This window comes from Pantherophis guttatus, chromosome 5 (assembly GCF_059756535.1).
Source record: "Pantherophis guttatus breed Tessera chromosome 5, ASM5975653v1, whole genome shotgun sequence".
NCBI lineage: Eukaryota > Metazoa > Chordata > Lepidosauria > Squamata > Colubridae > Pantherophis > Pantherophis guttatus.
Window position 1 is genome coordinate 25,678,105 of NC_142067.1, and position 479,173 is coordinate 26,157,277.

The 479,173-nt window shown below is 36.8% G+C and overlaps 7 protein-coding genes and 1 long non-coding RNA gene across 27 annotated transcripts; 4 read left to right on the top strand and 4 right to left on the bottom strand.

The window, feature by feature from the left end:
• The first annotated feature begins 16,749 nt into the window (after positions 1–16,749).
• On the top strand, positions 16,750–196,701 carry FRY (FRY microtubule binding protein). 7 transcript variants are annotated; one of them, XM_060686269.2, is made up of 63 exons: positions 16,750–16,877; positions 20,384–20,470; positions 84,796–84,995; positions 97,521–97,574; positions 103,920–104,059; positions 105,049–105,139; positions 105,907–105,986; positions 107,012–107,092; positions 107,787–107,955; positions 108,378–108,470; positions 109,773–109,871; positions 112,147–112,248; positions 115,152–115,255; positions 115,608–115,716; positions 116,188–116,274; positions 117,206–117,377; positions 118,958–119,090; positions 119,714–119,821; positions 122,363–122,618; positions 124,072–124,254; positions 127,241–127,327; positions 128,243–128,502; positions 129,140–129,329; positions 131,431–131,555; positions 132,450–132,507; positions 133,537–133,628; positions 133,867–134,039; positions 137,322–137,482; positions 138,534–138,644; positions 141,936–142,090; positions 143,503–143,602; positions 144,464–144,635; positions 145,539–145,795; positions 146,150–146,296; positions 147,447–147,615; positions 148,367–148,457; positions 149,976–150,058; positions 151,418–151,568; positions 152,899–153,002; positions 154,713–154,898; positions 155,212–155,410; positions 157,202–157,323; positions 162,772–162,959; positions 163,333–163,427; positions 165,225–165,832; positions 166,562–166,659; positions 166,749–166,919; positions 167,781–167,921; positions 169,079–169,258; positions 169,793–169,954; positions 170,257–170,331; positions 171,385–171,555; positions 175,508–175,708; positions 176,205–176,366; positions 177,755–177,921; positions 179,639–179,828; positions 180,339–180,488; positions 181,703–181,801; positions 182,316–182,399; positions 188,382–188,399; positions 190,624–190,734; positions 193,168–193,370; positions 194,269–196,701. In XM_060686269.2, the coding sequence occupies exons 3-63, from the start codon at positions 84,876–84,878 to the stop codon at positions 194,525–194,527; spliced, it is 8,907 nt and encodes a 2,968-aa protein (XP_060542252.2). In that variant the 5' UTR covers positions 16,750–16,877; positions 20,384–20,470; positions 84,796–84,875; the 3' UTR covers positions 194,528–196,701. The 7 variants fall into 7 exon arrangements, with proteins under 7 accessions (XP_060542252.2, XP_060542255.2, XP_060542250.2 ...); XM_060686267.2 differs by having other exon boundaries at positions 16,769–16,970; XM_060686272.2 differs by lacking the exon at positions 20,384–20,470 and having other exon boundaries at positions 16,757–16,877.
• LOC132710314 (uncharacterized) lies at positions 56,981–58,323 on the bottom strand. Its single transcript, XR_009621023.2, has 2 exons — positions 58,192–58,323; positions 56,981–57,121 (listed from the first exon to the last, which is right to left on the bottom strand). It is a non-coding gene; the product is annotated as an uncharacterized LOC132710314 (long non-coding RNA).
• Positions 196,702–197,726: 1,025 nt separating the features above from the next.
• ZAR1L (zygote arrest 1 like) lies at positions 197,727–203,891 on the bottom strand. The gene is made up of 4 exons (XM_034411181.2): positions 201,190–203,891; positions 199,518–199,610; positions 198,941–199,015; positions 197,727–198,047 (listed from the first exon to the last, which is right to left on the bottom strand). Exons 1-4 carry the CDS (start codon positions 201,910–201,912, stop codon positions 197,904–197,906), a joined length of 1,035 nt encoding a protein of 344 aa, XP_034267072.2. The 5' UTR covers positions 201,913–203,891; the 3' UTR covers positions 197,727–197,903.
• Positions 203,892–204,082: 191 nt separating this feature from the next.
• BRCA2 (BRCA2 DNA repair associated) lies at positions 204,083–257,332 on the top strand. Of its 6 annotated transcripts, none has more exons than XM_087894762.1 (27): positions 204,083–204,564; positions 210,166–210,270; positions 212,115–212,359; positions 215,316–215,406; positions 218,659–218,693; positions 218,786–218,826; positions 218,924–219,035; positions 221,716–221,771; positions 221,858–221,966; positions 222,520–223,554; positions 224,512–229,095; positions 230,015–230,110; positions 232,906–232,975; positions 234,342–234,730; positions 235,575–235,768; positions 238,674–238,861; positions 245,988–246,158; positions 246,967–247,324; positions 248,701–248,856; positions 248,965–249,109; positions 250,601–250,719; positions 252,522–252,723; positions 253,399–253,565; positions 253,653–253,791; positions 254,816–255,072; positions 255,953–256,090; positions 256,437–257,332. In XM_087894762.1, the coding sequence occupies exons 4-27, from the start codon at positions 215,333–215,335 to the stop codon at positions 256,896–256,898; spliced, it is 9,297 nt and encodes a 3,098-aa protein (XP_087750888.1). In that variant the 5' UTR covers positions 204,083–204,564; positions 210,166–210,270; positions 212,115–212,359; positions 215,316–215,332; the 3' UTR covers positions 256,899–257,332. The 6 variants fall into 6 exon arrangements, with proteins under 6 accessions (XP_087750888.1, XP_087750885.1, XP_087750890.1 ...); XM_087894759.1 differs by having other exon boundaries at positions 204,214–204,564; positions 212,115–212,354; XM_087894761.1 differs by having other exon boundaries at positions 204,312–204,591; positions 212,115–212,354.
• N4BP2L1 (NEDD4 binding protein 2 like 1) lies at positions 257,113–276,823 on the bottom strand. Of its 3 annotated transcripts, XR_015734396.1 has the most exons (6): positions 276,026–276,822; positions 269,360–269,487; positions 265,460–265,548; positions 262,684–262,760; positions 259,860–261,835; positions 257,113–259,368 (listed from the first exon to the last, which is right to left on the bottom strand). XR_015734396.1 is itself a non-coding variant. In XM_034411240.3 (5 exons), exons 1-5 carry the CDS (start codon positions 276,169–276,171, stop codon positions 259,212–259,214), a joined length of 597 nt encoding a protein of 198 aa, XP_034267131.1. In that variant the 5' UTR covers positions 276,172–276,823; the 3' UTR covers positions 257,113–259,211. The 3 variants fall into 3 exon arrangements, 2 of the variants coding, with proteins under 2 accessions (XP_034267131.1, XP_034267140.1); XM_034411240.3 differs by lacking the exon at positions 259,860–261,835 and having other exon boundaries at positions 276,026–276,823; XM_034411249.3 differs by lacking the exon at positions 257,113–259,368 and having other exon boundaries at positions 259,871–260,097.
• Positions 276,824–278,618: 1,795 nt separating this feature from the next.
• LOC132708967 (uncharacterized) lies at positions 278,619–308,884 on the bottom strand. 6 transcript variants are annotated; one of them, XM_087894768.1, is made up of 12 exons: positions 308,784–308,880; positions 299,943–301,333; positions 298,707–298,834; positions 297,913–298,001; positions 297,518–297,594; positions 296,607–296,750; positions 287,861–287,894; positions 285,110–286,779; positions 282,615–282,700; positions 281,208–281,250; positions 280,752–280,942; positions 278,619–278,797 (listed from the first exon to the last, which is right to left on the bottom strand). In XM_087894768.1, exons 7-11 carry the CDS (start codon positions 287,863–287,865, stop codon positions 280,842–280,844), a joined length of 1,905 nt encoding a protein of 634 aa, XP_087750894.1. In that variant the 5' UTR covers positions 287,866–287,894; positions 296,607–296,750; positions 297,518–297,594; positions 297,913–298,001; positions 298,707–298,834; positions 299,943–301,333; positions 308,784–308,880; the 3' UTR covers positions 278,619–278,797; positions 280,752–280,841. The 6 variants fall into 6 exon arrangements, with proteins under 6 accessions (XP_087750894.1, XP_087750895.1, XP_087750892.1 ...); XM_087894769.1 differs by lacking the exon at positions 308,784–308,880 and adding an exon at positions 302,319–302,456; XM_087894766.1 differs by lacking the exon at positions 287,861–287,894 and having other exon boundaries at positions 308,784–308,884.
• A 1,309-nt stretch (positions 308,885–310,193) lies between these two features.
• PDS5B (PDS5 cohesin associated factor B) lies at positions 310,194–391,941 on the top strand. 2 transcript variants are annotated; one of them, XM_034411252.3, is made up of 35 exons: positions 310,194–310,488; positions 332,910–333,032; positions 335,573–335,776; positions 341,546–341,632; positions 341,828–341,925; positions 342,483–342,609; positions 343,730–343,810; positions 345,380–345,520; positions 346,232–346,347; positions 348,465–348,559; positions 351,332–351,477; positions 351,840–351,991; positions 352,303–352,416; positions 353,486–353,567; positions 359,275–359,323; positions 360,180–360,319; positions 360,406–360,521; positions 367,351–367,456; positions 369,283–369,443; positions 370,415–370,538; positions 370,694–370,852; positions 374,573–374,641; positions 375,844–375,980; positions 377,175–377,298; positions 377,456–377,660; positions 379,972–380,086; positions 380,255–380,387; positions 380,854–380,973; positions 382,035–382,097; positions 383,244–383,389; positions 387,316–387,415; positions 387,749–388,218; positions 388,298–388,399; positions 388,614–388,752; positions 389,454–391,941. In XM_034411252.3, exons 2-35 carry the CDS (start codon positions 332,925–332,927, stop codon positions 389,487–389,489), a joined length of 4,365 nt encoding a protein of 1,454 aa, XP_034267143.1. In that variant the 5' UTR covers positions 310,194–310,488; positions 332,910–332,924; the 3' UTR covers positions 389,490–391,941. The 2 variants fall into 2 exon arrangements, with proteins under 2 accessions (XP_034267143.1, XP_034267144.1); XM_034411253.3 differs by having other exon boundaries at positions 379,996–380,086.
• A 58,816-nt stretch (positions 391,942–450,757) lies between these two features.
• On the top strand, positions 450,758–467,353 carry KL (klotho). Its single transcript, XM_034411257.3, has 5 exons — positions 450,758–451,651; positions 461,727–462,237; positions 463,735–464,000; positions 464,541–465,657; positions 466,607–467,353. The coding sequence occupies exons 1-5, from the start codon at positions 450,896–450,898 to the stop codon at positions 466,999–467,001; spliced, it is 3,045 nt and encodes a 1,014-aa protein (XP_034267148.2). The 5' UTR covers positions 450,758–450,895; the 3' UTR covers positions 467,002–467,353.
• The last annotated feature ends 11,820 nt before the right edge of the window (positions 467,354–479,173 follow it).

A 479,173-nucleotide genomic window follows, 5' to 3' on the forward strand; every position in this document is an offset into this window, starting at 1 on the left:
ATATATCTTTTATACATATATTTCTAATATATCATATATATACCATTATAATATATTATTCTAATTATTTTATTTACATTTGACATAAACCTGTACCTAATTTCCTTTTCACAATTTTTATTTCTTCCCATTTATTTCTATATTTCTCCACCTAATTTAACCATTATTTAGTCTTCCTTTGTCCTTTTTCTCCCCCCCCAACCATTTATACCATCTCTCCCAGACTAAATAGTATTCTGTTTCATATTTTTCTTGTATCTCCTTCGTGAGCTTATCCATTTCTGCACACTCCATAATTTTTCTAATCACATTGTTTTCTAATGGTATATCATTATTTTTCCAGTTTTGGGCGAAAACTATTTGTTCTGCCGTAATTATGTGAATGCTTAAGTATCTTATTTCTTCCCCCCCTTTTTTTAAATTTCTACTCTAGAAAATTCAAAGGCACCAACAATTAGCAAAGAAATGCAGCCCCTTCACTATTAAAAAAACTATAAGTTGCCCAGAGTCACTGCAAACAAATCTAATAATAACAAAAATTAGAAAGGGTGCACATTCTTTATGATTTTCATGGGTAGGATCACAAATCACAGTGAGCCAAAAGTAGATGAAACATATGCTGACTTTTAGAATAATGTTAAATTTTAGCTAGTATGTCAGCATGAGAGCACACCAGAAATGCTTTTTCCAGCATGTTATGTGAAAGACAAGGTAGTAGTTGCTCTATTCTTAAAAATGTCAGGGGACAGAAAAAGGTCCATTTATGCTAAGGTTATGTTTTTAACATGTATTAATGCTTCACAATTTTTGCATCTATACAAAGAAAAAAAGATTTTTGCTTTAACTATTTCACCTATTTTTTTTTGTTCTAGGCATTACTCTATCCTATATAAGAATGTTTTATAATCGTTCCTATCGTCTACAAAACTTGAAACATTTACAGAAAGACTGGAGGTTGGTTCTAAGAACTAACAAAGGTTTAACTACTTTAGTAATTACTAATGCAAGCACATATAGCATTATATTGCATTGCTGCATTTGAAACATGGGAGTTTCAAACCAGAATGCCAACCTGGGATTATTGAACTAAGATTAATTTTGAATGAAAGACAATTTTACAACAAAGCCACAATTCAGTTTAATCTAAAATGGATTAAACGGATGCCATTTCCTTATTCCTTTACCTGTCAAGTTGATAGCTTCCACTGTTACCATTTTAGTTTTGTTTAAGTCACAGCACATTGGTCATGCTGAAACAACAGTGCTTCTCTATTATTTATCTCATTGCCCTGAAGTTCAAAAGTATTAACATATAGACACAACTCATGCTTTCTCTTTAATGATATTGGAAGTTGTCTCGGGCATTTTTGGGGCCGGAAAAGGAAAAGAAGCAAAGCAGGGATGGGTTCTACTTACCTTTACTACCGGTTCGCAATGGGATCGCAACAGGATGCGCAGAAGCTGATGCGCATGTGCAAATTGCCTATGATGACATCTGGGGTGGTGGGCGGGGCCTCCTGCTGGTTTTACTAGTCCAAACCAGGGGCAACACACCACTGAACCAAAGTACATTAACCCCTCTCTTATGTGGCCATAATTTAACATAGCACTTGTAAATGTGATGTTCTCTCCAGATTGTTGGTTATCATTTCACAGCATTCCAGGCAGCGATTATGATATGTACAATTCTGTTTGTGTTTTCTTTGATATTTCCTTTTTAAAAGATCATTCAGATTTAATCATTTATATGTGTTAATATTCCTGCCCTTTGCAGTTTGCCAATTGATCTTTGTTTCTTTTGAAAAACCAATGCAGAATGTTCTCATTGTAGAATAATGAGTAAAAGAACTGATTACGTTTCTGGTATTTAAACACATCTCCTTCCCGTAACACTTCAGCATTTCTGAAAATCTGGATAGTCTTGATCTAGCAGTTGAAGACTTTGAGGCACTGGAAAGGTTGGTACAGGTTAAGACTCAGCCATCAAACAGAGCTGCTCTTTGGTTCTGATTCCTGAATAATTCTATTCCTAGTTCTATGTGGCACTATGCCTGAATGAGCAATTGCATCAATGGTGGGTTATCCCCGGTTCGGACTGGATCACAAGAACTGGTAGTAAAACTGGCAGGAGGCTCTGCCCACTGTCCCGGATGTTGTCATCGGCGATCTGCACATGCGCAGAAATAAGGCGTGTGCACAAGTGAAGCGTGCGCGCGTGATCCCATTGCGAACTGGTAGTAAAGCTAAGTAGAACCCACCCTTGAATTGCACAATATCCCAGTTCTCTGATTCTCCCAACCCTACATCAGCAGGTGGAAATCATGACCAGCAGACTCTTTGCCCAGCATTGTCTGGGACACTACAGGCAGCCTTTCCTGGATCAGTAGACACTCACTCAATGTTAACTCACCACTGTATTGTCTTCTGTTTAAATTACATGGACTGCCTTTTAAAAGAATTTGGAAGTGAGAAGACTACTACCAAAAACCTTCTTAGTTATAGCCTCCTGACTCTAACATAATTGGTTCCCCAAGGTCAGTTTGGCCCTTCTCTTGTTATTCAAAAAGAGCATAAAATAATGCTCTTCCAAAGTGTTTCAGTGTGAGGGATATAACTTTATAGGCAGGATCTGATGAGAAAAGCTGGTAGTCTAGGATTAAATAAAGTTATTGTGACTGTTTTATTCTGTGATTTGTAAGTCATCTAGAATCTATTGTATAGGACAGTGACATGATAGCAGTGTTCCAATATCTAAGGGGCTGCCACAAGGAAGAGAGTCAACCTATTTTCTACAGTATCAAAAAGCACAACATGAAACAATGGATGGAAATTAATCAAGGAGAAAAGCAACCTAGAACTAAGGAGAAATTTCCTGAAAGTGAGGACAATGAATCAGTGGAACCGCTTGTTCCCAGAAGCTGTGGGTGCTCCATCACTGCAAGTTTTTAAGAAGAGATTGGACAACCATTTATCTGAAATGGAATATAGGGTCTCCTACTTGAGCAAAGAGTTGGACTAGAAGACCTCCAAAGTCACTTCCAACCGTGCTATTCTGTTATTCCTCACAATGACTGTTTGAAGTTACGATAGATCTCCCCAAAGGTACTTACATGAATGTATTTCAGGTCCTGACAAGTGGCTCATGGCTGGCTGCAGTGTTCCACAGTGACATCACGTGATTTACAATATTTTTTGTTTTTTCAGCTGGTTTCCAGCAAAAAATGCCTATAGGTATATATTGACTCGCTTAATGACTGCAATATTCACTTAGCAACTGCAGCATTTGCCTTAAGACTATGGCATTTTGTTAATTACCATGGCATTCATGTAACAACTGCTGCAAAAATAGTCAAAACATTGGGTTGGTCATGTGGGTGCTTCGACTTATGACCATCATGACTTATGATGAAATTCTGGACATTATAATCACAGGTTTAGAACTATCTGTCCATAAATTGAATATCAACCTATGTAATGTGTGTGTCATGTTTTGTGGTCATCTCAAATAAATTGCATTTCAAACAAAGTCTTTGAAGAAAACTCCCATTTATTAAGCACGACTTTCTAAATCCGACTCCATCACAGCCAACACTGACTTCCAGACCCAAAACCCTCCCTTTCCATTCCCCACTCCCCTGCACTCATTGGCCATCTTCCAAGTCACTCTACCCCTAATCTACTGCTCCAGCTTCACTGGTTCAGTCAGGTGTGTGGCGTAAGTTCCCCCCACTAGAGATCCATCAACTTGTTTAATCGGATTGGGTGGTTGAGCTTTTTGACTCGGATCCCCAATTTTAGGACTGTGGGTAGGTTAATCAGGCACCTTGTGCAGCCCGAATCTATTAGGGCTTGGAAAGTCCCTTGGGTCCTTGTTTTTGGGGCTGTTAGGCGTATAGGGAAGAGAAAAGGGTGGATGGGTCCACTCACCATTGGGTCGTCTTCACCCTCGTCCTCGCTGTCATACGATTCGGGGGATTGATTTCCATCATCTGGGATCCCCCTTGTTTCGATTAGGTGGGCAAAGACCTCTGGACCCTGGGGGATTTTCCGTGGCACATTGGTGGCGCGCTTGGGCCCTCGTTCCAGTCGTGCCTTGGGTGGTGGGTCTGATCTCGGCCTCGGGGTTCCACACGCTAATGCCAGGTGACCAATCCCCCACACCTATAGCACCTCAGCGGACTCCGTGGGACGACTGGCCTCTGGGTAGGCTGTGGTGCTGTGGTTTCTCGTCTACTGGGTGGTCCCTGGTCTGGTTGGCCTCTCTGCTTGTCATCTGGTTGCTTTGACATGTTGTTGGCCCGCAACCCTCTGTCGACTTTTATCGCTACTTGGAACCATTCGGAGAGTCGGTTCGGGATGTCCCGATAAGCGGTCACTTGGACGATTCGCTTGTATAGGCTTGTTCTAAAGAAATACACCAGTAGTCGCTCTGGTAAGGGAGGTAAGGTCCCAATGACTCTCCTGAATTCACGGATATGCTCTCTGATGGGCCTCCCCTTCTGCATTAGGTTCCTGAGCTCGTCTTCCACATAGGGGTCCTTCTCTGCCTCCTTGAACTGGGCTCGTAGTAGTTGACAGTGTGACTCTGTGGGTAATTGCACTTCTGCAAACATTATTCACCAAGGGATCCAAGATTTACATTTTTGCATATAAAATTGCAAGCATATACACTTTAAATCATTATCCTTTATGATTAATCTTGTTCATATTTTTTTAATCGCACACTAGCACAATGTTTCCTCCCTTTCCTACTGTTCCCTTTTGTATGATAGTGGTGTATTTACACGAATACAAAGCTGTGACATTTACATTATTGTTGATTGTTATTGTTATTGTTAGATTATTTTTAAAAACCTTAACATACAATATGTATGAAGAAAAGAAAAATATACTCTGGACAACAAAATTGGATGAAAGCATTGCTCTAAACATTGGACAGCTCCTCTTGATAGATATCACACATCCAGTTCTGTATAATGCCAAATTTTGCAGTAGCAGCCTACAGGCATACATTTATGTTTTCTTTTGAATTATGAGTGCTTACTTTTATTTGACAGTGGTGGGAGACATTGCTGCAACATTTCTCTAGTGCTTCTTCTAAGTAGCACCAAAGGAAAGAGCGCCAGCCAAAAAGAGTTACCATGACACTATAAAACCAGGGAAATAAGGTACTTCTGGCAAATAATGAGATCATCTTTCAAGAGGAAGGAAGAAAGGAAGTGAATATACTGGGCATTGCATATGCTGGCAAAACCCAAAGGTTCTGGATGGTGGGAGAGAAAGTGAGAGTGAGAATGACAGTGAGAGAAAGAGTGAGAGAGAGAAAGTGGTGCACATACACATAGACATCAGTGGTGGGTTGCTCCCAGTTCACCCTGGTTCAGGCGAACCAGTAGTGGCGGTGGTAGGAAATTCCACCCTCCTGCCCAGACATCATCAAAAACGATCTGCACATGCGCAGAAGCTTCTGCACATGCACAGAAGCACCGCACGCTCGCAAAGTGAGCACCCACGCCCGCGCCCTACCAATAGCGAACTGGTAGCACCGGGATTTGAAACCCACTACTGGCACATATCCCACACACAGAGATACAAAATGATTTCTAAGAATTCTTTTAGAAATATAACATTCTGGAAGATCAGAGTAAACTAAGCTTCTTTTAAACCATAATAAGAATAGGCATTCCTCAATATAAAGTTTCACTTTTTCAGGGGATTTAGGTACCATATTTTCCAGAGGATAAGATGCACCGGAGTATATGATGCAGCTTAGTTTTTGGGAGGAAAATAGGGGGGGGGAGAAATCTGCCTACCAGATATTCATCTGGCTAGCATCCTTAGTCTGGTCAGCTTCAGCACATTAGTTTGCTGGCTTTTTATCCCCTGCTTGGGGATAAAAAACAGCTTCTAAGGCACGGCTGAGAGGAAGTAGCAATGAGAAAAGCAGGCAAAGCACGTGGAGATCGCTTTACTCAGCTAGCACCTAGTTAAGGCTGAAAAAAAGCTTCTAAAGAACAGCGGAGAGTCAGAGCGCTTCACTCGCAAGCGCCTTGTTAAAGCACAGCGGAGAGTCCAGGGAGCAGGCAAAGCTTCACTCGCTAGCACCCCATTAGGGCTGAAAAAAAGCTTCAAAAAAGCTACATTCAGAGTATAAGACACACCCAAATTTTCATCCTCTTTTAGGGGGGGAAAGGTGCGTCTTATACTCTGAAAAATACGGTATATGCTTTTCCAACTTCATTTCCAGTCCTCACTTTTCAGCATTTCATAATCAATGTCAGAGATGTTTAATAAGAAGTCAATCCTATTCACATCAGCGAAAATAATTTTCTGTATGCCTCACAAAATGAAAGCTCAGGAAATGCAGCTCACAGGGAAGTTGATGTTTTTAAAATGAAAGGAGTACATTGAGATACCAACCTTTATCTTCTGGAAAGCAATCCCAATGAGTCAGTTGGCATAATGGAGAGACTGTGTGTGATCAGATAAGCACAGAAATATTTGTACAAAATGCTAAATTTGATAATTATTAAGCTTGATTAGCTATTTTATTGCTTAATAATTTGGGCAGTGGTTCCATATTTCAAAAAGTTGTTAATGCAGTAACCAAGTGAAGCATGTTGTATGAATTCAATAGATATATCTATGCAGAGTTTTGTCTGTATATGAGAGATAAAGTGAAGGGATCATATAACCCTGTTTGGAAATCTGCTCATGGGCTCATGGGTAAAAGCAAAATCCTCCTTTTATTCAGTGTGTTATTAAACATTTTAATTATATTTTACCATGATTTTCCCTCTACTCCTTTGCTTTTCTCCTTGAAATATATTGAATTAGGTTCTTCTCTCCCAATCTTTGCTCTCCAGATGAGGTATAACTACAGTTTTTGGAACATTCCCAACCAACACCGTCATTTGGAATTCTGAAAATTGGAGGCTCAACATATCTGGAAAAGGGATGAACTAAAATTTGTTAATCCTTTATGATTAATGATGTTAAGAAATTAATAATTATTATATACCTTAAGGCCAGGGGTGAAGTCCAGCAGGTTCTGGAGAACCGGTAGCAGAAATTTTGAGCAGTTTGGAGAACCGGTAGTGGAAATTTTGAGTAGTTCGGAGAACTGGCAAATATTTATTTATTTATTTATTTGATTTGTATACCGCCCTACTCCCGAAGGACTCAGGGCGGTGAACAGCCAACAATAAAATACATAAATACACAAAATTTAAAAACCCGATAAAACCAAATTAAACTTTTTGGCCCAGACAAATTAAAATACCACAATAATTTAAAAACAGATTAAAATTTACATATTTAAAAAGGGAAGAGATCAGGCCAAGCCCGCTTGATGGAATAAAAAGGTCTTCACAGCATGGCGGAAGGAGCGCAGATCCGGGATCCTCCGTATCTCCGGGGGGAGCTCATTCCAGATGGTAGGTGCCCCCACAGAGAAGGCTCTCCCCCTAGGGGCCGCCAGTCGACACTGTTTGGCTGACGGCACCCGGAGGAGTCCCTCTCTATGAGAGCGTACTGGCCGGTGGGAGGCTATTGGTGGTAGTAGGCGGTCCCGTAAATAACCAGGCCCTAAGCCATGGAGCGCTTTAAAGGTGGTAACCAAAACCTTGAAGCGCACCCGGAAGACCACCGGGAGCCAGTGCAGCTCGCGCAGGAGAGGTGTTACATGGGAGCGCCATGTCGCTCCCATTACCACCCGCGCGGCCGCACTCTGCGCCAGTTGGAGCCTCTGGGTGCTCCTCAAGGGGAGCCCCATGTAGAGAGCATTACAATAGTCCAGGCGGGAGGTGACGAGGGCATGAGTGACCGTGCGTAATGAGTCCTGATCCAGAAAGGGACGCAACTGGCGAATCAGGCGGACCTGATAAAAAATCCTCCCGGTCACGGCCGTCAAGTGCTCTTCTAAAGTCAGCCGTGAATCCAGGAGGACGCCCAAGTTGCGAGCCCTCTCCGTGGGGGCCAATGATTCGCCCCCAATAGTCAGTGATGGCGTCAACTGGCTATATCGGGACGTCGGAAACCACAGCCACTCGGTCTTGGATGGGTTGAGCCTGAGCCTGTTCCTCCCCATCCAGATCCGTACGGCCTCCAGGCACCGGGACATCACTTCAAGGGCATCGTTGGGGTGATCCGGGGTGGAGATGTACAGCTGGGTGTCATCAGCGTACTGATGGTACTCCACCCCGAAACCATGGATGATCTCGCCCAGCGGCTTCACATAAATGTTGAACAGGAGAGGTGAGAGGACCGACCCTTGCGGCACCCCACATATGAGGGGCCTCGGGGTCGACCTCTGTCCCCCTGTCAACACGGACTGCGACCGGTCAGAGAGAAAGGAGGAGAACCACCGCAACACAGTGCCTCCCACCCCTAACTCTTCCAACCGGTGCAGCATGATACCATGGTCGATGGTATCAAAAGCCGCTGAGAGATCTAACAGGACCAGGACAGAGGAGCACCCCCTGTCCCGAGCCCTCCAGAGATCATCAACCAACGCGACCAATGCCGTTTCCGTGCTGTACCCGGGCCTGAAGCCCAACTGGAACGGATCCAGATACGTCGTTTCATCCAGGTGCTGGGGAAGCTGTTGCGCAACCACACTCTCAACAACCTTTGCCACAAAACGAAGGTTGGAGACCGGACGATAATTTACCAACATTGCCGGGTCCAGGGAAGGCTTCTTGAGGAGAGGCCTCACCACCGCCTCTGGCTGGCCCCAGAGTGTGGTGGGAATGGAGATTTTGCAATATCCTTCCCCCAGGAGTGGGGAGCAGTGGTGGGTTCTTCCCGGTTCGGTCCGGTTCGGCCGAGCCGGTAGCAGTGACGATATGACATCACCGAACCGGTTCTCCCCCCCACCCTCCCACCCCCCCACCCCCCCACCCCCCACCCCCCCACATTATTCTTACCTTTTATTTGGCCCCACCCCCAATCTATTGCTGCCTCCTGAGTCCCAGCTGATGACTAGAGGGAAAAAAACTGTTTAAACTCTTGCCGCGGGGCTTCAAAGGGCCGTCCTACAGCTGATCAGTGTTAAAAGCAAACAAATGAGTCGGGTCCTAAGTGCGAGGACTGGTCGTAAGTGCAAGGACCTTCCAGAAATGACTCTGACCAGTAGCCACGCCCACCTAGTCACATGACCTCCAAGCCACACCCACAAAATAAGCCACGCCCACAGAACCATTAGTAAAAAAATTTAGAACCCACCCTTGGTGGAGAGGGAATGGGGATTTTGCAATATCCTTCCCCTGCCACGCCCACCAAGCCACACCACGCCCACCAAGCCCACAGAACAGGTAGTAAAAAAATTCGGATTTCACCACTGCTTAGGGCTATCATTTAAATAATAATTTGTTCAGAACTACTTAGCCTTCTTGCTTAAAATTATATTCTATTATAACCCTGTTGTAAATAGTAGTAGAAAATGAATTCAGACCATAGAGATCCATACAAATAATGAAAAGATATCTAGTAATGAATAGAAGAGAAAGGCTAGTTATTTTCTGTTCTTAATTTTATATCTTTGAAAACATTTCGGTGAAATATCCAGTCTAAAATATTGCTTTTAAAATGTTCATTCACGGCTCAGGTTCTGTTAAACACAGTATATATTTAAAGAGAATACAAATGCATCTTCTTCTTCCCTTTTGCTCAAAAAAAGCTGCCAAACAGACATTTGTGCACAGAGCAGTAGCAGCAGGAGCTAATGAAAGCTTCAATACATTTTTTCTGAAGTGCAGATGTTGAGTCTGTCTAATTTTGCTTGCAGAGTGGCTTACAATTATCTCCTGAATTTACATGTTTGTGCATGCCTGCTTGGGTACATGGCTTAAAAGATGGACATTGATTAACCAATTCCTTAGCCTTCTTTCTAAAGTCATCTCAGTTCTAATTGCTATCAAAGGCAAATCATTTCTTCCTGGGAAGCCTCTGCATGATGAGGAAGGAGAGAATGAGGAAGAGAAAAAGAGAGAGAGAGAGAGCGCGCGCATGCAATGAGAGTCAGAAAATGAGGACAAGAGCATGGCCCCACATATTATTAGTCAGGAGTGCATCTGGATTTATGGGCAAAAAGATAAAGGAGAACTACGCCACAGATGGCAATGAAGGATGGGGCAAAGATCTTTTATTGGTTCTGGGAATGGATAAGAAGGCAGTAGAAAGATTTAAGGAATGACCATTACATGATCAGAGCCATTGGAAACATTAATGATTTTTGCAGCAGAATACTATATAAAGAGACCATAGGGAAATAATTAAGAGCAAGAAAAGTACAATAATCTATTTGGGAAATGAATAGAGTGGGTCATCATGTTTGTTCAGGAGATAGAGATTAAGAATAATAATTTTACTACAATGGAGGGAAGTTTACTTGGTGGCAGAGTGTGGGACCAAAGGGTAGAGCAAGTAGTCAAAGGGAACTATATTTTCATTTAGCAGGATTGTATAGTAAACCGATGTCAATGCACATCCACCAGGGGTGAAATGTAAAATGTGTTACTACTGGTTCTGTGGGCGTGACTTGGTGGGGGTGGTGGTAATGTGACTGGATGAGCGTGGCCAACTTTTTTTTTTTTTTTAACTTTTCAAAGCATTTTTTTCTAATGCTTTGAAAAGCCCCTCTGACGATCAGGCAACTCAGCTGGGATCATCAGAGACTTTTCAAAGCATTTTTTTTTACCACCTCTTCGGCCAAGAGGTTGCAGAAAAAAATGCTTTGAAAAGCCTGAGGATCCCAGCTGAGCCGCGCGATCATCAGAGGCTTTTTTTTTTTTACTTTTAAAAGCATTTTTTTCATCGGAAGAGGTTGTAGAAAAAATGCTTTTAAAAGTAAAAAAAAAACAAACCTCTGATGATCATGGGACTCAGCTGAGCATGGTGGGGGGGGGCAGGGATTTTGCTACCTGTTCTCCGAACCACCCGCCGCCATCACTACCAGATCGGGCAATCCAGTCTGAACCGGGAGCATTTCACCCCTGATATCCACCCTCCCTTCTCCAAATCAATGTCCCTTTGGGGTTTTTTTTAAAAGTAACATTATTGTTGTTTTTATCTTATTCCAAGTGACAAAAAAACTGAATCCGTTTTTTCTTCTCAAGATGGCTATTTGCTTTTTTATTTCCATTTGTTATTTATGCCCACTTTTCTGTACCTCTTGTGTTTTATACTCTTCTTTGGAATCTGCTAAGCATGGAGAGGTGGAACATTGAATGAAACATTGATACCATGTAGTAGCTGCTTCTATTGTGCTATGACTAACAGACAAAGAATGGAATGATGGGAAAACAATGGAGGAACCGAAGGATAAGAAATGTTGTTTGTGAAGGTTCAGTAAGCAAGAGATCACAAAGGAATTAATAAGAGCGTTCATGTCATAGCTTCTGACTCTACCATAGCAGATATTTCTATTCTGCTACAACATATAAAGAAAGGAGTTTTGAGAAAGGAGCATTTCTCTTCAACAATGGCACAAGAACACTGCAAAAATGGAGAACATTTGTCTGTTATACCTGCTGTGATGCAAGCTGGTCTGTATGCTGTTGGAGCTAAATCCAACAATACAGGCCAGAAAGTCATAAATCACAAGGTGGTTTTTGCAGACTGACTCTTAAGAATGCAGTATTTTTCGTTTAAGGGATTAATCAAAATTTTTCAGAATAAAACTTTAGGCAGTTTAGAACAATATGTCTATAAATATTTAAAGAGCAAGGGCTTATTGGATACAAAGATGGTTTCCATAAATTCCATAGAATATTAGGACTGCTGTGTGAAGAATGTCCAAATGGAATGTAATATTTTTTAGAATATGGAAATGATTCATGATCATTGTCAACATGGCAGAAGAAATGTGAGCTAAATTTAAACTAAATGCTTGGGGACAGGCCAAGATGGTGACAAACTAGCTGCCCTATTAAAATGGGCCTTTTCTAACTCGGGTAAATTTCCCAAGCAGAAATCACACAAATTTTGTTTAACATTTGTTTAATAGTAAGCAAAAGATGGAAAATAAACAGAAAAACTGAAACCACACTTTAGCTATGCTGGAAAAATAGGTAAGACCAGTGGTGAAATCCAAATTTTTTTACTACCGGTTCTGTGGGCATGGCTTGGTGGGCATGGTAGGAGAAGGATGCTGCAAAATCCACATTCCCTCCCCACTCCTGGGGGAAGGATATTGCAAAATCTGCATTCCCACCCCACTCTGGGGCCAGCCAGAGGTGGCATTTGCTGGTTCTCTGAACTATTCAACTTTCCACTACCGGTTCTCCAGAACCTGTCAGAACCTGCTGGATTTCAGCTCTGGGTAAGACCTAACTATTTCCTTTCCACTATGAATCACAAGGAACCAGTACATTAAATTAATCCCTAATAGGAATACATTTATGGTACTGGGCATGGAGAACTGAGCTACATACTCCATCTTTTTCTGTATTGCAGAAAGCTGAACCTGGAGCAGAGAGTCAGAAGACCCAAAAGAGCCAGATAGAGTTTCTCACCATCTGTGAATCTCTACCAAAATATCTGGGCAATATTCTTTCTAAACACAGAAACCATTATGCACGTCACAGAATATTTCAGCATTATATTAGCAAAGGCAGATAAGCCCTGGAATGCCTTTGATATATTTGTAACATGAGGCAACTGAAAAGAGACAAGTCAACTAGACCCCATAAAACAGTTCCTGGAGTTGTCTAGGCAGCCTCTGCCAAAATGTCATATGTGTGTCTATTCTTCAAATGCCTCAGGTAATGCTACAAATTGCAATGAATCATAACAATGCAGAGATGAACATTTGGCAATATAATATAAACTCTCTGAGTTTACTTTTAAACAACCACCCCAGATTTACAGACCTGGATTCAGTCCAGTGCCTGCCCAGCTACCAGTCACAAGAGAATTCTGCACACTATTAATAATTCTACCTTTCCATTTAAGCTCATTTGGATTCAGGGAGAGGGAAGAAGAATCTTCTCCAAAACTATAAGAATAAGGACTGCACAATACAGCTGTTATTAGCAGCAAAATTAGGAGTAAAACGGTACCTTCTCTAAAGAATCTTACAGCTAACACTGCCAAAATAACTTGTCAAATTTCAGAAATCTCTGGAGACTAAACTTTTCTGGCTGGGAAACAGTGAGTATTGTAAACCGGTTCATTAGTTCTTTCAACTAAATGCAAAAAGTAGTCCAATTTCTCATTTAACACAGCTTTATTGTTGATCCATTGCATAATAAATAAAATAATAATAGATAAGCATATAAAGAAAAGAAACACCATTCTTTAACAGACTATTTCTTTGTTATATGTGATATACTTACTCAAGCAAAAAGTTGCCTGTGCATGCTAGCACAATCTTGTGTATGTGGGTTGAGCAAATCATTCTGAAAATCTCTAATGAGCAAGCACATGGCATTCTTCAATATTTCATAATGTTCTGGAAAGAAAGTCCCAGAAATCAATATTCTTAACAGCCTGTGTTTGTTTTTACCTTTTACATCCCTGAATGTTCCTGTGCCTTAATTAAATTGTATTTTTAATTGCAGATTTATATTTGCCGTATAGTGCAAAGCCTGTCTAATATTCTCGCTTTCCCCCCACTTGCTGAACAATGTTTCAGTATAGGTCTAGTGGTATTAATAATTACTTATGCAGAACATTAGGCTACTAACCAATCCCTATAATCCTCCATCGTTTACTCTTTATCTGTGAGGCTTGCATAGGTCTAGCTCAGGGATGTCAAACTGGAGGCCTACAGGGCGGATGCATCACGCGCAGACCAGTAGTGGGTTCCACTTACCTTCGCTACCAGTTTGGAACTGGAAGTGTGTGTGTTTGAGTGTTTGCTTCGCTCACATATGGCATTTCTGCGCATGCGCAGTGTCCATGACGACGTCTGAGTGGGTGGGCGGAGCCTCCCACCGCCACCACTACTGATTCGCCCAAACCGGGACGAACCGGTGAAAACTCACCACTGGTGCAGACCATGCCTACCCCAGCTCTGCAAAGAGGAAAAACATCGCGAAACATCACGTGAAGACAATGTGATGCGGCGACTTTGACACCCATGGTCTAGCAGATCTCAGCTGCAAAAAAAAAAAAAAAAAGGATAATCCACAGATAGCAGAAAAAGAATGCTACCATCTGATGATCATGTGTTATTAGCTCCGTGTAACACACATAAAGGTCTACTAGAAAAGTTGCAGAAACCCTGCCAGATGTAGCACCAGCCTTGTCCTGATATCCTAGAGGATTTTTTAAATACTTAGTGTATCATGTGGCAGACAAATTCAAAATAGGCATTATTCTTCTATCTGTAATTTTAAGAGGAACATCTTATTCTTCAATTTAAGAATCTTTTAAGTTGCCTTCATTTCCATTTGCTTAATGAAGTAGTCCAGGCTGGACAATGTGTTTGAATTCATATGCTTACCCCAAAACCCTCCAGTTTTACCAACTCATTCCTCTTCCCCAGCATCCGTTCTATGTTTACAATAATACTACACTTAAAACAATTCTTCTCTGGGTTCTATAATCTTAATATCCTCAGAGGCATTCAATTATTTAACAGCATTTATCACCTTATAATGTACTACTATTTCTAAATTTAAATTTCTTCGTGTTAAGTAATGAAGAAGTGAAAGTCTGTCCAACTTGTGACATGACATTGACATACCTGATAGATTTTGTCAGTTTTTGTAGTTGTTAACAAACATTGTATAAACATCATTTCTTTCAACTTGATTAGCAATGTATTTTTTCCTGATCTTCTTGTTACAAATGTAGGTTACAGTTGCCTTGGATTGCATCTTATATTGCATGTTGTATTTTAAATAAGATAAAAGAAACCATGCAGACCGTATGTGCTTAAATTTACTTTGCTTCCTTTTACCAGCTGGCCAGAGGTTTTTGTATTGCCTCTAGGTTACAAAGATATGTGTTGGGAGGGGGGGGGAATGGGACAAGCACAAACTTTCTCTCCAAGGACTACACAGAGTTGGTACATGTTGTCTCTTTATATGCTTCTGAGGGTTTCTGCCTTTCTTCACATGTTGCATTTATAGCTGTGTATATGTATACTTGGAAAGCACAGGGCAGAACGCATACAATATATGCTGCTGTGGGACATGTGACCAGGAGAAAGACTGAGGGAGAGAGAGGGAGAAGGGGGAGGGAGAGGGAGGAGAGGGAGGGGGCATTAGCAGATCATCAGTATTGCAAGCTGCTGCTAAGTTCCTTTTCCAGAAGATGCATTGGCAAATTTGGAGATTTTCTACACAGCTCCTGGCCTGGCTGAACCTCATTGTTTTTTTTAACCCTGATCTATCTTTTCTTGGTTTCTTTCCACACACCAAACTTGATCCTGTTCTGTTCAGTTTTTGGAGTAGTACAGGTTGAGGAACACAGGCAAATCTTGAGTCCTTTTACATGATTTATTTCCACCGTTCTGTTGGGCTGGAAAAAATGAGAATGCCCAAATAGGAACATGTGGTTGGTAAATGCACTCCACAGCTTAGTTTCAAGTGGGAAAATGCAAACACAATTGAAAGAGCACACTTCCCTATTTGCCACTTCCTTCAGGTTGTTAGGCAACCATCTAACTGACTGTTAGGCCAAGAAGTAGATGCAACATGAGCTTTTATGGTGGGTAGTAAAGTTCCTCCCTGCAGGAAGTTCTGTCCTTTGTAGCTTTGTGGCATCCTCTATTCTGTATTCTTTGAAATCCATAGAACTTTATAGCCTGGCTGAGCTCAGGTAGCACTGAGGGCAAACAGAGCAAAAGGAAATTGGAAATAAACAAAATACAGCACATCCCAGTAACAACAGTGCTGGTCATACAGTCAACTTTTACCTTCTTCTTTATATTCAGAACGAAAAAGAAGGCATTTTGATGCCTTCTCCTGAGACTTTTGTCCTTCTCCTACAGACTTTCATTTATGTTACCAAGAATAAAGAGGTTAAAGTTTGAAGATTCAGGAATCCCAATGTAATCATTTGAAAATCAACCAGAGAATAGCCTATGGTGGCATTTTAAAATCTGAATGATCTAACCTCAAATTCAGCCAGCGCTGAGAAGTGCCCGATGTTTCATCGGCCCTGTTTAATTTACTTTCTGACATAATCTGGAAAGATAAATTGGGCAGATTAATTTACCTTCTTCACGGGATTATGGGATTTGGTGCAAGGGATTAGAATGCTACCATCAACACTTCAAAGACAGAACGAAAAAAGAAAACATAAGAGCCGGTCCTGTTCTCCACCCCCACCTCCCCTTCCCCTGGGCATTGTCGGATCACATTTTCACCGACAAGCCGCCGGTCGTCGGAGCGAAGCTGCTGCTTATATTCCGGCCCAGGGCGCCACGTGCAGCGACGGCGCAAGTGCAATAAACCGCGTTCTCTAGGAGGAATGGCACAGCCTCCTTTGTTCTTTCGTTTCAACTTTGAAGCGGGCGGGCGGGCAAACAGGAGCGCGAAAGAAGTGGAAGACAAAAGAGGCAGAGCAAAGGGGCGCGCGCGGTCGTAAACCAGCCGGGGTTATCTCGGGCCGAGCAAAGACGCGCCCGCTTTTCTCCCCCCCCCACCCCCGTTTCCCGCGCCCGCCCGCTCGCCTTCCCGCGCCTTCATTTACGAAGTGCGGGGGGGTGGGGGGGCAGAAGGACCCAGGTGAGAGGAGGGAGTCGGTGCCCGCCTGTGTGTTATGATGGGCGGATCCTGTCCACGCGACGTCAAGAGGGTGGGGAACGGGCGCCAACTTGACAGGAGGGAGGGAAGGAAGACGAGCCGGCTGTTGCCTCCTCCTCCTCCTCCTCCATCACCATCCCCACCGCCGCCAACAGCTCCGGCAGCCACGGGGTGAGGGTGAGTGGAAGGAAGCGGCCGTGTAAAGATTCGCCCGCTCTTGGAAGCGTCCACACGACCAAACTCCACTCGAGTGCGCGGCTCTTTCCAAGGGTGAGGGAGGATTGGGGTTGGGTAAGGGGGGGGGGATTTGAGAGCCGCGCCTAGGAAGCGGGGACCGTGGGGGGGGGGCTGTCGGTGGTCGTCCGCTTCTCCCTTCCTCTGGCTGACAGGCGGGCCTCCTTGTGGGGGGGAGCTCTTTGGGGGGGGAAGTTCCCCGATGCCCACCCGGAATGGGTCAGGGGAGCCCATGTGGGCATCGAGCAGGTGTCCTCCGCTCCGGTGCGGAGTTTAAAAGGCGCCGCTCTCCTTTTGGACTTGGCTTTTCAGGAGCACCACCTGTCGTGCCCCTATTCCGTGATAAGCCTGCGCCTCTTCTAGGGTTCCAGCACTCCTCCTCGAATGACTTGGCCCACGTGTCGCCCAGGTCTCCTGCTTTCCCTTTTTTGCCTTTGCTTTTTCTGCCCCAGCTGGGATACCCAGAATAACAAAAGCCCGTCTCTCTCTCTTTTTTTGTGCTTCTTTCCTTTCCTTTTTTTTTTATTATTATTTTGGGGAAGAGGAGGGGGTGCTTTTAAATATCGTTATTTACTTGCAGCATTCTCCCATCAAGGTGGTTTTGTTTGTTTGTTTCTTCGGTATTTAAAGGAGGACCGATTGGATGTTTGTGGGTGACCAGTGCTGCCCTCTCTTGGTTTGAAGCAAAGCCTGAGAAAAGACTGCCATATGTGTGCCAGTTAACTTATTTTGGGACATAGTTTATTTACTTATGTGCCTTTATAAATAGTTTAATCTATATTTAAATAGTGAGAAGGAAGTGACTTCACCAGCCATTTCTAATAATATTTTAATGCATTTTCCTAAATAGGGTAATCTTGAAGTAATCCAGTCTAGACTGGAACAGTCTGATTTTGGTCATATTTGGAAGCAAGTGATGCTGGATGTTGCAAAGTATTTATAGCCAATACAAAAATAAATGCATATAAAGTGTAAAGTTGATATCATTTGGGGCAGGGTCTGCATTTGTTAATTTTTCCAAATTATTGTGTTGGTTGGCTTTTAAAAAGTATTAGATTTATAATATTGCAGACTTTGGCAAAGTTAACATCTATAATGCTGTAGCCCTATGTTTCAATTAATTTTTTACTCAGCAACTCAATGTAGCTATTAAGATGATAAAAGGAGTAATTGATTACACTTAACATCAATAGTTCTTACCATTTCATGAATGAATAATGTTATTCTTTGATTCCATTAGGAGCAGTAAGTTGGTGTACAAAAGTGCCTTTAAAATTGTAGTTTTCACTTGTTTAACATTTATTATTGTATGTAAAAAAATCAAATGCATTTTATTGCACATCCTTATATATAATTAGACTGAAAATTTGTGTATATGTATCCACTTCAGAACAAATATCTTTGTCATAAACAATATTTCATCGCTATTCTATGCAATTGTGTCGAAGAATTAGAATTCATATTTTGAATTTGCTGAGTTTTCTTCCCCACTGAATGTTTTCAAAATTTCATGTGTGATGTGGTATACATAAAAGAAGTCAGAAGGAACAGATAACATCAGTGTTCATACAAGTTTCTTTTAACTCATAAACAAAATAATCCAGCAGATTTACCAGTGTGAAGCCCTAGTTCAGTTTAATTAATAAGAGAAATAGGACCAGATGTAGTGGTTCATGGTGTGGGAATGACCTTGAGAGATAGGGGGAAGAACTGGAACCAGGAAAATGGCCAGATAAGAGGTAACTTAGTATGCAGCAGGAATGTGGGTATGGCAAATATCTCAGAAGGGATTCTCCTAGTTTCTTGGGCTGAATATATGACAGGGGAGAAAATGTAGAGGTGAGACTTGCAAGATTCTGTTAAGATAACCTTACAATAAAGTAGAATCTGGGAGTGCTTTCTGAGAGGACTACTTCACAGGGCTGACATCTTGGGTGTACCCTGCCCTATACAATTGACATGAATGTTGGTTCCTCCCAACACAATAATGTTATTACCAGATTGTAGAGCCAACTCATGTCTCACTTAAAAGGAACTTCTAAAGATTGTATAGAAGTAATTGATTGTTAGATTCAATTACTAAATTTAGTTTATTAAACTATTTATAAAATTATGGCACTCTACCACTCCATAACTAGAGACATTATCTTAAAATTGGGAAGATTTATAACAATAATGAATCTTCCTAAAGTGGCTATTTTGTCAGTTACTTCAAGAGTGCAACATAAAATTGTCAATGTAAACACAAAGAACCTAAACACCATAGAAACATTTTGCCTTGTCTAAAGACAGAATGACTCTACCATCAGAAAAACATGGGATTCGTAGGATAAGATAGCAATGCAAAAGTCATGACTCACTAAGGACAATGGTCTTGTCTCAAAGTTGCTCAAGATGATTCTCCATGTTTCTGGGAAAATGTTCTGTAAACACATGAGCCAAAGGTGAATCTTGGCAGGCTTTACTGATATTGTTTAGTATTAGTTATTCTGTTCCACAGTAGCAACCTCATACTATCAAACATGAGAGTGCCTTAATTTGTTTAGTTGCCACGGCACTTGGATAATATGCCCTCATTGGCTATAAAATGAAGCCCAAGTAGGTTACCCAACCATGTTCCCTAATATAACAACAAGAAACTGACAAAGAACAACTATAATAATTTGGAATGGTCAACTCAAAGTCTAGACCAAAATCCCATAGAAAGATTATAGCAAGATTATAGCGAGCCACCAGAGCCGAGGTGGCACAGTGGTTAGGGTGCAGTACTGCAGCTACTTCAGCTGACTGCTAGTTCAGCAGATCAGCGGATCAAATCTCACCAGCTCAAGGTTGACTCAGCCTTCCATCCTTCCGAGGTGGGTAAAATGAGGACACAGATTGTTAGGGGGCAATATGCTATTTAGTATAATGTCTTTGCTGTAAGCTGCCCAGAGTCCTCGGAGAGTGGGCGGCATAGAAATATGACTAATAAAAGATCTTAAATGAATGGTTTTTGTAAAAAAAACCTGAAAAAGTGTCAGATGTTACAATTAAAGCAGTTTGTCAGGGAGGAATGGACCATAATTTTTATTCAGCAAGGTTGACAATTGATTACCAATACCATTGGTTATAGTTATTGTAGCTAAAAATTGTAGAACCAGCTACTGAATCCAAGAGAATGATTAGTTTTTCATATTGGCACATGGCATGTTAGGTGATGAAACTAATGAAATAAGCACAAAACGTTGATGTTATTTATGCACTTATTCTCCTTTATATATCAGAAAGATTTACACAAAAATATATTCATGGGAAAGGTATGCAAAAATTTAGAAAATCATCAAGATGGAGAGTACCTTTAAAAAAAGTATATTTAGTTCTTTTTTAATTTAATTTTTGTTTTTGGTAAGCCATAGACAATAATTATTTAGCAAAATTATATTTCTTTCACTATCTTTTTGTTGCAGATAAATATGGGTACTTAAGAAGACCGTAAGATAATATTTTAATACAAAGAATAAGGCAGGTGTCTGTTTTTTTATTCCAGCTACACTGTAAGTATAATTGGATTATCACTATGTATTGTATTAACTTTATTTAAGATATTTGAAATTATCAATTTAAGGGATCTTATACTTAACAGATGAAAAATGTCATCATTAGTGCCTTGAGCATTTCATTTGTGGCATATGACAATGTAATATGACAACTTTGTAGTTCTGTTGGATAGGAAAGAGCCAATATAAGAGGTGAAAAAACTGGGTAATAGTTAGAATTTGTGTATCAGTTTCAAGGTGCTTATGTCATCTTGTGAGTAATCACAACATTCAAATGCATGTATTTCTGTAATTTATATTTATTTGCTCTTATCTTGCAGATAGAATGGATAAAATAGCTTGTTTATGGTTACTGAGTAATGTAGTGCAAATGTGAGCTTTGATAAGTACCTGTATTACACTGTAGCCAGAAATCTACAATTATCTTAATCAGATGCATTTCTCCTTGATATCTAATCTTTAAAACATGCTCCTGGAATTGAGGTGGGGATTATGCAAATTAAAATGAAAAAGGAAGTACCGCATTTAAAGCTAAATAGTAAAAAATTATTATGGTTTTATGCTATTGGAAGATGAAAAAAGAATAAGTATTATAAATTAATCTGATGATTATCTATTCTTGTATGTTTTATTTGAGAATTTTAAATGCTGCTTCTAATGACATTACACCATACTGAATCAATGACAATTCTGCATAGCATACTGAGTGCTTTCTTTTGTGGATTGTGATAGTTATTATGTTAATCAGGCATGGCCATAACTCATATCATGGTCATATATAGCTTGTATATATGTCAGTTGTACTAATGGCATCTTGTAATGTTTTTATTAAATAATTAATGGATGAAATGTCTGATCCAAGAATGACATCATTTTTCATTGAATGCAATTTGAAAGCCTTGGATGATATCCAAAATGATATCCTTTTGCTGATAGAATGATACTTTTATCTAGTGAAGGCTTTTATCAGAAGAAAACATCCCGGGTGCTTTGAAATTTGCTCCAGGTTAGGATCTTCTTTGAATTATGGCAAAGAATTAATTGAAGGAGGACAAGTTGGAAAGGGAATTGCCAAAAATTACTTGCATCCAAGTTGATAGAAGTTTCACTAAATCAAATATCTTTCCCATGGCTTCTTAGCTTCAACCTCTTTCTAGCCTGGAAAATTCTGGGAATTTAAGAATCAGTGATTAAGAATCACAGCTCAGAAAGCTGCCAAGGTTAAGAAACGCTGACTATAATATAGATAATAATAACAAGTTCTATATAAATGCTACAACGATGTATTGTAGATATCATTGTTTTTATTTTCATGTTCATTTCAGGCAAAAGTTACATGTCTGGTTACTGGACAGAAACTGATGAAAGATTTCTTCTTTCTTGTTAGAGCAATACATACAGAATAATCTATTTTGTACCATATACTCATTCCAAGAGCGTGATTAAAATTAAACATACGTAGAAAAATGAAATAAATGCAATAATAATAAAAATATTTGAAACAGTATAAAAATAAAGTTAAAAATTAACCATACAAAATACTTTTTAAATTAAAAGGCCAGTGAAAGATAGCAGGCACAGAGTTAAAAGTCTGAGTCCTTCGGGAGAAGGGCGGTATAGAAATTCAATAAATAATAATAATAATAAGAGAACTCCTCTAAGGGAATAAAATCCACAGACAGGTTGGCACCGTAGGGAAGCCCATAGCTCCTCTCTTCACTTCTTACCTTCCATTTATAAAATTTATGGAATACAACAAACACATTATCTGAGCTATTATGAGATGAATGTTATAGTTACACAGAAATAAAACTAAAAATTGAGACAGAGTATTACACAATTGTTTGAATCTGTTTGGATATGAAGAACTTTGGTGATTGTTCATTACCAAATGATGAGCCAATATTGTAAGCTTTTTAATGTAAACCTGCAATTAACTTCCCCATATATTAAAGATTTATTTAGGAAGTCTGGATGCTAATTCTTTTACAAAAAGAAAATTTTTATTTTTGATTGTGATTTAAAATGTTAAATTGTGATTTTAAATGCAATCTAACAAATATTTATTGATACCAGTTTGTAAATCAAGAATCAATTAACTAAGTATCATTCATATATTATTACTTATGCTTTTAATTAGCCTTTTATATACCTTTCAAAAATATTAAAATAATTTTAAACAAAAAACTTTTGCTTTAAGTATATAGCAATGATGTAAGTGATAAAGAAATAAGCACAGAAAACAGCATGCATTATTAATACCTTTTAAAATTTTCAAAGAACATCAAACAGCTTTTGAGGTCTCATAATCAATTTCTGTTTATACCCAAAACAATGTACAACAGCCTAAGAGACATTTGTGTAATGTAGTAAACATTTCAAGATAATTTATCAACAAATGCATGATGTAATCAAGTACACAATATGCAACATTCATTGAAATATCAAGTAAATATACAATTAAAACATTCAATTGCCAATAATAAACAATGCATTAATTATTCATATTAATCCACAAGAAGGTAATGCAAGTAGAATAAAAAAAGATATAATCTAAAACATAACGTCAGTAATGTTTTAGATTACTGGTATATCTTTTTTGCCGCTACTTTCAGCAAAACTAGAAAACTAGATTCTTAATCTGCCCTCTGTCTATCTCTAATGACAAGAACAGCTTTTCTTGTCAGATCAAATAGAAATAAACTGATAAGAGGGAAGGACTAGGTTTCATTCGATTTATACTAGGTAAGATTATTTTGACATTGTTATGTGACATACTAAAGCTACTGAACTCATCCCCATTTATGTCTTTTCCTTCAGAACAGAGCTTAGATATTAACCCATAAAATTTCTTAATTGCAGTGGATAAAGATAATGCTGCTTGACAGACCATACATATTCTTTTATATTTCTCTTTCTGCCTTAATTTTTGGGTGAATCTTGGAACTAAAATGAGATCCTCATCTTCAAAACTGTATTTTTAGTGGAATTGAATTTTCTGTAATTTTTTTTGTAAAAGATTATCTTCTAAAACTAACACTTTTGGAAGCACTGTATGTGTTTGTCTCTCATGTAGTAAATGTCATTGTTGGAAAGAGAATATAAGGTAATACTGCTCTAGAAAAATTAGTGGAAATCATTATTATTATAGACCTAGCAGAAATTGAATGAGAGAAAAATTTTTGATGATTGTTCAATTCCTTTAAAAACAGCAATTGAGTATGTTGTGTATGAAAAAAAGATGAATTCTGGTCTAAGAAAAAAAAGCTGCTAATGCTGTTTTGCACTTATTGGCATTCTGTATTATTCTGGCTATTACATCTCAAAAAAGAACTGAAATGCATAGTGAAAAACCCAAAATTATTCATTAGGGATCTGGAGCAACTTACTTTCATTAGATTTGCATGTTTAAATCATTGAAATATTTAGTATCATTTTAACATTTTTGTGCATCTATTTTAATGATTTTCTCTTGATTTTTTTCTGTATTAGTGTTCTTTTATGATACATGAATTGCCTAAATTGTACATAGAATATAGATGGGATACAAAGAAAAATAAATCATGAATTCCAAGAAGAAAGGTTATGTTTGGATCTTTTTATCTTAGAAAAAGAGAAAATAATAAGAGAAACTCCAAATGGCTGTCATTTACCAGTAGAGCACGTAGTTTGCACATAGGTCTCTGGTTAAATTCCTGGCAAGTAAAATCATGGAAGTGTTGCCAGGTAGTGTTGACAACAGGCTAGAACAAATGGACCAGTAATTTGGCTTACTGTGTGATTTTGAAACTGACATTGACTGGTCTGTACTTCTTGGACATTTTCTCATACCAAGAAATCTTTTGTGAACAAATCTCAAAATCATTTCCACGTCATCTCATCCCATCTTTGGGATTAGAATTAAGGAAAAATAATTTAATCACAGTGAAGTGATACTCAATAAGACAAAAATTGTGGATGCAGTCAATAAATCATTGAAATAAATTTATGTTAAACTTACATTATTTTATATTAATATAGGGCTAACTTATTATGGCTGCAGAAATCTGGATGACCAATGGATGGGAGCAAAAAGATGCAGAAAACCTGAACCTAGTAATTGTAAAACCTAGCTACCTAACATGGTAGCTCTCACTAGAGCCTATGTTAATATTACGTATTTTTATGAAATTATTTTGTTTCCTTAAGTTTAAAAATTGTAGATTTGATAGTTGCCCTGTTTAAGATTTGAAAATATTGATTTATTGCTGAATTTTATTTATTTTAACTTTATTTATTTTGGTAAATCATTTTTGTTAGGTCAAAACAGTCATATTTATACAGCAAATCTAATAAAAAATATTTTATCTAATGAAGAGTCTACATAATATAATAACTGGGTTATTTATGAGAACTTGCTATATTACCTCATGAAGGAAACAGTATTAACTTCATGTTAATAATGTTAAGTTAGTCCATTAGAATTTATAGTTAATACAATATTAAATCATAAAAACAAATTTTATATAGAAATAAATATAAATAAGTCTGTAAATGATGTGTTGTCTGGAAGCAATGTTCCCTTTGTTCATCTTTCATCTTTGAAAACTTGAGTCCTTGATAACAGTCATGAAAAGTACCATGGTTGGTTGTGGAGTTGAGTTGTGCTTTTGCTAACAGCAGGTGGCAGCATATAGCCAACCTTAGATAATCCGGAAAAAATATTAATCAAAGTAATTTGATTATACTATATGGACAGAAGACCACTGGAAAATTCCAGGGCTGTAAACTAGACTGGGATGTTTAAAAAATGTCACAAAAGGCAGTGGTAAATCATTTCCAAATTGTTGTCCAAAAGCCACAGAGGCCTTTCATGGGAATACAATACAACTCAAGGGAAATTATTTTGCCTTTTTACTGTTTTGTAAAAACTTATTTTGGACTGAAAATTAAATTTGTCTCTGGTATACACTTAGGTGGTTGATGATCTAAAGGAGAACCTCTGTTTTTATTTATCTTATACTTTGGGAATTACAATACAATCTTCCTGGTTTGCTGTTCTATGCAGTTTTTAAAACAAATTATTTCCAAGATTAAACTTTCTATTATTTAAACTTCTTTGTACCTAAATGGTTCAACATTCTTGCCACCTATAAAATCTTAAAATGGGAGCCTTATATTTTCTGGATGCTCAATAATACTTGCTGGGGTATATAAAAAATAATGGTGAACAATTGAGATTTGATTAGTTTAGGTGGTCTTTTAGAAGTCAAATGCTCTGTAGCTTCTCTGTTAATCCATTCACTTGCCTCAGGCTTAAATGCCAGACTGACTATATGACCTATCAACCTGTCTGCTTAAAGAATATTTCTGCAGTTTTGAGAGGACTTCACCCAATTAGACTGCAGCTAAATACTGAACTTTGTGTAGAGATCATGATGCAACAGTGTCACATCAAATAATCCAACAGTTGAAAGTAAAATTGGTTACAGAGTTAATTATTTAAGATAAGGAAGTGAAGGATGATGTTGTCATGGTGACATACCTATAAGAACATAAAAAGAACTGAGATTTTGAATAATGGATGGACTGTTAAGATTAGGAATTATTTACATGTTTTTGTCTTAAATGGTCATGCATATGCCAAACATTCATAAACAGCAGTGCAACAAACAGTATCTTCTGACTAGCTCCACAAAATCATTTTGATCAACTGTGCATGATGTATTTATATATGCAAAATTAAAGAATATTAATGAACTACAATGACATTAATCGAAAACTGCTGTTAAAGGCTTAAATTAGCTTTCCGTTAGAGAAAAAAGCAATGATTTAAATACTGTGTCAGAGAGTTTCAAGACATATGGATCAGAAAGCGAAATAAAACCTTTAAATATATCTGTTTTAAAAAGAACCCTTGACTCCATTACCTAATGTCATCCAGAAAGCAGCACCGTGCTCCTTTCCTTCAACAAGGCATGCACATAATTGATTGATTAATTGAGAAATCATAGCAGTTTACACTTATTACCTGAGGAGTTCTGGATATACGTAGCCCCTGGTTTGATTAGAATGAATACGTTATGGAATGTATTTGCACACATTTTTAAATGTAAGCAGAAATCATTTTACATACTGATTTTAGCTTAGTTTTAACAATAAATTATTATTGCATATATATTATGCTCCTATATTATGCTCATTAGTAGGGAACATTAAGGTCTTAGGTTAAGAAATATTCAGACATATGGGATAGAGCATTCACCTCTTTGTGCTGTGAATTAGGAATGGAAGAGATTCAAAAATTAAAATGAGAAAAGAATTGTGCACCTCCTGGCCCTGTATGTGAGGTGTTTGTATTCCGAATGTTTGTGGTCAGCTCAAACCTTGAAAAATAATTCCCTTTAGTAGGATGAAAACAAAGCTGAAAGTTTTTCTTTGGTGAACCCAAAGCTTGTTGTTAAAAACAGTACAGATGCCATATGATTTCCTCCCAAATAGAATAAATTACATTTACCTGGATCTATTTGAATTCCATCTGAGGAAGTATAATAGCCCAAATATCCCTAATAGAGACTGTTCAAACGTAAAGGTTGTGGTCACAAAGGCATTTAAAAATGGGAGAATAGAATGACCAAAAAATGTTCAAAAGGTCATGAAAAACAGGACACAAAAATCTCATAAAACTGATTGGCTGGAGGCTAAATTTCTTATTGCAAGTACCAAAGACAGTTAAATATTTTGTACCAGGGGTGGGTTCTACTTACCTTTCCTACAGGTTCGCAATGGGGCTGTGTGCGTGTGCTCACTTCGCTTCGCATGCGCAGAAGCATTTTGATGACATTGGGGTCGGTGGGCGGAGCCTCCTGCCAGTTTTACTACCAGTTCTATAGAACCGGTGCAAACCGGGGGCAACCCACCACTGTTTTGTACCTTTGTTTAATGTGAATCAGATGGCAAACTCTTTGGGTTCTAATTTTGTCATTTTGGTTCCTACTTTGCCAGTTGCAGTCTTTATAGCATGGGAGAGACAAAGGAACTTTGCTATTCATTTTTTTTTTTATTTTAGAATCTTTACATTTTTATATTCAGGATCATGTTTTTATAATGACCAGGGATTACATTCCCCCCCTCCCTCTAATTACAGTATGGAAAGAAAAAAAGAATTCAAAAAGCGAAATAAAGATAGCAGACAGATATAGAGTTGTGTGTTTATTTGCTTGCTTCTTTTTTGGATTAGTATCTTTTGTTCAGGAGTTATAAGAAATAATAGAGAGAAGGTAACATGCTTGGGGAAAAGCATATATACAATATCTAGATTTGTACATTCTGGTAAATCATTATATGATTGTTTGCTTTTACCTTAGCATGGTATGCAAACATAGTAACCATGACTTGTTAATCATTGCTTAGGATTCAGAACTGTGTTTGTTAAAGAGGCCCATTTGTTGATTTATTAAACAGTACGATTAAAATGAATCATGGCTCATGATAAAATAAAATGGAAATTCTTCAGGGATTTTTCATTATCTACTGTGTAGATTTTTTGGAAATGTATCCCATAGGGGTATGACTGCAGAAACAGATCTAGCTATTGTATTATAATGTATTATATACTGCATAGAATAAAAGGATTTAATTTTTTCTCTAATGTAACATTTTCTCTACATTGCCTTTTTTCTTCAGACAAGCAAATTTAATTTGATGCTAAATAGCATTATAGAGAAATATGAGCTCAAGAATAATTTTTCCAGTGACTCCAGTGTAGAGGAGATAAATTCTAAAAGAATCACATAAACATCTAAAATTGCATTTAACAATCATTAATTAAAACAATATTAAATGGGAAATTCAGATAAAACTGTTTCAACATTTCAAATAGTTCAGTGCTAACTGGATTAAAAAAAAACATTTAGGCCTTAAAAGCCAAAAAGAAAGGACCAACATTTATTTCTTCAACAGAATATTTTAAAAATAGGGATTAGCACAAAAAAGCCAATGTTACGCCTTCAGCATATAGATATAAATGCAGGTGATTCTTTACATAGCTTCAATGTTGGTAGAGCCTTCTTAAATTGCATTCAGAAAGGGATAGGCAAACCATATAGTTAGTATAAAAAGATTTAATCTCTTTGGCCGATGCAAAATCCATCACGTTAGATGCAAGGATGCATTTAATTATTGATGTTTAAGCTGGACTTGAAACTAATAAAGTAAAGTCTACTTTAAATATATGAGCCTTATTTGAAAAAGATTTCCTCTGAAAATATAGTTGAAATGTTTGATAATGTACATAGATTAGTGTTGATCTGTTTTTTTACAACTTATGAAATGTACATAAATATGTGACAAATATTTCACATATATGATGGAAACCCGTTTATAAGCAGGAAGGAATCATTACACTTCTTTAAAATCTGATAGATTTATCAATAGCTATAGGTATAAATGTCTTGTCAACTGGAGTAACTGCTATTGAACTGTAATTGAAAAAAATTGTTAAATATATGTTGACATTGAATAATATCATAGGATTTATTTATATATAGTGTATGTATGCCTGGGTCTATATTTATATCTATTATGTATATTTATATCTATAAAAAATTATATATATATATATATATTATATCATATATATATTATGTATATATCTATTATTATATCACTATGTTCCAATGGTTACAAGTGGTAAGGAAGTTAGCATATGATCACTTATATTTATTTTTGTATAATTCGTTTGATACATTTTTCTTTAAATGAGAGAAGAATGCAAATAACATTTTCACCTTTAAATAATGTATTATTATTGATTTCAGCTACAGTAAACCCTAATGAATATTTGCCATTCAGGGATCTGAAGTCAAGTATTTTTGGATGCAGAGGTTTGAAAGGACTGATATATAATAAAAAGTTGTCTCTTCTCTCATCAAATTAATAATCTCTTGTTCATTTAAGCTAAATAAAAAGATCTGATCATACTTTGCTGATAATACAGAGTAGAGCAGGGCAAGCTTGTGACATCACGGTGGCGTATTGGGACTTTTTTCACCTTTGCTAGACTGGGCATGGGCGTGGTGAGCACGTGATGCATCCAGCCCGCAGCCTATGAGTTTGACAGCCCTGCAGTAGAGGCTACATAGTTATCTCAAATTGTTTTTTAGAAATATCCATTCTGAAACACACACACTTCTGTTTTCTCCACCTGAGAGGTGAGAATGGCTCAGTTAATTAGCCCCTGGTGCATAGTCATTCACAGAGGAGGCTGAAACATGAGCTGTGACATCATGACACAAACCTCATGACTTACATACTGATATGAAAATCCAACTACAAAAAAATGGTTTGCATTCTGATGTCACAATGCACAATCACCTTTTCTTTAGTCATCAATGCACCATTAATGCCTGTGTCCTGGAATTGATCCTTGGAATACATGATCTATTAATGCATATGCTCCAAAAGAACGTTCTGATATATTAAAACTGAATATATTCCAATGATATTTTCCATTGTGCCAGATGGTTTTCTTTTGAAATTAAATCTAATGAATGCAGTTTGGTTTGCACAAGCTGAATTTAGCACTGGGCAGTGGAAGAATGTAACAGTGAAATTGGCCATATGGTATATTGTTTCAGTAATCTGATGTGGAGAGATATAAAAAGAAACAAAAAGGTAAATAAAGAAATAAAATAAGATAATAAACTGGATTGCATTTTTATTTATTTTAGTACAGCATGGGAATAAAGATAGCTTCCTTATACTGTGTCAGATAGCAGCCCATCCATCTAGTATTGTTGACATTGACTGATGGATGGAGATACTAGGGACTGAATTTTCACTGGGCTATTTTATTCCCAAAAAATATGATACTGATTTTTTTCTTAGTTTGCTCTGTATATATACAAGTTTCTATTGCATTTCTACTGAGTTGCAAAAGAAATTAGGGAGTGAATAGATAAGAAATGATACAATAACCTCAGCATTTAAATATTAACATGATAAATTATTGAAAAACTGATTTGGTTAAAGTATAGGCAGAGGTGGTGTTCAGCAGGTTCTGACCAGTTCTGGAGAACTGGTAGTGGAAATTTTGAGTAGTTCGGAAAACCGGTAAACACCACCTCTGACTGGCCCCACCCCCATCTATTCTCTGCCTCCCGAACTCTAGCTGATAAGGAGGAAATAGTGACTTTGCAGTAACCTTCCCCTGGAGTGGGAAGGGAATGGAGATTTTACAGTATACTTCCCCTGCCACACCCACCAAGACCACCAAGCCATGCCATGCCCACCAAGCCACGCTCACAGAACCGGTAGTAAAAAATTTTGAATCCCACCACTGGCTATAGGGACAATAATAACTTTACAGAGAATTTGATGGAAAACATAGGTAGCGTTATAAAAGTATCTATAACTGAAATCAGATTGCTGTTGTTGTGTGTATAACTCCAGTTGAATAACTTTTTGGTATTTTAAAAAATCTCCATATTAGCTAGGGAAGACATGGGGAATTTAGCTATTAAAAGCCCTGCTCTAATGTAATTATATGTGTCAATTGCAATTATAACCTGTGTATATGTTACTATTTCTGTAAAGCCATATCTGAATATCAGAATGGAAGTATTTGTTGAATATAAGGATTCAACTTCTGAATAAGTTTCACGTGTATAAAATTCATATACAGCAATTGTCTGGAAGAAACAATATATTGTGGGTGCTCCATCACTGGAAGTTTTTAAGAAAAGACTGGATGTCCATTTGTCTAAAATGGTATAGAGACTTCTGCTTCTGCAGGGGGTTGGATTAGAAGACCTCCAAGGTTCCTTCCAACTCTGCTGCTGCTGCTGCACCTAATGATGATTAGTTGAAAAAAAGTTAACCCTAACCTTTGAAAATGTATGCAATAAAATGAAATATCCTACAAAACATGTAATTCGTTCACCTTAAGACAGGCCATATCTAGATTTGGTAATATAATTTATTTTCTTTTTGATTTAGCATTGAGGGATTTGTATGAAAACTAAAATTGTAATGGTGGTATACAGGCCATTCGTTTCAGTGAGCTAATTTCATTAAACTGCTTAGTCGCTCAGCCTTGCAATTTTTCAACAAAGGGACCAGAAGATGCTACCACAATTATGAGTACAGTATGTCCAGTTGATTCAATCAGAATTAACAAAACAGATGGTTTAATTGTCACATATGATTTAATCAGTGGTGGGTTGCCCCCGGTTCGGACCGGTTTGCAAGAACTGGTAGTAAAACTGGTGGGAGGCCCCGCCCACTGCCCCGGATGTTGTCATCAGCGATCTGCACATGCGCAGAAGCAAGGCACACAAGCGAAATGAGCGTGCGGCAATCCCGTTGCAAACCGGTAGTAAAGGTAAGTAGATCACCCCTGGATTTAATACTGTATTCTCCATGAAGTCCTTATTAAAGGAAAGAACTTATTGTAAGTAGTTCCACTACTTTCTGAAGTGGGAAAAAATTATGTTCTCCTAAATACTAGGCTTCTTTAATCCGATTCATTAGCAATGTGATAAAGTTCTTTGTTCAAGTGAGATGCCATTCTTTTTTGATAATATTTTTCACTTTAGCGTATTGCTCCTAAAATAGCACATACTGTATAGAAAAATAACGTACAAGATTCAATCAGGGAAATAGTTTGAGCTTGCAGAACTGGTTTCACAACCTTTCCTCTCCACCTTCCACCGTAGGTGGTGGGAGAGGTGTGTTAATAGAACTCTGCAGCTGCAATTAACTCTGCTTGTTAATTAATCCAGAGAAAGAGATCCACAGGATTCCACACAGAGAGATAACTTTATCATTCCACAACTAAAAGAAAAAAGTTTTATTATTTTTGATCAATTTATATGGCTATCCAACTCACAAGTGTAACTTTGAGCAGCTAACATAAGATTAAAACAGAAAAACAAAAAAATAACCAACAAAATAAAAACAACTCTTCTCCTGAAGGAAGAGCTGGGTTTTCAAGAAGGCCAGCCGCAATGGGGCTATCTTTCAAGCTAGAGTGAAGATTGAAGAGTTCAAGAGGATACCAAATTGCGTATCAGATGTAGTACTGTACCTTCATATCTAAGTACATGCCAACTCCTGAGAAGCCTTAATCATCCAGGAGACACATGGATCTAACACACCATTAGCTGTACTGTAAGGACAAACAGGTTTGAATTCTTCCTAGGTAACCAAGCTATACTATGCCTTAGTTATTTCCAAAGGACCTGCACAATTTGGAATACAATCGAGAGTGGATCTGGCATATGCCTCAGATAGTTTTCACAGAAATCCTGAAAATATTCCTTCGGCTCCTCCCTACCCAGGAGGGCTTGAATAGGGCTGGTGGCTGGCTATGTGCAAATGCAATAGTAGTACATTTGAGGAGAAAGAGATCAACCATCTTGTCTGAAATTTCTAAAATGTGGCTAATGGGCTAGAGAACTTCATAACACTTGGAATGAAGTTCCAAGGAAGCAAATTAAAAATATATGTGTTAGTATAATAATGCTCTTACATCTAATATAATGTGTGCTTTTTAGCCTTATTCCAAATTCTTGAAGGGCAATCTCAAGATGTGTAAAATCTATTAGGATTTGCTACTTGTTATCTTGGAAGAAAATCAGGTGACTGTAGAGTCAATATAGGGGTTAGCAGTTAGAGACAGGAATACTTTTCTACCAACCAGAGTAGCTGAACATTTTTTCAGTACAGAAGGGTCTATGCCATTCTTCACCAGGAACTGATTTTTAACAGGCTGTTGCTTCTGAACCAGAAATTCAGAAATAGCCTGCATAGAGAAATACCACTTTGCATATTGATTGACAGTAATATGCCCCTCCCCCAAGACAGATGTAGATTGAACAAATTTTATTTAATGCATTGCAGAGTTATTTAAAAAAAGCAGCAGCCCTAAATTTTAGACATTTTCTTCCATGCGACTTTTCACTAAATTCTTTAATTGGCAGTCACAATTTGTATATAGTCTCTGACCTCACCTTCTTGTCCCTACAGGCAACGAATGCAGATGTGAGACTGAAAAATATCAGGATACTCACTTTTGACACAGCAGGAACAAAATAGCTATTAGGAGAGATATTCATGTTCTCTGTTAATTAAAACAAATAATAATTAGTTATGCCCTGTCTGCTCCATAAACTGTTGAATGTCAAGGATGACTGTTCAAAAAATGGCATTTTAATGATCCAGTGGATAGTAGACTTATCAGAACATGCAATTGCACAAAATATAAAATAAGGATAAAAGCAAATGCCACTCCAACCATCAGACCAGAAAGGAGACAAAGAATATTTTGATTTACAGTATTTTTAAGCAAGCTACTATAACAGACTAAGTACCATTTGAGGAGAAATTGTGTGTCTATACAGAGCTTTGTAACATTTGGCCATAGATGTTTATAAACTATAATTCCTTACATTCCAGGTCTCTTTCCATGTTGGTCAAGGTTGCTGGGATCTATAGTTCAGCAATATCTTGAGGGGCACAATTTCCCCATTTCCATCTTTTACAGCTTATATAACAATGTTCCGTGGTTTTATTTGTAGCATCAAAACACATGTGCAGATTACCAATTACATTTAGATTAAACTAAAAATCACAGTTGATCAGATACTAAAATAGCCTTGAAAATTTTAGGTCTACATTTTATCTCACCTTCAGCAACAAATTCAGTGCTATTTTAGTCAGCATAATGATGAGAAAAGTTGTTAATAAATCTGATTTACTGAGCCATCATTTTTTGCTAGTGCTACAAATTTGGTCTTGCTTTCTTCCTGGAGACTTTTTGTATTATGTACTTGTAGTATTGTCATTCTCCCTATGTGTGAACTACAATAGACACACACACAGCTTCAGTCCTAAAAAGATACTAAAAAGCTTCAATTTAATCTGCCACAATAATGACTAATATATTGCTACTACCTGTTGAAATTGATCATCGCTATTAGATCACATTTTACATACTATCTACATTAGTAATTATCTCTGCATAAATGTAAGACACATAAGCACTTATTGTTACTATATTACATTTGTATATAATAAAAAACTTAACCAAGAGGATAAATGATTTTCTGTAGTGTAAATACATCCCAATATTTTACTATATGTTTTCATATTACAAATGGGGAGAAGGAATGTAAAAACAGCCGATCAGGACATCAATGACTCACTGTTAGACTATATAAAAGCCATTTTGTGCTAGGCCCCTGATGCTTTTAGCAATAGTTGGCATCACACATTTCCACATAATGTAAATCACAGATAAAGTTTTTGACAACCTGTTTTGTTTGATAGGCTATCAAAAAACATGCTAACAGATAAGCTATTTTTTCACTCTTCCTTAGAAGCTTCTTTCTTTGTTCTTTATAATCTTTATTCCTAGAAGCACTTTTACAGTTTCAGGAGAGAAAAGAAATTCATTATTGATTATCATCTGATACAAATTAAGGCAAGATTTTTATCCCTGTCATTAAGGGCAATCCAGCAGAAGCAATAAAACACACCAGTTTCTAGAAGCAAGTCCAGTTTTAGCATAATTGATTCATGAAATGTATTTATTCAGGCTACCCACCTAATAGTACATGTTTATATGTTTACAGCTTTCTCATGGTGCAGGAACACAAAACTGTCACTAGTAGAGTTATGAAATATAGTCCTTTGGTTCCTGTTCAGTATTAAATGAAGAGTTGGCTATAATCAGTTATTGTATAAAACAGTAGCTGGATTGTTACTTGACTGGATATCAGAAATATTTGGCTGAATCTGTGCCTTACTCTGTTTTTTGCTTAGCAGACAGGTACTGTGCATTATTTTTTACATTTATTTTGAAAACACATACTATACAAATTCCATAAGTAATGAATGCTAAGTACAGCTTAGTCATTAATGTCAGATAAGTACACATTAACTTTGATAATGGTTGTACAACAGCATATTAGACTAATTCAGAATTATTAAGCTGACTCTGGAAGAAACATAATTTAGCCATATAATAAAAAAAACTGTTTTCTACTTGTCTAAAACAGTTTTATAATATGGTCTTATATTTAATCTGATAATATGGTTTTGTGTTTATAATGTGGCCTTGAAATATGGTCTTATATTTATAATGTCTAAAATGTGTCCTAATGGTGCTATGTATAGATAAATGTTACTTAGTGGTATTATATTATCTATTATATTGTTTAATAGAGATATCTAGATAATTAGTTGTAGGTAAACTATTGGGCTGCATCTGGGATTTATCTACAGAAGCTTCTGGAGGATTTCTAGAGATAGAATAACCACAAATTCATAAATTTCCCTTTAATTCTTCTTAGAAAAAAATCTGCTTCAGAAGGGAGAAAATTAACAAGTGGTTTTTCCATCCATTTTCTCATCATCTGAAATGTCCTGAACAGTGCTGTGTTTGGGAATTGTCCTTATCATGGGGGGTGGGGTGGGGGGCTAAAACTAGATCACTTCTCATTCCCCAACCAATTCCATCTCATTTTGAGGAGATAAGTTGTCTTTCCCTGTAAAGAATTTGAAGAAAAGACAAAAGAAACATGGAATAAAGTTAAAATAAAAACCAGTGCTTTTCCTTTTAAAAATTAAACAACAGAACAGAGAGAGGAGAACTGGTATACAGAATGGTTGGCATACATGCATTATTTTAAGTCATAATGGATTTCAATTGAGTTTTGGCTTTGGCTTTGTATATTTTAATAACCCAAATCGTGGCTTTTGGTTTAGTTTGGTTGCGAAATTATCTTATCTTCTTTTTGGATATTTTGTTGATTTCTCAGTTTAAACTGCAATTCCAAATTGGTTCCTTCCTTCCTTCCTTCCTTCCTTCCTTCCTTCCTTCCTTCGTATTGCCTATTTACGAAATTTAAATATGCTGACATTCAAATATCAGTTTTTAAAATATTTAAATAATATTCATCCGTTGTAAACATCTTTGTTAAGTACACATTGGATAGTGTTGAAATATTTCAAGTTGTTTCCCTCTTTAATTAGATGTTTTCCTCCATTAATACAATTAATTAACCTTGTGGAACAATGCCAAGGACATTTTTAAAATGATTGTATGTCTTCCATGAGGAACATATCCGGAAATGATTCTTGTTCCTTTGCCAGTTCAACTGTAACCTGTTTGGAAACTGTCAGTCAAATAATTAAATCTTTACTAAATTTGCTAAATAAATTTGCTAGTGTAATTTGCTGCAGCTCTGAAGCATTTTGCAAGAACCAATTCGATATTTAGTCTTTACTCTCCTTGTATTCATTCAGTTTTATACTTAATACCTATTCATCCAGTTTTATACCAACATACCTACATACCCAATGGAGCCTTAACTTCTATGTTAAATTTTATTCTCAAAGACTGCAAAGTAGTATCAGGCAGGAAAAATAAAATCTGTAGAAAAAAGTAATAATTCAGTGGGTTACTTTCATTTTTAAAACTAATAGACAAAATTGGCTTTTGTTTTCTTTTGACATGTGTATGCTATTAATAGAATTCCTGTTAATAGATCAATATCAATAATGATTCAAAAATAAATGACAAGTAAATCTAGTCTTATCTCTCTTTGATGCTTAATGTTAATCCAACTAGGTGATACATGCATATTGGATTGATCTCATGTTATATAAATTATGATTATATACAGAATCACAATAATCATTGTAATATTAAATTTTGTGCACTAATTAAAAAGTTTTTAAATTAGAAACTCTTTTCTATTTCCCAGTTTCTAAAACATTAATGGTAAACATTTTAGCATCAGGATGGGTACACAGAAACCAGAAAAGAAACTTGAATGTAGAAATTCAAAAGTAGGACAATAGTTGAATAATAGCATTGAAAGTAATTTGCTATCAGTGAATCTGCAAATGTTTTAAAAGACAGTTAGATAGTAATAGTAATTAGGTAGCAAGATATAACCTGACCAAGCATAACTTCTAGAAGTGTGGAAAGGTACTTATTTATTTATTTTATTTTATTTATTTATTTTATTGAATTTCTATACCGCCCTACTCCCGAAGGACTCAGGGCGGTGAATAGCCACGAAATAAAACACATACATATAAAAATTTAAAATAGAATAAAATGAATTAAATAAATTTGGCTGAATACCCATGATTTAAAATACCCATATTTTAAAACACATTAAAATTTAAAATTTGCACTTAAAAGGGAGAAGATTTAGGCGAGGCCAGCTTGATGAAATAAAAGAGTCTTCAGCTCACGGCGGAAGGTGCACAGATCCGGAATCCTCCGTATCTCTGGGGGGAGCTCGTTCCAGATCGTCGGTGCCCCCACAGAGAAGGCTCTCCCCCCAGGGGCCGACAGCTGACATTGTTTGGCCGACGGCACCTGGAGGAGCCCCTCTCTGTGGGAGCGTACTGGTCGGTGGGAGGCTATTGATGGTAGTAGGCGGTCCCGTAAGTAACCAGGTCCTAAGCCATGGAGCGCTTTAAAGGTAACCAGAACCTTGAAGCGCACCCGGAAGACCACCGGGAGCCAGTGCAGCTCGCGCAGGAGAGGTGTTACATGGGAGCTCCATACCGCTCCCATAACCACCCGCGCGGCCGCACTCTGCGCCAGTTGGAGCCTCCAAGTGCACCTCAAGGGGAGCCCCATGTAGAGAGCGTTACAATAGTCCAGACGAGAGGTGACGAGGGCATGAGTGACTGTGCGTAGTGAGTCCCGATCTAGAAAGGGACGCAACTGGCGAATCAGGCGAACCTGATGAAAAATCCTTCCGGTCACGGCCGTCAAGTGCTCTTCTAAAGACAGCCGTGAATCCAGGAGGACGCCCAAGTTACGAGCCCTTTCCGTGGGGACCAATGATTCGCCCCCAATAGCCAGCGATGGCGCCAGCTGACTATATCGGGACATCAGAAACCACAGCCACTCGGTCTTGAATGGATTGAGCCTGAGCCCGTTTCTCCCCATCCAGATCCGTACGGCCTCCAGGCACTGGGAGATCACTTCAAGGGCATCGTTGGGGTGGTCCGGGGTGGAGATGTACAGCTGGGTGTCGTCAGCGTACTGATGGTACTTCACCCCGAAACCACGGATGATCTCGCCCAGCGGCTTTACATAAATGTTGAACAAAAGGGGTGAGAGAACCGATCCCTGCGGCACCCCACATATAAGGGGCCTCGGGGTCGATCTCTGCCCCCCTGTCAACACAGACTGCGACCGGTCAGAGAGAAAGGAGGAGAACCACCGTAAAACGGTGCCTCCCACCCCCAACCCTTCCAGCCTGTGCAGCATGATACCATGGTCGATGGTATCAAAAGCCACTGAGAGATCTGACAGGACCGGGACAGAGGAACAACTCCTGTCCCAAGCCCTCCAGAGATCATCCACCAACGTGACCAATGCCGTTTCCGTGCTGTACCCAGGCCTGAAGCCCGACTGGAACTGATCCAGATACTTGTTGCTTAAATACATGTCTATTGTGATAAAAGCAAGAATTCTGCTGTGTATTTCTGTTTTTTTTTTTATTAGACAAGACATTCTTTTATTTTAAGTGATTCAGAACAATCTACTAGGTACCAGAGAACAGTACAGTCATTAAATAAACCATAGCAACAGAGGAAATAATGACATGGCCTTATTCAAGGGTTTGCATACCCTTAGCTCTTTTTTATTTTTTTTATAAATTTTTATTACATATATAAACACACAAAATACACATACACATGCGACAAATATGACATTAATAACATAAATAACATCTAAACGTAATGTCTGATTTCCTCCGACATCAATAACTTAAATTCCTCGATATGTATTCCTTCCTCTTGCCGTATATAACGATATTATTTTTTAATATTTAATTATGCGTTGTTATATCTTATTTGGTACAGAATTTTGTTTTACTCTTTAAGGATCCTCTTTTGGTTTTGGTTTTCCCCTCTAACCATTGATACCACCTTTGCCAAACCAGGTAGTAGTCAAATTCTTCCTTTCCTTGAATTTCCTTGGTGAGTCTGTCCATCTCAGCATATTCCATGACTTTAGATATTATTCTATCTTGTGTTGGGACTTCTTCCAACTTCCAATTTTGTGCATAAGTGATCCTTGAGGCAGTCAAAATATGTGTGATCAAATATATTATTTCTCTGTCATAATTACCTGTAAATATGCCTAATAAATATGTTTCCGGTCTTAGTGGTACTTTTTGAGCTGTTATTTGTTCCAATTGGGTTTTGATATTATTCCAGAATTGTTTGGCTTTGGGACATGACCACCACATGTGGTAGTATGTCCCTTTTTGTGTTTTGCATTTCCAGCAGAGTGAAGATGTATTGGGGAACATTTTGGAGATCCGTGCCGGTGGGAGATGCCATCTATAAAACATCTTGTAGATATTTTCTTTGTACGGTACTGATAGTGTTAGTTTGCTGTTAATTTTCCATAGTTTTTTCCATTTGTTTAGTTCTATAGGGTATCCGAAATTCATCGCCCACGTAATCATATTTTCCTTGACTATCTCCTCCTCTAATTTATATTCCAGTAAGAAGTTATAGATTTTTGTTATTAGTTTTTCATTGGGGCCCAATAAGATTTTGGTTTAGTTCTTTTTGGATTCCAAATTTCTCCATATCTGTTTTGTGTCTGGATTTTAATTGTAAGTATGGCCACCAATCCATTTCAAGACCTTGAGTTCTTAATTGTTCTATTGTTTTAAATTTTCCTTCTTCATTTAAGAGATCCTGGTGTGTTTTCATTTTATTTGTGTCCATTGTATTTGGATAGATTTGTGCTTCCATTGTAGAGATCCAACGTGGTATCTTATCATAGTGAATCTTTCTAATTTTGTTCCAGGTTTTGATCAGGGTATTCCTCACAATATGTCTACAGAATTGTTCTTGTTTTGTGGGTTTGTCTTCCCATAAGTATGCATGCCATCCCTTTATCAACTCGAAACCTTCCAATGTTAATGTTCGTCTGTTCTTCAATTCAATCCAATCCTTTATCCATGTTAATGCTGACGCTTTATAATAAATCTGCCAATCAGGAAGTCCCATTCCTCCTCTATCTCGTTTATCCTGTAAGTGCTTTAATTTGATTCTTGCCTTTTTTTCTGCCATATGTATTTTAGTATCATCCTGTCCAAATCTTTAAAGTATGTTCTGCCCAGGTTTACTGGAATCACCCTGAATAGGTACAGCACTCTTGGTAAAATATTCATTTTGATAGTGGCAATTTTACCTAAAAAAGATAACTGGAGTTTTGTCCACTTTTCCAAGTCTTTTTCTACTTGTTTAGCCAGTTTAGTATAATTGCCTTCCTTCAGTGTCGATATTTTGTTGGTGAGCCACACTCCTAGGTATTTGACCTTTTTTGTTGTTTGCATTCTTAGCATATTTTCCAACTCTTTTTCTTGGTGTTTGGTGAGATTCTTTGTTAAAATTTTAGGTTTTTGTTTGTTGATTTTCAAGCCCGCCACTTCTCCATATTGCTGTATTTTAGTCAGTAATTTTAGTCCTGATTGTAGCGGTTTTTCTAAGATAAGTACTATGTCATCGGCGAAGGCTTGCAATATATACTCCTGATTTTTTATTTTTAATCCCGTTATTTCTGTATCCTTTCTGATTTCTTCTAATAGTATTTCCAAGGTTAATATAAACAATTATGGGGGATAGGGGGCATCCTTGTCTCACCCCTCTTTTTATGTCAAATTGTCCTGTTGTCTCACCATTAATTAATATTTTTGTGGTTTGTGTACTGTATATCCTTTTAATCATCTTTACAAATCTTTCTCCAAATTTCATCTTTTCCAGTTGTGCAATGAGGAATGTCTAATTAAGGTTATCAAACGCTTTTTGTGCATCCAGGAAGATTAAGGCTAGCTGTTTGTCTGGTCTTTGCTCGTAGAATTCAAGGGTGTCCATAATTGTTCTTAATTATGTTCTTAAGTAATTAGGTAGCAAAATATAACCTGACCAAGCATAACTTCTAGAAGTGTGGAAAGGTACTTGTTGCTTAAATACATGTCTATTGTGATAAAAGCAAGAATTCTGCTGTATATTTCTAATGAACTACATTAGAAACAGAAGAGCCCAGGGGACCATATTCAATTTTTTTTTCTGAATTTGGTTGGACAGATAAGCATATTTTTATTTTATTGAAAGCGATTTCAATTGTAGAAAAATCCACTGGTACTGCCCAAATGCCTTTACATAACATGGAATAATTAAAAAATATGCCTGAAGTCTTTATTCCTGAAGATCAATATTTGTCATGTTTTCTGATAAGCTATCTATTAGACTAAGTAAATGTTATAGTTATTTATTTAACACATGTAACTAATTTGACAACTAATCAATGCCATTGATAAGGCTTATAGTGCTGGACACACTTACTTAGAAATAAGTCTAATCAAATTTATTGAAACTTGTAAATAGATTATGATGGAAAATGTATGGTGCTTCAAAATATTTTTATTCTCTTTTCTTTGGGAAAAATGTTTTTTTTTGTTATATCATTTAGTAATTATTATTTCTAAAGTTCTTCTCATCAACATTTAATTTGTTAGATTTCATCCAAAAGACAAAAACTACCCAAAAATCAGACCTATTATGAACAACAGGAAAAAGTGAACAATGGTGCAGTGGTTAAGGTATCAGGCTAGGAACTGAGAGACCATGAGTTTTAATCGTGCTTTAGGCACAAAATCAGCTGGGTGACCTTTGGCCAGTCACTCTGCCTCAGTCCTAGGAAGCAGACAATGGCAAATCACTTCCAAAAAAAACTTTGCCAAGAAAATTGCAGGGACTTTGCAGGAATCAAAAGTGACTCAAAGGGAGACACACACACACATATACACAGAGAGGGAAGGAGGGAGGGAGGGAGGGAGAGAGAGAGAGAGAGAGAGAATTAAACTCAGTGCAAAATGGGCCAAGATTTCAATTTTTTTTTTTATATTCTACATGATCATTAGTCAGAGGTTTTTACACTGGCAGTATATGCATATAGGGTAAGCAATGCATTTTGCTTGAATAATCCCATTTGATTCTTCTTGTTAGCAGGCAAGCAAAAACAATGAATCCCTGTTCTTTGTTTAGCATTATACATGAAATAGGATCCTTGATTTCTTCTACTCATAATAAATGAAGCATAAGCTAGAGTTAAAAGTCAAAGTTTGTTCTTGGCCGGTTAAGAGAGGAATAATTCAGGAATCCTATGTCACACCCAAGACTAAACCAAAATAAAATGATGCGAAGAAATACAAGCTGCAAGAAGAACCTGTCAGAAAGGATCAAATCAAGTGCATTAGAGTGCTCTTTCAAGAGCATGATGGTTACTGAAACTCCCTGGCAATAGAGTTTCTAACATGAAAGAAAATACAAAGGCATATAGACTGGATTCACATATTGTACCAAACCAAAAGTTTGCTTAAACATCATTTATTGAATAAATGACAGTTAATTGGATTCACACACTATGTTAAGCCATAAACCATGATTTACACAGTACATTAAGCTCAAACCAACAAACAATAATAATAATACAGTTTTGAACTTTGTATAAACTCATTTTTTATTTCCCACTAGTCAATGTTGGTCCCTGTTGCTGAAATGGAACCATTATTTTTTTGTCCCATGGAAGAATATTTTAGCATTCCAAAATATAGTTACTTTTTCTTCTGTGCTTTGGAAAGATCCCTTCCCTCATATAGGGAACCTGCTGAAGCATGCATATGTACAATACTATTTGATATAATTGTAAAATAGTGTTTTAAAAGCTTGGCCCCAAGCAATTGGAGAAGTACTGTGGTGTAAGAAAGGGTGGAGTGGAGTGCCTTTGTTATGTCAAAATTAGCCTTAGTTAGATTTGAACTAGTGCTGTGGTTCTTTTAAGCTACAGAATAAATCCTTTTGAATGGATTTATTGGAGAATCTGAATGGCAGAATTATTGTTTTCAAAGTTAGTTTTGATTTTCTTCAAGAATATTGTGGGAATAATATTAAATCAAGATATCAAAATATTTCATTTATCATAGCATCTCCTATAAAGTTTACTTTTTCAACAAATTCTGTTCAAAATATTTAAGTTAAGTATTTAAGTATTTAAGTAAAAATAAAAAGAGAGAGTTTTTTCTAGGTAGAAGATATAAATGAAGCTTTTCTAAATCTGACAATCAGTCTTTCAAATAGCCAGAGACACAAAAAGCCAAAGAGGGTGCAAGTCCATTATGAAGAGAAAGTGGTGAAGTGGTAATGTGGGATTAGATCTTATTTTGCCTCTGTTTTCTCTCAGGGGGAAAACGGAGCTCAACTGGGTCATTGTTATTCCACTGAGAAAATGAAGGAACTTCAGTTAGGATACATAAAGAGAAAATAAGAGAGAATTTAGCTAATTTAAATGTATCCAGGTAACTTAAAGTCACTTGTGTTGCATCACAGGTACAGAAGGATTAGCAGAGATATCTAAGAGACCTGTTGGCAATCTTCAAAAATTTCTGGAGGTCTGGTGAGGACCCAGGAAATTGGAGCAGAGAGAATATTATGCCTATATTCAAAAAGAAAGAAAACTGAAGACTTGTCAATTTGATGTTTAGCAGAGTCTTTGTAGAGAATATCAAGCAACATGCTTGTGGTGAGAAAGAATAGCAAAATTAAGAGAAGCTAGTGTAGTAATTCGTATCAGACTCTGTCTTACTTAATTTAATAGACTAGGATGGTGTTATATATAAGTAGAATGTAAAGAAGATGTTGAGACTCTAGACTCTAGACAGAGTGCAGAGAAGAGCAACAAAGATGATTAGGGGACTTGAGGATTAAACATATAAAGAACGATTGCTGGAACTGGATATGTCTAATCTTATGAAAAGAAGGACTAGGGGTGACATGACAGCAGTATTCCAATATCTCAGGAGTTGCCACAAAGAAGAACGAGTCATGCTATTCTCCAAAGCACCTGAAGGAGGGTAGAACAAGAAGCAATGGGTGGAAACTAATCAAGGAGAGAAGCAATTTAGAACTAAGGAGAAATTTCCTGACAGTTAGAACAATTAATCAGTGGAACAACTTGCCTGAAGAAGTTGTGAATGTTCCAACACTGGAAATTTTAAAGAAAAGATTAGGTAACCATTTCTCTGAAGTGGTATAGGGTTTCCTGCCTAAACAGAGTTGGACTAGAAGACCTCTAAGGTCTCTTCCAACTCTGTTATTCTATTCTATTCTAGAGTATATGTGGTTCTTGCAGAGTGTTTCAATCTCTCCATAAAATAATGAAATATGGGCTGGATGATACTATTGTGAGATGAATCTGCAGATGGTGTTGTGATGGTTCACTTCCTTTCTTCAGAGTCAATTCCAGTAGTTTGGAAAGGAGATATTTTATTATTTGATTTCTATAGCTGCCCAGCTCCGCAGGTGACTCTGGGCAGTGAACATCATAAAATGTAAAAACAAATTAAATACAATTAAAACAGTATAAAATAGATATATATGGTTGCCAAGTAGAAATATGCTGCCTTTGGACCCTCTAATGTGGAGCGCTGCTGGAATCAGTGTTCTCCTTCTGTTTAATATTTACACGAAACCCCTGGGTGAACTCCTTCATCGCCATAGGGTAAGGTATCATCAATATGCTGCTGATACCCAACTGTGTATCTCTGTCCCTAGTAAATTAAGCAATGCTCTGTATACCCTCTATATGGAGACTGTGAAGGTCTGGATAATGAACAATAGGCTTCAACTGAATCCTGGCAAGACTAAGAGGTTTGAGGTTTGAAGGCTTTATATTCTAGGAGTATACTATCTCGGGTGTTGAATGGGATTGTGCTATTCCAAACTAACTCTGTGTACAATATGGGTGTCTTTCGGGACTCACAACTCCTGCCCAAGAAGCAGGTGGAGTTATGACTAGGAGGGTCTTTCTGCAACTTCGTATTGTGCACCAGTTCTATCCATTCCTGGATTAAGGGGCCCTACAATGTACTCTACAGAGGCTGCTCCTGAAGAGTATCTAGAAACTTCAGTTGCATCTGAAAAAATGCAGTGGTACAAGCTGCAGGGGGGCCGCATGCACATGCGGGGGGCACATGTGGGGCTGTGTGCATGCATGTGTGTGGGGCGGGGTGCATGTGGAGGGGCGGGCGTGTGCGGGGGGCATGTGTGGGGGTCCATGCACGCATGCACAGGGGGTAGGGGGCATGTGCGGGGGCTGCGCGCGCAATGCATTTTGGGGGTTCACTTTGGGCACTCGGTCCGGAAAAGTTTAGCCATCACTGGTATATTGGATTATGGTCAAATAACTGGTTGGCATTTATGGTCCTTCGCTGTGTCCTAGGGAAATTTACAACAAAAACATTCAAACACTGGCATTTTGGATTTTGACATTTCTATTTACTTGAACTGCACCTATTCAGAAATAAAGGTTCCAGGCAGGCAGCAATAAATAAATCCAAACCCAAGAAAAATGCATCATAATATATAGCTGGACATATAATTCCATATATAAAAAGCTAACTGTATTTTACAAAAAGGTCAGGAGGTATATAAGTTGTCACTTTATTTAGCTTGCAGAAGATTCACATTTAAACCCAAAGTTCCGGGGTATTTAGATTTGAGCTTTGAGAAGAAGATTTGAATGATATTATATCAATTTATCTCTTTAATTATAAAAAAGGGATTTGCTTTTGGAGAGATTGAATCAGAGGCAAGAAGTGGGAAAGAAGAAGTAGAAAAACAGAAAAATTGTCCAGGTGTAAACATGTTTACAAAGCTGTGCAGCAATTATTCAAGTTTTAGCTGTGCAAACAAAGCTTGTTGAAACTTTACCATCTGTACTTCAATTAACTGAAGAACTTGCCCCAGGGTATCTAAGGAGTTTGTTGACTATGCCGAAGGATGGATGAAAACAAGGATAGAAATGGAATTAATGCAAGATTTCTTATATACAGGTTTTGTGTAGCTTTTGAAGAATTGCAGCTTATTAACAGGGTTGTTTTTATAATACTGCATAGAAATAAACTAACTCATTTGCCATCTGCAACACCTGCATGATTTTTTAAAAATAAAGTTTAGCTCAGCATCTCCACTTTATCAATAGCTTCAGGAGGCAATCTAGTTAAAAGTTATGATACGTCTTTACAGAAATGCAGAATGTCAAAGAGAAGAGCTTAATTTTATTTAACATAAATATATTGAAATTGATAAAATGTTACAATAACAAGTTGTACTTGTGGTTTCATTAGATTTAACATGCATTTAACCTAATAAATTGCAATGCTGTATTTTTCTTTACATACATTAAGTGATTATAGAAAAGTACTCATATTCCAGGTTTGCAGATTTGAAATCTGTTATAAAACCTGAATATCCTTCAATGTATAGGTGTCAAAACAGTTAACATTCTTAAAATAAATAATATGCTGCCATTTTCCCTAACTTGACATATTCCAACCAGTGGGATTAATAATCCAATCATTCTCATTAAATAAATTCAGATTAATGAGCGGCATTATGGGACTTGTGGTCCAAACCATCTTGAAAGCAGTAGATTGAAAACAGGTACCCTGTTAAATAAAATGTTTTGCTCGTATCTGATATTTAAGCAAATAACAGCACATACTAAATTGCAGAGCTCCTATATTTACTGAGACATGTCTCTGCATTTGATCTGTCGCTAAGCAGAGAAACATGAACAGTGAAGCATGAATTACAGCAGCTTTTCAAAACCAGTTTTTTACTCTGCATAATGGGAGTTGATGAGTTTAGTGAGGTAACCTTGTCAGTAATCTACATGTCTCTCTTTGCATTAATGATTTTGTTATGCCTCCTCCCCTGAGGTACTTGACTTTTAAAAGGAGGGATTTGGTGGTAATTCTACACTCAGTTCTGCCCACGCCTATTCACACTTGCTAAACTTACCAAACAAGTGCTGGGCTAAGCATTAAAAATGGTTGGTGACTGCTTTTCATCAGTAAAAGATTTGATTGATCTGCAACTCTGCTTCCATAGCTGTTTTGTTTCCAGAAATTGAGTAGTCGTTTTAATATATGTGCTGCAATGGCAATTGGTGACAGTAATCTTCATTTTAGAACTAAGTGTCAGTTAACTTCATACCAAGCTGATTATAAACTAAGACGGAGTAGTCTACCATCGGATCTCCTCAGAAATGACATTAAAGGAAACTATCAAAGAAATATTAGGAATTTAGAACCCATCCATCCGAGACGCCCTAAGAAAAGACCATCACTCTTTCCAGGTAGGACATGTCAGGAAGTTGCTGTTGCACGTTCTTAATGTTTTCTTTATGTTTTAAAAATACAGAGATTTCTAAACATCTATTACACATAAATGATACATATTTTAAAATACCAAATAATGGTAGCGTACAGTAATAATATTGAACTGAATCACCTCATTGCTTTGAAACATGTCTATTGAAAAATGTAATATTGCTTCCTATATTGTAGCATTTTTGATAAACAGGTTTAGGATGTTACAGTGCTTTTAAGAAAGCACAAACAACCAGATTCTATTTTGAATTATTTGTATGCAGTTTTGACAGTTCTTATTATATCAAGTTCTAGTTCTTATCAATAAAAAACATCATTCTTCTGAAAAACATGCTTTTAAATCCTTGTTTTGCACTGAACTAGGAAATGTTTGCAGTAATCGGTATATTTAATCCTCAGGTGGATTTGTGTTTCTTAATCAGATTTTCAATTAAATAAGGAACAGTAATTTACGGCTTTAATTTAAAATAGTAGAGGAGTTAAGACAACATGTTGATTACTTGTAAATTCATTGTACAGATAGAGAAGTTCTAAAGCATATTAAGAACCTATATTTTTGCATGTGTGCAACAATTTTTTTCAAATACTAAATAAAATATCTGGATAAGAAAGTCAAATTGATTTTAATTCAGAATCCCATTTAAGAACTCATACAGGGTTGATATCAAAGATTTGGGATTCTTGTTTTAAAAAGGACACATCCCCTAAAATTTTAAAATGAAAGCAGATTTGATTTAAGAACACATTATAAATGCAAAAACATTTTAAAAGCCCTGGAAGGAAAAAAAAACATTTGTAAATGACTTTGCATTTTTCGTTTAAATTGTCAGCTATAAGTAGACATCTACAAGGTTTTAACTAAATACAGAGTCAGGTGATTTGGGTGTGTTCTGCTATATAAAACTTCCTGATTCCTGAATCAGATATTTGAATCAGTTATTTCACAACACCTGCTTCATGTGCAGAGTTAAAATCACGTATGGACCTTTTGGACCAGGCCCAGTCTGCATAATTACAGCTAGTCCTTGATTTATATCCACAATTGAGCTCAAAATTTCTGGTGCTAAGCGAGACATTTGTTTAGTGAATTCTGCCCCATTTTAAGAACTTTCTTGCCACATTTAAGTGAATCACTGCAGTTTTTGAGTTAGTTACATGGTTGTTAAATGAACCTAACTTTCCCATTGACTTTGTTTGTCAAAAGATTGCAAAAGGGACCCCAGGACAATGCAACTGTTATAAATATGAGTCATATGAATTTTGATCATGGATCTGAGGGATACTGCAAGGGTCATAATGTGAAAAATGGTCGTAAGTCACTTTTTTCAGTGCCGTGGTAACTTTGAATGGTCACTAAATGAACTTTTGTAAGTCAAGCACTATCTGTATTAGAACTCTAAGATGAGAAGGAACGTACTGAAATATGAGAAGTTTTGGATACAGTTTTCATCTGTATCTTGAAAAAAAATTTTTTTTCAGGAACGTATATATATATATATATATAAAAGTATATGTGGAAATGTACATGCAGTTAGTCCTCGACTTATAATCATTTGTTTAGTGACTGTTCAAAGTTATGATGGCACTGAAAAAGTGACTTATAGCTGGTCCTCACACTTACAACCGTGACAGCATCCCCATAGTCATAGTCAAGTCAGCATGATTTGGGAACTTGGCAACCAGTTCACATTTACAGTGGTTGCAGCAGGATCACATGATTCCTTTTCAGCTGGCTTCTGACAAGTAAAGTCAGTGGGGGAGCTGGCAGGGAACATTGCATGACATAATCCCATGTTGTCTCTCTTAATGACCATGATGATTCAATTAACTACCACAGCTAAAAAGTTCATAAAATTGGGTACTGTCCTGTGAGGCCTTGCCTAATGACAATTTTTATCAGCCCTAATTATGGCAAATTGAGCACTACCTATATATACTGAGCATAAAAGTAATACATACATGACAATGGGGGATTTGTGGTAGGTCCAGGCATTATTTATTTTTTTAGAAAATGTATATAGTTGCCTATTTGCTCACAGCAACTCTAGGCAGCTTACAAACAATAAAAACAATTATAGAAAAAATAAAAAATAAAAATAAAAGATACTAACCCCACCCCACCCAATGACAACACATAGTCAAATAAGCCATTTGATGGGTTCCATCTCACTGTGAGTTCCCCAGGCCCTATGGCAAAACCAAGTCTTCAGGGTCTTATGAAAGAGTGTCAGAGTGGGAGCCAGTTTGATTTTTGAAGGGATGATATTCCAGAGGGAGAGAGCCACCACGGAGAAGGCCCTTTTTCTGAGTCCCACCAGATGTACCTTCTTGGGAGAAGAACTCGCAATATTCCTTGCCTCCCTGCTCTAATGGGTTGAGTGGATGTGACCGGCAAGAGACGGTCCCTGAGATAACCTGGTCCCAAGCCATGAAGGGCTTTGAAGATGACAACTACCATCTTGAATTGCATCCGGAAGCAAATCGGCAACCAATGCAGCTCCCAAAGGAGAGGTAACACATATGCACACTGAGATCTGCACAAAATCATGCGGGCTGCTGCATTTTGAACCACCTGGAGCTTCCAGATGCTTTTCAAGGACAATCCCATGTAGAATGCATTGCAATAGTCAAGGCAGGAGGTAACTAGGGCATGAGTGATTTTTGGTCCAGGAGAGGGCATAACTTGCGCATAACCCCTTAATTGCGCAAAGACTCTCCTGGCCACGATTGCCACCTCCTCGAACAGGAATTGGAAGTCCAAGAGAATCCCCTAGATTACACACTGGGGCAGTGCTACCCTATCCAAGACCAGGTGTATCTACTTACCTTTCCTATCCTTTCTTCTCCCAGTGAACTTGTGAATGGGATTTATTTTCTCCCCTTTTCTTGACCACCAGGATATATATAGTTTATTGAACAACTTAAAGCAAGGATTGCAACTGTTTGCTCAATAGAAGCTATTCCTATTTCTTATTCCTCTATTTCCTACTATTCCAAGGGCCACAGTGAATGCATCTGCTAATACAGTATACAGGCACACTATGCACAGAAACGTATTTGTAGCTTTTGGAGGATGGTAGGATTTGAAAATTATGCATATTTAAGAATCGAGTATTTATTGTACTCAGTGACAATGATGTAATAAAACTTGTTATAATAAACAGATTACATATATGCAGGGAAGTACCAATCATAAAGCTAAACATATTATTTGATTTTGCATTTTACATATAGCACCACCATTAGGCTACGCCTCAAGTAACAGAATCATATGTACTGTATCAACATAAAAATGGTAAATATTAGTGATCAGGATGCCTGAAGAATTTGTTTAATTCTAAGCTGGTCAAGACTAAATGTGTATCAGGATAAAATAGAAAAATATAATAAACATAATTGATGGTTTCAATTGCCCCTCCCCCACATAGACAAAGTCTTAACTCAAATAAAATGCTCTTCAATCTCCCTTTTAAAACGGTTACATGGGCATTAAATCAGGCAGACATTAAATCATGCCAGAGAGACTGCTTTCCTATATTTAGATTTTATAATTTGGTTTAAATATCTAACAGGTTTCATGAGAATAAAGGAACTAACAAGGAATATAATATTGGGAAGAAATATAGGTCCAGTTGCACACCATATCAATATCCTTAATCCATTGCCTCAAAGCTACTATTGCACATTCATGCCCAAGCATTCAAAAATGAGTTCAATAGAATCAAAGAATTTCCAGTTACCATATTTTTCAGACTATAAGACGCTCCAGAGTATAAGATGCACATTAGCTTTAGAGGAGGAAAACAAGAAAAAAAAATCTGCCTCTGCCTCCGCAGCCTGTTTGCCGCCGCCACCCATTTGCCACCGCTGAGGCTTGTTTGTGCCTCCCATTTTCAGTCACCCGTTCGCCGCTGCCTGTTTGCCGCCGCCACACCCCATTCACCCCTGCAGCCCGTTTGCTGCTGTTCATCGCGAATGGGCGGCGGCAATAGGCAGCAGGGATCACCAGCTGATTGGCACCGCACCAACCCCCACTCCCTCACCACAATATTTGCTATATAAGACTCACAGACATTTCCACCCATTTTGGGGGGGGGGAATGTGTCTTATAGTCCAAAAAATACGGTATTTTATTTCTGTAGACCAAGATAAAATGTAATTAACAATAATAATTGGAGGAATCAAACTTAGTGAAGGACTCAGATAAATGAAAGTATGTGGCCAGATGCTGCTCTCATTCTTACTGATACCAGGCTTGCTGTGAAGAGACACAGAAGGAAACTTGAAATAAGTCCTAAGAAATTTAGTTTGGCATTGATTCCCATTTTGGCTTTATAGTTCCCCAAAATTATTTAAATAAGCAGAGGGGAGGCAGCTTCAAAAGGGTATTTAGATAAGCTTCAGATCAGACTATAATTCATTGGTATGTGTATGTGAGTAAATTGAGGGAATATATGTATTATTAAAGCAAGGAAATCTTAGTAAATTGGAGCAAGACAGGCTGAGCCTAATGCTCAGTAGATCTAGAAGAATGTGCTGAACAATATATATTGAATCCTCCTGGTGATCTGCCCAACTGTTCTTTACTGTGGAGAGTGACAGAGATTTATAGTATAACAATTTATGCAAGAATCACCTCTTCCTGGATCTCTTGGATAAAATATTTTTCAAAGTACATAATACAATTTATGAATCCAAGGTCTTCAGATCTTATGTGTCATCCTGTGATGTTCCATGACTAAAATGTCACAGAATTCTAAGCCTAATTCTCACATAGGTTTAATAGAAAACTTTTAATGGCAAATATGAGCAAAACACTACTCACTTGTATGACTTTTTTAATATATTTCAGTTGCAATCTGGGAATACTCTGAGGCCACAAAATAGATTCTGGGGCAGGGGGTTCAACACAGTGGTGGGTTTCTCCTAGTTCGGCCCGGTTCAGCCGAGCCGGTAGCAGTGACGATATGACGTCACTGAACCAGTTCTCTTTGTTCGGGAGCTGGGCCCTCCCGCCCCCCTCCGCGTTATTCTTACCTTTTATTTGGCCCCGTCCCCAATTTTTTGCTGCCTCCCGAGTCCCAGCTGATTGGCTGGAAGGAAAAAAACTGTTTAAACTCTTGCCGCGGGGCTTCAAAGGGCCACCCTACAGCTGATCAATGTTAAAAGGCAGTGTGGTGGTAGACCAGTGTGCTCAAAAAACAAATGGGTAGACCAGGACGCTCCAAAAACAAATGGGTAGACCGGGACGCTAAAAAAAAACAAATGGGTAGACCGGGACGCTAAAAAAAAACAAATGGGTAGACCGGGACGCTAAAAAAAAACAAATGGGTAGACCGGGACGCTAAAAAAAAACAAATGGGTAGACCGGGACGCTAAAAAAAAACAAATGGGTAGACCGGGACGCTAAAAAAAAACAAATGGGTAGACTGGGACGCTCCAAGAACAAATGGGTAGATCAGGACGCTCGAAATACAAATGGGTAGACCAGGACGCTCCAAGAACAAATGGGTAGACCGGTACAGCTCTACAAGCAGTTAAAAGCCTGGTAGACCAGTACCTCTGCTAAATCCTAAAGAATTGTCACATGACCATCAAACCACGCCCATAAGCCACACCCACAGAACTGCGTCTTGTCAAAAGACAAGAAGCACTCATAACTAGTGATCATTGGAACTATACTATTATTCCAAACCACTGAAGTCACATGACTAAGCTAGCAGGGCGTTGATCATAAAGACCTCCAAGGTTACTTTCTACTCAGTCATTCTATATTATGTAGGAGGGGGTTCTGGGGATTGCTTTCCAAGTATGCACAACTTTGGGATGAGACATAACTTTATTTAATTGCATTTAATTGTATTTCAATGTGTTTCATAATTTTCTTTAATATATTCAGAACTAGAGGTACTTGCATTTTCTGTACAGGTTTTTCAAGATTTATCCAAGTGTTCAGGAACTGCATGGAGATTTAGTTTTTCAAGCTGTGCACTCAATCTAAATTTATGTGACTAGGAAAATCATGAATACATTCTGCATGCTACAACATTGCTTCAGAAAGCATAGGAGCTTCTATGCTTGATTTGGCATGTTAGAAGTTTAAAACTTCATGGAGAATTTAAGCTAAAGTTCTTCCTTTGAAACCTATCTGTATGTGAACTGGGAATTTTTGACAGGCAGAACTGTTTTGACTGATCCTTATATTTTCCATATACTGTAGAACAAAAAATATCCTGAAATATTTTGTTCTTTCAGGCTTATAGGAAAACTGATTATTTTGTTGTGATTATTCTAATCTTGTTACAATTAATTTACCATTTGTTTGTTTCTTCCCATGAAAGGAGAAAAATTGAGTTTAGGTAAAAAGTGTTTTGAATCTTATAGCGCTGATGCCTAAGGGTATTAGAAGCTGCTGATGGTGATGCAGTTAAGGTCCAAGTTCAAAACCACTCTAAGCCACAGAATCCACTTAATAAATTGGAGTTAATTATAATCTGTCAACCTAACCCATAAGATTCCAATTGGACTAGTCATCTGTAGCACATGGAATATAGATTCTGAACACCACTGTTTGGAGAGAAAAAAAAAACACCAATGGAAAACTGGAGCAAGATCAAAAGAGACCTACTAAAATGGGGAATGTCTGAAAATTAATCCCTATGATGAAAGATTAAAAGATCCAAGTATGTTCAGCCTACTATAACATTTGAAATATTGGTATTTGAACATTTGGAAATACCTGTACACATAAGGCACAAGTATAGGAGAGGGCATTTTTTGCTTGGCAATAGTACACATGAAAAAGATCTGGGTGTCCTTGTCAATCACAAGTTAAACATGAACCAGTAGTGTGATGATGATACAAAAAAGACAAAGACAAAGTCTTGAAAAAGACAAAGACTATCTTAAAGTGCATCAATAAGAACAAGACTTCAGATTACATAAAGTAATTTTCCACCGGACTCTGTTCTGACCAGGTCCCCACTGATAAAAAATGTTGGACAGCACAGGGCCCCGGATAGCATCGTGTGGGGCCTGATAACCTCCTCCCAAGTTAACCTGGAATCATTACTGAACACTTTTAGGGTGCATTAATTTAACTGTGTCTACATCTAACAGTATAATCCAGAATATTATCATATTCTGCTGGAGATTTAGTTGAGATTCATCTCTACACTATGTCCAATGCATTCTCCTGAACTACTAAACTAGTCTGTCAAAAAACAATGTTAGTGTAGCATGGTTTATCTCTGATTAATCCATGCTAAATCCTGTTATTTGTACCATACTTATCCTAACTTTCACAAATATGTTGCCTTTTGCAGTAAAGATCTCAAGCATACAGGACAGTAGTTTATTGAGACCTTCTATTTGTGCTCTTCCAATCTTCTGGAACTTTGTTATTCTCATGGGAGTTCTTTAAGATTACCAATAGTCCATCTAATACTGGAGACTTGAATTCTTGACAAGTTCTCAATTATTTTTTCTTGTCTTTCCAAGTTTCAGTTTCATCCTTTTCTCAGTGGCATAACCATGATCAGCTAGAACCCTATTGGAGATCTAACAGAAGACAGACATGAAACAAGAATTAGGAAGTCAGCCTTCTGATTATTACCCATTACCACTTCGTCATTTTCTTCTTGAAGTCAACCTAAAGTCTGGCATAGTTTTGTGCTGGTTAATAGACAAGAGGAAAACATGGTAAAGTGGTTGTTTATTCATACTATAGTTTAATGGCTCATCCTTGTGCTGCGCTAACATTGGTTTCTGAAGCCACTTGGGGGCAGCAGAGGAACATGTTTCTCACAGGAAAAAACAAATGTAATAAGTATCTGCATTTGAATCCTACATTTTATCCATCCTAAGATTTGATAATGGTATTTCAATTTCTCATTCATCAGCTTTGGTCTACTTGGGAAGGAGGTTGAGGATTTTTCTTTTTCTGATATTTTTACAGGTAGAAAATATGCAAATCAGTTCCTTTTTTCAGGTCATACAGGTAGAATTGCTGATTTGCATTTCAACTGGTAATTCCAGAGCAAGGCAGTTAATGTACACCATACCATGCATGGCCAGTTTTGTGTGTTATGAAAGTACTTGTTAATAGTATACTGGCAGATGCTATGAGAACAATTCTATTATAAATATTTTGATCAGAGGACACTAGACAAAATGGTTCAGAAAAGAAATGGACATTAATAAGTAATTTAAACTTTGGAGCAGAGCTGGTTCAATAAATTAAGTATTTAAGGTTGTTCTTTAAAAATGCATGAAAAGATGCCCTGGTCCTATGTCAAATTATAATAGAAAAGGACATTTTTTCATTCTAAATATAATTGTGCATTTTATTTTCCTCAAATTATAATGTTCATCAATATAGTAAATTTGTATTTTAATTTTACTAAACTTATTAGAAGTTTTAAATTATATTATATCTGAAGTTTAATTGCTATTTTGTATGCTTAATAAATTTGTACCTCTTCAATCTGAAAGCTTCTAGGTCAGGTTGTAGCCATCAATTAAAGTAATTTAAAATAAAAAATGAGACAGGAAATTGCATAAGACCTTTAAAAACTGATCTGATTTCATACTGTTCTGAATTATACATCAATGTTGGCATCAAGGAAGCCATTCAGAGAGGAACAGGTTCTTTCCTGTTCGCTAATAAGTCTAACTTTAGAACATGGGGCACCAAGAGCAAGCTTAAAATTTAAAATGTAGGAACAGGCTTTTTTCCAGATATACAGACTGCAGCCATTAAGAGCTATTGTCAAAATTAGAAATGTTTTCAGAAATGGACAGTGAACCAATGACATTATTTAAAATTTTGCAATAATTATATTTTGCCTGTTCCATTCAGTAGTCAATGCCTGTGTTTTGATCACCTGAGAAATCAGCTGAGATATCTCAGCATTCTTCAAGGGTAATTAAAAATGGATACGAAATGACTGCAAGTGGGCAGATCCTGATTTTGCAAGGGTGCATCTGAGAGCCAGGGATGTTTGCAGCATAGGTCAAAAAAGTCAAGATAGTGGCCACAATGTAGTGATCGAAGCTCTGCCTCTGTAATGGGATGTGAGAATGACCTTGGGAGGTAGGAGAGGGAGCCACAGACTAGGTAATGGTCAGAGAAGAGCAGCTGAGTTTCCAGAAGGATTGGGGCATAGCAAATGTCTCAGAAGGACACCCCCCCCCCAATTTCTTGGACTGTAAAGATGAAGTGCAAGAGATGTACTTTCAGACTTGAAAGATTCTGTTAATGTAATCTTACAATAAAGATAGAATTAGTACTTCAGGGTGTGCTTCTTGTCTCAATTACTTCTGCTGACATCAGTCTTGCAAGTGCTGCTTTTTGGAGTTGTGTTCAGAGAGGGTTCTGGAAGTAATCAAAAAGGGATATGAGGATTTTATTATATTCTATGAGAAATCACATATGTTTGTGGTACATAAATAAAGGGTACTATTTATGGCTGTTTGGATATACACTATTTTTAAATCAGTAGCAACAAGATATAATTGGTATAATTGATGGAATTGAAGAAATTTTCAGAGGGATAACTTGTGTTTTTATTGTCACACTCACTTATGGCATTTTAAATACTACCATATTTAATATAATATACTGTATAGCCTTTTTGGCTATGTGTGCTAGAAATCTGTCAAAAGCCTTTCTTTCTTTCTTTCTTTCTTTCTTTCTTTCTTTCTTTCTTTCTTTCTTTCTTTCTTTCTTTCTTTCTTTCTTTTTCTTTCTTTCTTTTTTTTCCTTCCCTCTCTTTCTCTCTCTCTTTCTCTCTCCCTCCCTCCCTCTCCCTCTCTCTCACACACACATGTACATGCGCATATGTATACCCATACATGCACATACAAATACACAGTGTATGCATAGAATCTTGTCTGTGGAAACACAGTTGCTCATCATATGGAAAGTCCTCTATTTTTGCAAACAAATACTGCTTAATGACAATATTCCAGACACTGAAGCCCTGTACAAAGTGCCCATATATGGGTAGTCCATAGTCATCCAGTTCAGAGTAGTGACAATTTTTAGGGCTCTGTTTTTGTAAAATATACCTTAATTTTGGGGGGGGGGGAGAGTAATCAGGAAGTCTCTTTGATTTCAGTACAATTTTCATTTCTTCTGCTAAAGCAGGTGGCCAACTTGGTACAGAAAAGGGATGTTACTGTAGCTTGGCCATATCCATGAAATAAGGGGCATACATAGAGGGGCTTTCATATAGTAAGCCATTATTCCGCTGGCTGCTGTCTCTTTAAATCTGACCCAAGACAAAATGGTATCGGCAGCCGCTCCGATTTGTCTGGTGCCGAGAGAGAAGAAGAACCCAAACAACTAAGGCAGCGCGGAGAAGCGCCGGGCAAAACCTGGGGGAGGAGGAGAAAAGAGGCACCGTCACTGCACCCTCTGGATGGGTGCAGTTTGGGCTTTACCGCAGCATGATGCAGTTGTTGAGAATTAGGCGTTGTTGTTGTTCTTGGGAGGGAAGCAGCTGACAAGGCGGCGGCGGCAGCAGCAGCAGCAGCAGCTGGCATCAAAACAAAACAAAACCACTCCGGCTGGCTTCCCATCTTCCGTCCCGCGCGCCGGGGCTGCAAGAGAGGAAGGCCCTTGAAGCTCTCGTCGGTGGCGAATCACCGGGCCGCCCCGGTTGCCTGGGCTGCTGCGGGGCGTTTTGCAGGAAGAGGTGTTTTTCCTTCCGACCGCTCCTCTCTAATACCCGGCAAGGAAGAAGAAGGAGACAGCGGCGTTCATGCAGCAGTAGCCGCAGCCCACAACAGCAGCAGCAGCAGCAGCGGCGGCGCTTTAAGCGAGCTGGTGGATGGTGAGAAGGGGCGCTTAGACTCTTCCCGGGGAGACGCTCCGTGCGATGGGGAGGCGGCACGCTCGGTGAAGGATGAGCCGAGGACAAGCATCGCCAAGGCTGCTTCGTTCATTGTCCGTGGACGAGAGAGCAGCAGCAGCAGCTGCCGCTACTGCAGGAGCAAGCGCCCCTCAGGAGCGGAAGGAGAGGCTCTGCGGAGACTTCATTTCCTCTCCTGACCCCTCCGTTTACATCACTAACTGGTGACAGTCCCATCTCGCCGGCAAAGTACCTGCCGCTCGACGAGCTGCTCTCGGAGAATCTCCTTGTATGCCGCAACCATGGCCAGCCAACAGGATTCCGGCTTCTTTGAAATCAGTATCAAATATTTACTGAAATCCTGGAGCAATAGTGAGTGAGCTTCTTCCCTCTCTCTCTCTCTCTCTCTTTTTTTTTTTCCTTTTTTCTTTCTCCACCTCCTACAGAATTGCTGGTAGCATGAACCCAGTGCATCCTTGCCTTGGGGCTGATAGCTTGGTGACCAAGTGATGTCTTTCTGTGGGGAGAAGGCTCCCATGATGTACTTCGCTAGCAAATCATAATTGCGGTTGTAATTATAGCTATGATTATAATCATCATCTTTAGGAGGAAGGAAGGATTTCACTTCCTACCTGGTTTTGCTGGGATTTTCAAAAGACCTCTCAAGTTCATCTTTTGAATCTAGAGAAGAGCAGGGTGGCATGATTTTAGTTTACCATCCTTAAATGTTTTTGCTTGGTTTTGTGACTTTCATTTGTGGGGAGAATGGGTCTTCAGCTGAATAGCAGCACTTGACATATTTTGTGTTTCTCCTACAGGGAAAAATGATAAATCATCTTAATATTTTTACATATTTAACTGAATAATAGAGTAAGGTAGGAAGGATGGACTCCTGGTATAATAAACTATTCAGTATTCACACTCTCCCCTCTTTTCTGGTTTTATTGCCTCCGTTATATTTGCGGTAAAGGATTCTGAACCAAATGAGAGAGATCCACAGTGTAAACAAATGGGGCTGGAGCTATGCAATGTTTGCAGAGGTCACTATTACTGATAGTAATTAAAGTGGCCTTTATTCTATTTTTTTATATGTAGGAAACATTCTTTAAAATAAAGCTTAGTGAATGTCAAGAATGTACACTAGTAAAGTGAAGTTAATTAAAGCCTCTAGTCTGTCTACTTCGATTCTTTTCATAAGTGAAATTTCATTTGAGAAATGTATCCTGTTCATGCCTATTTTACGTCAGCATACTTGAATGGCATCAGATTCTACCCACTTTTACATGGTGCACAATTATTAAGCAAGTGAGTATTTTGACCATATTTTTTTAAAATTATTTTTATTATTCATATGCCTATGCCGCCCACTCTCCAAGGACTCTGGGCGGCTTACACCAAAGACAGTATACTAAATAGCATATTGCCCCCAACAATTTGGGTCCTCATTTTACCTACCTCGGAAGGATGGAAGGCTGAGTCAACCTTGAGCCGGTGAGATTTGATCCGCTGATCTGCTGAACTAGCAGTCAGATGAAGTAGCTGCAGTACTGCACCCTAACCACTGCGCCACCTCGGTTCTTTTTTAAAAATTTAAAAATATCATTTTAATGCATATTTTCCACCTCCAAGCTGTATAAACTTGAATTCTTATTGGATATAAGCATATCAGGTGATGTGTTTTTGCATAATGAGGGAGGGTAGGGCCTAAGGAGATCAACACCCTATATCAAGGTGTGCATAATTGTTAGGCATCATCTTTTCCTCAGGCAAAATGGGCCAAAAAAAGAGATTTAACTGACTCTGAAAAGTCAAAAATTGTAAAAAGTCTTTCAGACGGATGTAGCACTCTTGAAACTGCTAAGGTATCAGGGCATGATCACAGAACCATCAGACATTTTGTTGCAAATAGTCAACAGGATCCCAAGAAACATGTTGAGAAAAAAAGACGCAAATTAACTGCTAAAGGTTTGAGAAGAATCAAATGTGAAGTTAGCAGGAACCCATTATTCTCCAGTGCTGTCATATTCCAGAACTGCTACCTACCTGGAGTGGCCAGAAGTACAAGGTGTTCAGTGCTCAGAGACATGGCCAAGGTAAGGAAGGCTGAAACCCGATCACCACTGAACAAGACACCTAAGTTGAAATGGCAAGACTGGGCCAAAAAATATCTGATGACAGATTTTTCAAAGGTTTAATGGACTGATGAGATGAGAGTGACTCTTGACAGAGCAGACGGATGGGCCCATGGCTGGATCAGTAACTGGTACAGAGCTCCACTTCGGCTCAGTCGCCAGCAAGGTGGAGGTGGGGTACTGGTATGGGCTGGTATTATTCAAGATGAACTAGTCGGACCTTTTCAGGTTGAAGATGGACTCAAAATCAACTCCCAAACCTACTACCAGTTTTTAAAAGACACTTTCTTCAAGCAGTGGTACAGGAAAAAGTGTGCATCTTTCAGGAAGACCATGATTTTTATGCAGGACAATACTCCGTCGCATGCATCGAAGTACTCCACTGCATGGCTAGCCAGTAAAGGCCTTAAAAATGAAAGAATAATGACATGGCCAGCTTCCTCACCTGACCTAAACCCTATTGAGAACTTGTGGGCCTTTCTTAAAACAGTTGATCGTCAACAGATCAAAAAACTGACGAAGTCCATGAATGGGCTTATGACTTATTGAAAAGAAAGGCTATATTGGTCACTGATTTATTTTTTTTTGAAATGTCAGAAATGTTTATTTGCAAATTTTGAATTGTTTGTTTATTATTCTCACATTAACAGATGGAAATAAATGAGTGAGATGGGAAAATTTTCCTTTTTCATTTAGTTGCACAATAATTCTGCACACTAATAATTGCCCAATAATTTTGCACACATATTCTCCTAAGAAAGCCAAAACCTCACTTTTACTTTCTTAAATATTCTTAAAGGTTTGAGGTTTATTAACATTTTAGATTAACCGAGAACACTGTAGTTGTTCAATAATAAAATTAATCCACAGAATTTGCCTAATAATTGTGCACACAGTGAAAGGTATGCAGTCTTTCAGGAAGGATACAGCTATCTTGTATTATGTATCATTTGTATACTATGATATATAAATATGATATTGAAAAATTTACATATGTAACATATAGCTTATGGAGGCCATATATTCAATTAAATATCACTGGCATATGCTGTGTTTTAAATTTGTATATGAGGTGAGATGCTGATTATTCAACTATAGATCTAAAATATGGTGTAGAATCAAATGTATCAAGAATATCATTTATGAATAATATTGAAAGACACTGGCTTAAGGTTTATCTGAATTTCTTAACCGTAAAATGGCATTCTAATAATTCTAATCATCATTCTTGTGCATAGCATTAAAGCTTTGTTTCTGAGCTATCGTTAATTGATTTAAATAGAGGCTGTAGCAGGACAGAAGAGAGAAATAAAACTGTTGGTAGATTTTTGTTATGAACAGGTTCTGATTTTAAAATATGGAATATGAAAATGATGGCAAAATAGTTTTTAAGTTATAGAGTTTCTAATTTTAATGAAAATTAAGTGATTATCATGGCATGTATTTTCCATCAGGCTGAATCATTTTCATTAGCAATATAATTGGAAGTTATTCAGCTTAACTAAACTATATGTTAAAGTAAAATAAAAAAAAATATCAACAGAATTCTCTGCAGTTCTCCATAAAAGTTAAATTAGTTATTTTCAAACTTCTGTCATTCTATGAAACATTTTTCTCCCCCAGAGAATTTAAGAGGTAAGTGGAGTTATAAAAAAGAATCTGAGTATCAATGAAATCAAGAATTCATTCAAACTTGTCCTCTGATTTATTTGCTTGAACTATAAGAAAACAAATTAAAAGCTACTTAGTTATTTTAAAAATTGGGGGTGGAAGAAAGCTGCTGCAAATAAGTTGAAGGATGTAGAACTTAGATTGTATATGGAAAGACTACATTCAACTTTCCTAGGATCACAATTATTTTATGCATAAGCCTTTAGCTTCTGGCAGTATTTAGTAGACCCCAGGGTACTCATAAAAACCAGAGTTAAACCCACAAGATTCCCTATCCTGGCTGTGAGATGAGAGGCTTTGATGTCACTTGTTTGAAAAACTGTTGGTGAACTTGCTTATGCTTGAGTACTGGTCTGTTTTTAAAATAATGCTTGCCTGGGTTTGGTGCACACCCATTAATATGTTTGCAAACAGAGGTATCAGGTCAAGGTACAGGGGTTGAAAGTCTTTATCTGCAGTTTTCTGGCTTGCTTTCCTTGTTTGGTACACTACCAAGTAACACATTAAATGCTTTTCATTAAAGACAGATTGAAAACCATTTCGATGTAGTAGTTAAGGCATCAGGCTAGAAACCAGGACATTGTGAGTTCTAGTGCCACTTTAAGGACAAAGCCTTAAAGGTGAATATGGTCATTTTCTCTTAGCCCTAGGATGAGATAATGACAAACCACTTCTGAAAAATCTTGTCAAGAAAATTGCAGGGTTTTTTCCAGGCAGTCTCCAAGAATCAGACATGATTGAATGGAAGACAAAAAGGAGAGGTTGGGAAGGTCCTGAGTTATAGAACAATAATATTAAAAAATGCAAACAAACTTTGTCATTCAACTAGTGGTCTATTTATCTACTATCATGCTTAGTTTTGCTAATATCCAACTGATCACCTGGAAGAGATCATAATAAACCCTTCTGTTCTTCAGGATGGTTGCAAAAGAAACATTAGAGAGGTTTACATTTGTTTTTCATTAATTGCAATCTAGTATTCTAGCCATACTCTAAAATGTGATATAAGATAAATAGCAGTTAACTCAAGCTGGAAACAGAAGTTTCCCATTTCCTACTTATAGCTCTGCGAAGAAGAGGTGAGAAGGATTGTGATACTTGCCAAGTCATAGTAAATGAGATTGGAACTAGCTCAGTCTTTTTCCTTATTATTTGTTTCTGTAACTTAAAATATAATAGGATTGCATGAAAAAGAAAAAAAATTCCAGGATGAAGAACTGCTAAAAAAAATCCTGCAAAACTAATCCATTTAGAAAAAGGACAAAATCTCAATGAAACACAAGATCAGAATTAAATTCAGGCTGAAAATAAAAATGAAAAGCATGCATTGATTGTTCTTTTCTTTTATCTGAATTTTTTAAAAAACTGACCATGGGTGAATCCTTCAAAGAAAGCTGGGCATTTTCCAATACACATATTTGACTCAGGTTTTTCCTTACCTTTTTTTTTCTTTGTTCTTAATGAATTTTTCTGTAGCTGAGCAATATTGTACTCTGAAATAAGATACTTGGTATGTTACATTTCAGGAGGGGACTTAAAATGTTTATTTTCACAACACTTTAATGTTATTCTTTCAACATACAGTACATAAATTAAGATTTAATTTTAGATGTATTGCTTTTATTGCTTGTAAGATGCCCAGAGGCATTAAGCAGATGGGTGGCAAGGATAAACATTTCCATGTAAATGAAAATGTACAGAGGAAATAGTTACTCCTAGAAATTTGTCACACTGAGTTGTTTGTTGGTCAAAACACATACAGTATTTAGGAACCACTGAATCAGAAAGTTTTGCTTAAAGATGTTATCTCAGCCATCTTCAACTACTCTGAGAGTTATATTAATGTATTTGTATATCCCAGTGTTAAAACAGAGTCATCTTTATGTAATGGTTTCATGAGGTCTCCTCTTGAAATAAGATACTATTGAATATATAGATTAATAGTACATCAGAGTGATAGATTTGAATGATATTGTTAAAAGCTTGCTTTTAAAGCTATTGCTTAACACTCAAATAATGTGACTGATGCTTATTTATTTAAAACATTTAGATGACCACCTGTCTTGAACCAAATTCTGGGCAGCTCAAAACCTCAAAATAAAAACAATATCTAAGGTAAAATAAAAACCGTTAAAACAAAAAGCCCTTTGCATCATGGCTAAGTTTTCCCATCCAGTCCAGAACATGTTCCTCCCATGCCAAACTCAGCTTATTCCAGCCCTTGGGGGAAAATACTGTTAACTATGACAGATATTTCACACTTAGCATCATTAGGCTGGAGATTCAGTCTGCTAAGCATATTTTTTTTGAGTATGATTTAGTGAAACGTGACAATATGATGAATCAAGATTAGAGTAAATGTTTGTGCAGCGATGTTTTTCATAGGAAAGCAAATCCAGAGTTTTAGGTGAAGTGTAGACTTTTGGGCCTTTAATTGCAGCCCTTATTTGAAAGATCAGCTGATCAAATTAGGTGGCTAAAAGGCAGTCTGTTGAAAGATGTAAAAATGGTTTGGGCGACCTTGTTGCAGAGAGAGTTTTCAAGTTTCCATTTAGACTTCCTTCTTAAAGCATAATCCTATACTAATTTGTTCTATTTATCAATTATTTTATAAAATAGAATTTTAAAAAATATATGACATATTTACTAATAAACGTTTCTCTTCACACGTACAGTATTTGTTTTTTCCAAAACATATAGCTTAGGAGTGCACTTGACAAATCAGGAACAATGTGATATCAATCAGTGCAATTTGGTTTGGCTTCATGTACTTACTCCTATTTACTCCTGTATTTATTCCTGTAAACTTGATTAGGCTGATTTATTTATGATACATTAGTTTGATATGCAAAAGATTTTCCTGGGATAGAACACAGGAACAACTGAGATACATAGAACAGAGTTAAACTTAAAAGTGACTATAAAAAACAAGCATGTACATGAATGCACACACATCTCAATCTGCAATATCATATAACATACTGTGCTTTGCTATGAATGAAGCAAAATAAATTAATCATTCAGTAAAATATAGTTTTTTTAATAAATACTGTATTATTATCAAAAATAATAAGAAAAGTCAATATTTAAATTAAACACCCACACATATCACATCATAACTTGTTTGGACATTTGACCCCAAGATTATTAACAGAAGGTACACAAGTTCATTCAGATCTCCACAATACTCTTGCTCATACTAAAATTAGTTCACATTGCACATGCATCATATAGTAATGTGGACCTTACTCGTATGCTCTGGGATATATCCTCAAGACAGTGTATCTAATGAGATTCAAAAGGATGGTGTTTTGCCCCCCACTTTGGAATATCGCCCTCCCCCCCCCCCCAAGATCAGATTTGACCCAATCCTACTGGCTTTTTACAGGAATTAAGAACTTGCTTCTGGCATCAAGATTTAGGTGCTGATAATATGCTTGAGCCTGTTATCTGGTTATACTGACTGTGAGGTGTTTGATTATTCTTGGCTGTTATTTTATGCTCTTAAGTTTTTAATCACTGGTTGTGTTTTATTTTGTTCCTATTTCCCATATAAATTTATTAAGTAAATATTACTTAATAATATAAATTTATTAAGTAATATAAAATTATTTAATAACTGAATTTTCATATGAATTTATTAAGTAAATAAATGTATAGAAAGAATTCCCAAAGGTGCTTTTTCGAGAGGCAAGTGGACTTTCCTGTTTTTCTTTGAAGACGTTTCGCTTTTCATCCAAGAAGTTTCTTCAGCAAGAAAGTCCAGTTGCCTCTTGAAAAAGCACCTTTGGGACAATCATGACCTGGATGACTGAGAATCTGCATAGAAATTTAACTATGCACTATAGAAAGAATTATAATTCTGTTAATTCCTAGCCACATTGGTTGTGATTTTAATGAATTGTGTTGCTGTTGCTCTTCTTAAGTTTACATTTTGATTTAAACATAAAAGCAAATGAATCAAAGAGAAGAATAAATTATTGCAGCAGAGCAACTTATAAATGCTGCATGTTGTTCAATTGTACATTTTGCAATATTTAGTCTTATTTATTTATTTATTTATTTATTTATTTATTTATTTATTTATTTATTTAATCTTTATACCGCCCTTCTCCCGAAGGACTCAGGGTGGTGTACAGCCATATTAAACCAACATATAAAATGAATTTCATTTTACACTTAATAATAAGGTTAAATATTGCACTCACCACACTATCCCTAATGCTATGAAGAATTCAATGGAAAATGTTTTGGAATCTTTTTTGTCTCATTTTAGTGGTCCTTGACTTTATCTATAGTTTCATCAAGCTCCTTCTTCCTTATTATGCTACATGTTTTCACGCAGTCCTATGCTTCTCATAGAGTTAGTTCTATGTTTATGATGGCACTTGACATCATTGCAATTGATAAGCTATGCAGTCATAAAGTGCAACCCCATTTGATAGTCACAAGATATTGCAAGGACTTTAAGTGTGTCTTGACTTTTAAGAGATGTGTCTGAAACATTCTGTGTGAAACTCATAACGGGATGTGCATGTGATTTCCTTGTTTGTTTGATCTGACATTTTACAAGTTTCTATAAAAAAAACAAGAACATGTTGGATGCTGCAATTTTATATAAACTTGGTTTTATAAAGACTACACACAGAATTGGGGAAATTATATTTTGGAACATCGGTAGTTTCTGTATAATCTTCAAGGGCAATCCAATGTAAAGCGAATTACTGTAATCCATACAAGAAATTAGAGGAATGTGAGAACCCTTGCAGTAGGTAAGGAATGGTTGGTGCACCAGCCAAAGCTGGACAAGTGTTTTCCTTGCCTCAGCCTTCATCTGCTATTTTAGGAGGAGCTGGAAGTCCAGGAGGACTTTCAAATTGTGAGGTTATTCTCCATCAGTGATCACAAGAGTAAAGACAAAATTAGCAGATTTATGGAGATAATAGGAGAAAGGAGTGTTAGGTATATTTGCCATTTTGAATATTTATAATTTTTATTTTATAAAAATAATAAAGGTGAGATAGGTAGGTAGATAGCTAGATGATAGATAGATAGATAGATAGATAGATAGATAGATAGATAGATAGATAGCGGTAGATAGATGATAATGAAAGCAATTCAATTTAATGATAATGTGACTATTAAACTGAAGTGGACTCGTATCATAGATGTCACAATCCCCTCAAATAAATTATATTTCCTGCATAAAGAAGTTAATACTCAACTCTTCCTATACTTAAATGCACAATAAAAATATTTGATTGTTTAATATGCTCATTTTAGGATTATGATACCACTGTGAACTGTTAAAATAGCCTATAGTATTTCAATTTTTTCATCCAACATTCTTGCAAGTTACCATTATCTATCTTAGTAACATTTCAGCTGTCTGTAAAAATAAATTGTACTTTTAGAAGCTCCTAGAACACATTCCAAGAATACTTCGGGAGGTTCAGAAGTTGCTAACACCAGATTCATATTATGAAATTAAAACCTGCCTTATGAATATGCGTGTGGCCTTTGTTATTCACATGGGTTCTGTTCCACGCCAAAAGCATGAAATAACAAGACCACGGATAATGGGTTTGTAAAAAATTTATTTTGCACTTGTCTGCCATTTTGCATATCCATAAAATTAAAAAATATGTAAAAAACCACAAATACATGAAACTTAGACACCAAGATCCAGGATATATTTTCTAACCAGAGATCATTAAAGCCATTTGCACTGTTATTCAACAGCATTGTTAGGTGCTTATGTATTTTTTTTTCTCTGCTAGACAGACCAAGGTTAATTCAGTATTCCTGGGTTTATTCAAAGCAATAATGACTACAGTTCATGTCTACATGAAAGCAGCAGTCTCAGGCATATAGACAACAGCTGTGTACACCTGGTTCTCAGAATGGAATGCAATTGCTCTTCTGAGAAATTCTGGCAAAATGATTGTTATAGCATGGAATTTTTGTATTACTCTTAGCAGAAACATTCTTTGCATATATTCCATTACATATTGCGCTGTACAGTAATTTAATAACCTCACTCATTAAAAGCTTAACATTAAATTTCTAATGAAGTATAAAAAATAATCAAGCTCCATGATTATTTCCACTTCTTAGTCAGCTGAATTAAATGTCATGATTTTAAGGAGGATTGTCAAAACATTTGTTATGAAAATAACATCTTAACATTTACATGAATACTTAACACTTTCATAAAAACAACCTTTTCTGACCATGAGAGTTTCCCTAGATTATATTTTCATTTCCCTTTTTATTATTTTCTGTAGATTGATTTGTTATTCTATAAACGAAAACCTTCATGGAGACATTCAAATTATTCAGGAACAAGTGTGTTTAGCATTCCTGGCTAAGGAAGTTGGAATGCATTGTACTACTTTCTGTACAGGCACTTCAAGAAGAATTAAGACCAAGAACAAAGAAATTCTCATTAATACATTTATACTAAACTTTTTAATAAAACTAATATTTGCCATACCAATAGAATGGGAAAGAGAACTGAAATATACAGCAATCAAAACATGTTCTAATAGGGGAAAATAACTAAATCATGGAAGCATCCGGCAGATATTTGCAAATTAGTTTTTCAACTTGATGATATTCAGTTTTGAAGCTCAAGCCTTAAAGATGTAGATAACTCAAGGTTGATTACGAATGAAGGCAAATATATGTGCCTCGGAATAATATTGCAGGATCCAATCTGGGTAGGTCACTGGGATCAGAGGTTTAGTCTTTCAAGCTTTTGGACTTGTGCTGGAACCCATCTTAAGGGAATTTATCTACCAGAATGTATAAGAGAGAAATTCCCTAAGGATGGGCTCTAGAATGAATCTGAAAGCTCAGAAGACTAAATCTCTGATCTCGGTGCCTGATCAAGGTTGATTAATTACATATTCTAAAAGATATGACTTCTGTAAGGTGGAATTTATTGCTGAGGAACTTTAAACTTGGACATTATAAAACTTTAACATTTTAGTTTAGAGAATTATAAATCTTGGTTTGACACAAATATGCTGAAGCCACCTGAAGACCCTAATATAAGGAGCAGTAAATATTAAAGAAATATATTGTACCTATCTCTTCCTTAAACAGGAAAACTAGAAAAGAAATCATCCCAACAAAAAGGTTTTATTTTACTTCTGCTAAATTATAGTCGTGATACTTTCCAAGGAAAGCTGCCTTTTGCAGTTGACTGATGGTGATTTTGTCAATGCCAATGGCATTTAAATAGTGCTCCAATTGTTTTGGGATTGCACACAAGACACCTATTAGTATTGATACTACTTTTGCTTTCTTTGCTTTGCCACAGATGTTCTATTTTTATTTTCAGGATTTCGAATTTTGTTATCTTCTCCTGTTCTTTCTGTTGTATTCTGCTGTCTCCAAATACTGTCACATCTACTATCCAGTTGTAATTATTAATTATTAAGTCTGGGATGTTACGTGATAGGTGTTTGTCTGTTTGAATTCTAAAATCCCAAGGCACTTTAGCTTCTTCGTTTTCTATTACTTTCGGTATTTTATGGTCCTGCCAGTTCTTGCTTTCAGGCAAATGTATTTCTTGCAGATCTTCCAATTCCCTATTATTAGTGCTTGGTTATGTGTTTTTTGTAGTCAGTCTGTGCAACCTTGTTGCAGTAGCTAACCAGACGGTCCACTGTTTCTTCAGGTTCTTTGCAGAGGCAACACTTGCTGTCTGTTGCTATCTTCTCAATTCTGGCTTTGTATTCATTTGTTCTTAAGGTTTGGTCTTGTGCAGCCAGAATTAGCCCACCTATCTCTTTCTTCAACTTTCTTGCTGTTAGCCATTGCCAGGTCTTGTTATTATTTGCTTTGCCTGAGTTATTTTTTTAATGTATTGGCCATGAATTGTCTTCCCATCTTTCTTTTTTCTTCATAAGGTCTTTTTTGTAGTGTTGTTTGGTCTCTCCAGTTCTCAGTAAGCCTTCCTGATATACTTCCTTCAGTGCATTTTCTTCACTGTCCTTCAGCTATTCTTCCAAAGCCCATTTTTCTTCTTCAACCGTCTGACATACTTGCAACATTCCACGCCCATCCATTTTCCTTGGTAAATAAAGTCTGTCAATATCCCTCCAAGGATGAAAGACATGATTCATTGTCATTTTTTTGGTCTTCCTGTCCAAGGCTTTAGTTCTGCTTGAGTCCAGTCCAGTATTCCAGCTGTGTATTTAATGACCGGAATTGTGCAGGTGTTAATTGCCTTGATGGTATTTCTTCCCCTGAATTTGGACTTTTAAGATCTTCACTCACATGATGTATTCATTTCTAACCTTTTTCTTGACTTCAGTGTGCTTGATGTTATCAGGTTGAAGGATGCTCAGTATTTGTAGTGATAATCTTTATCCAGACTCTTGATGCTATTTCCATAGGGCATCTTGATTCCTTCAGTTTTCATTATTTTTCTCCATTTGATGGTTATTATTTATTTGTATCCCACATTTATTATTTTTACAAATAATTCAAGGAAGCAAAAATATCCAACACACCTTCTTCCTACTATTTTCCCCACAACAACAACAACCCTATGAGGTGGGTTGGGCTGAGAGAGAATGACTGGCCTGGTGGCTCAGCAAACTGATAGCATTGTGATTAACACCAGCTGTTTGCAATTACTGTAAGTTCGAATCTCACCAGGCTCAAGGTTGACTCAGCCTTCCATCCTTTCTAAGGTAGGTTAAATGAGGACCCAGTTTGTGGGGGCAATAAGCTGACTTTGTATAAATATACAAAAGGATGAAGGCTATTGCTGAGCTCATTGTAAGCCGCCCTGAGTCTCTGGAGAAGGGCGGCATATAAATCAAATTAAAATTAAAAAAAAATAAAATAAATATGTGTGTGTGTGTGTGTCTTTTTTTTATTATAAGGCCCATTATGCAGGTAGTGCTCAAGTTATGAATGCTTGTTCAGTGACCAATCAGAGGTACAATGATGAGGGGACTTATGACCAGTCATCTTGTTCTGGTCCTGCAGTCACGTGATTATAATTCAGTCACTTGCAACTTTCCCTGCTGGTTTCCCACAAGCAAGGTAATGTGGAAGTCACTCTGGGAAGTCACACTTCTCCTGCCATTTTTTTACCATGGTAACACTCCCTCCTTGCCTCTCTGCACTTCATAGCACTCGTCCATCTGCTATCCTATTTGTGAGCTGCGTAATGAAAGACTTATTATGGCTGGGACTTGCTACTCCCTGCTGACTTTCCCATTGACTTTGCTTATTGGAAGCTGGCAGGAAATTACAAGTCATGGTCCTTGCTTAACAACCTGCAATCCTCACTTAATGATGGCAAGAGGGACTGCCAGTATTGCTGCCACTAAGTGATGCAGTCATGTAACATGTTTTATGATCACATTGTGATTGGTTGTTAGAAATCCATATATAAAATCCAGTTCCATATTTTCTTGATTTTGTAGCAGTCTTGACTTCATGAATTCCATTGCAACAGCATACCTTGGTTGTAATATCCAATTTCTTGATGTCAAGCAGAAATGTTTGATTTCTGCTCCTTGGAGAGATTAAAAATTAACATAGTATGAAGGAATTATACATCTTCTTTCAAATTTAAGTCTTATATATGATTCTCTTGGAAACACATTTTTTCTACTCACCACAGTCTTACCACTTGCTGCTTTTTTGGATATAATTTGAATTGTGAGGTATTATTCCTGAGCTTGGCTTTCCTTGATACTCATTCAGCCTTCTTACCTCCTATCCAAATCTTCCTTCTGTCCTGCCCATTGTCTGTCCTGTTCAGCTTTCCTCTGACTTTCATTTCACTTGACTTTCAGCTCACTATCTATGGCAAGATTGCATTAGTGGAAATTGAATACCATATTTCTTGATTAATGTCTATTAAGTACAGTATCAATTAATGATCTAAAAGGCAGTATAGATATAAATAACAAATCACATAAAGAGAATATAGATTGTTTTTCTGGATTCAGGAGTAAAACTATCACCTATTATGAATTATTCATCCACAGTAAATAAACCTAATTATAGGATCTCTTGTTGGATAAAATGCCAACATTCACTTCAAGGCTGCAGTTCAGCAATTTGCTGTCCATGTTATTTTGAGTCCCACAGCTGTTGAACTGTTTTTATTGTTTCAGCAGATCAACAGCTCAGCATCTGTTAATTTAGAAAAGTGTTTTAACCTGGATTCCTACTCAAAGCAAAAACACCTAAATACAGTTTTAATACGGTAGCCTTAGTCATGACCTATAATGCTCTACAGGTGAGTTACATGAAACAGAAGCTGAAAAAATAGTCAGTCGGGCGGGGAAAAGATCTGGAGTGGAAAGCAAAGTATGATTTGGAAAGTGCCTAAGCACGCACATAGCACCTGTTCGTGAAGCAGCTGTGTCTTTTCCTGGAGTCATGTATGGGTTGTCTTCCTGGTGAAAGGGGGCCAAACAAGTTATTTCACAAGAAAGAAACTCAGGAACACCTCACATACCCCAATTTGAGAAATATTTGATATTCATTTCTGAATAGATGTGCTTAGAGGTAGATTCATGGCTATACTTTTTGGTGGAAATATTAGCATGTTTCCATTTTTCCTCGGCTCCGTTTGTTCTTCCCATACATTTCTATGTAAGTGAACAAAAAACAACAAAACTTATGAAGAGCATCCAAGTTTCTTCTACTGAAAGCCTGATAAATTAACATTCTACCTTAGGTTACAATTAATATCAGTGGTTGTTAGTATTGATATAGCAATCATAGATAAAGGAAGATTTTGATTCTAAAAGCAAAAATGGGATTCACTTGATTCCACCGAATGTCGAAAATGCTAAGTGTTGTTGAAAGAAGCAGACTTTGGGTTCTTGGGAGGGGATGGCATAGATTATGCCTGTAGAAGAAGAAGTGAAATACATATATGCATCCTTAAATATACAATACAAAATTAAACTTTCATTCACATGCCTAATCTCATAATTTGTGTTTGCATTTACTTGAACATGCAAAATTTTTCCCCCCAGAAGCACCATAGAGCTGATCTCATGATACCAGGAATAATAATTCATTATGCCAAAATAGCATGTCATTGTGCCTGTTACACAGTGATGTCCCAATACAAATGCTCTCAAGGGGCATGTGATGTTTATTGTTAATGATCTATACAAGTTGTTTGTTTTATTTACACAGTGCTTCACATTGTTTTATTTTCATGTCAACTAAACATCGATAATGACAAACAAGTTTTAAATTCTCATTCGTTGACTGATTACTAATTGTTAATTTGCACTCATTTTGGGGAGAATGCCTACCCACTTGTGGAATGAAGCAAATATTCAATTGCATCTTTAAAGGAAGAACTAAAAAGGTGGGTACAAAGGATGTACATTTGGGAGAAACTGCAGCTTTTTCATTTCTGGTGGGTTTATAAAGAAATGGCCAGAGGTTTGTAGCATACAGTATAAAAAGTAGAATAGTATCTGGATTGCCAGCAGATGATCTTGTATTTATTTGACTCTTATAACTTTCTGGTTTTAGAACACTCTGGCATTGAAAATGCAATTTTCAAGATTTTAGCTAATTTCTCCTTTTTTATCTAGGGCAACTAGTGAGGCATACATGAAGATAATATAGGAATCACAAAAAGAATGAGCTCCAGGTTTCACAAGAAGTTATTCTTCGATGTAAACACGTCCTATTGCTGTAGCTTTTATATAGATTTTACCAAAGGTCAGGCCCATAGACCAGCAATGAAAAGTTTTATTAAGTTTTTTTTTTTTCCAGAGAAAACGTTACTGTATTTGGGAATGTTCAAAGATCATGCATCAAATAAATAAGTAATTGTTTAAAAAAAAGACAGCCAATTAAATATAATAAATTGTCTGTGGGGGCTTGACTTTTGATACCCCCTGAAAATTTGTTTTCTCTTTCACCTTGAATGAGGAAATGAATGCTGCTCTTCCATTGTTGTGTCTCTGGCACTGCTTCACTTAGAGAGCATGTAAGCAGGCAGTAATAAAGAAAAGGCAGCAGAACAAAATTAGAGTGTTCTAGAAGTTGTTAGTAGGCTTTTTACACATACTTAGGATGCTAAATTTTAATAGAAGCACAAACCAAGCTGTTCTAATACAGGTCTATAGCAGCATATAATAATAACAATAACAACACAACAACAACAACAACAATATACTGCATGCTAAATCTAGAGTACTTTCAGACGTACAATAAAGTTAAGGTTAATATAGATTTTAAAAATCATTATGTTAGACGTGCCGTATTGAGAGTATGGAAGAGATTTAAATGTAGGATGAACCTGAAAACTCCTTTATGGCTCTCAGCACAAGAAATTTTATAAACAAGAAATAATCATAATCATAATATATTTGTGATACATCTTTAAGTGTTCAGTTTAATGTTTAATGAATATAATAATAATAATAATAATAATATAATAATAATAGGTTAATATATTCTGAGATCAAGTGGAATGTAAAATAAAATTAAGAGAACTACTGATAACAGAGGGACATAGTTGTCAATAGTTTTTGTACTTACAGTTATCAGAAATATTTAAAGTAGACAGAAGAATTTATGGTATACCATGTAGTACAGAATGGAATTGTGTACAAATAATGAACATATAATTGCTAAACTGTATCAACTTTTATTGAAATTTGAAAGAAGGTCAAAGAATGTGATAAAGTGGGCTAAAAACTTTTGTTTATAATATACAAATGGAACAATGGGAACATATGTCATTGAAAGGATTGGAATTTAAATCATACTATAATCTCAAGAAGAATCTTCATAAAATGATGTGCCTTTGATATATGATACTGGAAAATTATCCAGAATGTATAAAGGTATTTCAAATTTATGTTGGAAATATGAACAAGAAGGGTCATTTTATTATGGTTGGTGGACATGTAGAAAAGATAGAAAATTCTGCCAAATACATACAGGGTCAAATACATACAGTAATTCAGAGGATTTTACAGGTTAACATTCAATTGAAACTATAACTTTTTCTCTTGGACTAATGAATAAACAGGAAAGAGCCACAAAACACTTTTTATATGCATAATTATTGTCTGCACGAACATGGAAAGATTCGGCACTACCTACAATGGAGAAATGGTTGGTGGAGATGACAGAACTTACTGAAATGGCTTAAGTAACTTGTTTGATTAGACAGAGAAGACAATATCTGTATATATTGGTGATTGGAAACTGGTGATTGACTTTTTGCATAAAAATAAGAAAAAATAAAAATGATTTATGTTTTTGATGATTAGACAGAATAGATCATAGAAAAAAGACTTTCTAACTTGAGACAGAGAAGCTAAAATAGTTATAAGCAATATATAACTTTTGTGAAGATCAGAAGTCCTTTCTTTATATATTGGTTTACATCTTTTTTCTTCTACATTTTTTTCTTTCTGCACTTTAATTTTTTTCTTTTTTCTCCCTTTCTCTTTCCCCTTTTTTATTCTATATTAGTTTGTAATAGCTCTTATTACTTTTCTTAAAACTTTCAATAAAAATCATATATAAAACTACTTTCAGACATCTCTTTAATCAGCTATAACTTACAACAGTAAGTCTTGGTGTAGGACAAGTCTTATCAATTTCTACAATGTAACAAGTACAGTAAAGTACAGTATTTGCTGTACTGGCCAATGATATTGGATGGAATCAGCTTTAATTGGCTTGCCACGTAGAGTTCACTGAAAGAAAGGCAGGATATGCATGTAAATATTTTTCTATAGGCATCTGAATGTATGTATTTACTTATGGGTAGTTTTCCTATTATTTTAACTTTATTGCTATTAAACTTATTTGACTGATAGTATAAGAGAAATGAAAAGAAGGAAGGACATGCTAGTATTCAGCTAAACAAAAGTACTTGAGATAATTTATGGGAACATGTTCTAAGATTAATTCTACTGTCATGTTTGAAAGTATTTTTCCATTTAACAGGACAAAATAACATATACAAAATTATTCGTTTATGCAAAGTTACATTTTGATGCTCTATTTATACTGGTTATATACTAGCAGTTATAATTGTAGATAGTTATTTACAGAGAAATTTAAAACACCAGTGGAACATTTTTTTTCTACATTGTCTTACAGGAAAGTTCTCATTTGAAAGGCAATGTTAAGTAATTTCTTAATAAATATTTTATGGCTAACAGTATTATATTTACTTTTTATGTGACTGAAGACATAGTAACTGAATTTAATATTTTCAATCTGTCAAGAAATGTGACCATATAGACTTTTGTTAACAAATTATACTTGTGTACAGTCTTGTCTGATAAAGAAATATGGTGATAAACTCAATAGTTTATACATTGTTCATTACTTTAAGGAAGGTGATGGAGATACTGCACTATTTTTTTTCTTCATCATCCTTGTCATCTTTTAACCATATCTTTTATTGGTTTCACTGAAATTTCTTCATTTCATTGTTGTGAACTGCCCAGAGTCATTGAGAGTTGGGAGGTACACAGATTTAATATTATTATTACTTAGTATTTTTAGTATTAGTGTTTAGCATTATTATGGTATTTAATACTAGAATTAGTGTTTAGTATTTTTCTTACGGCCATTTTTTATATGTAGATTTTTGATTTTGATATAAATATACAGGTAGTCCTCAATTTAGAACCATTTGTTTAGCAACCATTTGAGATTTTGATGGAAATGAAAAAAGTGACTTGTGACCAGTCTTTATACTTATAACCACTGAGGCATCTGCGTAGTCATGTGATCTAATTTTGGGCATTTGGCAACAACTGTCAGTTTTGGAAGCCATATCAGGCCGGAAGCGTCTATGCTGCCACCTTCTCATGTGTGGGAAAGTAAGAGGGGGGATTTAGTAGAGGGGTGGTTGGTAGACATAATAGCATTCTTCCTGTCGGTCAAGGTCAGGGCGATCCGGCATCTGGAGAAGGAGTGGTCGGAGTGCTGAGTCGAGACGGGATGGATGTTGATTGGAGCATGTGATCGACTGAGGAGTGAGGGGATGGTTTGGGAGGTTTTGATTTACTGAGGGAAAACCCGGACCTTTCAGATTTGGGTTTTCCCAGATGTGCCAGTTTACCTCTTCTAGTAAAGAGAACTTTGGAAAACGCTTGCTTCCACATCTTTACTCAGAATTGGGCTTTTCTGGAACGCTGACGCCAACATTTACTACAGTTGCAGTATTCCAGGTCACATGATCCGCATTTGCTATTTTCCCAGTTAGTTTCTAACAGGCAAAGTCAATGGGGGAAGCTGGATTCACTTAAGAACCATATGATTTGCTTAGCCACCATGGCAAAAAAAATATCTAAAATCTGCATCACTCATTTAACTGCCTTGCTTAAAAATGAAAGTTCGGGTCCCTTTTGTGGTTGTAAAACGAAGACTATCCGTAGATTATGGATGTCTATGGGGAAGCAGGGACGCAATAAATTCCTTTATGTTTTCATTAAGTGAGCATCATGTGATCACGACTTGCAGTTGTTTCTGATTTCTTTGTTGGCTCTAAGCTGGTTGTGAAATGCATAAATGGTGATTGTGTGACAGGATGCTGCAATAGTTGTAAATGTAAAGACTGATTGTAAAGTTACTTTTTCAGTGCCATTGTAACTTTGAATGGTCACTAAAGAACACAATCGACATCTATCTGCACTTGTGTAGGCTTTCACGGTTGGTATCAATAAAGTAGCAATGAGCTTCTGGCCTGAATGTCCATGGTCTGGTTTTATAGTGGCCCGATATTTCACTGGCAATTTAAAGGCAGAGTGAGCAGCTTTATTGGGCTGGGCTATTCTGAACTTGACAAGCTGATCTCTGAATTGTCCATGTTATAGGAATACAAGAAAATAGACAAATCAGAAGTCTACTCCAGAAAGAACTAGTCAATGGCTTAACTCAAGGATTGACCAATTAGGAATTGGTCCTCTTGGAATTTCTTCAAAACAAACCAATTGGAAGTTTTAGATGAGGAACCAATTAGGAACAAGCCTCAAAGATCATAACTATGTGAGAACCAATATAGTTAATGAAAATATTTTTTTTTTAAATTTAACTGATGGGATATAAGTTTAATCATCTTTCCAAAGCAATAACAATTGAAAAAGTCTCCATCTTTCTCTCTCTCAGGGCTTTTGCCTTCTTTTTTTTTTTTTTTTATTGAAAAAGTTTTACAATTACATTTTCTCCCCAATTTCCCCCCCACCCCTCCCTAACCTCCCTAACCCTCCCTAACCCCCCCTAGCCCACCCCTCCCCCCCGGACTTCCACAAAATATAATCCAAATCAAAATCCCCTTTTTATAAAACTTGAACCCCTCCACCCCCTATATATTTTTCACATCTTCACAAAATTCAATTATTCTATCTCTATATAATACTTTCAGTTAAAAGCTATCTGATATTTCCTAGTTTGATATTTATTCTGCACATAATCTATCCACTTTTTCCACTCCCATACATAAGTCTCTTGTGAGTGATCTTTTAAATATGCTGAAATCTTCGCCATCTCTGCAAAACTGGCCATCTTCAAAGAGGGCTTTTGCCTTCTTGATATGAAATGTGTTTACATTATCAGTTAAACCTTTCTGTATGTATGGTTGCATCATCTATTCAAAATAGAGGCAGGTTCTTATCAGATATTGGTTGGCAGTATACCATTCACACCAGCTGTCTCATAAGATTCACATTTGGTACTTTTGAATTATATTTAGCCATTGTAAATTAATATTTAATAAATGTAAAAGGCAGTGTAAGTTTCATTGTTCCATAATAAATCATATATTTTTTGCAGAATTGCTAATGATTCTTGCGATTCTGCCAAAAGCTTGCACATTTGATGCAGTGTCTCTTATTGAGCCTATGTTGGTGAGATTTGCTATGTGCATATATTCCACATGTTTTCAGAAAATGGTTTTAGGCAATTGATGAGACTTTGTATTTAGTTTCTTTAGGTTGATTGCATTGTCATTAAAGTCTTAATACAGCATAAAACCAAGACTTGCTGATTTCCAACTTGAGCACATTCATTTATGTTCTGAAATATAGCCAGATCTTGTGTTCTACTTCTGACTAATTGATATTCATAATGGTAGTTCTGATGGCATGATAGCTACTAGTGAGTCAGGTGATATAACTGTGCTTTTTTTTACAGCTGTTTTTTTAACAAAAGAATTCCAGGGTGTAAACTAAAGAATCTTTGCGCCCCCCCTCCCCTCCCCCAAGTACAGTTCTTCTGGTTTCTCATTCAGTCTACAGGCAATTTAAGGAAGCTATTCCACTAGCCCACCACCCCAATGCAGCTGAGTTTGCTCCACAGGGGGAAAAGGTTGAATGGAAATAACAAGTTTTCCTCCCCCCCCCCCCAAGGCTTTAAAATTGCTTCTATTGTGAGGGTTATTTTAAAGGCTAATGATTGTGCAGAAGTGATTTTTGAAAAGAAGGTTTGTGCTTATGAGAGGAGAGGTTAATTCTCTACCCCATGTTCTGACCACCTTTTAGAAAATTGCTTCTGAACATGTGGAGGCTTTAAAAGACTCACTGCATGCAGAGGAGCATGTGTTATGTGTTCCTCTGCTTGAAGGGTAGAAGGAAAGGAAGGAAGGAGTGGAATTATATTCTGTCCATCACTAGTGTGATCATCCTAGTATGATTGTTTGAAGTTGGTTGGCTTGATACTGGCTCTCTGTCCTTTCTTGCTTGAAGCTGAAGTCATGGATGAAAAGAAGAAAGTGAGTACCACTGTTTCAAAACTGATTGCACAAAAGGTTGCAGAAATAATTCACCCTGCTATAATTATCCTAAATTCTGCAGCATCTTTTACAAGTAGAAAAACTGTCTTTGACATTTACCTTATAGCACTATCACACACCATGTAAACTCCTAAAGTGACTGGAAGTTAGCTACAGTACTAATTAATTGTCCCAATTGTGCTTTTTTCAGGAGGCAACTGGACTTTCTTGTTTTTTCTTTGAAGACGTTTCGCTTCTCATCCAAGAAGCTTCTTCAGCTCTGACAGAACAGTGGGGAATGGAAGCTATCCTGTCAGAGCTAAAGAAGCTTCTTGGATAAGAAGCGAAACGTCTTCAAAGAAAAAACAAGAAAGTCCAGTTGCCTCCTGAAAAAGCACCTTTGGGACCACCATGACCTGGATGACAGAGAATGTCTACAGACTTTTACTAATTAATTGGTTTGATTCCATATCCTGTTTACTTTGGCTTAGTCATTGTGCTTTTGATACCTCTATTCTATCTCTATAGAATATTCTTTATTCTACATCTCTCTATATCTACCTATATTATAGATAGATCTCTATCTATATTATAGATAGATCTCTATATCCACCTATATTCTTTATCTATATTCTACATTTCTAAACTTTGTGCTCTTGATGATCTATATATCTATACAATTGAAGGATCTATATCTATTTATATCCCGACTTTCTTTCTATAAAGAAAGTTGAGAGGATCTCCCTAAATCCTAAATACACAAGAAATGTATATTTATTGATCAGAAGCAGAATTCAGTAGGCTGAAGTCTTCCCTTCTTCTCTTTCTGGTTCCACCCTCTTGGGGCTGGGTGGGTGGTGAACTGTTAGTTAGCTGCTCTTAGTTTTAGCAAGTTTGTTTGGAGAAACTCCTTATGATCTCTGCCTAAGATACCAAGATTCATTGTTGGAAAGATACGACTCTATGAATTGAAGAAGAGAGGTTGTAGACAGTCTTGCACTATTCTTGGCAGCTAATCAGATGTGAGCCATCTTGCATTTTTCATTTTAATTTGTTCTTGAGAAGATAAATGTTTCCTTTTGACATAGATGTAGTTATTGTTATTTGTATTATAAATAATAGCTTGTCAATTCAAGCTTAAATGCAGTTGTTGGAAATTTCACTTTTTTCTTTGGAATAACTTTCTATTCATTATAGTTAATATAATTTCCATAGAATTCATTTTATGCTGCTGTTTTTAACATTTTAGATGGTGTACGTGTGAGTTTTGTAGTCAGTCCTGACTCGGGTAAATGCCTAGAAATGTTCATGTAGTTCTTGGTGGTTTAAAAACATTTTGTAAATCATCTTACATTTGCTGTGAATTGTAGCATATTAAATTCTATTCAGTGTTGATATTTCATACTAGTTTAATATTCTAATCCTGTTCAGGAATAAGCATGGAGGGTTTGTCCTCAACAAATGTGCAAATTTTAGTCACAGTATAAACTATAACTTTCTTTGAGGATGTGCAATTTCACACTTCTTTTGACACTGTTAAAAGGACGCCCTCTGTGTTGTGTCTAAAGGAATTCATATTGTTTCTATGTGTGATTTAGGACCTTTGGTTACAAAGCAAATGTTTTTATCATTTATTCTGTGTTATCTCAGTGTTGCCTAACTTTTCTGGGGAGAAATGCTACCTTCACCATGGTCTGTACGATAATGTATGTTGTTGGTATGCAAGAGTTGTTTACGCAGGCTATACAAGCAAGTCTCATGTGCTTGGAGTGCATGAAGTAGTTTTGCTAATCTGTCAGTATAGTATGTGCTTGTGGATAAATATAGGCTGGCAGCTACTCTGCAAGTTGTAGATCATCATCATACACTGAGGCTAAAAATTACCTCTGGTTATGGAAAATGTGTTCTGATCAGGAAGCTGCAGGTTGTCGTCATTTAAAACCCCAAAGTTCTAGCTTTGAATCTGAAGTTAATAAAAACTTCTGTAACAAAATGACCAAGCTAGGGACATGAAGCAAGTCATTTTTTTTTTTCTCAGCTATAGAAACAAAAAAATTTTATGATCGGGAATTTTTTTGATATTGTCATCCTCATGGAGATTTCACTGGCCTGCTGGCGGCGATCCAGTGTGATCAGCTTAATAAAAGGACTTGGTAGGTAAAAAAAAGAAAGACAAAAAGCTTTCCCATAAGTTTGAATTTTAAATTGACTTGTTAGAGTTTGTATTTAAAAACCATATATATATATATATATATATATATATATATATATATATATATATATATATATATATATATATATATATATTTATAGATATAGATGTGGGCAGATAACAAAAATACTGCCTGTTTTTGGTAAACTTAATGAGGTTCGGGTTTTGCCTGATAATATTTTTCTTCATTGATTTTGCTTTATAATCAAAGGAATATCTTTGGTTTTATTGTGTATTTGAAAAGCTATGGAAAGGGCATCATTTTTATCTTGAATTCTTCTAATGCATGTGTCATGTTATCTGCCGTATTTAATTCTAATTATCATAAAAGACACAGCACTATGATATAGGAAGAAAATTTGGTAATAAAGGGTTGAAGGTGGAGAAAGATTATCAGCCAGGATAATTTAGATATTTAGATATTTATTTTTGGCCAGGGGAAAAATAGCTAATTGATGCATAACCACAGGAATGGGATATTTATGTTTCATTTTTCTTAATTTTATATTTTATAATTTATTTTAATTATAAAATTAGAGTGGTAACTTAATGGTAATTAAATTGTAACGGTAGTTTAAGTAAAGTGAAAGTACGTGGTGTACTGATACTTGTTGCCATTGTGGTGTTCCTTGAGTGGAAAAACAGTTGAAATTAAGAAATTTTCTTGAACATAAATAAAGTTAAATGATAAGAGGTAATCTACAGCCTAAAAATCTCAGAATCATGTATGTGTTTTGTTAATTCCTAGATAATTTTCAGCAACAAATTGATTGTTTTGATTGTTTGGAAATTGTCTGTAGTATTTAAGATTTTTGACATGGGGAGATGTAAAAGAAAGAAGACTATAAATTTACAGGACTAACAATACCTCAAGTAGTTTTACTATAGAATAAAAAATATGAATTCAATTCAATTTTTGTTTACATTTTACCTTAATCTGCCCTCTTATTGTCCATGGATACTCTGTTACTTTCAAGAGTAACGGTTGTTGATAATGCTGTTATATCTGACTCACTTGTCACATATATAAGATGAAGATGCTATGTTAGAATAGTCTGCACCAGCCAAACATTTTCACATTTAAAGCAATATTTAGAATATTGATAATCTATATTTAGTAAATGGTGGCTTATTATGCTGATTTCAAGTGAGTGTAGGAATAAGCCAGGAAAACTATATGTATTTGGAATAATGTTAGTTAAAAAAACAGGAAGGGTTAAAGAAAAAGTCTCTTATATGATAAAGCTTGAATTGTATGCTGTAATTCTTGGTATGGAAAAATAAAACTACTTTTTTTGTTATGTAAACAACAGAAAAGTGACCAAAAAATTAATTTGTGTGGTGTCCTCTTACATTAGCTTGATTTATCCAAATAGAAAAAATTGAGAATTAAGTCAATCTGCTTCTGATTAATATTGACTACTATGCAAAATCAGAGTTCAGTGTGCTAACTATATTTCACTTCTGGGGATTATTATGAAAAATGTGTATCAGCTTAAAGAAATATTGCCTGTTTAGACTGCCTCCCGGAGGGAGTGGAGCATCCAACTTTAAATGCAACTTTCAGATATGAATAGTTGTGTGACTTATTTATCAGTATTTAATATTCCCATCAGTATTCATCATTCTAGACAAACATTCAATCTGGCACAATATTTATTTTGCCTTTTAAAATCCTGATTTCTCTGGGTTTTACTTATTTCTTATTCTTTTTCGCTCATTCTGCACTGTTACATTCCTATTTGTTGTAATTAGAGTTATTTCCTGCCAAACCTTACCGCATTTTTGGAAGCAGCTCCCCCTGAGTTATGTGGAGCTCATTACAACCACTAATTAAGAAAGCTTCTTATAAAACCTTTTCGAAAGATGTAACTGCATATAACCTTAATGACACCATTATATGATGGCATCGTTATTTCTTAATGAAATACTAGGAGAGCACAGCAGAAGAGAGACTGTTGTTCAGAAAAGATTGTACAGGGAAATCTACATCCCCTTGTCTGAGATTCTCCCTGCAATATAATTAGCTTATTTCTGTGTATTTGTGTGTGAGTATTATGCTCTTGTGGTTATACACACAGACACACACGAAAGGAACTGGCTATAATACTTTATTTGAGTAATACAGTTTCAGACTCTCGGTGTGCTTTTATCTTCTTTGTGTTCAGCATTTTAGAAGATAGTGCCACTGCCTAATATTTAATTTTAACAGCTCTACAATGTCTTTACATATTCACATTAAAAATAATATTAGGCTTTAATCCATTCAATATTTTAACAATCTGCACTTTGCAAGCTGCTTAATAAGATTATATAGTCTATATTGGAATAAAATTATAAGATTATTTAGTCTATATTGGAATAAAATCATTTTGTAATCTAAATTATGTTTTATTAAGTATATATTGCATTTTTAATTTTCAGCATCTCCAGTGGGTAACGGATACATTAAACCACCCGTCCCTTCTGTTTCTGGCACACAAAAGGAAAAGGGACCTCCAACCATGCTACCTATCAATGTTGATCCAGATAGTAAGCCTGGAGAATATGTCTTGAAAAGTTTATTTGTTAACTTTACCACCCTGGCTGAACGCAAGATCCGCATCATCATGGCAGAACCTCTGGTAAGTCAAAGAAAAATTAACATTTCAGTGTAGAATGAACTAAAACTAATTTGCAATCAATTTGCTAGAATCTCTTGAACCAATGGAATATGACTGTTTTACTCTGTGGGGGGATTAAAAACCTGTAAAATAGCAACTTCACTAAAATAAGAAATATGTATGGAATGCACTTGGAAAATATGTTGCCTTGCCCAACTCGGTGGATAAGGGAAATATAATTCTAATACAAGGGTGTCAAATTGGATTCCTTCGAGGCATGGATCAGCATTGTAGTTCTCCTCCGTGGGCCAGCCGGGGGGCGGAGACAGAATGGACATCTCATGCAGTACCTCTAGCAACCAAAATGGGGCGTGAGGCCCTCCGCGCACTGTTTTCAGCTTGGACGGCCTCCTGCAGCACCGTGCCAGCCAAAATGAGGCACAGGGGGCCTCACGCCCATTTTGGCTGCCAGAGGCACCGTGGGCCGGTCCTTTGTTATTTCCAGGCCCGTCCTGCAGGCCAGATTTAAGTACCCCGCAGACCAGTTTTGGCCGCAGGCCTTGAGTTTCACATCCTTGCTCTAATATGTTGACAAAAATGATTAACAAGATTTAACAACCCAGGCATTTGCATCAGACTGGGTTCAGGATTATTCTTTTGAATGCCAAGTTTGCCTATAATATATTTAGCACCATCCATAGTCAGTTGTGGATAACAGGAGAAACCTGACATGTATCACCAAGAGCTGGCTTGACGAAGGGGGAAGGAGGTGTATGGCTGTCACTGAAATTTCTTTGACCAGGTTTCATGTGCTCTGTCAGCTCTTGGAGCAAGGGGAAAGAAGTGACAATAATATATTGGCACACTATGGGTGTTATGAGAAACATTGCTGATATTTGTGAGATTAGCTTTTGGGCAAAGTAGAGGGTGTTGCTCTTTTACCATTCTTTTACCATCCAGCCTCTTGATGTCATTACTATACTGGATGTTTATTCACCCAGGCTGCTGACTTGGAGAAATTTCTGCTTCCTCTTTCTGGGTTCAAAAATAGTTTAGGAATTTCTGGCTGCCATGATAACTATAGGCTTGGACATCACTAGCCTGATTTATATACAGTATCTGGCCTTTATCTTGGAGATAGAAAATGTTACTTGGTTCTTATGGACTTTTCCATAAATCCCTTGTTGTAGGAAGATCACTTTCTTATAGTGATGGATCTAACTGAAGCCAGCAAAGTCTGTAGCTTTACAGTGGCTCTTAATGGGTCCATAGGGTTTCAAGATGACACTATGTTTTCCCAGTTATCTTGTGGACAACTCTGTCCAATGCCTTGTTAGACTACCAAGGTTCTCAATAGGGTTGCTCTTATTGAATGACCTCTCCCTGACTGCTGATCCTGTGGAAATTATTGATTCTTTGAGGAGCTTCAGGAAATGAAATATGTGAAATAACATTGGTAGAAAACAAAAAGTCAGAGTGACCAGTTTCAGATATGAAATTTAATTCAAGCCTATTCCATGACATAAGGTAGCAAAGCAGAATTATATTTTCCAAAGAATATCTAGTTTATGACTGTGCTTGTGAGATACTTTTAAAATAACACTTAAAAGATAATGGAAGAATCTATGCCGTATTCATTCTCCTGAAAAAAATCAATGAGTTTTGGTCAGCGTTTTCATGGTCCAATGACATAGTTCACACAACTTTTTCATTGTGTCATTGTGTCTCTTTGACTATATGGAGTAACTGTATATAATATCAACCTTATCTATTAATCTATTAGAGAGAAATGAATAATTTTGTAATAATTTGGGGGCACCCTATCTGATATAGTACAGGCTCTAACATGATTGTGAGCCTTTAGGCACTTTTCATATACTATATTCTATGTGAAAGGAGACTGTTTTACTGATGACTTTATGCCTATAGGGAGCAAAATGCTTCTCGTTCCTGAAGATTTTAAAATGTATTTCTTTCAGAATAGTTCAAGGCTCCTTAACTGCTAATAAACCTGTATTTTTCCACAGAGATTAGAGTCAAAATGAAAAATGGAGAATATTTTAGAACCATAGATATACAAGAATTGGTCCATCACTATAGTTAATTCAACTTTTCTATATTTGAATTAGGCCCACATTACTAGAACAAGATAAGTGGCCTTTACAAATCATACTGTAGTCTAACAGATGCATTGAATGAAAACTAGTGAAATGTTAAATTTCTATTTATTTCAAATGAAAAGAAAAAATATACTTATCACTAAATATTTGATAGTGACAGTGCTAAAAATTACAACACTCTGTAAGCAATTCACAGATTGCCCCCAACAATCTGGATCTGCATTTTACCGACCTCAGAAGGATGGAAGGCTACGTCAACCTTGAGCCAGTCAGGATCGAATGACAGCAATACTGCATTTTATCCACTGTGCCACCATCTTGTTGTATTCTGTTGCAGGAAGGGTTCTTTTTTGCACCATTTCTGTTCATTTGCTTGTAGAGGACTTAGCATTTGTTCAGATGACATACATAGCCATAATTTTTATTTATTTATTTATTTAAATTTGTATACCGCCCTTCTCCTGGTGGACTCAGTGCGGTGCACAGCCAAGTAAAAAACATCCAATACAAAAGTTAAAAATGTAAAAGAATTATATCCTTTGGCCGAAAAATTAAGAACCTTACGACTAAAACCCATTAAACAAGTAAAAATCTAATATCTCAAAAACGGGATATAATTTAAGTGGGAATCGTTTGCAGATTACATTTAAGGCTCTCTACCATAACCACAGTTTTGAATATGTACTTAGTTCAAATGTCCACAAAACCTCACCACAGAATATACCTTTTCTTATTAAACTAAGTCAAGATGCAGGGCACTTTAGGTACTGCCTAAGCCACAGGTTGGCTCAGCTACTGCTGCCTTCTTAGCACAAGCATATATTTTCCTGGAACCACAGAGCTACAATGCAAGCTGAGAAAAAAACACAGCTTCTTTTTTTTTTTTTTTTAAGTTTTATTAACATAAACAAACATAAAACACAAATACATGTAAACACTTATACATTAACAAAGAGTCAATCGACTAACTTCTAGAAAACCTTCGCATCGGTGATTAATGCCCATTTAACCAATTTTCCTTAATCATACTATTTACAAATTCACTTGCTTATACCTTGATATATTCATTGAAGTTCAGCAGTATCTTTCTACAAACATATTAACCATTTATTTATACAATCCTACGGCTCATCTCATGTATCTATTTCTGCAATTCTTGAGTTATGTTCTCCTAATGTCCTATGTTGTTGGCCCTATCCTTCTTTCTAACCATGTGTACCATTTTTGCCAAACTAAATAAAAGTCAGTGTTCTCTTTATCTTGGAGCTCTTTTGTGAGCCTATTCATCTCTGCGCATTCATTTATTTTTGTTATTATTTTTTCTTCTGTTGGTATTATCTCGGATTTCCAATTCTGAGCGTACACTATACGTGCCGCTGTCAATATGTGGATGGTAAGATATTTTATCTCCTTGGTACACTGTGGTGTAGTCATTCCAAATAGAAAGAGTTCTGGTTTCATTTCTACACTTTGCCTCGTTGTTTCTTCGATTATTCTCTTAATCTCTTGCCAGTAGCGTTGTGCCTTCCTGCAAGACCACCAGAGATGGTAATATGTCCCCATTTGTGTCTTGCACTTCCAACACATTGGTGATGTGTTTGGAAACATTTTAGCCAAACGTGCCGGAGGAAGGTGCCATCTATAAAATATCTTGTATAAATTTTCTTTGTATGGAATCGACAGTGTCATCTTATAATTTTCTGCCCATAGCTTGTCCCATCTATCCAACTCTATATTGTGACCTATATTTCTTGCCCAGCTTACCATGTTTTCTTTCACTGTTTCCTCCTCTAATTTATACCTTATTAAATATCCATAAATTTTAGATATTATTTTCTCATCTGTGCCTTTTAAAATTTTATCTAGTTCACTTGGTTGGCTTTGAAAATCATAATGTCTCCGGTCTGCTGTATATTTTGACTCAATTTGAAGGTATGGCCACCAATCAATCATAATGCCTCGTCTTTCCAGTTCTTGTCTCGTAAGTAGGTCTCCCTCACTACTCAACAATTCTTGATATTTCCGCATCTTTCCTATTTCTATAGTGTTTGGATAAATTAGTGCCTCCATAGGCGACAACCATCGTGGGATTTTACTATAGTGTTGCCTTCTGATATCTTGCCATGTTTTATATAGTGCACCTCTTATTACATGTCTCTGGAAGTACGGATGTTGCTTGTCTGTGCCTTCCCACAGAAAGGCATGCCAACCTCGACTCAGATCAAATCCCTCCAAGTATAGCGTTCTCCTATTTGATAGATCTATCCATTCTCTGATCCAATTCAACGCCGCCGCCTTGTAATATAGCTCCCAGTCTGGTAGACCTAGGCCTCCCTTCTCCTTTGTGTCCTGTAAGCATCTTATTTTAATTCTAGCTTTCTTTCCTTGCCAGATGTATTTCATTATTGTCTTATTGAGATCCTTAAAGAAATCTTTTCCCGGACCAATTGGTATCACTTGGAAGAGATATAGGAGTCTTGGTAATATGTTCATCTTTACAGACGCTATTCTGCCAAGAAATGATAGTTGTACCTTATTCCATCTTTCCAAGTCTTTTCTAATTTGCTTCATCAATTTAATGTAATTGTCCTCTCTAATAGTTGTTGCTTTTGTAGTAAGCCAAATTCCCAAATATTTTACTTTCTTCGCAATTTGCATTCCTAATTCTTCTTCTAATTTTTCCTCTTGTGTCATTGTCATATTTTTGGTCAAGACTTTGGTTTTTTGTTTATTGATCTTAAGCCCCGCCACTTTGCCATACTCCTCTATCTTCTCTAATAATTTGACTCCCGCTACTTCCGGTTGTTCCACTATGAAGACCACATCATCCGCGAAAGCCTGTAGTTTATACTCCTCATTCCTTATCTTCAGTCCTTTTATTTCTTCTTCCTTTCTTACTTCCTTTAGAAGGACTTCCAGTGAGATTATAAACAGTAGAGGCGATATCGGGCATCCTTGTCTTACCCCCTTTTGGATGCTTATTTTTTCGGTCATATCTCCATTAATTATAATTCTTGCTGTCTGGGAAGAATATATTTTCTTAATCATTTTCAGGAATTTGTCGCCGAAATTCATAATCTGCAGTTGTGCTATAAGGAATTTCCAGTTCAAATTGTCGAACGCCTTTTGCGCGTCGAGAAAGATTAGCGCTACCTGATTATTGATGTTTTGCTCATAGTATTCGAGAACGTTTATTATTGTCCTCATGTTGTTTTTTATTTGTCTCCTTGGGACAAAACCATTTTGGTCGGGGTGTATATAATTATGTATAATTGTTTTCAGCCTCTGTGCTATAATTGTCGTGAATAGTTTATAATCTACATTTAACAGCGAGATGGGTCTATAATTTTGGACTTTAGTCGGATCCGTATCTTCTTTGGGGATGAGTGAGATAATTGTTTCGGCCCAAGATTTAGGTGTTTCTGCTTCCAGCAGTGCCTCATTGAGAACTTGTAGTAGTAGTTCGTCTATTGCAGACTGGCAGTTTTTATAAAATTCCGTTGGAATTCCATCCGAACACAGCTTCTTTATCAGTCTGTTGACAGATGCAGTGAGTATGCATGCCTATGCAGATCCAAAGTACTTTCCCTGCTTCAGATAATTCTGCATACTTCTAAAGAAGACTCTAAAAACAGCTTCAGTCTCAGAACTTTTCCATATCAGAATATCACTTTCAGAAAGGTTGTCTACTTTATGGTTAATTTGTTTATGTACTCAAGCCTGGTGTCTGTAGATCAAAATTTCAGATAAGTACAAATGGAAGAAAGCAATCTTTCATATAACTAGATCCCATGCTGTAGTAAGATGTTGAAGTAAAATCAGCATTTGGATTTGAGTTTGGAAATGCATTGGAAAGTGGTACAGCCAATAAAACACAGCCTGTCCCAGTTTAATAATTTTGCTACTCTAATATCAACTAATTGCAGTTTTCATTTTTTTGAAGATGCAGTGCCCTGTCATACTTTAAATGGGAGATTGTTAGACTCTATAGCCATGTCTCAAATGCCAGAAGCCTATCAGAAAAGGGAATCATTGCTTTGGGCTTTTCCTTTCATAACAGATAGATAGATCTAATATTTTTATTGACAATTGAGGATATGTTTGGGGTATACATCAGAATTCAAATAAAACTCAGTTTGATGTTTTAAAGATATTTTCAGGAATGTCTTTCTTGTACTGTTTTTATTTTTTCCATAAGGGTAGAAAATCAAGTTTTGCATTAAGAACAAGTCCACTTTCAAAACATATTAAAGCAGTAGTTAAGTTGATAATAAGTCTATCAGTGTGTTAAGGTCTTTTGAGCTCCTCTCATGCCTTACTCATTATATCAATTGAAGTTGAGGTCTGACAGCCATAAAATATCCCATTCATTAAGTTGAAAATTTTACATGAATTATTACTCAATTTATCTGCATATTATTTATTTATTTTTTATTAGTATTAGCAGATTTCTGTGGTTTAAAAGAGGTTGCCAAAAATGTTCCTGCATCTTGCTTTTGCCTGATATTTCCAAATTAAAATACTTATCTAAATTTTGGGTATTTCCTTCCTTTATATTATTTTTTTATTAAACATGTCACAAAAAATACGCGAACAATAACAATTTTTAAAAGACAAAGAAAATACTGAAGTAATGGATAAATAAGTAAACAAAGAATCCAAGATGTCTAGGAAATTATAATTTTCCAGTATATCATTAATCAATTATGAACAAATGAATATAATATATAAGAAACTAAAAATCGAAGTTCTAAGCAAGGATTCATATCAAGAACCATGCTTAACACAGTATGAATCACCAAGGCAAAATTGGAAATTTATTCTGATTTAAATGTCCCATGAAACTAAAATGTGAACATTGAAAACCCAAATCTTGGTAGAGTCACAAATAAGTTGGAATACAATTCTGTTTCTGTTTTACTAGTTAAGGTACAGAGTTATTTTGGACATTGAAATGTACTCCCACAATTTGTTTAATCATTTTTCCAAAGAGACAATCAGATGACCTTTTCAATAAGAAGCACACAATATCCTTCCAGCAGTAAACAAAAGTAATTCAGTTTACTTAGAGGGAAGATATGGCTTAATAAATTATTGCAGGTTGAAATGGAAATTTGACTTTTAAAATTTATTTCATTCTAGTATGAATCATTTTCCAAACAGGAAAAAAAAATCTGACCTATTTATTACAGTTCAAAACAATTTTTAGAAAATGAATTATCAACTTTAGCAATAAAAACTACAATAATACCAATGTAAAATATCTTACACCCATTTTCTATGAATATAATATTTAGAGTAAGCTTAAATTCCCATTGTTACATCTTCATTACTTGTATTCAAATTCTGCATCTATTTAATAATGGAATCTTTGTGGGTTCAAATACATATAATGATATAAAAAATTTTAAAGATCAACATTCAGTTGAAATTAGCACTTTTCTTGCTGGGAATAATAGCAGTCAGCTTAAAAAGATGACATCCCTCTTCCCCGTTCTGGCATATTCACAAAGGCCCCCTCCCTCCAGGAAGGAAGAGATATCTGAACACCTGCCTAGGAATTTCCTTCTGTTCTCATAGTAGAGTTTTTTTCCTTGTGGCAGAAGCAGCTTTTAATCAAAGAAGTGTGATATATCCATGCAGCTAATATATTACAGTTTGCTATGATTAATTTGAATTATATTATATAAATATTTAATGTGGTCATTTTTTATTTGCATATTTCATTTGCATTTTTATTTATGATTATATATATTGATATATGTGTGAGGGAACAGATGACTTCTACCTTGTTCATAAATTTTGTGGAAATTATTTATTCTCTGAATGGATCAATTGCTTTCTGCCAACATGTCAGTGCATGCTTTTCAAACCTTTGTTAATAGGCCATCATCCAGATTGTTCAGACCAGAGTCTCGGTAATCATCTCTCTTTTGTCTGCATCATTTCCGCAGATAATATTAATGTTTCCTTTTCCTGGTCCTCTTCTTTGGACTGATCAAAATACAGATGCTTGGCAATTGGTTTCATATTTATGACGGTTGCAGTGTCCTGGGATCATGTGATCATCTTTTGCGACCTTCTGAAAAGCAAAATCAATAAGATTGACAGCAACCCTGTTACTAACTTAACAAATGCAATGATTCACTTAACAACTGTGGCAAGAAAAGTAGTAAAATGGGGCAAAACTCACTTAAATGTTTCACTTAGCAACATAAAGTTTGGACTCAATTATGGTCATAACTTGAGGATTCCCTGTACTCAAATCTACAAGCTAAAAAAGAATAATTGGAAGAATATTTGTAAACCAAGAAGGAGTTCACACTTTAATTTGAAATTTACTATTGAGTTCAAGAAACAAAACATCTTTTGGGGATGTTGTAATTCTTCTCTATTATCTCACAAACTGTAATTATTTATGACTTTTAAAAATCATTATGATGAAGAGAAATAATTGTGATCTTGAAAGCGTTTTCAATTTTAATTTTTTAAAATATATTTTGTGAAAAAACTAGATTACCTCTTTTTCTAAAATTCATTATATATTCTTCTGATGAAAGTTCAGGATATGAAAATGAGACTTTAATGGGACATTGTTTATTAAGATAGGAATATGTTTATTTGGTGTTCTTTGGTTCTTATATAACAGCTGCTTCAGTCCAAAATACAGTGAATCATTGAAAATGAATAAACCCCTTTTGTACTAAATTTAGTGGCTGTAGATTTTGGCTCTGTATTTAGCCTTCCAATATGAAAGATAGTGAATAAATTGCAATAGACATATTTGGGTGGAGTAAAGAATGTTCTTCCCTTTTTGCAAACACTGTAAATAGCCAAATAGAGACTTGAGAAATCTCTGTGCAGCGATTTCTTAGAAGAGATTAATTTCCATAAAAAAATTAGTTTTGCTAAAATGGGAAGACAGAGAATCAATGACTATATTTAGGGAGAAAAGCATATAAAAGAAATGCACTAAAGTATTGGGTCCCAAAGTAATTAAACCCAATACACCTAAGAGTAACATTTATTTTATGTTTTCTTCTCATGACTGCTGCTGCCAAATATTATCTTTGTGTCTATACCAGACTACTTGCATAACCCATCTTTGATTCTCTACCATCTTCTCTTCTTTTGTGCAAGCATTGTGCAAGCAGCATGATCATCTGTCAGCCTTCCTGGCGCAGAACCAGCCGTTTCTCTGTTGTTACCCAGTGAGACCTCTGCTGTGTTCCTGGCATCGGCATCATTTCCCTTCCCGTTCATCAAATGAATCCAGAAAGCATGTGCAGGCAGGCAGATTGCTCTTCTGTGGCTGACCTTTCTCTGAGTTGAACAGAGAGAGAAATTTTCATGTTCCCAGGAAGCCATTTCCACTATAATGACTAATTGGCACAGGACTGCCTATTCAAGTAACTGGGGTCATGGCCCACATCCTTTTTGTAAATCTTTGTGAACAACCTGCCGCTTGGCTAGTAATAGTTTATTTAGAGAAAATAGTGCTGGATAATGACTTGGATTTTTTTTCTTCTTAAAATTTTGAAAGAGAATCTTTTTTCTTTTTCTTTTTTTTAAAGAGTTCATTTCTAAAACAGTTTTCCTTTTTTCAGGAAGGTGGAAAACCCTACAAAGATATTGTACCATAGCTTGTAATTCATTTCTGGAAATTTTATATTTGCATTTCATGATTTTAAAATTCCGCTGTGGTATTTCTCTGGAACTGATTTCTAGTTTGAAGTCTTAAAGAAAATCGGCGAGCATTTTGTGTTGAGGGATGACAACAATGATTTCTCCTCTTAATTTCCCCATTTGTGAGTGTTTTGCATTTTAGGCCTCTTCAAAACCTGGAAGCTACCTTTAGTTCTGCTTCAGTAGAGCAATTGTTCCTAGTCGTGCCTGTTCTGATTAGTTCTAAATAGTGCAAAGAGCCATTAGGTTACGAGAGTGCATCTATTCCTTTATGCTGACTTGTGAAGCTGCTTGGTTTTTCCTAACTAAAACTATACCTTTTTAATCTGTTTCCATCTGTGAGCCTTTGTTCTTCATTTCCTCAGCATGGAGCAATCATGCTTTTCCATCTGCTATATCTTGAGGCAGAACTGAACTTGGTTCAACTTTTTGTTAGTCCTGCAAAATGCCATAAAATAACTTTAATGTGCAAAAGTTGATTGCATAGAGGGCAGAACAAGAATTCAGTGACATAATTTCAAGAAAACCAGACTTTTTCCTGCTTCCATTCCGTTTATCCCTGGAACTTTATTTTCCTTTGTTTCTGGTAGACAGTTATCAGGAAAGTGCTTTGGAAGGGCCCTAGGGAAGCTCTGGAGGCAATAGGATATGATGCATCTGAAGGCATCTACTGGGAGACGAGTGGGCCTCCATTGGCCTCTGTAAGAAAAGTGTGCTAAACTAAATGGCCTTGAATCCAATCCACCAAGATGTTGCTTATGTTTTTAAGATACAGATTGGATGTTATAGGTCCGGGGTGTCAAACTTGTGGCCTGCGGGCTGGATGTGTCACGCACTGGCCACACCCACCCCCGTTTTAGCAAAGGGGGGAAAAGTCATACATCATGTGATGACGTGACGATGCGAGTTTGACACCTCTGTTATAGGTAATATCCAGGTTGCAATTTTTCCACTCAGTTGCATCTAACCTTAGCGCTCTTAGTGATAATCATAATTTGTTTCCCTTTAATTTGTCAGTTGATTTGCTTGGAACAAAATCTTCAAAATAAAAAAAGCAAGGTGATCCATTGCTTGCCCATGCTAACCACATATTTGACAATTGGACACAGTGTATTTTCACAGCTTCACTGTGAAATTCAGACTGGTAAAACAGCTAGAGTGTGAACAAGAACTAAATAATTAACGATAGGGTAAGGTGATAGGAATAAAATTACTGAGTAAAGACAACATATATTTGGAGTAGGCTTGGAAAGATACAAAGGTGAACTAAAACGGGAAACATGCCCCAGATAATAGGAACTCCAAAAGAACAAGGGCTTTGTTAGCGCAGGGACAGGTGAAATCTGAGAAATCTAGTTTAAGAACTAAAAATACTTTTGTCTGTCTCCTAATGCATTCAAGGTTATTTCCTATAAACTTACAAAGGATGACTATTGTTACTTAGGACATTAATGTTAAAAAGGGTAATTATAATTAGTCTGACAGTCTTCTAGAATGTCTCCTAGATTTTACAGATATATATTGTAGTGATGCCAACAGTTTGCATGATAAATATACAAATCCAAGACTGGAACAATGAAGAAAAACAATGTAAAGCAACCCTTCCCTAGATTTTCATTTTGTTGTAAAATATTCTGAGCAAAATACACCTAGTTAGAACATTGTATATGGGGTATAAATTAATCTTTTCTTCCTCTGTAATTTCTGCAAGATAAAACCCACTTCACCCCGCCCTTCGATTACTCTGGCAATATGACTATTATGACTATAATAGTCCTTCAAGTGATGGTAATTGGGACTCAAATTTTCATCACTGAGCAATGCAGATGTAAATTGCAGTGTCATGTGCCATATCACTTAGTGATGGCAATCCCCATTGTCGTTATTAACCAAATTCCAGCAGTTGTCAGCTGAGGACCCATTCCAATCCAAGCCCCAAGCTTTGTTCCCTCCGAGCCCCAAGCCTTGGTAAGATAAGGGACTGCCTTCAATTCCCCCCACTGACCTATCTTGAGAAGAAGTTTTGAGAGGACATCACCATGCACAATCTTGGGAAGAAAGCCTCATGTGGTCAGCAGCTACCTCATGAATGGCAGAGCAGGCATGCTTGGTCAGCAATGGGAGCAAGAAAACAGCAAAGGTCAACTAGGGCTGCTGGAGCCAAAAGGGATAGAGATAAGTTGTGGGAGATAGGCAAGTGAGGGGAATCGAAGTGCCTCTGCTTTGTAAGTGGAGGATAAATTTTGATAATGTGACCACAGTGTGTTGCACTGATGCATTTCCCTTTGTTCACCATCACCATAGCTGCAAACAGTCACTGAACAAATAATTGTAAGTTGAGGACTGCTAATTGTAATTTCTCAAATATTAGGTCTGTACATAATTCTGGATCCAAATTCTAGTTTAATAATATGCACAGTATGAGCTATTTTGTTCTTCCATTCATGTAAATGAACTAACAAATTAGGATTCAGTACTTAAAGCAGTTTTGTAAGCTTGTGTCTATAACTAAATGCTAGCAAAGAAGGCAGGTTTCTGGCTATGGTCCCAAGATAGCTTATAAATCTTACCTTAGTGAGGTATTTATTATATGTTTATTATATGTTTTGATATTTGATGTTGTGTACAGAATCCTGAAAAGCATTTTCAATTATATTGACTTCTGACATAAAATGTCTATATAACAAGTCAAATAACATTTTACAATGATAAATAATATATCTTATATATTTTATTATAGGAAAAACCATTGAGCAAATCTCTGCAACATGGAGAAGATCCACAGTTTGATCAAGTAAGTTATATTGGAGACAAGTAAATTATATCTCTTTTGCTGTCTGCACTGTAGTTCCAGTTACTTATATGACTAAAGCAGAAGAATTACAACTTGATTAATCTTCTCCTTTGAGGCTGTTGATATCTTCAATTTATTTTAGTTTTGTTATTAAGAAAATATATACTGTTCAGCCATTGTAGGTTAGAAAAAAAAGTGCAAGACTGAACCTACACTATATCATTGTACTGCCCCGCAATTGTAGAGCCAATTCATCAAGACATTAAAAATTGACAGCTTTTGCTAAACATACATAACCTTAAATATTCACTTTAAACCTTTCTCAAGGCTGAATAACATTTTGTTTCAGCCCACATAAATCTCTTTGCAGCTCTGAAAAACTTCAAAATGTTCTTACTGTATATTGCTTAATAATACAATCCATTTCTTTCACCACATGAGACTTTTTGATACCAATTGTAAAGCATGGTGATGGCAAAGTTATGGTTTGGAGCTGTTTTGCTGCATCAGGACCTGGACAGCTAACTTTCATAGAAGCCACTATGAATCATTCATTATGCCAGAGGATAATGTGCTTGAGGATAACATGAGACCATCTGTCAGAAAATTGAAACTCAATCAAAAGTAGACCTTGTAACATGACAATAACACTAAACATTCCAGCTTATCAATGAAGGGATCTCTGAAAAAAAACAACCCTGAAGGTTCTGGAATAGCCAAGTCAAAATTCAGATTTTAACCCATCGAGATGGTGTGGCATGTGCTTGAATGCTCCTTAAACATCAACATCTGAAAAAATTATACATGGAGGAGTAGGGAAAAATTCTTCTCAGTTGATGTCAGAGAGTAATAGACACTTATAGGTAATCCTTGACATATGATCATTTGTTTAGGACCATTCAAAGTTACGATGGTGCTGAAAAAACTGAATTATGACCAGTTTTTACACTTATGACCATTGTAGCATCCCTTCAGTCATGTGATCTCCATCTGGGACCTTCTTAGTCAGCTTCTGAAAAGCAAAGTCAATGGGGAAGCTAGCAGGAAAGGTTGCAAGTCATGGTCTTGTGATGTCTCGCTTAACAACCAAGGTGATTTGGTTAGTAACTGCGGCCACAAAGGTAATAAAATCAGGTGAAGTCACATTATGTCTCACTTAATGACTGCAGCACTTAATCATGAATTTCTAGACCCAATTGTGGTTGTAAATTGAGGACTACCTGTATAAGACACTCCTGTGGCTAGAATATCAAGTATTAGAGTCAGTAACTTATACTTACTGTTTCTGCAGAAGAAAATGGCATAGCTCTTAATTTTTTGTTGAGTAAATGGCTGCAAAGATAAATTTGTATAGGTTGTTTTGTTGAATTACATTACTTTTATCTTTCATATACCGTTTGAATGTAAATAAAATACCAATATGTCCACATATATTTTAAAAGAAAAAAAATCTTTACAAGTGGTATAAATAAATAAATAAATAAATAATTTTATTTCTATATCGCCCTTCTTCCGAAGGACTCAGGGCGGTGTACAGCCTATTAAAAGCACAAAGACAGATATCAATTAAAAATAATTAAAATTATTAAATAATTTTGGCTCAGATTTAAAACCCCAAAATTTAAAACACATGCTTACTTTTTATGACTGTATTTGTTTTAACATTTTTATCATGTTTTATATGCAGTGAAAAAATTACAACATAGTTTATAAATACAAAGAAATGATGAAATAGAAGTTCTTCTGCAATATAAGAAAGCTACCTGAGCTATTGTTGATTTGGCGTCTGTGACTTATGTTTTTCAGTGGTGCCGAGTTTAAAATTAATTTCATAAAATTTCTGGACATTGACATATTGACTTCTTTTATTTATTTTTGGTTCCCCTCCCCCTTTTTTTCTCTCTCTGTCTCTATAATGCATACAGATGTACACTTTTATTCCAGATGTTGATTAAAAACAACTTTATATTCAAATCTTATTCAACTGGTTCAAGTTGAAGGTGTTATTAGTTTTATAACAATCTTAGCAACAGTTGAGTGGCTGTCAAAAGTTTTCCTGTCTCATTAAAATGTACTGTAAGACAGCTGTTGCTGGCAAAGTTGTACCAGTAATGGTTTTTGGCAAATGGTGTGTTGCAGAGGGAATCAACTGAAGTCTATGAAAAGCCTCATGAGATTTAATTAGTACAACATGGAGGAGGACTCATCACTAGAGGGATAATAGTGTTTTAATCCCACTCAATGATCAGGATAGGTTGGTTGTAGAAAAGGATTGTGAAGACTGAAACGTGGAGATAATATCTTAATGTTTTAAATAAGCAACAATATGTGCAGTGGACATTTCTTTTGGGGGCAAGCATGCCACAATGACAGAAGCAGCAGCAGCATGCCATAGTGATATGAGCCTGCAGGTTTGTACATGAAGTCTGCTGCGGTCACATACTGTGGGCAATATACTGTGGGCGCTGTGGGCACTGCAGTGTGGCCTACAAAAGGAGCAAGATCTTACAGATGCCTATGGCCTGTGCTTGCCATTTCTAGCTTGGTTCTTAGGCATATGCAAAACATTTGGAGGAGTGCTTCACAAAGTGTTGAGGTACTACATCCAATTAAAAGCTCAGAACAGATAGATAAAGGATACACCATATTGTCTGAGTACTTTTGAAATTATTGTGAAGATGCAGCAATTAGAAACTGTGTGGTGCCCTTTGTTTTGAGGAATGGTTCAGAGGTTTACTTCAATAATTTTGTGAAGCAGGTCTTCAAATGACTTGCCTATCCCTACTAATAATAAATTTAACGAAGATATATAGTATTTATATTCTGATTTGACAGTTCAATAACTTTTTTTTTTATTATTACTTACGTCAGAGCAAAAATACTTTAGGTGACTTATTTTTCAAATTCTTCCAAAATAATTATGAAAAGTATATTTGTAAAGACTAGCAGGGCGTTTGCTTGTGTAGGGTGGGTATCTCAAGCTGCATGCTCTGTAGTTCATTCAGGTTGGAAGAACATGATCATTTTGTGTAACAAGGACCCATTTGTACATCTGCACACTCCCTTTCAGTAGTAACACAGAGCTAGAATTCTTCTCACACTGGCTGTGATTCCAATAAATGGAGGGGTTGAGTAACCAGCATGCTGACTTAGACGTTCCTCCCTTCCTGTATTCTAAGAGTCAGTCTCTGTAAATTCCACCCTTCCTTCCTGACTTATAAGACCAATGACCAAAAAAGTTAAAAAGCTAAGGAGACACTGTGTATTTAATTTACATTACATTGGGCAGCACTGTTCAATAAATTAGGCATTAATAGGTGAAGCTGCATACCTGTAAGTTATACATACTACACATAATAAACCAAGCTGAGATCCGTGCAGTTGCTTGTTCAAATCAAATCAGTACATTTATAACAATTATCTTACTAATAGACCATTGGGACTACATACCCAGTGACAAAAATAGGAGAATATTAATGAAAAATCATGTGGCAAAAATTATTTATTTGTTTGTTTGTTTGTCTATCAAACTTGATAACCCACCATCTCCCTTGTAGAAGGGCTTTATGGGTTATCTCCATAACCATCAGGTGAAAATCTATATGAACTCAGAATTTCACTGATAGTACATCCGAACAGGTAGCTGACATTGCAGATCTGCCAATTGAGAAAAGCAGGAACAAATGAGAGAGAGGTGAGGAATTCAGAGAAAGAAATGGTCACTCTTCACTTATCAAGAAAAATCTCAGTATTTGCAAAATTTCATTACCAAGGATCAGCGAATTCACAGGAATTGGAAAGAAATCTGTAATATGAATTTGAGATAGGGTTTAAGAAAAAGAAAGCTGAGAAACACTACAAGTACTATTTCAGTTTCATTAAAGCTTTAGATATAGCCTAAGATTGAATGACACAGCATTTTATTTTCTGTCTTCCAAAGGACATTTATTTTGGCAATCTTTGTTTTTATTGTAGCTTCTTCATTCGACACTGACATGTTTGTGCAGCTGAAAAGAAAACTGTACTGATATAAAATTGTGAGAGCTGCTATTGTCAAATTCAGATCGAATAAAAACCCAAGATGGAATCTCAATATTTTGTTTCCTTCATTGACTTACTTTATTTAAAGAAAAACTTAAATACGTTTTTCCTATTATGGGAGAAATAACAATTGATTAGGGAAAATTGCATGGGGAAACATCCAGCACCACATTTTTTTTTAATTGAAAAAGTTTTTCAAATACAAATTTTCCCCCTTTCCCCCCCCCTTCTCCCTAACCCCCCCTCCCCCTCCCCTCCCCCTGTGGCTTCTTCAGGGTACAACCCAAATTCATAACAGATTATATAATACTTCACCATCCCCTTGCTCCATCCCCCATATGCTGACCCTTTCTTTCTAATAATATTATTATATCCCCCTTATACTATACATTTCAAAATAACATTCTACTATAACATTATATAATAACTCCTAATTTAGCATAGTAATAGTAATAGTAATGCTAAAGCACTGCATTTTTGATTCATTTGAAGGGAAAAGGGGCTAGAGATGTAAAGAAAACAAAAATTTCAGGAGGTTCACTTCAGCTACACATTCTGCTGAAAATAATGGGATAGGTTGGCTGTAGATTGGTTAAGATGTGGAAGTAGGAATCAGGAAATTCATATTCAAATTTTATGTCAGCCTTGGAAGTTTATTGGCTAACTTTCCTCCCCTCAGATATGCTTGATATAGATTCAGGAAGATTCCATACTGGAGAGACAATGCTCCTGGGATTCTGGAAACAACAGAACATATGCTTCTTAGTGGTTCCTTCCACTACAGAGACATTCATACTAGCCTCACTCACCATTATTTCATAAATACCCAGGGTGTGCAGGATAATTATATACTTCCTTGCTGCTTGCAGATACCAAACCCGCTACAACATATAATATTGCCAGGTTGTGCACAGCAGCACTTAAAATCTGTCAGAAGATAACCTGTGCCATAAACCAGTTTTAATAAGCACTTTGTTTGTTATTTTAGAGTGTTCTGTATTGTGATATATTTAACTTGCCATGTTCCTCTATATGAGGACTGTCAAACCCGTGGCCCACGGGCCAGATGCATCATGCCAACGCCCTGTTTAGCGAAGGGGGAACAAGTTGCGATACGTCACGTGACGCCACCATGACGTATCGCGACTTTTGATTTGACACCCCTGCTCTATGCTCATCTACTGTTCCTGTCCTTCCTCTTAGATTCTTTTTAGATTTTTAAAAATGTTTTTAGGTTTACATTTAACATTGATGTCTAAATTTTTTGATATATTTTTTAATTCTCATGCTTTTTAATTTTTTTTGTACCCTGCCCTCCTTATGCTACCCTCCTCCTTATTATTGACCATAAAAAAGATTTGGTTTTATTACTGATTAATCAAGCTTTCTTGCTTTCTCTCAACTATACCTATTTTATACTTTATTTCACCATGGAAATGAAATATATCTACTTTGAGCTTCTGGAAGAAAGGAGAATATGTACTAAATAAATAATAATAATAAATATAGTCTTAATTAAATTAAGACAACACATTTATTATGTATTTATTTATTCTAATATTCTGTATTTATTGGACATAATGTATGACAAAATATTTTTTAATGGCTGGCTTTAGACCAGTAGCTGGAAGTGTAATTTGTGAGTAGGAATATTTAATTATATTGTCTGATTTGACCTATTATAGTTTTGGTTTGAACTTTCCAGATTTGTTGTTGTTGAAAATTATATATTCTTGTATATTCTTCTAGAATCTAGATCTAGACTATAGTTTTGTTAAAAAAACACTTCAGTATGAGATTTGTAAAGCAAATCTTTACAATTGAATTTTATCACAACTTCATGTATATACTTTTTGTTCATTTATTTCATAAAGTAATCCAACATGTGATGTGCTAGTATGAAAAATTAACCCACCTCCAGTTCAGTTATTTAATAAAAGGAATACCAGAGTCAATTGTATGAATGTTTCATTAAATAATCAGGGCTGATTTGGGTCAGTCATTTCCTTATATAAAGTATCTTAAACTTTAGCTCTCACATACAGATTTTAAAGGCATGCTGTATTCCAGTCAAAACAAAATATTACTAAACCAGTCAGTTTGGTCTAGTGGTTAAGACGCCAGGCTAGAAAGCCAGATAACGTGAATTTGAGTCCTGCTTTAGCCATGAAACTTGCTGGGTAACTTTGGGCCAGTCACTCTCTCTCAGCCTAACCCACCTCACAGAGAATTGACTAAAGATTACAGTTGATTTTTAGTAGACTGTACCTAAATATGTTTTTATTATTATGCATTTTCCCATAGGTAATTAGTTCAATGAGTTCCCTTTCAGAGTATTGTCTACCTTCTATCCTGCGTACTTTGTTTGATTGGTATAAAAGACAAAATGGCATTGAAGATGAATCTCATGAATACAGACCAAGAACAAGCACAAAATCCAAAAGGTATGCACCTGGATAACTTTTACTACTGATTGCTACTTACGGTTTTGTGATTATTTCTAAAAAACAAACAAACCTGCTTCTATATAGAATTTAGCTTTAAAGGATTTGCTTTAAACAATATTTGTGGGTGTGTTAAAGGATTTGCTCCAGACAATAGTTTAAGGGTGCTTTCATTTTCCAATCCTGTCAAAGCATCATGAAGCTAGCTGTGGAATTCTCTTCATTACTGTTGAATTTAAATTCCTGTTGAATTCTCTTCATTCCTGTTGAGAATAGACAGAGAACTCATGAGCCAATCAATGCTTCCTTAGAAGGGTGCAAAAAGAGTGCAGAAGTTAAAAAGCAGAGGCCTGCACTCTGAGCTATGGTGTTGTATGTCTCAAAGTTGTGTCATGGCTCTTCCTAGTTGAAAAAATAAGCTATAGAAGGAAATGTAAATCCAATCATAGAGACCCACTTTGGCTTATTCCAGCAGACTAAACCATCATGCTATGTTTGGCACCATTAGAGAGGGCTGTAAAGCACTGTGAAGCAGTATATATGTAAGTCTAAGTGCTATTGCTCTTAGAACTGCTTGTTTCAGAGAGATTATCTGAATCCTGGACTGTGGTAGTTTGTTAGTGGAATACATCCTTACATAAATTCAATTGCCACTGTATTTTATCTGCTGGTTAATATTGATATCTATGTTTTATGTCAATTGCCTTACTGGTTGTATTTTTATATGAGATGTATAGAAATAGTGAGGGTTTGGAAATAGTTTAATAAGGAAATATATTTGAGGGAGAACCAACCAACAGAAACTAAATCTCTTAAATTGGGGAATAATAAAGGAAATGAAAGGAGTAGATATTGAAGCATCCTTAAAAACTTGTCAGATGAATTTTTGACCCTCTTGCCCTAAAATAGACTAATTAAAAACTGTTTAATTTTATACTTCATTTGTGTACGACAAGATAACTTTAATTATGTTTTCTCATTTTTTAAAGTGATGAGCAGCAACGAGACTATTTAATGGAAAGAAGAGATCTTGCTATTGATTTTATTTTTTCTTTAGTATTAATAGAAGTATTGAAACAGGTATGTCATTTTGAAATTTTTAATATTTAATTTTAATGGCATATGTTGATCACTCTTTTAGGGAAAGGTATGCAAGCCTTTCAAATAAAGAAATAATGTATATAAGCGGCTATGGGTTTCCACATAAATTGGAAAACATTAATTTTGAAGGTTTATTACTTTGTAAATAGTATCTTAAGATTCTGGGATTCTTTAGTCACAAATCAAGTGTATTTGTGTGCGTGTGTGTGTGTGCATGTGTGTGTTTGTTATTGACTAGAAAAATGTGAAATAACGTTCTCTGATGTACTCAGCAGAGAATGAAACCAGGTTACTGTTTAGGGTGTGTTTTCATTCTATTCTTTCACTTTTCTCCGTCTTATCTGCTAGATTAGGCTTCATTTTCTATAAGAGGTTGAGTCATAGAAAGACCTTTCTGTTTTTCCTGTATACATAATGGGAAGAAAGAATTATATCTTAATTCTAAATACATTTTCTAGATGGAAAGCTTCATAATTTTAGCAAAATATACTTCTAAATGCAAGAGGTAAAGCAAATTAATTAAATTGATTCTGTTTGGTGGTTTACAATTTGTTGCTGTGTTTCCTATTTCACATTTATAAGCACTTATACAACAATTCTTAAAACTCAACATACTGCATCCCTGTCAGAATTAAGGAGCATTATATTTTGGAGGAGAAAGCAGAAACATGTAGTGGCTGACTATACTTGCCGGTAGTCATCCTCAAGTATGAATTTTGTTAATTGGTTGTTAATTTGTTTTTCAGATTCAGCTTCATCCTGTAATTGATGGTTTGGTACATGATGTTATTAATTTGGCTTTCAAGCACTTTAAATACAAAGAAGGGTAAGACTTGTTCTTTCTTTTCTATGAAATCTCAGAGATTTAGACCACACTGGCATCAATAGTTACTAACCCCTGGCAGTATGACGTAGTTATGAGGTAGGAATGTGGGAGTCTAAATTTTGGGAGTAAGGACCTCCTTTTAGAAGACACTTTCTTAATCAGAAACTGTTCTGCCTTCCTTTAGGGAAGTTTGATATTAAGAGCTTAAGAGCCCCTTCATAAATTTACTATTTGTATAAATCTCAGATAAATAGAGAAATCCTATGTCATTCTGTAATGCAGGCATACCATTTCCCTTATTTCCAATTGATTAGTTTTTATTGTAGGGAAGGCTTACTCTTTTGCTAGTATAGTGATGAATCTTAACAAGATTTGTCTGGCAAATCAAATATTTCATGTCTATTACTGCCTCTATAACTTTCTCATACCCTATGCTGGTGTGTGACCACAATAAAGATTGATTTTATTTATATGACTTGTGAAATTGTGTAGAATTAGATTTTAATGGGGTTACTACTCTTTATATACTAAGCCAGATTTCAACACTATGGAGATAATGCTCTTTATATACTAACCCAGGTTCAGACATTCAGCTAAACCGTAAACCACTACATTTGGGTATTCAACTACACGAAATCAAAACCTAATGTATGTAAACCAAGCCTAAGTGTGTGTGTGTCCATTGAGAAATGATAGGAATACCTGAAGATTATTGGTCATGTGAAGCTAAACCAGGGGTGAAATGCTCCCGGTTCGGATCGGATCACCCGATCCGGTAGCAATGGAGGCGGATGGTTCAGAGAAGCGGTAGCAAAAATTCGCTGAAGAGGTTGTAGAAAAAATGCTTTTAAAAGTAAAAAAAAAAAAAACTGGCCACACCTACCCAGTCACATTACCACCACCACCACGAAGCCACGCCCACAGAACCTGTAGCAACAAATTTTAGATTTCACCACTGAGCTAAACCTACTGTGGAATTTAGTTATGAATGTTTTAAAATTCTATATTTTCTTAACTTTAAACAGGTACCTAGGTCCCAACACAGGAAATATGCACATTGTTGCAGATCTCTATGCTGAGGTAATAGGGGTACTAGCACAAGCAAAGTAAGTATATTTAAATAATCAAAATATTAGATATCTTTTACTCAGAAAGCCAGATTCTTTAATGAGAAGTTTTCTCTCTCTCTCTCTCTCTCTCTCTCTCTCTCTCTCTCTCTCTCTCTCTCTCTCTCTCTCTCTCTCTGTGTGTGTGTGTGTGTGTGGGTGGGTGTTAGAAAGAGAGAGAGGCAGAGACAGAGATAGATAGACTGTTTGTGTATATGTATGCATGCGGACATGCACATTTTCAAACTTTGTAGGAATAGATTCTTTCCTTCACAAATGCTTTGTTTTATCAAACTAGGTTTTGATGTAGAGAACTATCTGATCTTCTGTAGTTTCTGCAGCTAGTTAAACTATTCTAAAAGTTATAATCTTCTTCCATTGATACTATCTTTGGAAGTTCAAGAGCAGGAATTAAGTGCAGTGTTTCCTCAGAATAATCTTCTAGGAGACCACTCCAAGACCACTCTGGCTGATCATAATTTAAAAAATAAGTATATAAAGTATAATGCATTGTAATATATATATATATATATATATATATATATATATATATATATATATATATATATATATATATATATATATGTGTGTGTGTGTGTGTGTGTGTGTGTGTGTGTGTGTATCTGTGTTGCTGTCAAATATCTATTTTCAAACAAGCATCATCATAATTTGTTTTTGTTTTGCCTGTTTTTAGATTTCCAGCTGTGAAGAAGAAATTTATGGCAGAATTAAAAGAGCTGCGGCATAAGGAGCAGAATCCTTACATGGTTCAAAGCATTATCAGTCTAATCATGGGGATGAAATTCTTCCGTATTAAAATGTACCCTGTGGAAGATTTTGAAGCGTCCCTTCAGTTTATGCAGGTAGCAAAGTTCCATATCAGGAAGAAACTGTCCTTTTCTTATACAAAGAAACCTCAGTGCTTCATAATGCTTGTGTAGTAATTAATTTCAGGAACATGTGGTTTTTATTTCACAGGTCAGATAGTAATGAAAACTGGAAAATAAGATATGCCTATCATAATGACTAAACACTATTTTAATTTGATTGTTCATAATGTTTGCTTATATTTTTCTATTTGGCACATTATTATTCTCTGTATTTTGTTGTACTTAATTTGGAGTAAGAATACAGTGGGATCACCTTTGACTAAACATACATAAATTTGCATTGCCTTTTGAATCAAACTGTCAAGTAAAATAAAGGCAAAAATAGTAGCTTTGTCAAAAATACAAATATTCTTGTTTATTTATGAAACTTTATTTTCTATTTTTGTTTATTCCAGGAATGTGCACATTATTTTCTTGAAGTTAAAGACAAAGATATCAAACATGCATTAGCAGGCTTGTTTGTTGAAATTCTTGTCCCAGTAGCTGCTGTAAGTTCTTGTTTGTTTGTTTATTAACCCATAACCCATCACCCAAGTCCCTGGTTAGTACACATAGTATCCAACAGCTAGTAATAAGTTAAAATAAGAGCCTTAGTGGCGCAGCAGACTAAAGCACTGTTAAGTAACACCAGCTGCCTGCAATTACTGCAAATTCAAATCTCACCAGGCTCAAGGTTGACTCAGCCTTCCATCCTTTAGAGGTAGGTAAAATGAGGACCCGGTTTGTGGAGGCAATAAGCTGACTTTGTATAAAATAGAACACCGCTTAGGGGACCCCAAAAAGCCCTACTAAGCAGGTATATACAAAAGTATGAAGGCTATTGCTTAACGCATTGTAAGCTGCCCTGAGTCTCCGGAAAAGGGCGGCATATAAATCGAACGAATAAATAAATAAATAAATAAATAAATAAATAAATAAATAAATAAATAAATAAAATACATAAAACTTTAAAAGTATAGTCTGACATTAAAGCAGAATTAAAGTAGCATTTTTACCAACGTTAAATTAATAACAAAAGTTAAAAATAAACCATTTCAATTGTAAGCTAATTGAAAGGTTTGTGTTTTAAAATCATCTTAAGGGCCAGTATGGACAGCAGTTCTTCTATTGCACTGGGAATTCAACTTGGGGCTTCCACAGAGAAAGTTTGACCCCAAATAGCAAATAGGCAGACCAGCTTCCACTGAAAAAAATGGGCTTTTGGTGGCTTATGTTAATAAACGATGGGAATCTTACAATAAGAAGTATTCTGCCAGTGTCCTGGGCCCAAGAGCTTTAAAGGTAGTAAATGACATGTTTCACTATATCCAGAAACAAATAAACAACCTGTGTTAACACTTCAAAATTAACACAGTGTGCTCTGTCCAATGTTTTGTACCAATAGAAATTTCTGAATAAAACACAAGAGTAGCCAAGAAAAAGGATCCAAAACAAATGGTTGGGGGCTAAAAGTATATCTATAGTTGTGTTAGATTATTATTATTTAAGATATGATGAAGGTAAGGGGCTGGATTTCACTTCAAGGTTCATGGTAAAATTCAGATCAAGAACTCCCAAGCTGCATATTGTGTTTATTCTTTCTGTCTCATCTTGGACAGATAGTAGATCTATTAGAGTTGCTAGAATTATGATTCCCCACAGTGCCTTCCCTAGATTCTGTTTAAGTTTATTTTCCCTTGTTTAGTCAATGACTGTCTGCAAGCCAGCATTATCTTCTATATGAGTATCCAAGCTGTACGTATTAGAAAATTTGAAGCAGAACTTTATTTTATTTTTCTCTCTCTCTTCAGGCTGTTAAAAATGAAGTGAATGTTCCCTGTCTGAGGAACTTTGTTGAAAGTCTCTATGATACAACACTCGAACTATCTTCACGAAAGAAGCATTCACTGGTTAGTAATGTTGAGGTTAATATCTATTATGAAAAGTGTTTTTAGGCAGTATTTTTTTTTCTTAAAATGCTTTCTAAAATGTTTCCAAAACTATTTCCCTGTATCTCATTAGATTCACTATAATTTGTTAGAAGGTCGTTTTTAATGTAAGTGCCTCTTGGTCAGTATATGCATAAACTGTTTATATGTACAATATTTCTGTCATATTTAGTCATTATTGATTTCTGGCTATTAAAAAAAAGCACACCATTATTTCACATCTACATGAAATATAGTCCAGCGGTTATCATAAGGCTTAAAAGAGTGAATGGATATGTTACTAAACAAGTATAATTATACTTTGTATGAACTTAATAGTAGCATAGACATTTCATTTTGAAAAGCTATAGCAGAGATGAAGATACGATGCACTGGATCTTAGCGTTTCCTTCTTTCATTCAATTATATTACTTTTGTGGGTTAATTATTCCGAAGCATTGGGTTTCCTCAAATACCTTTAATATCCTAAGTACAGGACCTGGTTAGGGAGGGAGAGAAGCTTCTGCATTCATTAATGGCTCAATAAATATTCGGCAGCAGTGGTAAATGTTAGCACTGTTCCAATTTTATTTATATTTAAAAGATTAACTCTTCAATTTGCTAAACAGTTGTTAAACTGTATCAATGAAGCTTGCAAATGTGAATATATTATGAGTCACTGTAAGAAAATAATTATGCTGAATGTGAAGAAAGTAATCACTTTTAAGTCTAACTGAGGTCATTTGGAAAGATTCAGATACATGGTTAACTCTTGAAATAAGATGTGGTTCTTTAACTAGATCATGTCCATTGGCTAGATCAATTGAAAGTGAATGAGGCTTTAAGAAAATCAAAAGTATTTTATAATATTTCAATTTACAGTTTAAGTTGAAAGTAGATGATTTAGTATAACAATTTGCATCAGAATCAGAGGAACACAAGATATTATAAGTACCATAAAGCACCAATCTTCCAGTGCTTTTCAGACAAAACAGAAATGTTTTATACTAAATTATTATTATGAGACACTAACCTAGGTATAACAAGGATAATTGCCCTCTATTATTAGGTGGTAGTGAAGACACTATCATCTGACCTCAACTAATTTTATTTTTGTTCTGTAATTTATATTTTAAAGTTTTTTTTATCAATGATTGTAATAACATTTGATTTGATTTTGATAATAATGATGAACGGTTGTGATTTAAATAGTTCGTTTAATGCTGAGAGTGTTAAAATCCTACTGAATGTAGTGGACATTCTCCAAAGTACATATAAATCATACTTTGTTTTTCTAGCTTTTAAGCAAAACAAAAGGGGGAAAGGGAAGAAAAAACCCATTAAACTGAAAGTGCAAGGTAGAACATTTGGAAGAGGACAAAAAGTTGGACAAAAAACTACCCAAATATGCATTTTGGATCATCTAGCGTTCCCTTTTGTACTTGACCTGTGAATTGTGGAATCTTTTATTTTTTATTACAATATTTTAATTGAAAATGAAACTTTAAGAATATTTTTAACTGAAAATAATATAGTTGAAGTGTTGCGGGAGAGTTAAGACATTTCTGTGACCTTATAAGGGACAAGCCATTTCTCTAGGCTATTTCCAGTAACAGAGCCAAATAAAATACAGTTCTAAGAAAAAACATTTATTTAGTGGCTCATTATTATATAAAATGGGATGAAAAAAATACCAATTGTTTGAAGAACTCAAACTGCTTTTTTGTCACTACCATGAATGCATTTGTTAATTTATCCATTAAAGACGAGGGCCACATTAGTCTATACAAATAGTCTATTCTGTGGGAATTCTATTAGCTTCATGACAGCAGATTCTTAACATTCAACAAATCTAACTGGTACAATAATTTACATCTTACTACAATTTGTCCTTGGAATGTTACATTATTCTCCACTCTATTGCTGCATAATGTTGGACCGCATCTCAAGTGTCCTGGATAGCGCTAGATAGAAGTATTTTATTATTTAATTGTAAACATATTCCTTCATTTATACTGAATGATCACAAAAAATCATAATAAATAAGCTTTTAAAAATTGTAAGAGTTAATTTTTTATTTTTAAAAAATCATTGTTTGAATTCTGAATTCTATAATCATTGTTTATATTGGCTGATGCATTTAATATAAACCAGGAGAGAAATGGAGCTCTAATGTTTACTGTGGATCTGTTGATAAATTAGATTTCTCCTTTGTTGTCATTAAAATAATCTTGTATTTCTTTTGTCTCTTATTTAGGCTTTGTATCCTCTGGTAACATGCCTGCTTTGTGTCAGTCAAAAACAGTTCTTTCTAAATAGATGGCATATTTTTCTCAACAACTGCCTGTCCAATCTCAAAGTTAGTACATCATATATATATATATATATATATATATATTGCTTTGTAGTTAGCTCTGGGTATGTGTGTCATGAATCTGCCAATACTACCTGTGCAATTTTATATTCTTAATTTAGAGACTTCCTTGCAAATCAATACATGGTTTTCCAAATCTCTACTAATTATAAAATACACATAGCATACTGACTCAGTCAGGATGCATTTATATGATATAGAGCCTCTGTCATAATTAAGTCTGTCATAATTAAGTACCTTTAAAATAAAATAGAACTAGTACTTGCAAGTATATTTGTAAATGTAATAAGATTACTCTTTTTAAAATAATAAAGTCCACATCTTACATTTAACAGGATGATGATGAAGAAGAATTGATTATAGCTGCCCTCTCTGGTAGACTGAATTGCTTAAAAATACAAATACTAAACAATAAAAACAGTTAGAAACAACTAACCTTCAGGCAGTCCAGACTAAAGATATGGCTATTAAAAAGAAAATATAATTATTTTCTTTAACATCTACTTAATATAGTTGTTAAGAATACTTAATATAATGGTTAAAAATAAATGAATGACAATCTTTGTACTTTGAAAGGTAAAAAAGGTAAGTGGGACCTACAAAAATATTGCAGCTCTATTAACTGAAATATGGCTTTTAATCATAAATAGAATTATGATTGGTGAGATAATTTAACAGCCAAGTTTATTCTCTTTTTATGTTTAGCTGGATAAAACAACATTGCTTAAAAACTGTCAGTTGCTTTACAATAAATAATAATTTTTTCCTATTTCTAAACCTTGCTACCAATTCTTTTGTCCTACTGCATAAATACTATCTGAATGTTGTTATTCATTGAATTATATTTAAAATTATTTACTGAAAAGTTGACTCATTTTGCTTAAATTCAATTTGAGCATTTCTGTGGTATTTCTGCAAAGGTTGATTGGTTACAAAGCTAAATAGTTGCATTGCTTTTAATTAGCAAAATGTAAAGGAAACTAACAGATCCTTAGCAGAACTTCTGTGGTGTCATAGAACATTTATTGAATCACAGAATTAAAGAACTGTTTAGGCCTCAGTTCTAATTCCTGCTCAATGCAGGAATCCAAATGAAAGCATCCCCAACAAATGGTTTTCTAATGTCTGATTAAATACATCCAATAAAGGAGAACCCAGGTTCAGGATAACTGGTTGAACATAACTACAATGACACCTTCTCTGAACTGGACTCCACATTCTCTCCTGCATCCATGAAAGAGCATTCTAGAGCATCCATAAAGAGCAAGAACATGTCTTGACCTGGTATTTCAACCAGTATTTTACAATTATATTACTTCTTCAACTTCTGAAAATTAAACATGCTCAGTTCTTTCATCTTTCATCATGCAACTTTGTTCCTTGTTGCCCTTTTCCAAACTTTTTCCTATTTCAAATGAGCTATCTGACCACACTTACGGTGAAGTCTGATTAATCTATCATAGTTACATATAATAGCAACATAATGTGATACAAAAAGGACACAAATCTTAATATATGATTCTCGTATGCATTTTACTAAATCATATGGTTCACTGAAATGCATTTGTCTGAGTTCATACAATACATAAACACCTTGGTTTACAAATAACAATTACTAGGTAACATTGACTTTTATGTAAAAGTCATATACCAGTTATATGCTTGAGATATGAAATATTCACATCTTGCCATTTTTTTAAAAAAATATCTGTCTTCAAGTCAGTTTGCTCAGCTGGCTTTAAAAGAACACTCCAAATGAAAATGTTGTGTTTGTGTAGCAGATTATTTAGCTTCCAGCACACTTAAGAATTACAGTAGATGCTTGACTTCAATGACAAAACAAAGCTGAAGACATATCTATCTATTCAAAGCTTAAAAGTTATCGCCAGTAAGAATATTTCTGATTCCAAAGGCTGAGAAGTCTTCTGCACTTTTAAGATACTGTATATAGACAAGACATGTCTTACCCATTGCTACAGTGAAAAAATAGTGTTCTTTCTCAAATCTGTTGAATTCAAGCATATATATTTCAAGTTAGAAGCACCATAATTTTAAATATCTTAAATGTTTGCTCTCTATTTCACTCTCTCAGATCACCATGCATTACTTTTATCAAATCTAATTGATACTAAAGAAACACATGTATTTTTTATTGTTTATGTTATATTGCTATCTTTCCCTCTGTGTAGGGGAATGATAATAGCATTATTTTACTTATCATCCAAATTTTAGCAGTTCTCCAGGTTTACCATTTATAGGATGCAGCCTTACAATTTGTCAGCATTCATAATATTACTTTCTTTTCATTGTGTTTCTCCTTGTACTCAAACATTTACAGCATTAGCTTCAGTTTCAGTTTTCAAAATTTAATTACCATATGTTTTATAATATATAATACATATATTATAATTTCTTCATTCTATACCATACATTTTGATCCTTTAATTCATTATCTTCACCTTTTCTTTCTGGCATGTATATTCCTCATCTGCACTCCACAAAATTACTTCATTCAGATCTGTTACATACTTCTCGTTTTTCTCAATTCCACAAAAATGCAGCATGCTGTATCTAATTCTCGCTCTCTCTAATATCATTACTTAGCTCAGATTGTTCATGCCATGAGAACATAGCCCAAATACTTTGGCTCTCATATCATTCTTGGCATAAAGTCTACTATGTATTTTTCCCCCTTTTCTTGCAGGATCCCAAACAAGGCCATAATCCATATTTTGTAGATTTGTCAGTTTTAATAGTTCTCATAGGTCCATTACAAATAAAATACCCTTTTTCAGGTTCCATGAATAAAAATGTATGTGCCTTAAGATTTAGCCGTTATATGAAATATAAATCAAGGTTACAGTATTTACAATATTTTATTTTTTTAGAACAAAGATCCAAAAATGGCTCGAGTTGCACTGGAATCTCTCTACAGACTGCTATGGGTTTATATGATTAGAATTAAATGTGAAAGCAATACAACTACCCAAAGGTATTGTTATATATTCATATTTCAATGTAATTTTTCTCATGCAGTGAGCAAATCACTAAAGCTACCTTCAGAATAATTCAAGAGTATAATTAGTGCCATATAATGCAAAGGAAGAGATAAAATATCTTAGTTACATTTTGATAAATATCCTGGGCATATTTGTGGGTTATAGTTTACATTCTGGAATTATCCTTTTATTTAACTGCATTTGCTGTGCTGTCAGTATTACAGTATGTTCCTGACACAGGGAATTTCTTCTTGTCTCTATTTTCAAAAGTTTGATTCAGGTAGCATAAAGCTATATTGCAAGAAATGAACTTGTCACAATGTTTTGTTTTTTTTAATTTTACAGTCGGCTTATAACAATCATCACAACCCTTTTTCCAAAAGGTTCCCGAGGTGTGGTACCCCGAGACATGCCTCTGAACATTTTTGTGAAAATTATACAGTTTATTGCACAGGTTTGAAAAACTTTTATGCTTTTTAAGCGATGGAATGTTTTATTTTTAAGTTTTACATTATGTTTCCTCTACTTTGCATGTCTGAGTTTTGCTTCTTTAGTTATAACGTGCTTAAATAGTCAGTTTCAGCTTTCAGTTGGATGGATTATAGAAAAGTCTCACATTGAAAACTACACTAAATTCTGGTAATGGATTGAATACGTCTCAATTATATCATCTCATATCTATCAGGATATGATATTTAAATTCTACATAGGATACATTACAATTAGGCCTTCTGCTTTACAATTTCCTAGATAAGCAGTAATCTCCATTCATTGTTTATGTAGAAAGTCTTGTTATAAATATGGTCTTGTTAAAATAAGTTGGAATTCTATGTTGATTTAAAACTCTGATCATTCCACTCAGATTTGCACTAGAGATGCAACAAATGTTATCATATCTTCATGTGCAATATATATTTTGCTACAGGAACGTTTGGATTTTGCAATGAAAGAAATCATATTTGATTTCCTTTGCGTTGGAAAGCCAGCAAAAGCATTTAGTCTAAATCCAGAGGTAAGGTATCATTATTATTATTATTTTTTTAGATTTAAAAAAGTATAATATGATTTTAAGAGAAAAGCAAAGAAAGTGGGTCAGTGTTATCTAGTGCTCTTTGTTTTGGCATAAGAGATCAACTCTCATCTGTATCGTTCATCAAGTCTTTAATTGCTCTTTAACACTACCTAAGCACATGTTTTTACAGTGCTCTACATACATGGAACAATTCCACGTAGTTTGTAGAAATTTTTGAAATTTATATGGCTCCCTATTATAAAGAGATAATTTTGGATGGCTATTGGTGGATATACCAATAAAAACAGTTTAAATACAATAAAAAGCAGATATAATAAATAACAAAAAACAAAAGCTGAGGAATTTCACACATTATTCTTAATCACAGACTTGCCTACTTGTGCTATCACCTCAATCCTAACACCTGAGGGAACAGCTGGGTTTTTGCAACCTTCCAGAAAACAAACAGGATTCGGGCTATCCAGATCTCCATGAGAGACTGTTCCATTGGGTACACATTTCAGTAGAGAAGGCTTGTTTTCTCGATTATGTCGTGTTGAGAAAACTAGAGAAAAAGCAACAGTTTGGCCTGTTTGCTAATTGTAGCACATTTTTAAATATTTTACAAATATTCTGTATCTGTTATACTTCTAGTTTCTTGAGTAATTAGTTAACCTACAATTACTGACTTGACACCCCACTATTTCACACAACCATTTCCATGTTACTGTATTCTTATCAGTCCTCTTTAATTCTCACTGGAATCTAAATTCACACGTGGAACGTGTTCTTTGGAATCTTTTGGAGATACTGCATTGATCTCCAGCTATTTTCAGTGTAATCTCTTCAGGTCAGGTGAGAGTAAAAAATGCATCACTGCTAACCACATAATTGTTATTTTGCTTTCATCATCCATCCATTAAATTTGCAGAGAATGAATATTGGTCTGAGAGCTTTCTTGGTTATTGCGGATAGCTTGCAGCAAAAAGATGGAGAGCCTCCAATGCCCGTTACTGGAGCCGTACTGCCTTCAGGAAACACGCTACGAGTGAAGAAAACATACTTGAGCAAAACTCTCACAGAGGAGGAAGCTAAAATGATAGGCAAGTATCAGACATGTCTTCTGCCTGTTCACAAATGTGTATGACAGCTTGACCCAAATTTTACCCACATTGCCAGCCCTGAGACTTCATTTCACTGTTGAACTGAGTATACCCAAATGCTTCTTTTGGAGAATGCAGCTTGAGGGAAGTTGAATCACAGTTTGGTTGCCTGGGGATAATTTCTAGTTGCCAGTAGCAACCAAAAATTATGCAAATATATAGTGACATAATGTATAACCCATTTATTATGGTGTAATGTTTATTTATTTATGTATTAAATTGTAGCAGAATTTAACTCTGGCAGAATAGGACTAGTAATTATTAATCTATATAATCAAAATAGGAATCACATGGAAAAACTGTTCATAATGTAATATTCACATGATTAATATTGAGTTATAACTACTGGGAAAAAATAAAGCAGTATTCTAAAGGAAAGATTTGTTAATGGCCATTTGTTAAACTAGTTGTAGTGTCAGTCCTTTGCTTGTATATGTCTTGAATGTAAATACAGGAAAAGGATAGTTGTAAATCCATTATCTTATTACAGCATGCTGATAGAAATTCCAGAGTTTTAAGGATATAGGCATTATTAAAGAGATGATCCTGCACCAGCCCATAAGTTTGATTCAATACTGCTGTTAGAAATGTTTCCCTATTTAGAGCTAATTGACCAATTGAACAAGTCCTATGCTTACTCGTATAATACAAAGCAAAGCAATGTTTCTCTAAGAATCTTATATGATTCTATTCAGAGTTTTATAAAAAAGAGCTTAGGGTATACAGCTGTTTGTTCTAAATTTAAACATCTGCCTTTGTATCACTATGTGTTTAGCTTATAAATTAATGGCATTGATTCTATCCTAAACACCATAGTTTGGGAAAATCCTGGGGACACCTGAAATTTTTCTACCAGAAATCTTGGATTCAGCTGGTCCAATGCAATTCAGCATTTTCTGGGACTTATTCTTATCTCAAAATAATTTTATCAGGAAATTCATGAAGTAGATTTAAGTAAACAAAATCATACTCCCAGTACCTGGAATATTCAGTGACTTAAAAAAAAAAAAGTTTTACTCTCACTTTCTAGTTTGCCTAAGAATCACATAAGGAGTCTATTGCTTTAGCAATAGTGTTGTACCTTATGATTCTTGATGAGCGTATCTTTTCTTTTATGTACATTGCGAGCATACAGACCAAGACAAATTCCTTGTGTGGCCAATCACACTTGGCCAATAAAAAATTATATTCTATTCCATTCTTTAGCACCCTCATTTTATGATCCTTCCTAGCTCTGATCTCCATTAATATAATGTCATCAGATACTAAAGTTATAATCTGCATGTAAGTTCCTTTTCTGCATTTCACTTATCTGTGAGGGAACAGGTTTTTTTTAATTTATATTTTCTTCATTTGGTTCATTAATATTCAAGTCCAAAGTAAATTGTGAAGTAGAACATCTTTATTACAGATCAAAATAATCAATTGTCAATGATAACACCTAAAATGCACATGTTCACATTTTTTCCTGAAATTTTAGATATACATTTTAAGGGTTCTTCAATTATATGTTTTTCTAGGCATGTCAATGTATTATTCTCAAGTAAGAAAAGCTGTAGACAACATACTGCGGCATCTTGATAAAGAAGTTGGGCGGTGCATGATGCTCACAAATATACAAATGTTAAACAAAGAACCTGAAGATATGATCACGTAAGTCTTAAAATGATAATTGATATTGAACTGAATTTATTTAATTCTTTTTTTAAAAAAAAGCAAAACCTTATCTTTATAGGTAGACTTCTGGGAATTGTGGTCCACACATCTTCAAGCTGCCAAGGTTGAGAAACATTGACAATAAATTCCAGAATTGTAGTTAATCATAGCCTTTCTTTATAATCCTTTAAAAACAGTAGTGGAGTTAGCATCTCCTTTGTGATTCTGCAAAATTACTTTTTTTCATCATAGCTCTGATTTTGCACAAGATCTTACTTGAGTTTTGAGACAAATTTGATTTTAGCAATAGAATAGTACCACAATGCTTTTGCTAGACTGGATTGATTTATAAATAATTACTGCCATGTTTGGGGAGAATGATTAATAAGATAAATGTTTATCATTTTACTATTGTTTATGTCAGGGTGTCAAACTGGCAGCCCGTGGGCTGGATGTGTCATGCGCAGGCTATGCCCACCTCAGCTCCACAAAGGGGAATAACATAATGAAACTTCACGTGATGGCAATGTGACGCCACAAGTTTGATACTCGTGATTATATATATTTCTTTCCTCTGTCTGGTATTAAAAAGTGATTAATCAATTTCATATTCTTTTCAGAGGCGAAAGAAAACCAAAAATTGACCTTTTCAGGACTTGTGTTGCTGCTATTCCACGACTCCTTCCTGATGGGATGTCTAAATTAGAGCTAATTGACTTGCTATCAAGGTAAATTGTGTACATATTAAAGAATTTTTAGAATTAAAAATGACATTGCTGATCAATTTGTGAAGCCATAATAGGATTCTGTAGCTTCTTGGAAGGAGCATTGAAACATGTTTTGGATGCATGTAGGAACTGCTGGCAATTCCATAAATCACTTTTTTTTTGTATCTCACTGTAACTGTTGAAGCCAACCATGGCTTCCTGAGAAAAGATACAGCTGTTCTAAGGGATTATGAAGAGTGAGCAATCAGCTTAGGCTTCTGTGTGAAAATAACAAAACACATACAAAAAAATTGTCTTCCATTTTTTTAAATTTATCTTTACTGATTAACAAATCTCACATTCAAGCATAATGTTTCTAATGTTATGTTAGAAGCATAACAATAATCAGTTTAAATCTGAGATTTTAATATTACTCAATGTACGTGGCTTGCGGTAGCCAACCAAATTACTGCTAAATTTAAAATATAGAATTGAACCCATCAAGCAGACTTCAAGCATCTACCCACTTAAATTTGCCAGTTTAAGGTTCAGATCACCCTCATATCTACCTGTATCACCATTCCCTGTATTTCTTGTTTGTCTGGGGCTTGGAAAGTAATAATTGCAAATAATGTCAACAAACTAGCAGGCCCCAGGATTGATGGTGGGTTGATTTGCCTTCGTTTTGCAGGTTAGCTGAAATGCATACCTATTTATTGCTATTATTGTATACGCTTTGAATAACTTCAGTGTGTGGGTTTTTAAAACATTGTTAGATTAAGATGTTTGCTTAAGAATAAACTGTGTTCATGTCAAACATTGTGATGTTGACCTCCTAATATCCTTCTTCATATTTCAAAAATCAGCATTTTATAGTGCTAGTCACAGTTAAATATTAAACACACTATGTATAGTATCTGCACCTTTTGAAATTCCTCAGAAAGGAATTCATACATATATAACACTCAGAATGACAAAATGGGTGTCATGATACGAGTGCCACCCTAGGCGTTCTTGCATGTGATTCAAGTACAAAAATGGATGTCAGTATGTATGTGCCATAATTTGCCACTCCTTTGTATTCAAACAGCTGAAGAAAATTCTAAGGCATGTGTCAAATGTCAAATCAGTTACTCCAGTTCATTCCAAATTCTCATTGTGATATTACATTACACAACTACAGGACAAGAAACAAACACTATTATTTTTTAAGATAGTCTTGCTGGAATAAACTTGAATTATGAACCAGATAACAAATATTATCATTATTGTTTATATACACACTACCAACCATTGCTATTCTGAGTTTCTCTTTCTAACTCATTTAGTTTGAATAAAATAAAACTAGTATGCAAATTCAGTTTTTTTATTAGTCTTCTTCCAGTATCTGTCTTCACGTGCATCTTCTCCCAGAATTGGGGAGCTCTGGTTTGTTTCTATTTCATAAGTGTCAAATGTATTGCAGTTGTATCTCTGTATTCAGACATTCGGTGACAGTTTTGATGTATGACATTATAAAAAGAGTACTAGGAATGAGCTGGTAGAGTCAGTATCCAATTTCATTTCAATTAAATTAAATTACCAGAGGAAAGAATAGTGAATACTCTAAAATAAACTGCATATTGTTATATAAAGTTTTATAAAGTTAGTAAGGCATTTTTAAACAAATGAAGGACATTATCCTTGTTATGTTTGGAGCTAGAAGCAAAATATTTCCTGGTTTTTCAATCTATAGTATTGTAATCTCCTAATGCAGAGCAGGTCATTTAGTACTTTCCAGATATCCTGAATTTTAACTCTTACTAACTCTGATCATCAGAATGGCCAAAAAACAAGGAACTGTATGAATTAGAGTAGAAATCATATGTCAGGCATCATTTTGTCTATATTTAAAAGTTGAAACAAGTATTAAAAATACCACTTTGCACGTTGGTCTACTATTTTTTTCATACCAGAGATTAGGGGAGAAAATTATAGTTTAGATAGTTTAGATATCTCTTGAAAATTAAAGTTTCAAAATTAATCAGAACTCAGATGTAATAAACTGTAAGAAATTGAGCAAATATTAATACTTTTAAAATTAGTTTTGAATGGTAGCTTTCTTGAAAGCCTGCTTGTTATGAAGATGAATTGGTATTTATCTATATAGATAGCTTGGTAATTTTGTTGAAATCAGAATATTAAGAATGTTGTTTGTGTCTTGAGCTTTACTGCTTTATTTTGAAAATAAAAATATCTATCATCTATCTTAACTAAACTTGAATTAAAACAAGATTAAATTTATGATACTATTTGCATTGCATTTTACTTCAAAATTAAATACTTTATGATAAGTTATTTCAAGAAAAGTTTAACATATAAACTTACTCAAATCTCCTCAGAAACAAATTGCATTATATGTTGTTATTAGAGATACTAAACTATGTTGACTGAGAATAAATTTATAACAATAATGGTTTGTAGATCTAAATGAGTAGCTATTACAAAGAAACTGGAATTATTTTTGCTATAGAAATTGCCCATAATTTTCATTTCACTTTTTTTTCCTTTTTTTTTTCATAGGCTTTCTATACATATGGATGATGAACTTCGGCACATTTCTCAAAATTCTCTTCAGGGACTACTAGTTGATTTTGTCGATTGGAGAGAGGATGTTCTTTTTGGTTTCACAAATTTTTTGTTGCGTGAAGTGAATGATGTGCATAATAGCCTCCTGGACACATCGTTAAAATTATTGTTACAGTTGCTAACACAATGGAAGCTTACAATACACACTTCTGGGAAGACCAGTGAACAGACAAAAGTCAGATCTTCAGAGGTAAGATTCTAAAAGCAAAGATAACACTGCCTTCTTAACATGTTCCTTCACTTTATGGAATTGGAGTACCCATTCTAAATTTGGCAGACCTGTTTTTTCAGCAAGTGTAGTAGCCTCCTACATCCATACTTTCTAGGGAGCAAATCCACAAAAAATTCATGTAGAATTCCAACCTCCCTGAAAATTAGGTCTACAAATTTCATCACCATATAAAAAGGACAGGAAAGGTGCTTGAAGCAGCCAGTTTGTGACTGAGCTAAGATATGCTCAAGTCCTAGTAACAGCTAAAGAAAACAGAAAAATACTCAATATCATATATATCTAACATGGGAGGAAATACCTAATCCACACATATTTTATTACTGTACTATGATACACACACGAAGAACTACATCATATTTATATTTAATAATTATATATTTTAATATAATTAAATATAATTGAGGAACCTGATGTTTCCCAGGCATTGTTCATCATAGTTAACTACAAAGGCCTTTATTGTGTATCAGTAGAACAAGAAAGGGCCTACAATGAAAGAAGAGCATTTTCTTGGAATTTCTATGTGTTTAAATAATGTTACCACAAATAAGCTTAAGAGTGGGAAAAACAGAAAAATGTTTTATAAAAAGATTATAAAGAAATGTTTTATAAATAGATTATAAACTAGTACCCTGAAAGGACCTTGTTTTCTTCCAGTTAATTCCTTCTGCAGTTATATATATTTGTTCCAACCCTGCTTTGTTCAACCAACAGAGAACGGTAACAAGACTAGGTGTTTTCAGAGGAGGTTTCTTACTGAGTCTTTGCATTTCTTATTGTTTGGATTTTGCTTTTCAGATCTGTCCCACTGTGATAGGTTATGCTACATATCCTGAAATTGTTTTAATTGGATAGCATCTCCATAAAAGTATAATTATTTTGCAGAAGAAGAATTAGCCAGTTTAGATGAAATGCATGATTTGGCCATTTATGTAATGCAAAATTATATTAAATTTTCAAAATTATGGATGATGAGATTTGAATATTTGTTTCCCATGCTTATAGACCTGCTTTAAAAATGTCTGGCATGGAAATTGAGCTTCTCTTTTTGTCCTAATTGTAATTTTAAGTAGTAGTAGGAAGCAAATATCAATTTTTTTTGTTGTAAAAATCCAATTATGGCTGAAATCAAATGTCAGACAGTTAATGTTACATATACATACTGTGCACCACAGGGTAATCAAATCAAAATCTTTATTACAGCCATAGACCAGCATAACACAGGGTAATGCTTTGAAGAATAAGAATGAAAAGTAGTTATTATTTCAGTGAACAGCAAAACATACAAGTCAATGCCTTTTTGTTTCTATTTCAAATTTTACAGTTCAAATTATATATTTTTCTATATTAGAACAGTCTAAAGACTAAAACTTGAAATATACTTGGGTGAGTTAATAAATGCTTTATATTGCAGCTGATAGCAAATGGATCCAGTCAAAGGACCCAAACTGAGCGAAGTTCTTATTCAAATGTACTGCATGCTGTTGAAGGTTTTGCACTGGTATTACTCTGCAGTTTCCAAGTTGCCACACGTAAATTGGCAGTTTTGATTCTCAGAGAGGTCCGTGCTTTATTTCATGCACTAGGACAAGCAGAGGTATGGCTTTCTTGACTGTATCATGACTTTGATTTTCCCCAACAATGAAATTTCGCTTTATCAGTTTGGACTGAGGTTTAGTGCAAGTTTACTTAAAAATTAATCCCTACCAAGATCAATAACCAATACATTTTGCTTTTAGGTTCCTCTAGTTTTCATCACTGTTGTGGATGTGAGAGTTAGTGAGTGCCAAATCAGCTATGACAGCAAAAGATATGTGATTTATATTTAGAGTTCTAAAAATATAAACTCTGGCTATAGAAAGTTCAGATTAGGACCACATGGCAGAGGCAATAAGGTTAGTTATTTCTATATGCATTACATTTCTGATCAAGATTAATTTCTTAAAAGCTGCTATTTAACCCCAGCAGTGAAAATGTGCAGGTATCATATGGATATCAATTCTATGGGGTATCTGATATTGCATTTTAAGTTAGTTTAATTTTACTCATTTAATTTATGGTTAAAGATGAAAACATATTGAATCAGAGAACAGTAAACCTATTATAAACACCAAGAAATTTCCCAAACTGCTTACATTAAAGTATTGAGGTTTCCAAAATGAGTGCCTGATAATAAGAATAATAGCAATAAATATTACAAATTTTCCAGAAATATCTATCAGTTAAGAGTAGCTTCTTGCAGCTTCTGAGCTACAAGAAAATGAGTTAGGACAGGGGTGTCAAAGTCGATTTCATTGAGGGCAACATCAGGGTTGTGTTTGACCTTGGGGGGGCTGGGGTGTGTGTGGCCAGGGTGGGCGTGGCCAGCTTGATTCCACTTGTGTCGGGCGGCACCTGTGGTGACCCAAGCACTCTACCAGCGAAAACAGGCTCGCAAGCTCCGTTTTCAGCTGGAGTGTGCAGCCCTTTGCCAGTGAAAATGGAGCTCAGGAAGGGCCGTGCACGGCAATATACAAGAGGGGCTGTTTTTGTTTCTTTCTATAAATTGGAGCAGAATTTGTTTTTGCAGAGATGTTATTAAAGCTACCTTTGAACAGTGAAAATACCAAAACTATACTGCAGGCTTTGAAATAGATTTTATTCCCTACATGAGAAGGCCTTTTTCAATCTTAATAAGGGACTACACAAGTTTAAGGTGATTTGCTCACTCTTAAAATCATCTTTCCTGCTTCTCATTGTCTATTTTACCCAGCTAATATTTTTTTCAGGCCTAGAAAAAATAGTGTAATATTGATTATTGAACCGAGTTGGTTTTGGGAAGGAGCATTGCTATTAAGACATATTAAGACCAAGTCACCAACTGCCCCTTCCTGATATGAGATGTTGTAAAAATATTTCTTCATACATTGCAGTTAATATTTTTATAAGGTATGACATCAGGAAAAACCAGGTGGCAGTGTGGTCTTAATACAGTAAAGCAGTGTTTCTCAACCTTTGCAATTTAAAATACTGAGAGTTCCATCTCTGCTAACTAAGGAATCGTAAGAGTTGAACTCAACCTATTCTAAAGGTTGAGAAAGTTGAGAAAGGTTCTAAAGTTGAGAAACATTGGAATAAAGGTTATTAAAACCTATTTGTCAACTATAAGATCATGGACATTGAATTCCTAGTTTGTAACCCTACATTACAAGAGCGATGGTGGCGCAGTGCTTAGAATGCAGTACTGCAGGCTACTTCTGCTGACTGCTGGTTGCCTGCAATTTGACAGTTCGAATCATACCAGGCTCAAGGTTGATTCATCCTTCCATCCTTCCAAGGTCGGTAAAATGAGGACCCAAATTGTTGGGGGCAATATGCTGACTCTGTAAATTACTTAGAGTGGGATGTAAAGCACTGTGTAGCGGTATATAAATCTAAGTGCTATTGCTATTACTGTATTTTTCGGAGTATAAGATGCACCTTTCCCCCCCCCCAAAAGAGGCTGAAAATTTGGGTGCATCTTATACTCTGTAGCTTTTTCAAAGCTTTTTTCAGCCCTAACGAGGCGCTAACAAGGCGCTACCTAGTGAAGCGATCTTCCCAGCTTTGCCTGCTTTTCTCATTGCTGCTTCCTCTCAGCTGTGCCTTAGAAGCTGGTTTTTATCCCCAAGCGGGATAAAAAACTAGCAAGCTAATGTGCTGAAGCTGACCAGATTAAGGACGCTAGCAGATGAATACCTAGTAGGCAGATATTTTTTTTTCCTATTTTCCTCTCCAAAAACTAAGCTGTGTCTTATACTCTGCTGCGTCTTATACTCCGAAAAATACGGTAATTGTTAAAGAAGGCTCAAAATATTCTAGCTTCATGCCATTGGGATGTCTTAGCAAAAAGTAATCTACTTTTTCAGACCATTAGATTATATTGACTTCAATCACATAGAATTTGGTAAACACAGAATGTCACATTGCTATGATTATGGTATTAATTGGTGCCACATTTATATAACTGTTGAAACATATAAAAGGGAGTATTTTAACAGATTTGATTAAGACGTCATCAAATACACGACATTTAGTATGTAATTACTGGGTATGGTATCTCTTTTATTTTTATCACTTGCAGAAACATGAATAAAATTCAACAAACAAGGTAGGGCAGTTTATTTCTTTTCTTCCCAGCATTACTGGAATAGCTGGAATTCATAAGGAAAAGCTTCAGTTTCTGTCAAAAGAATGTTTTCTTAAATATTCTAGCTACTGATAATGTAATTCCAAATGCTCTGGGAAAGTAGAGATAAACTTCACTACCACATTCTTTCTAGAGAATACATGCATAAGTGTAAATATGTGCTTGCTAAAACTGTCAATAAAGTGATAGTGTTTTGCCCTAAAATAAGTGTTTACTTACTTTTGATAAATTTGATAATTCTTATTAATATAACTTGAGTCACTTTTTTCTGTAAGAGATTACGATTATTCATCTTTTACCTTACAAAATGCTCTCCCCATCAGAGGGGTGGGAGGGAGTGTGTGTGGGGGAGAGAGAGAGAGAGAGAGATCATTTCCAGACATGCAATTAATTATTGCTACTTTCATGTGTACAGGATGATGATAGACCTATGATTGATGTTATGGACCAGCTAAGTTCTTCTATTCTAGAAAGTTTTATTCATGTGGCTGTTTCTGACTCAGTAAGTAATTTCTCATCATTAACAATATATACATGCCAAATAAACATTGTAGCCTGCAATTATTGTTTTATAGATTTTTCCATTTTTAGCAGAAAATCAAAATTCTAATAGCAATTTTAACTACAGGTTGTCCTTGATTTACAATCAGTTGCACCCCCACCTCTGCAATCACTGATCACATTTTGAGCTCTTGGCATCTGGCTTGCAATTATGACCAGTTGCTTTGGCTCTTAGTCACATGACTATGATGGGACTTTTTGCTGTACTTTCTGGCAAAAAAAAAACCCATTGGACATGTTTAACAGCACTTAACAGCAAAGATGATTTGCTATGACCATTAAAAAATTTATAAAATCAAGTCTAGTCATACGGTTCCTTGATTTATGACCAAAATTTATGACCAAAATTCCAGGCTCCATTGTGGTTGTAAGTCAAGAATTATTTGTGTCAATCCATCCAGAGATTTCCATAGAACCAGGTTCAGCTCCATTATCTACTAGGTCTATCCTGCTAATTTAATGCACTTCATCTTCCATAAGAACAGACTGTCTGCTTATTGGATTAATATAAATGCACAGAGCTTGAGTAAGTTAACCAAATAAATGAACTAAGAAACCAATTCCTCAAGTGGATTTTGATGAAGACAAACTGTTCTGTATCTGAATGCTGAAGAAACAACTGCAATAAACAGAACATTTGGTTATTTAAAATAAGAGATATGTAAATAAATCAGGAACGGAATGCTGAATCAGCAAAATGTAATGTCAGTTGTATATATGTTAGAGAATCCATCCCAGTAGAGAAGAGCCTTGTCATCAGACATGAGGCCTGGATATCTAGCAGAGCTTTGTACCAAAGAAAATATGAAAAGTAGATGATTTTCTGAGATATCGTTCTTTTCATTTCTTTTCACAGACAACGTTGCCACTAACACATAATGTGGATTTGCAATGGCTGGTAGAATGGAATGCAGTACTTGTTAATAGCCATTATGATGTAAAAAGCCCTTCCCATGTCTGGATATTTGCACAGTCAGTCAAAGATCCTTGGGTTCTCTGTCTTTTCAGTTTTCTTAGGCAAGAGAACTTACCGAAGCATTGTCCTACAGCTCTTAGCTATGCTTGGCCTTATGCATTTACAAGGCTACAGCTAGTGATGCCTTTGGTTGATCCAAAGTAAGTTCTGTTAACGTTACCTATTAATATTACCTGTTTTCAAGCTTACGTTTATTTATTTTTGAACCACCTCAGAGAGGTTACTTTGTTAGATATGTTTGATTACTTTTTAATGAATAAATCTAACTGTTCAAGAATATATGAGAATTATATATTTGTAAACAATAATTATATTTTAAGGCTTCTGCGTGGTCTATTTAAAGTATTTCAGCTGGACTTCAAGCACTTTTTTAAAAAATATTTATTTTATCTATCTATTAGGTACATTGGAAAGTATCTTTTATAGATCAGGTCTATATGAAATGCTAAGTCAAGTTATTTGTTTTGTGTTATGCTTAGTGTGATATCACTCATTCAGTAAAGTGTGGCTCAATGATATAAGGCTAGTTACTGAGTTAGACCATCGCTTTATCTTGTTTACTATTAACCTGCTGTTACTCTCTAAGATTTTAGAATGAAATATCTAGTTTGCTGTTGATTCAATTTCTTAACTGAATTTCATTTTATAACTGGGTTGAACTCAAAGTCTTAATTTCTTTCTCTTTTTCCTCATCATATTGGTATTGTAAAAACTATAGAACAAAATTATATTTAATATTTGAATTTGAAAAATGTTTATTTTAAACCATATTTGTAGTAGTCCTGTGAATGCAAAGAAAACAAGTACACCCAGCACTGGGGATCATTATGTAACTTTGTGGAGAAACTATCTGATTCTCTGCTTTGGAGTAGCTAAACCCAGCATTATGAGTCCTGGACATCTGCGTGTTTCTACACCAGAGATCATGGCTACTACGCCTGATGGTACCATTAGTTATGATAATAAGGTAATTACATATTTCAGCAGAAGAATTTATAAAGTGACTAAAATGTTTATAGTTATTATACAGATATGTTTATAGTTATTATACAGGTTTGCACAATGTCCCGAAACTGTTCGTATATATAATATGCTGTTTCCTGTAGATTTTAAAGAGGTGTTGCAGTATATGCACAAAGCAAATTTGTAACTACTAATCTGTTGTTAGGATATAATTTTGGAAAAGAGGAATTGAAGAAGATATCTTGCCACTTGGAGTTAGCAATATTGGCCTCAGCAGGACATACTGTAGTTTTACTTTTATTTTATTAAATTTAGAAAGCCACCCATCTCCCAAAGGATGTCTGGACAAGATCACTCATTAGAGTATATTTAAAAATATATTTGTGGCTCAATAAACAGCCTAACCCCATGTTTAGGAGCAAAGTTGGATTTTCAAAAATTTGGGGAATCCTTGTAGGATGGGAATCAAAAGTCACTTCTGTCATCCAGTTTTGATCATTTTTTTCTTCAAACCAAATAGCCCCAAATTATGTTTTTTTTACACTATGGAAGTATGGGTATCATAAAATGTATATTGATTGGTCTTTAGCTCATTATTAATGGATAAGATTCAAGTAACCATGTTAGTATTTCCTTTTTGAGTGATAATTCTTTTGCTACTACCTTCATGGTATGAGCAAAAACTGCCATAAAATTTTAAAATATTATTAGTTTTGTGTTGTAGCTAGAAGCTCACTATTCCAATAGCATTACCAACTATATTGTACCAATATGGACACATTTTTCATTCTGGTAGCACATTCACAAATATAAATGTAGAGGGTTTCTCATGTTTATTTCTATTGTTTCTGCACTAAAATGTTTGGGCAGTGCTATGCTATGGGAAGAAAGATTGTAACAGATCTGAATGGACTCCTCCAGAAAAGTTAACCTATCTTCTGCAGTCTCACAATTGTCCCCCAGCAGTAAGGCACTGTTAATACTACAATCCTTTTTAAGCACCTTCAAATGTTTTTGCCCAGAGTCTCATTATTTCCTTGGCCAATTTATTGTTTTTATCTAGTTAGTTTTGGTATTCTGTTTTAGTCCATTGTTACCAGCTCAAGATTGGGGCAAGGTATAAAAGTTGGAAAACAAAGAATGAATGATCTGGTCTTTCCCTCTGGTTTGACCTAGTGCTTTGTAAGCCATTCTGTTGGCAGGAGAGAAGTATGAAAATATAATTCCATTTGCTTTTAGGATTATATTTTCCGCCAATTACATTTTTGTCTCTGAAATGCACCAGGCTCAGATGCTTGACCTTTGGGTAAAAGGCAAGCTTTCTTTTCAGAATTAGCAATGAGGTCAAGTGAAAGATAATGAAAGAGATAAATCTCTTGATAATCATTTCTGAAACAATGATTGGGGTTTTGGAATGTCTCTATTGTTATATTGGGGTAAAGAACTTTAAATGTCCCCAGCTGTGCAGGCCTTTCTGTTAGATGTTCTTGTTTTGCCACCAACTCACACAATGTTTATTCTCCCCTTCTTCAGCAGATAATAAAGAATGTTGTGGCAGGGTGGGTACTCAGGAATGTATTTTCTGTATTGGGAATTTTTAAACAGAGCTATAATTAAGAGATTAAAGCAAAAGCATTCAGTAGTCTTGAAGAAAATAAAATTGAATCCTCTATCTTCAGGGTAAATGTCCAAACTCCATAGATCAGATGTGAGATAAGTTACCAAAATCTAATTTTCAACTGAGAATGACCCTATTCCAAAACAATATATTACCAAACTCGACATACCATTCAGAAATGTCTTTCCAATCTCATTCTTGCAAAGATGCGGTGATATTAAACAGGAGTAAATCAGATCGTGTATGTTAAAGAGAAAAGTACATGTTACAGTTCTGCTGCTGAACTACCTTTAAACATTGCTTTAATAAACATGCCATTTATATTGCTTATTTTATTTTCTTGGCTATTTTGAACATAATCCTCCCTTGCAAAATGTGCGTTTTAAAAATTAATTAGCAACAGTTATAACTATGCATACTTTGTTAGCCATAATTTTTTATATTTTTAATGACCATACCCATTAAAATTATTTTCGTTTTATTTTAGGTTATAGGAACTCCATCTGTTGGTGTGTTATTAAAACAGCTAGTGCCTTTGATGAGACTTGAAAGCATAGAAATAACTGAATCACTTGTACTAGGCTTTGGAAGAACTAATGCTCTTGTTTTCAGGTATTGCACTAAATTTGTTTTAGTATTAAATGTAATAAAATGTACTATTATTGGAATACTGAATTAAATAGAAAACTGTAAACATCTTGATCATAAATTTTGAAACATTAATGCAGAAGGCATTTTATTTATTAAATAATCTATAATATGCAGAACACTAAAAAGTAAAATTGTTATATTGCATGGTAATTATAATACTTATGGTTGAGAGTTCAAGTGGTAGATGTTTCTCTCTTAGGGCGCAAAGAAAAAATATGTGCTGTGAACTCCATGTAGGCATCAGGAAGGGCATCTGACCAATAAACGCTCAGCTCCACCCAGTCGCCCCAAATCTACCCTGAATTAAGGGACTACAAAATTGTAAAAAGAAAAAAAATATCTAATTAATATTTCCATTATTTTTTTCTTTCTTTTCTGCACTCTTTTTCTTTTTAGTTTCTGTTATTCTTTACCTTAGTTGCAACTGTAAACTTTAATAAAACTTTAATAAATTTACTATTAAAAAAGAAGCCTAGGTCACAGTCTCAGATTCCTCAATGACATTGTTTAACTGGAATTTGTTGGGCTCATCTATTAGATAAGTTTCACATTTTACCACCTATAGTTGCTCTTCTAGGAGATCTTTATATAAATTCCACCCTCCATCTAAAGCAGAGTATTCCTGTTTTTAAGAACTTAATCATTTTGATGTGCCTTCAATATATATACACCATCACAAGGTTATTGAGCTGTTTTTTGTGGAAACATTCAAGAATTCACTGTCTCTTTTCACAATACACCCAAAAAATAAACATACGTTTGGAGAAGGCGCATATACTCTCATACATATTACAACTGCAGTCCTACTTAATTTATAAAGAACTTTATTTGAAAAATATTTTGTTTTTAATTTAGGGAATTAGTGGAAGAACTTCACCCTCTAATGAAGGAAGCATTAGAGAGAAGACCAGAGGTTGGTAATAAAGTTAAACTGTAAATATTTAACAGATGGTAAATTGGATTGAAATTAATTAATAAATCTATTTTGGACAAAAATATTAAATTAATTGATTTTTTTATAAAATTTCCTTTGTAAGATATCTGAAAATCGTGTGAGTAGTAATCAATAAAAAAATAGAATACTTGCAACATAAAGCATTTTAATTTGTCACAATGAAAGATGCTACAAAGAAAAAAGAAATATGAAAAATATTATTGATTTGAAAGTTGGAAGTTGGTAGTGATCAGACAGTGTTGGAAGATCTGTTGTCTCTTAGGGAGTTTTCAATTATTTGACAACAAAAATTATGTGTGAAGATATGCAGTGGTTTGGAATGCCCTCATTTCTCTTCTCCTGTCCCTTTATATCTCTTCCTTAAAACTATACAAACCAACTCTTTATAGGGTTTTAGCTATAGCACTGTGTGTGGCAACCTAGAAGTCAGAAAGGGAAGGCAAAAACAAGGATACTGAAAAAGCAGGCAAACCTTGGCAGATACAGTGGGGTAGAAGTAACCACAGTGAGCAGCAGCTGCTGTGGGATACCTGAGAAAACATTGACTAGGCCTTTGGAATGGCTTAGCTGTTGGCAAATAGTTCACATGCTGGCATCTAAAAACAACTCAAAGGCCTATCACAGCCTATTGAAAGGCATCCGTAGCCTCCTAGGAGCAACCACTTAGGTCATTAACAGTTTCTACATTAGTGCTTTCTCTGCTGGACCATAACTGATGCTTGATTTCCTCTTGTGTAAACCTACACAGATTTGTTTAATAGCCAGCAAGATGGTTTTTATAGGAGCCCCCCGCCTCGCCTCCCAAATTGGTGTGCCACTGTCAGTTCTCTGGAGAACCATCTTCAGTGTTAAAAAGTTCAGACTATTTGAAAATTGCTGGATAGCTTTAAAACCAATTCTGAACTCCTACTTGGCAAGGTTTTATTTTTAAGACCAACATGCAGAGAGTAGATATAACTAATATTGCCCTATTTTTCTGCAATACAGAATAAGAAACGTCGTGAGCGCAGAGATCTCTTACGATTACAGCTGTTGAGAATTTTTGAATTACTTGCTGATGCTGGTGTGATAAGTGATAGGTAGGATATACTGTTTTTCAAATAGAAGAAAACCCTGTGATGATGCCAATTACTTGTCTGATCACAGTCATTTCTTGAATCTCTGTTAAAATAGCTTTTTCTCTGTAGTTGCTATATAGTTTCCTTTTTAATTCTTGATGACAGTTTTGACTGTTATACTGTAAAATCTAGTCTATCATGCACACTTGTGGTTTCCTCTGGATGATTCCTTAATCCATACTGTTTTCCTTTGTTACAGTACAAATGGTGCCTTGGAACGAGATACCCTAGCACTGGGAGCCTTGTTCTTAGAATACGTTGACCTAACTCGCATGTTGTTGGAGGCTGAAAATGATAAAGAAGTTGAGATTCTCAAGGACATGAGAGCCCATTTTAGTGCAATGCTTGCTAACTTGATTCAATGTGTGCCAGGTATGGTAATGCAATAATTATATCAAGTACAGAATCATTAAGATAAAAAAAGAGATTAGTGGTTGACAAATCATGATAAGGATTGCTGGGTAAAGAAGTAAATGTTTCATATGCAGGTAGTCCTCGATTTACGACCACAATTGAGTCTAAACCTTCTGTTGTTAAGTGAGACAGCTGGTAAGTGTATTTTGCCCCATGTTATGACCTTTTTGGCCATAGTTGTTGAGTGAATCATGCACTTGTTAAGTTAGTAACACAGTTGCTAAGTGAATATGGCTTCCCTATTGACTTTGCTTGTCAGAAGGTCACAAAAGATGATCACATGACCCCAGGATGCTGCAGCTGTCATTAATACAAGTCAGTTGCCAAGGATCTGAATTTTGATCATGTGACCATGGTGATGCTGCAATGGTTGTAATTTGAAAATGGTCATAATAAAAGTCAGATTTTTCAGCACCATTTTAATTTTGAACGGTCACTAAATGAACTGTTGTAAGACGAGGACTACCTGTAGTTGGTGGGGAGAGAGGAAAGAAGACACTAAATAGAAGTATAATTTATATAATTTTAATCATGCAATTTCTAGAGTTGTAATCATATAAGAAATTATGGTAAAAGTAATAGCTTTCAAATTGTTTATCGCACAAATTCCATGAATGATGTCTGATGTAAGAAATGTTATATTGAGTTCCTTATTTATCCTTTATTTAACAGTATAGTTTGTGAGTTGGTCACTGTGTAATTATCACTGTCAGCATTTTGCTCATTTCATTTCTATTTGATTTCCAGTGACAGTCCATTCCATGTGTATCTATATTGGGTTACTTACTTGCGATAAATGTTTTAATTATGTAATATCAGTCTATTCTTTGTATCCTATCTTTCCTCTCGGAACTGAACAGAATGCACATAGAGATGCAAAACACAACCTTATGAAGTTGGTTAGGCTGAGGCAAACTAACCAGCCCAGAATCACCAGTGAGTGAAATGTCAAACTGGGACTTTAATGTGTGGATTTTCCATATTGAACTCCAATTTCTGAACTTGTTGACAGGATTCCATAAAAAAAAATGTGCTATATTAAATGCATACATTTAAAATGTCATAATGTTTACTATTAAATGGATAAGAAAAAAAGTGCAAGAAATAAATAGCAAGTAATCAACAAAGAAAAGGTGGACCACATGCAATCCTGTGAAACATGCCTTATCTGTCAAATTATTTGTTGTGTTTCTCATCCTAATAGTACTGTGGACATATACTATAAGGATTATGGATTTAATACTCATATGAACTAGGATGAACATATGACCACTGTTATAAATCAATATAGACTACATGAGTCAGATTATTTGCTTTTGAGTTTGTTCTTTTTTCAGTGAATGAACTTGAAAGTCTACTTCACAGTTTTTGGTTTTTAAAAACATTGTCAAATATATTTAATACATATGTGTACAATTTTAGTATTGTGGATCAGTCAGTTTGTCATTTAATACCTATTTATATTGATTTCTAATTTGCAAAGGAAATTTGAAATACAGGGTTCCTTGTATTTTTGATTGTATTTTTGTAGTCAAAACTCATTAATGGTTGTGGTGATTGTAGGAACAGCCAAGGAACTATTAGCTTTCATCTGCAGAAAACTAGCATCCATAAAGTAGAGTGATCATTAATTTTCCTTATAGCAGAAACTTAATTTATTTAAGGTTATGCATGTTGAAAGATTTCTTTGAAGGTTGAGTATATTTCATTTCTTAAATCAGCCTGCAGGTTTGTAGCTTAATTGGGGCATCGGAAAACTTCTGTTTTCTCTGAAAATTTCCATTTCCAAACTTTCAAAGCATTAAATCCAGCTGTGCCAAATGCTCAATGAATGGAATTTTCTTAGTACTAACAAAGGATTTTCTGTTTTCATTCATTACAAATTTTATATATATATATATATTTAATTTGATTTATATGCCGCCCTTCTCCGAAGACTCAGGGCGGCTTACAATGTGCTCAGCAATAGCCTTCATCTTTTTGTATATTTTATACAAAGTCAGCTTATTGCCCCCACAAACTGGGTCCTCATTTCACCTACCTTAGAAAGGATGGAAGGCTGAGTCAACCTTGAGCCTTGGCGAGATTCGAACCCTGCAGTAATTGCAGGCAGCTGGTCTTAATAAGCTTAATAACAGGGTGCCTTAAACCCCTGTACTACCAAGGCTCTTTTTTATATATATATATAAAAAGCAGGAGAGGCTGGGAGCAAGCAAGAGAGATTAAAAAGCATTTGGATTTTTTAACTTTTTTTAAAAAAATTAATTTAATTTAATTTTTTAAATTTGATTTATATGCCGCCCTTCTCCGGAGACTCAGGGCAGCTTACAATGCGTTAAGCAATAGCCTTCATACTTTTGTATATTTATTGCCCCCACAAACTGGGTCCTCATTTTACCTACCTTAGAAAGGATGGAAGGTTGAGACAACCTTGAGCCTGGTGAGATTCGAACTTACAGTAATTGCAGACAGCTGGTGTTAATCACAATGCTTTTAGTCTGCTGAGCCACCAGGCCCTTTAACTTAGCATAATATTTAAAATATCCATAGCTCTATTGTAAAACTGAACATTAAGGGATTTGGATAACATAGTAAACATCTCAGAATACATCTTTTCACTCTGTTTGGCATCTCCATGTAGCATTTCAGTTTGGGATGAAGGATCTACATGCATAATATACAGTGTGCATTGGTCCCATCTATACTCTTGTGTGTATCTGAAAATTGAATAGTATTTGTGATACAAGTGCAAACATTCATGATAGTTAGAATTTGAAAACTCTAGAGATTCAAAACTCTTCAGATGCATTATCTGAATGGTTCTCAAATTTTGCCATACTATGATCTTTTGAAATGATAAATGAATTTGTGTGACTGCCCCATGCATAAAACAAATTTAATAATTTGGTGTTAGTGTCAAACTGGTACAAAAGGGATAGCCATGTAGTTTTCCTTATTGAGAGTCTGAGAAATCCATCTTTGTTTCTGAGCAAATCTCTCTCTCACCATACCACATTCTTTGTATTGTGTATATTTATTTACCTTAAAAAATTACTTTTTTTACGTGTGATAATCTTAAATTCAAGGCTCTTTCCTTTCCAATAAATATATACTTGACAAATGCTGTTAATGTGTTTTAGGAATAATTTCTTAGCTACACAGTTTTGCATAAGATTTATGTTTGAGTTTTGATTAATTAATCAATATCGATAATTTTGTTTTATTTTTTTATTCACTTAGTTCATCATAGGAGATTTCTTTTCCCTCAGCAAAGCTTGAGGCACCACCTCTTCATCCTGTTTAGTCAATGGGCTGGACCTTTCAGTATCATGTTTACACCTCTGGATCGTTACAGTGATCGAAATCATCAAATTACAAGATACCAGTATTGTGCTTTAAAGGTACAACATGATTCCTTTCATTGCATATAAATCTTTATCAAATTAAATTATTTTAAATTTAGAAATGAAAAGTGGTAAGACAAGTTAAATTTGAAATAATTTCTACAAAATAACAGATTATTTGATCCATCTTTGTGGTCTGTTCTTTTTCTGAATCTTGAGTGTATCATTTGAAAAATGATTAGTAAATATTTTAAATATTTCAGTTAAGATTAATTTGGAAATACAAAATTGACTGTGTTAATTCATACTTAATTGGCTCAAGAGGAAGAGTGATGATGATGATGATGATGATGATGATGATGATGATGATGATGATGATGATAATAATAATAATAATAATAATAATAATAATAATAATAATAATAATAATAATAGGAGAGACTACCAAAAAGTGTTACCTGGAGTATTAAATTAAACCGGAACTAGCTAGTAATTCAAGAATTACATTAACTTCTTGCCACCACAAGACACTTAACCCAATGTAATCCAGTCATCCACTACACAGTCATCTTTCCTTACTTGTAGTTCTGGCAGCATGCAAGCATACTAACTGCAGTGGTGGGTTGCCCCTGGTTTGCACCAGTTCTATAGAACTGGTAGTAAAACCGGCGGGAGGCTCTGCCCACTGACCTTGACATCATGAAAATGCTTCTGCGCATGCGCAGAAGAATGTGAGCGAAGCACGCATGTGCGGCCCCATTGCGAACCGGTAGTAAAGGTAAGTAGAACCCACCCCTGACTAACTGGTTTAGAATACACAATTTGGGGAACACATAATATCTACATGCTTTGCCCAGGAAGTACTTTGTATCTCAGGAACCCTTGGATCAGAAGAGGAATGGCATCGCTATACATTCGCAGGAAAGCAATGAAGATTGGGCCATTGTAGCATTTAGAAATACGTTTTCTGCAGACATGACTGACAGCATGGAGTCTTACATGATTAATCTTCATTACTACATTGTTTGATTTGTTGCCTTTCATTTAGAATTTGAAACTGATAACCTTTCAGTAATCAGGACCATATCCTCTTTTTTTTTTAAATTAGGCCATGTCAGCAGTACTGTGCTGTGGCCCTGTGTTTGACAATGTGGGCCTTTCTCCTGATGGCTATCTTTATAAATGGCTTGATAATATTCTAGCTTGCCAAGATTTACGGGTAAGTAACTCAGCAATGATTCTCACTTTTAAATGTATTAAATTTTACTTGTATTGCATGTGGTCTACTCTATGGGTGAATTCATGGTGATTCAAGTGGAATTTGTTTAGTATTTGTACTGTGGGGCAAATGATGTAATTTGTGTTTTATCAGAGGGCCATACTCTGTGAACTGTGTTAAGGGACAAGATAAGATAAGTCAAGAACTAAACTTAATTTGAGAGAAGCAGGGCATCCTAAACTCATGTTGTGTACCTTTCTTATAGCAGTTCAAAATGATCTACTGTCATCATTCCATTACTGCAATAATGAAATCATATGTTTCCTTTTCAAGATACATAATTTGGTGTGATTTATTAATATGAATTACTGTTTTGAAAGACTCCAGGCATTTTAGTGGTTTACAGATTAACAAGATCAGCATGATATCAATTTGTTTGCATTTTTGCTTGAAGTCTTTCCACCCTACATACGCACCAGATTGCAGGCACTCTAAGAGGCAAATAGAAAAGGACTATCTTGAAAAGCTTGTGAATCAGTTGAATGGGCTGGTATTTAGAGTATGGTTAAAAGTGGCAGTAGTCTTAAGAAATACAGGTTATCCTTGACTTATAACTGGTCATTTAAGGATCGATCAAACTTATGATGGCCTCAGAAAGTGTGGTTTACAGCCCTAAAAGCACTTCTGGTCATCGAAAAATGTTAAAACACATTTCAGGTGCTTGGCAAACAGTTCACATTTATGACTCGTTGCAGCATTCCTTACAGCAAGATGGATGGCAAACAAATTTAATAAATTAATCTCACAGTCACATGACTGAGATGTATGAATTTTTTTGCCAGTTTTTTGTTTTTTGCTAGTTTTTGGCAAAAAACCACTTATTCAGAAGAATGGGTTTAGATTTACAACCACATGATTAGCTTAACAATCACTTTAAAATCAGGTCAGGCCACATGGGAGCCTTGACTTAACAATTATTTTTATTTTTAAGAACATCTGAATAGAAAGATTTGCATCAAGGGAAATTATCTTAGGAAATGGTATTACTATATTTCAAACATTTTGTATAGCGCCACATTTCCCCAGTTCAAAAAACAGAGTAATGTAAGATTAGAAAATATGTATAAAAAGGACACGCTATATATATATAAAACTATATATAAAAAGCAAATAGCATTTCAGTAGGAATTGGAACCAAATTAAGGAGACATAAAAAGATACCTCTGGAGATTCTCAGTCATCCAGGTCATGGTTGTCCCAAAGGTGCTTTTTCAAGAAGCAGATGGATTTTCTGGTTTTTCTTTGAAGATGTTTCACTTCTCATTCAAGAAGCTTCTTCAGCTCTGACTGGATGGTGGGGAATGGAAGGATTTATACTCCTTGCAGACAGCTGGTCAACTGCATTCTTTTAGCAAGTCGTTAAGACCACCTGGAGGTTTAGCTGTGTCCTTAAGATCACCTGAGTAGTGCAAATGGGTGTGTAGCTGTCTTGGAACTGTTGAAAGGACTGTATTGTATACTGGAGATAGATGATGTCATATCCCTCCCCCTGAGGGATCCTTTCATTCCCCGCCACCAGTCAAAGCTGAAGAAGCTTTTTGGATGAGAAGTGAAATTTCTTCAAAGAAAAACCAGAAAGTCCAGTTGCCTTTTGAAAAAAGCACCTTTGGGACATAAAAAATATATTTTATTTATTTCCTGCCTTTATTATTTTTACAAATAACTGAAGGCAATGAACATATCCAACATACCTTTTCATCCTTTTCCCCTTCACAACAACACTGGAGTGAGTTGGTTGAGAGTGACTGGCCCAGCTTGATTTCATGGCTAAAGTGGGATTGGAACTACATGTTCTTTCCAAATAAGTAATAGGGACTAAGTGAGTAGATAGGTGGGCAGGTAAATGGATGGATGCATGGGGGGGGGAGGAAGTGCTAATCATAATAGATTTATAAAATATTTTAGAGCATGAACAAAATGTTTATAGAAAATTGCCACTTCTTAATATAATGTGTATTAATTTCTGACCTGGTAATAATTTCTGACCTGAAAAAATATTTTTGCCTTAATCTTCACAAAACAGAAATTCAACTAGTTCAGTGAATTAAAAAAAAAAAAGATTAGAAAGCTCATGGGAAGCAAATATGCAATCCATTACAATTTTGGGTATGGGAGTTAATGAGGATCCCTTTCTTGCAATGGCTATTATACAAAATTGTTTTAAAATGTCCCAAATTAAATATATGTATATAAGAATACCAGGAGGGTAAGGAGCCTTGTATAGCAGTAACATTTAGGTAACATTTAGTTTTTTTGCTTTTGTCAGGCTCCAAAAACCAAGAAAGACACGTTGTGATTCTTCCAACCAGATTTCTTCATTGTTCCTCACCTGTGGACAGAATTTTGCCAAACTAAAGCAAACTAAACCCTCATAAAGCATATACTGCAGGAACTATTAAGGAGAAGTTGTCCTTAGCCTCTTTCTTTCAGACAAATAATCTGAACTGAGTTGTCACTTACTCCTCTAGCACGTACTTTCTCCTTCCTGGGAATCCAGACTATATTCCATCAGTTAGCCCATTGAGGTAGGGCAGGTCAAGAAACAGACTCCATAAGAAATACTGGTATTCTATTTATTGATACAGGATAGAGTAACAGAATCTTGAAGCCTCTGAGTTTTCCCTTCCCTTCCTCTTATACCAGAGAGTCAAGGCAGAGTCACTTTTATTAAAAAAAAAATTTTTGTGAGCAGCCCAGATTTATGCTACATAAAATGAGCAGCTATTCAAATATTTTATACAAACAAGCAAGTAAAATATGTTTCTTTCTGACTTATTTCCCTGGGATCATTAATGTTTTGGTAACTGCCTCATTTCTTCTCTAAGTGGTTCTCTAGAGATTGCTTTTAAAAAAAGGAATGGCATTGAAGGGGTGGATAGGGATAGTGCCAAATAGATAAGACTGGAGGAGGTGGGGAAGTAAGAGGGAGCAATCTAAACAAATATAACCACAAAATTGCAAAGAATTAAAGGAAACATTTCAACAAAAGAATGTTACAAAAAGAACATACTTAACATTGTGAGCATTCAAATTTCAATAACAAATAATGGAGGTGCTATGAAATGGCCAAGGAGTTACCTAATCTTGCCTCTTAATGTCATGTTTATCAGCACCCTAAATTTGGCAAACACACAAAAGAGAATATTGATCTCAATGAACTTTTGTCAGTTGTTGATATAAAACACTGTTACTTTTGTTTTAAAACCCCTTACCCATTCTCTGCATTTTCAGGTTCATCAGCTTGGCTGTGAAGTTGTTGTCTTGTTGTTGGAGTTGAATCCTGACCAAATCAATCTCTTTAACTGGGCTATAGACCGATGTTATACTGGATCCTATCAGCTTGCTTCAGGATGCTTCAAAGCCATTGCAACTGTGTGTGGAAGCAGGTATCAACAATAAGCAAAGCAAAAAAAGTGGTCCTTGCAAGTGAATCGGGATCCGTGTAAAAATTAAAAGTAAATTACCCTAGAACTTTTGAAAAGGATAGACTTAAATTATATGTTCATGCTTTGATAGGACTGTATACAGGCATGTTCATTAAAATAATCCCTTTTAGCCTAAACAACATTATACAGAAACAAAGAAATAAAAGTCAAGAGATGATAAAAAAAAAGGTAACATAGCTAAACCTAATTAGCACTACCATTCATAATACAGTATATCTTTCTATACTGTATTTTCCTGTCCTTGTTTCCCCCATATCCATATCACCTTCTTTTCCTCTTAAACTTCTCACCTCTCTCATCTCATCCAACTATGACTTTCTCAGTCTTCCCCTTCTTCTTGCTTCCTTCGCTCTTCCTTCATATGTCCATTTTCCAATTTTAATCCTTGTTCAATCGCTGTGACCATACCTCAGTATATTTCTTTCATATTGGTCATGCACTTTTATATTCAACTCACATTCATTCACCACCATTTATTATTGACTTTATCTCTTGTATTACCACATACAGGTAGTTCTTGACTTACAACCATTCATTTAGTGACCATTCAAAGTTACAATGGCACTGAAAAAAGTGACTTATGATCGTTTTTCACACAACCGCTGCAGCATCCCATAATCATGTGATCAAAATTTGGATGCTTGACATTTAGCATGTGTTTATGATAGTTACAGTGTCCCGGGATCATGTGATTCCCTTTTGAGTTTCATTCAAAGCACACTCACATTTGTATTCTGTACAAATCAAGAAATCTGACCTGTAGTTACTTAGCAGTAAAATGGGTAGCCAATACAATAGATAGAGGGAGGGAGGGAGGGAGGGAGGGAGGGAGGGAGGGAGAGAGAGAGAAGTGCACTGCTGTTTGCACTGACCAACTTGGCAAGTAGTTTAGTGATATCCACTTAAGAATTAAAAATTCATTTTAACAAATAATAATTTTCAAGGGATCTGGAATTATTGGATCTGGCACAGTGGTTATAATGCAGTATTGCAGGCTAACTCTACCCACAGCCTAGAATTTGATCCTGACCAGCTCAAAGTTGACTCGTCTTCCATCTTTCCAAGGGCGGTAAAATGAGGACCCAGATTGTTGGGGACAATATGTTGACATTGTAAGCTGCTCAGAGAGTGCACTTTGAAGCACTATATAAGTCTAAGTGCTAGTGCTATACAGCTGGCTTTTGGAAAAAGAAAGAGAATTCATTGTCATTACGTTTGATATAGTTCATTGTTTTCTATAATTGTTAGATTATTGAGTTTGTTGCCTTGAGTGTATTCTTTTGTGGAAAACGATTGAGAATGTTCATTTAAACCTAAAAATCTCAAACAATCACTTTTGTTTGCTATTTCAGGAACTACCCTTTTGACATTGTGACTCTTTTAAATCTAGTCTTGTTTAAAGCGTCTGACACCAGCAGAGAGATTTATGAAATTTCCATGCAACTCATGCAGGCATGTATGAAATATTTTTTAAAAAAATCTTATAAACTATAAGGAAGAGTAAACAATGCCCTGAAGACCTTCCTTTTTCAGCAAGCCGGGCTGGCTTAATGCTTTTTAAATGTTTTTAATATGTTTGTTACTGTTTTTTAACTTTGGGGCCAAATTTATATATATCTTTTAAAATTGTTTTTAATGTTTGTATCTATGTTTTTTACTTTGGCTGTACACCGCCCTGAGTCCTTCGGGAGAAGGGCGGTCTATAAATTTGATAATAAATAAATAAATAAATAATGCAGTTTGCTTTACATTCAGCAGGATATTACCTATTTGTTGTTTTAATGCAGAACAAATAAAGGAAAACAACTGGAGCAGTGGTGGGATTCAATTTTTTTTACTACTGGTTCTGTGGGCATGGCTTTGTGGGCGTGGCATGGTGGGCGTGGCAGGGCACGCAGTAAACAGTAAACAATCACAGTAAACAAAATAATTGTATGAAACAATAATATATCCTTTAGAGAGAAAATGATTAGGAAAATCTTTCTGCTTTTTTCAATTTCTCAGAAAAAAACAAAATTACAATAGAGGGAACAAAGATCCCCCCCCTCCGCCTGCCATTTTCCTGCTTCTTTTTTTACTTTGATATCTTTATTGTGTCTGAGTTAACTTTTATTTTCCTTATGGGAGGAGAAGAGAAGGAGGACCAAATCAGTGGTAAACCTAATACTAATGACTACTTTTACCTCTGGTAACAGATACAAAACATAGGCAGAGAATGCTAATCTGAATAATCCATTAAAATTTATTTACAATAATACTCCACCATTCATTTATCATCTATATCATTTCCGTTTCTTTTTAATCTTCTGACAGATTTTGGAAACAAAGCTTTTTGTTTATTCTAAGAAAATAGCTGAGCGAAGACCTGGCAGCATTCTTTATGGGACTCATGGTCCTTTGCCACCACTTTACAGTGTCTCATTAGCTCATCTGTCCTATGAACTGGCAAGAATGTATCCTGAGCTGACACTTCCATTGTTTTCAGGTACAAGTTTCTATTTATATCTTTAGCTTTAGTAGTGGAAAGATGATCTATTAACCTCTTGTGGATCTTATGGATCTATCATATATGTAAACTCTTAGAACTATAGGACATGATTTTGCATCTTTTGGGGGTTTTTCCTTTACATATGCCAAAAACAGTAGAACTAAATCCAATCTAAAGCATGAGTGTCCAACCTTTTGGCTTGCCTGGGCCTCATTGAGAGGAATTGTCTTGGGCCACATATAAAATCTATAGTATTGGTAATGTATATCAATCAGGTTTATGATCTTATGGGGCTGCATTACTAGCTGTCAAGGGCCGCATGTAGCCCATGGGCCATAGGTTGGACATGCCTGATCTAAAGATACGATTCCAATTTTCTTATACTACTTGAATAACAAGAAGGATTTTTATTACCTTATTTTACTCATTATAATTACCATACATATTTGAAACTTTGAGTAACTATTTAAAAGCTCATGTTTTCCTCTTAATGCATTTATCTTTAGATACTACTCTTTCTTTGTGAAAGTTGTGCTTGGAATATAATCTAAGTTTAATAATGGGCTGAATAAAGAAAAGTAAATAAGCAGTAAACTTGATTCAGTTGAGAGACTGGCCCAAACTCTCCCAGTGAGCTTTCCAGTGAGCAGATCTGTAATCTGGATCTTCCTGCTCCTATTCTAACATCAAATCACTGTTCCACAAAGACTCTGCTTCTCTGCCAGTTGCTGAAAATAAAATATGCGCTACTTCTGTCTTTATAATAAAAAATGTTGAACTCACCTTCTTGACATTTGATCAGAAGAAATATATTTGTCAGAATTTATTGTTGAACTAAATGCTTCATTGTCTTTCCCCTAAAGCTAAAATCCTAGCAGTGGTTTTATTTTTCAATTTTAGAAGTGAGTCAACGATTTCCAACAACTCATCCAAATGGGCGCCAGATCATGCTCACCTACTTGCTGCCCTGGCTTCATAACATAGAGCTATTAGACAGCAGACTTCTTCTCCCAGGTTCAAGTCCTACCACCCCTGAAGATGAAATAAAAGATAAGGATGGAGAAGTAACTGTTTCATGTGGCTTGAAGGGAAATGGCTGGGGCTCACCAGAAGCCACATCATTGGTGCTTAATAATCTGATGTATATGACAGCCAAAGTAAGCAAGAAAATACTAAGTAGTATATAAATATGAAATGTGCTGGGATTGAAAGTCGCATAAATAATTCTTCCTCTTTTTTATCTGCACAATGCTACATAATGATATATTGGAAAGGTCTGATTATTAAATATCAGTCAATACGTATCTGTCAGTACTTTTTTCCAATTTTATGCCAGCAAGGGCTTAATGTAGCTTGACCTTTATTATTCAAATGGATTCTGTACACAAAAAACATATTTCTCCTGTGTCTCTATACCTCATTGATTATTTTTCAGTTTGTCTTATATTTCTCTTATTTTAGCAATCACTCACTGTATTCTGATCACATTCATTTTTCATATTTCTGTTTAGTATGGAGATGAAGTTCCTGGACCAGAAATGGAGAATGTCTGGAATGCTTTAGCTAATAATGAAAAATGGAGCAACAACCTGAGAATAACTTTGCAGTTTCTGATAAGCTTATGTGGGGTTAGCAGTGATACAATTCTTTTACCTTACGTAAGTGATTTTTTAAAAAAAAGTTGTATTATTCTTATGGAACAAAACAATATCTATTCAAAATAATGTATCAGGAATAATTTTATGAATTTATTCTACTGAAGTTAATAAATTTCCCCTACATAGGAGAAAAGATACCAAATATTCAGTAGACTTTATAAAGGATATCTCTTTATTTTCATGTGAAATGTGGAACCCAAAGGTTCCGCCTCAGAAACTGCATTGTCAACATTTGATCACAAATTACCAATTTTGGATGATACTTACAGTTTAAACAAAAAAAGCTGTAAAAACAGTTTTTAAAAGTTCTGGTAAACTTCAATGTGCTGAATTTATGGATAGCACCTAGTTGTATCTGACTGATCTCAAGCTAAGTAGGGTGAAATCTTGTTAGCATTTGAATGGGAGACCTTTAGGAAACACAGAGCTGTAGGATCAGCCTTGGAAAAACATATCTGGAAGAGTTTAACAAGAAACCACTTCTATATTATTGCTAAAAATACAATATAGATGTGCCCATAAACTCATCAAGAATTAAATTCAAATTGTATTTATTTACTTATTTATTACATTTGTATGCACACAGCTCCCTGTCAAGCTGAAGGAAACTATGCCTTTGTTTAATTTTAGTGAGCGTTTTTTGAGAACTCTCTGACCACTCCAAAATTAACCAAAAATATAGCCTTATCCTATTAATTAAAATCAATATGTACTCTGAAGTCCTTGCAGATCAACTTCAAAACAAAATTATAACCCTTTGCAGATCAGAAAAATTATTCCCCATTTCTATCTTATGTAATGAAAAGTTGTTCAATGGCATGACAGTATTATTTTACAATGTAGTTGTGATTCCTTTATTTCTCTATTACAGAATCTTTCTGTAACCAGTTTCTGTATGCTTTCATATTCTAGGACTAATCCTGAGTAGCTGTTAGGCCCATTAGTTTCTGGGCAAAATGGTATTTCCCCATCCAGGTACTTTCCAGATTATTCTGCCATCTGGCAGCCAGTAATATGAGGAAGGTCATTTTATATTATTATTATTATTATTATTATTATATAATTAAAAAATATCATCTATATGTCCACTGCACATTTTCACGTTACCTATTTTGTAGATAAAAGCTGCTAAATGCTACTTTTTCTTCAGATCAAAAAAGTTGCCATCTATTTGTGTCGGAACAATACTATTCAAACAATGGAAGAACTTCTATTTGAGCTGCAGCAAACAGATCCCGTGAATCCTATAGTTCAGCATTGTGACAATCCACCATTTTATCGTTTTACTGCCAGCAACAAAGCTTCAGTTGTTGCTTCTGGTAAGAATTAAATCTTTCTACTTTTATTGGAAGAGATACTACATTGGAAAGAATTATGGACCTTTCAGAACAGAGTTGCATGTGTTACATTGACTGTCTTTCTTATATCTTGCTCGGTGCTGAAATATTTCATCAAGATATAAATATGTAGGTATAGTCCTCACATACAGTAGATTAGAGTACACTCTTTGAAATCAAGTAACCATGACTAAGTTAAATATTCTTGATCACAGTGGGCCTACTCTAAATAATTTTGAATCCAACATTTAATATCTGCAGAACAAAAAATATATCTTTAGATTTATTTTTATTTGCTACAGAATAAATGGCAAGTTTTTATCAACTGAAAACCTATATAGGCTTTTTTTAGGATAGTTACATTCATGAGCTAGCCCTAAATCTATTGTAACGACAGACAAATGCTTTCAGCTAAGTTTATTCACACTGTACTTTGCCATTATGCTAACCCTTAGGTCCTGTTCCAAGATTCTGGAAAGTTTTTTATTATTTATTTATTTATATGCTGCCATTCTCCGAAGACTCAGGGCGGCTTACAATGCGTTAAGCAATAGCTTCATACTATTATATATTTTATACAAAGTCAGCTTATTACAATGTGTTAAGTAATAGCCTTCATGGGCTTGCTGATTGTTGAGTTATGCATTGTGTTGGATATATGTTTATGTATTTATGTGGTTTCAAAATGATTATTTTTAATAGTACTGTAATACTTTTGGTTTTACATATATAGGAACTACATCAAGCAGTAACACTGTTGTAGCTGGCCAAGATAGTTTTCCAGATATTGAAGACAATAGAATTGTAAAAGAGACAGATGAGAGGTTTGTAATAAACATCTCAGACTTTTTTTCCCTTTTTCTGGACTAGAAATGCTTAGTAGTTCTCCAATTTGAGTATCGGTAACCCTCATTAACCACAATCTTATGGTCTGTGGTTTTGTTCTGAGATTAACAATTAAAGACTAGAACTTGGAACACACATAAACTTGATTTTCATGTATTTACAGCTTGGAACAGTTTATGGTTAATATGTTCATGATTAAAACTGTGGATGGGCTTTGAATAAGGGTAAAGTATATTTTCTAAGTTCAGGTTGATTGTCTGTTTGGGGAACATGTATTTGTGCCTACTTCTCATTATGAGGTTTCAGCCAATCTCACTGAATGTCTGGTTAAAGTCTCTCTATCTTTGTTCCAGTAGCTAGTCTTCTTCAGATCAACCCATTTGCATGTTGAAGGAAAAGATAGCTCTTCTCTAATACAAGGGTATGCAAATTTCACCAGTCCGCTCAGATCCTTCAAGATCTCATTGGAGAGGCCACTAGTGAGGTAGTCATTAGTGTTGTCCTAGTTTATGGGAATCAAAACAAAGAGCAAATAGTCTGAAGGTAGCATTAACATCCAGTGGTGGGTTGAGAGATTGCCACAAGTAATGTGCAGGCAGCACTAGCATCCATCAGGAGCGTATTACAATTGACTACGATTGTGTCAAATCACGGACCCTTTATGAATAACAGTAGCATTCAGTGGGACAGTTGAGAGCCTCCTCTATTGAGTATAAAAGACCAGTGAAATTAGTTTGAATGGGTGATCCCTTCCACCACCAATAGCTGATTGTGTTGGTCCAAAAGAAAAAGGTTAATTACTGAAAGGAAGCCAGAGAAAATTTTGGATCAGGCTGACCCAGCAAGGAGTGAGTAAGGAGGAGGAGCAAATACAGATATTTGATGCAGACAATCATTATGGCAGAAAGAGGGCATGGAAGCATTCATGGGAGGAAGAGAACAAATCTAGACTCCTGTTGTTATTATTTCAAGGCTACAAATTTCCCTAATAAAGCTGCTTTTACTCTCTGAATCTTACAATTCTATAAAATAGGCTTTAACGTTTAAAAAAAACATTTACCTGTAAATGTCTCAGTTGTATTATGCTAGACATTGCTTACAGAAAGGCTTATATTTTTAATATCTATTTTCTATTTTTAGAAGTTCTTCTTTCTGCTAATAAACTAAGCTTTTTTTCATTTTTGAAATTCAGAAATATTCATGCACAGGGAAGTTATATCCTATTGGAAATGATTAAACTTTCTGGACTGATTATGGAGGCAGAACTTTTAGATAAAAATGCTACCAATTTTTTTTATCTAACTTTTTGTTTGGAAAAAATCTAAACTAATATGAGCACAGGCCTAATGGATGCTAGAGGTGAAAAAATTGAGAAATGAATTTAAAACAAGAACGGATTCATTTTTATCCATCCACCAGGATATATAATGCTATTATGAACTGAACATGTATTAAGATTTTAAATAGGTTTTTTGTGGTTTTTTCCCATTTGCAAGGTTTAGTAATGTGATCAGAGCACATAACCGACTAGAATCAAGATACAGCAATAGCTCTGGAGGATCTTACGACGATGATAAAAGTATGTCTTGATTTTTGGTTAATATTAATTTTTGTGAATGGTGTTATTTGTGAATACTAGCCACAATTTTGACCATATTGACAATATTAAATATCTGTTTCAATCTCATTTATAACTTTCAGTTAATTGAAATTAAGTGTTTTTAACACTAAAATTTCAGTTAAGCGTTAATATTAACATCTGATTAGTATTTGTTTTATCTAAATACCTGTGTATAAAAAATGCATCAAGTATTCACAGTGTGCATTGACTGGTTTGTAATGGTGGCAATATCAGACTCCCTATCTATTAAATTTTCAAACAGAAAGCAATCAGCAGCATATACCACAGCAAACAGATGGTTCAGCTATCAGAGAAACCAACTTCTCTGCTCTCTAGCCCCATACACCTTCCAGTACCTTAGTCTCCTCTTACTTTGAATTCAAGCACACCATGTCAAAGTGGGTGGCCTGCCTCCTCCCCCGATCTTCCAGATGCCTTTCTTTCCCTACCTCCCCTTAGCCACTGCAAGGTATTGTTGCCAATGACCGTTCCTTGTGTTTGTTTGTTTTTTTGCCTCATCTCAGAATGCCTCTACTCAAAGTACGTGTTTGGGGGCTGTGCCTGGACAAAACACATATTGTAGTCCTGATACTGATCAGCCAAAACTGGTTGTTCCATGCACACTATTATCTTGATGATTTTGAACACTTTGTATTAGCTTAATTTAGTAGTCTAGTAAGAGCAATGTTGTCAATAGCATTAGAGATCCCATTGTGGCAATATCTTCTATCTGCACTGCTTTTATCTAGTTTTATTTAAAGTGCTGCTTTAAAACCCTATATGGCTTGCTGACCACCTATCCTGGGCATCATGTGAGGCCCTAGGATCACCAGGCAACAGGGCCTTTGTAAAAATAGCACCCTAGTATTCGAATATCTATATTTTGGAATATGCCACAGACACCATAAGTCAAATAGTTTCATCTGGCGGGGTCCAGGAAAAGAGCCCCAATGGGGAGACATTATTCTGGAGATGGTTAACAGACTAAGACAAAACCCCACTCCTCCCTTATGCATCTTGTTTCCTTCCCCCTTATCTTTGTTAATCTTAATTAATGTTACTATTGCTTATTGTTTTAATATTTGTATTTATTTTTAATTATTGTAAGCCGCCTATGGTCAGGCAAAATGGGCAATATATAAGTTGAATGAATATGTTAATTAATAGCCTCCCAAAGGCATATATTGTTTTCTTTTAGCTATCCTATAAGATTTGATATTTGCACTGCATTGTTTCTCTGATCTTAATTTACCCAACGCTGCTCCAAAAAGATTGGCTGTTGGACAATGTAGAAATATAATAAATGTTTCTGCACAGATGATCCTATTTCTCCATATACAAGTTGGCTTCTGAATATTGTGGAAATGAAACAACCACAACCTTTGCCAATGCCATTTAATGGAGGGTGCTGGGCGCCACTTGTTGACTACCTTCCAGAAACAATTACACCACGGGGACCCCTCCATAGGTAAGCACAATATAATAACACCCCAGTTTCCTAACATATTTTAATTGGTTCAATCAGCTGCTCAAGCTAAATCAGGCTGTGCTGAACCTGGCCAGGCTATTTGCTGTTTGCTGCAAGGAGGTAAATTGCTGGGAGGCAGAGGCTGGCGGGTGGGTGGGGCTTCAGCAACATTCACTGTATAAGATGCACAGACATTTCCACCCACTTTTTTGGGGGGGGAAGTATGTCTTATACATTGAAAAATATGTTATAAATCTATTTTGCCACATGATTTGATCTATTATATTTTGAACATAAAGAAATACTAGCATCAGATAGGATCAGTAGTGGGTTTCACTTACCTTTGCTACCGGTTCAGAATCGGGAGCGCACGTGCGCGCTCTTGCTTTGCTTGCACACAGCCCTTCTGCGCATGCACCACCGCCACTACCAGTTCACCCAAACCGGGGTAAACCAGTAGAAACCCACCACTGGATAGGATGATCTAAATTAATTAAGTTTAGGTATCATATTGTGATATTGTACTTAAAACAGACCTTTGTGACATTTTGACAGATCAATCACATTGTAAATTACATTTTTAGTGATTGGTGTATTGAATTTCAATATATACAAATCTCCATGTTTCTCCCATGATGACTCCTGAAATGCCAAAAAATATTTTGAATCAGATCCTGCAAAAAAGTACTTTTATTTTGCCATAGCATTTTGACTACAGAGATTCTCAGTCATCCAGGTCATGGTTGTCCCAAAGGTGCTTTTTCAAGAGGCAACTGGACTTTCTGGTTTTTCTTTGAAGACATTTTGCTTCTCATCCAAGAAGCTTCTTCAGGTCTGAGGTTGGAAGGGGGTGTTTTGGCACTAGTGAGAGTGCCAAAACACCCCCAGAGCTGAAGAAGCTTCTTGGATGAGAAGTGAAACATCTTAAAAGAAAAACCAGAAAGTTCAGTTGCCTCTTGAAAAAGCACCTTTGAGACATAGCAATTTGACTTCCTCCTTTTCTCATTTAATCTCTTGTACTTCTACAAAATTTATTCCAGCAAGCTCTCTAACTTTTCAGATGTGGAGAATTGTGAGGGACCAAATATGGAGAGACTATTTTCTTAATATACTGCAGACAGAATCACTGACATGCATTTAATGCAGCATATATCAGTGCCTTTCCTCATATTAACCACCCTTCTATATGTCCATTACTCTTACTGTATCTTAGAAGTTGCCACATATCTATGTTATTCTTGGTATTTTGTGATCAGCTTCTTCATGTTTTTTGCTTTTTTCCTATTTCTTATTGCAATTTTTGAATTGATTAATTTTATTTTTTTGTTAGATGCAATATTGCTGTTATCTTCATGACTGAAATGGTAGTAGATCATAGTGTAAGAGAAGACTGGGCTCTTCATCTTCCATTGCTGTTGCATGCTCTGTTTTTAGGTAAGAAATAATGATTAAACAAAAAATTAAGTGGAAATTGAGTTTGTTTATGTTAACAAAGCTTTTCTATGCATCTCCTCACTAAACAATTATTCTCATTCATCCTTGGCCCAATTATTATTTTTTTGTACTCCTTTGTGTTAATCCTACCAACCTACTCATATCCCCTAATAGAGTACCTTTTCCCTCAAATAAAAGAATCACATTTTATGAAAAAAATGGCATTGTGAGAGAGGACCTTGGGCAGAAATCCCCACAATAATATCCTTATAGAATCAGAAACCATACATTCTGCATGGGGGAAAAACCCAAACAAGGTAAAAGTTTCTCTAACTTTTCATTATGATACTTTAATTTTATTTTATACTTTTAATTCTAACATGGCATCAGTCACATTATACTATCGGTGAGAAGTTATTAAATTGAGACCATTTAGAACCTGAAATACTATTAGGACTATTATCTGGTTCTTGGGATCTTCACACTTTGAAAGTGAGATGAATCATTAAAATAATACATGAATTTGAATGACATTTCTCCAAGAATAAAATTGGCAGACTACATTCTGACAGTACTATAAACTTCCTGTCATGAGGCCTCATGTTTCTGCAAAAATAGAGAAGACAAAGCACTCGGGCTGCCTGGAGCACATATCCAGGTTCAGTACCAAGACTTGGCATGATGCCTTCCAGGAAGAAATCCCAAGTGATCCTTGGAAGAGAGGAACAATGAGATTAGGCAAGAACACCTCAATCCCGGCCTGAAATGACCCCACAGAACAGGTTGGGGATATGATAAGAACTGTTGCTGCAAATGCAAAGGTTATTAAAGAAAACCTAGTAAATTTAGTGCCAGCAGCTTAGCAAAGGTCATCTACATCCAGGCAGAGCAGAGTAAGTGTAAACCCCTCAAATTTGGTCACAACCCAGCCATTGTTGTAATCCACGATTTGATAATCTCTGGATTAACTGACTGTCCTATGAGACTTTTTTATGTTTACCTACCACTGGATTCAATTATTTTTCTCTCTCTCTAATATTTAGGATTATAGTCTTAGATAGTGTAATGTTTATTGTTTTAGTTAAATTTTTGGCTGTTCCTAGGACGATGGGTCATGTGAAGTACTGTCTTCAAAGGCATGAATATTACAGGTGGAATTCCTCTAATGCCTACTGTCATATCTTAATGGGAGATGTCTATGGAATTTCAGGGCTGTAAACTAGATTTTAAAAAAACCCAGAAAATGCAGTGAGAAACTACTATAGAATTTAGTTATGTCTGCCCATGTACATATATGAACAGGAGTCAAGATTTATTCAAATGTGTTAATACTTTATTACAAACAATTATTAAACTTAATACAATTAAATGTTTCAGCTCTAATGCTAATTAACTTTTTAATTATGTGCCAAATTAATTCTTAGCAATCAGTCAAATAAAACTTCCAGAATGATCTATCTCCAACCCAACCAATCAGGTCTCCCAATAATGCATTCGTCCATCAATAAATCAATAGATTAATCCAATTACGATAAATGTTACAACTTTTATTTTTAGAATATACAAAAATCATGTAAACTGTATAAACAAGAATAAAATTATAATTTTGGTTTTCCCAAATAAAAGGCTCTTCAAATACGTTTCCCTTTTTCTAGCATATGAACTTTTTGTACTGCTTAATTAATCAGACTTCCTGATCGTTTTCTTTAGGCCTTGATCATTATCGTCCAGAAGTCTTTGAGCATAGCAAGAAGCTGTTGCTTCATCTGCTGATTGTGTTGTCATGCAACAGCAATTTTCAAGCCATAGCCTCAATGCTTCTTCAGACTAGAGAGATGAATGAAACCAAGACGCTTACAGTCCAGCCTGTGCATTTGCCTGAATTCTTCTATACAGGTAATGAAAAACTAGTTCTTTGGCTTTATTTCAATTTTGCTTGAATTACTTTCATAATTCTATGGTGCTCAACATAGAAAAGAATGGATATAACGAAGGTTCCTTTTCTGCAGAAGCACATTTTAGACACATTCTGTTTTAGTACTATGATCCAATTGTACCTGTCTATATTAGATTTTTTTTCAAAGACATATTTTCATATGTTTCTTAAGAAAATATATGTTTGTACATATGTGACCTCCTATCTCACAGTGACTATAACAAAATTATGACTTCTATGTTTATATAGATTTTTTTTCCACATTTTTGTTAGGTGGTTTTGACTTTTTGCGGGAATATCAGTCTTCCCCTGTACCGGACTCTGGGCTCAGTTCTAGCTCCACTTCTTCCAGCATCAGCCTTGGAGGAAGCAGTGGAAATCTCCCACAAATCACCCAGGAGATAGAAGACATTGACCCAACTGTGGAGACAAATGAAAAGGCAAACAAACTAATAGAGTTTCTAACTACCAGGTAACCAAGGCAGAATAAATATCCCATTTTAATTCTTAAAAACAGTATTGTGTACTTTGAAAAGAATTTGTATTCATAATTCATGAAAAAAAGTATCCTTCACTAATAGGTTTCTTGGATATAACAGCACAGGCATGATGTCTCATTTTCTGCTTTACAAGTAACAGGCAGTTTTTTCAAATGCCACTGAGGTTTTCTAATCTTAGCCAGAAGTGAATGTTAGTATTAAGCAGGTGTAGGAAACTGATGTAAAAAGGCATTTAAGTTGCTTGGAGCAATTTATTTCAAGTTGTGGGGAGAAGAGTATAATACAATAATTCTTTTTTGGCTGGCAGATTGCTTCTTAAAAAATATAGCATCACTTTATGAAATTAAGATTGGCACTGTCACTCAAATGCTTCATTCCCCGTTGAAATTCAAAGCAGACTCTTGAATTAATCTTTGTTTTTATTTTTCATAGTTAGCTAAAATGAGAAATATTTTCTGCAACAGAGGCTAAAACTGTCTTCTTCATCTTTTCTTAGACTTATTAAAAAGGGATAAACATATTTATACATTGTGCATAGCAATAGTCTCTTAGAACAATTACAAGGTTTACCTAACTGTCCTGACAATACAACAAGTTTTAGTGAGAATGAGCAAAGAAAGAGCCATAGTTAAATGAAAGAACATCACCTCAAGAGGGCATTCTTCTGCTTTCTGTTGTGACTATATAGTGACTGTGAAGCTCTTCCTTCTTAGCATTTAGCATGAGGGTAACATAATTCAGAACTTTTCATATGATCATTTGCTCTTAATAACAGTATCAAATAATTCAGCCTCTCCCAAAATGGTGTCTATAGAACTATTGGAACCTGAACTCCTGGGATGAATGAAAGGCACCTGGATGGAAAAGGTTGATTCATTTCCTAATTAGAGCGGTATTGAAGTGACAAATTGATCTCTTTATTAAAAGAATGAAAAAATAGTGTTGTATTTGGATAAATGAAGCCTAGTTTGGTGCAGTGGTTTAAAACACTAGACTAGACCCTGGGAGACCATGAGTTCTACTTCTACCTCAGGCACAAAACCAGTTAGATTAAGGGTGTCAAACACAAGGTCCACGAGCTGGATCTGAGCCGGCCCATGGGGCCGTCCTGGTCTACCCAATACAAAGAGGAAAGATCGGGCCAGTCTACCCAATGCGAAGAGGAAAGATTAGGCCAGCGTAGCTTCGGCCCAGTCTACCCAATGTAAAGAGGAAAGATCGGGCCAGCATGGCTTTAGCCCAGTCTACACAATGCAAAGAAGAAACATGCCAGCATTTTGGGGTGTGGCGTCAACCTGGCCTCACTCACCCAGTTGGCCATACCCACCCAGTCGGCCATGCCCCCCCCCCCCCGAGATCAACCACAGCCCTGATGCGGCCCTCAATGAAATTGAGTTTGACACCCCTGAGCTAGTTGATTGTGGGCTGAGCATAATTTTGCTCAATCCCAGAAAGGAAAAAGCAAGGGCAAATCACTCCAGAAATCTAGCCAAGAAAATTTCATGGGCTTGTCCATGTATTTGACAGGAGTCAAGATTGAATCAAAGGTATGCCCTCTCCAAGTTTTAATAGAATTAATAGAATTGAATCATTATTTATTTACTAAGACTTTACACAAAGTTACAGCTTGCCTATACTGTAAACCATTTGCCTACAGTATTCATCTGAAGGAGACTGTATGTGAACTGTGCTAACGTGTTGTACTATTTAAAATAATTTATTTTAATCTCAAAATAAAATATATCAATTTTCTGATTTTTAAGGGCATTTGGTCCGCTCTGGTGCCATGAAGATATCACACCCAAAAACCAGAATACAAAAAGTGCAGAGCAGCTTACCAATTTCTTGCGTCATGTTGTGTCTGTCTTTAAAGATTCTAAATCAGGTACTAAACCAATTGATTTTATAGCACCTTTATTTAACAAGCAGCTTTCTCAAATTTTATTTTGCTGTTTGCTGGACAAAATCTAATTTTCACATTAAATGTTGCTCAATAATAAATTATTGATTTGTTTTTATGATTTGAGTATTGCCACAAATTAGGAGCATACGTTTTTATTTAGCGTATGGCAAATACATGGACTTATAGTGGTTCAGATGTTAATGTCCAGGGTGGGTGAATTCAGAGTATGATGGAGCCAACCGTCGAAAGGCTGAGCGTACTTTTTTGATGGTAGTTGAGTGCTCTTTCACCCTTGGGGCTTTAGAAGGCCCGTTTTGTTTACCCATTGCCATGTATTTAGAGAGCCAGGAGTTCTACAAAAATGTCTGACTGCTAACTCTTGTTAACTACCAATTCTTCAATGTAGTCTGGCTACCGATTGTTGCTAGTCATTTAGTTCACACTACTGTGCTATCCAGGGTGCACCACAAGGAGGCAAACTAGCATCACACCCCAGGAGCGTACAATTTTAGATGTATTGCTTTATTGATATATTTGGCTTTGGTTTATAAGAGGCAGAACAAATTGAAGAGAATCTGATTTTTTCAGGATTCAGGTGAGGGATTTTTCCAGCATTCCTTAGGGATTCAGAGACAAAATTTGCAATACCCTTTAATGCCTTGTTAAATAAATCCATTGAATTCTTCACTAAAGAGGACATAAAGCTTTAAAGAGTTTTTAAAGGCATTTCTTCAATTGGAGACCAAGCATGGTACATTGGAGATGCCCGGGGAACAGTCTTATCTGGGATCAGTTTGATTTTGTTGGTCCTGAGGAAATGGACAGAGTATTTGGTCTATAAGCATGGCCAACTATGATTAGAATTAGAATTAGAATTAGAAGTTTTTATTGGCCAAGTGTAATTGAACACACAAGGAATTTGTCTTGGTGCATATGCTCTCAGTGTACATAAAAGAAAAGATATGTTCATCAAGAATCATAAGGTACAACACTTAATGATAGTCAAACCCATGTCCGTTCTGGTTGATCGAAACACCTGGGAGATAACATGTAGGTGGATCCTAGAGGTGAATTATTCATTCTTATTTTATTTATTTATTTATTTATTTTATTTGTTTAAATTTCTATACCGCCCTTCTCCAAATAGGACTCAGGGCGGTGCACAGCCTAAGTAAAAACAAAGCATACAAAATTTAAAAAACAGTATTAAAATAATTAGATATTCTGGCCGTAAATTAAAACAACCCAATTTAAAACCAATTTAAAATTTAGCTCAAGCCAGCCCAGCTAGTTGAAATAAATAAGTTTTCAGGGCCCGACGAAAAATCCGGAGGTCTGTTATTATACGTAACTCCGGGGGAAGGTTATTCCAGAGGGTGGGCGCCGTCACAGAGAAGGCTCTCCCCCTGGGGGTCGCCAGCCGACATTGTCTGGCGGACGGCACCCTGAGGAGGCCCACTCTGTGCGAGCGTACTGGCCGGTGGGAGGCTATTGGTGGCAGAAGGCGGTCTCGTAAGTACCCCGGCCCTAAGCCATGGAGCGCTTTAAAGGTGGTCACCAACACCTTGAAGCGCACCCGGAAGACTACCGGGAGCCAGTGCAGCTCGCGCAGGAGAGGTGTCACATGGGAGCGCCTCGTCGCCCCCATAATCCCCCGCGCGGCCGCATTCTGGACCAGCTGGAGCCTCCGGGTGCTCTTCAAGGGGAGCCCCATGTAGAGAGCGTTGCAGTAGTCCAGGCGGGAAGTGACTAGTGCCTGAGTGACTGTGCGTAGAGAGTCCCGATCTAGAAAGGGGCGCAACTGGCGTATCAGGCGAACCTGATAAAAAGCCCCCCTGGCCACGGCCGTCAAATGGTCTTCTAAAGACAGCCGTGCGTCCAGGAGGACGCCCAAGTTGCGAGCCCTCTCCGTGGGGGCGAGTGATTCGCCCCCAATAGCCAGCGATGGCGTCAGCTGGCTATATCGGGACGCTGGAAGCCACAGCCACTCGGTCTTGGAGGGGTTGAGTCGGAGCCTGTTTCTCCCCATCCAGGCCCGCACGGCCTCCAGGCACTGGGACATCACTTCAAGGGCATCGTTGGGGTGGCCTGGGGTGGAGATGTACAGCTGGGTGTCATCAGCGTACTGATGGAACTCCACCCCGAAGCCACGGATGATCTCACCCAGTGGCTTTACATAAATGTTGAACAGAAGGGGCGAGAGGACCGACCCTTGTGGCACCCCACAAGCAAGGTGCCTCGGGGTCGACCGCTGCCCCCCCGTCAACACAGATTGCGACCGGTCAGAGAGGTAGGAGGAGAACCACCGCAGAACGGTGCCCCCCACCCCCAACCCCGCCAACCGGTGCAACATGATACCATGGTCGATGGTATCAAAAGCCGCTGAGAGGTCTAACAGGACCAGGATAGAGGAGCAACCCCTATCCCGAGCCCTCCAGAGATCATCCACCAACGCGACCAATGCCGTTTCCGTGCTGTGCCCAGGTCGGAAGCCGGACTGGAGCGGGTCTAGATAGACAGTTTCATCCAGGTACCGGGGAAGCTGTTGTGCTACCACACTCTCAACAACCTTCGCAACAAAGCGAAGGTTGGAGACTGGACGATAGTTAGCCAAAACAGCCGGATCCAGAGAGGGCTTCTTGAGGAGGGGCCTCACAACCGCTTCTTTCAAAGCGGCCGGCAGGACCCCCTCACTCAAAGAAGCGTTAACAATCTTCTGGAGCCAGCCTCGTGTCACCTCCCGGGAAGCCAGTACCAACCAGGAGGGACACGGGTCCAATAAACATGTCGCATTCAGCCGTCCCAGGACCCTGTCCATGTCCTCGGGAGCCACAGGATCGAACTCCCCCCAGATAACACTCTCAAGACCTGCCTCAGTCATCCCATCCGGACATACCCAGTCAGAGGCCAGCCCTTCCCGAATCTGAGCGATTTTATCATACAGATACTGCACAAAGTCCTCAGCTCGGCCCTGCAAGGGGTCATCCCGCGCTTCCAGATGGAGGAGGGAGCGGGTCACCCTAAACAGGGCGGCCGGGCGATTATCTGATGACGCGATAAGAGCGGCAAAATAGCTAGATTTTGCCGCTTTTATTGCCACTAGGTAGGTCTTAATATGAGACCTCACCAGTGTTCGGTCGGATTCGGAGCGGCTGGTCCTCCAACTACTCTCCAGGCGTCTTTTCCGGCGCTTCATCTCCCTAAGCTCCTCGGAGAACCAAGGAGCTAGGTGAGTTCGGTGCCGGGTCAGAGGCCGCAAAGGCACGACACGGTCCAAGGCCCCGGCAGCCGCACTATCCCAGGCGGCCACCAGGTCCTCAGCCGAGTCGTGAGTCATAGTCTCAGGAAATGGCCCAAGCTCCATCTGGAACCTATCAGGGTCCATCAGGCGCCTGGGGCGGAACCACCTGGTCGGTCCCGCCTCCCTGCGGCGGGGTGCAGCGGTTAGAAAGTCCAGTCGAAGGAGCGAGTGGTCAGACCATGACAAGGGTTCGATGACTATATCCCCTGTATCAAGGCCACTCGACCACTGACCAGAGACAAAAACTAAGTCCAGAGTGTGTCCACCCATGTGAGTGGGTGAGTGATTCTTAATAGAGAATGATATTCTCGGCACCATTTAAAGAGGCATTTGTACATTCCCTTTTCAAGAAGCCATCACTGGACTTTATCATTATTGATAATTTTCATTCAGTCTCCCATCTCCCTTTTTAGGGAAAATGGTGAGTAGTGTTCTGCTGCAACTCTAAAGGATTACCTGGGCTCTTCAAGTCAGGTTTCGGATCTGGATTTGGAGTAAAACAGCATTGGTCACACTTTGGGATGACCTCTGACAGGAGTGGGATGGAGGTAGTACATCCATCCTGGCTGTTCTTGACCTTTTGGTAGATTTCATCAGTCATGGTATTCTTTTGATTGACTTTAGGAGTTGGGATAGAGGGCGCAGTTGTGCTGATTCACCTCTTTCCTATGGGACTGGTCCCAATCGCGGTTGCTAAATAGCTATTTTGCAACTGCAGTCCTTGATTTGTGGGGTACTGCAGGGTTCATTGCTCTCGTGTCTCCTTTTTAACATCTACATGAAACTGCTGGGTGAGATCATCCATCACCATAAGAGGAGGTACCATAAATATGCTGATGATACCCAGTATACTGAGGTCCCATCCCACCTAATCAGACAGGGAGGGTATATTGCAGGTATATATCTCCATCCTGGGTGAATTAAATGATGCTGTAAACCTTCTTTCATGGTGCCTAGAGGCTGTGGGGAACTGGATGGGGTACAAACATGCTGCAACTGAACCCTGGTAGGATGGAGTGGCTGTGTTATTCTGTATCTGTGAGCTAACATCATTGGTCCTGGATGGGGTTGCACTGCCCCAGATGGACCTACTGTATAATTGCAGGCTACTCCTGGACTCGCAACTGCTAGAGAAGCAGGTGGCAGTTGTGGCTAGGAGAGCCTTTGCTCAACTTCATGTTGTACACCAGTTATGCCCTTTCCTGGATCAAGAAGCCTTTCTTTCAGTCACTCATGCCCTAATTATCTCCCATAAGGAGTACTACAATGCATTTTACATAGGCTACTCTTGAAGAATATCCAGAAGTTGCAACTGGTGCAGAATGCAGTGGCATGAACAGTTTGGAGATACTCTCAGACATGTAACACCTCTGCTATGCAAGCTGCATTGGATATCAGTTTGCTTCTGGGTCCAATTTGAAGTTATCAAATTTAAAGCCCTTTGTGGGACTAGCCTTCCTAAGGAACTGTCTCATCCCAATTACATTGTCCGATCTCACCGGATCAATCAGGAAGGGTATATTGCAGATCCCATTGGTTAAATAATTTTGACCAGTGGATCATCTTTGGAACATCTTACTCCCAGAAGTGAGGTGAGATCCCATTCTTCTGTCTTTGCAAAAGAATGTTAAGACCTGACCCTGCCAATCGGCATGGAAGTTGATGAGTGATATGGGCCTCAGAGGTGACTGGTGATGGGCGAGTGCTCCCTCCATCTTTTTTTAATACATAATAACTTAATTTCAACTTTGTCCTTAAATCTGTTAACATTGTTGTATTTATGGTTTTATGACACTTTTTATGTTTTTATGGTAAATTGCCCTGAATCATCTAAATGAGATGGCTGGTGTAGAAATTTGATAGATAGATAGATAGATAGATAGATAGATAGATAGATAGATAGATAGATAGATAGATAGATAGATAGATAGATAGATAAATAAATAAATGCTTCAGATAATCATTTTCACATTAACCTGCATTTGCTTCCTCCCTATGATTAAAAATGTAAAGGTTCCTGACAATGTCTTCCTTTATATTTTTGTTGCATCAAAAATGAAAATTTGCAATATATATTTCAAATTCATGTATTTTCTATTGAATTTGGTTTGGTTTGGTTTTCTCATCAGGCTTTCATTTGGAGCAGCATCTTAGTGAAATTGCATTGCAAACAGCTCTTTCTAGTTCTTCAAGACATTATGCTGGCCGCTCTTTTCAGATATTTCGGGCTCTAAAACAGCCGCTTTCAGCACACGCATTGTCTGATCTGCTTTCAAGATTAGTGGAAGTTATAGGAGAACATGGAGAAGAAATTCAGGTATAAACACTATCCTAGCTTGTCTTTGTAGAAAAGTGCCTTTCATTGTTGGATGATCTAGTTCAGTGCTTTTCACAAGGATTAGCAGTTTCTTTGCTAGTTTTTTTTAAATTTTAGCTTAGCAAATATCAAATGTACACACCACTTATCATAAACAGTATCTCTTTCACAGTTATTTCCAAAAGTCAAGCTACAGTCTGTTTGAATATTTAATGAAAACTAAGATTAGGCAGTAGACATTTAATAATTCACATTACTGGTAGTAATGGAATGATTATATTGCTGTTGTGATCTTAAGATGGGATACCATATAAACCTTTTAAATAAGTGAAATACATATACTGAAATGATCATATTTCTGTATTTTTGGCAGGGTTACGTTATGGAAGCCCTTCTTACATTAGAAGCCACTGTGGATACTCTGTATGATTGTCTGAAGAACAGTGATCTTTTGACAGTTTTATCACGGTAATGAGTTTTTCTATTCAATTAAATATAACATTTTCTATAAACATTTGACTATAGAATTCAGAATGCAACTGCCTGGTGACAGGGTTCCGACCGATGCCCTAATAAAAGCAAGAGCCCCAAGCCATTTAGCAAGAAAAATCCAGTAGTTTATTAGGAGCACCATGTCCGCATGAATAAGTGAAGCCAAGTCTGACTTCATCCAATTCGTGCCTTGCCTCTGACCCTGTTTTTCCCTCCCCCCAAGGTGTGTCACCAGTCACATTTCCCAACAAAGCAATTTCGCAGGTCATAGAAGTCACTCCCTCTAGCCATTGCGGGTCTCCTTGGAGATGGCCTTGATTTCGGGTGATTAGGATATGTTTTGTTTTGACTGAGGTGTGAATTCCTTGGTGCAGCTGCGAGGTGCGATTTTCCATCCCCCTTGCCTATGGCAACTCAGGAGCAGGTCAGGAAAGCTTTGCGAGTTGACATTCGGCTTTCCTCACTTCCAGAAGTTTGGAGACTACACAGACGTGAGGATGTAATTCAAGTGCAAAATATACAGTTACAGTGTAGAGATTCTGCAATAGATAGAAGTTTATGTTATGTCAGCTCAACATTTGAGCCCACTGGGCATTTCAAAGAAATGGATCTTGTAAAAAAGTAAGCGTTAGTAAATCAATTTAGGATATTGTTTGTTCTTTTTGTGAAATATTAACAGTATTAAAATGAGTGCCATAATTTATGAAGGCTCATATATTCCTGTTTCATTAGATAAGCATACAATATTTAGCTTTCTATCTGTCCATATGGAAGTCTTTTGTCCAGATTTCAGCTGTGATAACAGCTGCAAGTGTGTCATTTACTTCTCCTATCAAAGAAGTTATTAGAATTTAAAGAACTGAAATAAAGCATCTACTAAAACTGGCATAGCTTGAGGCAAAGTCGCCTTTTATGTCAAAAGGCTTCCCACCTTGGTTATGTTACATTTTGCAATGATTTGAATATATTGACATTTGTGAGTGATTACAAAACATTTGATATTGGAATACTAGTAGTTTCCTTGCTTCCCAGCAGTGAAGCACAATAAAATATGAACCCTTTTAGAGATGAACATGTTTTACCTTCACCTTAATGTAGTCCCCTGTCATGTCAAGTTACTAGTTTGTTGGTAGAGTAGAATGCTGCATGAATAAACAGAAAAAAAGAGAAACAGAAAAGAAAATACTCTTCTGAATGCTGCACAAAAAATAAAATCGACAGCCCGGGTTCAAGACGCGAGTGTCATGCAATGGGGGCAAGCGTCTGTTTTTGCCTAGCTATGGCTCACCTAGCAATTCAAATAGATAAATAGGTACCACTTCAGTGGGGAGGAAACAGTGCTCCATGACATCATGCTGGCCACATGACCACAGAAACTTCTTTAGACAGCGCTGGCTCAACCTTGAAACAGGGATGGACACCGCCTATAATCAGCAACAACTAGCAAAGTCCACAGGAATTCCTTTCCTTTCTTTTCTTTGACTCAGTGCTGTATTGTATGCATTTAAATCTTTCATACAATAGTTCCATTATACTTTTACTCTCTGTTTTCTAAAAAAAAGTGTTCTTCTTAAAACATAGGAGAAAGAAGATGGCTTACATAGTGCACTTTTTGCTTTTGTCCCTTCATGATATGATCTCTTGAGTTCAATGAGCAGAAAATCTATGGAAGGAATAGCTTTGTTTTTTTTAACCTCTCCTTGAAGATATTTCTACTTAGTATTACAGCTGCAATTAAATTGATAATTTATTCGTATGATTGTTTTCTCTTAGTTCATCCTCACCAGACTTGACATCAAGTGCAAAACTGACAGCCAATCGGAAGAGCACAGGACAACTTAATGTGAATTCAGGAGCTGCCAGTGGCAGTACAGGCACTGCTGAGCGTAGCAGACATCAGAGGAGTTTTTCAGTGCCTAAAAAGTTTGGGGTTGTGGATAGAACTTCTGATCCCCCTCGCAGTGCCACTCTGGATAGGATTCAGGCTTGCACACAGCAAGGCCTTTCCTCCAAAACTAGGAGCTCCTCTTCTTTGAAGGACAGTCTTTCAGACCCTACCAATATTAACAATCCAACTAACCTGCTGGCTACCATTTTCTGGGGAGCAGTGGCTTTGATGGAATCTGATTTTGAATTTGAATATCTAATGGCACTAAGACTGCTCAGTAAGCTACTCATTCATTTGCCACTGGATAAAGTAGAAAACAGGGAAAAATTAGAAAAGCTACAAGGACAACTAAAATGGACAGATTTCTCAGGGCTCCAGCAACTTCTGCTTAAAGGTTTTACTTCTCTAACAACTACTGATCTCACACTTCAGCTCTTCAGTTTGCTGACTCCAGTATCACGTGTATCCATGGTTGATTCCTCTCAGGCTATAGGTACATCTAATACATGTTTTGTTTATTTTTTATCAAAAATAAAATGAACAGAAAATCCTGAAAGCTAAACTTATATTTGGTAATATGTATTTATATAAATAGCTAATTACAAAATCTTGGAAACAAGATAAGCAATTACATAGGTCATAGGATTACTGTCTACGCTATCTGGTAAATTATAATGAAAATAATGCATATTGTGTCATATTCCAAATTTCCCAATTCTTCCTCTACTTCATTCTCTAATTCCTTCTATTAATGAAATGGGTACTAATTTATAATTTAAAGAGGAATAGGAAAACCGCCTTTCTTTTCTTACCTTTAGCTTTCTGTCCAAGTTATTGTGACATTCCTCCTTACCTCTATGTAAGAAGATGCCCAGTTAACCCTTTATTTTAATAGTATGAAAGTATAATCTACTATTTTATCATTGTTACCCCCAGGCATAAAAACATACAAACTACACCTTCTTATACAAATCTTATGTGTATAATTTATATACATTTATATTATTATATGCAGTAATTAATGGCAATACATTTTGCATATTATTGAAACTATAAACGACTCAAAGCACCCAATTATTATTTTCACATAATCGGAATTAAGAAAAGAGACATGGATTGCATTTTTGGTATATAATGTATGTTTTCAGTCAGTTTCATTTTTTATTATCATATAATACATTACAGTGTCACATTTATGTTTATTTCTATTTTTTAATGCCAGGATTTCCATTGAATGTTTTATGCCTTCTGCCTCATTTAATTCAGCACTTTGATGGCCCAAATCAGCTCTGCAAGGATATAGCAGAGAGGATTGCTCAGGTACTCTATGTTTAATATTATGTGGATATTATTAAATCCAGAGCTGCCTTTTTTCCTTTTTGTTTTTAATGTTGTTGTTCACTTGTTAGGTCTGTCTAGAAGAAAAGAACCCGAAGTTGTCAAATCTTGCACATGTCATGACTCTCTATAAAACACACAGCTATACAAGAGATTGTGCAACTTGGGTGAATGTTGTTTGCCGTTACCTTCATGAAGCATTTGCTGACATTACTTTGAATATGATTACTTATCTTGCTGAGGTATGTTTTAATTAGTTCATCCTTTCTTCTCATAGTTCAATAGATCCTGAAAGATTTAAAACAACACTGAGTCTAAATACACACATTACAGAAATTATTTATGATATAAAGAAGGTGGTAATGATTATAGCCAATTAGGCTGTGCAGTGCTCCAGGTTCCTTGGAGCAGGAGCAGTTGTAAATTTATTTATTTAAAAAAATTTGTATGGCTACCCATCTCAGTGATGCTGGGCAGCTTACAAAAATAAAAATCCATTATACAAACAAACAAAAAAACAACAACAATACAACATCCCCCCCTCCAGTGACAAAAATCAATGAAACAAGCCACTTGATGGGTTCAATCCCACTTTGGGTTCCTCAGGCCCATTGGCAAAACCAGGTCTTCAGGGTCTTGCGAAAGAGTGTTAAAGTGGGGGCCAATATAAATGCAACTTTAGAGCCACTATGTCAAGGGTATCAAACTCGCGGGCCGTGGGCCAGATGCGTCACATGCTGGCCACACCCACTTCCAGTTTAGCAAAGAGGGGGAAAAGTCACGATACATCACATTACGACAACGTGACACCGCAACGTGACACCCTGCACTGTGTGATCTGGGAAAAGACAGAGTTCCTTTAAAGACTTGTAGGCAGATGCTGCATTCATTCATATATGCTCTAAAGAATCCTTTGAAATTAATTGGAAAAATTGTCCAGTCCTAACATCTATGTTTTCTAATTCAATATATCAGATGCCCACATATTTTTGCCACACTAATCTATTTTCTGTTACAATAAAAAATTCTAATCTTTAGCTGTCTACAGTAATTATTATTATGGTTTATTTAAGGATTATGAGTTTGTCTATTTTTTTTCACAGCTACTGGAAAAGGGGCTTCCTAACATGCAGCAATCACTTTTACAAATAATCTATAGTCTTCTTAGTTACATGGACTTATCAAACTTACCTGTTAAACAGTTTAACATGGAAGTACTAAAGACCATAGAAAAATATGTACAAGTAAGTATATTTTGTTCATAGTACTTGTGTAGAAACCAGTATTAATTCAATCATTTCTTCCCATGTCTCTCAGTCTCAAAGACCTACCACTACTCTTCCTTCATTTAACATTGTTAAATAAATGGGGGATTAGCACTTTATCCAACGTCTTTCTTGGTATTGCAATGCATGTCAGAAGTAATCACAGTGTAATTAAAACTGCAGGTACATTGTGGGGACTCGATATAAAATTCTGTACCAATTAAATTCCTCTTCTACAGGAGGATAATTGAACTTCACCAAGCAAAATGTATTTCCTGCTAGCAGATTCTGATAACTTCGTAATGTAGCAAGTTGTGTGATTTGTACAAGCTGCAAGGAGGTTAAGAACAAAATAATGGCAACTATGGCAATAAATTGTACAGTAGATGACAGATATTAATTATCGGCAAATACGATGTTAATGTCTGCCTAATGGTATTTAGTAAAATACTGTAACTATGTATGATGAAACCATCCTTTGTATGTTGTTTTTTTATTATAGTTACTTTATTCGGGAATTGTTAAAACCAAAGTTTCCATTAAATACTTGTATCTTAAATTGGAATGGTAAATGTGTCTGACATGGGTAAATAATGATAAAATAAAGAAAAACAGAAAAAAGAACCAATGGGCAAAGACATCACTATACTCCTCAGCTTGTTATTTTAAACTTGTTATTGTACAAAAATAATAAACTCTAATCAGTAGTGTTGATAGAACATTTACTATTTTTATTGTTCTAGAAAATAAAATAAATCTGGGAATCTTCTGAAAATATCGAATATTGTCTTGCTTTCTCTTAAAGTACTGTGTATAGAAAACATAAAAAAATGACAAGATGTCAGATTCTGTGCCAAGTAGAAGCTTAACAAGAAGCCTTGATAATATTTTGTAATATTACTAACATTTTCTTCTTGCTATATTTAGTATATGTTTTTTTAATATGGAAAATTTCAAATTATTATTATTATTATTATTATTATTATTAGTAGTAGTAGTAGTAGTAGTAGTAGTAGTAATAGTATTACAGAGTAGTCAGATTTTCTATATTCAGTACAATCAGTCTCTGATGTATTTAATGTTACAAATATATTTTTGTTCAATGTGTATGATTTTATGTGAATATTTGTTTACAGAGCATTCACTGGCGAGAAGCCCTGAATATACTTAAATTGGTGGTTGCACGCTCAGCAAGTCTGGTTCTACCCTCTTATCAGCATAGTGATATTTCAAAAATGGAAATACATTGTATCTGGAATAATGCATCCAAGGAACTGCCTGGGAAAACTTTAGAGTTCCAGTTTGATATTTCTGAGGTACGGTACCATAATTAAGATATCAATAGCACTTAGGCTTATATACTGCCTCACAGCTCTTTATAGCTTTCTCTGGGAGGTTTACAATGTGAGCATTATTTGCACATTGCCCCCAACAATCTGTGTCCTCATTTTACCAGCCTTGGAAGAGTGCAAAGCTGAGTTAACCTTGAGCCCTGTCAGGATCGAACTCCATGCTGAAGGCTGTGAGCTGAATTTGCCTACAATATTGCATTTAACCACTGCGCCACCAGTCTACATATTATAAATTAATATTACGAACTAATGATTTAAGCAGAATAGGCAATTTAGCCAAAGTTTAATTAATAAGATCATGGGCAGATCAGAGACAAACCACATGCTATACATATGAAATTAATTTACTGCCTCATAGTATTTATTAAATTGTTGTAATTAAGAATTTCAAAAAACAGAATTTCTGAATGTTAAAACCAACTACGATTCAGAGTTGCTATATGCACTGTGGGAATAATATATGTAAATTTTAAATTTTTACTGATATTTTACTTTAAGACACCAATTATTGGCAAGCGGTATGATGAGCTGCAGACTTCTTCGGGTCGTGATGGAAAACATAGAATAATGCCTGTCACACGAAGCACGTCGTCAACATCTTCTGGATCTAATTCCAATGTCCTTGTGCCTGTTAGTTGGAAGAGACCTCAGTATTCTCAGGTAAACTTCTTACTGATTTTCTGTAATGGTGGTTTGTTCCATTCATTTTAGATTTAATTATTGTTCAGAAATATAGAAATATTGTTTAACAAGTATGGAAATATAGAGGATCTAAATTGCACCAAAGTAATATTTTGCCAGATTAAATGATATTTAATTAACTAATTAAAATTATGAAGAATTAGAGCCAGAGTTATGGTTTTCTCTACAAGCATTTCTACTTTTTCTCTTATTATTAAAAAATCATATGTGTAACATTATTTTTAAATTATTATTTCTTTCACCTTTATTTTTTTTTAAAGAAAAGAACAAAAGAAAAGTTGGTGCATGTTCTTAGTCTTTGTGGTCAAGAGGTTGGTCTGAGCAAAAATCCCTCAGTAAGTGTCATATTTCTTCTTATACCATTTGTGCACAATTAATTTATATCTTCAGTTTAAGATACTATCTTTCATTTGCCTGATATAGTCCTCCTGAACTTATGGCTCCTGCTGGATTTGCAGGTGGTGGACATGTTGGCTTTTGACAATCTTTGGCGGAGGTGCCAGTTGTGAGCCTATCTAGAGTGGAAGGCTCTGATACTGGGGACTTATGCCCTCATCACCACTGGAATAATAATGCATTTGCGTGGACTGTAGTATATCTTACATGCCAGCAGACGAGAACTGCTCTAGCCATATAACAGCAGTGTTGCAGATGCTGTATTAACTTCCAGTAGGACATGGATGCAATTCAAATTATTGACTTAAACATATGAAAATATCTGAAATATTGGGATTGCCTAATTTTTGAGCTGGGATTTATTTTTTGTTTCAGGAATTATACAGTAGTGAGACTTAATTCTCTCGAAATTTCTCCTGTAGGGAATGTCCAGTATCAGCATCTAGACTAGTTAAACTTTAGTAGAATAATAGATAGAGCAAACCTATTTTTTTCATTTGGCTTATTTACTGATAGTTTATGATCATGGTCTACCAAGAAGCAGCTCTGCATTTTTCTGCAAATAAGATTAAATTTAAAAACTAGGTCAGCAAAACTAAAATGCTTTCTAAGTAATCCACATGTTTTAACTTGAACAACTGTGGGGAGTGGCTGATTTTATGAAGCTCCTTGAATGCTTATTTTGTAGTTGTTTTTATATTATTTTGTCTCTTGTTTCTATAAACGCTTGGATAAACTAAGACCGCATCGGTCTGCAGCCATTAGGAAGTAATTGGATGGGTTTCTACAATTCAGAGTTGTGTCTTTGTTCAAGTATAATCTGAAGGCACCTGTCCAACATAAATAATAAAAAAGAGTCTTCTAAAAATACCCTCTGAAGGAATTAGGTGTGTACTGAAAATACTGTTTCTGAATAGTCCATTAGTTTTAAGGCTAGTAGAAGGAACCGTAGAAGAATCTTAAAAAGAAAGTCATCCCTTTTCAATGTTTAGGTCATTTTTTCTTCCTGTGGAGATTTGGATCTGATTGAGCACCAAACTAGTCTGGTAGCTTCAGAAGACGGACAACGTGAACAAGAGAATATGGATGATTCTAACAGCGAGCAACAGTTCCGAGTTTTTAGAGATTTTGATTTCCTAGATGTGGAATTAGAAGATGGTGAGGTACGGTACATTCTTTTTGAATCTTTACTCTTATCGTAGATTAAGCCCCATATTTGCCTTCGCAGTAGCGTTCTGTTTATATTTTAGTAAGTACCTAACTGAATAGTTATAATCTTGATTTTGCATGAACATTTTCAGAACATTTTTAACAGTAGGGGCCATAAGGACATAACACTTAGCAGGTTACCATGCCAAATATATTTTAAGGGTTGTGATATTTTGCTGCCTTGCATGGAAACCTTAGCACAATGTTACAGCTTAATAAACTACTCTAATATTAAAATTAAAGCTAAAAGTTTGTTTTCCATACATTAAAATAAAACACAATACTTTTACCATTCTTAACCATCTGCCTGACGTGCTGATTGATGATCAGAACACATGCTTCATAAACCCATTGCACAACCATTTTAAAAGCAGGCAATTTCATCAATGACTTTCCAGAAAGCTAAAGCTAAAGCTTTTTCTGTGTAAATCTTTAATGCTTCCACTGCCTTAAGATAGTGCACTTAAAAAGCCTGTAGAAGAAAAACAGGAGCTTGAGGGCCTGTAATTATGCCTTAGCAGGTAAAAGCTTGCTGTTTTAATTGAAGTTGCTGAAAGTGCCTGCTAGCAGATTACTAGCAACATTTAATCTGCATGGTCCTGTTTGTGTTTATTTTATTTCTAAATAATATTTTTATAGTTATTATGGATCCCTTTCCTCTAGAAATAACTGTTTCTGGTTAACTAGAAAAAAGATCAGCATTTGGTGCTAAAGAATACTGCTTAGTGTCCTGACAATATCTTGCCCCAATCCCTTCTGCAAAGAAAAACAGGCAGTGAATGTAAGAAAGAAAGGGGATTCATAAAATAAGGAGTAATTTAGGTATAGTAATATCACCTGTGAGCCTCACCTCAATCCTGTAAATAAATCCTCTTAAAGATAAAGATCCCCTATATAACAGGTCAGATTTTGGCTGCCCTGAAGAGGGAAATGAGAAACAGGACAAATAGTAGTAACAATTTGGTATCTTGATCTGTTCAGAAACTTGTTCAGCAGGATTGCTAATGTCAATGATAAGAGAGGGTGCTTTGCTAAAAAGGGAGCATCCGACACTAGCTATTTAGCAGGGTCTGAAGCATATCCATCACTACCAAGCTGTTTAATTTTGAATTACATTATTCTACTTCAGTTTGATGAGCTGAGCTGGAAATAAATTATATTGAAATAAAAATCAACTTTTGCCCTGTGCTATGTTTAAATTTGGAACATTGTAACAAAGCATTCTAAAAAATATATATTTGCTGGAGTAACAATGATGTTTTGTAGGTAAAAAGATGCAAGGAATTGTAAAGAATTGATCTGGAATTAGAACAGGAATTATGCTACGAATTTTCTTCTTTTGATAGCAAAACTCAGAGCCAAATCTGCTGAATAATTCCTGAAATTCTACATTTCTTTCCAACAGTTATCAATATGAGATATTGATAATTAGGTATTCTAAATATTGAGCCTATACTTCAGCTGGGACAGTAGGTATCAGGATACAAAGTGGGATGTATGTATAATAGAAAAACATGTTCAGTAACAATAGCAACGTTGCTAGGTGGTGTTGTAATATGTTTCCTGTTATTGACTCTTAACTTCTTTGCCCTTAACAAATAAAAAATAAAAAGCAGATTCTGTCTCAGGGAAGAAGGTAACTGTGTTTTGGTTTTCAAGAAAATCCTATGCATGTCTCCTTCAGGTCCCTCTGAGTACATTAGGTCTTCCTCTCTGGTTAATGTATAGAATTTGGGTCATTTTCTTAATGTAGCTTTAATAGATCTGATCTACAAGATATAGAAATGAATTAACATCAACAAATTAAACCTATTCTAGGCTTTATTTCCACTTTTTAAGCTTAATTTTATGTGAATATGAATTTAATTTAGTTGGATCATTTAGTTGGGTTAAGAAAAAAGTGATTTAGTATTTTAATTTGTTTTTCAAACCAATGTTACAGTATTTTAAGCTTTTAAAAATGAAATACAGGAATAAATTGGTCAGCTGCAGTAATGACTGTAAGTATATTTAAATCAAATATGTTTACACAAGCTTTTCTTTATTTGTTTCCTATTTGTTATATCTGCTATTCAGGAACTTCAGGTAAGATAATGCTATTTGAACTCATGTGCTAGTAAACGTAATGCATTGTTTGTATCCTATAGTATTTACTGAACTGCTCTTTCAGTATGTGTATGTTTGTTTACATGTATGAAAGTTTTATACTTACACACAGGTTTAGAAATGTTTTAGAATTCAAAGAAAAGTGTTTCAAGATTTCTATAATATCCACAGTAAGACCACAATTCTCATCCATTGTGAAGTTTACAAATCATGAGTTTGACAAGATCAAATTTAACCTACTTATTTGTACATTCTGGTTGTGGTTTAAATATGACAGGATATTTGTAAAATAATAAATTATGTATAGCTTAATTCTTGCATAATTATTATGAGAGGCGGTAGGAAATGTAGTGTTTGCATTTTCCAGAACTGTCTTAGCACTTCAGGTATCCTTCAGAGTTTTGCACAATTGCCTAGGAGATCCTGTCAAATTCTATTCTTGTGATAGCAATTGTGAGAATAGGAAAAGAAGCAATATATTTTTTGATATATTGTCTTGACAGATGACAGTAGGAAATATTTGTGGCAGGAAAATATTTATAGCAATAAGCTGTCTAAATATAACATTTTTATTTTTATTTTATTATTGTAATAAATGCTGTAAAAAATTCCACACTGTTAGATTAGCACACTTTAAAATCTTATAAAATGTTCATTTTTAATAGGGGCTCCCAAAAGTAAACTTTCAATTCGCTTGCACAAATAATGAGATTATGTGCCATCAAGTTGTTTTTGACTCCTAGTGACCATAGATAGATAAATAATAAGAGCAGTCTGTTAATGTTAGACTGTGCCACAAATAGAAAAAAGTGCAAGGAGAATTGGAGTACATGCTATTAATCAAATTCATTCATGTTTTAAGATAACTGTACAGATCTTCAGTGTTTTCAGTGATAAAGACCCAAGTTTGCTTACTTCATTTTTAGAAGTAAGCAAACCTGTCAACACATCAATGACTGAAAAAAAAAATCTATTAGAAGTTCAGCCAAATTAAATCCTTTAAGACTTGTTTCTATGGAAGCAAGTGTAAGATTGCACTATACAATGTTAACTAGATTTAAAATGTAAACACAGAACATATTTTTTTAAAAAAAGTAAACTATTATTAAATAAGAAATGCTCATCTGTTTTTTTACACATAAAACAATTTTAGGTTTATTTTTAGAAAATCAGGATTAAAAATAAGGGCTCTTTTATTGTGGAATCTTGCATTATGCATGTTAAATTGAGTGTTCCATTTTATTTTAATTTTGCTCTTCAACATTGTAGATAAATAGATAGATAGATAGACAGACAGACAGACAAGTTCTTTTGGGATTTGGTATTGTTATTTTGGGATTTGATATTGTTTCTGTTATTGTTATTGTTATTGGTATTTTGGGATTTGATATTGTTTCTGTTATTGAAAAAATACTTTTTTCAACTGCATGAACAAATAATTTCATATGTGTAGAAATTCCTCATAATAGACATTACTACTAAATGTGTACAGTGAAAGGATGTCTCATAATTTTAAAATTTTAGTCTTCATTGTCAGACATGAAAATAAATAGAATTTCATCATTCAAACATTCTGAAAATTAAAGCTCTGAAAATAGAATAATTTTTAGAGGAGACGATCATAATATTATTAAGCTTCCCTCTGTAAAAAGCTATGGTTTTATATTTCTGGATTTAAAATATATACTAAAGGATATATATATCCTTGAAATGCACAAACTTATAAATGTTTTTTAAATGTCAGGTAGGAAGAATTTGTTGTATAGTGGCAGAGAAAATAAAGCACTGCTATGATTGCAGGGTGAAAGCATGGACAATTTCAACTGGGGAGTTCGTAGGCGTTCTCTTGACAGTCTGGACAAGTGTGATATGCAGCTTTTGGAAGAAAGCCAGCTTTCAGGAAGTATTCCCAGCCTAAACAAAATCAACCATGAAGACTCTGATGAATCATCGGAAGAGGAGGACCTTACAACAAGTCAAATCTTGGAACAATCCGAACTTGTAAGTACTTAAAGTTAAGCTGCTAGAAACTAAACTGCATTTAAAAATGAGGAAAGATTGATATTTGAATTCACTTCAAATGAAATTGGATGCCATAAGCTTTAAGTGAGTAAATATGTTCTGAATTGCTTCACCTTTTGAGAGTCAACAAATATGAAAAAAATGCAGAGTTTTCAAAAGTTGCCAGATACTCTCATATCAGATACTCTCATATCACTCTTTTTAGTAGAATGTTTTTTTTAAAAAAAAATCTTCACAAGGAGTCAGCATTTATTTTTAAAGATATGGTTATGAAACTAATACATATATTCATTGTATTATTTTCACCAAAAGAAAATCATAAATAGTTTCAGGAAAATGATGTCAGCTCTGTCTCACATATTCAGACTTGTATGGGACAGATAAAGGAGGAATCTTTGGGCAGTTCTCATTCAGTGCTTTGGCCTGCGCAGAAGCATCTCTCAGAGGAATGTGCCCTTTCCCTCTTTTTTAACAGATCATGACACTTTCCCCTTCTGAGGACACAAATCACATTGATGCCCTTTCCACACCATGTGAGGCAGCAGCATCAGGTCCGCCTCCTTTCAGTTCAAGAACGTCTAGCTTTAACACGTCTTTGCCAGAAATGAATAATCTCCAGGTCTCTGAAGATTCAAAGGTGAATGATTTTAAAATTTCAAGAAACAGTGGCCGGGATTTGGGGGGGGGGGCTTAGGAATACATATTTGCTAGAGTTTTAGGTCTGCAAAATAACACTTTACAATTTTGCATAACAAAGTCAGATGTTTTTGGGCACCAAATTAAATATATAAGCTTCTCAAGTTACCCTGGAAAATGTTGGCGTTACACTTTTACAGCTTTAATAGAGCAGTGGTCTGTGGGAGTTAATATGAATTCTATTCCGTCCCCTAAATGTGGGAGTACTATTGTGCTACTGACTGTAATGGATTCAATTTTTGCTTGTTTGAGCTACTTTGAGAATGCTGATTACAATGTGCAGAGTTTTGTAAGTCTCACATGCCTGAAACAAAGCTTATCGTGGACACAACTATCAAAAGTTAGTAAAAGTTAATAAGGGCTTAGTAGATTTGCCTTGGTTGTGCTTGTGATTTTTGTTTTCTTCCCTTGGAAATATTTTCTTTTAAAAATGTTCAATAAATTTTCTGACTCAAAAATAGAATTTTTTTTTTTCAGTTGAAAAAAATTGTATTTTCTTCTCTTCCATAATCCTGTTTTTTTCTTCCTTCCTCTGCTCTAAGTAAAAAGAATTAATTCATCATAGTAACTTTATGGTTTGATTGCCCATGTTTTGAATTTTCATGCAAATGAATAATTTTAGCTCCATGCAGCTATATAACAAATACTATATCATATCATATGATCATATTTGCTAAATGAACTTTTATTTATTTATTTATTTATTTATTTATTTATTTATTTATTTATTTATTTATTTATTTATTTATTTATTTATTTATTTATTTATTGGTTCGATTTATATGCCGTCCTTTTCCGGAGATTCAGGGTGGCTTACAATGCATTAAGCAATAGCCTTCATACTTTTGTATATACCTGCTTAGTAGGGCTTTCACCCCCCCCCCCAAGCGGTGTTCTTTTTTATACAAAGTCAGCTTATTGCCCCCACAAACCGGGTCCTCATTTTACCTACCTCGAAAGGATGGAAGGCTGAGTCATCCTTGAGCCTGGTGAGATTTGAACTTGCAGTAATTGCAGACAGCTGGTGTTACTTAACAGTGCTTTAGTCTGCTGCGCCACCAAGGCTCTTGGCTGTATCAATATTATTTGACTTTATAAGCATCCCTAAGTGACTTTGTCTTGGCTTGGAAGTAATAGTTTTCACTACCAAGAGTTGTAGGCTAGATTCAGAAATTTAAAAGTAAAATTGTTCTGGAACAAACAAGGAGCAATCCACTGTATTGTTTCTAGCAGTAGCATGGGGACACATTCATTAAGTTATTTGAAACAAATTTGAGTTCAAATTGTAATATTAATTGCTCTACTTATAATTATAATTGATTCCTTTAGGTGGAAGGTGCCCAAGAAGAAGAAGATACCTCAGTTCAGGAAGATGATCTATCTGGATCTACCAATGAACTCCCAGCAGCATTTGAATACAGTGATAGTTTTAGTCTAGATATGACTGAAGCTGAAGAAAAAGGTGACCGACTGCTAGACCAATATGCACTTACCAGGTGAGTTGGTCCCTCCCTCCCTCCCTCCCTTCCTTCTTTCCTTGGAGTTCAACGCAATATACATAGCACCAGGGGTGGGTTGTACTTACCTTTACTACTGGTTCGCAACGGGATCGTGCATGCGTGCTCGCTTTGCTCACGCACACACCTTGCTTCTGTGCATGCGCAGATCACTTCACATGACATCAGGGTCAGTGGGCGGAGCCTCCTGCCGGTTTTACTACCGGTTCTATAGAACCGGTCCGAACCGGGGGTAACCCACCATTGCATAGCACTCTCTTCTGTTGTTCCCAACAACAACCTCACTCTTTGGCTGTGAGTGTGAGTGACCCATAGTTGCCCAGTGAAATTCTGTGGTCATCAAGTGGAACTGAATCCAGCCTTCTTGCTCTTAGTCCAGCACCTTTGTTGCTGCTCCAAACCAGTTGTGTTTTATCCCAAACTTTAGATTAGTTCTTTCCATATGCATATATATATATATATATATATATATATATATATATATATATATATATATATATATATATATATATATATATATATATATATATTTTCTTCATACAGTATTTACTTGAAAGGAAAATGTCTTTTTAGATACAGACATAGTGGTGTCTGTGTTTTTGTTGTCATCTTGTTGTTTTATTTATTTTTATTTATTTATTTTATTAAATTTCTATACTGCCCTTCTCCCGAAGGACTCAGGGCAGTGAACAGCCACGAGATAAAACATATAAATACAAAAATTTAAAATGAATTAAAAACGAATTAAATAATTTGGCTGAATTTAAAATACACCATAATTTAAAACAAATTAAAATTTACATTTAAAAAGGGGAGAAGATTTAGGCCAGGCCAGCTTGATGGAATAAGAAAGTCTTAAGCGCGCGACGGAAGGTGCGCAGATCCGGGATCCTCCGTATCTCCGGGGGGGAGCTTGTTCCAGATCGTAGGTGCCCCCACAGAGAAGGCTCTCCCCCTAGGGGCCGCCAGTCGACATTGTTTGGCCGACGGCACCCGGAGGAGCCCCACTCTATGTGAGCGTACTGGCCGGTGGGAGGCTATTGGTGGTAGCAGGCGGTCCTGTAGATAACCAGGTCCTAAGGCATGGAGCGCTTTAAAGGTGATAACCAGAACCTTGAAGCGCACTCGGAAGACCACCGGGAGCCAGTGCAGCTCACGCAGGAGAGGTGTTACATGGGAACTCCACGTTGCTCCCATAACCACCCGCGCAGCCGCACTCTGCACCAGTTGGAGCCTCCGAGTGCACCTCAAGGGGAGCCCCATGTAGAGAGCATTACAATAGTCCAGACGAGAGGTTTTCTTTTGAGGCAGCAGTCATACAATCAAGGTTGTGTTTCTTTATACATATATTTATGTATGAGAGCAGTTTAATCTGTATTTCTTTTTAGTAAACTAAAAGTGCACACAAAAAAATTCACAGCATAGCAAAACATAGTAAAATGGTTCAAATAAATGAAAACTATTTCTTAAAATTAAACTAAAAGGAAATGTTTAAAAATGCAACATAAACTCCCAAGAGGCAGAGGTTTACTCATAGGTATGCCAGGGTGAATTGAAAAATGCACACATGACAGAGTTTAAGAAATGGTTCATGTCAAATCATTAAACTCATTAAGATTGTACATGTATGAAAACCAAGACGTTTTAGACACATTATCTATCCTTATCTAACATTTTGAGATTTTCTTTGTTACAGTTTTGGTGAAGGTGACCGCACTGCTTCACCCCCACCTTCCCCATTCTTTTCTGCTATCCTGGCTGCATTTCAACCTACTGCCTGTGATGCCGCAGAAGAAGCTTGGCGTAGTCATATCAACCAGCTAATGTGTGACTCAGATGGCTCTTGTGCTGTTTATACCTTCCATGTGTTTTCTTCCTTGTTTAAGGTAAGGAAATGGTTCTAGAATCCTATATGATCAATCCTGGGTAAATATTGAAGTGGACCACCCCACCCTGCCAAGTCCCTACAGCCGCTCATTCACCCAAGGGAGATCAGGCCAGCTGTAGCATCCAGCTTGATCTCTCCTTGCTTGCACACTCCAGCAAGCCTGATTTCCCCCAGGTCGCTGGATGGAAAGGAAGCTGAAAGGCTATGAGGAGCCCAAGGAGTGAGAAGCAGAGTATGGGATGCCTCAGGGTGGAGGAAGCCTTGGGAAGCTTAGGGAAGACAAGCCTGAGCCTGCAGTGGGCCTCTCAGGGCTTCCCTCACCCCTGAGGAACCCTGTACCAGTTTAAAAACCCATATGTTTGTTTCAACAACTGCATTAGGGAGAGCAGAGGATGGGTGTCGTCACCACTTGCAACCTTAATGGTCAAACTCCATTACGGTCGTAACACAAGACCTGTCTATGAAACTAAAAGATGCATTCTACAACAAATATAATTCTGCTTTACAGAATATTCAGAAAAGATTCTGCTTTCTAACTTGTGATGCTGCCAGCTATCTTGGTGACAATCTGCGAGGAATTGGCTCAAAGTTTGTGAGCTCATCCCAGATGCTGACTTCATGTTCAGAGTGTCCTACCCTTTTTGTAGATGCTGAAACCGTGAGTATATTTACATAAGCAATCACACAAAAGCAGCATGTTTTTAGAATTTATTAGAATTACGTGGATGTGTAATTTCATCATCTCTTTTCATGATCAGCATCTCAGTTCTCCTGAATATTTGTTCCCTGGATAATTAAAGATACGTTGCATATTATGGAGCATACAATACAGCCTTTAATGCATAATTATATTTTATTTTTATTTATTTATTTATTTGCATCCCATCTTTATTATTATTTTTACAATTAACTGAAGATGGCAAACATATCCAACACACCTTTCTTCTCCATTTTCCCCACAACAACAAACCTGTGAGGTCAGTTGAATTGAGAGTGAGTAACTGGCCCAAAGTCACCCAACTGACTTTCATGCCTAATGCATGAAAGGCCAGATGCCTTAATCACCAAAATCTGTTTTTATACGAATTACCATGTCAGACTATAAATGGAAACTTATATTACCAAAGTGCTACCATTCAAATCCCAAACCATGTTCTTCATGAAGTAGGCTAACCGTCTGAAGATCACAGCACCTGGATTTATTTTCTTGTTTTCTTGTACATTTTGATGGTCACCCAAGCAGCTTCATCAGTCAGAGCAAGTTAGTCAGGCAAAGAGTCCTTGGAATGTACCAACTCCTCCCACATCAACCCCAGGCATTTTTTCCCCAAAGTGCGTTGTCAGTGCAGATTCTCAGTCATCCAGGTAAAGTTATCTGAAGATTGAATCATGACAACTGGACTTCTTCTCTTGATTTTTGAGATGTTTCACTGCTCATCCAAGCATCTTCGCCAATTGGAGCAAGTTAGTTAGGAGGAGAGGTTGGTGCAGGAGGAGTTGGTACATTCCAACGATTCTCTGGCTAAATAACTGGCTCTGACTGATGAAACTGCTTGTATGAGCAGTGAAACATTTCAAACCAACGAGAAAATAAGTCTAGTTTCCATGACTCAGCCATAAGATAACTTTATCAGGATGACTGAGAATCATCAGCTAGACCAGAGAGTTTCTCTGCAACATCTGATCTCACATGAATGACAAAGCCATTATGCATGACCATTCTAGAGTTTAATTCTTATAGGATTGTCCCTACTGATTTGTCCCTACAATCTTATAGGATTGTCCCTACTGATTTTCATTACTCAATGAGAGCAATTTTTACCAATCTTTGAAAGAAACAATGTTCACTGAAGCATCTTTATTTTTTTCCAGCTTCTCTCTTGTGGGCTTCTAGAGAAATTAAAGTTTAGTGTCTTAGAACTACAAGAATACTTGGATACATATAATAACAGAAAAGAAGCGACACTTTCTGTAAGCATGATCGTTATGTTTTGTCTTATGTTGATTTTGTCTTACTTTTAAGTATAAAATCTGGAAGGAGATTAGTTCATCAGTAAACTATTTTTTGGAGAACATAGAGCTAGTTAACCCTGATGTATATTCATTACTCTCAGAATATACTGTATGTTAAAGATTTTAATTTTAAAAACTTAAACATTTTAGGAAGTAAACAAGATTTTAGGGATTGGAGTTGTCATAATGTGATTAAATTTGACTTAAGTTACAATGTAGTATCTACATTGTACATTGTATCTACATTTTCATTCAAGAATTTGATATTCAGCACAGTAATGCATCCTTTCTTAGATTTATTCCAGAAAATATTTAGAAATTCAGTAAAATGTATATTATCTCAAAAGTATGATTTTTGAAAAATTGAAAGTTTATGTGTTCTGTGCTAATGCCTATATAAATATGTGTGGGTGTGTATGTGTATGTATGTATGTACACACATATATACATATATATTGTTTTTTATAAACAGTGGCTGGCAAACTGCAAGGCAACTTTTTCAGGGGGTTCAAGAGATGGGGTTATCACTTGTCAGCCAGGAGATTCAGAAGAAAAGGTAATAAAAATTCTGGTTATATGGTGATGTTTCTGGAGGAAGATTTTGTGTGCCTTGTGTTGCTTTCAATTTCAGTCTAATACCATAGCAACTATGAAACTTAATATAAGCAGATTCTGAATTATTCTCATACATGCTGAAGAGAAGTTTATACTCCCATGTTTGTTTGAACATTGAAAAATCCCTTCTTCCTTCAAATCCCCATCAGTAAGTCAATGTGTACTTGACCTAGTGTACATGTACATACCTAAAAATCATGGAGATTTATTAATTTAATTGCTTCTGGCTGCCCATCTCAATCAAATGCCATTAATGGAAAAAGAAACAGGCATTTCTATGGAGATTCTCAGTCATCCACGTCATGGTTGTCCCAAAGGTGCTTTTTCAAGAGGCAACAGGACTTTCTGGTTTTTCTTTGAAGACATTTCGCTTCTCATCTTGGAGAAGCGAAACGTCTTCAAAGAAAAACCAGAAAGTCCAGTTGCCTCTTGAAAAAGCACCTTTGGGACAAGCAGGCATTTCCTTTTCTAGGATTGCCAGCTTCTCTCTGGGGAGAATGCCTCTGATGAGTCTGTGCAAGGATTGGAAGGGAATCTGCAAATGGGCCAGCCTCATCCGCCAGAAGGAGGTTGTCTTCCAACGGCCATCCTCCAGCTGCTTCAAACGCTTTTTCAGGTTGTTCATGTACATATACAGTACAGAGATTAGCAACAAAAGGTCTATGCCTGCTCCTGCACTCAGAGGTGACACAGGAAAGCCCATTCAACAGATATAGCTGCTCAACTTCAATGTCTTTGCAAACAACCCCTTGAATATTTTGCACATCATTACTATCTAATCAGAAAGTCAATATGTATTAGTGATAGAGTTGTGTCACACTTTGGACCAGAAGGCAAAAGAGGGATTTGAAGTGAATGTAGTAGCATTAGTCCATTAGTCCTTAAAGCAGGAGCAAGAAAATTCCTTTTCCAGGATCATTCATTTACTGCAAAAGCATCTTTTTGCCTTCAACTCAAAAGCACTCTTTGAAAAAGCATGAAAGGGATTCCCCCAGTAATCTAGAACCTTGGTTTACATTCTCTTTGGGAAAGAGATTTGTGTAAGTACATATATATTATGTTTCAGGGCTTATAGGCCAGTCTGTCAATTCTGCACACAGTTTAATCCCCTAGCTGGTATTAAAATCATACTATTAGTTTGAAAATAACCACATAAACTTAAAAAGAAATGTTCAGATCATTTAAGTACCATACCATAAAAATAGGGAGTACTACTTTGATCATGGCTGCTGACTTATCATATAAGTAGATGTGAATAATAAAGGATTTCATCATTCCTGTCATACCTAGTGTACAAAGATCCTGTCCAACCTTGTGATTCTTTGACTTGTTCTGCTTGGAATAGGACATAACATCGTCTTCTCTTCTGGCCTATAAATATGTTCCTGTTTAAGAAGCTCAAGGAATAAATCAGCATTGAAGACATATTGTAATGTTAATGGACTGTTAATTCTAATGTCTTGGTGTGAATCCAGTGCTGATTAATACACTGGCCATACCATGTTCAGAGTCAAGGGCTGAACAATATATTCTGCATTTATGTATTTCTTTACAATGTGTGGAAAGCAAATCAGTACTTATGGCCTATTGCACTCCTGGTCAACAACGAACAGTTTCTTTGCAAAAGGCTTGGAAATGAATTTCACTTCAGCTTCTTTGAAACAATAGAATCAGGAAGAATTATGAATGAAAGCTGTCAGGGTTCCAAGTAACACCCCCAATGAAAGAAAACGCCGAGGCTTGAGTTTCCTCAAATTCCCATTTTATTAGAGATGGCATATTGGCACATTTGGGAAAACCCGAATCTGAGAGCTTCCAGGTTTTCTCCACCCAAAGGAAAGTTCAAGTCCCTGCCCAACACCCACATGTCCATCACATGGTCCAATCCAAGCACCATTGCAACTGGAGATGCCTCCCAGTTCCAGTTGTCCAGGTGCAGGGCAAGATGTCCTTGACTTTCTGAGAAAGGAATGTTATTATCACTCTATATTGCTCTGGCTTCACACAATCCCCCCTCCCAGTTTCACACAGTAGTAAATGTGGCAGGCCTGAAAATCCAACGAAAAAGATGGTCTGACAAAAGCAGTATATCTGCCATAACTGAAAAAAAATAGCTTATTCCCAGGATCTGGAGATTGCAGATAATATTACAAATAACAACATGTAGTTTGAATGGATTTTTTTCCCTGTAAAGTTTTGAAGATTGTGAAAGCTTTTGCTTTCTGGATTTATTTGCATATTACTCTTTCAACTTCCCTTCTGTCATAATGTAACTGTGTTATTGGTTTAGTCAGTGCTAAAAATATTTGTTTTTAATTTCCCACATAATCAGTTTTCTCTCTTTGCACTGGGTCTCCTCCAAGTTTTTGGCCATATGCATAAAATAATAACAAGAGAAAGTAAACCTTTGTCCTTATTTTTGTATGTGGAATTAGAGAATGTTCAGCTTTAACTTTCCATCAGCATATCTATCTTTCTGGGATAATGAGGTTTGTAGTTTCCAATCCTTATAGGATTTAACCAGTGATAATTATTTTAGTGAAAAAGCATTTATTAATGATCTATTGGTTTGTCCTGGCATGCCATAAGCTTTATATAGCCTGGCAGTGACGAAGTACATTTGCCACAAATTAGGGGTTTTTCGAAACTAAGCAAATCTATCTAATGTAATTAAAACTGAATTTCTCCTGCCTTTTCCCATCCAAATGACAATATATTTTAATTCACAGACCAAAGCAACATTCCAGGGCCATATTTTGTGTTCCCTCTGGACACAAGATTACATTATTAAAATATGCTCATTCATTTACATTGACTAATTCAAAGATTATATGTTGCCTGATTACTCTTTTTATATTAGTTGAATTAAGTATTCAGAGGGTACCTCAAGTCATGCAGAAAGTTGAGATATTGGCTATAAGACAAACTCTGACAAAAATCTGTCAGATCTCATATCCCTTTCTATCTGACTTCATATTTAGATCATCAAACCGGACAGAACTAGTTAAATGGCATTTTACAGGAAAAACTTCTGTATGTATCAACTAAAGCAATAAATGCTTAAAACTGCAGTGTTTCCTATATTAAGTAAGTTAGGATTAATTCACCAATAACTGTCTGTAGTGGATTACAGCTAACAACTTCGTCTGATTCTTAGCTGTGCCTTTATATAATATTGTACAGCAAGGCAACTTTCAGTCAAATATGCAGCATTAGGACATTTCAGGATATTGCTGAGTAATTTAAAAATCAATGTTATTATTTTATTCATTTTCTCATGCTGTACAGCAAACAATATTGGTTTCATTCTGGCTAGGTAAACAGGGTGGCCATAAAGAAAAAGCTAAGTAAGAAAAAATATTGAAGGCATGAGATTTTACACAAATTTGTACAGGTAGTCCTTGACTTACAACCACAATTGAGCCCAAAAATTTCCATTGCTAAGCAAATAGTTGTTAATTGAGTTTTGACCCATTTTACAAACTATAGTTGTTAAGTGAATCACTGCAGTTGTTAAGTTGCATGGTCATTAAATGAATCTGGTTTTCCCATTGACTTTGCTTGTCAGAAGATGCAAAGGTGATCAGATGACCTCAGGACACTACAACCGCCCTAAATACATGTGAGTTGCCAAGCGTCTGAATTTTGATCACATGACCAAGGCATACTGAAACAGCTGTAATTGTGAAAAATGGTCATAAGTCACTTTTTTCAGTGCCATTGTAACTTCAAATGGCTGCTAAATTAATGGTTGTAAATCAAGGGTTACCCATATGTGGTGCAACTGGAGATACTGCTAAGACAAACCTTTTAAATGCCAAAAATTCATTGTTTTTATCCAATGAAGGATGTAGGCAGTGGTAGAATTATATATTTGTAATGCAACATATTTAAAAAATGGTGTACTAATGTCTAAGTCAGTGTTTCTCAACCTTGGTAGCTTGAAGATGGGTGGACTTCAACTCCCAGAATCCCCCAGCCAGCAGCGCTGGCTGGGGGATTCTGGGAGTTGAAGTCCACCCATCTTCAAGCTTCCAAGGTTGAGAAACACTGGTCTAAGTGAAAAATAACAGTTTTTGACTAGTTCTGGAGGTTCAACTGTCATCATAATTTAGTATAATATTAGTAAACATAACAGCTAGCTATTATAGTCATAATAATTAGGTAAGTTCATTGCCTTAGTCATACATGAAAAAGTGAGATAAAAGTCTAATAATAAAAATGACATTTTAATGTTATTTGTAATGTTTTTGTACTTCTGGGTATATAAACTCACACATTTTGGGATTTGTGTCCTATTGTCATAGTCAATATCATCAAAATATATCCAAATACTTCAGTTTTAGCTAGATTGCATAGGTGTAAATGCTGCATTTCTTAACATTACTTTCCATGGCAAATTAATTATGATTTTTTTCCCAAAAATGAAGTGAATATATAGCAAGAGAAAATCACTGAAGCAGGAGATCATTGGAAGAGCAATCATCTTTCATTTCCTTAGTTTCATTTCCTCAGAAATGTTTCCCTGGTAGGGCACTCTCTTTCTCCTTTTCTTACAGTGATAGAGCACCAGTCCTCTATGATGGTCAATATGGCTTTGGAGATTAGAGTCACTGATCTAGGAAAGATGGTTCCAGAGTAGATTGTTCCCACATACTGTATTCCTTATTGACAGCTGAACAGATGTTTGAGAAAGAGCTTTCTTGAAATAGGTGACTGGTGGTATTTTTATTAGGAAAAAGAAATATTATATAGGCTCATGATTCACAGAACCATAATCTTTCGTATTCGGGTTGGATATAACATGTTCTAGTGCAAATATAGATGGTTTTGTCAGCAGTTTGAATGCTATGGGCAATTTAATTTGTCAGCTATCCTAAGAAAATATTCCTATACATTATCTTATGCTATATTTTAAAGATATCAATACACTAAAAATGATAGCTTAATTTACAAATGGCTTTCAGAAATAGGTTAACTATAGTTAACATCTACAGTACATGAGGCTTTTTATCAGAATCAGCAACTACAAAATTGTACATAAACTTTAGAGATTCACAGAACCTTTTAAGCACAATACAGATGAGGTTGAGGTGGGGGCAGTATTTTTAAAAAATGAATCATATTATTTGTTTTTATTTTCTTTTTAGAAAGGTATGCTGCATATTCTGTCATTGCTCCAAACGGATTACAACATACAGAAAACCTATTTTAAAAAATCATAATCACCATCTTTTTTAAAAAAAAATTCTAAAAACACTAGGGAGCTTTAAATCTCCTCCTAAACTGTAATAAGTAGGTAGCAGAGCATGCTGTTAAAAATATGACAGTGAATATCCTGCAAATAACTTGGACCTGACCTTCTACTTAAAAAAAATGGGACAATCCTGCTTACCTTATATGTTTGCTTACCTCAACCCGCCTAAATATTGTTTGAAACCTGCATGATACTAAAAGAGCCTAATCAATTTGCATCCACAGCTTTTTAAAATTTCTTAAAATGGAAATTTTAAAATTATGAAAACATAGACTTCATAATTCCCACATTATGTTCTGTTTTTGTAACCTTTTCCTTCCAGTCTGTTGCATCTTGCTGGTGAAGATTTTGGAAATCACAAGCTAGTATATATTATTTGGCCAGTTCTAATACATACTATCTTATTATGGGATTTGATTTTTTTCTTTCAGATCACTCTGGTCTATAAGAGAATTGCAACTATTGATTTTACAATGATGATTAAGATTTCTGAGCCATGCATGTTGTGTACTTGATACATCCTGAATCACTTTAGCAACTCAAAATAAACTCTGCTAATTGTAGTAAGAGACTAGTAGGAATGGCTGTGCTTTTCCAGTTGCATGCATTACACTGACACTTTACTTTCTTTCCTTTCCTTTTTCCTGTGCCATGCTTGCTGTGTAGCAAATGGAATCTCTTGCAGTAAGTTAAACATTCTTTTCATATTCTTTGTCCATTAAAATATGGACTAATACACTGTTTTAACTCTTAGCATGTTTCTCCCTTTTCACTTTCTTATTTATTCAGTGTACAATCATTGTTATTAAATTATTTGTTTTTATTTTATTTTACTATACAGTTTCCCAAGTTCCTTGAATGGAGCTTTCTTTGTTTATAAATTCTGACCATGTAACATTTAACTCCAATTATTATATGAATTTTATTTGAAAGTATATTAGCCTTCTTTAATTATCAGGGCACTCAGTTGCTTCTCTTCTGAATAAATCAAACTAATAGAATACTTTATTAAAGAAATGACTTGTTTCCTGATCTCATCAGCCATCACTGCAGCAAACTAGCTACATTATTATTTCATATGAGACGGCTGTTATTTGTAGCCTTAATTGGTCATTTCTCTTGAGGACCAGATACCTAGTTATCAATTACAAATTCACTACATATATTCATTATGCAAGAAGGAGTTCAACTGCTTTTAAGTGGCTACTGTATAATGACTTACCTTGTAACAAACGATAATCTACAACCACATGGATTGATATGACATTAAGTAACTGACTTTCAGAATTTACAGTAGTCATTTGCAGTCACATACAAAAGTTATTGGGCAATAATTCTGAATCTGTAGTCTGCAGATAAATCTATTATTTTAACCATTAAGGTAGTATAAATTGTGAATGCTCCAACACTGGAAATTTTAAAGAAGATGTTGGATAACCATTTGTCTGAAGTGATGTAGGGTTTCCTGCCTGGGCAGAGGATTGGACTAGAAGACCTCCAAGGTCCCTTCCAACTCTGTTATTCTGTTCTATTCTAAGTGCTTCTTCGAGTGGACACCAAAATAAAATGGGGTCCAGATCATACAATAGCATCAAATTCTCACAAGAGTTTGGCTTTTTTACACCAAGTCCGTAAGATTTCAAGAGGGAATGTTAATAAAACAAAAACAGTAATAATTCTAATATAACATTACAGTTCCACAGTTTAATGTTTTTGGCTTATGTGGTGATCCTGAAGGCTTTCAATGAAAATAAAATCTTCTAGATAAATGAAAAGTTTAAAGAACAGCTGCTATAATTTTTAAAGTTAGGGAATCACCATGAACATAAATAAACCATGAAACAAATATAGTTTAGAGTAAATCTTTTAATTTTAATTTATCTGGCTCAATTTAAGCAAGAGTTCCCATAAAAATTATTTATCTATTCTCAATATCTGAGTCCATTATTTATTTATTTATTCAAAGGGTCAGTCATTCCATGAAATTACAATCCCAGAATCCATTGTGCCATTTCACAATGAGCCATGTGTTTTGCAATGAAATCAACTATGAGCTCTGCCACTAGGAAACTTAATATTGTAACAATTATAATATGTAACAATTATATCTAAACTATATTTTTTCATAATAATTTTTATAATAAACTAGTTTCATAACCCATGTTTTGAAATTCTGTTGTTTTAACAAAACATAGATAAGATTAGCCACAATATTTTGATAGAAGACAAAACAGTAAAATAAAATTAATAAAAATGGAAGAGAAGGCTTTGAAGTTTCTTCTCATGGTCATATAGGAGAAGAAAAGGGAGAATATAGAGGCATTAATCTGTTTCCTATCACAATAAATTACAGTTTACGATCCCAGAATGTAGTTTGATACTACTTGAAGTAAAAGCACAACTTGCTGGTTCTTACATTTCATGTCACAATTAATTTGTAAAAGTAATGCACATTGCATTGAGAGATAAAATAGATGACATGTTAAAGTCATTCTGGTAACGTTAGCTTAATAAAAAGAAATGATGTAAGAAGAGATTCTGCATCATAAAGTTTAATAAGACTCAGCATTTCAAGTCCTACAAGATAGATCATCATTATTAACTCCATATTGCTTGAGAGTAAGAAAGAATGGCTTGCAACTGTGTTCATGGCAGTGGAAAAAATTGTATCAGGGATAACTGATATAGAGGCTTATATTTTAGCAGCTCTGCTGTTCTAATTCATCATCAGCCTAAAGAAACATTAAACAAATGATGTAGAAATAGCATAAAATACTCATAATAGTTTCATATTGTTTTGTAACTCCTGAATCTTAGTTTCTGTTGCAAAGCACATTATGGAAAAATCCAAGCTGTCACCTTTTAATAGTAACTCTCTCTTCTACTATTGTTTTTTTTTTTTTTTTAGCAATTGGAACTGTGTCAGAGATTATATAAGCTGCACTTCCAGTTATTGTTACTTTTTCAGTCATACTGTAAACTCATCGGACAAGTGCATGAAGTTAGTACAATGCCAGAGGTATGTAGCAAGAAAAGAAAAGACGAGAAGCATCTTTTCCTGGAGTAATTGCTGTAGTCTTCTGATTAATGTTTATTTCTTTCACCAGATCAGGTGAATTTTAAGTGATCGGTAATGAACATTTAAATTTTGGTGGACAAGAATCATAATGGAAGGAATAATTATGAAAAGTGAATAGGAGTGGAATTAAGTACTCTTTTTTCCTCTGTCCACCCCCACCCCATCCCCAGTTTTTTAACTGTGTAATGCCTATACTAGAAGTTATCCCCACAATTCCTATTACAGAATCATGGGGAAACTCTGGTGCCAATCACACTCTTATATTTTTATTGGGCCCTGAACACATTGTGGTCTGAAGATTGTCTATTAAGCACTCTCTTTTAAAATTATAAATGTAGAAAACTTTAGAGCATTTGGTAGATTTTATGAAAATGTCTCATTTTAAGAAAACATTTCGATATTTTTACATATACATTTTGCTTCTCCTTTATACAGAGAGAGAGAGCTAAAGTTGGCATGTCATTCTCTACACTCCATTTTTTCCCACAGGAATGTTGAATAAAATATTGGCAAAAAGTGACTAATGTAATATCCGTCAGTTGAATTTCATGGCTGAGAAAAGACTTCCCTACCCTAATTTTAATACTGAAACTATAGTATTACAGTAAGCTGCATGTAGCATATAGTGGGCTACTCTTAAATAGGCTTGTGGAATGGTTTTTAAAAAGCATAGTTCATCTAAATGCTATATATTTATTCTTTAAGTTATAATCCAACACTAATCATGGAATTATGAAATGGTATTTCATGATAGAATAGTAGTATAATGTTCCTTGGAATTAGTATTCTTGCCCTATTTTTGTCCAAAATGAAGCAGAACCTAACCACCTAGAAGTATAAAATGTAACCTCCAGGTAAGAATTGCTGATGAGTTGCCTTGACTTCAAACATCAAGGAATTGATGTTTAAATTGAAATCAATACAACCTTTTAAATTTAATAGTACTGGTAGTATATCATTACAGCCATAAGCTTCAGTCTACAATAACGTATTGTTAATTATTGGCTTTCATGCAGTGTCCCACCTGATTCTAAAAAGAAGGGAAATAAGTTTGATGTCCTTTAACAACCTCATTTTATGAGATCTTTCAGATTTTTAAAAATTATTGATACAGTTTTCCCCACCTCAATTTATAGAGAGTAGGCTGAATAAAGGAGGTTAAAAATACAAGGATAACAATCAGTGGTGAAATCCAAATTTTTTTTACCACCAGTTCTGTGGGCGTGGCTTGATGGGCGTGGCAGGGGAAGGAGACTGCAAAATCCCTATTCCCTCCCCACTCCAGGGGAAGGATATTGCAAAATCTCCATTCCCATCCCACTCTGGGGCCAGCCAGAGGTGATATTTGCTGATTCTCCGAACTACTCAAAATTTCCGCTACTGGTTCTCTGAACTGCTCAAAATTTCCTCTACCGGTTCTCCAGAACCTGTCAGAATCTTCTGGATTTCACCCCTGGTAACAATACTGTGTTATCTGAGATTCATGATCCAGAAGTCATGGAGTTAAGCAGAATCCACCCCTTGAAACCACTCCCAAAAGTAGAAACAGAACCATTGAAAAAGAGTGCCTTTTACTTTGATTTTAGGTAGTCAGTTGAGAGGGATACCATGTTTAATGTGATTCACAACCCATTTATTCCAGTCTCACAAAATACAAACATGCAGTTGAAAAGCAGTGTGGTTTAGTGGTTAAGATGTTAGACTAGAATCAAGGAGCTGCAGGTTCTAATTCTTTCTCAGGCATGCAAACCAATTGGATAAGCTTGAGTTAGTCATTTTCTCACAGCCCCCAAACAATAACATAACACAGTGTAAGGGTCTGCAACAAATCAGCTGAAGAACAAAACCCTTGTCATGCATTGATCTTGAAAACTGGGCAAATATAACACAAAAGAAGTAGACTCTGTAGCCAACTGGACAGGCTAAAAAGAAATAATAAGATAGCATGAAGTAGTGTGGAAGATATAAATCTTATTTTAGAACAGTGGGGTTGAAATGTATGATTAAATGCTTAGAGCATTTTATTTTGGTTAAAAAATATTCTTAATAAATCCATAAAGTTGGGTTAATGTACAATGATTTGATTGAGTTTAATACAGTAAATAACATTTTATTTTAATTAATATCTGTTACATTTTTTAAAAAGCAAGAATCAGTTTATGATATTCTTTAACTTGTAAAACACCCTATATTCCTCCCCTGGTTTTAAAATCAGGACAAGATGTACCAAATATATTGTATATTCTTAAATTAATTTTCATATGGATATTGTTCCTCCTAATTTAAATAATTCATCTGTCCTTGAATTTTGCATCTTTTATATGAGAGAAAAATGTATGTTGGTGAAAATGATTATTTTTTTCCCTTTCACAGCTGCTAAATATGTCACGAGAACTGAGTGAGTTAAAGAAAAACCTTAAGGAAGCTAGTGCTGCCATTGCACTTGATCCATCGATTATAGAAAGTGATACCTCTGAACCCATGTTCACTTCTACAGAAATAGCTATTCAATTTATGCTAGAGTGTCTGAAAAACAATGAACTTGGAAAAGCTCTTCATCAAATAAGAGAATGCAGGTACATTGGAATAGATGACTAATGTATTGTATTTTCCTATTTTTTCTGAAGAGCAGCTATCAAATACTGTATGTTTTATGCGGTATAGAAATAAAATTATTCTTATTCTTATGTTTTTACTGAATAATACTGAATATTATTGCTGAATTTATATAGATAGATCCAGATTAAAGGGACTCATTTCAATCTAATAAATGAGAAATAATTAAACATTCATCAGGTATCTCTATACATTTTTTTAAAATGTTATATTTTTGGAACACAGTCTATTATCAGTTTCCCTTGCTTAGAGAAATGAAGGTTTGGTATTGAAATTTTTAAAAAACCTGTCTTGATCACAAATTAAGTTTTGTATGTTGAAAGAAACAAAGTTCTAGTATGTTATGCCAATTTAGTGAACATACTGGTTTTGTCCACTAAACTATCTATGGATTGTTTTCAAGCTTCTTTTGCATGGAATATATACATGAGATAGTACCAAAAGCAAAAAAACAAAAACAAAAAAACAACTGATCATATCTGTTTGCTTTGTCAGAAGCATTATCTTGTAAAACCCAATGGATTCAAACAAATAAAAAAGAGAACCTGCTTTATACAAAAAGCCAGGAGTTTTAAAGTTACTTTACTAGCTAATAATGAAGCTTCCTTCCCTTCCTTCAAAAGAGAAACAAACCTTGAAGAGGAATCTTCTTAAATGCATTGCAGTGCATATTGCAATTAATATCTTTGCACTTGAAGGTTTTTTCCCTTCATTTTGTGATATCCATAACACTGGGATGTTTTTTTTGTTGTTGTTTTTTATCTTTTTATATGTGTAGCCACAGAATTAAAGAAATGAGATTTCATTTGCATTAAACACCATTTTAGTAGCATATACTGTATTTTTGTTTCATTGCAGGAATTTATGGCCAAATGACATTTTTGGAAGCAGTTCGGATGATGAAGTCCAGACTCTACTGAATATTTACTTCCGGCACCAAACACTAGGGCAATCTGGCACTTATGCATTGGTAGGCTCTAACCAAAGCCTGACCGAAATCTGTACGAAGCTGATGGAGCTGAACACAGAAATCCGGGACATGATCCGGCGAGCTCAAAGCTACCGAGTGATCAATTCTTTTCTTCCAGATTCCAGTGTTTCTGGCACGAGTCTCTGACAAAAGTCTGGTGCCCCCTACCTCTTTCAGGCTGGGATTGCTTCCATGCTGGGATGAGATGGTTCAGTGCATTTTCAGCTTTAGAAAGAGTTGGTCAAGTCATACTCAATGTTGTTACTTTTACAATATTTTCCAAGAAAAGTTGGGCAGTGTTTTCAGAGTGCAGTCATAATATAAGGACAAAGGTAGCGTCAAATCCTTTGTTCTGAACTACACACCCAAATGACTTTCACAGGGCAACTGCAATTCACTACTGAAGAAGTGACTTCCTTACATACCAAAGACTACTACACTGAGCAAGACTTCCTTTCTAGAAAATAGTTTTAGATATCAAAAGTGCAATCTCTCCTTCACTTGAGGATTTTTTTTTTAGTTTTGTACATTTATTCCTTTGACCAAGTTATTAAAAACAGGCAGAATGAAGCTAGCAACAGGATATTGAAAGACTGTCACTGCGAAAGCTGAGAGCCTCTGCATATGAAAGTTGTTGTAAAGGACTACAAATGTGCACTGTATTTAAAAATGATTACTGTATCTTCTAAATAGAGAAAAAATAAGCTGCTATGAAGTACATTTGTTGATGTTGCTAGGCTACTGTCTTGGAAGGTACTAGATCCTATTTCAAGAGGTCTGTTATTAAGACCCAAGTACCTATGAATGGACGAAGATTTTTTTAAAAAAAGATTTTGGCTGCTTTTTACTAGAGAGTTGCTTTTATGTATATTTATATTAAGAATGCTGGCCTGGCATAAGTTGTCATTTTGTAGAAAAATATCACGTCTAATTTAAGTTCTTTTGAACTGGTACATGCATCTTTTAATTTTAATGTACATTTGGATTTTAACACTGAAATTATTGAGTACAGATCAGATTTACTTTCTATTTTCAAGTGGGGGGTTGCTTATTAGTAATATATGTTCCTGTTTTCTGGCAATATTTTTTTGCACTTACTGCTGTAAAGAGTTAAAATAAGTGCATGTAAGTTATTTGCACATTTGAGACACTTTTATTCCAACATTGTGTGTGTCGCTTATTCACCCTGTAAATACATTTAAAGGTTTTTGTGAATTTTCTTTTAATATTTTGATCATTACAGATCTCAAGTATAAAAGACTATATATGTGTATGTCTACATACATGCAAACATCTATATACATACACATTAGCGTGTAAATGTACTAAATTGTAATGAGTTTATGGTATAATATATATGGAAACAATTCTATAAGAATATTTTGAAATCAGGTTCTTTTATAGTTGGGCTTGAATCAACATGTAAATTAGTCCAACTTTTATGTGCTCACTATGCATCCAAACATTAACCTGCACAAATTGATATAAATTGAACAAAGTCCCTTAAATTTAATGTATTCTTGCTCAACCCGTTCTCTCTAGCTAAGCTTTGTCAATCTGGCGTCTTCCAGAGATGTTGGGACCACTAATACCAGAATTTCTAACTAGAGAATATACTGGAATTCTGGGACTTACAGTCCAAACAAGTGGGAAAGGAACCAGGCTGAAAGGGCTTCTGCGAATATATGAAAATCGATAGACTTCTCTGTTCTCCCTTCCTCAAAACACTAATTTGAGCATATTTAAGAGAAGCAAGTATTAGTTTGAATTGTAATGGAAAAATCAAGCTGTAAGAAATATATTATGTTATGCAAAATGTAAGTGTACTTATTCTGTAACACCACGATTGAGCAGATGGGCTCTAGAGGTGTGAACCTCCTCCTGTTGGATTGTGCCGCCTTTATTATAGAAGCCAATTTAAAATTTTGTTTCCTAAAAATGATTCAAACAGGGATTCAAAGAGTGTATCTCACATTCAGACTATAAAATCAACATGTCATTTGCTAGGTATATATCTTGGTTTCTTTTTCCCTATTGAGTTGGAAGAGAGACTAGCTTTATGCTTAGTGATTAAGGCCTACTACCATAATCATATGAATTTGAGGAGTATTAATGGGATATAAAGTTATTTTTATTGCTTATAATCTTGTGTGGCAAGTCCGTGTCAGCTAACCCTCATGAAAGCTAACATGAAGTGCCTCTTTCACTGTGTGACTCAAGTGCTGCCCCAGTCACTTAGTTACTATTCTCTTTAGAGGAATGCTTTGTAAGAGATTAACAGATGTTTCTGAGTGTTAGTAAACCTAATATAATTGAACGAATGAAGTTCATGTTTCTTCTTCATTGTGCTACTTACCAGCTCTTGTATAGCACAGGCTTAAATCATTTTCTGAAATGAAATATCAACCTACGCACATGTACATATCTCTACGAACTATCATAATCATGCTTAATTGAACTGTGTTTGCAACTTCAGAACATGTGTTGTTTTCAATATAATTTTGCTACTACTTTTATCATCCAAAAACCACTGAAAATAAGATGGAAGCTTCATTTAACCATCAATTTCCACATCTCCTTGCTAAAATCCAACAGAAATGGGGGCAAACTCATTACACGTGCAACTACTCAGGTTACTTTTTTTTTTATCAGTGTATGAAATAGATATGAAAATCTCAGTTGCTCATGAAGAGTGACCAAATCTTATCACATTCTTCCTGTTTTTACATTGGCTTGAAATTGCATATTTAATCTATAGTGCTATGAAACTCAGTATGCATCTCTTTTAATATAGGCCTAATCAGTCAATTTTGCAAGTTAGTTTTGAGAGTAATGTCCCTCCTAGGACAAAAGTGCTAACATGTTAATAGTTTAACATGTGCCACAAAATTCAAAGTAGCAGTACATCAGCAATCTGATGTTGTCTTATATTATTAATACCAAATACCGAAGTAAACTTAAATATTAATATGTTCAGGTATTTTTTCAACAAAACAGACAGGCCATCTGTTGATTCAGGAAGACTACTGTTACCCCTATCATATAAATCTATTACATATTCTATTTTCCTTCAGTGATTTAAGACTTACTTTCATGTGTCTTTATAGAATACCATAGTAGATATGAAAGTATACTGCTCAATCTTTATCAAACTTCAATATGTTCAATTATATTCAGAATCCTGATACTGTATCACTGTTTCTACAAAAAGATTGCAGGAATATAGTATTGTTTGCAAGATTTAATCTAGCATGTAATTTCCCTCTAAGCTTTCCACTTTTTTCTAGTTAAGCGTGTCAGCTCTCCCATCTCTTTTTAATGCTCATCAAGGGAAATACAATTAGAATTAATTAGAATTTAAGTTTTATTAATTAGGCAGTACAGTGATAAATTACAAATATATCTTAGCATTACAAACATCTTTAGTCCATTATCCATTGCCAGGTCAGAATCCTAAAGTCAAATCCATATTATGAAACAAAGTGCATAGCTAAATGCAACCTCAGCACACAAACTGCACAGATCAAACAATGTATTTGAAGCTGTAGGTGTTGTCACAAGATAATCTTTTGCCTTTACAGCGGCCACATAGCTCTTGCCGGTGGGGTCTCTTGAGGTCAATGTGCCTTTTTTTCTGGGGACAGGAGCAACGAGTCTTTGAACAGATCTTAGGATAACAAACTTGAATTAGTAGAAGAAATCAAAACCTATTCCAAAGTTTATTTTTCTTTTGATTATACTTAGTGATCTTCTAGAAACTTTTGAACTATAAAAGATTTAAAATATTATATTAACTAAGATACAAGTTAATCCTATTGCATAAATGTGCCACAGATGCCAAGTAACATTAACCAAAGATACGCTTTCATAAGGATAAGCACCCTACACCCATGTTGAACCAAATTTAAGGAAAGTTTTAAAAATGGCCATATCCTATATTTTTAATAGTGTAGTAACAACCATGCTCTGAAGTTCTCTATCCTTCAGGTTAGTTTTGGTTATTAAGAACCGGGGTGTCAAACTCACAGCCCATGGGCCAGATGTGTCATGCGCTGGCCATGCCCACCTGTTTTAGCAAAGGGGGGAAGTCACGATGTCACATGACATGAGTTTGACACCACTGAAGAACAAGGAAATGAAGTATCTGAATTATCCATACTTATTGGTGAACAGCAGATACTTAAGTCTTCCCAAATATCTATTAAGTCCAAAAGTATAATTTGACAAAAAGTTATTACATATGAATGATATAATTTACCATAAATGTAAGTGCCTTATAGTTCAGATGCACCAAACTTCCAATTTCCATGGGCAGTCTGAGCTAACACTCTGCCTATTGTATCCAAAATCTGCGAAATGATAGCCTTTCTATGAGAAGTTTTAAAGTTCCACATTTATTGCCGCAATTTGTCTGAGAACTGTATTGCATATTACAATATTATGATTCAAATAGTTCTTTAATACACTGCAATTTTAAGCCAGAAAAAAAAAAGCCCCATTTTTTTTTGATACTTTTTAAAATGTGCTAATAGAAATTGCTGAATATCGAGTGTTACTTACATGGCATTGAATTGCTTCTACTTTATAGGGATTAAAGCTCTTTTGACACTTGCGACAAAGCTGCTTAAAGTATACCTAAAAATGAAAGTGGTACATTTGAGAGGGGAGTGTCTCAGAATCTTTAAAATGTAGCATCAAAAAATTATACATTGAAGCACAACTGAACCAAAACTCATTGTGCCAAACAGACATTAAAAGTTCTTAGTCAGCTCATTTTATGATTTCCTATTAACATGGCACCGTTTAACCCAAAGCAAAAAAAAAAAAAAAAAGTTTGTGTAGCAAAATGTAACTATAACTGATGTTAAGAAAAAGTGAAGAATATCATGAACTGTGAACCAACAACATGCTGCCTTCCAGCATTTGCAGTTGGTCACCACTATAGTTAACAGGTAAGCATTGCAACAAAAGCATCACTTTAAATTTGCACCTCTCATTCAATTAAAACTGCCTAAAAAGATTCTGCAAGTTTGAGACAATTACATTTTCTAATGGGCAGTCCAGACATTGAATCCTTTTCTGAAATTTACACCTTAAACAGTAGAAGCATTTTTTTCCAATGTTCCCTTAAACATACCTTATTGGTTCCAGAAATGCACCATACATAGGCACTTTCCCATCTGGTCTTACAGTCATTGCAATGGAAATAGCCATATTTCTGTTCTAAGAACTGCAACGGAAAGATGTTCATGAACAGTAAATACTAAATTTGCTTTGCAAGATTATTCTTAAATCATAAACATTTACTTTAATTAACTAAAATAACATTTAAAGCAGTTTTTAAATTCAGAAATTTGAGGAAAATAATAACTTTGTCATTGTACGTGTATACAGTTTACCCATACAACGAAATTCACTTAACACCCAAAGACCAAGTCCAACACACATTCCCATTCCATTGACCATATATTTTACCTTGTTCTGCAAGCATGAAAAAAAGCATTCTCCAAATATTAAGATTCAATTATTTCTGGCCAAATACAGATTTGTTCTACTCCCACAGCCAAATATATCCATTCTATTTAGACACCTTCAAGGACTTTATACCCATTTCTCATTCAGAGGTGAAGTTACCCCACACACAGGGGTGAAATCCAGCAGATTCAGGAGAACCGGTAGTGGAACTTTTGAGCTGTTCGGAGAGCCTTGGTGGCGCAGCAGACTAAGTGCTGTTAAGTAACACTAGCTGTCTGCAATTACTGGAAGCTCGAATCTCACCAGGCGCAAGGTTGACTCAGTCTTCCATCCTTTCGAGGTAGGTAAAACGAGGACCCGGATTGTGGGGGCAATAAACTGACTTTGTATAAAAAAGACCACCACTGGGGGGGAGCCAAAAGCCCTACTAAGCAGGTATATACAAAAGTATGAAGGCTATTGCTTAACGCATTGTAAGCCGTCCTGAGTCTCCGGAGAAGGGCGCCATATAAATTGAACCAATAAATAAATAAAACCGGTAGCAGAAATTTTGAGTAGTTCAGAGAACCAGCAAATACCATCTCTGGCTGGCCCCAGAGTGGGGTGGAAATGGAGATTTTGCAATATCCATCTCCTGGAGTGGGATGGGAATGGAGATTTTGCAGTATCCTTCCCCTGCCATGCCCACTAAGCCACACCAAGCCCACCAAGCCATGCCCACAGAACCGGTAGTAAAAAAATTTGGATTTCACCACTGCCCATACAACAATTACAGTACTACCCCAGAGAGAAAAGCTACTAAACAGAAGCCTAAATACTAAACTCAAAAAAGGGAAGCCAGAACCATGGGAGTATAAAAAAAGAGTCTGTATTTAACCAGATTCTATACAATTCTTAATCCCAACCCCTCGTGCGAATATACTGTTAAACTCCTTGCCTGTGTTTGGGGTGGAGGTAGGGCGTCAGAAACGTGACAAAGGAACATAACACCCTGGCTGTATTCGCACGTTCGCCATACACGTTGCCTGGTTTGTTCAAATGTCAGGCCTTGTGGGCTAGTGCAGCGTTTCTCAACCTCCGTTACTTTAACTCACATAATTCAGTTCCCAACCGGCTGGGGAATTCTGCGAGTTGAAGTAAACACATCCTAAAGCCGCTAAAGAGGTTGGGCTAAGCCAGGCAAGCCAAGGCTCCAGCTAACACCACGTTTCTTCCAAGGCGTTTTGAAAAACTCCCGCCTTCTGCGCCTTCCATCATCAAAGCGCGGCCGCCAGAGGCCGCGGAGGGCTTTCCAACCGAGCGCAGCGTCTGAGGGAAACCACCGCGCCGCTCACCTGGAAGGTGGTTCTTCTGCCCTCTTCGTCGAGGCGACTCCCGCCTTCCTCAGCCTCGCCTCCTTTTCCGACCTCTTGCTGCTGCTGCTGCTGGGCAGAGTATCCGACGGCGTGCCCCGGCAGCTCGTCCTCAGCTCCCGCCTTCTCATCGGCACCGCCGTCCCCTTTCTCTACGGACGTTCCCTTTTCCTCGGATTCCTGGTTGAACTGAAACGAAGCCGGCCCTTCAGGGTGCGCCTTCGGTTTCTCCGCCGCTTCGGGCAAAGTGAAGAGGCGGCGACCGAGCACGGGCGAGTAGAAACCTGGGAGCGGTGGCTCCCGGTTGATCCGGCCCGAGGGGCTTTGAGGTCGGACGGCCTGGAGCGGCCGGGATCCGAGCGAGCATTGCACCGCGGCGTCCGCCCGCGGGTTCACCTGGACGCCCACTTCTTTGGTGTTGGCTTTACGGAGCCGCGGGGTGAGGCCCGGGCTGACGTGCGACAGCAGCGCCTTTAGCTGCGCTCGCTTGTAAGTGTCCAAATAATCCGGCGAAGTCACCGGAGGAGTCGCGGAAGGGGCCGTGAGCACCCCTCGGTAGGGATTGGAGATGCCGCTGCATTTGCTTTGCTTCCAGCTCGGCTGCTTCTGCTTGGGCGGTAGCCTCGAGGCCACGTTGTGGCTTGGAGTAAAGCTGGTTCCATAACTTTGATAAACGCTGTAAGGCGGATAAACGAAGCGGTCCATGCCGGGACAGGGAGCCTGGTTTAAGGGGAGCCTTCCTGCCTCCCTCGCTTTTATCGGCCCCAGGAGTACCGGTTGCAATTAGTGCTCATTAACTAGTGGCGAAAACCAATAAACCCTCTTAATGAAGGAACAGTTGCACTGACTACGTCGCTCGTAAAGTACGCTGGAAATTTACGCACCGGAGTTGTGGGGAGTTAACAGATTTTGGACCCGCTAACGACCATGCGCGTTCGCTTTATAAAGCGCTTCCACTAAATGTTTGCAACCAAGAACCAAGGTTTTGGATTGAGTTGGTTGTAACCGGAAAGATGAAACTACAAGAGGATTCAGCAGATCTTTTGAAGATAAAGGGTTACTTTACCGAAAATTAAGTCGTACCAAAATATCAGGGAGTGAAAACATTTACTCCAAGGTAGTACATTGATATCAACTGACTTTTGGAGATGCAATCCAGTAAACATCTAACATTGGCCCAGTTGCAATACAACACTCTTGTTCTTTACAAACCTAGTTATCCAAACAGCACTGGTTCTCATAGTCAAAATGTGATTTAGTATGCTCTGGAAATCCAAACAATAAAGTTAAATTATTTAATATGCTCTGTAAATCCCGGCAATTTGACTCAATGCAGTAAAACCAAGGTCCTGTGTTTGTCTGAATACAACTAATCTCCCATTTGTCAAAAAGCAACCTGGCTAGATTGTTCAGCACTAACCTCTCTGGATGGTTCTGTTAGTCTTTTAAACAAGTGAAGCATAATTCAAGTAGCATTGGTTTGTTTTCTTTCATGTGTATTTTTATTTTTAACACTTTTTGTGGGATATATGCATTTTCTAAAAGGCTTTGTGGAATTTTATGATCAACATATTGCTTAGTAATATGTTAACTTTATATTTAACTGTTTAAATTAAAACAAGCTTTAAAAACATACAATGATGAGGCATATTGTGGAGGCCATCACATTGAAGATACAGGTCCCAACTCCTGATTTTACTGAAGAAATCACAATTACTATGTTAATATAGTGTAGTAACCCAGAATAAACCACTTAATGGCTCATTGTTCATGCAATACACTAACTCTTAATGTGATGTTTGGTTTCAGCTTAAATATTGAAATTTGTTAACTAGGTTTATGGTGCAGAATGTGTAATGGCTTCAGACTCTACACAATATGTAAAATAAAATCATACTGGGGCTTAGCATAATCTGTATGAATCCAATTTCTGTCACATGAACATAAAAATGTGTGTGTGTTTATATGCAAACTCATCCAGATTCAAGACCAAAAGCATACCAGTGACTTTGAACTAATCATGCACAGTACAACCAACTTCAGAGTGACTAGAGATTTTCAATCATCCAAGTCATGGTTGTTCCAAAGGTGCTTTTCCAAAAGGCAACTGGACTTTCTTGGGGGGTTTTTCCCTTGAAAACGTTTGGCTTCTCATCCAAGAAGCTTCTTCAGAACTGAAGCAAAACGCTTTTAAGAAAAAAAAGTCAAGAAAGTTCAATTGCCTTTTGGAAAAGCACCCTTCGGGAGAAACTGAAGAAGTGAGTGCTCTCTTATGTCTCCTTGAAGTCCTGGAAGAAAGGCAGAATATAAATAGCAAATCAGTTAATTGTGTAAAATGTAAACTTTTTTTCACAAGAGATTTGCAGGATCAGATTCTCATTGTTGTATTTAATGTGCAGTAACTAAAAGAAGTGAATATATTTTTTAAAAATAGTATTTATTGAATTTTCCAACATTTAAAACACAAAACACATACTGATTTGTGAGTAGATATTATTATAATTTAAATAAGGATATAACATAGGATGGTGATGTATATAAATAGAATTTTTGTAAATATGATTGTTATGAAAGATATTGATACCGATATGGAAAAGCTGTTATAAGTGTAAAATATGTGTTTTGAGAAGTGGAATATATTTCAATGGGATAATTTGCAGCTTTTTGAATAAAAAAAAAGAATAAAAAAAGGGGGGAAGGATCTTAACAGCTCCTGAGAGAAAAATGAAAACGATGTGCCTGTCTCTGAACTATTAAAATTCCTTGGTTTGGGCATACTTTTTAAGTATTGCACATAAACCTAACTTAAACTCGTGAGCTAAAACGGACCAATTCTTTTTTGTATAAAAAGAAACTACAAGTTCCATGATCCTTTGAGTGCGGCAGGATTAAACCATTACAGTCTACCCTCTGGCTCTTCTCTTAGTTTCGGGCCTTCACGCCATTGCCAGTGAAAAAACGGAGGCAAGAGCTTGGCTCCACCGTTCCCAACGGGAGACCAATTTCATTTCCGTTCGTAGGCCGGATCGGTATGTACGGAAAAACCTCCGGATTATGAGACTGGATCAGCTGTGAGGAAATGATTGCTTTTTTCCCCCCCTTCTGAAACTGCGCATGCGTTGGCTAGGTTTTGGCGCCTTCTTTTGTCTTTCTGAGGAAGTTGTTGCTGAGGTGAACTTGGAGCCCGGCGGTACCGGGGGCGCGTCGCTTCTTCTTCGCTTGGCCTCGAGAAACCCTTCCTTTCATCCATTGATTTATTTTTATTTTTTGCTCTCGACTACATTTCCGCAGGGCTGCTCTTCTGAGGTTCTTCTCGGCTCAGGAGAAACTCGCTGTCCCATGAAGAGAGGCACTGAGGTGAAACCGTGTGTGAGTGGAAGACAGGTTGGGTTTTCTTAAAGGGCTTGAGATCTGGGTGTGAGGGAAAGGCACGCTGACGGTGCATCCCGTTGGATAATTTATTCGGTCGTTACGAGATCTGACGTATGATGAGCATAAAACAGAGGTCTTCAAACTTGGCAGCTTTAAGACTTGTGGACTTCAACTCCCAGAATTCTCCAGCCAGCTGGCTGGAGAATTCTGGGAGTTGAAGTCCACAAGTCTTAAAGTTGCCAAGCTTGAAGACCTCTGGCATAAAGATTTCTGTGCCTCCTAGTCAGTTTTTTGTTTGTTTTTTTACTCCTGTCGACTGTCTGGACAAGTCCCTGCAGTTTTCTTGGCAAGATTGTTCAAAAGTGATAGGCTGTTGCCTGCTTTCTAGGACTGAAGCAGTTTAAGGTCACCCAGCTGGCTTCATGCTCAAGGCAGGACTGAAACTTGCAGGTTTCTGGTTTCTAGCTTGATGCCATAAACACTAGACCAAACTAGCTCCAAAGATGATTATGATTATATTTTTATTTCCCCTATACTGGATAGTTAAGGTGGTGAACATACCTAATACTTCTTCCTGCTACTCAGAGTACCTTAAATTAGTATATGAATTAAATATTCCCAACTAAGTGTAGAAATAGAAAATATTGGATCATAGCTTTGCTGTAGGTCAAATACAATACATCTGTGGCTATATAGTAAAATTAGTCATACAGTAAAATTAGTGCTTAGTGTGTTATGCTAGCACAGCTGACTGGGGTATTTCATCAAAGGGGGGGGGCAGGTAGTCCTGCAAAATACGTAGCCGTGGCAAGTCTCATTGGATATTTTTCACTTGTAGTTATTATGTAAACAGAAGGGTTTAACTTCCAGATAAGTATATCAGGATGGCAGCTTAACAATGATAGGATTGATGAACTAAATAGTCATTCAAGTTTAATTTCCTGCTTTGTGAAGAAATGCATATTAAAGCAGCAAAAACAGAGGCAAAGGCTGTTGAGTAGGCTTGCAAATTTGTCCAATTGGATTCAGCCCTCCTGTTTTGTACAGGCTTATGTTCTTAGAACCCAGTTAGCAGATGTGGAGATGGGAGAGGGATAGATTTGCTGTCTAAGCTTCATTCTCCATAATAGTTTTGTGGAGGGAATGATGAAATACAGTGATGGAACATTGATTCTGATTTCAGAAAATGCAAAGCTTCCATAGAATGGGATTTTTGTAATCTTGGTTGGAATACAAGTATCAGCAAATATACGATATATCAAAAACATTTTGATATTCGAAACATTTTTCCAACTTCCTTTTTTTTTTTTTTTTTTTTTTGGCAATTGCCATTTTTTTTTACACTTTGTAAATTTCAGTGGCTATGTAGCTAGTACCGATCCTTCCATCACAATGTAATTGGACATTAAATTTGATCATTTTAATGTCCTTTTTCTGGTTTTCTTTTAGCTACACCATTTCCACCAGTTACAAGTCACAGCCAAGTTATTTCCCATAAATAGTTATTTTTAGAGTTTGTCTTAATCTGCTGGTCTGGGATTTACAGCGATTCCTAAATTTATGAATCCTTTTGAATTTTCAGTGTTTCTGCATAAATATAAATATAAAACATGACAAAATTCCAGACCTACATATATGTATATGTGTATATATGTGTAAAAATGTAAACCTTTGCATTTAGTAACTTATGGGTTGTCTTTGGGCAGCAGTAACCAATTAAACATTACCAGTAACTGTTGATCAAGCAATTTTCAGCCCATTCCTCCTCAGAGAACAGGTTTAACTCAGGGATGTTGGTGGGCTTCCCCTCACAAACTGCTTGCTTAGATATTTTAACATTTTTCTAACTTAATGTCAAGATCTTGACTTGGCTATTCCGAAAACTTTTTTTGTTGTTGAGCTTCAGTTCCTAGACATATACGCTGACATTTTATTGTAGAATTTGCTACTGGTAGTAGAATTCAGAATTCATTATTCCATCTAAGATAGTAAGCTCTCGTGATCAGAGGCCTAAACCATATTACAGGTAGACCTCAATTTACAACCACAATTGAGCCCAAAATTTCCATTGCTAAGTGAGTTTATTATCTTTCCACAGTTTATTTATTTATTTATTGTTTATATTTATATACCACCCTTCTCCCGAAGGACTCGGGGCGGTGAACAGCCAACAGATAAAACACAAGAAATACAAAATTTAAAAACAGTATTAAAATCCAATTAAATTAATTTGGCCCACAATTAAAAACACCCCTGTATTAAGACCCATAATTAAACAATTTAAAAATTAAAACAATTTAAAAGAGTTAGGCCAGCCCGGCTTGCTGGAATAAAAACATCTTTAGGGAACGGCGAAAGGTGCGAAGATCTGGGATCCGCCGTATCTCCTGGGGCAGCTCATTCCAGAGGGTAGGTGCCCCCACAGAGAAGGCTCTCCCCAGGGGGCCGCCAGTCAACATTATTTGGCCAACGGAGCCCCTCTCTGGGAGCGTAGTGGTTGGTGAGAGGCTATCGGTGGCAGAAGGCGGTCTCGTAAATACCTGGATCCTAAGCCATGGAGCGCTCTAATGGTGGTAACCAATACCTTGAAGTTGTTAAGTGAATCATAGTAGTTGTTAAATTAGTCAAAATGTTGTTAAGTGAATCTGACTTTCCCATTGACTTTGCTTGTCAGAATATAGCAAAGGGGATCACAGGACCCTGGGACATTGCAACCCTCACAATTATGAGTCAATTGCCAAGTGTATGATCACATGACCAAGGAGATGCTACAACAGCCGTGTGAAAACTGGTCATAAGTCAGTTTTTTTAGTGCCATTTTAACTTTGAACAATACTACCTGTACTGTTACGCTGTTTCACACATGTGATAAAGTTTTATGTTGGAATGCAGTGTTGCCTTTCACCAAACATCTTTTTATTTAAGCCAAAAGTTCTCTTTTAGTCTCGTCCATCTACAGAACTTTCTTCTAATAACCTTTTGGCTTATGCAGATGGTAATTCACAAACTCTAGATGGGCAGCAATTTTTTTTTTTTTTTTAGATTAGTGACTTTCTTCTTGCAGCCCTACCATGCGTACCGTTGTTGTTCAGTATTTTCCTAATGGTGGTCTCACCAATTCAATATTTTCCTAATGGTGACATTCACCAATTCAAGATAGGCTTTTGGTTTCTTAGACTTTATCTTGAGGTTCTCCCAGAGCATTCTCCCAGAGCATCTTGAGGTTCTCCCAGAGCATTGCCCTTAGTATGCCTTTGGTATGCTGATCACTTCTGGGGAAAATAACAGTGAGGTTAAATTGTCTCCATTTGTACACAATCTTCCTGGCATCTGACTGATTAAAACTATTTAGAAATAGTTTGTAACCCTTTTCCAACCTGGTATGCTTCAATTAACTGTTTTTCAAAGGTCATCAGAAGTCTCATTTGTTCAAGCCATGACACACTTCTTCCATGCTTGTGTTGCAAAGATCCTACATTTTCAGTCTTTAAATAAGAAAGGACCTCCCACATTCATACCTGGTTATCATCCCACTAATTGAAACACCTGATGATGCTAGTTTCCCTTCAAATGAACTGATAATCCCAATTCTATCTTGTCACATAGAAATATGTAGCTTTGGATCATTTTCCTCAATAAATGAACAAGAATAATGTTTTTGACACATTTCTCTAATGGATTTGTTATCTAATTTTAGGACTTGTTTAGACAACAGTTCACATTTTAGCTCATATTTATGCAGAAATATTAAAAATTCAAGAGAGTTCACAAGGTTTTAAGCATATGTTAAATCCTGGTTATTTGTTACTAGTTTAATGAATATGAGGAAGTCTTTTTGGATCTCTATTCCATCTATATTCATTTAATTTGCCAGTCTGATGGCACCTTTTTAACAAACACATTTTATTAAAAGCTTTTCTGAGCAACAACTCATTTCTGCAGAGTTGATAAATTGGAATTGGATTTATATTGGAAGGAGATGAGTGGAGGGAATGGAATGGAAGATAGGTTGCTTAGCCAGATGCAGGTTACATGTAGGAAAGATTTATAAGCACCTTTATCAATTAACAATTGTATTGACAATATATGTTTGTTTGAGCCCTTTTGTGAGAGCCTGGTTATAATGTATCCAGGTTCAGGAATCTTTTGCTCAATTTTGCATTGTTTTGTTCTAAAATAAGATTTTTAAAAATTTTTTTAAAAATCTGGAAGTGTGAACTGATATTAAACTTGTTACCTTTAATTCTTTTACAAAAAATTTGTACCATTTGACTTGACAGAATCCAGAGGGGGTGGGATCATTGCTAGTAGATGACAGCATATATCCCATTAGAGGAAAAGCCTATGAATGCTCTTCAAACTTTTAAAATATACTATTGGGGCCTTTATTGGAGCTGTTGATTTAGATGTAGGTACAATCTGGGAATAGGGACGCGGTGGCTCACTGGCTAAGACGCTGAGCTTGTCGATCAAAAGGTCGGCAGTTCTGCGGTTCGAATACCTAGTACCGCGTAACAGGGTGAGCCCCTGTTACTTGTCCCAGCTTCTGCCAACCTAGCAGTTCGAAAGCACATAAAAAATACAAATAGAAAAATAGGGACCACCTTTGGTGGGAAGGTAATAGCATTCCATGTGCCTTTGACGTTTAGTCATGCCGGCCACATGACCACGGAGACTTCTTTGGACAGCACTGGCTCTTTAGCTTTAAAACGAAGATGAGTGCTGCCCCCTAGAGCTGGAAACGACTAGCACATATGTGCGAGGGGAACCTTTACCTTTACCTTACAATCTGGGAATGTTGCAGGAGTTGGTTTCCACGTTAGCATCATTGTCTAGATTTTTTGTTGCTTGTGAGAATCTACTTCAGATTTATTGACTGTATACAAATATGGACCTATCATTCAGTCTCTGAAAAATTACAGTATTATTGTCCAGTGTAGGATGTAGCTTATTCCCATAATATCATTACTTTCAGGCAGTTTGTTTCTATAAAACACTTGCAGTTGTAGGATTTTTGTTCTATATTTTTGGATTTGTTGTGGCAGTACTTATTTATAGAAGTTGCATACTTAAAAACATGTTACAATTTTGCATAGGAATAATGAGTCTTATAAACTGACCATTTTGAAACAACATACCAATTTAAATGAAAAATCTGGCCTAATTTTCCTTAAAGATCAATACTATAGTCATTACACAACAAAGACTGCCAGCAGTTTTCATTGATTATATTTTGTCTTGGCTTTCTTGCCAAACAATTAAGGGAATTAGTCAGAAATTAAAAAATCCTATAGTCTGTTTTTAGTCTTTTGATTCTATTAAAGAGATTCCTAGATCTATGTTTGAATCAGTCCTCATAATTTGTCAAAATAAATTTATCTGGTATTTTCATATAAGCTATAAATTATACAGTTTTATTTTATAAATTTATTGGTTCATTCATGATGTTAATGCTGTGACCATAAATATTTGCATTTCTTGTGGGGAGGGTATATAATGTGTAAGCAGTCTAGAAGAAAAAGAAACAGAATTTCTGTCAAATATGATAAATTACCAATATAATTTTAAGAACACTTTATTTTGCAGATTTTCTTAATTGTATTAACAGTGCAATGGAAAAGAAAAATGTTGATATATCTGCGAAGAAACCATCTTTGTTTGAAATATTCAAAACACAATACAGTGAATCAGGTACTATTTCAATTCAAGCTGCTTTTAGTGTGTGTGTCTCTATTCCTTTCTACTTGCTCTGGAGACAAGATTGGAATTATTTTGAAATTCCTTGGTCTGAGGGGGATAGTTGCTTCCCCAGTTTCAGATTGACAAATCAGAAAAAGAATTTAAAGAAAACTTAAGCAGATTGTTATACAATTAAGATGAAAATTGTAGCTACTGTCAGGTTCTCAAGTTTTTTCACCTTTTTCTTTTATTGTCTGTTGTTATAAATAATATAATTAATGTGTGATGAACCATAATTATATTATTATAAATCATTAGCAAGATATATTAAGAAGGATTACAATAGCCTCAACAATTGAGCTGTTTCCCAATTGGAGCCAACATATACCTTAGCCTAGAGACTTTGTTTCTCTTTCTTAAACCTTCCAGTGATTTGGCATGGAGGTGAATCTTTTTGCTGATAACAGAGAAGATTGCAGTTAGTTGTTTACAAAAGAGTCACCTGATAAAGAATCTTTAGCTTGTAAGCAAATCTTGGTCACATGCCTAATAGGCATGCATGTTCTCCAAACAAGGCAGAGCCAGATATTATTATTAAAATTTATTTCCACCCATCAAGGCGACTGTTCTGTCCCTCTCCCTCACACAGGCAAACGCAATACCAAACACGCCTGTCAATAGTTTCTTATATAACAGACCTGAATCCCTGGCAGACGAGGGTTTTGGCAGCTAACTGCAAAATGCCTGCCAAGTCCATTTGCACTCCCAGAAAACAGGAGAAGGCTTATCTTCAGTCCATTCCAGGAGCAACAAATTATCCGCAAGACAAGAGTTTAGTCAATGTTCAGTCCAAAATATATTCAAACCGAAGTTCAGGAATAATGATGTGACTATCAGAGTGTGAACTTTGTCCGTCATAAAGCCTGAAGAGCAATCCCACCCACTTTTATCCCTTGTGGGGTGTGGCTCAGTGACTCAGCTCAATCTCTGGCCCTCCCACGCCTTTTCCTTTGCTGCGCACCCTCTCCCTCCGACGCTGCCTGGGATCAAACCAGGATTCATCATCATCTCTCCCTATCAATGGGTGCTCCAAAATGCCTTCCTCCTGGCCCATCCCCAGCTGTTCCTCCTGGCCTTCGGATGGAACCTGAGGCATTGCCAAAAAGGAGGGTCCTGAAGAGGGAGGCCTTGTCAGTTCCTCCCTATCATCTTCTGAGTCCTCTTCCTCTGTGAGGACAGGCTCGGGAGTCGGGGTCACAACAGGGACTCTGAGCGGCTGATATGGGAAAAGACCTACAGAAAGAATTTCAGAGTAGTTTTGAACTCTGCCTTTAAAGTAAGTGGGAGGAGATATTCTCCATAGCATCCCCTACTATTAGAAAAACATTTTATAGTAATAGTAGTAATATTTGATGATAGTTCATATTTATTTAAAAATCTAGTATTACATAATATATTTAGAAAGCCAACCTACATCAGTACTTGTGTAAAAGAATAATCTTATGAATGAAGATGAATATACCTGTCCCAGGATGATGTTGCAGGATCCAATCTGGGTCAGTCACCAGGATCAGAGGTTTTATCTTCTAAGTTTTCAGACTCATGCTGAAGCCCATCCTCAGGGTATTTCTCTCTCAGGATGGGCTTCAGCATGAGTCCGAAGGCTCAGAAGACAACACCTCTGGTCCTGGTGACTGACCCAGATTAGATCCTGCAAAATAATCTTACTTCTAAGGTTACTATTTTCTGATGACATTAATATATAGTAATTTAGTGGAACCAATTATTAATTTGTAGTAATCATTAAATCATAACTTGAAACATACATTAAATAATGTATTGACTGCTTTTCTTAGACCTAGGACCAATAAGTCTCAATTGGTTTGAAGAACTCAGTTCAGAAGCTCCACCTTATGATGTGAAAAAAACAGAAGACCCCTTACACAAAACTATGGATCAAAATACTTTCAAAACCCCAAAAGGGAAGTTGTCTAGAAATAAGTTATCAACGCCCATGATTTTTAAAGACCGAAATAAAAATGTAAAAACATTTACTTCTCCTATAGAAAAATCAGCTCAGTCCAGTGAAGAAACAGGTAAGGTAAGAAATAATATAAGAACCAAAATTGTAAACATTTTTGTATGTATAGCATTTACAAAATGGATGTAGTATGAAAATGAAATATTACAATGCAGATGCATCTTTTGTGAAAATTTTACTTTTCTGGCTACATAAAGGTCCACAACTAGAAAAGTGACTAATTTTGGAGATATTAGGTGTCAGCTCAAACATTGTGGTTTGTATAAAACAGGAATGTTGGGTTGATGATTATGGTATAAAATAACAGCTTTTGCCCCATTTCCATAAAAACATGAAACAATAGAAGACAATTTCAGCCACTTCTGGGTTTCTAGTGTATAGACCAGATTTCATCTTGGATATATATTGTCTAGTATGTACTTGGCAATCTATATTTCAACTTTTGCTTGCATCTTGAAGGCAAAATTCATTGTTCTAGGAACAGAGCATTTTGTTTCCTTCAAAACCTTTCTCTTTCTACAGTAGTTGATCATTTCAAAAATTCTTTGAACTAGGAAACATTGAGGTATTTCAGGGGTAGTCTGGCCATGAAGCACAATAGTGATAGGGATCATCCAGATCCTCGAATACATCTGGAACATTGGTTCAACAGACTTCTGTAAATTGCAATTGTGCTTGGAATGGCATATTCAGGAGAATATGGAATTCTCTGAAATTCATTTCTTAATCACTAAATATTCCATATCCCGAATTAGTACTCAAATTTACAAAAATATTGTAATGTTTTGTTAAAATAATATTTATCTTTAGAATATTCTTGGTATTTCATATATTTTATTAATCATTACTATTTACTCGGGGCACAATAGCTCAGTTAAAGACACTGAGCTTGTCATCTGGAAAGCTGACAGCCTGGGTTAACCCAAGCGCCACACAACAAGGTGAGCTCCCATTCCTGCCCCAGCTCCTGCCCATCTAACAGTTCGAAAGCATGCAAATGCAAATAGATTAATAGGTACCACTTCAGTGAGAAGGTAACAGTGTTCCATGCGCCCACTGACTATTGGGGGCGAGTCATTGGCCCCCACAGAGAGGGCTCGCAATCTGGGAGTCCTCCTGGATATGCAGCTGTCCTTGGAGGAACATCTGACGGCTGTAACCAGGGGGACCTTTTGTCAGGTTCGCCTGATTCGCCAGTTGCGGCCCTTTCTTGATCGGGATTCCCTGTGCACAGTCACTCATGCCCTCGTCACCTCTCGCCTTGACTACTGCAACGCTCTCTACATGGGGCTCCCCTTGAGGAGCACCCGGAGGCTCCAGCTGGTCCAGAACGCAGCAGCGCGGGTAGTGACGGGAGCAGCATGGCGCTCCCATGTAACACCGCTCCTGCGCGAGCTGCACTGGCTCCCAGTTGTCTTCCGGGTGCGCTTCAAGGTGTTGGTTATCACCTTTAAAGCGCTCCATGGCATAGGGCCTAGCTATCTGCGAGACCGCCTGCTGCTACCGACGACCTCCCAGCGACCCGTGCGCTCCCACAGAGAGGGCCTCCTCGGGGTGCCATCAGCCAAACAATGCAGGCTGGTGACCCCCAGGGGGAGGGCCTTCTCTGTGGGGCACCTACCCTCTGGAATCAGCTCCCCCCAGAGATAAGGAGAATCCAAGACCTCAGTGCCTTCCGTCGCGCCCTTAAAACCCATTTATTTAAACAAGCCGGGCTGGCTTAAGATGAAATTTTTAACTGTTTTTAAATGTTTTAAACGTTTTTAATTGGTAAATGAGTTTTAATTGGGCCAAATTTATATATCTTTTAATTGTTTTTAATATTTGTTCTGCATGTTTTTTTAATCTGGCTGTACACCGCCCTGAGTCCTTAGGGAGAAGGGCGGTATAGAAATCCAATATAAAATAAAATAAATAAAAAATAAATGGCATATACGTAGCCATGCTGGCCACATAATCACAGAATATGTCTTAGGACAAAGCTGGCTCCCTCAGCCAAGAAACATGAGCATCGTGCCCTAGCATCAAACACAACTGATAGGAAAATGTTTACCTTTTTCTTTTATATTCACTCACTTTATTTTTTATATATATATATATAGAGAGAGAGAGAGAGAGAGAGAGAGAGATTGCAAAATCTCTGTAAATCATGTTTCATAGATTTAATGTCTTATGTTCTCTGAATTCTTTAAGTTGCCAAAAATGGTATTGCCCACCGATAAGAAGAAATTGACAGCAAATTCAGAGTAACCAAGCCAATGTGCGACTAATGACTGGTATTGACTGAGTAGTCCCATATTTAAATCCCATTCCCTTTGTGGAATTCACTAGCTCATTCAATTACTATTCCTCAAGTGAACCTAACCCATAAGAGTGGGGTTTGGAGGATAAATAAAAAGAATAGAGATCCTAGTGTTTCCTATTTTGAGACCTTAAAGGAAAAACAGAATTTAGATGGAGGTAAGATGGGTGGCCTATACATTTTATAAATAATGAATAAATAAATATATCTAGTAATTATTACTATCAAATATTTAACTTCAGTACTTTTTCTCATAGATTTGTAAGTTTTAGTTAACCAAATGGGTTTTGCTATTTCTGGTAAAAAATTATTTAATTTTATGGTCAAAGACTAAAAAAAATTATCGCATAGACATATTTGTGACAAGATCTCATTTCTATAAGCAGTTTTAATTCTCAAGAATGCCATAAATTTACGTAGCTAAAATCCCAAAAGCGCTTAAGGGGAAGAAATAACTCTTCTTTTTTGGCTGAATTGGATTCTGGATTACTAGATCCTGTACCACACTAAACGGATTTAACTATTAAAAGGGGGAAAGTGAGCATAAGCAGAGAGGGCAATGGAATTGTGAGGCTAGAAATGGTTTAAATGGTTAAAAAATGAATAAGCAAACTTACTTCCTGTAACATTCAAGATTTAATTAGACAAATGTAGAAGAAGAAAAAAGAACTACCTAGTAGTGAAAGGTTTTTTGCTTACATTTCTTTGATACAGGTAAAACTTTCAGTGAAATGCCTAGACTGAGAACACAAGTGGATGAATCAAATGAAGGAATGAATCTTTCTAATTCCTGTGTTATTGCAAGGTGCATCTTATTTATTTATCTATCGATGCTGATGTAGATATAGATCTTTCTATAGCAACACAATAAAGAATTCCATTGTTACAGCTAAATTTGTCTTTTAAATCAAGGTAACATCACAATGCTTGGGCATATCCATGATGATTTCTTGGAATCATTTATTGCCTTTTAGGGCTGACTGACTAAAATCACTCAGCTTGCATCTGAGGAAAGACTAGTCTTTTGGTTTCTAGCCTGATGCATTTAACCAACCAAACTAGCAAATTGGCTCACTGCTACACCTGATTGACTCAACATGTCAACAAGTGCCTCAGACTTTAGCTGTTTAATTATTTGGTATATTGAAATGAGGGTAGTGACATTGATGTGGATACATTTTCTGGAGGCATAAGAAATAGCCAAGCAAATTAGGGCACAATGTGTAAAAAACAACATAGCTATATCTAGTTAACATCTGTTTCTTTCAGTATTTCTGTCTCTACCTTTTTGCTGTTGCAAAACATCCTTGCACACTGACACTTTCATGCAGTACTTTTTTTCTCCATTTCTAAGAATCTTACCAACTCCAAACACAATTTTCTGCTTTTTCCTCTTCACCCAACAAAAAGGGCAGAAACATATTCTTATTTTCCACTATTTAGTTTCACCCAAAATAATTTCAGTACTTTTATTTTTAATAGTTTTCATTCTGCTGGAAGATATTGTTTAGTGTTTTTCTCTTATTAAAAATGTTTCCAGCAAAATCATTCTGCATTTTTTCTGCTTATTTTAAATTTAATTTTATCTCATCTTCTTTAAATATATATTTTCCTGATTATCTAATTCTCTTCATATAACGTATTTCCTAATTGTTTTAGCAGTCATCTTCCTATATGAACCTATTTTGCAGCTTTCACTTCGTTATTCTACCAAGCATCTTTTTGCATACTCTCCCTTAGCATTACTCTGTAGCACTTTTTTAAATTTTAAACATAATATTTTCCAAGCAGATATTCAAAGATACATAAATTATTATTTTCATTAATTTTTGGATCTCTGAATGGTCCAGAAACTTTCTCTTTATCTTCCATGTTCCTATCTGCCCTATTCTATCTGTATTTCATTCACGTTAGCAAACAGAGGTTTTCGTTCAGAATGATCCACAATTGTTCCCAAACTCATCCCTGCTCATTTTTAATCACAATGTGTTGAACAGTAACAGCTATCACTGAATTTCTACTTTCATACACATCAACAACAGTCTAGATGACATGAATTCATACCTTGTGACATACATTTTAGCTTTTTCATTTATAGTTAAATTTGCATCTCCATTTACTCAACATATATATATCTTAACTCTACAAGTTCAGATCAGCTCACCTTCATTCAGGTCATCCTATTTCAACCTATGAACCCCTTATACATACATGTTCTGTCCCCTCCCACGAGTGGCCTTGCAGAAGCTCAAATAGCCCGGCAATAACAAACACAGGCTAGAGAGATTGAAGCTGGCCGTTAATAAACAGTTCTCTTTCAAAAGTATATCAGTTCAGTAGTTACCGGCAATGTTCCAAAGGTATATCAGTTCAGTAATTACCGGGCAATGTTCCAGAGGTCTTGGCAGACGGCCAGCAGGCTAATGCAGGAATGCAGACTCCTTCTCAAAACTCAAAACTAGCAGTTCTAAACTCCAAAATGCCAACAAATTGTTCACCACGCCTTTCTGGCCCAGCCACACCCCTTTTATACTTTGTAGGGTATGGCCGTACGTCTCCTGACCACACCTCTTGGGACGTTGCAATAGCTGTTCTCTACGACGTCTCCTACATCTCTCTCTTGCATCCAATAGGGGCTCCCTCTCCTCGTTACCGGCCTCTGTTTCCTCCTCAATTTGGCTGGGGTCCAGAGGCACGTCAGCAACTGTTAGTTCTTGTTAACTCACCAGTGAAGACGGCCCCTCTGGCACATAGCTCGTGCCAGCTTCCTTCATATCATCCTCCGACTCAGCATGCGAAGATAAATCAGCCTCCGGGGCTGGAGTCACAACAATACATTTTTCTTTATATGTTATGTCTGTCAGCACATGGACTCGTGTATTCTAGATCATAGATTTGAACAATTGAGGCTACCAGTTTGGTAGAATGGGAAAGAATTACACTAGGTGACTAATTTTAATCACGGCCATGTCACATTCACCATATCAAGAACAGTATTAATCAGTTTGGGCATGTTCTGATCAAAATAAGTGCAATCAAACCAGGGGTGAAATGCTCCCGGTTTGGACTGGATCGTAGCGATGGCGGCGGTGGTTCGAAGAACTGGTAGCAAAAATCCCTGTGCCCCCGCCCCCCACCATGCCCAGCTGAGCTGCACGATCATCAGAGGCTTTTTTTTTTTTTTTTTACTTTTAAAAGCATTTTTTCTACAACCTCTTCCGACGAAAAAAATGCTTTTAAAAGTAAAAAAAAAAAAAGCCTCTGATGATCGCGCAGCTCAGCTGGGATCGTCAGAGGCTTTTCAAAGCATTTTTTTCTGCAACCTCTTGACTGAAGAGGTGGTAAAAAAATGCTTTGAAAAGTCCCTGACGATCCCAGCTGAGTTGCCTGATCGGCAGAGAAGCTTTTCAAAGCATTTTTTAACAAGCTTCTCTGACGATCCCAGCTGAGTTGCCTGATTGGCAGAAGCTTTTCAAAGCATTAGAAAAAATGTTTTGAAAAGTTAAAAAAAAAAAGTTGGCCACGCCCACCCAGTCACATTACACCCCCCCCCACCAAGCCACTCCCACAGAACCGGTAGTAACAAATTTTACATTTCACCCCTGAATCAAACCTAATATTACCTCGCTGTTACTCTAGTGCAGGTGCTCCAGAGACTCCTTTGCAAGCCTATTGCCCACATCCCACCAACTAAGAAGTATATATGGTGCATAACATACCCCTGTGATATGTAAATTTTCCTAAAGATAAACTCTGATAGGTAAATATATTTCTGCAGAGAGATAAGAAAATACTTACCTTCAAACTATGATATAAAATATCATTATATAATCGTTATTGTTGCCTTTTGGAAAAATTAAAGTGACTAATCTTAGCTTCATTAGTGCTATAGAATCAGGAGCTCTCAGATTATCCATATTGACTTTAAAAAGATACACCTTATTTAGATGAGCAGGATATATAAACATTGTTCATTATATTTTATGAAGTTATAGAAATTAAAATTGTGTTTAAGGATGCTTTTGATTTAAATAACTATTTTTTCTTTATATTTCAGTCCGGTCGTACAAGAAAAACAAAATAATAAATATGGTAAATATTAATGTCTTTATCTATTGCACTGAAAGTTGTATTAGTTTATAAATATATGCTCATTCTAAGAATACTTTCTTTCATATTTTCAGTACTAAGTGAAAGTTTATTACAAACACCCAAGATTTTTGAGGTAATTTTATTCTAAAATATTTTAATTATGATAATGCCATATGTGTGTTTGTGTGTCTGTGTCTGTGTCTGTGATTAAACAGTTCATTATATTTTAGATTCAGACACAGAAATGCATTTCTGAGAGCTTGGGAGCAGAAGCAGATCCTGATATGTCTTGGACAAGTTCATTAGCAACGCCTCCTACACTTTCTCCAACTGTCATAATAGGTAATGAAGGTAACACGGTTATGACTGAAACGTGAGGATAAAGAACAGTAAATACAGAGTAGCTACAAGAGAAAGACATTTTGCAATTGTAATTAATATACATGTGAAACTTGAAAAATTAGAATATCATGCAAAAGTTCATTTATTTCAGTAATGCAACTTAAAAGGTGAAACTAATATATGAGATAGACTCATTACATGCAAAGCGAGATGGTTCAAGCCTTGATTTGTCATAATTTTGATGATTATGGCTTACAACTCATGAAAACCCCAAATTCACAATCTCAGAAAATTAGAATATTACATGAAATCAATAAAACAAGGATTGTACATAGAACAATATCGGACCTCTGAAAAGTATAAGCATGCATATGCATGTACTCAGTACTTGGTTGGGGCTCCTTTTGCATCAATTACTGCCTCAATGCAGCGTGGCATGGATGCTATCAGCCTGTGGCACTGCTGAGGTGTTATGGAAGACCGGGATGCTTCAATAGCGGCCTTCAGCTCTTCTGCATTGTTCGGTCTCGTGTCTCATCTTTCTCTTGGCAATGCCTCATAGATTCTCTATGGGGTTCAGGTCAGGCGAGTTTGCTGGCCAATCAAGCACAGTAATCCCATGGTCATTGAACCAGGTTTTGGTACTTTTGGCAGTTTGGGCAGGTGCCAAGTCCTGGAAAATAAAGTCGGCATCCCCATAAAGCTCGTCTGCAGAAGGAAGCATGAAGTGGTCCAAAATCTCCTGGTAGACCGCTGCGTTGGCCCTGGACTTAATGAAGCACAGTGGACCAACACCAGCAGATGAGATGGCTCCCCAAATCAACACAGACTGTGGAAACTTCACACTGGACTTCAAGCATCTTGCAGTGTGTGCCTCTCCATTCTTCCTCCAGACTCTGGGTCCTTGGTTTCCAAATGAGATGCAAAAGTTGCTCTCATCAGAAAAGAGGACTTTGGACCACTGAGCAACAGACCAGTTCTTTTTTTCTTCAGCCCAGGTAAGAAGCTTCTGATGTTGTTTGTTGTTCAGGAGCGGCTTGACGAAGAATATGACATTTGAAGCTCATGTCCAGGATCTGTCTGTGTGTGGTGGCTCTTGATGCACTGACTCCAGCCTCAGTCCACTCCTTGTGAATGTCCCCAACACTTTTGAATGGTCTTTTCCTGACAATCCTCTCCAGGCTGCGGTCATCCCTGCTGCTTGTGCACCTTTTTCTTCCACACTTTTCCCTTCCACATAACTTTCTATTAATGTGCTTTGATACAGCACTTTGGGAACATCCAACTTCTTTTGCAATTACCTTTTAAGGCTTTCCCTCCTTATGGAGGATGTCAATGACGGTTTTCTGCCAGGTTAGCAGTCTTTCCCATGATTGTGATTCCTACTGAACCAGACTGAGAGACCATTTAAAGGCTCAGGAATCCTTTGCAGGTGTTACGGCGTAATTAGCTGATTAGAGTGGGACACTTTGAGCCTAGAATATGGAACCTTTTCACAATATTCTAATTTTCTGAGATTGTGAATTTGGGGTTTTCATGAGCTGTAAGCCATAATCATCAAAAGTATGACAAATCAAGGCTTGAACTATCTCACTTTGCATGTAATGAGTCTATCTCATATATTAGTTTCACCTTTTAAGTTGCATTACTGAAATAAATGAACTTTTGCACAATATTCTAATTTTTTGAGTTTCACCTGTAATATATAGACTGTTATTAAAATTACTGTTCTTTTGAAATCAGCTGATAATTATTAGCCATATAATGTTTCATTTTCAATATGATTAAAGAAGTAGAAATAGAATTAGTGTGGCATACTGGTTACTGTAATGGACTAGTGGAAAAATGCAATTTGACTATATCATCAGCCACTGCTTACTGGATAACTTGGAGCTAACTACTATCTCTCAGTTCAGCCTACTTAACAAAGCTATGTGGAAAGAAATAGGAGGAACTACAGTGATTTGAGTTCCTAAATGAAAGGCTGAGTAGAGATAAATATGAAATCAAATGTATTCTTAAAAGTTCGGTTAAGTTGAATAATTACAGGACTACTACAAGTAGTCCTTGACTTATGACTATAATTGAGCCCAGAATTGCAAACATAAATCACTGTGGTCATTGGTTGGTACCATGTGATCAGGTTTTTTCAGTATTTTTTGCAGATGGCTATGCAAAATATGCAGTACGCCACACTAATGCTATTGCTAGAAACAAGAATTAAATACTGTAAAACTGGCAAAAAAATAATCAAAAAATTGTAGTCATGTGACTGTGCGATGCTGCAAATAATCTGTGGTGAGCCATTTGCCAAGTACTCAAAATGCAATTATGTGGCTGGTTATGTGGGGGTTTGTCATAAATTCAAACAGTCACTAAATGACCAATCATAATTCAAGGAGCATCTGAAGGAAGATAAGTAAAAGAGATAAATATGTTGGATCCATATAATTAATTCATTGCAACCATTACAAGTGGTTGCATTGTTCAACCTTAATATAAGTGCCAATAGTTTCATTAGAGTATTTCATTGTTCAGTTTATTTCATTAAATATGTTCTGTATTTTGGAATAAAATTCTCAGAAAGCTTCATTAAATACAAGTTGGACATAAAACATTGATTTCCATCAATGAGTCATAAAATAACTACAAATAATATATATTGTTGTTTGAATTGTAGAAAGAAGAAAAGATACAGTTTCTGGAACAACGATCCCTAATGAAATAATTGATGCTGTAAGTAAAGAATGTGCATTTTTGGTATTAGAAATTTCAGCTGATATGTAAGTTTATAAATTAATTGTTATTGCTTTGGATTTTAGATCATGTATGGTTTTTTTTCCAAAAACGAGAAAAGTCTCAAGAGCAATAATAGACAATCTTCATCAGGAATTGAAATTTCATGTGCAGAAATGGACAGCAAAATCCACAGTGAGCATTTGTCCTTTATTAGTTTATAACTCTTAGATTGCTTCTTTTTCTTTAAGATATTTATTTATTAAACAAATATTTGCCACTATTGCAAATATTAGAATATTTAAGATACAGTATTTATTTGTTTATTTTTTCCAAGTAATTAAATTAACCATAATTGATAATATTTTGGATAGTGTTGGCCTTACTAGGTAGACCAGACAGACAACATGACCAGATGAACTAATTCTGTTTTGTTGTAAAGTTACATTAACAAACTCTTGCAAATCTGAAAGTACTTCTGAACCTCTTGCACATTCCTGCTGCAGAATAATTTATTTTCCTGTTCCCTTGGCTGTGTCTTGTTGCCCTGTTTCCCATGATTATTCCCACATATCATTACAGATAGTTAGTTTCAAATGGAACATTGGATTTTCATGTACAAATAACTACATTAATATTTCCTAGGCCTTTACCTAGATTTTATAACTGAATTCTCATATAATTTTTGTTACCAAATTTCTTTAGTGGGATTTTATTTCTGATGCTATTGTTTTACAATTATTTACAGATCTTGAAAGTTTTTTAAATGAATCTTTTGATAAGAATGCATTTCCTGTTGAGCTACATGGATACCAAAAGCCATCAAATATACCAAAGGATGAAAATAATCATGGTGGAACAAATGACTTTTCTCTGAACATTGCCAGCAGCAGAGTTTTTCTAAAAAAAATTAACTCAGTTGAGGAGAATAAAAAAGCTATTTTTTATGAAAAGAATCATGATGAACTTGAAGGATATCATGAAATGATTAAGGCTTCTCATGAAAGACAATGTGAAAAAAAGTTAAAATCTTCTAAATGTAACCTGAATACAAATGTCCCCAAAATACAGAATGCAGTGAACAGAAAGGAGAATATGCCATCATCTTTGCTTTGTCCATGGTCTCAGTTGGACTTGTCTGGTCTTGAAATAACGCAACTTGAAAAAAAATTCATGAAGAGCATTAGTTCATCTTCTACCTTACAGGTCAAGAAAACTTATCCGGATAGTCCATCATCTATTGAAAAAGAATGCAGTAGTCCTAAAATATTAAAATCATATATGTTAAACACACCATGTCTAATACAAAGTAGAAAGATGAGTTCTCCAGAAAAGTTATCCGTTTCTGAAAACTCACCTTTATTGATTAAGAATGATTCAGTGTCATTGAAACATGCTGAGAATGAGGAGTTTTCTTTTGTAAATTTTTCAGAGAATAATTATTTCTTAAAGAGCAGAACTTTAACAGAATCCTCAGAAGTCCAAAATATTCGCTCTGATTTCTCAAGGAAGGATAAAAGTTCTTCAGGCTATCTAGGTAATATTTCAAATCAAGCTTCTAGTGATGCTAGACAACACACAAAATCAAGCTTGAAAAATATTAGCTCACTTTCCAGTTTGAAAAGGCGGCCCAAAAAATTCATTTATGCTCTAAACAATTCTCTAATTCAGCGGGAAGAAGGAACCACCCAGAGAGATGGATCTCTTACTTGTTTTGTGCCAATATGTACAAATTTAGAAACTGGTATCTCTGAACTTTCTGAAATCCAAATCAAGAGTGAAGGTACAATATTTATATTCCTTTGTGTATTAACTTTTAAAACTTAAGTTTTAAAATTCCATACATGTCTCAGTTCATTGTTGTGACTTCTGTTTACTGCATTGAAAAAGTCTAAAATATACTATATATATGTTAGTAAAATGTTGCTGAAGTCATTTTCAGATAGATAAAATAAGTATGGTTAATTATAAAAACAAAAATACTGGAATTTCAGATACTGACTACGAGGAGGCCTGCTTTGTTCTATTTGAGACTTATCAGGTATACACAGCCCACCGAGCTTTGTATGGGGTCTTAGTAATTGACAAATTGACAATTGACAAATTTCAGATAAAATGAAACTGGTCATATACTGCCTCCTGCTGGTCATTATAAGTAAAAATAACATTAAAAATAAAGGAATTCCTCCTTTCCCCCATCTCTTGATGGAGAAAGGTTTCTCTAAGAGCTAATGAAGAGGAAGGCGGACTGAATATACCATTCCAAAAGTAGATTGTAATTTCAAATATTTCTAGAAAAAAGTACTTGATTTTGCTAAGAATATATTACTGAAACCCAATTATTTATTGTGTGTTGAAAAGGTATAAATTTTATTTTTTAAAAAATCAACTGGTATGTTCTGTTGGGGTGGTTTTGAGGAAAATCAGAATAAAAAATATGTATTTTGTTCATATAGGTATGCCTGAAAAAGATTTAAATATCTCAGAAAAAGCTGTTTCTTTGATAAAGACAAACTTGTTCTGTTTAACTATAAATAAAAAAGCATACAAATGCTTTAATATCTGATGGTTTTTCAGATATAGAATAAAAATCTACAATTGAGATATAAAGCAAAAGTTGTGGTTTCTCAGTTGACATCCTGAAAAAAATACTTTAGTACAATATACTACAGAGGTTTAGGATATGTTTATATTGGTATCATTTTAACTCACATCCCTGTTGTAATTCAACTTCTTACAGGACAAATTGAAACTGCTGATAATCTTTCCACAAAAGAAAGAAAGCAAATAGATTCTGAAAAATGCTATACATCTACTAACATGTTATATGAAACTACAGGTAGTAAAAAGTCAAATATTCAACATAACACTACTGATAGTTCAACACTACTTCTAAAAAATAATACAAAGAAAGAAGCTATAATGTTTTCCAGAGATATTGCTGCTAATTATCAAACAGAGGTAACTGAAAAAGGATTCCATGAAATCTGTCACAGCAATACTTGTGTGGATAGAAAGACTGATTTCACAAATTATAGTTCATCACAAGAAGCACAAAAATGTACATTGCCGATGCAAGTATCAGAAACAGAAAATAAGCAAGTAAACTTGGAATTAACTGCACAATTTTTGGACAGTGGTATTCATTCAATGAAAGCATCAAAATCTAAAACTATGGTATTGGAGAAAGAAATTGATACAAAACTGTCTCCATTACTAAGTTTAAAAGAAGGTGCGCCTGATGATAAGCAGAGAGAGTTAGGATGTCTTTGTAATAGGAAAATCCAGGAATGCAAAGGTTTTAAGACTGCATCTGATAAACAGATAGTGCTATCTGCTGATGAAATCAGAAAAGGCAAATTACTGTTCAAGGATATAGAAGATCAACTTCTTGTAGACTTTCAGAATGAAGAAAAAGGTGCTATTTCAAGTCAAAATAAACAGGAAAATACTGAGAATTTTTCAGTTGGACAAAATGAACTAAATTTACATGTTTCTGATTCTGTGGTTCACTCAGATGATGTGAAAATTAGTTTTCCTGAATATGGCAATAAGTCTGTTCAAAATGTACTTAAAAATCAGCACTCTGAAGAAAAACACAATTTAACAGCAAGCCAAGTAGCTGAAATTACTGAACTTTCTAACATATTGGAAGAAACAGACAGTCAATTTGAATTTACCCAGTTTAGAAAACACAAGATTATGATGGACAATAACACTAATGAAACTAAAAGTTTTGATAAAAAAAAATTAAATTCTAAGAATTGGAAAGATATGGGATTTGTGGACGATCCAGGTAATAATCAGTCCTCTTTTAAGCATACAGATACTGGGGAATGTAATACTGACAGACAAAGCAACGAGCAGGTTATATTGCTGAAATCAAATAGAAAAGAAAAATGTTTTGTTCCAGTTATTTCAGATCCCTTACAATCTGATCTGGGAAATCATAATTCAGTTAAAAACAAAGATGAGATTGCAAGAGGTACAGAATTAGCCAGCAATATGAATGGAATGGATGAAATATTGAACTCCTATAAAATAAAAACGGATAGTTCAAACAAATGCAGTAGTTGGCACATGCCTATGAAAGAAATAGATATTGATTGGCCTCAGAAGGCCAAAAAAGGAAATGCTAAATATATAATACAAGGTACCACAAAAGATACAACAATTGCTTTTGTAAAAGAAGATACAGAAAATAAGTTAAAAGATGTGGACTGCCATAAAGATAGTGTTGTCCAGATTACTAGCACCACAGAAGTAAACTTGAAAATTATTCAAAAATATTCTGTACATGTATCAGAAAACGAATTGTTATCCACTAAAAATCAAAATGCTTTACCTGTACATCATTTTCTAAATTGTGGGAAAACTTGCTGTAACAATAATTACCCAGAAACTTTGTCTGATCTAACATGCTTAGTTGAAGTTGCTAAAACTGAAAAAAATAATACTTGGAATGATGCAGGTGCAAAAGAAAGTTTTATTTCAGAACAAGAAGAAAAAGTAAGTAAGCCAGAAAAACAATATTTTCTACAGAGCATTCACACTGTTACTGACAGGGACACATTTGCAGAAAAAAGTAAGAGACTTAATTTGTTGACAGGCTCTGATATACAGGAAGAGATAAATAATATGTCATATTACAAAAGGAAGACAAATGCTAGACATAAAGAAGTTATCCCTTCTATGAAAGAGAGTACAGAATTAAATCAGACTGAAATCTTTTTTGGGTGCAACCATAAGAATGTCTCTGAAAACAGGGAAAAGCAGACTGGTGGTTTTCATACGGCTAGTGGTAAGCAAATTACATTTACTGACAAATCTTTACTTAAAGCAAGGCATCTTCTTTCAGAAGAAGCTCTCTTTTTTGGAAATATGAACAATACTGGTAATCTTATAAAACCTAGTGTTGAAGATTCAGTTAAAAATAATTTTAAATTTGGAGAAGGAGCTGAAAAATGTAGAGAAATTGGACATTCTAAAGATAATTTTGAAGATTCTTTGGACGTGCTGTCAAACACGGTTAAACAGGGTTTCAAGAGTGGATTGATCTTTAAAGGACTGACCTTGAATATAAATACATCTGAATCATATTTTAATGGAGGAAAAAAAATCAGTATTTTGAAAGAAGCATATAAAAATCAAGATTGGATGACATCAAAATGTGATTTACCTTTACTGGATACTGGCACCTTACAGAAATACTCAACTAATGAAGAAAAAACCTCAACTTCAAAACAATTAAAAGTTAGGCCACCTGCATTCAGTTTCAAAACGGCAAGTGGTAAAACTGTTAAAGTTTCTCCACAAGCATTAAAAAATGCCCAACAATTTCTTCATAAAAACTACAGTAACTTGGAATCTCAATCTGAAACAAAAAAATGTAATATGTTAGGAAGTTCTTTGGATGCTTTTGGCAGTAAAAACTGCATTACTTCTGGTTACTTGAATGTAGAGAAGATGCCAATGGGATATTTGAATATATCCCAGTTTCCTACAACCAAAGAATTATGTAGAACTGCCCAAACATTACCGTGTGCTATGCCCATATTAGTAGACACTGTCTCTGAAACAAATCATGAAACTTCAGATGAAAGTTTTGAAATGGGCAAGTGTTTTAATACCTGGGTTTCCACCAAAGGGAACTGCATATCAGATTTTTCTTCTGATAAATGTATGTTTTTTAGCACAGCAAGTGGCAAACCTGTTCAGTTATCTAAAGAATCGCTGAATAAAGCAAGACAACTTTTTTCTGAAATTGAACCTAATTTATCAGATCATCAGAATTTTGTTTCAGATGACAATTTCAGCTGTAATGAGATACATTCAGTGAAGAATGTGAATGCATCTGAGTCAGATGTTAATGAAGGAACTAATGTCAACATATCTGGAGAAATCTATAAAAATGAAAATTGGATGACACCAAAGTGTAGCTTGCATTTCTTGGATGTTAGTACGTTAGAGAAATCCACAACTAATGGAGAAAAAGACTACCCTTCAAAACAGTTGAAAGCTAGACCAGCTGCATTCAGTTTCAGTACAGCAAGTGGTAAAACTGTTAATGTTTCTCAGGAAGGATTAAAAAATGCCCAACACGTTCTTCATAAAAACCTCAATAACTTAGAATCTCAGTCTGAAGCAAATAAAGGTAACACCTTTGGAAGTTCTTCTGATGTTTTTGGTAGCAGGGACTATATTGGTTCTAGCTATTTGAGTGTAGAGAAGATTCCAACAGAATATTCAGGCCTGTCCCAGGTTCCTGTAACCAAAAAGTTATGTGAAAGCACCCAAACATTATCATGTGTTGCACCCAAATCAGTGGAAACTGCGCCTGAATTAAATTGTAAAGCTTCAGATGACTTTATTGAAATGCATATGTGTTCTGATACCCGAACTTCCAACAAAAAGAAATGCAAATCAGACTTTTCTACTGACAACTGTGGGTTTTTTAGCACAGCAAGTGGTAAGCCTGTTCAGTTATCTAAAGAATCACTAAAAAAAGCAAGCCTACTTTTTTCTGAAATTGAATCTGATTCATCTGGTTATCAGAATTTTGACTCAGATTGCAATTATGAATATAACACAGTGAATTCTATCAGAAAAAAAATATTTCCCAGAGAAAATAGATTAGATATATCCCAAAGGGAAAAAAATCCAAATGTAGAGGAGCATTCAGGCATTCCATGTGATTTTAATACAGCATGTGGAGAACAGGTACGGATTTCTCACAAGGCTTTTCAAAATGTTATGGGACTTTTAAAAGAATTTGATGATATCGGTGCAAGTGATTTCTTTGTTGATGAAAGTTTAAAGCAAACTCATAATTCTCCAATAAAAACTCCCATTACAAAAGTTAAACAGGAGCATGAAGCTAATTCATCATCTAAACCGAAGGAGAAATGCAAAACCAGAGAGAATCAGAATAAAAATGAAACTTCTAAATCCTTGCTAAATATTGAAATACCTACGTGCATCACTTCTACTGAGAAATACAAGCAACCAGCAGAATTCAAAAGAAGGTTTTCATGTTCAAAAGAAGTAACTGAACCTTTGAAGATAATACAATCATGCCAAAGCAGAGTCAGTACTAAATATGCAACAGAAGGGAATCCGGATTGTTTTTGTCCTGCTTATTCCCAAACTCCAGATAATTATTCAGATGTAGAAGCTTCAGAAAGTGCAAAAGCTTTCATAAAAGATGACGATTTCACTGATTCAGAAGTACAAAGAAATATTCAAAAATCTATCTTGACAGCTAATAATTCTCTGTTACATACAAGAAGTGGGAAAAGACATCTGGAAAAAGAAAACACATTTGGTAAGTACTTTTTTGCTTTCTTGAACCTTAAAATTCATTTAAGATACTGAACATTGCACACTGCCAGTAACTCAGATTGGTGTTCTACACAATTATTTATTTCAGTGAAGAAAAATCTTATTTAAAAAAATACAAAGTATCAAATTTATATTGTCAAAGGATTGGCAGTGTAGCTTTCACATGAGTTTTAGTGAACATTGATGGAAGAGTAGAGTAATAGCAATAATAGCTGTTTGTATAAATATTCTACAGCTTTTATTCTATTAGCAGGACTCACATTGAGAGAAAAAAATATGCTGAAAAAAATTGGCAGCTGTCCCCTACAAATAACTCGACCCTTTTTCTTTAGCCATTCTACATTTTTCTTGAATAATGAGAAATGTTTATATGAAGAATTGTGAACGTGTGGTGTGAAGTTCTTACATTCTTCCATGATTCAGATTCTGGTGACTACATCTGCCATTTTTAACAATTGTATGGATTTTTTTTTTTTACCTCTATTGCTTCCTGGTTTTTTGACTTTTTAGTCTGGAATTTCTGATAGCAAATGTCAAGATTGTAGGCCAGGCTGGGAAACTGAAAAACATTTTTTTAAAACACAGTGGCAAATCACTGCTGTATGACTGGGAAAAAACATGGAAGGTTGTATCTCTGTAATTATCGGGAGCCAAGTTAATTAGAACTTGGATTTATTTGTAAATATTTTATTTACAAATATTTCAAAAAGTAATATTTATCTGTCTAGTTTAGAGATACATATCAATCCAAAATGTGAATACAATAAGCCTCATGTTTTCAAAAGAAAGCCCTGCTATCTACATAAAACATGATTTAATAAATCAGTTAAATAAATATTCCATAGTAATTTGTATTTATTGAATATGCATTTTTGAAATGTTCAGTGATATACCTTTTTCAGGACAACCTCCTATTAAAAGAAAGCTGCTGCCTGAATTTGATCAATCCGAAAAATTCACTAGATCATCTTTCAAATCTTCAAGAAGTTCTCCATATGGTAATTTTTGTTTTTCAGTCTATGTAAGTCATCTCAAAGATGCATACATTTTGTCTTCATTGGCACTTCATTTCTTTTCTTGCTTATTATTTTATAGTGCCTGCATATTTTTCTTGTTTTGAGATTGACATGTGAGGGACTACAGTGTAAAAAGTGAGAGGATTGATCCATGGTTGTTGTTACCTGTTCATTCCAAGTGATGACTAAAGCCTTAATTGAACTTTCCATTTTAATCTTAAACCCCAAACATGCTCTGAAAACCAACAGCCCATCAGGCATATGGGCAGACTATTCAGCGGTCCCAGCTCCCTATGGGAGAGCGAACACTACCAGAAAACTGCAGGCCAAGTTGAGAGTAATCTTACTATAGCAGGTGACAGATGTTAATATCCTTCAGATAACATAATAAATGCCCTAAGATTAAAAAAAAACATATTCATTGTGTGACCTCTATGGAATGAATCAGACCAAGGATTACAGTTGTCATGGTAGCTGTGAAATCCCAAACCACCTCATAATTTGAGCAATAACAAGTTGAAGTCTCCCAATTACATAAGTCTGAGAAAACATCATCAGTTTGTCCACAGGCCTGGTTAGGGAACCTGCTATGGAGAAGAGAAGTTAGTATAATTGCAGCAGTCACAACTATTTCCCAAAGCCCAACTTCAGAAGCAGGATCTTATTTCTGGTTAACAGAGGAGAACTAAAGGCTGTTAGAGTTTCCCCCATAACTCACCACTCCACCTCCCAAGACTTGGAGTTGTTGCTTGATCATATGTTCTGTAATCTGCAGTAATAAATGCAATGTAGTTAACAGAACATTTGATCAGTAATATTTAAAAATAAATTATTTTGAATCACTTATTTCTTATTTCATTAGGAATTTCAATGTTGGTGGGATTGTGGTTTCCCAGAGAGAAATATTATGCAATCTGAGGGTCTGCTGCTTGAAGAGCAGATATAATACATGGCCAAGAGGAATTTGTCTAGTTTTGGCTGGTATAGTTTGTGACCTTTTCTGGCACAGGATATTGTTGTGACCGAGGCCCAAGTAGTGATTACCAAACACAATTCAGTCCTGACCAAACTTATTTTATTAAAACAGCTGAGAATTAATTCATTCTCAGCTTAGTCCAAAACTAATTCTTCATAACCAGTCTGTCAGCCTTATCACCAACCTTTGATGTCTTTGGCAACCTGCCAAAGGCTTTTCTTGGCAAAAACCCCACAAAGTTCAAGAGACGTTGACAAGAAGTACTGGAATCAGCGTTGCTTTTCTACAAAGAACCCAATGGCTCGTTGCTGCTCTTTTAAGCCTTATGGGAGTGGCCTTACTCCCGAGTCGTCCTTTTTGCTTCAGCTGCTCTTGCCTTCTGGCAGCTCTTCGCATGCATGCACTAGAACAGGCTCCTCCTATTGCTCTTTCTCTCTGCTGTCCGCCTCTGGAGGCTCCGGAGTCTGCGCATCGCTCCCAGATGGCCCTGGCCCCATCTCTGCCTCCGGCGCGAAGCCCTCGTCCGGTCCTTCCCCTAACTCCAGGACTGGCCCATTGTCCTCCCCAGCCTCCTCACTGTCTGACTCCGCTACCAGGTCCGCAGGCTGCTGGCGGACCACAACAGATATACTGATATAGACATTTATGATTTTGTCACTTACCAGCTTTATTATTGTAATTTACTTTGCGTGAGACAGCATTTGAAATCCATTCAGAAACTTTGACTGATTCAAAATTGAGTGATCTTTGTAGTGGTAATAGTATTTCCATATTATTACTGTCAGGTTTCGAGGTCGTCTCAAATAAATTGCATTTCAAACAAAGTCTTTGATGAAAAACTCCCGTTTATTAAGCACAACATTCTAACTCCGACTCTATTGTAGCCAACACTGACTTCCTGACCCAAAACCCTCTCTTTCCTTTCCCCACTCTTCTGCACTCATTGGCCATCTTCCAAGTCACTCTACCCCTAATCTACTGCTCCAGCTCAAAGGAATTTCCCCCCTCCCATCCCATCTCCTAGGGGATATTATCTCCAGGGAAAATAAGTAGGTGAAAAGTCAAACGTCCCTTTCCAGACACCTCCGCTTCTCCTTCTTATGTCAGCACTAGAGTAAATGCAGGTTGAATTGCTGACAATTACACTATCACAGAGCTTTGGCAGATGAACATTTTTCATGTATAGACAAGAGAGAAGGTATTTTCTTTTCTTTGGTGATCAAATATATCTTTTGCATTTAAGAATGGGCTATATTCCAGAACTCTGAGAAAAGCCATATTCCAATAGCAGTAAATCTTTAATATAGATATGTGAGCAGTAATTCAGATTAATGTTAAAATTGTGCCAGAGAGGGCATAATAAAAAAATTACAACCATGTTCCAAAGTCTGCTTGCTTTTTCAGTCGTCTAAAAGTGACAGTTTTTTTCAATTATGTCAGGCATAGGGTAACATATCTTAGGGACCCCAAGGATCTTGCTATTGCTTGTAGAATAATATCCCATAATTGTTTTCTATCTATTCTTACCTATCTATTCTCAATAAATGGAAGCTCATGGAGAGCAATTCTACATCCAAATACCAATTATTCTACATCCAGTTATTTGCAGCAGGCATAGTGGTGATTAAGTTATACAATACTTGACAAATGTTATTCAAATTAGTACAACCTTAACTAATTCTCCCAAAAATGTTCATGAGATAATTTTTTAAAACTCAGCTAAAATTGATATTTTATCATAAACATAGAAATCCATATTCTTTTAAATGTCATTTGATTCATAGAACTTATTTTTATTTAGGTATAATAAATGACAGGAAAAAAATATCCAACAAGATCTCTTTAAAACCAGTCATCTGTGGCTCATTTAGGTAAGAGTAGTCTGTCATTTCATTTTAGGTTTAATTTTTCCTTAAAAATTATTTATACTTTCATATACTGTCATATGACAGCCATGGCCAGGGGGGCTTTTTGTCAGGTTCGCCTGATACGCCAGTTGCGCCCCTTTCTGGACCAGGACTCCCTACGCACGGTCACTCAAGCACTCGTCACTTCTCGTCTGGACTATTGTAACGCTCTCTACATGGGGCTCCCCTTGGGGTGCACCCGGAGGCTCCAACTGGTGCAGAATGCGGCTGCGCGGGGGATTATGGGAGCGACGGGGCGCTCCCATGTGACTCCTCTCCTGCGCGAGCTGCATTGGCTTCCGGTGGACTTCCGGGTGCGCTTCAAGGTGTTGGTGATCACCTTTAAAGCGCTCCATGGCTTAGGGCCAGGGTACTTACGGGACCACCTTCTGCCACCAATAGCCTCCCACCGGCCGGTTCGCTCCCACAGAGAGGGCCTCCTCAGGGTGCCGTCGGCCAGACAATGCCGGCTGACGACCCCCAGGAGGAGAGCCTTCTCTGTGGTGGCACCTACCCTATGGAACAATCTACCCCCAGAGATACAAGTGATCTCCGGATTTTTCGTCGGGCCCTAAAAACTTATTTTTTTCAGCTAGCCGGTCTGTCCTGATTTTAGGGTTAGTTTTAAAATTTTAATATTTATTTTAATTGACAAGTTTTAAATTATGGGCCAAATTTATAAATTATTTTAACTTTATTTTTTAACTGTGATGTTTGTATAGATGTTTTTTATCTGGCTGTTCACCACCCTGAGTCCGAAAGGAGAAGGGCGGTATAGAAATTCGAATAAATGAAATGAAATACTTTGTCCAAAACTTTGCCCAAAGGTCTAAAGCAGTAGTTGTGAGTTTTGGAAAAATCTTAGCTGACTAGATTGAATTTCCTAGATCATAGTAGCAAAATCAGTGTAGAAAAAGTGATTCAAGGAGGCATAGTTCTATTTGATTTACTGAATTTTATTTTAATTATATAAAATGTAATTTGTAAACCATCAAAAGGTTATAATGAAATCACAAAAATATAAATAAGGTAGCAAATATCTCTGGTTTTTATTTCATTTAATAATCATGTAGCCACTCATCTCAACTAAGGAAATTGGGCAATGCACAGCAGTAGGTATTATTTTTAAAAATGCATTGGATAATCTTTGTAACATTATTCTGGAAAGTACTAAATTATTATTCAGTATTAATATAAGTAAATTACCAGTAAATTAAATGTGTGTGCAATACATGGCGACTTAACTGTGTGACTTTCCTAAAGGGAACATAAAAAGATTTATTGTTAGTCTTCCATTCAGATTCTTATAAAAATGTTTTTATTTCTTCAGTTCCACAAATGAACAACAAGAAATACTGAATCCAAATTTTAGTATTCAAAAACAAGTTATGAAAGGATCTAAATCTGGTGGTTTTTCAGAGCGGTCTTCAATTAGGTCATTGGCTCAGTTTGGAATGATCGTAAGTGAGGAAAACAAAACACATAATCATTATTCAGGGAAAAAACCTACCAAGATCTTTGTGCCTCCTTTTAAAATAAAATCAAGAACTTCAGAAGGTGGAATAAGTAATGTCAAAGACCATCTCTCATTCAGTTGCAAAAGTATCAACAGAATGGAAGAATATAACACAAAAATTAACAAAACCTTCATTGACTCAGAAAAAGATAATTGTGCACGAATATCAGCTTTGGATTCAGGATATAGTAAAATAGTTCAAGGTACATTGGATATCTCATTCTTGTTTTTATTTTGGCATGTATGTAATGTTTATTATGATCATAACAATTTCTATAAAAATTCAATATACAATTGAACATATTTTATGTTGCAGACCTTTGAAAATTAGATATGAGATCTGTTTTATCGCCACTTAATACCTTTAACATCAAGTACTTTAATTTTTTTTTAAAAATCAATGTTTAACCTGAACAATTTCATTTTTTCCTACTTATTAATTATTGCTAGGTCCAGAGATATTGTCTAAAACTCTTATTATAACAAAAAATACCATTTAAGAAGCAAATATAGAAATAAGGCTGACAATATTCTAATTGGATAACTTCCATATACAAAATAACAATTAGATTTCTAGTTATGGAAATACACAAAAGTTATAGATAGCAAATTCACAAATGTTATGATTTGTTATGACTTGTTAATTTTATAATTTCTTTTCCTAATTTTTATATAATGCCATCTCTAGACTAGGGAATTTCAGTTATATACAATTATATGTACTCTTTGAAAATTTATAATACTAGTCAAGGATATCTCTCCTATTAATTAAGGATCTTTTTACATGGATTTTTTAAAAACACATGCATTGTTACAAAAGTAACTCAGATATGTAAAAATTACAGAAATAGCTTATTCACTAACAATACTGGTTTTGTTGCTGCACTAATGCTGAAATAAGGGCAATATGTCTCTTATAAATTTTTCATAGATAGTCCATATGTGATCTGCACTAATTAGAATTCAGTGTTGCTATCTTAGGCAAGTTGGAACTTTCTGATTTAAATTAAAATTAAAATAGCTATGATTTCATTAATACTTTGGCAGACATAACAAAAATGACAACATATCTTCAGTATGCCAGAAATCTACAACAAATGAGAATTACAAAGAAACAAGATCAAATAATTCGTCCACAACCAGGCAGCCTGTACCTTGTAAAAAGATCTTCTGGTCTTTGCAGAATTCCCTTAAAAGCTGCAGTCAAAGAGAAATTGCCTGACTTTTATTCCAGTGAACAGGTAAGCACAGTATCTTTTAAGAGGCTTATTATTAAAAATTATCTTGTATGTGCATATACAACCTCTTTGGAATCTTAAGAAATTGAGTCTATAAACTAAAGTTTTCCATTTCATCCAGGGGTGAAATCTAAAAATTTTTGCTACCGGTTCTGTGGGCGGGGCTTAATTAGTGGGCGGGGCTTGGTGGTAAGGGGACTGGGAGGGCGTGGCTTGTTGGTCAGGTGGGCGGGGCCAAGTCAATGTCACTTCTTTGCCCTTTTTTAACCTACAAAACACAACACAACACAACTGGCTCACCCACAATATAAAAGCAGCTGTGCTAGACCCAAAATGGCCCCTGCAAGAAGCAGGAATCTCACACAGCCACAAAAAGTCCAAAAAACCAACTTTCACACTTTACACACACAAAATTCCACGTACAGCTTTGTGAGATTTTGTGTGTTTGTGTAGTTAGAGTGAAACACTACAGAAACACACTAAATCTCAGAAAGCTGCACAAATATTATTTTATTTTTATTTATTTTTATTTTTATATAAAAGCAGCTAAATTTAAAACTTCCTAAACTTTAAATGGCTAGGTCTAAAAAAAGAACAACTAAAAAAACCCCCAATTAACTATTTTTTTAAAGCTCCCAAAGGGGAAAAAAACTTACCCAATAAAACAGGGCTCTCCAACCTTGGCAACTTTAAGACTTGTAGACTTCAATTCCCAGAATTCCTCAGCCAGCTTTGCTTTGCTGGCTGAGGAATTCTGGGAGTTAAAGTCCACAACTCCCTGCCTGCTTGATTGCAGGCAGGGAGATTCAGTTGCTTGCTGATGCAATGGATTGCAGCGATTACAGCAAGGCATTGCGACCAGCAGCTAAGGTAAGCAAGCTGAGGGGAGGGGGGAGGGATTTTTGCTACCGATTAGCAGGCAACTCAGCTGAGATCGTCAGAGTTTGGATCGTCAGAGCCATTTAAAAGAAAAAAAAGGCTCTGAAGATTGCGCGGCTCAGCTGGGCATGGGGGGCAGGGGCAGGGATTTTTGCTACCGGTTCTCCGAACTGCCCGCCACCATCGCTACCTACTCGCCTGAGCTGGTCCGAACCGGGAGCATTTCACCCCTGATTTCATCCTGTCTGGAAACTCTGGTAACTTGTTTTAGAAAATACAAGTTTTTTCATGGTTTGAAGGGGGTATATTATAATAAGTTATTGTGTGCTGAAGCTGAAAAACAAAACTTTCTCATTTTGTCCAGTCCAGTTGATAGGGGACTTTATAGATTGGTTGTTTGCACAAAAAGCAAGAATACAATTATTCACATAATACTTATTATAGCCACTGATCAATAACTGCCATAGATGTTACTGTGTTTCCTGAAAATAATACACTGCCTTATATTTTTTTGAACCTGGGAATAAGCACTTGGCCTTATTGCCATGCACTCAAAAGCCCGATTGGGTTTATTATCAGGGGATGTCTTATTTTGGGGGAAACAGGGTAGCTACAGATTAATTTCTAATGACTGTGGGTATATTTCCCATTCTTTGTAAGCAAAGATACTAATTTTAGTGATGGTGGTAGACAGGGGGATTTGATTTAAATCGAGTTGATTTAAATCACTAGTAAAAAGGCTTGATTTAAATCAACTCGATTTAAATCATAATTTTTAAAGAGCAACTGTCATCTCTGCTACTCCTTTGACCCACTGTTGACTCACTGATAGTCCCAGTGTTGCAGAATATACAGCCTCATGCTACATAACTAAACTCCATTTCATGCTGAATAAACTAAATTATTTATGTATCTTAAATAGAAAACTATGTTACGATAGATTTTTACTCCAAAAGTTTTTTATTAAAATAAATTCGATAAAAATCAAAAAAATCCAATTTAAATCAAAAAAATCCAATTTAAATCAAAAAAATCCAATTTAAATCAAAAAAATAAAATGATTTTTTAAAAAAATCATTGATTTTTATCCACCCTGGTAGTAGATCAAAATTAAAATAGAACAGATTTAGTGACAATACAAAGACACCGTAGTACAGATTTCTTTGGCTTTTTATTGTTTCTTTATAAGTGCTCCTCACAGAAGCTAAATTAGTGCACCATGTGCTTTGCACTTGAATTGTAATTACAATTGAAATTAAGCAGCAATGTGTAACAAAACTATAAACAGCTTATGTGTCTTCAAAATTTCAAGTCTTTATACAACTAGAAATATTTTAGAATTATATGTCCTGTTCCAACAACAGTTGGTTATTGTTTTTTTTATCAGTTTTAACTTTTTTTTTGGTACATTATGCTATCTTCAGCACCATTTTTTACATAGAATGGTATATATATTTCCATTATTTTCTCCCTTAATTCTGATTGATATCTTTCTATTTTTTATTTTTAATATGTTTTTGAAACATAAGACTTACAGTATATACAGTATGTACTGAATGTAACCAATTTCCCCATCTCCATTTTTTCTCTTTTTCCCTCTTCATTTTCTTTGAAGAGGAAAATAATACTAACATTCCTAATCCATTCAGTGGCATATTGATCTGGTTTTGATATATTAACAACTATAGAATGTTACATACCCAAGTTTCAGATGTATGTTTGTTACTCTTTCTTTTTTTCATCCGCAGTCCTGAGGAGATCACTTTTTGCTTTTAATTTTGATTAATCTGGATTAATTATTATTAGTGACAATATGATTATTGTATATTTTGTTCTGAACTTGGATAATTTCAAGTAATATTAACTCTCTTTTTGTCCACAATCCTGAGGATATTATTTTTTGCTTCTAATTCTGATTAATCTGTTAATATTGTTAATGACAATATGTGGTCATCATATATTTTGTTCTAAACTTGGAAATTTCAAGTAATATTATCTAAAATATTTTGTCTGCCTTTTATCCTTGCAGTTGTATGCTTTTGGTGTTTCCAAGCAATGCATAAAAATTAATAGCACAAATGCAGAAGATTTTCAATTTCTCATCCAGGATTTTTTCAGTAGAAAATATTTTCTAGAAGACCATGGAATACAGTTGGCTGATGGAGGATATATTATTCCTAATGATGAAGGAAAGGTCGGAAAAGAAGAATTCTTTTGGTATGATGTTTAAGAAATGTGTCTATGAGGATATAATACGTTATTAAGTGTTAGAATTACTAATGTTTTTAATGCCAGAAAGGTTTATATTTCTCAGTACCAGGGCAATGCAGAAACTATTTGTTTAAAATTAAAAAGTTAGTTTTTATTGTTCTCTCTGAAAAACTAAGATTAAGACACTGTTTACATTTTAATACTAAATCCAGAATCAAAAGCCATTTAACATTTCTACAGAAAGTCCTGGTTTCTTTCTTTCTTCTTTATTTGATTTATTTGGTTGAAAGCAAAGATATTTTTCAGCCATGTGAAAGAGGTAACTCCAGGAACCTCATATACTTAAAAGAGAATATTTCAAAATATATTCACACCTGCATGAAAAGCCTGTTTAGAAATGACTCTAACATTTCTAGATGGCATTCTGTGGTTCTCATGACACATATAACACTTCTGATTATCTCAGGGATTGACCAGGTCACTAATGGTGAAAGCTAAGAAGTTGTTTAGGGCCTTATAGGTCATAAGCAAAATCTTGACCCCACTTGGGCTCTGAATGGCAGCTACCAGTTGAAAAGTTTATTCAGCTGTTGAGCTACTGTACTATCAATATTTTGGCACAGTATAAAGTAGGTTCTTATACTTGCTTGCTTACTTATTATTAGATTCTATTCTATTCTGCCTTTGTTTTATACAGTTCAAGCCTGGATGCATAATGTTCTGTCCTATTTTCCCCACAACAAGCTTTGCTAAGAGAGAGGGCTGGTCCAAAATCACCCAGCTAGCTTTCATCTTTAAGGGAAGACTAGAACTCTCTCTTTTTTGGGGGGGGGGATGGGAAACTAATATCCAAATAAATGCTCCTTTTTGTTTATTAATTTAAATAGATCATTAATATTACTAGAATCAATTACAAGTATTGCTGCAGGCTTTTCCTTCTTACTAAAATAATTTATAAAACTTATTTTTTCATTGAAATGTATGATCTCTAGGTTCATGTACAAGAAAATAATAAGCACACTTCTTGATCATGCTTTATCACATGCATAATCCTTTTTTCCCTAGCATATATGCATACACGCACACGCACGCACGCACACACACACACACATAAAATCCATTAATCTTTTTGAAATATATTTCCAGCATGGGTTCTGTCATTCATAGAATTTGCAACATACATCCAAACCTGACATCTGCTTTCTTCCATGTCCCCTACTCCACTTGACAGAGTTCTCTCAAGTACCTTGTCGAGAGCCCTGGACACATCGGCGAATATCAGCGATCCTGACCTCGATCTCTGGATCCGCAGCCGGGCTCGTGCACTCTCCAGCGGCACAACGGGGGGGGCCGTGGGCGGCATTGTATAGTCACGGGGGTGAAGGAGGGTGTTAATTCAGACACACAGGCAGCCGGTCACCCCTGCGGCCGGGATAGGGATGTAACTTTAAAACGCTCCGCTCCTGCGGAGCTGTGGCGCATGCGCCTTAGCCACCCAACCCGGAAGGGCGTTTACTTTGACGGCACGAATGTTTAAATTGCGTTGGGAGGCAGCCGCTCCCAACGCCGACTTTTCTGTCACACCCCCCGTTCGCTGTTTTACCCAAAAGGAAACGACGACTCGGATACCAGTTCTTGTGTGCATGTAGTCTTTAATCCGATCAGGTCACGCGGGAGCGAACCTTCCTTCCAGGGTTGGAGGGAGAGGCGCTGGCTGGAGGAGGATGAGGCAGAAAGAAGCCATTCTACAGGACTGGGGGCTTCTACTTTGGATGTACTTCATGAGAAGTTTGGCGAGGGGAGCTTTAGGGACGCCCATTCGTGGCGGCCATGGGTGCCTGCACAGGACACCTGGCAGGGGAGGGGGGAGTCTCGAAGTAACGCTGACTCCCGCTTCCGTCTAGCCAGCCCAAAGCTTAGACTCGATAGTAGAGGACCGTCATTGCCTAGTTCAGAGTCTTCACAAGGGGGGGACCAGTTAGCTCCTCGGCGTCGGGGTCAGGCCCAGACGGAACTCCCTGGTCAGCCAGGACAATATCAGGGGGGAGTCGCCTCTAGAGCAGACCAAGACACTTGATCTGGGGCCCCGGCTCCTATTTGGGCACCCGCAGTAGGCCAAACCCACCAACGATTTTGGGGCCCTCCTCCTCTACAAGCGGCCTTTGATGGAAGCGCGGACAGAGTGTCCCTGTTCCTGAGCCAGGTCCTAAGTTATATAGATTTATATGGCCATTTATACCCATCACAATGGGCCATTGTAGTTGCTATTACCTCCGTCTTAATGGGTGAAGCAGCGGATTGGGTCGCTGATCTTCACAGCGACCACGCCAACAAGTTGGCGGATGTAGGGCTTTTCCTGGAAGCGTTGTGCTCGCGTTTTGAGGACCAGTCGAGAACACAGTTGTTGGAAGGGGAGCTAGTGGCTTTACGTCAGGGTGGACGGCCTGCAAGACAGTACGTCAAGGAATTCCGCATTGTGGCTGGTCATCTAAGGGCTTGGCCTGAACGGTTATTAGTGCATCAATTCCGCCTGGGTCTAGATAGAGACCTCAGGCAAGCTTGTGTGTATAGGGGATTGGGTCCCAAGCTATCGGACTGGTTCCATGCAGCAGTGGATTTAGATGTCGGGTTGAGAGAGTTCGGACCCGTGGGGTGGCCAATTATCCCCCACCAGCACGGCGTAGTGCGGACAAGCCGCTAGGTCCTCCGGCAGTCGGGGTGTCAGCTCCTCGCTCTCTAGTACCTGTGGGACGGGGTTCGATTAGGTGTTTTCGCTGTAACCGATTAGGCCATCAGGCAGCCGAATGCCCTTTACCAGCAATACCATCTACCAAAAGTACACCAGCGGTAGCCAGAGGACGGGAACGAGCTCGTTCTTCGTCAGACTGGTCTAGAGCTACAACACCAAGCACAACCCGAGGGCCTCGAATGGAAGCGGAGAAGTCCCATGAGCAGGTTGCCGTCCCGGAGGTCTCTGACAGCAGCGATGAAGACGCTCCTGTGGACTCTATGGTGAGTGGTCCAATACAACCGTTTGTTATCCCTATTACACTCAAACATCCCCACACCCGAAAGACAGTCCAACAGGGCGCTCTAATAGACTCCAGGTGTAGTCGGTGCCTTATTCGGGAGGCCGTAGCCAAGGAACTGGGTCTCCGTATACTAAAACTGCCCAACCCCATTCGCTTTGAGCAAATGGACGGCTCTTTATTAGGTGGGAAACCAGCAACCCGAATTACTGAATTAGTCACACTAGGCATTGGAGAACATTGGGAGACCATTCGGTTTATAGTAGTGGATACTATAGTAGAACCCGTAATATTAGGTCTCGCGTGGTTGGATAAATGGAGGCCTACTATATGGTGGGAAGGGGGGTTTCGGCGAATTTGATTGAGTGTAGGACCAAAGCCAGAGCCAGAGGCACCAGTGGGCCAGAGAAAACTACAGGTGGGGGGATTAGTCAGTGCGACGCCACCGGCATACCCGGATGAGTATAAAGATCTGGAGGCAGTGTTTAAGGAAGAAGAGTGCGAAGTGTTACCACCCCATAGACCTACTGACTGCGCTATAGAGTTAAAACCAGGGGTTACCCTTCCTAAACCACGGATGTATGCCATGACGAGACCTGAATTAGAAGAGTTAAGACGTTACATTGATAAAAATCTGGCAAGAGGCTTTATTCAGCCCAGCCGTTCCCACTTGGCTGCGCCGGTGTTATTCCGGGAAAAGAAGGACGGGGGGCTCCGCCTGTGTGTGGACTTCCGGGGCCTAAACGCTGTTTGTGTCGAGCATCTATACCCCCTTCCATTGATGAAGGATCTGTTAGCTACTCTGTCAACGGGGAAGATATTTACAAAACTAGATCTTCTTGAGGCCTATTATAGAGTATGAATAAGGCCTGGCGATGAGTGGAAAACAACATTCAACTGCCCGTTAGGGAGTTATAAGTTTCGCGTTATGCCTTTTGGTTTACAAGGGGCCCCAGCTGTGTTTATGCAGGTCATAAATGAGGTGTTGCATGAGCATTTATATCGGGGGGTCCTTGTTTACCTCGACGATATCCTGATATACACCAAAACAATGGAGGAACACGTTGCATTGGTGCGCCAGGTGTTATCAAAACTGCTTCGAGCCAAATTGTTTGTTAAGCTGTCAAAGTGCGAATTTCACCGGAGAAAACTCGACTATCTGGGATATCGCATCTCCGAGACTGGGGTGGAGATGGACCCAAAGAAGGTGAGCACGGTTCTGGAGTGGCAAGCACCTACGACAAGAAAACAGTTACAGAGTTTCCTTGGGTTCGCTAATTTTTATCGGCAGTTCATCCCTGCCTTTGCGCACATCGCTCTTCCATTGACCGACCTGTTGCGGACAAAAGAATCGGGAGTGAAGGCGAGGCCGGGCCAAGTGCTCTCTTGGACTCCAGATTGTCAGAGGGCGTTTGAGGCGTTGAAAACATTATTCGCACAGGCGCCTATATTGCGGCATCCAGACCCCACTTTACCATTCGTCGTGCAAGCAGACGCGAGTGACGTGGCAGTGGGCGCGGTTCTTTTACAAAAAACCCCAGAAGGGGAGTTGCATCCATGCGCCTATACGTCACGCAAGTTTTCCGTTACTGAAAGACGTTGGGTGATCTGGGAGAAAGAGGCTTTTGTGGTGCGTTGGGCATTACTTACGTGGCGACATTTGTTAGAAGGTAGTGGTATTACATTCGAAGTATGGACGGACCATAAAAATCTAGAGGCCTTGCAAAATCCCAGACGACTGTCTCCGAAACAAGTTCGGTGGGCACAATATTTTCAACGTTTTGACTTCCGGTTACGGTACCTTCCGGGAGGACGGAACTTTCTGGCAGACGCTCTATCCCGTCTGCCACAATATGACAGTAAACGAGAGGAAGTGGTACAGGCGATGTTACCAGACAAACAACGAGCATGCCAAACATTCTATACTGGGTTAGATTCCACCTGGAAGGAGGAGCTGCAAAAGCAGCTAACCACGGATGCTTGGTGTAGGGACAACCAACAAAAGTTAACCCAACGGGATGGACTTGTTTGGGTGGGGAATAGACTATATGTTCCCGAGGCTCTGCGACAATCCGTTTTATACAGGTGTCATGATACTAAAGTAGCTGGTCACTTTGGCTTTCAAAAAACGTTACATCTGGTGCGCCGCCAATTCTGGTGGCCACGTTTTATGAGGGACGTTGAACAGTATGTAAGAAGCTGTAAGACGTGTGCTGTCACCAAACCCCGCACAGGAAAACCTCTCGGCCTCCTACAACCTGTAGCTGAGCCCACACGACCCTGGGATGAGATCGCAATGGATTTCATTGTCGACCTCCCAGAAAGTAATGGTAACACAGTAATATGGACCGTTGTGGACCTTTTCTCGAAGCAGGCCCACTTCATTCCGTGTTCCGGACTGCCGTCTGCTCGCAAGTTAGCTAGAATGTTTATATGGCACATCTATCGATTACACGGGCCTCCTCAACGTATTATATCGGATAGGGGTGTTCAATTCACTTCAAAATTTTGGCGTATGTTTGTAAAATTGATAGGGTCATCACAAGGATTGAGTTCAGGGTTCCATCCATGTACCAATGGAGCAGCTGAAAGGGCCAATGTGCTAGTAGAACGATACCTACGCTGTTACGTGTCCCATCAACAATCTAACTGGTCCGAGTTGCTCCCCTTTGCTGAAATAGCTTACAATAATGCTGTTCACGGAAGCACTGGGTATACCCCTTTCCAAATAGTGTCAGGGAAAGAGTTTCCCGCAATACCTGAGTTAGAGGTCCAGAACCAGAACCAGCTACCACCAGATAGGTGGGCTACCCACATCTGGAAACAATGGCCACATATACAAGCAGCTCTAAATAAAGCAACAGAAATGTACAAACGTCAAGCAGATAAAAAAAGGGCCGGTCACAAACCATTTGTAGTAGGGGAGCAAGTCTTCTTGTCTACAAAGTACCTCAAACCGCGTACACCTAGCAAAAAACTGGGCCCGAAATACCTAGGCCCGTTTCCCATAGTACGGGTCATCAACCCTGTTACCGTAGAACTAAAACTACCACCATTACTGGGTAAGGTCCACCCGGTCTTTCATAGTAGCCTTTTAAAACCGCTTGATGCTATCCGGGACAATCTACCCAGACCTGGACCAGTAGATGGAAACCGCTACGAAATAGAAGAACTCCTGGACTCCCAACATAGGGGGGGCACGATACAGTATTTAGTTAAATGGAAGGGGTACCCATTCGAGGATGCCTCATGGGTCAAGGCTGATAACGTGCAGGCCAACCGTCTGATTAAACAATTCCATACGCACTATCCACATAAACCCAGGCCGTAGGGGGAGGGTATCGGTATCTCAGTACTTTTATTAATACTTCCATTTCTATGTTCCAGGAGCAGCCCTGGTAGGGGGAGCCGCCTGTCGAGAGCCCTGGACACATCGGCGAATATCAGCGATCCTGACCTCGATCTCTGGATCCGCAGCCGGGCTCGTGCACTCTCCAGCGGCACAACGGGGGGGGCCGTGGGCGGCGTTGTATAGTCACGGGGGTGAAGGAGGGTGTTAATTCAGGCACACAGGCGGCCGGTCACCCCTGCGGGTGCTCAGCGCACTATTGTCGCCTGCCGTTGCCGTTGTGACCTGATCGGATTAAAGACTACATGCACACAAGAACTGGTATCCGAGTCGTCGTTTCCTTTTGGGTAAAACAGCGAACGGGGGGTGTGACATACCTCTCATTTATGTTCATAGTCTTCTACATCCTAACTCTAGCATTTTCCTTTATCTTATCACATCCAATTCTTTCTCAAATTATTTTTCATTGTGTTTTGACTAAAATATAGAATTTTATAACATAAATATGTGTAGTTGCCTGTAGTGATTTAGAGCTTAAATGTGAAAAGTTTTAATGCAGGAGATAACACAAAGAAACTCCATAGGACATTTCTTAGCTTCTATACTAGTGGGAGTCTAGGCTGTGTTTTTATTTATCACTCTTTTCAAAACATGCATTTAAAAAGTTGAATTGTGATTGTTATTGTCTTTTCTATATTGAAACTCAGGATTTATCTTCTAATAGTTTGATAAATTTTCTAATATTTTTGTGCAGGGCTTTATGTGATACGCCTGATGTAGATCCCAATCTAATTTCCAAAGCCTGGGTGTCTAACCATTATAAGTGGATTGTATGGAAACTGGCAGCTATGGAGGTTGCATTTCCACAAACTTTTGCCAGTAAATGTTTGACACCAGAAGGAGTATTACTTCAGTTAAAGTACAGGTAATGTAAAGATTAAGATTTAGGGAAATGACTCTTCTGAATTTTACCTTGTGTCTGTATAGCTGTTGTGACTCCGACCCCCAAGCCCGTCTTATCAGGGGGAGAAGACTCTGAAAGTGAAGGAGAGGAGTTGGCAAGGCCTCCCTCTCCAGGACCCTCCTCTCTGGCAATGCCTCAGGTGTCCTCCGAAGGCCAAGAGATGGGCCAGGAGCCAGGCACTTCTGAGCAGCCGCAGTTAGACAGTGACAGAGATAAGTCTTGGCTGGATCCCCAACAGCGTCGGAGAGACAAGTGCACGCAGCAGAGAAGGAGGCATGCCAGAGATTAAGCTGAGTCACTGGACCACACCCCACAGGGGATAAAAGGGGGTGTGGTGGCCATTCAGGCCTTGTGACAGATAAAACTGAAAAGCTAGCAAGTCATACTGCGTTTCTGGAACTTCGTTATATGCCCTCCTTGGATTTATTATGGACTGGACTTGACAATTCTTTGGCTTTGTGGACTTATTTTGGTTTATCGGACGGAGGAGAAAAACCTCCCTTTGTGAGTAAAGTTTTTGGCAGGCAGCTACTGGGTTGCTGCCAATTCTGTTATCTCAAAGAAATTCCTGACTGCTGGTTTTATTAACTCCTGGCTGACTGTGTGCGTGTGTAAGACAGGGACAGAACAATAGCCTTAATTACTGCTCTGCTTTCAAATGAGACTGTTGTTGTTTACTCCTTAAATTAAGTGCTATTACTTAGCAAGAGAATTGCTTCTCAAAAACATCCAAATTCAGTTTGAAATATTTGTTCAATTTTTTTTTAAGGTATGATATAGAAGTGGATAAAAGTCAACGATCAGCCATCAAAAGAATAACAGAAAGAGATGATGTTGCTGGAAAAACAATCATACTGTGCATCTCTAAAATTATATCATTTAGCACAAACATGCCTCACACTGCTGATGGCAAAAGCATCAATGAGGACAATAAAAAAGAAGTGGCAATCATTGAAGTTACAGATGGTTGGTATGGAATTAGGGCAGTCTTGGATCCTCCTCTTCAGTCACTGTTATCTAGGCAGAAGCTTACAGTTGGCCAGAAAATTGTTGTACATGGAGCAGAGCTTGTGGGATCTCAGGATGCAAGCACTCCTTTAGAAGCACCAGAAACTCTGATGTTAAAGGTACATTTATAACCTATGATTGTACTTCAAGATGACTTTTATATATTGTAGGAATGGGCAGCGATAAACATTTCTGCATAGTTGTCTCTTCTTTTTGTATTTTCCTTTCAGAGTTGTAGGTCTCCAAGTCAGGTATCTCCCCGCCCCTCTTAAAGTGAACATATATGTGTCTATAATTTGAGTTGCTTACAAATCCTTTTATTATCTACAGTATTTATAGGGCATTGAACTCAAAAATTTGAACTGCAGAATGAAAACAATCAAGTGGGGGGGATGATATAGTGTTAAAAAACAACCCAATATATAAAATATAAAATGTCAACCAAAGATGATAAATCACCAACCACAGATAACTCATTTGACTAGATCCAAATGCTTAGGGGAGAAACAAATATTACAGTAAAATAGCAATAGCAATTAGACTTATATACCACTTCATAGTGTTTTACAGCCGTCCCTAACCGGTTTACAGAGTCAACGTATTGCCCCCAACAATCTGGGTCCCCATTTTACCGACCTTGGAAGGATATGGTTGATATATGGAAGACTCCTGACACATCAAGGAGGGCCAGAATGAATGCACTACCCCATCCTAAATTTGACTAGATCATTGACCAGCACAATAAAAGCCATCTCTGTACTTAACCCACTTCTAAACCCTCAAAGAATCCAGATAATCTACTTCCTCCAGAGTTCTCTGAAACTGGAAGCTGAACACCACCTTAGCAACCTTCTCTGAAAGTTGGAGACTGATGAAAGCTGTCCAGATTGATTGGGCCCATGAATGGTCTCTTGAATAGCAGGTGCTCCTCCATCTTTCAGAATTTGAAAAATCACATCGCTCTTAAGGAGACATTTTTATCACCACTTGATATCCACCTACATGCACCCTCTCTGGAAGCATTAACAAATCAAGAGGCCTTGATTTAATTATGTAAGAAAATCCTGGGGAAAAAACTAAACTCTCTCTGAAACCAAATAAAGTCCTATAGGTACCTGGACCAGGTTGATCCAACAAGGCACTTCCTTGCAAAGGTGGTTCCAGGGTCACTCTGTCCATTACAAGGGACAGGCCAACATCCCATGTCCAGATCACATAGCCACCTTCCTGAGACCAAATATAGTACCTTCAGCAAAATCAGAGTCACTGGTCAGAAGGGCAACTATAGAAATCAAGTAAATAAATAAAATGTACACAATTTGAAAATGAGTAGTATAGACTACTTTTATTGCACTTACAATTGACAGATCTAATTTATTCCCTTTCTCTGAAATTTAACATTTGCTCTATAATTAGATGTGCTATATGTTTAAAAATCTACATGGCTATCAGGCTACAACAATGTGTTCTGAAATAAGTACTTGTTTTGTTTTAGATTACAGCTAACAGTACTCGACGTGCTCGATGGTATGCCAAATTAGGATATTATCGTGATCCTCGGCCATTCTCTTTGCCTTTATCCTCATTGTTTAGTGATGGTGGGACTGTTGGTTGCATTGATGTCATTGTTCAAAGGATTTATCCTATACAGGTAATTTAGTATATTAGTCAGCCTTCAATACATACATAATTACTGGTATTTGAAAAGCAAATCTTAATTCAAATGTGTGACCTAATTTTCAACCAATATTTATTTCAGTGGATGGAAAAACCATCAATAGGGTCCTGTGTGTTTCGTAACAATCGAGCAGAACAAAGAGAAGCTGCAAAATTTGCTGAAAATCGACAGAAAACATTAGAAGCATTGTTGGCAAAAATACAAGCAAAATTCGAAGAGAGTGATGGTAAAATATACATCTATATTTTTAATTTTTTAGAATGTTATTTTGCATGTAATAAAAGAAAAATGTCTATATAGAGAGAAATATGAAAGCTGTTATACAACCTATCTGTTCTGTTTAACCTTTGTGTGTCAGAACTGTTTAGAAAACTGTACTATCTCTTTTCTTCTCAATTATATTTGATTCCAGCCCCTATAAACAGAATTAAGTTACTGAAACGTTTAGACTTTGAAAAAATTGCATTTCTTAAGTATAGAAATATATCCCACATATAGTATATGCCTGAATATTATAAAGTAATATTACTGATTCAATAATGTTTAAATGGTATTAACAGTTAAAGAAGTATCAGATTTTAAGAAAGTAATTGTTCCAGTTACTTAAACAGAATGAATGTTAAAGTTTCTCTTTTAGAAATGATTTCCTCTGAGTACTTCTCACTCCAAAATAATAATTCTGTCCTAACTATAAACCAGATTTACAATTCATTGCATTAAGTAATTTATGCCTAGTTTAGAACATTGACAGATCACACCCTATATACCCGATTGTTTAAATAAAAATCACCCCCATACATTTAATAAATGATTTGCAGGTTGCCTTTTCTATGATAAAATATAAAGCAATAGCAGAAGGAATCATTTTCTATTTAAGCCTATTAAAGCACACATCTTTGTGTCTGCTGTATGCAGTGTTCAAACCAAGCTTCCATAGATAGGGTTTACTGCTTTGCTTGATTGGATTTACTACTGTGTTTATGAACACAGTAATCTGCCACCATCATGATGTTATTACTTCAAATTAGATTGAAAACTGTATGTTACTGAAGTTGTAAATCGATTTTGATGCAGAAATATGTTATCAGTCTCCTGATGAGTTAAAGTACTAAATAACACAGGTTTATGGAATACAAATTAGGTGGTCAGAGTTTCTGTTTTTTCAGGGAGAAAATGTTAGCCACAGGTGGAGCAAACACTTGAGTTTGGACTGTGCTGTCTGACTTCTTATTTAAGCAGTAGCCACCTGCCAAAAAAAGATAGCTTGTTATTTTGACTGAACTGCTATCAAGAGTTACTGACAATGGTTATGGACAGCTAATGGAAGATCTAAAAGATAGTGGAGAGAATGTTCTCGGTTGTGTTGCAATATTCAAAATTGGAACGCCTGCTGCCAATTCTTGATATTTTAATAGTATTTTTAAAAATAGGGTGATTCTGTTTGGTTCTTGTTTGGGTGTGTTTTTAAATGATGTTATAAATATAAGACATTAAATATATTTGTATTGTTTTTAGAAAAAACAATGTTATTTGGAATGGTAAGTTTAAATTAATTGCTGGCGCTTCCTTTGTAATCTATCATGATTTGTTACAATTTCCTTTCAAAAGCTTAACAGTCACCTTAAGTTCAGTTCTATTTGATTACTGTTAACTGGGAATTCACAGCAGTAGATATTTAAGACATATTAATTTTATGTCTCATTAATTTTTAAAACAGATAAAGGCAAAAGAATACTGCGATCCCATGCTCTAACAAGGCAACAGATACGTGGTCTACAAGATGGTGCAGAGCTTTATGAAGCAATTATTAATTCTGCTGATCCATCTTATATGGAGGTAAGGTTTTTTTAAAAAAACAATGCTAGAAATAGTCATTCTACAATTTTTTACCTTTTTGCCAGAGAGTTCCAGTTAAAAAACAAACACAATGAGTAAAGAGGATAAAGCAAAAGGAGGCACAGGTGGGGGAAAGCAGGAAGACAGAATGACACCCCCCCCCAAAAAAAGAGATGGTGAAAATTGAGAGAAATTTCACTTAATATTTTAAAAGAGCTACATTTCAACCATTGTTACAAATATTGGGAAATTTAAAAGGACAGGTGTATAACTAAATTCATTTGCTACACAAAAATGTTTGGGGGCTTAGATTCTTTGTTTGAAGTAGTCATTTAAGTTCAACCCCCTGCTTAGTGCAGGAATCCACACTAAAACATATCCTATCTATTGATGTCAGACTGATTGGTCTGTTTGTGCTTTCAATATCCCCTTTAGGAACTCCCATCTTGAACTCTTCCCAAGAGATCCCATTTTCCTTGAAAATCAAGAACTCTATTATTACACTTCCCCCCTAAACCTTTGCTATTATTGATTTGTATTCTTTGAATCCTAACATAGTTTATGAACCATGATTTATGGGTTGAATGTCACAACTGAACCCAAGTATAGTAGATTGTTCAGTAACAATTAAAATGAATATAAAAGGGTTCATATTAACCCTTTTATATGAGAGATCTAGCATTTGGCTTCAATAGTACTTTGAATTTTAACATGAAAAGAGAAAAAAGAAAAGGTAGGATTCATTGTATTGCTTATTGCAATGAATGTATGAGCTTGATTGTATAAATTCAATGCCCATGACAAATTTAGATCTTGTAGCCGTGATTGGATAGAATATTAGTACTTGATTTAAAAGTAAGATTCATTAAATTCAGTACAAACTATATTGGTATTATCTTTAAACTTTCGTAGGCTTTGGATTACATATCACAGTGATTTGGACTTGATTCTTCTCTATAGCTACTCTAGGATTTAGAGTGAGAGTTTTACTGAGTTAATTTATCTCTTCGTTAGGCTTTATTAAACTAATTATATATTAGTTTAATAAGCAAGTGATACAGTAGCAACAATAGTTTTTGGAAGTCATTCCATTTGTGTAAATCAGTCATACTTCAAGAGTAGACCAAAGAGCATATCTGGCAAAGAGCCAAAGACCATATCTGGCTCTTTGCCTGTCCCCCTCTGGTCTGTTCAAGAATATAGGGCTGGTAGACAAAGCAGAATTTAAAATGTGCTGTTTGTCAGATTTTATAACATTTTCTACAAAAAAAGTTCAAAATTCCTATATAAACATTATAAAATAAAAAAATTAACAAGAATTTATGACCACTTTACTCTTTGATTGATGCTTTTAAAAACAGATTAACATGAATTGGTTAAACAAAAGGCAAGTTAATTGGAAAAGAAGTCTAAAAACAGTCCTTTTTCCACATCATTTGAAAAACTATTTGAAAAGTTTTTAATTATGAGAATAGAAAACACTTATTGGACATTTTAGTGTTGCCCATGCACAATAACAGTGAGAGTAATAGTGATTATTACTCCCAAGGATACTTTAATTTGAATTCTTTCATTGAATAGGAAATTGAAACTGATGGGTGAATAGCTATTTTTGATTCGGATTCTACCTATATCTAAATAGATATGTATAGGATTTAACTGGGAAAAAATTACATTTGATAACCAAACATGTTCATATATTTAATATTCCATGTTATAATGAAAATGGGGCTTATTTTATGTTTTCCTTTTGTAAAATCTATATACAGTAGCTGTTTCAGTTTTACCATTGTTTATTGCAGGGTTTTTTCAATGAAGAGCAATTAAAAGCCTTGAATAGTCACAGACAGATGGTCAATGATAAAAGGCAAGCCCAGATAGAGGCAGAATTCAGGAAAGCTGTGGAAGCTGCTGAGCAAGAGAAAAACAGCTCCTGCAGAAGGGATGTATCCAACATAATCAAACTACGAATTGTAGATTATGGGACAAAAGAAAACTCAAAAGGTAAATATGATCTTAATCTGATCTGAAAGGCATACTGACTGTAAATATATGTAATAATATAGTATCTAAGTAACGCTATATTCATATAACCTGTTTATTTGAATTCATTGTATGTCACATTGGATGCATTGTTAAACTGTAGCACTATGCAAATAGTAACATTTCTAAAAGTAAATTTAATTAAGTTCTTCTGTGGCACAGATATGAATGGATATTATGTGTAGTTTTTGTTTATTAAGAATAAAATACAGGGAGGTCTCAACTTGGTGACCTCAACTGGGGCCAGAACGTCCATTACTACACAGGACATACTTGATTTTATGACTTTTTTGCCAGTGTTTAATGAATTGCATGGTCATTGAGCAAATCTGGCTTTTCACAATGATTTTGCTTGTTGGAAGCCAGCTAAGGTCACAAATGGATTGTGTGGCTGGGATTCTGCAGCTGGCATGCCAGTTGCCAAGCACTCAAATTTTGATCATGTGACCATGAAGAAACTGATAAACTAGTCATAAATAACTTTTTTTCAGTGCCATTGTAACTTTGAACGGTTACTAAACAAATGGTTTTAAGTTAAGGACTACGTGTATGGTCAATGACCAACAAGAGTATTTTTTTAAAGATGCACCATATTGTTGTCAAAATACAATCTGTATTTTTAATTTTAAATCTTAGAAGTTATACTGAACATCTGGCGTCCACCCTCACATGTTTGTAGCCTCTTAAAGGAAGGAGGACGATACAGAATTTTACAGTTATCTGCATCTCACTCCAAAGGCAAGTTGAAAACCAACAATATACAGTTAACAGCTACCAAGAAAACCCAGTATCTACAACTGCCAGTAAGTGTTCTTTAAGACTTAAATTGAACTACTTAAATTACAGGTTTTATGCAATTTTCATAATGTTATTATCCATAATGCTATTAGGTTTCTCAAGAAAATCTATTAGAAGTTTACAGACCAAGGGAATGTCTGGTATATGGTAAACTGATGGAGCCCTCCTTCCGACCAGCTTGTTCTGAAGTGGATTTGGTGGGATATATAGTTTGCGTGACAAAAAGAGCAGGTATGTTACATATTGTAATCACACTTATTACATATATGTAAGTCATTATGTATGTTCCAAATTTGTATCTTTAAAGTCATTTTTTTCCTCCCAAACTGAAATGTAGAAGCTGTAAAATTTCTCTGAAGTTTTACGTAAGTGATGAAATAACCCACCCCATCACCTGAGAAAAATGGATACCTTCTGCCTTTGTTTGTTTGTGTAATATATGGTGAAAAATCACTGGGCTTTTAGTTTTAATTAATTGCAATATTGCAAATTTAAATTGTCTAGATCTAGTTATGAACAGAAATCATAGAGGCACCATATAAACCAATCAACGTTAATATGATCGTGGATCTGCATCAATATAAACCAAGGATTTCCATCTACAAATCCTATATTTTAATGGTGTATCAGGAAAGTTTTTTAATATTTTTAATATTTTCCCTTCTTTCACTGTACCAAGCTCCATCTAACAAATGTGTGATATTCTATGGACCTGTGTTTACTTTCTTTAAATTGGGTTTCATAACAGCTGAAAATTTAAGCCACAATAGTTTTATGCATAAAAAAAGAGTGGGTTACTTTTTAGATTTCTGGTGTTTGTTATTGTGTTGCTTTTCACAATTGTGTTTGTTTAAATTATTCGCTTTTCTTTAGTGGGAGTTGTGGGAGCTTTCAATTTTGTAGAAATTAAAAAATACTAATTTGATGGATTTTGGGGTAACAGTCAGAAGCAATTTGCTTCTTCAGTCCATTTCTAAAAAAACAAGGTGATCCTTAATGAACAGCTGAGTTAAAGAGCAGATCAGTAGGATTACTGGGTAGTGATGGCAGAATGCAGTATAGGGGAAAGGGAAGAGTTGGCATCACAGGACTTGTTGATTATTCTTTTTTTCCCTTGCATTCCTGCTGCAAATAGATTATAATTTTCTATCAGCGGTAGCTGCGAGTAGAGGATTTTTTTATTTTGAATTTCAACTGGCCAACATGTAAACTTTAATATTAAATCCAACAAGTTGTATATTTCATTTTTACATAGGTTTTTCTACATTGGTATATTTGTCAGATGAACATCATACTATAATAGCAATTCAGATTTGTACAGATCTCAAGCAGTTTGCTATTGAAGATATAATCATTCCATCTGCATTGATCTCTGCAACCAATCTTCAGTGGCGACCTGAATTCAAATCAGATATTCCCACCCTATTTGCTGGAGAGCTGTCTGCATTTTCTTCAAACCCAAAGGAAAACCATCTCCAAGAAATATTCAAAGAATTTAAAAATACCATTGAGGTAAAGTTACTTATTTCTAAAGAACATTTAAGTACACTCAGTGCATGCAGTGCACACATTACTTTTTTTGTGATACATATTAAAACACAGCATTCTACAATTGATTCAGTAAGTATCTACATCATTTTTTTTTCTATAACCTTCCACATTTCAAAACCCCTTTGTGGAAATGAATCTAAATGCTGCAGTCCTACAGATAGTCTTCATTTAACAACCACTTGTTCAGCAACTATTTAAACGTACGACAGTGCAGAACAAGTAGTAGTTATGACTGACCCTTGTATTTGTTGGTTGCAGTGTGCTTGTCATATCTAGGTACTTGATGCCCACAATATCAGTGCTGCAGTGTCCCATAGTAACCCAATCACCAATTACAACCTTCTTGCCAGTTTCTCACAAGTAAAAACTATGTGAAAGCCAGGAGGAGTTCACAAATGGTGACCATGTGAGGTCGTCACTTAAAAGACCATGTTGATTTGTTTAATAGCATCTCTTAAATGCTGGAAATTGTGTCACTAAACAATGAGATCACGTGCCTTAAAGCCATGACATTTAGCAACAAATTCCAGTCCCAATTGCCATTATTCAGTGAGGACTACCCATATATATTTTGTTACAAAAATCATATGTTCTTTTGGTAATTCCTAACATTTAAAAATAAGGTATTAGTTGCATACTTAAAAATAATTTCATAAAACATGTATTGATACTACAGCTGAAATACAGTATGTGTTATTTCAGTTTTTGTTGTTTTGTTTTTAAGTTGCTGTTCATTCCCCAGAGTTGTATGTCAAATGGATGGTCATATAGAATTAAATAATAATATCTATATTTTACCAGAATGCAGTTATAATACAAAAATATTGTTTTTGTGTTGTAGAACAATGGCTGCTTTAGCAAAGAGGCACAATACAAAGTCATGAATTTTTTAAAATCAGATCCCTTGCAATTACTTAGTTTTTCCAAAGAGTGTGGCTTGGATCCTCCCTGGAAATCTGATGCAGGAAATAAACAAGAAGTAAGTTTATCAAAAGAACAATATTATAAATGCTGTTCAAAAGTAAATTATTCTATGTTCATTGGACTTCCTATCAAGAATTTCAACTAAAATATTTAAAATATTTTGTAATCTTATATAGTCATTGCTGAGAATTCTAGGAGTTTAGACACATCTCCAGGGCGTGTAGGCCAGGATTGCTGTCTTATACTGATCATTTAAATATCTGGTAGAGACATTTCCTAAGATTGCTTTGAAGGAAGTTATTTTAAAAGGATACATATCTAAAGAGAAAGACATTATTTAATTCAAATTTTTTTTGTGAATAAAAATAACAAACAACTCCTATTTTTGTTGTCTTTTAAAGATTACAATTCCCAACAGTGAACGAAGACATCAGAGTCCTTTGACTATTGGAAAGTCAGATATAAAACCATCCTTTTCTCTTGGATCTGCAAAAGTGACACCAGATTTTCAAGAAACTCCAAAGAACTATAAGAAACGAAAGGCAATGGATCTGCTCAGTCAAGTCCCTTCCCCTCCACCTGTGAAGCCAATCTGCACATTTATTTCACCACCTCTAAAAAAAGCATTTCAGCCCCCTAGAAGCACTTGTGCCCAGAGCAAAACTTCAGTTAAAAAAACTGAATGTAAGAATAACAAACATCCGCTTCTAAAGTTAAATGGGACTGATTTTGCTCCTGAAAACAATTTTGTTGCTGATGAAGAACTTGCAATGATAAATACTCAAGCCCTCTTAAGTAATTTTTCAGCAGAGCAAGGAATTGTATCTATGGGTGACACTGCACATGTGATATCCAGTACATGATGCTACAGTTTTTCGCAGGCTGATCATTCTGTCCAGCCTACCAATAAAAAAAAAGACATGCATCCGGGAAATACCAAAAAAAAATAATTCCTATACAGGAAAACAGAGTTCATTATTGTATAGGAAATGTTACAGAGGCAAAGAAAATGTCACTGTTAATATAGTTTATATTTAATGTGTGAATTACCTTTTAAAACTCTGAACGTTGTAAATGTTTGTTTAGATTTGTTTATTATACGTTTTAGCTCAAAACAAACATTTTAAGACACTTCAGTAAGAACTTGCAAATTCCTGATATGTAAGCTACAGGTACATTTCTGGGTCAGAAGTTATTAGTTTCAAATTTTTATCTCAAATATTCAATGCATCTTACATCAAAGTTAGCTTTTGAACAAATGGCTTAACAGAAGAATACATAAAAAGGTTGCACAAAAGGATTTTTCTCGTTTTTCTTTCCTAAAGATGCTGTATAAACGGCTATTCTAAACAGTGTTATATGTATCAGAGGTTGTCAAAGGGACTAGTGCCCAAAATTATATGAACGTATTGTTTTATCAAATGTGAATATTAAAGTAGCATCAAATTATCCTCTTCCCTAAAAAGAACAAAGAAAATGATCCCTCATCCTTTAATATTTACAATTGAGAATATCACCTGATCTATATCTTATTACACTGGGGAAATTAATATAAATTATTTATTGCCAGTAAACAAATTCTGCAAAAAGATACAATATTATATTATATGATCTCTAAATCATAATGAAAAATATGTCCCTGAACACTACTCTATCTTTATAAACCAGTAGCAGTTTTTAAATATGAATAAAATGATCATTATCTGTGTTTGGATAAAATAGCCAAAATTTCATAATAAATCTATATAATATCCATGATAAAGAATTCCTGGCATATTTAATTATATCTTAATTGTTTGATATACTTCACGAATTTCATTGGACTCGGGGTACCTAAAATTGGAACCTGTTGTTAGATTAGTCTCCCTAAAATAGAATAAACATTTTTTTTTAAAAAATAGAATGTTCTGGCTAATTTTTAAAGAATAAATAGAAACCAGATCAAGAGAAAAAGAATCCAGTTTTTGTTACAAAGTGAAAAAGTTTTACGTTTTTTCTTCTGAAAAGTTTATTCTTTCAATATTAATAGCAGCTGTAGTAATTTCAATATTTTTGTTTTAGTCAGTATCTAGTTCTTTATGCTGGCTTCTGACTCATCTAAGTATTTATTACTTAATAGGAAAGTTGAGATGCATCTTGCTTGTTTCACAAAACCCAATTCTACAAAATTTCCATTTTTGTAGAGTAAAAATAAAAAATTGAGGCTGTGCTTTTGCTCTGTACTATTTTATGTTAGCAAATTACTACCAGATATATAAAATCCATCAGAACCAGGATTTCAAAAATAGGTATCTAATGAAGCACCTCATCTCTTTGAACAATACACTGAACAGGTTTTTCAGTTTTTTATACAATGTTTTTTGGGGTTTTTTTAAAATCAAAAATCAGAAAAGTAAAAGCCACATACTATGGCTACATATTTTAAAAACATAGAATCTAGAACATAGAAACTATAGGACTTAAGAAACAAGATCTTATGTTAAATACTACTTAACCACCATTACAATTTATCTGTACAAGTTCTGAGGATTTCACAAATCTATACTGGTTTTGGGAGCAGTTTCAGGTTTACTTATCCTGCAGCTCAAAAGCTTCGCCCACACCCATTCCTAAAATGCTTGGTTCTGGTTCTTTTGAAAGCTCAAGGCTTCTAATACACTGAACATAGACTTAGACACTGGTAAAGGCACAAATAGAAAAGGTTTCTGCCATTGGATTGGAGTCCTATTTTTGGTCTTAGTGACAAAACAAACATATTTACGACTACTGCTACCACAGAACTGCTCTTCTTAATATATGAGGATTTGGGAAATGATATCTCATATATCATAGTTAGAATTTTAATGCCAACAGTCAACAAGGTATTTGGCTGACATGTAGACCTAAATAGGTGCCACCCTGTAATTTTTTGTGAATATAAAGCCTAGTATGAAAATGGTTGCAGAAAAGAATAAATTAAAAATGTGAAAACGCAACAATGAGATTATGGTTTATGTTTAAATTATTTCTTCTATAATTTTCTTTAAAATCTGCAAGAATTGTGGAACATCAAGACCTACTTTAGTTCAATAGAAAAATAGAAAATTGCTAAGAATCTAAAACAATATACAAATTGATAAAATCTATAAAATCCCACTAAAATCTCCCACTAGGTTTCCCATTAAAATCCTTCAATTTCATGATCTATTCATTCTGTTGTTGGAAAAATAACGTCCAGAATTGCGGTATCTGGCTGGTTCTTCAGAATGAAGCACTGAATGGAAGGTAACATTATGCTCATATTCATCTTTCATCCATCGTATTTTCTCAAATGAAACACCGTGATGATTACGTCTATAAAAAAAAATGTAAAAATAGGTCAAGGAAAGCATGAGAATATTAATTGCCCCTGATCCATGCATTAGTTTTCCTTGTATGATTTTGAACCTGTATGAAACTGATCCATACAGATTCCTATATGTAATCAGGAATTAGTCCATTAAATGCATATATGGATTTGGTTGAGATATGATTATATACTGATTAAGAGACCAATAGATTCACTTTCTCTAATATTGAACTCAACTACATCCAACACCTATGTGATCAAACTGACCACTGAGAAGGGTCCTTTTCAGCAAAGTAATCCCCAGATTCTCCCAATGGACTGTGGAATGGTCCAGAAGTGGGTTGATACAGTGCAATGTGCCCAGAGACTGAGTCAATTTTGCTGGCCACACCCCCACTTGTGTCTGTTGGGCCCAGTTTTTGACTCAGTCGTCTGACAGAGACATCTTTTTCTGTTGCTCCTGTTTCATCCACTTCTGGACAATTCTGGACAGTACCTTACTAGATCAGGGTTTTTTTTCTCCCTCAGTAGCTGTTCCCTTGCTTGAGATTTGTGCTGGCAAGTTCAGTGTGACTGATAGCGCCACCAAATGCCTGGAGTGGCTCGGGCTGCCTCCTACGGCCACGGCCGTCTGGTCATTTGTAAAGGGTCAATTCTCCTCTGTGGGCCCGATTCTTGCTCCCCTCCGATCCTTGCGACCACGTCGGATATCGACGCCGTTTAAATTGCTTGGGCTTCGGCGCCGCAGATTATCACAGAAGAAAGAAAAAGGCTCCAAGTTAGATTCAATTTTATTTTTAGTAACTATCGGATACTGACTAGAGGGAAGGAAAAGAACCAGTCGTTACAGCAAGCCTCTAGTCCCGTGATGGTGAACCTATGGCACATGTTATGTTATGTTAATTTTATTTATATACTGCCCTTCTCCCGAAGGACTTGGGGCGGTGTACAGCCAATTTAAAAACAAATATACAGACATCATCATTAAAAAGTAATTAAAATCAATTAAACAGTTTCGGCTAAAATTTAAAACCCCAAGTTAAAACTCCAATTTAAAACCACTTAAATAGGCAGCCCCGCCTGTCGGAACAGTAGGGTCTTGAGGGCACAGCAAAAAACCCGGAGGTCAGAGATTGTACGTATTTCTGGGGGCAGTTCGTTCCAAAGGGCAGGAGCTCCCACAGAGAAGGCTCTCCTCCTGGGTGTCGCCAGCCGGCATAATTTGGCCGACGGTACCCTGAGGAGTCCCCCTCTCTGGGAGCGAACTAGTCGGTGGGAGGCTATCAATGGCAGAAGGCGGTCCCGTAAATACCCTGGTCCTATGCCATGGAGCGCTTTAAAACTGGTAACCAACACCTTGAATTGCACCCGGAAGACCACTGGGAGCCAGTGCAGCTCGCGCAGGAAGGGTGTTACATGGGCACAACAAGTTGCGCCCATAACCACCCGCGCAGCTGCATTCTGGATCAGTTGGAGCCTCCGAGTGCTCTTCAAGGGGAGCTCCATGTAGAGAGCATTACAGTAGTCCAGCCAGGAAGTGACAATGGCGTGACCGACCGTGCGTAGGGCGTCCCGGTCTAGAAAGGGACGCAACTGGTGGATCTGGCGAACCTGATAAAAAGCCCCCATGGCCACGGCCGTCATGTGCTCTTCTAAAGACAGCCGTGCATCCAGGAGGACACCCAGATTGTGAGCCCTCTCTGTGGAGGGCAAAGATTCACCCCCAAAAGTCAGCGATGGCACCAGCTGACTATACTGGGACGCCGGAAGCCACAGCCACTCGGTCTTAGAAGGGTTGAGTCTGAGCCTGTTTCTCCCGATCCAGACCCGCACGGCCTCCAGGCAGCAGGACATCACATTAAGGGCATCATTGGGATGGTCTGTACCACAGGTGGCACGCAGCGCCCTCTGGGCACCTGAGCCATTGCCCCAGTTCAGCTCCATCACGCATCTGTGCACACCTCCCACCGGCCAGCTGGTTGCGCATGCACGGAGGGCGGGGCACATGCACGGGAGGCGCACATCATTGCATTTTGGGGGTTCAGGCGCACATTCACACACGTTCGCACATACTTTGGGCATTCCGTCCGGAAAAGGCTAACCATCACCACCCTAGACAATTTAATATGTTCAGTACAAGCAGAAAAAAAATTGATCTACTGAAGAAAGGTAGAGAGTTATCAGACTATCTGTATGAACTTTAACACTGGATTTCAGAACATTTTTGTTATTCTAATTAAAAAAAACATGAACACATCAGTGATGATTGGCTATAGGAAAGAACCTGAAATAAAAACATGTTACAGAAAAATAGACCCATTCTTGATCATTTTATAGAACACCACATGGGTGTCAAACTCGCGGCGTCACACTGCCATGTGACATTTCGCGATGTTTTTCCCCTTCACGGAGCTGGAGTGGGCATGGCCTCTGTGTGATACATCCAGCCCACAAGCCGCCAGTTTGATATCCCTGGGATAGAAGATAAATAATGGGTTTAAATTATACAAAGGCTATTTCAGATGAATCTTGCGCAAAAAATCTGGGTAGTAAGAATTATTCAGCAATGGAACCAATTGCCAAGAGACGTGATGTGATTTGCTTCACCAGGTAGGAACCATCAGATTGTAATGTTTTAATTAAGATTCCTGCCCTGAGCAGAGGGTTGAACTCAGTGGTCTAAAGAGTCCCTTCCAAATCTATGAATATAAAGCTCCTGATATGCTTTGTGTGAGGTAACTTTGGACACAAAAGAAATAAAATTCATGCTTTCTCAATGGAAGCTTTTGGTCCTAACTTTCTCACTTTTAGGAGATTAATACAAAGATTAACATTAACAAGAAGATCATACTTCTTCAGAAATCATGCCAAATAATTATCAATTTAAAAATAACATTTAATTTTTCCCAGATTTTTTATTTTCCAAATCTCATGTTTTTAATTATTACTGCAAGTTTATCTTTAAATACCAATGTTTGCTATTTGCAAATTGCTGTATTTACAAGATATTTTCAAATACTGAAAATTATGTTTAAAATGGGATATATACTCCATTTCTGATTCATGAGATATAGTACTGACATGGCAATCTGTCTTCATCGTAGTTTCAAGGTCACAATTTTTGCAATATATCCAAGAAACTACACTACTATATACATAAGCAGGATGAATATTTAGCTATCTCCAACTAGACTAGTAGAAACCAACTTTCCTACATGCTGTTTCTCAGGACAAGCCTCTTGCCTAAATCAGGATTCAGATCAATCAATGATTACAACAATGGTCTGCCTCATTTTTCTACATTTGGTTGTAAAATGTACCTAGCTAATTCCCGAACATGGAACTTCCAACGTGTATCTGGCTCCCGAAATATAACTTCATATCTGTTTTCAAGTGCCTGGAAAACAACAACAACAAATTGTTATAATGCTACAATTTTAGAAAATACTATCATGTTTTAATCTATTAAGCAGTGTTTTCCATATTTTTCTCTACCATGAGGGAGAAAAAAATACCAAAGATTTGAGTTGCACAACCTGATTACTGAATAAACCCAATACACTGATTAATAAACTGCATACCACACACCAATCCACCAAAAAATAAAAGTTAAAAGCAGCATGTTGTGAGAATGTAGCTCATACAGCTGCAGCAGACTTGGTTAAGTAGGTTGTACTTTCTTCTCAAGCATGTTAATCTTCACTATCCACATTTTATGAGTGCCTAAAAAGAGTGTTTTTTATTTGACATGAATCCACAGCATACAGAAAGGCCCTCCTAATTCCTTTTCTTGGAATGACTAATTCAAGTTCCCCCAGCACTTCCTGAAAGGACTATCCATGAAATAATCATTTAGAGAGTACTGTACTGAGTTCTAAATGAAATGGACATTCTCACAAAAGTTGTTAGTCGTAAGAGGCATTGCCTCATGCATTTTAACTGTTTTAAGCATAGAAACTAGATCTTGGTGGTTTATACATCAGGATTTATTTCCAGGCTAGTAAAGTCAGCAGATTTACTAATCTAGTCATATACCTACTGCTATTGGCTTTGACTGGATGGATTGACATTAGAAGTGCCGGATCAAGTCTGCTGTTATCTAAGCACATTGTTCAGGATTGCAGACCCATGGCGAACTCTGTTGCAGGACAAAGCACATTACAGCCGATTAACTTCTAATGTTGCGAGCATAGGCTGCAAATACAGAGATCACTATGAATGCCAGAGTGGGAATTCTGGCGTATGTTTGAATGGACTTCAATGGATATGGATATTCCGTGCGTCCTTTTGAGTGAGATTTGATTGGATTGAATTGAGTTGAGCTTCAGGATACAATTATGTGCAGATGTTATTAAATTTTTGTTGTTTATTTTCCCATGTTGTTACTGTTCATGCAAGAGTTAATTAAGCAGCAGCATTTTTTGCAGCAAGGTAACAGAGACAGTTCATCCTGAATGGATGACTGACTTTAAAAAAATCATTTTTGCTTTAATTTGCCTAACAGTGCAATGGTAATCTATAAAAAATAACTACAAGGAATAATTCTTTCCATGACCTCCTGAGACTTATTTTTAACGATTTGAAAATAAAATAATCTGCCCAATTCTTTTGTAAATTGGGTTTTTCTTTTTGAGTAGCATCCCATCCAACCTTGTATTCCTGGGATGAAAAGCAAGAGAAGTTCCCACTGTTTTCAATGACTGGAATACTTGAAATGTTTTATTAAAGTACAGCAAATTATATTCTGCCAAACAAAGCAGGATTGTTTTGTTGGAAGCTTAAGCAAAATATGTTTTGTAATCCACATAGAACACATCTTCTATTATTTACTGTATTTCTCAGAATTATTTATTCAAGCATGACTATACTATACTATTCATACTTTTCCTAATTTTTTGTCAGTAAATTTCAGTATGATTTTTCATGATTTTTCTAACTACTCACCATTAATTATGTAAGACTTTTCATCATCAATGCATTATGAATAAGACAGCAAACAAAAAAAATCCAACATTGCTATTGAGTTATCTCAAGGACTTTAAAATATTGCTTCTCAAGAAAAGAAGCAAAGCTGGTTAGACATGCAGTAATCTTTAAATTGCTCTCAAAACAGACGATTGTGAGCTAGGAATATTGAAACAATTACCTGTTGATACTGTAGGTGCTGTCAAAACTATATTAAAAAAAATGATTGGAAATTTGAATTAGCAGATTACATTCATAAGTGATTTTTATTACTAAGAGGGACAGAGATTCTATTTAACTGGTGTGCCAAGCAGCATCTAAAGGAACATTGGCAGATATCTGGTTGGCCAGTGAGTGAAATGCAAGACTAAGAGGAGCTTAGACTATGCTTATGTCCTTAAGCACGTTCAGCTGGTATTTCACTCAAATTATTTGAATGCTAAGTTAGCACCAATGGTAACACAACGGAAGGAAAACATAGCATTTCTTACAACTTGCTTTAAACTGAAAGATAGTCTGTAGCACTATCAAAAAGACACTTTTGCCTCCATAAAGTCCTTAGTATCTCCCTTAAAAGAGCTTAGAGTGCCAGAAAGATCTGTATTTTAAAAGAACAGCTACCAATCAGAAAGTATCTGATACGCTAAAGATTTGGCTCAATATAAGATAATTTCATATTTTAATTTAAAAAGTGATTGCATTGATTGCAAGATTTATACTGGCCTAGAAACAAATATTCCACAAAAGCTGGAACTATGCTTTCAGTGTCTCCGTAAAGCAACATTCCTTTCAACTGTGCATGATTCCCGAGAATGTTCTCAATTTTAAGAAAAAGAGCTAAATGTAACCTAAAAAAGAAGGCTGGATTTATATTGGATGGTGTACCGATCTATTGCCTTCCAAATGCCCATAAATCCCATCCAATTTATTATGGTTGCAATATTGCCAAGTTGGAGAATGCAGTTCAAGGAATTGGACAACGTGTTGAACAAGAATTCAAGCAGAAAAAAAATGGTATTTGAAAACATTATGGACATTACAGATTCTTCAAATTTCCTCCCTAATTTGATAACGATAAAGTTACAGGTTTCTTTTTAGCCCGAATTACAAAGAAGTCACAATATTACATACCATTATCGCATATGGCTTCATTTCCCAAGCGTGGATGTTGGTATTATCAATTATAACTGGGGATTTCCCTTTCTTCATAGCTTTACGTGCTGTGATATAATAAGGTATAGGTTTTTATTAGGTGAAATTAGTTAACGTTTATCTAGATAATTATATTAAATCCTTCAGATAATAAAAGAACTTGAGATTTCCAGGGCCTGTAGCACAGCTGCAAATCACTAAGCTAGGATTGTTTGGGGGATTGTCTGCAACAGAAATATTGGTTATTTACATTACAAATAAGTATGATATATAATTAGCAAAGGACTTTCAAAAAACAGGGCTTTATTCCTTTCATATTTTTTGGCATTATATGTTCAGCTTATTTCCCATATGCCATATATATAATACTACAAAATTGAAACAGAAAAGGAAGAACACATTAAAACTGGAAATAATAATATTACTGTAGTACAGAAAAGCTAAATTGAGCTTTCTTAATAGAAGAAAAGTCAACTACTGTCATAATGAATAATAGTAAATAAATCTCACTAGTTATTCTACAGAGAGCTGCAGGGATAGGAACTATATTTGCAACTCAAAGATTCCCAACCTCTGAATGTTGCCATATGATATTAGACAAAAGTAGAAGGCCAACCTAATAAGTCAGCCTCCAGACATTTAGCAACAGACCTGACTTTTAACATACATGGCAAAGTGGGGTCACTAGGGCCCATTATACTAGTGCTGCTACTGAGCAGTGATATTTTTAAATTATGAGACCTCTTCAGGGAAATATAATTGGCACTGTTTTTTCCTATTCTGATCTACATTATACTTCTATTTGTCCATTTGGTCTGGTAGCACCAGATAGTGCCAGATAGGCACTATCTAGATCCGTGCCAGTTGGGCTTCAGAGCGGGTTACAGCACGGAAACGGCATTGATCGCATTGGCTGATGATCTCTGGAGGGCCCGGGACAGGGGTTGCTCCTCTGTCCTGGTCCTCCTAGATCTCTCAGCGGCTTTTGATACCATCGATCATGGTATCATGCTGCATCGGCTAGAGGGGGTGAGAGTGGGGGGCCCCGTGTTACGGTTGTTCTCCTCCTTCCTCTCTGACCGTACGCAGTCTGTGTTGACAGGGGGGCAGAGGTCAACCCCGAGGTTCCTCACTTGTGGGGTGCCACAAGGGTCAGTCCTCTCGCCCCTCCTGTTCAACATTTATGTGAAGCCGCTGGGCGAGATCATCTGTGGCTTTGGGGTGAAGTGTCAACTGTATGCTGATGACATACAGTTGTACATTTCAACCCCAGCCCACCCCAATGATGCCCTTGACGTGATGTCCCCTTGCCTGGAGGCCGTGCGAATCTGGATGGGGAGGAACAGACTCAGACTCAACTCCTCCAAGACTGACTGGCTATGGTTTCCGACGTCCCGATATAGCCAGCTAACACCATCGTTGGCTATTGGGGATGAGATCTTACCCCCCTCAGAGAGGGCTCGCAACTTGGGTGTCCTCCTGGATTCACGGCTGTCTTTAGACGATCATATGACGGCCGTGGCCAGGGGGGCTTTTTATCAGGTTCGCCTGATTTCCCAGTTGCGTCCCTTTCTGGATCGGGACGCCTTGAGCACAGTCACTCACACCCTCATCATTTCCCGTCTGGACTATTGTAATGCTCTCTACATGGGGCTCCCTTTGAGAAGCAACCGGAGGTTCCAACTGGTTCAGAATGTGGCCGCGCGAGTGATAATGGGGGTGACCCGTCGCTCCCATGTAACACCCCTCTTTCGTGAGCTGCACTGGCTCCCGGTAGTCTTCCGGGTGCGCTTCAAGGTGTTGGTTACCACCTTTAAAGCGCTCCATGGCTTAGGACCTGGTTACCTACAGGACCACATTCTGCCACTGTTTTCCTCCCACCGACCGACACGCTCCCACAGAGTGGGCTTCCTCAGGGTGCCGTCGGCCAACCAATGTCGACTGGCGACCCCCAGGGGGAGAACCTTCTTTGTGGGGGCTCCTGCCCTATGGAATGAATTGCCCCCGGACATACGAAGGATCCCCGACCTCTGCGCCTTCCGTCGAGCTCTGAAGACCCTATTATTTCAGCAAGCCGGTCTGACGGGATAAATGATTTTAAATTGGGTTTTAAAAGTGGTTTAAAATGGTTTTAATTGGAAGTTTTAATTTTGGCCAAAGATTGAATTGTTTTAATATGTTTTTTAAATTTTGTCTTGTATGTTGTTTTATCATGGCTGTTCACCGCCCTGAGTCCTTTGGGAGAAGGGCGGTTTACAAATATAATAAAAACTAAAACTAAACTAAAACCAGGCTAGAAACTGTGACTTCATGTCCTGCCTTAGAGACAAAAGCCAGATGGGTGACCTTGGGCTACTCACTCTCTCTGAATGAATTCACCTCACAAACTTGTTGTTATGGGGAAAATAGAAGGAAAAAGCGACATTAGATATGTTCACTGCCTTGAGTTGTTTATAAAAATAACAAAAGTGGGCTGTAAATTATATCTATAGCTCTATCTCTGTCTGTCTGTCTGTCTATCTGTCTATCTAATTTTGAAACTTAAGATGTTGGTGACTTTGATCTCCACTAATATCAGACTTTTTACTATAATTAATAATTTTTATTTTTCTATCTGTTGTAATTTTATGATATTAGTTTTAATGCTAAGCATATTGACTTGGAAACTCTTATGGACGAAAGACCAGTTAAATTATTGCTTTAAAAAATGTAAATGTGCTTGATCATAATGCTTCCATATCCTAATCAAGACATGCAATAGAAATATGCCATGTACAAAAATGATAAAAGTAAATATACTCTTCATACATTTTTCTTCAGCTAAGAAGTGATTAAATTTAAACTATATATCTATGTAACTAAATAGTTATAGACATAATGCTAGATTTTTCATTAGTTTATGAAAAATCTAGCATTATGTCTATATTTTTTAAATCCTCACATTGCTCCTATTTTCCTCACTTTTCAGCTTGCTGGAATTATCCAGAAGCTTTTTCATCATCTGCAATTTCTAATTCTAGAAAACAATTGTCATTGCATTTAAAATCAGCAAGTACATTAATTACTGATATAAGAATTCAGTTACTTCCTGTTCTGGCAAACTTCATGTTTAGGGTATAATACAGATAGGCAGTTTTTTTGTAGATGGGGTAGGCATGTATTAGACAAATTTTGATCAGGTAAGAGTTTATGATACCAAAATAATGTTACATCTTTTTGCATGTTTTTTTCACTTCAACATGTGGAATCTAAATTTCACTGCAATCTAGATAAATGGTTCTGCAAAAATAGGTCTAAGAAGCTGTTTGATTCCATACAGATCACAATTGCTTTCCCAGGATGTAGCAGGAAATGTTTGTATTGTTAAGTGTAAAGTACCTGGATTAATTGCATTATATTGAAAATAGTGCAAAGATAATGTATACTGGGAGTCAAAGTAGAAATGGAATGAACTTAAAAAAATTAAGTTCAAAGCAGATTTTTAAACCCAGATAACTCTTCAAACCCTAGTATATTTTTTGCCTCTGTTCTAGGCTCATGTTTCCAGATGGCCATTTCTGTCCTACAATTTATGAAAAATTGTAAGGGTCCAGGTTATTTTTCATCTACTTCTACCCATTTTTCAATATCATCCTAGAAGTCAATTGGAAGTTATCATAGACTTGGCAGAAGAAATCAATTTCTCACAGCCATACCAAACATAATGCAGTATAATGTTTAGCTTCCATATCAGAAAGTCTTTAAACAGTAAGCATATCAGCTTTCACTTCAGAATTAGGCTTATTCTGTTCTTAATTCTATTTGTTCTAATCAACTTTTAGAAAGCCACTTTGATGGAGTAGATAAAGAGGAATGTTGAGGAGAACCAGTCATACATGCCTCTTTCCTGGTTCCACTTATGTGCGTCTCCCAAACAATCAGGATTAAACTCATAGGTGCCATCTTCCATGATGAAATACTCGTCAGTACTAAAAATGACTGCATTAGGAAATTCACGTTTCAGTTGCCTGACAAGCAAAGAAAAAAGAACAAAGTGCTGATTGGTTATCATCATTGGATACAACAATGTGATGTCACAAGAGAAAAACTTCTACCACTTTGAAAATGCCATTTGGTGCAACTGTCAAATGCAATACTTTGATTTTTGCAAATTACTTGAGCAAACAAATGCATTTTTATAATTAACTACAGCTACATTATAGCAAAAGAAGAAGGGATAACAGAATGAGGTGGCTGGATGGAGTCACTGAAGTAGTAGGTGTGAGCTTAAATGGACTCTTCTGCCCCAGCTATGGACCCCAAAGAACGCAGAACACACAAAGTCTGTTCAAACCTTAGTTTACTAAATAAACCAGTTTTTTACAACGGCTGTTAATTAACTGCATTAACAGCCGCCAAGAATTCAAAGAATAATACTGAAAGCTTACTGTGGTTGGCAGAATGCCTAGACGCAATTTGCAGGAAGCTGATAAGATAAGCAAGACAAAACACGAAGGTATGTGAACTAAGTTGTTCCCTGCAAATTGTTTCAGTCGGTGTTCCTCCTTAAATAGGCTAAGGGAGTGGCCAATTAGCCCCAAGCCTTACTCCCAAGGAGACCTCCTCCTGAGGAGCCACTCCTGCCTTTTGGCAACTCTGCGCGCCCGTGCATCGAGAAAAGGCTCCTCCTCTTCGTCCTCTTCACTTAAGGGAGCTTCTGGAGGTTCTGAAGGCCCTGGCTGAATCCCCACCTCTAGCGCCACATCTTCTCCAGCCTCCTCATTGTCCGACTCGAGTGCCAGCTGCACAGACTGCTGGCTCAGCACCACATCAGCCTCCTCGCTGTCTGAATCAGCTACTAGCTGCACAGGCCGCATACGGGCCACAACAACTCCAGAGGATGGTAGAAGACAGGAAGGCCTGGAGGAACGTTGTCCATGGGGTCTCGATGGGTCGGACACGACTTCACAACTAACAACAACAACACATTATAGCAGGGCAGAGGTGTACAATCTAAAGCTCCTCTCCTCTGTTGCCATCAGAGGTCGTCCAATTTGCTGCCTGGTTATTACTGTGGAAAAAATGCAGAAATCATTCAAGTGGGTGTGTTCTGGAAAAAGCTGAAGATGGAGCTTTTCAGCCCTGATGCCATGAATTATTTGGGTGTTTTAATCATCTTATGTTTTTGTATTGTTATGAAGTGTGTTCATTTTTGTGAGGCACTGAGAGTCCTTAGAATTGTGGTGGGATATATAGTGGATTTGATGCATAAATAAATTTCTGAAACACTGTGTTTGTATTTGTTCTGTGCACAATAAGAGTAAAAATAACTTCTTAACTTGGATGATTATGATCTAAAATACACAGCATTTTAAATGTAGTTCTTATCACTGATTTTTGTTCATAAAAGTCAGCAGCCTATCTCTGAGCAGCAAGAGTTCCAAATTAAACAAGGGAAGTAACTTCCTTCACATATAAAGCAACAAAGACAAATTCCCTGTGTGTCTAATCACACTTGGCCAATAAAGAATTCTATTCTGTTCTGTTCTGTACAGAAACTGAGTACATTGGATATATATCACATAAGGGTATAATGTTGCCATAATTCCTGGCATATACAGAAACAATGGAAAGGAAAATACAGTATATTTGCAAACTAAGCTGACAAAAGCAGATGGTCCCTCATTTCAGGACAAATGTACAATCAAAAGAACTTCCGTATTTTTCGGAGTATAAGACACACTTTTCCCCCCATAAAAGAAGCTGAAAATTTAGGTGCGTCTTATACTCCGAAAGTAGCTTTTTCGAAGCTTTTTTTTCAGCCCTAACGAGGCGCTAGCAAGTGAAGCAATCTCCCCCTGCTTTGCCTGTTTTTCTCATTGCTTCTCTCTCCAAAGATCAGTTGTGCTTTAGAAGCTATTTTTTATCCCCAAGCAGGGGATAAAAAGCATGCGTGCGTGCTCAAAACCAGCAAACTAATGTGCTGAACCTGACCAGACTAAGAACGTTAGCCAGATGAATACCTGGTAGGCAGATTTTTTTTTTCCTATTTTCCTTCCCAAAAACTAAGCTGTGTCTTATACTCTGGTATGTCTTATACTCCCCAAAAATATGGTATACTTCGTATGCAATTCCTTTCTACAACTCCAAAAAGCTATGCAATGTAATCTTTACATGTCTACCCAGAAGCAGAATTGAAATCAAACCCTTCTGAGAAGCATCAAGTTGGAAGACTGAAATCTCACAATTCCTAAATCACAATACTAGAACAAATAATCAGCATGGAGAGTTTACTTGGGGAGAAGAAAATAGCACCACATAGACAGTATTAGGAATACCAACACATATCTGTTGAGTTAAAGTGTTATCTGTTCTGGGCATATCTTTGTGAACCCAGATAACTGCAGTATGGTTAATAAATGATTCTTAAACAATGGTTTAGTACACTTAGATCATTCTGCTGGATTTCTGGGGCAAGTTTCACTCTGTATTTGAAGGATACAATGCCAGTTGAATTTTTCTCCTATTCAAAAGGTCTTGAAAGAGTGGTATATTGTCTCCATCTATGACACAGCAGATAAAGCACTAACTAATCTTGGCTGAAATCAAAAAAGCTAGGTTAGTGTAAGGTCTTGCCTCTCCAATCTTCCCAAGAAAACAGGACTCTTGAAATTGCAGTTGTTCCAAAAGGAGCTTTTATTGAAAGGTTTGTGATAACAAGAGATCTAGGCAGAAACTGAAGCTTCTCACTTGTCCTTCCCTCATGTGCTTTGGAGAATGGGTTGAACCCAGGGGTGAAATGCTCCCAGTTCAGACCGGATCACTCAATCCGGTAGCGATGGTGGCGGGTGGTTCGGAGAACTGGTAGCAAAAATCCCTGCCCCCCCATGCCCAGCTGAGCTGCGCAATCATCAGAGGCTTTTTTTTTACTTTTAAAAGCATTTTTTCTACAACCTCTTCAGCCGAAAAAATGCTTTTCAACGTTTTTAAAAAAAGCCTCTGATGATCATGCGGCTCAGCTGGGATCATCAGAGGCTTTTGATGGCCGTGACCGGGAGGATTTTTCGTCAGGTTCGCCTGATTCGCCAGTTGCGTCCCTTTCTGGATCGGGACTCCTTACGCACGGTCACTCATGCCTTCGTCACCTCCCGCCTGGACTATTGTTAACACTCTTTACATGGGGCTCCCCTTGAGGAGCACCCGGAGGCTCCAACTGGCGCAGAGTGCGGCCGCGCTGGTGGTAATGGGAGCGACATGGCGCTCCCATGTAACACCCCTCCTGCGCGAGCTGCACTGGCTCCCAGTGGTCTTCCGGGTGCACTTCAAGGTTTTGGTTACCACCTTTAAAGCTCTCCCTGGCTCAGGACCTGGGTACTTGCGGGACCGCCTACTACCACCAATAGCCTCCCACCGGCCGGTACGCTCTCATAGAGAGGGGCTCCTCCAGGTGCCGTTGGCCAAACAATGTCGACTGGCGGCCCCCAGGGGGAGAGTCTTCTCTGTGGGGGCACCTACTATCTGGAACGAGCTCCCCCCGGAGATACAGAGGATCCCGGATCTGTGCGCCTTCTGCCGCGCTCTAAAGACCTTTTTATTTCACCAGGCGGGCCTGGCCTAACTTTCTCCCTCTTTTTTAAACAATTTTAATTTTAATATTTTAATATTTTTAATATTTTTAATACTCAAAGTTTAAATTTGTTTTAAATTGATTGGGGTTTTAATCTGTCTGGGCCAAACTATTTAATTCAATTTTATTTCTGCTTTTTAAATTTTGTATGTATGTATTTTATTGTTGGCTGTTCACCACCCTGAGTCCTTTGGGAGTAGGGCGGTATACAAATCAAATAAAAGTAAAAAGTAAAGTAAAAGCATTTTTTTCTGCAACCCCACCACCAAGCCACGCCCACAGAATCAGTAGTAACAAATTTTACATTTCACCACTGGTTGAATCCCTGTTCTGTGTGAATACTGGAACACAGCTATCATGTCAACCCAGTCCTTTTCTTTAAACTAGACGTATCCAGCCCTCTAATCATCTTTGCTGTTCTTTGCACTCTTGAGTCTCGACATCTTTTTTCTATCATGGTGATCAAAACTGGACGCAGTATTCCAAGTGTGGTCTTACCAAAACAGTATAAAATAGTACTAACACTTCACATGATCTTTATATTATCCCTCTGTTAATGCAGTAAAAGGCTGTGTTGGCTTTTTTGGCAGCTGCAGCACATTGCTGGTTCTTACTTAAGTGGCTGTCCACTAGAGTTCTGAAATTACTCAACAATTAGTGCTGTTTAGCCAGATACTACCTATTCTATACCTGTGCCTTTGGTTTTTGTTAGCCAAGTATAAAAATTCCTTTCTTAAACTCGTAATACATATTTTATAAAGATAGCACAGCTTTCTTTTCATGATGCATTAAGGTTTGGCTTTTCTTCAATGCCCTTTTCCATTTAGGGATTTGAGATAGAGGCCCCCAATACTTATCCCTATATTCAATTATCCACATGCCTTGATTCTCTCTTTTCAGGAATATGTTTCCAAAATGCATTCCATTTTGGCATAGAACAGAAAATGAAAATTAAATTTAGGACCTGTTCTGTCTTTATAACTACTAAACAGAACCTTCTGCTAAACAGAACAGGCCTTCTTTTACATTAAAATCCTGAAGATTAGTACACCTGAATTGTGAAATATAGATCAAATATAATGAAATATACGGTCAAAGGGAAAATAGCAGTACTTTCAATTTGTCAAATTTTATGGAATTACTCTTATGCTGTGCATTTCCTGGCATTTTATTCTCCACTCTCCCTTTTATTTATTTCAATTCATCACATATATGGATACCTTTATACTATTACTATTAGTTGTTGATTTAGGTTGATTTGTGAATATTTGCATAATTTTGAAAGATCAGTTTGGCATGTTTTGTTTTATTATCAAAATTATAGATTTTGTTCAGCCAGTAAAGCAAAATAATTTTTGAAGACTGTTTTTTCTTAAATAGAGTCAGTATTAAGATAAACCACAAATTACAATTCTACGACTAGACTAGATTTTTTTATTGGCCAAGTGTGATTGGACACACAAGGAATTTGTCTTGGTGCATATGCTCTCAGTGTACATAAAAGAAAAGATACGTTCATCAAGAATCATAAGAGACAACACTTAATGATAGTCATAGGGTACAAATAAGCAATCAAGAACAATAACAATATAAATCGTAAAGATACAAGCAACGAAGTTACAATCATACAGTCATAAGTGGGAGGAGGTAGGTGATAGGAACGATGAGAAGATTAATAGCATAAATATAAATAGATGCAGCTATTTATCATACTCCTATTGCTCATCTTTTAAATCTGCTTCTTGTTATGCTCCTTCAGTTTAGTAAATAAGAATTAAAACTGTCAATTATGGAACTTTTGCAGAAACCATTAGAACAGAAGTGAAGGAAGTGAATTAAAAAATAAACAAACTGGCATTATTAGCACATGACAAAATGTACACTTCCTCGTATACAAACAGTGACCTTTTGATATGCATGCAGAATAAAACATTTATGACAAAATAGCTGCTACCTGCAGAGAAACAGTGGCTCTGACAGGATTCAGCTGCCAATCTAAAATTTAAATAACATGCAGAAAATATATTAACTAATTTCACTGGACTCAATACTAAAGTATTGTATTCAGTGGAAAGAATAAATATTCCATTTTCACAGTGCATTTTCGCAATCACTTCTCCAAACAGGTATCATTTCTAACAGGTGGGTGGGAATTGCCCCTTCTGATAGTTGCATAGTCCGAGGGGAAAAGTCACACATCACCTTAGGGCAGTGTTTCTAACCTTGATAGCTTGAAGTCCACCCATCTTCAAGCTACCAAGGTTGAGAAACACTGCCCTAGGGCAACCCAAACACAGCAGTGCGACTTTGCCAAACAAGTTCCAGAGTTTGAAGAATGGATGGCACACAAATTTCAGCTATAAAAATGGGCGTTCTCATCGACCCACCTAACTAAGGCTGCTTCCTTATATTTACTAGTTCCTCATCACGTCTAGGCTTTCTGTTGGTGCTTATCACTGTAGTGCAGACCTAAGATGGCCCCTTGAGGGCAAAGTACCCTTCCCATCACCCACTCTCCCTATTATTCTCTGCTTTCCCTGACTGGCTCCGACTTCTCTCCTGGCCACCATTAATGGTATTTCCCCACCCCCAGCATTGCTGTTCCTTTAAGTTTAAGATAATACACTCCAACAGATTTATGAGAGGGTGGGGGAAAACCCCAAAAGCGGAACTACGGCTCCTATCTGGTCGTACCACGCCCAGCGACTTAACCGCCTGCCTCGTTATCAACTCGGGCCAGGCGGTTTCGGCTGCGGCGGCGCTTCCCGTCTACAACCCCTCCAGGCGTCGAATAACTCCTGGAGACCCTCGAAAGTTGCCCTTCGCGCCGCTCGGCGCCCCTCCGCTGACCCCCCCCCCGCACTAAGTTTCTTTTTTTCCCCTCCCCCAACCTGAACCCGGCGCGACCTCCCGAAGGGCTGCACCTGGGACAGGCTTACCTGGCCAGAGTACTTTTGCCTGAGCCGGGCAGGCCGCGGAGCAAATAGAGGCTTTTGCTGAAGCGGCGAGCGTGGGGGCTGCCTTGGGAGCGGCGGGGCTGCTGGAGGCTGAGGCCCCCGAAGGCGCGAACCAGACTATCTTCCATAACGGCAGCACGGCGGCGGCAGCAGCTGCAGCCTCTTCATCTCCGGCGGCGGCTGAGCCTTTCGGAGTCACCTGGTGGTGTTTACAATGCCCATCGGCCGCGTGACTTGAGATGGGCAGCGCCGCCCCGCTCTGCTCCGCCCTCGTTTCCCCGGAGCAGAGTGAGGGCCGCGCCAAAGAAGCCGGCCGAAAGCGAAGATGATGCATTGGACGCCCCTCCTCCTCCCCCTCCGAGGACGGCTCTTTGGAGGGAAGGCCGGCCTGTGGCACTTTTGCCGGAAGACTATAGAGTCGGTCCCGGCTAACTAACGTGTAAAACCCCTCGCTGAGGAGGGCCCTCGGTCAGGAAAAGTCCAATCCGATGGAGGCTCCCGCGAAGTCAGCTCGGTCACGGTCCGTGGGATCAAGCAGTTGAATGGGCTTGGCGCTTCCCCCCAAGCTATCTATCCAGTAACTAGGCAGCGCTTGGCTTACCATATATTGAGCAAAGCAGCTGTTTGGGATTGCAGGCTCCGATAGTGGGACGTTGGAGCCCCCAGCTCTGGCTGCAGAAATCCGGGCAACCATTAGGTGGCGAAGAGTGTTTTGTTTCTGGGGAGTGAAGTCCCGCTCCGGAGACTGGGTGAGCTCTATTAAGGAGCCACCGCACAGCATAGCCATACTGGCAAGCGCTGAATAATTTGCCTAAATTGCGCACGGTACCTATTTGTCACATTCTCTGCCATCGGACAGCGGCTGATACCTTTCGTAACTTAATTTAGTTTTGAATGTGTTATTGGGAGTTATTATAAAAAGTCACCCGGATCGTTTCTCTATATACTGTACATTTCAGCTTGCACAACTACTCTGTATGCAGTTTATCATTTAATCCTAGCGTTTATTTTTTTCCCATGCCAATCAGTCTGTTATCTGTTTATAGTTACTGTTTATTATACTGTAACAAAAATGTTACAGTATGTAAATACAATATTTTAAAATATCCACTGGTTATTTTGCAATTGATGAGCTTATCTCTTTACTTATTTACTTATCTCTATCAATAAGTTACTTACTTATCTCTATCTGGAATTGGATCATTTTGAGTGAGTGGATGGAAAAACAAACAAAGGGTTTCCTATTACAACTAGTAAAAGTATTTAAAACATTTTGTTATATTTGTTAAAGTAGATAAAAGTAGTTGGTGCTGTAACATAATACCGTACTCATTTAGTCAGAATTGGTAATTTCTTCTAAATATTTTGGAGATGAAAATTCTTTAAAATATTACTATCCGACTTCCAAATGATAAATATGTTTTAGATAGTAATTATATGTTCTCATATTGGCTCTTTTCTTGACAGTAGAATATTTTAGATACTAGGGTTTATTGTATTTTGCTTCATATTTATTAATAGAACTAGTTGATTATGAAGTTACAATGTATGAACAGAGAATATAAATTATTTTTAAACAGATTCATCAACAATTTTTTGTATTTATTTATAGAATTGTTTCGTTTGCCAATCTTTTTTAATTTTTCTATACTATATTGGTTATTTTATTTTTCTTTTCCAGCCATTAAATATTACTGGTTATCCAGTATTATTTAACTACTACAGCTACTTCTACCTCTTCCCCTTCTCCCCCTTCCCTCTCCTTCTCCTTGTTCCCTTAGAGTTCTATTTATTGTTCTTATAATGAAGTAGCCAGTTATCTCTTTATGTACTTGAATTGTACCAGAACAATATACTATGTACTATTTAACCTGAAAGTAAACTACTGCACAACTAAATGCCCATCAAGTTGCAATTCTATTTGTGTACAAAGGTCTTGTGTTTTATTGTAGGAGTTGGAATTTACCACTTGTACTCATAGATTAAATTAATGAAAATATAATTTAGAAATAATAGAAATAAATAATTCAGCTCTGTACTACCTTTGGCATGGTGTCCAGTTCTGTGTGTATACCACATTTTAAGGAGGATTCGGAGAAAAAAAGTGATAGAAAGAAAAGCAATAAGGATAATCTTGGGATTAGAAACTAAAATATATGAGGACATGTCTATCTAGCATTGTAAAATGCTTATTGAAGGCATAGGATAGCGTCCTCCTAGCTAGCACCAAAGAGGTATCACACAGAAGACAAGTATAACTTGTTTTCTTGTTCCAGTATGCAGGACATAAAATAATGATCTTACTATAATGGCAAGCGGATGCCAGTTAAATGTTAACAAATTTTCTAATGGTTTGAAGAGTTACACACAGTAATTCATAGGGAGGAATTCCTCTCACTGGATATGTTCAAGAAGAAGCCGGATAGACCTTAGGCCAGATATGACGTTCATCTGGAGGATGGATTTGAGGGCCTGCATGACCTTTCCAAATCTATGATATTATATCCCTTAATTTTTTTTTGGTGGGGAGGGTCATATATACATGATTTAAACAGTTGAAGCCACATTATTTCACTTTGTCCTTTTAACAATGACAATCACTCTTCACAATTTTATTTGAAAATGAAATTCAAAAGCAGCAGGTGACTCGGATAGGGATTCAAAAAGTTTGATGCTTTGTACTTTTGCTGATTCTTGAAGTTTACTTTTATTCTAGATGGTCCACCGGAGGGAAAGCCAAAAAGCAAGCACATTCTGTAATAGAATAATAATAAAAAAAATCTAGTGAAAGATCAGCCCTAAGTATAACAGTCTTATAACTGTCTCATCCACCCAAACTAAAATTCATATATTAACAATTGCAATTAAATAACATTGACAGCTCATTTTATTGGGGCTTATGTGTAGTTTCAGTTGCAAATAAAATTTTAGATATTTTTAACTTACTAATTAATGCATTTCTCCACATTATAATGGTACTTTTGTTAAATAATCTTTCCCTCTGGATAATTACCTTTCTTGCATCTGCTTTGCACAAAATAGCTTAATTTATAACCAAATGTTATGCTCTGATCATAAATAAAAATATTTATATAATGTTATTAAGACATTTTAAAGTTATGCAAGAACTTACAATTTAAAATTCAACACAAAACAGGTATCATCATGGCAGTATTCCAAGAAGTTCCAAACATAGGATAACAACAACAAAAAAAAGGATCTGAGGGTCTTAACAATGGAGGATAGTGGATAGGGATGCAACCAGATACAGATAGTCCTCAACTATCCTGGGAGGACAAGCCGAGACAGAATTACAGTAGTAAATTGTGCCAATTATTATGACCGACCCAATTTTATGACATTCTTGTAGTATCACAATGGGGTTTTTTTTGCCAGAAACTGCAAGTAAACACCAGTTTCTTGCAAAAACATGATAGTTTGTGGTCACATGACTGACCATGGGATGCCATAAAAGTGGGCCAGGTTTCAAGTGCAAAAAATGCAACCATGTGCCTGGAGTGGGTGACTCTTAGAACTTGAATCTGGGTTTTTAGTACCATTTGATGGGGGTGGGGAGGGTCTCATAAATTTGAATGGTCATGAAGTGACCAGTCGTTAAGTAAGCACTACCTGTATAAGTAAAAAGATAAAAAAGGATGGTCATGGAAGAATATGAAGGTAAGGAAAGACATCTTTGTGAGATCTTGAAGGACGGTAAAAATTATTGCAGTTGTTTTAGGAGGACATATTGGGATCAAAAAACCAGAAAGAGAACCAATTATCTCAGCAAAACTTTGGATAAATATGAAGAATCCATATTAAACCAAGAATCAGAAGAAAAAAATTTGAAGGAGATAGCAGAAACAGTTCTTTTTGTTCAGGAGATAATTAAGAATTACTGCATGTTTGTACAGGACTTCAGGCCCCACATTGCATATGATCCTTGAAAGCTTTGGGGTATGACTGCCTAAACCTTTCTAGTTTGGGACAATTTAAATTTTTGTTTTGGGTAGTTTTAAAAACCTGCATTTTTAAAATGGGATGGAAGAGGAAAATTAAATACATGGGGAATAATATTAACTGAATATAATTAATTTAAATTACAATAAAATAAAAATTAAATTAATCCAATTTAGATTCCATCCCAGATTCACCTACTCTTTTTCATACTAACTACTTTTCACATACAGCCTCTGTTATGCCACTGATAAGTTAGTGCCCTTGGCCTGGAAAAGATTGCACACTGGTGTTGTAAAGGGAGTTATGGCACAATTTGGTTAGAAATAGTCTACAGAGAACAAATGGGACGGAGGAATCAAAAACTAAAGTAATACAATGTCCTCTTTAACAGAGTGGTAAGATGCTAGGGAATTTTCACACTGAACTATGGGTAACCAACAATACTAAATAATACACATTTTCAGCAATTATGGTTTTAAAAAATATATGAGCCTACTATTGCCACAGTAATATTGATCTTCTCTTGGTAAAGCCATTTTTTACTCTTGGTAATATTCAAAACAAACCAATCAATTCCTTTTTTCTTTATCCCGTCATTTTTTCTACAATGCAAAATTCACCTCAACAATTGAGACTAGCAAAACCAGAAGCAAACATGTTGACTCTGTGGAGCTCCAGTCTATGAATTTCATATTCAGAATGGGTCAAAGCTTAGAGCTAACAGAATCAAAATATTGGAAGAAATTACCTTTCTCCAAAAAAAAGGTTGATTGTTTTTAAATAAAATTTCAGAGAAGCTAGCATTATTGCTTGGATTATGTAGCTTGAAACAATTTTTTCAGAGCAATGATGATTCTCCAAAAGACATTTCTGGTTTTATCTCTGAAGATTTTCTTTCTTGACCATCCTTATTTGAACCCTGGAGAGCAGCTGCAGCAACTACAGATAGAGAGACAGTATAAAACAGTGTAAGGATTTTACATGCCTTTGTTTCTGTGCTGGTCAGGATCTTTCACCAGAAGGAACAGGACAGGATTCCCAGTTCCCAGCATCAATCTGTGGTCACTTGCTTACCTGGCTCTATACATTGATGCAGTATTGCCACTTTAATCTTACTACAATGTTGTATTATGACAAATATTTTGTGCTGGTTATAAATCAGCAAGTCACAAAAAGTCATAAAAACTCACAAAATTGTACTCACCGAGCAAGGAATTCTCTTTCAGTAGGTTATTTTCCTGTTTCTTCTGCAATAAAATATAAAGGAAAATGCTATATGTACCTTATATTTCTTCTGTCCACAGGAAAAAAAACATCCTTTAGCAAAGCAGGACCTGACAAAAGGAACAAGCAATGCTTGTTCCATCATCACATCCATTTTGTTGTGAGCTGTGGTGGCAGAGTGGTTAGAATGCAGTATTGCAGGCTAACTTTGCTCATATTGTCAGGACTTTGATTCCTTTGATCCTGACCGGCTCAAGGCTGATTCAGCCTTCCATCATTCCGAGGTGGGTAAAATGAGGACCCAGATTGTTGGCAATATGCTGACTCTGTAAACCACTTAGAGAGGGCTGTAAAGCACTATGAAGTGGTATATAAGTTTAAGTGCTATTGCTATTGTCTAATAATTGCTGTGTATCATTGCATAAATTACTAGGTATAATTTAACATGACTAACATCGGGGTGAAATCTAAAATTTTTCCCTACCAGTTCTGTGGGCATGGCTTGGTGGGGGGGTGTCCTGTGACTGAGTGGGCGTGGCCAACTCAATGTCACTCACAACCATGCCCACTCAGTCACAAGACCCCCTCCCACCAAGCCACACCCACAGAACCCGGTAGGAAAACTTTTTAAATTTCTATTCTGCCACCCACTCGTCACCCGCTCTCTCTTCGCTTTGGGTCGGGGGCCAAGGCTCAGGGATGCGCCATTCCCTGGGGCCCTGGAGCCACCCCCTGCTCATTGCCTGCCTCAACCAAGTCGGGGAATGCACCATTCCCCAATACCAGCCTTGCCCTGGAGCCACTGCCCGCTCTCTCATCACCAAGCGGCGTGTCCTTACCTTTCTCCCGCAGCTGGCTGTCAGGGAAGGCAAGCACCCGAAAGTTACCGGAGTCGCTCAGTTTCCTTCTTGAATGAGCTGCCACCATCGCCGCCCTGGTCCATGCGCCAGCTGCGCAAGCACACACCCAATCTGCCACTGATGAGTAAATTAAATAAATGGTGCGCTTGTGCAGCTGGCGCATGGACCAGAATGGTGATTGTGGAGGCTCATTCAAGAAGGAGAGTGAGCGACTCCAGTAACTTTTGGGTGCTTGCCTTCCCTGACAGCCAGCCGCGGGAGAAAGGTGAGCAGTAGGATACACCGCGTTGCGAAGGGTGAGCAGGCAGCGGCTCTGCGGCAAGGCCGGAGTTGGGGAATAGTACTTCCCCAACTCTGGAGAATGGGGCGGGTGGGCGGAGCCTCCAGCTGCCATTGCTATCGGTTCTCGGAACTACCAGCCATCATTGCTACCGGATCGGCCGATCCGGTCCGATCTGGTAGCATTTCATCCCTGACTAACATCCATCAATTATTTTGTATAATATATAGGTGAGTAATGGCCATACCTCCACAGATGTCTTCCATTGTAAATAGATCTCCTTTGATATTTCCCAGTCAAGAGGAACTACATAATCATCTGGCGATAAAATATCTACAAAACAAGATCACACAAAGTGTTTTTAATCTACTCATAGGTTTGAAAGTTTACATTAAATAGGTGTGACAGTCATTTTATTGTAAATCAAGCCCAAGAGCACATTGGTTATTTAATTATGATGTTACAATTAATGGCATAGCATTGAATTTGCAAGATAACTGGGCTATTAAACTTGATTCACTCTTACACATATCACTTTTTTACTTAAGGCTTATCAACTTAAAATTGGGTCTTGTGCTGAATGAAATGAAAACTATAAAGTTTTTTTTAAATTATTTGAGATATTATAGTGGGAGCAATGAAAATAAAATATGCAGTGTGACTTCATTTATTGTTTATTGAAATTGTCATTGTTTTATATACCTGATGCTTTGGAACTGCATAAATGAAGGTATGTAATCCAGGATAGAAAATGTTTGTTATAATTGCAGCAGTCAAATATGAAATACAGGTAGTCCTCAATTTACAACAGTTCATTTTGTGACCATTCTAAGTTACAACGTCACTGAAAAATGTGACTTATCCCCTTTTTTCATAGTTACAACCTTTGCAGCATCCCCATGATCATGTGATCAAAATTCAGATGTTTGTCAACTGGTTCATATTTATGACAATTGCAATGTCCTGGGGTCACGTGATCACCTTTTGCAATCTTCTGACAAGCAAAGCCAATGGGGAAGCCAGATTCACTTAACTCAAAACAGACTGAATCCAGTCTCTGAACTATGGTTTGTCCTTTACCACAACATCACCACATACTACATTTACTGCAACAGATATAGTGCAGTAAGGAGGTATAAAGAAAAAAAATTAGAAAAAATATGAACAATTGGGGAACCATAATATCTGAATGGATTTTACAAAACAATAATGGAAAGACAACTTGGATGAGTAAGGTAGATATAAATTTAACAACCAGTTATTGATAGATTTAGGCAAGGAGAGGGTGCTTTCCACACTTAGACTGGGAATATCAGCTGGCCAACTGTGTGTGTGATTTTTTTTTATGTTTTGATTTTTTTGGAAGCCACCAGAACCATTTGGAAGTGGGCAGCATATTCCGTTCTAAAACAAACAATTGGAATTCTTCTGGCAGTTTCCTTTGGACAGAGATAATTGGTTTTTAAGGCTCTATGAGCCCTTCCATCTTAGGTAATGGATTGGAAAGAGCAATCAACCCCAATTCACCTCAATAGCAAGAATAGTGTTGCATTAATGGTGATCATGATCTTGGCTCAGTTGCTTTTAGAGACCACTTGCTGCTACTGCCATTCCACTTTGGATGAAATGATGAACTCATCATTTCATCCAAATTGGGAACTGTTTCTTAAGATTTAAAATGGGGATCATTGGCAGAGAGAATGACCAACAGCTAGACTAGAGCTCAGCTGTGATTTTGAAGGTTGCTGCTCGCTGGATCAAGAAAGTTGATTTAGGCAACTGTAAGATGGCATCTCAGTGGTAGTAAAACCAGTAGGTGTTTTCACCCTCATCAATTATTCACTCTCTCTTTTCAGCCAAGGAACAGTTGATCCAGTTGTAGTAAATTGAATTTTAAAGTAGAAGCCAAAGATTCATTCAATACAATTGGTTAGCTTTCAGTCTATATGTTGAAGCAACATGACATAAGGTGAGTCATAGTATTTATATTTTGTTATAAAATGATTAATAAGCTAGAGATGATATTGTGTAGTATCCTTTGTAAAGCTACATGGGGAAAAATCTAGAGAGTTTCATTTAAAAGTTCTAGTATTACTAACTGGCAAAATTAAACTATTGTCAGTGTGGTGACCAACTGAATAGTATGATCATGTGACCAGAATAAGAAATATCAACAAGACTGTGAAAATTATTTGTTGTAGTGATGTTGACATTGGTCCTATAAGCAAAACACTCCCAGAATAGTTTGAACAGTACTACCGTTATCTATAAAACATTCTCAAAGAGAAAAGGCATCAAGGGCTGGAATATTTTTAAAATATCAATCTTCTCACTTGAACTAAATATTTGAAAACCTAAAACTATGGCATTGCTTAAGCAAATGTGGAACTGATGTGCCCATTTACGGGACATGATTAAGAAACATGTAAAATAATTAAATACACAGAAAATAATTTAAATTGAAAATTGGCAAGCCTGAAATCTAAACATTAATCACAGGATTTTTATGAGGTTACTCTTAGTTCACGAAGGTATACCCTAATCATTAACATTAAAATGGGATTTTCAGTTTTTTTAACCTGGCATTTTTAACCCCCAAAGTAAGCAATAACATTAACTTCTGTATAAAAAGGCAATGAATGCTAAAAATGTGTGCTAAAGTTTAACCTACTAAATTATTTTTTAAAATTCAACTATATGAAATTCTACATTTTCCTCAACTTTATTTTAGCTAATAATTACCTAATGGAACTCCTGGAGAACCGAAAAGTTCTACTAGTTGAAGTGCAAATCTTAGTGATAAAGGAAGCTCCATATTACTGGATTTTGTATATGCGGAATCTTGAACATCTTTGATCTGAGAATTTACTTTTTGTTCACGTTCATTAATAACTTCCATATTTTCAAAAGGTTCAGCCATAGTGTTTGTAAGGCATTCAGTAATTAGTTTAACTGAATGCAAAATATCTGGCTGAGTAGTTGAAATATCTGGAGATATCTTTTCCTTTTCTTTAATTTCTATTGTTACATCACATTCAAACAATTCTTGCTCACTTGGTGAGGAAGCTTTACACGAAACAAAAGTACATTCATGAATTGGAGTATCAGATTCTTTTGTTGAAATATTCACAGATTCGTCTGCAAGTTGATTGGAACCATTGTGTAAGGGAAGTTCCACATCAAAATCAGAAAATTCAACTACTGCATTGTAATTGGATGCTTGAAGTTCACAGCATTGTTTGTTCTTTTCTAGAATGTCTTTATTTGAAATGCCTTCTTTCTCTGTTACTGTATCTATATTGTTTAGCACTTTCTGATTCTTTTTAGGAGGAATATGCCGTGGTAAATCAAAGTTTGGGGCCAATTTGAAGATTCTTTTATATTTCTCTTTTTTCTTTGGTAAAGCTAATATACATTCATCAGTTGTGAAACTGGCTTTCTTTCCACTTCCTCTGACAAATTCACTAGCATTATCACATATCTTATTTTCCATTAGCAATAATGACAAAGGCCTATTTGTTGTATTGTTACTTTCATGCAGAAGTTTTCCACTGTTTTCCTTCACTAATTCTTTACTAGAATTATAATCAGTTATTTCTGTTGTTGCATCTGAAAGCATCTTCTTAGGCCTTTTGACCTTTTTTGGTCTTTGCTGAAACATTTTAGATACATCCTCAGGCCAAATCAAACAGGATTCATTTTTCTCTGTCTTGGTCTGAAATTGTTCATCAACCAAATCAAAGGAAAAGAAAGCCCAGGAATTCATTTCATTACTTTTTGAAGTTCCATGTGGATGTGGAAGAGTTGTTTCCTCTTCATTGCTTAACTTTTGGTTTCCCTGGACCAAGTTTTCAACAGATGTATTTTTGTTTTCTTTTTCAGTCAATACAGTATTTTTTCTTGCATCATTTTGATCTGATTGTTGAAATGAATGTTGACTATGATCTAAAGTGTTGTTGTCACTTTCTGCAAGCGATATGCTTTTGATCCCATTTGATAAATGACAATTGGATAATTGGCCACCTATATTTTCATTAAGAGTAATTGATAGTGATACATCTTCAGTAATATCTGCGTTTAGTGACTTCTTTAAAGACATTGAATTCACCACGACAGAATGAAGGAATTCCTTTTTTTGCAATTCAGAAAGCTGTAAATAATTATACTTCATTGAGTCATTCTCACTGTCAAATTTAGCTTCATCTGGATGGCCAGTCACTAATTCTGATTGTCCATTGTCTTCTGAATTTTCTTGCTCACTGTGTGATAAATCCCCATCACTTGGAATTAAATGTCCATCTGATTTTATGTCCACGGATGTAATAACAGCATTTTTTATTTTTCTGTTCCTCCTTCGTTTCTTTTTTTGTTTTATCTTGTGTAATCTGTGTTTCCTCTTTACAATCAGTTCCCTAAATAGAATAAAGAACTAAATATGAACAAATTATTATGAATGCTCTTAGTGCAGGCATACACATCATGACTAATTATATAACTCATGGAGCATCCCCTTAAGACAGCTATGGAGTGATCCAACTTTAATCACATCAACAGATTCATAACATTTTTTTAAATATTCAAAAGTTCCACAGAAAATATTTTGTACTTAAATCTTAGATAATAAAACAGAATGTACTTAGCAAGCTTAAAAACAGAACAGGATGTTGTGCTGGCATGATATATTAACCAGCATGAAACATTCATATATATACATATATATATATATATACATACATACATACATATATATATATATATAAAATTTTTAAAAATTATTTTTAAAAACGTAAACATAAAATACATCTTTTCAAAACGAAGCATTGATTGCGTCATAAATTGGTACAAATCACTAACAAATCTTAATTTTCAATTAACACAACTTAATATTTTACTCAATTATTTCCCTAAATTCTGTGTATTTAACAATGCCATTATCCCAAAAACCCGTTACTTAGAAACATTCCTATATATTTTTGTTGTTACATGAGAAGGCATTTCTAACCAGAAAATACTAGTACAAAAGATCTATTCAAGTTGTAATATAGAATTCATTACTTTTTTCTAGTTAGTTATGGAAGACATAAGAAAAAAATCCTCTCTGATTATGGTTTCATCATGGAACTGTTACAAGATGCCTGTAGTGTGTTTGATGGATATTTTTAAAATAGGTATCAAAGACCAAACTGCTCCAATCTGCTTTTAACTGAAATTTGGAATTCATCCATATCTTTAAGTTCTAGTAAAATTCATAGAATATCATTTACATTAAAGTGGATTTCTGTCTGGAGAAAAAAATGTTAATTTACATTGTTTACTTCATTTCATAGTTTTACTCATGTGCAATTTTGAAATGATGTTTTGCCCTGAAAAGATACATAACATACATAAATTATTACTGGGAGGATGTTGGTTTTAAAATTGAAAGAGTGGTTACCATTTTCAGCCTCTAACATGCCATAATATTTTTATTAATACAGTATTATTTGACCTCACCTCATCTTATTCTCAAATTGTTTATGGATAATCCCTAAATGAAGAACAAAGCACATAAAATATGTTAGCTGACATCAACTGGCTAATTTATGCATCCATTCATATAGAATTCCATAATTGAATTTATGCATGGACACTATGGAACAGAAATGTTGAAACAGACTGGCATTAGGTCTCACCTAGCATGGTTCTTCTTTCCTTCAGTCAATTAAGTATAAATTCTGTATTTATTCTCACTTTCATTTCTCTACTTGATTTCCTGAGAGATTTTTGATTGCAAATTTGTCAGAGTAGGAAATTCTTGTACACTGTAAAAAGCTACAGTATATATGCTAAACTATCATACATACAGTGTTTATGGTTGTGTCTGTCTCTCCCTCTGTGTATAGTCTCTATAGGGAAAAGCAAAATCAAGATTCTAATCAGCTGTTCACTCCTTCATATGAATAGTAGCCACAAGTCTATTTGCAGTCATATGTCAACATATACCAAGGAGATAGATTCAAACTTGCAACAGAAGAGGGTAAAAGTTATGTATTACTAAAACTGTCTATCATGACTTTAAACTACCGTAGATGAAAGAGTGTATCATAGAGCAACAATTTTTGAACCAAGAGACCTCAAATGGACTAATTTGAGGAATGTGTCCGAAATCTGAGATCCAAGACTGCTGAAGGAATGAAATTTTAAAAAGTTGTAGCTGCTTCAGTGCTACTGGCTCCTGTTGCACTGCTGGGCTGCTGCTATGGTTACATGATCTTCGTTTTCAACATTCTATCTTGCAATCACCCACTGTCCCACCAAACTATAGCCACTTACCTGCTTGTTGAGTAGGGTAGGATAGGAAAGGGAAGATCTCTGATGCTTCCTGCCAGATTCCCTCAAGGAAACTCAATGAGGAAGCCAGCAGGAAGTCGCTCCTGATCCTATTGCTTCTTTGCCAACCCTTGGTCATTCTGTTTCTCTCTTTAAATATCTCTGAAATGATGACCCAGTGGGGCATGAGGTGGAAATAAATTTAGAACTGTTCTTCCTTATCTACCATTTTTCTCTTTGTGTGCAGGGAGTAATTCAAAACTAGCATTTTCTGTTTATGATCTTCATGGTAGCAGGAAGAGGGGTGATTCTTAGCACCTTATTTTGCCACGTTAATTGCATTTTCTGTCACTGTGCTCAAAATCCAAAACATTGTATCACACACATAGTTGGTATTGGCAATAATAAGGCCTAATATTTATACTGTAAATTTATGGATAAATTAACCTCCTCTTAATGAATACCATGGGATTTAGTTCTGAATGAACATGTATAGGACTGCATTATTAATCACTGTTAATAATAATCATACTTACCTGGCGGGGGACATACCTTGATCATATTAATCACTGTTATCTACAATCACTTAGGTTTGTTTTATTTACTGTCATATGTACATACACAGGTCATAATATATATAAATTCAAAAGAAAAATCTTAAATTAAAATTTATTTTGTTCCCTTCTATGTAACATTAATAGGTAATTTAATATTAATATTTATTATTTTAGTGTTTTATCTTGTTTTTACATGGTTGTACGCTGCCTACGGTCACCTCTTAATGAGATGGCTGGCATACAAATTTAATAAATAAATTCATACATGAATATAAGAGATGCAATGTCTGGTTCAAAGAAAAGACAGCAGAAATTTCTGAAAGCTACATTGAAAAATGTTTGTGATATTTGAAAAGACAAATGTATTCAACACCTTTAAACTTATCTATTTAGTTATTCTTAACTCCCATCCTGATTGTGTTCCTAAGAGCCTTACAAGACCTTGCTGTTCTCCTAGGCAGCTTAATTTTAAATTCTTAACAAACCAATGCAAAAATCAAGTACATGGTCTAGGGCCGTGTTGGTGAACCTATGGAACGTGTGCCAGAAGCAGCACGCAGAACCATCCCACGAGGGATGCGCGGCCTCATTGGCTCCTTGTCCACGTTCCTGTGCACACACGTGCGCCAGTCAGCTGGCCTTCGCACGAGCGGGACTGGCGAATCCCGGAAGAGCAGCATTCCATCACGCATGCATGAGCCGGCACCCGAACTTCCAGGTTTACATTGCGCGCATGCGTGATGGCCAGCTGTTCATCGGGCACGCATCCGTGCTGGAAACAGGAAGTTTGGGTGCTGGCTCGCGCATGCGTGACGGAACGCTCTTCTGGGTTTTGCCACTTCCGTGCGTGCAAAGGCCAGAAAGGCCACACAGTCCAAGTGGGATGGTTTTGCGTGCCATTTTTGGCATGCAGACTGGCACATGGTGACATAAAAGGTTAGCCATCACTGGACTAGTGCAAAATCCCCAAAATTCAAATCTTGACTATGGCTGATTGAAATGTGTCCCATCACTATTTGATTATTTTACCATGATTTACTGAATAGGAATCCAAACTAAACCATCCACATCCACAACCCTGGGCAGCTTACAAAACAGTAAAAACAACCCCTCCAACCCAAATAATCAGAACTAAACAAAAACTGAGTAAAACTCACAATGACCTTGGACAACTCTCCCCTGCACAATCTTGCTGGGATCCAACCTCATGCTACCCCAATGCTCTTGAAAAGAATCAGCTCTTCAAGGCTATTTAGAGGGTAGATGAAAAGTAGTCTCACAAATAACCTGGTCCCATGCCATTTAGGGTTTTAAAGGTGGCAACCAACACCTTGCACTGTAACCAGAAAATAGAAGCTAGCGCTGCTCACACAGTGGTGTAATATGAACATACCATACAGCAACCAGAACTGCATGTGCTGCCAATTCTGAACTAGTTATAAGTTCCAGATGGTCTTCAAAGGCAGCCATCTGTAATCATGGAAATCCACTAGGAAGTCACCAGTGAGCAAGGACTCCTGACCCATGAATGGTGCAACTGGCACACAAAATGGATCTGTGCAAAAGCCCTCCGAGCCATGGTTGCTATCTACTCCTCAAGCAGGAGCCACAAGCTAGGAGGATCCCAAAGTTGTGGACCAGCTCTGTTCAGGTGAAGGCTACCCCATCAAGTGTCAAAGAGGACCAAAAACAGAAGAGTCTCTTGCTAGGGGTGAGGCAAACTCAAGTCCTCCTGATTCAAATCCTTACAGCCTCCAGGTATTGGACCAACACTGGATAATGTTATTTGGCCAATTGGGTGGAAATATATAGCTGGATATCACCAGTATATTGATACCGCATCCTGTGCCACTGGATAATCTCTCCCCATCTCATATAAGGAGGGGTGAGACTTAAGCACTGAGGTTCTCCTTATTACAGGGTACTAGCATTTAACCTATCCTGTCCCACCAACACTGACAGGAACTGGTTACAGAGGAAAGAGAACCACATCCAAACAGTGCCTCCCACTCCCAGCTCCAGGAACCAGCACAGAAGGATACCATAGTCAATAGTATCAAAAGCTGGTAAGAGGTACAGGAAAATCAGAATGGATGTACCATCCCTTCCCAAGCTCTTCACAGGTCATACACCAGTGCCACCAACACCTTCTCTATGTCTTATCAATGCTGTAACAGTCTGAACCCTGATTGAAAAAGATCCAGTTCCAGATCACTTAATCCAGGGTACTTTGAAACTGAGTGCCTAACTTTCCGTAAAAACAAAGGTTGGATGGAAGTTATTTAACATTGTTTCTTAAAGTGTGGTACTCAGAACTGGGTGTATACTCAAGCAGGGTCTGACTAAAACAGAATAAACTGGAATTATCATTCCTGTGATTTGGAAACTATTTTCTTAAAATTATATTTGTCCTTTTGCAGTCATATTTCACTGTTCTCTGATAATCAGTCTGTAATAATCTTTTATTCCAATATATTTTTCACAGGTATTATTACTAAGCTGCATGCTAAGCCTTTGCATTTGATTTCTGCTTCCAAAATGGGTACTGTAACTTGGCATTGTCTATTTTTCAGATCATCAGGACCACCCCCAACAACTATTGCCTAGAAGCCGATTTTTACAAAAAAGACAAAGTGCTCCCTCCAACAAAATGAATAAACAAATAAAAATTAAACGTGACTTTTTCCTGCCTTAGGAGATCTGCCACAATTCCACGTTTTTAAAAAGATGTATTGATTCTTGTACAATTTGTTACTTTATCTATTGCTCCATTTTATTTCCTTTTTAATGTTTCATTTTTAAAGTTTCTACACTACTCAATTTCTAAATTACAGGTAGTCCTTGAATTATGACCAGTCACTTAACTGTTGTGAAGTTGATCTTTTAGGCAAAACTCACCACTCCCAATATCTTTGCTAGAAACATTAGTGTGCATCTGCTTTTACAAGAAGTGTAATTGAATGCACCCCCTCAATTTACAAATAGCTTGTCTGTGCAGGAAGCCAAACAGAAGCTACTCATATTTCCTCCTCGTCACCTTTCCTCCCATCCTTTTTGTGCACCTCAATTTTCCCAATGCACATTCGGGACTCCCTTTTTTCTTATTCATAGAAGTCACCAACTTCATACATGTCATCCCTCCTCCTTTGCTGCTGGGACACAAGATGGTATTGGAAATACTGGCCATCTGATTCATCTTGTGCAAGTTTATGGAGAGGGGGAAGAGGAGGGTCCTTTGAAGTTTTCACTTAGGCACCTTCTTCTCCGCTTAAGCCCAACAGGGACCTGGTGGGACTAGGAAAAGGCCTATGGGGACCCAATGAGTGGGAAGCAGCACATGGAGTGTCTCATGGGGTAGGGTGACCTTTGGAGAGCTGGCCTATGCCTGTGTTAGTCCACCCAGGACTTCTAAGGCATCCCGTGCTTCACTTAATGAGCCACACATTTGTTTAATAAGTCACTGGGGGGAGCAGGGATGGGAGGATTGATGCTTCTCTTAAGGCCATCATCACATGAAAACATAATGGCCAAGCTCCATTATTTCAAGGATTACCTGTATACATCATATTTTACAAAGGCAAGATTGAAATAAAGTTAAGTTTAACTTTAAAATACATTAAATCTTAATAGCATTACATAAAGTATTTCAATTTTCAAAAATATATATTATTGTTACCTGTAGGATTAGGGTATAAATACTGGAAATAAATTAAGTACATAGTATTAAAAATATGTATATACTGTTTTTCCATACTGTGACTCTTAAAAGCAGTTTACAATAAAATGATTAGGATTCCATAATACAGCCACTAAAACAATATAAAAATAACATTAATTATAAATAAGAAGGAAAACAAAAATAACCATTAATACAACACTCAGTCAGTGAAATATTGTAAAAAAAGCCAAATTATCAACAGGTATAAAAAAGATGTAACAGTAGGTCCTCACAAATTTGCAGGGAAGGGCCACCTGTAAAATAACTGCAAGAGAATGTTTGCTTTTAGCACATGCAGGAAGATCTTCCTTGACTACGTCCATCAGATATGTGCTTTCAAATAGTTTATGTCAAAAGCAAAACTATCTCAGTAACTAATTGGAGGGTACTGTAAATTCTTTAGGGTATCCCACTGAATAAATTAGTGGTTACTTCTGGAATAAAATCAGTGATAGTGCCATACATAGAACATTGCAGTAATCCACCAGATGTGAACAATTAAGGTCAAACTAACCTATGCTGGAAAGGGAGCAGGAGCTGATATACAACTAAAATTACAAGCACCCCAGATGACAGGTTATTGTGCCATAACTGATGACCATGACCCTAGAAAGACTTCCAAGCTATGTGCTTCTTAAATGAGGGCAATATGTAAGTTCTTAATTCCCATATCTGGTAATTCCCCACAAGGTCTTGCAAGATTCAACCTCAATTTATTGGCCCTCCTCTATTTCCTAAATGCACTAGTTTCAAATCATAACTCACTTTCTTCTGTTTCTGATGTTATAGAGAAGAACTCAAATGTCATTAGCATAATGATGATACTCAGACCCCAAACACCTAACAACCACAGTAGAATTGTTAAGTAGTATTGAGAACCAAAATGTGCCTTGCGAGTTTCCCCAACCCAACTCCCTCATATGCACAGGGATATACACATTTGTTTTCCTACTGATTTTTTTTTTTTTAAGCTGGAACCCAATCCGTTCAAACTGACATAAAGGTGAAGACTTGCCTTGCTTGCTCACATGCTTGTTTCACTTTTGTGGCAACAAGATGATGATTAATACAAAAGTAGAAAAAGTGGAGCTTGTTGTATGCTATAAGCAAAAGTACAAAATTGGGGACAAATAATGTCTACTTCTGAAAGGAAAAGTCACCTCCATATCATATGAGGCTTTTCTGGTAGACCAGATCAGAAAAAACAGTAATACTAGAGCTGCATTTTATTCAGATAGACTATAACAACAGAATCTTGCAAGTTTGATAGAGTTTCTCTTTCCCTTGTTCCCCAGTGAGTCAGGAAAGAGCCAACCCAGGTTCCTTCTTAATGTTACCTCTTTTTTAGCCTTAAGGAATGCTTTTGTCTTTTTTGTTTAGGTAATGGTTCCTGAATCTTTGCCTCAAAGTTATCTCCCTAGTTTTCTGCATATCATGATCAGCTAGATAATTATGCTGAGATGAACAAAGGCAATATTCTTATTACTAATGACAAAATATGTAGTATTAACTTGCAAAATACTGGTGCACCGATTAATAGTTATAAGCACACATTGTTAAATGCAAAGTTTAATATATTAAACTTAACTTAATTTTTACAAGAACCTCTTCTACTTAAAAAAAGGAAATGGCAATGGAGCAAACAAATTAAGCAGTAAATTATCCAAAATATTTTTTAATTATTTCTATTTAGTATATTTACATGCATATTTTTCAATACATTAAAGATTAGGACACACAAAAATTAATAACTATCCAGAATTCAATCTGGTGTTCGAGTCTCATTTGCATGATTCTTCAATCCTCTATGTGTTTATCTTTTAAAAGAAAAAGAAACACAAGAAACAGAAAGTCATGTTTGTATGTTTGTATAGTTATAATAAATAATAAAAAAGTAGAAAAAGTAGAGTTGTAGAGAAAAATAATTGATCAAAACTGCACTTCAGTAGATACTATTGCCAGATATTACCATGTAGTTAAAGAGATTTGGGGTTTTCAAATATGACTGTTGAAAAAAAATCACTTAACTACAGTATTCTGACTAGTAAATATTCCATCCACTTTACGAGGTAACTTTCATGAACCTGGGTGCCTTAGAGATGTATTGATTTCATTTCCCTTCCCAGCCAACATGGTCCTTAGTGAACATTTGGAAGTTGTAGGTGTAGAATGATCTACATATCCTACATTTGAATTCACTGTCAAAGGGCAAAGTGTAATGGAACCTTTATTCCATCATGTGGATATCCTGGTGAAGGCTGAAGGTTTCATACAAAATCATACAATATAAGTAAAAGTTTTCTGTAAGGTTGAGTCAGTAGAACAACATGTCAGCCTAGACATGAGAGATAAAGTGAATATTTCCATTAATAATTTGATTATCTAGAAATATTATGGAAGAGTATGTTTAAATTGTATTTCAGGCTGCTGCTTTAATAAATGTCTTTACTTTTTCAGATTTCATCCCTGAGCATGGGTATTAGGCCCTGCATAAATTTATTTCTTTTAAAATATAGTCATGAGGGCCAAATTATTTCTACTAATAGTTCTTAATAATTTATAGGAACTTTTTATACAGGGCATGCTACTCTTTAACTTCCAAAGGTTCCCATGGAGAAATGGAGCCTGGTGTAAAACTCAATTCCATTGAGACTGGATTGCTGAAACAGTAGTACAAAACCATGCAAAAAGAAGAGGGATTCAATTTATTACATGGCATTAGCACGAAGACCTTTTGTGAATTCAGCCACAAACGTATCATGAACTGGATACTGTATATATCATATCCTAAACAAATGTAATATGGTGTAACTAATGTCAGTTTCACTTTTTCAACATATTTGATTGTATTAAATTTTTTGTAAGAAAACTAAGTACCCATATCAAAAGGCACAACATTTAACATACCATAATAGCGTGGATTTAGAATTTGATAAAAAAGTTCTATGTGAGAACTGATTTATAAGAATACAAATCCCATGCTGCATGCTGATATTCAAAGTCACAGATTTTAACTGCAGAATCTTGCTACCACTTTTGCAACTTACAACTTGCACAGATAAAATTCTGTACAGATCAGAAAATGGAAACGTAAGAACTTCAGCTGAATGTCAATGTTTGATTGATAAGCTTCATAATAACATAACTGTTATCAATAGATATGGAGAACTTGAAATGCTACTAAAAGAAGAAAAAAGAATTGTTCAAATGTAATTCCTATATTAAGTGTTACCCTATTGTTATTTGTTTATTAAAAATCCATGATATTCTATTGAGAAAAAAAAACTGCTCAGCAGTTTGTGGTATAAGTGAAATGTTGCACTAAAAATTAGCGATTATCGCAAGTTTCAATAAAATCAAGATTAGTACAAATATAAAATGTGAAAGTATTTTACATTTTAATATTAAACATTTACATTTTTATAAATAATTCCAAGATATTTAATCTGCATTAAACCTATTTTAGTCACAAAAGAAATTAACTGCATATTTAAAAATGATCAAGGAATTAAAGTCTTTTCAATAGATTGTGTAATTGTGTACTCTAATTGTGTATAAATGGCAAGCTATTACTGATAAAGAAAATGGACCTTAAATGTATCCTTGCTTATGTGATACATTACAAGTATTCCAAGAGACTGAACAGTCTCCCCACCTCTGTCTTCTTTGTAAATATGGTCTTTGTGAAGTTTTATGAAAAGGAAGCACTGAATTCATGACAATGGGTATCGAAATTTGATATTCATATCTTTCCAGCATTTGCACAATCTTCTCACGACTGACCCCATGTTTATTCCTCCTATAAAAGAAAATAATTTAAAGAGATAAAAATCCGATCATCTTGGAATACCACTTAGAATGCCTTCAGTTTGTGTTCTTCAAAAAAAATTGCAAGGACCAATATATATTTAAGTGGAAAAACATCAATTGAGCAGTGATTTTGAATGTAAAAGATGTTCAAAAAAGTAGCAGCAGCATGAAATATTTCTTCATTTCCTTTGTTTAACTGCTGCCAAGTATCCTGGCACAGGGTACCACTGATATATTGGATTTGTAATACCTGAATGGACCTCTGGGGCAAGTCAATAATAGGACTTGTATGTAGCCTGCAAGCCCTAGGGAATTTGTGGATCAATTGAATAACAAAAGGAGATTGTGAATGAAACTCTATGAGCATAAAAGGAAACTGTAGTTATAAGATGTATACCAAGAAGTTGGTGTTGACTCTTAGAGATCACATAGATAAATTTCCTCTACCATGATCTGTTCCTAACCTCCAAAGGTGCACCCATTGCTGTAACTGTACAGCAATTCTGCTGTCACTGTAACTGAACTATCCACCTTACTTAATTACAAGCATCAGCATAATTAAAAATTAATAAAATATCCAAGTGAAAGCACAGTGTGTCATTCTATTTCACAAAGCCTAGAAAAGAAATTAGTCTTGGAGCAGGGAAAAAAGATAATTTCAAGTTTATACAAAAGTTTTCAAAAGTTTCAAGTTGCATATTTCTCAAGTCTCATACATTTTTTTTTCAAATGAGTAAAGTATAATTTAAGTCTTACTTTTCTAGTTCTTCAGGATTAAACTTCCACCATGTATCAGGTTCATGGAATTCCACATGGTAGCCTTTTTCTAGAGCCTAAGCAAACAAGAATTACAATTATAAAAGGAATCAAATAATAAGTTTTTCTGATCTTGTCTGCAATCCTTATATACCAAATTGGAAATAAGTCCTATTATGTATAATGGGATTTCTTTTAAGACGACATGTATAAGATTGTATTTCAATTTCAGCATATTTAACATATTTTTATTCCAGTAAAAGTTTTAAGTTTTATTGAGATTTTTAACACATGATGAAATGTATGACAAAAATGATTAATACATTTACAGAAATTTGATTTATATAATTAATTTATAAAAGTGAATCTCCATTAAAAGTGGCTACTTTATTTACCGCTTTCACATAAGGCTTCATTTCCCAGGCTTGCGTATTTGTGTTGTCTATAATAATTGGGGATCTTCCTAGATCCATTGCTTCTTTTGCTGCAATACATAAGAATTCAATTAAATAAATGGCAGCTAAAATAATTTAGCAAAAATAATTTTGAAAACCTCCTGACAGAATAAAAGTTGAAGAGGCCTATCATCTCCCTGTTCCTGTTTGAATATATCCGGTTGACTAAGCACTGGCACAGAATGATAGACTAGACTAGACTAGTCACTGCTTGATTTAGCTCTTCTTAAATTCTGAAGACTATACTTAATATCATAAACATTTTCTAATTTCATAAGATCTAGCAAAATGTTTTGATAGCCTTTACATCTTCTGTACAGTTATTATCTACATTGCCTCACCCTTCCCATTAAATATTCAAAGATGCCCCAAATCTGCATTTATATATGAATGGTCAAGTGATTGTTCATATAGAAAATTATTGATCATGTTGAAAAGTACAATTTGCAAGAAAAAGTACTAAGCTTAACTTGGTTTGCCTTTACCCTTAACATTTTAGATTTGTCTGCACTTATAGAGAAGATAGGCACAAGACAGTTTCCATTTACCAAAACTTCCCATAAAAGAAAAAAATAGTAAGGAACCATGCTATAAATTCAAATTCCCTACTGTTTATGGGGATATTATTGCATATACCAATGAATCTGTTACAAATTCTCATATTTATAATACCAATTTAAGTGCATATTTCATTGTACATGTTTCTACATTAACATATCTTAATATTTTCACACCTCGATTTTGATTCCACTCATGAGCAGCACCAAGCTGAGAAACATTATAGCTCCAACATCCATTGATCTGATGGAAGTAATCATCAGTACTGAATACAATGCCACTACAGCTCTGACCAAGAAGAATACTGTCAAAGAATAAAAAGAAAGTCTATTACCACATAGCCAACTGTTGATTTGGAAAAACAGAAAATCTTATATTGAAATTTAGTAAAACATTTCCAATACATTTTTGACAGACATCTTGGGACTACAACAGTTCCCAAAACTAATTTTTTATCCTTTTATCCATCCATCCATTTTTTTAAAAAAAAAACTAGACTGCATAGATAACCAATAAACAGCCAATGTACATTTATAGTTTAAATTCAGGTAAATACAGGTCTCATGCAGACTAAGCTGAAAATTATTAATATAAACATTTCTAACAAGTCCTCAAAAATGGTCTTTCTAAAACACTTAGAAACCAGTCCACTTGTTCTAGCTCAGTTACTTATATTTCAACAAAAATACTTTGACCCATTTCCCTAAACATACATTAAAAGAATGTATGCTATTTACATTAAAACTTATTTATAGCGATCTTAATTCAAATTATTTCCCAAATTTTACAGAATATTCTAATTAATGAAAGAAATAATCATTGAAATGTAATCTAATAATAAGAAAACATGATTTACAGATAACATTCAGAAAGGCCTTTTGAGGAATCCAGTCACTGTATGTTCATAGGCCCATTTTCTTGGCTGGAAGTTAAAAGTTATATAAACCTAATACTAACACCAGTTATCTAAAAACTCTATAATTTCAACAACTTTAAATTTTGCTTTGTTGAAGGGGAATTACTCAGTCTTTATCTTTTAATTTTTTGCACATCTATTTGCTCATACTCCCATATACTTTTTTCATTTTAAACAAAAAAAGAAATACAGATGAACTAGCTGATCTGAAATTGTCCAAAGCTCACAATCTTCAAATAGCTAAAACAAGGTGTTTTTATTTCTAAAATGTTAATACTTGGGTTGATATTTGAACTTAAACAATAAGTTAAAGAGTACATTTTGATGCATAATTTAAGACCATTGGCCAACCACTGAAAAAATCTGACTTCGATCTAGAGATAGAGGGAATAAGTAGAGGGGGAAGAGTTTAAGAGGAAGGAGCAGTATAAAAAAGGAAATCCACAACATAAATTACTTGTATTTTATTCTTAAAATAAATTCATGGTTCACTTACTGAGTTAAGGTTGTCTTTCCAGAGCCTGGAAGTCCTCTTAATATTAAAAGCCGCTTGTTAAACTCATATAATTTGCCCTGAGGATGCTGTTGGGGAACATTATTTGAGTCCTCAAAATTGTGAGCTTTACTGTTTTTCCAATTTGCTTGAGTTTCACAGAAACCATTAAACATATATCCATCAGGTACACTACATTCATTTCTGATTGTATGCATACTATGAATATTAGAGTGATTACTATATGGATTACTTTGATCACATTCTGAACTGTTCGTGTTATTTTTTTTTAATTCTGTATTTGAAGAATTGAAGCCATCTGAACAAAGTGATAAGGAATTAGAGTTCTGAAAATTAAAGTGAGCAGTAAATGGATGTGGTGGGTTGTAAGGTATTACAAATGGATTAGTCTGCTGGCCAGTATGCCTAAACTGAGGTACAAAATCATTCCAGGATCTAAAATCTTGTTTATTACATGGTTGTTCGGTTTCCCATGCATCTCTTCCATGTTCACTTTGTTCCATGCCAGTTCTGTGACCATTTGGGTCATCACAAATGTCTTTGCCAGTTCTATAACTATTTGATTCATTATAAAAATATTGTTCCTCATTATCCTTAAGTAATGTCTTATGAGACCATTCTTGAGATTTTACATACTTTACTTGATTTGATTTACTACAGTCCAGAGGTGGATAAGGTGAATTTGCTTCTGTCTCCTGTAAATGAGTATCTGGACAACTTTCATTACTTTCAAGCTGATCAATTTCCTTGTAGAACTGTGACAATTCATCTTCTATTTTTGGCATATCACAGGAGATAGCTTGCACTATTTCTTTCTGAGACTTTCTACCAGTAATTGTATTTGATCTCTTTGGGCAGTTGTTTTCAATATACGTTTGCTTTTGTTTATGTTCACAATTACTTTCACTTTTATAAATGGGTCCAATAAATGCTTTGCTTGTGCTGTACAGTTCCATTTTTCCTTTATTCTTATGTTCACTAATGAAATTGTTATCTCCATTATGAGCTACATTGCTGTTATCAGTAAAAGAAGAATATTCATTTCCTTTAATTTTAGTTTTGTTTACTAAACTTGAAAGATCTGTTGAACTTGGTGTTTGACCAGGAGGTACTTGGTTAAATGAATTTAACACTTCTGCATTTTTCTCTCTCTCTCTTTCCTTCTTCTCCTCTTCACCATCATCATCAGATAGCGACAATGGAATAAAGCCAGAATGGGTTTTTTTTATATGTATTTCCTCATGAAGTCTTTGTAATTCATCATAGGATTTACCATAAGGCTCTTCTGCAGATTTCATCCTTTTAGAAGAGGGCTCAGCTACTGAGACATCTTGATTTTCAAAGTATCTTGACTTACACACAGCATGAAGCATCTTGAAAACAATAAAATATATTTAAAATATTATATAAAATATGTTCCATGTTTTGACCACACATTACTCATGCAATGATTGAAGCTAAACATGCTGAACTGAGGATACACCCATTGTAGCCAACCTATTTTTCTTCTATGTAAATGTACTTTCCAAATAATAAAATAATGTTATTATAAAATTAGTGAGAGATTGTGAAAGGATAAAATATATTCTTCAGTTTACAAAATGCTTTGGCATCAAGGTGTTTTTTTTATATATATATATTTCAATGACAGTATACACTATCACACATTTGCTACCTAGGTTAACTTTCAATTGCTTTGGAAAAAAAAATAAAAAGTTGTGAAGAAATTGAGCAACGAAATGGTCGCAGCTTATTTTGAAAACACACAACAGCCATCTTCAAAATAAAGTAAGCCCTTTCCACTTCAGAATTAAGATCCCAAGTCATATATAGTTTTAGCCTTGCCCCTTTTCTAAAAGGTCCCATGTGCTAGCTAAGACTCTCGATCCGGATTTTGGCAGGGCAGCCCCTCCAAATGATCTGCCCGTGTGACAGTTACGGCCACGCCATCTATGCTTCCCTTTGTTTTTATCACCAGGTGCTCCATTATCACGGGGGGGGGGAGGCATGTCAATCCTACATCTCCTCATGAGTCGAGTGACAGCTGAGGTACAAAAGCAGAGCCCCAATGAAGGGCTTGCCTCCACTTTCTCCTACTCGTAGGTTCTGGACTACAAGTCCCATCCCCCACGGCAAAGCCACTGCCCTTACAGCTAAGAGCAATGGGAGCCGTCGTCCAAGACTGGCCAAGGCGGGCGGATATATCCTCTCCGTAAACACGCGTCACACAGAAAACAAGCATCTGCCCACCACCCCAATTCTTCTCCCTCACGCTGTGCAATTCAGAGGCTTCCTCGCGGCCGTTGCCTCAGCGTCGCTCTACCCAAAGAAACTTTCTACCCGCATCTGCAGACTAACCTCAAAACAAATCGGCTACTCGCTCGCCAAGCATTCCGGTGGTCAAGCGGGGACGGCTACGCACCCCCACCAAAGCAAACCCGAGCCCAAACCTCAAATCGCCTCCGTTCAAAATGGTGGCTTCCTTAGTTTCCGCGCATGCGTTTTTGTAACTCTCAGGGCCTACAAAATACATTTCCCGACATTCCTAGAGCGTTAGTATGACATCATAGACGAAGAAAAGCAAAGAGCGGAACCTTTGGAAGAGCGGAGCACGAAAATGCTAGAAAGTTGCGGGGCAATTTTATTACAATAAGTGCAACAATAAAAAAAAAATTCTCGTATTTTATCCATCTTGGTATAGCAGGTATAATGGTCGTAAGTTCGAAAGATGTTTAAAATAAATCTGATTGCTATCCAGGACTCAGTAAATAAAGCCGTCCCCGGAAAATCCTTTGCGTGTGTTACCATACCACCTAGTGTTACTACCATTTATCACTTATTCGGATGATCTACAATTGGCAGCAACGGGATACAAAACCTGTATTTTTTTGTCCTAATTTTTGCAGCTCCGATGTCTTAGCCCTAAACGGCTTAATTCCCGGGCAGTTTCCGAACTCACTTTAGATAGGTTCCTCATACATAGGAGGTTACATAGAAGTAAATACTATAGAACTCAGTTGAACTTAATCCTAACAGGGTACGCTATACTATATGGGGTTTTCGTTGTGTCCCACATGAATTCGTTTATTTTACACGTATTATTTTTCCTGTGTTCCTAAAAGTGCCGTTGTTATTTCTATTATAGCCTTTTTGCCTACAGTTCCTTCCATATGCAACAAGTAGAAAATCTTTTCCCATTTTTGCATTTCCAAAATAGGCATAATTGAAAGCTGCCTTAAGCTTGAAAAATAAGCAGTCTTTTAATTTATTACATATAAATTCAAATCTGCATTATCCAGTCTGTTCCATTGCTTAAATTAATTACTGTGGTAAGGAAACTTATCATGATCCATGTATAAATTGTGATCTTACTTTGTTTAGTGAAGGATATTTACTTTCCTTTTAGGATCATATCTATTTGCTGCAATTAAATCAATCAAATACTTCAGACTATGGAGAGGATTACATTACAAGACAAATATTTTCACCATATCTATAATATATGCAGCACATATACTAGGAGGATTTGAAAAAATAGCAACTGAAATCAGAATTGGCAATCAATTGTAAGCAATGCTTTACTTTGTTAGCTACAAGTTTTTAAAAATGTAAAAAGTCCTTCATGGCATGGGACCTGGGTTATCTGAGGGATAGTTTCTCCCCTATTTTATGTAGTCATCCCATCAGATCCAACAGGAGAGGCAGACTATGGGCCTTCTCCATTCCAGAATGTCCTCTGGTGGGGTCCAGGAAGAGCCTTTCCTGTTTTGTCTGCCCTTTGGAGCATCATCATCCCAGAGATAAGACGGTTGGGAGTACAGCCATGCTGGCCTTTCATAAGACTTTGATGATGTGGCTGTATCATTGAGTATGAGAGTCAGAACATTGGCTAGAGTCCATGAGATGGTTCTGTTGATGTTCAATTTTGGATGTTTGTTTATGAGCCTTGGTGGCGCAGTGGTCAGAATGCAGTACTGCAAGCTACTTCTGCTGACTACCAGCTTCCTGCAATTTGGCAGATCGAATCTCACCAGGCTCAAGGTTGACTCACTCAGCCTTCCATCCTTTTGAGGTGGGTAAAATGAGGACCCAGATTGTTGGGGGCAATATGCTGACTCTGTAAAACTGCTTAGAGTAGGCTGTAAAAGCACTGTGAAGCGGTATATAAGTCTAAGTGCTATTGCTATTATGGTTTCATCTTAGCTGCTGCCTATGTATTTACAATACTTCTTTCCAATGGTGATTGGGACTGGGAAACTCAGTGTTAAGCAATATGGTTGTAAGGTGTAACAACACAATCGCACCGATTTACGATGGCTGTTCCTGCAATCCCTATTGCTGTTGCCAGCATTGAAGATTGCAAATACAGGTAGTCCTCAACTTACAATAGTTAGTTTAATGACCATTCAAAGTTATAACGGCACTGAAAAAAGTGACTTATGACCGTTTTTCACAGTTACAACCTTTGCAGCATCCCCATGGTCACGTGATCAAAATTCAGATGCTTGGCAACTGGTTCATATGTATGATGATAGCAGTGTCCCAGGGTCATGTGATCCCCTTTTGTGACCTTCTGACAAGCAAAGTCAATGGGGAAATCAGATTCACTTAACAGTCGGGTTACCAACTTATCAACTGCAGTGATTTGCTTAACAAATCTGGCAAGAAAGGTCATAAAATGGGGCAAAACTCACTTAACAAATGTCTCACTTAACAACAGAAATTTTGGGCTCAATTGTGGTCGTAAGTTGAGGACTACCTGTAAGGATGATGTAACTGTAGGATGCTGGCACATTGTAATTGTGAGCCAGTTGCCAACCTCCTGAATTGTGATCATGTGATCGTAGGGACGCTGCAATGGCTGCAACTACGAGGACTTGTAAGTACCCTAAATTAGCACCATGACTTTGAACTTTGAATGAGTGGATGTTAAATGAGAACTGCCTGTATTGTTTTCATTTATTTGTATCCCACCTTTTATTACTTTTATAACTCAAGGCAGAAAAGATATCTAACACACCTTCCTCCTCCTATTTTCCTGGGAGGTGAGTTGGGCTGAGAGATTAGTGACTAGACCAAGGTCACACATGGCTAAGGCAGGGCTTGAACTCATGGTCTCCTGCTTTCTAGGCTAGTGCAATTCAAGGGACTAGTTGTCACCTTTAAAGCCCTTCATGGCTTGCAGATTATCTGAGGGACCGTCTCTTGATAGTCACATTTACCCAACCCACTAGAGCAGGAAGGCAAGGAATGTTGCGGGTCCCATCCTGTAGGGAGAGACATCTGGCGGGACCCAGAAGAAAGGCCTTCTCCGTGGTGGCTCTCTCTGTCTGGAACATCGTTCCACCAGAGATTAAATTGGCCCCCACTCTAACATTCTTCCGGAAGGGGCTGAAGACATGGTTCTGCCAGCGGGCCTGGGGAACCCAGAGTGGGATGGAGCCCATTAAATGGCTTGTATGTACATGAGTTTTCTCCAGGATGGGGTTGGGTGAGTGGCTATTATTTTATTATGTTATTGTTTTTTATTATTGTTTTTTATTATTTTTATATGATGTTTTTATATAAGTGGCCTTGAGTCACCATGGGTGAGTAGGTGGCAATATAATTTTTTTAAAATAAATAAAATAAATTTTAAAAAGCTTTAATTAGCGACTTTTTTTAATTAGGAGGACTGAACTGTACTAGTGAAAGCTGACTTATTTTCATCCTCTAGAGTCTAGAGGTTAATTTTTGACAGAACAGGATGAATGCCTGTTTACTAAGTACTGAAGGTAAGAGGCATTGTAAATAGTATCACAATTGCTATACGGAAACATTCACTGAATGGCATATTATTCCACTGATGTCCATAACTTACTCATTTTTATACCAGTTTCTTTAATAATCTTTTAATGTCATTAAAATAGCTTTCTCCAACCTGGTATTCTCCAGATATGCTGGGACTGTAATTCCATGAATCCCTTTGAATTACAGTCCCTGTGAATTACAACAAAAAATGGTGCTTTCAGAAGGGAATACTATCCTACATCATTTTATGTACATCTATTGGGGAATGTGCCATAAAACTCAGTATATTTTATTTGGATTTAACTCACTTGGAAGCAGACAACAGTATTTTCAGGCATTAAAACCAAGTGCCTCTTGTAAGATGTCCTAAATCAAACTAATGTATTTTATGCATACCATCTTTCTTGGGAGCAAACATCCCCAAATTAACGGCTTTTTCCTCCCAAGAAAATATGTTTAGTATCTAAATTAGAATGAAATGCTAAGATGCTTGCAATCATAATTACATTACAAATATACCTGCAGAATAAAACTTACAACAAAGTTAGATATCCTGATTCTAAAGAAATGCAGTAGAATAAAATTTGTCTAACAGAAGATATACCCAAATCACATTTGTTCTAATCAAACCCTTATGCTTTATTTGCCTAACATAGCAATTACTTAAAATATGCACTAACCTTAATCTGGATTTTATGAATCCCATCCCATTTTTGGCATGGAATATTTTCCAAGCTACATGTGGGCCCTACCAATGTATACAATAAAGAGTTTGAATAAACAAGGAACGACTCTAGGACCTATGTGAAGCTTAGAAAACCCAGTGACCAAAATTTCAGAACTGAAAGTTAGTAGAAAATATTTTTCACAAATTGCTAAATAAAAATGTTAGAGATCACAGCTTTTCACAAATGGGTATGTTTACCACAAAACATGAAACATGTTGTTTCTGATGGATGTAAGCAATGTATTCTTATTTCAATCCCAAATGTTTTTAAAAGAGTTGAAATAGCAAATTGTCATCATGTATACTAAACCATTTTGAAATATGAACTGTATAACATAATAGTCCATTAATTTCAAAGTACAAATTTTCTTATTTTTATTATGTCTTTTCCTTATTATATCATTTTTTAAAAAGCTTAGTGTCCAGGATTTTGTTTTTTACATAATTGAATTCTTCTGTCTGACCCTCTGAAGATTAAGACATGATTACATACATTGAATTCTCATTTCATCATGCTTATGTTTCCCTGAAGTAGTGTGCCTGGAGTAATGGCACTTTGAAATTGAAAGCTTTTATTACTACCAATGTGAAAATCATGTAAAATCATGAAATACTTTTGTTCTGATAAAAAAAATGATGTGAAGAAAGCAGAGAAAAAGGAAAATGACAAAAAGTCTAGTATTTTAGACTCCTTGAAAATCTGTAAATAAGACAAAATCACCATCTGTCAGATATTCCCCATCTTCAAGCTGATATGCAACAGGTTGTCCTTGAGTTACAATAGCAATTGGAATTTCCTTTGCTAAACAAAAAATAGTTTTAAAACATGATATCAAGTGATTATATGTACAGTTCCTGTTGCCATCAATAAGCAAGGAAGATCATGGGTTGTTAAGTGAGTATCTCATCACAACTTCCTGCTAGCTTCCAACAACCAAAAACTGGGGAAACCGGCAGGAAGTTGCAAGTCCTGGCTGGTTCACAGTCAGGCTGCCAAGTAGATAAGTGGCTGCTGACTGGTGGGAGAGGAAACAATGGGGTACATGGATGGTCAGGGAGGTGCAGGGAGATGCAGGTAATGGGATGGCTGCTGCGAATGGGGAGGGTATGCGAATGGCCAGTGGAAAGGGACTGGGAGAGGGTGTGTAGATGGAGAAGACTTATCCAAGCAACTTGTGGTCTTCCCTGAAGGCTTACCCATTGATTTTGGTTGTGGGAATGTCACAAATTATGAACATGCGATTATGTGATGCTGCAACTATTGCAAACACGAGCCAGTTGACAAATGCCCCAAATTGCAATTTCATGACTGCAGGGCTGCTGAGATGGCCAGAACTTTGAGGACTGATCATAACCACCACTTGTTCAGTGCTGCCATAACATTGAACATTTGCTAAATGGGTGGGCATTAAATGAGGCTACCTGTACTCTGATAGAGTTATTAGGGCAGACCAGTGCTTCAGATTAAGTATTTCAAATGCACTCTAGAGTGTGAGAACAGGTAGTTCAGAGTTATGAGATTGGGACCAGAATTTTCATCATAAGTCAACCTAATCGGATCCAAACTTTTTAGTGTTTTATGGTAGTCATTAAAGGAATCATATAGTCATTAACCAAATTAATTACCTTGAATGGGTGTTTAGTCAAAACATTGTGAATATCGGTCATGTGACTGGGACCTGCAACCAGCCGTAAATACAGTACGTGGTTGTCAAGCACCCAAAATGCTGTCATGTGACCATAAGGGGTGGGGAAGGCGCAACATTTTACAATGGCTAGAAGTGCTTTATGGACAATAAAGCACCTTTCTGAGGCCATTGTAACTTCAAACAGTCATTAAACAACCGTTAGTAAGTCAAGGACTACCTGCATATCCCCTGAGGACAATCTCTTAAAAGCAGTGGCCTCTTTTTCCAAATTAGGCAGCTACTACTTTAATATGTTGCCAACAAATTTGACATTTCTTCTCTAGCATGCTCAAAAGCAGATTGTGTATGTCAAATCTGAAGTGCAGCACAGCTCTTGTAATGATACCTATATGGAAACAAATAGATTTTTTCCTGTCATTAATTTCTGAAAAGTAAATTGAAGTAGTTGAGTTTATTTGTGGGGTTTCCAGACAAACTCACAATGCACAATTGGCCTAACTCATATATTTATGTTAATTGTTTTTATCCTGATAGCTACGTATTCTATCTAGAAATGTATCACTACATAGCTATAGTGGAGGTAATAATAGAATGTCAAAGCATTTCCTTTGCATAATACAGTCTGTAATAAGACTAGATATCAAAACTTCATCTTACTCATCTCCTTTAAGTTGGGCTGTGCTCTTTTCAAGTGTTGTACCAGGCAAAAGGTACACTTGTACTTTTGAGGTCTAGGGATGTTTAAAATGTTCTATTACAGAACATTCCAGAAACCTCTGACAAGCTATTCTGACATCAGAAGACACTCAATTTCCAGAACACTCGAAATCACCTATGACTGAACATTTTATATATGTCAATTGAGCTTTTGCCATATGTGAAGATATTTGATGTTGGTTGCTGGCATCCCAAGGAGATGACTGAGATGCTGGGATTTGTTTTGGCTTTATGGTTTTTATAGTTCTGGATTGTTTTCCTTAACTGCCCAGAGAGTTGTGTTTTTAGATGGGCAGCTATACAAATATTTTAAATAAATTACCCTCTATTTAATCTTTTTCCAAGCCACATTAGGTCTTTAAGCACCTTGCAGGGATCTATATATGGTGGTTTTTAAGAATAGACAAATGTTGCTGTTTGATGATGTTAAAGGTATTGGAAGCTGTTCCTAGTAGTCCTTTGCAATTGACTGGCTGTGATTTTGTATTCAAGTGAAGCTCCAGATGTTTTGGGATTGCACCTGTTACTATTGGTGCCACCTTCCACTTGTATTTGCAGGTTGTTGTCGTTATTAATTAAATTTACATGCCTCCCAATTCCCAACAACTCAGGGTGGTTTACAAATATGTCACTTATATGAAATAAATTTAAACAATAGTTAAGGTGATTATTCAGCAAGTATTTACACTCCTCCTTAGAATGAGAGTCAAAGGACACCATGAAGCCTTTTGTCTAATCTACTCCTGCAAGAATTCAAATTAAAACATCTTTGACAGGTGCCTGCCTAGCCTCCATCTCAACTTCCACCTTCTTAGAAAGTTGGTTCCACTTATAAATTAACTTAAATCTATTATTTTGTGCCCTGCATTTTCGGAGTCGAGGAACAGGTTTTTTCCTTCCTCCGAGTGATATCTGTTCAGGTATTATATTAAACATTTTACTCCCAAGGAAACACGCCTATAGGGCTGCAATGTTATGCCTCAGGGAATAATCCGCATTGTAAGGAGCAAGATTGGTTTCCAAGTCAGATTACTGAGAACCGAATGATGTTACGGAACGTCCTAAAAGTCCGACACCCGGTTTCTTCTTCTTTGTCCACCCACACTTCCTATTAACTCTCGGATCCTGGGTCAACAATCCCAGTTCTAAAGTTTTCCACGCGCCACAAAGTACTATTGTGCAATGCTACCTTTGCAGCACTATTTACTCTCACTCGGAAGGAAGGAAAGAAAAACTCTCTCCCGCTATTTTATGGCAGGAGGCGGCGGCTCAGGGCAAGGAAGGGGTCGTGCGCATTCTTTCATCTCCGCGCTCTTTTTGCGCCTTTTAATTTTTTCCTCGGATCCTGCAGGGGTCGCTGCTACCTTACTTTGAGGCTGGCCTCTCCCCGCCGCTCGGTGGCGGGGTCTCGCGGAACGGAGGACTCGTTGCCGCCATTTTGAAGCTGACGGAAAAGGGGGGGACCGCGGTGAGCAGCGGAAGGCGATTGGCTGCGTTGGCGAGCGACGGCGGTAGCGGCGGCTGCTCCAGCCTAGCCTAGCCTAACGCGGCGGGCCGGAGAGGAGCGTAGGGGGCTCTCGCTCTGCCTCGTCTCCGCTGGTCGAAGAAGCAGAAACGGCGACGGCAGTCAGCCAGCCGCGGGAAGGTAAGGGGTGGAAGGGCGAAGAGGCTCTTCGGGCAGGAGCCCCCCTGCACGTCCCCGCCTCCCCCTTTTTTTTTGCTTCTCGGGTTGTTCAGGCATCCGGAAAGCGAGGCGGATTGTGGCCCGAGTGCTTTTTTTTCCTCCCCCCCCCACTCCCGATATTCCCCTCACGCCGTTTCTTTCTACACCGCCATCCCTGCCTCGCTCAACCGTAGTGAGCATGTTGAACTTGCCGCCCTTTCCTCCCGCGGTGCGATTGTGGGTGTTGTTTGTGTGCGGGCTCGTTTTCTGAGCGGCGGCGGGCGAGAAGTAACGGGGAGGGGGGGGTGACCTTGTCCGAAGCGCCTTCGGAGAATCCGGGGGGTCCCCACTCCGCCCTCGAGCGCTCTGTCTTGGTCCTCGGGGTGGGGTGGGGGGGTGTCTCAGTTTGAAGCCTCCTTAAAGGAAGACAGGCGGAGGTGGTGGAGGAGGTGGAGCAGCGGCCGCGACAGGAGGAGGAGGAGGCGGCGGCAGCAGCAGCAGCAGCAGCAACAGCAGACGCTTCCTTCCCTCAAATGTGGCGCTACTGCAATCGGCCTCCCTTCGTTCCACCCGCCCTCCCGCCCCTGGAGCCGCTTTTTCTGCAAAAAGACTTGAATGGCTCGGACAGCCCTGGAGCCTTGCCCGTCCCAGTTGGCCTAGTTCCTCGCGGGGGGACCCTGCCCCAGCTCAACCCCTTGCCCGCTGCCATTGGCTGTGGGGCCTGTGGGAGACGAGGGAGGAATAGGGGGCTCCCGATTTAGCCGCCTCCCCCCGGCCCCGCTTCACACTCTCAACTTGCCAAAGCGTCGGAGGCATCTCTTTTCTGTACTCGCGGAGGAAGCAGCACAAGCAACGGGGAAAGTGGTCGCCCCAACGTAACACACCCCAATCTTTCTCCTGGGTTTTTTTTTTTTTAATGTAGCAGTTTGGGAGCTGGCTCAATTATTAAACAAGGCCTTCCACACTTTTTTGGGTGGGGGTGGGGGGAGAAATCGGCATTTTAAGCATTGCGATAAAAGCCTTCTAGAGGACTTTTCTTTGAAAGAGGAAGGTTTTTTTGTTTTTTAAAAAAATCTGAATCTTTCAGGGTCCTTTTTCATTGTTTATGGAGAGAAGCAAATAGGTGGCTTATTAAGCCTCCGAAGTAAAACTAGTGATGCCAATTCCTGTAGGGGTGGGTCTGTTGTTAAAAACTAATGGAATTCACTTTGAAGAATTGGGAGCTTGGTGGGGATCTAGAAGTATTCTCACAGAGATTCCCTGGTTCACCTGATATGTTCAGCCTTTATTTCCTACTCCAGGATGCAGACCCCAATATAACTCTAAAGGTGGCATAATTTTTTGCTACAGTCGTGGCTGGAAAAAAACAGGAAAAGAGACGGGTAACCCCGACGGCAGAGGATCACCAGCATTGACAGTACAGATTGTATTTGAGGCAGTAGATGGTGTACTGTCCCACGATCTATCCATATTTGTAAAATATGCTCCCTTTCTTTGTCTATTTTAATTTGGTCTCTGACCGCAATAAAGCTTACTTACTTACTTCTAGAAGTATTCAGTGTGGTATAATATAGAGTCACAACTTGTTAACTCAAAGTTAGTGCATTTTACTGCGTACTTAGCGGTTCTATTAATGTGCTTAGATAGTTATTTTTTGAAACCATGTGTTCATTATATTTACAGTTGCATTATGAACCCATGCGGGTAGTTACCTACACGATGAATTGAATAGAGATTAAATGGGTTTTCTTTTCTTTTTTTTTTTGATTAGGTTAAATGGGTTTTCTCTGTCCATAGTATGTGTGAGCACACATTATTGAGGGACCTATGCAAGTAGTGCCACAATTCATTTAGTGACTGTTCTAAATTACAGTGGCACTTAAAAAAGTGACTTATGACTGTTTTTTACACTTAGGACTGTTGCAGCATTCATATGAACAAAATTCAGACTAATTTATATTTATGACAGTTGCAGTGTCCTGGGATCATATGATCACCTTTTGCGACCTTCTGACAAGCAAAATCAATGGAGAAGCTAGGTTCACTTAACAATGGCAGTGATTCACTTAACAATTGTGACAAAAAGATTGTAAAATGGAACAAAACTCACTTAACAAATTTCTTGCTTAGCAATAGAAATTTTGGGCTCAGTTGTGGTTGTAAATCAAGGACTTCCTGTATGTTGTGCATCTGAAGAAGAAATGTTATCTTTGGGGGGGTTTAATCCCCCTCTATTCAGTATAGCCTTTTATGCTAATTAGATAGTAATAATTTATAGTGAAAATTAAATTAATGCATGATTTCAAAATTCCTCAGAAGTTAGGATAATTAATGTTTTTTTTTTAATTTGGGAAGCTTACAAAATATTCTGAAATCTTTTAAGTTATGTAGAAATCTTTACAGAATGGACTGTACATACATCCTGTGTTTCTTTGATTACCTGTGAAGGAGAATATTGCTTCTTATGCTTTTCTTTCCTTTCTATTGTTAGTTGATACATATGTGAACAAATATGATTGTAATAAGAATTGTTGTATTAGCCTGGCAGAGAAAACACAACAGAATTGAAACTGTAGTTGTGGAGCTTGTGAATGGAGCTTTTCTCTCTCTTGTAACAAGAAAGAAGGCTTTTTAGTAGTGGTTGTATGGCATTCACTTTCCAAGACTTTCCATAAATCCTTGTTGTCCAAGAAATTGTAATGTTTTTTAAATTGCTGATAAGATTAGTTTTGAGTTGTCCAGTCTACCTTTTTGCTATTAACCTGTTATTTTATTGAAGTCTTATTATGTATTGTATTTTATTTTGAAAAAGAGAGGAAAAATCTTTAAGAAAATGTTTTTGCTAAAGCCTTGAAGTTACAATATAATAGTTTCCTTTTTTAATATTGAGGTATAGTCTGGTTGTTTATTGTTTTGTAATTATTTCTAACTATATTATTTATAAATGTACATGCTTATTTTTTCTCATAATGTTATTTGCTTGAACTGCACTAAAGAAATCTAACTGAATGACCATATTAAGTTTTTTTTCAGATATAAACTTTAATGATACTTTTTTTTCTGGTCAGATGCATTTGTTATGTCATTCCTTCCTGCTGTTGGAAGCATTCCAGGCAGTTAAAGTAATTTAAAGGCAGAACGTAAAAAAATAAAAACATAGATTAATACTAATTTTAAAAATAAAAACTAAAGTATTATAATTGAAAACCTGGTTAAAGAGATACATGTTTAGATCTTCTAAATCCTGAAAGAATGAAGACCAAATCTGAGAGTAGGAGCAAAGCATATCAGAAAAACAGACATCTGGCAATGGAGGTATTACCAAAAGAGCTCTCCTGGAGATCTTAATAAGCAAACAGATTTATAATAGGGGAAGTGTTCTGTAAAATAATCAATCTCTAAACAGTTTAGAGTGATAATTGTTAATTCCAATGACTTAAATTGTGTCTAGTAAACAATTATCAGCCTGTCTATTTGATCAGAACATTATCGGTACCTTGATTTGTATAGCTGCCCATCTGAATGACTGGGCGGTGAACAATCATAACAATTAAACCAATTAAAACACAATGCAAAAAAAAATTAAATACAAATAGCAGCCAAGAGATATTATACATTGTTAGTGTCAACATAACCAGAAAACTATGTTCTCAGTATCATCACTAATTGTGGATTAGTAAATTGTGGATTAGCTGCCACATTTTGTACCAACAGCAACATCCAAATACTTTTCAAGGGTAACTCCAAATGTAGCAAGTTCTACTAGTTGAGACAGATTGTAACTTAAACCTGGATAACTGTTGCCAAATCTAAGCAACTCAGGAAGAGATACAGCTAGCATACTAGATTTAATAGTGCAAAGTACTCATTGCCATAGCCAAAATCCTGTATTGACTTTTATGGCAACCACAGATAAAAGAGTGTTTTCAAACTTAAACATACTGCAAAGAAAATGTTTTAAAAAATGTATATTTGAAAACACTTTACATTTTAGTATACAGTACCAATTCTTGCCATTCTCATTTTCATTGCACTTCCTCTATACAACTTATGACCACAATTAGCCCAAAATTTCTGTTGCTAAACAAGACAGTTGTTAAGTGGGTTTTGCCCTATTTTATGACCTTTCTTGCCACAGTGGTTAAGTGAATCACTGTAGTTGTGAAGTTAGTAACACAGTTAAGTGAATCTGGCTTTCCTATTATCTTTGCTTGCCAGAAGGTTGCAAAAGGTGATCACATGACCCTGAGACACTGCAACTGTCATACACAGGAGTCAGTTGCTAAGCATCTGAATCCCTATGCAGCATGGGGATGCTGCATGGTCACCAGGATAATAAATGTGAAAAATGGTCATAAGTCACTTTTTAAAGCGCCATTATAACTCCAAAAGTCATTAAGGGAATTGTTGTAAGTCAAAAATCACCTGTATTGCTGTTAACGTATGGATTTTTCTTTTGGTAATTATTGCTTATTGACACTTAAAATAATACAGTATAGCCTTATGCTTGTTTGTTTTAAATTTATCTAATTATAAATGATAAAAAATATACAACAGAAGTGTTAGATTTGACTGTGACTTTATAACTTTTTTGATAATGAGTTCTTGTAATGATATGATATGAGCCTCAAAATGGAAGATCCATTTAATTATATTAAGATTAATTATAGGTTGCATTAATTATAGACTTATCTATGAAGATGTATAGCAGCATTATGAGATATATAAGATATGCTACTGAATTTAGTTAAAGAAACCCAATAGTCATGGTTGGGAAATCTATAGTTTTCTAGATGTTGTTCTCCAGTAACACTGGGACCTGGGATTCAGCAACATCTGAAGAATGGCAGATTCCCCAGACTTATTTCAGTTGAATTGGTCTTTGTGATGAAGTTTAGAAAAACATAATTACAATACAGTATTTTAAAAAAAGCCTCAAGGCAAGCATGCATGCATAGACACACACACAAAAATGCATTGGCTTCATAATGATGTGTTTGCCAGAAAGTGATGAGAAAGAAAAAAATGGTATTAAGAAATTAAAATGTTTTATAAAGTATCAACTATTCATTATGAATTTTAATGATACTTTGGACTTGAAATAAAAATATATATAAAGTAACTTGTAACTTGACTTGATGGAAATTATTAGAGTTGAAGACTATCCAGCTAGAAAGAAAATACATTTTTATTTTTTTATTTTTTGCTTTAATTTATATGCCGCCCTTCTCCGGAGACTCAGGGCAGCTTACAATGCGTTAAGCAATAGCCTTCATACTTTTGTACATTTATACAAAGTCAGTTTATTGCCCCCACAATCTGGGTCGTCATTTCACCTACCTTTGAAAGGATGGAAGGCTGAGTCAACCTTGAGCCTGGTGAGATTTGAACTTGCAGTAATTGCAAGCAGCAGATGTTAATAACAGTGTTTAGTCCACTGTACTACAGGCTCTTGTAGTATTTGAAGGGCATTAAATTTGCTTAGAATAAGATTAGATAAATAGAAGTAGCAGTTAGTTCTGAGAAACTGATAGCAAGTCTAAGATTGAGAAGCACAATGAATTTAGGATTCTATTCATATCTACTCAGAAGTTAGCCCCATTAATTTTATTTGGACTTAACCCTGGGGGTGTGTGTATGTTTGTGTGTGTAGATAGATAGATAGAGGGGGGGAGGAGAGAGAGAGATGCTATAGTCTAAAATCAAAATTACAAGGATACTTGTAATTTTGGAACCTCGAGAGATGGCATGCGTCAAAGAGGGGATTAAGGGGTTTTTTAAATGCATTGTTAACTAAAATTTTAAGGGGTTCAGGGATGACCAGGGTGGGAGTGGGGGAGAACCCATAAGGGTCATGGCCGGGTCCGGCAGAGGGCAGCGGCATTAGGGATGCAGGGTTGGACACCAGGGAGGGGGCTAGAGCTCGACCTTACGAGGGCCGTATGATCTGTACTGTGGGTGGGAGAGGCAGATATGGTGGAAGCAGGGGGCCATATCATGTTATGGGAGTGCGCTCTTGCTAGCTTCGTGCGATTGCACACTCCAGTCCCCAAGGCTTTACTCGTTCCCCAGGTAGCACAGACTCTCAGGGCCTGGGCCTTCGGCTGATGTTGTACAACACCAGATCCATGGTAAATAAGGCCCCCCTCATTTACGATCTTATTCAAAGGAACCTTGAAGAGCTCTATTCCTCCCTTCCTTTGAGAAGAGCTCAAACTGCTCATTTAATCCTACTATTTACTTTCTGTTTTTTAAATATTTACAGTAACGATCCATAAAAGGAAGGATCTCTTATTCCATAACTGTATACTCAGGAGGCTTTGATTCAAGGCTTTGGAATTGAATCAGTATTAGTTTTTAAAATCCAAATATACAATGTCAATAGGAGATTACTTTCACCTTTCCTCCTGTTGACCTGTAACAAATGTTTTTAGAAGGTTGTGAGAATCCATTATGATTTTTTTTTTCTTTTTGGTGAGGCCTGTTCTGTGTACCTCATTATTTTTTCTTTGATTACCATTTCTGCTTGGAACAGATGTTAAGCTGACTAACCTATAATTTCTTGGATCTCCCCTGTGTACTTTGTTAGGGGAAAAGGGGATGCCTTATAAAACATTTTAATGTATCTATTAATCATCAACAGTACTCTGAAGTACATTTTGCATCAGTCTTTTACAGTTTTTTTCCCTTAAGGCAGCCACAACTTTTGCAGCCAGTGCAAACACTGATGAGAGAATACTTCACAATTTTCCCTGTGATTGCCTGAAGGCAAGGAAGCATTAACCAATAATATAAAAATAATTTCTTTAAAATTCAGAACATACACTCAGCACAAGTGTTTATCTTAGTTTTGATCTGTAAGCATAAAAATGTATAACAGATTGTTTCGTAAAACAAATTTGGAACTTGATGTTAAGGTTCTAGTTTGAGAAACTAATCAGTGTTGAATTGATTCTGTCTAAGGAATTTAGAAATATTTGAAAGATAAGGTAAATTCTGGATTTTTTTTCTTCTTCCCTTTTGTGCTTCTGAGACATTGTCACAGCTTTTTCAGCTGTGGATAATTTAAATTTACTTCTGCAAGATCTGGAATACATGTTACCAAGCATGTTATTAAATAACTCCCACTTGTTCAACTTTCTTAAAGATTATAGGAATTGTAATTGACTTTTGAGAAGTTTAGGTTGCAAAAGGTAATTCTACAGAAACAAAACTATATAAATGTTTATAATCTTAAAATGTTTTATAATAAAGTATTGCACAACTACTCTCCGAAAAAGGATAAATGGGACAGGACATAGTGTTAACATGGTTTCTGTGGTTCGTTAAACAAAATGTATATGCCCATTGTATGTTATATAGATAGGTTGCAAATTGTGTGAATTTGAATAATGCAACACTCAATTTAAAAAAGGAGAGGCTTATTACATGGGAGGGAAAATTTGATATAATTGAATGACATGAACATGATCATAGCAATGTTAAAATAAGAGGAGTTGTTGGAATGCCTGAATCTACAGTAAATTTTTATGTTTTTCTTTTTATACTACTGTGTGACTTTATTAATCATAAATTTAAATTAAAATATTATGTTTATTCTTTGGTGTAATATTTCATTAATATACATATAAAATCATGTTTAATTCTTTTTCATTGTCTATTTCTATCAATCTGGAACCAATTCCTTATTTTCTATATAACTTTGAACAGTATGAATTTGGATTATGTTACCTTTTCGTGGGATTCATTCTGCACTGATCAAGTTGACCTACTTGTACCTGTATTGTGGCTGCTTCTGTCATCGTTTCAATAATGTGGTTTTCCCCATACTAGCAATGCTCCATTGTAGTATGTGTGTTTTAATTTGAGGGCCAAATTATATATATTTGTTTTAATTAGTTTTAAATTTTATAAATTCATGTGTTTTAATGTGTTTTAATGTGGCTGTACACTGCCCTGAGTCCCCTGGGAGAAGGGCGGTATAGAAATCGAATAAACTCTAAACTCCAGTTTTTACCAGTATGATTGAGTATTGTGACATGAACAAGGAATTATAATAATTCAGTGTTTGCCTTTTGCCAAACGTAATGCTTTTCATTCAAGTCAAAATATTCCCTTTTGGTCTACTCTAGTCCATACCAAAACATATTTCCAATAATCTCCTGGTTTATCCATGTAGTTTTTTTGTAAATTATGGATGGGCAGCAGTGTTTTTTTTGGATAATGTGGCTTTCTCTTTATAGCCCTGCCATGCACACCATGCTATTCTTTTGATGGTGGTCTTGTGAACTGACATTCATCAATTTAAGAGATACCTTTAGTTCCTTTGACATTACCCTAGGGTTCTTTGAGATCTCCTGAAATATTATACATCTTGCTCTCGGTGTGATATTGGTTAATTGACTATTCCTGGAAGGTTCAGTGGTGTTGAATAGCCTCTGGTTGTACATAATCTGCTTGACAGTGGACTCAAGGAGTCTAAGGCTCTTTGGAAATAGTTTTGTAACTTTTTCTTGCCTGGTAAACATCAAACTGTTGTTTTGGAGATCCTCGGAAATAATGTTTGTTTGAGCCATGATACCCTTTCACATGTCTGCGTGTGAAGATCAGACTTTGATAATACATACCCAGGATTCTGGTTTTTTAAATAAAAAAAAAACATTGCCGCATAGAAATATGTATCTTTGGATCATTTTCCCAAAAAATGAACAAATGTAATGTTTTGGACTGTTTAATTGGTCTCTCTTTTTCTACCTTTGAGACTAATATGTGGAGAGATCAGGTTTTAGGTCATATTTATGTAGAAATATTGAAAATTCCAAAAACTACTCACAAATTTTTAAGCACAACTATATATATGGTTGGCTGTATTTGAATAAGAAAAAGATAAAAATTGTTTTGTTCTTCACATATTTTCCACCTTAAATTTAATATAAATAAATGATAATAATTTGTTTTTCCCCATAGCTGTTTTTACTTTTAGAGCGATTAAAGTCAAGTGTTCATATCATTGAAATCTCACCAAATCGTGGGGACATTGTGATAGTTACAGCTTCACAGACTAGTTGTAAGTCCCCCTTATTCAGCACCATTGTAATTTTGAACAATCACTGAATGAGTGGTCATAACTCAAGGCTTCCCTATATCAAATCACTTGAGCTTCACTAACGTTTTGCTCTCCATTTCTTGGCAAATCCACATCTTCAGCACTTTCTGAAAGGCTAGCAGGGTGAGGGCCAAATGTAATTTCAGTGAGGTATTCCAAAAATGCAGATACCACAACTCAAAAGGGTTAGATGGCAAGATGCCATTCTTCAATTGATAAGATCCAAAATATGCCTCACCTTCTGAAACAAATAGGATGGATAGGGGTGGTTCTTAAAGTATCCCACCCTGATCATGAAGGCCCATATAGGTGACAACTAGCACTTTGAATTATATTTGAAACCCTATTGGAAATCAGTGAAGCTTGTTTACCAAAAATGTAACATAGATGAATTGAGAAATACTCATAATTGTCCACACTGCTGCATTCTGGAACAATTTCAGCTTTTGAATGTTCTTCAGTGGCAGCCTCATGTACAGCACATTGCAGTAGTCCATTGAAGAATTAACCAAACATGAATGGTCATATGCAGTGCCTTGTGTTCTAGGAAAGGGTGTACTTTCCTAGAACACAAAATGGTGTTGGATGAATGGTGAACAAAAATGTAACTGTTCAAAAGTCCCCCACCCACAGCTTTCACCTACTCTTCAAACAGGAACTGTGAGTCCAGCAGGAGCCCCCTGATATTTATATATACTGATATTATATGTATCAGCTTGGGCCAGTCACTTTCTTTCAACCCAAGCCACCTCACAGGTGTGGAGAGGAAGAAGGTACATTAGATATGTTCACTGCCTTGAGTTATTTGTAAAAATAATAAAGGCGGGATACAAATTAAGTAAACATTGGTTTGGTCTGGATGGTACAACCATACTTAGTTAATGATGAAACCTCAAAAGACCGGGATGGCCCCAAAACCCATAGATAATTAATCTTGCTAGGATTGAAGTAAAGACTCTTCCTCTCCAGCTAGTCCTCCATAGTCTTCTGGCATCAGGACAAGACCTCCATGGCATCACTTGGTCAGCCCAATGTAGAGATGTACAGCTGAGTATCATCTCCATGCTGATTATATCTCATCCTGGGTTGTCAAATTATCTTACTGACAACTTCATGTAGATCAGGGGTCCCCAAGCTGTGGGCCATGAGGGATTTGCAACTGGGCCATGGAAACGGCCGGTAAGCATATGCACCCACATCCTCATTTGCACGAGCAGTGGGCGAGCACGTGCATTCCATTTGTGTGAATGGCAAGTGCGCATGCACGCCGCTTGTGCAAATGGAGCTGCATGCACATGTGCACTTCCAGTCCACTTGCAAAAACCATCCCATCCTCCCCTCTGCTGGTCTGCAAAGCTGGAAATATTGGGGAGCTCTGATGTCGATGTTGAATAGAGCAGGGACAGTGTTGAAATTTTGGGAGATGAAATATTAGGAATGACTTTTCATGTGTAGACTATAATTTGTTACAGGTTGGATAAAAATCAATGATTTTTTTTAAAAAATAAAAAAAACAGTTTTTGATTTAAATCGGATTTTTTTAATTTAAATTGGATTTTTTTTATTTAAATCGGATTTTTTTTAAATAAAATGCTTTTTGAGGAAAATATATTACCATCCAAAGGTTATTCCATCATGAAATAAAGATTAGTTTTTTAATTATGTAGAATAAGGCTGTATATGTTTAATTTTTTTGGTAGATAAATTCCATTAATCCATTCACAATGTCATGCTCTTCCAGAGGTTTTTATAAGATTATTGGGCAGTTTCTCTGCCTACAAGATATTATCACAGATGCTCGGTTTACTTTTGCAGTTCTCAAAACTGAATTTGACTCAGCAGAGATCACATGCCTCTTCTTCACAGCAAAAATGTTATAACATGAACAGAGTCGAGAAAAAGACCTTAATCCTATTGTTCTACAACCTATGAATACAGAATCAACCCCTTCAGTGCTAAGTTTCAAGAAGTTCAGTGAATAGAATAGAAACAATATTTTTCTGATTGTTTGGAGTGGAATAGATCTGCACAAGAAGAAAGTGAAATTAAGTGTGAGGAGGAAGGGGCAAGCAGACAAGCAGTACAAAATGAAAGTGAAACTTTCTGAGCACAATACTGCACAGCCACAGACAGACAAGTCTTTGGATCTTTTTGTGTGTATGACCTGAGGTTTATCACATTCTTTCCTTGGAGGAAAAAACCTATAATAGCAGCAGGCCGTAAAAGAGACCCAGTTTGGCAATATTTTAATGAAGTTCCTTTACCTATCGGTAAGGCAGGCATGCGTGCAAACTGCAAACACTGCAACAAAGAAATGCAAGGCCTGGTGGCCCGAATGAGGCAACATGATGAGAAGTGCTGTGATGAAGATGACCAAAGAAACACATTTGAACAGGCAGGATCTTCAGGTTGGTAAACATTTTTATTGAATCATATTTCTAAAGACTGCCTTGAACAGTCTTGAATGTTTAAGCAAAATTATATTTCTTATTATTACTGCATGTTACTGTCATTTGGTACAGTTATGAAGAAAAGCAAATATTCCTTTTGGGGCAGTGCTGTGTACAATAAGCAGAAATTGTATAAACAATAAAATAACAGCATTGACTTTTTTGTTTAGGGGAATTCATGGATTCTGGAAACTATCCACCTTTAAGATCACCATCCTCCTGTTCTACAGTTTCAGAGTTATCCATCCAGGATAGTGCTTCATTAGCATCATCATCAGATACCCACAGCCACATATCACTATCACCTAAAAGAAAGAAAAAACTCTTCCCTCCTGGAAACCACCATAGATAAATTTGTGATAAAAACTAGCAGATTAGAAAAAAAGTTAATTGATGGAAAAATTGCCCAGTTTGTTTATGCAACGAACTCTTCTTTCCGTCTGACTGAGAACCCACATTTCATTAATATGGTTCAGTCACTGAGACCAGGATACAGTCCACCCAGCAGAGCAGATGTTGCAGGGAAACTGCTGGATAAAGTGTATGACAGAGAAATGGAGCTCTCGAGGGTAGAATTGTTAACCTAAGTATTGATGGGTGGAGTAATGTCCACAATGATCCTATTGTATGTGCTTTTGTAACAACAGAAGAAGGGAAAGTCTTCCTTGCACAAACAATTGATACGCCAGGAAATGCACACACAGCAGAATACTTACAAGAAGTGGCAGTAAAAGCTATAATAACATGTGAACAAAAATTCAAAAGTACGCAGTTTGGTCACAGACAATGCTGCAAATGTATCCAAGATGAGAAGAAATTTAGAAGAGCAGGAAGGGAATACAAAGCTAATAACATATGGTTGCAGTGCTCATTTGCTGCACCTCTTAGCCAAAGACTTACCGTATTTTCCGGTGTATAAGACGACTTTTTAACACATGAAAATCTTCTCAAAAGTCGGGGTCGTCTTATACGCTGGGTGTCGTTCTCCTGTAACCAGGCAGACCAGCCCGAAAGGCTCTGACGAGCCAAGCTCTGACCATCCCAGCTGAGTTGCCTGATAATCAGGCAACTCAGCTTGGATCGCCAGAGCCATGTAAAAGGAAAAGTTTTCCCCCTCCAGCTTGCTTACCTTAGCTGCTAGTCGCAACGCTTGCCTTGCTTCGCTTGCCTGAATCCATTCCATCAGCAAGCAACTCCCTGCCTGCAATCAAGCAGGCAGAGAGTTGTGGACTTCAACTCCCAGAATTCCTCAGCCAGGCTGAGGAATTCTGGGAGTTGAAGTCTACAAGTCTTAAAATTGCCAAGGTTGGAGACCCCTCTTCTATTGGGTAAGTTTTTTCCCCCTTTGGGAGCTTTTAAAAAAAAAAAGTTAATTGGGGTTTTTTTAGTTGTTCTTTTTTAGACCTAGCCATTTAAAGTTTAGGAAGTTTTAAATTTAGCTTTCATATAAAAATAAAAATAAAATAAAATAATATAATATTTGTGCAGCTTTTTGAGATTTAGTGTGTTTCTGTAGTGTTTCACTCTAACTACACAAACACACAAAATCTCACAAAGCTGTATAGCCCAAACCCTATATTTTAACAGGAAAAGTTGGGGGTCGTCTTATATGCCCAGTCATCTTATACGCCGGAAAATACAGTAAGCGTTCCAGAAATAAAGACTAATGTTGTTGAAATTGCTAAATACTTCCGTAACAATCATTTTGCTGCAGCAGCTCTGAAAAGGATGGGTGGAACCAAGCTAACGCTCCCACAAGATGTTAGATGGAACTCTGTGGTGGACTGTTTTGAGCAGTATATCAAGAACTGGCCTATTCTGATGACAGTTTGTGAAGAAAATCGAGATAAAATAGATGGCACTGTCACGACCAAAGTCCTCAACATTGGGCTTAAGAGAAATGTTGAACATATGCTGAGCATCCTGAAACCCATCTCTGAAGTTTAAACAAAATACAGAAAAATAGCTGTTTTATTGCTGATGCTGTTGAAATTTGGAAGGAACTGAGTGAACACTTAAAAACAGAACTACACATGGACAGAATTAAATCACAAGCATTAAAAAAACAAATGGGACAAGTACTGTCTCCAGCTCATTTTTTGGCAAATATTGTCAATATCCAGTATCGGTCAAAGTGCTGAGGAAGAGGAGTTAGCTATGACATGGGTATCCAGCAATCATCCATCTGTAATGCCAACTATAATAAACTTCAAAGCTAAGGGGGAACCATTCAAGAAATATATGTTTGCTGAAGATATTTTTAAAAAAGTCACACCAGTGAACTGGTAGAAGTCACTTAAGCACTTGGATTTAGAGACTGTTCAAGTAATGATTTCACTTTTAACAGCAGTAGCTTCTTCTGCAGGCATTGAAAGAATATTCTCTTCCTTTGGACTTATTCATTCTAAATTGAGAAATCGTTTGGGACCCGATAAAGCAGGAAAGCTTGCTTTTCTTTTCAAGATTATGAACAAAGAAGAAGATGAAGATGACGAGTGAGCTACAGAGGACAGTATTTAAGTTTTTCATGTGTAGGCTGGGCTGACAGTCTAAGTTTCTTAAAATATATATATTTTGTTTAGCCAAATTAGTTAACAAACATGGATGTTTGTTTAAGCAAATAACATATGCTGTAATGTTATTGTTTCAGTTGAATAAATCTATTTAAATTGTTATTATTAAGGTAATGATTATTTTTCTCCTTCCTAAGTCTAACAGAAAAGTTGTCCAAATATGAATGATTAACCTATTAAACTGGGGAGAAAAAAACTAATATGAAAAGTTGTTATTCTAAAAATCTTCATCTACTTGCATATTAAAGTTATACCAGCAAGAATTAGTCTTTATGTAGAAAACTATGATTTAAATCAAACCTTACTGACTAGTGATTTAAATTGTGATTTAAATTGTGATTTAAATCAGTTTGATTTAAATCAAATCCACCCTGATTTGTTATAGCATGTATGGAGATATATAGATATATATATAGATATATATATAGATATATATATAGATATATATATATATCTCCATACATGCAATACTTCATACTTCTGCTCCTGCTATTAGAAGGTTGAACTGCTGAAAGGAACTGTGTCTGTGTCACTGAAGAGAACTGGAATTGTAAGCAAACTATGTTTTTGTGTTGAACTGTGATTATTTCAAGAAGTGTTATCTTTGTTTTGAGAAGCCAAGTTTGTTTTTTTTACTACAAGTAAAGACTTTATTTTTCTATCAACGTTCAGAGTCTGTGAGTATCTGTGTGGTTTGCTTAGCAACGTATCTATTCGCTGTCTGGTCTGTTGCACCACTTTGCAGAGGGCAGTTTTACCTTCAACACTGGTTATGGGCCCAGTACCAGAGTATGCATACCAGTTACAGCAACAAGAGAGTTGCGACACACATTATTGCTCCAGACATTCTGATACGTATTTAATATCCTGGTGAGGATGGCCCAAGGTCAAGCTCCCAACTTATCACTGGTTACCCAGCTGGATGGCACCAACTACAAATCCTGGTCCACCAAGTGCCGTCTCCTGTTGCGGAAAGAAGGGCTATGGGATGTAGTGCAGAATCCACAAGATGTGACCTCCTGGAATGCTGAGGATGCCAGGAAGATAGCCGAGTTCCAGAGGAAGAATTAGTGTGCATTGTGTATTATTGGTTTGTCTCTAGACAATACCCAGCTTATTCACATCGAGGGTGAACAGTCTGCTGCAAGATGCTGGGGCAATTTGAAATGTCTTTATGTTTGTGACACTGTGGGGGTGCAAATTAACATTATACGAAGGTTGTTTCGCACATGACTCCTTAAGGGTCATAACGCACCTGAATTGCATAAAAAGCATTTTTCGAGAGCTTCATCAGAAGGAGGTGGTTTTTTCCGAGCAGCAACAGGTTAATATACTGTTATCATCACTAGATGAGCGCTACAACGACATAGTAACATCATTTGAAGTTCTCACACAGCAGGAACTAACTTTGGCCAATGTAACCTCGCGACTACTAGAAGAGGCCAGAAGGAAAGAAGAAAGAAAACAAGAGAAGAACCCGAGTCGATTAATGTAAATGTAAAGGCAAATAACCATGTATATGCTGTAAAACATTGTTTTAATTGTTGCAAGAAGGGTCATATAGCCAGGTTTTGCAGAAGGCTAAACAAAAAACCATAGTTAAAGATAAAAAACAATGTAATGTAGCTACTATGTCTGATAAGAAACCGGTTAATCACGATTCATGGGTTATTGATAGTGGGGCGTCACTATGCATTGTGAGAACACACAACTATTTTGTGAAAATGTTGCCTAGTAATAATAAGGTTTCTTTAGCAAATGGGTGGAAGCTAAAGGCATGTGGTAAGGGAACGGCAATATGTCCATATGTAAAAGAAAAAATGCATATGTTATATGTTCCAAATCTAAACATTAAATTTGATTTCGGTTAGAATATTGGTTAAGCTAGGATATACAGTAACGTTTAGAACCAATGATTGTTTAATTGAAAAAGGTGAAACCAAGATTATTGGAAACTGAAAGATGGTTTATATGAATTATCTAGTAACCATGTTACAAATGTTGTATACTCAAATGTCAAACCACATGATGAATGTGTTCACTTGCTTCACAGACGTATGGGGCATATCAGTTTTAAGATGTTATAGAAAACTAAAATTAGTTGATGGATTGAAGCTGAAACCATGTAACCAGTATTTAAATTGCAATATTGTAATCAGCAGAAAAGTAGAACAATCCCTGCTAATAGGTTTGACAGGTTTAAAACGAAGAGACCACTGGAAGTGGTATTTGCTGATTTAATAGGGCCAATGAAGGCTAGTTTAGGGGGTGCTTGCTATGTTCTCAGTATAGTTGACCATTATTCCAGGTATGGTTTTTGCTATTTATTGAAGACTAAGGTAGATACTTTTAGGTATTTTGTTCAATGGATTAAGTTTGTGGAGAGAAAAACAAATCAAAAAATAGTTACCATTGTAACTGACAATGGTACTGAGTTTGTAAACACAAGGTTTAAATCAATGTTAGATAATGCTGGTATAAAGCACAAATGTTCAGCTCCAAATAGACCACAACATAACTCATATGTTGGAAGGAGAGGACAAACCCTACAAGCAATGATGAGATCAATGTTAGCTGATGCAGGTTTACCGGCTAATTTATGCGGAGAAGCAATTATGTGTGCAAATACACTCTTAAACAACACCATAAATACAACCACTAACAAAATTCCATATACCGTATGGCATGGAAGGAAGCCGGATTTGAGCTACATACACACATTTGGGTCACCTGCATGGGTACATATTCCAGTGCAGTTAAGGCGTAAGGGCCAGAGTAGGGCACAACAATTAATATTTGTTGGTTATAATTCAATCCACGGGTCCTACAGATTTTGGGTAAAAGGAATAGCAACGGTAGTTAACAGTGCAAATGCCATGTTTATGGAGCATGTAAGGTGGAATAAATTAGGTACTGAAAATGAGGTAATAATTGAAACTCAGACTGAAGCTACCAATGAAATGCCAGAGATCCAGAGCGAAGAGGTAGAGAAAGACTTAGTGCAGGAAGAAGTAAAGGTGGAGAGGCAATCTGTAAGTCCTGAACTCCCAAGAAGGTCGAGTAGAGTAACAAGACCACCTGATAGGTATCAGGCAACTACAGTCTATCAAGTAAATAAAGTCCCTACTATATTTAATGAGTTGACCACGTTTCCACCTGAAGACCAGAAAGTGTGGAGAGGTGCAATGACTAAAGAACTACAATCTTTGCAGAATTTGAAAGTGTATGAGTCTGTAACAATTCCAAAAGGGAAAACTATACTTGGTAGTAAGTGGGTATATAAATTAAAGACTGGGATAGATGGGATACCAATATATAAAGCTAGGCTGGTAGCTCAAGAATTTAATCAGTCTCCTAATGATTATGATGAAGTATTCGCTCCAAGCTTAAAAGCCATTACATTAAGAGCAGCGTTGGTATGGGCAGCTAGAAATAAATATATAGTTAACCATTTAGATGTAGAGACCTCATATCTGCATGCACCATTACAGCATGAAATTTATTTAATGAAACCCTCAGGATTTGAGGAAAATGGGAAGGCTGACTGTTGGTTATTAAAGAAAAGTCTGTATGGGTTAAAACAGTCAGGTTATAAATGGAACCAGTGCATTGTAAAAACATTGAAGAATATCGGATTTAAAGCAGGATTAGCAGATCCATGTTTATTTAAAATGGAAAGGGATGGTATAGTATCATTATTACTTCTTTTTACGGACGATATAGCTCTGATTACAAAGAATGAGCAAGAGGCCAACAGGATTGTTGATGAATTAAAAGCTTATGTCAGGATTAAAAATCTAGGGGAGATACAATACCTAGGCGTAAGGATCGAAAAAACTAGGGGAGGATTTAAATTATCCCAAACTGATAAAATTAATAATCTATTAAAACAGTTCAGAATGGCGACAAATATAGCTGTAAAGACTAGAACAAAACATACAGATCTTCGGTATCTCAATGTAAGAGAATGTATAATGAACAAGATGATAGAACTTGTATATTGTGCATCAGAAGACAATGTGGCTGATCATTTCACAAAAGCACAGGGAAGTAGGAAACATATAGATACATGTGAACAGTATGGTTTAAGATTGTAAATATATTAGTCTACCCAAAGGGGTGAATGTTGGATGCTTATCCTACGGTTGGGTAGGTAATATATAGAAAACTATGTTCTGTAACTTTAACTGCTACAAGATGACTAATTGGCTGTGCTAAGCAGACATAAAAGAAGGCAGCAAGTTCATTCACTTCTGCTCCTGCTATTAGAAAGTTGAACTGCTGAAAGGAACTGTATCTGTGTTACTGAAGAGAACTGGAATTGTAAGCAAACTATGTTTTTGTGTTGAACCGTGATTATTTGAAGAAGTGTTATCTTTGTTTTGAGAAGCCAAGTTTGTTTTTTTTACTACATGTAAAGACTGTTTATTTTTCTATCAACGTTCAGAGTCTGTGAGTATTTGTGTGTTTTGCTAAGCAACGTATCTATTCGCTGTCTGTTCCGTTGCACCACTTTGCAGAGGGCAGTTTTACCCTCAACAGGAGGTGGAAAGGAGAGGGCAGGGATGATGGGAGTAGGGGGAAGAAAGGCCCCTCCCAATGGCTCCCTGTCAGACAAACGCTTCGACGTCTATAAATACCTGGGCAAAGATACAGCCTGTTGTGCCTTAAAATGGCTTCTACTGGACTGCCTTAAAATGGCTTCTACCAGCATAATTCTGGAATGCCTTGAGCAATTTCAACCAAACTTGGTACACAGATTACTTACTCCCTGAAAAGAAATACTGCGGGGGGTAAGAAACTCCTAACACCCCTCAGGGTGTGTGTTCTGTTAAGATACAGCCTGTTGTGCCTTAAAATGGATTCTACTGGATTGCCTTAAAATGGCTTCTACTGTACAGCAGAGTGAAGTTGCCATGGTAGCAGCGCACTCTCCTGGCTCCGCCACAGCCAGCCAGGGGTCGCGAGAGGAGAAGGGAGGAGGAGGGCCGCCGTGTCGTAATGGGCTCCAGGAGGAGGAGGGGACCCCATCCCCGTCCCATTGTGAAGTGCTCTAAAGTTCACTGTGATGTGCAAAGTGCTGCGAGAGTGCTTTGTGGCCTGCCCGACGCCTCATATCAGAATCAGAGGGGGAGGAGAGAGATACAGAGAGGGGGAGAGAGAGACTCTGGGGAATGGGGCGGGTGGGCGGAACCGCGTGGCGAAGGGCGAGCAGGCAGCAGCTCCACAGCAAGGCCAGAGTTGAGGAATGGTGCATTTTCCGATTCCCACTGCTCACCTTTCTCCCGCAGCTGGCTGTCAGGGAAGGCAAGCGCCCGAAAGGTACCGGAGTCGCTCACTCTCCTTGAATGAGCTGCTCTGGTCCACGCACCGGCTGCACAAGCGCACACCCAACCTGCCGCTGAATTAAATGGTGTGCGCTTGCGCAGCCAGCGCGTGGACCAGAGCGGCTCATTCAAGAAGGAGAGTGAGCGACTCTGGTACCTTTAGGGTGCTTGCCTTCCCTGACAGCCAGCTGCGGGAGAAAGGTGAGCAGTAGGAGTCCGGGGAATGGGGGGGGTGGGCGGAACCGCGGGAGAAAGAAATTTAAAAAGTTTTCCTACCGGGTTCTGTGGGCGTGGCTTGGTGGAAGAGGGTCTTCGGACTGAGTGGGCATGGCTGTGAGTGACATCGAGTTGGCCATGCCCACTCAGTCACAGGACACACACCCCACCAAGCCACACCCACAGAACCGGTAAGGAAAAATTTTAGATTTCACCCCTGGGGCAGAGAGAGACACACACACATAGAGGAGACACACACAGAGATACAGAGAGCGGGAAACATAGGGAGAGAGAGAGATACAGAGAGAGAGGGGGGACAGAGAAAGACACAGAGATACAGAGCGGGGAGAGAGAGACAGATACAGAGAGAGAGGAGAGAGAGAAGAGAGAGAAAAATACAGAGAAGGGAGAGCCGGTGATAAATTACTGAACAATTTCAGTAATTGTGCAGTTCTGCAAGTAGAGATATCATTTGACATATTTTGCAAAAAATCCCCCACATTTCTCTGAATTTGTTTTTGTTTCAAGTGTATGAAAGGTAAGCTTTTGCAGTCAATATTAGATTTTATATATGTTGAATTTTATGGAATCATTTACATACATAGTTTATAGAAAGAAAGGTAGAAATGTGATTCTACATTATAATGAAGACCATGATTTCAAGCTGTATACCCCTTGGATCAGTGGGTTTTTCCTTTTGAAGGACTGCTAGAAAAAGATTGGGAATTTCCATTTTTGTATCTGAACTCAAGAAATTACAGCTTCTGAACTCAAGAAATTAAAACCTTTTAAAAAACTTGAACCTTTTTTTTAATGGTAGTTCAAAACTCAAAATATGGGTAACAGTATTGAATAAAACTTCAAATTCAGTAAAGATGCTTCAGACAATACATGACTGTGAATTTAAACATCTGTCCTTAACTTTTTCAAGAATCTCTACTATGTCCTAAGAATGAGCACTTTCACAGCCATGAGAGATCATTTGTAATAGCTTCCTTGCTATTTTCAAGTGAAATTGTGCTCCTTTATTTCTGTAAATACAACTTAACTGTTTTCTTGGCATCTCGGAAATTATGGAAGCTAGTTCCCATTTATGTATGTATGTATGTATGTATGTATGTATGTATGTATGTATGTATGTAGGTCTTTGGTGGTTCAGGTTTTCTCCCGCGTAAAATTGGAAGTGTCTTGGCTAGACACTAGCCAAGACACTTCCAATTTTACGCGGGAGAAAACCTGAATAACCAAAGACCTACATGCAAACACCCGCGAAAAACTCAGAAAACATATTTATACAGTGTATGTATGTGTGTGTGTGTGTATATATACATATACATATATGTATATATATGTATATATGCAACTTTTGGTGTATCGGGTCTTTTCCCGTGTAAGATTGAGAGTATCTTGGCGACGTTTCGACGAGGTCCCACTTGTCATCTTCAGGTTGGTGTCTTCGGCTTCATGCCTGTGTGAGCAAAGCATGATCGGAGCTGCCGTCTCTCTATAAATACTGGTGGGGAGGTATGGGGTGTTGGCTTTGTTGCTGTGAGCAGGTTGGTTGCCTGTGTTGTTACATCTTGATGAGTTGATGTTTGCAGATTAGTCAGCTGTTTCGTAACATCCTGTGTAGGTGAGGTCCTTGATGTGTGCCCATTAGTCTTTTGTGTTTTAACGACCTGGGTAATGGGCTGTGTGTTAACATCCTGAGTTCTGGTGTTGTGATATCCTGATTTTTTGATGTAATGTCCTGAGCAGATGGCTGTGATGCCACATCCCGGGCTTTGGTTTGGCTCCGAGTTTGAGGTCTTACCATGTGTTCATGGCGTGTGTCAATTTGCTTTGTGTGGGGATCGGAGGGGGGTGCAGCAGTTGGTGATGCCGTGGTCTGGCTTCTGGATGGTGGTTGTATTTCGTCTATGGGATGGGTTTGGGTTTGAATCTGGTGAGGATGATTGGTGGTGGTGTCATGTGTTATCTTGGGTCCGGTGTTAATCTTCGTGGCTGGGACTCTTCTGTTGATTAGGGCTAGTTTCCAGATGTCCGGTAGGCGGCAGCTCCGATCATGCTTTGCTCGCACAGGCACGAAGCCAAAGACACCAGCCTGAAGATGACGAGTGGGACCTCGTTGAAAAAATCTTGCTGAGATGTAAACATCTTTTCCAAGAAAACCTTATTAAACAGATTAATTCAATAGAAAGTTGTCTAATGGGTATGTTGCAACTGTATTTAGGCTATGCGGTTAATCACAAAATTCCTGCACAATAATTTGCAAATAATTATTGGATTTATTTATTTAAAGTATTTCTATATGCCCAGATTAAACGCAATCCTGGTGGTTTATGTAAAATGCAAAGTCAACATAAAATCAACATAATATACTTCCAGCTATAGGAAGAGATAGATTTCCACATAATCAGCTGTCAGTATTTAATCCCAGAATACTTGCACAAATAAAACAGTCTTGAATATCTTGTCAAAAGCTAATAGGGAAATTGACAGATTAATCTCTTGCTCGAAGTGTTTTATAATATGGGGGCAATAACAAAAAAAGACTGCTTAAGGAATAGGGTCCCCTTGCATTTATGAAGATGTTGGATCCTAAACTTTGTATGCCTGCAAACGTATATAGACCGGTGGTGAAATGTAAAATTTGTTACTTCTTATACAGTTGCCTTGGTCTGTGTTTTGATATTTTGTGATCAATATCTAATTTTTTTTTCTTTACTAGGTTTAAAATAGCACTATGGCTCATTCAAAGACAAGAGCCAATGATGGAAAAATTACATACCCTCCAGGAGTTAAAGAAATATCTGACAAAATTTCAAAAGAAGAGATGGTACGAAGATTAAAAGTGAGTGGGTAGTTTATTATATATTGTGACATTTATTTGGACAGCCCAAAATTGGATGTATGTGAAACTGTTTATTTTCAAACAAAAAGGCTAAACATGTAAATAATAGTAAGTTGTTAAAGTTTTTCTGATGAATTAGTAGAACTAATTCAATGAAGCAAAATTCCTTACAAGCATCTCTTTAGTTGCTTGTTAAACTGAATTGTGATGATCATTTTCTGCCTAAAATAAGCAGAGCATGCCTTTTGTCTCCGACAACTTTTAAACTGTCTCATGCTCTCTATCTTAATGTTTATGTTTATTCAATATTTCTAAGTAAACATGTTTGATTCCTTGAACATTTTTAATTAGATAAGAGGAGAAATCTATTTTTCCTCTTACATTTTTTGTGGTAGTAGTATAGCAGTAAGCTGGTACTATATAGATCATTAAAGTAAGATTACTTAAATAAACACAAAATGTCATAGCTACAGTGGTTCTTGTGATAGAGAAGTCTTCTGTTGGAGAAGGGAAGGAATAGTATACTTTCCATCTGCTGCGTTGTTTTTTTTTTTTTTTTGAGGGGCGGTTATGCAATTTTGACAATTATAAAATATAATTCTAGGTAAGAACTAGGAAAACATTAGAACAATAATTGCAGATACTAGGAAAGTTATATGATTTAATGACATTTTATTTCTTGCACAATTGATAACGAAAATAATGGTTTGACATCAGGAAAAAACCATTTTAAAGTAGAGCTGTTTAGCAGTGAAACAGACTGTTTTAGGAAGTGTTTAAACAGAGGCTAAAGAGCCATTTATCAGGGATTTGTAGTAGTGGATTTCTGTATGAGGCAATGTGTGTGTGGATTTTTGTACTGTTGTGGAATTTTTTGATATAATAAAGTAGGCATTTTTGCTTAAAAAGAAGTCATTTCAAGTTACTTGTATCTCCTATTTTGTTTTTTGAAAACGAACTGAATATTTGCATGAACGTTGAGACATTCAGTAATTATATTTTTAAATATATAATAATATCCATAATATTCTAAGGAAATAGATTTGTCAGTGACATTGTTAATTATCAGGGCCATATTGGATGATATGTTGACTATGGACAACACTGGATTTTAATGTACTAAATATCTTTAGTACTATAGATATTAGTCTAGGACTGGAAGGACACCTCCAGCTTAAACCATTCAGAGTTATTGGTTGTTTGGAGGGGGTAGTTACTATTCTCAATCCAACCCCTATTACAGAGCTATTATGGGGGGGGAAACTGAAGGCAAGTATGCTATTTCTGCAATGCTAAGAGTGCTGTTTATTCCATGCTGAGTTTCTGGAGGAATATAAATCTTAAATAAAAGTACCACTTTTCTCAAATTGAATGTGACAGTATTTTGGATTCTTCCTGTACCCTCCTGATTAAAAGAATCTCCAAATTTGACAAAGAAGCAAACCAAAACATTAAAACCCTTTATTGAGTTTGTTTGATAGACATGGAAGTTTGGATTCCATCAAATTGGGTTGCTTTTTAAAATTTGGATTGAAACTGAATCTCATTGCTGTCTTTCACAGTTGTAGCAAGATGACCAACCTGGAGTTTTTTTTTTTTTTTTAATATGGGTGCTATCAGACTAAAGTGGAATACATTAATACCTTTCATACTATGCTAAGAAATATAATAAATATAAGTATTAAAAAGCAAATAATCTTCTGAAAACAAATCCTTATTAATACTTTCTGATGTATTTTAGTTTTTTTGTTACAATTTCAGTCTTTCAGCATGAGTTTATAGCATCTTAAAAAATAACAAACATAATTTTTTTACCACCAGTGCACTTCACCATTCACATTTATTTTAATCTTCAGGTCATAAACTATATTTCTATTGCAGATGTGTATATCAGTTACCTCTTAATAGAGAAATATAAAGTGATATATAACTAAAAAGTATTGAAGGCATTTTTGATGTTACAATTGAAAAAAGCAGATTTTTCTGAGTGTGTGTACGCACACACACACACACACACACACACACAGAGACACACACACAGAGTATTCTAATTAAAGAAGAACTGATGTCTTTGAACTATGATGCTGGTGTAAATTATTGCATATACCATGGACAGCCAGAGTAACTAACAGAGAAGTGTTAAAACGTATAAAACCAGATATATCACTAGAAGCCAAAATCACAAGACTATGTCTGATTTACTTTGGCCGTGTCATGCATGCAAATTCATTGGAGAAGGAAATGGTGCTAGGAAAGATTAGTTGAATAAGAAGAAGGGGCAAGCAAAGAACACTCTGATAAGACAACATGAAATCTGATACAAAGTGAACATCCAACAATTTGAAAGAAGCTGTGCTTGAGAGGGTAGCATGGAGAGTACTAGCCTATAAAGTCACCAAGAGTCAGACACAACTAAATGATTAAAACAATAGCAGCAGCAACAACATGTATGTATGTATGCATGCATGCATGTATGTATGATAGTCTATGAAATGTCCTGTTTATAATATATTGCTAACTTTTAAACATTATTTTTGCAGATGGTTGTAAAAACCTTTATGGATATGGACCAAGACTCCGAAGAGGAAAAAGAGTTGTATCTAAATCTTGCTTTACATCTTGCTTCTGATTTTTTTCTTAAGCATCCTGATAAAGATGTGCGCTTGCTTGTTGCATGTTGTCTTGCTGACATTTTTAGAATATATGCTCCTGAAGCACCATATACTTCACCCGATAAACTTAAGGTAAAGTTGTGTGATTTACTTAACTTCTTGGAATCTGGCTGTGTAACAATGCTATTTTATATTTATTTCTAAACAATTAAAAGCAAATTGCCTAATAGATCATAATTTTCAATTGCATATGAAATTCTGTATTATGTGTTTTATGATGTGTATTTTCAATTTGGTAGATTTTTGCATAGTATTTAGCATATCTGATAATCACTATGAGGAATGTAAAACTCAGTCCTCATTGCTTTCTTTATTATCTGATTTTATTTATATGCCACTTACGGCAAAATAGAATGCCAAATTCCTAATATTAATTTTCAGTAATGGGTGGTCAAATCCTCCCTCAGCAGGGAAACTATAAAATTAAAAATGATAATTAGAGTTCTGTCTTTTTGAATTTTAATTTAAGTCAAATCTTTTATGACAGAATACAAATGGGAACATTATACATTTATGTTTAGTTAGGAATTAGCAGAAATTCCTTTTCTTCATGTATTCCAAAAGCAATAATTCCAAGATGATGAAGAACTGAATTCTATTATATTAATAATGAAAATTCTGTCCTTTGCGCAGCATGATCATTATTCACCTCAACCTTTCTTTGATATTTGTCTCTGACTGTCTTAAAAAACTGGATCCTGTTTTTTGCTCCATTTTCCTAGTGACTTTAAATACTTTAAAGCTAGGTAACTATTAAGCAAATAAGTAATGTTTAATTAGATAATGTAAAACAATAAAGCGTTTTTAAAAACTGTAATAACATTTAAAGATATTCTTAGGTAGTAAATTGGCAGATTCTATTTATACGTATCAAATATGTAAGGTGAACATTATTAATTGCAGAATGCAAAATTCTCTTGAAATTTCTTTTATAACATTGCATTCACATCCTATCTATTTAGAAACAGTATGTACTTTTTAAAAATTGAAATACTACCTTTATCAAGTAATATAGAAAGCTTGCATTGCTTAATCAACTACTAATTAATAAATTAAATTTATTTGCAACTCTAGGTATAGTTTGTTTTAAAGACAAAAAATAAATTATATAGATGTATCTGTTTACACAATTTGGAAAACAGGCAGATGGATTTAAGAAGATCCTTTAAAAATAATTGATGACTTCTCAATGGGGAGGGGAGGTCATAGGTACATTGACAAGATTTTTATGTGTTTTATGTTCCATTCCCAGTTAATATGAATCAGCTGCTGTGTAGAACTGTAGAATTTTAAAATCAAGGCACCAGGCACATGCAACACCAACAGCTAAAAGTTCAGATAAAAGTTAGTACTACCAAACTAATATTTAACATGATAGAAAAGATAAACTGTATATGAAGTTAAGTATTTCAGTTGTATTCCAAATAAATTAAATTACTATCTGTTCTAGCCTTATTGTTTTCTCCTTCCTTTTGAAGGGCTGTTTTTGCATACTACTGAAAGGCTAATCATTATTCAATTCTGTTTTCCACTGTTTTTCCATAACTGATGGTCAGTTGGTAGTAAGTGAGCTTTGACCAACTTGATAGGATTCATTACAATAGGAGACAGAAGACTGAGATAATCAGATGATTATGAGTTAGTGAATATAGGGAGTCAACAGACAATTATATTTGATAGATATCAAATATCTATCAATTTCTATCTGATTTCTATAAATATTTTTGATAGAAAACTGACATAATTTATGAGCCACTTTGGAGACCCTTCTACATGTCATGCCATTAAGAAAAACTAGTTCCATAGGAATAAAGGGTAGCTTGATAGGGATAGGGAATAGTTTATCAACTGTACTCCTGAGGAAATTGAGCTCTTCTTTATTTGGATTTAAATTGGGCTCTTAATTTTTCTGGTGTTGTGTGTGTGTGTGTGTGTGTGAGAGAGAGAGAGAGAGAGAGAGAGAAAAACATTTGATTTTTCAAAAAAGGAGAAAGCAGCCAATGAAAGCTTAAGTTCTGACTTAGTACAGCCTATTTTAAATTGTTTCCCTTTTCCTTATAGAGTTTCACTGAAGGAGGAGGAAACAACCACATTTATTAATAGGGAGGTAGAGTGAAAAAGAAGGGAGAAGAAAGTATACTAGTAAGAGTTATTTAGCTGCACAATTAGTTTCATTTTTAAGCCATTGTTTCTTTTTGCCTCTTAACCAGGTGGGCAAGAAGAATGGATTGAGGAAACAAACTGTAAAGCTAATAACAATAAAAACGCAAACGTGACAAAATGTAGTTAGCACTAATTTAAATTTGCAAATATTTTTTATCCTGTTTAAAATTTTTGTAATTGATCATTATGAGTAAGTTCAGATATTCAAATAATTTTTAAAATTTTTTTAATTTAGTAGATAAAACAAAGATTTGCTACTACATTAAGACAATCTGATTAATGTTAGGCAATTATTGTTTTGTTTATTATTTGTTTTCCCACAACAGTTAGGATCTTACCAAGTTCTAAAGGTCGACCCCGAGGCGCCTTGTTTGTGGGGTGCCACAGGGGTCGGTCCTCTCACCCTCCTGTTCAACATTTATGTGAAGCCGCTGGGCGAGATCATCCGTGGTTTTGGGGTGGAGTTCCATCAGTACGCTGATGATACTCAGCTGTACATCTCCACCCCAGGCCATCCCAATGATGCCCTTGAAGTGATGTCCCGGTGCCTAGAGGCAGTGCGGGTCTGGATGGGGAGAAACAGGCTCTGACTCAACCCTTCCAAGACCGAGTGGCTGTGGCTTCTGGCATCCCGATATAGTCAGCTGGTGCCATCGCTGGCTATTGGGGATGAGTTACTGGCCCCCACAGAGAGGGCTTGCAACTTGGGCGTCCTCCTGGACGCACGGCTGTCTTTCGAAGAGCATATGATGGCTGTGGCCAGGGGGGCTTTTTATCAGGTCCGCTTGATTCACCAGTTGCGTCCCTTTCTGGATCAGGACTCCTTACGCACAGTCACTCAGGCACTCGTCACCTCCCGCCTGGACTACTGTAATGCGCTCTACATGAAGCTCCCCTTGAGGAGCACCCGGAGGCTCCAACTGGTGCAGAATGCGGCCGCGCGGGGGATTATGGGAGCGATGGGGTGCTCCCATGTGATGCCCCTCTTGTGCGAGCTGCACTGGCTCCCAGTGGTCTTCCAAGTGCGCTTCAAGGTGTTGGTTACCACCTTTAAAGCGCTCCATGACTTAGGGCCTGGGTACTTACGGGACCGCCTTCTGCCACTGATAGCCTCCCACTGGCCAGTACGCTCCCACAGAGAGGAACTCCTCAGGGTGCGGTCGGCCAGACAATGTCGGCTGGCGACCCCCAGGGGGAGGGCCTTCTCTATGGCAGCACCTGTCCTCTGGAACAACCTGCCCCCGGAGATATGTAGGATCCCAGATCTCTGTGCTTTTCGCCGTGCCCTTAAAACTTTTTTATTTCATCAAGCCGGGCTGGCTTAACTCCCCCCTTAGATATTTTTAATTGTTAATTGATTTTAGTTGGGGTGTTTTAAATTTATTGGGCCAAAATTTGTTTAATTCTTTTTTAAAAAAAATTTTTTTTTTAAATTTTTTTGTATGTGATGTTTTTATTCTTGGCTGTCCACCGCCCTGAATCCAGTGGCAGAAAGGCAGTATAAAAATCTAATAAAAGAAATAAAAGAAAGAAAGAAAGAAAGAAAGAAAGAAACTTTGCTGTGTTTGATTGAAACATTTTCTTTCACCTTCAACCCTTGATTCCCATTAGAAAAGATTTCTGCACATTCATGCATATTTGTAGAATTGGAAATATGGTTATTGGAATTACTGGAAACCTCAGAAGCCTTTTTTTTTAAGAAAAAGAGGAACAGAGAATTGATGTGCAAAGGAATTTCAAAAGAATGCTTCATATAATGTTCATCAAAATAGTGTACAATGTGTAGAATGATACCATGTCTATAGTATGAGTCTTTCATTTCTCATCTATATATTCATTTATTGTTCCATTCCATTTTCTTCTTAGTTCTTTCTTGTTCTTTATTCCCCTATTCCTGCTTTCTTCTCTTGAATTACAATACTGACTTGTATGGTATGCTTGGATGAACAAGGGTTTTGAAATAAAGCCGCCTAGTGGTTGTGTTCGGAAAATGTTGATTTAAGAAATTTTCTTGTGAATTAAAGAAATGTGATAATGGGTAATTTTATTATCATTTTGTTTTCTATAGATTTATAAATACAATATATTTTATGCATTTCTTCCATAAAATATTCCAATTATTCTTGTGCATATAATACAATGTCTGATTTGTCTAACTCAGGTTAATTGAATAGATCAGTGATTTTGATCTTTTTAGCTCTTTTTGTTGGCATTTTAAATTAGTATTTTATATGTAGGATTGTAGGAATAAAATTATATTAGTATTTACATTAGTATTAACAGTAGTATTATATGTTGTTTTCAACAAAACAAAAACAATGAATTTATACTTTGGTTACCTTTTTTATTTATTAGTATCATCAAGTAAAATACCTGATCATTGCTGCTTTCCATGATTATTTTTTCCATTTTACAAGTACATTATCATATGTCTACATATGCTTTCTCATTTGTATACATTTATTATATTATAAATTATTACACATTATTATTATAAAACTTTTTTTGTTCATTATAAAATATTTGATGCAGATGGTTTGTATTTAAATCGATGTAATGTAGAAGTCACACACCTGTACATTCTAAAAATGATTAATGAGCATAGTATATGTCAGAGGACTGGTTAGATGGTAACCAGTATACTGTAGTATTACTACTTTAGTAGCAATAATAATAGCTTTTGATTTTCTGAGAAATATGAATAAAAAAATTAAAATATGAGTAAAAAGAAATGTAACAAAGGTTATATATTTGTAAATTAATTGATATGCATAATATAGATAAATAAAGCTGAATATAGCTGTTGGTAACAAATTAATTGAATTTTTCAAAATTAAACCAAATGTATTAATGGATGATTCTTAAGGATAGTTGGCTGTGAATTTTCTTGGTTACTGATTACGTACTTTATCAGCTCAAGAATGATATGTCGAAACAAATACAAATGTATTTACATTGAACACAATTTTTGTTTGGAATATTTTGGGGAATTATTTGAAGAATTCCAGATACCTTAAACATGAACTAATTTTAGTAACCTGAGATTTATTCATATGGTTTTAATTGTATATTCTCCCCCTCTCCCATAGTTGAGGGAAGAAATGAAAGCTATGAGAGTTGCTCCCAAAGTCCCCCTTAAAGATTTCAACAAATCTTTCCAAAGTAACCATTGAATCATTTTCCAAGCTAGGTTTTTGGTTGAGCTGCAGTTTCTACTCTCTCAAACTGTGCTTTTTGTTGTAGTATTGGAACATATTGCAAACAGTGCTTATATGTCCACCTTGATTGTTTATAAAATCCATGAACAATGTTATATTATTAATATATCCAACATAAGGTCATATTAAATGCCTCATGTTTATATGATTGTTATTTGGAATGTGTTAATGGGATGGGGGGATGGCCAGGAGCTACTTTTATCAATATCCTCTGTAACAGACTTGGGAAATTCAAAAGATAATATTCTTCTAAAATAAAACCAACAAATGAGAGAGTGGAAATTGGTGCTGCAATATCCTGAATGATGTTCCTACTGGATTGGATTATAAGAGGAAATGGTTAATTAAAATATTTTAAATGCTCACTAGTGTAGTGACAATATTTTTTCAGTTGGACTGAATGATTATGCAAGAAATATTTACTTTAGCTGACAAACATATACAATCTTTTTCTCCCCAGGATATATTTATGTTCATCACAAGACAACTGAAAGGATTAGAAGATACAAAAAGCCCACAATTCAACAGATATTTTTATTTATTAGAGGTAAATGTAAACAATTGTCATTCATATTAATCTTGGTTTGATTAAAGTTTTAGTCAAATATCTATTCTGCATAAAATACAATAGCATTTTAAGTATATTTGAAACAGATCTGTATTTATGATGTAAAATTATTCAGTACTGACTTTACCAATTCTTTATTAAATTATACTTACTGTATCTTTTTCTCCTAAATAGAATATTGCATGGGTTAAATCTTACAACATATGCTTTGAACTAGAAGATAGCAATGAAATTTTTACGCAACTGTACAGAACGTTATTTTCTGTGATCAAGTGAGTATATCTTCAACAGCAATTTTGATACTTGATGGAAGTGACATATTGTTTTGATTGTTAGGAATAGGCTTAAAATCTGTAAGCATGGAGGTGAAAAAAGTTGCATGGATGAGTAACATTTTGCACGCGACAAAATATTTTCCTTGCAATCTTGACTAAGTGGGATTTTCTAGGGTACAAGTTCAGACCTCTTCTGGCCAAAATTTAAATACAGCTGAAATGACTGTTACTAGCAGCAAGGTAGAAATAATATCGTTAGGATTACTGGTGGACTTGCATGGGGTTAACTTGTGTTCTCAGTGACCTTGATGTTCATTGTGTTTGGGACAGACTATTGAAGGTTTGGTCAGAATGGAAAAGATGCCCTTTTCACCATGGTGGGTGGGGGGAACAGCAATGAAAAGAGAAGAATGACAAGTAGGAAACCTCTTGCATGCCAGATAAGAATTGTGGTTTTGCAGTCTCAAAGAAACAGTTCATTATCCAAATTCTAATTTAGGATGGGCCATAATAACTTACACTATATTGCTGAGCTGACACTATTCTCATTTTAGCAATGGTCATAACCAGAAGGTTCATATGCATATGGTAGATTTGATGAGTTCTATCATTTGTGAAGGTGATACAGTATCGCAAGAGCTTTTGGATACAGTTTTAGTTAATCTAGTCCCTGCACATAAGGTAAGAATTAATATTTTAATGTAAAAATATTGCAAATTGATACATAGTATGCTTGGCAAAATATACTGCAGCTACCTTTTTATTCATGAATTTATAACACAAAGAATAGATTGATTATTTGAAAGAGTGAAATTAGCCAATATTTATTCTATTTCTTAGAGAGTCTCTAAAGCATGAAATAAAAGATTATGTTGGTCTAAGTTTAATGAGGAGGATCATTAGATAAATTATATTTATATTTACATTCTTTCTCTTTTGCTGTTAAATAGTTGTTATTTTTATTACTATTAAATTTCGCCTTACTAAAATCTGAAATACATTGTCATTGCCATAGCAATGAGTGGGAGAGAAGTGAGAAGGCATGACAACAGTGAATCTGGAGACATTTTCATTAATTTGCATTATAGGTTTTATTTTAAGCCAAGTTAATCTAGAGATGCTTACTATAATTAAAATGAGAAAAATGACTGTCTGAATTGTGAATATACCATATGTATTTGTGTATAAAAATAAAATTGTAGAATATTGTCATTATCATTAGATACATGAAGTTTAACATGAATGAATTCAAATGATTACTCTGTTTCCCCAAAATAAGACATCCCCTGATAATAAGCCCAATTGGGCTTTTGAGCGCATGGCAATAAGGCCAAGTGCTTATTTCAGGATTCAAAAAAATATAAGACAGGGTCTTATTTTCAGGGAAACACGGTAGATTGTGAGATGGAAGGTAATAAAAATTTGGCCCTAGGATATAACAGAGGAGGAGGAGGAAGAATAAAAAGCAAACTGCATGATTGACAGTGGAATCTTGTACACCTTAATCAGATGTACCTCCAGCTGTCCTCTGGGGTATCCTGAAGAAATAGGTGACATGTGAGATATGAAGCCTGAATGCTTCTGTCTTAAAAGTTGTACACAACATTAACTGTAATGTACATTTGTATCTTATGTACTCAATCTATAGTGGTTGTAATGCTTATAGTTGTAATATATTTAACCAATGTTACCCATCCTGTCGTTTAAAATTTTGAAAAAAGCCAATTATGTTGATTTACTTAATATTGAGTATCAAATTTTAAGAATAAACCTATAATTTGGTGTCCAATATACTTTTCAGAATTTAAACAAACAAGCATATGACTTGGCAAAGGCTTTACTGAAGAGAACAGCCCAGGCTATTGAACCATACATTACTAATGTAAGTCATAATTTAAAATAACCATGTAGAAAAAAACTGAATAATATATCATTAGTGTTAATATATCTTTATATTGCGCATTGAATAGTTTAGGACTTTCCTACAATCAAATCATAGCTGACTGTATTCTTATTTAGAATTTGCATCATTCATAAATCAAAGTTAACAGTAGCTAATTACATCAGTTGTCAGATGCATTTAATATCTTATGTTTCTGTTGACTGTCCTTCTATAACATAGCTTTGAAGCATGAAACTAGATGTTCATTTATTGATAGTCAATATCCAATTAGTATTGAGAGCCAATTTGCTATAGTGGTTAAGGTACTGGCCTGGAAACCAGGAGACTGAGTTCTAGCCACCCATTGGAGTGCAAGCCAGCTAGGTGACTTTGAGCCAGTTATGCTCTCTCAGCCCAATGATAAAGCATGCAGACAAGACACACAATAAAATATAAAATAATAGCAATAATTAAGAAGTTAATAATAGAATACCATTGAGTTCATTGTCATCTGTTTGAATCTGCATACAGTTACAGTACTGTACATGATTATTTGAGAATAAAGTCCACTGAACTAAAGGAATGTTTTCAATTATATATAAGAAATATTCATCCAGTATATTTTTTCCACAAAAAATTTTTTTTTTCCACAAAAGCACTTACTTTTCAGCATCTGCTAGAAGATGTGATCTTATGGATGATAAAAGATGTATCTAGCAATCATCTCTATAGTTGCAGCTGAACTTTTCCAAGTAGTTCTAGTCACAAAAAATGCTAATTGTTTTTCATATTTTATTCTAATGTGAAATGTATACATGGAGATGATCTTTTGAAAGAGCTAGGCATTTTTGGAGATAGAATTTTCTCTTACTCGTTCTTTTTGCAGTTTGATTTGGAATTGGTCTAGGACAACTAAAGTATTTCAAAATAATTCATAAAATAGAACTGTGTTATGCTAAGTGGAGTACTGTCTAGTACCTAGTTGCCTTAAGAGACATTGCAGTTTACAAAGGCTTGCATGTTTTCTGAACTAAGGAAGTATTTATTTTAATAACATGAGTAATTTTTAAAGGATTGATTTTTCAAAATGTAATATGCATATAAGCTTTCAACATGAATAACTGACATTTATATTCTTGATCCATTAGCGATACAGAAATGTATTACATTTTATTTCAAATTGTATTTTAATTTTGATGATTCATTAACAGCTCACATTAAGAATATTTATACATTTATACAGTTATTTCTAGATATTTAAATGTCAGGTTCTTTGATGTAAATTGTGAATTTAAGTTCATACAGAATCCAGTTGACACTAGCTTTTTAAGTATGTATACCTATTACCCTTAATATTTTAATTTTCCTGTAATTAATTTAATTGCACAGCCAAAGTAGATGAAAAGTTAGCTTCCAATTTAATGAATGAAGTGTTATGGGGTTAAATATGATTGTGAAAATAACAATTTTTAATAGGGAATCTTGGTTTTGTTAGAAAATTAGAATTGTTCTGAAATAAATTAAAAAATTATGATTTCTATCCTGTTCATATTTTGATTTTTTTCACAGTTCTTTAATCAAGTGCTTATGCTAGGAAAAACATCCATCAGTGATCTCTCAGAGCATGTTTTTGATTTAATTTTGGAGCTATATAATATTGACAGCCATCTTTTACTCTCAGTTTTGCCACAGCTTGAGTTTAAACTTAAGGTAAGTCTGTCACAAGATAAAAGTATCACTGCTATTAATTGAAGATTTAAATCTGTGTAGTGGGCATGGATGATGCACCATTTTTCAATAAGAACTTTAATTCTGTAGGGAATGCCACTCTGTCAAAGTCCCTTTTTTGATGAACATCCCTCACTATACATTTCAGACATGTTTTAATATCACAGTATATATTAAAGCTCTTCTCTTTTCAACTATCACTGAATAACAAAAATATACACTTTTAATTCTCTAATTTCCAGTGTTAAGTAGCTGTCCTTCCTTGTAATTACCAGCAAACAGATACTAAAACAAAACAAACAAATTTATTTACAATCCAGATCTGGTAGCCCTAACTTAAATCAACAAAATGGTGCATTTCCATCACAGAGTTGCTTAGGGCAGAAGGACAAAATAGTACAGGAAAGCTATTGTAAATTTTTATTTGTTCATAAGTTGATCCCATATGATTTGCACATGGAATAAGTCATTCTGTTTACCCAAAGACTTCTGTTTACATCTGACAAAGGGTGTTTTTTTACAGGAAAATTTCTGTTCTATTGTGTGTGTATGTGTGTGTTTGTGTACACACACACATCTGTGATTTTAGTTGAGTTCTTTGTTATTTTCTTTCTTTTAGTATATGAAGAAACAGTTTTCTGAAGCTTATTTATGTAGATTTATATACTTTTTTAAAAAAATACTATTTTCTAGAGCAATGACAATGAGGAACGCCTCCAGGTTGTAAAACTTCTTGCAAAAATGTTTGGAGCAAAAGATTCAGAGCTGGCTGCTCAGAACAAACCCCTTTGGCAATGCTACTTGGGAAGGTATGTTTTGTTTTATTTTGTTTCTCACTAAATTGTAATTTAGTCTTAATGTATTGTAATTATTCAACATTTGATATATTTTGAAACATTAGTATTAGCCATAAATTTGAGTAGTAACTATTATCCTGCTTACTCTTAAGTATCCTAGGAAAGAATTAAGCTGCATTTGTACTTCCATAGACCATTAGGATCCAGCTTATTTATACTAGTTTTTAGACTGTAAACTTTGGGCTTCTACATTTTACTAAACTATCATGTGGTTTGCTTGGGTTTGGTTAATACAATAATTAATGAAGTCAGTGAAGAAATGGTTTATTTTAGCATAAATCATTTGTTTTCTTTTTGCATTTGTGACTTAGTGGGCTTTGTGGTTTCCTGATTTTTTAATGCTTTGAGGTACTGAGCATTCTTTTCTGGCCCAATGCTAGAAAAAGTAAGAAATGAACAAAATAATCAATGATTATTTAGTTCATTTACTGACTCTGTATTGTTATTGCCTATTCAGACAACTATCTTTGGTACAAAGGTGAAGTTCAGCAAAATATAACAAGTGTCTTTCAATGTATTGTGTTATATGGAATAAGGTAGATTTTTATCAATAGAATTACATATCAAAACATTGTATAATTCAGTTGATATATTGCATTTCATTAATATTAATATCCTTTTCAAAGATAACATTAGAAACTAACTAGAATTGCAAATAGGTTACAAATACATTTCACAATAAAAAACAATGCAAAGAAATACACATATACATGTCTCTTCCATTATATTTTTCTTTTGGTTAAAATGACAACTGGATTCATAGTTCACAATTTTTGGCTAAAAAGCACAGATTTTATTTTATTATTTATTATTTTTACACTGTCCAGCAATTTCACAAATTAAAAGCACAGAAAAATAATATCACAATAAGACAGGAACAGAATATAGCAAAAACTCAACACCAAGTTGAGCAGAGATTAACATCAAGAGTTTATTAGATGAACAATCAATAAGTAAACAATATCCCAATCAAGGAACTACAGTGCAGAGAAGTAAGCTAATAGTAAACAAAAACCTAATCAAGGAACCACCAAGACCACTCCCATCAACATTGACAGAGCAAGCCACTAGTTGTTGTGGCCCACCAGCGGCCTGCGCGGATTGAGGCTGATCCCGACGATGAGGAGGCTGGTGTGGTGTCACGCCAGCAGCCTGCGCAGCCGGCACTCGTGTCGGACAGCGAGGAGGCTGAAGAGGATGTGGTGCCAGAGGCAGAGACTCAGCCAGGGCCTTCAGAACCTCCAGAGGCTCCTTCAAGTGGAGAGAGCGAAGTGGAGGAGCCTCTTCTCAATGCTCGAGCACGCAGGTCTGCCAAAAGGCAGGAATGGCTACCCAGGAGGAAGAGGTCTCTTCAAGAGTAAGGCTTGAGGATAATTGGCTACTCCCTTAGTCTATTTAAGTCACACGCCGTTAGTAAGTTTCTTGCTAGAAACAACTTGTAATTATCATCAGAGCATTTTTGGAACAGTCTTATCGTATCTTGCTTTCTGGGCTGGTTGCCAACCTTTGCCAGACTTTGTTTTACTCTTGCTACTTAATAAATTTGATAAGGACCATTGGTGTGTGTCAATATCCTCGGGAATCCGGAGCTGGGGCAGAACACTAGTAAGAGAAAAACTTACTCCCTTCTAGCACTTATGATATTACCTAGTTTGGTAATGAAACACTTGCAAGAAAACAACAAAGTTCAGTGAGCACTAAGGATCCCATAATAGCAAAAACTACACAACAACAGAAAACATACCCACATTAACCTGAGTGAGATTAAACCACTCTAGTTGAAGGCCTGGATGAAGAATCAGGCCCTCTTGGCTGGTATTTTATCCATTCCTTGGATGAGAAAAAAATAAAATTCAATTAAGCAAAAGTAGTATCATAGTGTATTATGTATTCTCTTGCACAGAACTTAAGAGATAAGTATTCTCTGGATCCTTTTTTGCAAAGTTCTATCTAATGTTCAAATATTTTCTATATATGCATCTTTTGGTTGAGCTTTGTACACAATAGTTTGGTGAAAATTGAAATAAGATACAACATGGTTATTAAAATTTTTAATTTTTTAAAAACAGATTTAATGATATACATGTCCCTATCCGTCTTGAATGTGTGAAATTTGCCAGTCACTGCCTTATGAACCATCCGGATCTAGCGAAAGATCTAACAGGTATCAATACATTTCAGAGTAAAAGAAATTCTCTTCTGTTTTTAGTTATATGGTGAATACACTATACTTTTAAAATATAAAATACTTAAATATAATGGTATCTTTATAAAGAGTGTGCTTCAAGTCATACTGTTTAGTGTCCTCTGCAAGTTTTATTTCTCCCTATGAGTCTCTGTCCCTGAGGCCATCAGATGTTCAGGTTTGACACAGTTTTAATATGAGCATGTAAATACATTTTTTCTCTATCTCTGTCTGTCTATTGCCATCCATCCATCCTATAGATGTACAATTTTCTTACATAGATGTTACCCAGACTTGTTCTTCAAGAGTATTATTTGTTATTTTTTGAAACTAAAACATGCCAATTTATGACATAATACAGTTTAGCCCTTTAAGTAAAAACTTTAATAAATAAAATAAAAATAATTTAAATTTTTTTTATTAAAAATAAAACCAAAAGGAAATAAATTCAAAGGGCAGACTTAATGGACCACTAGGTGTTTTTCTGCTGTCAGTTTTCTGTGTTTCTAATAATCCAATTGATATGTATTAGGGAATATGACATCATTACTTTATAAATATATTTGCATTTTGCAAATAATAAATTGTCATAAATTTCTTTGAAAAATGAACCAGGTAATTTCTGTCTTCAGTTCAGTTATTTTATCCAGTCAAATTACAGTGAAAGTGTATACAGATAGCCCTTGGTTAACAATGGTAATTGGGACTAAGTGACGTCATAAAGATGTGACTATGCTGACTCACGATGGCAGTTTCAGTTGCAATCACTACGTGAGCCCTGTGTGGATGTTAAACCCAATGTTTTGTGATCACCATCTCCTGCCAGCTTCTCCTTTGACTTTGCTTGTCAGAAGCTGACGGTGAAGATCACAAATGATGACCATGTGACTGAAGAATATTGCAACGTAATTGCAAATTGCAAGTTGTTGCCAAGGGTCCAAATCATAACCGTATAATTATGGGGATGCTGCAGAAATTGCAATTTTGAAGGCAGATTGTAAATGTCCAGAGCAGTCATAACTTCAAACAGTTGCTGAATGAGTTGTCATTAACCAAGGACTGCCTGTAAAACAATTAAATACAATTTAAATACAATTAATGACAAAAACAAATGATGTTTAATTGGATGCAGTTTTAATTCATTTTGATTCTCTTAAAAGACATTATTTTGCCAAAATACTGCAATGCTCTCTACATGGGGTTCCCCTTGAGGAGCACTCGGAGGCTCCAGCTGGTCCAGAATGCGGCCACGCGGGTAATTATGGGAGCGACTTGGCGCTCCCATGTGACCCCTTGCCTGCGCGAGCTACACTGGATTCCGGTGGTCTTCCGGGTGCGCTTCAAGGTATTGGTTCACACCTTTAAAGCGCTCCATGGCTTAGGGCCCGGTTATTTGCGAGACCACCTTCTGCCACCGATAACCTCCCACCGGCCAATTCGGTCCCACAGAGAGGGCCTCCTTAGGGTGCCGTCGGTCAAGCAATGCCGACTGACGACCCCCAGGGGGAGAGCCTTCTCTGTGGGGGCACCCGTCCTCTGGAACGAGCTACCCCCAGGAATACGACTGATCCCGGACCTCCGGACCTTCCGTCGAGCTTTGAAGACCTTCCTATTCCAGCAAGCTGGGCTGGCTTAAAACTTTAAAGGGGTTATTTTAAGGGTAATGGGTTTTAAATATTTTGGGAAGCCAATTGGATTTAATTCTGTTTTAAATTATTTTAAATTTTGTATTGTATGTATTTTAATTTTGGCTGTGCACCGCCCTGAGTCCTTCGGGAGAAGGGCGGTATACAAATTTAAATAATAAATAAATAAATAAATAAATAAATAAATAAATAAAATAAATACTGCTGTCAGTGCCGTGACAAACTATTTTGTGCAAGAAAGAAAAATAATGTAATATTCAAATTATATTTTAGAACGGAGATAGATTGTTTCTGCCTAACTTGTTTAACAGAGAAACATATTTGGATTATTATATTCCTTTGAATCACAGAAACATAATTTGTTAGCATAAACTATCTTTATCAGTGTCATATCTAAATAAGCTGTTGATATTACATTGAGACATAAGCATGAATACCTTCCTGTACTTTGAAATCTTAGGTTCTGCAATACAAATACAGATGTTTCAAATTGCTGGTCTGAGAGAATTAAACAAATCTTAATCAGTAATAAGCAAGCAGAGTTTTCCCTGTTTGAAAAATGTAATAGGACAGGGGTCTGTGTGTGCGTGTGTGTATATGTGTGTGTGGTCCTTGTATTAAACACAGAGATCATAATATTACCATGATACATTTTTTTAAGCCCATGAAAGAACAAGTACCACATGTCTTAAGCTATAAATTGTGGAGCTATAAATTTAAACATTTATCAGAGAGAGGGGAAAGAAAGATTTAATATGGTGCTTTGCTTTATTAGTTTTCTTTGTGATGGAAATTACCACGCAACACAAATCCTTTAATAGGTTCTTGTTGTTATAATTGTTAGTGAGAGAATGAAAATTCCTTCCGAGTGGCTTAATTTATTTTTCCCATTAGTGACATTGTAGTTCATAATAATTCAACAACTAAGTTTCATTTTATTTAGAGAAAAAAGGAAATGGCTCTGATGGCATATTTTATAATATATGACTCTGTTTTTAGAGGAATTATATTCATAAGTGTATATTGCAGGTATTCAACTTAATGATATAACATTTCAGTTAATACGTATTTTATGTACAATATATATTTTATGTATTATATACAGAATATCTTAAAGTGAGATCTCATGACCCTGAAGAAGCTATTAGGCATGATGTTATTGTATCAATAGTTACTGCTGCTAAGAAAGATCTCCTACTTGTGAATGATCATCTGCTTAATTTTGTAAGAGAACGAACACTTGACAAACGGGTAAGTTTGTTGGTTAATTACAGACTGCTAATCCAAGGGTAATCAGTTTGTTAAATTTGTTTTTTAAAAATCCTTTATTGTTAAGGCCTTCAATAGCATGTTCATATACTTTGATTTTCTACTCTTCATGCACACTTTTTGTACAGTCAGTCCTAGACTTATGAGCCCAAAATTTTTGTTGCTAAGCAAGACAGTTGTGACCTTGAAATGAAGAATTATGAGTGAATGAACTTTGAAACTGGCCATTTTGCATGGTTCTTTTTATGCATATAGTAAAAATATTGCTGTATGTTTTCAATGTTTATAGTAGCCTTTTTAATAAATGTTGTGGGGGGGGCTCTCATTATGTATTATTATTTTAGTGGAGGGTGAGAAAAGAAGCTATGATGGGACTTGCACAGATATACAAGAAATATTCTTTACAATCAGAAGCTGGAAAAGAAGCTGCTAAACAAATTGCTTGGATTAAGGACAAATTATTACATATATATTACCAAAACAGTATTGATGATCGGTAAGTTATCTTCAGTTTTTTAAATAAAAAAGACATTTCTGTCCCAAAGTTTGGAAAATAATGACAAAAAAGGTAACTCTGGGCATCTTACAGTTACATATACAGTTAAAACATAAAAAGTTAAATTAGACATTAAAACCAAGACACATGGGGAAGGCGGGGGGCAGACTGGGGGGAGGTGGGATCTGTTATTATTCGATCAACTGCTTCCATTGCACTGTTCCCCACTGCAGTTGATCATGGCTTAAGTTTTGACTTTAATATTAATTTTGATATTTTTCTGAAACTTGTTATTGGTAATTTTTTTTTAGATTGCTGGTAGAACGAATCTTTGCTCAATATATGGTTCCACACAATTTGGAAACAAATGAAAGAATGAAATGTTTATACTACCTTTACGCAACACTTGATTCTAATGCTGTTAAGTATGTATTCAATTACAGATATGGAATATTTTCATTGCAAATGTAATTGATAATTTTGATTAAGAGAAATACAGATTAAAGCCTGAAGGCTTTTATCTTGGTTTTCAATTGTTTCTTATCGAACAAATATTTTCTATTTGGAACTAAATTTTTAGTTCTTACTATTAAATAAAATGCCTCATGAAAAGTATGATATATCCTCATCATGCACTTATCTTTCCACAGTTTAAAAAAAACCTCTTTCCACCTCTTTAATTTTCTAGTCAACCTTACTAGTTAAGCATAGATTTGGAAGGAGGCAGGTGTTAGAGAACGGTAGTAGATGGAAAATCTGTTTTTGCTAGTGGGGTATGTTGCAACAGTGAACACATGCAGTTGTATATAGCTCACTTCTTCATTTCAGTTGAATTCTCCTAGGTCATTAAAATAGGAACCGTTCATTATTCTTTAATTGGTAACTTGAATCTTATGTATGCTTTCTTTAACAGTTTATAATTCTAAAGATGGAGGTATCTCAACATAAGTGCCTTATAGGTAGTCCTCACTTAAGGACCACATTGTTCCAAAACCTTTAGTTGATTCTAGGTATCATATTTGCCTATAAGTAAAAAACAAACAAACCCTAAAGCTATGAATTATTTTTTTTGTCTAATTAAATTTATAAGCCCAAAAAGATGGTGGTATTTATTATTTGACAGTAGAATCCTCTAATCCAATAATACTTCTTGTATATGGTTTTATATCACTAGCTACACTATTATGAAAGCAGCAATTCAACATATGTTGAACCTACCAGACAACTTTTAAAAAGAGTTTGGTAGTGAATGATATTAGAGATAAGTATGTTTTTATCTAGTAACTCCAGTACATGTACTCCTCAAGTTACACTAAGAACTTGGACTGGATTTCTATCACTATGCAATCCAGTTGTAAAGCGTGACGTCATGGGACCACATTGCTTAGCAACAAGAGGAGGAGTTTCTCACTTACAAATTTTATAAGGTCTAGTCAGTTGCAAAGATGATTGTTACATCACTTATTGTTTGTACTTTGTTATTTTTATGATTAGGGCATTGAATGAAATGTGGAAATGTCAAAATTTACTAAGGCATCAAGTAAAAGATTTGGTTGATTTAATCAAACAGACAAAGGTAAGTTCATTTCCTTCTGAAATTTTACATGTCACTAATATTTTCAGGACTTCAGCTTGAATTTTATTTCACTGACAGAAGGAATACTTTCTGGATTTCTTTTTAAAAATGATAATATGAAAGTGAAACTTTGCTATATGCCAGTGTTTTCTATCCTAAATACTTGAAATAATTTTAGTGTACTTACTTTTGTGGGAAACTGTTTTAAGACCATTTTGTTTTATTGACTTACTTAGTTTAATATCATGCTTTTTCATGCTCAAGGCAGTTTACAGATGAATAAATAAACAGGTAAAAATCCAGGCAGCAACTTGCAACCAATGTCTCTTTGATGTCCTTGCCCTATAAATTTCATAGGAAAGATATAAAGCAACTCATCTGCCTCCAATGTTATATCTATCTTCAGTAAAGACTTTCATCTCAATATAAGATTCACTGCAGTAGCAAGAGCATCCTAGGGAATGATTTACTTTCTGATAAAGAATATTCTCTCCATGGAAGCCACTTTTATATAAATAAGGCTTCTATCACAGACATTTTGTAAGCATGCCTAATTTATGCTATAAAATAGAGATAGTTTATAATATGGCATGCACCGTTAAGGAATGACAAACTTTCTCCCAATATATTATGTTTCAGTGAATATTGGAGTGTTGCATTTTTCTTCTGCTTGGTGTGGCCTGATCTTCTTTGAAAGACTCTGTCTTAAGAATTATTTTCAAACAGCAAACCTATATTTAAAAAACCTTTAATGTAGGACCAAGAAGATAAGAGGTTCAAATTCTCAATAAGATGGATTTTTGTACACTCCAATCTTCAGTTGTTTATCTCTCATGTGTAAATGTCTGGAAATAATGCCAACTTAAGAAAACCTGTACCAGTTTTCAAGCTTTCTGGTGGAGTACGAGAAACCCAAAGACCAGCTAGCCGGCATGCACATGCGCACCAGCCAGCTGGTCTTCAGGCGTCCAGCACTCTGGTGTGTACTTGCACATGTACGCACACATGTCCGGTTTGGGCACTTGGTGCTGAAAGGGTTGCACTAGACTGAACTTATTTAAAAAATATTGGCTTAGCCAACATATACATTTTTATGAGGGAGTGCCCCTTTCTTCACATCTAGTTGGACAGTTGTCACTACAGCTTTCATCTGATTTCCAGCATTTTGCCACTAAAAAATAGGAAAGATCCCTTTAAAGTCCATAAAAAACTATCTGTGAAGAAGTGAAGAAGAATTCTCTTAATTTTCATTCACGACTATTTGAAATTAGGGTGATGCCGAATGAATGGCGCTCATACCCAGTCTCTGAAGTTACAGATGTTGCAGCATCCCTGTGGTCATGTAATCAAAGCCTGCCCATACTTAAAACCACAGTGGCACTTCAACCCTCTCACTCGCCTATTCCCCCCCCCTCCATCTCTGTTCTTTTGGTCACCCTGCACAATGGCAGCCCTTGGCAAATTGCCTGCTTTGTAAGATTCTGAGGCCTTTTGAAATTTCAAGAAATATCTGCACCTGTCATTCTCCAAATCATGGATGCCATTCTTCTAATTTTTCAGAAGGCCTCAGAAGTTTTCCAAAGGCTTTCTGAAGCATCAGAAGAACAGCACTGGCAATTTGGAGAATGGTAGGTGCAGTCTTCTTGTGAGGTTTCAGAAGATCTCAAAAGCCTGACAAAGCATTACAAGAATGGCCTGCGCTATTTGGGGAACAGCGCAACCTATCTTAGGAAGAAGGCTTGGCATGGCCAACAGCTGCCTCACGTAGGTCCAGGTCAGGTGTTCTTTGTCAGTAGCAGAAAAATGACAATGAAAGTCAGCTGAGCATGGCAGGACATGCAGAGTATAGGATGTTTAGAACTTTCCACTGTGATGCTTGGCTGACTGGCTGTGGTGTGGGAGTTGAGGTGGTAATCCTTGGTGGTGGCTGTGCTGACAGCTTGGCCTCTATTTCAATCCCAGTGTCACCGCTGAGAGGTGCTGAGGATATTTTAATATGTGAAAAATATAGGTGGGTAGGAGAAGTTGAAGAGAAGGCAGACCCTTACCTTACTGAAGCTCGGGTCTGATAATGGCTTGGATCATGTTGGGTCCTACCTAACAATCAGTGGGATTTCGTTAACAACAGCTGGGATTGCCATAACCTAAGCAATGCAGTCATGTGACATTGTGCTATTGAACCGCATTGTTAGCAACAGAAATTCCAGTCTCAATTGCTGTTGTAACTTGAAAACTACCAGGGTTCAGGTTTATAACTATAATAATAATTGGGATGGTATATTAGAACTTTAACATAATCCAGTAGAAAGTCTCTTCAGAATTTCCATGAAGAACTACACATTAAACAAGGATTTTCAATAAAAAGTTTTAAGAATATGATTGAAACAGATCTTGGATTTGTTTCAGTGTAATATTAATATATTTCATCTACATGTCAGCAGTAATATAAAACTGTCCTTATTCATATTATTTCCTCATATTGAAGCTGATATGTATTATTTCTGTATTAAGAATATTTACAGTTCAGATGATGTCAAGTCAGTAGGATATTTTTAATATGTGAAAGCACATATATACATTTGTATGTTTACACATTGGTCAGTGAATCATAGACTTGTTGAAATACATTGCTTAACTCACATTAAGGGGATTTGATATGGATTCAAAGATCAAAAGTAATATGTGGAATATTTTCACATTTATCATGTTCCTGAAACTATCAAGGGCTATAGAAATGTCAAAAATATTTGATGTCCTTCAGCCTGTTAAAGCAGCAGAATCCATGAAGTAGTTTACCTAAATTATCTCTGAAAGTCTTTAAAGCAGATCATGCAGAATTCTGACAGGTAATCATGCTTTATTTTGTCTGTTCTTTTCTGATAAGGAATAGAATTTAATTCCAAGAAACTACCCCATTTATGTTTAATCCCCTGTAAGACTTTGTAGACATATCCTTTCCTATTTCAAGTTCAGGATTTATAGGCTTTTTACGATGGTCTGTATTGTTAGACAGTTCTGCAGGTTAGCTCATGCTCTCAAAACATTAAAAATTGCAGCTAGAAATATTGTCTCTCTCATCTTTTTCTACTGGCAGAAAATATGAAAACAGAGTACCTTACTCAGTGTATTTAAACTTCAACATTTTGAGAAATTTAATACCGATCTGGTTAGGCAAGATATTATAACAAGAAATCCCAACAGCTTATATCAGATAAAATCTACATTGATTGCTCTACAGTATGCTAACTAAATAGCATGTTCCCAGCATCCCCAGTTAATCAAGGAGTCAATTTCAACCATAATTACATAGCCATCCATTTTTCTAGGGGGGGAAATTATTTAAGCTTTTGTAGTATGATGTACAGCTAAAAAGAGTGAAAAAAAATCAATGAATTATTAGAATTGTGTTGCATTTAATGCAGAGTTCCAAGTTATTTTTGAAGTATATATATTTATTATGAAGTATCTTAATATACTACTGAAAATATACTGAATTTTATTTCTTCTTTTCATATTTACCTTACTTTATCACTACAATTCATTCAGGACAATAGACATAGATGTATCCATCACCCTATACATTGTTTCTGATTGGTGATTCCATCAAATTATTTATAAACATTAAAATGCTTTAGTTATTACCTTTACATGGAAAATTTCCTGCTTAAAATCATACTTTAAATAAGTTTGCTTTATGTGCCATGCAATATATAGGGAAGCTCTTCTTGCTTAAATTTAGTTAAACTACTGCCCTGTATATATATTATTAATTTTCTTATTGCTGCATGTTTCAAAGTTTGATTTCCAGTTTTGATAATGTACATATCTTTTTTCCCTTGGGTGCCACAGTTGTCCTCATGGCCTTTAACATATATGTTATGCTATTGACATTGGACATTGAAGAATTATAGGGAGCTCGTGAGATAATTATACTGTAGGATGTTAGTCCATTCCCTCACGGTTTTATCTATATTTGTGTTTAGATAGTTTTTAATTGTTGATTTACATTTCTTTTAATGGATTGTTTTGTATGCCGCACACAGTCATGACACAGTACACAGTATATAAATTTATTTGATAAATAAATATATGTGAATAAATAATAAATTGTTATGCTTATTTATTCTAAAAATATTCATAGTAGGAAAAACTGGGTTTTCAATTCAAACGTTGTTTTTTAATGTTTTTTAAATAATGCTGGGTATATTTTTCAGTATTTGTTTATTGATTGATTGATTGATTGATTGATTTTCCACATTCGTGAGCTGCTGATCTCCCTCAGAGAGGGGCTGTGGGTGCTGTACAATAAAACATTAAAATATAAAAACAGTATATAAAAGTTAACATTATATAAGTAGACAAGGATGATGATTATCCCAAAGGTGCTTTTTCAAGAGGCAACTGGACATTCTTTGTTTTTCCTTGAAGACATTTCACGCCTCATCAAGAAGCGAAAAGTCTTCAAGGAAAAACAAAGACAGTCCAGTTGTCACTTGAAAAAGCATCTTTGGGACGACCATGACCTGGATAACTGAGAATCTCCATAGACAAGGATAATATTAAACACTATTAAAATTAATTAAAAAACGGGGGGAGGGGTGCTCAGGCACCAGACAGACTGCTCCTCTGGGCTCCCCATGCTTGGCAGCAGGGCCGTATTTTGACTCCTATTCAGAAGGCTAGGAAAGAAGGAGCCAGCCTCATCTCTGGGGGAAGACTATTCCACAGGGTGGGGCAACAGCAGTGAAGGCTCTCTTCCTAAATCCTATCAATCAGAATTCTTTAACTAGCTGTAGATCTTCAGTGGTTTGAACTGCAACAGCATGCTTTATGGCAGTGTTTCTAAACCTTGGCAACTTTTAAGATATGTAGACTTCAACTCCCAGAATTGGAAAATCAAGAATCACTGCTTAGGGAGTAAGGTTTTGCTTTTTGTCAGAATTCTAACTTTATTTGGGTTCACTTTGTATAATACATCCATCTGATCCATGTATTATTTTACATATTTCTTCCTGTGTCTGTTTCATCGTTTTTCCCATCAGTGATGTAAAATAAAAATGAAATTTTACCATTTTTTCAGCATTTTTAAAAGCCTTTGATTCAATAGGTGGCAGCACCTAGCTGACCTTTGCTAATCTCAGAAACTAAGCAGGATTGGATGGGGAAACCATCTCAGAACGCCAAGGCTAAAGGCTAGCATTCAGAAAAAGTCATGGGCAAACTACTCCCATAATGATGCCAAATAAACCATATGGGTATACTTATTAAAAGTCAAACTTCAGTTCAAGATGGGTGGGTTTTTTTGTTTATTTTTCAGCATTGTATATGCATCTTGGTTTAAATAAGTACATATTTTATTGTTGGGTTTTGTTATGGTTTTTTAATAAATTATAGACTAGTCTGTTGGTTTCTGTTGAAAGGATGCAAAAAATATTAATGAATACAATATAAGTTTTCTGCTATTTTTTGAGCTAAACTGTTTTTCAAAATTTCAATAAAGATAATTAATAATTAATATGAGTTACAAATGCACAATTGTGTGGTTCACTTGAAAATATATAATAGATTAAACTACATTTTGACACACTTCTAGTTCTGTATAATTTATTTATTAATGTAAAGGAATTATCCTACCTATTACTGAAAGATGTAAAGTATTAAATTGTATTATAAAGCCTGTCATTGAAGACCTTTTTTAAATTTTCAGTCAGATGCCAGCAGTAAAGCTATATTTTCCAAAGTGATGGTAATAACAAGTAAGTTTTTTTCTATATTTTAAGTTTAATATTTGAGAAAATATTACTTATGTACTGATACTTTCAATCATTCTGTTTTCTCCTAACTTTGAGTAAGTAACCTTTGAAATGGATTAAAGCAAGTTGAATAAAACTAACATTATCTTGCAACCTAATACAATTAATATATTAAAGCATTAATAGGATTCATTTTTTGAATGATTTAGTTGAAAATTTGCCTCCCTTAAATAGTTTGTGTGGCATTATTAAAGATATTCAACATTGTGTTCAGGTTTGAATATTATGATTAGAATTTCTAATAATATTATTTAGGCTATGTAGATCTATTATACTAAATATCCCAAGTTGGAGGTATTTTTTTTTAACAATGGGAGAGAAATAGTGAATAGCAATATATTAGGTAAATTCTGCTAGGAAACAATATTTTAGCATCTTTTTAATGTTATGATAACTTGCCCCACCTGCCCACAGGGCTCTGGGATTATTTATAATCTAACAAAATATATTTTCTGTTTGTATAATCCATTCTCATTTTATATCTTTTTTATTTTGAATTCTTCATGCTGCTTCAGTCACATACAACTCAAAGCGTGGAACTTTTTTTTTGCTATGTGGCAAAAGCTTTAAAAGCACCAGAACCTTTTTCTTGTTTTACACTGTATGAAACTGTTTACACGTCACTTTATGAAATAGCTAAATTTATTAAGATATAGTTATATACATATTTGTGCCTTGTTCCTTCTATTGATTTACTTTTATGTTGTATTCTATCAGTAAAGAATGCCACTTATAGTAGAAAAGTTTTATTTAATGATTAGCTTTCTATTGAACTTAACCTTGTTTTATTTCCATGAAGGAAATTTGCCAGATCCTGGCAAAGCACAGGATTTCATGAAGAAATTCACTCAAGTTCTGGAAGATGACGACAAAATAAAACACCAATTGGAGATGCTTGTTAGCCCAACTTGTTCATGCAAACAAGCTGAAGGATGTGTGGTAAGAATAGATGTTAAAATATAACTTGCAGTATTTGGGGTTATTAAATTATCTGTTTTCTAATGTGTTCCTAATTACTATTGCAGCGTGAAATTACAAAGAAGTTAGGCAATCCCAAGCAACCTACAAACCCTTTTCTGGAAATGGTAAAGTTCCTTTTAGAGAGGATAGCTCCTGTGCACATTGACACCGAATCCATCAGGTATTTCTTTTCACTTATGTTGGAATTAAAATGAAATGAAATTGAGAAAACATATTCTATAAAAGTGCTTTAAGTTAACATGCTGTAGTGTTCTCCATTGAGAGTGGAGACAGCAGCCAGGATGGGTAGCAGCAGCCAATCAACGGGAAGGACTCAGTCTATCAATAACATCAAGTTCCGCCCTTGTTGCCGGGCAGACCCGCTTTTGACTCAGTCCTTCAGCTTGATCTGGCGTGTGGGTCTTTAGCTCTGACTATATCTCTGGCTATTTAGCTCTATTTGGATGTTTTTTCTGGCTTCTTGACTACGGATTTCTCGACTACGTTTTCTGCATTTCCCTCTTATCTGTTGGATCGACTTTCGGACTATTTAACAACGTTGTGTGTGGTATTGTTGATTTTCTGCTTGCCCTTCTCCGCGGGGCGTTTTCCGAGGTTTTAGCACCCCTGGGAGGGGGCGCTTGCCTTCCCTGTTACATTGATTGGGCTGGGAGACCTTTCAGAGGTACTTAATTGATCGACGGCCGTTTTAGCCTCCGTTTTAAATTGGGCGGCAAGAAATTACTTTCGGCAAGTCGCGACCGCCATTTTGTTTTCTCCTTGCTCGACCACTAAGATTCCCCTCATTGGAGCCTGCGGTGGCCATTTTAATTGCCCTCAGAAGGTTCTGGCTTCGGAATAGAAGCGGCGGCCATTTTAATTGCCCTTAGGAGGTTCTGGCTTCGAAATAGGAGCGGCGGCCATTTTGATTGCTTCCTTTCTACTGATATCTACTTGCCAGCAGAAGTTTGGCTTCAGAGTGAGGGCGGCGGCCATTTTGACTGACTTTTTTCATCGCTTCTAGCCTCAAATTAATAAACATAGCTTTCTGTTCTGCCTGCTGCTGTTTAACGACCTTAAGACTACTGAATTTGTTGATTGGGACACAGAACTAGTGGAGCCTCTGTTCCCATATAGTGACCAAGCCACCTGAATCCCTTTGCACCCTGCCTGGTGGAGCAAACTTTGGCCATTGTTGCAAGCCTTTGTGGAGCTTTTACGCCCCCTGGCCTGCTTAGACTGTGACTTGCAAAGGGCTTACCAGAGGAGTTCTATGCTCCCTTATTGTCTTGGCCTGCTCACATTGACTTTGTAGTCTTGTGGAGTTTCCTGCGCTCCCGTTGCTGTTGCAATTTCCGCCCTTTGCTTCCTGCTTCAGTTGTGAGCTCCTTGCCAGACACTATGCCAAAAGCGCTGGCAAAATCAAAGCACGGTCGTAAGGCCGGAGTCTCTGACAGTGATCGGCCAGACTCTCGATCTGCTGACCAGCCTTTAGCTCGGGAGGCCTCTTAGGAGCCATCCCCAGTTTTACATGCATCTAATGCCCATCACAAGTCTGATGCACAGGTCTCTACTTCTAGAGCTGAAAAAAGAAGGGACAAAGTTCTAAACAAATTATGCGACAAGGCCTGCGCTAATCTTACCTGCGCTCTCACTCAGCCTTCTACAGTATGGGTGACCTCAGCCCCTTCGACACTTTCTCGCCCGGTCACTCCGGATCAGATGTCGCTCCAGGATTGTCCCGTTACCATCTCTACTGTGAACCTCTGGGGCTCTGAGACCTCTGGCCAGCCGGTTTCCTCGAATCCGGAACCTACACAGATCTCTTCTCTGCCTCCTCCTCCGGCTGCCTCTGATCCTGATCCTGTGCCTGTTCATGCTCCTGGACAGCTTTCCCCGGAGCAGATCCAACGCATGATTGAGGCAGCGGTGCAGAGGTCTCTAGCCACCCGTTCCTGTTTTTCCAGCTGTGCGGGCTCCGTGAGGTCAGCCTCGCCCGTTTCTCTGGAACGGCCGGCTCCTGAAAAGGTGTAATGCAGGGCTCCTGATTCTCCGTCCTGCTCTCATTCTAGTCAGCCTTCGGCCTTGGCGGATGCTGAGTATAGCGACTCGGGCCTCTCAGACGATGATAATCTTCCTCCGGACCAGCCCTCCTTTACGGGGTTGTTTCCGCAATCATTGTTCAAGTCGCTACTGTTTAAAGCTGTTTCCACGGCTCATATGTCCTCTCCAGTCGTAGATCCTGTGCCCGCCTCTTCGGCTGACTGGTTGGACCCCATGTTTGCTGAACCTGCTAAACCAACTACATCTGTGCCAACTCCACCGCTCTTCTTGGACACAGTGAAGCGGCAGTGGTCTTCTCCAACTTCAGCTGTCCTGCCCTCGCCCAACGACCGGAAGAACTTTCAGGTGGCTACGGAATTGGACTCCATTCTTCAAATTCCTTCTGTCGATGCGCCTTACTACCTAATGTCAACGTCCCAGGGGATCTGGACGAAGCACTACGCCCGGACGAACGTAGATCGGCTTGGTCCTACAACGAGCACATCAAGAATCCGCCTGGGCTATTAGAGCTGCAACCACAGCTTCGTTCTTTAACTGGACTACCCTGCTCTGGTTGAGGCAGCTGCAGGAAAAATTATCACCTGATGATTTGCGGATCAAACAGGACCTTAACAAAATTGTTGCTGCTCTGCAGTTTTCAGTGGACTCTTCCTTAATTGCCGCCCGCTTCTCTTCTAAAACTCTTGCTTCCTCCGTGGCTGCCCGCCGCTTAGTATGGTTGCGTCACTGGCAAGCTGACGCTAGACACAAATGGTGCCTAGCCTCGGTTCCCTTTGGGGGTGCCAGGTTGTTTGGAGACGCTTTGGAGCCGTTTCTCACTGAAACGAGAGACAAAAAGAAGATCTTGGCACCTATCTTCCGCAGGGGGGAGTCCCGTTTTTCCCCTTACACCCCTCGTTCTCAGTTTAGAGGTAACGATGTGGGTGGGTCTTCCTCCTTTGGGTTTTCTCGGCCCTCCACTAACTTTAGTAGATTCCGGGGTTCTCAGGATAGATCAGTTCGTGGTAAGCCCTTTGTTTCTAAATGGCCCTTTTGGGGGGGAGGAGGTCGTTCCTACCGGCGCTGGCGCTAGTTGCATCTCAGGTCCTCCCATAGGCGGCAGATTGGCTCTCTTTGCTGCCTCTTGGGAGAGATCTACTTCCGATAGATGGGTCCTGGCCATGTTAAAATCTGGTTTGGCCATTGAATTCCTTTCCCCTCCTCCGAGTGCCTTTGTTTGCTGTTCGATTTCTCGTAATACGGAAAAACGGGTCCTTATGGACGCTGCGGTACAGCATCTCCTTTCCATCAGGGCTATCCAACTTGTTCCCCCTGATCAATGGGGTACAGGATTCTATTCCCGGGTTTTTCTGGTGCCTAAGTCCTCGGGGGGGTGGAGACCCATTCTGGTCCTTAAAAGGTTGAATCGGTATGTAGTATACCGAAAGTTCAAGATGCAATCTTTAAAATCCATTCTTGACGGCGTTAGGAGGGGCGATCTCCTTTCTTCGATAGATCTAACTGAGGCCTATTTGCATATTCCAATTTGTCGTTCCCATAGGCCTTATTTGAGATTTTGTTATGGGGGGGTCCACTATCAATACATGGCCCTTCCCTTTGGCCTCTCCTCTGCTCCCTGTACCTTTACTAAGGTGTTAGCAGCCTTACTGCTTCCCTCAGGGTTCGTTCAGTTAGGTTACTCTGCTACCTGGATGATATTCTTGCTTTATCCTCGTCTCCCCATCAGGCTGTCCGGAATCTCCAGTTCACTCTAGAAACCTTGGCTTCTCATGGCTTTTCGATTAATCTTGAGAAGAGCCACTTGATCCCCTGTACCTCCCTGGTCCTTTTGGGGGCTCTCATTGACTCTGTCCAGGGGAGGGTTTTTCTTTCTTCAGAGAGACAAGATAGTCTGCGAGGGCTGATATCTAGGATTGTGAGGTGTTGTGCTGTTTCCCCATATGTTCTTTCCCAACTCTTGGGGAAAATGATTTCGGCCATAGCCATTGTTCCCTGGGCGCAGCTCCACGCCCGGGAGCTTCAATGGTTTCTTTTACCTTTACAGAAGGCGGGCAGGGCCACGTCAACCAGGCCGATTCCTGTTCCCTCAGCAGTTCGCAGGTCCCTCAGGTGGTAGACATCGCCAGCTTTGTCGGCCGGCTCCCTCTTTCTCGAGCCTCAACGAGTGGTGGTCACCTCGGATGCCAGTCTTCATGGCTGGGGGCTCATTGCCAGGGGCAGATAGCTCAAGGAACTTGGACTGTCCGAGAAGCCGCCCGTCCAATCAACTGGCTGGAATTGCAGGCTGTCTTCCTTGCTCTCTGGGCCTTCCGTCACCTGGTGTCCGGTGCACACGTTCTGATGCTCACAGACAATGTCACTGCCAAGGCACACCTCAACAAATTGGGAGGCACCAGGTCGAAGTCTGTGCTTTCAGTGGCGCTGAAGTTAGGTCTCTGGGCGGAGTGCCATCTCAGCTCCCTTCGCGCAGAACACATCTCTGGAACCAGCAATACTCAGGCGGATTGGCTGAGTCGTCAACAGGTGGACAATGCGGAGTGGCAGCTTCATCCTTGCATGTTTCAAGATCTGATTCATCACTTCGGCGTTCCTGTGATCGACCTCTTTGCCACGCACCTGAATGCCCAGCTACCTCTCTTCTTCACCCAATACCCGGAGCCTCAGGCTGTTGCCACGGATGCTCTGCAATCCCCTTGGCCACGGGGTCTATTGTATGCCTTTCCTCCGACCTCGCGGATTCCCAAGGTCATTCGCAAGATCCTGACAGAGCGGGCGGAGGTGATATTGTTGGCTCCCCACTGGCCTCGGAGGCCTTGGTTTGCGAACCTTGTGTCTCTTTCAGTCGCCCCTCCTTGGCGTCTCCCGCACGATCAGGATGTTCTCATTCAAGGTGCCTTGTATCATCCAGATCTGCCTTGGCTCAGTCTGACCGCCTGGCGGTTGAGCGGCACTGTCTGAGTGACGCAAACATTCCAGGCAACGTGATTCAGATTATTCAAGCCTCTCGCCGCCCTTCGACAGAGCGAGTTTACTCGGCTACCTGGCGGGCTTTCTACTCGTGTTGTGCCCGTCATGAGGTGTCACCCCTTCAGGCATCTATTGTGGACGTATTGGTGTTCCTTCAAGAGGGCTTCTCGGAGGGCCTTTCACCTAACACCTTGAGACGCCAGGTGGCGGCTATTTCCTCAGTACTTCACTGTGGTTCTCTCTCTTCTTTGGCACAACATCCTCTGATCCGCCATTTCCTCCGGGGTGCTTCTAACATGTCTCCTCCAGTTTTGCACCGCTATCCTACTTAGGACTTACCATTGGTTTTATACTCACTTATGGGTCCTTCTTATGAACCTTTGCAAACGGCGAGCTTCCGGTTGTTATCCTGTAAGGTCGCCTTCTTGGTGTGGCCATAACTTCGGCCCGCCGTATTTCAGAGATTGCCGCCTTGTCAATTCGCTCTGATCTTTGTGTGTTTCATGCTGACCGTGTGGTGCTCCGACTGGACCCTACCTTTATCCCGAAGGTCAACTCGGTGTTTCATCGCTCCCAGGAGCTCATATTACCTAATTTCTGTCCCAGACCGATTCATCCTCGGGAACGCCATTGGCACACCTTGGACATCAGGCGGGCTCTGCGAATTTACCTAAAGAGAACAGCTGGGGTCCGCCGTTTGGAGTCGATGTTTGTATCCTTCTTGCCTGTTTCCCTGGGCCTCCAAGTGACATCATCTACAATCGGTCGCTGGATCCGACAAACCATTGCTTCAGCCTACGACCTCCATTCTCTCCCGCGACTGGCATGTATAACAGTGCATTCCACCTGCAGTGCATCTACGTCGGCAGCCTGGTCTACTCAGGCTTCATTATTAGAGATTTGTCAGGCGGCTACGTGGGCTTCACCTGTTCCCTTCATTCGGCACTATAAAATTGACTCCTTTGCATCGGCGGAGGCTGCGTTTGGTAGACAGGTGTTGCAACAGGTTGTTTCTGGGGAGGACGTTTCGCACCAGTCTGGTTCCACCCTGACTTCGGGACAGTGAACTGGGGTATGTCCCATCCTGGCTGCTGTCTCCACTCTCAATGGAGAAGGGGCATTGGTCCTACCTGATACGCTCCTTCTCGTTGAGTGGAGACAGCAGCCAGACCCTCCCTTTGGTGTTTTTCGTCAGTCTGGTGCTTTTAACCTTGTTTTCTTCTGGACTCTGTTCTTCGTCTCCCACACGCTGAGTCTATCTCTTCAGTTCTTCGCCAAAAGTGGGTCTGCCCGGCAACAAGGGTGGGACTTGATGTTATTGATAGACTCAGTACTTCACGCTGATTGGCTGCTGCTACCCATCCTGGCTGCTGTCTCCACTCAATGAGAAGGAGCGTATCAGGTAGGACCAACGCCCCTTCTCCCTATTGAATCTTATATTGTAATGTGTTTTATATGGTGGGGCAAAAAGTAATCCAAGTAATTAGAGAAAGAAACAATTGGGAAAATTTTGGGGATGAGGCCGAATGTATTCTTGACATTGATTGAAGGCTTATGATTCATTAGCTTCCTTTCCTAACCTTATTTCATTTTTTGTCAAAGTGAGAAGGGGAGGGAAAAGCTTAGTCAAGAAAGAGAAAAACATTTGGTTGCTGCACACTAGAGACTGTATTTACTATGGACAGATGTTAGGAAGAATTACAATGATAAATTGGAGCTATTTTTATCTTGCTTGTAATGATACCTTATTTCATACCAGACAAGAAAATTAGAAGAAAACACATGCTATCACTCACCATCTTATTAAGCATAACACAACTAAATGATTACAACAGTATTAATGAGAAGAAAAATGTATATCTTAAATATGTGCCATTGCTCTATTAAAGGAAAAATGTTTCTTGCTCAAATATACTGCTTACACATGATCACATTTAAATGAAATGTCCAGCATGATTCTTTATCATTTCCTTTATTAGTGCTCTTATTAAACAAGTAAACAAATCCATAGATGGAACAGCAGATGATGAAGATGAAGGTGTCCCTACTGATCTGGCAATCAGAGCAGGTCTTGAATTGCTTAAGGTAATTTTTTCTATAGAAAACACTATTGCAATAATTTTTCTGTTATATTTTTTTTTACTTTTAGAAAAAAACTAAGAATGCTCTTAAGTATAATAATAGTGACTTTTATGAAATGATGGACAAGAAAAGGAAGTAATTCTGAAATTAATCTCTTCTCATAGACTGATATCTAACTTTGCAATCACCTCTATCCTTTGTTGGAGTCATAGGCACTTATTACTATAACCTGCCCCATAATATTTAGAAATCCACATTATTTTCTGAATTTAAGATTTTTCTAACTCATATGGTCAGCAGTTCCGATTGTCTCATTTTTTCTGAAGAATTGGAGGTGATAATATAACATTGAAGGTGATAGAATACAAATTTGTACAAAATGGAATGTCATCAAACATAAATAAAAATCTACTAACCATGAATAGTGTTGCTATGAAGCATCTCTGAGGCTGTGAGGCATCTTCTGGGAGTCACCAAATATAAGTCCCCAGCTGATAGTATCCACAGCACAAGTAGCTAATGGTACCCGCAGCATGCCTTCTCTGGCAGATCTAATGGGTCATTCTGATGTAATTGGGGAGAGGTGAACCCTCAGATAGTCTTGTGCTGTAAATGTCTTTATAGGTCAAAACCAGGACCCTGAATTGGATTCAGAAACAAACTGGCAACCAGTGCATGGAGCAGAGATGTTCTTGGAACGCATATAACTGCCCGTGCTGTTGCACTCTGTATCAGCTGAAGCTTCCAGATATTCTTCAAGGGCAGCTCCATATAGAGTACATTGCAGTAGTCCAGTCTGGAGATGACTAGGGCATGTATAACTGTGAGAAGGCTTACTGATCAAGGAATGGGCACAACTGATATACAATCTGAAGCTGTACAAAGGCCTTTTTGAGGAATCATGAATCTAGGAGGACCCCCAAATTCTGCAATGGGGCAGTGTAACCCCATCTAGCATCAAAGAAGTCATATTTCTGTAACCAAATTCTAGAGCCGCTCAGTTTTGCCAGGGTTCAGCTGGCCAGAGCCACTCTGTATCATAATCAGTCTAGTTATTACTAAGGTTTTTTATATATTAAATGAGTAATTTAATATCTGCATATTCTTTGGATAGAAAATAGATGAGTACATGTAGTCTTTGACTTAAATCATTTAACTTAATCATTAAATCATTTAACAATGATTCAAAGTTACAACAGCTTCAGAAAAAGTGATTTACGACCTGTCCTCAAAATTATGACCATTGCATCATCCCTGTAGTCACTTGATTGCAATTAAGCACTTGGCAGTGGTTTTCATTTATGACAGTTGCAGCATCTTGCAGTCACATGATCTCAATTTGTAACCTTCCCAGCTGACAAGCAAAGTCTCTGAGAGCACCCAGAATCCCATAATTCCCAACCCTTAGCTATTAATATTTTCTTTCATTGGTACAACTTTGTACTGGCTATAGAATTATACTACTGGTAGTCCTTGTTTAGTGATCAGAATTGGGTTTGGTAACTCATTTGTTAAGCAAAGCAGTTGCTAAGTGAAACCACAACTGTGCTTCTTATCTTATTTTAGACTTTCATAATGTGAGGATTGGTTATAAAGTTACTTTTTCATCATTGGTCACTAAATGAGTCAGTCACTGAGGATTATTTGTAGCTCATTAGATTTATACATAAGCAATTTAGATAGATCCTTATTATAATTGGAACTAGGGTGTTTGATGTTTATCCATAGATCCATAAAGATTTGTCAAGATTGATTCAATGAAATATATTCAGTCAGCATAGGTTAACATAAGAATGATTTAAAAACCCCTTTTAATCTTACTCTTGCAGGTTCTTTCGTTTACCCACCCTATCTCATTCCATTCAGCCGAAACATTTGAATCGCTCCTGGCCTGTTTAAAAATGGAGGATGAAAAAGTAGCTGAAGCTGCATTACAGATTTTTAAGAACACAGGAAGCAGAATTGAGGAGAATTTTTTACACATCAGATCGTGAGTTAATTTTATACTCTATTAGAATTTCATCCCATTTTATTATTTTTTTATAAATAACAAGGCAGTGAACATACATAATATTTTTTCTCCTATTTTCCCTACAACCACCACCCTGTGAGGTGGGTTGGGCTGAGAGAGAGTGACTAGCCCAAAGTCACCCAGCAGACTTTCATGCCTAAGGTGGGAGACTAGACTAAAGGGGTTTCCTGTTGTTTAGGCCACCACATTGCCCACTAGATGAAGTCTAAGCAAATAAGTATATTTAAAGTATACTTATAGTAGCATTCCTATATGTTTGCCTAGCAAGATCAGGGCCCTAAAGATTTCACTTTACCGTTATATTTTTTTAACTGCTTCCCTTGATGCTTCTGTTCCTGGAATTTGAATTGTCTTTAATGTTGAGGAATGATGATGATTAAAAAGAATGAAATATTTCCCTCTGTGTGTATGAAGTTATCTTTAGGAATTAGATATATTGTCACAGATTTTAAAAATTGGACTTAAAAAGTAAGTGCATTGTTGCATATACAAGCTTTTTATAGACTAGGATTGTGGATGCTTCAAAAATGGTTTAGAAGAAAAGGTTTGGAATCTGAGCACCTCAGGTTTGTTAAAGTAGCCACATCTTTGGTATGGCTTGCCCAGAATCAGGAAGAGAGGTGCTGCCCATGTGCAAATGCAATATTGGATACAGAGTCATTATGATTGGAAAGGTATATAAACTGGAGCAAATTATATTACATACGTACATAAATCATGGGATGATTTTTGAAGTTTTGGTTTGCGTGGTGGATCACCATTTATATTACAAATGCGGGAAGTCCTGTATAGTTAGGAACAGAGCCTATCATAGCAAAATTCTAATTAAATACACAAAGATTCGAGTTAAATATACAATGGTTCAAGTTAATTAAACAAAACTACTTATATAGTATTATTTATGCTTTTTTTTTTTTTTTTTACTTTAGAGCTTTGCTTCCAGTTTTGCAACATAAAGCTAAAAAAGGTCCTCCTCGACAGGCCAAGTATGCCATTCACTGCATCCATGCAATATTCTCCAGTAAAGAAACACAATTCGCACAGATATTTGAGGTATTATTTTTAATTTTATATTTATAGTGCATCTATAGTGGAAAATTCTGAAGAATTTGATTTATTTATAGGTTAAAATGCTTTTAAATGCTTGCAGATGACTCTTCTTTAAGGGCATATTGATGTTGACATTTATCATCATTTATATATTTTAGCCACTACATAAGAGTCTCGATCCAAGTAATCTGGAACATCTGATTACACCACTGGTTTCCATTGGCCACATAGCCTTGCTGGCACCTGATCAATTTGCTGCCCCGCTGAAATCTTTGGTGGCTACATTTATAGTTAAAGATTTGTTAATGAGTGACAGGGTAAGAATTGTTTTGCTTTTTGCAGTAAAATAGTAAAATACCTCTAAATTGTACATTATATTGTATGCATTTAACAAGAGAAAATAGCTATACAGTTCTTAGTATGTCCAGAATACTCAGCTGAGTACTCATAAAATGTAAACTTATGAAGGTTAATGAAGAAAAACCAAGAATGTAGTAATAAGTTCTTTGAGAAATATAAAAAAATTCTTTCCTTTTTTTCTAGAAAGATAGATGCACACATTTTGTGTATAAACTCTATTCTATTAAATAATGTGAACTCATAATAGTATCTATTGCAGGGGTGTCAAACTCAAGGCCCACAGGGCCAGCCTGGAAATATCAAAGGACTGGCCCGTGGTGCCTCTGCCAGCCAAAACGTGCTGGGGGGGGGCTGCGTGCGGCCCCTGCACAGCCCATTTTCTGTCTCCCGCAGCACTCTGCCAGCCAAAAATGGGCCCCGCGGAGGCCCCACAAAGCTTCCACGTAGCCATTTTTGGAGGCTGGAGAAGCCATGGGGGCCTCATGGGCCCTCCCAACAGGCAATTTTTGGCTGGCAGACTGCTGCAGGAGGCCATGGAGGGCAAAAACGAGGCGTCAGGGGCCACATGCACCCCTGTGTCCCTTTTTGGCTGGCAAAGTGCTGCAGGATGTGTATGTCCTATCTCCCCCCTCACCCCCCCCGGCAGGCCCACAGAAGAGAACTGGCCCTCAAAGAAATCCAATCTGGCACCCCTGATCTATTGTAATCCAGCTTTCCCCCACCTGGTTACTTCATGTTGTTTTGGCTTCCATACAGACATGGCCAAAAATATTGGTACCTTCCACTTTCCTCCAAAGAATCTCAATTTCCTATGAAATAAATTTAAATTGCCATAGCTATTTGTATATCATTCTTTATGACATTGGGAGTACACTTTGTTTTGGATGTAAAACTTAACATATTATTGGCAATAAATGAAAATAATATGAACATGATTAAATTATTGGCATCCTTAGAAATGAAAAGACTTTATTGGATTTTAATGATCTCTTAACAGATTCTTTAATTACAGTCACAGGTATCTTCAATCTCATAATCAGTCACTCAGCCTGTTTGAATGGGGAAAAGTACTCAGGTGTTTTTTGTCATTGTGTGCAACACAATGAACATGGACAAGAGAAAGAAAAGCAGAGAGTTATCTCAGGAGGAAAGGAAGAAGGTAATAGTAAGCATAGTAAAGTTAAAGACTACAAAACTGTTTTCAAAGAGCTTCCTGTTTCTTTGACCACAGTTATTAATGTTATCAAGAGATTTGGATGGTAATCTGCCTCTTTAGATATGGCCATCAGAAGAAAACTGATCCCCAATAGAACAGAAGGATAGTTTGAATGGTGGAGTAAGAGCAAAGGAAACTTCAGAACAGAAGCTATTGACTTCTAAGATCAAGAACTATGCATCAAGTTACAAGATCCATCACTATATAAGTGAACATGCTTCCATGGTTTCAGACCTGGGAAAGCCCCACTTTTAAACCCCACTCCAGACTGGAATTCGGTAAAATGCATGTTGACAACCCACAGTCCTAGAACGACGTCCTTTGGATGAAACAAAATTAATATTTTTTGGTAAGTCACAGCAGCTTTATGTTCACAGAAGGGAAAAACAATGGTTTTAAAGAAAACAACACTATCCCTACTGTGAAATTTGGAGGAAGCTCCATAATGTTATGGGTTTCTTTGCTGCCTCCAGCACCGGGTGCCTTGAATCTTCTGGTACAATGAAGATTATCACTGCATTTTGTGGTGAAACATAATGCCCAGTGTTGGGAAGCTCTGTTTTCAGTCATAGTTTTTCCAACAGGATATTGACCTAAAATACGATCCAAGAATACAATTGTAATACAATCCAAGAAGTTGAAAAGTAAACATTGGAATTTTCTAAAGTGTAGTGCTGTGTGTCATGATCTGAACATGTTTGGAAAGACCTGAAACTCACAGTTGAGAAGAGACATCAAGTCTAAGACAACAGGAACAGTTTGCAGGTCGAACAAGAGTGGATCATATTGTTGGTTGAGAAGTGTAGAAATCTTATTCAGAGCTTCAAAAAGTGCCTGCTTGCAATTATTGCCTCAATTTTTAAGAATATGTCTAGTCATATATTAAAAGCTTGCTGTATGAACTGTGGAATAAAGTATGGTAGGTGCCATTTATTTGTGTCAGTTTCAATTTATTCCATATCAAATGTGAATTCTTTGGTTAAAAATAGAGTACCAATTCTTTTGGTCATGTCTGTTACCATTCTACTCTATCTGGAGGGCACCAGATTGGTTAAGATTCTCTGAACATTATATCACATACTATATTATTTTTATGATAACTTTATTAAATTAGATAAAAACTAATAGTAACTAATAATTACAGAAAGAGAAAAAGTAAAGAAAGGAAGAACAAAACCAGAAATGCAGATAAAAAAGAATGAGAAAAGAAATGACTTCTGATTTTTTTATATCAGTTATAAGTATAAATTCAAATTGCCGTCTTATTCTAAGGTGACAACACAACTTTCATTTTTTCTTTTTTCTTTTTCTAATCAAAATCATATATCATAATTTCATTTTTTCTATTTTGTGCAAAAAGTCCAAAAGGGGTTTCCAGTCAATATTAAAATCAGTCAGTGTCTTTTCTTTAATTAAATTTGTCAGTTACTCCATCTCTTCACTATGCACTATGTTTTTTTTATAAAAGTAATATTCTATTGCTTCTGTGACTTACTTCTACTTTAGGAGGAAGTGAGGATTAACCTTTTAAGATTAATCTGTTCAGAAAGTATTCCAAAATATCAAATGCAAATATCTTTAATTTCATAAAATAAATCTCACTTTCATCATCAAAGTAAAAAGCCTAGTAAGGTTTCAGTGTCTTTAAAGTATGTACTGGTTTGTTCCAATGAAAAAGAAATGCTAAGCTATTTAAGAGCAGATATTCATACCAAACACCTTAATACTTTGATTTCTGTCTATATTAGAGACCATAATGCAGGGATGAAATGCTCCCGCTTTGGATCGCCTGATCCGGTAGTGATGGCAGTGGGTGGTTCGGAAAACCGGTAGCAAAAATCCCTGCGCCCCCCCCCCCATGCCCTGCGCCCCCCACCCGCCCCATGCCCAGCTGAGCCGGGTGATAATCAGAGGCTGGTTTTTTAAAGAAACTTTTAAAAACATTTTTTCTACAACCTCTCGAAGAGGTTGTAGAAAAAAATGCTTTTAAAAGCCTCTGACGATCCCAGCTGAGTTGCCTGATTGTCAGAGGCTTTTAAAAGCATTTTTTTCTGCAAGCTCTTTGGCTGAGTAACAAATTTTACATTTCACCACTGCCATAATGTATCAATATTAAAGCTGTGTTACAAGATGAAATAGAGAAATAATAGTGCAATCCTGCAAAAAAAAATTAATAATGGTTATTAATTATAATCAGTAACAATTATTGTAGGTCTAGCTAGAAGCTAAAACAGTAGAACTGTCAAAACAGCTGAACAAAGTAGAATTTTTTGTCCTTAAAATACCCACCTTCTAAAACAGCTTTGCTTGAGACTGCTTACATATTTGGACATGTTTGGACAGTCCTTAGACTTTGAAAAAAGCTTGGAATTATCTGTAAACCTTGCTATGTGTTCTTCAAGGGAGAACGTATAAGTATTTTTTATGATACTAAAGTAGCAAATGATATAATTTGTTTCAGATGCCAGGAAAAAAAACAACTAAGCTATGGGTGCCAGATGAAGAAGTTTCTCCTGAGACTCTTGTAAAGGTACACTACTTAAAAGCTTATATTTTCATAATTAAATGCTGTTTTTAATCTTATTTTCAAAACATGATGTAACAACATTAGCACATTTTGATTTACTTTTTGGACTAAAAATGAAATAACTTTGTGTATAATAAAATATTGATAAAAATTACATATTAATACTCTATTAACATATTAATTTGATGTTTGCATGCATTTCTAATTTAAATAATAATCTATTTCATTTTTATATAGTCATTATTAAGGAGAACATTTTTAGACATTATCCCTTTTTACAGTTAGATGGATGACATTTAAAAATGTAGGTCTAGAAGTATAATATGGAGTAATGTAATTTTTGTCCTGTAGTTGTGGACTGGCTTAGCCTTAATCTGCGGATCTATATAATACAATGGAATTTTCAGGTACAGAAAACTACAATTGTTCTTACTAGCGGTTTATGAAGTAATACTACAACTCTGCCCTATTCACAAAAGTGCCAAATATTATGTTGGTTATTATATAGTCTCAATTTGAAATCTCATTAAGTTCCAAAGCGCTTTTTAAAACAGAATCTGTAACACTCTTCCAAATTAAAAAGAAACAATTGCATAGCCCTTCTGGTAAAGACAGATACTACAAGAGAGTCACTGGATTCTATTTTTTCAAACTTGTGTTGTGTTTTGATGATAACAGCAATGCTTGCTGCATTAGTAGTAACACCAAATAAATGATTAAAATTCATATATTTCATTTATTTATTCAATTTAGGTGTTTCCCTACTGAAGACTGAATGGGTGGTTCACAATAAAAGCCAATATAAAAAAATAACAATCTCCATAAAATTGCAAAGAGATGACAAATCTGATCATAAAGTAGATATCATACACCCAACAGTGCAAATACTGGGGAAGAACCAGATCTTTAAGGCTCTCCAGATCTTTTCCTAATGATGTGGATCTTTCCCCAGTGATAAAAGTAGAGCACCCTTCCTATAGAATGTTAACAGTTCCTTTAAAGGAGAACAATGTGCATGAATCACCTTTTGATTTGATTTAAGAAAAATATAAATTTGAAATGTTTTCTTTTGCCAAGTTATATTTTTCTTATAATGCTTTTGGAGGGAAAAAAATCCCTGTTCAAGGTGAAATTTCTTGAGATGTTATAATGATCTACTAAGTGTGATAAAATTTGGCTTGATTATTTGTTAATATTTATTTCAGATGCAGGCAATTAAGATGATGGTTCGATGGTTACTAGGAATGAAGAATAACCACAGTAAATCAGGAACATCTACATTAAGACTGTTAACAACAATCTTGCACAGTGATGGAGATTTAACTGAACAGGGGAAAATTAGGTATATAAATACTTTTAAAGCAACATTACAAATATTTTTTCAAATAATACAGGAAATAAAAATATGTTATATTTCTGAGCCATTTTCTGCCTTATATTGATGAATCTAGTAACTCTAGCTTCCAGTTTCAGTAGAACAGCTTGCTGCTTTAGAAATAGTAGTAAATAAAAAAAAGAAAATATTTATGTGGGAATATTTCCCACATAATGTGGTAGCTTTAATATGTAAGTACAAGTAGTCCTTCGATTATGACCAGAGACTGTTCAATTACGATTCATACAATGAATGAGGGAGACTTATGACCGTCCTTGAAGTTATGGTTGTCGCAGTGTTCCCAAAGCCATAAGATAGCCATTCAGGCACATGGTATCTGGCTTACTGTTACGACATTTGCAACATGCCATCACATGATCACTATTTGCAACTTACCCTGCCATCTTCCCACAAACAAAAGTCAATGGGAAAGCTGGCAGGGGGTTGCAAATTATTCCCACTCCCATCGCTTTTTCGCCGGCCTGCTCATCCTCCATAGCACCCACCCATGGGCCCCTGTTTTTTGTACTGTGCGCTCATAGTGCCCAACCATGCTCTGTATCGCCAGCCTAGGGTCCTCACTCCCTTTCCATAACACATACCCGCTCATGCAACTTTGTGCCTGCCCACCCATAGCACCCACTTGCCTGCACTCTGTAAAACCTGCCCATGGCACCTACCTGCCCACCTACTAATCTTGCCTATTGACCTGCTTGCCTGAAATTCTCACTCCTTCCCATGTCATGGTCATACTAGGTCCTCACTTAACTACCTGTGTGGTTTTCGAGTTACGATGGCAGCTGGGACTGCTGTCACTAAATTAACCATATTGTTTAACAATGGAAATTCTAATCCTAATTGCCTTTATAACCTCAAAAACAATTTATTTTAAAGGAGATGAAACTAGCTATTGTGATTGATGGATACCTTTTTGATTCATCTTAGTAAATGCAGAGAAGATGGAAAGGCAAAATCATTATGCATATTTCAGTTAAACAAAATGAGATATCTTCTAAACTCACTACCATTTTAAATATTCATGTTCAAAGATAGAAATGATTATTATCTTCAGTATACCTAGTGATGGCAACAAAGAAATAAGCAAAAATGCCTTCAATAAATACTATACTAACTAGTCCATATCTTCTATTTATTTTTCAGCAAACCTGATATGTCTCGTCTAAGGCTAGCTGCTGCTAGTGCTATTGTTAAGCTGGCACAGGAACCTTGTTATCATGAAATCATCACATTAGAACAATACCAACTGTGTGCATTAGCTATCAATGTAAGAAAATTGAAGGAATTGGGTGCTAATTAGTATCAGCTCTATATGCTTATTATATATAAAGTTCAAATTTCTGTGGCAAGCAGTTTGGCTTTATATTTCCTAAAAGAGATATTGAAGAGTCATAATTATATAAAATTTCTTTTCTTCTTTTTAGGATGAGTGTTACCAAGTTAGACAAGCATTTGCTCAGAAACTTCACAAAGGCCTATCAAGACTCAGGTTACCACTGGAATATATGGCTATTTGCGCACTGTGTGCAAAAGACCCAGTAAAGGAGAGAAGAGCCCATGCCAGACAGTGCCTAGTAAAAAACATAAATGTGAGAAGAGAATATCTAAAGCAGCATGCAGCAGTTAGTGGTAAGAAATCTTGGAGCACTAGCAGAATAAAGTACAATGTTAACACCATGTCCTCCTGGTATTTAAATTTATTTTCTGTATCAATACAGTTTGCCTTAAACGTTTTTCCAAAGTGGAAGAATGTGGCTGTGAAATAACAATTTTATATTGATTGCATTGAGTCTTGATTTGATTCTAAATCCAATTCAAACTGCTGATTATTATTATTTTTTTGAATTTTATTTATACATTTTTTCTTTGAAATATGTAAGTGTTTAATAAACAGTGTATTGTCTGGATCAATTTGCTTATACAAAGTATTAATGATAATACTGGTGGTAATAATAGTAATAATAATAACAATCATAATAATAATACTAATGTTTACTTATATATAATGAAATTCTTGCATCATTTACTTATACATATCAGTAATCTTTCATCCTCTAATTTCTACCTCTTTTATCTAACCATTGATAAAACAAATCCCATGTTAAAAAATATTCTGTTTCTTCCCTATCTTTTATTATTAACGTCAATCTATCCATCTCCGCAGTCTAATATTTTTCTAATTATACTTTCATCTGTACGTGTGTTCTCATTTTTCCAATATTGTGCAAATACAATTCTTGCTGTGTCAGCACCTGTATTATTAAATGTGTAATCCCTTCATTACAATTTTCTGGTAATATACCTATCAAAAGTATTTCTGGTTTTAAGTCTATGTGTTGCTTTACAATTTTCTCTAACCATGCATGTATTTTCATCCTAATTTTTTTTGCCTTTAAACATGTCCACCACATGTGATAATAAGAACCCGGTATCTGATCACATTTCCAATGTTTAGCAGACATATTTTTAAACATCTTTGCTAGTCTTGCCAGTGGCAAATGCCATCTATAGAATATTTTATACAGGTTTTCTTTTTAAATAGTTGCCATTGTCAATTTATAATTTCTGTCCCAGAGATTTTGCCCTTTATCTAGCTCTAGTTTTTGCCCAAACTATCATCGTTCTTTCACCTGTTTGGCTTCCATTTTAATACTTAACAAGTAGCTATATATTTTCTTTATTAATTTTTCATCTGTCCCTAAAAGTATCTGATCAAGTGCTGTTGGCTCTTTATAAGAAACATATGTCTTTGCATCTTTCACATATCTTGATTGCATTTGCATTGATTATTATTTTTAAAGCTATGCTTTCTTTAGGTTTATGATAGCAGTCTTCTCTTCATGAACCTTCCTAGTACTACTACTAGTATAATTCTGTTCTTTTCTGCATCCCTTTATCTTGTAAGATGCATAAAGCACAACCTTATCAGTGAGAAGCACCTGGATTATGATTCTGCATTTATGAAAGATGATCAAAGCTATAGTATGATATCAGATAGCAGCATTAAACAACTTTGAATATTCTGTTGTTTCTTGTTTATTATGATCTTGTTGCTATTTGATCTTTGTTCTTGTTTGTTTTGGTGCTGTAACTATAACCCTGATTTCTTTTTTTTCTTTTTTTTACATTAAAATGTGTGCTGCTATAGTGCCTTGATGTAGAAAAAAATTATAACATTTTATGTATAAATATGAATTACATTATTTTAAATTTGGTTCTCACCATGACTATGAATTCTATGTCTTTTAACAGTATATATGCATAACTATTTCATTTCTTAATGCAGCTTTCCAGAATCAGTGCAGAACTCTCCTAATCTCTATCTATACTTTTACTCAAAGTAGTTTTCTTCTACTATTCACTAACTGTAAAAATAATATGTATCTTGGATATTAAGGAATTCTGAGGTCAAAGATGTTTGTTCAGTAATGTGAGCATGCTTTTCATCCTGCTCTGAGGCTTGCTTCTCTTAATGCCTAAAAGATTGTAAGCCTAGTTACACACACACACACACACACACACACATATTGCAGATTTGCCTAAGATAAATTCATACCACCTTGATGTGTGGTATGTTACAATTTTTTTCTATATCTTATTTTCAAGCTTTTTGCATCAGATTCAGTTAATTGAAATTGAGAGGCTTAAACAAATACATCCATCTTTCTAGAAACTTAATGGCATAGAATTTCAAACCAAGAAATTGTTTAAATTAGAACATGTAAGTTTTAGTACATGTTGATTGTGCATTGAAGCTATATATCCACCAGGCTAACTTTTCTTGAACTTTAAATATTTTCTGCACATAATGACTGTCTTTATTTTATGCAGTTGAAGATAATCTATAATCTAATGTATATTTAATGTAAAATTTTCTTTTCTTTGATTACTGTTATTATACATCCAAATATTATAATTTTTCTTGAATTTACACTTTCAGAGAAACTTTTGTCTCTTCTACCAGAGTATGTTGTCCCATATACTATACATCTTCTGGCACATGATCCTGATTATGTCAAAATCCAAGACATTGAACAACTAAAAGATATTAAAGAGTAAGAATGTATTTAAAATGAAATATGTCAGTATATTAACCTACTGATTTATATTTTTTATTAAACATTCAGCACAACTATGATAATGTTTTTACAAGATTCAGTACCTAATTTATTCTCCAAGAAAATAAACTGGTTATTTGACAGCTATATTTTATGTTTCTTCAGATGTCTGTGGTTCATACTAGAAATATTAATGGCTAAAAATGAAAATAATAGCCATGCATTTATCAGAAAAATGGTAGAGAACATTAAACAGACAAAAGATGCTCAAGGACCTGAAGACACAAAAATGAATGAAGTAAGTTGTACTGAGTATTGCTAATATTTATATAGACATAGTGAATCTTTATCTAGGTCAATGAAATTGGGTGTATGTAAATAATTAGTTCTCTTTCATTCAGAAATTTGGGCTTCTTCATAGTCGGTCTTTTCCAAGAATACAAGATATAAAACAGAATTTAATATCATATGTCTGTGATAGTTCCTATGAAAGGTTATTCTATGATAACCAGTAGAAATTGTCTTAAATTGCTGGGTAATTATACACTGTTCATAAATACTGCAATTCTCCAAACAACTGTAAAGCTTTTTTATTTGGCATAGTATAACATATTTCTGAAATGTGAAATACATAAGTTTATTTTGTTTGCTATTACTGTAGAATTTTTATACAAACATGGGGTTCTGAAGATTCTTTTTGCCTTTTCAGGTCTTTTATTAATAATATTTTCTGACATTATACAAAATTGTACTTTCTCTTTCAGAAACTTTATACAGTATGTGATATAGCAATGAACATCATAATGTCAAAGAGCACAACATATAGTTTGGAATCTCCCAAAGACCCTGTATTACCAGCTCGATATTTCACTCAACCTGACAAAGTAATGTGATTTATTTTCTTATAAATTTCATTGCAACTATGTGTTAAAATTATATGTTTTTTAAAGATATATTGTGCATAATGTAGCCAGGTAACCCAAAGGATTATGAATTTAATGTGACATGAAATGCATTGTGTGGTTTATTTGTTTTATTTATATCACACTTTTATTTGGAATCAACCCAAAACAGCATACATAGCCAGTGCTTCTACGTCCTATATTCTCTGCAACAGAGATCCTGTTGCAGTGGAAAAAGAGTTACTGGCCCCAAATCACCTAATTGGCTTTCAGGCCTAAAGGAGGACTATTGTATTGGCATCTTTCAGTCTCAAAAGACTATGGTATCGTGCTCTGGAAAGAGGTCCTAAAACAGCATCTAGTGTGACTAAAAAGGCCAATTCGAGAATGGCAATCCCTTCCACACTGAGGGCAGATACATTCTGTCCCCCGCCCAGCCCCCAGATTTCACTCATTCCTGGACTGCCTCTTTGCCTCAGCCTGCCGAACAAGTGTTTCTTCGAATTCGAGAAGGCCATGATGCGTCTTTAGCCTCCAAGCTGAACGATCGGAGGTCAAGGTTTCCCAGTTGTTAATGTCCATTCCCAGGGCCTTTAGGTCCCTCTTGCAGATATCCTTATCTTGCAGCTGTGGTCTCCCTCTGAGGCACTTTCCCTGCACTAATTCTCCATACAGGAGATCTTTCGGAATCCAACCATCAGCCATTCTCATGACATGGCCAAGCCAGGGTAGAGGTCGCTGTTTCAATAGCGTATACAAAGAAGGACTAGAAATAATGACATCCTGTTTACTTGCTTTAACACAAACTGGATCTCAATAACTATAGTCCACAAAAGTTTTCATGGCATAGAATTAAAAAAAAAAAATGTCCCAAGCAATTTATAATTTTCATTTGTCTAATTCTGCCCTTAATTGTACATCAATTATAAAATTAAATAATGTCATATTAGTTTTATAGTCAGTTATGCAACTGCATATTGATTATGCAATCTCTGTTTAATATTTAAACTGGAATCTTACCTACATTTTTCCTTTACTTGCAGAATTTCAGTAATACCAAAAACTATCTGCCTCCAGAAATGAAATCATTTTTTACTCCAGGAAAGGTGGGCATTTGTATATTTTTAGGACCTGCACAGAATAATTCTATTTAACCAAAATAAAATTCTTACAATAAAAAGTTATTTTGAAATTATTTATTAGAATGAGGGTTGTTTATTTTTTTATGTTAATATTTAGCTACTAACTCAAAGGCAATTCCATGTATACTGCATTGCAGAGATTACATGTCATGGTTTAAAAAAAACAAGACCACCAATCTTTAAATGCTGGAAAGTCTTCAAACAATAGAAGGATTGAAAGACCTTAGTGATGGAAGCCTAAGAGCAGATTGATTTTCAAGATATAGTGAGGGCAGAACTTTGGATACTCTATTAATATTCTGATTAGTATAGTCCAGGATCGATCATTTATTCCACATGGTAAGGAGCTAGTGGAGCTGATATATGGGGGATATTGACAGCGATTAAAACAACAGGGCATCATTAAATATCAAACAGATGTTTAGGAAATAAATCAGATCTTCAAGAAAGCCTCTTAACAGTAATGTACTGTATATTGCAGGAACATATATACTCCTTGAATTCAACAGTGTCTTGCTGAACTGCTGATGTTCCAACACTGTACATGTATACGTTGATGACATAAGAACATTTAAATGATGTAGAAACACTTGGAGTTCTTGACTACTTATTTGCTCCATGGATCACATGTAATTTGAGTTCTGAAATAAGCCATTCTAATTATTTTACATTTTAAAGGAATATCTTGCATAAGCATTCTTAACAATAAAAAATTGCATTTAATTCATTCATAATTGTATAGCTAGAAATGTGATACAGACACACATTTACACACACACATCTGTCTATCTACCTATCTATCTAACTAACTATCATCTATCTATATTGTACAATTTTAAATACAAATATCAATTTTAAGGAAGTAATTACCTTGACATGTAAGATTTGATCCTTTGTTGAGGCTGAAGAGCCCTACATCTTTTGTTGACCAACATTAATTTAGAGGCTATTGACTAATTGTGATTTAAAACTTTTTTTCAAACTATGTTAAGATATACTGTAGAGTTTACAAGCTTAGATTTTGAGGCTTTGTTTTTTATTTTAAAAAGTATAGTCATAATGTAGAATATATAGATTAAATGGATAACTATTTTGTTCCATCTTTTACAGCCCAAAGCAGCCAATGTTCTTGGAGCAGTTAATAAGCCCCTTTCATCAGCAGGCAAGCAATCTCAATCCAAATCTTCTCGGATGGAAACTGTAAGCAATGCCAGTAGCAATTCAAACCCAAGCTCACCTGGAAGAATCAAAGGAAGGTAATTAATACAAAGGTCACTAATAGCTTTTAGGTAAAAAAAATAAAAAATAAAAATGATATTTGAATGATACCTGAAATAGTACAAGTGGTTAATTGTCTTTCTCCCTCCATTTCATCCTGTATTTGAATACCTTGCAGTATGATAGAATATTGTTTTTGTATCATTCTGAGTTTGTTTCATATATGTTCTTCATTTCTATATTTATTAAATAAATAAAATGAATGAATGAATGAATTTGTGTATGACATCCTTTAGTTCACACTGAGAAAACCATTTTGAAGAATTCTAGAACATGAATAGTTAGTTTGTTTTAAACATTGTATTATACCATTGTAGTTTTACATGGATTCGGATAGCTATTTCTCCATAAGCTTGAAAACTGTTTTTTCCAAATTAACCTGTTAAATGAAAAATGCTGTATCAATGGATGCAAAATAATTTTGTATTTTGACTAGCTAATTATACATTTTGTTAATTACAAAATAGATTTGTATACTTCTTCCTCTTCTGCCTTTGTTTTGAATAGATTTTTTTTTAGCTCTAAAACTGCTAAATTACAATTGCAGGCTGGGTTTTTTTACACCTAACCAGGATATGAACTGCAACAGTATAAAAACTTTGTTTAGATTCCGAAAGAAACAGCAAAATTGATATGAAACAGCAACAAAATTTCTGTGAGCCCCAAATCTGCTGGGTAGAAGAATAAAACATTTAACAATATTTGGCTTGCATTTAGTTAATTAAATACTGTAAAGTAATAGTTTGTTGTTCATTTACAGATAGTCCTTGAGTTATGAATGGTTGCTTAGTAACCATTTGAAGTTTGAACTGGCCCAAAAAAGGGGATTTATGACCTGAATTCGAACTTCTGACAGTCAGATCTCATCCCCTATCGCATGACCACACTTTGGGCACCCAGCAACTGGGTCGCATTTACAGCCATTTGCAGTGTCCTGCAGTCATGTTACATGTTTTACAACAATTTTGCCGAAAACCGGCACTTCTAGTTTTCAGCAGAATTATACCATAGTGAACCATTGGTTCATTCAACAACTGTGGCATTTGCTTAATCACTACCACAAAAAAACAAGTTGTAAAATTGCATTGATTCACATGATCATCCAATATTCCTGTGATGTTTAAAAGAGTCTAAGAACTATTCAGGAACATAGTGTAATTATTATGTCCTGTGATATGTAGTAAGATATTCTGTAATATGAAGTTGACTCCTGGCGACTGCTTGGACAAGGCCTTGGAATTTTGTTGGCAAGATTTTGGAAACAATTTGCCATTGCCTCCTTTCTAGAATTGAGAGAGAGAGAGAGAGAGAGAGAGAGAGAGAGAGAGAGAGAGAGAGAGCGCGAATGGCCCAAAATTATCCATCTGGCGTTGGGCCTAAAGTGGGACTAGAATTCAGTTTCCCATTTTCCAGGCTGTTATCATAATGATTACACCAGCATGGTTCCATATCAGTAGTTTACTTTAAGGTGATGCTGAAATAAAATACAGATTATGATCACAATTGAGCCCCAAAATTCTGTTGCTAAGTGAGATATCTGTTAAATTAATTTTGCTCCATTTTACAACCTTTCTTGCTACAGTTGTTAAGTGAATCACTGCAGTTGTTAAGTTAGTAACACGATTGTTAAGTGAATATGGCTTCCCCATTGACATTGCTTGTCAGAAGGTTACAAAAGGTAATCACATAACCGTAGGACCCTGCAATCATCATAAATATGAGTCAGTTGCCAGGTGTCTGAATTTTGATCACCTGACCGTAGGGATGCTGCAATGGTGATATGAAAAACAGTCATAAGTCGCTTTTTCAGTGCTTAAAACGGTCATTAAATGAATTGTTCTAAGTCAAAGACTACCTGTGCATTATTTCAGGAGAAAGCCATTGCTTGATAGGTAGATTGAGATACCAATGTATCTTATAAACAAAATTGGATAATGCAATTTAGCTTAATTCTCAGTAAAATGAAATGATTAGACATTATTTGGCAGTAGCCAAGTCCTAATACATATATACATTTTCCTTTTCTTCTGTTCAGTTGTGTCCAATTCTCAGAGACTGCCTGGAGAAGTCCCTGCAGTTTTCTTCACAAGGTTTTTGAAAGGTGGTTTGCCATTGCCTCCTTCCTAAGGCTGACTTAGTGACTAAATTGAGTGTCGACAACCGCAGCTCCGGAACTGCATGCGGCTCTTTTGTCCCCCTGCTGTGGCTCCCTGTCAGCTGAACCCACCACTGGCTGGACCCGCCCCTCACCCTTCCCTGCTAGTTACTCCTCGCCTTGCCTGAGAAGGTAAGGGTGACGGTGGGGAAATGGAAACTCGTTCCATATTCCAGAGCGAGAGTGAAACGCCCCTGTACTTGCCTCATCACGCGAGCCCTTCTTCCAACCTTGTTGGTGTTGCATGCACCTCGGTCGCTCGGGGAGACGCACAACTTGCTCTCTGCCCCAAGACACTGGCCCAGCCCAGCTGCAGATGATGCTCTGCATCATAATGGGCTTGAGGAGGAGGGGACACCGTCTCCCCCATTGTGAAGGACACTAAATTTAACTGTGCAGTGGGCAGACCATGGAGGTGGAACAGCAGTGGCGTCAGCCACAGCCAAGACAGGCCAGTGTCTTGGGATGAAGAGCAAGTCACATGTCTCCCCAAATGACTGAGATGCACGCAGCACCAACAAGGACCAGAAGAAGCACCCGCGAGATGAGGCATGTACAGGGGCACTTTGCTCCTGCTCTGGAATATGGAGCAAGTCCCCCGCCGTTGCCCTTACCTTCTCAGGCCAGGCAAGGAGTGACTGGGAGCGGAGGGCGAGGGGCGGGGCCAGCCAGCGGTAGGTTCAGCTGACAGGGAGCTACAGCAGGGGGATAAAAGAGCTTCATTTATCTGGGAACCTGAAATGACTCTTGATTTAAATCATATAATAAAAAGCACCCAAGGAAAAAGAAAGAACATCAGCAACAAAAAAACCCCCCAATCCTCGTCTGTTTTTGGAAATAGTTCAAGAGGGAACACACACACAAGCACGCGCACGCAAGAGAGAGACAGAGACAGAGGGAGGGAGGGGGAGAGAGAGAGATATATATATATCTGTTTCCCACAGAAAAGAAAACACCGGGAGCCACAAATCCTGGGTAGGTGTGGCTGGGGGGGGGGTCATGTGACTGGGTGGGAGTCAGTCACATTGAGTTGGCCACACCCACCCAGGTTTTGTGGCTCCCAGTGTTTTCCATGGGAAACGAGTCCAAATGGGCTCTTTGAGTGTTTAAGATTGCAGACCCTGGACTAGATCAAGCTCATTCAGCTAGCTTTGGGCCATTAGATTAGAATTCATGGTCTCCTCATTTCTATCTGATGCTGTAACCACTACATCAAACTGTCTCACATTTCCTTAGTTTTTATAAATTACTGACTCCCCCTTTAATAATAACAACATAGTTCTAACAGAAGAGAATATTTGTTGCTCAGTTGAGCTACAATTATGGAGTCCTTGTTGCTCTCTGAATTTGGATGTTTGCTTGCAGACATTTCGTTATTCTCCTAAGTAACATGAGTGTTAGTGAATGTGGGGTTTCCTCCCTTCATTTTGCTCCCTTGATTACCCTTTCAGGTAATGAAATGTCTACAAGCAAACAACCAAGTTGCAAAAAGTACTCCACAATGACAATGTATAATTTATCAGTGAAAATACAATGTAAGGATACATAAAGCACTTTCCTGACCTTTTCAAGATGATAGTGATAGATTACAAAATAATTACCTAATAAAAATAATTATATTTTTAATTTTTTTGCTTTGTGTTTTACCCTGAAATTGTTGTCAATTTTCAAAATATAAGCAGCTATAAATTATAATTATAATTTATAAATTATAAATTTTAATAATTATGTATATTTTAATTATAATAGGCTCGATAGCACTGAACTAGACCACAGTGAAAATGAAGACTATACAATGACGTCATCTCTGCCAGGAAAGAAGAATGATAAAAGAGATGATTCTGAAATTGTAAGAATTAATAGCATTGCTTTTCAATGAATTGTAACATTAATTTTTAAAAAATAATACAAAATGCAAGCAATCAGAGATGTGCCTGATAATTATGCATCTGAAGGTACAAGGTTTAGAAAGAGTGCCTTAAAAACATGTATTTCCTTAAAGTTTGTATTCTGCCCTTCTGGTCAGTTTTTATATTATAATGCCATAAAGAAAAATACAATTTTGGGGTATTAAAATATGATAATTTTTTTCAGCTTATTTGTGGAATGAGTTCATATTTCCTTATGTAATATCAATCTAGACATATTTGATGGATGAAGTAGTGTTCTCTTTCTTCCTCAGTCAGAGCTGGAAAAGCCCAGAAGTAGAAAGAAAATGATTACAGATCCTGAGGAAAAGTTGGGTATGGATGAACTGAGCAAATTAGGACAAGAATCAAAACTTAGAAGTAGCCAGCGAGGCAGAAAAAGGGCCGCAGTTATTTCAGAGTCCGAGGAACCCCAGTGGTCAGAGGAAAAGAGGTTAAAAGAGAGTATCTTAGAAAGTGAAGATGAACAAAACAGCCCACCAAAGAAAGGAAGAAGAGGGCGGCCTCCAAAGGTCACCACAGGAACCATACAAAAAGAAGAATCAACAATAAAAACATCTAAAAGAGGGAGAAAAAAAGCTGCACCAGTTAAACCTGTGGAGGAGGAGGAAGAAGAAGAGGAGGAGGAAGAGGAGGAGGAAGAGGAGGAAGAAAGGCAGATAGACAGCATAGAACAGAAGTCAAAAGGTCGACAGTACAAAGCACCCAAAAAATCACAACAAAGGTAAGTCCTTTGTTCAATTGTCTGCTATTTTTAAATTTAAATTGACAAGATGACTGAGTTGGATATCCTTCCAAAACAGATCTGAATCATCAGAAATAAGCACAGCTGAATCCAACCAGTCTACACCACAGAAAAGACGAGGAAGACCACCAAAAGTTCCACCTATTCAGCAGAAAAAAGGGTATGATAGGATGTCAATCTAACAAGGGGTTCATTAAATTAATTTTAAAAATGTTCCAAGCTTAGAAGATCCTGTGAGTACAATAAGGTTCACAAAAAATAACAATTTAATATTGCTTAGTTACTAAGATAGTCTAATTCTTTCCCCAAATCTTTCTTCATTGCTTAAACTTAAAGTGTTGAGTGATTCCTTGGTTTACGGCTTTCTATTTTAGAGGAGCTGGACGATCAAAACAAACAGCAAGCAAAGAAAATGAATCTAGCGAAGAGATGGATGTATTTCAAAGTAGTTCTCCTGTTCACGATATTCCTCAAGAAATAACAATGGAGGAAGAAGAAGTGTCCTCAATCAGAGTAAATATTATGTTTATGCACAATTGCACATAGATTCATTTGAATGGTTATGCATTTCATACTGTTGAAGCTTAAAAGTTTAGTAAAGTGCTACCTATCTTTGACATTACTAAATATAGTAAAGCAGAATTGGCAGTTCCTTGTTTTAAAAGTGAGAGAATTTTCCTTTGGGAAGAAATAGGCAATTCCATTTCAGGTAGTACAACAAAATGTGTGTGGGAGGGGAGCATGCATTACTTGTGCCTATTTTAAATCTCAGCTTTTATCCAGATGGACACCTATATAGAGAAAGTGGAAAATTATTTTTAAACAATCAGTAGGCTTATCATATTCTGGACTATGCTTAATATCATTGAATTCAACTGTGCATTTAAATGCAATTAGATTTAGCAATTAGTGGGGCAAGCTTTTCTGCCTAATCCTTTTTTGTCTGGTCAGATCATGGAATGCCTTCATCTAAATGATGTTCCAGTTAATGGATGCATTTTTTTGATGAATCAGTTAATGCTGATTGAAATGCATTGTCTACTGAAAGAGCAAAACAGCTAGATAAATATCAACGCTATGCAGATTTTTAAATTCTTGATGTTGCACCCAATGTATGGTTTAGACATCTTGTATTTTTGGAATATAGAAGAACACCACGTACGCAGAACATTCTTGAATTGAGGCTTCTAATTCTTGATATTTGTTTTTTTTAGGTTCGTCGGAGGACATCTAAAAGGGAAAGGCGATGAAGAGTCATGCTCCTGCCATTTTTAAATGATGTCACTCTTATCATTTACAAACTTTTAGGCTGAAGAGAATTGTTGATGCTCACAATGGGATTGCTGAAGAAATTAAATCACTCTATTTCCTGCTTCTGCTTTTTGAAGCTCCTAGGTCATGAGCATAATCCACACATATGTTTATATCATTAACTATGGGTTTTGTGAAATGTAACGTATGCTGGCTATATAGACAAAAGAACTAAAAAAAACTTGTCTGTAAATAATCCTTTTTAAAAAAAATATTTCTGACTTTAAAGTGCTTGTATAGCTTTTATCACGGCTTTACACAACAGTACCAGACTGTTTGGTAGAGCTATTGATTTGGGAAAAAAGACAAAAAAAAGTAAGAATGGGTATCAAGCAATATTTGTCAGTGTCTGTATTCTTATTTTTCTTGGCATTTAACTGTGAAAAAATCACTTTGACAAAATAGTGACACTTGCTCTGACACTATTTGTTAAATAAAAAAAAATACATTCTCTTTATGTATCTAATTCAGTGTTTACCTTTGGCAGTTGTCTGTCTTTGGAGGTGCCAAATTGCTTTTAAACAATGTGGGATAAAACAGTACATCCAGCTGCAGATGTGTGAAAGAATAGTCTTTTAATGCACCTCAGTATTGATAACAGATTTCTCTGGACTTCTTGTGGCATTGAGCATTTAAAAGAATTTAATATTTTAATTTTTAAAATGTGTTATTAAATAATGTAACGAAAGCTGATCCTCATATTTTCCTTATTAGTTTTTGTTAATCTGCTGTATCAATAAAATTCTGTAACTGAATTTTTAATAGTCTAGTATGTCAATGTGTATATTCCCTCCTGAACATTATGTTCATCAAACAAATTATTATGTTACAATATGAGACCTAATATCTGAGCTTTAGTGAAAATACAGGTTTTATTACCATGTAAATCAGAAAATTTTATTGATGCAGTCTGTCTTTATAAAGCTGTTTTTTCTTCAGAGCCAAGTGTTTTGTATATCACAGTAAGTTGCATGTTTATGAAAGAAATGTAATGGAATTGCAATGTAATTTTTAAAGTCTTATCTAGAAGATGCTACATTGCCTCATGAGAAAAAATTTACCAAGAGCCTATTGTACCTTTTTTGGTTAGCCAATATTTTTTATGTTTGTGTGCTTGGGTATAAGCATGGACAATTGGAAGATTGAAGTAATAAGAAATGTGTTTGCATTAGAATGATCAGCTGCAAAATATTTCAGTCAGGGTATTCAAAATTTGTATGACATTTCAGTTTATGTTTTACATTGAAGTGATTGAACTTTGTTTCTTGGGTAGAATTACAGAAAATAGAGAAGGAACTATTTTAAGACATTGTCATGTATGCAGTTTTCCAAACTGTGTTTGAACCAAAATGTATAGGTTACTATTTATGCTTAGCCATGCACATTTTATGGTTTCCCATGCTGTTTTCCTCCTGTTCGATAGCAGTATATGTGAGGAATTCAAGTTTTAACTTATTAATATTGTATCTCATGGAATAATGGAGCATTGTCATAAATTAACAAAGGCATCTTGTTATAATTCCAAGGGAATATATATATCCTGGGAAAAGATGAAAAAAGACAGTGATTTGAAAACATTTGCAAGTATATTTTTTAGAGGAAAACCAACTCTTTTCTAAGCTTTTTTATTATAATTTGTATTGATTTTTTTTAAGCAGCAGCAATAGACAAAGGCAAACAGTTTGTGTTTATCAAACTGTTCTACTTAAGTGCTTTTTCTAGTAGCTCTTTTAGCTAGTAATTATTGTTCTTGAGCTATATTGTATTTTTATGCCCATAATTTTGGGTAACAACAATCAAAAAAACATTAGCTAGAGGTGGCTCTGAAGACTAGAAAATTGCCCACACAATGTAACCTCAGTGGTTCATAGAATTTAGCAGTGCAAATTAGAGTTTTTATATCTACATAAAATAAAAACATAATGTATGACATTATCTTCACTGATAACATTTCACTGACATCATTTTGCAGAGTATATCTAAACCATTTTATATGAAGTATGAAACATTAAAACTGTTCACAGGCTTTTGAAGATTTATTTGCATGAACATAGTTTGATCATATTTCCTTAATATTGCTGAAAATCAATTAATCATAAGATGTTAATGTAAATTAAATATATAATTTGACATTTGAAATGTTTATTTCTTGGAATATAATGTGTACTTGGAAAAATAGGTGCAGATGGGATATATGTTAAACCTTTTAGGTTTTATTCTCATACAAAAATAATGCACATGTTATGTACTAACACTTTGGGATTTGAATACAGTAAATGGAGTAAAATAATACATAAACTGGATGCTAAGATTCAGTTAGTATTCTTCATTATGTTCATTTTTTGGTATGTATTATATTACATTAAACAAAAAATTGAGCTCACTGTTAAATTCAAGCATGAAATTCTTATATTACAGTAAGGCATCTTGCTGCAGACTGCACCCTTCATGTTTGTACATATAAATTATTTTATTTTTAAATTGGCTGTTTTCTTTGAGTGGCTTAATTTCTAGAGTTGGCTTGTTTTTCTAATATTTTTCTTTACACTAGTTTCAGCAAATACGAATATGTTTGACAAGTGTTTAGATTGTAATGTTCTTTTTGTAATGAAATAAAAAAATGTACTTCAGTCAGAAGATTGGAAGATGCTCAGAAGAAAACCATCATAGTTTGCTTAACTATAATGTTGGTAGTGCAAACATTTTCCTACTATTGGATCTTCCTACAGTTATGCCTGTGATGAGCAGCCTAGATGCTGTGCACAATTATTAGGCAAGTTGTGTTTTGGAGGATTAATTTAATTATTAATGCTAATAAGTCTCAAACCTGAACATTTAAGAAAGTAAAAGTGAGGTTTTGACTTTCTTAGGAGAATATCTATATGTGCACAATTATTGGGCAACTATTAGTGTGCAGAATTATAATGAAACTAAATGAAAAAGGGAAATTTGCCCATCTCATTTATTTGCATCTGTTAAAGTGAGAATAGTAAACAACTCAAAATGTACAAATAAACATTTCTGACAGTTCACACACAAATCAGTGACCAATATAGCCACCCTTCTTTTCAGTAACAGTCATAAGCCTTCCATTCATGGAGTCTGTCAGTTTCTTGATCTGTTGACGATCAACTTTTTGTGCAGCAGCAACCACAGTCTCCCAGACACTGTTCAGAGAGCTGTACTGTTTTCCTTCACAGTAACTGTCCCATTTAAAAAGGGCCCACAAGTTCTCAGGATGTAGGTCAGGTGAGAAAGGGGGCCATGTCATTATTCTTTCATCTTTAAGGCCTTTACTGGCTAGCCACACAGTGGAGTACTTCAATGCATGTGATGGAGCATTGTCCTGCATAAAAATCATGGTCTTCAAAGATGAAGACTTTTTCCGGTACCACTGCTTAAAGTGTCTTCTAAAAATTGGCAGTAGGTTTGGGAGTTGATTTTGAATCCATCTTCAACCCGAAAAGGTCCAACTAGCTCATCTTGAATAATACCAGTCCATACCAGTACCCCACCTCCACCTTGCTGGCGTTTAAGTCAAAGTGGAGTTCTCCCTGTTACTGATGGCCATGGGCCCATCCATCTGGTCCGTCAAGTCACTCTCCATCAGTCCATAAAACCTTTGAAAAATCTGTCTTCAGATATTTCTTGGCCCAGTCTTGCCATTTCAACTTAGGTGTCTTGTTCAATGGTGGTTGGGTTTCAGCCTTCCTTACCTTGGCCATGTCTCTGAGCACTGAACACCTTGTACTTCTGGGCACTCCAGGTAGGTTGCAGTTCTGGAATATGACAGCACTGGAGGATAATGGGTTCTTGGTAGCTTCACATTTGATTCTTCTCAAATCTTTGGCAGTTAATGTGCATCTTTTTTTCTCCACACGTTTCTTGCGACTCTGTTGACTATTTGCAACAAAACATTTGATGGTTCTGTGATTATGCCCTAATATCTTAGCAATTTCAAGAGTGCTGCATCCCTCTGAAAGACTTTTTACAATTTTTGACACTTCTGAGTGTCTCTTTTTTTGGCCTATTTTGCCTGAGGAAAAGAAGCTGCCTAATAATTATGCACACCTTGATATAGGATGTTGATCTCCTTATGCCACACCCTCCCTCATTACACAAAAACATCTGATATGCTTACTGTATATCCACTAAGCATTCAAGTTTATAGAACTTGGAGGTGGAAAATATGCATAAAAATGATGATATGGTCAAAATACTCCCTTGCCTAATAATTGTGCACACAGTGTATATTTCATTTATTTATTTATTATATTTCTATACCGCCTTTCTCCCGTAGGACTCAAGGCGGTGTACAGTCAAGAAAAATATAGATACACAAACATCATAAAATTGCTAATTAATGTATATGTATATGTCATCAGTTTGAACCTTGTATTGAGTATGGGCCAATTGATTGTGGGGATGATGTCCCATTAAATTCTACAAGTCATGCACAGCCACACTGACAAAAAACGATATCAATTTAGTGTAATAATAGATAATTATCTGATGATACTCAGCCTTGAGATCTATTAGTAATTCTCATTTCCTTAGTGTGATTTTATTGTTTCCTATTGTACAGGTTTTCACTCAGCAGTTCATACTATAAGAGCATTACAGACTTTTGAGATTCTGAACATATATTGAACAGTCAATCTTTATTCAGGTATGTGTTTATTACCTACTTGGTAGTTTATTCCTTAAATTTTTCTTGTCATAGGTGTGGGCTGGATTCTCTTGTTTTATTTTCATACCATTGAGGTAGAATGGTTTAGTTTTTACTTCTGCTAAAAAAAAGAATGTTGTGTTCTTCTATTTTATTTAGTGGGTTTATTGAGAAATGCTAAGATTCTTCTGCATTTTCCAGCCGAAAGTATTAGGTAAAATAAATGGAGTTTAAGATCTTGAAAATTCAGAGATGTAAGAATTGGAAATGGGAACACTATCTTCCCTGTTGAAATATAGAACACTTAGTTGTTCTGATGGCTCTGGTATTTCTCACTGGCTCTTCTTACTCACTGTCTTCAGTTATCAGTTACATCACTCTTCCCACTGATGATATCTAGTAATGAAAAGTCTGCAAGAAAAGCTTTTGCTACATTAAATCAATTTTTTATTATGGTCATAGACCAGCATAATAAATGTGAGGTACTCTCATTAAAAAAAAAAGGATATATCAAGAGTAAAAATAAAAATCTAAATCTTAAAATGGAAAAGCTACATGATACAAAAGATATATGAATTAAAAACTAAATGTATATGTAAAAAGGAAGGCTCTAAAAGAATCTAAGCCAATTTGGTGCAGTGATTAAGACATCAGGCTAGACTGAATTCTAGTCCCACCTGAGGCACAAACCTAGCTGGGTGACTTTCGCGCAGTAACTGTCTTTCAATCTTAGGAAGCAGACAATGGCAAACCACTTCTGAAAAACCTTGCCAAGACAACTGCATCAAATTAAAGATTAGATCAGATCAGATTAAAGACATTGTAGGTGATCTAAGGCCAGGAACTCAATTATCACTTGATTTAGGCTGGGTTCTTCCTGCTGGTATTATTAAGGGTTGATAGCAGTCCTCAGTACATATCTCTTGATTGAGTAAATATAATTGGAGCAGATTTAAGAAGTTATCACTGTCAAATTTAGACAACCTCTAGAGTCTTGGCAAAAAAAAAAAAAGGAATAGGTATCTAATTAGTTTTATAGCCACTATTAATCATTCTGAAGCACAATTGGTAGGTAAATTTAGCTGGATGGTCACTTTCAAGAACTCCATTTAAAATGGAAGTTTAGTCTGAAGGCTGTTGTGCCAGCCAAAAGTCTTGCAAAGTTCGAAGTTGGGAGAGAGAGACACTTGTGCTGTGCATAAAGGGTCTGATGGAATGTATGGGTGACTTTGAGGAAAGGGGAAAAGAGATGTTGTCTAGGAAATTCAGGCAAGAGAGACAGGACCCCACCACCGATTATGGTCAGAGAAAACAGGACCTGCCCTAATGGATCAAGTACTTAAAAATGGAGGTAAGAAGTTTTTACTTTCAGATTTGTCAAGCTTCTGTTACTGTAACCTTACAATAAAGTAATTTAGCTCATCTAGCTGCATATTGTGAAATTTTCATTTTGTCTCCTGACTGCTATGTCAGATATTCATAGATGTCCTACTGAATGGCTGTTACTGTTGCATGATGAAAACTCCTCAATTTCACATCACATGGACAAACTTAACCATAGTTTCAACTAGGAAATGGTGAGCATCCTAGACCAAGCCAATTCCAAAAATTCTAGAAAATTCTTGGAAGCCTGGCATTCAAACAAATTGGCATCAACAGGCACATAGATATAAGGAACATCTATGTACTATTCATAAGAGACAATAAGAAAGCCAAAAAAGGAAAGAAAAAGAACAAAATGTCTCCTCACCAGCAATAAACCCCTGAATGAGCAGAGATTAACACCAAAATCAACATTAGACAATCAAGGTGGATCAAGGAACACCAAGATGACTCCCACCAATACTGACAGGGCAAGCCACTAGTATATAAAGTGAGAGTAAGCACCACTCCCTAGTTCCACTGATGAGGTTACCTAGTTTGGTATTGAAACGTCTGCAGGAAAGCAATCAAGCTCAAGAGATTATGAAGGACCCCACATCTTTTTGGTATCAGCTACTTGGAATCATCTGGATTCCTTGAATATTGCTGATGTAGAGCTCCCAGTCACAGTTAGTGTCACAGTCACAGCTTTCTGCATATCCAAGTAAAAGGCAACAGTGAAAGACGATGTAGAAAGTAAGCAGCAAACTATTCAAACTTAAGATAGAGCTGAATGAGTGGTAGTTGCGACCAAGTCATCACAACATACCTGTAGCCACATAATTATGATTTGTAACCACCTCTGCTGACTTCCCATAGCAAAGTAAATAGGGAAATTGGCAGAAAGCCAGAAGTTGCAGTCATATGAGTTCCTTGATTATGCAAACCATGTGAACCGTGATCAGTAATGGGTTGCCCCCAGTTCGCACCGGTTCAATAGAATCAGTAGTAAAACCGACGGGAGGCTCCGCCCACCGACCCCAACATCATCAAAATGCTTCTGCACATGCACAGAAGAGCGCACGTGCGAGCAAAGCAAGCACACACGCACGGCCCCGTTGCAAACCAGTAGTAAAAATAAGTAAAACCCACCCCTGACCATGATGACTAATGAACTAATGGGACCCTTAACACATTTTGTGCCCCAAGCCAATTTTTTTAAAGTTGTGAAAATCCATCAGGGTTGTGACCATTCTAATCTCTGAGGGGAGAATATTCCATAAAGCAGGGGCTACAGCAGAAAAAGCCAATCTTCCAGTTCCTACCAGTTGATATTTTTTGGCTGACAGAATCTGCAGCATGTCCAATCCATTGAATTGGATTGGACAGACAGAAACTATTGGAAAAAGACAGTCTCCCAGGTAACCCAGTGTCAAACCATGTAGGGCTTTAAAGGTGAAAAGCCTTTAATTGCACCCAGAAACACACTGGCAGCCAATGCAACTCATAGAGTAATGGTGTTACATGTTTCATGTATCTGGCATCATTTATTACCTGTGCAGCTGCACTTTGCACCAGTTAAAATGTTTCTGAATGCTCTACAAGGGCAGCCTCATATAGAGCCCATTACAGTAAACTGGAGGTAAAGTGAGAGGTTACAAGGGCGTGGGTGATAGTAGACTTTCCCAGTCCAGGAAGGAGTGTAACTGGTGCAGTACCCAAAGGTATGCAAAGGGTCTCCTAACCACATTATGAACCCCCAGATTTCACACTGGATCTTTCTGGGGTAGTGTCATCCCATCCAGAACGAGAGATGGAAGAACCTTTGTCTCTGAAAGGTCCAAATACCACAGCAACTCTGTCTTGCTGGGTTGAATTGGAGCCCATTTTGCCCCATCCAGGCCAAGTAGCCACCAGACCCTGGATTAGGATGTACACAGCATCACTCAAGGGGCTTTCATGTTGAATAGAAATAAATTTCAATATAATGATTGAAATACCAAATTTGAGAAAAAATCAATGTGGTACTAAACTTGTCAGGACTCTTGCATAGAAGATTCAGAAACTGACAAATGATAAGATATGTAGCTTTGAATCATTTTTTTAAAAGAGGTGAACAAATATTTGATTAATTTGTTTAATTGAATTCTTTTGATCTAATTTTAGGACTTATGTGAAAAACATCACATTTCAGGTCATGTTTATGCAAAAATATTGAAAATTTAACAGAGTTCACAAACTTATAAGCACCACTATACTTTTCTAGAGAGAGAACACATGCTAATATATATATAAGGAGTTAAAGTGATATATAAGTGAATAAAGTTATATATATTCATTGATATATGAGTGTCATGCGGCAAACAATTCAGCACAATTCATAAGTTTTAAAATAATTTAATAATTTAATTTAATTAATTAAATAATTGTGATTATAAACTAAGAACTAATACAAGCTAAAAAGAAATGTAGAAAAACCAGAAAGCTCAAGAAAGGGAAAAAAAGAAAAGAAAAGAAAGAAAAATTAAGAATATAATAATGAAAAAGAATAGAAATATATAAAATGATTTCCCCCTTGATAACAAGTATAAACATTTTTTAGTAATTTATCACCTGCTCTTAAAGCAAGTATCCTTTCCATATCTTAGTTCGTATCTGTAACAAAACTCTGATGTCTTGTCAATCAATCCTGGTCAGCAAAAATTCATCAAGAGTTACCATAGATAACAACGTATCTATGACAAGATAACTTGATCTATTAAACCAACTTTACATTCCCTCCTTTTATCTATCTTATCTTTAATCCCTTCAAATACTGTCCTAGTCTTATTCGTTTTTTCTTTAACCCTTCTCACAAAGTCCTTCTAAACTTTAACAAGATTGTTTTCTAAATCCAATATCAGAAAGTTATCCAAATAACTTTTTGGGTTTATTATTTATATATCCCTTTTAATGATTAAGAAATCAGCCAGTTTTATTGGTATAGCCAGTATAACATCTTTTTCTGTATCATTCTTGTAGCCTGTCACTTTAAATCCACTTTCAAATACATTTTAACCTTGTTCAGTGAAACTGGTTCCTGTTTCAAAGCATCTTTTAAACACAGTCTATCTATAATGGCAGAGATTCTTACAATTAATATCTGGGTCCATTGTTAATAATTATCCTTCAGTGTATCCAATGTTAAAAGTATTTTGTTCCATTCTGTATTAGTAAGTCTAATGTAAGTGTTCCTGTCCTTTAATTGTAAATTCCCTTCTGGTTTCCTTTAATGTCCAATCTTCAAAGTCCTAACCTATCATTTTTTTGAGGATTCAAAACAACAACATTTTCCTGTGGGAAGGATTCTTAATTTCAATTTTTTATTTCAAATCTGTCTGGACCCTCAGTGAATTTATAAGTTCCCCAGATCAACATTTTAATCACATTTTTGCCGTTCATTTCAATAGAAAATATTTTTTTAGAAAAACCTTAAAACTTACTTAAAACTTCTTTCAAAAAGGATTGAATGAAACTCATCCAGTGCTCTGAAACTTGCTATTGTGAAGGATTCTAATAGCTAAAAAGCAATTAGGAAGCGTTTTCTGAAAGTGATTAAGAAATGAAGTTTGGCAAACACATTACCGCTGTGAGTTTACTTGGAGTCCCTTGCTCAATTTGTCAACCAACTGCAAAAACTTTGGTTCTTGCAGTTTACTTATGAGAAGCAGCTATCTGGAATACATGTGGATAAATCGCATGATCTCCTTTTTCTGGACATATAAACACAGTGTTTATAATTTACATGTCTGAAAATTAGCCTGTTTCACAAGCTCAACAATGTCACTGGGTAATTAAGGTTGAGAGAAAGTAGTACAGTAGTACAGAGCCTGTAATACAGTGGATTAAAGCACTGTTATTAACATCTGCTGCTTGCAATTACTGCAAGTTCAAATCTCACCAGGCTCAAGGTTGACTCAGCCTTCCATCCTTTCAAAGGTAGGTGAAATGAGGACCCAGATTGTTGCTGGGTTTGTATAAATATACAAAGCTGACTTTGTATAAATATACAAAAGTATGAAGGCTATTGCTTAATGCATTGTAAGCCACCCTGAGTTTCCGGAGAAGGGTGGCATATAAATTAAAGCAAAAAAAAAAAGTGACTGCAGCAACAAGCCTAAACTGAGGTATAAAGATTTGGAAAAATTGTTATACAGTGTCTGTTGTGTTGCATGGGAGGAAACCATATGATCAATTCACACAAATCTATTGTCCAAGAAGAATCCTTCAGAAATGGTGAAAGAACGTAAATGTCCTTGGAGAGAAAATAATTTGACCAAGATCTTGTTTCATTTCTTTATTCTCCAAAGATGACCCTGACCATTGATATTTTGCTGAGCAAAGAGAAGCCAGATCTTATCTAGCATGCCATCAAAAACTAAATTAACAGAGTAAGCAAAGACAGGATAAAGAATTCCTAAGCAGAATGATTTTGGTAGCGGACTTTCAGCTCTCCCCTCTCTCATCTGCATTTTTCTCATTTTTTATTTATTTAATGGAGGAAAGTATGAAATACAATGGTGAAGGTAGAGAAACATGTCATTTTCTAAATCGGATATTTAAAAGAACAAGCTATCAAATTACATTTGCTGTCTTTTCTAAAAATGGTGTTCCAATTTTAAAAAATTGTTCATGGTAGAAATGATTATGAAACAAAATGGTTTCAGTAAAAATTTGAAGAGAAACTTTGAAGTGAACTAAAGCTCTGTCTTGGAGTGAATGTCCATATTTTTAAGAACCAACACTTCAGGTAAAGTTCTGAAAATATTCCTTTTGTAATTATATTGGTGGTGTGTTGAAGTGATGATGAGAAGCCAATTTCAGGTTTTTCTGAAGGCAGAAGTGGTGACATCAGTTTAAGCAAGATACATATTTCTGCTGAGTTCAATGAATGCCCAACTCATGGTTTATGTTCAATTTGTGATTCTATTAAAGGTATACTGATACTGTTTAATGTATATAATTAATGCATTACTAACTGATGCACTGTTGTAAATTCCGTACTTCAAAGTTAATGTAGTACTGATACTGGTCCATGGAGTAACGGTGAAGTTTCTTCAAGTTAAACTTGATTCTTTATGGAAGAATTGTATGTACATCATGTAGAAAGTTAGCATCCATCCCTCCTAGAAGAATGAAATTCTTCCCCCAGCAGATATTTGGTGCCCATTGAGAAGGACTGGGCCAGCCTATCTACAAAACAAAAGACCTCAGCTCCAGGGTGATGGGATATCCAGCAGCAGGGCTCACTGCATCGCAAAATCACCTGGGGACATTACATCAGCCCAAGGTTCAACCAAATTTGATTCAGACAAACATGACTCCACATGGGAGTCTGACTACAGCCAATAGAATATATATGCACAGGAACAGGAAGCTTAAGTTCAAAGCCCAAGACAAGGGGAAAATACCTCTCACTCTCCTCTCTATGTGTTCAGCTGCCCAGGATTTCAAATCCATGTGGTCCTGTCCCTCAATAAACCATCTATCCAATCAGCCTCCATGTTTCCAGTGTCTTTCTCCCCACTTGGAACTGAACCAGATGGATATTTCTTCCAACAATTGTGTCTTGCTTAAATCTAATGCAAGGATCAGTGAATTTTCAACCTCAAAATACTTTGGCTCAGTTTTGCTACTCTGTGCAGATTGCAGATGTTGGAGATATAGCCAGGGCCCTATAGGCCAGAGGGACTCCAAAGGCCATCCTTTTAAAATGAAGTTGCAGAATGACTAATTTCTATTATTACTCAAAAAAGAATATATAACTTCCCTACAGTTATAGAAAAATGTCTTGCATGCAAGTCTATGTGTGACTCACCCCCAATTCTAGGTCCAAGCTATTTATGAAATGAAAAATTACAAGCCCAGCTGGCTGTGACTGGGTGTACTGATAATTTCTCTGTGAATGTTAAAGAATTGCAATAGTTAAATGTCCAATTCATTGGGAAGGCATCAGAGTGAGAAGGAATATAACTAGTAGTTACACCTCTGATATGGTTTAAAACATGGACTTCTAAAAGCAAAATCTACTAGTCGCCAAACTATTTTTTTCACTAGCCAATTTAGGAAGTTTCTGTATGATACAAAACCAAATTGAAATTGTGCATAAATTGTTTTTGTGTAGTGTAGTGTAGTGTAGTGTAGTGTAGCATTCAATTGTTTTTTAATATGTATGGAATCTAAACATACAATACTGATTGTGACTTTGCATTTTCATTACTTCCAAGCAGAGAGTTACTAGGTTTGATTTTTCCAGCAACAATATATTACATATTCTGCCAATGACGATAGAATATGAATGTAATTACTCTCATTTAATAAGGGATGTAAATATATTTCTGTTTAAATTTGTTATTACTACACTTGCACAACATGTTAAAAGTTCCAAATACCTTCACAGTGTTCTTTATCAAGGCTATTATCATCTTAATTGCAAACTTGAGTATGAATTATTTTCCCTTTAATCAGCTCTCTCTTGTATTTTCTGACCTTCATGTAAGGCATTGATGTTATCATAGACACCAATGGAATGATTGCTGTTTGTCCTGACCATTTCCCTTCACCCCAGCTTCATGCCAGGTCCAGGTCTCAGAGAAAAGAAATGAAGCTTTAAAAATAATTTTTATCCAACCCTACAATGTCAGAGAACACACTAATGTGAATTATTTTACCATTACCATAATCAGTCTAGAGCAAAAACATATTTAGGAGTGAATTTAGCACTTCTCAGATTGTGTCATTATCCCAAAGTGGATCTTGGAAGTTCTAGTTGGACTAAATAATTTTTTAAAAATTGTTTATTTTTAGATGTCTCTTTCATTCATTATGTAGAATAGCTTTATGATTATAAATCTTTTAAAAGTAGGGTTTTTTTCTATTTTTCCTTCTTTCTCTCCTCCTTACTTAAACTGTCTGAGCTAAAGCTCTGTGAGATGTCAGCCTTATTAATTTGGTGTTAAATTTCAGCTCTCAAAATGGGTTTTGGAGGCCTGGACATCTACAAGTCATCCTTAAATTCTATTCTAATGTATACTAGCTATGTGTAATGCAATTTTTTTAAAAAAGCAAACAGGAAAAACTTGCTTGTTGATAGCTATAAATGTAAAAGGTCTTGTAGCACTTTAAATGCTAATGATGGTATTATCAGCCAATCTTTTGTGGCTTATGGGCATTAAATGAGATGGACTGAACACAGTAAAAGCTTATGTGATAATACATTTGTTAGACTTTAAGATGACATAAAATGTTTGCATTGTTTTTGCTACAAAAACAAATGGCTACCCACCTTGGAATTATTGGTGGTGTAATTTTCAATTTGTTGTTTTTCTATAAGCAGAAAATAGATTCATAATACAGGAAATTTCTTAAGCTGGGTTTCAAATATTTCCCAGAGGAATACTGTCACAAAACATTTCTGAAACTTTGACCTAACTACATCTCCTTTGCCTTTTCTAAAATATATGAGAGCGCAAGTCCAGTTAAAATTTGCTAGACTTCTGTGGCTAGGAATTCCCAGTGGCTCCCCCCCCCCCCCCCCGCTATAAAAACTATGAAAGTCTTTTACTTTAGACTGGATCTCTTGTATTATTGGTAGAATGTTCATAGAAAGACTTTCTCTCCATTCAGATTCTCAATTAAATTCTCCCCCTCCCCAAACCCTGGAACTAATACAAATTGTAGAAATCATACAGGGACAAATCCAATATATCTGACACCCAGCTATAACTCTATGCTAATGATTGTATTCTTCATTTGTGAAGATATTTGTGAAGAAGTGAATGAAACAATTTCACCTTTTATCTTCATCATAAGAACCTGTGAGTTATATTAGAATACAGGTAGTTCTCGACTTACAATAGTTTGTTTAGTGACCCTTCAAAGTTACAATGGCACTGAAAAAAGTGATTTAGGACCATTTTTCACACTTACAACCATTGCAGCATCCCCGTGGTTACATCTTTACATTTGGATGCTTGACAACTGACTCACATTTATGACGGTTGCAGTTTCCCAAAGTCCTGTGATCCCCTTTTGCGACCTTCTGATAAGCAAAGTCAATGGGACAACCAGATTCACTTAACAACTATGTTACCAATTGCAGTGATTCACTTAACAAATGTGTCAAGAAAAGTCACAAAATGTGGCAAAACTCACCTAACAAATTTCTCACTTAACAACATAAATTTTGGGCTCAATTATGGTCATAAATTGAGGATTACCTGTAATTAGAATACGGGTCCAAAGCCATACAGTGAGTTCTGAACCTGATCTTACTTCTCTTCACATTCATTTTTTTTGCCACTGCAACTAAGGGAGCTGCTATGTGCATAATCAGATGATGCCCTTTCTATTGGTATACAGAGATGGCAGGATTTACCAGGATTTTTCCAAACACTATCTGAACAGCCTCTGCATGAGACCTGATTTACCCAAGTATGAAATTCCTTCTCTTTGGTTCAAAACAGATCTACGCTTCTCCAGATATTCTTCAATGGCAGTTCCCATCATCCCTTACTTCAGCATTGCACAAAATAAATAAATAAAGCTTTCCTTTCTCACCGCTTCCAACGTACCCCATTTTTTTCAGTCATGCTTCAGGATGAAATTCTAGCATCTCATACTTCCAAACGCTTTTCTGGTAAAAAAGATTGAAGGGGCATCAATATTTTTGATATGAAGCATGCCCCTTCCTGTTTTTAAAAAATCAAGGGCAAAGATTTTAACAGGCATCAAATCTCTAAACACACTGGCACCCATTGACACCCTAGCCCTGTCTAAGCTCTGTCCTTCTCTTGTCATAACAACTTTGTGCAATTGTTACTTTATGTCTTGTCAAGTAACATGCTGATTATATTGGCTTCCCGCAGTCTTAAAAGAGTGATTGAAACTAGGTCAACAATGGATGTGAATTCTTCAGCACTAGTGATGATAAATTGTATCTGCATGCTGTTTGGGTTTGTGATGAAATGAAGGACACAGGAAAAGCTGTTATTGGTTTTTAGAGTGATAACATCAATCACCAGCGTTATTTGCTATTTTAACTCAGAAAAAAAGAACAAACTGTCATGCACTTGAAATATAGAAATAGAGATTGAAATGATATGTGGCATGTTTTGGCTTTTGTAAATCAAAAGCAACTTAGAAAAGCTGCAGGCTTGACAATGGGGAAAAGGGGGGCTGTTTATATAATGCTTTTAAATGGGGTCTATGTTGTTAGTCCTGGAATAAAACTTTAAAAGAATTAAATTGCATTTTCTACAAACTTAGAATGGCAACATCTAGTTTGATTTTTTGACGTTGTCCAAAAAGCTATTTTGGACTTGAATTGGAGACTACCAGGAAATCTCAGGGACTAGATTGAAAATAACATTCCAGAAGAAGACCATAGTAACTTTCTTCTGTATTATTCAAATATTGATCTACCTTGAAATACATGTGCTGCTTCCCTGATTTTCAGTTTGTTGTCCTTGAGCGGAGTCTAGAATCTTACATTGAATTAGGAAAACTAATAAATGGCTACCAGTCCATTTTACAGTTCTAGTAGTGGAAGCTAATAGTCCTGATTGTGCCATTTAATAAACAAGTGATCTCATCAAAGCCAGCAAAAACATTAATGTAGTCAGGATAGACATAGGATGAAAAATAAAAGGATAAGGAATCTGAAATGCTATATAGGAAAATACTACGGCTGACTGTTTTGTTCTGAAAATGATTTAACCTTTTTGTGAAAGAGATATTGTTTTCAGAAGAACTCTCGAGATGCTTATTGAATTTCAAGTGGCTGCTTATTATTGAAGAAATATTTAGCAGCAGCAGCCACTTGGAATTTTAGTTTTCACTTCAGATAGCTTTAAGGGAGCCCTGCTGGATGGGACCAAGAGCCCATCTTCTCTGGACTTCTGGGTCCCACAATTGCCATCCAGATGCATTCAGGGACTTCATGAAGATGGACTGAAAGGGGTGTAGCTTTCTTAAGTTGTTTATTCCTAGCTTTTTGTTTTCAAACAACTAATTATCAGAATTGCTGTGTTTATAACTGAATTCTAACCCTACAGTACACGTATTGCAACAAAACAAGCAATGGCTCTTGAAATGCTATGGGTAATGTGTTCCTATTGACTTCACATGATCCGGGAATTTGAATAAGTAATTATCTACTGGGCACAAGGTTTTTAAAATATCCTTATCTGCCTTAACTGGGTCTCTCCATCTAGCAGCATTGGGCTATATAGTACAAACGAGAAAGCTCTTTATATTAAGGAGGTTAAGCAAAGAGAGCTAAAAGATGTTTAGAGACACTACTATAATCAATCTTCTGCTTTTCAAAACAAACAAGGCCCTCGTGTAGACCGTTCCAGAAAAATGCTAACCAGAAAAGTAGTAGTAAACTACAGATACCATATTTGAAGTAAATGGTAATAAAGAAGTGCTGCTGCATGACCCTGATGGAATGCTATCAGGAGAAAACCAGACACCACCAAAGTTTTGAAATAACAAACACTGGAAATGCAAAGCTTCAGTTGCATTTTAATGTTAATTAAATTGTTTGTTTAACAACAAGTGTTTAACAAATTAATTGTTAAAATATTTGCATACATGCTGCTTCATTAAAGCTGTTTCAATATTGCTCCCTCACTATGAGTCATTCTGCCTGAACTGGCATGGTAAAAATAGTTCAACATTTTGAATAGCCTCAATTTTCCCATCCTGCATTGGTAATATCCTGTTTCCCCTAAAATAAGACATCCCCTGATAATAAGCCCAATCGGGCTTTTGAGCGCATGCACTAAAATAAGCCCCTCCTGAAAATAAGCTCTCCCTGAAAATATTTAAACGCATGTGCAGCTGGTCCCCACCATTTCCTTTGGTTTCCTCCAAATTAATAAAACCTTCCCGAAAATAAGGGCAAGCGCTTATTTTGGGGTTCAAAAAAATCTAAGACAGGGTCTTATTTTTGGGGAAAGACGGTATCACCGTTGTTCATCAATGGTATATACTGGGATAATTTAATTTCAAGACGAGAATCTTTCAAAGACACTCACTATGACCACTACTGCTTCTCATTGCACAGTTTCATCTCAACAATTTTGAACAATTTTTGGCTAAGATCAAGTGTCGAACATGTCAGATCATCATTTTAAAAAATCTGTCGTGCTTTCTTACTTCCTTTACATGGACCGTCTGAAGCTGTATACAAAAATGCCATATAAAATAACATCACCGCTCAACACTATATATACAGCCATGATACTGCAATGGATTTGACAAATGTGCCATCCTTACCATCAATGGGAAAAACAAAACTGAAAGAATCAAGCTATCCTACAGAAATAACATGAAGAGTCTGGATGAAGTCAATCAGTGAATTACTTCAGCATCCCTCAGGTGACATCAAGCAGACTGAAGCCAAGGAGAAGATTGGAAGTTAATATTTCATGAGAGTGAACAAGATTTTAAAGTCAAAACTGTGTGGAGGAAATGTCATCAAGGCAATTAACACTGGGCAATTCATCATTAGATACACAGCTGAAATAGTGGACTGGATCTATGCACTAAAAATCCTGAATAGGAAGATCAGAAAAATAATCACGCCTTTCATCTTCACAGTGATGGAAATAGATGGGCATGGACCTCAGATGGCTGAAGAAGAAACAGGGCATTGGAAGAATTATCTGAAGAACAATGAAGAAGATACACCAATGCTAGTATTCCATGAAGGCTTACTGTATTGGAGTACTTGAGAGACCAAACTGCCTTACAAGAAAGATCAAATGAAGAATAAAAAAAGAGATAAGATAAGGCAAAGTATTACATGGCCAATACATTAAAAACAAAAACAGGCAAAGCAGATAGCAACAAGACCTGGCAATGACTAAGGGCAGGAAAGTTAAACAAAGAGTCAGAGGGGCTAATTATGGCAGCACAAGAATCAATGCATACAAAACCAAACTTGACAAAACAGCAACAGAAAGCAAATGTCATCTCTGCAAAGCAGCTGAAGAAATAGTGGACCACCTAGTTAGCTGCTGCAAGATTGCATAAATTCAACTACAAACAATAGCATGACAAAGTAGCAACAATGCTGCATTGGGATATCTGCAAGAAATATCATTTGCCTACAAGCAAGAACTGGGGGTGGAAGGGAGTGAGGGGAAATACATTAAGTAATAGAAAATGAGAAAGCTACAGTGCTATGGGGTTTTAGAATTCAAACAGAGAAGAATCTGCCACATAATAACCCAGACTCAGGGGTGAAATGCTCCCGGTTCAGACCGGATCACCCGATCCGGTAGCGATGGTGGTTCAGAGAACCAGTAGCAAAAATCCCTGCCCTGCTGCACCGCGCAATCATCAGAGGCTTTTTTTTTTTTACTTTGAAAAGCATTTTTTTCTACAACCTTAAGAGGTTGTAAAAAAAAATGCTTTTAAAAGCTTCTGACAATCCCAGTTGAGTTGCCTGATCATCAGAGGCTTTTAAAAGCATTTTTTTCTGCAACCTCTTAAGGTTGTAGAAAAAAATGCTTTTCAAAGTAAAAAAAAAAGTTGGCCACGCCCACCCAGTCACATTACCCCCACCACCACCAAGCCATGCCCATGCCCATGAAATGTAAAATTTGTAGTAACAAATTTTACATTTCACCACTGCCCAGACTTAACAATTGTCAATAAGAATTTTTTTTAAAAAAAATCTGAATAGTGGATGTTGCAGTAGCTGGAGGCAGCAGAACAAAAGAGAAAGAACAAATCATAATACAAGTCCTGCATATCGAAGTAGAACAATTGTGTCAAAAGAAAGCAAATAATGTCCAATAATGATAGGAACCTTGGGTGCAGTCTCAAAACATCTGGATAACCACTTGAACATCATTAGTATTGACAAAATCACCATCAGTCAACTGCAAAGGGAGCTTTACTTGGAACAGTTTACAATTTATGGCCATGATAGCAAACCTACGGCACCCGTGCCAGAGATGGCATGCAGCCCCCTCTCTGATGGCATGCCAGCCGTTGTCCCACCTCAGCTCCACCGTTCATGCCTCCCACCGGCCAGCTGGTTTTCAGGTCTCTGCCGCACATACACAGGGGGCAGGGGGCATCAATGAGACATGTGCGCATGCATGTGGTCTCACACATGTGCGGGGCTGCACGTGCATGTGTGGAGGCAGGGGAGCCTGGGGGGTTGCATGTGGATGCGTGGGGGGTGGGAGGAGCACAGGGGGTCATGTGCACATGTGTGAGGGGATCACAGCACACGGGGGGCTTGCACGTGCATTGCATTATGGGTCGCTTTTGGCATGCGACAACAAAAAGGTTACCCATTACTAACTTATGGCATACTTTAATATCAAACAACATTTGCCTAACCCAGATTCTTGGGAAGGACTCAATAAGTGGATAAAAATGCAAAATCCAGTCTAAAAATCTGGCTGGCTATGTGACAAACAATAGTAATAAAGTGATCAAGGTAGAATTTTAATTAGATTAATCAAAACAGAAGTTACAAAACTGTTAGGAAGCTTTGTAAAATTATATATTTGTTTGTTGGATTTTTATCTTGCCTTTATTCCTTTATAAGTAACTCAAGGTGATGAACATACCTAATACTCATTTCTTCTTCAATCCTCCCTACATCAAACCCGCCCCCCTCCGACTGTTTAGGCTGAGAGAGAGGGACTGGCCCAAAGTCTCCTAGCCAGCTTTCATGGTGGGACTTGAACATGAAGTCTTCTAGTTTCTAGGCCAGCACCTTAACCACTTCAGACTGAATACATTTAAAAAAAAAGAAAATATTATATGGAAATGGACGGATGAAATTTCATATATAAAATTTCAAAATTAAAGCAAAATTTTATTTCATATTTGATGCAGTGGTGAGTTTCAAATTTTTTTACTACCGGTTCTGTGGGCATAGCTTGGTGGGCGTGGCATGGCTTTTTGGGCGTGGCTTGGTGGGCATGGCAGGGGAAGGTTACTGCAAAATCCCCATTTCCTCCCAATCAGCTGGGACTTGGGAGGCAGAGAATAATGGGGGCAGGGCCAGTCAGAATTTTTACTACTGGTTCTCCGAACTACTCAAAATTTCCGCTACCGGTTCTCCAGAACTGGTCAGAACCTGCTGAAACCCACCTCTGATTGGATGTTTAAATAATAATGCTTAGGCCCTTGTGCAATATTTATTTATACAAATAGCAGAGGCATGTTCACCCTATCAACTGAAAACATTTAAATGATAATGTTGCTGATCCAGTGAGCATCATATTTTTCAAAAATGTCATCTTTGAAACCATACATAGGACAACACATATCTTTGGAACAGATGGAATACCATTTATAAGATGATGAGCCTTAATTTTGCATAAACAAGCATAGGAGTGACTGACACCTGTGCTATAGACATATCATTCGCAGGGCGCAGTAGTTTTTAACACCACTGTGAACCAAGTGAAGTAAAACCAAGACAAGTAAAAGATATGGAAGTTCCAGATTAGATTTAGTAATTTATGGAGCCATTGAGATGCCCTCAAAGGTAAAAGGCATCCAGAAGCCAGTAAACCAACAACAATGCTGAAATGGGTTAAGCCGAGGGAAATGGAAGTTTTAGAAAAAGACCAACTAGTTATTGCAACCTCCAATCCCCATCACAAATGAGGATAAATAGGTTATTCTATAGAGATTCTCAGTTGTCCAGGTCATGGTTCTGACTGAAGAACTGAAGAAGCTTCTTGGATGAGAAGCAAAGGGTCTTCAAGGAAGCCAACCACCTCTTGAAAAAGCACATAAATGGGTTATCTGCACATATAAATATATCTGTCTTCCAAAGTCAAGCTCTCTAGTTTTCCAGGCTTATTTCCTATGTCCTCTGCATGTTTACAGAAACATCTGGGGGTTGAGTACTAACTACTTCAGGGGTGTTGAACTCGCAGCATTACGGTGTCACGTGACATATCACAATTTTTTTCCCCTTCGCTAAACTGGGTGTGGGCATGGACAGGGCATGATGCAACTGGCCCGTGGGCTGCGAGCTTAACAGCCCTGACCTACTTGGTGTCAAGCAAACTTGCTCTTGAAGCAGATGAAGTTTGGGTGTTCTTCAGAAAGGAAAGCAAACACTGGACACACTTTGCAGGTCACAGTGCTTCTCTTGCTGATCCTATTGGTTAAAGTCTTCCCTATCAATCCCCCTAGCCCAGGGATCTGCAACCTTAAACACTCAAAGGGCCATTTGGACCCATTTCCCACAGAAAAGAAAACACCAGGAGCCACAAAACCCTTCCTGTGCCTGACTATTTCTTGAGCAGCCACAAAATTAGCATATGTAATTGAATTAAACATTCTATTTTCTTCTGAAACTTTTCTTTTCTTGGATTTATCCATGGTTGGCCTACTGGAGGTTAAAAAGCTCAATAAATTGCGTGCTGGCGGGTGTCGCACATTCGCGGTTGTGATGCATTGCAGCAGAGGGGTGAAAGAGCCACATGCGGCTCCAGAGCTGCAGGTTGCTGACCCCTGCCCTAGCCAAATATTCATGCAAAACTTCCTTTTTTGCTTGTTCTGGTTGTGAGCTCTGTGGCTGAGGGAATGAAAAAAGATGGAGAAAAAGAAAGACATAAAAATTCTTCTTCCTTGATCTCTCTTCTGCCAAACTTCAGCTGGCTTTCTTTCAGTCAGGTGAATTCACTTTCATCATTTGGAGAAAAATAGCTGGATATGAATAACTTAAATCTATGATCAGAGGAAAACCATAATTATAATATGAACGTGATGTTTCTCGTTTAAAATTATATATCCTGCTCAAATGCTTTCTGAAATATGAACTTCTTAGTGGTTTGCTTAAGTGCAATGAATAGAGGGTGGGTTATGGACCACTGTACTAGAAATTTCATGAATTGTCACTGTGAAAAAAACTATTTTTCCATTCATAGAGATTGTTGCAGAAGAGATAAGGATCAATCTATGCATGGCATTTGAGATTCATAATCAAATTTCCTTTAAGGAAAGGAGGGAAGGCACTAAGAGATGGGCATGCTGAATCTTTATCCTGATTTTATTTCTCTTACTTAAATCACATCCCAGACTTGTGTTTAATGAATGAAATGAAACATTCAAAACAGAAAGGAAGCAGGTTAAGGTGAATATGAGGAGACGCATTTAAGACAGAGCAAACCTTATCTGAACTCAGACCTTGAACTTTGAATTTGAAACAAATTGGCACCGAATGAAGACCTTTATTTAACAAAGAGCCTGACATTTCTATTCTGCTTCATGTTGGTCAAAGATGGTAATAAATGTTTATCTACCTATCTACTCTGCTTCATTCACTGATAGCATCATTATACTCCTGCTACCTTTAAAGTCCTGAAAAAAATATAGGGAAATCAAACATGACACAGATTCTGGAATTTTTCTCAACTCCTTTAGCATTGATGACATACAGTAAGAGCTACCTGTGTTTTCTCTTGTATAATGATGCAATGTGTTAGGTCTATGTGTCTGTGTGTGTTCACCTTCTTCAGAGATCATTCAGCATGCATGCATGCATTTGTGTGTGTGTGTATATATATACATGTGTGTTTGTCTTGTTTGCCTGTTTTTGTGTGTGTTATTTTGTGTGTGTAGTTCCCATGCAGATATTTTCTGGGCCACCTGATCAAGAGAAGACTGGACTTAAAAGTGGAACAATAGCCAACATTCCAAGCTGCTGGCCAATTGCTTCTCCTATGAGGATCATTATTTTTCCCTCTGGATTTTTCCTCTGGAACCCTTAGCCCAGATCCAGCCCATTTTGAGACCTTCTTCTTTCTTCTGCTGGCTTCTCCAGCCACACCAAATTTGGCCCTGTGCTGTTTAATTTTCACAGAATTATCCTGCTGACAGATGGTGTCCTGAGCCCCTTACATAATTTCTTTTTGGTATTTTTGGGGGCGGAGGGGAACAAAAGAAAAAGAAAAGAAATAATTAACCTTTACTACAGTCTACAGAAAGATATTGCTAAAATAACCCGAAGTGCTAGCATCAAATGTAATTGCAGTATCTCCTTGACAACTATTGGCACAGTTCCTCTAAGCTTTGCATGAAGTTAACAAATGAGCACCTTAGGAGAAATAGCTGGGGGAAAAAGAAAGCAAGGAATATGAATATAGAAAAGTCACAGAAGGGATTATTGTGCGGTTTATTAATCTCGCTAGTATTTGTTTTAGGTATTTAATCCTTCATTATATTTCTGCTAGCTTTCAAGTACACAGTGTATGGAGAGGGGTTTGTATTAAATTAAAGCAACTTATTAATGTTTGTCCTTTCAAACAATCTTTAGTTTAACCCTTAATTTTCCCTGACATGCTCCACTAAAATCCTAGCCTCTCTCAATTAAAAACTTTGATTTACTAACCATTTATTTACTTCAGGATATTTGAGAGAGATTTAAGTGGGATCCTTTCCCAGCAGGACTGTTTGTAGGATGCAGTCAAAAATCAAAATGTCAGCCTCAGTCGTGAAATGGAAAAACTCTTGTTTTATGTGCTTTCTACTAAGGCTGAGGTCATGCCTTGAGCTAAGCTTGCAGCTTTTTAGACTGGGGCAATTGCTCCCGACTCCGTATACAAAAATTTGGTACTTAAAATGGTCAGACAGAGGATTTTTTCTCATTCGGGTTTTATAAATATATTATCTCCAGAATTATTTTTAGTATTTCAGCTTTACAATTTTTTACAATAGACTCTTCTGTGTTTACTGCCCACTGACTTCTGAAATCAATCTACCAAAGACTGACATTGACATGCAGTACAGTGAATAAATAAATGAGCTGATATTTGATGCCTGGGGAACTCACTATCTAAAAAAGGCCAATTGTTAAGCCATGACTTATTTTACCACTACTTTACCACTACTGCAGTAATCCAAAGTGCAACTGTGGTTCCTAGGAACAATTGCTGTTCTTCCTTGAGTGAATACATTTGCTTCTGTTAGCTATGTGAGTGACATCAATTCTTAATTACTGTAATGTGATTTTATCTAGGGCTGCATTTAAAGACTTAAACTGGAGAAAAGTTCAGCTGCCCGAGTTTTGATACAGGTGAGGCTATTGACACTTACATTGCTTATCCTGCACTGTTGGTTTAACATTAAAGTTCTGTTTATATAGAACAATTAAGTCAGAAGTATATTTGGTCTCATGACCAATCAATTTAGGCATTTAAAGGAGTTCCAAAGACTCATAATGACTTAAGTAAATGTGAAGGATTGGTCACAAAATTACTTTTTCATCATCATCCTAATTGCAAATGCTCACTGTACATGGCAGTCACTAAATGAGGACTTATCTGAATCAGCAACTCTGAAGTAAAATATAGCACTGAATTGGAAGATTATTCAAATTTAGTGCTCACCATATTCATCATTTTTGTATTTTGAGTCATAAACCGCTGAACCTAAATAGTATTTATTGCCGTTTGGTAAAATATGTAATGTTTAAATTTGTAGCATATAAAGATTATGTCAGTTTCTATTTATTTTGGGATTCACCAAAACATACAATTCCAGGAATGTATATAATATATATATATTAACACCAGCATCCAAAAGTTCAGGCATTCCTGGAATTGTATGTTTTGGTGAATCCCAAAATAAATAGAAACTGACATAATCTTTATATGCTACAAATTTAAACATTACATATTTTAACATACATACATACATACATACATACATACATACATACACACACACACACACACACAAACTATTTATATATATAGTTTATATATATAAACTATTAAAAACTGGTATACAAGATAAAAAATAACAATACTAAATAGATTTTACAATGGATGAAAAACAGAATGAGATGGTTGCAGAAATGTCTTATTTATTTCACATTAGGCTTCAGCTATTTGAAGGGAATTTTTAGATGTGATGAAACACATCAGTAAAGTACAAATCTGAAGGATTTTCTAGGAAAACAAATAAGAAAATTCCCTTCTGATTGTCCCAAAGACCACATGTTTCAAAGCTCTACATATCATGAGGGAAGAGAACCAAACCAGGACAACAGAATAAAAGAATTGGAAGTGATCTTGGAGATCTTCTAGTTCAACCCCCTACTCAAAAAGGAAACTCTATACTACGGGTGTCAAACTCACCACATCACACAGTGACATATCACAGTGTTTCTTACCTTCGAGGAGCTGGGGTGCTGTGGCCTGCATGTGATGTATCCAGCCCGCAGGTCGTCAATTTGACATGCCTGCTCTATACCATTTCAAACAAATGTTGTCCAATCTCTTATTAAAGTATGTATGGTTTAATGAAAGGAGAGACTGGGGTGACATGATAGCGGTGTTCTAATATCTAAGGGGCTGTGACAAAGAAGAAGGGGTCAACCTATTCTCCAAAGTACCTGAAAGTAGGACAAGAAGCAATGGGTGGAAGCTAATCAAAGAGAGAAACCAACCTAGAAATAAGGAGAATTTTTCTGACAATTAGAACAATTAAGCAGTGGAACCAGTAGTGGGTTGCTACCGGTTCGCCATGTGCGAGCGCACGAGCGCCCATGAGTGAACCAGTAGCAACGGGATTTGCAAGCCACTACTGAGTGGAACAGCTTGCCTTCAAAAGTTGTGGATGCTCTATCACTGGAAACCATTTGTCTGAAATGGTATATAGAGTTTCCTGCTTGAGAAGGAGTTGGACTAGACAAACTCCAAGGTCCCTTCCAACTCTGTTATTTCGTTATTCCTTAGTTCATTTTGAGCCTTAGTTTTCCTGACTTCATCTTTGCGGGTTTGAGCTATTTGCTGATATTCTACCTTAAGATAAGGAAGAAGTTACAGTTATTATATGCTAGCCTGGTTTATCTTCGACTATTACTGGAATTCGTTAATTTCAGGGTTGTATACCAAGACTTTCAAATAACAGAGTTCCATAACTGTATTTTTGAAAGCCAATATTAGAAATACACAGGAAGAATATGGAAGAAAATGAAGAAATATGATGTGCCCCAATTCAGAATGTCAGCCATTAACCCTATTCTCTTGTAATAAGCTCTATTTCATTTCCTGTGCCTGATCTTTTGTTCTTCTTTTCCAGCTGAAATGTATCCATAATCATTAATCCTGTTCAGCTGCCATTGAACAATTTTATCCCATTACATTTTTAAAAAAACATGTTGCTTTATTTCTGCAATATTGACATTATATCAAGAATATGGTACACTCCCTTTCTTTAGTCAGTATCCCTGTTATTGCTACCTAAGCATGAGCACTCTTATAGGAAATATATTTTAAACCAATCCTCTATATATTTCAGGTTGATTCTCCTCCCACTTTATTCCGAATTAAAGATTAAAGAACATTTGAAAATCAAGAAATATTTCCTCACATTTCTGTAATGTGCTTTCTGCTTCAGTATGCTATTCAGTATGTATTAATGTGTTACCTAGCTGTTGGCAGAAAAAAAGAACTGTTTCTAAGCAACATTAACTCTGCAGCACGATGCATTATGTCTACAGCTAATGTAGAAACGGGATAGCTGAAATATTTGTATTGAGTCAGTCAGCTTTGGAAATCATTCTCTTTTTCAGGCTCAGGAGTACAGAAGAGTAATAAAACCAATCTTGTATTAAATCTATGCTGACGCCCTCATGACTGGATTTCTGAATTATTATAGGATATTATAATGGTTCTGAATTATTATAGGATACTGTAATGGTTATGTTTTAAAGTTGAAAAGCAGGTGGGTTATGACTTCTTATGCAAGATGAGAAACCTGGACTTCTCCAGATATTGCCGAAGTATAATTATCAGAGCCCTAATTAAACTCAACAGTAGAACTCAACAGTAGAAAAGGATCACAAAGATGATTAGGGGACTGGAGGCTAAAACATATAAAGAATGATTGCAGGAATTGGGTATGTCTATTTAATGTCACCTTAAAAGAAGGACTAGGGGTGACATGATAGCAGTGTTCCAATATCTAAGAGGTTGCCACAAAGAAGAGGGAGTCAAGCTATTCTCCAAAGCACCTGAAGGCAAGAGAATAAACAATGGATGGAAACTAATCATGGAGAGAAGCAGTCTAGAACTAAGGAGAAATTTCCTGACAGAACAATTAATCAATGGAATGATTTGCCTCCAAAAGTTGTGGATGGTCCAATCCTGGAAATTTTTAAAGAAGAGATTGGACAACTGTTAATCTGAAATGATACAGGGTTTCCTGCCTGAGTTGGGGGTTGGAGTAGAAGACCTTCAATTATTCTGTTAGAATTATACTTCAGCAAAATGGAGGCCAAAGCCTCTCCATTGCTACCTTAACTGTTGTGTTCACACATTGTACTAAACTATGCTTTACTGGAAAAAAAACCCCTCAATTAATTGTATTTCCACAACATACGAAACCATAGTGTGAGAACACTGGAGTTGGGATAGAAACAGAAGTATCTCAAAATGTAATAAATGAGAAGCAGATACCCATCTTAGGGTCAGTCTTTCCTGGAAAGAGAATGGTTAGCCCGTTGAGCTTGCATTTTAAGAAAGAGAGGTTCAAATGGCTCTCAAAGCCTGCCTTTGTGAATGCACTAATGAATAATACAGTTTTGGCTCATTCAACTTCTAAGATAATATATATTAACCGGCAACTTTCAGGACATTAAACTGCCTTGAGATCTTGTGGAAATGGGTCATCTGTGGTTTACAACTTGCAGTGACAAGGTTCATTCTGAGCCAAAATCAGACAAACAATATTGGAGCTTAATATGCTATGCAAGCCAGACCACAAGCAGCTCTGGTCACCTCAAGCAGCCACTGAACAAACATTTTTAAAAATGCTTTGGTTATGTTCGTTTGCCTATGTTGGATAAAAGCCTTGAATACTGTAATGGTGGCTGGAGCTGGGGAAAGGGCTGCTGTATTTTCAACAGAACTCTATAGACAGAGAATCTGAATATAATCATATAAACAAAATAAAATATAACTGCATATTCACAACAGATACAACTGAAATTCTAACTCTTGTTATTCTGAAATTGGGACTGTGTGCATTAAAAGCATGTTTTATCACTAAACAACAGATCTTCTTCCTGTTCTAGCCTGGTCCTTCTTTTCCTCTTCACAATATGAATAGTAGTATTCAGCTATTCAGAAAGAAGCAGAGGAGACCACTGGGTTCCAGAGTACCGAAACAGTTGTTAGTAGATATGCCAAGTGTGGAACTCCTAGGGAATATGAAACATGCCCCTCAATCGCTGGAAGAAAAATGAAAGACAGAAAATTCTTCCAAATTGCTTTCTCCCAGGACTTTACATCATTAAAAAAAATGTGCTTATTATTATTATTAAAAAAAAAAATTAGCTTATTCTCAAAAATCTCTTGTTCAGAATTTTGTTCAAACTGGGTTATCGGATCTTAGGCACAGAAACACACTGTGAGGCTATATGCCAGCCACTTACTTTCTGCCCTGCCTGCTAGGGATCATTGTAGGAAAAACATACCTGGAGCTCACTGTTTATGACTCTTTGAATGTATGACTCTGAGAATAGTTAAGAAAATGCTACCTTCTAATACAGTACATTTAATAAATTTATTAGTTCAAAAACAGGCATAAACCTCACAGAAACAAATCAACAAAAACATGACAACACACCTTGATTTTTAGGATTTTGCTGACACATATATAGTTTTAGTTAAAGAGGAGGCTGTTCTTCAATGGAAGAAACTGTCATATATAGATCAAGCAAGTTTTCTTACTTTTATCCAGATGTATTAATTACTGTAAGATAAAGTAATGTCGCAATTCTGACACACATATAATTTTATGGCTATTAAAAAGAACTACAATTCTTTGTAACCACTTACCACTGTTATATGGTATCAAAGTGAAAAAATCATAATGAAGAATGTTAACATGGGTCTAAATTGTCTGTTATCCTGTCCTTCCAATTACAAGGCAAGTTCAGACAAGATGAAGCAGTTTTAAAAAAAAGTGGACAGGGGCAAGCAATTACAAGTTTTAATGTTAACAGGCAATCAAGGGAGAAAATCAAAGTCATACAGAATTAATATGAGCAGGCCAACCTGGAAATGATGAAGGGAGTAGTTGCCTAGCAACACTATTAACGCTTGATGATGCTAATTTTGTATAGGCTTTTTTTTATATAATATGGCAATGTTTTTGGAAGAGAATGATTATATTTGCTGCTAAATCATGGGTTTTTGAAATATGTACTTTAAATTGCCTGATGCAATCATCCTTCCTGTTTGCTGTTTCCTATTGTTGTAAGATGATTTGATTGCAGAGAGCTTAAATATACTGTAGAAATTGAAGCATGTAACTGGGTGGAACTGCTATGATTATAGCAATTGTTAAATACTTCTGATACCAAAATGTAACAAGCAGCTTTGTGCTACTTGCTGATTTGCACAGATTGGCAAAGAAAATTATAGATAAAATGGAGCAAAGAATGAAAAAATATAATTCTATCATTAGAATCCTATAATAAAAGGTAACATTTTTAAAATCAAAAGGACAGAGATCAACACGTGACTAATACCATTTGTAAGCTTTGAAACATGGAAGTTCTACCACAGACTGGTGTTAACCAGTGGTGGGTTCCTCCCGGTTCCGCCGAGCCGGTAGCGGTGATGATATGATGTCACCAAACCGGTTCTGCCCCCGCCCCCTGCGCCCCCCGCCCCCGTGTTATTTTTACCTTTTATTTGGCCCCACCCCCAGGAGCTGCCTCCTGAGTCCCAGCTGATCGACTAAAAGGAAAAAACCTGTTTAAACTCTTGCCATGGCGCTTCAAAGGGCTGCCCTAAGCTGATCAGTGTTAAAAGGCAGTGTGCTGGTAGACCGGTGCCTGCAAAAACAAATGGGTAGACCGGTACAGCTCTGCAAGCAATTAAAAGCCTGGTAGACCAGTACCTCTGCTAAATCCTAAAGAATTGTCACATGACCATCAAGCCACACCCACAAAATAAGCCACGCCCACAGAACCGGTAATAAAAAAATTTAGAACCCACCCCTGTTGTTAAGGCTTATTTTTTTTATCCATCTAGGTTTCCTGACATAGTTTCACCTCTTACCACTGCACCCAAAGAGGACTGAGAGTCCAAAAATGTCAAACTGCACGCTGCCTCTTTCCCACATGCATTGCAAGCAGAAGAGTTAGAAAAATAACAAGAATAAAGTTTTTGAGATCCACCTATAAGAAAGCCAACACAAATTTCTCAACTTTAATGAGAAGCATTGCAAATCATTCCTTGTGGGTTATACTCTGCTATTAGGGGCTTGACGACAACATTAATATGCTGTACATGGGGTTGCCATGTGTCACCAAGGGATACCAAAAACAACAGTAGCACTAAAAATTCAGCTACATGTTGTGGGCCTGCATTTGAAAGGTAAAGTAAATCCCACTGAACCAAAGGAGAAACGAAGGAGCAAACACATTTAGGATGATGCTAATAATAAAACTTAGAATTCATAACATTGATGCTCTATGTCTTGTCCAAGTTTCATTGCTTATTAACCCAAATACTTATTGGGAATACTTTAACTGGTTTACAATAATAAAGAAAAAGTATGCAAACATTTAGAGTAAAAGATACATCAAAAACGATTAAAACAATTTAAACAATCCTGAATAAATGAACAATCTTTACATGCACCAAATGCATATAGAATTATCTATGTAAAAGAGCTTTCAGCATAGTTTCCAATGGTTGAACAAATAGTGTTAATGCTAGTGGGTTTTTTAATTGTCTGGTAAATGAAATAGGGACTAGATCCAGTGTGATCTTTAAGAAACTCTTAGCCTGGATTCTATCTATCAGTGCAGAGGAACTGTAATGCAAAAAGACTGGTTATTCTTGCACTAATTTAATGGCATTGCTGAAACTTTTTGCATTAACCATCTCCCCACAAATATGTACTCTTTCCCAATTCTCCTTCTTTTCAATTTCTAAAAATGTTCTGCTTCAAGAAACAACACAAGAGGTATCCCATTAAGAGTCTACAGTACATCGAACTTTCACTGCATCTTTCTATTGCTTTAATTCAAATTTCTGCAGGTGTCATTTTATTCTATTAATGAAAATCAATAAAAATCCCTGATAAAATAAGCCTCTTTTGTTTCCTCTTTCACAAATAATTGATTTTATAGCATAATCTCTCATATTCTCTGGACCGTCTATCTTCAGGACTGACAAGAATACAAGAATATTCAAAACTGACAACTGCCAAACCTCACCTTTACACGGTGGTGAGTAACACACTGGTTGTAACAACTGGTTTGCTGCGTGCTCACTTTGCTCGCATTTGCGCCAAACTCACACTTCTGCGCATGCACATTACAATCTAAAGTTACCTGCTACTGAATCAGAGTGAGTAAAACAGCTGAGGTGCAGCAATCCACTGTGGTGCGCCTATCAGCTGGGCTTAAAACAAAAGAAATGTAGGTAGGTTATAGCACAGGGGTGGGCCGGCGAGCCCATCTGATCATCCGAGTGAACCGGTTCGCTCTCAGCTGATCATTGCAGCTACCGGTACGCCTGAACCAGTCAGAACCGGCTGAATCCCACCCCCGCCTTTACACAAATATTTCACATTTGCTATCTTTGTTTCTTCTTTCCATGTACATTTTTTATACCTTTCTTAATTTCAGCCAGCTGCATATTTCTATTTTAGAATATAATTATTAAAATTCTTCTATTATGGGTAATTGATTCAATAATAACTGAAGAAAAAAATTGAATTACCAAATCAGGCTTCTGATTTAGTGTCTGTTTAATCAGAAGTTTCAGTTCAAAGAGTTTTCTTCTCAAAGAAGAAACCCTGTCTATGAATGCTGGATTTCTAACCCTTATCTGTCTCTTGCCCTCATTTTCTTGCCTTCTTGCCTTCATTTTATCTGTCTTTCCCTTGTAGCTCAGATTTCTATCATAAGATCTTAACTTCTCAGGTTTCTTTACTTTTAGCTGAAAATGCAAAGAACTGCAAGCTTAGTGATAAAAGTAAAGGAGCACAATGAAAAAATAGGATTAAATTTAAATAGAAAGAAAACCAAAGTAAGGAGAACAGGTAAAACAATCAGCCTTACAGCTGGCAGTGAAAATATCAAAGATGTGGATAGCTTCTGCTTTTAGGATCAACCCTCAACAGCAAAGGAAAAAGTAGTCAAGAAAGACCCCTCAGACTAGCATTGGTAGAGCAGGCATGAAGGCCTTGGAAAAGATATTTGGATGCTGGGAAGTGTTTGTACCTACAAAGATCAGAATTGTGCAAGCCATGGTATTCTCTGTGACACTTTCAGTAAGTGAAAATCGGAACTTGAAGAAGAAAGATAGGAAAAATATTGATGTTTTTGACCTTTGGTGTTGGAGAAGATTTCTCAAAATGCCATGGACAGATAAGAAAACAAACAAATGGGTCATTGAACAAATGAAACCAGAATTCTCATTTGAGGCACAAATGGACAGGTTCAAATTATTCTACTCCAGACACATTATGCAAAGGCCCAGCTCTTTGGAGAATGCTTTAATGTTGAGAAAGAGGAATGGAAGGAAAGAGAAGAAGAGGATGACCAGCAGCACAATGGATAGACTCATTTAGTGTAGCAATGAGTGCATTGTCAGAAGACATGAAGGACTAAGGCCATGGGGAAAGTCTACATGGTTGCTAAGAGTAGACAATGACTAGATGGTACATACTTGAAAATCATTCTGAGTACATCTCTCTTTCTTTAAAAGATTATGCCCATGCCATGTGTCCTTCTTCAAATCACAACTCATTACCCATACAGTGTATATTCTTAACCAAATCCTGTAAATCCCAATAGTTGTTCTGAGCAGATTCTGGGTTGGATTTATCTGCATCTGTACTTACTTACTATTACTTACTTACTATTTTGGATCACTTTCAAGAGTGACACCATGGTGTGCATCATCATAAAGGAAGAATACAAGGAAATGGTTAAACAGTAACTGCCAACAATTTTAATTAAACTAGAAGCCCAAAATGCAGCTGAAAGAAAAGCCAATATAAACAGGCATTTTTAAAGAGCCTGCATCAAAGCTTGCTACAGGATTACCTGGCAAACCCTTGATGGAAATGTGGGGTTGAATATGAAAATGTGGAGTTACACTCAAATGGCCTTCCTTATTAATCTGACTACTCTTGGTGATGAGAACATAGGACAGGTCTTTACGGATAACTTCAGGACACTGCCATTAACAAAAGTGAAAGTAGGGTTTGAAGTAACTCTAGCTCAAACAGTATTTTCAACAATGTTGAGAAGGCATCAGCAATTAATACAGATAATATTAGTTTCAAATGCATTCGGTACTTGGATGGCTGGATTCTGCAGATAAGGCTTCTGGACTAACTTAAAACCATAGGATTGTTCCTGTTATGGGAACTTGGAAGAGAAGACATTGTATTGAGCTAGAAAAATGGTGGAATATAAATTAAATAAGCAAATATAGCTCCATATAAATGCACTACAATAGTTTGAAATCACCATAACATATAATCAAGCCAAGATCAACTCTGTTCAGATTTAATCTTGGATAGCATATCAGACTAAATTTGGAAAAAAATATTCAGGGCTATTCCCATACAACAACTTTAACTATTTAAATTGGTTTTCAAATTCACATTTCATCCTTAAGAGGGAATTCATCCCCACCTAAGGGCAGATAATTTTTTTAGCTGAGATTCAGAAACCTCCATAATTAAGCCTCAACTTCTCGGGGCAGCCGGGCTGCCAGTTTTCCAGCCAAAAAGCCCAGCATCTTAACTGCTGAGTTGTTGCAGCATCTCCATTGTCATGTGATCAAAATTCAGACGCTTGGCAACTGACTCATATTTATGACAGTTGCAGTGTCCCAATGTCATGTGATCAACTTTTGCAAACTTTTGACATGCAAAGTCAATGGGGGAATCAGATTCACTTAACAACTATATCACTAATTTAGCAACTACAGTGATTCACTTAACAATTGTTGTAAGAAAAATCATATAATGGGGCAAAGCTCATTTAACAACTGTCTTGTTTAGCAACATAAATTTTGGGCTCAATTGTGATAATAAATCTTACTTGTATAAGATTTCCAATCTTTCAAACAAATCCTTGTCATTTTTTTTCTGACCAAACTGGTCAGCTTTGCACTTCTGCAAATCCAGTTAATTTTATAATCCAAATTTTCATCATAGACATTTCATTGCTTATCTAACTTTTTGCAAAATATTGATTGAGATCAGGAGGCTCTCCTCACAGTCACTCATGCCCTTGTCACTTCACGGTTAGACCTCACGGCAACACACTCTACATGGGGCTACCCTTGAAGAGTGTTCGGAGACCACAGTTGGTCCAGAATGCAGCTGCGCAAGCTATCGTGGGTGCACCTAGATACACCCACATTACACCAATTCTCCGTGAGCTGCACTGGTCCCTACTGGTCTCCGGGCACAATTCAAGGTGTTGGTTATTACCTTTAAAGCCCTACATGGCTCAGGGCCAGGCTATCTTCGAGACCGCCTTCTACCGCATAGCTCCCAGCGACCGGTAAGATCCCACAGAATTGGTCTCTTCCGGGTCCCGTCAGCTAAACAATGCCGGCTGGCGGGCCTGTGGGGGAGGGCCTTCTCTGTGGCTGCCCCAGCTCTCTAGAACCAGTTACCTCCTGAGGTCCGGACTACCCCCACCCTATTGGCCTTCCGGAAAGCGGTGAAGACCTGGCTTTTCCAGCAGGCCTGAGGCTGTTGATCTCGCTGTTCAATCTTGCGAGATCTGGCCATGGATGGTGTGCATCTGTTTTTAATGTTTTTAAAATGCTTTTATAATGTTTTTTTTTTTAAAATTATGTCACTGTTTGTATTATTTCTGTTGTAAGCTGCCCAGAGTCCCTTGGGAATTGGGCGGCATAGAAATATGATTAATTTAATTTAATTTAATTATGAATGAACAGCCAAAATGTATGTTGAGATGTATGACTTTATGACCTATATATTACAGATGATAGTAGCAATTTATAGGCTGTGATAACTGCATGAGACATTTAAGAGAATGGTGATAACTAAAGAAACAGAGAGGAATTTGAGGAAACCCTGTGCAACAATGGAAATAAATGTAATCGGGGGGAAAGTCTGAGATGGGTAAAATGAGTGGATACTGAAAACATGCTAAAGGAGTACAGAAATTACTCCACACAAAAGCCTGAAAAGCATAGTGATTGACAACTCTTACAAAAAAACCCCAAGTGTTTATTTTGAATGCATAATTGAAATAGAACTACAGATCAGCAAATGAATGAACACAGATCTGAAAGCATATTTAATTTGACTGCTTATGATGAAAAATTGAAAGACTTATTGATGAGAGAATTTGAGTGTAGAACCATTTTGAGTAGCATTGTATCTTGGAGGAAAATGGACGAAAAAGAAATAAGTGATGTCTATAGGAAGAGAAAAGAGAAAATATGAGTCCTGCATGGTATATTTGTAGTTAAATATCTCCCAAAAATGAATGAAAATAGTCTTAGGTTAAAGGCTGGAAAGAGTGAAAATAATTACGTTTGGAGGATGGGAAATATGAAAAGGAATGTGTGGTTTGTTTATATGGCAACTGTGAGATCTCTTTAAGATTGTGGAAAGACTGGATCTGAATCTGAATCAGTCTAATTATTATTGTTACAAAGGAAAAGATAGCAAAGGTGAATGCAAAAAACCCCCCAAGGGGATTAGTTTGTTAAGTGTGTCAGGGATCTTACAGAATTTTGATTGAAAAGGCACAACGAACAAGCTTTGAGAAGTTATTTTATGATAGGCAGAGAGTGCTGATCATATTTTTGCTCCTCAGCAAATCTTTAAGAAATGTATGAATGTGACAAAGTTAGGAGAAAGCATGTGATAAAGAAAATAGCTTGAATTGTGGAATATTTTGTGGAATTGAAGCTTGGTTGCTGAAAGTGGTAAGAGTTGTATTTGATGAAAAGAAGGGATGCTTCAGCATAAGTGCTAAGTGAATGGTTCAATACTGAACAAAGGAGTAAGATAAAGATGTTTGGTGTCTCCTTGGTTGTTTAATATATTAATGGATAAATCTATAAGGAATGCTTGTGGAGATAGTAGGAATAAGTAGGTGTGGGACATGAATGTGATCTACTTTTGTAAGCATTTTAATGCCATATGGTTAATTACAACTCAACATGAGATAAATTGCTTTATGCTTTGAAGGTTATTGATAAAATAATTTATCAATGATTGATCAATACAAAATAACTTTTTTGGTTAAAGAAATTACTTAGAAAATTGTGAAGGAAAGTCATAATGGTTAAGTGGTAAAGAAATGTTAAATTGGGTTAAATTAGAAGTCCGAAACATTTTTTTCTAATTTTTTTGGAGAAAACTGGTCATCCTTGGGCTGGATTTTTAAGCATGCTAGCATGTTGTGTTCACATAACAATGGAGTGTTATAAATGGAGTGTTAGGCTTAGCAAATTATATGAATCCACCCTGTTTGCTTATTTAGCAATTCATGATTTGATATAAAATCTTGTTCCCTGTGGTGCTAGGATTACTGATCTACTTTGTCTTGATATGATCCCAAGTGACCATCTCAGAATAATAGCTGTTTATTGAACAGCCTGAACAATCTAAGATGATGAGATGCATAAACCCTTATCTGTGTGCTGCCATCTATTGGTTGTCCATTGGTCTGCAACTCCTAGTCCAGTGATGGCTAACCTTTTCCGGACCGAGTGCCCAAAGTGCGTACACATGCGTGCAAATGCATATGCGCGTGCCCAAACCGGCAAAATGCAATGCGTGTGCAGGCCCTTTGCATGCGCTTCACCCCTGCGCATGCGTGCGTGGGCCCCCTGCATGCGCCCCGTCCCCGCGTATGAGTGGTAGAGCTGAACTGGCGCGATGGCTAGTATGCCCACAGAGGGGGCACTGCGTGACACCGGTGGCACATGTGCTATAGGTTCGTCATCACAGTCCTAGTCTGTAGTAGGCAATGTCCACTGATGTATGTAGAGCTAGAGATTATCCTTTCTTTTCGTCTATTTCATCACCAATTACTGCATCACCTGCTATGCCCTCCTCTGGAACATTTCACTGACATTTTTTAGATATTTTGTAAATGTCATCAGTATGTTAAACCATTTTTTTCCTGGCCTTCTTAGTATGTATCATATGAATTTCTTTTTTCCCCCTGTGTAAGCAGCCTTGTGGATGGAGCAATTGGAATGGAAGTTATTTTCCCCCAGTGGCTTTTGAATCCTTCTGATTCAGCTCAAAAACATTCATTTTATGATTTACTTTGGGGCAGCAGCCCATCCAAGAATGTGTCCTTCTCTTATGACCACTCAAGGGAGATTTTCTGCAGTGATGCCTTGGAACAGCAAACAAGAAGTGGAAAATCCATCTTGTTAATGTAATAGAATAAACTACCAGTAGATTTCACTGGATCTCATTTGGGTTCATCGTGACTTTTCTCTTATAAAAGAGCGAGGTCAGAAGCAAATGCATAGGGATATCAGTATGGTGTTTTGCTGCAACAGGTATTACAGTTGTTTAGGAAAATGTAACCATCTACAGATATTAATTTAGTCGTAAATATATGAGTGAAGGGTCCTTGCTACTCTCTGAGCTTGGCTGTTTTCTCAGAGGCGTTTCATTACCCAAACTAGGTAACACCATCAGTGCTAGTAATGAAAACAACCAAGCTCAGAAAGCACCAAGGACCCTTCATTTCAACCCTGAGCTACATATATTCTCGTTTTATAAATATATGACTGTATATGGGGAGCAAATCTCAGTAGATACATACAGTATGTTTATTTATTCATACAACAGTATTATGATTAACAAAGTAAAACAAAGAAACAGACCCACCAATAAATCAATAAAAACAACCTGACAATTCATTTATCCGATGCAGCAAATAGCTAAAGGAAAAAAAAAGGAAAAGAGTTTTAAGGGAATAAGAGTAAGACTACAACAATATTACTATCACTACTAATGAAATCAATTGTGTGTGGCTCTTTAATGTTAAAACAAAATAGCATTATTGTCTCATTCATCATTGTTGCCTAAAGACCAGTGAATTCTTGGGAGAGATGAGAAACTAAGGCAAGAATTAAAAAATAAAAATATTTGCTGTTTTAATCATGGTCAATTAAACTACTCCTCCCCCCCACCCCAGTTTTCTGACCGTGCATACATGCAGAAAATTACTCCCACCAGGATTGCTCCTGAAATGAAGAAGCATGCTTGCTGAAGAAGCTGGCAAAAGACTTGCAGTCAGTGGCTCTATGAAACCTTTGGGACACCGTGGCCATGTTAAAGCTTTAAACTGTGAGTCTGATTGCTTCTCGCAGCCCTATTGTCTAATTAAGAAGAAACCTGGAACAGCATTTTTTAAGATGCTCCTAATTAATTTGGTTGAGTAGGTTTTACATGCAGGAAGAGTATTCACTGAGATCATCAATATAAACTCTCTACAGAATTTTAAAACCCAAGGCCTCCTTTTTGAATTGGGTCAGAAACAAGAGCTGGGTAAGCATTTGAAAAGAGGTTTTACAGCACAGATTAGTGGGAACAAAGCACTTTGATTTCTTAAAGCAGCCCCATCTTTTGGCAAGGCTTGCAAGCTACTTCCAAATTTCTCTACCTGACTTCTTCACTGGTAGCCTCAGTGAAAATATTGACCATGCATGCATGCATGTACAGCAGTGGTGGGCTTCAAATTTTTTTTACTACCGGTTCTGTGGGTGTGGCTTGGTGGGTGTGGCATGGCTTAGTGGGCGTGGCTTGGTGGGTGTGGCATGGAAAGGATACTGTAAAATTTCCATTCCCACCCCATTCCAGGGGAAGGTTACTGCAAAATCCCCATTTCCTCCCAATCAGCTGGGACTCAGGAGGCAGAGAATAGATGGGGACGGGGCCAGTCAGAATTTTTACTACCGGTTCTCTGAACTACTCAAAATTTCCACTACCGGTTCTCCAGTACTGGTCAGAACCTACTGAAACCCACCTCTGTTGTACAGGGACCAAGGAAATTTTCAAAGCAGCCACATGAGACCCCTTCCCAAAGATGCCCACTTTAACAATTAGAGAAGTGTCTAGTTTGGGTTAACATGAGCTGCAAAAATCTTCTTTCAAATGCTTTGCACAGCTCAGGCAGTAGCATAAACATCACTTCAGAGGAGTATTTAGAAAAAAAAAACTTTAAATGTTTTTAGAAGAAAAGCCTTTTCTGTCTCTGTTTTTATAAACAAGGAGCCTGGAGATTGATTAAGCTTCCCTTGCTCCCTTTGTGCTAGATGCAGTTCAAACAGAGCCACTGTACATTTATCATCAAACAAATAAATAAGTGCACCAGAACAGGAGTGGCACAATATTAATTTTACATATTGCTTAGAATAGCTATAGATCTGTAGCTTAGCATTGCATAATTGCTTAATGGTGAAGGCTCAGCCTTTGTGAAATGTATCAGTTGCCATAGTGCAAATGAAGAATGATGGCGGGGTGAACAATGAAGCCTATGTATTATTTTAAAGCTGTTTGCCAGTTACAGATAATTGTTATGTGTTTATGTAGGAATTGTTGCTTAATGGGATTTACATCTGGTGTAAAATATAGAAGCGCTTCCATGTCATTTTACTTTGTGTATGCTAACTCAATAGGCACAACCCAACTCCATTTCTCACCTTGTTCAAACACTGATCTGTGCAAATAACCAAGTACGTGCAGCGCTTTTCTCAGCTTTGTAAGAATTTACATTTCATAAATGTTAATGCTTCAGATCTTTGAAATGTGAAACATATACTTGTTTACATGATAAATGCCTGAAACTGAATTTGTAACTCTGTACTAAGAGCTGCAGTACAGAGAAACACCGTAACACATTCTGAGGCACAAGCTGGGTTGTACATATTACATAAAGGTATAATGTGATTTTTTTGATTCTAGCTTAGCATGATTTTTGAATTATTTAATCATCAGTTGTACCTTATGATTCTTGACGAACGTATCTTTTATTTTATGTACACTGAGAGCATATGCACCAAGATAAATTCCTTGTGTGTCCAATCACACTTGGCCAATAAAAAATTCTATTCTATTCTATTCTATTCTATTCTATTCTATTCTATTCTATTCTATTCTATTCTATTCTATTCTATTCTATTCTATTCTATTCTATTCTATTGGTAGCCTCTTTTCTGCATCCCTGTAAGTTGTCTGAGCTCTTTGCCACTGAAATTTAGAGGCGCGATTGTTGAAATTTACGGATGCAATTTCCTGCTTTTTAAAAGAGAAAAAAAACACAATGAAGTCACTTGGAAGGTTTCAGAACAGACTTAGGACAACCCACCAAATATTCCTTAAAACAGAAAATCACACACAAAATGTGGTGTCGCTCATTTTGCATCATTAACCCATCTACTTTACATCATTCTTGATCCACTGAGGGACCCTGGCTTCTTCCAAAGATATTAGATATGGAGGTATTTCCTAAAAGATTGCCCATTGCTGCATATAGCTTCACATGTAAGGACCTGCTGTGGTATTTACCAAGCTATGGTTAAAACAAACCTATTCTTAATATAGCATCTGAATTCAGACAACATATTTATTGGTACAGCTTAATTTGTTAATTGAAATTTCTGGTATTCTAGATGTGACAGTTTTTTTTTTTTTAATTTGATTTATATGCCACCCTTCTCCGGAGACTCAGGGCTGCTTACAATGCGTTAAGCAATAGCCTTCATACTTTTGTATATTTATACAAAGTCAGCTTATTGCCCCCACAAACTGGGTCCTCAATTTACCCACCTTAGAAAGGATGGAAGGCTGAGTTGACCTTGAGCCTGGTAAGAATTGAACTCACAGTAATTGCAGGCAGCTGGATGTTAAATGCTGCATTAGAAGGCATTAGCCTCCTACACCACTCAGGCTCCTGGTTCTGACACCATTCAAATATGCTTTTTCACATGTGGTTGGACTGCCACCATGCATTTTATATAGTATTGATACCATTAAAAGTGCTTTGTTATTCCAGCTGTTCCAGATTCTAGCTGAATTGCTGACAGCATAACTAGAGAATTATGTAGCCTGTTTGTTACAAGAACCTCATTGGCTTTCAGTCTGGTTGTAGATAGATTTGAAAGTGACTTGAAGACTGGGTTCATTAGGTCAGACTAAAATGGGATCAATTAGTTTGAGGCGCAGCCTTAGGATTCTGTTGGGCGAACAGTGCCATTATGTTAAGTTTAACACGTTAATCATATGTTAATTATGGTTTATTGGGCATAACATCTTATATGAACAGTAGTAATAATAGTGTGTTATGCAAACTCAGCTATGTAATCCAGAATCAAGCTGAAAAACTACATTCCCCCTTATATGCCTCCCTAGGGTTTATGTTCTTTGGGAAAGCTTCTTTTTTCTAACCCAGGAGGGTCGAACTCGTGGCGTCATGGCGTCATCACATGATGTATCGCGACTATTTCTCCCTTCGCTAAACTGGGTGTGGGTGTGGCCAGCATGTGACTCATCTGGCCTGCAGGCTGCAAGTTTGACACCCCTGTTCTAACCTGTCACCATCTGAGTTGTATCTAATGGAGAATGAGACAGGATCTCCTCAGTAACTGATTTTTTGGCACTTGAAGTTAGCCCACTGGTCTCCTTTTTACTATTACCTTTGATTGTGTTTTGGTGCTTTCAAGTCAGTCTTGATTGGACAAGTCCCAGCTTTTTCTTTTTTAAGTGTCATGCCATTGTCTTTCTCTTAGGCTGAGAGAGAAAGGCCCAGAGGCTGAGAGAGAGGCCCAGAGTCACACAGTTGGGTTTGTGCAGGGGCGAGTTTCAAAATCCGTCGTTACCGGTTCGCTCGTGGGCACACGCGTGCTCGTGTGTGCATGCGATGCTTCTGCCCAGAAGTGTCCGGGTGGGTGGGCGGAGCCTCCCACCACCGCCGTTACTGGTTTGCCCAATTCGGGCGAACTAGTAGCAACCCACCACTGGCTTTGTGCCTACAGAGGACTAGAAGTCAGGGTCTCCTAGTTTCTGGCCTAGAGTCACTAATCACTACACCAAATATCATTATGCCAACAAACAAAATGTTTTGTTTAGATAGGCCCAAGGTGTGAAAGTGAATTTCAACTGCTCCATTGGGTGGAAAAGTATGCTGATCGTTTTGCTTGATTTTTAATTATGATTTTTACTGTGTTTTAATTATATTGTTTTTATCTTGTTAGTTGTTTCACAGCTGTTTAATGGCAAAAAGGTTAGGCATTAAAATTAATCTTCCTCAGTCTATGAATTACGGATGCCTCGGTGTATATGGGCTGAAAGAAGTAGTGAACAGAACATCTTAAATACTTACCCCATCAAAGAAATTAAAAATAGTCAATTTTTTGGCCATTCATGTAAAAAGGAGATGCTTCATTTAGATAAAGTTCGGAGCTCGTTTCCACACAAAGATCCTTATTTGGGCTGCTTGTACTTACTTTTGAATAAAGAGAATAAGTGAAACATTTAATAAATAATGCACTGATGTCTCTGATAAAATTGCTTATGAAATGATTTTGTTCTTGAGCCCAACTTAAAAATATCACAAAATTACAACCCGGTCTATCACAATCCTATTAAAGTCAATCTAGTCAAATGCAGGATATTTACTTAATCAGTCTGAACTCCTAGATTAATATTTGGAATATTCCATTTAAATTAGCTGTAAAATTCCATTCAATTTTTTAATTTAAATTGACCATTTGGTACTGTATAAAGGAAATGAATAGCTAACATTTGCGATATGAGACCGTGAAGTTGGGGTGAGGTAGAGTTAAAGCCTTCTGCCAAATTTCCTGAAGAAAATCAAACCTTGAACTGTAGCCCAGAGAAGTAATCCAAAGCGAGATTGACAAATGTTACACAATTTATTAAGTTAAAGCAATTCCAGAACTCCTTTTGATTCTCATTCTGGCATTAACTTTGGGTGGTCAAGGCAATTTTCTTTCAGCCCGGTGGCCTAAAATCCCAGATTGAAAAATGCCTATTTTGCCATTTGATAACTTGAACTCTAAACACATCGAAGAAGCAGCATCTCACTGGGGTGGGGGGTGGGGGGGGCAGCTTCTTCCAAAGCCTGTCTCCTGCTCCTCTCCTCTCTCTGGGCTGTAGTATTTCAGAGTGCATGATGTCCTTGCACTAAGATACAGGGCTATTGATAATGGCGGTTTTTCTTTTGTTTGCTGCAAGCTAAACGGTTTTTTTTTAAAAAATGGGAGGGAGAAGAATCCCTTAATAGTTGGCTGGAAGAATGCTGGTTGGGAGCCCTGATGAAAGTCAAAGCCAATCATGGGCCATTGTGAAAACACTCTTGTGGAAATTATTTGTTCCTCCTTATTTTCTGCAGCAAAGTATTCAAATCACCAGACTACTGTTCTGTTTCTTTTAACTTCTTTGGAGGAGAGAAAGGAGGGGAGGAGAGGGGATTTTGGCTATATAGACCTGGAGGAGCTCAAGGCATTCCACTGAGTTTTGCTGCAGCTTTTCAGCATTCAACCTGTCAAAAGGGAAGAAATTTACAGAACATCTTCTAACTGCTTCCGAGCGTGAAAACTGGCAGTGCCTTGTGACCTTACACCCTTAAAAGCTGAGAAGTCTAGATGAATCACAAAAGAGTTATATTATTGTAGGGATTTTTAGGTCAGTGCCCCATTCTCTGGAAGGAAAGTCATCTGGAAGCAAAACAGCTTTCTTGGATAAACCAGGTCCAAATAGATCTTTCAGAAAGATAATCCTTGTGCCAATTTCTGAAGCACATCTGGTAGGAAGATGAGCGATGCATTTTAACAGCTGTGAATGCTTTTGAGATATTTTCCTACAGAAATGCATTTGGCTCCCTTTGCGTTGTCCTTTCACTACTGCCAAACAGCTTTTTTTTTAATTTAGGCAATAATTTGGTCTATCAGATTGATCTACTACCTGTATTGTCCCTGTTCAAACTGCTGTGTTTGACCTTTGAATTGATCCCCCCCACCCGTATATACATATTAGAGGGAAAACCTTCTTATATATTCTTTTTCATAGTTTCTCTTTTTATTTTACTGTTAGCTGCTATGAACATCAGGAAAGAAAGCAGGCAGAATATTAGTACTATGTTACAACTACGTTACAACCAGTGGTGGGATTCAATTTTTTTAACAACCGTTCTGTGGGCGTGGTTTATTTGGGTGGGCGTGGCTAGCTGATCATGTGACCGAGCGGCCCTGGCTATGTGTATAGGGACTACTCAGAGGGCTGAAAAAAGTCATTTCTGACCGGTCCTCGCACTTTTGACTGGTCCTCACACTTATGACCATCCTCACATTTATGCCCGTTGCAGCATTCTTAACAACCATGTCACTCATTTCACAACTGCTTCTCTTCACCATGGTGACAATATAGGGTGAAAAATGTAAAATGTGAGGACAAAAGTTCAAGGACCAGTCAAAAATAACTTTTTCAGCCCTCTGAGTAGTCCATATACACAAAAGGACTACCCGGAAGGCTGAAAAAAGTGATTTCTGACAGGTCCTTGCACTTTTGACTGGTCATCATTTATGCCCGTTGCAGCATTCTTAACAACCGTGTCACTCATTTCACAACTGCAGTGCTTCATGTGACTGGGTGGGCGTGGCCAGGTGGTCATGTGGCATCGCTTCTTTACCCTAATGACAGTTTGCTGCAATGGTCATAAGTATGAAAAACGGTCATAAGTCACTTTTTCCAGTGCCATTGTAACTGTTGTAAATCAAGGATTACCTATACAAAAATACAAAAAGCTTCTTTGCTTGCAAAATGCTGCCCTAAATACCAATCATTAGATTAGAAATACCTGCAAACTGGAGTTACAAATCAGGGAGGGTGCCAGAGCACCTTGAGGAATTAAAATAGTTAAAATGCAATGATAACTATCAGCAGCCAACTCTTGCTCATAAAGTGAAACCCTTTAGCAGAGAGGTCATTTAAGCTCTCCAGAATGAAGCAAAGGAGCAAACAGAGTATCTGTTTCTTGTTAAACCAATTACCAGAACAAATAGACACAGAACTAGTCAGATTTCCAAAGCTGCTTCTTTTCAGGAACAGAGATTAACATTTTTCCTTCCAAACAAAGCTGAATAGGGAAAATTATCCCATCACTAAACACAGGATTAAACATCACCAAGCACAGAATTAAACTTCACCAAAAACCAGTTTTAGACCAAAAGTCAGAAAGGGTATGTAAACTCACGTTTGAATGTCAATCTTTCTAGCTAGCCAAGAAGCCTTGCTGAATGTCATTCATCTTGATTCCTTGTCATTAAAAGCTTCTGCTTCGTTATTCAATTATTTCTTCAAAGTGCTGGTCATTGCACCCTGGCTGGAAGAACTCCAACAGGGGAGTATTTCCTTCCAACAGCAGTGTAAAAAGCTTAAAACAACCCTTCCCCTTTAAGAAAGTCAAGCAAAAAAAAAAAAAAAAACTCTGAGAACCTCCGGAACCGGAAGTGACAGTAAGTCTAGGCATACTGCCAGAGAGGCAGTTTCTGGGCAATAAAGATTAGGCTAGGAAACAACACCAAATGTTGTAATTCCTTACAGGATTAACCCTGTAAAGTGGAAAAAAACAAAAGGAGATTTCTTTTAACAACCAGTTCTCCAAACTGCTTAACTATTTAACTACTTAACAACCGGTTCTACCGAACCGGTGTGAACCGGTAGAATTCCATCACTGGTTACAACTAATACTAATGTAAGTTCCATTCCACTTGAGCTGGCAATTGTAAAAAGAGGCTGTTTTTCATGTTAATAGACTTTCTTCCCATTGCAAAGGGAAACCAGATGAGCATCAGGAACCAGAAACCATCATGATGCATAAATAGCATAAATTTTCCAGTTCTAGAAAAAGCCCTGAGCTCTGCAAGATAGGAAGAACGCCAAATGCGCAGCAATGCCTTTTTATTGGGTTTGGCATACTTACTTGGTTCCAAGGCTCTGGTTCCTGGTATTTCTCCCTCAGCTCTGTCCTTCCTCAGTATCCGTGTTTAGGCTCCAACAACACAAAGCCATTTGCATTATCCTCCCTAGCTGTAATGGGTAGTAGTACTGCTAGGACTGGACCAGATGCAGCTCCTGGGATCTTAGCTTACAAAATTCTTACATTCAGTACATGCCTTGAATGGTTACATTTTAATAGAGTTTTCCTCCTGCCTCCTTCCTGTTCCCCTCCACAGTGGTCATTTGGAGAAACTAAAAAAATTGCAATTTTGCCCTGCAGAGTATCTAAACTCTTATGTGCTTTACAGGAAAATGAAAGATGGTAATACTGTTGCCTGTTGTGAAGAGGGGGCAATGCATTTGCAGAATCATAGAGTTGGAAGTCACCTAATCCTCTAAAAAAGACTCTAGAGAAGAGCATTTAATTTATTTATTTATTTATTTATTTATTTGGTCAAATTTATATGCCGCCCTTCTCCCAAAGGACTCAAAGATGATTTGGGAGGCTAAAACTTGATGAACCATTACAGGAACTGGGTATGTCTAGTTAAATGAAGAGGACTGGGGTGATACGATATCAGTCTTTCAATATTTGAGGTGCTGTCACAAAGAAGGGGTCAACCTATTCTCCAAAGCACCTGAAGGTAGGACAAGAAGGAATGGATGGAAACTTGTCAAGGAGAGATCCAATCTAGAAATAAGGAGCAATTTCCTGACAGTGAAAACAATTAATTAGTTGAATGCCTTGCCTCCAAAAGTTGTGGGAGCTCCATTATTGGAAGTTTGTAGGAAGAGAGATTGGACAGTCACTTGTCTGAAATGGTATAGAGCAGTGATGGCTAACCTTTTTGCTGTTGCGTGCCAAAAGCGGGGGGGGGGTCATGTGCGTGCGTCCATAATTCAATGCCCCCGCACGCATGTGCACACGACCCCCTGCCCGTGCTCCCCCTACTTTTGGCACGCAATGGCAAAAAGGTTACTGGTGGGCCCAGTAGACCCGTTTTTCACCCTCCCCAGGCTCCAGAGGCTTTCTAGGAGCCTGGGGAGGGCAAAAATGACCTTCCTCACCCCCCCCCGAGGGCCTCCGGAGGCTGGAAATGGCTCGTTTCCCGATTTCTGGTGGGCCCGGAAGGCCCAAAAATCAGCTGGCTGGTGTGCGTATACGCACTGAAACTGAGCTAGGGCAACGCTTGCATGCCCACAGATATGGCTCCGCATGCCACCTGTGGTATGCGTGTCATAGGTTCGCCATCATGGGTAGAGTCTCCTGCTTGAGTAGAGAGTTGGACTAGAAGTCCTCCAAGGTCCCTTCCAACTCTGTTATTCTGTTGTCTGTTAAATCCAAATCTCAGTCAGGATCTACTGCAGCAACTCCATCACATGACCATCCCACTTCTATTTGAAGGTGAACTCAATAGTTTACGAGGCAGCATATTCTACTGGCTGGCAGCTCCCAGTTAGGAAGTTAGGAAGATCTTCCTGATGGCTAGCTTGAACTTCCTTCCTTGTAGTTTTAGCCCACAGGTTTTGTCCTGCAACAATAAATCCACTTCCATTTGTGTGTGATAATCCTTGTAGCTTTATTTGGTTAGAGCACAGAAAGGGTGCTGATGGGAAAAAAGAGTAAAGTAGAACCCCATATTTATTGGCAGTTGTCACTGTATAGCAGTTGCAGGAAAGAAAAATCAGAGCAGGTTTACTGTTTTTAGTGCTTATGACCTTCCTGGAAGCTTCTTACGAGGTAAGATAATAGGGATATGTGTTTGGCCACAACAGACATGATGAGCCTCTGAAATACCTACAAGCATGTCTGAAAACAACCAAGTGAAAAGTTAAAACTTATTTTCTAAACTGAAGAACTATGACTACCTAACAATTATTTCATCTACGGCATTTTACCACAATTTCTTCCTTCCTTTTTTTTAACTTGAAGAAGCATCTAATTTGGCATTCAGTATCATTTAATAGTATTGGTTTGACCATGTTTTGCTGCAGACTGTGCATCCGTGTGTGTCGAGATGGAGAAATGGATGCATGTGACTTTTTCAGAGTACTGCATGCCTTCAAATTATATTGTGACTTTCTGAAACATTGCTTTTAGGATTTATTCCACAAACTTACCATATTAGGTGATAAACATGCCATGCCTCTTCACTTGGTATATATCGTTCAGTTGCTATAAACTATTCCATAAACATCTAGCTTTATACATTGCATAATGGCTGCTATCAATAATTGTTTATAGTTTCTCAAAGTCTGTTATTTCTAGAAAGAAATGTTTTTTTAAAAATTTAAAGCAGTGTTTTATTACTTCCCAGGAAATAAATCTGATTATACCATAGTTATATATGAAAATGCATTATGCTTTAAATTTCAATGAAAAGGAGAGCTTTAACCATATATTTTACCCATAGTTTGCCGTGTGTTTACTTAGCTCAGCCATAGCTCTTGATGTCATCTGAACCTGCAGAGAAAATGGGCATTAAGCTGAATTTAATTTCCCTTTCTGGATCCTTGATGCAAAGATAGGAGACAAAACTATCCACAAAATGAGACTGCTTAAGCTGGAAAACATTCCTGTCTTTTTTCCTTTCTCTGCAGGGAGGAAGGGAATTTTAGACTTGTCCAATCAATGTGCAATGGCTCTATCCCATTTGGGATTAACCCGGGGTGAAATCCAGCAGGTTTTGAGAGGTTCTGGAGAACCAGTAGTAGAAATTTTGAGTAGTTTGGAGAACTGGCAAATACCACCTCTGGCTGGCCCCAGAGTGGGGTGGGAATGGAGATTTTGTAATATCCTTCCCCCAGGAATGGGGATTTTGCAGTATCCTTCTCCTGGATTGGGGTGGGAATAGAGATTTTGCAGTATCCTTCTCCTGGAATGGGGTAGGAATAGAGATTTTGCAGTATCCTTCCCCTGGAGTGGGGTGGGAATGGAGATTTTGCAGTATCTTTCCTCTGCCACGCCCACCAAGCCACACCCACCACACCACACCACGCCCACCAAGCCACACCTACAGAACCAGTAGTAAAAAAATTTGGATTTCACTACTGGTTTAACCCTTAATCACAGATGTACTATTTCGGCTACACTATTACAGACATGAGGTCATAATGACCGCTCTAGCTGCTGGCCATAATTCAGGTAATTGCACTACAATATTGTGACTAGTGGTTCTGGATCTATTGCTTCCAAAAGTTGCAGAAGACCATTTGCATTTGTTCTTGCCATATAAATTATTGCTCATTGATTGTACCTGGTTATCGATTTCATCAGGAGCTTCATCATTGCTGATGTCAGAATTGGCGGTAGCAGCGGGTTCCTCATCGTCCATTACAAAATTTTCATCGCAATCCGATTCCACTTCACTCAGATCTCTCTCTGCGTCTTCATACCATGTTAGAACAGTTTCTTCGAAGTTTGGATCACCAAATTGCACTCTTTTTGGCAGAAAACTTGGCCCCCACATTATAAAAAATATATACGTTAATAAAAATCTGTGGTCAAAATGACTGCAACTCAAATTCAAACGCCGCTACAAAAAACACCAAGTAATTCATGCAAGCGCGATGCTGCATACACTCTTATTGGCGGAAAAACAAAAGCTATTCGCAACCGGAATGGTCCATTTCTAAAAATAGGGGTGTTCCGAACATTTTGGAAAACTGTTGCAGTCACTATGACCGCGGGTCTGTGGTTATGTGTTAAAGTATTTTTCCAGAAGGTTTCACTTATTCTCTCTAAAAAAAAAGACCATCATGGAAGATAATCAGCACACCACAGCTGGCCTAGTTGCCTGTAACATTTAGCATGGCACCCATAGATATGAACACCTTTGCACGTCTCAATCCATAGTCCACCAATGAATATCTCATTTGCACATAGTACCACTGGTGCTATGGGTAAGACACCAGGCCAGAAAGTGGAAGGTTGTGAGTTCAAGTCCCACCTTAGCCACGAAATTGAGCCAGTCACTCTTTCTTAGCCAAACCCACCTCATAGGTTGTTGTTGTGGGAAAAATAGGAGGAAAAGTTGTGCTGGATATTTTTGTGGATTTGAGTTGTTTGTAAAAATAATAAAGGCAATATACAACTAAAAATAATTTTTAAAAAACCAGATGTTCAAGATACCAACTGAACAGTTTAGGAATTAAGTATAAGCATGGATCTGCATGGCATCTATAACTAAAATCCAGAGTCCATGGGCAAATGCTTACAAATGCCTGTAAATGAATCTAAGGGCATTTATTTTGTCACCATAGATTACTGGTGTTAAAATAACTATATTTGAACAAGTATTTATATTTCTATCTTATCTTTCTTCATGGAACTTATGGTGGCATATCTAGAATATCCAGGCATTTTCTCATTCAGTTACGGATAAACGGTTTAATCATCATGACATTTCCCTCAAAATCTAATTGTTCAGCCAGCAAATCACGATAAAAGTTATGACTTTGCTAAAAGGACATTGCATGCTTTCTAAATTATAGGATGCTATCTTCTAGATCCCCTACAAAGTTAGATGGCATAACTAATATTTGATGTCTTTTTACTGTGAACATAAAGTGACTTCTTAACTGATAATAAATAAGGCAAATAAGGCTGTTGACTGTAATTGAAGCTGTGCTTCTTTGTGAATGAATCTTCCTACATTTGCAGGGTGCATCATTATTATTGTCAATTATATGCAGCAGGAGGGGAAAAAAAGAACAATTTTATTGTTCATAGCTGTTTATTCTTTAGTACTGTATGGATTTTTCCTGCAAGTGTCTCTCCTGGGGTATAACCTCATCAATTTGTCTACAGAAAATGATTTGTATGTAAGCTGATGCCAGCAATTCTGGAAAAAAAAAAAAATCTTGGTAGAATTTTATTTATACATTTACCATCTCTATACTGTACTATTCTGATTTTTGTTTCTCATTTATATTGTCAAATGCTACCCATGGATTAAATAAGTGTAATTCTGTCACACAGCATGTCCTTACTCAGTGTAATATATACTTTAATAATAAACCTGTTAACAGCACCTAGGTGAATAGAGCATTGTGACTTAAATCATGCATTCTAATCCTCTTTCCCCCTCTTTGTCCGAGAATTCCACATATCACAAGTGCATCCACTGAAGTAAAAATATATCAATAATTATTTCAAAATAATAGCAGAACTCTGGCTTCCTAAATATTCTGGAAATAAATACACTGGAAAACCTTAGTTGCCTCAACCCTGCTTGGGTTGATATTTCCCAGAATGGCCAACAGTCTTGCGAATTTTAAAAATGGTCATCCCAATGTGACAATACCTGATAAAGCAAGTCTTATCTTGGGAGAACCAATGTATAGACTTATCATCAATCATATGCTACTATAGCTGTAATATGGAGGAGGCAGGTTTGATTTGGTGTCCTTTCAGCAATACTTTTGAGGCCATAGGAATGAATTATGACAAAAGATATATAAATGTTTATGTTCAGTATACAATTTCACTGCAGGAGGTAGAGATCTCCTCCTCCTCCTCTTTTTTTAGGTGTGTGCAATATATTACAACAATATGGTAGCTTTCACAGAGGGGATAAAAATTAATTAGTTAAGTATTGAAAAAAATTGTGCTGTCCCCAAACTTCCAATTTGTCACCAGGCTTTGGTGGGATAATGTTGGGAAGCTCCCAGGACATCAAAAATATTGCTGGAGGTTGCCTAAAAATAGAGAGCCCCAGAGGAGACTTTGTGGCAGAAACTGTCACAAAAACAAAACCATACTTGCTGAAGAGGCAGAGAAAGCATGAAGAAAGAGAAAGCAGAAGAAGCTCAGACTAGGTGCTCTCAAATGGACTGGGGTGAAGGGAGAGAACAGATTCCAAGATTTTGTTGCTATATGCAATAACCTCAATACAACAGAGTTCCAGTCAAACTTGTGGAGCCTCTTTCCCAACCTACCTCAAAAGCAGAGGTGGTATTGAGCAGGTTCTGACCAGTTCTGGAGAACTGGTAGCGAAAATTTTGAGTAGTTCGGTGAACCTGGCCTCGCCCCCATCTATTCTCTGCCTCCCGAGTCCCAGCTGATCGGGAGGAAATGGGGATTTTGCAGTAACTTTCCCCTGGAGTGGGGAGGGAATGGAGATTTTACAGTATCCTTCCCTTGCCACACCCACTAAGCCATGCCCACCAGTAGTAAAAATTTTTTGAATCCCACCACTGCCTCAAAGGCCTGATATACGTAGAGGGTTACAGACTTTGTGTTTGGGAATGTGAGCCCACATATTTATGGGTGTGTAATTTACCCTATTTGTATACCGTAATTCCTCTGCTGATATTTTATTATTATTTATCAATTTGTAAGTTATCTTAACTGTGAAATAACTCTTATGCTCAGTTGGAAGAGCGAAAGTATATCTTCTGTCTCCCTTCTATTTTTCCTTTATGACTTTCAATCTGTTTAGTTTGAGTATGCTGCAGATAAAAACTTGATATTTTTATTTGTCCAAAATAGAAACAGGAGAAGCAGCAGAAGGACAAGGACAGGGGCCAAGGTGGTTTAGTCCTAATTATCCCATCGGAACTCAATAATAATGGGACAAAAGTTAGAAAAATACTGTGATGGAGCCCTGATGCTCTGAAGCCCAGTATGTTTGATCTGAAGCTTTCCAAATTGGCTCTTCTCATGAGGAAACAAAGAGGAAATTGACAGCAAGCAGCTCAAAAAAGTGTCAAGTCTGGGCAAACGACAGTTATTTCCTCAAATTTCCTCTAATACAAGGCTACTTATCTGTATAGTTATCTCTAACAGTATAAGCCTCTATTTGTTACTTCAGACAGAAATGCCAGGGTGGGTTCAATAAAATTCTCCCATATGTACAAGAATTACTTTTTGTTAACCACGATTGTATTGAGCAAACTTTTCCATGACCAAAGCATAGATAACAAACAAAATAAGTATATTTTATATGTTCCTATTCCCTGAATATGAAATCAAGGCATATAAATAATCTTGGAAATTGAACATTATCTATAAACAAATAGAACAAGTATGCACTGCTGACTGTAATGCAGCAGATGTTTTATTCTACGCCAGATTTAGAGAGAAACAGAGATGATTCACTGAAGTGAGATCAGTACAATTTGATGAGAGCCAATTTATGTGACTGGAGGATTTCTCTATCCCTCTAAGGATTTAATTGGCAAAACTAGAGCTAGAAGATTCGCCACAGTGTCCCTCCCTTTACTCCCTGACTTTTGACCAACTTGTTTATGATGCATTTGCAAAAATTCAACAGCATGCAAATATTTTGTAGAACTTCTTCTGATCTCTGTCAGTACTATCTACTAATCTATTAATAAAGCAGCCATTTATTCCATAGTCAGGCTACTTGGCTTTCCAATCAATGTAAAGTTTCTTGGCTGCCATGTTCAAACGTGCAATCCCACCATGTTTCTCACACACTTTGCAGATGTCAGCCATGGAGGTGAATTGCCCAGTGAGGACCACAATCATTACGGAGACATGCTTCCAAGGCAAAACCTTAATAAAAGACCCTTTCACTGGAATCAAAAACCAAGAACAAACTCACAATATTAGCCCTTCTCATTGCTCTGGAGATAGTGTCCAAGTAACTTGCTGCTCTTCTTAGAAATAGGCTAACAAGAATGATTAAAAATTAAAAGTGTACAGGGCAATTCATGGTTAGCTATTTATTTACACATTTACGAAAGTGTTTTGCAACTACTTTTGGAATACTCAAGATATTTTTTTTGCTATATGAAATTTTCTAGCCAGGCTTGTTATGGTCCGCCGGCGGCCTGCGGAGCCCACAGCAGAGTCAGACAGTGAGGAGGCTGGGGAGGAACTTGGGTCAGTCCTGGAGTCTGGGGAAGGCTCAGATGAGGGCTCTGCATCAAAGGCAGAGATGTGGCCAGGGCCATCTGGGAGTTATGTGCGGACTCCGGAGCCTCCAGAGTCAGACATCAGCGAGGCAGAGGAACAGGGGGAGCCTGTTCCCAGTGTGCGCATGCACAGAGCTGCTAGAAGGCAAGAACAAAAGGGACAACTCGGGAGTAGGGCTTGGAGATGGTTGGCCCCTCCCATAAGACATAAAGGAGGAGCAAAAGCACTTGGGCCTTTGCAGGAAGCAACATTGTTTGTGCTGGCCGGTTTCACTTCTGCAGCTCCGTTTTGACTCTGTGTTCCGTGTGGCCTTGCAAAGTTAACTGCCAATTATGTCTTGGCAGCATGTCAAGGGAGATAAAGGTGGGTGCTTATCAGCCTTATCCTGAAGGACTGTGGCAGACTTCTGTCAGACTTTTTACAACTATTTGGGACTCATTTGTGAATGAGCCGTTGAAATAAAAAGAGGGTTTGGGGGACTCATTGTGTGCTTTTACTGTATCAGGAAGCCTAGGACAGAACAAGGCTAGAAAAGGTCTTACTTTTTATTACATTATTAACTCAGTCCAGGTATATGAAGTAACAATCCCTGCACATTCATAAACTTATAATAAGAGCAATCACATCATGCTGCACTTCTAGATATGACTGTCAATTTTATGATACTTACTATTTATGATACTTACTTGCTTACTATTGTGACAAGATCTTCTTATGGTCTACGTAGAATACCTGGTCCTTGCTAGAAAGAAGACTGTCTCAGGGAGACTCCAGATGGCAGCTGATCTTCTTCCTGAACAGATTCTAGACTGAGCCATTCCATTCTTTTTCCTTTTGCATGGGATAAAGAAATCTACAGTATGGGTTATGATTATCCATCATGCCAACAAGAGTTCAGTTAAACATTCTCCAAGCACATTCCAGCCTACTATCACAACTGGGTTGGTATATTATATTTTTGGTGGGTCAGCTCAATAAAATCTCCAGTTACTGTTTAAACTCAGAAGCAGCATAGCAATCCTTGCAATGAGAAAGGATGGTTAGCATTACCACTGCTGCTATCCCAACCCAAACACTGCAGTGTTACCTTGTCTCTAAGTCATTTTCCTGACAAGGAATCCATTGCTACCTCTGTGACCAGTCCCCAGGCAGGCAAATCAGGAACAATCAGAAATTCAGGACTGTTTACTACATCTTCATTTGCAGTACAGGTAGTTCTTGACTTACAACCACAATTGGGAGCAGAATTTCCATTGGTAAGCAAGGCAGTTATTAAATGAGTTGTAAGTGAACCCTTAGGGACTTGTCAGAAGCCGGCTAGGAAGGTTGCAAATAACAATCTAATGACTCTGGGATGCTGCAACTGTTGTAAATATATGCCAGTTGCCAAGCATCGAAGTTTTGATCATGTGACTAAGGGGATGCTGTGGCGGTCATAAATGCAAGGACCGGGCATAACAGCACATTTTTCAGTGCTGTTGTAACTGTGAACAATCACTAAATGAATGGTTGTAAGTCAAGGACCACCTGTAAATGAGTTCAGTAAACTGGGAGGAGGAATGTTTTCAAACATTCCACCTCCCAGTTTAATAGACAAGTAAAAATAGGGAAGAAACAGACATGCAGGTATATAAAATTTAGTAATTCCAACCACTGCAGAAGAACATGGGCAACATTTAAAAGCAGTTAGGGCAAAGTCCTAGTGATTAAAACATACTTTTTATAGACTAGAAATGAGAGTTTTTATGAGGATCACAAGTCTTTCCTAAATTTATCATCTTTGAAGACTGACAAAGATTGACTGCAGACTAGCAAATATATTCAAAGAGCAGCAATTATAACTAAAAAGTTGTGCTATTCTATTCTCAGGGACTATTTCTGACCCTGACCTGCTTACATTTTTTGCAAGAATTTCAGTAGTCAAATAAACTTTAGTTTTTGGTCTTTATAGTTTTTCTAATTAATTTCTCTTCTTCCCGGCCTGCTTTACTACCGTGCTTCCCCTAAAATAAGACCTACTCCAAAAGTAAGCCCTAGCTTGTTTTCAACATGTGCCCAATATAAGCCCTAGCCCCCAAAAAACGCCCTAGTTAAAACTCAACCTACTCAGTTGCACCTGGTTGCATGGGGTGGGCCAAGGCGCATGGGTAAAAATCAAGTGAAGGTGGGGATGGGGGGGGGTTTGAGCTGCTTACCTTTAGACAGTTGCAGCCAGGCCTAGCACACCCTGACACCTGCCTTGCCTTGCTGGCCCACTTCTTCTGTGGCCACTTGCCGCCTCTCGTGCACTTCATCCCCTAGCCTCCGTTTCGCCATTAGAGGCCTTCAGGAAAGGCCTCTGCAGCTGATAAAAGAGCTCCAGATTTACACACGTTGCATCCCCTGGCTTCTGTTTTGCTGTCAGAGGCACCATCAGAACTTGTTTCTCGGCTGCAGAGGCCTTTCCGGAAGGCCTCTGACAGTGAAACGGAGGCCAGGGGAAATGCACGCAAGTGGCGACAAGCGGCTGCAGAAGTGGACCAGCAGCAGGCTCCTGCTGGGTGGGGCTGTCTGTGTCGCCACAGTCATGAGGTGAGTTAGTGGAAGACATCCCCGAAAATAAGACCTGGTGCCTTTTTTGGTGGCAAAAAAAAAAAATTAAGACTGGGTCTTATTTTGGGGCAAACATGGTAGTAGCAAGTTTCTGGATAGACAAAATTGCCTTATACCCCCCAGTATGTTAATATAAATCTGTCAGTTGTTCATCCACTTCTTGGTTCTTAAAATAAGGTCTGATCTTCTGTAATGGCTAATCAAAGTTTTCATATCTTACAATTCTAATTCCTGGCTCTCCTTTGATTTCTAGCTGGCTGGAGTGCTCTGGTTTCTTTCAGGACTGTGTTATTTGTGTCCTTGTTACTTGGTTCTTTTCAATAAAGCTGTATTTAGCCTTGTTTGAATAACGAAGGCTTCCAGCAGTGCACTAAAGGGAAGCAGATTTGCTAACTTGTCCCAAGTGAGAGAGGGGAAGAGGCCATTCTATGTTTCAAAGTACTTCGTTTAAACCTCCCTAGATTCAAACTGCCAGACCGAAGTTTATCTTACTCAATTTGCTAACCAGACATCTCAGATACCAGTCTTGCACACGAATTGCCCTTTCAGCGAAAAATCTTCTGCTATTGAAACACATTAACCAGTTATTAAATCTTGGGATCAAATAATAAGGAATTGCCGCTTTTAGATAAAAGCAGAATGTTTAAGCCATTGACAGGTATTCCACCCAGAAAAAAAAAAAATCACTAAACTCTATTTGTATACAGATTTATTAGCCCATTGGCAAATGTTCTACATAAAACTTTCTCCATTCTCCACAAGGGGAAAGAAATCCTGACATGACCTTGTAGTAGAGTGCAGCAAGGCAAATCTGTTGCTATTTACAGAAATTATGAACAGAGCAGAATGAAGTAGACCCCATCTATCACAATGACTCATGAAAGGTTAGGAAGAAATAAAACAATAAACAAAGCTCCTTTATTTTTAGTAACTGCTTGGTTTTTCCATCTGCAAATGTTTGTTGTCTAAAAATAAAAGAAAATTATAATGGCTTTTACCTTTAGCAAAATATTAACTTTATCTCTTAGGAACATCTATGTAAAAGAATTGGACTCACCGCCATATGCACATTATTTTAGATACTTTTATGGACACTGAGAGCATATGCACCAAGACAAATTCCTTGTGTGCCCAATCACACTTGGCCAATAAAAAATTATATTCTATACCTCGCCTATTTATATTTGTTTATATTTCTGTTGCATTTATATCTTTATTTTTCTTTATAGTTACATTTTAAGCATGCATTTTATGATTTTTTTAAAAAAAAAACTTCATTGATTCAGAAAGACCTTTGATTCCAAGGAAAGGGGATCTTTACTTCTGCTTTACATTCTCCACTCCTGAGTCCTGGTGGTTGAATTATTGGTGACTTCTGGCTCAAGATTTGCCGGTAAATTCTAGGTCCATTTATAATTAGACTGTGTTATTTTATAATGTAGTTGTAGATGAGCAGGAGAACCTGGAATGTATCACCAAGATTTGGCTAGGTAAGAACATTGACATTGTTCTGTTGAAGATCTGTCCAGATTTCTACACCAGTTATACGCTCAAGACTGGATGGTGATATTTATTTTATAGACTAATTTGTTGACCAAGGCTGCTCTTTCTAAAATGGTCACATCCGAGTATCTGCATGTTAAGTTGATAGAACAAGCTGAATATCCTATTGATATATTGGCAGGGGTGAAATCCAGCAGCTTCTGGAGAACCGGCAGCGGAAATTTTGAGCATTTCGGAGAACTGGCAAATACCACCTTTGGCTGGCCCCAGAGTGGGGTGGGAATGGAGATTTTGCAGTATCCTTCCCCCAAGAGTGGAGAGAGAATGGGGATTTTGCAAGTCTTCCACTGGAGTGGGGTAGGAATGGAGATTTTGCAGTAACCTTCCCATGCCATGCCCACCAAGCCCACCCACCAAGCCACACCATGCCCACCAAGCCATGTCCACAGAACCGGTAGTAAAAAAAATTGGATTTCATTACTATATACTGACAATCCTGCTGACCAATTGATTTCTTTTCTATTCTCCATGATCTCATCTCTGGGCTGATGTTGGAATCTATTCACCTTTTACTGTTGGGTGGCTTTTGATTTTGATGCTTTGGAAGCTGGATTAGGAAAAGCTTCTCTGCAAGTTGATTTCAAGGATGATCATAAGCTTGTCCCAAGTAACCTCTAGCTTCATACATGCAGCTGATCATATAGTCAACCTTATGTTCACCTCAAAGTAATTGAGTGGTGCTTCTGTGACTTTACTGACATAATTAATTACTTCCTTGATCCAAATAAGATTAACTGCCATTCAGGAACTCTGCTTTGTGGGACTATTAAGAGGGTCCATTTTAGTGGATTTGGGGGATTTCTGAAAGAAGCTTGAGGAAATCTCCCACCATCTGACAAGCAGTTCTGCTGATTGCTTGTTAACTTCTCATAGCTAGAGATGACCTAGAGTCTTGATGAAATTGTCCGAGTCAACTCTTTCTATTCACTAATCCTACAGCTTGTCTACGGGGTTTTCTTTTCTTTTCCTTCCTTCCTTCTTTCCTTCCTTCCTCTTTCTCTCTCACCTTCCTTCCTTGAGAATGTTTGGATGAAGAGCCAGAAACAACCATGGAGTACCACTACAGGAAATCCAAAAATGAATGCGAACTCAATCACAATTCTGACCGGATAGGAGGAGAAGCATTGTTACTTTTCCCTTATTACATTAGCATGTAACCAGTCTTGTTTAGGATAGTAAACTCCGTTTGAAATGGCTATTCGGAAACATCTGTTAGTTGTGACTAACAGCTACTTGTAATTTCCTGATTTTATGAAGTAAAGAGAATATCAATCCAGCACATGTTTTTCATTGTTTATAGAAGTCCTATGCTTGAGAATGGGGGGTAATAGGAATAGGCTTCTGGGAGGTTAGAAGCACCTAACCTCCAATAAGGTTCCTCCTAATAGTTTCCATCCTTAAATTCTACAGAACCTGGATGTCCAGTATACATACCACAGATTGCCCCCCTTGATGTAGAGAGTAGCAATGGAGTCTGAGAAGTGTCTTTATAGAGGAAATATGGATATAATTGGTCAGGATTTGAACTTCATTTTACTTTGTTAATTCTCTCTCCACCCTCATCTCACATAATAGAGTTTATGCATTACTTGAATGTTGGACTGCATAAATGTTTTGGAACTGACTTTTTGTCCCTGGAACTGTGTATTTTATGCCCGATTGCTTATTTAATAAACAAGTGCTGATGGCATCAGAGCTCTATCTTTTCTAGTAGCATTGATGACTAAGCAACTTAACAGCAATTCTATCAAGACAAACCTGCCTAGCCTCAAGAAAGTAATTTGCCAGCTCTATCCCTTCTTTTTAAAAATATAACCTTAGATCGAAATCATATATATTAAATAAAATATTCAAGGACTAGAATCTAAGATAGCCATTCTTGTTCAACTATTATGACTGACGTCAGTTACTGATTGCATTCAAGAGAATGATTTAATACTTAATTCAGTGAGGCTGTTCTTTGTCAGTCCAACAATACATCTAGGAAATGCAGTTCAAAATACTAATTTGGAGGGAAAGACTGGAAATAAATTATTTTTCTATGGCTTTCTTTAACTATGCATGGCACATGGGCTGCATTGTAGCCTTCCCCCCTCCGGCCCTTACTTAGGAAGCATACAAAATATGCAAATACACTATCTTCATAACAGAGTACTTGAACAGTGCATGAATATAATACTCGGTATTAAGATCTGCTCTGAGACAAAAAAATAACCCCATACAGAACCAAAATATAATAAAATGCTCAGCTTTGCTTCTGTTGTGAGGTTGTAAGACATTTGACCTTTAGGTTAGTTTAGCACAAACCAGAAGGTTAGTTTAATGAAATTAAGTTGTGTTAGATTTTATAAATCACTTTAATTATCTGTAGACCTTCTTTTTATCTTGACTTTGAGTAACTTCCCAGAGTCTGCTTGGGTTGTGGTGAGTGATCTTTCTCTCTGTGTGTATGTTAACAAGACCAGTTGTTCTACTACTTTGAAACAAGTTGTGAATTGGACAAAGTGATCAACAAAGCTGTGACTTTAAAGGGCAAGGGAAAAACTCATATTAAATATAAAGGCAGAGTAATGTTCTGCCAAGTTTGAACTCATGTCTGAAAAAGGATCCTACAAACTGAACAGTAACGTTCCTCCAGGTGTTAATTCTTTTCTCCATTAAGCAAACCAAGCAAGAGTAGGTAAACTGTATCAAGGGAATCATCGGCAGAATCCTACGTTCAACTGGGGGAAAACAAAGAAGTTTCGGAGGAATAGCAAACTATACACCTCCCTCCCGTTCTTGACTCCGCGTTGTGGGAGTGGGCTTGTGTGGGAGCGTGGATGGCGACCAGCCGTCAATTTACCGCCAGAAAGATGAGAGGACGGCGGGGCGCCTGAGGACTTCCTTTCCCCCCAGACGCCCTCCGAGCAATCCTCACCCCTGGTGCGGAGGGCAGGGATCGTGGCTTCCCTATCTCCTCCCTCTCCTCCTTCGTTCCCTCTCCCTTCTGCTGATTTGGAACAACTCGGTTAACCTCCCTTTTCCATGGAGGAGGAGAAACCCCCCCACTCCCGGCGCGGTCCCAGGTAATTATTAATAGCTCCGCGGGCAGGGCAAAACAAGGAATAAACTGGGGTTGCGGGGGGGGGCGGGTGGCGTGAGAGAAGGCAGCCGGCAGGCACCGACTCTTCTCACCCGCATCTGTTCCTGGACGTGGCCCCGCCAGCGGAATGATTCCCGCCGCGACGTCGGGGCTGCCGTTCCTCGTCCTGGGAATAATGTTCCTTTGCCGCCCGCTAGCTGGAAAGCCAGGCCAGGGCGAGGCCACTTGGTCTCGCTTCGCCCGCCTGCCTTTCCCGGACGACGCGCTCTTTCTCTACGACACGTTCCCTCGGGGTTTCCTTTGGGGAACTGGGACCGCGGCGTATCAGGTGGAAGGCGCCTGGGACCGGGACGGGAAAGGGCCTTCGGTGCTGGACACCTCCACGCACCGCTCCGCGTCGCCTTTTAGAAACTCGCCCGAGCTGGCCTCCTGGGACTCGGCCAGCGGCAGCTACGACCACGTCGACCGCGACCTGGACGGCCTGAGCGCCTTGGCGGTCTCCCACTACCGCTTCTCGCTAGCTTGGGCGCGCCTCCTACCGAACGGCACGGCGCCCGCCAATCCCGCCGGTTTGCGCTACTATGCGCGCCTGCTCTCCGGCCTGCGGCAGCGTGGCATCGAACCGGTAGTCACCCTCTACCATTGGGACCTGCCCCAGGCCCTGCAGGACAGTTACGGCGGCTGGGAGAACCCGATTCTCGTCGAATTTTTCTTGGACTACGCCCGGTTCTGTTTCCAGCACTTTGGCCGCCACGTGCGCTACTGGCTCACCATAGACAATCCTTACCTCGTGGCGTGGCACGGCTACGCCACGGGCAGGCTGGCCCCAGGGGTGCGAGGCGGGCGGAAGATGGGCTACAAAGTGGCGCATAACCTCCTGAAGGTAAGGATGGAGTACCGAAAGGATCCTCAGCTTCTGTGGGCCTAAATGCTGTTCTTTGCTAAGCATTGTTTCATTGAGCGCTTGTCCGAAGTAGCTGGCCAGATGCTGACTTATATCCAGGATAATTAATGATCTCCTTGGGAAGTACCCGGATTCCTGTCCCAAAGGTGCTTTTTTTCCAAGGGGCAACTGGACTTTCTGGTTTTTCTTTGAAGATGTTTCGCTTCTCATCCAAGAAGCTTCTTCAGTTTCTTGGATGAGAAGTGAGAGTCTTCAAAGAAAAATCAGAAAGTCCAGTTGCCTCTTGGAAAAAAAGCACCTTTGGGACATCCATGACCTGGATGACTGAGAATCTCCATAAACATTTACTCGGATTCCTGTATTTCCATCCAGTACGCCTTGTTACGCAGGCTGGCTGAGAGTTGTGAGGAGCAGTTGTGTATTAACCATTAAGCAGACTAAGCACCTGCTAAGGGCACCAGGCCCAGAGGGGGCACCACAAAGTTGAGAAAGAAAAAAAAAAAAACCCAATGAAGATTTGTAAAAAAACAAAGGAGGGGGGCACCAAGATTTGTCAGTGCCTAGGGCACCAGTGAGCCTTAATCTGCCACTGGTGAGGAGTTGAAGTCCAATAGTGGTGGGGGCCACCAAGTTGGTTGGAGATTGATCTTTATCTTAGAGCAGGCCTGTTCCGCTTAATATTCCATTCCTGTGCCACTGTACTCAGAAGCAATTTCCAGTGGGCTTTGGTGGGGTTTTACTCCCAGCTGATATAGAGTTAAACTGCTAGACCTTGGCAGCAAATAAACAGTCTTGAGGTAGATTAAACATTAAATTATTATAGTTTAATGTTACTAGATTATGGCAACATTTCAAGAGTTTCCCCAACTGTAGATTTAAACTCAAATGCTAAGATTTGCAGCAAATGAACATTTGAGTAAATTGCCATTTGACAGAAAACTTCAAATGGGAATGAGCAGATATATAACATAATAGGCATAGACACAGATACTGAAAACCTTGCTTCCCATGGGTTTGTCTGGCTAGTATGAATAGAAATGAGACACTTTCCTGACATTTAACCCACTTGGTAATGAAAACAAATCACAAGTTATCCTGCAGTAATCTAATAGGATTTTATTGATACTCTTCACTCACTTATCAACATGAAGGTATGTAACAGTTACAAAAAGTGTTAGTGGTCGCATTCTCTACACCAGTGTTTCTCAATCTTGGCAGGTTTAAGATGCAAGGACTTCAACTCCCAACTTCTTAAACCTGCAGAGGTTGAGAAACCTTGTAAAGAACCACCATGTGTTCCCATGAACTTCTCGGACATTCCTGGATGTCTGAAACAAAGATCAGAAAGCTGGATTTTAAAAAGAGGCGATTGCACGCAAAGCGCGCACACAAAGAAAACCGGTAGTAAAGCCAGTTAGAACCCACCCCTGCAAGAAGAGAAGTTTTCAACACTAAAGTTGGACATAACTCACTAGGGAAAAATGCTTGAGTTTAGTGACAGCCTAGTTGGCTTCTGACCATTTTTCACAGTTACAACCTCAGGGTAACAGTAACAGAGTTGGAAGGGACCTTGGAGGTCATCTAGTCCAACCCCCTGCTCACGTAGGAGACCTGTACTAGGTATTCAAACCGCCGAACAGCCGACCTTTCTGATGGACAAGCTCAGTGTCTTAGCCACTGAGCTTGCTTGAGATATACGTTTCATTGTAAAGAAAAATAGCGGAAATAGATTCCACTGTGTTGAATGAAATTTACCCCATTAGCAATAATGTTCTCAATCTCCAACCATTCAGTAATTATCTGATTTTCTTTGATGTTTTTTATCTTAGTGCAACATCTTAATTTAACATTTTAATATTGTTAATCACTTCTGTTTTCTACCTACCAATCTATATGTATATATAAAGATACAGTAGACACAGTTTTTTTTAAAAAAAAACTATATTTAAAAAAAAACATGGAAAAACAATCATATTTTTTTTTGTTATTCCTAGAAAGGTTTGAGGGAATGCTTTTCATAAAACATGGCTTGAACATACCCACTTTTTTGTAATGGCAGTACTCGGATGATAAATAGTTGTTGGAAATTATTTTATAAACTCCAATTAACCTAATAATTGTATTGCCCTTTTGACATGGATTTTTAAAAAAGATCTTTAAAGACCTTTAAATATTTTAAGGATGTCTGAAATTATAATGAACTGTCAAATGTAAAAAGTGAACAGAATTTTTAATAAGATACATTCTACTTGTGGCTAAAAGTATATTACAATGTAAGGATATTAAATGAACACATAAAATAGCAGAGGTTGGCACTGCGTGGACTATGAAAACTAAACAAAGTGCCAGAACAAATAGATTACCGTATATGTGAAATGGCTGATTAAACTATTTCATCAAAAGTCATCATAATAGTGATAACATATTACAGCTACTGAAACTAGTGCAATAAATTATTCCTACTGGTATTAAGTAAAAAAAATCAAATTATAGAGCAGTGATGGCTAACCTTTTCTGAACTGAGTGCCCAAAGAACGTGCCCGAACCTCCAAAATGCAATGCATACACGGCCCCCGCAGGTGCTCCACCCCCCTGCGCATGCATGCTTGCCCCACACACGCGCCCTGCACATGCATGCTTGCCCCACGCACGTGCCCTGCGCATGCATGTGCGCCCCCCACATGTGTCCCACCCCCACGCATGTACGGCAGAGACCCGAAGATCAGCTGGCCAGCAGGAGGCGCACACACATGCGTAGCAGAGCTGAACTACAACGACAGCTCGCATGCCATCAGAGAGGGCACTGCGTGCCACGTCTGGCACATGTGCCATAGGTTCACCATCATGATTATAGAGGATTCACTGTTTTTTTCAGTCCAATAGAAATGTAAAATGCACAGACTATTAAAAGGAACTAATTTAGGTCTGTTATCTAGTCCCTGAATTTAATAGGGTTCAGTACTAAACCAAGGATGAAGGGACAAAAGGACTAGTTTAGGCCTGTTATCTAGTTCCTGAATTTAATAGGGTTAAAATGGTGATTTTGTGGTTTTGTGATTACAGGACACTGTAATAAATACATGTCAGTTGCCAAGCACCCCAGTTTTGGTCATGTGACCATGGGAATACTGTAGTTAGAAATGTGAGGACCCATCATAAGTCACTTTTTCAATGCCATTGTAACTTCAAACAGTTGCTAAACAAATGGTTGCAAGTCGAGGACTACCTGTACATAACTATATAATCCTTCTATATGCTTAATTACTTGGAAATAAATCCTTCCTGGGAAAAACTAATCTCTATGATTTGACACTGACTTGATGGCAGTCAGTCAAATCTTTTCCATCCAGGAGGACATATCACTCCACAAGGGTTTATAACAGGTTGCATCAGGGTTGTGTTGACCTCGGGGGGTCGTGGCCAGGCTGAGCATGGCTAGTTCAACATCACTCATGTTGGAGGCATAGGTGGTGGCCCAGGTGAGGTTGGGAGGATCCTCCTCCAGTCCTCTGCCAGTGAAAATGGAGCTCGGGAGGACCGTGTGTGGCCTCCCGAGCTCCAGTTTTGCTGGCAGAGGCACTGCAGGCCGATCCTTCCCTGTTTCCAGGGTGGCCCCATGGGCCAGATCTAAGCATCCCGCGGGCCAGCCTTGAGTTTGACACCACTGGTGCAGGGGTGAAATGCTTCCGATTCGGACCGGATCACTCGATCTGGTAGCGATGGCAGCGGGTGGTTCAGAGAACCGGTAGCAAAAATCCCTGCGCCGCCACCCCCCCCCCATGCCTAGCTGAGCTGCGCGGTCACCACAGGCTGTTTTTTTATTTTTAAAAGCATTTTTTCTACAACCTCTTCAGCTGAAAAAAATGTTTTTAAAAGTAAAAAAAACAGCCTCTGATGATCGTACGGCTCAGCTGGGATTGTCAGAGGCTTTTAAAAGCATTTTTTCTACAACCTCTTCGGCCAAAGAGGTTGTAGGGGGAAAAAAATGCCTTTAAAAGCCTCTGGCGATCCCAGCTGAATTGCCTGATTGTCAGAAGCTTTTAAAAGCTTTTTTTTCTGCAACCTCTTAAGGTTGTAGAAAAAATGCTTTTAAAAGTAAAAAAAAAAAAAAAGTTGGCCATGCCTACCCAGTCACATTACCCCCCCACCCCCCCACCACGCCACACCCACAGAACCGGTAATAACAAATTTTAGATTTCAACTCTGCCCTGGTATATAATGTGGCAGTCTAAATTTGTTTTATGATTTGAAGGATTTGATAAGTTTAAAGTTTTTATGCATGTACAGTTTTATAGTACTTTACAAGTTACCAACAGTAAAAATCAAGAGTACTCCCCAGCCAAACATCTTATTGGCATCAATTGTTGAAATAATTGTGCAATTGTGACAGTGGGATATTAATGTCACCTACAGTGTAGGATCTGTATTAACTCCAGCATCCAAAGTAGATATGAGTAATTTGTATCAGTGTCTCTATTAAAACCAGCACAGTATCACAATTTTCAGCAGATGTATTATCTGATATATGAAGAAGAATATAAAATCAGAAATGGTTGTGAAGGCTATTTCATCATTTAAAACTGTAAGCAATGATTTCTTCAAAATGTTGCATGTAGCAGTTAAAAGTGAAGCAAAATATTTTTTTTCCAAAAAAGAATGTGGAACTAATATATTTAACATTATTAAAAGTCACTACAGTAATTAATGCAATTAATTAATTAAGTAATTAAAAATACCTAAAATGGTCCTATCTTTGGTTTGGAGAGTTTACGAATGAGGATGCTGTAGCCAAGATGGTTGCATGCGATGTTCACAATAATATTAAATTGATCAGGTACAGAGATAAAAACAACTTATTTAGATGTGTTTTCTAAAAAAAAAAAGAATTATGTCAATAAATCTAACACCTTCATTTTTTGTTATCACTTCATCAATTTTATTTGCAAGGCCTTGGCATTCTGTATAATTTGGGGCCATATCATTCTTGTGAACTCTCCTATATGTACACTGGCGTTACAATTTGTTTATTGCATTAGAGATTAGATTAATTACTCATCTTCTGTTTCTTGTAGCTTTTCAGCCATAAGGCTTGATTAATGTGCCTTAATCAGTGAAATGAAACTGAGTTAAACAACTCCGCATCTTGTCTTGTGCGCTGAACAGTGACAAGTTCTTCACATAAATATATTATAACAATATTTGTCAAATTTGTGAGAAAGTTTTGAGGTTAGAAGCTTTAATTAACAAAGATCAATATCAAGAAAAGATGAACCCTTGGAAAAAATGACTTGCGGCACAATCTTGTGCAAAGTTGTTCAGGTTTAAAGAGTGAACATAAGGAAGAGTTCCAAGTATAGATTTTGCACAAAAAACATGACATCTTTAGTTTAAAAAAATGGATAGCAGGTGAAAAACTTCTGCTTAAAATTCTGATACAAATGCCTATCAATAAGAACTAGTTATACTAAACTCATAACCTGGCTGTTTGCAAGGCAGGCAGGCTTATCTCAAAATGAATGTAGGTACAAAGGAAGATTAATGCATGCTCTCCAGCAAATTCCTGGGCAGTTGCTCAAAATCATCAAGTAAAAAATAAAAATAGCAAAAATGAGGTAGGCATCAATAAAATGTACTCAGTTCAAGAAGAGACTGAAAAGGTGCAGTTTTCATTCGGGGAACAATTCCTAACATACGAATTATGTTTTACATGCTTAATGTAGTCTTAGACTTATGACTATAATGGAGCCGGAAACTTCTGTCATAAGTGATTGTAAGTTGAGGCCCCCACATGACGACCCAATTTTATGATTTTTTTGTGGCAGTTGAATAAGTGAATGCCGTGTCCCAGTCATTAAACAAATCCATGTATTCCTATGGGTGTATTTTACTGGAAACCAACAAAAAAAGTCGCAAATTGAGGTAATGTGAATGTGGAATACTATAATCAACCTGCCGAGTGCCCAAAATATGGTTAGGTGACTACAAGTTGTTTGTAAAGCTGTTGAAACTCTGGAACTGGTTGTACATAACTTTTGGCAAGGCTGTCATAATTTTGAATGTTAGGTCATTAAGTGAAGATTACCTATATATTTAGTTGGGTTCTCATGCCAGCAGAACAGAATTCAGTGCAACAAATTCCACTTTCCTTTTGTGTGTTCCTTAAATCTGGAAGGATTATGAGGATTCTCTTAGGCATTCAGTAGAGTGCTTCAGGAAGAAAAAGGGAAGGTCAACAATAGAGTCTCTTTGAGTAGATTTCACCTCCCATTGATCTCATAGATATATTTATAAGGCAACAGTGCAGGACTGTTTTAACATTGCCTTCATCCAGGGTTCATTTTTGACTTCCCAGTCTAGCCTTGATCATTCTGTTTTTCTGTTTATGTCCCTTCCCTTTAATGTTCAATGGGAACATATCTTTGATCCCCACTGCAATTAAGACAGTAGTTGTTAAGAATAAGGGAATTGTCTTTTTTGATTTCTGAAATACGAAGTTCTTGCCACAAGAGTTCCCTCTCATGCTTCTTATTTATTGTCTGTCACATCCTGTCAGATGTAAATACCGATAACCAAGTGCATTTGTTGAGTTCAAAACACAGAAGAGTTTGTTATCTATACACAAGAAACTAGTCAACTAAGGGACAAAGCTAAATTTACTCTAGATAAAGGTTAACAGAATTCACAGAAGGCTCTTGTGGCAACATTACAACTCCAAAAAGATGACATGTTTAACCCCACCTTTCAGCTCAGCCTGATCTTCTCCTACACATCCTGAATGTCACTTTGACATTTTCAGCTTTTTAACTTGCCTCTCTGGTAACTTTTTTCCTTCCCCCCCCCTCCCAGTTTTTTTTTTTTATTTGATTTATATGCCACCCTTCTCCGGAGACTCAGGGCGGCTTACAATGCGTTAAGCAATAGCCTTCATACTTTTGTATATTTATACAAAGTCAGCTTATTGCCCCCACAAACTGGGTCCTCAATTTACCTACCTTAGAAAGGATGGAAGGCTGAGTCAACCTTGAGCCTGGTGAGATTCGAACTTACAGTAATTGCAGACAGCTGGTGTTAATCACAATGCTATCAGTCTGCTGAGCCACCAGGCCCTTTGCATGTTCATAATATTTTCTACTTTGTTTTCAGTAAATTGTGCCATTTTTTTCTTAATCTACTATATTAGCTGTTATAAATTTCCCATGTGATAAGAAAATTTGCTGATACTTTTTATTAGAGATAGGTCAATACAATAATTATATTTATTGGTGACTGGAAACTACATTTTCTCTTTGCTGAAAAGAAGAGAACAATGAACTTGTGATTTTTGGGTTTGAGGATTGAAAAAGGTAATTTATGAAAAGAATGAAATTATGATGTAACCTTAGAGAGAGAGGATAAAATTCAAATGCATTTACATCTGCTATCAAAAAGATTAGAACCTTATAATTCCTTCCTGCCTGCCAGCCAGCCAGCCAGCCTCCCTGCCTCTTTTTCTTTTGTATTTCTTATTCATTTCCTTTTCTAATATTTCTATTGTTTTTATCTTTAAATTTTTTCTTTTAAATTTCTTCAATAAAAATTATACTAAAATAATAACAACAAAAGAGGAAATTTGCTGATACTGATTCCGAGGGCATAGTAGGAATATTGAAATGGCTATTTACGGACACCTAGATGGCTCCGTGGACTAGGAGAGGAACATTTATCCAAGGCCCTATTTAAATATGGGAACCAGTTTTGTTAAAAGGCTAAGAGGTTTTACTCTTATTTGACTGCTGATTTTTCAGTTGCATTAAAGTTTCGTGATGATGAATCCAAAGTGCAGAGAAATTTTCACAAAGATGCAAGTATAATACAACCTATATATACAACCTATAAATAATAGTACTGTGGTTTGTCAAAAATTTAGTATGTTCTGTTTAGTTTGTTATTGGTGGGATGAGGTATAAAGTGTCAGTATTTAATTCTGAACTTCCTTCATCAGGTTATCTCAATAGACACAAGTTATCCTTTTGTGTTTTCTCATGCACAAATTCATTCTCTGCAGTTGAGAGACAGACATGATCCAATTTGTGAGAACATCAATTTACATTTAAGTTTTCAAAAACTTCATAAAAAATAAAGACAGCTAGTTAGATTTCATTCTTTGAACAGTGTCCTTAGTTTTTTCTTACTGGTTAATGTCACATGCATCCAAAATTCACTCATCATTGCTATTAATAGTATGCTGAGTTTGTATTGAAATTAATCACACTTCTTAATTTCTTGAAGAGGACTGATATTAAGACAGATTAGAGAGATAGCTAGTTCACACATGCTAAGTCATGATTTTTGTTAACAACATTTTGCTGAAGGAGTCACAACTGTTTGGGTACATAAATTATGTTAAGGATAGTTTACAAACCAGTAGCTCGTTTGTAAAAGGTTTACGATACCTTTTGGTTTACAAAGGTATTATAAACCTTTGCTTTGTCAAATATGACAAGGGTAGTGGTCATCCAGACCTTGGTGGAGAAGGAGTTCTAAAGGGTTGAGGCAGTGACAAAGAAGCAACCCTTCCAGGCCCCAAACCACATTTACCTCATGTCTTGAAGGAATTTGCAGCAGCATCCGAGTCTTGAGCGTATAAGATTTTAAATGTTAACATAGTAATTTGAACTGCATATTATTTTTGTCTTTTCACTTTGACTAATGCCTGATAAACTTGGAAATGTACCTAGGACATTAATTTTTGTCAGCCTTTTTACTAGAAGTTTTTGTGTATATTAAGGCTTGAGCATCTTGATTGCAAGAATCTGGATGAGCAGAAGATGGTAGAGAAACTACAGGCAGAGGAGGCATGCTGCGGGTCCTGTCAGTCTGATTATTCCAACTGGCCTTCTCTGCTGTTGTTCCTGCCCTTTGGAACATGTTGTCCTCCAATGTAAAGCTGACCCCAACCCTCCTATCTTTTCATATGGGCATAAAGACCTGGCTCTGCCAGTTGACTTGGAGCCCCAAAGCAGGAACAGCACAATGGAAATGGTTGATCAAGTAGCAACAGATCTCACTTCCCCCCATTCTGTTCTCACCTTCCCCATTATAATTGGTTTTAACATATTAATATTTTAATGTATATCGATAGATAGATTTCTGATTGTAAACCACCCAGAGTTACCTTGTGTAAGATGGACAGCCAATAATTTTATAAATAGGCAGGCAGGCAGGCAGGCAGGCAGGCAAGAAAGAAGGAAGGAAGGAAGGAAGGAAGGAAGGAAGGAAGGAAGGAAGGAAAAAGAAAAAAAGAAAAAGAAAAAGAAGAAAAAAGAAAAAGAAAAAGAAAGAAAGAGAGGCAGAGAGGCAGGGATGGATGGATGGATAGTCATTTCTTTCAGTAGTTGACCAGATGTTTGCAGTTCAGTTATGGTAACCTTCAGTTTACCTCTTGGAGTAAATAACATGCAAAGGGCAGAAAATGTTAGAAGAAAAAGAGTATGAGTATGAATATGAACATAAATATAAATAAGAATATGAATTGGAGTAAGAACCATTTGGCATAGTAATTGATTCTGATATTGAGTTTGGAACACTTTAATTGCGGGCGCCATTGTTTAGTTATGATGTGTTTGTTTTCAGTTGTCATTTACAGCTTTTGTCTGCCTAGCTCTTTTTTTGTTTAATCCTGTGTGTAGAAAGTTTGCTGCCAAATGATTTGTTATTTTTTATTTTGTTGATGGCCATTACATCATTTCAAATGGGTGCTATGGGGTGTGGGTTTGCTTTGACCCTATTACAGTTCAGTAGAGATGGATGAAATATTTCAGGCCAAGATTCAAAGTCATGGTGAACTTTTCTGTTCATGTTAGCAGAATAGGGCTGGTATTTTCCCCCAATTCCCACCCAGCTTTTAAAGTCATTTAGAAGCCATTCATTTTGCTGTGCTCACTTAAACATTGCCATGGTCTCAATTGTTTGATTAGTGACTAACATAATTCTGTTTGACCATATAAATAAAATACAAGAATATTAACAGCTACAGAAACATTGGTTCACTATTGTATTTCTGTCTTTTCTATAGGCCCATGCCAAAGTGTGGCATCTTTATAATGACAATTTTCGTCCTACTCAAAAAGGCCAACTATCAATTGCTTTAAGTTCTCACTGGATAAAACCTCAAAACATGACCGAAAAAAATATAAAGAATTGTCAGAAATCTCTCGACTTCGTGTTGGGCTGGTTTGCTAAGCCTATATTTACTGATGGAGACTATCCTCAGAGCATGAAACGTTATCTTTCCTTGACATTACCAGAATTCACTGATTCAGAAAAGAACTTAGTCAGAGGAACAGCTGATTTCTTCGCTCTTTCTTTTGGAGCCACATTAAGTTTTAGTCGTGTGGAAAAAGACATGCTGTTCCAGCAGCATCAAACTCTGAACCTGAGGCAGCTACTTTACTGGATAAGCAGGGAATATAATCCATCACAGATCTTCATTGTGGAAAACGGTTGGTATGTTTCTGGAAGTACAACGACAGATGACGCCAATTATATGTATTACCTTAAAAATTTCATACTGGACACATTAAAAGGTAAGGTTGCCTTTGGCATTCTGGTCAGGATACATTAATTAAGCCACTTATAATGTTTGAGCGAAGCATTTTTCATATGTCAATTAAATAAATTCTACTTATTACATTAATGAACAGGTATTTCCATGCAGAAGGTTTAAGCAGTAGGTAGTGGTTTTCCTTTTTTTTTCTTTCTTTCTTACTTAATAAGTTATTTTCTTACCCTGTTTTCCCCAAAATAAGACATCCCCTGATAATAAGCCCAATCGGGTTTTTGAGCGCATGGCAATAAGGCCAAGCCCTTATTTCAGGGTTCAAAAAAATGTAAGACAGGGTCTTATTTTCGGGGAAACACAGTATGTTTCCCCGAATGTATGTACAGTATGAAAGGAGATACGGGAAAATATGGGAAGATTACAACTGAAAGGCCATATAAGCTGAATTCCTTGGAAAGTTCCATACATGAGGGGAAATATTTGAATGTGAGAAATCTTGATTGGATGAGATTGCAATCTTGTTCCAAAAAGAAAAGATTTACCATTTATCATTGCAAAATCATTTTCTGAACAAGAACTGATATTATCTAAAAGGTTGAATCATGGCAACTGGACCAAATTTTATTAATCTCAGATGTTTCGTTGCACATTTCATCAGTGAAAAAAAAAATAGGCAGAGAGTCAGACAGTCAACTCTTGTCACACCAACTTCAGGGGTTTCTTTCAAAATTGTATAGCGATATATCAATGAAGACTCAGTAAGACTCAATATGCAGCTGTACATCAGTTACAAATATACCTATTTATACTTCTTTGAAAATGAACTCAAGTGTTGGTAAATACATCAGGAGGAAAAATTATTTTTTATTTTCAAGTAACAGCTGAACTATATCATTTCCCTGTGGAAAATTGAGTTTGCTATACACTGGTATCAGGTTGTATTAATTTTTGTAGCTCTTGCTAAATTGTGGTACATTTATAATTCCAAATTCAATTAACACTTGTTTACTATTGCAGTTTATAACTTGCAAACTTATAATAAAACAGACAAGATATACACATGCACACTACTTTGTGTGCATTTTAGATGTTATAGTAGGGGGATTGCAGGAAAAGAGCCTATATTTAAAAAGGTTGAGAAACTATGTCTGCATATATTGCATCTCTGTTTTTGCTGTCTTGAATAATTTCCATACTAATGACTTGCATCATTTTCTTAGTATCACTCAGCCATTGTTGAAGTGATATTATTGTAATAAAGCCTACCCATATTTTAAATTCAGTATTTCTTTTGTTGATTTCTGTCAGCCCATCAAATTGGCTTCTATTCTGTTTCTTTTCTTTTCTTTTTTTTTATTCTAGCCTATTTAACCCTCCAGCTGTTTTTGAACTGCAACTCTAAAATCTTCTGGAAGGCTCTATTAAGCCAAAGCCTTTACTGCAAAACAGATGTAACTGTTTAGAAGTGCACAGTGTTTAATGAACAGAGAAATTAGTTCTGTATTTATTGTTTATTCTTCAGCTATCAGATACGATGGAGTTGCTGTGATGGGGTATACCGTTTGGTCCCTCATGGATGGTTTTGAATGGTTCAGAGGCTACGTTCGACGGGGCTTATTTTATGTTGACTTTCAAAGCCAGGATAAAAAAATGATAATGAAATCTTCAGGTTTGTTTTACCAAAAGCTGATTCAAGACAATGGTTTCCTCCCAACACCAGAAACCCAACCTTTTAAAGGAACATTCCCCTCTAATTTTGTTTGGGGGGTTACAGAAAATTTTCTTCAGGTAAGACAATTGAGAAACCAAATGAGATTTTCTAGTCTTTCTTTAGTGCTAATAGGTGATGATTTTGTCTGATTCAATACAAGCATTTTATAATCGTACCAATTAGATGGAATTCTCTGATAAATCTCTTCATAAATAACACCTCTGTCTCTGTTTCATATGGGAAATATCTATACACATCTAGAGATCAACTACAAAATTTATTATCTTTCAGCTTTTGTTATTTCCCTACTGTACAGGAAAATTTTGTTCCCTCCTAAGGAACCCACATGTTAGTATTTGTAAACCGCCCAAGTCACATTAAGTGTGATGAGTGGTATAGAAATCTGATAAATAATAAATAAACCAATGGACAGTTTAACATTTTCTTACAAATAGATATGTTGGCAGAAATATGGAATAAACTCAGAGATGGTCATACGTTTGCAAAAAAAAAAAAAAAAAGATACAATTTTCAGTTGCCTTTGCGATAATATTAGCTTGTTGGTTGCTTTTTCTAATTGTGACAGATTTAATTCCTTTCTCCCTCTTTGTTTCTAGATAGATGCAAAACGATCTCAGTTTATTGACCCTAATATTTATACATGGGGATTTCACCAAACCAAGAATCACCTCAAAATTGATGGAAGTGGTGTTCTGAAACGGAAGCCTCACTGTGTTGATTTTTATCATGTTAGACTCCAGATTTCTTTACTTCAAAAAATGCATATCACACACTTTCATTTTTCACTAGTGTGGCCTTTGATCCTCCCTCTTGGCAATGAGACAAATGTAAACCAAACACTTCTATTTTATTATCAGTGTATTATAAATGAACTGATCAAAGTCAACATCACTCCCGTAGTTGCTTTGTGGCAATCTGGAGCTCCGAATCAAGGGCTCCCTTTTTCACTGGCCAGCAAAGGAGGATGGGAGAGCCAACATACTGTGGAAGCTTTTGTTGAGTATGCTCAGTTCTGTTTTAAAAACTTTGGACATCATGTCAAATTTTGGATCACCATGAATGAACCCAGTGTGAAATACCTGACATACAAAGCTGCACATAATCTCTTGAAAGCTCATGCCAAAGCATGGCACTTGTATGATAAAAAATTCAGAAAGATTCAAAATGGTAAAATATCAATTGCCTTACATGCTGACTGGATTGAGCCTGCCAGCCCCTTTTCAAAAAAGAGTGAGGAAGCAGCCAGGCGAGCTTTGGAATTTGACATTGGCTGGCTGGCAGAGCCAATCTTTGGGTCTGGTAATTATCCAGAAGTGATGCGACAGTTGCTTCGCCAAAAAAATGATCTAGGTTTTCATAATTCTCAGTTACCTTATTTCTCAGCAGAGGAAAAGAATCTAATATATGGCTCCTTTGATTTTTTTGCTCTGAGTCACTATACCACAATTCTTGTCGGTTCCGAAATAGACATTTCCAAAAAGTATGATCCCCTTCTTGATATCCAGATGGTAAAAGATTCAACTTGGCTGGAATCACCCAGCCAAACTCCAGTGGTGCCCTGGGGACTACGGAAGCTTCTCAATTGGATTAAACATAAATATGGCAATATCCCAATTTATATCTTAGCCAATGGAATCGATGATCAGAAGAATCCGTCCTATGACAAGTTAAGGATACATTACCTGGAGAATTATATTAACGAAGCCTTAAAAGGTAAGGATCTTGTAAAAAAAAACCTAAACCATGTGTTTTGCTGCATTGGAACAATGTGTGTGGGAAAGACAGAGAAAAATATACTAGCACTGTGGCTTCAGATTATAAAGTAAATAAAAACTAAGGGTGTACAATGGCTTGAAGGCTAGGCAAGGAATTCCTGGTGCAAACAGCATCTGTTTGCAAGTCCTTAAACCAAACATGTTTTCTAGGATTACATACTTGGAATAACATTTGGGTCTTCAGAACCAAAGAATAGCAAGGTCTACTGAAAATTTAGTTTTCACAAATACAAAGCAGGGTGAAAATATTTGTGTCTGAGAAAAAATAGAAAAACAACTTTGTTTTTTTACTATGAAACCATTGATTCTAAAGTATATATTTTATCCATGCAGTTAGCTTTTAGGGGTCTTTTTTTGGCTGCATTTGCAATCTCTTGTGCACGTTTTTACCTGTCTGTCATCCTATCATCTTTTCTTCTTCCAAAGTTATACTAAAGTGACATTTAAAAAATTGTATATTGCTTTATCTTCTGTTGCTGTGATGTAGTATGTCTTTTAATCTGTTGCTTTCAATGGCCAGGAAAGTTTTTTAAATTATTTTTTTCCTATGCAAAGATAAAGTAAAAGTAAAATAAGAATAGAGAGGAAAGGGTGATGGTTTTCAGTGTTTGTTCCAAACCAAGGTGAGTTGTTTGAATGTGATTACATTTTGATATTTTTATTTTAATGTAAAAGTAGGCATAGGAAACTTAACATTTGAAAAGTGTGATAAATTTAGCAAAGATTATATTGTTTCTATCACTTCTGTATTGGTCATGACATTTGGTGGGTTACAAACTCAATAGTCAAAAAATGTATACTAATGTACAAATAAGATTGCTGCTAAAACAAATACATCACTAATTTTTTGTTCTTCTGTTCTTTTCTGTGTGTGTTTTTTTTTTTAGCCTACACCTTGGATGATGTTAATCTCCATGGCTATTTTGTCTATTCTTTCAGTGACAGAGGGGATTCCAGATCATATGGCCTCTACAATTACATGATAAACAAGTATGAGGCAAAACCTTCACTGATGTACTATAGGCAGATAATAGACAATAACTCTCCTGGCTCAGAAAACCAAGACCAGCTCTGCCCCAAAGAGCTTCTTCGTTGCCTAGAACGTGAATCTTTGCAACCCAGAAAATTTGTATTGGTGTTTACATCATTCATACTCTTTGCTTTCATTGTTATTATATTTCTGATGGCTTACTACTCCAAGAAGATTGAGAGACGATCAAAATACCCCTATCCAGTTCTTTGCCGCCTTTCACCTGTGTTACTTGGAAAAGTCTGGAAATAATTATGCAGTAGGCTGTAATTACTGTTGCACTGTGTAGGCCATCTAATGCTGTGGTTTTCTGTGGTGAATCATGTTCATGGAGTTTGTGTGATTCCTCTTGGGATTGGTGTTAGTATTTTGACTTTTAGTTCCTTAATATTAATTCCATCTCTCTTCTCCAATAGTTGCTTTGATTCATCAAGGGAGGAGCAGAACATTACCCTTCCTTGCATAATTAGAAAAATGCATAATTCCTTGCATAATTAGAAAAATGCCCATGTCATTGTTCATCTGTACCATGCTGATGGAGATCTCTTTGAGCAGATTGTCTCTTGGTGAGGATGAGATTTGAAATAAATAACTTGTTCAAATGCTGAGGGGAGGACTGCTTGTTCAGTATGCTGTCAGTGATGCCTTCTTTCAATACATTCCCTTTTTCTCCCCTCTTTTCTATTTCCTGTTTTATACTCCAAAACTTGATTCACCTTCTTCGTGCATGAACATGCCTAGTTTTTTTAATGAGCTAATTTTAGTTCCTGTTCTAGGAACTAGGATTTTATTTCCATAATCGTTGTACTCTCCTATTGTTTCCTGATTATGTATCTATTTAGTCACCATGAGAGCCTTTTTTAGCTGGAGGTTTAAAATTAGACTGATGAAGCTATTAATTTAGATATATTATATTTTTAATAATAAACCCCTGGTTATTGAGTTCTCAGGATAAAATTAACACCTTATAAAGTCTTAGACTTGAAGAGCTCAGGGATAGTGCCTCTGATTTTTAGGCAGAAGGACACGTATTCAGTCCATGTATATAGTGTTTGGTCTGAAAGGCTCTTATCAGTACGTACAAATAATATTGTACTAGATGGATAAATGTTAAGTCAATAACTGTGTTCTTGCTGATTCTTAAAATCGAAAGTCAACCTAAAAAAAATCCAGCATACAAGAAAGAATTCTAAAGGCAAGAAAAACCATCATCTTAAAACTGCATTTTCATCATCTATGAATTGATAAGCAGTTGTGAAGGTGCTCAACTAAATTTTCCTATAAAAGAGAAAATTATATAGTCAAATATGAATGTCTGAAGTATCTGATTTTTGTAGAATTTTCAGTTAATTAATTTATGTAAAAAGAGGCAGCCAGGGTAATTTTGCAGCTCATTCTCTTTTTACTTGCTGATGCTGCTCACACTAGTGAAAGAATCTGTTTTATTGGATTTTACATAGGAAAGCTGTAAATAGGGCTGGAGTAAATAAAACAACTGGTAAGCAGTGAAAGCAATATTAGTCAGACAGTAACTGTAAGATTGGATATTTTCAGGTAAAATAATGGAAGTCCTGCCCTAATCATTCCCTTGAAATGAGCCTTGAAAGGAAGAAAGTGGAACTAGCAACCAACAGTTTTAAATCACTCCTAGCTTTTATGTTTTTAAAGTTTATTTTTTCCCATTAGCATTTGGTGCAATCTTTACTCTCATTTGCAGTCATTCTGTGGAGATAGGCGGTAGACAGACAGACAGATATAGGTAAATACATAATTAGATATGGATAGATAGAGATGATAGATAGCATGTGCTCATCCAACCTTTCTCCAATTGACTAATTTACTGTTTACTCCCCAAATTCTCAACTTGGTTGGCAAAATTGCTGTACTCTAATTATAGATGGCAACAATAAACAATTTTACAATAATTTAAATCCCAGAGGACTGGCCAAATAAACATGCATATGATTGTTACAAGTGCCCATAACACTTTGTGTATTCCATTTTGTAAAAGCACACTTTAGATTTTTTTCTGCCCCCCCTTCCCTCCCCCCCCCGCCCCGGGCCCAGTTTTTGCTGCTGTTGACTTCTTTCTCTCTTCTGTTCAATCTGTCCAATTCTCAGAGACTTGTCAGGTCAGAAGTGGTTTGCCATTGCCTCTTTCCTAGGGCTGAGTCCTAGGGTGGAGAGAATGACTGGCTGAGGGTCACTGACCTGAGGATTTTGTGCCTAAGGCAGGACTAGAACTCACAGTGTCTCAGTTACTAACCTGATGCCTTAACAAGTATATTAAAAAATAGGTTTTGCCAGTTTTGAACATTCTTAGTACCAGATACTTCAAATAATCCTGTTAGACGCATTTTCTCTTTATATGTAACATACAAAAATTCTATGTGATGAAGTATTTAACAAAGAAGTAGTGATAAGACCGTTTTTTGCCTCTTGCATGGCATAATACATTTCCCATATTTCATTGCATTTGGGGAATCTAAAATGTGGCTATTGTAGTCTGCGAGCAGATTACATAAAGTATGTTTTCTTAATACAATATATTTAGTGATTTATAAAGAAGGTAAATAATACTTGGGCCCCATCATCCAGTATTTAATCTATATTGTGTAACAGAGATAACTATAGAGAAACTATTTTATTTACCATAACATACAGTATTTCTATTCTTTTCATTCTTGACCAAACCAGCATGCAATAGTTCACAATACAAATACAAAACAATAATAAAATAGAAACATTACACATATAATCTAAAACCTCATTATAATTTCCAAAAGTAATAATTGTACACAAACAATTAAGAAAAGCACAAATCCAATGCTAAAATACAATAAAACAGAATCTTAAAACAATATCTTTCAGTATTGGGTGTGCAAGACAGAAGAGTTTGGGTATAACAATATGATTTTTGTCTCTTAAATCAGGGAGTAGAGATCCAGTCTTTTGAAGAACTGCACCCAATAATAGCAAGTGGTGAACTGGATTCTATAATAAAATATATTATGATTACACTGTAAATGATAATTTGTGTATATGTACATTTCTGCATCATGTGGGGGGGGGAACAGCCCATTGGTTTTGTTTTGCTAGATGAGAATTCTTGTTACAGTGCTAAAATTATCACGAGATGGATTTTAACCTATGTAAACAGTGTTCATCAGTTTTTGCTATTAACAAAAGTTTGAAAGCTTCTATTTTAAATTACACTTTGGTGGGTAGAAAAATGGTTATTTAATGGAAAAACAAGGACAACTGAGATGTAAAGATTATTGTCTGGGTTCATAAACCCCTTTTTTGCCAATTGTAAATTGCACACTATTCCCCCCCTATTATTTATTTAGCAACTGTGAATTTTGCATCTCACTGTGAATGTATCTTGTACAAATAGTGTCTACTATATAAAAAAATGTATAAAAAGTGTAAAGTCATAATCTGAATAGTTTTGCAATCACCACCCGTTGTTGCTGACTCTGCTTTGAAAATTCTACTTCATTCATGTCCTTTTTAATTGTTCTAATAATGTCAAGTTTAAGCTCTCTACAAGAATCTGAACTACTAATGGTCAAGGGAAATTCATGGGAATTAAGTATAGAAAGAAATTCAAGGTGGATTGGACTTAGATCTCTTGTGGCTGCGTAGGGACTCATGACTGATAATGAGTTTGACCCCTCCCTCGGGTTTAGCTTGGTCATGTCCTACAAATAACCTGTACATTATTTCTACTTTCCTGAAACCTATGAATGTGATATGACTGTGCAATCATTTTAGAAAATTCCAATTATGTTTGTCTTACTGTATTTTATGGAATGAATGGTAGCAGAGAATATATTTGCAAAGTGAACCAAGTATTTTTCTTGTTTATTATCTAATAAATTGAATTACATTACTTTAGTTCAGTAGTTCCATATCTTTTTAAAAACAATTTGTTTATTTACTATTTTTGATTCAGCTAGTTTTTATTTTTGCATATGTTTAATATATAATATTTGGGAATGGATAGTCTTATATGAAGAATTTCAAAGGGTAGGTGAAGTGTGTCCTGATCTGAAATTTTAATGCTTGAAAGTCCTAATTCGTTTGATCCTGCATCCTCATCAATTTAATTTCTCTGGAAGGCTAGACATATAGCGGAACCCCTTAAAAGATGGCAAATTATGGGAAAATTCATGTAGGTTGAAGGTTCTATTCAAATATATATTTTGAAATATTCTAGACGGCCAGGAAAATTAAGATAAATTTTAGACAGCAGTTTGGATTTGAGCAATACATAAATCTATAGCTCAGTTTATAATCCTGAAGTTCTTTAAAAAGGCCTCCCTAAACTAGATCCAGTAGGATTTAATACTGTGGCCCAGTTTACCTCTGATCTGAATGGGGGATCTTCTGGTTTATATGGGCAAAAAAATGAGAATAAATGAGAGCGTTTTTCTGAGAGCAAATCATAAATACAGATGTCAGTTTTTAAAGTAAAGCTAGAATTGATGAAAAAGAGATAAAGTTACTCTACTTATTCTGCCCTGCCAAGATACCAATATTGGGGTTGGGAGAAATAAAGTTGTTTTTAGGAAGAAAATGGCATCCCTAAGAGATAGAAATTAATATAGATGGTCCTTGACTTACAACAGTTCATTTAGTAACCATTCAATGTTATAATGTTAGCATTGAAAATTATAATGTTAGCATATAATGTTCAATGTTAGCATTGAAAAAAGTGACTTATGCCCTTTTTCTCACTTACAACCTTTGTGACATCGCCAGAGTCATATGATAAAATTCAGACATTTGCAACTGACTTATATTTATGATGGTTGCAGTGTCCTGGGGTCATGTGGTCACTGAGCTGTGGTGGCATAGTGGTTAGAATGCAGTACTGCAGGCCGTTGTTGACTGCCGACTGCCAGCAGTTTAATCCTCACTGGCTCAAGGTTAACTCAGCCCTTCATCCTTCTGAGGTCAGTAAAATGAAGACCCAGGCTATTGGGGGCAATATGCGGACTCTGTAAACCACTTAGAAAGGGCTGTAAAGCACTATGAAGTGGTAGGTAAGTCTAAGTGCTATTGCTATTGCTATTTTGTGATCTTCTGACAAGCAAAGTCAATGTGGAAGCCAGATTCACTTACTAACAACTGTGGTGGTTCACTTAACAACTATGGCACAAAAGGTCGTAAAATGGGGCAAGATTCACTTAACAACTTCTGACAAAAAATTTGGTCTCAATTGTGATCATAAGTTAAGGACTACCTGTACATTCAGAAGATATTTGGTCATACATTATCCCAAAGGGGCTTTTTTCAAGAGGCAACTGGACTTTCTGGTTTTTCTTTGAAGATGTTTCACTTCTCATCCAAGAACCTTCTTCAGCTCTGACTGGTTCTTTTTCAAAGAAAAACCAGAAAGTCCAGTTGCCTCTTGAAAAAAGCACCTTTGGGACAATCATGACCTGGATAACTGAGAATCTCCATAGACATTTGATCATACATTAGTTCGTTAGTTACCATGTTTCCCCGAAAATAAGACCCTGTCTTATATTTTTTTGAACCCCGAAATAAGTGCTTGGCCTTATTTTTGGGGAGGTCTTATTATTTTGAGGCGCGTGGAGCAAGATGGGGGTCCTCTTGCTATCTTACCTGATTTCCAGCTCTGTGTTTAAATATTTTTGGGGAGGGCTTATTTTCAGCAGAAGCTTATTTTAGTGCATGCGCTCAAAAGCCTGATTGGGCTTATTATCAGGGGATGTCTTATTTTCGGGGAAACAGGATAGGACATTCTGTCATAAACTTCCTGTGATTGCCTTATGTTGTTTCCCAGCAAAAAGCTGCATAATGTTGCTGTGATATTCACAAAGAAGGAGTCATAAAGTCAAAACGGTCACAAGTGTGTGATCACAGCCCTGCGTGTTTTGCATGTACAGCAGGGGTGAAATGCTCCTGGTTTGGGCCGGTTTGCCCGAACCAGTAGTAAAAAAGGCTACTGGTTCGCTGAACCAGTAGTAAAAAATATATTAAAAAGTTCCGATAATCAGGTGAGTGACACAAAATCGTTGGAACTTTTTAAAAAAAAATTTAGCATTTTTTTACTACCAGTTCTCCAGAACAGGTAGTTAAAAATGCTTTAAAAAGTAAAAAAAAAAAGTTCAGAAGATCGTGTGTTGCTCAGCTGATCGTCGGAAATTTTTTTTTTCCTTTTTAGGCATTTTTTTACTGCCGGTTCTCCGAAACCAGTAGTAAAAATGCTTTTAAAAAGTTTTTAAAAAGGCTCCGACAATCACAGCTGAGCTGTGCAATCGTCAAAGCCTTTTTTTTTTCTTTTAAAAGCCTTTTTTTTACAAAGTATTTGGGCAAATTGGTTGTAAAAAATGGTTTCAAAAGGTAATAAAAGTCTGACGATCACAGCTGAGCTGCTTCATCGTCAGAGCCTTCTTTTATTTTAAAAAGCATTTTTTTACAACCTATTCTAGGTTGTAAAAAAATGCTTTTAAAAGTTAAAAAAAAGATCGCACACCACAGCTGATCACCCCCCTTGGGCGCACTGTTCTACTTACCCCATGCCTCCTTTTGGCATGCACCATGTGCGCGCACACCTCGCATTTGGTGGTTTGGCGTGCAGCACGCATGCACAGCCAGCAAACCAGTAGTAAACTGGTTCAGATTTCACCACTGGTGTACAGTATTGCAATGCATGTACTGTTTATGGCATGTAAAGTTTATAGCTGCATCCTAGACTGCAGAAGTTTATCATTTGCTTGAGCTGTTGCTATGAACAGAGCAGAACAATTTACAAGTGAACCTCTTATTGTTGGGAAATTGTGTTGCGAACAGAAAATATAAATACCTTTCCTTTTGAGAACACAGTATAAGCTAATGATTAAAAAGGATGGAGGGAAAGGTGAGGGATTCTTGCTTTTTTTCCCAGAAGCTTCTGCAGAGTTTCAAATGTACACAGTTCACATTCTTGCTTTTTTAATATGCCTATTCATTATCTGCATGTCTTGTTAGGTTGGACTTGTATGGAAATTCTCTCTTTGATTCTCAGTGACGGGTGTAGCTGAACCTCGAGTAACGTATATTCTCAGCTGTTGGAAAACGTTTTGGCATAATTTGAGTGACAGTTTCTGCTAGATCAGGGGGAAAGTAAAAGAAGAAGAAAAAAACACAAAAACTTCTGGTGTGTTACACACAAAGCACATAGAATAATGTATTGTTTATGCAATGTGGGCAGCTACAGTTAAAGTTCAGTTCCACTTGAATTATTAACGCAAGTCATAGTGGTAAATTTGGCTTTATCTCTCTTTTTTTTAAAAAAATTGTTGAACATTTGATTCTTGGCTGTTTTATGCATTTCTTCACCTGTTTTTTTTTTTTTTTTTTTTTTTTTTTTTTTTTTTTTTTTGCCATAAGGGAATTCATACCAGGGAGGCTTGATAAGCTTATGGTATGTTTCTCAAAGATGAACTATAAAAGATTCCATGTTGATTTGATTTTGATGTTATACCAAATCCAGGCTCTTTTGTTTTCATGTTTATTTTTTTTTCTACATCTGTTTTTCTTTTGCTTGCTTGTAGAGCTTAGAGCCCTATAGCCTCACACTATACCACTGTAGAGGTTTGCCTCCCATTGTTATTTCATTGTATCTTAAAAAGCAAAAGAATTTTGCAGTAAATCTTGAAATATATTTGGCACCTCCATTAGAATCCATAATGGGGAAAGCAAAATCTAGATCAAGCCTATAGAGCATATGGCTGCAGGCTGCTGTGTGTAGCCCGGAGGCATTTTCTAAACATTCAGTGAATTCACCACTGTTTAATGTTGTTGCTGCAAGTAAGAATCTGCTACCACTGTCTGGAAAAACATGCTGCTAAGCATCTTCAACGCCTTCAGGCTTCACTGACGCCACCAGCTGCAACTGTCAAACAGCTGACTGGTGCTCCAAATGTTCCCTTGTGACCCACAATAATTTTTAATTTATCAATGTGACTTCTACAAATTGGCCGGATCTGATCTAGATAATTTTTTAACCTTCCTATGGATAGACTAAGAGGCTGCACTTACTTTTTAAAATGTCTGCAGTGATCAAGAGTTTTTCACTTTCATTTAACTTTAAAAACATGGCTTTTGCATTAGTGCTGGTTTCATTGGAAAGAATCCGATTCGTGTTAGTGCTGCTTTCTGCAATGATTGTATAAACAGGCGATCATTCTGGATTAAACAAGTCAATCCAAAAAGTAGATGACAAAGAAATAATCATTTATACTAATATTTTGGCATTTCCATTAAGCATGCAGGGAGCACTTGCAGTTCACAGAACTGTTCTATTAGCCACATAACTGCCTGTGCTGCTGCATTCTGTACCGGATGGACCTTCTGGATACTCTTCAGGGACAGCCCCATATAAAGTGCATTGCAGTAGTCCAATATGAAGGCGATTAGGATATGAATGTCTTAGCAGGGCCTGCTGATCCAGAAATAGGCACAACTGGTGCACAAGAAGTTGTTGTGCAAAGGCCCTCCTAATCACAGCTACCACCTGCTCATTAAGCAGGAGTCATGGAGCTACAAGGACCCCTATTGTGGACTGCATCTGTTTGGGACAATGCAAACCCTCTTGTACCAAAGATGGTATCGTCCTGGAACGATACCCACATCCAAAGTAGGCTCCCACATCCAAAGCTATTCAGTCTTGCTAGGGTTCAGCTGAAGCCTGTTGTTCCCCATCCAAATATTCACATTCTCCAGACACTGGGGGGGGGGGGGGAGGAGTTCATCGCTTAATGTGCTGGGGTGGAGATATATAAATGGGTACATTAGTATAGTGATGATACCTTACTCCATGGTGAGGACAAAGCAGAGAACCTTGTGGCACCTCACATAGTAGGGGCTGAAGACAGGAATTTTTTTGGTTTTTAATTTCTAACTTTGAACAAAACCTTTTCAAAGTAATTTGGTAAATATTTTGTTTTGCTGTGGTACCTACATACATTTTGAAAAAAGTCACCATGCTTATTTTTCTTCTGATAGACCTGCAGCTCAGATCTGTGTATGTTTAAATAATGGTTGTAGAAAGAACATTTAGATCGGGTGGGTTTTACTTACCTTTACTACTTGTTCGCAACGGGATCACTCGTATCCGCTCGCGTACATGCCATGCTTCTGCATGTGAGCAGAAGTTTCTGCACATGCGCAGATCACTTCTGATGACACCAGGGTCAGTGGGTGGAGCCTCCCGCTGGTTTTACTACCGGTTCTGTAGAATCGGTCCAAACCGGGACCAACCCACCACTGATTTAGATGATGCAACTTGGAAGGTTTTGGGTAATAAAATGGAGAATAAAATTATTAAATGTAAAAAGGAGAATCAAATTCACAAAATCTCCGAAAATGTGCCTGTTATGCGACTGACATTGTGAGCATGGATTCACTTAATCCAGTTTGCCAAGACATGTATATATGAAGAATCGAGCAAATGCTTACTTCCTTATGCATGTATGTAACACAGAGAGCCACAAAGAATCTACCAAGAGTTATGGCTCTATTATGAGATTAGGATACGACTCCAGAATATATAAAATAAATTAAGACAGAAGTAATTTTGAGCACGTGATATAAATGAAACAACACATTCAGGTTTCTGATCATTGACTTGAGGGTCTTGGTTGTGGAATGTACAGGCATAAAACATTGTGTAAAAACTGCAGAGGAATCTCTGTAACCTATTATGCTTTATCAACTTATCATTTTTTTTGTGTAATAGTTTTTGTTTGACCAATGTGCAGCTGATAGAGAAATGATCCGTGTATTTGCAGACACAGCATGTAGCTCCCAGAGTCTTTAGCAAATATATGAGAATCATTTCTCTAGCAGCATGCTGGAACCAGCTTTATCTGCTGAATTTCTCCTTGCCACTCTGGCACTAAAGATATGAGATTTGTCAAGAAAAAGAAATTATAGACAGTCCTGTTTTATAGTCATGGTTCTATTGAATAAAACATTGTGTATCTAGTTTGACTTAAATGATTGCTTAAAATGATAATTGGATATCTCCTGCCAATGGAAGTCCTTCCAAACCCATAAAATCAGATTTGTAAAGGATGTTGGTGGCTGTGTGGGAGGAAAGAAAGGAGTCATATTGATACTCTCAAATCGACAAAAGGACTAACTAAATAAATACATTCAAAGAAACAAAAAAGCCAGGTTGAATTGGGATTTAAACAGTTTGAAAATGATTATACATATTAGGAATACCACAAGTTTTTTGTTTTATGGTAGGTTTACTGTCAAAAAGCCCTGATCCCCACATATTATTTCAAACATCTCTGTTGCTTTTAGAGCATGTTCCTCTTTGGAAAACAATCAATCGTCCCTGAATATATATTAACCAGTGGAGTTTCACATGGCTGCCAAAAATGCTACCAGTTTTTTTTTTCTTTTTTGTTATGTTCTGAGAAATGCAGTACTGTCCTGATCAAGAATTCTGCCCATTATTGGAAATTCAGCCATCGGATAAAAATAGGACTTGCTTCCAAGCTTGGCATTCAGGATCAAGAGAGAAGGCCTCTATTAAGGCAATATGAAAACTGTACATATTGTGGCTGCCTCTTTCCAAAGACCTTTATTAACTTCTTTTCAACTGAAGTTCTTTCAAAGATAGCCCTTAGCAAAAATCAAAAATGGATTATGTGGTTTGAACGCAGAGTAGCATATAGTTTTTGTTACAGAATGGGCTGTTAGTGTTTGTATAGGCTGGAATTTTAAATGAAACATTCCAGAATTATTAGTATTACCTAAATTATACAGCTGCTGAAATGTATATAATATTGCTCGGAGCAATGTTTGCCAATAGCTTTATAAGTTTTTATTAGACTAGCTGCCCAATTCATACCCTCCAGTTCATCTATTTCAGGCAGTTATATTCTTAAGGTGAAGCCACAAATTATAGTTAAATTTTGGTTAAATAAATAAAAAGCAATAGCACAAAGTAGATGTGACAAGCAACGTTCTAATCAACTATAGTTATTCTGAGTTTGGTCAACCCTGTAAAGCTGTAAAATTTGGTTATTTCAACATCTCTTTAAGTGCCATCACATTTCAGCCTGTAACACTTGAGATGTTAGGAAAGAACTACTCTTCAGAGTTTATAAAATCAGTCCTAGCCATTTTCCAAATACTTTTGAGAAAAAATTGGCAAGCTTCTTTTAGCTCTTTGCTATTGTTGTTTTGAAGGAGAAGGCAAAAGATAGGAATTCTCATTTATATGACAAGAGTTAAAAATTTATATGATAGTTAGAAAATTAAGGAGGTGTTACACTTTTCTTGGATAAGAAACATTGCAAGTTTTGAGTTTTGTATTATAAGCCAGGAAATGTCACCCTCAATTTTTAATTTACTCATTCAAAATCAGCTTATAATTGCCTATCCAAAACTGAAATAGAATATAATAGAACTGAAGAAGCTTCTTGGATGAGAGGTGAAATGTTTTCAAAGGAAAAGGAAAAATAGTCCAGTTGCTTTTTGGAAAAAAAGCACCTTTGGGACAACCACGACGGATGGGTTCTACTTACCTTTACTACCGGTTTGCAATGGGAGCGCCCGTGTGCTCTTGCTTTGCTTGCACATGCATACTTCTGTGCATGTGCAGAAGCTTCTGCGCATGCGCAGATCATTCATGATGACGTCCGGGTAGGTGGGCGGAGCCTCCCGCTGCTTTTACTACCAGTTCGCAAGAACCGGACTGAACTGGGAGCAACCTACCACTGAACAATGACTTGGATGATTGAGAATCTCCATAGACATTCAACTATCCAAAAGTTATCTGAATAAATGATCAGTCTCCTCTGAACTTGGTTGAAAGTTTGCCTGTACTAGAGATTTTAGTGTTGGATCTCAAATATTGTCCTATAGATTTTGAGGGGATTATTCTAAAGTGGAAAGTTTGAAAATCTAAACTGACATTACATTCCTAAGCTATAGGTACTGATTTCAGTACATCTCATCAAAGTAATAATCTTGTAAAGTTTTGTTCCATTAATAAAGGAGCTACAATCTTCATTGGAAACTATTGTTTTGGCTGACTCGGCAGGCCACTGTAAATAATTGCCAGATTGTAATTACTTGAGTTAATATTCTTGTTTCCTGACTGCTATTCTCTTGTGACTATGTACTTTTTAATAGTCCTATAAATACCATAAACCAGATTTCTCCAGCTTGTTGCCCTCTGGTCATGTTGGATTTAAACTGGACATTTCTTTCCAACAGGAAATCCAACACATCTGAAGGTACTAAATTAAGCTAAGGGAAGAATCCTCAATTCTTTTACACGTGTCTGTTTACAAATAGTGTGAATGCTGAAACAGGCAGAGTTCTTAACACGAGACACATAAGAAATTAGAAATTATTATCTTATAAAGATAGTAAATGCAGT

Bases quoted from the DNA above. Each gene is read 5' to 3' on its own strand.
- LOC132708967 (XM_087894766.1), bottom strand. From the start codon at position 301,333: ATGCTTCATGCTGTGTGTAAGTCAAGATACTTTGAAAATCAAGATGTC. The intron at 298,002-298,706 runs GTGTGAAAATAT...TATGTATTGCAG, and splicing joins TGAGTGGAATCAAAATCGAG to CAAAAGAAGCAATGGATCTA. The intron at 297,595-297,912 runs GTAAATAAAGTA...TTGTTTGCTTAG, and splicing joins TGAAGCCTTATGTGAAAGCG to GCTCTAGAAAAAGGCTACCA.
- FRY (XM_060686265.2), top strand. From the start codon at position 47,513: ATGGCAATTGGTGACAGTAATCTTCATTTTAGAACTAAGTGTCAGTTA. The intron at 116,275-117,205 runs GTAAGGTATCAT...TTAAATTTGCAG, and splicing joins CATTTAGTCTAAATCCAGAG to AGAATGAATATTGGTCTGAG. The intron at 138,645-141,935 runs GTAAGTAACTCA...CTGCATTTTCAG, and splicing joins TAGCTTGCCAAGATTTACGG to GTTCATCAGCTTGGCTGTGA.
- ZAR1L (XM_034411181.2), bottom strand. From the start codon at position 201,912: ATGGACCGCTTCGTTTATCCGCCTTACAGCGTTTATCAAAGTTATGGA. The intron at 199,611-201,189 runs GTGAGCGGCGCG...TTTCCGTTGCAG, and splicing joins GCAGAAGAACCACCTTCCAG to TTCTTAGAACAGAAATATGG. The intron at 198,048-198,940 runs GTAAGTAACACT...TGTTATCCTAAG, and splicing joins TAGAAGCAATTCAATGCCAT to ATCTGTTCAAAGACTCGTTG.
- PDS5B (XM_034411252.3), top strand. From the start codon at position 332,925: ATGGCTCATTCAAAGACAAGAGCCAATGATGGAAAAATTACATACCCT. The intron at 343,811-345,379 runs GTAAGTCATAAT...TTTTTTTCACAG, and splicing joins TTGAACCATACATTACTAAT to TTCTTTAATCAAGTGCTTAT. The intron at 370,539-370,693 runs GTATTATTTTTA...TATATATTTTAG, and splicing joins AATTCGCACAGATATTTGAG to CCACTACATAAGAGTCTCGA.
- KL (XM_034411257.3), top strand. From the start codon at position 450,896: ATGATTCCCGCCGCGACGTCGGGGCTGCCGTTCCTCGTCCTGGGAATA. The intron at 451,652-461,726 runs GTAAGGATGGAG...TCTTTTCTATAG, and splicing joins TGGCGCATAACCTCCTGAAG to GCCCATGCCAAAGTGTGGCA. The intron at 462,238-463,734 runs GTAAGGTTGCCT...TTTATTCTTCAG, and splicing joins CATACTGGACACATTAAAAG to CTATCAGATACGATGGAGTT.
- BRCA2 (XM_087894759.1), top strand. From the start codon at position 210,192: ATGGAAAAGAAAAATGTTGATATATCTGCGAAGAAACCATCTTTGTTT. The intron at 218,694-218,785 runs GTAAATATTAAT...TCATATTTTCAG, and splicing joins AAAACAAAATAATAAATATG to TACTAAGTGAAAGTTTATTA. The intron at 250,720-252,521 runs GTAAGGTTTTTT...TGTTTATTGCAG, and splicing joins CTGATCCATCTTATATGGAG to GGTTTTTTCAATGAAGAGCA.
- N4BP2L1 (XM_034411240.3), bottom strand. From the start codon at position 276,171: ATGGAAGATAGTCTGGTTCGCGCCTTCGGGGGCCTCAGCCTCCAGCAG. The intron at 265,549-269,359 runs GCATGTATGACT...ATTATATCACAG, and splicing joins TAAGTGGAACCAGGAAAGAG to CACGTAAAGCTATGAAGAAA. The intron at 259,369-262,683 runs GTACATTTTACA...TTTTTTTTATAG, and splicing joins CATGTTCGGGAATTAGCTAG to ACGTAATCATCACGGTGTTT.